The sequence below is a fragment of the Loxodonta africana genome, chromosome 11 (assembly GCF_030014295.1).
Source record: "Loxodonta africana isolate mLoxAfr1 chromosome 11, mLoxAfr1.hap2, whole genome shotgun sequence".
Classification (NCBI taxonomy): Eukaryota; Metazoa; Chordata; class Mammalia; order Proboscidea; family Elephantidae; genus Loxodonta; species Loxodonta africana.
In genome coordinates, this window is record NC_087352.1 from 9,210,875 (window position 1) to 9,784,840 (window position 573,966).

The 573,966-nt window shown below is 46.1% G+C and overlaps 20 protein-coding genes and 1 long non-coding RNA gene across 43 annotated transcripts; 8 read left to right on the plus strand and 13 right to left on the minus strand.

The window, feature by feature from the left end:
- Positions 1-10,562: 10,562 nt before the first annotated feature.
- On the minus strand, positions 10,563-12,110 carry LOC100654569 (vomeronasal type-1 receptor 4-like). Its single transcript, XM_003406413.3, has one exon. The coding sequence runs from the start codon at positions 11,496-11,498 to the stop codon at positions 10,563-10,565; it is 936 nt and encodes a 311-aa protein (XP_003406461.1). The 5' UTR covers positions 11,499-12,110.
- A 20,033-nt stretch (positions 12,111-32,143) lies between these two features.
- LOC100673751 (large ribosomal subunit protein uL11-like) lies at positions 32,144-32,925 on the plus strand. The gene is made up of 2 exons (XM_023544165.2): positions 32,144-32,307; positions 32,600-32,925. Exons 1-2 carry the CDS (start codon positions 32,154-32,156, stop codon positions 32,923-32,925), a joined length of 480 nt encoding a protein of 159 aa, XP_023399933.1. The 5' UTR covers positions 32,144-32,153.
- An 11,319-nt stretch (positions 32,926-44,244) lies between these two features.
- On the plus strand, positions 44,245-45,701 carry LOC100654854 (vomeronasal type-1 receptor 4-like). The gene has a single exon (XM_003406414.3). It carries the CDS (start codon positions 44,480-44,482, stop codon positions 45,419-45,421), a length of 942 nt encoding a protein of 313 aa, XP_003406462.1. The 5' UTR covers positions 44,245-44,479; the 3' UTR covers positions 45,422-45,701.
- Positions 45,702-143,679: 97,978 nt separating this feature from the next.
- On the plus strand, positions 143,680-148,186 carry TEX101 (testis expressed 101). The gene is made up of 4 exons (XM_023543103.2): positions 143,680-143,793; positions 145,512-146,034; positions 147,100-147,228; positions 147,393-148,186. Exons 1-4 carry the CDS (start codon positions 143,680-143,682, stop codon positions 147,620-147,622), a joined length of 996 nt encoding a protein of 331 aa, XP_023398871.2. The 3' UTR covers positions 147,623-148,186.
- A 50,756-nt stretch (positions 148,187-198,942) lies between these two features.
- Positions 198,943-206,069, minus strand: LYPD3 (LY6/PLAUR domain containing 3). Its single transcript, XM_064293756.1, has 5 exons — positions 205,526-206,069; positions 204,217-204,348; positions 202,195-202,365; positions 201,722-201,883; positions 198,943-200,338 (listed from the first exon to the last, which is right to left on the minus strand). Exons 1-5 carry the CDS (start codon positions 205,593-205,595, stop codon positions 199,839-199,841), a joined length of 1,035 nt encoding a protein of 344 aa, XP_064149826.1. The 5' UTR covers positions 205,596-206,069; the 3' UTR covers positions 198,943-199,838.
- Positions 206,070-210,998: 4,929 nt separating this feature from the next.
- Positions 210,999-240,245, minus strand: PHLDB3 (pleckstrin homology like domain family B member 3). 4 transcript variants are annotated; one of them, XM_064293750.1, is made up of 16 exons: positions 240,181-240,243; positions 239,219-239,593; positions 237,344-237,526; positions 236,745-236,885; positions 232,860-232,988; positions 232,176-232,337; positions 230,196-230,306; positions 229,955-230,038; positions 229,424-229,537; positions 220,603-220,702; positions 220,363-220,453; positions 220,190-220,277; positions 219,698-219,754; positions 214,140-214,359; positions 213,272-213,357; positions 210,999-211,397 (listed from the first exon to the last, which is right to left on the minus strand). In XM_064293750.1, exons 2-16 carry the CDS (start codon positions 239,450-239,452, stop codon positions 211,263-211,265), a joined length of 1,935 nt encoding a protein of 644 aa, XP_064149820.1. In that variant the 5' UTR covers positions 239,453-239,593; positions 240,181-240,243; the 3' UTR covers positions 210,999-211,262. The 4 variants fall into 4 exon arrangements, with proteins under 4 accessions (XP_064149820.1, XP_064149821.1, XP_064149822.1 ...); XM_064293751.1 differs by lacking the exon at positions 229,424-229,537 and having other exon boundaries at positions 240,181-240,245; XM_064293752.1 differs by lacking the exons at positions 236,745-236,885; positions 237,344-237,526 and having other exon boundaries at positions 240,181-240,242.
- Positions 240,246-241,431: 1,186 nt separating this feature from the next.
- Positions 241,432-260,217, minus strand: ETHE1 (ETHE1 persulfide dioxygenase). Of its 2 annotated transcripts, none has more exons than XM_023543104.2 (7): positions 259,474-259,588; positions 259,153-259,301; positions 246,336-246,420; positions 244,973-245,102; positions 242,852-242,941; positions 241,939-242,055; positions 241,432-241,625 (listed from the first exon to the last, which is right to left on the minus strand). In XM_023543104.2, the coding sequence occupies exons 2-7, from the start codon at positions 259,284-259,286 to the stop codon at positions 241,573-241,575; spliced, it is 609 nt and encodes a 202-aa protein (XP_023398872.1). In that variant the 5' UTR covers positions 259,287-259,301; positions 259,474-259,588; the 3' UTR covers positions 241,432-241,572. The 2 variants fall into 2 exon arrangements, with proteins under 2 accessions (XP_023398872.1, XP_003406922.1); XM_003406874.4 differs by lacking the exon at positions 246,336-246,420 and adding an exon at positions 260,089-260,217 and having other exon boundaries at positions 241,435-241,625; positions 259,474-259,618.
- Positions 260,218-272,618: 12,401 nt separating this feature from the next.
- ZNF575 (zinc finger protein 575) lies at positions 272,619-276,912 on the plus strand. Its single transcript, XM_003406225.4, has 2 exons — positions 272,619-273,573; positions 274,038-276,912. Exons 1-2 carry the CDS (start codon positions 273,492-273,494, stop codon positions 274,694-274,696), a joined length of 741 nt encoding a protein of 246 aa, XP_003406273.1. The 5' UTR covers positions 272,619-273,491; the 3' UTR covers positions 274,697-276,912.
- Positions 276,913-280,618: 3,706 nt separating this feature from the next.
- XRCC1 (X-ray repair cross complementing 1) lies at positions 280,619-322,541 on the minus strand. Of its 3 annotated transcripts, XM_003406226.4 has the most exons (17): positions 322,425-322,541; positions 321,917-322,009; positions 298,746-298,856; positions 292,614-292,772; positions 291,555-291,629; positions 291,348-291,453; positions 290,799-290,908; positions 290,612-290,723; positions 289,880-290,138; positions 289,438-289,554; positions 284,774-284,867; positions 284,536-284,668; positions 283,707-283,761; positions 283,482-283,621; positions 281,460-281,550; positions 280,983-281,058; positions 280,633-280,881 (listed from the first exon to the last, which is right to left on the minus strand). In XM_003406226.4, the coding sequence occupies exons 1-17, from the start codon at positions 322,473-322,475 to the stop codon at positions 280,768-280,770; spliced, it is 1,896 nt and encodes a 631-aa protein (XP_003406274.1). In that variant the 5' UTR covers positions 322,476-322,541; the 3' UTR covers positions 280,633-280,767. The 3 variants fall into 3 exon arrangements, with proteins under 3 accessions (XP_064149824.1, XP_003406274.1, XP_064149825.1); XM_064293754.1 differs by lacking the exons at positions 321,917-322,009; positions 322,425-322,541 and adding an exon at positions 299,936-300,570 and having other exon boundaries at positions 280,619-280,881; XM_064293755.1 differs by lacking the exons at positions 321,917-322,009; positions 322,425-322,541 and adding an exon at positions 321,694-321,806 and having other exon boundaries at positions 280,634-280,881.
- Positions 321,868-329,279, plus strand: PINLYP (phospholipase A2 inhibitor and LY6/PLAUR domain containing). Of its 3 annotated transcripts, none has more exons than XM_010586412.3 (6): positions 321,868-321,970; positions 323,535-323,680; positions 324,778-324,894; positions 326,579-326,731; positions 326,934-327,077; positions 327,278-329,279. In XM_010586412.3, exons 2-6 carry the CDS (start codon positions 323,611-323,613, stop codon positions 327,430-327,432), a joined length of 639 nt encoding a protein of 212 aa, XP_010584714.1. In that variant the 5' UTR covers positions 321,868-321,970; positions 323,535-323,610; the 3' UTR covers positions 327,433-329,279. The 3 variants fall into 3 exon arrangements, with proteins under 3 accessions (XP_010584714.1, XP_064149827.1, XP_023398875.1); XM_064293757.1 differs by lacking the exon at positions 321,868-321,970 and adding an exon at positions 322,630-323,241; XM_023543107.2 differs by lacking the exon at positions 321,868-321,970 and adding an exon at positions 322,630-323,204.
- Positions 329,280-331,289: 2,010 nt separating this feature from the next.
- Positions 331,290-339,883, minus strand: IRGQ (immunity related GTPase Q). Its single transcript, XM_003406418.4, has 3 exons — positions 339,777-339,883; positions 338,928-339,459; positions 331,290-337,437 (listed from the first exon to the last, which is right to left on the minus strand). The coding sequence occupies exons 2-3, from the start codon at positions 339,455-339,457 to the stop codon at positions 336,129-336,131; spliced, it is 1,839 nt and encodes a 612-aa protein (XP_003406466.2). The 5' UTR covers positions 339,458-339,459; positions 339,777-339,883; the 3' UTR covers positions 331,290-336,128.
- Positions 339,884-340,010: 127 nt separating this feature from the next.
- Positions 340,011-347,056, plus strand: ZNF576 (zinc finger protein 576). 6 transcript variants are annotated; one of them, XM_023543109.2, is made up of 3 exons: positions 340,011-340,121; positions 340,949-341,049; positions 342,687-347,056. In XM_023543109.2, the coding sequence occupies exons 2-3, from the start codon at positions 340,965-340,967 to the stop codon at positions 343,112-343,114; spliced, it is 513 nt and encodes a 170-aa protein (XP_023398877.1). In that variant the 5' UTR covers positions 340,011-340,121; positions 340,949-340,964; the 3' UTR covers positions 343,115-347,056. The 6 variants fall into 6 exon arrangements, 5 of the variants coding, with proteins under 5 accessions (XP_023398877.1, XP_010584716.1, XP_010584715.1 ...); XM_010586414.3 differs by lacking the exon at positions 340,011-340,121 and adding an exon at positions 340,587-340,700; XM_010586413.3 differs by lacking the exon at positions 340,011-340,121 and adding an exon at positions 340,634-340,748.
- A 2,301-nt stretch (positions 347,057-349,357) lies between these two features.
- Positions 349,358-360,803, minus strand: ZNF428 (zinc finger protein 428). 2 transcript variants are annotated; one of them, XM_023543111.2, is made up of 3 exons: positions 360,358-360,803; positions 357,338-357,523; positions 349,358-350,025 (listed from the first exon to the last, which is right to left on the minus strand). In XM_023543111.2, exons 2-3 carry the CDS (start codon positions 357,411-357,413, stop codon positions 349,523-349,525), a joined length of 579 nt encoding a protein of 192 aa, XP_023398879.2. In that variant the 5' UTR covers positions 357,414-357,523; positions 360,358-360,803; the 3' UTR covers positions 349,358-349,522. The 2 variants fall into 2 exon arrangements, with proteins under 2 accessions (XP_023398879.2, XP_003406278.2); XM_003406230.4 differs by having other exon boundaries at positions 357,338-357,546.
- SRRM5 (serine/arginine repetitive matrix 5) lies at positions 353,542-356,932 on the plus strand. The gene is made up of 3 exons (XM_064293465.1): positions 353,542-353,931; positions 355,141-356,078; positions 356,929-356,932. Exons 1-3 carry the CDS (start codon positions 353,542-353,544, stop codon positions 356,930-356,932), a joined length of 1,332 nt encoding a protein of 443 aa, XP_064149535.1.
- A 6,650-nt stretch (positions 360,804-367,453) lies between the features above and the next one.
- CADM4 (cell adhesion molecule 4) lies at positions 367,454-384,908 on the minus strand. The gene is made up of 9 exons (XM_064293758.1): positions 384,837-384,908; positions 374,194-374,340; positions 373,091-373,243; positions 372,493-372,627; positions 370,827-370,991; positions 370,647-370,737; positions 369,917-370,089; positions 368,537-368,665; positions 367,454-368,039 (listed from the first exon to the last, which is right to left on the minus strand). The coding sequence occupies exons 1-9, from the start codon at positions 384,898-384,900 to the stop codon at positions 367,930-367,932; spliced, it is 1,167 nt and encodes a 388-aa protein (XP_064149828.1). The 5' UTR covers positions 384,901-384,908; the 3' UTR covers positions 367,454-367,929.
- Positions 384,909-386,530: 1,622 nt separating this feature from the next.
- Positions 386,531-414,557, minus strand: PLAUR (plasminogen activator, urokinase receptor). Of its 4 annotated transcripts, XM_064293760.1 has the most exons (8): positions 414,429-414,557; positions 412,354-412,464; positions 410,416-410,559; positions 408,425-408,526; positions 402,678-402,830; positions 401,310-401,444; positions 399,131-399,277; positions 386,531-398,099 (listed from the first exon to the last, which is right to left on the minus strand). In XM_064293760.1, the coding sequence occupies exons 1-8, from the start codon at positions 414,484-414,486 to the stop codon at positions 397,846-397,848; spliced, it is 1,104 nt and encodes a 367-aa protein (XP_064149830.1). In that variant the 5' UTR covers positions 414,487-414,557; the 3' UTR covers positions 386,531-397,845. The 4 variants fall into 4 exon arrangements, with proteins under 4 accessions (XP_064149830.1, XP_003406281.1, XP_010584718.1 ...); XM_003406233.4 differs by lacking the exon at positions 408,425-408,526; XM_010586416.3 differs by lacking the exons at positions 408,425-408,526; positions 410,416-410,559.
- Positions 414,558-434,428: 19,871 nt separating this feature from the next.
- Positions 434,429-459,530, minus strand: LOC135232773 (uncharacterized). The gene is made up of 3 exons (XR_010323341.1): positions 444,472-459,530; positions 435,800-435,962; positions 434,429-435,623 (listed from the first exon to the last, which is right to left on the minus strand). It is a non-coding gene; the product is annotated as an uncharacterized LOC135232773 (long non-coding RNA).
- Positions 459,531-464,082: 4,552 nt separating this feature from the next.
- IRGC (immunity related GTPase cinema) lies at positions 464,083-466,745 on the plus strand. Its single transcript, XM_003406237.4, has one exon. The coding sequence runs from the start codon at positions 465,354-465,356 to the stop codon at positions 466,743-466,745; it is 1,392 nt and encodes a 463-aa protein (XP_003406285.1). The 5' UTR covers positions 464,083-465,353.
- Positions 466,746-472,326: 5,581 nt separating this feature from the next.
- On the minus strand, positions 472,327-494,363 carry SMG9 (SMG9 nonsense mediated mRNA decay factor). Of its 6 annotated transcripts, none has more exons than XM_064293761.1 (14): positions 494,121-494,363; positions 488,939-489,094; positions 486,577-486,651; positions 486,218-486,485; positions 486,018-486,115; positions 484,476-484,588; positions 481,144-481,255; positions 478,218-478,313; positions 477,740-477,825; positions 476,239-476,345; positions 475,402-475,548; positions 474,557-474,685; positions 474,069-474,213; positions 472,327-472,840 (listed from the first exon to the last, which is right to left on the minus strand). In XM_064293761.1, exons 2-14 carry the CDS (start codon positions 489,086-489,088, stop codon positions 472,762-472,764), a joined length of 1,605 nt encoding a protein of 534 aa, XP_064149831.1. In that variant the 5' UTR covers positions 489,089-489,094; positions 494,121-494,363; the 3' UTR covers positions 472,327-472,761. The 6 variants fall into 6 exon arrangements, with proteins under 6 accessions (XP_064149831.1, XP_064149833.1, XP_064149832.1 ...); XM_064293763.1 differs by having other exon boundaries at positions 475,441-475,548; positions 494,121-494,361; XM_064293762.1 differs by lacking the exon at positions 494,121-494,363 and adding an exon at positions 493,963-494,040.
- Positions 494,364-513,848: 19,485 nt separating this feature from the next.
- Positions 513,849-529,731, minus strand: KCNN4 (potassium calcium-activated channel subfamily N member 4). Its single transcript, XM_064293767.1, has 9 exons — positions 529,573-529,731; positions 526,269-526,364; positions 524,239-524,666; positions 521,819-521,954; positions 519,062-519,172; positions 518,514-518,632; positions 517,896-517,965; positions 515,079-515,246; positions 513,849-514,621 (listed from the first exon to the last, which is right to left on the minus strand). Exons 1-8 carry the CDS (start codon positions 529,729-529,731, stop codon positions 515,082-515,084), a joined length of 1,284 nt encoding a protein of 427 aa, XP_064149837.1. The 3' UTR covers positions 513,849-514,621; positions 515,079-515,081.
- Positions 529,732-545,407: 15,676 nt separating this feature from the next.
- Positions 545,408-551,077, minus strand: LYPD5 (LY6/PLAUR domain containing 5). The gene is made up of 5 exons (XM_064293444.1): positions 550,802-551,077; positions 547,370-547,506; positions 546,490-546,666; positions 546,164-546,310; positions 545,408-545,897 (listed from the first exon to the last, which is right to left on the minus strand). Exons 1-5 carry the CDS (start codon positions 550,873-550,875, stop codon positions 545,644-545,646), a joined length of 789 nt encoding a protein of 262 aa, XP_064149514.1. The 5' UTR covers positions 550,876-551,077; the 3' UTR covers positions 545,408-545,643.
- Positions 551,078-573,966: the final 22,889 nt, after the last annotated feature.

Sequence of the window (573,966 nt, forward strand, 5' to 3'; positions counted from 1 at the left end):
AAATATATAGCTACTCTATGCACAACAGAACGAAACACACTGCTTAGTCCTGCGCCATCTCCACAATCATTGTTCTGCTTGAGCCCGTTGTTGCAGCCACCGTGTCAATCCATCCTCTTGAGGGTCTTCTTTTTCATTGACCCTCTACTTTACCAAGCATGATTTCCTTCTCCAGAGACTGAACTCTCCTGATAACATGTCCCAAATAAGTGAGACAAGTCTTGCCATCCTTGTTTCTTTTGGCAGTCCATGGTATATCCAATATTCTTCGCCAATGCCATAATTCCCAACCCAGACCCAGTGTTCAAAGGTGCCAATTCTTCTTCGGTCTTCCTTATTCATTGTCCAGCTTTCACATTACATATGAGGTGATAAAAAACATCATGGCTTGGCTCAGGCTCCTCTTAGTCCATAAAATGACACCTTTGCTTTTTAAACACTTTGAAGAGGTCTTTTGTAGCAGATTTGCAATGCATCCTTTGATTTCTTGACTGCTGCTTCCATGGTTGTTGAATGTGGATCCAAGTAAAATGAAATCCTTGACAATTTCAGTCTTTTCTCCTTTTATCATGATGTTGTTTATTGGTCCAGTTGTGAGGATTTTTGTTTTCTTTACTTTGAGGTGTAATCCACACTGAAGGCTGTGGTCTTTGATCTTCATCGGTAAGTGCTTCAAGTCCTCTGCACTTTCAGCAAGCAAGGTTGTGTCATCTGCATAATGCAGGTTGTTAATGAGTCTTCCTACAATCCTGATGTCCCATTCTTTATATAGTCCAGCTTCTCAGATTATTTGCTCAGCGTACAGATTACCTAAGTATGTGAAAGAATACAACCTGGCACACACCTTTACTGACTTTGAACCATGCAGTATTCCCTGGTTCTGTTCAAACAACTGCCTCTTGATCTATGTACAGGTTCCTCATGAGTACAAATAAGTGTTCCAGAATTCCCATTCTTCTCAATGTTATCCACAATTTGTTATGGTCCATACAGTAGAATGCCTTTGCACAGTCAATAAAACACAGGTAAACATTTTTCAGGTATCCTCTACTTTCAGCCAGGACCCATCTGACATCAGCAATGATATCCCAGGTTCTACATCCTTTTCTAAATCTGACTTGAATTTCTGGCAGTTCCCTGTCAATGTACTGCTGCAACTGCTTTTGAATGATCTTCAGCAAAATTTTGCTTGTGTATGATATTAATGACTTTGTTCAATTATTTCCACATTCTGTTGGCTCACCTTTCTTTGGAATAGGCATAAATATGATCTCTTCCAGTAGATTGGCCACGTAGCTGTCTTCCAAATTTGTCAGCATAGACGAGCAAGCAGTTCCAGTGCTAAATCCTTTGTTGAAACATCTCATTTGGTATTCCATAATCCCTGGAGCCTTATTTTTCATCAGTGTCATTAGTGCAGCTAGGGCTTCTTCCTTTGGCACCATCAATTCTTGATCATATGCTACATCCTGAAATGATTGAACATTGACCAATCATTTTTGACACAGTGACTCTGTGTATTCCTTCCATCTTCATTTGATTCTTCCTGTGTCATTCAGTATTTTGCCTGTAGAATTCTTCACTATTACAACTTCATTCCTAGGAATATACCCTAGGTAAATAACAGCCATCAAGGAAAAGGTACATGCACACTCATATTCACTGCAGCAGTATTCACAATACCAAAAAGGATGGAAACAATCCAGTTGCCCATAAACAGATACATAGATAAAAAAATTATGTCACATACACATAAGGGAATAATATGCAAAGATAAAGAAAAATGATGAATCCAGTAAACATCTCACAACACTGATGAATCTGGAGAGCATTATACTTAGTGAAATAAGTCAGCCACAAAAGGACAAATATTGTTTGAAACCACTATTGTAAGAACTCAAATTTTCACACAAAGAAAAAATATTATTTGATGACTACAAGGGTGGGGAGGGAGGCAGGAGGAGAAATCACTAACTAGATGGTAGACAAGTGTCTAGTTCGTTGACAGGAAGAACAATACACAATATAAGTTAGGTCAGCACAGGTGGACCAGACCAAAATCACAGAAGTTTCCTAGACACATCCAAATACTTTGAGGGACCAAGTAGCTAGGACTGGGTGCAGGGACCACGGTCTCAGTGAACATCTAGATCAATGGGCATAACATAGTTCATAAACAAAAAGTTCTACATCCCACTTTGGTGAGTAGTGTCTGCAATCTTAAAAGCTTGCCAGTGGCCACCTAAGATAAATCTCTGTTGGTCCTATCCCATCCAGAGCAAAGGAGAATGAAGAAAACCACAGATACAAAGAAAATATCAGTCCAAAGGACTAAAGGTCCACGTGAACCAGAGACTCCACCAGCCTGAGACCAGAAGAACTCAGTGACACCCAGCTACCACCAACGACTGCTCTGACAGGGATCACAACAGACAGTCCCGGACAGAGCAGGAGAAAAATGTACAACAGAATTCAAATACAAGATAAAAAACCAGACTTACTGGTCTAACAGAGACTGAAGGAAACTCTGAGACTATGACCCCCAGACACTGCTAACCCAGAACTGAAACTATTCCAGAAGCCCACTTTTCAAGCAAAAATTAAATAAGCCTAGAAAAATAAAATAACACACATGAGGAACTTGCTTCTTAGTTCCATCAAATACATGAAACCAAATGGGTAACCTCTGTTCAAAAGTAAGATGAGAAGGCAGGAAGGAACAGTAACTGAACAAATGGAGACAGGGAACCCAGGGTGGAAAGGGGGAGCATGCGAATTGCAAGCAATGTCACAAAACAATATGTGTATAAATTTTTGAATAAGAAATTAACTTGAACTATAAATTTTCACTTAAAGCAAAATAAAATTTTTTTAATTGTTTGCTAAAACTCCCTGGTTTAAAAAAAATGTGGTAAATACAGTGGAATACTACTCAGTCATAAATGGAAATGAATTCTTGATGCATGCCATAACATGAATGAACCTTGAAAACATCATGCTGAGCAAAATAAGTAAGTCACCAAAGGACAAACACCGTATGATCTCATTTACATGAAATGAGCAAATATAGAGAAAGCAAAGGTTATTAGTGGTTGCCAGAGGTGGAAGGGAGGGGTAAAGAGGGAGTTTTTGCTTAAGCTGTTATTGAATTCATGTTAATGGTGGTGGAATGATTTGGAAAAGGATAATAAGAACGGTTGCACAACTTGAAGAAGGTAATCGGTGTCACTGAATTGTACAGGTAGAAATCGTTGAGATGGTGCATGTTTTGGCGTGTTTATTTTCACCATAATTTTTTAAAATAACCACAGTTAGAACAAACAAAAAAAAAAGGAAGACCAACTTGGGGATGTGGCCATTTCTTTTATCAGCTCCATCTACTTCCTTCTGTTTCTCTTGCTATGACTATTTCTTAACAGCTACATAACTTTAAAAAAAAAAAAGCCTTTCATTCATTCCTCATCTCCAGCTTTAAAAACTCTCAGGGAATAAATCTGATTAGCCAATTGTAGAACCAATCAGAGCAGGCAGGGGAATGGAGTACTATGATTGGCTTAGCCTGGTTCATGTACTTAATCCTTCTTCCCAGAAGCAGTAGGGAAAGGGGCTTGGCTAGATAAAGCAACAAATGTTTATTATTGAAGGAACCCTTGCGGTGCAGTGGTAGAGCACTCAGCTGCTAACCGAAAGGTGAGTGGTTTGAACCCCCAGCTGCTCTGCCGAAGAAAAATATGGCAGCCTACTTCTGTAAAGATCACAGCCTTAGAAACCTTATGGGAAATTCTATTGTGTCCCACAGAGTCACTACAAATGGGAATGAGCTAGAAGGCAATGGGTAAAGGAGCCTTGATGGTGCAGTGGTTAAGTGTTTGGCTGCTAACCAAAAGGTTGGTTGTTCAAACCCACCAGCTGCTATGCAAAAGAAAGACCTGGCAATCTGCTACTGTAAGTATTATAGCCTAGGAATTGCTAAGGAGAAATTCTACTTTAGGGCTAGTTCTTTAGGGTTACTCTAAGTCAACTAGTTGGTTGCTTTATTACTTGCTAGTGGTTCTATAACAGAAATACCACAAGTGGGTGGTTTTAAAGAACAGAAATTTATTGTCTCAAAGTTCAGGAGGCATGAAGTCCAAATTCAGGGCACCATTTCTAAGGATGTTTCTCTCTCTGTCATCTCTGGGGGAAGATCTCTTTCAGTTTCTGTAGACCCAGCATTCTTTGATTCCTTGGTGATTTCCATGTAGCATGTATCTTCCCCTTCTTTTTGTGCTTGTTTCTCTGTGCCTAATCTGCTCTTTTTATAACTCAAAAGCAAGTAGCTTTAGATACGCTCTACACTAACATGGCTTCTTTAATGTAACAAAGGAAACCCTATTCACAAATGGAATTACATCCACAGATATGTTGTTGTTATGTGCCATTGAGTTGATCCCAACTCAAAGTGACCCTATATGACAGAGTAGAACATACCCATACGGTTTCCAAGGCTGTAATCTTTACAGAAGCAGAGTGCCAAAACTTTCTCCCAAAGAGCAGCTGGTAGGTTTGAACCACCAACCTTCAGGTTAGCAGCTGAGCTCTAAACCACTACACCACCAGGGCGCCTCCTGTGTAAAGATAACAGCCATTGGAAACCCTATGGAGCACACTTCTACTCTGACACACATTGGATCACCATGAGTCAGAGTCGACTCAATGGCAACTGTTTGTCTGTCTGTCTGTCTGTTTTTTTTAAACGAGAAATTCACAAGATGATAGTGAAGAAGAACCTTCTAACATTCTGAGCAATTCTGAAGAGGAAGGAGCTTTCCTAGTACATAGTGAGGGTCTCATCTTTGCAGAAGTTCAAGCAGAGCCTAGAAGTCCCCCCTGGCAAGTCCATTATATAGGAAAATTGGACTGTCAAATAAGAGATTATTTTGAACACCCAGCTTCTGGCTGAGAATCTAGCCTTTGGTGCATATTTACTTCCAACACCACGAAATTAAATGTTTTCTCTCCCTTGGTCTTAGAGGGAAGTTTTCCTTGTGTATTCCCATTCTTGTACTGGGGAGTCCTGCACAGTGGTTGTACCAACATGAATGAACTACACCACAAATTCTGGTGTGCCACCACTGGCAGTTATGACCATGGCTGCTGCTGGGTGTTTTGTTTCTCATAACTTGGGTAAAGTAATGGGTAGTGTGATGGGGTGGCTGTGGGTGGTGATCACGAGGTCTGACGCCTCTCACCTTCTGTTGCTTCTCAACATTGTCATAGTCTTTGAGTCATCTTTGGTGACCTCTTCAGAGCTCCCTGTTAGAGTGAGGAGAATTGGATGGACTGATCAGAAGGTTGAAGGAAGTCATTGATTGCAGAGTGGAGATGGATTAGCTATCTACGCAGAAGGCTGACTCATTAGGGCAGCAACTCTTTTAATAGAATTCAGTTTATTACTGTTTTTGTTGTTAAGAATATACACATCAGTACGTACTCCAATCCAACAATTTCGACATGCACAATTCAGTGACATTGGTTACATTCTTAGAGTTTTACAACCGTTTCCCCTTCCTTTTCTGGGTTGTCCCTTGGTCCTTAAAGTGACCTTACCAGACAGCATCATTTATGTGTCTACCACTCTATATTTTTTTTTTAATTTTCATTTTGGTGAAAATACACAAACCAGAACATACACCCATTCATCAGTTTCTACACATACAGCTTATTGACGTTGGTTACATTCTTCACATTATGTCGCATTGCCATTCTCACTATCTCTACCTATAATGTTTCACCACCATTGACTTAGACACACTACCCCCTAAACCTCTCATCTATGCTTTAGATCTCATATTTCATATAGATAATTGTTTAAAAGAGCACAATGCTCACGGTGAACATTCTTTACTAATTTAACTGAACTGTTGTTTAGTTTCAAGATAACTTTAGAGGATATTTTCAGTTCATGGTTTGAAGATTTGCTCAGAGTGATAGATTCAGGGGTTCCTCCAGTCTTAATAGGTCCAATAAGTCTGGATTCAGTATGAATTTGAAGTTCTGTTTCATACTTCTTCCACTTTTGGTCAAGATTCATCTACTGATTCCTTGATCTAAATGCTCAGTATGGTAGCCTGGCACCATCCAATTCTTCTGGTATCATGACGAAGGATTAGTCTTATCTTTTAAATGTCTTATCTCTATCAATCCAGTGCCTCGCACCAAACCAAAACCAAACCTGTTGCTGTTGAGTAAATTCAGATGCGTGGTAGCCTCCTGTTACAGAGTAGAAATGAGTTCAAAACGGTGTTTTCTTGGCTATAAGCTTTACAGACGCAGGTTGCTGGGCCTTTTGTCCATGGTGCCACTTATACAAGATGCTTAGGAAATGTTTAAGACTCCCTAGTAGCTCAGTGGTTAAGTACTCGGCTGCTTACCAACAGGTCAGCTGTCAAACCCACTGGCCACTCTGAGGGAGAAATATATGGCAGCCTGCTTCCATAAGGATTACAGCTTAGAAAACCCTGTGGGAGAATTCTACTCTGTCCTCTAGGGTAGCTGTGAGTCGGAATCAACTTGATAGCAACAGGTACCAAGCCTCACCCCTACCCAGACTCTGTAAGTACTTCTTATAAAATCTTGTTGCCTTTGGGTGAACATTGATTCTGACCTATCAGCCCGTACTGGCTCCCTGCCCCTGTGGGTTTATAAATTCTGTATAACAGCTCACAAAATCCATGGAGACTGTTACCTAGACTTATGGTAACCCATTTATTATAACTAGAAAGGATATAATCAAATAGAAGCAACAGGCAAGGTCTAGTCAAGCAATATTGGACTTTGACCAGATCAATTAGTATATTTTTGTTGAATGTTATAATGGATAGATTTGGGATTGGATTTATCAACTTATTTTTGTGACCTTCAGGAGTGGTCCTGGCAAGAGGCTTCAATTATCACCAGTGACTTGCCTCTCCATCTCCCATGCAGGGATGTTCTCAGCAATCCCTTTTTTTTTTTCTTTTTCTTTTTCTCTCAGCAATCCTTGAAGCCCCAGAGTTCTCCAACATCCAGAATGACCTAGTAGGTGAGACCTCAGTGAATATGCATGACTGTGGCTTTGATGCATAGTTATGATCCATCAAGCAGTGATACGCATGACTGCATTAGGCCCTACCACTGCTTTCCCGAACCAAAATTATTCTTTGAGGCCACCTTTTAGCTGAATAACAGATTGGCTCGTAGCATAAAGAATATCGCCTGTAGCTAGTTAGCGCCTTTAATAAATCATCTATAGGAGACAGAACCGTCAGAATTTACTCTCAACAAAGATGAGAAGGGAAGGCGGCAGAGAAACTAGAGTACTGGAAACTGAACAAGAAGAATGGAATGAATGAGATTGACCTCACTTTGGTTCCTTACCTACTCTTTGCAATTGGATCAATTTAAGGCAGACTAAAAAAAAAAAAAAAAATTTTTTTTTTTTCTTTTTTAATCAAAGCCAGTTGCCAAAATGTGTATACTCTGTGCCTTGGATGAGACTCCTAACCTCCCTGAAATAAAGTTCTTCACCTTCATAAATGGATGTGTGGGACAAAGAACTTGGTTTGTCCCTGGTTCCTTCCTCTCTCTCTCTCTCTCCCTCCCTCTCTCTTTAAATAATATTTTATTGTGTTTAAAGTGAAAGTTTATGCAGCAAATTCAGTTCCTGTTTAACAGTTTCTATATGAATTATTCTGAGATATTGGTTACATTTTCCACAATTCTTCCTTTCCATTCTGTCCAGATGGACGCCAACACACGGAGTTTCCTGGAATTGAGCTGACGTCATTAAAAATGGAGAACAAAAACCTGGAAGAAGACTTCAACCAGGTGGCGCAAATAAAGATGACTGGAGTTTGGGTGTAATTTGTCCTCTTTCCTGTCCTACCCTACCTGTGGATTATAACTAAACTTGCTTGCTGAAAATGAAAAGGACTTGAAGCACATACTGATGAAGACCAAGGCCTATAGCCTTCAGTATGGATTGCGCCTCAACATAAAGAAAACAAAAATCCTTACACCTGAACCAATAAGCAACATCATTTTAAATGTTTTAAATACAACCAGAATTCATTTTAGGTTGAAAGAAAATTAAAAGGTTAATGTTGTAATATCGACCTTATATTGTCAATGCAGAGGTTAAAAGTATTAAAAACCTTGACACTGTGATCAGTTTTTAAAAGTATGCTGTGATTTCTAGGTTAAATTCTAAGAAAAAAATTAATATTCAACCTCCACATAAAAGGGTACCATGCACAATTATTTAAAAAATAATTAAGATAGAAAAGCAGTGGGTAGAAAAAAGCAGAAGAAAAATAATAATAAAATAGAACAGGTATGATGAAGAGCACAAAATAAGTTGATAAGTCCAATCTAAAATATATCCATTATAACAGTCAACAGAAATATACTAACTGATCCTGTCAATGTCAAATATTGCTTGACTTTAATCAACTGGATATATTTTGCAAGCAATACAATACAGTGAAAACAGAAAGATAAGTGTAGAAAAAATGAAAAATGCATGTTATGTAATCTTAGGGAAGAACACGTTTGGCATTTCTCAAGCTGAAAAAACTGAAAAAAAAGTTCAAGCCTCGAGTTGCAATACTGAAGGATTCTATGGGGAAAACAATAAATGATGCAAGAAGCAACAAAAGGAGATGGAAGGAATACAAAGAGCCATTATACTGAAAAGAATTGGTCGACGTTCAATGATTTCAAGAGGTAGCATACAATCAGGAACCGATGGTACCGAAGGAAGAAGTCCAAACTGCAATGAAGGCATTGGTGAAAAACAAAGCTCCAGGAATTGACCGAATATCAAGTGAGATGTTTCAACAAACAGATGCAGCACTGGAAGTGCCCACTCATCTATGCCAAGGCAGCTACCTGGCCAACCAAATGGAAGAGATTCATATTTATGCCTATTCCCAAGACAGGCGATCCAACCGAATGCAGAAATTATCAAACAATATCATTAATGTCACATGCAAGCAAAATTTTCCTGAAGATTATTCAAAAGTGGTTGCAGCAGTATATTGAAAGGGAACTGTCAGAATTTTGGGCAGGATTCAGAAGAGGATGTGGAACCCGGGATATCGTTGCTGATGTCAGATGGATCCTGGCTGAAAGCAGAGAATACCGGAAGGATGTTTTCCTGTGTTTCATTGACTATGCAAAGGCATTCAACTGTGTGGATCATAACAAATTATGGATAACATTGCAAAGGATGGGAATTCCAGAACACTTAATTGTGCTCATGAGGAAACTTTACATAGACCAAGAGGCAGTTGTTCGGACAGAACAAGGGGATGCTGCATGGTTTAAAGTCAGGAAAGGTATGCATCAGGGTTGTATCCTTTCACCATACTTATTCAATCTGTATGCTGAGGAAATAATCCAAGAAGCTGGACTATATGAAGAAGAAGGGAACATCAGGATTGTAGGAAGACTCATTAACAATCTCCGTTATGCTGATGACACAACCTTGCTTGCTGAAAGTGAAGAGCACTTGAAGCACTTACTGATGAAGATCAAAGACCACAGCCTTCAGTATGAATTATACCTCAAAATAAAGAAAATGAAAATCCTCACAAGTGGACCAGCAAGCAACATCATGATAAATGGAGAAAAGATTGAAGTTGTCAAGGATTTCATTTTACTTGGATCTACAATCAACATTCATGAAATCAGCAGTACAGAAAGCAAAAGACGCATTGCATTGGGTAAATCTGCTGCAAAGGACCTCTTTAATGTGTTGAAAAGCAAAGATGTCACCTTGAAGACTAAGGTACACCTGACCCAAGCCATATTGTTTTCAATGGCATCATATGCATGTGAAAGCTGGACAATGAATAAGGCAGACTGAAGATGAATTGAGGCTTTTGAATTGTGGTGTTGGCAAAGAATGTTGAATATGCCATAGACTGCCAAAAGAATGAACAAATCTGTCTTGGAAGAAGTACAACAAGAATGATGCTTGGAAGCATCTCACACACCCTGGACATACTGTCAGGAGGGATTAGCCCCTGCAGAAGGACATCATGTTTGGTAAAGTAAAGAGTCAGTGAATAAGAGAAAGACCAACGAGATGGATTAACAACAGTGGCTGCAACAACGGGCTCAAGCATAGCAACAACTGTGAGAATGGTGTAGGATTGGGCACTATTTTGCTCTGTTGTATATAGGGTTGCTATAAGTCGGAATTGACTCCACAGCACATAACAGCAATGTAATTTTAACCAATTGATCAGATAGCATGGTGATATAATTGTCAAATAAAATCAACTTTAGGGGTAAAGCAGTTTATTATTGTTATAATTAGTATCATTTTTACATTTCTTGCTGGAAAATTTTCCAATATTATTGCTTGATGAATTAGAAACAATCTGGCCGATACATAGACCTACACACGTACATATATATATACAAATATATACATGCTTTGTGTGTACCACTACTCTGTGGTAATACAATTACTTCATATGTGCTTGAATTCTGTGTGATGAATAAACAACTGAACCTTGTGCTAAAACATGCAGTTAGATATTTCTGGTATAATGAGGGGATTTTGTCTTCCTTATCCACACAAAGCAGACCCTGGAGGCACTGGAGTCACGGCTCAGGACAAGAAAGGGGCTGACAGTTGGGAAACACACAGCAGTTAGTGCACCCATGTTCAACAACCACTGACTGGGACGATTAAAAACTGCTATAAAAATGTTCAAAATGGAAGAGAGGCTATAAAGGCACACAAAGGTGCTCACCAGGACAAGGGTGGTTTGGGTGGCTCTGGTCTCAGGTGAAGATCTGGGGTAGACGGTGTTCCTATGAATGTGTTGGACCCTCTGCTTGTGTCTCTGCAGGATGAAAACCATGGAGCCGCTGAACCAGAGCATGAGTCCCAAACACACAACATCAGGGAAAGTTAACGCGTGCAGTGAGTCTGCAGTCCTGTCATGACGCACAGAAGAACAGTATCCAAAATTTTTTTTGTCTGTGGTAGTTTTGTTGCTCAAATTGCTAGTCACATACATAGGAATAATGATATTTACCAGCATGTGGAGGATCCAACAAAGGATATTGGAGAAGCCAATGTATTTTGGAGATTTCACTTGAAGCTCTGCACACCTGAAATTTCTGGGGTTGATGGTGATGGCCTGGAAGACACTCAAGAGACAGGTGCTGCCAAAGGACACTCCCCTACCCACCATGTGAACATAGAAAACAAGTTTGCATCCAATATCATTGAGGAAATCTTTCCACCCAAAAGCTGCCATGGTCACTGGAATTCCTTTAGAGATAATGACCAAAGAATTGGCTACCATCAGGTGCTTGAGAATCAAGTCTGTGGACCTTGACTTACATGCAGTGAAGTAAAGGAAGATATAATGGTAAAGAAGAAAGAAATTCCCCAGAATACCAACTGTAGTCTGTGATAAGAAGACCATTGCTATTGTGAAATCCCTGGTGGCCATTTCGTCATTTCATGGTGACCGATATTTGTCTTCAGAGCCAGAGTGTCCTGCAGGGGAAGATGAGACATGGACCACATATATCATATCACCTGAAATCCACTATTCTACACATACCATTAATTCCCAAGCCTGCTTCTTCTTCTTGGATAGTAGTGAGGTCTTTGTCAAACTCTAGAATTGAATCCCTTTAAACCTAGCAGGATGGCAAAACTGACCAATCCCCTACAAGGGTTCCATACACCTTATTAGCATTACCCACCCCCACAAGGTTCATGCATCTTATTTTCATTAGAAACAGGCTGTCCAGTCCTCTGGTGGAACACCCACACCTTATTTGCATAGTCACAACCAATCATTGCTGGAGTTACAAGACCATGGCGAAAAAGGTCACACAAAAGTGATTCATCTCACTCCAGCAAGCTAGTTAGCTCCATCCTTCCAATAATCCAGTTCTGTGTTTAATTTTGCCTTGGCACCTTGTCATTTTAGTTTACATTGGTGATATTTTATTTTATAATTTTGGTTGTAACAAATTTCCATTGATGTGCAAAAATTAATTTCGTAGACCAATAGCAATTATGAATAAAGCTTTAAAGATTTTAATGAAATACAGATTCACCAATTGAGGAACTCATCTCCTCATAAACAGGCTGGATTTAATGAATCCAAGATTGCCTCGATATTAGGATGGCAGCAAAATAACACATTTGCTTCTATGCCAACAACAATAACAGCTGCACTTCCGACAGGAATTGGTGAAAATCTCATACTGTGCCCTCAACTATGAGACATGAAACACCAGTAAGTGATAAAATAGTGGAGAGTAGAAACTAAACCATTGCTACTTTCACATCATGTATTTCAATTGAGTACAGAAGTTCAGGAAAAATATTAGCAGTGAGGTGAGATTTGTGAAAGATACTGACCTATAAGACACATGTGGAAAATGAAATCTGCAAGACATGACATCATGTGAATTTTGTAAATTGAAATGGTTGATTTTTTTATTGAAAATATTGGAATACCTTTCAAATAGAGAAAACTACAAGATATATTTGACCTTGGCAGTTGCTGTGTTGAACCCATTTTTATCAAGTTACCTTTTTCCTTAAATGCTGCTTCCCTAACTCCCAGAAGGAAAATTACCACCCCATAATCAACAGACCATAGGTGTTTCCAGGGGAGACACAATTACTGTCTCCATTAATGCATCATACAGCAGAATTAGACAAAACATTTATATTTCAGAAATAACCATCCAGATACACCGTTTCTGCACAAGATTTGATGATTCATGCAGATTCATTCAATTCTGTATTACCAGCACTGAGGTGTTACAGGCACACACCTCTAGTGATCCTGATTATGGTTATGATTCCTGTACAGTAGTAGGCTGAACAGCAGGTTGATTCAGAACTCCAGCCTTTACTTACCTTCAAAATCAGGTTTCATGATCACTAGACTAAACTCCAAAAATCACTATTCTTAACAATGACACTAGGAGACATCAGGGATTGGAGTAGGATCCGTGACCCCATCTCTCTGTTGCCATTCAGATCAAAGTCAGGATTTAGTCCTGCTTCCTCTGTGACACTGGACAAGTTTTGAACACAGAAGATTTCCTTATTCCAATATGATCACTTACCCACACCCTGATATGCCTCTTTCCCTTACAGACTCTGCCTCTCAGGCTGAAATAGAACATACTCACTTGACTCCTTCCTGCTGCCAGGACGGTGGACTCAGTGTGACAGTCATGACATCCAGGGCAAGTGTCTGAGGGAGGCAGCCAGACCCTGAGGTCCTGGTATTTGTTTCTGTGTCCTCTCCTCCCCATAGAATTGAAATTATCATTTCACAGTGCAGTCTTGGGGAGCTGACACCTCTGGAAAATGTTTCCCCAGCTGCTAATTACCAAAACCAATTAAATGTTTCTAACAAGTATCTCCAAAGAGACCAAAGAAGTGTTTGGGAGAGGCTCTTTCTTGTCCGGGATCCTTGAGGCAGACAGGGTCTCTCATACAGGGAGCAGGAAATACTGAAATCTGACACATGGGGGACATGAGTCTGTCTGGATTCTCTGCTCCCCTGAGAAGTTCTCCTACCCCAAATCTTTTCTGATGTTCAGCCCATGAGCTGCACCATCATTTATGTTATGAACAGAAAATGGAATCAGGCAAAATACTTAAGGACTTTTAAAGAGGTACAAGTAAAAAAAAAAAAAAAAAAACATGGTGGCAGTAATTTACATAAGAAATCACTGAACTCACTCACACACATCAATGCCAATGAAAATGGACATTTTCTAAGAAAATATACTTTACCATTATTGACTTCTCCAGAAGTGACAGGATGTCTAAATAGAACAGTAGCCATTGAAAGAGAGTTTGAGTCCCTCAGAAATAATAGCTCCAGGATCAGATGGTTAAACAAGCAGATTCTACAATTGCTTTAACTATCAGGTATAGACTCCTACTATCACAATGGTTAAGCACTCAGCTGCTAATTAAAGGCCAGTGGTTTGAACCCACCCAGCGACTCTGTGGGAGACAGAACTGGTGATCTGATTCCATAACCATTACAGCTAAGAAAACCCTATGTGGCAATTCTACTCTGTCACCTAGGGTCACTGTGAGTTGGAATCGACTCAACAGCACCCAGCAACAGCACATTGGATAATCCAACATTGCTTACTTAATTCAAGAGCATCGAATGGTTACTACAGTCCGCTACAAATATACATATATATACTTTTTTTTGGCTGAATTGCCAATAATGAACACTGGTTTCTATTTTATTTTATTTCATTTTATTGTGGTGAAAATATAGGTAAAACAAAAAGAAAAAATCTTTGATGGTTATGAGGGAGGCGAGGGGTAGGGATGGAAAAACACTTAATAGACAATAGATAAGTGGTAACTTTGGTGAAGGGTAAGACAGTACACAGTACTTGGGAAGCCAGCACAACTTGTACAAGGCAAGATCATGGAAGCTCTATAGACACATCCAAACTCCCTGAGGGACTGAATTGCTGGGCTGAGGGCTGTGGGAACCACGGTCTCTGGGAACATCTAGCTCAATGGTCATAACATAGTTTATAAAGAAAATATTCTACATTCCACTTTGGTGAGTAGCGTCTAGAGTCTTAAAAGCCTGTGAATGGCCATCTAAAATACTCTACTCATCTCACCCCTTCAGGAGCAAGGAAGAATAAAAAAACTAAAGATACAAGGGAAAGATTAGTCCAAAGGACTAATGGACCAAGTCTACTACAGCCCCCCAGACTGAATCCAGTACAACCAGATGGTATCCAGCTACCTCCACTAACTGCTCTGACAAGGATCACAATAGAGGGTCCTAGACAGAGCTGGAGAAATATGTAGAACAAAATTCTAACTCAAAAATAAATACCAGACTTGCTGGCCTCACAGAGACTGGAGAAACCCTGAGAGTATGGCCCCCGGACACGCTTTCAGCTCAGTAATGAAGCCACTCGGGAGGTTCACTCTTCAGCCAAAGATTGGACAAGCCCATAAAACAAAACGAGACTAGAGGGGCACACCAGCCCAGAAATAGGGACTAGGAGGCAGGAGGGAACAGGAAAACTGGTAATAGGGAACCCAAGGTTGAAAAGGGAGAGTGTTGACCTGTTGCAGGGTTGTTAACCAATGTCATAGAACAACGTGTATACTGACTGTTTAATGAGAAACAATTTTGTTCTGTAAACCATCTAAAGTACAATAAAAAAAATTTTTTTAATGAAAATATAGGTAAAAAATCATGTGCCATCTCAACAATTTCCACCTTATAATTCAGTTACATTGGTTACATTCTTTGTGTTGTGCAACCATTCTTGCTGTCCTTTTCCAAATCCTTCCACCTCCATTGTAATGAACTTAGTGCCCCCTAAGCAAAAACTCTGCTTTCCTCCTTCTTCCCACCACTGATAACCACTAACAATCTTTGGTTACTGCATACTAGTTTATTTAATATAAGTGAGCTCATACAGCATTTGTCCTTTGTGACTGCCTTGTTTTGCTCAGCATAATGTTCTCAAGGTTCATCCATGTTGTCACATCCATCAGGACTTCATTTCTCTTTATGGCTGAGTGTTATTCCATTGCGTGTATGGACCACATTTTGCTTAACCATTCATGTATTCAAGGACACAAAGGTTTCTGAAGGCTGGGAAAGGGAACAAAAATGAGATAAACCCAGGGTCCCTCTTGTACCTTCTGGTCTAACCGATATACTACCCATCTTGACCCAGCTTGATCCTCCACTCTTCACCGGGCCTCTCTATTTTCACCTCCACCCCCTCAACCCATCTTAAATATACTTTGGGATAATTAGTTATTCCAGGTATGTCCTTCCACACATAAGCCAAATATCAGCTGTGTCCACCTTCACCTCCTTAGGAACCTCACGTCTGACCCTCATAAAATCCAATGCCTTGGAAGTTTGAAGTTTTCCCAGGAATTTCTTCTCATTTCCAGGCAACCAATGCCCTCATGATATAATTTTACTCAGTTTATACTTCCCTGTAAAGTCTGCCTCTGTCTCATATCAACCCAGTCTAGAACTCAGTCTCCCCTTCATTATCTCCCAAATAATTCAGTTAAAGAAATAAAGAACCTCAGTGAACTATGTGGCCTTTGTTAAAGATAACAGGGGAGAGATGGCAGGACACCCATAGAAAATAATAAGCTCTTAGAGTAATGGTTCTTCTCCCAAAGCCCCTTCTAGGCTGCTCTGCCCATGAGGAATTTCAGCTTGTTCCCCTCACTCCATGCAGGTCATGTCTCACCCCGCTGGTCACTCTCTGCTCTCTCCCAGGTCCCTCTCTGCTCCAACATTTCATATTCTTTCCCATTTTTATACTGATCAGTTTGCTCTCCAAGTTTATACTTCACCTATTCATATAAATCCATCTTGATATGGAGAATGGGTGAGGCTTCTGATCCTTCCCTTTAGCATAATCCAAACAAAGAAGAGAATACTTATGTAATTAGGTATATGTCTATTCCCTCAAAAAGAAAAAAAAAAACCTGTTTCTGTCTAGTTGATTCTGACTCATGGCAACCCCCTGGGTTCAGAGCACAACCATACTCCATAGTTTTCAAGGCTGTGATGTTTCAGAAGTAGATCAGCAGGCATTTCTTCCGAGGTTCCTCTGGGTGAGTTTGAACTGTCAAACTTTCAGTTAGCGGGCTGGCACTTTAATTACTGTGCCACGAAGGCCCCTCTCCTGTAAAGACTACAGGGTAGATGATCCTAAAGGGCAGTTCTATTCCTTCATATAGGAACCTTATGAGTTGGATTCGACTTGTCAGCACGTAACAACAAAACCAATATTTATACACATACACATACATACATAGAAGTGTCTCTTTGTGGTGCAATCTGTTAAGGGCTCAACTACTAGACTAAAGTTTGGTGGTTCAAACCCACTCAGAGGCACCTCAGAAGACAGATCTGTTGATGTGCTCTGAAAGGTCACAGTCTTTAAAACCCTATGGGTTTGGAATCAACTAAATGTCAACTAACATATATATACACATATGTATTCATATACATGTATACACATATACATATATTCATACGGTTTTCACTGGCTAATTTTTCAAAAGTAGGCTACCAGTTCCTTCTTCCTAGTCCATCTTAGTCTGGAAGCTCAGCTGAAACCTGGCCACTATGGGCGACCCTACTGATATTTCAAATACCAGTGGCATAGCTCCCACCATCACAGCAACACATAAGCCACCACAGTACAACAAACTGACAGATGCCTGGGGGGAAGGTCCTCAATGAGATGGATTGACCCAGTGGCTGCAACGATGGGCTTGAACAATTGTGAGGATGGCACAGTTGTTTCCTTCTGTAATACATAGAGTTACTACGAGTTGGAATCAACTCAACTGTCTAATAACAACATACACATCTATATGTATACATATACATACACATACATACACTGTATATACATAAAATATACATATATGCATATATACACATACATATATATAGAAACCCTGGTAGCGTAGCGGTTAAGAGCTATGGCTGCTAGCCAAAAGGTCAGCAGTTCAAATCCACCAAGCGCTACTTGGAAACCGTATGGGGCAGTTTTACTCTGTCCTATGGGGTCGCTGTGAGTTGGAATCAACTCGAAACCAATGGGTTTGGTTGTATCTATATCTATACCTATATCTATATCTATACACACACACATATAGGGGCCTGGTTGCACATTGGTTAAGAGCTCAGCTGCTAATCAAAAGGTTGACATCTGGAATTCACCACCAGCTCCTTGGAAACCCTATGGGGCAGTTCTACCCTGACCTAGTGAGTCACTATGAGTTGGAAATGACTCAATGACAACTAGTTTTTATATATATATATTAAAATATATATGCATAAAATATATTTTAAATATATAATACATATATACACACACACATATACAAACCACTCCAAAGGAAGAAGACGTGGCAGTCTGCTCCCATAAGACTACATCTTTGGAAGCCCTGTGGGGCAATTCTATTCTGTCATATAGGGTCTCTATGAGTCAGAATTAACTCATTTATAGTTGGATGTGCAGCAAGCACAGCCAGGAGCCTAAACACGCCACATCCCCCATGACCTACTGTGCAGGCAGCATAGAGAAGAGATTAAGGGCAGGGGTTCCAGTCCTGATCTCCTGGATTAGAGCTACTCGTTTTACTTCACTCGCTGTGTAACCCTGCACATTTACTTACCCTCTCTGTGCCTCTGTGTCCTCATATATTACGTGATAGTAGTGCTTACTTCCAACTTCGTGGTAAGAAATCACTGGGTTAATAGACTAAAAACCCTTGGAACAGTACTTGACTCACAGTCGCTTTTGTGAGCTGCTATCGAGTGGAACCCCGACTCATGGTGATGCCATACACAACCTCCAGGGAAGGAGTCTGGGAATCTTCGGTCCTAAAAGCTTTCTAGATAAATCTAACCATTAGTAAGTATGGGGGAATGTTCTTTTTGAAACAATCAAACAAAAGCAAAAAATCTGGAAGCACAACAATGATCCAAGAGGCCTTAGAAAGAGCTTTTTAAAACTATATATTTTATTAAATTTTTGGTTGCAATGTTCCTAACCAAACATACACCCATTCACAATTTCTACATGACCAGTTCAATAACACTGGTTGCATACTTCAGATTGTGTCCCTAATCTTACCATCTCCACCCATACTGTTTCATCACCATTAATTGAGGCTCTCTGGCCCCTTAAGTTTCTCATCTGTGCTTTAGATTAGCTCTTTTCAGTTTCAACTCATATAGATATTTCTTTACAAGAGTTCTAGGCTCAGAAAGAGCTTTTTTTAAAAAAAAAATTGTTTTATTGTGTTTTTGGTAAAGATTTACACAGTAGTTTAGGTTCCCATTCAACTATTTCCACACAAATTTTTCAGTGACATTGTTCCATTCTTCACTATGTGTGAACATTCCCAATATTTCTGTCCTGGTTGTTCTGCTGATCAAGGAGCCTTTTTTATTATTATTAATTTTATTGTTGTTGTTGAGAATATGCATCCCCCACCCACTGCCATCGAGTTGATTCTGACTCACAGCAACCCTATAGGACAGAGTAGAACTGACCCATAGAGTTTCCAAGGAGCGCCTGGTAGATTCGAACTATCTACCTTTTGGTTAGCAGCCATAGCACTCAGCCACTACGTCACCAGGGTTTCCGAGAATATACATAGTAAAACATAACCCATTCAACAGTTTCCACAAGTCGGTGCCACTGATTACATCCCTCAAGTTGTGCAACTGTTTTAGTTACCTAGTGCTGCTGCAACAGAAACACCACAAGTGGGTGGCTCTAACAAAAGAAGTTTATTCTCTTACGGTCTAGTAGGCTAGAAGTCCAAGGTCAGGGTGTCAGCTCCAGGGGAAGGCTTTCTCAGTTGGCTCTGGAGTAAGGCCCTTGTCATCAATCTTCCCCTGGACTAGAAGCTTCTCAGCACAAGCACCCCGGTCCACAAGATGCTCTCTGCTCCCAGCGCTGCTTTTTTGGTGGTATGATGTCCTCCCTCTCTCATCACTTTGCTTTCCTTTTTTCTCTTGTAAGATAAAAGGTGGTGCAGGCCACGCCCCAGGGAAACTCCCTTTACATTGGATCACAGATGTGACCTGAGCAAGGGTGCTACCTACCATCCCAATCCTGTTCAAAGTGATCCAATCTTGCCTCATTAACCACAGGCAGAGATTAGGATTAGGATTCACGACATATAGGAAAATTATATCAGTCACAAAACAGAGAACAACTGCACAATACTGGGAATCAAGGCCTAACCAAGTTGCACATATTTGGGGGGGACACAATTCAATCCATGACAGCAACCATGCTCATTCTCCTTTTCTGAGTTGTTCCTCCCCAGTTAACATAAATTCATTGTCCCCTAAGGTTCCTAACAAATCAAGAAAGAGATTTTTAATGAATATTTACAGAGAGAAAAGTACACAAAGTTGTATCTTATGTGTAACTGGAAGATTGGAAATATTAACCCCAAGTGTGGAAAAGAGAGATGAGAACATGGGGAGGGGATAAGGGAAATGATGAGTTGACAGGGGGGCAGAAGGGCAGCCTGGGCAGGAGGAGAGGTTTCCCAGTGCCACTAAGAATGAGAAACCACTCCGGCACCTCCTGCCATGGCTTCATCAGACAAAACAAAACAACCCATCCTTCACAGGTGGAGGCTGCCTTCTTACAACCCCTATCTAACTCCCCTCTTGCCATTTCAAATTTTAATTCCCTCTAATGTATTCAAAATTTGGTCTTCCCAAAATTTTCTTGCCTGTGGCCCGATGTAATTTTTCTCTCTGGCATCTTTTCCCCAGAGAAGAAGCTGATTTTCTGGCCTGCCCCGAGATGGTGGAGTAATTGGTCCTAGTTACACAGGCGATAGGGGAGATGAAAGTGTGGGTGCCATCAGCTTTCAGAGTCTGGCAGAGGGCTCTTAGGGGGTGTTTAATGAGCCCCGGAACGCGTGGCTCAGTTTCTGCCAGGTGAGATGCTAAACTGAAATCAGAAATTTAACTCTGAGCATCTGCAAAGCATGGTTTGTCATCTCCCTGCCTCCAGGGTGGCTGATTCGGCTTCAGTGCTCATTTATAAACAGTTTTACTGCCTGTTTCTGATCATGAAAATACATAATATATATTATATTGTGCAATAAATATGTAATTATATATGTAACATATATAAATTCTATGTAATATATTATTATATATGTATTAGTATGTAATATTGTTACATAAGATATTATAAATAACATTATTATATTATATTGTTATATTATTAATATATTGTATTAAAATATTATATTACATACATTGAATGATGTCTACAATACATTCTGTTTATTAGGATCGTTATATTTTATTTATATATATATACATATATATATAATGTGTATATTATGTGTTATATATTTATATACAATGTATTTTACATTGTGTATTATATATGTAATATAATAATTATATTATATACAATATATGTATATTATATAAAAATGATATTACACAAAATATATTATATAATGTGTTATAACATATAATAATATATGCTGTAATTATGACATATGCAATATATTATTTTATATATTTTATATATACTGGAAACCGTGGCGGCATAGTGGTTAAGTGCTACGGCTGCTGACCGAAGGGCTGGCAGCTCGAATCCACCAGGCGCTCCTTGGAAACTCTGTGGGGCAGTTCTGCTCTGTCCTATAGGGTCACTATGAATTGGAATTGACTCGACAGCACTGGGTTTGGTTTTTTTTTTATATATAACATAGTATTAACATTATATATATTAATTATATTAATAAATTACAACGTAATGTTACTACATATAATTTTACTCTACTATTACATTATTTTTTTTACATTATATTATTAATATATTATATTAAAATATTATATTACACTCATGGGTCACTTAATGTTCACAGCACATTCTGTGAATTAAGATGTTTATGATTTCAGTGTCGTGTGAACAACATATTATATACAGTCATCCCTCCGGTTACGAATGCTCAAGTTATGTAAAAACCGCAGTTACAAACTAACCCCTGTAAAGCCTATTATATTAAAAACATGAGGTACATGCAATTGTTCATAATTAGGAATGCGGGTATGGCAGTGCAAGTCCTTGGTAAACAAGAGACATGAGAACACTTTGTAGTGTGCAGGAAGCTGTTGTGTTCCCTTCCCCCTTTACCTCTGCTACCTCCCATTCTCAGATCAGGATTTCCGAATTTATGGGACCACAGAGACTTTTTGCTGCAACTGAGTGTATATATAAGGAATCCTGCTAGCATAGTGGTTGAGTAGTTGGCTGCTAAATTAAAGATTAGCAGTCTGAACCCACCCAGCAGCTCCACAGAAGACTCCTGGTGATCTGTTACTGTAAAGATTACAGCCTAGGAAGCCCTATGGGGCAGGTCTGCTCTGTCACATGGGGTCACCACGAGTTGGAACTGACTCAACCACAATGGGTTTATATATAATATTATTATATATAACATAATTACATATTATGATAAAATATATACACATATTATTATTATATTATTATAAATAAATGATAAAATTGGAAAACACAGAAAAGGAATAAAGGATATTGGAGCCTATGTAAGTCACCAATAATCCCACTGTGTCGCGATGAACACCTAAAAAAAATAATAAAGTCCCTGGGGAATAATTCACATAAAATACAACTCACCAATTTTAAGTGGACACTATGATGATTTTCTCCCCTTTCTCCCCTCTCCCAGCCCCTCATAACAGCCAGTCTTCTTCTGTCTTTAAGGATTTACCTATTCTAGATATTTCATGTAAGTGGAATCATACAATATTTGTCCTTTTGTATCTGACTGATTTCACTCTGCGTGATGTTTTCAAGGTTCCTCCATGTGGTAGCAGGTATCAGGGCTTCATTTCACTTTAAGGCTGAATAATATTGCATTGTATGGATAGACCACATAGTGTTTATCCATTCGTCTATTGATGGACACTTGGGTTGTTTACACCTTTTAGCGATTGTGTAAAGTTCTGCGATGAACATTGGTGAACAAGTGTCTGTCGGAGTCACTGCTTTTAATGCTTTTGGGTGCATACCTAGGAGAGGATTTGCTGAGTCATATGGTAGTTCTACGGAGCCCTAGTGGCACAGTGGTTAAGCACTTGGCTGTTAACCTAAAGGTTGGTGGTTCAAACCCACACAGCAGCTCCACAAGAGAAAGACCGGATGATCTGCTTCTGTAAATATTACAGCCTATTAAACCCTATGGGGCAGTTCCATCTGCCACTTGGGGTTACTATGAGTTGAAAACCCAACAACCACAACAACATGGTAGTTCTAGATGTCCCTAGGTCATGCAAACCTCTAAGCAGTATGACTAAGCTCACATCTCTCCTGGGTGGAGGATCTCTTGAAGTCTCCTGTCCCCCATGGAACAGACATGAGAACAGCAAGTCAGAAGTTTAAGGGTAAGGGGAATGGACCAGGCTGTTCAATCAGAAAGGTGTGGGCTCAAACCTCAGCCCCTTCACCTTCTGACTCTGTGACCTTGGACAAATTATTTCTTCTAAGTTCAGTTTCCTGTGGAGTAAAATGGCAGATACTACAGTGAAAACTGTGAGAGCCAGGACTCCACAGGACTGCCTTTCTTTTCTGGGTCTCACAATATTTCCATCTTTGTCAGGGTGCAGTCTTAACACTCTTCTATTGCTCTCTATTAGTGGAAAATATTTGAGTTTTCCTCCTCTGACAGGTTCTACCTTGTACAGGTTCTGGCTTTTGCAGATTTTACTGTAAGAGCTAATTGGTTCAGTGGTAGGATTCTTGCCTGCCATTGACTAGCTATATGACATTGTGGGGACCTTACTCTTTCTGAGTCTCAGTTTCCTCATCTATAAAATGCAGTTAATAATGTTCTAAGAAGCCCTGTTGGTGCAATGGTTAAGTGCTCAGCTGGTAAACAAAAGGCCAGTGGTTCAAACACACCCAGCTCCTCCTCTGGAGGAAGACCTGAGGATCTGCTTCCATAACATTACTGCCTAAAAAACCTATGGGGCAGTTCTACTCTGTCACATAGGGCTGGCTATGAGCGGAATCCACTCAAGAACACTCAACAATATACAACAACAGTAATGGTTCCTCTCTCATAGGGTTGTATGGGTTGCTATATGCAAAGGCACTTAGAACAGTATCTGTCATGTAGTAAATGCTATAAAATGCATTGTTCATGTTGTGTTAGTTGCTCTCGAGTCATCCCCCTGATTTGTGGTGACCCTGTGCACAACAAGGTTGGGCCATTGTGACCTATAGGGTTTTCGCTGGCTGATTTTTGGAAGTAGATCGCCAGGCTGCTCTTCCTAATCTGTTTTAGTCTGCAAACTCTGCTGAAACCTGTCTATCAAGAACAGAGAACCAAACCCTGACCAGTCCGGTGCCATCCCCATGATTAGTAGGGGATGGGACCACTCTGATCTGTAGAGATTTTTTTTATTTATTTTCATTTTGTTGTTGAGAATATACACGACAAAAAACTCATTGCTGTTGAGCTGACTCTAACTCGTATTGACCTTGTTGGACAGACTAGAACTGCCCCCATAGGGTTTCCAAGGCTGTAATCTTTACAGGGAAACCCTGGTGGTGTAGTGGTTAAGTGCTACGGCTGCTAACCAAAGGGTCGACAGTTTGAATCTGCCAGGCACTCCTTGGAAATTCTATGGGGCAGTTCTACTCTGTCCTATAGACTCGCTATGAGTTGGAATCAACTCAACGGCACTGGGTTTGGTTTTGTTTTGGTTTGAATCTTTACAGAAGAAGGCTACCATCTCTTTCTCCCAGAGTGGCTGGTGGGTTCAGATTGCCAAACTTTTGGTTAGAAGCTGAATGCTTAATCACTGTAACACAGAGCTCCTCCACAGTTCAACCGTTTCTTCATGTACAATTCAGTGACACTGATTACATTCTTTGAGTAGTGCAGACATTGTCACCCTCCTTCTCTTAGTTGTCTGTCCACCATTAACATAAACTCACTGCCCCCTGTTTCCTATCTAATGTTTTGAGTTCTTTTTGTTAATTTGATTCCATACATGATTAGATCTTAAAAGAGCATAAGGCTCAAGGCAAACGTTACTTAGTAGTTAAACTAAACGATTTGATTTTAAGACTTCAGGAGATATTTTTGGTTTAAGGCTTAAAGCTCGTCTCAGGGCAGTAGTTTCAGGGGCATAGACTTTTTATTGGCTGAATTTTGGTAGTAGATTGCCAGGCCTTTCTTCCTAGTCAGTCTTAGTCTGAAAGCTCTGCAAAAACCTGTTCAGCATCATAGCAACACACAAACCTCCACTGACAGACAGGTGGGGACTACACATGAGTGCACTGGCTGGGCATTGAAAACATGTCTCCTGCATGAATGGATAGAATTCTACCACTGAAACATCACCATCCCCACAGAACACAGTAGGTGCTCAGCATTTATAGAAAGCTATATAGGTGACCCTGAGGAGACCACAGAAAAGGTGGTGCCAATAGCCCTTAACCTGCACCCTTATAGCTCCCTGAGGTATCACCAAGGGACAGATAGTGGCAATGTCTTGGAAGGCTGCACAAGGTTTCAGAGTCTCCCTGGGCTTGTGCCTGAGAAGATCAGACCTCGGTGCTGGGGAAGGCAGGGTAAAAGGGGGTCATCCCATCAGCCTGGTGAGAAGTCTGGGTGTCTAGTTTCTGTATATCAATGACTTGTCTCCCAGCAAAGTAACCTGCAGTCTCGGCACCAGGGAATAAGTGTTCCGTGTACTCCCAATCTGGTCTTCTCATAAGAACATGGAGCCTATCCCTTGGGATCATGACCTGGTGGCCCCTTTGTTCTTTTCTGGCCCTGATCACTCACCTGGTTCCAGGGATTCTAACATCTAAATAGCACTCAAACCTCTTCTTTCATCCCTATTCATGTTGTTCCTGTCCTAATGTAGGCTCCCTGCGTGGTTCCTCTCTGTCCTGTTTCTCTTCCCTTAGCCCTCTAGTTGTTGTGTGAAATGGAGCCGATTCCTTCATAGTGACCCCATGTGACGGAGGAAGACTGCCCGCATAGAATTGTCTATGCTGTAATCTTTTTAGGGGAGCAGATTGGCAGGCCTTTTCTCCTTCAGAGTCACTGGGTGGGTTTGACATGCCAGCTTTTTAGTTGGCAGCCAAGTGCTTAACCATTACAAGGCCAAAGCTCCTAGTTCCTTAGTAACTAATACTAATACATAGTTCTTCTCCCCACACACACTCTGTCTCAATAATTTGGGGCCAATTAACCCTCCAGTGGTAAAGAAGCCCTGGTGGCACAACAGTAAAGCTCCTGTGTAAAAACGGCATGGCAGAGGTGTCTGACCTCCCCTAACTTCACAAGGAGGAAGGAGAATCAAGATCAACAGCCCAAGACTGATTCCTATGAGGCAGAAGTCAGACATACCTCTGTTCACCAGCCCTTTTTATCAGTTCTGACACCAACCATCCCTTCCACGGCCCTCTCTACTTCTCTGCTGAGTTCGATAATTTTTTGCATTGGCCACACATAACTCACAGACAATACTCAGGATTATTGGGTTTATCAGGGAGGTAACAGGTTACAGTTCATGTTCAGGAAATCTCAGCACAGTTTTTCGATCAGGACAGCTTCTTCTCAGCCATGCTTGCAGGCAGGGCTTTCCCTGAACCTTGGCCCCTCTGTGCCTGGCCTCTTCTCTGCTAGTGCAAGTATCACAAAGCTCTTTTAGCTCTGCAGATAAGTGCCCTGAGGCACTCCACTCCTCCAGCAAACCTCAGCCTTATGGTATGCAGCTCTAGTCCATGAGTTGTCAAACCTAGCTCCACCTACTGCTCGGAGGCACCCTACTCCACCAGCACACTTCTTGCCTGAAGGCAATCAGCTTTCTTGCTCAGTAGGCCAGCAAGCCTACCCCGCCATCTCCTGCAAGTCTCCTGGTTCTGCTGCCACCATTTTTCTGCTGCTACCATTTTTCTGCTGCTACTTCTTGCCGTCTCCGTTGTTATAGCTCTCCATCTCTTCTGCGTTACAGCTCCTGCTATCTCTCTTTCTCATCGTCTGCTGCTAACCGAAAGGCCAGCAGTTCGAACTTCTTAGGCCCTCCACAAGAGAAAGATGTGGCAGTCTGTTACGTAAAGGTTACAGAGTAGGAAACCCAATGTGGCAGTTCTACTCTGTCCTACAGTGTCTCTGTGAGTCAGAATTGACTTGATAGCAAAGGGTATAATGTCTCACCCATACCCATACCCTGTAAGTATTTCTTCTAATATCTTGTTGCCTTTGGATAAACTTCAGCAGTTTGGCCTTTCTGTCCTTGCTGCCCCCATCCCTGACACCCTTTCTTGGCAGTAACCTTTACAGAAGCAGACTGACAGGGCTTCCTTCCATGGCGCCACTGTGCGGGTTTGAACCACGAACCGTTAGGTTAGCAGTGGAGCTGAAGCCATTTGTGCTGCTCACTAGAATTCTACTTCCCCACAGTGTAGACAAGCAACACCGACTTTGTTGATGGTAGATCTTAGCAAAAAGATAGTATTATCAAAATAAACTGTTAATCAAAAGAAAAAAAAAAAACAGTTGCCCATTATGCTGAGTCAGTCACAAAGGGACACATATTGTGTGATTCCAATTTTAAGACCTGTCTAGAGTAGGTAACAGGAGAGATACGAAAGTTTATTAGTGGTTATCAGGGCTGAGTGGGAGTAAAGGAAGACAAAATGCTTAGGGGACACTGAGCTTCTGTTAAAGGAGATGGAAAAATTCAGGAACGGTTCATGGCAATGGCTGAACAACATGACGAACATATTTGATGTCCCTGAACTATATGTGAGAAGAAGGTTGAAACGTCCAATGTTTTGCTACCTATATATTTAACACAATACAAAAAAATCTCAAAAAATACAGATACAATCAAAATAATATACAGAATTTTAAAAAACAAAGAGTTCATTAATATTAAAAAAGTAAGAATTGAAAATGATCTATGCAGTTAGATATGAGAATAGATGTTACCCTTGAGAGTAGTTACTGGGATGGGGAACAAGGAGGTAATTTAATGTATCTTTAATATTTTATTAATATATCTTTAATAGTTAATATATATGTTTAAATATTTTAAATACATATTGGGATTTTACTTTAGATTGAGAGAAGGTGAAAAGATTAGCTTTATGATGTTGGTCTTATATTGTTGAGGTAGAAGTTAAAGGTATTAAGTACTCAGCACAGGAGCAGGAACACACAAGGATAACTTCCCTCAAAGACCAAGGGAGAGAAAACATTTAATTTACTTACTATTGGAAGTGAATATGGTCAAAGGCTAGATTCTCAGTGAGACGCTGGTCATCCAAAATAACTGCTGATTTGACTGCCCAGTTTCCCTCTGTAATAGCACTGCCAAGGGGCCATCTAGGTTCTGCTTGAACTTCTCCTAAGACGAGGTGCTCACTACCCACCAGGAATGCTTCTTCCTCCTTAGAATTGGGCAGATCGTTAAAAGGGTCTTCCTTATTATCATCTTCTGCCTTTCTCCTTAAAAAAAAAAAAAAAAAATGCAGTTGCCATGGACTCAACTCTGACTCATGATGGACCCAGTGTGTCTCAAAGTAGAACTGTGCTCCATAGGATTTTCAAGGCTGTTATCTTTATGGAGGAGGAGCACTGGTGGTGCAGTGGTTAAAACACTCAGCTTGGGTTAGCAGTTCAAACACACCAGTTGCTCTGCAGGAGGATGATGTGGCAGTCCTCTTCCAAGAAAATTACAGCCTTGGAATCAACGTGAGGCAGTTCACTGTGTCCCATAGGGTCATTATGAGTTGGCATTGACTTCTTGACGATGGGTTTTTGGGTAATCTTTATGGAAGCAGGTCATCAGGCCTTTCTTCTGCAGTGCTGCTGGGATGGTTTGAACCACCAACTTTTTGATTACTAGTTGAGCGTAAACCATTTGTGCCACCCAGAGCCATTTGCCTTCAACAGGCTCCCTTTATGTAGTCCCCCTTCAGTTCTCTCCATTTCTATGTTGGTTGCCTTTCATCAGGCCTTTCAATAATGACCCTCTGATTCATTGTTAACTCTGTCGTGACCTAGTCTCTTGTCCTCCTACTTCCACAACTACCCAAGCAAGTTCTCAGCATAGTGCTGCTGGGCACAGATGTCCTGAAATGGGGGAGATGCTTCTACCTAACAGAGAGCAATATGCCCACTGTCTATCCGCATCTTAGGCGTGGATGAGGGAACACTATGGTCGCCAGAACCCAAGCCTTCTGATGGTGCACATACTGTGTGTCTGCCCTTTGAATATGTAGGGAAAGACACACTTGGGTTCATAGCACAGCTCAATCAGAACTGAGGAGAAAGGAAAAGGATGGCAACCTTTGATTTTCTTATCATGGATTTTCTCATTTGTTCATTAATTTATGCATGAATTGTTTTTTGTGAGGTCATTCATTTATTTGTTCATTCTTTTCTTTCATCATCAGTTGCGTGGACAACCACTGTTTTCATGGTGTTGTGTGCTGTCAATTGACTCCCACTCATAGTGGCCTCATGAGCTACAGAGTAGAACTGTCACAAAGGATTATCTAGGCAGTAATCTGTACGGAGGTGTCATGATTGCACAGTGGTTAAGCATTCGGCTGCTAACCAAAAGGTTGGCAGTTCAAATCAAACAGCCACTCCTTGGAAACCCTATGGAGCAGTTCTACTCTGTCCTATAAGGTCACTATGACTTGGAATTGACTCGACAGTAATGGGGTTGGGTTTTTTTTTAGCAGTCCATGGTATATCCAACATTCTTTGGCAACACCATAATTCAAAGCCATTGATTCTTCTTCGGTCTTCCTCATTCATTGTCCAGCTTTCGCATACATATGAGGCGATTGAAAATACCACTGCCTGAATCAGCTGCACCTTAGTCCTCAAGGTGACATCTTTGCTTTTTAACACTTTAAAGAGGTCTTTTGCAGCAGATTTACCCAATGCGGTGTGTCTTCTGATTTCTTTTTTTTTTTTTTTTTTTTTATGGTACTCTAGATGAAGGTTTACAGAACAAACTAGCTTCTCATTAAAAAATTAGTACATATTGTTTTGAGACATTGGTTATCAATCCCATATGACATGTCAAAGCTCCCCCTTCTGGACCTTGGGTTCCCTATTATCAGCTTTCCTGTCCCCTCCTGCCTTCTAGTCCTTGCGCCGGGCTGGTGTACCCCTTTAGTCTCATTTTGTTTTATGGGCCTCTCTAATCTTTGGCTGAAGAGTGAACTTCAGGAGCGACTTCATTACTGAGTTAAAAGGGTGTCTGGGGGCCACACTCTTGGGGTTTCTCCAGTCTCTGTCAGGCCAGTGTCTTAGTCATCTAGTGCTGCTATAACAGAAATACTACAAGTGGGTGGTTTTAACATAGAGAAATTTATTTTCTCACAGTCTAGTAGGTTATAAATCCAAATCAGGGCGTCAGCTCCAGGGCAAAGCTTTCTTTCTCTGTCAGCTCTGGAAGAAGGTCCTTGTCCTCAATCTTCTCCTGGTGGAGGAGCTTCTCAGGTGCAGTGACGCTGTGTCCAAATGATGCGCTCCGCTCCCGGTGCTGCTTTCTTGGTGGTATGAAGTCCCTAACTCTCTGCTGCTTGCTTCCCTTTCCTTTTATCTCTTGAGAGATAAAAGGTGGTGCAGGCCACACCCCGGGGAAACCCTCTACTTTGGATCAGGTAGGTGACCTGAGTAAGGGTGGTGTTACAATCCCACCCTAATCCTCTCAGCATAAAATTAGAATCACCGAATGGAGGACAACCACACATGGCCTAACCAAGTTGATACTCACATGGGGACATAATTCAATCCATGACAGCCAGTAAGACTGGTCTTTTTTTGTTAGTTAGAATTTTGTTCTACATTTTTCTCCATCTCTGTCTGGGACCCTCTATTGTGATCCCTGTCAGATCAGTCAGTGGTGATAGCCAGGCACCATCTAGTTGTACTGGACTCAGTCTGGTGAAGGGTGTGGTAGTTGTGGTCCGTTAGTCCCTTGGGTTGTCTAGGATGTAATCTTTATGGGAGCAGATCACCATGTCTTTCTCTCATGGAGCCACTGGGTAGGTTCCAACTGTCAACATTTCAATTAGCAGCCAAGAGCATAATAGTTGTGCCACCAGGATTCCTTTCTAGACTTACACCTGATGGGTTTCCAATGGATTATCACAGGAACTCCTACTGTTACCTAGTTACCCTCCTCTCTCAGCACCCTTGATTCCAAAGCCCAATCTGGTCATTGAGTTGCACACGTCTGTGATATACACACATACACTGTTCTCGTTTTAAAATAGGTCCACCAATTTTTAGATACTCCTCCTTTCAAGAGGTGGAACTTAACTAACTTTTCCTTGAACATGAGCTGGACATAATGAATCATTTCAAAGGAATATAGTACTGTGGAAATGATAGTCAGTGTCAATGAAAGCATTGAAAAATAGTCAACAATTACTTTAAAGCAAAGATGAGAATGTAAAGGGACAGGAAAGCTACACTAATGGAAATGGAAGAACGAGAATGGAAATAATAAGAATGTACACACATTGTGAAGAATCTAAGCAATGTCACTGACCAATTTATGTAGAAACTCAAATGGAAACCCATACTGTTGTGTAACTCTACACTGAAAACAGAATGAAATATTATCTAAAAGAAAAAAGAAGGAAAGAAAGACATTGCAGTTTCACCTTGCTCTCTTGGATCACACCCTGTGGGTGAAGCCAGCAGCAATGTTTTGAGGACACTTAAGCAGCCTTCAGCCTTCCACCAACAGCTTGATGGTCAAGCAAGTGAGCCACCTTGGAAACAAGCCCTCCAGCTCCAGTCTAGCCCTAAGATGACTACAGCCTTAGATGATGTCTTGACTGCAAACTCATGCACAACCCCAAGCCAGAACTACCCAGCTAAGCTGCTCCCAAACTCCTAACCTGCAGAAATTTTGAGACATAATAAATGTTTATTGTTTAAAATCCTATATATTGGGGTAACATGTTTTCATAATTCAATAAATGTTTTCTCTTTTAAGCACCTACATTTTGGGGTAAACCCAGCAACAGATAAGTAATACTCCATCCAAAATCACCTCCCACAACCAGTCTCGCAGCTTCCGTATCAATAAACCAAAAAAACATAAATCCAAACCTGTTGCTGTCGAGTTTATTCTGATTCATAGCCACCCTATAGGACAGAATAGAACTGCCCCATAGGGTTCCCAAGGCTATAATCTTTATGGAAGCTGATTGTCACATCTTCCTCACATGGATCGGTTGGTGGGTTCAAACCTTTGACTTTTCGGTTAGCAACTGAGCACTCCACCACTGTGCCACCAGGGCTTCTTTACTATGTACTTGTTGCTATTATTCTAAGCACCCAGGACACATCAGCAAATCAGAAAGACAAGGCCCCTGTCCTCATGGGGTCTCCATTGTAGTTACCAGTATCAGTTGCACCAGAGTGAATGCCAAGGCCTACACATACCATAAAAAAGTAAGAAACTGCCTCTGCTTTCAGTTTGGAGGAGGCCTACATGCAACTTTCTTTGGTTGTTCAGCATCTGGGTTCATCCAACACTCCTGCCCCCACTATGTCACACAAGTTTGATGCCAATGAGAACAAAGTCATGGACCTGAGGTACATACGTGGGGAGGTTGGTGCCACATCCTCCCTGGCCCCCAAGATTAATCTCCAAAAAAGGTAGTGATAACATAAAAAGATAAAGAATATCACCCATGGGTACTATGCTCCTTTAAAAAAAAACACTTATATGAAACAAAATAGTCAACAGTTACTTTAAAACAAAGATGAGAATGTAAAGGGGAAGGGAAATTAGATTAAGGGAAACAGAACAACCCAGAATGGAAATAATGAGAATGGTCACACATTGTATGAAGAATGTAACCAATGCCACTGAACAACTTATGTAGAAATAGTTGAATGGGAACCCAAACTGCTGTGTAAACCTTCACCAAAATCACAATGAAAAATTATTTTTAAAAAAAGGTACTTATGACATTGCCAAGGCACCCAGTGACTGGAAGGGTCTAAGGGTTATGGTGAAGCTGACCATTCAGAACAAACAGCCCCAGATTGAGATGGTACCTTCTGCCCCTGCCCTGGCCATCAAAACCCTGAAGGAATCACCCAGAGACAGGGGGAAGCTGAAAAATATTAAGCAGAGAAGAAATAGCACTTTTGATGAGATTGTCAATGTTGCCCAATACACGAGCCACCCATATTTAGCCAGAGAACTCTCTGGAACTATTAAAGAGATCCTGAGGATTGCCCACTCTGTGAGTTGAATGTTGATGGCTGCCACCATCATGACATCTTAGATGACATTGACAGTGGTTCAGTGGAATGCCCAGCTAGCTAAGACTAAAAAAAGGAAAATACTTCAATAAAGCATTATTTGGTAACCTAAAAAAAATAAGACAAAGAAACAAATTCAACAAGGCCTGCTTAGCCATTAAGGAGTGTGTAAGGGAATTTTCGGAATCGACTCAATGGCACTGGGAACTGGGAGGGAATTTTAAAACTTGAAGTACCTGAAAAATATGAAGCGGCCCACTTGAGGTTTAAGTGTGACTCCTGTGTGGCTAGTTCCATTTCCACCCCAGCAAACGCAGTTTCCCCACAGGCATAATCATGAAACTAAGAAATGTCTGCAAATGATGATATAACTACACTATAACTCCCTCAAGAAAAGAATGTCTAGTAATGATGACATAACTACCCTGAGACCTGCCCCCCGTCCCATACCCTTATGATTACCACATTGTGACCAATCTAAAAAAGACATATATATCCTTTTATGCCAATCGCCTTATGAGCTTCAGCTACAGGATATCCTGCCTTACGAGTTCCTGCCGCAGGCAATCCCTCCTTAAAACCACCTATTACCAATCTATAACAGGCATACCTCATTTTATTGCACTTTGCTTTATTGCAACCCTGCTTTGAGCGAGTCTATTGGTACAATTTTTCCAACAGCATGTGCTCACTTCATGTCTCTCTTCTCTGTCACATTTTGGTAATTCTCACAATATTTCAAACTTTTTCATTATTATATCTGTTAGGGTGATCTGTGATCAGTCATCTTTGATGTTACTATTGCAACTGTTTTGGGGTGCCACAAATCACGCCCATATAAGACAGTGAACTTAATCAATAAATGTTGTATGAGTTCTGACTGCTCCACAGACCAGCAGTTCCCCATCTCTCTCCCTCTCCTCAGGCCTCCCTATTCCCTGAGACAAGACAATATTGAAATTAGGCCAATGAATGACCCTACAATGGCCTCAAAGTATTCAAGTGAAAGGAAGAGTTGCATGTCTGTCATTTTAAATCAAAAGCTAGAAATGATTAAGCTTGACGAGGAAGCCTTGTTGAAAGCCGAGACAGGGCAAAAGCTGGGCTTCTTGTGCCAAACTGTTAGCCGAGTTGTGAATGCAAAGGAAAAGTTCTTGAAGGAAATTGAACGTGCTACTCCAGTGAACACACGAAAGATAAGAAAGCAAACAGCCTCATTGCCGAAATGGAGAGAGTTTTAGTGTCTGGATAGGAGATCAAACCAGTCACAACATTCCCTTAAGTCAAAGCCTAATTCAGAAAAAGGCCCTAACTCCCTTCAGTTCTAAGAAGGCCAAGAGAGGCAAGGAAGCTGCAAAAGAAAAGTCTGAAGGTAGTAGAGGTTGATGCATGAAGTTTAAAGAAAAATCTGCCTCCATAACCTAAAAGCGCAAGATGAAGCAGCAAGTCCTGATGTGGAGGCTACAGCAAGTTATCCGAGAGACCTTTCTAGGATAACTGGTAAATGTGGCTACACTGAACAGCAGGTTTTCAATGGAGAACAAACAGCCTTGTATTGGAAGAAGATGCCAACAAGGACTTTCATAGCTGGAGCGGAGAAATCAACGCCTGGCTTCAGGGCTTCAAGGGACAGGCTGACTCTCTTGTTAAGGGCTAATGCAACTAGTGTCTTTATTTTGAAGCCAATGCTCGTTTACCGTTATGAAAATCCTAGGGCCATTAAGATTATGCTAAATCTATTCTGCCTGTGCTCTATAAATGGAACAACGAAGCCTGGATGACAGCACGTGTGTCTACAACATGCTTTACTGAATATTTATTTTAAGCCCACTGTTGAGACCTACTACTCAGAAAAAAAAAATTCCTTTCAAAATATTACTGCTCATTGACAATGCACCTGATCACCCAAGAGCTGTGATGAAGATGCACATGGAGATTAATGATGTTTTCATGCCTGCTAACACAACATCCATTCTGTAACCCATACAGCAAGGAGTAATTTCGACTTTCAAGTCTTATTTTTTAAGAAATACATTTCATAGGGCTATAGCTGCCATACATAGTTATTCTTCTGAGGAATCTCAGCAAAGTAAATTGAAAACATTCTGGAAAGGATTCACCATTCTAGATACCACCAAAAACATTTGTAATTCATGGGAGGAGGTCAAAGTATCAACATTAGCAGGAGTTAGGAAGAAGTCGACTCCAACTCCCATGGATAACTTTGAGGACGTCAAGGCTTTAAGTGGAGGAAGTAGCTGCAGATGTGCGGGAAATAGCAAGAGAACTAGAAGTGAAGTGTGAAGATGTGACTGAATTGCTTCAATCTCATGATAAAACTTTAACAGATATGGAGTTGCTTCTAACAGATGAGCAAAGAAAGTGGTTTCTTGAGACGGAATCTACTCCTGGTGAAGATGCTATGAGCATTGTTGAAATGACAACAAGAATTTAGAATATGATACGAACTTAGTTGGTAAAGCAGCTTAAGGATTTGAGAAGCTTGGCTCCAATTTTGAAAGAAGTTCTACTGTGGGTAAAATGCTATCAAACAGTATCAAATGCTACAGAGAAATCTTTCATGAAAGGAAGGCTCAGTTGATACAGCCAAGTTCATTGTTATCTTATTGTAAGAAATTGTGACAACCAACTCAACATTCAGCAACCATCACCCTGATCAGTCAGCAACCATCAATACTGAGTCAGAAACCTCCACCAGCAAAAAGATTACCACTCGCTGAAGGCTCAGATGATGGTTAGAATTTTTACCAATAAAAGATTGCTTAATTAAGCTATGCATTTTTTTCAGACATAATGCTGTTGCACACTTAATAGATTACACTATACCATAAACGTAACTTTTATATGCACTTGGAAACCAAAAAATTCATGTGACTCATTTTATTGTGTAGGGCTGGACCCAAACCTGCCAATTTCTCTGAGGTGATTTTTATGACTGCAATGTCTTTCAACGATCTACATCTACGGAAAGAGATGATGGAAAACCTCAATATTGTTGGGCAAAACTGCTGCAAAAGACCTCTTTAAGCTGTTGGAAAGCAAAGATAGCACCTTGAAGATTAAGGTGTGCCTGGCCCAAGCCATGGTATTTTCAATCGCATCATATGCATCTGAAAGCTGGACAATGAATAAGGAAGGTTGACGAACTGATGCCTTTGACTTGTGGTGTTGGCTAAGAATATTAAATATACCACGAACTGCCAAAAGAATGAACAAACCTGTCTTAGAAGAAGTACAACCAGAATGCTCGTCAGAAGCTAAGATGGCGAGACTGCATCTTACATACTTTGGACATGTTTTTAGGAGGGATCAGTCCCTGGAGAAGGACATCATGCTTGGCAAAGTACAGGGTCGGTGGAAAAGAGGAAGACCCTCAATGATGTGGATTGACACAGTGGCTGCAACAATGACTTCAAGCCTAACAACAATTATAAGGATGGCGTAGGACTGGGCAGAGTTTCATTCTGTTGTACATAGGGTTGCTATGAGTCAGAACCTACTCGGTGGCACCTAACAACAACATGCATATTGTTTTCTTAGACATAACGCTATTGCACACTTAATAGACTACCAAAGCCAAAACCAAACCAGTTGCCATCAAGTTGATTCCAACCCATAGCAACCTTATAGGACAGAGTAGAATTGCCCCATACTTTTTCCAAGAAGAGCCTGGTTGAATTTGAACTGCTGACATTTTGGTTAGCAGCCTTAGCTTTTAACCACTACGCCACCAGGATTTTCTAGCAGACTACAGTATAGTGCAAACATAACTTTCATATGCACTTGGAAACCAAAAAATTCATGTGGCTCACTTTATTGCATAGGTCTAGACCCAAATCTGTTAATTTCTTCAAGCTATGCCTGTAATGTCATTCAATGATCTAAGCCTGTATTTACCAACGAAGTAAAGTCCTTCAATGATCTAAGCTTGTAAATACCAGTGAAATACTGTACTTCATGTCCTTTGTTTCCCCTTATAAAACATCTCTGCTGAGTTGCCATATTGGATTACGGGGTTCCACCACATGGAATTCAGCCTGTTTCAGGCTCTAGCTGTCTCTTTACTTTCATTAAATCTCTCAGTTTTACATTAACCAGAGTACAGATGGTTACTCTAAGACAGGAGTTTCCTTGGCTGCACAAATCATTAGCGCTTGACTACTAACCTAGAGGTAGGCAGAGGTGCCTCGGAAGACATGCCTGACGATCTGCTTCAGAAAAATCAGTCACTGAAAACCCTATAGAGCACAGTTCCGTTCCACCACACATGGGGTCACCATGAGTGGGAATCAAATAGTCAGGAAATAACAACCACAAATGTATTTTGTTTGCATGTGGACAGCATTCTCCCCCCTTTGAGAATATACTATGAAATTACCAAGGGAAGACTGTGCCTGACTCTGTGGGGGTGGCAGAAGAGTGAGTTGCTGACATGCACAGGGCACCCCCACCGTGCTCACTCACAGGTCTTTCCGCAGGGCCATGGCTTCCACCCAGCTCCAGGGCCACAGGCCACACACCCAGGCCTGGACATCAGAGGGCAGAGTGCGCAGGAACTGCTCCAGCACTAGCAGTTCCAGCGTCTGCTCCTTGGTGTGCACATTGGGGCACAGCCAGGAGCATCACAGGGTGGGAGCAGGCTCAGTGCCTCCCTGGGAGCAGGTGTATCGCCCAGAGAGTCCAGGGCCAGGTCTTTCATGGTTGCCAGCTATTTCTGCTTTACTAGCTGGGTCCCAGGACCTGCTGGCTGGATGGGATCTCTTTGGGGGCTGGAGTATTGGCTGGCAAGCCCATGCAACATGTGACTGGGGGAGGTGGGGAGTAGCAGCACCTGTTGGGGGGAAGGACAGCGTTGTCATTCCAGAAACAACCACTGCTGCTAGTTGTGGTATAGACGGGGGTTGGTGGCTAAGGGGACAGAGTCTGGAAAGCCAGGCTAAAAACAGCCTTTGAAAACCCTATGGAGCACAGTTCCACTCTGCCACATATGGGGTCACCATGAGTAGCAGCGTGTAATTTGCTGATGTTATCATTCTCAGATGTTCACTGACAGATGCTCAATGTTATCATTCGCTGATCAAAACACTGATATATAGCAGGCAATGGCAATAATAATGAAAACTAAAAAAAAAATGTGTTATTTGACTTAAGTCAGAACTGACAACAGTCCTTGGAATGGAACCCGTTGTAAGTAGGGAACAACCTGTTGTGCGCGTGTATGTGTATATCCTGTAGAGTTGATTCCAACTCACAGCGACCCTATGGTACAAAGTACAACTGCCCCACAGGGTTTCCAAGGAGTGGCTGGTGGATTCGAACTGCCAACCTTTTGGTTAACAGCCTAGCTCTTAACCACTGCACCATCAGGGCTCATATATATATATATATATATATATATACTACGTGAGTATATATACCGTGTGTGTGTATACATAGTGTGTGTATATATATATAGAGAGAGAGAGTGTGTAAATATGTATGTGTGTGAGTATATATATATACTGAGAAGGCTCACCCACTCTCCAAATCAGGATGGGTTTACATGTGCAGATGAGGCATAAACTTGGAAACCAAATTGATGGAAATGGAAAAGAATGTGAACTATTGGGAGCTGGGAGAGAGGAGACAGTGACCAATGGTGTGGGACACTGCTTGAATGGGGGGAGTAGGGAAATCTGAGAGTTCTCATGGGCAGAGCAGCCCAGAAGCGGCTTTGGGAGAAAAGCCATTATCTAAGAGTTTATTATTTTCTATGGGTGTCCTGCCATCTCTCCCCGTGTCATCTTACAATGTCTTCAACAAAGGCCACGTGGTTTCACTGAGGGTTCTTTATTTCTTAAACTGGATTCTTTGAGACATAATGAAGAACTCATTGAGTTCTGTGATTGAGTTGATATGAGGCAAAGACAGATTTTGCAGGGAAGTCTAAATTGAGTAAAATGGGATCCTGAGTGTGTCCATCCCTGGAAATTAGAAGCAAATCCTGGGAAATCTTCAAACTTCCAGGGCCTTAGAAATTATGACAGTAAGACCTGAGGTTTCTAAGGAGGTGAAGATAGACACAGCTGGTATTTGAGTTCTGCATGGAAAAACATACCTGGAATAACAAGTTACTCCAAAGTATATATAAGATGGGATGAGAGAATGGAGGTGAAAATAGAGAGGCCCAGAGAAGAGTGGAGGATCAGTGCTGGGTCGGGACATGTGGTAGTATCAGACCCGAAGGTGTAGGAAGGGGCGTGGGTTCATCTCCTTTTTGTTTCCTCTCCCAGCCTTAAGAAGCCTTTGTGTCCATTGATACATGAACTGATAAACAAAATTTAGTCCATACACTCAATGGAACACTACTCAACCATAAAGAGCAATGAAGTCCTGATGCATGCCACAATAAGGATGAAGCTTCAAAATATTATGCTGAGTGAAATGAGTCAGCCACAGAGGACATATACTGTATCATGTATCTTATATGAAGTAAGCAAATACCAAGACACTAAAGATTATTAGTGATTACCGGGCACGAAAGCCAGGGGGGAAAGGGAGTTTTTGCTTAGGTGGTGTTAAGGTTATGTTAATGGTGATGGGAATCATTTGGAAAAGCATAGCGAGAATGGTTGCACAACACAAGAATGTAATCAATGTCACTGAATTTTACGAGTAGACTTTGCTGAAATGGCATGTGTTTTGTTATGCATATTTTCACCACAATAAAGTTCAAAAAAAAAAAAGAAAGGAACCAGTGCACATTTCTGGCAATTCACCCAAAAAAGAACGAAAGAAAGAAAAATGTATAGATGAATGTGATAACCATTCCATGCTCTTGAATTAAATAACATTGGAGTACTTGATGTTGTGTTGCTGTTCTTGGGTGCTGTTGAGTAGATTGCAACTCCTAGCAACCTCATTTGACAGAGTAGAACTGCCCTACAGGGTTTTCTTTCCTGTAGTCTTTACGGAAACAGATCGTCAGGTCTTTCTCCCACAGAGCCACTGAGCGGGTTTGAACCGCCAGCCTTTTGGTTAGCAGCCAAGTGCTTAACCATTGTAACTCTAGCAGTCCTTACCTGATAGTTAAAGCAATTGCAGAATTACCTGACCCAGTCCCGGAGCTTTTGTTTGTGAGGGACTCATAAACTCTCTTTCCATGGATATTGTTCTATTTGACCTCTTATTGCTGTTGGAGGAGTCAATAATGGTAAAGCATATTTTCTTACAGAATGTCCATTTTCATTGGCATTGACTTGTGCGAGTGAGTCCAGTGATTTCTCATATAAATTATTTGCATCATGTTTTTCTTTTACTTGTACCTCTTTAAGAATCCTTAGGTATTTTGTCTGACCCCATTTTTCTGTTTATAACTTAAATGATGGTGCAGCTCATGGGCTGAAGATGAGAAAAGATTTGGGGTAGGAGAAATTCTCAGGGGAGCAGAATCCCACATGTCAGACTTCTGCATTTTCTGTCCCCTCTGTGGGAGACCCTGTCTGTCTCTAGGATCCCAGCCAAAAAAGAGACTCTCTCAAACACTCCCATGGTCTCTTTGGAGATACTTAGTAGATACTCGTCATTAGTTTTGGTAATTAGCAACTGGGGAACCATTTTCCAGGGATGTTGTCAGCTCCCCAAGCCTGCGCTGTCAATGCCACTGGAGGTGAAATGGTAATTGCAGTTCTATGGGGAGGAGAGGACACAGAATTAAATACCGGGACCTCAGCATCAGGCTGCCTCCCTTGGACACTTGCCCTAGACATCCTGACCGTCACACTGAGCCCGCTGTCCTGGCAGCAGGAAGGAGTTGGGTGAGTATTATCAGTTTCAGTCTGAGAGGCAGAATCTGTAAGGGAAGGAAGTGTATCAGGTTGTGGATAAGTGATCATACTGGGATAAGGAAATCTTCTGTGTTCAAAACTGGCCCAGTGTCACAAAGGAAGCAAGACTAAGTCCTGACCTTGGTCAGAATGAGAACAGAGAGATGGGACCATGGACCCTGCCCCAGTCTGTGATTGCTCCTAGTGTCGTTTAGTGTCAACCTCAAGAATAGTGATTTTTGGTATTTAATCCTAGTGATCATGAAACCTGATTTTGAAGTTGCTTAAAGGCTGTAGTTCTGAATCAATCTGCCCTGCAGCCTACTGTACAGAAATCATAAGCATTGTCAGGGTTTCCAGAGGTGTGCCTGTAACACCCCCATACTTGAAATACTTAACAGGATGAAATCTGTGTGAATCATAGAATCCTGGGTAGCAATAGTGTATCTGAATAGTTGTTGCTGGAATAGAGATGTTTTCGGTAATTCTGGTGTATGATGCATTAATGGAGACAGAAATTGTCTCTCCTGGAAATACCCATGATCTGTGGTGTCCTTGTGAAGTCACTGGACCAATGCTCTAATTTGATATTTAAACAAAATTTATTGAAGGAATGAACTGAGGGAGAGCATGTGTTCAGTTTGACTGTAAGTGTATATTCTGCCTCAGGCAAAACAAAGAGATACTTAAGCAGCAGAGTGAGTAAAAACAATTTAACATTAAAGGAATAACAGGAAAGGCGGTGAGATTTACAAGGGTGGCAATTAACTGAATTTTCTTTACATTAGTTTCTACTCTAACACAAATCTGTCATACTTCATACAATTTAACTAAGGCAATGTTTCTAAAATGAAAATATAAATAATTTTGACATGAAACTTTAGTTATATATTTGCAGCTGGGTCAACTCAATTGGAATCTTTGGGTATAGAACTGACCTTTAGTTAAACCCATTGCCTTCGAGTTGATTCTGACTCATAGCGACCCTATAGAATGAGTAGAGCTGCTCCACAGTGTTTCCAAGGAGCGACTGGTGGATTCAAACTGCCAACCTTTTGTTTAGCACGCAGACTCTACCACTGTGCCACCAGGGCTCAGGAAAGTATAAATAAACTCTGCTTATTTAGCTGAGAGAAAAGAGATAATACCTAGATGCTTGCTGGGGAACTTCTTAAGATAGTTAACATGTTTACCTACAGGTTCTAATTTATTTTAGCAACTCAGTGAACCTTTTTCTAAGGCCAGTTGTGGGAACTCTCTTAACATAACAAGCACAACTGAGTTTTGTTTTTCCAACAGCAACTTTAACAGAAACCTAATTAAAAAAAAAAAGGGGGGTTTTTTTTCATGGTTATCAGGAGTGTAGAAGTAAAATCCTCAGTTTAGTTTCGGAATGAGGTGCTTGATTTTAGTTCTGAAATCTCCCCAATTAGACCTACTGGCACCTCAAAATTTAGACGTTCCTCACACAGTTGATTGTGGGGAAACAATTTTCCCTCTAGAAGTTAAGAAAGAAACATTTAAGGAAAAGGTAAGTTGATAATAATGGGTTTCACATAGCAGATGCCAAGCTCATACGTGTGTTGTGCTCTTATCTCTGGTTGAAAATTACCCTAATGCTTTCAATCAAAAACTCAACTATTTCAATTTATAAAATGCACAAGATGTCATGTCTTACAGATTTCATTTTCAACATATGTCTTATATGTCAACATCTTTCACAAATCTCACCTCACTGCTAATACTTTATCCTCACTTATGTATTCATTAATTGATGAGTATATGATGTGAAAGTAGCAATGGAATGAAAGTACCCTCCACCATTTAATCACATATTAGTGTTTCATATCCCATAGTTTAGGGTATGATATCAGACTGTTCAATATTCGCTGTGATAAGTGTCACTGTATTTTGCTGCTGGTATAAAAACAAATGTGTCATTTTGTTGCCATCCTAATATGGAGCCAATCTTGGATTCATTTAATCCAACCTATGAGGTAGGTTCATATAGTAATCTACTGCAATCAGTGCAGCTATATTTCATTAAAATCTTTAAAGTTTTATTCATAATTGATATTGGCCTATGGAATAAATTTTTACATGTTAGTGGAAACTTGTTACAACCAACATTATAGAATAAAATGTCACCGACGTAAATTAAAATGACAAAGTATCAACCCAAAACTAAATAAGGAACTGGACTATTGGAAGAACACAGTAAGTAGCTTGGTGTGGTACAATGAATCACTTTTATACGGCTTTTCTGGCCATGGTCTTATAACATCAGAAATGATTGGGTGTGACGATGAAGCTAAAGACCTTGTGGCCCACCAAGGGGATTGGACAGCCTGCTACTAATGCAATTAAGAAGCATGGAACCCTGGTGGAGTGGCTAATGCAAATAAGATGTATGAAATACTTGCAGATGATTGGTCAGTTCTGCCATCCCTCTGGATTTAAAGGGACCCAACTCCAGAGGATGGGGAGGACCTTGCTGGCATTCAAGAAGAAGAAGCAGGAGTCGGGCATGGTTTATGGACCCAGCATTCCTGAACTGAGAACCTTCTAGACCCAGGAGACAGAGAGAGTTGTAACACTGGAGATGGCAAAAAGCAGCAGCAAGCACGGCAGAATCCAGTGGTAGGGAAATGGCAACAGCAGAATCAGGAGACCAAAGCTAGGCGGCTGCTGTGGACTTCCTGGCCCACCACGTAAGGTGGCTACATACAGCATGCTGGCCTATGGAGCAAGAGAGCTGAGCGTCTTCAGACAAGAGGCTTGCTGGCAGAGTGAGATCCCTACAGACACTTACCAGCAGAGCTAAAAGAGGTTTCTAACACTTGCTCAAGCAGGGCAGAAGCCAAGCTGAGGGCTGAGGGCTGAGAGCTGAGGCCAGAGGGGAGCCTGTCCTTAAGGATTTGACAGGAGATCTATAAGGCAGAAAGGAGCTGAGAGAGCTATCCTGCACTGAGGAATGGAGACTTTGCCTACATACTTCCTGATCCTGATCCCAAGTTGTAGCCTGTTACTTTCCTACTAACCCCCATAACTGTGAGTAGGATCTGTGGGTTCTGTGTGGCCATTGCCATGAATTATTGAACCCAACAGAGAAGCAGAGAGTGCTGTGAGAGGGATAGTTGGTGTCCAAATAGGTAACTAGGTTGGAGAGAGAAGGTCTGTCTGACCTATACCTCATAGAAATTGCCTTGGGGTGGTGCTGATGGTGAGTTTCTCCCCTCTTGGAGTTAGAGGAGGTCAGATGCTTTGACTGTCATGCCATTTTTCACAATTAGTTCATACAGCATGGTGATTAATGTGCTGTTTTAGCAACCAGCTTGGCCAGGATCAAGTCTCCAATCTGCCCCTCACCAGCATGTGAATTTAGACAAATCACTTAACCTCTCTGTTCCTAAATTCTCCTTTTCTTTATAATGAAAATAATAGTAGTACCTGCCTCATAGATTGGTGAATAATAAAGAAGTTACCACATGTATGGTCTTCACAGTATACCTTCAAGTGCCCTTTAAAAGTTATACATTCAACACTTGGAAACATCTTAAAGAAAGAAACAGTTTCAGTCAACAGTTCTAAGTGGGAATTAATGGTAGGTGGAGAATAGTGGGTTTCAGTTGACATGATACGTGTGGCGCATGTCTCATCTTCCCATGCATGACTCTCTGGCTCTGAAGACAAACATCAGTCACTGGGAACTGAAAGAATGTCCTCCAGGGATTTGACATTTGGAATGATTTTCTTATTGCAGACTACAGTTGGTGTCTTGGGGAACTTTTCTCTTCTTTTCTGGTATATCTTCCTTTACTTCACTGAATGCAAGTCAAGGTCCACAAACTTGATTGTCCTGCACCTGACTGTAGCCAACTGTATGGTCATTCTGGCTAAAGGAATCCCCCAGACTATGGCAGCCTTGGGGTGGAAAGATTTCCCCAATGATTTTGGATGCAAATTTCTTTTCTATGTTCACAGAGTGGGAAGGGGAGTGTCCATTGGCAGCACCTGCCTCTTGAGTATCTTCCAGGCCATCACCATCAGCCCCAGGAACTCCAGGTGGGGAAAGCTTAAGGTAAAAGCTTCCAAGTACATTGGCTTCTTCCTTTTCCTTTGCTGGATCCTGCACATGCTGGTAAATACCAGTTTTTCTATGTTTCTGACTAGCAACTGGAGCAAAAAGAATGTTACAAACAAAAAAGACTATGGATACTGTTCTTCTGTGCGTCATGGCAAAGCCTCAGACTCGCTGTATGCATTATTGTTAGCATTCCCTGATGTTGTATCTTTGGGACTCATGCTGTGGTTCAGCAGCTCCATAGTTTACATCCTGCAGAGACACAAACAGCGGGTCCAACATATTCATATGAACAGTGTCTCCCCCAGATGCTCCCCTGAGACCAGAGCCACCCAAACCATCCTTGTCCTGGAGAGCACATTTGTATGTTTCTACACCTGCTCTGTCATCTTTCAAGTTTTTGTGTCTGTTATGTATCATCCCAGTCCGTGGCTGATGAACTTGGCTGCACTAACTGCTGGATGTTTCCCAACTGTGAGCCCCTTTGTTCTCATCACTCATGACTCCAGTGTCTCCAGGCTCTGCTTTGCCTGGATAAGGAAGACAATATCCCCTCATCTTATCAGAAACACCTAATTGTATGTTTTTGTGCAAGGTTCGGTTGTTTGTTTATTCATCACACAGAATCCAAGCACATATGAAACAGTCATGTTACAAGAGAGCAGAGGTACACACACACACATATGCACGTATTTGCATATATATAAATGTGTGTATGTGGGTGTGTATACATATTGGCCAGTTTATGTTTCTAATTAATCAAGCAATCACATTGGTAAATTCCCAGTAAGAAATGTAAAAATGATACTAATCATAACAATTATAAACTGGTTGACCCCTAATGTCGATGTTATCTGACATTTAAACCACCATGCTAGCTGATCTTTTTTTTTTTTTTTTGCTAGCTGATCGGTTGGTTAAAATTAAAAAGGATATATTTTTCATTTTTTTACTTAAATCTTTCTGTTTTATGTGTATTGTATTGTTTGAAAAATATATCCAATTTGATATGGTCAAGCAATATTTGACTTCCACAGCATCAATTATATTTGTTGATTGTTAAAATGAGTGTATTTGGGATTGGAATTATCAACTTATTTTTGTGCTCTTCGTGATACCTGCTCTATTTTATTATTTTTTCTATCTTCTGGATTGTTTTTTAAATAATTCTATACCTTGCCCTTTTCTGTGGAGTTTGAATATTAACTTTCTCTTAGATTCTAACCTAGAAAATACAGCATAATCACAGGTTTTTGATACTTTTAACTTCCACCTTGACAATATAAGGAAAATATTATCACCCTAATCTATTCATTTTCTCTCAACCTAAACAAAAAATTCTGGAATGTATTTAAAACTGACCAAATAATCTGAAAAATTACATGAAAAAGAACACAGCATCAGGCCTGGAAGAAGACTCATTAACAACCTGCGTTATGCAGATGACACAACCTAGCTTCTAAAGCAAAGAGGACTTGAAGCACTTACTGGTGAATATCAAAGACTGCAGCCTTTGGTATGAATTACACCTCAACATAAAGAAAACAAAAATCCTCACAACTGGACCAATAAACAACATCATGATAAATGGAGAAAGATTGAAGTTGTCAAGGATTTCATTTTACTTGGATCTGCAATCAATGCTCGAGGAGACAAGAGACAAGAAATCAAATGCTGTACTGCACTGGGCAAATCTGCTGTAAACCACCTCTTTAAAGTGTTGAAAAGCAAAAATGTCACTCTGAGAACTAAAATGCAGATGAGCCAAGCTATGGTATTTCGAATTGCCTGATATGTGTGTGAACACTGGACAATGAATAAGGAAGGTTGAAGAGGAATTAATGCCTTTGAATTACAGTGTTGGTGAAGAATATTGAATAGGCCATGGGCTGACAGAAGAAGGCACAAGTCAGTCTTGGAAGAAGAACAACCTGAATGCACCTTAGAAATGAGGATGGTAAGACTTTGTCTCATGTACTTAGGATATATTATCAGGAAAGACCTAAAAAAAAAAAAAAGACCAGTCCCTGGAAAAGGACATCTTGCTTGGTAAGGTACCCGTAAACCTGTTGACGTCCAGTCGATTCCAACTCATAGTGACCTTGTAGGACAGAGTAGAACTGCCCCCCATAGAGTTTCCAAGGAATGCCTGGTAGATTCAAATTGCCAGCTTTTTGGTTAGCAGCAATAGCACTTAACTACTACTCCATAAGGGTTTCCCTGTAAGGTACTGTGTCAGCAAAAAAAAGAGGGAAATCCTCAATGAAATGGATTGACACAATAACTGCAACAATAGGCTCCGATATAAAAAAGATTGTGAGGATGTCACAGGATCAGGCATTGTTTCATTCTGTTGTGCATACAGTTGCTTGATGTCACCTAAAAACAAGAACATCTTTTTAAAATATTTGAATGTATATTAAATATTAAAGATACATTAATAAAATATTAAAGGTACATTAAATTTGCCACCTTGTACCCCATCCTAGTCACTACTCTCAAGGGTAAGCACTATTCTCATATCCAACAGCACAGATCATTTTCTATTCTTATGTATTTTATATAAATTATACAGTATGAACTCTTTTGTTGTTGTTGTTGTTAAATTGCATTTATTGCTTTGACCTTGTATGTTTTTAGTATTTTTTTCCTTTTTTAATTGTGGTAAATATATGAGTAAGAAAACATCGGCGATTTCAACCATCTTCACATGTACAGTTGAGTGACATTAAATATATTCATCGTGGTGTTCAACCAATACCACGAACCATTCCCAAATTTTTCAATCTCCTTTAACAGAAGCTCAGTGTCCCCCAATTTGTTTTGTCTTCCTTTTCCCCTTCCCCCCCACCACTGCCCTGCATAACCATTAATAAACTTTAGTCTCTATACTCTTACATAGTTCATATAATTTGGATCATACAGTTTGTGTCCTTTTGTGAGTAACTTATTTCACTCAGCATAATGGGCAACTGTTTTTTGTTTTATGATTAATAGTTTATTTTGATAATGGTATATTTTTGCTGAAGATCTACCATTGGCAAATTTTTGCTCCTTGTGTATATTGTGGGGAAGTAGAATTCAAGGGGTTGACAGAAGTGGTTTGAGCTTGACTGCTAACCTAAAAGTTGGTGGTTCAAATCTACCCAGTTGTGCCATGGAAGAAAGGCCTATTGATCTGCTTCCTTAAAGACTACTGCCAAAAAAGTTGCATGGGGTGGGGGTAGCAAGGTGAGGAAGGCCAAATATGTTGAACTTTACTCAAAGGCAACAAAACTGTAGCAGAAGTATTTACAGGGTCTGGGTATGGGTGAGGCACAGTACTCGTTGCCATTGAGTCAATTTTGACTCATAGTGACTCTATAGCACAGAGTACAACTGCCCCATAGGGTTTCTAAGGCTGTAAATCTTTATGGACGATGACTTCCACATCTTTCTTCAACGGAATGGCTGGTGGGCTCAACTGCTGACCTTTTGGTTAGCAACCAAGTGCTTAACCAGTAAGCTACCAATGCTCCTTTGATAAATGATAGGTGACAATAAACTTAAATCACTTGTATTAATCATGGGTTGATGGATAAATAACTAATGCTAATAAAGGGGTTGAGTTCATAATGCTGTTGAGTGTCTGTCTTAGGTTGGGTTCTCTGGAGAAGAAAACCAGTGAAACATATATTTATATATATACATACATACATACACATGCACACGCACACATATAGAGAGAGAGTAGGAGAGGAAGAGAGAGATTTATATCAAAGAAATGGCTCAGGCATTTGCAGGGGCTGGAAAGTCCCAAGTTCACAGGTTAGGTGGGAGGCTTCTCCTGACTCTTGGAGCTGCAGGAACAAGCTAACCTAAGAATGACAGATAAGCCAGCAGGCCTCTGGTTCACAGGCTGTGGAGGTTGACAAATCCCAAGATCAGCAGGTAAGACAGCAGGCCATTGGCTCACACAGTGAGGAGGCTGATGAATCCCAAGAATGTCAGGTAAGCTGCTAGCTCACGTTCCAAGAACCAGAGGAAAGATGAACAAGAGCCAGATACAGGACCAGACCAAGCAAAAACAAGCAAATTTTCCCAGAAAGTCCACATAAATTGGATGCAGCTCTGAACCCCAAGGTAAATCCCTTTCAACTGAATGGCTACTCATGGAGGTAATTACATCATTTTAAGACTTCCAAACTGCATCACACCTGCCAAACCATTGAGAATCATGGACCAGCCAAGTTGACACAGCACAGTCCACTTCTTGTCAATTTGGCAGCTGTACACATTTCTTTAAACCATGCATAATCTCCGAATAGAGACAATTATTATGTCATACTTGTGCCTAACATGAAACAACATGCGTACAACCAAAAATGCACTAGCCCTGTTTACATCTTATATTTTATAAGTGAAGAAAACAAAAATATTTGATGCACACATAAAAGGCAAAAATACTCATAATAATTACAGTCCTGCTTTCTGCAAGTGGTCATGTGGCCATTAGGGGTATTTAAAACTAACTTTTTCCACCACACATGCCGTATACCTTTTGCCCTCAGCATGCATTTCAGCTGGTTGTGGTTCTTTACCTGGTGGGGGACCCAAAACTTCATTCCTAAAGAGTCGCAGCCATTAGTAGTTATGTCAGAATCGAGTTGCTGCAGTTTTCCACTGATTTTAATCACAGGGTATGGTAGTACAAAGAGACACCCTAAAAGATCTCCTGTATTCCAGGCATATTCTTCTTTACCTTCATTATGTAATATCAGTCAGATTTCATCTTGGTAATCAGGATCAATCACACCAACCAATATGGTAACTACCTTCTTTGCTTATTGATCCAGAGGCATAAAGAGCCCAAAGTGGTGGGGTGGAATTTTAGCTTCCAGTTCAATGGAATCAGTGATGTGTCTCCAGGTTGGAGCATTCCTCCCTTTTGAACTAAAACCTCTAGATCTGCACAGCATACAGTCACAGTGACAGGAAGCAAAATCTTATGAGTGGGTCACTAGGGATAATAGTGCACAGTGCCACTCTCATTTCCATCCCTTGATTCCTGGACCCATGAATCCTGGCTGTGGGAGAAACAGCACCATATATTGGACACTGGTTTAGAGCATATAGAGCCTCCTGAAGAACCTGGCCCCAACCCTGCAAATTATTGCCATCTAGTTGGTGCCATAATTGTGTCTTTTGAAGGCCATTCCATTGTTCTATCAAGCCACCTTCTTCAGAATGATGGGGAATATGGCAAGACCAGCGAATTCCATGAGCACGGGCCCACTACCACACTTCGTTTGCTATGAAGTGAGTCCCCTGATCTGAGGCAATTCTGTGTGGGATATCGTGACAGTGGAAAAGGCATTCTGTAAGTCCACAGATGGTAGTTTTGGCAGAAGCATTGTGTCCAAGAAGGAAAATCTGTATCCAGAGTGTCTGTTCCAGTAAGAACAAAATGCTGCCCTTTCAATGATGGGTGTGGTCCAATATAATCAGATTGCTGGCTGATCACTTCAAGAAATGGTGCCATGTCAGGGAATTACAGTTGGTCTCTGCTGCTGGCAGATTGGGCACTCAGCAGTGGCTGTAGCCAAGTCAGCCTTGGTGACTGGAAGTCCATGTTGCTGAGCCCACACATAACCTCCATCTCTGCCACCAAGACCACTTTGTTCATAAGCCTATTGGACAATGACTGGAGTGGTTAGGAAAAAAGGATGGCTGGTTTCCACAGAATGCATCATCCTATTTACTCATCATCCTCTGCTTAGAGAAGCCCTGATGGAACAGGAGAGCAGTGGGATGCAGACCTCAAATTCTTATAAAAAGACCGGACTTAATGGTCTGACTGAGACTAGAAGGACTCTGGAGGTCATGCTCCCCAGGCCTTCTGTTAGCCCAAGACTGGAACTATTGCCAAAGCCAATTCTTCAGACAGGGATTGGACTGGACAATAAGATAGAAAATGATACTGATGAGGAGTGAGCTTCTTGGCTCAAGTAGACACATGAGACAATGTGGGCAACTCCTGTCTGGAGGGAAGATAAGAAGGCAGGGGGGACAAATGATGGCTGAACAGACATGGGAAATACAGAGTGGAGAGGAGTGTGCTGACTCATTAGGGGGAGAACAACTAGGAGTCCACAACTAAGTGTATATAAATTTTTGTATGAGAGACTGACTTGATTTGTAAACTTTCACTTAAAGCACAATAAAAAAAATTTTTTTTTAATCATCCTTTGCTAAAGTCACCCTTTGGTGAGCATTCACGTGAGACAAAAATATCTTCACTTCTTTGGCCCAGTCAGAGAGGTCTATCCACACACTTCTTCCCCATACCTCCTTGTTTCCAATTTTCCTATCTTGCTCCGACTAAGTCCCTGACCATCCAGCCAAACCATTGGCCACAGCCCATGAATCAGTATACAATCGCACATCTGACCTTTTCTCCTTCCAAGTAAAGTGAACAATCAGGTGCACTGCCCAAAGTTCTGCCCACTGGGAGGATTTCCCTTCACCACTGTCCTTCAGGGAGGTCCCAGAAAGGGGCTGTAGTGCTGCCATTCTCCACTTTCAAGTGTTGCCTGAACCATACAGAACCATATGTAAACCAGGCACAAGTTTTCTCTCCCTCAGTCAACTGATTATAAGGAACTCCCCATGAGGGTATTGCTGCAGACTGAGAGACGGAAGGTAATGTAACAGGAGTGGAAACGACGGGCATTTGGACCACTTACTTGTGCCTCCAGGTCCTGCTCAAGTCGGATCTCATATATACTACTTCTATTTAATGATGGCTTGCTGCTGTGCATGTCCAACTTTATGGCTCTGTGGATCAGACAGCACTCATTTCATGATGGGACACTCAGGCCTCATGGTGCCTTGGTGGCTCATGGTTAAGCATTCAGTCTCTACTAAGGCTCAGCAAGAAGCCAAAAGCTGTTTCTTAGAAGGAGAATAGTTATCTGCAAAAGATGGCAGGGCTTTGCTCCAAAATCCTAAGGACCTGCACTGTGATTCACCAATAGGATTCTGTCAAAGGCTCCAAACAGCATCTCTATCTCCCACTGACACTTCGAATACCAATGGATCAGCTGAATAATATTGCTCAAGTGCAGAGCTGCTTGCATAGCAGCCTGAACCTGTAGCAGAACCTTCTCTTGTTCTGGACCCCAATTAAAACTGGCAGCTTTTCGAGTCATTTGGTATATAGGCTGGAGTAGCACACCCAAATGAGGAATATGTTGTCTCCAAAATCTAAAGAGGCCCACTAGGCATTGTGCCTCCTTTTTAGTTGTGGGAGGGGCCACAAGCAATAACTTATCCTTCACTTTAGAAGGAATATCTTAGTATGTCCCACACCACTGAACCTCTAGAAATTTCACTGAGGTGGAAGGAGCCTAAATTTTTGTCAGATTAATTTTCCAACCTCTAGCACTCAAGTGTTTTACCAATAAGTGCAGAGTCATTGACCCTTCTTCCTTACTAGGTCCAGTCAGCATAACCTCATCAATGTAATGGACCAGTGTGACGTCTTATGGAAAGGAAAGATGATGAAGGTCATTTGGGACTAAATTATTACATGGGCTGGAGAATTGATATAGCTCTGAGGTAGGATGATGGAGGTGTATTGCTGGCCTTGCAGCTGAAGGCAAACCGTTTCTGATGGTCCTTCGAAAAAGGTATGGAAAAAAAGGCATTAACCAGATCAATAGCTGGATACCAGGTACCCAGAGATGAATTAATTTGCTCAAGCAGTACAAACACATCCAGAACAGTAGCTGCAACTGTACTCACCACTGGTTACGTTTTTGACAATCCAGTATAATTCTCCAAGATCCGTCTGTTTTTTGCACAGGCCAAGTAGCAAGCTGAATGGGAATGTTGTGGGAACCACCAACCCTTTATACTTCAAGTCCTTTATGGCAGCACTAATCTCTGCAATCCCTCCAGGAATGTGGTATTGCTTTTGGTTTGCTGTTTTCCTGAGTAGGGACAGCTCAAATGGCTTCCACTTGGCTTTTCCTACCACAATAGTCCTCACTTCACTTGTCAGGGATCTAATGTGGAGGTTTTACCAAGTATGCATCCTGGAACTAGGGAAAACACTACAGAATGAGTTTGGGTGCCCATTTGAATCCACTGTGAGCCTAACCTGAGCTAAGACTCCATTAACAACCTGACATCCATATGACCTTACTCTGATTTGTGGTCCACAGTGACATTTCGAGTCTTGAAGAATTAGTGTCAGTTCAAAGACAGCATCCAGTAATCCCCCCAAAGTCTGATTATTTCATTTTCTCCAATGAACAGTCACTCTCGTAAAAGGCCATAGATTTCTTTGGGAAAGTCTGGGACAAAGATTAGCAGTATAAATTTTGGGCAGTCCTTCCTCAAGGGGACCCAGCTTCCCCTTCATTCAAGGGGTAACGGGCCAGTAAACTGGCTCAAGTCTGGGATTTGATTTAGGGGTTGTGGCTCTTCCAGCAATTTGATTTAGATTGCTGTTCACTTGACCTAGAATTATTTTGCTTGCACAGATCAAGTAAGTATTTAGTGTGTTTCTGATCTATTTCACTCCTAGGGACACCATGACAAAGTAGCCAATGCCATAAGTCCATATGAGTCAGAATATTATGATTACTACTTTGACTCCACTGTCCATTAGGGTAACCACACCCACCTTGTCCTTTTCAATTAAGTGCTGCTACTTGGCCCCTACCACCACAGATACAATCAGCCCCAGTGTAGGTAGGTGTCTTAATTCAGTTAGATCATTTCCCACTGTCAAATCTGACTTACATAAAATAGCAATCACAGCTGTTTTCAAGGATGCTGGGACTCCCTTCACAAATTTATTCCTCAGTGTTGTGGTAAAAGGTGTGTACTTTGGGCACTCCATGTGTGGATTTGTGGGTCTAACCTGATAAATACACTCTAACATACTAATTTTAATAAGCTTTTGGATTCCTTCTTCTACGGTATACAAAGACAGGTCTGGCACTTAAACTTGATTTAACATGGGCCACCACATAATCTATGCTTCAGTGACCCAACCAAATAAACTATTAGATATTTTCCTAACCTCTCTATCTGAAGCATTGAATGAAGGATCTGTGCTTAGTGGGTCTTATCAATAAACTCAGACTGTTCCAACTTTATGTTCCCTGTACCAATATCCCACACTCTTATCTGCCCATATGTCCCCATCCCAAGTCTCAGGATGTCAGTTTTTCGCAATCAATGCCCTTGTTTCAGACATCATTCAAGGTTGGGAATTCATCTGGTGTTGTAATTCAGCCACTCTTATGATAAGACTCTGGGTTTGTTTCTTAGAAATATCAGCACTGTTACTACAAAAAAAAAGGCTTTTTTCAAGGTGCAAGTGGAAATTTTTTAATGTTTATGCAGTGCTTGAGCTGTGACTCTGAAGCCCTAAGCTCATCTCTTTCTTTTACCACTTTATCTAGTGAAAGTAGGGCCAACCAACCAATTCCTTTATACTTTCTATTCTGACAAAGTTTTACAAAGGTATCAAACATGATCACCCAGACAGAGCCTTATCTCTCAACAATACCTGGTATTTGTATATTTTGTTTGCCACCTCATGCCATGGATTAGCGGGTCCTCTTTGCTACTGGAAGCAGAGTCATCAACGTCTTTAAGAATAACAAGACTTGAGAACAAATTTGGAAAACTCATCCTTACAATTTTGTTTCTCTAAAGCTATTTCCAGTACCAAATATCTTAGGCTGGGTTCTCTAGAGAAGCAGCACAAGCGGAGAGAGAGAGAGAGAAGATTCATATCTTCTAGATAGAGGCTGCAAAGTCACAAGTCTGTGGGTCAGGCTGGAGGCTTCACCTGACTCACATAGCTGCAGGGGCTGTGAACCCAAAATTGGCATGTCAGACAGCAGATCTCTGGCTCACAGAATGCAGAGGCTGACAAATCCCAAGATCAGCAGATAAGCTGCTAGCTCAAGTTCCAACAACCAGAGGAAAGATGAACAGGAGCCAGAGGCAGGATCCAGAATGAGCAAAACAAGCACACTTTGCCAGAAAGTCCACATATATTGGATGCGGGCCACACCCCCAAGGAAATTCCCTTTCAACTGAATGGCTACTCTTAACAGATCTCATCACAGAGGCAATTATATCATACACAACTGCTGAACTACATCATAACTGCCAAACTATGACAATCATGGCCCATCAAAGTTGACACACAACCTTAATCATCATAGTCTCATTGTGCTTTTCCCTCTAGTTCATGGTGTCTGCTCAGGAGGACAGCTCTGCTATTTCCCCTTCATCTACCAAGCTCAGGAATTCCACACATGAAGAAAACTTAAATGCTAGTATGTACCATTTCATAGTGCTCCGTGTAAATAAAGACAACAGAGTTCAACGTAACCAAAAAAAAAAAAAAATTGATTTCAGGCATTAAAAATATAATCATGTATTAATTCAAAAGAATAACACAATATTTGATTACTCTGTGATTTACTAAACAATTTGCAAATTGGGTAAACGTTCCCTCATGCAAGAGGAGCCCACATGCAGAGAATGGAGGATTCACAGAGACTTAAATAACTTTTACTAACCCTTTTGTTACTAAACTTTTTCTCCTTAAATTTTTTTTTCTTTTTTGATGATATGTGTTTTCAGAATTAGAATGCATGCTTACTAATTGAGTGTAATTACAATTTTTGGTTGGTAATATGGATTTTGAAAAATATGATCTGGTAATACATGCCACCAATGAGACAGTGATACTGTGGGCTATATAAATAATTTGTTGTGGACGCCTTTCCATTAAGTCACGTGGGCAAATTCTGGTTTTCCAAATATGACAGAGTAAAACCAAAACAAACCCATGGGCTCCCTAACTATCAAACAGGAAAGCCGTAATTATATTTACAAGACTTATCTCACAAAAATAAAGGGAAAAAAGGAGAAAGCTTTACAAAACTAATGCGTCCAGGAAGCTTACTGATAGAATGTTCAACTTACACAACAATGAGACTCCAACTCCAGTCTGCTGAGATTCATGCATTTCAAAAGGGACGCACCTTGATGCTCATGCATTAGAAGAATAACTCCTTACCTCTGTGGTTCAGAGGCGTACAAAGTGGCTGCTTTACCACTGACCCAATGGTAATGATGTTATGGGCAACAATCTCCTTCTTCTGCTAAAGAATGAAGTGAGAAAGTCAAGTTACAACCCCCAGAACCACAATCCAGATTTTCTGGTATGTGGTGTTAACAAATCAAAGGGATTGTAGATATGAAAATGGCCTGTGAGTCTTAGGAGAACTCTAAGGTCACCTAACTTCACGGTGGTGGACTTTGGGAGTGGGGGGAGGCACAGCTGTTGGTTCTGGTTATTTTTATCTTCATATGCAGAGGTTTGAGCTCATCATATCCCTCCATTCAAGGCTCATTATCATTATTGGTCTGTACAAAGCACTCTTATTGTTCATTTATTCTTTTATTCCCTTTTATCACCATTTGCCAGCTTCCACTGAGTCAATTCCAACTCATGGTGACCTCATGTGTGTCAGAGTAAAACTGTGCTCCATAGGGTTTTCAGTGGCCTTTCTTCTGAGGTGCCTCTGGGTGGACTCAAACTTCCAACCTTTTTGTTAGCAGCTGAGGGCATTAACCCACCCAGGGACTCCAACCACAGCACATACCAAAGTACCCAGCTGGTGAAGATTTCCATAAATGGTGATGGTGCAAGAGGTGAGTACTGAGTGTTGGTAGCAGCTAGAGTCAATATTATCACAGGGTACTGAGCAGGAACCTGGCTGGGACCAGCCCAGGTGTGTTCAAATCCATGGCCCTTTCAAAATCTCAGTTTCCTTATGTGGAAAATGGAGGTAGAAATACTAAGTCTCTCATTGGATTATTAAAAACCAAAAATTAAATCAGTTGCCATCGAGTCAATTTCAACTTGCAGCAGCCGTATGTGACAGAATAGAACTGTCCCCATAGTTCCCTAATCTTTATGGGAGTGGAAACCCTGGTGCTGTAGTGGTTAAGTGCTACAGCTGCTAACCTAAAGGTCAGCAGTTCAAATCCACCAGGCACTCCTTGGAAACTCTGTGGGGCAGTTCTACTCTGTCCTACAGGGTCGCAATCAGTCCAAATCAACTCAATGGCAATGGGTTAATCTTTATGGGAGGAGATCATCAAGTCTTTCTCCTGCGGAGCTGCTGGCGGGTTTGAACCACAGGTTTTTCAGTTAGGGCCAGGTGCCCTACTGCGTCTTGTGGTGGTGCAACAAGTACTGGCCCCAGTAGAAGGTCTTGCAGCACTCACAGGAGATGTCTGGGTGTTTCCATGTGAGCAGCCAGATCAGTGCTGGGCCCAGGCCACCAGGGTGCGTGTGTGCCTTGGTGGTGCCACAGTTGCTCCTTGCACCTGAAGGCCTGCTGCATTCTGGACACTTGTGGGGCTTCTCAGCCAAGTGGCTCTGCCAATGGTGCAGCAGGTGGTCGGGTTTCACAGCAGTCTTGCCACACACACAGGATGTGGGGCCCCAGGGCTCCAGGAAGCTGGTAGGCCAGGCACCAGTGGAACCACTGGGAAGCAGCTGGGCTCCTGCTTGTTGGTCAGGCAGCATGCAAGTCCCCTGTCTCCAGCACCTTAGACCCAGTGCAGTGTCTCATAGTGGGCAAAACTAGAGTCAGGGAGACAGCACTGGGCAAGTTCAGCTGGGGCAGGGGCAGGGCAGGGATTTTGGCTTGGTCACAGTTAGCAAGAAAGTCCAGATGATGTCAGGGACAGGGCAGGAGCAGGTGGCAATGTTTAAACCCAGCCAGCTGCTGGGGTGGGAAGAGAGTTGGGACGAGAGTTCCATATGGGCACGGGCTGTGGGCTTCCTGTCCATTCCTGTCTCCCCTGTACCTAACCGTGCAAGGCACATAGTAAATGACCAATAGTGGGTGAATGGATGCATGGGTAGATGGATGGATGAGTGCAGTGGAGAAGTGGATAGACATATGAATAGAAGGGCAGAAGGGTAGACTGATGTACAAATGGCAGGTGCATAGGTTGATGGATGGATGCATAGGTGGGTGGTGGGTGGAGGGAGTAAGTAGATAGGTGATCAGATTGGCAGGAGGGTAGAGTAAATGATGAATGGCAGGTGGATGGACAGATGGATAGATAGGTTAGAGGATGGCTGGGTGGGTGAAGGTGGTAAGCGGTAGGAAGATAGATTGATGGATGAATGGCAGGTGGATGGGTGGCTGAGTTGTATGATGTATGACTGAGTGTGTCGGTGTTTGGGTGAGTGTCTGGGTAGAAGGATGGATAGGTGAATGGAATGGGTAAGTCGGTAGATGATTAGGTTTGCAGGAAGGAAGAGTGAGGGATGGATGTGTTGGTGGTATGATAAATGTGCGTGCAGGTGTCTGAGTGGCCATCTGGTAGATGCATGGGTGGGAGAGTAGGTGAGATGAACAGATGAATAGATGGTTTGAGGGTAGAGTGACGGATGGATGGATGGATGGATGGATGGATGGATGGATGGATGGATGGATTCGTGGGTGAGTAGGTGAAGAGAGTAAGTGGGTAGATAAATAGATGATTGGGAAGGTAGAGTGACAGATGAATGGAGGCATGAATGGATGGTTGGATGAGTGGACAGACTGGTGGTATGATGAGTGGGAAGGCACATGTGTTAGTGGGTGTCTGGGTAGACACACTGGTGGGTGGGTAGTGAAATGGACAGATGAATAGATAGGTATAAGTGTAGAGGGATGGATGAATGGAAGGGTGTATGGATTTGAGGGTGGGTTGGTGAATGGGGTAAGTGGGTAGATGATTAGACTAGCAGGAAAGAAAAATGATGGATGAATGGTAGGTGGATGGATGGGTGAGTGGGTGGAGGGTGTAAGAGGGTAGATGATTAGAATAACTGGAAGGTAGAGTGATGGAAGGGCTGCAAGTAGATTGGTGGATAGGCGGGTTGATGTATCTGTTCTAGACACATGGGTGGGTGGGTAGGTGGGATGGACAGATGAATAGATGGGTGGGAGTGATGGAGGAATGGAGTAATGGATAGATGGATGAGTGGGTGCATGATGAATGGTCAGGCTCGTGTCTGAGTGGGTATCTAGGTAGAGAAATGGGTGGGTGGGTAGGTTCTATGGGCAGGTGATTCAGTGGGTGGGAGGGTAGAGTAATGGATGAATTGCAGGAGGATGGATGGACAGATAGCGTGTATGGATGGATGGGTTTCTGATATGATATATGAGTGGGCAGGCAAGTGTCTGAAGGGATATCTGGGTAGACACAGGAGTGGGTGTATAATTGTGATAAACGGATAGATGGTTGAGAGGGTAGAGTGATGGATGAAAGGCAGGTGGATGGATGGATGGATGGAAGGGTGGATTGATGAATGAGTTTGTGGTATGATATATGACTGGACAAGCAGGGGTCTGAGTGGCTATCTGGGTAGTCACATGGGAGCAAGGGATGGTGGAATGAACAGATGAAAAAATAGGTAGGAGGGTAGAATGATGGATGAATGGAGAGATGGATGGATGCATGGAGGGATGAATGGATTAATGGATGGGTGGAAGAACGGATGGGTGGGTGGTTGAGTGGTTGGGTGGAGGGAAGGAGGGATGAAGGCAGGGAGGTAGAAAGGTAGGCAGGGAGGGAGGAAGGGAGGGATGCATGGAATGATGGAGGGAGGAGGAAACGGGAGGAAGGCAGAGAGGGAAGGAGAGATATAGGGAAGGAGGGAGGGAGAGAAGGAGGAAAGGAAGGAAAGAGGTAGGAAGGGATGGAGGGAGGGAGGGATGAGTGGGTGGGTGAGTGGGTGAATAAGTGGTATTATGAGTGGACAGCCACGAGTGTGAGTGGGTGAGTAGGTATGAAGGATAAATGGGTCGGAGGGTAGAGTAATGGATGAATGACAAATGGATGGATGGGTAAATGGGTGAGTGGATGGATGGGTTGGTGGTATAATGCAGGATTGGACAGGCATGTGTCTGAGTGGGTATCTGGATAGACACATGGGTGGGTAGGTAGGAGCAATGGACAGGTGAACCACCAATTTCCTTGCTCCACTGGTTTTCAAACTGTCCCATGGATGTTCATGGAGACAAACAACCTTCGTTTTTACCTGTTTTACATTCAAGAGCTTCTGCTTGTGGTGTAATTTTGAGAAGGACATTCCCACTACAACCAGAATTTGAAGTGCATCCCACCCACCTACACACACACACACACACACACACACACACACACACACACCCTTACTGACACCCAGATCCCAGGCTGCAGGCATCCTGGCCTTCACTTGTATGTCTGAGGTGGGGAATGCTGCAGTGGATAGAAAGATAGCCAGGGTAGAAGTACCACCCCCTTGCCCCTGGTCTTGACTTGCTGTATGACCCCAGGCAAACTGCCTAAAGTCTCTGAGCCTCAGTTTCTGCCCCTGTGACACCTGAGCCTCCAGAAAGCTGAGGGGGCCCTCTGGCTGCCCAAAGATATAAAACAACATCTTTGTTAGGCCTGCAAGAACAGTGTTTTTAAAAATATTTAAAATCAGAAAATTTCACATTTGAAAAATCCACTTCTGTGGTTTTTCTTAAGGAAAAATGGTAGATGTACTGGGCTCACATTCTCCCATGACAATCTCAGCTGGAGAAGAACAGTGGCTGCCTCCTTTGTCCCCTTCTGTTTGCAACCTTACACCCAGCTTCCTCTCCCCAAACTGCCTGTTGCCTGTGGGTACCTCAATTTGAGATCATTGGTCTAAGGCTCCTTCTGCTCTGGCCTAACTTTTTGTTAGATGCCATTGAGTCAATTCCAAGTCATAACTACACGATGTGACAGAGTAGAACTACCCCATAGGATTTTCTAGGTTGTAAACTTTATGGGAGCAAATCACCAGGTATTTCTCCCTTGGAGCTGCTGGGTGAGTTTGAATTACAAACCTTTCAGTTAGCAGCCAAGTGCTTAACAGTTGCACTACGAGGGCTCCTTTCTGGACTAACTCTTGATGAATTTGCATAGGCTCATCACAGGGAACTGTGTTGTTACCTAATCACCCTCTTCTCAGTATCCTTGCTTCCAAACCCCTAAACTAGTCATTCAGATGCATACATCTGTGACGTGTGTATGCACTTCTGTGCTGGTTTTAAAATTGGCCCACTAATTTTTAGATACTCTTCCTTTCAAGAAGTTAAACTTAACTACCCTTCCCTTGAACGTGAGCTGAACATATTAAATCACTTCTAAGGAATAGGGTATTGCAGAAGTGATGGTCAGTGACAATGAAAGACATTGAAAAGCAGTCCACAATTACTTTAAAACAAAGATGAGAATGTAAGGGGTCAGGGAAACAATTAATGGAAACAGAACAACCAGAACAGAAATAATGAGAATGTTCACGCATTGTGAAGAATGTAACCAACGTCACTGAGTAATTTGTGTAGAAATTGTTGGATGGAAACCTAAACTGCTGTGTAAACCTTTCAATAAAATGCAATAAGGTATCATTTAAAGAAAAAAAAGAAAGTTCTCGAATCTTCCTTTCTTGGATCACTTCCTCCAGGTGAAAAAAGTAACCTTGTTGTGAGAACATTCAAGAAGCCTTGAAGCCTCCCATCAACATCTTGATGGTCATGCAAGTGAGCCACCTTGGAAGAAAACCCTCCAGCCCTGTCTAGCCCTAAGATGATTGCAGCCTTGGCTGATATCTTGACTGCAAACTCATGAACAACCCTGAGCCAGAACTACCCAGCTAAGCTGCTCCCAAACTCCTGACCTACAGAAACTGTGAGAGATAATAAACGTTTATTGTTTTAAGAGTCTAAATTCTGTGGTAATGTGTTTTTATAATTCAATAAGTGTCTACCGTTTTAAGCACCTAAATTGTGGGGTAAACCCAGCAATAGAAGACTAATACTCCTTTCATGCTCCCCTCCCCCCAACCAGTCTCACAGACGCTGTATAAATATACAAACAAAAAGAAATCTCTTGCCTTCGAATTGATTCTAACTCATAGTGATCCTATAAGACAGAGTAGAACTGCCTCATGGGGTTTCCAGGCCTTTAATCATTATGGAAGCAGACTACCACATCTTTTTCTTGTAGAGCAATTGGTGTATTCAAACCATCAACATTTTGGTTAGCAGCTGAACATTCAGCCACTATGCCACCAGGGCACCTAAAAAAAAAATCAATAAGCATAATAAAAGTAATGTAAAGAACTGGATAGTGCCCAGCTACCATTACTGAACATTTTGATAAAAGGTTCTGCAGAAGAATTCTGATCAAATGGGGTGAAGGGGAGAAATGCAGAACAGAATATCAAATTCTGATGAAATTCAGACTGTCTGGAGCAAGTGAGGATGGATGAATCCCTAAAACTATTGCACTGAGATAATCTCTAAACTTTAAACCTTAAAGAAAAATCCACTGAATTCTCCTTAAAACTAAACAATACTTTAGCTTAACTAGTAAAGAATGTCTGCCTTGATCATTGTGTTCTTTGAAAGAACTATCTACATGGGATCAAAATGACAACAGCAACTATTTCCTAAGATAGAAAACATAGGCGGTAATGAGTTTATGCTAATGTGGAAAGAACAATTTGGAAAAGGCAGGTGAGAATGGTTGCACAACTCGAAGATTGTAATCCATGTCACTGAATTGTACACGTACAAATTGTTGAATTTTTGTATGTTCTGCTGTGTATATTCTCAACAAAAGATAAATTAAAAATAATTTCATAACTAAACTGTCAATAACATCTTTTGATGTCTTGCTGTGTGCCTGGCATCTAAAAAGCCAGCTCAGCTGCCCCCTCTCCTGCCTGAGAGACTCCACATGGTCTCTCAGCCTTTGGGTTCTACACTGGTTACCAGAATAACTTTTCTGCATCTGAATCACATCTTTCTTTTTTGCTGTTCATTGTCACTGCCATATATATATATATATATATATATATATATATATATATATATATGTTTCAGGGTCATTGACCAGTTGTTATCTCTTCGATTCTGACTCATGGTGACTCCATATGTGCAGAGTACAAATGTTCTGTAGAGTTTTCGAGGCTGTGATCTTTCAGAAGGAAATCACAAGGCCTTTCTTCCAAGGTGCCTCCAGGTGAGTTAGAACCACTGACCTTATTTTGTTAGTAGTCCAGTTCTTATTATGAAAATTATTCAAATTTATGCATCAACCACTAAGGCCAAAAATGAAGAAATTGAAGTTTTTACCAACTGCAGTCTGAAATTGACCAAACATGCAATCAAGATGCATTGATAATTACTGGTGATTGGAATGCAAAAGTTGGAAACAAAGAAGAAGGATCAGTAGTTGGAAAATGTGGCCTTGGTGATAGAAATGCGGCTGGAGATAGCACGATAGACAGAATTTTGCAAGGCCAACAATTTTTCATTGCAAATACCTTTTTTCAACAACATAAACAGTAACTATACACATGGACCTTACCAGATGGAGTACACAGGAATGAAATCAACTATATCTGTGGTAAGGGAGAATGGAGAAGCTCAATATAATCAGTCAGAAAAAAGCCAGGGGCTGACTGCAGAACAGACCATCAATTACTCATATGCAAACTCAAGTTGAGATGAAAAAATTAGAGCAAGTCCACAAGAGCCCAAATATGGCCTGAGTATATCCCACCTGAATTTAGAGACCATCTTAAGAATAAATTTGACCTGTTAAACACTAATGATCAAAGACCAGATGATTTGTGGAATGACATCAAGGATATCACACATGAAGAAAGCAAAAAGTCATTAAAAAGACAGGGAAGAAAGAGAATATCAAAATGGACAACCAAAGAGAGTCTGAAACTTGTTCTTGAACGAAGAGTAACTAAAGTGAACAGAAGAAATGATGAATTTACAAGCTGAACAGAATATTTCAAAGGGCAGCCCCAGAAGACAAAGGGAAGTACTATAATGAAACATGCAAAGACCTGGAATTAGAAAAACAAAAGGGAAGAACACACTTGGGATTTCTCAATCTGAAAGAACTGAAGACAAAATTCAAGCCTCGAGTTGCAACAGTTAAGGATTCTATGGGCAAAATACTGAACAACTCAGGAAACATCCAAAGAAGATGGAAGGAATACACAGAGTCACTGTACCAAAAACAATTGGTTTACGTTCAACCATTTCAGGAGGTAGCATATAATCAAGAACCAATGGTACTGAAGGAAAAAATCCAAGCTACGCTGAAAAAAAAAAAAAAGAAGCTACACTGAAGGCACCGGTGAAAAACAAGGCTCTGGGAATTGAATACCCAAGCCAGGGTGTTTTCATTCACCTCATATGCATGTGAAAGCTAGACAATGAATAGGGAAGACCAGAGAAGAGTTGATGCCTTTCAATTATGGTGTTGGTGAAGAATATTGAATATGCCGTGGACTGCCAGAAGAAGAAACAAATGTCTTGGAAGAAGTACAGCCAGGATGCTCCTTAAAAGCCAAGATGGTGAGACTTCACCTCATGTACTTTGGTCTTGTTATCAGGAGGGATCAGTCCCAGGAGAAGGATATCATGCTTGATAAAGTAGAGGGTCAGTGAGAAAGAGGAAAACTCTCAGTGGAGTGGATTGACACAGTAGCTGCAACAATAAGTTCAAGCATAATGATTTGAGGATGGCTAAATTTTTTTTTTTTTAAAGACCAGGCAGTGTTTCATTCTGTTGTACATAGGGTCCCTATGAGTCAGAGCCAACTCAATGGCATCTAACAACAACAACATCACTGAGGACCCCTGGTTGCTTATTTTTTAAGGGATGGGCTCGTAGCTGAAAGGTTGACTTTTTGAACCCACCAGCCACTCCATGGGAGAGAGATGTGGCATTCAGTTCCTGTAAAGATCTACAGCCTTGGAAATTCTATGGGGCAGTTCTACTCTGCCCTGTAGGGTTGCTATGAGTAGGAATCCACTCAATGCCAATGGGTTTTTGGATTTAGTTATCGTTGATACCACTTTACATATGGAGGAATTTGAGGCCAAAAGAAATTGCATCACTTGCCCATGTTCCCCCACCTCCTAAGTGGTAGATCTGGGGGTGGAGTCCAACTCTGTTGATGTCCAAAACCAATTCTGGGTGGTAGGTGAAGAGAAGAGCACTGAAGATGAGGAGGATCAGGAGCCTAACTCCCCATTCCCTCACCAATGACCTTCCACAAGTCTAGGATCTCAAGGACTGTTTCCCTCTTCCTGGCTGGGTCAGCCATTTGGGAAAAGTTGACTTCTACGGAGGGGCGGGGGGAGCAAAATCAGGTGTCTGTTAAATGATAAAGATAACACACATCATCCGTACAATTTCACACTATTCATCTGAGCAGGACCCCTGTTGGCGCAGTGGTTAAAGGTCAGTGGTTCAAAACCACCAGTGGCTCTTCAGGAGAAAGATGTGGCACTCTGCTTCCATAAAGATTTACAGCCTGGGGTCACTGTGAGTAGGTTTGGTTTTGGATTTGGGGAGGAAGCAGTGGGGGGATCAAGATCAGGTGTCCGTTAAATGGTAATGATAACGCACATCATTCACACTATTCATTTGACTAGGAGCCCTGGTGGCACAAAGGTTAAGTGCTTGGCTGTTGTTATGGTCTGAATTGTGTCCCCCCAAAATATATGTTGTAAATCCTAGCCCCTATACCTGTGGTTATAATCCCATTTGGGGATGGGTTCTCTTTGCTATGTTAATAAGGCAGTATTAGTGTAGGGTGTGACTTGAGTCACTCTCTTTTGAGATATAAAAGATTAAACGAAGAAGCAAGCACAGATGGGGGAAGACAGATGCCACACCACATGAAGATCACCAAGGAGCCAAGGAACAGAAGCTGAAGAGACAAGAATCTTCCCTCAGGCCAACAGAGAGAGAAAGCCTTCCCCTAGAGCCAATGCTCTGATTTTGGACTTTTAGCCTCCTAAACTGTGAGAAAATAAATTCCTGTTCATTAAACCCATTCACTTGTGATATTTCTGTTATAGCAGCACTAGAAAACTAAGACAGGTTTTGAAAGGTTGGCTGTTCGAACCCACCCAGTGGCCCCTTGGGAGAAAGAGCTGGAGATCTGCTCCTGTGAGGTTACAGCCTAGGAAACCTATGGGGCAATTCGACTCTGTCCTATAGGGTAGTCACTATGGGTCGGAATCTACTCAGTGGCACCCAACAACTACATCCATTTGCCTAGATGTCCCTGGGTGGCACAAACAGTTAAGTGCTCAGCTACTAGCTGAAAGGTTGAGTGAGTTCAAACTCACTCGGAGGCTAACAACAAAGTCCATTGACTGGGTGGTGCCAGCAGTTAACACCCTCAGCTGTTAACCAAAATGTTGGAGGTTTGAGCCCACCCAGAGAAGTCTCAAAAGAAAGGCCTGGGAATCTACTTCTGAAAAATCAACCACTGAAAAAAGTAGACGGCGCAGTCCTACTCTGACACACGTGGCGTCTCCATGAGTCAGACTCAACTCAATGGCAATAGGTTTGGTTCTCTGCTATGTGCCAGGTACTACTTCAACTTACCTCCCAACATTTTTATAAGGCAGAGGCCATTATGGTCTCAGTCATGGAATGAATTTTGTCCCCCCAAAATATGTGTATTAATTATTTAATGAGAAACTATATTGCTCTGTAAACCTTCATCTAAATCACAATTAAAAAAAAAAAGTAAGTCGAAGTCTTGCCATCCCTTGTCAGTTTGTCATTTTGAGGTGGTTGTGTGTTGCTGTGATGCTGGACGCTATGCCACCAATATTTCAAATACCAGCAGGGTACCCATGGTGAACACTTTCAGTACACCTTCCAGACTAAGATAGACTAGGAAGAAAGGCCTGGTGATCTATTTCTGAAAATTACCCAATGAAAACTCTATGGATACCAAACAGAAATACACTGAGAGAAATTGTCTGCAGTTTAATGACATATACAGACCTTCCTTCATCAAATCCCACAGTGGAAAGATGTATTTTCTCAGTATTTCTCCAAAGATTTTCTGGGTCACTTGCCGTGTGTTTTCTGTATTGTGTGTGTGAGCGTTGTTCATATTTTTATCTGTGTATGTGAATGAGAAAATCCCAATGAGAAAGTACCCCTCTCTCTTTCTTTAATGTGAGTCAGAAAGGGGAGAGAAAAATTTTAGTGAGATGAACTCTAGTTAATTTTCAAGTCAGAAAAAAATATTGGGATTGTTGGAATATAACTGATCGTTCTTCCATTTTTACATTTAATTTCCTTCCCTCAAATCCCTGGTACTGTAAATCATCAGAACAAGGAAATACATTATCTCTACAATGACTGTACTTTCTACTTACACTAAATAAGAACTAGCTTTGTTCCAGTCACTAAGATCAATAATTAACATGAAATCCACACTGCATGTTCACAGTGCTTTATAAATTATGTTCTATTTTAATTCATACTTTACTTTTTAAATGAGAAAACAGTGGCTTAGAATGATTAATAAAATTCCTGAGGTCACATTAAGCTATAAAGAGGTGATCTTAACACAAAATAAGGGCTTTCTGGCTCCAGAGGGTAGACTCTTGACAACCTGTTCTGTTGCCTTTAATCCAAAATCCTATTCTTATTCCCATATTAAAAATGATCTGACCAAGGCCAGGTTCTAACGACTCAGCACCAATGAGTGGGAGTCAGGGCCAGAGGGTGAATTCAAAGCTGATGATATTAAACACCGCTGGTGCTGCTTCTTGTGTTCTACATAGTAGATTCAAAAGACAACTTAATTTTCCTGAAAGAACACTTTGGTAACTCTGGGCTTCGCTTTGGAATTCATTTCTCTCTTTTGCACCTGACAATGGCTTCTGGATCCTGTAGCAATAATTAAGGATAATAGGTTCTAGGAGACCTCACACCCTCAGCCAGAGTTAATTTTTGTGTCGTGTCCCACAGAACCTTGTAATTCACTAGTATGGGGTCTGGTTAAACTTATTTTATTATGACATCCATGTATACTATGAGTGACATTGAGCTCAAGTACCTATTTTGATCCTCATTTGCAAATCCAGAACAAAACAGATAAATCGTTGCTGTTGTTAGGTGCCATTGAGTCGGTTCCAACTCATAGCAACTCTGTGTACAACAGAATGAAACACTTCCCGGTCCTGCGCCATCCTCACAATCCTTCTTATGCTTGAGCCCATTGTTGCAGCCACTGTGTCAAAACATCTCCTTGAGGGTCTTCCCATTTTTTGCTGACCCTCTACTTTACCAAGCATGGTGTCTTTCTCCAGGGACTGGTCTCTCCTGATAACGTGTCCAAAGTACAGGAGATGAAGTAGTCTTGCCATCCTTGCTTGTAAGGGGCATTCTGGCTGTACTTCTTTCAAAACAGATTTGTTCATTCTTCTGGCAGTCCATGGTATGTTCAATATTCTTCCCCAAAATCATAATTCAAAGGCATCAATTCTTCTTCTGTTTTCCTAATTCATTGTCTAGCTTTCATATGCTTATGAAGTGATTGAAAATACCATGGCTTGGGCCAGGCGCACCTTAGCCCTCAGAGTGATATCTTTGCTTTTCAACACTTTAAAGAGATTTGCCCAATGCAATGTACCCTTTGATTTCTTGAGTGCTGCTTCCATGAGTATAGATTGTGAAGTCTAGTAAAATGAAAATCTCGACAACATTAATCTTTTCTCCGTTTATCATGGTTTTGTTTATTGGTCCAGTTATGAGGATTTTAGTTTTCTTTATGTTGAGGTGTAATCCACACTGAGGGCTGTGGTCTTTGATTTTCATCAGTAAGTACTCCAAGTACTCTTCATTTTTAACAAGCAAGGCTGTGTCATCTGCGTAACGCAGGTTGTTAATGAGTGTTCCTCCAATCCTGATGCCTCGTTCTTCTTCATATAGTCTAGCTTCTTGAATTATTTGCTCAGTATACAGATTGAATGGGTATGGTGAAAGAATACAACCCTGACACACACCTTTCCTGACTTTAAACCACGAATATCCCCTTGTTCTGTTCCAACGACGGCCTGTTGGTCTATATATAGTTTCCTCATGAGCACAATTATATGTTCTGGAATTCCCATTCTTTGCAGTGTTATCCGTAATTTGTTATGACGCACACATAGCTGAATGCCTTTGCATACTCAGTAAAACACAAGTAAACATCTTTCTGGTACTCTCTGCTTTCAGTCAAGATCCATCTGATATCAGCCATGATACCCCTGGTTTCTCATCCTCTTCTGAATCTGGTTTGAATTTCTGGCAGTTTCCTGTCAATGGACTGCTGCAACCACTTTTGAATGATCTTCAGCAAAATTTTACTTGCATGTGATATTAATGATACTATTCGATAATTTCTGAACTTTTTGGATCACTTTTCTTTGGAATGGGCAAATACAGATCTCTTCCACTAGGTTGACCAGGAAGTTCTCTTCCAAATTTCTTGACTTTGACAAGTGGGCGCTTTCAGGGTTGCATCTGTTTGTTGAAACATCTCAATTGGTATTCCATTAATCCTGGAGCCTTGTTTTTCAACATTCCCTTCAGTGTAGCTTAGACTTCTTCCTTCAGTACCATCAGTTCTTGATCATACGCTATCTCCTGAAATGGTTGAGTGTCGACCAATTCTTTTTGGTACAGTGACCCTGTGTATTCCTTCCATCTTATTTTGATGCTTCCTGCATCATTCAATATTTTCTTTGTAGAATCCTTCAATATTGCAGCTCAAGGCTTGGATTTTTTCTTCAGTTCTTTCAGCTTGAGAAATGCTAAGTGTGTTCTTCCCTTTTGGTTTTTTTCAAAATCCAGGTCTTTGCACATGTCATTATAATACTTTACTTTGTCTTCTTGAGCCACCCTTTGAAATCTTCTGTTCAGCCCTTTTACTTCATCATTTCTTCCTTTCGCTTTAGCTACTTTATGCTCAAGAGCAAGTCGCAGAGTTTCTTCTGACATCCATTTTGGTCTTTTCTTTCTTTCCTGTCTTTTTAATGACCTCTTGTTTTGGTCATTAGTGTTAGTCATTAGTGTTCAGTGGGTCAAATCTATTCTTGAGATTGTCTCCATATTCAGGTGGGATATACTCAAGGTCATACATTGGCTCTCTTGGACTTGTTCTAATTTTTTTCAGCTTCAACTTGTACTTGCATGTGAGCAATTGATGGTCTGTTCTGTAGTCAGCCCTTGACCTTGTTCTGACAGATAGATGATATTGAGCTTTTCCATTGTCTCTTTCCACAGGTATAGTCAATTTGATGCTTGTGTATTACATCTGGGGAGGTCCACATGTATAGTTGCATTTTATGTTGTTGAAAAAAAGTATTTGCAACAAAGAAGTCATTGGTCTTGCAAATTCTATCATGCAATCTCCAGCATAGTTTCTATCACCAAGGCCATATTTTCCAACTACAGATCCTTTTTTGTTTCCAACATTCTGATTCCAATCACTAGGAATTATCAATGCATGCCGATTGCTTGTTTCATCAACTTCAGACTGCAGAAGTTGGTAAAAATCTTCATTTTCTTCATCTTTGATCTTAGTGGTTTGTGGGTAAGTTTGAATAATAGTCACAGTAACTGGTCTTCCTTGAAGGTTTGTGGATATTATCCTATCACTGACAGTGTTGTACCTCAGGATAGATCTTGAAATGTTTTTTGATAATGAATGCAACACCATTCCTCTTCAATCTGTCATTCCTAGCCTAGTAGGCCATATGATTGTTTGATTAAAAATGGCCAATACAAGTCTATTTCAGCTCACTAATGCCTAGGATATCAATGTTTATGCTATCCATTTCACTTTTGACAACTCCAATTTACCTACATTCATACTTTATACATTCCACTTGCCTATTATTAATGGATGTTTGCAGATTTTTCTTCTCAGTTTTAGTCACGCCACATCAGGAAATGAAAGTTTCAAAAGATTGACTGCATCTACCTCATTAAGGTCAATTCTACTTTGAGAAGGTAGTTCTTCCCTTCCCCAGTCATATTTTGCATGTTTTCCAACCTAAGGGGCTCATTTTCCAGCACTGTACCAGACGATGTTTCCCTGTTGTTCATAAGGTTCTCACTGGCCAATTTTTTCAGAAGTAGACTGCCAGATCCTCCTTCCTGTCTTAGTCTGGAAGCTCAACTGAAACCTGTCCACCATGGGTGACCCTGCTGGCATTTGAATACCAGTGGCATAGCTTCCAGCACCACAGCAACATACAAGCCACCATAATAAGACAAACTGACAGATGTGTGGGCACTCAAAACCTAGTGAAGAACTAAAGTCATCTGAATATTTGTTGCATCTAGTGATCAGAGTGTTTAATTTTGGTGTAGACTGAGGAGGACTGACAACCACTCAGAAACTGCTGCCCAGGATCTGACTTCTCAGAATCACAAACTAAGATCTGGGGAATTATTGATAATTTGACAGTTGTGACCACTGGAAATCTTTTCTACAATGAATAGAATATCTGAGGACATCTTCTGGTCATCTTGTGTTTCAGGAGGCTACTGATTAAATTTTAAAAAATATTTTTAGTATACAGCCACTTTGATGAATAATGTCATGAGTTGTCAAAAGTTAACAATTGATTATGTTGCAATTGTATTAAATAATGTTAGATAATCAGATTTGAACATTATGTTGGATTTTTCAATTTCATTTTCTTGAGTTAACACATTATTGTTACAGGCAGGACAATCATGAACTCCAACAGTGGCACAGTGCAGTACAGTGAATTACTTAATATGGCTCTTCTAGCCATAGAGTTTGTAACTCCCACCAAAAGACTGAGCGGGGCTGTGCATATGAGGTCTATGGTAAACTAATGAGGGGTTTGGTCAGTTTTGCCATCCCACTAGGCTTAAAGGGAGACACTGAGAAGAAGATAGAGTAGGAGCTGTAACACAGAAGACAGAGAGGGAGAGCTGTAACACTGGAGACAGCAAGAAGCAGCAGCAGAGAAACATCTGCATGGAACCACGAGACTGGCAGGAGATGGCATGATGGGCTTTACAGCCCACTGAGTGAGAAAACTGAGAACCTTAGACCAGGAGGCTTGCTGGCAGAGTAAGATACCACTAGGCACTTGGTTAAGCTAGGTTTGCCATCCATGGAGCTAGAGTTGAGCATCTTTGGGCTGAGGATTACTGGCAGAGTGGGTGCCTCTGGACACTTATACACAGAACTAAAAGAGCTTGTAACACTTGCCCAAGCAGGACAGAGGCCAGGCTGAGTGGTCCAGGGCCAGAGAGAGACCTGCCTGTGAGCACAGCTGAGAAGAGGCCTGTCCTGATTGAAGAACTGTATCTTGAGCTTTCCTGAACCTGAATTGTAACCTGTTACTTCCTTAATAATCCACATTACTGTGAGTATGGTCTGTGAGTTCTGTGTGACCATTGCAACAAATTATCAAATCCAGCAGAGAAGTAGAGATTGCCATGGGAGGGATGGTTGGTGTCAGAATTGGAAAAAAGGGCTCGGGAGAGAAGGTATGTCTGGCCTCTGCCTCATAGGAATCAGCCTTGGGTTATTGATCTTGATTCTCCTTCCCCCTTGTGAAGTTAGAAGAGGTCAGACGCCTCAACAATGCCATTTTTACACACAGTGCATCCTTGTCTCTTCCTCTTTCACTTATTCATTGACTCAGCACATGTTAATTTTGCCCCTTTTATGTGTCAACCATCTCGGGGAACAAGACAGACATGGTTCCTGAGTTCATAGGAATAACATTCTGATAGGGAGTCTGAATACAAAAATAAATACAAGATAGTAATTGTGAAATGTGACACTGTATTGATATGAGGGTTGTGTTCTCCAGGTTGAGCCCCTTGTGTGGAACATAGCAGCGTCTCCTGTAGTGTGGTAGCTGTAGTGTTGGCCCTCATCTAACTTCAGAGAGAATGAGAATCACCTTCAGCCCAAAGCTCATTCCTATGAGGTGGAGGTCAGACATACCTCCACTCTCCAACATTTTTACCAAACCTGACACCAGTCATTCTCCCCACAGCACTCTCTACTTCTCTGTAGGTTTTGATAATTCATTGCGATGGCCACACAGAGCTCACAGAGCATACTCACAATTATATAGCTTTTTAGGGGAGTAACATGGGCTCAGAATTAACTTGGAAGTACCAGGAATAACTCAGGATACAGTTCTTTGATCAGGACAGCTACTTCTCAGCTGCTGCCATCAGGCCCCCACTCAGGCCAGGCCTCTGCCCCTACTTGGGCCTGGTCTTTGCCCCTCCTGGGCTCTGCCCCTCCTGGCCTCTAACCCTCCTGGCCTCTACCCTTGCTCAGGCCTGGGCTCTGTCCCGCTCTGGCAAGTGTCACAGTTCTTTGAACTCTACCAACATGTGTCCGGAGGCACTCCATTCTGCCAACCAGGCCTTCAGCTCTCTCACTTCATGGGTCAGCAAGCCCACTGTAACTGCCTCGCTCTGTGGGGCAGGAAGCCCACCATGCCGTCTCGTACCAGTCTCCTGGTTCTGCTGCCACCACTTAATATTACAACTCTATCTTTCTCCTGTGTCTAGGAAGTTCTAAGCATAGGGATCCCGGGTCCAAAGCATGTGCTCCACTCCAGGGTCTTCTCCTTGATGACAGTAAGATTCCCCACCCCCAGCCTCTGTGGGATGGGTGCTTATATAGGCAAGTGGCTCAATCCTATTGGGCAGATTTTATGCACTTTTGAAGTGTTAGTGAAAAATATTGAATATACCATGGACTGCCAAAAGAACAAACAAATCCGTCTTGGAAAAAGTATAACCAGAATGCTCCTGGATGGCGAGGCTACATCTTATATATTTTGGGCATGTTGTCAAGAAAGATCAGTCCTTGGAGAAGGGCATCATGCTTGGTAAAGTACAGGGTCAGTGAAAGAGAGGAAGACCCTCAATGAGATGGCTTGACACAGTGGCTGCAAAAATGGGCTCAAGCATAACAACAATTGTGGGCATGGCACAGGACTGAGCAGTGTTTCGTTCTGTTGTACATAGGGTCGCTATGAATGGGAACCAACTCTATGGCACCTAGCAACAACAACAATTTGCATCATAACTGACCAATCCCCACTCTGGACTAAACTGGCCAATCCCTTGCAAGCGGCTCCATCTATTTGCATAATAACTGACAATTTCTACTGGCAGGGACTGGCTTCTTCCCTAGGTAAAAGTTACCAAAAAAAAAAAAAAGTTACAAGCTTCTCCAAAAGACTAGGGCTACTGTAACAACTCCTCAGGGTTCAAAGGAAAAATCTCCCAAACTGTTTTCTTTTCCTCTCTTTTTCACAAAATCAAGGCAAAAGGCCACATAAAGGAACTCATTTCACCACATTGCCCTTTCCAGGAGAAGAAAAGGGCTGAGAATACTTTTCTGAGGTTGGATAACTAGGAAGAGTACTGATGTCTGCACCTGTAAGCCCTTCTTTGTATTCCAGGCTACTCTGGCGCCTCTCCATGACTTTTCAGAACCATGCCCTTAGAATCACTGGGGAAGTTGCTCTAAAAACTGTCATTCTTTTCCAGATCTGGGCTGGGACTCTGGCGAATGTCGTTCTCTTCTTCCGTAATGTCTCTCCAATCTTGCTTGGCCACAGACTGAAACCCACACATGTGATTTTCTCCCACATGGCTGTGGCCAGCTCCTTGGTTCTTCTCTCCACTGGGATTCCCCTCATGATGGCAGCTTTTGACCTGAAGAAGCCCCGTCCACTGTTATGTGTAAGCTTGTCTACTATGTCCATCAAATGGCTCTCAGCAACAGTCTGTGCTTCACCTGTGTCCTGAGCACCTATGGGACTATCACTCTCAACCCTGTGAGAGAAGGGTGGAGGACACTCAGAGGAAGATTCCCCAAGCTCATTGGTCTGTCTTGTTGCACCTGCTGGATATTCAGTGCCTTGATGAATATTTACATTCCTGTGAAAATCGCTGGTCCACAGGACACACAAAATGATACACCCAAGGCAGGTGGTTCTGCTTATCCGTATATCCCAGTACAGGCACTGTCATCCTGTGGACAGTCACTGACGCCATGTTCATTGGCCTCATGGTCTGGGCCAGTGGCTCCATGGTGCTTCTCCTGCAGAGGCCCCACCAGAGAGTACAGCATATTCACACCCCCAACAGTTCCCACAAATGTCCCCCTGAGACCAAGGCCACCAACACCATCCTGATGCTGGTGGTCACCTTTGTCAACTTTTATTTGCTGAATTCTATTTTTACTTCTTATATCTTTGCTTTTTTAGACTTTAGTCTATGGTTAATGCTTTCCCACTATTATTACTGCTGATCCTCAGGGACCCTAGAACTTCTGGGTTCTGCTCTTGGACTGGTAAGAATCACTGTTCAGAGGTGGGAATGTAAAATGATGCTGCTGCTGTGGAAAACAGTTTAGTGTTCCTCAAAAAGTTGAACATAGAACTACCGTATGACCCAGCAATAACAATCCTAGGTATATAACTAGAAGTGAAGACAGGTACACAAACAGAAACTTGTACACCAATGTCAATTGCAGCACTTTTCACAATAGCTAAAAGGTGGAAACAACTGAAATGATCATCAATAGATGAATGGATAAGAAAAATGTGGTTCATTCATACAAATGAAGTTCATATAAGGAGATCATACAATATTTGTCCTTTTGTGTCTGGCTTAGTTCACATAGTGTAATGTTTTCAAGGTAGCTATGGATTGAATTCTGCACCCTAAAAATAAGTATCAACTTGGCTAGGCCATGATTCCCAATATTGTGTGATTGCCCACCATTTTGTCATCTAATATGATTTCCTTACGTGTTGTAAATCCTACCCCATGATGTTAATGAGGCAGGATTCGAGGCAGTTATGTTAATGAAAGAGGACTCAATCCACAAGATTATGTTGTGTCTTGAGTCAATCTCTTTTGAGATATGAAAGAGAGAAGTGAGCAGAGAGACATGGGGACCTCATACCACCAAAAAACAAGAGCCAGAAGAATAGCGCATCCTTTGGACCTGGGGTCCCTGCACTGAGAAGCTCCTAGAGGAGGGGAAGATTGATGACAAGGACTTTCCCCCAAAGCCAATGGAGAAAGAAAGTCTTTCCCTGGAGCTAGCATCCTGAATTCGGACTTCTAGCCTCCTAGACTGTGCGAGAATAAAGTTCTCTTGTTAAAGCCATCCACTTGTGGTATTTCTGTTATAGCAGCACTAGACAACTAAGGCAAAGGTTCATCTATGTTGTAGCATGTATCAGAACTTCATTTCTCCTTATGGCTGAATAATATTCCATTATGTGTATATGCCACATTTTGTTTACCCATTCACCTGCTGATGGACGCTTGCATTGTTTCCACATCTTGGCTATTGTGAATAGTGATGCAATAACATTGGTATACAATCGTTTGTTTGAGTCCCTGCTTTCAAGTGTTTTAGATATATACCCAGGAGTGGAATTTCTGAGTCATATGGTAATTCTAAGTTTAACTTTTTGAGAAACGGTCACATTGTTTTCCATAGTCACTGCACCATTTTACATTCCCACAAGAAGAAACAAGGGTTCCAGTGTCTTCACATCCTTGTCAACATTTTTTTTAATAGTAGTCATCCTAATGGGCATGTGTAATCAATTTTTTAAAAAGTTCTTAATGAGAAACCTGACGTTCTCTTTCTCTCATTATGCCTTTGAAACCCACTGTGCATTTTATACCTACACAAACATCTCGATTGAGATAAGCCCCGTTTCAGGTGATCAATCACCCCATGGGCCTTTTGGCTACCATATTGGATACCTTAAGTCTAGACCCTTTCAACACTTCAACTTAAAGCCAAATGATAAATCATGTTCTTCATTCCAATCAACATTTAGAATATTAGAAGATCAGGGCCTTTGTATTTTTGTTTATATTGTATCTTCATTAATTAGTTCAGAGGTGGCACACAGTAAGTAAATGATATCTGTATGCATGTTTCTTAGTCATCTAGTGCTGCTGTTACAGAAATACCACAAGTGGATGGTTTTAACAAACAAATACCACATTCTCTCACACTCTAGTAAGCTAGAAGTCCAAATTCAAGGCATCAGCTCCAAGGGAAAGCTTTCTCTGTCAGCTGTGGAGGAAGGTCCTCGTCATCAATCTTCCCCTGGACTAGGAACTTCTCCCTGAGGGAACCCTGGGTTCAGAGGACATGCTGTACTCCCAGTGCTGCTTTTGTGGTGGTATGAGGTGCCCCCATGTCTCTGCTCACTTCTCTCTTTTATATTTCAAAAGAGATTGGCTCAAGACACAATCCAATCTTGTAGATTGAGTCTTGCCTCATTAACATAACTGTTGCCTATGCCACCTCATTAACATCATAGAGGTAGGATTTACAACACATAGGAAAATCATATCAGATGACAAAATGGTAGACAATCACACAATACTGGGAATCATGGCCTACCCAAATTGATACACATATTTTGGGGGGACACAATTCAATCCATGACTTTGCATATAAATACAAAAGAACCCCAAGGAATGTTGTCATTTAACTCATGGAAACTCCATGTTCATGTACATTCTTCCCAGGACAGTGGCCATGGCTGAACACTTAAAAGAAGCAATTAGATGTTTTAACTGCCTTGGTTATCTTGAAAAACTCACATACCTGAAACGCAGATATGTCTGCTGCCTCCACTGCCTCAAGTCACTGCAGACAGAGTCTTACGGGAAGGATTTGTCATACATTTTCTACCCTGTGGTCTCTCACAAGAATATCAGGTTGACTCCAACTCATGGTGACCTCATATGTTGCAGAGGAGAACTGCTCCACAGGGATTTCAAGGCTGTGATCTTTTGGAAACAGATTGCCAGGCATTTCTTCCAAGGTGCCTCTGAGTGGGTTCAAACTGCGAATCTTTTGTTTAATAGTCAAGCCCTTAACTGTTTGTTCTACTCAGGGAAACCTCAGATTCATATATAATGGTCCTAAAGTGAGGATACAGACCGAACCCACCAGATTCCCCAACCCAAGTTCCTTCTAATGCACCAAGCCCCAGTTTCTCTTCTCTCTGTTTCCTGTGTCTGTTATAATGTGTCATATAACCAGTGACGGCTGCATTTGAATACTATAGATGCATTTTGGTACATATTTCAGTCCTCAATATCAATCGTGAGAAAAATGAATCATTTTATTTTCTAACTGGGTTTACTTTTCAACTCCATGCAAACTTTCATTTGGTTTAATGAAATGTCCCAGAAATTTTTTATCCTTTTTGTTGGTTTTGTTTTTGTTGTTGATTTGTGAGTAGAACTGCTCCATAGCATTTCCTTGGTCATAATCTTTACCGGTGCAGATGATCACTAGGTCTGTTCCCTCCATGCTTCTTCTGGGTGGGTTCCAACTGCCAACCCTTTGGCAATCAGCTAAGTGCAAACCATTTGCACCACCCTGGGACCTTTTTATTCTTTTTTTAATTCCCTTTTTTCATTCCCCACTTTTTAACCCCTGTCTGTTGGTCAGATAGTCCCAGCATCTCCCTCTGAGCCAAGTCATACCACAGCCAAGTGAAGTAATTGGCCTTGGGTCCATACAGAGTGTTCACTTCTGAGGTTCCATCCACATAGACTTGTTAGTACAAGCAGCTCTGTTCCCCGATCCTGATAATTATGGCTATTTGGAGATGTTGGAAATCCACAAACCCATTCCTCCCCTAGCTTCCTTGCCGCTCTGAGCTCTAAAACCAAAAAACCAAGCCTCATGTGTTACATAGTAGACTCACAGCAACCTCATGTGTTACAGAGTAGAACTGCTCCATGAGGTTTTCTTGGCTGTAATCTTTATGGAAGCAGATCACCAGGCCTTTCTTCTGCCTTGCCACAGGGTGGGATTGAACTGCCAACCTTCAGGTTAATGGACAAGCACAAACTGCTAGTGCCACCTGAAGACTGTCTACCCTATGCAAATTCTAGGTCTAGGTTGCTGTCAAGATCCAAAGACATCCCTATTCATACCCACAAGGACCCTTCCTCTATCTTTACTTCACAAAGTATGGACGCAACTGCCAGGCCAACAAGAATAAATGAGGAACTTCTTGCCAACATGACACCATAGACAGAGGCACCACGCCATGCCCCCACAGCAAAGACCCAAAAAACTAAGCAAAACAAAGACAAACATCAGTCCTGGATCCCGAAGGGTCAAATGAAGAGATAAAGAACTCAACCAAGCACCAGATGAAATAAAAAACTGACAGAGAACAGACAGCGAGGAGAGATACATGAGGAGGTCCCTTATCAGCTAAGGCAGCACACATTCTCCACCTTGGACTCTTGTCAGAGATTGACAGACAGGTAGCACAGGAAAGCAGCTTCACAGAGCTCCTAGCAAGAGACAGAGCACCCGGTAACCAGAGATACACTCTTTCCCACCCCCCCATCCTCTCTCACTGCTCTACCTCTGTGCTTCCTGGTTGGCAGCGGTGACTCTGCCAGCTGAGGAGTGCAGAGTCCTTGCCGTTTGGATTAGCCCCACCTACGTCAGAGATTGGGTTTGGGTACATCAGAGATTGGAGGACAGGGAGCAGAGGAAAGCACTTCACGAAGTTCCCAGTAGAAGACAGTACCCAGTAACCAGCTATATATGCTTTAAAAAAAAAACCTAGCTCCTAACTTCTTCCCCCACCCCTGCTCCCAGTTGGCTCCAGTCTCTTGGCCCAGAGGCAACTGCTTCAGTCCCCGGCCACTTGGATTCACCCAACCCACACTGAGTGTGCCATTTGTCTCTTGCTGACATTGCTTTCCTCTGTTTCTTTTGATTTCTTCTGCGCCTCCCACCACCTCCCCCCGCTTTCTCTCAAACACCTGGCTCAATGTGCCGCCTTTGCTTCCTTTTGAAAGGCTATGAAGCAACACTCAGTTGGGGAACCACTCCCCTGGCCCATGACACCACACTGGTGGGATTCCCGAGGCTTTTTTTTTTTTTTGCTTTGTTGTTTTGCTTTCTTCTGTTTTGTTTTGCTTGTTCGTTTGTTTTTGTTTTCTTTTTCTTTTCGTGGCTTGGGAACACCTCTAGCTGGGCTGCACTGCACAGCTTAGGATGCACTCCCCCAAATTGTGCAGCAGCATACGTGGGATCCTGGGGACATTTCTTTTTTCTTTCTTTTTTTTATTTTTCTTTTTTCCTTTCTGTCTTTCTCTGGTTCTCAGTTCTCGTCTCTCTACACTACTTTATTTTCCTGTCTCTTGAATACCTGGCACTGTATAACACCTACATGCCCTCTATCCAGGCTATATTGTGCAGCCTGGGCTTCACTTCCCCAGTTTTTGCAGCCACACCAGTGGGACCCCTGGGGGCTTTTCTTTTCTTCCTTTTTTTTTTTCCAAATTTTTATCTAGTTAGTTTTTTTCTTTTCCACTTTTTTCTTTTTGTTTTTCTCAATTTCTCAGTTTCTCATCTCTCCACTCCAATGGCAAGCTCCCTTAGCACTCTTTTTTTGTTTCTTTGTTTTTGGCTCCTCTTTCTCCTCTTCCCCATATCCACATTAGCTCCACACATCACACCTCCCCCCTCTGCCTCCTGCCTCCCTGCACAGTGCGCTAAACATCACACCCCCAAGCAGCACAGGCATGGCCTACCAGAACCTCCCCAGCACTAATTTCCACACCACCCTGTGGACCCTAGTGTCACAAACAACCCATTGCAGCCCCTCCCCTTCAGCTGGACCTGAATAGAAACAATAAAACAAACACGGCATATTCAATATTCTTCACCAACACCACAATTCAAAGGCATCAACTCTTCTTTGGTCTTCCTTATTCACTGCCCAGCTTTCACATGCATGTGATGTGATTGAAAATACCATGGCTTGGGTCAGCCGTACCTTAAACTTCAGGGTGACATCTTTGCTCTTCAACACTTTGAAGAGGTCCTTTGCAGCAGATTTACCCAATGCAATGTGTCTTTTGATTTCTTGACTGCTGCTTCCATGGCTGTTGACTGTGGATCCAGGTAAAATGAAATCCTTGACAACTTCAATCTTTTCTCCGTTTATCATGATGTTGCTCATTGGTCCAGTTGTGAGGATTTTTGTTTTCTTTATGTTGAGGTGTAATCCATACTGAAGGCTGTGGTCTTTGATCTTCATTAGTAAGTGCTTCAAGTCCTCTTCACTTTCACCAAGCAAGGTTGTGTCATCTGCATAACGCAGGTTGTTAACAAATCTTCCTCCAATCCTGATGCCCCGTTCTTCTTCATATAGCCCAGCTTCTCGTATTATCTGTTCAGCATACAGATTAAATAGGTATGGTGAAAGAATACAATCCTGACGCACACCTTCCTGACTTTAAACCAATCAGTATCCCCTTGTTCTGTCCAAACAACTGCCTCCTGATCCATGTAAAGGTTCCTCATGAGCACAATTAAGTGTTCTGGAATTTCCGTTCTTCGCAATGTTATCCATAGTTTGTCATGATCCACACAGTCGAATGCTTTTGCATAATCAATAAAACATAGGTAAACATCCTTCTGGTATTCTCTGCTTTCAGCCAGGGTCCATCTGACATCAGCAATGATATCCCTGGTTCCACGTCCTCTTCTGAAACCGGCCTGAATTTCTGGCAGTTTCCTGTCGATATACTGCTGCAGCCGTTTTTGAATGATCTTCAGCAAAATTTTGTTTGCATGTGATATTAATAATATTATTCTATAATTTCCACATTCAGTTGGATCACCTTTCTTGGGAATAGGCATAAATATGGATATCATCCAGTCAGTTGGCCAGGAAGCTGTCTTCCATATTTCTAGGCATAGATGAGTGAGCACCTCCATCACTGCATCTGTTTGTTGAAACATCTCAATTGATATTCCATCAATTCCTGGAGCCTTGTTTTTTGCCAATGCCTTCAGAGCAGCTTGGACTTCTTCCTTCAGTACCATCGGTTCCTGATCATATGCCACCTCTTGAAATGGTTGAATATCGACCAACTCTTTTTGGCACAATGACTCTGTGTATTCCTTCCATCTTCTTTTAATGCTTCCTGCGTCATTTAATATTTTCCCCATGGAATCCTTCACTATTGCAACTCGAGGCTTGAATTTTTTCTTCAGTTCTTTCAGCTTGAGAAACGCCGAGCGTGTTCTTCCCTTTAGGTTTTCCATCTCCAGCTCTTTGGACATGTCATTATAATACTTTATTTTGTCTTCTAGAGAGGCCCTTTGAAATCTTCTGTTCAGTTCTTTTACTTCATCAATTCCTCCTTTTGCTTTAGCTGCTCGATGCTCAAGAGCAGGTTTCAGAGTCTCCTCTGACATCCATCTTGGTCTTTTCTTTCTTTCCTGTCTTTTCAGTGACCTCTTGATTTCTTCGTGGATGATGTCCTTGATGTCATTCCACAACTCGCCTGGTCTTCGGTCACTAGTGGTCAATGTGTCAAATCTATTCTAGAGATGGTCTCTAAATTCAGGTGGAATATACTCAAGGTCATATTTTGGCTCTCGTGGTCTTGCTCTGATTTTTTTCTGTTTCAACTTGAACTTGCATATGAGCAATTGATGGTCTGTTCCACCTTCAGCCCCTGGCCTTGTCCTGACTGCTGATTTTGAGCTTTTCCACTGTCTCCTCCCACAGATGTAGTCAGTTTGATTTCTGTGTGTTCCATGTGGTGAGGCCCATGTGTATAGTCACCGTTTATGTTAGTGAAAGAAGGTATTTGCAATGAAGAAGTCGTTGGTCTTGCAAAATTCTATCATTCGATCTCCAGCATTGTTTCTATCCCCAAAGCCATGTTTTACAAATACTGATCCTTCTTCTTTGTTTCCAACTTTTGCATTGCAATTACCAGTAATTATCAATGCATCTTGATTGCATGTTCGATCAATTTCAGACTGCAGCAGCTGATAAAAGTCTTCTATTTCTTCATCTTTGGCCCTAGTGGTGGGTGCGTAAATTTGAATAATAGTCATATTAACTGGTCTTCCTTGTAGGCGTATGGATATTATCCTATCAGTGACAGCTTTGCACTTCAGATCTTGAAACATTCTTTTTGGTGATGAATGCAACACCATTCCTCTTCAAATTGTCATTCCCAGCATAGTAGACTATATGATTGTCCAATTCAAAATGGCCAATACTAGTCCATTTCAGCTCACTAATGCCTAGGATATCAATGTTTATGTGCTCCATTTCATTTTTTATGATTTCCTGTTTTCCTAGATTCATACTTCGTACATTCCAGGTTCTAATTATTAATGGATGTTTGCAGCTGTTTCTTCTCATTTTGAGTCTTTCCACATAAGCAAATGAAGGTCCTAAAAGCTTTACTCCATCCACGTTATTAAGGTTGACTCTACTTTGAGGAGGCAGCTCTTCCCCAGTCATCTTTTGAGTGCCTTCCAACGTGGGCGGGACTCATTTTCCAGCACCATATCAGACAATGTTCCGCTGCTGTTCGTAAGGTTTTCACTGGCTGATGCTTTTCAGAAGTAGACTGCCAAGTCCTTCTTCCTAGTCTGTCTTAGTCTGGAAGCTCAGCTGAAACCTGTCCTCCATGGGTGACCCTGCTGGTATCTGAATACTGGTGGCATAGCTTCCAGCATCGCAGCAACACACAAGCCCCCACAGTACGACAAACTACTGACAGACACGTGGGGGATTCACAACTATAAATCATACGAAAACAGCAATTAGAAATCCAAAAGATAAACAACAAGATTTCAGAAATGGACAGTGTCATAGAAGGGCTGAGGAGCAGGTTTGAAATGATGGAAGTTAGAATAGTAAAATTGGAGACGAACACTTTGATACAACTTTGCTTGAGGAAAAATTAGAAAAAAGAACAAAGAAAATGAGGAAACCCTGAGAATTATGTGGTCAAAAGCAAATATTTACTAGTGACAGGAGTTCCAGAATAGGGGGAGAACAAAAAACACAGACAGGATCAATGAAGAATTGCTGACAGAAAACTTCCCTAATATCTTGACAGATGAAAAACTAACCATCCAAGAAGCTCAACGAACCCAATAGAGAATAAAACCCCATAAGAAAAACACCGAGGCATATCATAATCACACTCAGTAAAACCAAAGACAAAGGAAAAATCCTGAGAGCAGCTTGAGAAAAACAGAAAAGTCACATACAGAGGAGAAACAACAAGACTACACTCTGATTATCTGGCAGAATCCATGCAGGCAAGAAGGCAATGGGATGACATATATAAAACCTTGAAAGAAAAAAATTGCCAACCGAGAATAACATATCCTGCAAAACTCTCATTCAAATATGATGGTGAATTAGGACATTTCCAGATAAACGAAAATTAAGGGAATGTGTAAAAACCAGACCAAATTACAAGAGTTATTAAAGAGAATCCTTCAGCCTGAAAACAAACATCAGACCACAGCCTGAATCTAGGATGCGTGATTATACCAGGCAGATACCAACCTAGAAAATGAACTCTCAAGGACTATCCAAAACCGAACGATTTACAACAGGGAAACAGAGAGGTCAATCTGGAAATAACAGCTTCAGAACAATAAAAGGGGGAATAAACTGTGTAGGTATAGAACTTTCTGATGGAGAGGAAGGCAAGGCAATGCCAAATAATAATAAACTGGGTCAAACCTAGGAAGACAAGGGTAAATTTCAAGGTAACCACAAAGAAAGTTAACGAACCTACTCATCAAATTAAGAAGAAAAACATTAAGTCTCAATAAAAACAAAATCTACAAAAACAAAAGAAATGAAAAAGAAATCCACAAAGAAAAGGAATTCAGCACAGGAGAGTAAGAGGAACAAAGAAAAATGTCAGCACCACAAAAAAAAACACTACAAAATGACAGCAATAAACTCACACATATCGATAATTACACTGAGTGTAAATGGCCTAAATGCACCCATAAAGAGACAGAGAGTGACAGAATGGATTAAAGAAACAGGATCCATCAATATGCTGTCTACAAGAGACACACTTGAGAAACAAAGATGTAAATTTATTAAAAATCAAAAGGTGGAAAAAATATATCAACCGAATAACTACCAAAAAAGAGCAGAAGTAGAATACTAATCTCAGACAAAACAGACCTTAAAACAAAATTCACCATAAAAGACAAAGGGCACTATATAATGACCAAAGGGACAATCCACCATGAAGACTTAACCATAATAAACATCTACACACCCAATGACAGGGCTCCAAAATACATTTTAAAAAAAATCTAACAGCACTGAAAAGAGAAATTGTCAGTTCCACAATAATCGTAGGAGACTTCAACACACCACTCTCTGTAAACGACAGAACATCTAGGAAGAAACTCAACAAAGATACAGAAGAGCTAAACGGCACAATCAGCCAACTTGACCTCACAGACATATGTAGAATATTCCACCCAACAGCTGCAAAGTACACATTCTTTACCAATGTACATGGAACACTCTCCAGAACAGACCACATCTTGGGCCGTAGAGCAACCCTCAAGAAAATCCAAAACACTGAGATAATACAAACTGTCTTCTCTGACCACAATGCCATCAAAGTATAAATTAACAACAGGAAGAGCAAGGAAAAAAAATCAATTAAATGGAAACTGAATAACACCCTGCTTAAAAACCACTGGGTAATAGAATAAATCAGAGATAGAATCAAAAAATTCCTAGATCCAATGAACATGAAAACACATCATACCAAAACCTTTGGAACATAGCAAAGGCAGTACTTAGAGGTCAATTTATAGCAATAGATGCACATATCAAAAAAGAAGAAAGGGACAAAATCAAAACATTAGGTAACAACTTAAACAGAAAGAAAACAGCAAAAGAAGCCCACAGCCACCAGAAGAAAGGAAATGATAAAGATCAGAGCAGAAGTGAATGGAAAAGAGAATAGAAAAACAGTAGAAAGAGTCAACAAAACCAAACGTTTGTATGATAGGATCGACAAAATCAACAAACCACCAGCCAAACTGAAGAAAGAAAAACACAAAAGGACACAAATAACCCAAATAAAAAATGAAATGGGGAACATTACAACAGACCCATCTAAAATAAAAAGGATCATTACAGAGTATTATGAAAAACTATACTCTAACAAATTTGAAAACCTAGAGGAAATGGACAAATTTCTAGAAACACACTACCTACCCAAACTAACACAAAATGATGTTGAAAACCAGAACAGACCCATAACAAGACAGGAGACTGAAAAGGTAACAAAAAAAAAAAACTCCCCCCCCCAAAAAAAAAGTCCTGGCCCAGATGGCTTCACTGGAGAATTATACAAAACATTCAGAATATATTTTAACAAAATAAAACTGGCTTTTCCCACTTAATGTATTATAAGTATTTCCCGTGTTATTAAAAATAATCATAAACATACAAAAAAAATTCAGAGAAGAGCTTTCACCAGTACTACTCAAATTCTTTCAGAACATAGAAAAGGAAGCAATACTGCCAAATTCATTCTATGAAGCCAGCATAACCCTGACACCTTAACCAGGCAAAGACTCCACAAAAAAATAAAATTACAGACCAACATATTTCATGAATATAGATGCAAAAATTCTCAACAAAATTCTAGCAAATAGAATCCGGCATCATATCAAAACAAATAAGACACCACGACCAAGTATGATTCATACCAGGATGCAAGGATGGTTCAACATTAGAATATCAATCAATGTAATCCACCATATAAATAAAAGGAAAGAAAAGAATCACATGATCATCTCAAATGACACAGAAAAGGCATTCCACAAAGTTCAACACCCATACCTGATAAAAACTCTCAATAAAAGAGGTATAGAAGGGAAATTTCTCAACGTAATAAAGGACATCTATGCAAAACCAATGGCCAACATCATTCTTAACAGAGATAGGCTGAAAACATTCCCCTTGAGAACAGGAGCAAGACAAGGATGCCCTTTATCACCACTCCTACTCAACATTGTGCTTGAAGTTTTAGCTAGAGCAACAAGGCAAGAAAAAGAAATAAAGGGCATCCAAACTGGTAAAGAAGAAGTTAAACTGTCCCTATTTGCAGATGATATGATACTATACATAGAAAACCCAAAAGACTCCACGAGAAAACTACTGGAACTAATAGAAAGATTCAGCAGAGTAGCAGGATACAAGATAAATACACAAAAATCATTTGGATTCCTATACACCAGTAAAGAGAATGATGAAAAGGAAATCAGGAAAACAATACGATTTATAACAGCCCCTAAAAAAATAAAATAATTTGGAATAAATCTAACCAGGGATGTAAGGGACCTATACAAAGAAAACTATAAAACGCTACTGCAAGAAACCAAGAGACCTACATAAATGGAAAAACATGCCACACTTATGGATAGGTAAACTCAACATCGTGAAAATGACAATTCTGTCTAAAGTGATTTACAAATACAATGCAATCCGGATCCAAATGCCAACAACATTCTTTAAAGAGATGGGAAAAGCTTATCATTAACTTTGTATGGAAAGGGAAGAAGCCCCGGATAATTAATGCACTATTGAAAGAAGAATAAAGCAGGGGGACTCGCACTACCTGACCTCAGAACCTACTATACAGCTACGGTAGTCAAAACAGTCTGGTACTGGCACAACGACAGATACATTGACTAATGGAACAGAATTGAGAAAAAAAAAAAATTTTTTTTTTTTTTTTTTGGAATTGAGAACCCAGATGTAAATCCATCCACCTATGGCCACCTGATCTTTGACAAGGGCCCAAAGTCCATCAAATGGGGAAAAGACAGTCTTTTTAACAAATAGTGCTGGCAAAACCGGATGTCCATCTACAAAAAAATGAAACAGGACCCACACGTCACTCCATATACAAAAACTAACTGAAAATGGATCAACCAACAACACACGAACTCCAGAAGATAAGCTGGATAACTGAGATCTTCTAAAAAATTAAACACTTACGTTCATCAAAAGACTTCACCAAAAGAGTAAAAAGAGAACCTACAGACTGGGGGAAAAAAAAAATCTGGCTATTACAAATCAGGCAAAGGTCTTATCTCTAAAATCTACAAGAAAATCCAACACCTCTACAACAAAAAGACAAATAATCCAATTAAAAAATGGGCAAAGGAAATAAACGGACACTTCTTTTTTTTTCGCCAAAAGAAGACATTCATAAGGAAATGCTCGCGGTCACTAGCCCTTAGAGAAATGTAAACAAAAACCACAATGAGATACCATCTCACCCAAACATTACTGGCAGGAATCAAAAAAACAGGAATTAACAAATGTTGGAGAGGCTGCAGGGAGATCGGAACTCTTATGCACTGCTGGTGGGAATGCAAAATGACACAACCATTTTGGAAAACCATATAGGGCTTCCTTAGAAAGCTAGAAATAGAAATACCATATGATCCAGAAATCCCACTCCTGGGAATATATCCTAGAGAAATAAGAGTCATCACACGAATAGACATATGCACACCCATGTTCACTGCATCACTGTTCACTAAATAGCAAAAAATTGGAAACAACCTAGATGCCCATCAACAGATAAATGGATAAACAAACTGTGGTACACCCACACAATGGAGTATTATGCAAAGATAAAGAACAATGATGAATGTGTGAAGCATCTCATAACATGGATGAATCTGGAGGACATAATGCTGAGTGAAATAAGTCAACCACAAAAGGGCAAATATTGCATGAGACCATTACTGTAAAAACTTAAGAGAAGTTTTATACAAAAAAGGGCCGATCTTTGATGGTTACGAGGGAGGGGAAGGATGGGAATGGAAAAACACTAAATAACAATAGATAATTGGTAACTTTGGTGAAGGGTAAGACAGTACACAATACTGGGGAAGCCAGCACAACTTGTACAAGGCAAAGTCATGGAAGCTCCATAGGTTCATCCAAACTCCCTGAGGGACCGAACTGCTGGGCTGAGGGCTGTGGGGACATGGTCTCCGGGAACATCTAGCTCAATTGGCATAACATAGTTCGTAAAGAACCTGTTCTGCATTCTACTTTAGTGAGTAGCACCTGGGGTCTTAAGCCTGTGAGTGCCCATCTAGGATACTCCACTGGCCTTACCCCATCAGGAGCAAGGAAGAATGAAGAAAACTAAAGACACAACGGAAAGATTAGCCCAAAGGACTAATGGACCACATCTACCACAGCCTCCACCAGACCAAGCCCAGTAAACTAGATGGTGCCCAGCTACCACCACTGACTGCTCTGACAAGAATCACAGTAGAAGGTCCCTGGACAGAGCTGGAGAAAAATGTAGAACAAAATTCTAACTCAAAAAGAAAGACCAGACTTGCTGGCCTGACAGACTGGAGAAACCCTGAGAGTATGGCCTCTGGATACCGTTTCTACTCAGTAACAAGGTCACTCCTGAAGTTCACCCTTCAGCCAAAGTTTGGACAGCCCCTGTCTTAGTCGTCTAGTGCTGCTATAACAGAAATATCACAAGTGGATGGCTTTAACAAAGAGAAATTTATTTCCTCACAGTAAAGTAGGCTAAAAGTCCAAATTCAGGGCGTCAGTTCCAGAGGAAGGCTTTCTCTCTCTGTCAGCTCTGGAGGAAGGTCCTTGTCATCCATCTTCCCTTAGTTTAGGAGCATTTCAGCACAGGAACATCAGGTCCAAAGGATGTGCTCTGCTCCCAATGCTGCTTTCTTGGTGGTACGAGGTTCCCTACTCTCTGCTTACTTCCCTTTCATCTTTTGAGAGATAAAAGTTGGTGCAGGCCACACCCCAGGGAAACTCCCTTTACATTGGATCAGGGATGTGACCTGGTAAGCGTGTTACAACCCCACCCTAATCCTATTTAACATAAAATTACAATCATATAATGGAGGACAACTACAGGATACTGGGAACCAAGTTAATACACTCATTTTGGGGGGGATATAATTCAATCCATGACAGTCCCGTAAAACAAAATGAGACTAAATTGTGGAGTTTTTCACTAAAGTTGCACTGAACCTGAGCTTATCTAGGTCAACGGTGATCCTGTGGATACTGTAGACAATAAGCATTAAGGTTTTAATGCTGCTTCTCTTTACTTCTGATTTTAAACCCCTCTCTTGTCCCCTAATGCTCCATTCTTACCTTTCCCGTTTCTGGGCTCTTCTATCATTTTCTAGTTGCAGAACAGGTTACTATTAAAGACGATATTTTCTTGTCAATTATTTATACTCGTTTCCTAAGATATGACTTTGGGCTGGGGATAGAGTAAACTCAATTGAAGTTTTTCTGCAGATCTTCTGAGTTTTCTTTGGAATTTCAGAGGTCTAATAACTAAAGGTGGTCCCTGTGTAGTGAAAATGATTTGTGTGCTCAAGTATGAACCTAAAGATTGGCAGTTCGAACCCACCCAATGGTGCTGTGGAAGAAAGACCTGGTGACCTGTTTCCATAAAGATCACATCCAAGAAAACCCTATGGAACTCAGTTCTACTCTATAACACATGGGGTCACCATGAGTCAGAATCGATGCGAAGGCAATGGGTTTGGTTTGTTTTTTGGAAGAACTTAAGCACCTGCAACGAATCAGCAAGACAACATAGATCTAAATGATCATTTCAGGCTCTTCACCAAATTACCACAGAGAAATGCTGAGGAGTCCTGCCATGTGATCTAACTGGCTCAGGGAATGATAAACTTTATCACCCAGGTATCATGACAAGGCTGATAGCAGATGTCTAGCACATGGTAGGTACAAAACATACAGATACCTGTGCTCCACCTGTGTCCTGAACACCTATCAGCTTGCCACTGTTATCCTAATGAGAGAAGGGTGGAGGACACTCAGGGGAAGACCCCCAAGGACATTGGTCCTTCTTGTTGCATCTGCTGAATGTTCAGTGTCTTGACAAATGTCCATATTCTTGTGAAAGTCACTAGTCCGTAGAACATATGCAATAATACTCACACCCAAGGCAAGTGGTTCTGTTCACCCTCCTGTTCCAGTACAGGCGTTGTCATCTTGTGTTCAGTCACTGACACTGTGTTTTTTGGCTTCGTGGTCTGGGCCAGTGGCTCCATGTTGATTCTCCTGCGGAGACACCACCAGACAGTGCGGCATATTCACACACCTAACAGCTCCCACAAATGTCCTGAGACTAGAGCTGCTCACACCATCCTGATGCTGGTGATTGCCTTTGTCAAATTTCTACACATTGAATTCTATTACTGGTTTTTATATGAATCTGTTTCTAGACACTCATCAGTGGTTGATGCATGTCTCTCATATTTTGGCTTCAAGTTTTCCCACTGTTAGCCTCTTACTATCGATCTTCGGGGATCCTAGAGCTCCTAGGTTCTGCTCTTAAATTGTTGAAAATCACTGACTAAAGGTTGTATATGTAGAAGGCAGCTACTAAAATATCCGTAATTATTCCATTCAGGGATTATTTACTGGAGAATCAAATCTTTTTTACCTGACATTCCACAATGACCTTAGGGCAATTTGATACTGGGGCTGCACTGAGGGATCTGACAATCTATTGAGGAGATTATGAGCTTATAAAAAGATCCATTATTGAGGAAACTAGTTTTCTCCTCTACCACTGCCTTGGCTAAAAGGCATCTCCTTTCTTTCAAGTATATTCGAAGCATTTCCAAAAACTTAATCTCAAAGTGGATATGGCTAATGCCTGGCATACATTGGTGCATCATTCAGTTTTGGCCCAGACAAATTTTACTGTAGAGACAATGGAGGCTTTATTTTACAGATGAAAATAAGAAACTTGGAAGATGGAGAATGTTTCTCTATTGTTTGTCATTTTTTCACTCATATTTTTTTTCAAATTGTGAATGTCAAACAGGAAAGTAATAGTGTCCAATGGATTGCTTCCCTCTATAATTTTGCAGATTTTCTTTACATGATTGACAACTTTACATTTTGCCAACTAATCAGTCATATTTTGTTTTCCATCCTGGTACAGGATCCCCACCCAGAAGTATGTTTTGTATTTACTTGTCCTGTTTTCTCATTCTCCTCCAATCTTGTACATTTCTTCCATCGTTTCTTGTCTATCACATTCTCAACATTCTACATTTTATTCAATGAACCTCCACTAGAGTGTCTGATGTTTCCTAATGGCCAGGCTCATTTCACATTTCCGTGGCAGGAAGACCCCAGAAAGGATGCTGTGCTCTTCCCAATTCACCACACCGGAAGTCACACTGTGTTTACCTGTCCCACCACTGATGATGTTACCTTGATGACATCGTCAGGTTGGCTGGTGTCTCCAGGCCTTCTCTACCTAAAAGTTACCATTTCATCTTTCTAAGTTATTGTATTTCATGGGAAGACTTTCTGAGATTATGCCATTGTGTTGTTCCTCATCACATCTCCACTAATCAAACTTAGCTTCTATTGACAACTCCCATATGAGTCAACCAACACTGTGATGGTGGCCTATTGGCAACCCTCAGCTTTTATTATTTGGCATTTACTTTAAGAAAAAGATTTCCCTTCTCCCTTGCTTATTTATTTATTCATTTTTATTCATATCAAAAGGACTCCTGGATTCCTATATTACCCAATAGGCTGCATTCTATTAACAACCATCATTTATTTTATTTCATGCTCATGTCTCAGATTTGGGCAGTGGGAAACCCATAAAGCTCCCATATTTTTACACAAGAAAATTTTCCGGGCTTATCTTGTACCATCCCTAATAGAGCCCTGGTATCAGCCATTTTACCAAAAGGGACTGATTGCTTTCAAGGGAGATGGTAAGTAGAAATCAACATCTGGTATTAGCTGTTTTCATTGCTACCAATATGTCATTTATTCTGGGTCCTCTCAGCACGCAGAGAAAAGACATATATTTTTCTAATCTTTATGAGTTAATAAAATTCTGATTTATGGTCTGAAGGAGAAAATATTTTCTTTCTTTTTTAACATTTTACAATGTATCAACACAAGAGAAATCTCATTAACCAAAATGATACATAATTTATCCCATAGTTCATATAGGTTTCCTATACAAACACATACACACCCAAACACCCATCTATATCTTTCTATACTTATTTGAGTTTATATATTATTAACCATCAGTTATCCACAATGCCTCCAATTCAAAGTCAACCCCTAGAATTCATTCTAGCTTCTCCCTATTCTGTATTTGTAAATAGTGACTTTCTTCCATAGAGGAAAAAGTTAGCAAAGAGGAACTTCCCAGTGGAAAAACCTAACAAACACTACCTCAGTCAGGTGATCAAGGTCAACATCAACAGTATTAGGTCATGTTGATAGTATGTACCCTTGATATGACATGATGAAAATGACACTTTACCACTGTGGTCTTCTACCTGAAAATCCATAATCCCAGTCTACTCATGAGAAAAGCATCAGATAAATCTCATTCAAAGAATATTCTACAAAATATCTGACAGAAAAATTCTGAGGAACAGTCACAGCCAAGAGGAGCCTGAGGAGATATGATGACTAAACGTAATGTGGTGTCTTGGATAGAATCCTGAAACAGAAAATTACATTAGGTGAAAACTAAGGAAACCCGAATAAAGTAAGGACTTTATTTCAAAATAGTGTTGCAATATTGGTTATTAGTTATAACAAAAGTACCATACTAAAGGAGTCCCTGGGTGACACAAAGCGTTAAGCACTCTACAACTAACCAAAAGGTTGGCAGTTAGAATTCACCCAGAGGTGCCTTGGAAGAAAGGCCTAGAGACCTGCTTCACAGTCTTGGAAACTCTATGGAGCACAGTTCTACTCTGACACACGTGGGGTCACCATGAGTCAGAATCAACTCCAGGGCAACTGATTTGGTAACACAACATGTTACTAATAGGAGAAACTAGGTGAGGAGTATGTGGGAACTCCGAACTATCTTCACAATTTTCTGTCTAAAAAATAAATTTATTTTAAAAAATTTTTCGACAATGCATAAGTGAAAAATAGGATCAGCCATCCATTAGAATAATTCATCAAGAATAGGCACTTGGACAATACTGAGACACAGTCAAAGGAAAACATTAATGTTCCTGCTCTTGGGAGCTCATGTTCTGTGTGATCCTCAAATAAGTTGTCCTTTCATCCCTGAATCTACTCTTTTTATTCCCTTCCTTTCCCCTCCGTTCATGAATGGGGATCTCGATGATGGAAATAATTTATCTTGGTCTAAGAATTCTATAGGAAGAAAAAAATCTGTAGGAAGAAAAAATTAAGGTGGGCATTGAGTTCTAGTGGAATTTTGCAAGGACAAGTGTTTTTAATATCTTTCCAGGCGGAGGAACCCTGGTGACATGGTGGTTAAGAGCTTGGCTGCTAACCAAAAGATTGGCAGTTCGAATCCACCAGCCGCTCCTTAGAAGCCCTATGGGGCAGTTCTACTCTTCCTGTACAGTCGCTTTGAGTTGGAATCAACTCAACTGCAAAGGGTATTTTAACATGCATGGAGGTTTCTGAAAACATTTGACTGCATCACTATCACCTGTGAGGTCCCTGGGTGGGCAGTTTGTGACCAGCTACTAATCTAAAGGTTGGCAGTTCGAACCCCCCCAGCAGCACCACGAAAGAAAGGCCAGGTGATCTTCTTCCATAAAGAGTAAAGCCAAGAAAACTCTATGGAGCACAGTTCTACTCTGTAACACGTGGGGCCGCCATGAGTCATACTTGACTTGGCGGCAATGGTTTTGTTTTGTTTCTCCTATAAAAAATTGAACATATTTCTGATACAATATTGTCTTTTTCCATTTTGGCAAATGGGACAACCACCCTTGAGAGCTCAGACTATGTCTTTACAATTGCATTTGAAATGGTAAAAATATCAGACAAAAAATAAAGAGCAAATAACCATTTTTATGAATGAAACACTATTAAATTTAATCATTTTAAATTAACCAGACCTGTTTCATCCTATCTTTGGATTTCTTATGCGTTTTTCTCAAACCTTCCTTTAAAATAATATAACCCTATTTAAAGAGAACTAAAATTAGATCTTTTTGAAATCACACAAAGAAAAAACATAAATTTGTCTCCGTGATAAGTTTTGAGATCCAAAAAATTAAGAGGATTATATTTAAAAATTGAAATTTCAAAATTCAGCTGTAAAAACCTGGGATCTTTAGGATCTTGGAGGAAGGATAAAGAGGGTAAAAAGAAGAAATTCAGAGACAATGCAAAAGAAAGGATTTATTTGGACTGTTAGTAATCTATATCTGAGAACATCAGCTACTTGAGAAGAAAATGGCTCATGATCTACCCTGAACTGTGTCCTGATACTATGGAAAATGCCTAATACAGATGAAGAGATTATTGTTGTTGTTGTTGTTAGGTGCCATCAAGACAGTTCCAACTCATAGTGACCCTGTGTACAACAGAAAGAAACATTGCCTGGTCCTGCACCATCCTCACAACAGTTGTTATGTTTGAGCCCATTTTTGCAGCCACTCTGTCAGTCCATCTCATTGAGGGTCTTTCTCTTTTTTGCTGACCCTCTATTTTACCAAGCAGGATATCCTTCTCCAAAGACTGGTCCCTACCGATAACATATCCAAAGTATGTGAGACAAAGTCTCGCCACCTTCCCTTCTACGGAGCATTCTGGCTGTACTTCCTCCAAGACAGATTTGTTCATTCTTCTGACAGTCCATGGTATAATCAATGTTCTTTGTGAACGTCATAATTCAAATGCATCAGTTCTTCTTTAGACTTCCTTAAGAGATTAATGGCTCATTTTTCATATTTATAAATTATTCATAGTAATTATCAAATATTTTTGGAAACAGAAAAGTAAATAAAGATTACCTAAAGTGTCATCAGCCAGATATCAACACTGATTATATTTGCTTCTGGTATATATAAAATGAGTTTACACCACTTTGTAAAAATGTAAATTCAATCATACTGAATAATTTAAGATTGTAAGCAAAGCTTTAAGTGTAATATATATGTATCTGTATATATATATATATGAGCCCTAGTGGTGCAGTGGTTATGAACTCAGCTGCTAACCAAAAAGTTTAGCAGTTCAAATCCACCAGCCACTCCTTGGAAACTCTATGGGGCAGTTCTACTCCGCCCTGTAGGGTTACTGTAAGTCAGAATCAACTCAACGACAATGGTTTTATAGATGTGTGTGTGTGTGTGTGTGTGTATCAAAGGAACCATTCTACTGAAAACTTATAGAAAATATATAAAATAAGCTTATGAAATTAGTTTGTTAGGTCTAAGCTAATTTAAAATGGTACCGATGTAATCTTTGTTCATATTCAAGAAAAAATATACTCTAGAATTAAAGATTAAAATAGTTTAATATAAACTCTGAACACATCACCAGTAAAAATCTTATACCCTGCCAGAATTAAATCAAACTCTGACAGGGTTAAAGAGGTGTGGAAGGGCTTGAATATGGTGGGAAGAGGGAACCTTCAATTTTGTATTAATTCTCCACAAGAACTGAGCTACTGGTGGAAGCAACCAGAAGCCAGAGGAGGACCTAGAACAGGAAAGGTAAGTCCAATCTTATGCATTTTCCTTCTACTTATCAAATGTCTAGAAATGACAGTTATGACACAGAAGGATAAGAGGAATTTAGCAATTGATTAACTTAATGAGTGTTATCCAAATGTCAGCTTTGAACTTAACACAAAGCACAATACTTGGAACTAATCACACTGGATCTTGCTACTCTAAAATTGGTAGGCAAGGATGGGGGCCAAGATGGCTGACTAGGTAGACGCAACCTTGGATCCCTCTTGCAATAAAGACTCGGAAAAACAAGTGAATTGATCACATACACGACAATCTACAAACCCTGACCAACAAACACAGATTTAAAGAGTTGACCTGAGTGACAGAGACCGAGAACGAACAACTACGGGGAAGCAGCGACTGTTTTCGGAGCCTGGAGCCAGCGTCCCAGTCAGGTAACCTTGGCGCGGGGCTTAGGACTGGGGGCAGGGGAGCTGAACACAACATCCTGTGATGACGCAAACACGGGGCGCAGCCCTACCCCCTTGAACTGAACTCGGGAGGGCGCCCAGCCGGTCCGTGAGGGTGGCGCTGCGACGCGGCTGGTGGGAGGAGAAGTCCCTGGGAGGCAGCGACTGGTTTTGGAGCCGGGAGTGCAGCATCCCAGCCGGGGAACCTTGACGCCGGGCTTTGGACTGGCAGCGGAGGAAATGATCGCGGCTTCTGCAGGCCTGACCCTTGGGGGCAATCTCTACCCAGCCAGCACACACAGGCGACTCGCCCCTCGGGAATCTCAGATAAAACAGTCATCCCAAGCAAGATAAGTAACTTTGTCTATATTCCAGGGTGCTACTCTTTCCTGTTTTTCTGAACAGTACCCTCCCCTTCCCAGGCGGCTTCATTAACATTGGAATTTCCTGAGCCAGAGGGAGAACTGCTCCTCCGTTTTTCTTTTCCCTTTTTTTTTTTTTTTTGTCTTTTCCTAACCCATTCTTCCAGCCTGAGAGAAGCAACCACAAAAAACCCAGAGACCAAAAATCCTTCCCTAATTTGACTAAAAACACAAAACCAGCTCCAGCCAAGCATATGTGATCCACGGTCTCCGGCTTTCATCCCTACAGGGAACAAGGTGACTATTATAATGCATAGGCATTTCTGATAGGGATCTGACTGCATTTTTTTTTTAGCGGATTTACTGGAAAGACAAGTTTCCCGGGTCAGATATCTCCGCGTATTCAGCAGAGCCCTCACTCACCCACAACAGGGAACCGAGGGCTGAAGCTCACCCCAGACCACCTAGCCTCCTGCCTTAGGGGTCTAAAGAGGGTGACACCTACCAATCTGTAGAGGTACTTGCATTGGGGGCCTAAGGTACAGCAGCAGAGCCCACCCACCAACGTGCTTTAGGAATAGAGACACACCTACCTCACTGACACTTGGGGGAAGCCTGTCAGCATCCTGTCCCCCCCCCCGGAGTGTCAACTCCAGCTGCTACTAGCATCTGGTGCACACAACTATCACCGCTACTTCTCAAGGTGGATAGGTGACAGGGTGCATCACACACTTGATGACTCAAAATCAGATTCTACTCAAGAATAGTGAATGCACTCAGGCATATATATCTGGTAACAGCCCAAACCAGCTGGTAATAGGTCGTAAGTAAGTCAAGGGCTAGAACAATCAAGACAGCACAATCTAGTAGCCCATCCACGTATATAAAAGAAAACAAAACAAGATAAGACTCAGTGAGCAAATATGGGATAAATCACTACAATATCTTAGTGATGGCTCGGAGACAGCAGTCAATATCAAACCACATAAAGAAGCAGACCATGACTGCTTCTACAACCCCCCCAAACAAAAGAATCAAAATCTTTCCCAAATGAAGATACTATCCTGGAATTATCAGATACAGAATAGGAAAAACTAATTTACAGAACGCTTCAAGAGATCAGGGATAACCTCAGAAATGAAATAAGGCAATCTGCAGAAAAAGCCAACGAACACACTGATAAAACAGTTGAAGAACTCAAAAAGATTATTCAAGAACATAGTGGAAAAATTAATAAGTTGCAGGAATCCATAGAGAGACAGCATGTAGAAATCCAAAAGATTAACAGTAAAATTACAGAATTAGACAACGCAATAGAAAGTCAGAGGAGCAGACTTGAGCAATTAGAATGCAAAGTGGGAAATCTGGAGGACCAGGGAATTAACACCAACATAGCTGAAAAAAAATCAGATAAAAGAATTTAAAAAAAATGAAGAAACCCTAAGAATCATGTGGGACTCTATCAAGAAGGATAACTTGCGTGTGATTGGAGTCCCAGAACAGGGAGGGAAAACAGAAAACACAGAGAGAATAGTTGAAGATCTGCTGACAGAAAACTTCCCTGACATCATGAAAGACGAAAGGATATCTATCCAAGATGCTCATCGAACCCCATTTAAGATTGATCCAAAAAGAAAAACACCAAGACATATTATCATCAAACTTGCCAAAACCAAAAATAAAGAGAAAATTTTAAAAGCAGCCAGGGAGAAAAGAAAGGTCTCCTTCAAGGGAGAATCAATAAGAATAAGTTCAGACTACTCAGCAGAAACCATGCAGGCAAGAAGGCAATGGGATGACATATACAGAGCACTGAAGGAGAAAAACTGTCAGCCAAGGATCATATATCCAGCAAAACTCTCTCTGAAATATGAAGGCGAAATTAAGATATTTACAGATAAACACAAGCTTAGAGAATTTGCAAAAACCAAACCAAAGCTACAAGAAATACTAAAGGAAATTGTTTGGTCAGAAAACCAATAATATCAGATACCAGCACAACACAAGGTCACAGAACAGAACATCCTGATATCAACTCAAATAAGGAAATCACAAAAACAAATTAAGATTAATTAAAAAAAAAAGATCATAACAGGGAATCATTGAAGACAATATGTAAAAGATCACAATCATCAAAAAGAGGGACTAAATACAGGTGGCATAGAACTGCCATACGGAGAGGGATACAAGGCGATATAGGACAATACAAGTTAGGTTTTTACTTAGAAAAATAGGGGTAAATATTCAGGTAACCACAAAGAGGTATAACAACTCCATAACTCAAAATAAAAACCAAGAAAAAAGTAACGGCTCAGCAAACATAAAGTCAAATACTATGAAAAGGAGGAACACACAATTCACAAAGAAAAACGTCTCAGCACAAAAAAGTAAGTGGAAAAATGAAATTGTCAACAACACACATAAAAAGGCATCAAAATGACAACACTAAACACATAAACTTATCTATAATTACGCTGACTGTAAATGGACTAAGTGTACCAATAAAGAGACAGAGAGTCTCGGACTGGATAAAGAAACACGATCCTTCTACATGCTGCCTACAAGAGACACACCTTAGACTTAGAGACACACCTTAGACTTAGAGACACAAACAAACTAAAACTCAAAGGATGGAAAAAAATATATCAAGCAAACAATAAGCAAAAAAGAGCAGGATTAGCAATATTAATTTCCGACAAAATAGGCTTTAAAGTTAAATCCACCACAAAGGATAAAGAAGGACACTACATAATGATTAAAGGGACAATTGACCACGAAGATATGACCATATTAAATATTTATGCACCCATGACAGGGCTGCAAGATACATAAATCAAATTTTAACAGAACTGAAAAGTGAGATAGACACCTCCACAATTATAGTAGGAGACTTCAACACACCACTTTCGGAGAAGGACAGGACATCCAGTAAGAAGATCAATAGAGACACGGAAGACCTAATCACAACAATCAACCAACTTGACCTCATGGACTTATACAGAATTCTCCACCCAACCGCTGCAAAGTATACTTTTTTTTCTAGCGCACATGGAACATTCTCTAGAATAGACCACATATTAGGTCATAAAACAAACCTTTGGAGAATCCAAAACATCGAAATATTACAAAGCATCTTCTCAAACCACAAGGCCATAAAAGTGGAAATCAATAACAGGAAAATTAGGGAAAAGAAATCAAATACTTGGAAACTGAACAATACCCTCCTCAAAAAAGACTGGGTTACAGAAGACATTAAGGAGGGAATAAGAAAATTCATAGAATGCAACAAGAATGAAAATACTTCCTATCAAAACCTCTGGGACACAGCAAAAGCAGTGCTCAGAGGCCAATTTATATCGATAAATGCACACATACAAAAAGAAGAAAGAGCCAAAAACAGAGAACTGTACCTACAACTTGAACAAATAGAAAGTGAGCAACAAAAGAATCCATCAGGCACCAGAAGAAAACAAATAATGAAAATTAGAGCTGAACTAAATGAATTAGAGAACACAAAAACAATTGAAAGAATTAACAAAGCCAAAAGCTGGTTCTTTGAAAAAATTAACAAAATTGATAAACCATTGGCTAGACTGACTAAAGAAATACAGGAAAGGAAACAAATAACCCGAATAAGAAACGAGATGGGCCACATCACAACAGACCCAACTGAAATTAAAAGAATCATATTAGATTATTACAAAAAATTGTACTCTAACAAATTTGCAAACCTAGAAGAAATGGATGAATTCCTGGAAAAACACTACCTACCTAAACTAACACAATCAGAAGTAGAACAACTAAATAGACCCATAATAAAAAAAGAGATTGAAATGATAATCAAAAAACTCCCAACAAAAAAAAGCCCTGGCCCGGATGGCTTTACTGCAGAGTTCTACCAAACTTTCAGAGAAGAGTTAACACCACTACTACTAAAGGTATTTCAAAGCATAGAAAATGACGGAATACTACCTAACTCATTCTATGAAGCCACCATTTCCCTGATACCAAAACCAGGTAAAGACATCACAAAAAAAGAAAATTACAGACCTATATCCCTCATGAACATAGGTGCAAAAATCCTCAACAAAATTCTAGCCAATAGAATTCAACAACATATCAAAAAAATAATTCACCACGACCAAGTGGGACTTATACCAGGTATGCAAGGCTGGTTTAATATCAGAAAAACCATTAATGTAATCCCCCATATAAATAAAACAAAAGACAAAAATCACATGATCTTATCAATTGATGCAGAAAAGGCATTCGACAAAGTCCAACACCCATTTATGATAAAAACCTCACCAAAATAGGAATTGAAGTAAAATTCCTCAACATAATAAAAGGCATCTATACAAAGCCAACAGCCAACATCACTCTAAATGGAGAGAGCCTGAAAGCATTTCTCTTGAGAACGGGAACCAGACAAGGATGCCCTTTATCACTGCTCTTATTCAACATTGTGCTGGAGGTCCTAGCCAGAGCAATTAGGCTAGACAAAGAAATAAAGGGCATCCAGATTGGCAAGGAGGAAGTAAAATTATCTCTATTTGCAGATGACATGGTCTTATACACAGAAAACCCTAAGGAATCCTCCAGAAAACTACTGAAACTAATAGAAGAGTTTGGCAGAGTCTCAGGTTATAAGATAAACATACAAAAATCACTTGGATTCCTCTACATCAACAAAAAGATCATCGAAGAGGAAATCACCAAATCAATACCATTCACAGTAGCCACCAAGAAGATAAAATACTTAGGAATAAATCTTACCAAAGATGTAAAAGACCTATACAAAGAAAACTACAAAGTACTACTACAAGAAACTAAAAAGGATCTACTCAAGTGGAAAAATATACCTTGCTCATGGATAGGAAGACTTAACATAGTAAAAATGTCTATTCTACCAAAAGCCATCTATACATACAATGCACTTCCGATCCAAATTCCAATGACATTTTTTAATGTGATGGAGAAACAAATCACCAACTTCATATGGAAGAGAAAGAAGCCTCGGATAAGTAAAGCATTACTGAAAAAGAAGAAGAAAGTGGGAGGCCTCACTCTACCTGATTTCAGAACCTATTATACAGTCACAGTAGTCAAAACAGCCTGGTACTGGTACAACAACAGACACATAGACCAATGGAACAGAATTGAGAACCCAGATATAAATCCATCCACATATGAGCAGCTGATATTTGACAAAGGCCCAGTGTCAGTTAATTGGGGAAAAGATAGTCTTTTTTTTTTTTTTTTTTTTTTTTAAATTTTTATTAAGCTTCAAGTGAACATTTACCATTCCAATCAGTCTGTCACATGTAGGTTTACATACATCTTACTCCCTTCTCCCACTTGCTCTCCCCCTATTGAGTCAGCCCTTACAGTCTCTCGTTTCGTGCCAATTTTACCTTCTTCCATCTCTCTCTATCTTCCCATCCCCCCTCCAGTCAAGAGTTGCCAACACACTCTCCCGTGTCCACCTGATTTAATTAGCTCGCTCTTCATCAGTATCTCTCTCCCCCCCACTGACCAGTCCTTTTCATGCCTGATGATTTGTCTTCGGGGTTGGTTCCTGTCCTGTGCCATCAGAAGTTCTGGGGAGCATTGTCTCTGGGATTCCTCTAGTCGCAATCATACCATTAGGTGTGGTCTTTTAATGAGAATTTGGGGTCTGTATCCCATTGGTCTCCTGCTCCCTCAGGAGTTGTCTCTTGTGCTCCCTGACAGGGCAGACATCGATTGTGGCCGGGCACCAACTTGTTCTTCTGGTCTCAGGATATTGTAGGTCTCTGGTTCAAGTGGCCCTTTCTGTCTCTTGGGTTCTTAGTTGTCGTGTGACCTTGGTGTTCTTCCTTTGCCTTTGCTCCCGGTGGGTTGAGACCAATTAATGTATTTTAGATGGCTGCTTGTTGGCATTTAGGACCCCAGGTGCCACAATTCAAAGTGGGATGCAGAGTGTTTTCATAATAGAATTATTTTGCCCATTGATTTAGAAGTCCTCTCAAACCAAGTTCCCCAGACCCCAGCCCCTGCTTCGCTATCCTTTGAAGCTTTCATTTTATCTCGGAAACCTCTTTACTTTTAATCCTGTCCAATTAGGCTGACCTTCCTTGTTTTGAGTGTTGTCTTTCCCTTCACCCAAAGCAGTTCCCATCTACAGATTGATCAATAAAAAGCCCTCTCCCTCCCTCCCTCCCTCCCTCCCCCCTTTGTAACCACAAAAGTATGTGTTCTTTTCCATTTTTTCTATTCCTCAAGATCTTATAATAGTGGTCTTATACAATATTTGTCCTTTTGCAACTGACTCATTTCGCTCAGCATAATGCCTTCCAGATTCCTCCATGTTATGAAATGTTTCAGAGATTCGTCACTGTTCTTTATCGATGCGTAGTATTCCATTGTGTGAATATACCACAATTTATTTACCCATTCGTCCGTTGATGGACATCTTGGTTGCTTCCAGCTTTTTGCTATTGTAAACAGAGCTGCAATAAACATGGGTGTGCATATATCTGTTTGTGTGAAGGGTCTTGTATTTTTAGGGTATATTCCGAGGAGTGGGATTTCTGGTTTGTATGGTAGTTCTATTTCTAACTGTTTAAGATAACGCCAGATGGATTTCCACAGTGGTTGTACCATTTTACAATCCCACCAGCAGTGTATGAGAGTTCCAGTCTCTCCGCAGCCTCTCCAACATTTATTATTTTGTGATTTTTGAATTAATGCCAGTCTAGTTGGTGTCAGATGGAATCTCATCGTAGTTTTAATTTGCATTTCTCTAATGACTAATGATCGAGAGCATTTTCTCATGTATCTGTTGGCTGCCTGAATATCTTCTTTAGTGAAATGTGTGTTCATATCCTTTGCCCACTTCTTGATTGGGTTGTTTGTCTTTTTGTGGTTGAGTTTTGACAGAATCATGTAGATTTTAGAGATCAGGCGCTGGTCTGAGATGTCATAGCTGAATATTCTTTCCCAGTCTGTAGGTGGTCTTTTTACTCTTTTGGTGAAGTCTTTAGATGAGCATAGGTGTTTGATTTTTAGGAGCTCCCAGTTATCGGGTTTCTCTTCATCATTTTTGGTAATGTTTTGTATTCTGTTTATGCCCTGTATTAGGGCTCCTAGGGTAGATCCTATTTTTTCTTCCAAGATTTTTATCGTTTTAGTCTTTATGTTTAGGTCTTTGATCCACTTGGAGTTAGTTTTTGTGCATGGTGTGAGGTATGGGTCCTGTTTCATTCTTTTGCAAATGGATATCCAGGTATGCCAGCACCATTTGTTAAAAAGACTATTATTTCCCCAATTGACTGACACTGGTCCTTTGTCAAATATCAGCTGCTCATACGTGGATGGATTTATATCTGGATTCTCAATTCTGTTCCATTGGTCTATGTGCCTGTTGTTGTACCAGTACCAGGCTGTTTTGACTACTGTAGCTATATAATAGGTTCTGAAATCAGGTAGGGTGAGGCCTCCCACTTTCTTCTTCTTTTTCAGTAATGTTTTGCTTATCCGGGGATTCTTTCCTTTCCATATGAAATTAGTGATTTGTTTCTCTATTCCCTTAAAGTATGACATTGGTATTTGGATTGGAAGTGCGTTGTATGTATAAATGGCTTTTGGTAGAACAGACATTTTTACTATGTTGAGTCTTCCTATCCATGAGCAGGGTATGTTTTTCCATTTAAGCGTGTCCTTTTGAATTTCTTGTAGCAGAGTTTTATAGTTTTCTTTGTATAGGTCTTTTACTTCCTTGGTAAGATTTATTCCTAAGTATTTTATCTTCTTGGGGGCTACTGTGAATGGTATTGATTTGGTTATTTCCTCTTCGGTGTTCTTTTTGTTGATGTAGAGGAATCCAAGTGATTTTTGTATGTTTATTTTATATCCTGAGACTCTTCCAAACTCTTCTATTAGTTTCAGTAGTTTTCTGGAGGATTTCTTAGGGTTTTCCATGTATACGATCATGTCATCTGCAGATAGTGATAGCTTTACTTCCTCCTTACCAATCTGAATACCCTTTATTTCTTTGTCTAGCCTAATTGCCCTGGCTAGGACTTCAAGTACGATGTTGAATAAGAGCGGTGATAAAGGGCATCCTTGTCTGGTTCCCGTTCTCAAGGGAAATGCTTTCAGGTTCTCTCCATTTAGAGTGATATTGGCCGTTGGCTTTGCATATATGCCCTTTATTATGTTGAGGAATTTTCCTTCAATTCCTATTTTGGTGAGAGTTTTTATCATAAATGGGTGTTGGACTTTGTCAAATGCCTTTTCTGCATCAATTGATAAGATCATGTGGTTTTTGTCTTTTGTTTTATTTATGTGATGGATTACATTAATGGTTTTTCTGATATTAAACCAGCCTTGCATACCTGGTATAAATCCCACTTGATCAGGGTGAATTATTTTTTTCATGTGTTGTTGGATTCTATTGGCTAGAATTTTATTAAGGATTTTTGCATCTATGTTCATGAGGGATATAGGTCTAAAATTTTCTTTTTTTGTAATGTCTTTACCTGGTTTTGGTATCAGGGAGATGGTGGCTTCATAGAATGAGTTGGGTAGTATTCCGTCTTTTTCTATACTTTGAAATACCTTCAATAGTAATGGTGTTAAGTCTTCTCTGAAGGTTTGGTAGAACTCTGCAGTGAAGCCATCTGGGCCAGGACTTTTTTTTGTTGGGAGTTTTTTGATTACCATTTCAATCTCTTTTTTTGTAATGGGTCTATTTAGTTGTTCTACTTCTGTATGTGTTAGTTTAGGTAAGTAGTGTTGTTCCAAGAATTTATCCATTTCTTCTAGGTTTTCAAATTTGTTAGAGTACAATTTTATGTAGTAATCTGATATGATTCTTTTGATTTCATTTGGTTCTGTTGTGATGTGGTCCTTCTCGTTTCTTATTCGGGTTATTTGTTTCCTTTCCTGTTTTTCTTTAGTCAGTCTAGCCAATGGTTTATCAATTTTGTTAATTTTTTCAAAGAACCAGCTTTTGGCTTTGTTAATTCTTTCAATTGTTTTTCTGTTCTCTAATTCATTTAGTTCAGCTCTAATTTTTATTATTTGTTTTCTTCGGGTGCCTGATGGATTCTTTTGTTGCTCACTTTCTATTTGCTCAAGTTGTCGGGACAGTTCTCTGATTTTGGCTCTTTCTTCTTTTTGTATGTGTGCATTTATCGATATAAATTGGCCTCTGAGCACTGCTTTTGCTGTGTCCCAGAGGTTTTGATAGGAAGTATTTTCATTCTCGTTGCTTTCTAAGAATTTCCTTATTCCCTCCTTGATGTCTTCTATAACCCAGTCTTTTTTCAGGAGGGTATTGTTCATTTTCCAAGTATTTGATTTCTTTTCCCTAGTTTTTCTGTTATTGATTTCTAGCTTCATTGCCTTGTGGTCTGAGAAGATGCTTTGTAATATTTCGATGTTTTGGATTCTGCAAAGATTTGTTTTATGCCCTAATATGTGGTCTATTCTAGAGAATGTTCCATGTGCGCTAGAAAAAAAAGTATATTTTGCAGCAGTTGGGTGGAGAGTTCTGTATAAGTCAATGAGGTCAAGTTGGTTGATTGTTGTAAGTAGGTCTTCCGTGTCTCTATTGAGCTTCTTACTGGATGTCCTGTCCTTCTCCGAAAGTGGTGTGTTGAAGTCTCCTACTATATATGTGGAGGTGTCTATCTCACTTTTCAATTCTGTTAAAATTTGATTTATGTATCTTGCAGCCCTGTCATTAGGTGCGTAAATATTTAGTATGGTTATGTCTTCCTGATCAATTGTCCCTTTTATCATTATATAGTGTCCTTCTTTATCCTTTGTGGCGGATTTAAGTCTAAAGTCTATTTTGTCAGAAATTAATATTGCTACTCCTCTTCTTTTTTGCTTATTGTTTGCTTGATATACTTTTTTCCATCCTTTGAGTTTTAGTTTGTTTGTGTCTCTAAGTCTAAGGTGTGTCTCTTGTAGGCAGCATATAGATGGATCGTGTTTTTTTATCCAGTCCGTGACTCTCTGTCTCTTTATTGGTGCATTTAGTCCATTTACATTCAGCGTAATTATAGATAAGTAAGTTTTTAGTGCTGTCATTTTGATGCCTTTTTATGTGTGTTGTTGGCCATTTCATTTTTCCACATGCTTTTTTGTGCTGAGACGTTTTTCTTAGTAGCTTGTGAGATCCTCATTTTCATAATGTTTAACTTTGTGTTTATTGAGTCGTTACGTTTTTCTTGGCTTTTTTCTTGAGTTATGGAATTGATATTCCTTTTTGTGGTTACCTTTTTATTTACCCCTATTTTTCTAAGTAAAACCCTAACTTGTATCCTTCTATTTCGCCTTGTATCACTCTCCATCTGGCAGTTCAATGCCTCCTATATTTAGTCCCTCTTTTTGATTATTTTGATCGTTTAGCTATTGATTTCCATGATTTCCTGTTGTATGTATTATTTTGTTTATTTATTTATTTTTTAGAATTAGTCTTAATTTGTTTGTTTTTGTGCTTTCCCTGTTTGAGTTGCGTTGATATCAGGACGTTCTGTTTTGTGTCCTTGTATTGTGCTGGTACCTGATATTATTGGTCATCAGGCCAAACAATCTCCTTTAGCATTTCTTGCAGTCTTGGTTTAGTTTTTGCAAATTCTCTAAACTTGTGTTTATCTGTAAATATCTTAATTTCTCCTTCATATTTCAGAGAGAGTTTTGCTGGATATATGATCCTTGGTTGGCAGTTTTTCTCGTTTAGTGCTCTGTATATGTCGTCCCATTCCCTTCTTGCCTGCATGGTTTCTGCTGAGTAGTCTGAACTTATTCTTATTGATTCTCCCTTGAAGGAAACCTTTCTTTTCTCCCTGGCTGCTTTTAAAATTTTCTGTTTGTCTTTGGTTTTGGCAAGTTTGATGATGATATGTCTTGGTGTTTTTCTTTTTGGATCAATCTTAAATGGGGTTCGATGAGCATCTTGGATAGATATCCTTTCTTCTTTCATGATGTCAGGGAAGTTTTGTGTCAGGAGTTCTTCAACTATTTTCTCTGTGTTTTCTGTCCCCCCTCCCTGTTCTGGGACTCCAATCACTCGCAAGTTATCCTTCTTGATAGAGTCCCACATGATTCTTAGGGTTTCTTCATTTTTTTTAATTCTTTTATCTGATTTTTTTCCAGCTATGTTGGTGTTGTTTCCCTGGTCCTCCAGAAGTCCCAGTCTACATTCTAATTGCTCGAGTCTGCTCCTCTGACTTTCTATTGCGTTGTCAAATTCTGTAATTTTATTGTTAATCTTTTGGATTTCTACATGCTGTCTCTCTATGGATTCTTGCAACTTGTTAATTTTTCCACTATGTTCTTGAATAATCTTTTTGAGTTCTTCAACAGTTTTATCAGTGTGTTCCTTGGCTTTTTCTGCAGTTATCCTAATTTCATTCGTGATATCTTTAAGCATTTTGTAAATTAGTTTTTTATATTCTGTATCTGATAATTCCAGGATTGTATCTTCATTTGGGAAAGATTTTGATTCTTTTGTTTGGGGGGTTGGAGAAGCTGTCATGGTCTGTTTCTTTATGTGGTTTGATATGGACTGCTGTCTCCGAGCCATCACTGGGAAACTAGATTTTCCCAGTAGTCAGCTAAAAAAAAATGCAGTCAGATCCCTATCTGAATTCTCTCTCTGGCTCCGGGTATTCGGATGTTAATGGGGTCGCCTGGGGAGGGTGGGGGAGGGATCTGAGAGCTAGGAGTGTAGCACCACAGAATATAGAGCTGAACACCACGTTCACGCTCCGCCCCCGTTTGCCAAAATCCGGGCTGGACGGGTCCCTGGCTAGGACACTGCTTTCCTTGCTCGAAAACCAGTCCCTTCCTCCTGGGGACTTCCTCCGGTGCGCGGCACCGCTCGTGGGCACTGGGTGGGCGTTTCCCGCACGAACGGGTGGGCCCGCCCCCAGGGTCTATTCAGGCGATTATAATTAGATCCCGCGGTCACGCCCCGCCTGTGCGCGCGCCCAAATCCCAGCGGGATGACTTCCGGGTTGAGACGCTGCTTTCCCTGTTCGGGAACCAGTCACTTCCTCCCCGGGACTTCTCCTTCCGGAGCGCCACACCTCTCGCGCGAACTGGGTTGCGTCACCTGCACGGCCAGGTGGGCCCGCCCCCTGGGTCAATTCAGGGCAATAAAAATGGACTCCGTGCTCACGCCCCGCTCGTGCGCGCGCCCAAGCCCCAGCAGGATGGAACCCCGTCTGGGACGCTAGTTTCTGCGCTTCGGGACCAATCAGTTCCTCCGCACGGCCAGGTGGGCCCGCCCCCTGGGTCAATTCAGGGCAATAAAAATGGACTCCGCGCTCACGGCCCGCTCGTGCGCGCGCCCAAGCCCCAGCAGGGCGGCACTTTGTCTGGGATGCTACTTTCTGCGCTTTGGGACCAATCAGTTCCTCCCGGGGACTTCTCCTTCCAGTGTGCCGCACCTCTCGCGCAAACTGGGAGGGCGTCACTCGCACGACCAGGTGTTCCCGCCCTCTGGGTCAATTCAGGGTAATAAAAATGGACCCCGCGCTCATGCCCCGCCCGCGCGCGCGCGCGCGCGCGTGCCCAGATCGCAGCGGAATGGCTCCCCGTCTGGGATGCTGCTTTCCCTGTTTTGAGACCAGACACCTCCGGGGATTTCTCCCTCTGGTGTGCCGTGCCACACGCGCGGACTGGGTGCGCGTCCTCCCGCACGAACGCGTGGGCCCCGCCCTGGGGTCACTCCAGGGAAACACAGCTGACCCCCCCCCCGCGCGCGCCCCGTCGGCTTCTCGCCTAACTCCCGGCGGACAGCAGGGCACCCCAGCTGGGACGCTGTTCTCCCCCCTCTCAGATCAGTCACTGCCTCCCGGGTGTTTCTCCCTCCGGCTGCGCCCCTACGCCGCCCGCGCCAACCTGCTAGGCTTCCTCCCGGGATGGGTTCGGGGGGGAAGGGGTGGGCCCCCTTTCTGTGCCGTCTGCCCCCCTGGGCTCTGCCCCAGATCGAGCTCCGAAGGTCACCTGCCTGGTGCGCTGGCTCCTAGTTCTGAAAACAGTCGCTGTCTGCCCGTATTTGTTCGTCCTCCGTCTCTAAGTCTGTGCTTGTTGTTCAGAGTTCATAGATTGTTATGTATGTGATCGATTCCCTTGTTTTTCCGAGTCTTTGTTGCAAGAGGGATCCGCGGGAGCGTCCACCTAGTCCGCCATCTTGGCCCCCTCTCCAAAGATAGTCTTTTTAACAAATGGTGCTGGCATAACTGCATATCCATTTGCAAAAAAGTGAAACAGGACCCATACCTCACACCATGCACAAAAACTAACTCCAAGTGGATCAAAGACCTAAACATAAAGACTAAAACGATAAACATCATGGAAGAAAAAATAGGGACAACCTTAGGAGCCCTAATACAAGGCATAAACAGAGTACAAAACATTACCAAAAATGACAAAGAGAAACCAGATAACTGGGAGCTCCTAAAAATCAAACACCTATGCTCATCTAAAGACTTCACCAAAAGAGGAAAAAGACCACATACAGACTGGGAAAGAATTTTCAGCTATGACATCTCCGACCAGCGCCTGATCTCTAAAATCTATATGATTCTGTCAAAATTCAACCACAAAAAGACAAACAACCCAATCAAGAAGTGGGCAAAGGATATGAACACACACTTCACTAAAGAAAATATTCAGGCAGCTAACAGATACATGAGAAAATGCTCTCGATCATTAGCCATTAGAGAAATGCAAATTAAAACTACGATGAGATTTCATCTCACTCCAAGAAGGCTGGCATTAATCCAAAAAACACAAAACAATAAATGTTGGAGAGGCTGCAGAGAGATTGGAACTCTTATACACTGCTGGTGGGAATGTAAAATGGTACAACCACTTTGGAAATCTATCTGGCGTTATCTTAAACGGTTAGAAATAGAACTACCATACAACCCAGAAATCCCACTCCTCAGAATATATCCTAGAGAAATAAGAGCCTTCACACAAACAGATATATGCACACCCATGTTTATTGCAGCTCTGTTTACAATAGCAAAAAGCTGGAAGCAACCAAGGTGTCCACCAACGGATGAATGGGTAAATAAATTGTGGTGTATTCACACAATGGAATACTACGCATTGATAAAGAACAGTGAAGAATCTGTGAAACATTTCATAACATGGAGAAACCTGGAAGGCATTATGCTGAGCAAAATTAGTCAGAGGCGAAATGACAAATATTGTATAAGACCACTATTATAAGATCTTGAGAAATAGTATAAACTGAGAAGAACACACACTTTTGTGGTTACGAGGGGGGAGTGAAGGAGGGTGGGAGAGGGTTATTTACTGATTAGTTGGTAGGTAAGATCTGCTTTAGGTGAAGGGAAGGACAATACTCAATACATGGAAGGTCAGCTCAACTGGACTGGACCAAAAGCAAAGAAGTTTCCGGGATAAACTGAATGTTTCAAAGGTCAGCGGAGCAAGGGCGGGGGTTTGGAGACCATGGTTTAAGGGGACTTCTAAGTCAATTGCAAAATAATTCTATTATGAAAACATTCTGCATCCCACTTTGAAATGTGGGGTCTGGGGTCTTAAATGCTAACAAGCGGCCATCTATGAAGCATCAATTGGTCTCAACCCACCAGGATCAAAGGAGAAAGAAGAACACCAAGTTCACACGATAACTATGAGTCCAAGAGACAGAAAGGACCACATGAACCAGAGACTTACATCATCCTGAGACCAGAAGAACTAGATGGTGCCCGGCCACAACCGATGACTGCCCTGGCAGGGAGCACATCAGAGAACCCCTGAGGGAGCAGTAGATCAGTGGGATGCAGACCCCAAATTCTCATAAAAAGACCATACTTAATGATCTGGCTGAGACTAGAGGAATCCTGGCGGTCATGGTCCCCAAACCTTCTGTTGGCTCAGGACAGGAACCATTCCCAAAGACAACTCATCAGACATGGAAGGGACTGGACAGTAGGTAGGAGAGACATGCTGATGAAGAGTGTGCTATTTGTGTCAGGTGGACACTTGAGACTGTGTTGGCATCTCCTGTCTGGAGGGGGGATGGGAGGATAGAGAGAGTTAGAAGCTGGCAAAATTGTCACGAAAGGAGAGACTGGAAGGGCTGACTCATTAGGGGGAGAGCAAGTGGGAGTACGGAGTAAGGTGTATATAAACTTATATGTGACAGTCTGACTTGATTTGTAAACTTTTACTTGAAGCTCAATAAAAGTTAAAAAAAATTGGTAGGCAGTAAATTTAGTATTCAATTCCAAAGCTACAGAAATGATACGTTTCTTATTTTTGTAGCTCAGATCATAACTTGGGTTACTCTAGGAGATGGGAAAATGACAACACCCTTTAGTCCTTCAGATGTTCCAGATATTTCCATGTAACATGGCCAAGCTGGATCTGCTAGCAGTGCTGCGGGGTCCCCATGAGCATAGCGCTTGCTCCACTCAACTCAAAGCACAACACTGATTTGGGACTTTTGGTTAGAACTTCAAATCTCTGAAAATAAATCCGTGTATCTTTTATATTTGTTCTCTCATTGCCTTATTCTCAGGATGACCACAGTTGGGACACAACAACACAATTAGTTCTGTTAGCATGTCAGAACTAATAGTCATTCAACTCTTGGAACTCACTTATCATGTGCATTTTCCCCCAGAATTGAACATGGCTGAACACTTTGAAGAAGCAAGCAGATGTCCCACGTGCCCAGTCTATACTGAGAAACCCATATACCTGAAATGTAGCTACATCTGCTGCCTCCAGCTTTCACTGCATCAATTCACTGTAGAAGGGGCGCCCTGAGAAGGGCGCATTGTGGTCTTTCTGCCTTGTAGTCTCTTAGACAAACAACATCAGACCCAATTTTCAACTGGGGAAGGTGGTCTTCAAGATCAAGCAACTGGAGCGCCACCTTAGTAATTCTGCAGACTAACCCAAGGGTGCTGAAGTTCAAAAGTAAGGAATCTGTACATTATCCCCTCTCTCCAGTGAGCCCAGGAAAAATCAACTGTGCAATTGGCTCTCCATTAAATACGGGTATGCACTGAATTCTGACACTTAAGCTGGACAATAAGGAAGAACGAAGAAGAGTTGACGCCTTTGAATTGTGATGTTGGAGAAGAACATTGAATATACCATAGACTGCCAAAAAAGCAGACACATCTGTCTTGGAAGAAGTACAACCAGAATGGTCCTTAAAAGCAAGGATGGAGAGACTACGTCTCACATATTTTGAACATGTTATCAGGAGGGATCAGTCCCTGGAGGATACCATGTTTAGTAAAGTAGAGGGTCAGTGAAAAAGAGGAAGACCCTCAAAGATATGGATTGACACAGTGGCTGCAACAAAGGACTCAAGCATAACGACTGTGAGGACGATGCAGGACCACGCACTGTTTCATTCTGTTGTACATAGGTTCACTATGAGTCAGAATCAACTCAACGGCACCTACCAACAACAGTCCTTTGACAGGAAAAATAATGCTTTCTGCAGATTAAAATTTTTTTCCAGAGTGTCCCCCAACAATTAATTTCTAGACAAGATCACACCCCTTTCCTCTCACCATTCCTCTGTTGAATTTGTTGACTTCATTTTCCAACAATATACCCAAATGCCTTAAAATGCTCATTCAGCTAAAATCTATTGCCCTAACTCCCTACAGTTAATCTGTTATGAAAACTCAACTGGACCGTCTCTTAAGTTTGAACCTATTTTTACTGCTTTGGAGCCCTGGTGGCACAGTGGCTAAGAGATCAGCTGTTAACCAAAAGGTCAACAGTTCAAATCCACCAGTGGCTTCTTGGAAACCCTATGGGGCAGTTCTACTCTGTCTTATAAGAGCGCTATGAATCAGAATCAACTTGATGGCAATGAGTTTATGTTTTCATTTTTGTTTGTCTGTTTTTGAATCATTGCTTTGCTTAAAGTCTCATCCCCTTTGTATTATGGAAGATATTCCACCTAGGCCCATATCCTCCTTCTCTCTATGGAAGTCTCTTAGTTTCTAGGAATGGTACCACTGGCTCTGTATTTTCATCTGCAGAGGGATTCTATCTCCTGTCAAGATTCAAATATAATTGTATAATTTGTCTACAAACATGGAAAACAAAAGCCTGAACTTCATAGCCTAGATAACTCTTAGAACTGGGGGGAAGTAGAAAAAATATGGTTCAATGTAACTAAATTATAAGTATCTTTCCTGTTTTTCATTCATATGTGTGGATCAAACATCTGCCTTCAAGGATCTTACACCCTAAAGCCAAGGGTAACTTCAATTAATCACATAATTTAATACAAAAATTAAAATACCCAGTGGAAATAAGAGTCCCATATTGTTACAAAATGTATATAGGGTAATTTGAACTAGTTAGGGAAGCCAAAGAAATTTCCCCCAGAAAAAGTCCTGATTGAGGGAAGACGAGCAGAATTAAAGAAGCTGAAAGTGAATGAAATATTTGTAGTTTGCAGTGAGAGTGACGTGTGAGCTTATATCCTATTTTCTGAGCTATTTCTTTTTCTTTCCACAGTGGACATGACCTTGAATGTGGACACAGCCAATAACCTCCTTATCATTTCTGAGGAGGGTCTGATGTGGACATTTCAAACAGAACCTGACAGAGTGTGCTGAGAGATTCATCTATGCTGTCTTCAGCTGGGTTCTGTAGAAAACTAAAACCAGTGCAGCATACAAATATGTAGAGAGAGAAAGATTTATATCAAGGAAATGACTCACAGAGTTGTAGAGGCTGGAAAGTTCCAAGTTCGTGGGTCAGGCCGGAGGCTTCTCTTGACTCACATACCTGCAGGGGCTGTCGAATCCAAGATCAGAAGGTTAGACAGCAGGCCTCTGGCTCACAGACTGTGGAGTCTGATGAATCCCAAGATCAGCAGGTAAGATGGCAGTTAAGATGCTAGTCAAGTCCCCAGAACCGGAGGTAGGATGAACAAGAGCCAGCTGCAGGATTCAGAGCGAGCAAAATCCTGAAAGCCTTGCCAGAAAGTCCACCTGTATTGGATGCAGGCCACACCCCTTAAGGAAACTCACTTTCAACTCATTGGCTACTCACAGCAGATCCCATCATGGAGGTGATCACATTATATCATATCTCATCCTGGAGGTGATTACATCATTATACGGCTGTCAAACTGCATCGTAACTGCTAAGCCACTGAGAATCATGGTCCAGCCAAGTTGACACACAACCTTAATGAGATCACATATGCCTTGTGTGTTCTAGGCTCTCCCAATTCACCTCTGGCCACCATTACTGGGAGGTGGAAGTGGAAACAAGCAAAGAATTAGATCTAGGTGTTTGCAAAGAATCTATTAGTCAACAAGGAGAGATCCAGATATCTACAGAACTTGGATTCTGGACTATACATTTGAGAAATGGAGACTACTTCTTTGCCAGCATTGTACCTGCCACTGAGCTTTGCATGGACCCCAAATTACACCTAGTGGACATTTTCTGAATATGGACATTGGAAACCTTTCTTTTTTGCAACAATACTGATGGAGCCCATATCTTTATATTCATCAAAATTTCTCCTGTAGAGACAGCACCCATTTTTCACTCCTTCAATTCCAAGTAATGGTGATTGGGGTTCCCTATCTCTCCTGTGACCATTCAGGCACTGCCAGTTCTCCAGTATACCTTGGGAAAGATGAATAAACCTCCAACCACCAAAAATATATATATATACCTTGAAACTTTTCTGCTTAGTACACAAGTTGTACAAAGTTATAGCACAGAAATATGGAACATATTTGAATCTAATCAATCTCAACTAGATTAATTGAAAAAGAAATTGAGTTTTAAATATTAATTACTGTCACTGTCAAATTCTTTGGATCTTATATTTATATTCCTGTTCTTATAAGACTGTCCTAACTCTCAGGTCAATTTCCAAAATTTTTTTTTTCTATAATGTCAATATATTATGGAGGTTGTGAATTAAATAAACATCAGACACTGCACTATAAGAAATACAAACTGGTTTTCCAAGTTGAAAGTAAATGATACCAGACGGAAACTCAAGGACTAAAGTTTATCAGAAATGGTAAATATCTGGATTAATGAAAAACTTGTGTTACTTACTTATTTAAATTACATAGAATTGTGTAATGCAAAAAAGGACAACTCATAGGTTTAAATACATATAAAAGAAATAAGTATAACAAATATGTCAACACGAGGGGTAAATGGACATATATGATTGCAAGGTTTTTGTTTTACAATATTGACCCTTAGTAGACCCTGGTGAAGTGTTAATAAATATCTAAATTTCTAGAACAAACAATAAAAATTACTGAAAATGAGTGGACCTGAAAAATCCAATAATGAATTAAAAAGGAATTCTAAAAACTCTTCTATTTGGCTCCATCTTCCTGTTTATGTAGTTATTGTCACAAATTGTATATGTACTGTGTGTCCATTAACATAAATTTATAATTATTTTTATGTATTTGTCTTTTAAATCATATATAAAAAAGGAGTTACAAACCAAAAATACAATAATATTCATTTTTATATTTACCTATGCAGTTACTCTTATAAGTATTGCCAGTTACCTTTATTTCTTCATATGGCTTTTAGTTACTAGTTTCCTTTCATTTTAGCCTGATGGCCTTTTAGTATTTCTTGTAAGGCAGGTGTCATGGATTGAATTGTGTCCCCCCAAAATATATGTCAGCTTGGTTAGGCCATGATTCACAGTACTGTGTGGTAGTCCTCCATTTTGTGATTGTAATTTTATGTTAAAGAGGATTAGGGTGGGATTATAACACCTTTACTAAGGTCACATCCCTGATCCAATGTAAAGGTGAGTTTCTCTGGACAATCCAGCTTTTATCTCACAAGAGATAAAAGGAAAGGGAAGCAAGCCAAGAGTGGGGACCTCATACCACCAAGAAAGAAGCATCGGGAGCAGAGCATGTCCTTTGGATCCAGGTTTCCCATGCAGAGAAGCTCCTAGTCCAGGGGAGGGTTGATGAGAAGGAACTTCCTCCAGAGCCAACAGAGAGAGAAAGCCTTCGCCTAGAGCTGATGTCCTGGATTTGGACTTCTACCCTATCAGGCTGTGAGAAAATTAATTTCTCTCTGTTAAAGCCATCCACTTGATCTATTTCTGTTACAGCACTAGATGACTAAGACAGCAGGTCTACTAGTGATGATCTCTCTTGGCTTTGGTTTTTCTGGGAATGTCTTAATTTGTCTGTCATTTCTGAAGAGTAGTTTTGCTGAATATAGAATTCTTGGTTGGTGCTTTTTTGTTTTTTTCTTTTAGCATTTAAAGTATGTTATCCCATTGACTTCCGGCCTGTGTGGTTTCTGATGAGAATCAGCTATTAATCTTATCGAAGATCCCATGTACGTGGTGCCTTCAAAATTATCTCTTTGTCTTTGACTTTCAACAGTTTGATTGTAATGTGTCTTGATGTGGAACTTTTCTTTCTTCTATCCGCTCACATCTGCTGTTGAACCCCTCTAGTAAATTTTTCGTTTTAGAAATTGTACTTTTTGGCTCCAAGATTTCTGTTTGTTTCCTTTTAATAATTTCTGTCTCTTTACTGATCTTCTCTATCTGGTGAGACATCATTCTGTTTCTTTTAGTTCTTTGTTAACTATTTCATTTAGCTCTTTGAGCATATTTAAGACTGCTGCTTTAAAGTCATTGTCTAGAAAAACCAAGGTTTGGGCTTCCTCATAGACTGTTCATATTAATTTTTTTTTTCCTGTGATTAAGCCACACTTTCTTTTTCCTTGGAGTGCCTCATAGTTTTTTGTTGTTGTTGAAAACTGGAAATTTTGAATATTATAATGTGGTAACTCAAAATCAAATCCACCCCCCTCCTCAAAATTTTTTCTTGTTGCTTGTTTTGTGTTGTAGTTGTTTTAGTGACTTTTCAAAGACTTTATTCTTTGTCTTGTGTGGCCACTGAAGTTTCTGTTCTGTTAACTTCATGGTCAGCTAATGATTTGACAGAGCTTTCCTTAAATGCTTGCAGCCAAAATAATAAATTCACTACTAGTCCTTGTAGACAGACTCTCTGTTGGAGTACTCCTTCAACACTTAGCCAGGGTATTTATAACTCTTCCTTAGCCTTCACTTCTGCTTGTGTGGAATCTAAAGATCACTCAGGTGAAAGCTTAGGGTCTCCTCAGATCTTTAGGGAGTAAGTGTCCAGCCCTACTAAACTCCCCAGTAACACACAGGAACTTCTCACAGCTCTTCCTTCTCCCTATATCTCCTTATCTATCCACATCTTTCCTAGGCTATTCAGTCTGTCCACTGCTTGCCCTGACTGTTACCACTTGTGCCAAGTGGCTGTGGCTAGTACATTTTCCATTAAAGGCATTCAGCAAACTCTACTCTTGGAGTTGCTGAACCCTGTGAAGATCCAAGAGGGTGAAACAAAAACAAGGCCCAGAGCCAATCCCTGAGGAAGCCACAGACAGGTCAAAACAGACAACCAACATGCTTTGGGGGAAAATCTGTGTTGCTTAATCTAGCACCAGCAAACTACACCAGGTGTGCAGGCTACTGTCTCCATGTCCATTGCCAAACAGTAAGTGCGGGAGATGCAGGCAGGTAAGTTAAAATACTGTAATGCTCTTCCCAAAATTCAGAAGCTTGTTTCTTCATTAATGGTTTTTCGGCTATTAGACTCCAGAGTTACAGAAGAGTTGATTCTGACAGTTTTTGCAAACTTGTTTCTTAATAGAGAGACAGCGGTTTAGTGTTCCCAACTTCACCACTTTTTTGTCAAGTTAAAGTAATTCTGATGTTATCCCTCTGTATTTCCTATATATTGGTTTTCTCTAATCCCTGCCTATATGTTCAGGAGTGCTCCTTCCCAGCGTAAATACTCCAAAAATAAAGTGAGTAAGTCTGGTTGTCCAATAAGAGATACAAGGAAGCAGGGCTGTGTGTGATTGGAAAGAAAATTATAATCTCACTGCAGAGGCACATGGGTATTAGGGATACACAAGAATTCTGAGGCGGGATAGACTGGCTTCATATGATGTATTTTCAAGACTAAAAATCCTGGGGCAATAAGTAGCACGAGTTGTGAATTTTAAAATTGTAGGAGAGAACAGACACCAGATCAACTGCTGATGATGAGTATTTTGAAAACATGGAACAAAAACATGGAACAGGACTGAGTAAAATGTCTCACTGGGAATACAGTAAAGGCATCTTTTGGCCCACCTTCAAGTTTCCATTGACCTTGGTTGCAACTTTGAGTGTGAACTTAGCTTCTTCCACAGGGAACATAGAAAACTTTCTCTGCCAGCTGTTCAGCTGCTCATTAGGATTTTCTCATTAATTGCCAAAAGTTGTCTTTAATCACCAGAAGTGACTGATGCACTCCAAGTTCGTTCCTCATTGGAGATGCCCTATACTCCCTGTGCAGACGTTATCATTTGTCATACATAGGACATGATAATGGTATCCCTGGGGTGGCGGTGAGGACCAAGTACAGGAACACTGTACCTATAACTATGGCTTCAGGTGACTCAGGCTCATCTTAAATGACACTTTCCTGCACAGAGTTCTGGAGCAAAGGCCAGCCAGATGAGTGCTTATTTGTGCCCAATCTCAGGGCAAAAAAACAATAGAAGGAGTCTCCAACAGGAGAGGAACACAGAGCTATGGTTGTGTAGTGACATTGGACAGGACTGGTGATACCCCACCTCATTCTGTGCTGCTAGGCTGGGTGCATAAGGGCAAGTGCTGTGGAAAGTCTCAGGATGGGGCCATAATTACAAAGTTCACTTCATAACCCTGTGCTCCAGAGACCCCAACTCTGAGAGTAAAAGGGGTGGAGTATCCTTGGAATATGTTCCAAGACTTGGAGGTCCAGAGCTACTCAGGTATTCACTAAGGCAGAAAAGAAGACTCTTTTCTCATCATCTCAGAGTTTGGGTGTGAATGTAAGTGAAAAGAATTGATGTAAAGGTTTTGGATTAGTACTTTAAAATTCTGAAACATAAAATAAGACCAATTAACACACACCACACACACATACAAACAGAAATACACAGAGAGAAATAAGCTGCCATATAATAACATATACCTTTTCCCTTTCTCAAATCCCACAGCGATGTTATGCAATCTTCTCAGTATTCCTGCAAAGGTTTTCTGGGTCACTTACTCTATGTTTTCTGGGTTCTGCATGTGACTGTTGCTCATATTTTTATCTCTCTGTGCAAATGGGAAACGGCTCCTCTACCCTTCTTTAACATGAGGCAGGAAGTGAAGGGAGAAAAGAAGTTTTAGTGAGCAAACGCTCGTTAATTTTCAAGTCTGTCAAAGTAGTGCAAATGTTGAAAACTAAGCAACCAGCATGTCGTTTTTATATTGGAAATAGGAATTACAATAATAGTTTTGGGGTAACTCAACATTACATCTTATGTTTCAAAATACAGTAGCAAGTAGCCCTGAGCCTATCTTGAAAAAGCCTTCAAAATTGACAGTTACAGCTACTTCCGGCCGTCATCAGAGGCAAGTTCTGAGAAAAGATTTAGAGACTCTACACTGGAAGCAAAGTCCTACCCCCTTCGCCTGACCCTCGCTGTGTCTCCTTATCCAGGGCCTCACTCCCAGCTTCATAGTCCCATCACCCATGGCACATGATAAGGCCTCAGAGCAGCTCGTTCTCAGTTCTGACTTACCATTTTGCTACAAACCAGCTCTGACCAGTGATAAGACGGGGTAGACACACCTCTGCTTGCACAGCATCCAAATTTATTCCTGCTGTTTTCATAATATTTCTTGTGTCTTCAACAACAGCAGTTATAAAACCCAGAACGTATGAGGAAGCTTGTGGAGCAAAAAGTCCTCAGGCGTTAGAGTTGGAGACACCTGCCTTTATTTTATTTTATTTTATTTTATTTTATTTTATTTTATTTTATTTTATTTTATTTTATTTTATTTATTTATTTATTTTTATTGTGCTTTAGGTAAAAGTTTAAAGCACAAATTAGTTTCTCATTCAAAAATGTATACACACAAATTGTTTTGCGACATTGGTTGCAACCCCCACAATGTATCAGCACTCTCCCCCTTTCCCTTTACACCCCGGCTTCCCTGTGTTCAGTCGTCCAATTTTCCTGTTCCTTCTTGCCTTCTAGTCTTTGCTTTTGGGCAGGTGTTGCCCGTTTGGTCTTTTATACTTCATTCAGCTAAGAAGCACATTCCTCACCTGAGTTATTGTTTGTTTCACATGTCTGTTCTAATCTTTGGCTCAAAGGTGGACTTAGGGAGTGGGTTCAGTTCTGAGTCAGCAGGGTGTCCAGGGGCCATAGTCCACTCTTGCCTTTAAATTTAGTTTTTGTGAAAGTAGAGCTGTGTCATCCGAAGAGTTGTTTGAAAATAGGGCCTCAGGGTTCTTTTTTTCTTTTTCTTTTTTTTGGGGGGGAGGTTTGCTCCTACCTTGTTCAAATACATGGAAAGTGACCAGCCCATCGTGATCCCTCCACACATGGTGGGTGAAGAGAGGTAGGTGAGGAGGTGTCAGGCACTGGAACATGCTTCATGCCACAGCACTCTGAGCACCTTCTGTGGATTAGTTTCTGTGTGAGGCTAGTGGTCATCAGCTGTTTCAGGGCACATGGTCCTTCTGCAATTTTGGCTCATGATTGTGGGTTTTAAGAGTGCCCCGCCATTGAAGTTGATCTCTCTGTGCCCCACAGAATGTACAACCAGCCTGTGTGACCACATCACACACCTTCATAAACCTTCAACCTCACTCTGTTGTGCACGGGGAATGAGAAGGATCTGCACTCAGGTAGGAGTCACTGCAGGTGTAACTTAGGGAGCACTGTGGAGTTGCTGGAGGGTTAGTGTGAGGATTTACTGGACTTGCAATTCAAGTCAAATCTTTTGCTAGTAAACAAAGTTCTGTGTGGTTCCTTGGAGCTAGCACACTGGAGCATGAGGGAATTGTGCAGGTAATCATAACGCAAAGGAGAGAGCAGAATAAGTAAAGCATTTGTATTAGAGGAAACTCTGGTGGCATGGTGCTTAAGTCCCATGGCTGCTAACAAAGAGGTTGGTAGTTCGAATCCACCAGGTGCTCCTTGGGAACTCTATGGGGCAGTTCTACTCTGTTCTATAGGGTCACTATGAGTCGGAGTCGACTCGACAGCAACGGGTTTCGTCTTTTATATAGTGCTAGGAGCCCTGGTGGTGCAGCAGTGAAGAGCTCCACTGTTAACCAAAATGTCAGCAGTTCGAATCCACTAGCCACTCTTTGGAAACCCTGTGGGGCAGTTCTACTCTGTCCTATAGGGTTGCTATGAGTAGGAATCGACTCACCAGTGACAGGGTATATAGTACTGATTTATCAAGGAGCACTGCAGGGAAGGGATTTCTCTGTTGAATTGATCAAGAATGGAGTGGGACATCAAAAGAAGGCTCCAGGGGACTTCACTTCAGAAGAAGAAATACAGTGTACTATGTGGCATGAGGAATACCGTTTTCATAATTTTATTGACTTTGGATATAAAACTGGTAAAATGAAAGTTAGTGAATGTGTGTTTGGGGTCCCAATGACACATGGAGAAATGTCTGGATGCAGGTACAATCCTCAGCTCTAAGCAATGATAACATGGATGTGCCTGCTGCTGTTGTTGGGATGATGGAGCAGCAATAGGGGACGCTCACTGTGAGCCAGGCATGACTATGGGCTGAATATCTATCAGCTGATAAAAGAGATCATTTATTTGCTCTCATCTAGCTCTCAATCCATTAGGAAGAGAGAGGTAAAATGAGTAAGAAACAAAAAAAGAAATAAATTTCATGTTGAGATAAAGCAAGTGAATACGCACTGCCATGGAGTCAACTGCAACTCACAGCGACCCTGTAGAACAGAGTAGAACTGCCCCATAGGGTTTCCAAGGAGCAGTTGGATTCGAACTGCCGACCTTTTGGTTAGCAGCCATAGCTCTTAACCACTGAGTAGGCTATGACAACTGAAGATATTGGAAAGTGTCTATGAGTCTGTGAAATTCAAGTGGAAACAGATTTTGAGAAAGAGCAAGACACGTGAAGGATAAGAGGGGACTTCCAGGTGGAGAGGACGACATGTATTTTTGTAATGAAGCATAATGTGTTTCTTGTTTTTTCAATGGAAACAAACTCAGTGTGGCTGGATCTAGAGAGAAAAGGGAGAGAGGCTTATAGTGAGGTGGGAAATACAATTAAGTCTGACCATGCATTTTATTATATTCCTCACATGTCTTCGGATGGCAAGTAATAAAAACAAAAAAAATTTATAATAACAATAGTTTCTACTAACAGTAAATACGAACTTATTTTGTGCCAGTCATTGGGATCAATAATTAATGTGAAATCCACATTTAATGTTCACTAACATTTTGAAGTGTTCTATTTTAATTCATACTTTTCAAATAAGAAAAGAGTGGCACAAAGTGATTAATAAAATCTTTCAGGTTTCACTAGGCTACTAAGTGGATGACTTTGACTTAAAATAAGAACCCTCTGGGACACGGATCTGTGAATCCAAAGCTGATGGGAAAAAGCTATTTACCCCATGGCTTCCTGTGTATTCCACATAGTAGTTTCATAAAATAGAACCAATTTCCCCAAAGATCAAGGTATTTTGGTCATTCTGAGCTTTGTTTTTGAATTCTGTACCTGACAACAACTTGTGAATCCTATAGCAACAATTAAAAATTGTTTCCCCTGGAAGACTTCACAACTTAAACCAGAGCAAGTCAGTCTTTCTCTGTATCCCACAAAACCTTGTTATTCAAACTTTATTTAAGGCGACTTCTATGTGTGCTATGGGTGACTTTGAGCCCAGTTGCCTAAATGGTTTGTAAAATTCAGAACCAAGCAAAGAATCAAATAAAAAAATAGGCATTCAAACACTAACAAGCAATTAAAACAATCTGACCAGGTACTGGGCCTAATGTTTGGGATGATTAATTCTTGGTGTAGACTGCGGAGAGCTGAAGACCACTTAGAAGATGTCCAGGATCTGGTTCTCAGCATCACACATTAAGATCTGGAGAATTACTGAAAATTAGACCTCTTTAACCACTGGGGATCTTTTCTATACTGAACAGAATATCTGAGGACATTGTAGGTTTATCATATATATTCAGAGGGCTACTGATTTTTTAACAGGTGTGTAGTATTCAGTCACTTTGCACAACAACGTTACAAGTTCTCAAAAGTTGACAACTGATTATGTTGAATTACCTTAAAATTTAGCTCAATAATCTTATAATTTGAACATTACTTTGGATTTTTCTATTTCATTTTCTTAGGTTAATGCATTATCATGACAGGCAGAATGATCATGAATTCTAACAGTGGTAGGGTACATGCTTGTCTTGGATTCTTTCACTTACTCATTCCCTCAGTACTTGTTTATTTAGCACCTATTACGTGTCCATCATATTGGGTAACAAGACAGACATGGTTCCTGAGTTCATGGACCTTACATTCTGGTTGAGAGTCAGAATACAAAAGTAAATTTTTTTAATTGTAAAATGAGAAGTTGATGTTGGGTATATGTTCTCCAAGTGGAGCCTCTCCCGTGGAATATAACAATGTTTCCATTTTCAGGAGAAGAAAAGACCAAGAATCCTTTTCTTAAGTTGGGTAACAAAAAACAACACTGATGCTTTCACTCATATAGTCCCGCTTTTCATGCCAGGACACTCTGGACCCTCTCCATGTATTTTCAGTACAATGCCCTAAGACCCACTGGGGAAGTAGCACTGAAAACAGTCTTTCTTTTCCAGACCGTGGTTGGAACTCTGGCCAATGTCATTCTCTTCTTCCATAATGTCTCTCCAATGTTTCTTGGTCACAGGATGAGGCCCACACACATGATTGTCCCCCACATGGCTGTGACCAACTCCATGATTCTTCTTTCTGCTGGGATTCCCCACATAATGTCAGCTTTTGATATTAGGAACCCCCTGTCCAGTGTTGGGTGTAAATTGTCTATTACATCCAGCGAGTGGCTCACAGCACCATCAAATGCTCCACCTGTGTCCTAAGCATCTTCCATGTTGTCATGCTCATCCCTATGAGAGGGGGATGGATGATACTCAGAGGAAGAGCCACCAAGGTCATTCGTCCATCTTGTTTCACTTGTTGGATGTTCAGTGCCTTGACAAATATCTACATACCTGTGAAAACCACTGGCCCACAGGACATGAATAATAATACTCACACCCAAGGGCAGTGGTTCTGTTCATCCCCAACTTCCAGCACAAGCATTGTCATCTTGTGGTCAGCCACTGATACCATGTTTCTTGGTCTCATGGTCTGGGCCAGTGGCTCCATGTTACTTCTCCTGCAGAGACACCACCAAAGAGTGAAGTATATTCACACCACCAACAGCTGCCACAAGTGCTCCCCAGAGACCACAGCCTCTCACACCATCTTGATGCTGGTGGAGACCTTCGTCAAATTTTACACACTGGATTTTATTTTTACTTTTTATATCACTGCTTTTTTAGACTCTCGTTTATGGTTGATGCATGTCTCTAATATTTTGACTTTAAGTTTTCCCACTGTTTGCCCCTTGCTTCTGATCCTCAGTGATCCTAGAACTCTTAGGTTCTTCTCTTAAGCTGATGAAAATCACAGCTAATTATGTAGAACATAGTTTCTATAATATCCATAATTACAGTATTCACTAATAATTTTCTGACTATCAAATTTTTTTTTGAAATTTCACAATGATCTTCAGAGATCATATTGATATTAACGTTGAATTGGAGGGTCTGTAAAAATGGCATGGCAGAGGCGTCTGACCTCCTCTAAATTCACAATGAGGAAGGAGAATCAAGACCAACAGCCCAAGGCTGATTCTTAGGAGGTGGAGATCAGATGTACCTCATCTCTCCGTCAACTTTGCCAATTTTGACATCAACCGTCCCTCCCACGGCACTCTCTACTTCTCTGCTGAGTTCAATAATTGACTGTAGTAGCCAAACAGAACTCAAAAACAATGCTCACAATTATGAGGTTTATTAGGGAAGTTGTTGTTAGGTGCCCTTGAGTCAGTTCCAATTCATAGCAACTCTATGTACGACAGAACAAAACACTGCCCAGTCCTGCACCATCCTCACAATCAATGCTATATTGAGCCCATTGTTGCAGCCACTATGTCAATCCATCTCATCAAGAGTCTTCCTCTTTTTCTCTGACCTTCTACCTTACTAAGCATGATGTCCTTCTCCAGGGAATGATCCCTCCTGGTAACATGTCCTAAGTATGTAAGAATTCTCACCATCCTCACTTGCAAGGAGCACTCTGGCTGTATTTATTCCAGTACAGATTGTTTGTTCTTCTGAAAGTCCACAGAATATTCAATTCTTCACCAACACCATAATTCAAAGGCATCAATTCTTCTTTGGTTTTCCTTATTCATTGCCCAGCTTTCGCATGCATATGAGGTGATTGAAAATATCATGGCCTTGGGTCAGGCTCACCTTAGTCTTCAAGATGATATCTTTTAAACACTTTAAAGAGGTCTTTTGCAGCAGATTTGCCCGTTGCAAAACATCCCTTGATATCTTGACTGCTGCTTCCATGGGCATAGATTGTGGATCCAAGTAAAAGGAAATCCTTGACAAGTTCATTCTCTTCTCTGTTTATCATGATGTTGCTTATTGGTCCAGCTGTAAGGATTTTCGTTTTCTTTATGTTGAGGTGCAATCCATACTGAAGGCTGTGGTCTTTGATCTACATCAGTAAGAGCTTCAAGTCAGCTTCACTTCCAACAAGTAAGGTTGTGTCATCTGCACATCAAAGGTTGTTAATGAGACTTCCTCCAATCCTGACGCCCTGTTCTTCTTCATATAGTCCAGCTTCTCGGATTAAGTGCTCAGGATACAGACTGAATAAGTATGGTGAAACAATACAACCTTGATGCACACTTCTCCTGATTTTAAACCATGCAGTATACCCTTGTTCTGTTGTAAAAACTGCCTCTTGTTCTATGTACACATTGCACAAGAGCACAATTAAGTGTTTTGGAATTTCCACTCTTCACAATGTTATCCATAATTTGTTATGATCCACAGAGTAGCATGTCTTTGCATAGTCAATAAAACACAGGTAAACATTCTTCTGGTATTCTCTGCTTTCAGCCAAGATCCATCTGATACCAGCAATGATATCCCTCATTCCACTTCGTCTTTTGAATCCGGCCTGAATTTCTGCAGTTCCCTATCTGTGTACTGCTGCAACAGTTTTTGAATAATCTTCAGTAAAACTTTGCTTGGGTGTGATGTTAATGATATTGTTGGATAATTTCTGAATTCTGTTAGATCACCTTTCTTGGCATGGGCACAAATATGGATCTCTTCCAGTCTATTGGCCAGGTAGCTGTCTTCCAAATTTCTTGGAATAGATGAGTGAGCACTTCTAGCGTTGCATCTGTTTGTTTGAAACATCTCAATTAGTATTTCATCAGTTCCTGGAGCCTTGTTTTTCACCATTCTCATCATGCAGCTTGGACTTATTCCTTCAATACCATCGGTCCTTGATCATATGCTACCTCTCGAAATGGTTGAAGATCCTCCAATTCATTTTGATACAGTGACTCTGTGTATTCCTTCCATCTTTTGATGATTCCTGTTTCATTGAATATTTTGCCATAAAATCCTTCAGTATTGCAGCTCAAGGCTTGAATTTTTTGTACAGTTCTTTCTGCTTGAGAAATGCCAAGCATATTCTTCCCTTTTGGTTTTCTAACTCTAAGTCTTTGCACATGTCATTATAATAATTTACTTTGTCTTCTAGACCTGCCTTTTGAAATCTTCTGTTCGGTTCTTCTACTTCATCATTTCTTCCATTCACTTAAGGTACTCTGTCTTCAAGAGCAAGTTTCAGAGTTGCTTCTGATATCATTTTGGTCTTTTCTTTCTTTCCTGTCTTTTTAATAACCTTTTGTTTTCTTCATGTATAATGTCTTTGATGTTATTCCACAATTAGTCTAGTCTTCAGTCATTACCATTCAATGCATCAAGTCTGTTCTTAAGATGGTCTCAAAATTCAGGTGGGATATACTCAAGCTCGTATTTTGGCTCTCGTGGACTTCTAATTTTCTTCAGTTTCAACTTGAACTTGCATATGAGCAATTTATGGTCTGTTCTACAGACAGCCCCTGGTCTTGTTCTGATTGATAATATTGATGTCTCTCTGCACAGATTTGATTCCTGAGTATTCCATCCAGTGAGGTCCATGTATATAGTTGCTCTTTATGTTGTTGATAAAAGGTATTTGGAATGAAAACATTGTTGGTCTTGCAAAATTCTATCGTTCAATCTCCAACATCGTTTCTAACACCAAGGGCATATTTTCCAACTACAAATCCTTCTTTTTGTTTCCAACTTTCTTATTCCAATCACCACTAATTATCCAAGACCAAAAAAAACTAAACCCACTGCTCTCAAGTCGATTCCGACTCATAGCGACCCTATAGGACAGAGTAGAACTACCCCATAGAGTTTCCAAGGAGCACCTGGTGGATTTGAACTGCCCACCTTTTGGTTGGCAGCCGTGGCACTTAACCACTATGCAACCAGGGTTTTCCCACTAATTATCAGTGCACCTTCATTGCTTGTTTGATCAATTTCAGACTGCAGAAGTTGGTAAAATCTTCAATTTCCTCATCTTTGGCATTAGTGTTTGGTGGGTAAATTTGAATAATAGCATCCTTGTTGTTGTTGTTAGGTTCCCTCAAGCCAGTTCCAACTTATAGCTACCCTATACACAACAGAAGGAAACACTCTCTGATCCTGTGCCACCATCACAATCATTGTTATGCTTGAGCCCATTGTTGCAGCCACTGTGTAAATCCATCTCTTTAACGGTCTTCCTTTTTTCACTGACCTTTTACTTTACCAAGCATGATGTCCTTCTCCAGGGACTGATCCCTCCTGATAACATGTCCAAAGTATGTGCCATCCTTCCTTCTAAGGAACATTCTGGTTGTACTTCTTCCGAGACATATTCGTTCATTCTTTTGGCAGTCCATGCTATATTCAATATTCGTCACGAACACTGCAATTCAAAGGCATCAATTCTTCTTCCATCTTCCTTATTCATCATCCAGCTTTTGCATGCATATGAGGTGGCTGAAAATATCATGGCTTGGGTCAGGTGCATCTTAGTCAAGGTGACATCTTTGCTTTTCTACACTTTAAAGAGGTCTTTTGCAGGAGATTTGCCCAATGCAATGCATCTTTTGATTTCTTGACTGCTGCTTCTGTGGATGTTGACTATGGGTCCAAGTAAAATGAAATCCTTGACAACTTCAATCTTTTCTCCATTTATCATGATGTTGCTTATTGGTCCACTTGTGAGGATTTGTGTTTTCTTTATGTTGAGTTGTAATCCATACTGAAGGCTGCGGTCTTTGATCTTCCTCAATAAGTGCTGCAAGTCCTCTTCACTTTCAGCAAGTGATGTGTCATCTGCATAACGTGGGTTGTTAATAAGTCTTCCTCCAATCCTGACGCCCCATTCTTCTTTATATGGCCCAGCTTCTCGGATTATTTGCTCAGTATATGGATTGAATAAGTATGGTAAAAGGATACAACCTTGATGAACACCTTTCCTGACTTTAAACTACGCAGTATGCCCTTGTAGGTATATAGATATTATCCTGTCACTGAGAGCATTGTACTTCAGGATAGATATTGAAATGTTCTTTTTGATGATGAATGCAACGCCACTTCTCTTCAATTTGTCATTCCCAGCATATGATTGTCTGATTCAAAATGGCCAATACCAGTCCATTTCAGCTCACTAATGCCTAGGATATTGATCTTTATGCAGTCCATTTCATTTTTTAGAACTTCCAGTTTTCCTAGAATCGTACTGCATACATTCTATGTTCTAATTATTAATAGATGTTTGCAGCTGTTTCTTCTCATTTTGAGTCATGCCACATCAGCAAATGAAAGCTTGACCCCATCCACATCATTAAGATCGACTCCACTTTGAGGAGCCAGCTCTTCCCTTCCCCAGCCATATTTTGAGTGCCTTCCAATCTGAGCGGCTCTTCTTCTGGCACCATCTCAGGCAGTGTTCCACGGCTATTTATAAGGATTTCACTGCACAACTTTTTTTTTTCAGAAGTAGACCACCAGGTCCTTCTTGCTAGTCTGTCTTAGTCTGGAAGTTCCACTGAAACCTGTCCACCGTGAGTGATCCTGCTGGTATTTGAAATAACCAGTGGCGTGGCTTCCAACATCACAGCAACATGCAAGCCACCACAATACAACAAACTGACAGGTATGTGGGTAGACAAGGGAAGTAACAGGTTACAATTCAGATTCGGGAATGTTCAGGATACAGATCTTCAATCAGTACAGCTGCTTCTCAGCCGTGTCTACAAGCATCCCTCTCTCTGCCCCTTGGCCTCTGCCCTGTTCAGGCAAGTGTTACAAAGCTCTTTTAGCTCTGCTGATAAGTGCCCAAAGGCACCCCGCTCCACCAGTAAGCCTCAGCTTGATGGCACTCTGCTCTAGCTACATGGGTCAGGCAAACCTAGCTCCACCATGTGCCAGGAGGCAACTTACTCTGCTAGCAAACCTCCTGCCCAAAGGCACTCAGCTTTCTTGCTCCATGGGCTCCTGGCCCACCACACCATCTCCTGCTGAACTCCTTCCTCTGCTGCTGCCATTTCTCTGCCACCACTCTTTGCTGTCTTCAGTGTTACAGATCTCTCTCTCGGTCTCCTGGTTCCAGGAGCTTCTCAGCACAGGAATCCCAGGTCCAAAGGACGTGCTCCACTCCTGGCTCTTCTTCCTTGGTGGTGGTGATATTCTCTCCTCTCACCTCAGGCATGGGTCATTTTAAGCCTAGCAGGGTGGCATAACTGACTGATCCCTCCATTAGGGTTCTGTACACCTTATTTGCATAGTCCCACTCAATTATTGTATGTGAATCACAAAGACTATGGCTAGAAGGGCCATATTAAGCAATTCATTGCACCACAGGTTCTGATAGTCTATTAATGATATCATGAGGTAAAAAAAAAAAAAAATCCATAATACTGTTGAGAAAAATAGTTTCTCCTTCTGCCACTGTCTAAAATAAATCTCCTTTCTTTCAAAAGTATTTGATGAGTTTCCACAAACATTATCTCAATGTGAATATGGCTAATTCTTGCCATACATTTGTGCATGATTCAATTTTGACCTGGACAAGTTTTACTTAAAAGTTGGCGTAGATTTTATTTCTCAGATGAAAATAAGAAACCTGGAAGATGTAGAATGTGTTTTTCTACAGTATTATATGACTTTATATTACTCATAATTTTTTCCAGGATACTGGTGTGTCCCTTGTAGGGTTCTGTAGAGAACCAAAACCAGTGAAGCATATATGTACATACACCAGAAACCATGCAGCCAAGAGGGCAATGGGATGACTTCCATAAAGCATTGAAGGAAAAAAAAATGCAAGCCAAGAATCATATACGCAGCAAAACTGTCTTTTAAATATGAAGGCAAAATTAGGACATTTCCAGATAAACAGAGTTTAGGGAATTCATAAAACCAAACCAAAACAACAAGAAATACTGAACTGAGTTCTCTGGTTAGAAAATCAATAATATCAGCTATCAACCCAAGACTAGAACACAGGACAGAGAAACCAGATGTCAACCCAGATAAGGAAATCACAAAAAATAAATCAAGATTAAAAAAAAATGCTCAAACAGGGAAACAGCAATGTCATGTAAAAGAAGACAACATTAAAACAATAAAGACGGACTAAGAAATGTAGTCATAGATCTTTCATATGGAGAAGAAGACAAAGTGATATAAAGAAATCAAATTTAGGTTTAAACTTAGAAAAATAGGGACAAATATTAAGGTAACCACGAAGTAGGCTAAGAATCCTACTCATCAAAATAAAATACAAGAAAAAAACACTCAGCAGAAACAAAATCAAAAACAACGAATATGAGGGAAAGACAATATATAAAGATAAACTACTCAGCATGAAAAACTAAGTGCGAAAAAGAAACTGTCAACAACACACAAAGAAAACATCAAAATAACAGCACTGAACTCATACCTATCCATGATTACACTGAAGGTAAATGAACTAAATGCACCAATAAAGAGACAGAATGGATTAAAAAAAAAAAAAATGATCCATCTATATGCTGCCTACAAGAGACACACCTTAGAGACACAAACTAAAACTCAAAGGATGAAAAAAATATATATCAAGTAAACAACAATCAAAAAAGAGCAGGAGTGGCAATATTAATTTCTGACAAAATAGACTTTAAAATTAAATCCACCACAAAGGATAAGGAAGGACACTATATAATGATTAAAGGGACAATATACCAGGAGGATATAACCATATTAAATATTTATGCACCTAATGACAGGGCTGCAAGATACACAAAACAAACTCTAACAGCATTGAAAAGAGAAATAGACACCTCCACAATTATAATAGGAGACTTCAACACACCACTTTCGGTGAAGGACAGAACATCCAGAAAGAAGCTCAACAAAGACACTGAAGCTCTAAATGCCACAATCAACCAACTTGACCTCATAGACATATACAGAACACTCCACACAACGGCAGCCAAGTATACTTTCTTTTCTAGCGCACATGGAACGTTCTCTACAATAGACCACATATTAGCAGCCTTAGCAGAATCCAAAACAATGAAATATTACAAAGCATCTTCTCTGACCATAAGGCCCTAAAAGTAGAAATCAATAACAGAAAAAGAAGGGAAAAGAAATCAAACACTTGGAAACTGAACAATACCCTGCTCAAAAAAGACTGGATTATAGAAGACATTAAGGATGGAATAAAGAAATTCACAGAATCCAATGAGAATGAAAACACTTTCCATCAGAACCTTTGGTACACAGCAAAAGCAGTGCTCAGAGGTCAATTTATATCAATAAATGCACACATCCAAAAAGAAGAAAGGGCCAAAATCAAAGAATTATCCCTACCTCTTGAACAAAGAGAGCAACAAAAGAAATCATCAGGGACCAGAAGAAAGTAAATGATAAAACATAGAGCAGAATTAAATGAAATAGAAAAACAATTGAAAGAGTTAACAAGACCAAAACCTGGTTCTTTGAAAAAATTAACAAAATTGATAAACCATTGGCTGAACTGACAAAAGAAAAACAGGAGAGGAAGCAAATAACCAAAATAAGAAATGATATGGGCAATATTACAGCAGACCCAACTGAAATTAAAAGAATCATATCAGATTACTATGAAAAACTGTACTCTAACAAATTTGAAAACCTAGAAGAAATGGACGAATTTCTACAAACACACTACCTACATAAACTAACACAAACAGAGGTAGAACAACTAAATAAACCCATAACAAATGAAGAGATTAAAAAGGTAATTTAAAAACTTCCAAAAAACAAAGCCCTGGCCTGGATGGCTTCACTGCAGAGTTCTACCAAACTTTCAGAGAAGAGTTAACACCACTCTACTAAAGGTATTTCAGAGCATAGAAAAGGACAGAATACTCCCAAACTCATCCTATGAAGCCAGCATATCCCTGATACCAAAACCAGGTAAAGACATCACAAAAAAAGAAAATTATACATCTATATCCCCCATGAACTTTGATGCAAAAACCCTCAACAAAATTCTAGCCAATAGAGTTCAACAACATATCAAAAAAAGAATTCACTATGGCCAAGTGGGATTCATACCAGGTATGCATTAGAAAAACAATAAATGTAATCCATCATATAAATAAAACAGATGACAAGAACCACATGATTTTATCAATTGATGCAGAAAAGGCATTTGACAAAGTTCAACACCCATTCTTGATGAAAACTCTCAGCAAAATAGGAATAGAAGGAAATTCCTCAACATGTAAAGGGCATTTATAGAAAGCCAATAGCCAAATCATCCTAAATGGAGAGAGCCTGAACGCATTCCCCTTGAAATTGGAAACCAGACAAGGATGCCCTTTATCACCACTCTTATTCAACATTGTGCTGGAGGTCCTAGCCAGAGCAATTAGGCTAGATAAAGAAATAAAGGGCATCCAGATTGGCAAGGAAGAAGTAAAAGTATCTCTATTTGCAGATGACATGATCTTATACACGGAAAACCCTAAGGAATCTTCAAAAATACTACTGAAACTAATAGAAGAGTTCAGCAAAGTATCAGGACACAAGATAAACATACAAAAATCAGTTGGATTCCTCTACACCAACAAAAAGAACATCAAAGAGGAAATAACCAAATCAATATTATTTACGATAGCCCCCAAGAGGATAAAATACTTAGGAAGAAATCTTACCAGAGATGTAAAAGACCTATACAAAGAAAGCTACAAGACGCTACTGCAAGAAACCAAAAGAGACCTACATAAGTGGAAAAATGTACCTTGCTCATGGATAGGAAGACTTAACATTGTAAAAATGTCTATTCTACCAAAAGCCATCTATAGATACAATGCAATTCCAATCCAAATTCCAAGGACATTTTTTAATGAAATGGAGAAACAAATCACCAACTTCATATGGGAGGGAAAGAGGCCCCAAATAAATAAAGCATTACTGAAAAAGAAGAACAAAGTGGGAGGCCTCACTCTACCTAATTTTAGAACCTATTATACTGCCACAGCAATCAAAACAGCCTGGTACGGGTACAACAACAGACACATAGACCAATGAAACAGAACTGAGAATCCAGACATAACTCCAACCACATGTGAGCAGGTGATATTTGACAAAGGCCCAAAGTCAGTTAAATGAGAAAAAGACATTCTCTTTAACAAATGGTACTGGCATAACTGGATATCCACCTACAAAAAATGAAACAGATGCATTCCTCACTCCATGCACAAAAACAAACTCAAAATGGGTCAAAGACCTAAATATAAAATCTAAAATGATAAAGATCATGGAATAAAAAATAGGGACAACGTTAGGAGCCCTAACACATGGCATAAACAGTATACAAAACATTACTAATAATGCACAAACATCAGAGGAGAAACTAGATAGCTGGGAGCTCCTAAAAATCAAACACCTATGCTCATCCAAAGACTTCATCAAAGGAGTAAAAAGATTCCCTACAGACAGGGAAAAAGTTTTTAGCTATGACATTTCCCATCAGTGTCTGATGTCTAAAATCTACATGATACTGCAAAAACTCAACTACAAAAAGACAAATAACCCAATTAAAAAAATGGGCAAAGGATATGAACAGGCACTTCACTAAAGAAGACGTTCAGGTAGCTAACAAATATATGAGGAAATGCTCACGATCATTAGCCATTAGAGAAATGCAAATCAAAACTACTTAATGAGATTCCATCTCACTCCAACAAGGCTGGCATTAATCCAAAAAACAAAAAATAATAAATGTTGGAGAGGTTGTGGAGACACTGGAAGATTTATACCCTGCTGGTGGGAATGTAAAACGGTACAACCATTTTGGAAATCTATTTGGCACTTCCTTGAAAAGCTAGAAATAGAACTACCATACAATCCAGCAACCCCAATCCTTGGAATATATCCTAGAGAAATAAGAGCACACCCATGTTCATTGCAGCACTGTTTACAATAGCAAAAAGATGCAAGCAATCAAGGTGCCTATCAATGAATGAATGGATAAATCAATTATGGTATATTCACACAATGGGATACTACACATCCATAAAGAACAATGATAAATCCGTGAAACATCTCATAACATGGAGGAATCTGGAAGGCATTATGCTGAGTGAAATTAGTCTGTTGCAAAAGGACAAATATTGTATGAGACCACTATTATAAAAACTCAAGAAATAGTTTAAACAGAGAAGAAAATATTCTTTGATGGTTATGAGAGTGGGGAGGGAGGAAGGGAGAGTGGTATTCACTAATTAGATAGTAGATAAGAACTATTTTAGGTGAAGGGAAAGACAACACACAATACAGGAGAGGTCAGCACAACTGGACTAAAGCAAAAGCAAAGAAGTTTCCTGAATAAACCAAATGCTTCGAAGGCTAGCATAGCAGGGGCAAGGTTTTGGGGACCATGCTTTCAGGGGACATCTAGGTCAATCGGCATAATAAAATCTGTTAAGAAAAAATTCTATACCCCACTTTGGAGAGTGGCGTCTGGGGTCTTAAAAGATAGCAAGTGGCCATCTAAGATGCATCAATTGGTCTCAACCCACCTGGATCAAAGGAGAATGCAGAACACCAAAGACACAAGGTAATTATGAGCCCAAGAGACAAAAAGTCCACACAAATCAGAGACTACATCAGCCTGAGACCAGAAGAACTAGATGGTACCCGGCTACAACTGATGATTGCCCTGACAAGGAACACAAGAGAGAACCCCTGATGGAGCAGGAGAGCAGTGGGATGCAGACCTCAAATTCTCATAAAAAGAACAGACTTAATGGTCTGACTGAGACTAGAGTGACCCCAGAGGTCGTGGTCCCCAGACCTTCTGTTAGCCTAAGACAGGAACCATTCCCAAAGCCAACTCTTCAGACAGGGATTGGACTGGACTATGGGGTAGAAAATGACACTGGTGAAGAGTGAGCTTCTTGGATCAAGTAGACACATGAGACTATGTGGGCAGCTCCTGTCTGGAGAGGAGATCAGAGGGTAGAGGGAGTTAGGAGCTGGCCAAATGGACATGAAAATAGAGAGTGGAGGGAAGGAGTGTGCTGTCTCATTAGAGGGAGAGCAACTAGGGGCATATAGCAAGGTGTATGTAAATTTTTGTATGAGAGACTGACTTGATTTGTAGACTTTCACTTAAAGCACAGTAAAAAATTTTTTAAAAAAGGGAGAATGTTGACACGCCATGGGGTTGTTAACCAATGTCATAAAACAATAGGTGTACTAACTATTTAATGAGAAGCTAGTTTGTTCTGTAAACCTTCATCTGAAGTACAATAAAAAATAAATTAAAAAAAAAAAAAGATACAGCCTTCAGTATGGATTACACCTCAAGATAAAGAAAACAAAAATTCTCACAACTGGACCAATAAGCAATATCATGATAAATGGATAAGATATTGAAGTTGTCAAGGATTTCCTTTTACTTGGATCCACAATCAACACCCATGGAAGCAGTGGTCAAGAAATCAAACACAGTATTGCACTGGGCGAATCTGCAGCAAAAGACCTCTTTAAAGTGTTAAAAAGAAAAGATGTCATTGCGCTTGAACAAACCATAGTATTTTCAATCAGCTCATATGCATGTGAAAGCTGGACAACGAATAAGGAAGACTGAAGAAGTGATGCTTTTGAATTATAGAGTTAGCAAAGAATCTTGAGCATACCATGGACTGCCAGAAGAACGAACAAATCAATCTTGGAGGAAGGACAGAGTGCTCCTTAAAAGTGAGAATGGCGAGTCTTTGACTCATGTACTTTGGGCATGTTATCAGGAGGGCCCAGTCCCTGGAGAAGGATACCATGCTCAGTAAAATGAGGGTCAGCAAAAGAGAGGAAGACCCTCAATGAAATGGATTGACACTGTGGCTGCAAGGATGGACTCAAGCATAACAACAATTGTGAGGCTGGGGCAGGACCAGGCAATGTCGCGTTCTCTTGTACACGGGGTTGCTGTGCATTGGAACAAACTCAACAGCACCTAACAACATCATGTGTTGTGTGTAGGTGTTTGTGTGTATTGTGTGCACTGTGTATGTGTACAGACAGTCCCCATCTTACAATGTGTTCAACTTATGATGAACGACATCTACGACCATCTTTTTTTTACAACTTATCATTAGTAATATGTACTACATACAGTGTTGCAGTGTGTAATTTGCTGATGTTATCATTCTCAGGTGTTCACTCGCAGATGTTCAGTGTTATGACTTACCGTTCAGAACACTGATGTATAGTAGACTATGAAAACTAAAAAAAAAAAAGAAGAAGATATGCTTGACTTAGGTCAAAAACTACTTAGAATAGAGTCATTGAAACCAAACCCCATAGTAAGTTGGGGACTGCCTGTACTTGTATAAGCACAAATGATTTCTTCTGGATTCCACAAGCCATTGGTAGCTTTGATTGCATCTTGAAAAGGGAATTCCTACAAGGTAAGAGGGCAACTTTTCACTGCCTATATTTTTGTACTTAATGAATAAAAAACCCTTCTTACTGGAGTATAACATATGTCTAGAAAAGGCCACATATTCTAAGTGTACAGTTGGATGAATTTTCACAAATTGAATACATCTATGAAACCAGCACCCAGATTCACACTGGGAGCATGACCTGCACCCACCCCAAGTCTCCCATGTGCTCACTCTATTCACTCTGTCCCCAACGGGAAGATTGACAACGACACAGATTGGTTTTGCCTGTTTTCATATAAATGGAATCGTGCTCCATGTGTGTCTGGTTCCTTTTACTCAACATTATGTCTGTGGGATTTATCCACATTGCTGCATGTGATTGTAGTTTATTCATTCTCGTTGCTGTGTGGTTTTCTGCAGTGTGGATATAAGATCATTTATCTATTCTACTGTTGATAGACATTGGGGTGTTTCCAATTTGGGGCAATTACAAACAGCGTTGCTGGGAACATTCTGGTACTGGTCCTTTGGTGGCTGTGTGTTTGCAGTTGTGTTGGTTCTACAGTCAGGGGTGGAAGTGTGGGGTCATAGCGTATGCACAGGTTCAGCTTTCTTCTGGAAGCTCTAGGGGAGAATCTGTTTATTGCCTTTTCCAGCTTCTAGAGGCTGCCTGCATTCCTTGGCTTCTGGCTTCACCACTTCGACTTCTACTTCCATCGCCACATCTTCCCTGACTCGGGCTTTCCTGCTTCCTTCTTATAAGGACCCTTATGATCACATTAAGCCCACCCAGACAATCCGGGATAATCGCTCCATCTCAAAATCCTTAAGTTTATCATGCCTGTACAGTTCCTTTCTCCCTCTAAGGTAATATAGTCACAGGTTCGAGGGTTCGGACATGGACATCTTTGGGGGACCATTATTTGGCCCACCACATTGAAGCACACAGCTTTGGTACCTGCAGAAAGACTTATGAAACCCTCTGGGCCAAGGGCCTGGACCAGCATTGGCTGTGGTGGGTGTGAGTGGGCTGTCAGGGTCTGGACATGAACACAGAAGCCAGAACTGGAACTTGCACCTCCAGCTCAGCCAGGCTTCCTGCACCCATTCGGCCTCTGAGGAAATGGAATGGCAGGTCTTCACCTATTGGTTACCAAGATTTCCTCTCTGAATATTAATTCATATAATAATGACCTTGAGCTCTTATTCTGCTCCAGATGAAGTTCTAAGAGCTTCATGAAGATGAATTAATTCAACGCTAACAACAACAACCTTACAAGCTATGTACTATTATTATCTCTACTGTACAGGTGAGGAAACTGAGGCACAGAGAGGTTAAGGAACTTTCCCACAGGTAGGAAGTGGCGGTGCTGGGAATGGAGCCTTTGCCCTTAAGAGCTACACTGTTCTGAAGTGAGACCGGCATCGTTACACACCTTCCCACCCCAGGCCCAGGCTGTCTGTTTTCCAAGCACATGACCCTTGTCCACTGACATTTTTTTTAATTATTATTTTATTGTGGTAGAATATATACCCGTTGCCATCAAGTCAATTCCAACTCACAGGGACCCTATAGGACAGAGTAGAACTGCCCCATAGGGTTTCCAAAGGGGGGCTGGTGGATTCAAACTGACGACCTTTCAGTTAACAGCCATAGCTTGCTGTGAGTCTTAACCACTCCCCACCAGGGCTCAAAAATATGTATAGGTAGTCCAAAACATATGCCATTTCAGTCAGTTTTTACATATACAATTTAGTGACATTAATTACTTTCACCACGTTATGCAACCATCACCACCACCCCTTTCCCAAAACGGCAATGCCATATGTGGCTTTTTTTTCCCCCAGAGAACTGGGTCCAGTAAACCTGAGGCGGGGTAAAGAGCCACCTTGTGGCCATAGAGGGAATCTGAGCTCCTGGACACAATTCTCTCTGGCATGTGCTCTCCATCCGGCCAGTCCTGCATTCTGGTATTCCTTGTAGCTTGAAAGTACTGACATACGAGTCGTTTATTCTATTCTTTTTATTTAAATTTTTTATTTAACTTTTTATTGCAGTATAACTTACAGCAGAAAACTGAAGAGTACCATTTATTGAAATTCTATATATGTGTACATCCATGTAACCACCTAGATCAAGATATAGAACATCCCATCATTCCAGAAGGTTTCCTTGTGCCTTCTGCCAGTCAGTATCACTCTGGAGGCAATCGCTTTCTGATTTTCATCACCACAGGTTAGATTTGCTGGCTCTTGATATTTACACAAAAGGAATCATACAATTTGTACTCTTTTATGTCTGGCTTCTTTCACTCAACATTGTTATGAGATTCAACCATGTTGCCACATGTAGCAGTATTGTTATCTTTTAATTGCTGTGCAACATTCCATTTTATGAATATACCATCATCTATTTACCCAAGTCTACTTACCCAGTTTGTCGGGCTGTGGTGGCTTGCATCTTGCTATGATGCTGGAAGCTATGCCACCAATACTTCCAATACCAGCAAGATTTCCCACAGTGGATAGGTTTCAGGGGAGCATCCAGGTTAATACAGACTAGGAAGAAAGGACTGGTGATCTACTTCTGAAAATTAGTCAATGAAAACCTAATGGATCACAGCAGAGCACTGTTTAACTCATTTGCTATGGACACATCTTTAGGAGGGATTAACTGATAGAGAAGGACATCACGTTTGGCGAAGCAGAGGACCAGAGAGGGTGAGAGAGACCCTCAGTGAGACAGATTGGCACAATAGCTATAACAATGGACTTGAACATGCCAGCAATTATAAGGATAATCAGTCCATCAACATCATATCGGTGTGGGGTGGATCCAAAACCTAATCACTTCTGAGTTATATAAAGAGTAGTATAGACACAAAGACATGCAAGCACAAACAGGGAAAGACAGAGGCCATGTAAGGATCATCTGTAAGCCAAGGAGCAAAGGAATACCCTACTGAAAAGGAAGGAGTCGACATGGCTGAGACCCTGATTGAGAATTCTAGCCTCCAGAACTGTGAGAAAATTAATTTCTATTCTTTAAAGCCACCTATTTGTGGTATTAATGTTATAGCAGAAATAGGTAACCTACACACCCCCTCAATCTTCAATCTTAACTCCCTCCCGGCAACCATCAACTCAACCTCCACTGGAAGCAAAAGCTGCCTCGGAAATGAAGTCAAGGCAGAAGACATGATCAAATGGCACTCAGAAACTCCTGGAGTGCTATTTAGCCCTCAGTGCTTCATCTGCTATGCAAACTTCTCTAGCAGGCCGAGAGCCAATTTAAGATGACCTTCTCCAGCAGATGCCAGAAGCCAGCTGTGGGGCCTGGACATAAAGGGGGAGGGCAAGAGCTAATCAGAGAGATGGGGAAAGACAAGGAACCAGAGACAAGAGACTGGGGCCTCAAAGCAGCTCCCAGCCGACCTCTCTGCCCTCCAATTCCATCCAACCCATTAGTCCTGCATTGGCAATTATGGTTGAGAACCAGGACAGTCACATGATGTTACAGTAGATACACACAGATTGAGGGAGGTGAGTGCTGGAGGCCTGAGTCCTGAAAAGAAGGAAAAGTGGCTCTGAGTCCTGGGTCCTAAAGGACAAAGGGTCCTGGGAGCCAGGCCATAAGTTCCCGAAGGATGAAGGGACCGGAGGCCAGACATCAGGGACTAGTATTTGAGGCGAATTTCCCATCTTTTCTCTAACTTTACTCCTGGGGGTGGGATCAAAGTCACATTGTGGTTGTTAGGTTCCATCGCGCTGGTTCTGACTCATAGCAACAGAATGAAACACTGCCCAGTCCTGTGCCATTCTCACAATCGTTGCTGCATTTGAGCCTGTTGTTGCAGCCACTGTGTCAATCCATCTCATGGAGGGTCTTCCTCTTTTTTGCCAATCTCTAATCAAAATCATAGTCGACTTTAAATACCACCTGCCCCATTAGTCTGCTCCTTGTTAAATGGCACCCATCAAGACAGTCCCTCTAATTATTCTGAGAACTGCCAAAGCTTCTGGAATCTTGCCAGCCATACTCACTACACTGTCACTACCATCATAATAGAGAGACCGCCTTATTTCAGATTTTTCGATTTTTAGAAATATTGTTTCAGGCCTTTAAAAGGACGTAATATTCTTCCAAAAGTAATCTACCTAAGTTGCTATCTCTTAGTATTTATATTAATTGTCCCTGGTTTTTCAGTCATTTGAAAGTTTATAATACAGTTTTACATTAAGTTAAGAGCTTTTACCTTCACCATTCTCATTGTGACTTTTTCTCTATTAAAAATAAATATTTAACTATTGAACAGAACACTAAAATGATATAGATGACTATATTGTAAGATGTTGTTGTTAGCCACCACCGAGTCGGGCCCCAATTCATGGCAACTTCGTGTGTTAAAGAGCAGAACTGCTCCACAGGGTTTTCTTGGCTGTAAACTTCGTGGAGGCAGTTCACCAGGCCTTTCTTCCATGGAGCTCCTGGGTGGGGTTTGAACTGCCAACCTTTCAGTTATCAGCTGATGACAAACCTCTTGTGCCACCCAGGCTCCTATTATAGGGTACTTATTGTCAAATTGTACCCTGTAAAGCCAGTTTATCGTGTCGCTATGAGTCAGAATCGACTCAAAGGCAACAGGTTTGGGTTTTTTCTTTGTTTGTTTAAAGCCAGTTTAGGCTATCTTAGGTAATCTAAAATGTATTAAATTATGTAGCATTCATTTTTAGTTATTTGAAAACTTTGCTTCTGTTAGAACTGTCAAATGAAAAGAATAACAATAAAACATTCATACTGTTACTTCTTAAAAAAATAATAAAAATGGTCTTTTGTTGCTTAACTCACAGAAAGAATACCAACTCTGAAAGTACGTCTGAAGTTTGCCTGCACTTGAATTTTTAACCATGAACGACAAATCTGAAGAACATGCCTTGTCTATGGTGCTGACACAGACAACCTGTTTGGATGTAATGGCAGCCTGTATTACTGCTCATAAGTACATTCAGGGGTGCTGGAAGTGAGCTAAAGTGGACGTTTATGTATTCAGCCTTCCAGGAGACCATGGAGGAGGCTGGAGCGATGACAAGAGCAGAGCATGAGGCCTGGGGTGAGGCAGGGGCCACTGCAAGTGAACAGTAAAGCGGCCACGTTGGCTCCCAATAGCTGGAGCTACTGGGTGGGTGCTGGGTCAGGTGCCAGGCTGGGAACACAAGAGACCATTTGGGTGGAAATATAAGTTTAATGGGTGAGCGCCAGAGGTTTGACCTCCTAATGTAGCTGGAGAAGCGGAAACCCGCATAGTCCAAAGAGAGAAAAAGGTGACGTGAAATCATTTGGGGAGCGCTGTCTGCTCTGCATTGCATGCCTGGGGCTGCAAAGAGAAGCGCCCTCACCTGCCAGCTGCCCCGTCACTGCCATTTTCCATTCTGCGCATGCGCGCCTTCCGAGGTTGCTAGGAGCAGACTTCCCCGGGCCATTGGGGGTCTGGCATTCCAGGCTCATCCAATGAGCTCATTCGGTGTCTTCACATTGACCAATGGGGCTTCGAGGGACCTGTCAGGACAAGTCCGGCTCCGCCCCCCCCCCGCCCGTGCCTCAGCAAGACTTTAAGAGACAGCGGATTACGCCAGAGGGCGCTCCAGGCTTCACCGTCAGCGCCCTAAGATCTTCTAGTCAGTTCGTCCTGAAGGCGGGGGATTTTGGTCTCTTAAAGAGAAAGAGCCCCTGGGGACACAACTCGGACTCCTGGGCCTGAGGGAGGAGGGGCCTGGGGCCCAGGACTCCTAGGTCTGAGGGAGTAACGGGCTGGGGCCTGGACTCTGAGGTCTGAGGGAAGAGGCGGCTGGCGGCCAGGACTCCTGAATCTGAGGGAGGAGGGGGCTGGGACCTGGACTCCGAGGTCTGAGGGAGGAGGGGGCTGGGAGTTAGGACTCCGGGCCTGAGGGAAGAGGGGTCTGGGGGCCCAGAATCATGCGTCTTTTGGGAAAATCCCTGGATCCCTAGGTAGGACGGGCCTGGGGTCTCAGAACGCTGGGTTCTGATGGAGGTGGGAAATGTGGCCTGAGATATCAAGGTCTTGAGGGAGAATAGGTTTGAACCTGGACTCCTGAGTCAGGGACCTTGGACCCGGTCTTCTGGAACGTGAGGTTGTAGGGTAGTGGGTTGCCGAACTCCTGGCTCCTAATGGAATAGGTGGCTGGGTGCCCAAACTCCTGAATCTTAGAATTACAATATGGAAACTAAAACCAAAAAAAAAAAAAAAAAACCCATTGCCATCGAGTCGATCCCGACTCATAGCGACCCCACAGGACAGAGTAGAACTGCCCCGTACAGTTTCCAAAGAGTGGCTGGTGGATAAGAACTGCCAACCTTTTGGCTAGCTGCCAGACTCTTAACCACTGTGCCATCAGGGCTCTATATGGAAACTGAGATACAGTAAACTTGCTAATTCACTTGAAGTCACAAGCTAGTTAGGAATAGACTGACCTGAGAGATCATAGTCATACAGTAAAACCAAAACCAAACCAGTTGCCGTTGAATTGACTCCGACTCTTGGCGCTTCCATGTATGTCAGAGTAGAACTGCGCTCCTTAAGGTTTTCAGTGGCTGATTTTTTGGAAATAGATCACCAGGCCTTTCTTCCAAAGTGCCTCTGAGTGGACTCAACCACCAACCTTTTGGTTAGCAGCCGAGCAGTTTAGCCATTTCTACCCAGGGACTTCAAACACAATGAACTCTACCCTAGAGTCAGTACTTGCCAGAGCATAGATTTAATATCATTCTGTCTGGTTTAAAAGTTTCCTCTTCTCCATCAAATCACAGATGCTAATCAGCTTCTCCCACCCTCTCTGAAGGAAGCATGGGAACCTGTCATATCCACGGTTTACTGTTCCTCTTTCTCCTAGGAGCCGCATCCCTGACCTGTATGTATGGGAAAAGTGAGAGGAAAGCAACTGGGTCACAGAGGGGGGTTGTGGTGAAAAGCAGGGGGTAACGAGCGCTCAGGGGCAATCTCTAAGTTGTGTGCTCCCTTATCCACCCCCCCCCCCGCCAATTTCAAGGTGAATAGTCACTAATAGCGATGACACATCAGCAAAAACAGCTTTCCCTTTCTTGTCCGTCTCCCTCAGTCAGGTGCCTTTCATATCGTGGCACCTTGAAATGTCATTCCACATCTCATCTGGTGCCCCCTTGGACTTGTGCCCGGAGACAAATGCCTTCCCCCACCACCCTGCTACGCCTCTGTGTCTACCATGCTTGAGGAAGGACGTTGTACCTGGTTAAGAGAAACTGCTCAGTAGTTCCCCCGTTCAAGTGGCACCCAGGGCATATGCCATACCTGCCATACCTTAGATACGCCTCTGGTAGAAAAGGAGTACTCTGGCCCCACAGAGAAGGGCAAGTGCTTATCTTTATCTTGTTTTCTCCCCAGTGACCCAAAATGTGTCTTGTTATAAAGGCATATACATGGGTATAGAAGCAGATCCACTCCGTGCATTTAACTGGACCGCAGGGAAAGTTGAGACTTGTGACAATGGGAGATTTTGCCAGGAAACCATTCTTATGATTGCAGCAGGTGAAGTGAGAATGGAGTGGTTGAGTTGGGTGGGAGGAAGGGTGATTATGTCCATGTCAAAGGTTTTTCCTCTTTCACCAGCCCAAACGTTAAACCCACCATCCACTTTCCCTCCCTCCTGTCTCCTAGCAGGGGCTGAGTATGCCATTCTGGCTACTAAGGGCTGCATCCCGGCAGAGGTACCAGAGACGACTCTTATCCAACACGCTCCAGCCCCTGGCTTGGTGGCATTCTCCTTTAGTAACTACTGTGATGAGCCCCTTTGCAACAACAAAGACAGCATGTCTTCAATTTGGACGCCAGAAGACAGCCCAGGTACACTGGAAGGAGGGAGATGGATTTTAAGAGAAACTCCAGAAAAAACTGAAGAGATCATGTATCTTCCTTCTTTGTGTTCTTTCTTGGCTTAGGCCCAAGTGAGCCATACACAAAAGGATCTCACACTCCAGTTGCTTGTCTTTCTTTTTCTGAATTTTCATCTAGACAGTTGGGGTCTAAACACTGCACAGAGCAGAAGAACGTCAGGAACAGCTAGGGTATAGACTGGATTTTGTATTTTGTAGGCAAGAAGATGCCAGTGTAGGTTTCTGAGCAGGAGGTTAAAGGTCAATTTAACAATTACTGGTTCCCCATTACTACGTAACACCAGCCGAACTTTCCAGTTTGGCCTCAAGGCTTGTAGTAATCTGTCCCCTACCTAGCTTTTCAGCTTCATTTCCCTTGCTTCCTGCTCTTCTCTCTCATTGTTCTGTTCTAGATGGGGCTGGTATTCAAAATACTTAACAATGGAGATGGTACTGGCCAATCAGAATGGATGCTGGCCATAAAATCCAGTTCAGCCATACCTGCACCTGCCAACTAAATATCAACCCCACAACTTCTCATCATTCCCCAAATCCACCAAGCTTGTTCCCACCTCCAGGCCTTTGCCCTTGTTGTTTCCTTTGCCTCCCCACCCCTCACCACATTTTCACATAGTTAACCCCTACTCTTCTTCCTTCTCAAGTATCAACTCTGTTGAAAATACTTACCAAATTCATTTAGGTACAGTTAGTTACTTCTCCATTCCTCTACTGTTGTACTTCCAACACAGTACCTACTGAATCGTATTGTAATCATTTACATGTCTTTCTACTTCTACACAGGCATCCTAGATGGCAGGAAGTGTGTCTTTTCATCTCTGTATCTTCTCACCTAAGCACAAAATTTGGATGGCATTCTTAAAATAAGAAAATCAGTTGGAAAAGGGTGGAGAAGTTGCAGTAATGGGCCTTGATTAGAGTAGTGTGAGCAGGAAAGGCTTGGGGAAGAGAAGGCAGCGAGGAGAGACATCCTAAGAGACAGGACATGCCCTTGACTGTCTCTGTTTTTCCCCTCCAGCTTCCGGTGTGTCAACAAGCCTTTACTGCCCAACCTGTGTGGCTTTGGGAACCTGTTTCAGTGCCCCTTCTCTTCCGTGTCCCAACAGTACAACTCAATGCTATCAAGGGAAACTTCAGCTCACTGGAGGTAAGTGAGCACCTGATAGTTTCAGAGGCTAGAAAACCAGACATCTGACTGGGTTCCGGGAGGCTCCGTTACTCAGGGTTCCAGAGAGAAGGAAGGACTATATTCCTCTCTGATTTCCTGAAACATCTCTCTGTCTCCCCCGCATCCCCTTTCTTGTTTCATAGGAGGCATCAACACAGTTGTGGAGGTCAAAGGCTGTACAGCCATAACTGGTTGCAGGCTGATGTCTGGGTTCTTTACTGTTGGAGTCATGGAGGTGAAAGAAGTGTGTCCACACCAGTCTCTCGCTCAACCCCGAAAGGTTGAAAATGGGGCCACCAGGCTTCCTTTTCCAGTTTGGGGGTTAGAGCTACTGCTGCTCTTTCTGCTGCAACCACTTGCCCACTGTTCCTGAGAGGATGCTCTGGTCCTGCATCTCAGGGCACCCCTTTTGACTGGAAGTCTTCTGAGTTGAAAAGCGGGCAGAGATTTGAAGGCAAACAGAGAGAGATCCCGTGAATGTATTTGACATTTCTAATAAAATTTCTGCTGTGATTTGTGTACGCAGTATCAGTGGGATCCCCAAGACTAGAAGGAGAAGTTTAGTGCTGAGAGGGTATTTAAAATTCGTTTTCTCCAGTCCACACGTTTTTCAGAAAGAGAAACTGAGCTTTGGAACTTTGGTGAGTTTCTCACATTTCCATGGCCCTGGGCAGAGCCAAGACCAGAACTTAAATATTTTGGCCTAAAGTCTGGTTTTCCTTTCACTTTAATATGCTTACTTCTCTTGCTGGCTGGGCAAAGACTAGTGTTAGCCTCCTCCAGAACACTCCTGGCCCAATCTTAAGGCTGAAGTCAGTTCTTTGGGGCCTCTAATATTTCCCTAGAAGGATGGCAGAGTGAGAAAAGTCAGACTCCAAGTTCTCTGATTATAATGGGCCCCATCTCCTGTGCCCACTATACATCATTTCCTTCCTTTCTCTGCTATGTAAATGACTTAAGACCTTTTCAGTAGGCAGAGGGACTTGGGAGGGAGACAGGGCTCAGTAGGGTATGGTGAAAGGGGACCTGAAACTATTGAGGGGAAGATTTTTGTGGGGGGAAATTCTCATGCTTATTTATTTATTTGGAGCCCTGATGGCACAGTGGTTAAGAGCTAGGCTGCTAACCAAAAGGTTGGCAGTTCAAATCCACCAGCTTCTCCTTCGAAACCCTATGGGGCAGTTCTACTCTGTCATATAGGGCCGCTATGAGTTGGAATCGACGGCAACAGGTTTGAGTTTATTTATTTACTTACTCATTTACTTATCACACAAGAATGCATAAAATCTGTCTTGTTGTAAGATAGAAGGTATATACAGCAAAGTAAAAGTGGGGCAAAAGAGGAGATAAAGTTAAAAAAAATTTTTAAGCAGCTTAATTAATGCTTAATACAGTAACCTACACAAGGTGGGAGGGGGGACTTAATGCAAACTATTGTCCCCCTCTCACAAAGGACTAGGGGAATTTGGCCATAGTCTGACTTGAAAACCCTATAGAGCACAGCCCTACTGGGCACACATGAGGTCACTATGAGTCAGAATCAACTCAATACTAGCTTTTTGTTTTTATTCAGTTTCTACTGAGCTCTTTCTAGAAACTTACCTGGCTCCATCCAACTCTGTGACAGTGCTCCACTCCAGCTAATTCCTTATCTTTGTCCTTAGACCTCCCATTGTGTCGATTTGCTGAATCTCCCTAAAGAGGGAAAGAAATCACAAAGAAAATTAAATTTTCGTTTAATAGTTTTGGAAATAGCAAGAACTTAGAGCCATGGCTGTAAAATACTTTTTGAGGTTAAAAAAATAATAAAATGAGATGTTTGTCATAGGACACTGGCTTTCTAATGACACTGAAGACAGTTGCTAGAGAGATTCTCCTAGTGAATGGAAGAAGCACATAATTTTCAAAATACTGGTCTATGACTTGTTATTTTTTAAATTATATCCATCATTTGGAAACCCTGGTGGCATAGTGGTTAAGTGCTACAGCAGCTAACCAAAAGATCAGTGGTTCGAATGCACCAGGCATTCCTTGGAAACTCTATGGGGCAGTTCAGTTCTAGTCTGTCCTGTAGGGCCACTATGAGTCAGAATCAACTTGACAGCAGTGGGTTTGGTTTTTTGGTTTTATCCATCCTATGTCAAAGAACTTTATGAAACACATAGGAATTTCTCAGGCCACAAACTCAAGTGTGCAATCAAAATGCCTCCTTTTCATAATAATTTTGTTTGTAATAATCTCCCATCCTACCTATTGGTACTCAGAAACTTAACCAGTTTGAATTAACCTAGTCCTGTCAGGGGTTTTCCTAGTCATGTCAGGTTTAAGATCAGTCAGTTCAGGACTTTCCCCTTCCACTCTCCTCATCCAGGCCTTTTGCTATCGTACTGGTAGGAAGGGGGTGACTGTCTAGTTTTTGTCTTCCATGATGCTCTCTGCTCCTGATGTCCAAGCTCTGTCCTTAGTGCCCAGCTTCCATTCCTGCTGGCATCCAGTGGGAAACCTCCAACCCTGTCTGGGCAAGGAGGGGCATCCACACAGACCCTCTTAGCTCTACCATCCCTTTTAGCCTCTTCCAAGTGCTCTTGAGTCCCCTTCAGATGCTTCAGGAATTTTAGCTGTCTAGGCATCCATGGGTGGTGCAAACGGTTTGCACTTGTCTACTAACCTAAAGGTTGGTGGTTCAAACCCACCCAGTGGCACCACAGAAGAAAGGCCTGGTGATCTGCTTCCATAAAGATTACAGCCAGAAAACTCTATGGAGCACAGTCCTACTCTGTAACACATGGAGTCACCATGAGTCCGAACTGACTCTACAGAAACAGGTTTAGGTTTGGACTTTTCCTTTTAGGCATCTGTACAGCTGATGAAGCTCCCCCAAGCTCTGGAGGAAAGGTAACTTAACAAGGACTTGCTTCCTTCCAGGTATTATGTAAGAGGTGAGGCTCTGACCCTGGAATTTATCATCACGCTTTCCCCAGAGTTAACCCTGCCCAGAGACACAGACCACTACCACACATTCTTCTCGACTGTGTTTATTACAATTACCCCATAAGCCCATTCTTAGACTGAAACTCAAAAGTTCCAAGTCTTTCAAATCAAAAGTTGGTCGTTTAGAACTATTATCTCAATTTACATGGCCTGCTTTGAAACTCAGAGGCTAAACATGAACAGGTTTCTGGCTCTTTGCGTTTCTCTGGTACTCCTGAATGGGGGAGAGGGGAAAAGGGAAGTAGTATAAGGACCTGTGGAACAACAGTGAAAGCAAGATATAAGCCTGCCACACATTCCTTCCTCCGTCTGGATTTAGCCTGTGTCCTCACTCATGATATTCATTGCTACCTCACAGTCTCTGTTCACTTTTCCCCCTTTCTGAAATTCCACCTCTCCTTCTTACCTACCCAGCCATGAGGACTCCCACTAGACATCTCACTACCAACTCCAGAAGACCTTTCCCAGCTTCTTTAGCCCGCACTAATCAGCCTCAGCATAGGCCCAGCAGATCTGCCTGCTTAAATTCACTAGTTTAGGTTTCCCACACAACAGTATCGTAACAGCACAAAGCATCAGCAAAGTAACAGAACCTCAGAGACAGGCCTTGTTTCCTACAGCTTTGCAACTTAACAGCACTCATAAGGTGTAACCAGCCACCAGATATTATGGGTCCTCCAGAACTGCTTATTGAAGTGAACCAAACTTCCACTACATACACGCACACACACACACACACACACACCTGCAACAACTGAAGTGGATCACCACCAACAGCTGCCAATTGTTATATCTTAACCTTGATGCTAATGCAGAGGAAATGGCAGCAGATCCTAGAGGGTAGAGAAGAATAAAGGCAGATGTTTATATATATATATACACACACATACACATAGTATTATATTTATAATTATTATATTTATATAATTTCACTGGTTTTGCTTCTCTAGATAACCCAGCCAAAGACACTACCTAAACTAACACAAAGTGAGATAGAAAATCTGAACAGACCCATAACAAAATAAGAAATTGAAGAGGCAGTTAAAAAATAAAAACTCTCCCTCCCCTCGCCCAAAAACAGCCCTGGCCAGGACAGCTTTACTGCAGAAGTCTACCAAACACTCAGAAAAGATCTCATACCAGTACTACTGAAACTATTTCAGAGCATAAAAAAGGAAGAAGGGCTCCCTAATTCATTCTATGAAGCTGGCATAACCCTGATACCAAAGCCAGGCAAAGACACCACAAAAAATCAAAATTGGAGACCAATATCTTTCATGAATCCAGATGCAAAAATTCTAGCCAATAGAATTCAACATCATGTCAAAAAAATAATCCACCACGACCAGGTGGGATTCATACCAGGTATGCAAGGATGGTTCAACATTAGAAATTCGATCAACGTAATCCACCACATAAATAAAACAAAAGAATCACATGATCATCTCAAGCAACAGAGAAAAGGCATTTGATAAAGTTCAACACCCATTCCTGATAAAAACTCTAAATAAAATAGGGATAAAAGGGAAATTCTACAGATATAATGCAATCCCAATCCAAATACCAACAGCATTCTTTAATGAGATGGAAAAACTAATCACCAACTTTATATGAAAAGGAAAGAGGCCCTGGATAAGCAAAGCATTATTAAAAGAAAAAGAACAAGGTAGGAGACCTTTTACTACCTGATCTCAGAACCTACTATGCAGCCATGTTAGTCAAAACAGCCCAGCACTGGTACAATGACAAACAACACATAGACCAATGGAACAGAATCAGGAACCCAGATGTAAATCCAATCACCTATGGTCAGCTGGACCCCTGGTGGCACAGTTGTTAAGAGATCAGGCTACTCACAACTGGACTAAACCAAAAGCAAAGAAGTTTTGTGAATACAACCAAACACTTCAAAGGCCAAAGTAGCAGTGATGGGGGTCTGGGGACCATGGTTTCAGGGGACATCTAGGTCAATTGGCCTAACAAAATGTATTAAGAAAACCTTCCACATCCCACTTTGGTGAGTGGCATCTGGAGTCTTAAACTCTAGCAAGCGACCATCTAAGATGCATCAATTGGTCTCAACCTGCCTGGAGCAAAGGAAAATGAAGAACTGCAAAGACACAAGGTAAATATGAGCCCAAGACACAGAAAGGGCCACATAAACCAGAGACTACATCAGCCTGAGACCAGAAGAACTAAATGGTGCCTGACTACCACCAATGACTGCCCTAACAGGGAACACAACAGAAAATCCCTGATGGGGCAGAAGAACGGTGGGATGCAGACCTCAAATTCTCATAAAAAGACCACACTTAATGGTCTGACTGAGACTAGAAGGACCCTGGAGGTCATGGTCTCCGGATCCTCTGCTAGCCCAAGACTGGAACCATTCCCAAAGCCAACTCTTCAGACAGGATTGGACAGGACTGTAAGACAGAAAATGATAGTGGTGAGGAATAAGCTTCTTGGCTCAAGTAGACACATGAGACTATGTGGGCAGCTCCTGTTTGGAATTGAAATGAGAAGGCAGGGGGACAGGAGCTGGCTGAATGAACACAGGGAATACAGGGTGGAAAGGAGGAGTGTGCTGTCTTATTAGGGCGAGAGCAGCTAGGAGTACATAGCAAGGTGTGTATAAGTTTTTGTATGAGAGACTGACTTGATTTGTAAACTTTCACTTAAAGCACAATAAATGAATAAGTAAGATCAAGCTACTAACCAAAAAGTCGGCAGTTCAAATCCACCAGCTGCCCTTTGGAAGCCCAATAAGGCAGTTCTACTATGTCCTTTAAGTTTGCTATGAGTCAGAATCAACTCAACTGGATAGTAACAGGTTTGAATTTGATTTTTTTATGGTCAGCTGATCTTTGACAGAAAACCAAAGTCCATTAATTAGGAAAAGACAGTCCTTTTAACAAATAGTGCTAGCAAAACTGGATGTCCACCCGTAAATAATATAACAGGACCCGTACCTCACACCATACACAAAAACTAACTCAAAATGGATCAAAGACCTAAATATAAAACCTAAAATATGATCATGGAAGAAAAAACAGGGACAACACGAAAACCCAGTGCCGTCAAGTCGAACATGGCATAAATAAAATACAAACCGTAACAAAGCACAAATACCAGAAAATAAACTAGATAACTAGAAGCTCCTAAAAAAAAAAAAATATGCTCATCAGAAGAGCTCACCAAAGAGTAAAAAGAGAGCCTACAGACTGGGAAAAAAAAATTTGGCTGTGACATATCCCAAAAGGGTCTAATCTCTAAAATCTATAGAACACTTCAAAACCTCAATAGCAAAAAGACAAATAATTCAATTTTAAAAAATGGGCAAAGGATATGAACAAACACTTCACCAAAGAAGACATTCAGGCAGCTACAGACAAATGAGGAAATGCTCGTGATCATGGGTCATTAGAGAAATGCAAAACAAAACTACAATGAGATACCATCTCACTTTGACATTACTGGCACTACAAAAAAACAGAAAACAACAAATGGTGGAGAGGTTGTGGGGAAATTGGAACTCTTATGCACTGCTGGTGGGAACTTAAAATGGTACAACCACTATGAAAAATAATGTGGCGCCTCCTTAAAAAACTAGTAATAGAAATACCATATGATCCAGCAATCCCACGCCTAGGAATATATCCTAGAGAAATAAAAGCTGTCACACAAATAGACATATGCACACCCATGTTCACTGCAGCATTGTTCACAATAGCAAAAAGATGGAAAAAACCTAAGTGCCCATCAACAGACAAATGAATAAACAAATTATGATACATATATACAATGGAATACCATTCAACAATAAAAAACAGTAATTAATCTGTGAAACATTTCACAACATGGATGAATCTAGAGGACATTATGCTGCGTGAAATAAGTCAGTCCCAAAAGGACAAATACTGTACGAGACCCCTATTATAAAAACTCAAGAAAAGGTTTACACACAGAAAAAAAAAATCTTTGATGGTTACAAGGGAAGGGAAGGGGAAGGGGATATCGCTAAATAGATAGTAGATAACTGTTAACTTTGGTGAAGGGAAAGACAACACACAATATAGGGGAAGTCAGCACTGCTTGACCAAGGCAAAGTCATGGAAGCTTCCTAGACACATCCAAAAACCTTGAGGGACAAGCTATTGGGGGATGAGGGCAGGGGACCATGGTCTCGGGGGACATCTAGCCGCCATAACATAGTTCATAAAGAAAACGTTCTGCATCCTACTTTGGTGAGCAGCTTCTGGGGTCTTAATAGCTTGTGAGTGGCCATCTAAGATACATCTATTGGTCCCATCACGTTCGGAACAAAGGAGAATGAAGAAAACCAAAGACACAAGGAAAATATCAGTCCAAAGGATATTTTGGACTACATAAACTACAGCCTCCACCAGCCTGAGCCTAGAAAACCTAAATGGTACCTGGCTACAACTACCAACCACTCTGACAGGAATCATCATAGAGAGTCCTGGACAGAGGGTGAGAAAAATGTAGAACAAAATTCAAATTCATAAAAATAGGCCAGACTTACTGGTCTGACAGAGACTGGAGGAACCCCTGAGACTATGGGCTCCAGACACCCTGCTAACTCAGAACTGAAGCCACTCTCAAAATCCACCTTTCAGCCAAAGATTAGACAAGCCTATAAAACAATAACACGTGAGGAACATGCTTCTTAGTTCATCAACCACACGAGACCAAATGAGCAACACCTGCCCGAAAGCAAAGATGAGAAGGCAGGAAGGGACAGGAAAACTGAATGAATGGACACAGAGAATCCGGGGTGTAATGTAAAGGGAAAGGGGGAAAGGGGTGACACATTGTTGGGATTGCAACCAATGTCACAAAACAATTGGTGTGTAAATTTTTGAATAAGAAACTAATTTATGCTATAAACTTTCACCTAAAACGCAATAAAATTTTAGAAAAGACAGCCTGGTATAAGCTCAATGATAATCACATAGACCAATGGAATAAAATTTAAAACCGAGAAATAAATTCATCTATTTATGGACAACTGATTTTCGATAAGGGGTCAAAATCCATTCAATGGGGAAGAATCAGCCTCTTTAAGAAACGGTGCTGGCAAAACCAGATATCCACTTGCAGAAAAATGAAACAGGATCCATACCTCACACCATACCAAAACAACTAACTCAAAATGAATCACAGACAAGAATAAATATATATGCAGACACCAGTGTTCATTGGTGGTTACCAGGGATGAGTGGGGGAGGGGGGGATCACTTTTTAGGTCGTGTTAGTTGTTGTTGTTAGGTGTCGTGGAGTCAGTGCCTACTCATAGCGACCCTATGTACAACAGAACAAAACACTGCATGGTCCTACACCATCCTCACAATCATGGTTATGCTTGAGCCCATTGTTGCAGGCAGTATGTCAATCCATCTCGTTGTGGGTCTTCCCCTTCTTTTTACCAAGCATAATGTCCTTCTCAAAGGACTGGTCCCTCTTGATAACATATCCAAAGTAGGTGAAGTGAAGTCTCGCCATCCTCTTCTCTAATGAGCATTCCGGCTGTACTTTTTCCAAGACAGACTTGTTTGTTCTTCTTGCAGTCCAAGGTATATTCAGCCTTCTTCACCAACACCACAATTCAAAGGTATCAGTTCGTCTTTGATCTTCCTTATTCATTGTCCAGCTTTCACATGCATACGAGGTGATTGAAAACATCATGGCTTAGTCCTTAAAGTGACATCTTTGCTTTTCAACACTTTAAAGAGGTCTTTTGCAGCACTTATGCCCAATGCAATGAGTCTTTTGATTTCCTGACTACTGCTTCCATGGGCATTGATTGTGGGTCCAAGTAAAATGATATCCTTTACAACCTCAATCTTTTCTCCATTTATCATGATGTTACTTATTGGTCCAGTTGCGAGGATTTTTGTTTTCTTTATGCTGAGGTGTAATCCAGCCCTGGTGGCACAATGGTTAAAGCAATTGACTGCTAACTGAACTTTCAGCGGTTTGAAATCACCAATAGCTCCATGGGAGAAAGATGTGGCAGTCTGCTTCTATAGAGATTTACAGCCTTGGAAATCCTATGGGGTCGCTATGAGTTACAATCGACTCAATGGCAGTGGGTTTTTTAATCCATGCTGAAGGCTGTGGTCTTTGATCCTCATCAGTAAATACTTCAGGGCCTCTTCACTTTCAGCAATCATGGTTGTGTCACCTGCATATCACAGACTGTTAACGAGTCTTCCTCCAATCCTGACACCTTCCTGTAATTCATACAGTCCAGCTTCTTGGATTATTTGCTCAGCATACAGATTGAATAAATATGGTGAAAGGATACAACCCTGATGCACACCTTTCTTGACTTTAAACTACACAGTATTGCCTTGTTCTGTTCGAATGACTGCCTCTTGGTCTAACAACAACAATAATATGGGATCAAATTGACAACAGCAACTCAAAAGATTAGACTGGAAATTTAGGGGTCAGTGAGTTTATGTTATTGGAGGTGGAACAGCTTGGAAAAGGAGGGTGAAAATGGTTGCACAACTCGAAGAATGTAATCAATATCACTGAATTGTACATGCAGAAACTGTTGAATTGGTGTATGTATGCTATGTATATTATCAACAACATCAACAAAAATAGAATAAATTGTATATTAAAAAAGACGTTCACTTCCAATCTAGTGGATGGGGACAGAAAAGGTTGGAAGATCATGCAGAACATTTTGGGATTGCGATGAAATGGATTCCTTTATGTGGCTTTTTACCTTGGTTCTTTGGAAAAACAGCTTGTGAGATTTTTCCCCTAAAGCCTGAGGAATTGTTACCTTTGCCCTAGTTTTCTAGCCCGGCGGGTTCTTATATTTTCTGGGTAAGCTGTGAACAACTTGGTTTGATACTTTTTGTGTGGCCCTGGGCTGCCGCTTCCTTTGTGATTGCTATGCACCTTACAGGGATTGGTAAATAGACTATGCAAATGAAGTGACTGTGGAGTATGCAAATGAGGCAACTATAGCCTACTATGCAAATAGAATGTCTGTGGCCTATGGAGAAGAGATTGGCCAGTTTATGGCCTTAAAATTAACAAGGAGTTGTGTATATATATGCAGCCAGCCCCACAGAAGATTTTCGGACAGAAAGAAGCAGGAAGAGAAGCAGAAGGAAGAAACAAGAGAGAAGAAGCAGAGAGAGGAGGAGACAAGGAACATCTTAAAAGAGCTGTAACACGGTTCAAGGGCTGTAACACTGAAGACAGCAACCGGCACCCTGAATTGGGACTTTCAGCCTCCTAAACTGTGAGAGCATAAATTCTGTTTGTTAAAGCCATCCACTTGTGGTATTTCTGTTACAGCAGCACTAGATGACTCAGACAGTTTTTACTGAACCTAGAAGAAAAGTAGAGAGTGCCAAAGGAGGAACGGCAGGTGTCTGAATTGGTAAAAAAGGTTGGAGAGTGGAGGTATGTCTGACCTCCACCTCATAGGGATCAGCCTTGGGCTGATCTTGATTCACATTATCCCCCTAAAGTTAGACAGGTGCTGACGATATTGTCACTGCCATTTCACAGGGACCGTGCCTGGAAATCATATATATTATCACTTCTGTCTACATACCAATTGGACAAAACCCAGTTACATCAGCTCAACCTAATAGAAGGATTGGGAAATACATTCTTTCAGTGACTGCCAGAGCACAAAATGGATTTGGTGAGCAATGAGTCAGTGTCTGCCAGAGATGCATACCATCAGGATTTGGGGAAATGATGTGGGGTGTGTGTGGGAATTTCACTTCTCACTTCATATATGCATGCACATATATGTGTGTGTGAATTTTTTTCCATGAATATATATGGTAGCACAAATGGTTGAGCACTTGGCTGCCAACCTAAAGATTGCAGTTCTAACCCACCCAGTGGCTCCATAAAGTTTACAGCCAAGAAAACCCTATGGAGCAGTTCTTTTCTGTCACACATGGGGTTTCTACGAGTCAGAATTGTCTCAACAGCATCTAGCAACAATAACAATATTAAAAAAAAAAAAAAAACACTGCTGTCAAGTCGATTCTGACCAAGAGCGAACCTATAGGACAGAGAACTGCCCCATAGGGTTCCCAAGGAGCAGCTGGTGGATTCAAACTGCCCACCTTTTGGTTAGCAGCCTGAGCTCTTAGCCACTGTAGCACCAGTGTTCCAACAGCAACAACTATATGTATGTTTTAAATCTTATTGTGTAAGGTATATATGACATGAAACTAGTCATTGTAACCATTTTTAAATGTCTAATTCAGTGACATTAATTACATTCACTATGTTGTACAGTCATCACCACTATCTATTCCCAGAAATTTTTTCATCACCCCAAACGGAAACTTAGCACCAAATCCTAAATCTATACTATGCTACCTTTCAGGGCAGATTTAAGACATGGAGATGCCACACACTGAAGAGACAAAATGGCAGAAAGGAAAGGGGGATAATAGTACAGGATTAGCTTTGTTCCAAACTTAATCCTGTCAGTAAAATTATCCTTTATGACTCTCAGTGGTCTCTTCTGTAAAATGGTGATGGTCAACTTCTCTTGAAAGATTTTGGTGGGCATTCAATAAGCTGATGAAGGTAGCGTATAGTAGATGCTCAATAAATAAATCTCTTCTTCTCCAGTGGTATCTATTTGGGTATATCCAAGGAAAGACCAATCTCTGATTGGTAAAGTGGAGGGTCGGGAAAGGCAAGGGAAACCCTCAATGAGATGGATTGACACAGTGGCCAGAACAATGGACTCAAACATAGCAATGATCATGAAGATGGTGCAGGACCCAGCGATGTTTCGTTCTGTTATACGTAAGCTCACTATGAGTCTGAGCTGACTGAACAGCAACTAGGAACAACACCTCAGAGGTCAAGCTTGCTTGGCGGGATCAGGGAGAGAGAGGTGCAGATCTTCAAGTAAAAGGACTGCAATCCTAAGTAAGGAAAAGAGGTATTTCAAAGACTGTTTCTTCTGGTTCGGAGGATTCTCCCAGATAAAAGACGTGCTCTTGAAAGCATAAGAAATATCAGCTAATAAAAGAAGAAAGAGGCACACAAGAGAATTTCCAGGGAAGGAAGCAATACGCCTTTCATGATATCTAATTCTGTTGCATTGGTGGGAAGCCTTTGATGTAGAGAAAGACAAGTAACCAAAAAACAAAATGCAGAGAACTACCAGGATTCAGATACCAGAGCTGGACAGAGAACCCTTCCTGTGTTTCCAGAATAGGAAAAAAGCCATCTTCACAAGTTCTTTCATTCTACCTTCCTTTTTTTTTAAACAACAGTCTATTGGGTTTCTCCATAGACAATGATACCATCAGGAAAAAGAGAATGTCACAATATGTTAAAAGATTAATATACCACATCCAAATGTGATTTTTCTAGGGAAAGGAGTGCCGGCTCAGAATTAGAACATCTAAAGTGCTATTGATAGGTTAAGTACAAATATCACACCTAATCATCTCCATGGTTGCTAAAATATATATGACAAATTTTAAATATTTCCCCCACTATTAATAAGGACCCAAATAGAAACAAATTATATTTCTTTAACTTGCTAAGGAGCATCTTTTCCAAATCAACAAACAGCATCATAATTAACCATGAAACATGAGAAATATTATTAAAACAAAAATCAAAAAAGTTAAGCTCATAAAACGAGGGTGCCACCTTTAGGGAACTTGGGATAACTCACTAAGACAGGACGTTGTCAGCTGACGACTTTCTATACACGATCATCGGTGTGTTTGAGCATATCGTGCTGGCTATCGTGTCAATCCATCTCATTGAGGGTTTCCCTCATTTTCACTGACCTTTTACTTTATAAACATTTGACAGGAAGACAAAGTACTAAGGATACTTCTTATTAGTTGAGTTTTTAACGTTTAGATAACTGACATAATGTTCTGTTCACAGGGGAGTGATTTCGTCACCACCTGTATCTTTTTGTCCCTCTATCTTCCACCACCTGTCACTTTGTGCACTGTGGTGGCGTGCGTGTTGCTAAGACAATGAAAGCTATGCCACCAGTATTTCAAATACCAACAGGGTCATCCATGATGCACAGATTTCAGTAAAGCTTCTAGACTAAGATGGACTAGGCAGAAAGGCCTAGTGATCTACTTCCAAAAATTAGCCAATGAAAGCCTTATGGATCACAACAGAACATCGTCTGACTCACTTGCTTTGTGTATGTCACCAGGAGGGATCATTCGCTAGAAGAGGGCATCATGTTTGGTAAAGGAGAGGGCCAGTCAGGGTGCTGGAGACACTTGGTAGGATGGATTGGCACAATAGCCGCAATGCTGGGCTTGGATATGCTGGTGATTGTGAAAATGACGGGAAACGTTTTGGTCTGTTGTAAATGAGGTTGCCGTGAGTGGAGCTGACTTGATGGCAACTAACAACAACAAAAATTTCTATCTTTAATCTATCTTAAGTATAGCTTGAATATACTTTGCTCGGTATGTTTTTGGTTTTTTTTTTGTTTTGTTTTGTTTTTTTTTGTCTGTCTCTTTGTTTTGTAGTTGACTATGAGCTCCTAGAGAGCAAGCCAAACCAAACTCATTGCTACTGAGTCAATTACAACTCATGGCGACCCTATAGGACAGAGCAGAACTGCCCCATAGAGTTTCCAAGGAGAGCCTGGTGGATTCGAACTGCCGACCTGTTGCTTAGCAGCCATAGCTCTTCACCACTACACCACCAGGGTTTCCAGGCTGCTGGATGCCCATTTGGGTATTCAGAGCTCAGCAAGGAAATTTACATCTAATAAACATTCATAGAACAAGTGGATGAGTGCTGTGATTTAAGGCGCCAAGGAGACAATAGACACCTCTGTTCTCATGGGTATGAGATTTTGACAAGTCCTAAAAGCACAAACTTTTAGATCTTTAGGGTATGTTCACCAAAAGACATACATAAATGCTCCTAGCAGTTTTACTTATAATAGCCAATGCTAAGAAAGAACCCATATATTGTCAAGTTGGCTCTGACCCACGGCACACCATATACAATAGAACAAAACACTGCTTGGCCCCGTGCCATCTTGTGATTGCTGGCATGCTTGAGTCCATTGTTGCCTTTCAACCTAGGAAGCTCATCTTTCACCACTGTATGGGACAATAGCCATAATCCATTGGGTTTCCCTTGGCTAAGTTTTCAGAAGTAGATTTCCAGGCCTTTCTTCTAGGCTATCTTAGTCTGGAAGTGTAAAATTGGCATGGGGACAGTGTCTAACCTCCTCTCACTTCACAAGGGGGAAAGAGAATCAAGATCAACAGGCCAAGGCTGATTCCTATGAGGTGGAGGTCAGACATGCCTTCTCTCTTAGCCATCTTTGCCAATTCTGACACCAACCATCCCGCCCACAGCACTCTCCACTTTTCTGCTGGTTTAGATAATTCATTCAAATGGCCACACAGAACTCACAGACAATACTCATGACTATGGGGTTTATTAGGGAGGTAACAGGTTACACTTCAGGCTCAGAAACACTCAAGGATACAGTTCCTCCATCAGGACAGCCTCTTCCCAGCCCTGCTCAGAGGCATGCCTCTCCTTGGCCCTCAGCCTCTGCCCAGAGGCACTCAGCTTTCTCTCCCCATGGGCCGGAAAGTCCACCACACCATCTCCTGCTGCCACATCTCTGCTGCTGGGTCTCTGCTGCCAGGTCTTTGCCACTGCTTCTTGCTGTCTTCAGGGTTACAGCTCACTCTCTGTCTCCTGGGTCCAGGAACACCTCAGCTCAGGGATCCCGAGTCCAAGGGTAATCCATCCCACTACAGGAAGCTCTGCTGAAACCTGTCCACCATGGTTTACCGTGCTGGTATTTGAAAGACTGGCGGCATAGCATCATAGCAACATGCAAGGCACCACAGTACGACAAACTGAGACAAGTGGTGGCCACCAACAACAGGCTTGGGTAAGTGAATGGAGGTATTTTCATAAAATGGAATGCTACACGCAATGTAGAAAATAACAATACTGCTATATGCAGCAACATGGTTGAATCTCATGACTCAGTGTTGAGTGAAAGAAACCAGACACAAAAAGGTATATAATTGTATGATTCCTTTTGTTTAAATACCAGAAACGGGCAAATCTAATCTGTGGTGATGAAAATTAGAAAGTGGTTACCTCTAGGGTGGTATCGACGAGAAAAGGGCACAAAAGAACCTTCTGGAATGATTGGAATGTTCTATATCTTGATCTAGGTGGTGACATGGATATATATATATATACATACATTCATCACTTCAGTTTTGTGCTGGATGTTACACAGCGATTTTAAAAAGTTAAATTAAAAAAATTTAATAAAAATAAGAGAATAAGCAACTAGTGCATCAGTACTTTCAAGATACATGGAATATCAGAAGGCAGGACTGGCCTGATGAAGTGCACACTCCAGGGAGAGCTGTGCCCAGGTGCTCAGATTCCCCCTCTCGCCACAAGGTGGCGTTCTCCCCCAAGTCAGATTTCCTGGGGCCAGACTCTGGGAAAACCAGCCTCTGGTGACTTCGTCCTCTGGAAAAGCACAGGTGGTTGCACATGGTGAACATAATTAATGGCACTGAATTGCACACATAAAATGATTGAAATGGCAGATGTTTTGTTATAAATATTTTACCACAATAATTTTTTTTTTTTTAAATATCACAAGAGAAGTGTTGTGTGCTTGGAAAATGGAGAACATGGGCCTGGGACGGGAATGCTGTGTAACAATGCTGGTCTCAGTTCAGAACAGGGTAGCCCTTTAAGGTCAAGGGCACCATTCCCAGCACTGACACTTCCTACCTGTGTGACCTCTGGAAAGTTCCTTAACCTCTCTGTGCCTCCGTTTCCTCATCTGTACAGTGGAGATAATAATAGAACATATCTTGTAAGGTTGCTGTTACTGTTAAGTTAATTTATCCTCACAAAGCTCTTAGAACCTCACCTGGCACAGAATAAGAGCTCAAAGTCTTTATTATCTGAATTAATATTCAGAGAGGAAATCACAGTAACTAATAGGGGAAGACCTACCATCCCACTTCCTCAGGGACCAAATGGGTACAAGGAGCCCAGCTGAGCTGGAGGTGCAAGTTTCTGTCCTGCCTCCTGTGTTCGTGTCCAGACCCTGACAGCCCACTCACACCCACCACAGCCAGTGCTGGTCCAGGTCTGTAGCCCAGAGGGTTTCACAAGTCTTTCTGCAGGCACCAAAGCTGTGTGCTTCAATGTAGTGGGTCAAATAATGGCCCCCCCAAATACATCCACAGAGCCCTGGTGGCACAGTGGTTAAGAGCTATGGCTGCAAACCAAAAAAGCTGGCAATTGGAACCCACCAGCCGCTCCTTGGAAACATTATGGGGCAGTTTCACTCTATCCTATAGGTTTGCTATGAGCTGGAATCAACTCGACGGCAATGGGTTTGGTTTTTTGGGAAGACGGCCGTGTCCTAACCCTCAAACCCATGACTGTGTTATCTTACATGGCAAAAGGAACTTTGCAGATATAAATAAATTAAGAATCTTGAGACCCACTCCCCAACCTGGATCATCCAAGTGGGCCCGATATAATCACAACAGTCCTTATAAGAGGGAAGCGGGAGGATAAGAGGCAGGGAGACAGATGTGACAATGGAAGCAGAGGTCAGAGTGATGCGGCCGGGATCCAAGGAATGCAGGCAGCCTCTAGAAGCTGGAAAAGGCAATAAACAGATTCTCCCCTAGAGCTTCCAGAAGAAAGCTGAACCTGTGCATACGTTATGACCCCACACTTCCACCCCTGACTGTAGAACCAACACAACTGCAAACACACGGCCACTAAAGGACCAGTACCAGAATGTTCCCAGCAACGCTGTTTGTAATTGCCCCAAATTGGAAACACCCCAATGTCTATCAACAGTAGAATAGATAAATGATCTTATATCCACACTGCAGAAAACCACACAGCAACGAGAATGAATACAATCACACGCAGCAACAGGGATAAGTCTTACAGACATAATGTTGAGTAAAAGGAGCCAGACACACATGGAGCACGATTCCATTTATATGAAAACAGGTAAAACCAATCTGTGTTGTTGTCAATCTCCCCGTTGGGGACAGAGTGAATGGAGTGAGCACATGGGAGACTTGGGGTGGGTGCAGGTCATGCTCCCAGTGTGAATCTGGGTGCTGGTTTCATAGGTGTATTCAGTTTGTGAAAACTCATCCCACTGTACACTTAGGATATGAGTCCTTTTCTAGATATGTGTTATACTTCAGTAAGAAGGGTTTTTTATTCATTAAGTACAAAAACACAGGCAGTGAAAAGTTGTCCTCTTACCTTGTAGGAATTCCCTTTCCGAGAGGCAATCAAAGCTACCAATGGCTTATGGAATCCATAGAAATAATTTGTGCCTATACAAGTACGCTTATACACAGCACGCACATTTACACACTGTGGGCACACATATACACACACATACACATAGAAAACATACACGTGCACACAAATACACATATATATGCAAGTATGCAGGCTACACACATATACAAATGTATACCTGCCAATATACACACACATATATGCACACATACATACCACACACATACACGTGCATACACACACACTCAACTCATATACACATATGCACACATACACACCCGTGCACACACACACACACAAACACACATTCTTTCATTCCCTTTTTTATTTACACTCATGGTTCGTACCTTGCTTTAACCATTTAACACTGTATCTTGGAGATCATTTACGCCAGTCATAAAGAGCCTTTTCATCCTTTTTATAGCTGCATAGTATTCCCTTGTATCAATGGTCCCCGTCACTGTTGGGCAGTTACAGCAAAGTTGGTAAGAGCATGAGCTGTGTGGACAGACTGCCTGGGTGTGTTGTCTTGACCAGCTGTATGATCAAGAGCCTAGCTACTTAAGCTTTCTGTGCCCCAGTATCCTTATCTGTAAATGGGCCTAATTATAGTGCCTACCTCATAGAGTCATCGCGAGGACTAAATGAACTATTATTTGTAAGCACTGAGAATAGCTCCTGGCACCTGTAAGTAACATATGACTGGGATACAACCAGCAAAATCCAGGATGTTGGAAACGCTACAGATCAAAGGCCTCTCTTTCTTCACCAAATGTTTTTCAAAGGGGGACAGGAGGAGGATTGAAAGAGAGACACATCAATAAAATGCAATGTGTCCACCTTGTTTTTTATAATGATTTGAATAAACAAGCTGCGCAAAAAAAAATTTATAAGCCTACTGACCAAACTTAGAACACTAACTGGATAGTTCATTGTTTTAACAAATCATTATTAATACTTTAGGCCTGATAATGATATTATGTTTTTGTCATTGTTGGGTGCCGTTGAGTCAGTTCCGACTCATTGTGACAACAGAAAGAAACACTGCCGGGTCCCTCGCCATCTTCACAACTGTTATGTTTGAGCCCATTGTTGCAGCCACTGTGTCAATTCACCTCGTTGAGGGTCTATTATGGTTAAGTTCTTTTTAAGGGTGGACTCCTTACTGAATCCATACTGACATATTTGCTAATGAAATAGTATGTCTGGAACCAATATCAAATTAATTGGAGAGACAGATAAAATGAGAATGGATGGGTAATGAGTACAGGGTTTTTGTACTCTCCTCTCTACATTTTTTTTTTCTCTACACCTATAAAGTTTGAAATTTCCCATTAAGAAAAGAGAGATTGCTTACATAAAAAGGCAAGAAAAGACAAATGTATAAACAACAAAGTTTATTAGAGTTTAACAGGGGCAGGAGGGAGGGGGACAGGGAAGGTTAACAGTGATGAAAATATCGCATTGATGAAGGGTAGGGTTGCATAGCTGATTATTGTAATCGCTGACAATAAATCGTACACCTGTAAAGAGCTGAATTGTCAAAAGCTGTGTTATAAGTATATTTACAACAACAACAAAAAAGAGTAGCTCCGGAGGCTGCTTATATGCAACCCAAAAACCTCATGGGATTTGGTTCCTTGGTTTGGAGGTTTAGGGAGGGTCATGAGACATCCCAGTTAATTGATCTAATAACATGTTTAGTGTTTCTGTTCTACCTCCTAATTCACTGCATGGTCCCTGGGGTCTTAAAAGCTTGCAAGCGGCCATCCAAAGCACAACAGTTGATCTCTGTTCACGTAGCGCAACGGTGGAAGGAGAGTCAGGAATGGGAGGAGGAAATGGCATGTGTGGCTAATTGCCTCCATGAACAACTGCCTCCTCTGAGACCAGAAGAACTGAATGGTGCCTGGCTACCATTACTGAACATTTTGATCAAAGATTCTATAGAAGAATCCTGATTAACGGGGAAAAATGCAGAACAGAGTTTCAAATTCTCATGGACTCCGGACTTCCTGGAGCCATTAAGGTTGGATGAATCCCTGAAGCTATTGCCCTGAGATAAACTTTAAACTTTAAACTGAAAATATCCCATGAAGTCCTCTTAAAACCAAACAACAGCTCAGCTTAACTACTAAAAAAAGGTCAGGCTTGAGCATTATGCTCTTTTAAGAACTATCTATATGGGATCATGCTTGGTAAAGTAGAAGAAGGCCCTCAACAAGATGGGTTGACACAGTGGCTGCAACAATGGATTCAAGCATAACAACAATTGTGAGGATGGCACAGGACCGGGTAGTGTTTCCTTCTGTGGTACATAGAGTTGCTTTGAGTTGGAACTGAAACAGTGGCACCTAAAAACAACAATATATGAGATCAAAGTGACAATAGCAACTTGAAAGGCTAGATAGAAACCTTAGGGGCTGTCAATTTATGCTCATGGGGGAGGAACAACTCAGAAAATAAGGGTGAGAATGGTTGCACAGATCAAATGCAATCAATGTCACTAAATGGTACGTGTAGGAACTGTTGAACTGATGTGTGTTTTGCTGTGTATATTCTCAACAACAACAAAATAATAAAAATGTTTAAAAAGAAAGTAAGAGGAAAAAAAGAAACACTGGATCACCCCTCCAGCCCAACTCCCTACACACACTTTGGGACTGGTGAAGTTCTCTATAGCCTTCTTCCTTTGGGAGGTGCTAGTCGGGGAGTGTGAGAACAGAGATGACTCATGCTGCTCCTGCAGACCGTGTTTCATTACCAAGAAGGGCGTTGGTCTGAAAATAAAGAAAGCATGGCACAGGGCAGAGATTCAGCCGGGCCGGGACATAACTCCCTGAGGCTTTGCCAGCTCTAGTGAGCACACTGTTTCCCTCCTTCGGAGAGCCCTGGGAACACACTCTAGAATTCCAGAACTTTCTTTAAATTCTCTGGAAAGTTCCTAGGAAGTGGGGGAACGTTTGTCACCACTGAGGCCATTATTTCTGTTGTCGTCTGCCATTTTGGTGCATTTGTAGTGAGTCAAGTGAACTGAACTGGAACTGCTTTTCCCAGAATCCCTTGCCCTGCATCAAAAAAACAAACCAACCCCCATTGCCTTTTAGTTGATTCCTACTCATAGCAACCCTATAAGACAGAGTAAAACTGCCCCATAGGGTTTCCAAGGAGCGGCTGGTGGTTTCGAACTGCCAACATTTTGGTTAGCAGCCGATCTCTTAAACACTGTGCCACCAGGGTATAAAAAAAAAAATCTGTCAGTCATTTTGGTGTTATACTGTAGCAACCAAGCTTCTGTTGGATCTTCTATTTCAGTTTTTCCACCTCCTGTGCCGTGTGCATGTATAACTCTGTGACTAACGGTAGCTTCTTTAAGACACCCCCACCTTTGAAGTTGGAGAATAAAGATGGTGAAAGATCATGCAAATTCCAGCCCATCCTCTTGAGTTCCACTCATCCTCACAGGTTCCAGTTTACCCTTGTTTCTCCCACTCCACCTCCATCTTTCCTTCCTGAATGCCTGCTCTTCTGACTTCGATTTCCAGCACCAAACACACAAACAACAGCCTTGCGTAGACTGTGTAACCAGTGCTCAAAAAGAATAGGGTCAAATTCCTTATTCCATATTTTGTGGTGGCTTTTTTTTTTTTTTTTTTTAGCCTCCCAAACGGCCCCAAAGATCCTCACTTTGGGTTTTTACATCCTTATGGATTTCTTTCTAGGGTTCCTGAGTGGTGCAGATGGTTTGGGCTTGACTACTAACTCAAAGGTTGGTGGTTTGAACCCCCCAGTGGCACTGCAGAAGGAAAGGCCTGGCAATCTGCTCCCTAAAGATTGTCGTTGTTAGGTGCCATTGAGCCGGTCCCGACTCATAGCAACCCCATGAACAACAGAAGGATGCCCGGTCCTGTGCCATCCTCACAATCATTGTTCTGCTTGAGCCCATTGTTGCAGCCACTGTGCCAGTCCATCTCTTGAGGATCTTCTTCTTTTTCGCCGACTCTCTACTTTACCAAGCATGATGTTCTTCTCCAGGGACTGATCCCCTCAATAACATGTCCAAAGTATGTGACACATAGTCTCACCATCCTTGCTTCTAAGGAGCATTCTGGTTGTACTTCTTCCAAGACAGATTTGTTCATGGTCTTGGCAGTCCATGGTACATTCAATATTCTTCACCAACCACATGGTTTTTAAAGTCAGGAAAAGTGTGCATCAGGGTTGTATCCTTTCACCACACCTGTTCAGTCTGTATGCTGAGCAGGTAATCTGAGAGGCTGGACTGTATGAAGAGGAGTGGGGCATCAGGAACGAGGACGAGTCATTAACTGTAAAGATTACAGCCAAGAAAATCCTATGGAGCAGTTCTACTCTGTAACACATGGGGTCGCCGTGAGTCGGAATCAACTCGATGGTAATGAGTTTGGTTTTTTTGGTAGTTGTGATGGTTAAGGTTGTATGTCAACTTTGCTGGCCATGATTCCCAGTGGTTTGGCAGTTATGCAATGATGTAGTTTGGCAGTTATGTAATGATGTAGTCTCTTTGCTTTCAGCGAGCAAGCTTATGTCATCTGCATGTTGCAGGTTGTTAATGAGTCTTCCTCCAATCTTGATGCCCCATTCTTCTTCATGTAGTCCAGCTTCTCAGATTATTTGCTCAGAATACAGTTGGAAAAAGTATGGTGAAAGGATGCAATCCTGACACACACCTTTCCTGGTTTTAAACTATACACTATCCCCTTGTTCTGTTTAAAAGATTGCCTATTGGTCTATGTACAGATTCCACATGACCACAATTAAGTGTTCTGGAATTCCTATTCTTTGCAATGTTATCCATAATTTGTTATGATCCACACGGCCAAATGCCTTTGTGTAGTCAATAAAACACAGGTAAACATCCTTCTGGTATTCTCTGCTTTCAGCCAAGACCCATCTGACATCAGCAGTGATATCCTTAGTTTCACATCCTCTCCTGAATCTGGCTGAAATGTCTGGCAGCTCCCCGTCAAAGTACGGCTACAACCCTTTTTTAAATTATCTTCAACAAAACTTTACTTGCATGTGATATTGATATTGTTCTATAAGTTGCACGTTCGGTTGGATCACCTTTTTTGGAATGGGCACAAATATGGATCTCTTCCAGTCAGTTGGTCAGACAGCTGCCTTCCAAATTTCTTGGCATAGAGAAGTGAGCACCCTCAGTGCCACATCCGTTTGTTGAAACATCTCACTTGGTATTCCATCAATTCCTAGAGCCTTGTTTTTGCCAGTGCCTTCCGTGCAGCTTGGACTTCTTCCTTCAAACTGACAGACTCGTGATGGCCTAAGACAGTAGTTCTCACCTATACTGAATCAGGGCTGACCTATGCAACCAATTGAATAAGGCAGAAGTGACTGTGTGTGACTTCTCAGGCTAGGTCATAAAAGATATCACCAAGTCCACGCTGGACTCATGCATTATTTGCTCTGGGAGAAGCCAGCTGCTGTGTCAGGAAGACACTCGAGCATCCTGTGGAGAGGCCCACACAGCCAGGAACTGAGGCCTCCTGTCAAGCCAGCATCAACTTGCCAGCCATGTGAGTGAGCAACCCCGTCAAGCCTTCAGATTCTCCAGCCCAGTCAAGCCTTCACATAGCCATAGCCCCAAGCCAACATCCTGACTGCAACCTCATGAGGGACCCAGAGCCAGAAACACCAAGCAAAATTGCTCCCAAATTCCTAATCCGCAGAAATTGTGAAAGATAACAAATGACTATTGTTTGAAGCCACTATGTTTTGGGGCGATCTGTTCTGCAGTGTTAGATAACTAATACATACTTACATTCCATGTTGGTCCTGCTTCTCTGATCGAACTCGGACTGAGACACTCATAACTTCACACACATACACACTTCGGGCCCTGTATCTTCCCTCTCTCAGGGCTCACCATGAGGAGAAGTCATCACCAATGCACCTGGGAGAGTCTGGTCCTTCGCAAATAACTATAATATTAATTGCTGCTGTTAGTTGCCGTCGCATTGGCCCCTGACTCACGGTGACTCCATGCACAACTAGATTGGAACCTTGTGATCCTTTAGGTTTTCATTAGCCAATTTTTGGAAGTAGGTCACCAGGCATTTCTTCCTAGTTGGTCCTAGTCTGGAACTTCAGCTGAAATCTGTTCAGCATCATTGCAACATACAAGCCCCACTGACAGACAGGTGGTGGCTGCGCTCGAGGCACATTGGCCAGGAATCGAATCCTGATCTCCCACACGGAAGGCGAGAATTCTCCACTGAATCACCACTGCCCTCTGTGATACTAGTAAACCCAAAACCCGTTGCCATTGAGTCGATTCTGACCCATAGCGACCCTATAGGAAAGAGTAGAACTGCCTCATAGGGCTTCCAAGGAGCAGCTGGTGGATTCAAACTGCTGACCTTTTGGTTAGCAACCTGAGCTCTTAACCACTTTGCCACCAGGGCCCCATAATGCTAATAGCCAGTAATTATTGAGTGTTTCCCTGCACAGCAGAGTTAGAAGCACTGCACGTGTCAACTCATCTCATCCTCACAACACTATGAAGTCAGTGCTTTTATTACCCCCATTGTATAGAAGGGAAACTGAGGCACAGAAAGTCTAACTAATAAGTCTAACCAAGACATGCTTACCAGCGAGGAGCTAGAATCTGAACCTGAGCAGGCTCCACCATGAGAGTAGAATACAAAAAATAAAAAAGGAACCAGTTGCCATCAAGTCAGTTCTGACTCACGGCAACCCTACACGTGCAGAGTAGAACTGCTCCACAGGATTTTCAAGGCGGTGACCTTTCAGGTGCAGATCACCAGACCTTTCCTCTGAGGTGCCTCTGGGTGGGTTTGAATCACCAACCTTTCATTTAGTAGGTGAGCCCTTAATCATTTGTACCACCCAGGGTCTCCAAGCACCACAAAAGCCAGGAATAGGATGCAACCTGTGAATGGCAAGATTGCGCACCTCATGGCTGGGAAAAATGGAACCCTCAGGACCCAAGATGGTGAAGCTGCAGAGGCCAGCTGCCTCAGTGCCCCATCTAGAATCACTTTCTAACCCTTGGGACTGTCTCTACATACAGAAGGTTGATGGGTAGAAGTTCTCAGCCCCATGCCAGGCTGCGGGCTCAGATCTGGTGGCATCGTTTCTAATTCCAAGGTGCCTGTTAGGACGTTTGTTCCTCTTCTCACAGTCAGCGTTGGGGAAGCTCTTAGGGAATAATGACGGGTGTCAGGGGAGGAGTGAGTAACCATCAATATTGCAAAAGCCCAATATTTGATCCAGGTTCTTTGCTCCGGGCCAGAATAAGGTCTGAGTGATCAGGACGTTCAGGTTATCTCTCACTGTTCAGACCCTGAGAATCAGAAAAATTTGAGCTCCAACTGATAAAGCACAGGGAGATTAATTAACACTCTTCCACAACCATACAGTCTGCTTGACCACACCACAATTGTAAGACGATACTTCAAATCTGCCTGATGCTCACGGGTAGTACCCGATTTCCAGAGAGCCAGGAGGCCCTTAGAAAAAGGGTACCAATAACTAACATGGGCTGCTCCACAAATATCACTTCCTTCTGATCAGAGCCTGAATGTACTTTGGCACATGGAAAGTAGCTTTTATTACTTACAAGAATCAGACAGCATACGACAGGAAAAGTTCCATCATGAGCAGATCATCCTCAAAAGCTGTCTGGGCAGAGATGATGACTCTTCCTTGTACACCCCACTTTGTGCCATGGCGGAGGGGCTTAAATGTGACCCTACCTACTGCCAGCCTCCCCCTGGCCAGGTAGATTCACTTAGGTGGTCTGTAAGCTTATTCTACGTGTGCCCCACTTGCACCATAGCTGAGAAGACAAAGAAAACTTCCTCTCCCAGCTTTTTCATACCCCCAGTCTTACTGGCTAATTGTATCTTTTTAACCCTACTAACAAACATCCTACTGCATCATGCTCCCCTCACTTCCTGAGGAGGGGAGATGGTTCGCCCAGAATTGTATCTGTGGTGAGGCAAATTACATAATACAGTCCCTCTAGCCATAGTCTTTGTGACTCCCACACAATGATTGAGTGGGACTATCCAAATAAGGTGTATGGAACCCTACAGAGGTGTGGTAGTAGGTGTTGTGTGTCTGTTTGTCTAGCCCATAATTCCCAGTATTGTGTGGCTGTCTTCCATTTAGTGATCTGATGTAACTTATCCTAGTTATCCTCCATTTTATGTGTTGTAAATCCTAACCTCTACATGTGAATGAGACAGGATTATTATGGAGTGTATCTTGAGTTACAGCTTTGCAGGAGGGTGTGACTCAAGTGCCACCCATACTCAAGTTATGCCCTTCCCTGGGGTGTGGACTGCATCCAAGGTGTATATATGGGTGCTTTAGCAGGGCTCCTTCTCTCTGCCTCTGGAGCCTGCAACCAGTTCATCATTTCCTGACCTCCAGTTTTTGGAACTTAAGCCAGTGGCTGACTGTCTGACCTGCTGATTCTGGGATAAGCCAGCTTCCGCAGCCTTGTGAGCCAGCAGCATGTTGTCTGGTCTGCTGGTTTGGGTTTGTCGGTCCCGGTGGCCACGTGAGTCAGGAGAAGCCTATGCCTGACCCACGAATTTGGAACTTGCCAGCCTCCGCAACCATGTGATCCATTTCCTTGATAAGGTTTGTCAGTTCTGTGAGACTTTGCAGTGAATTACCAAACCCAAAGACTAGAGGGAAAGTCCTGAGGGGAAGACGAGTAGTTGATGTTAGAGATGATGGAGTGGTTCAGCAATCTGGAAACGTTGGACATTTGGGACATCTTTAACCTCCACGTAATAGGAACCTCCACCTAATAGGAACCAGTTTTGTGCTGATCTTATCAAAGAAATTATTCAGTTTGTATTTTTTTAATCTTGCTAACAAATATCAGGCCTCAGTGGGGGTGGTAGTTTTTTCTGAGGCCTTTTTTTTAAAGATGCCAGCAGGGAGAGGAATGGAGAAAACCATGGCTGCTTGTTTTGTTCAAAGGATTTGTTCCTCACAACTCTAAATGCACCTTGTGGGCCCATAAATCTTCCATACGTGGCCTCCGTAGACAAGAAATCCAAAAGTCCTCAGTGGTGACTCAGAGGGAGGGTGGAAAGGTTCGTGTGCTGATAGTTTGTTTAGCCAAAGTAGCTGTAAAACCTTCAGTGTTACCAATAGCCAAAAGATGGAAACAACCTAAGTGTTCATCAACAGGTGAATGGATAAACAAAATGTGGTAGATCCATACAGTGGAATATTACTCACTCATAAAGAGAAATGAAGTTCTGATACATGCTACAACATAGACGAACCTTGAAAATATTATGCTGAGTGAAATAAGTCAGACACACACACACACACACAAAAACAAACATTGTATGATCCCACTTACATAAAATATCTGGAATAGGCAAATGCATAGAGACAAAAAGTTGATTAATGGTTACCAGGTGCAATGCAATGAATTACTTAATATGGTCCTTCTAGCCATGGTCTTTTTGACTCACACCAATGACTGAGTGGGACTAAGCAAATAACGGTCACTGTGAGTTGGAATCGACTCCACTGTAATGGGCTTATGCAAATAAGGTGCATGGATAGTTGGTGTCTTAGGCTAGATTCTCTAGAGAAGCAAAACCAGTAAAGTGTATAAATAGGGAGATATTTATATTAAGGAAAGACTAACATAGTTGTAGAGGCTGGAATGTGAGTCAGGGTGGAGGCTTCTCCTGATTCACGTAGCTGCCAGGGGCTGGCGAACCCAAGATCAGCAAGTCAGACAGTGAGGCTTTGGCTCACAGACTTCAAAGACCAACGAACCCAAGGATCGGCAGGCAAGACAGCAAGTAAGCTGCTAGCTCAAGTCCCAAGAACTGGAGGTCAGAGAAACAGGAGCCAGCTGCAGGATCCAATGTGAGCAAAAGGCCACGAGCCTTGCAAGAACGTCCGCTTATATTGGATACAGGTCACAACGCCAAGGAAATTCCCTTTCAACTGATTGGCTGCTCACAGCAGATCCCATCATGGAGGTGATCACATTATATCAAATCTCATCATGGAGGTGATCACATCGTTACATGACAGCCAAACTATGTTGTAACTGCCAAACCTCTGAGAATCATGGCCCAGCCATGTTGACACACAACCTTAATCATCACAGCTGGGGTTACGTGTCAACTTGGCTAGGCCATGATTTCCGGTACTGTATGGTTGTCCTCCATTTTATGTGTTATAAATCCTAACCTCTACGTATTAATGAGGAAGGATTGGTCTGGGGTGTATCTTGAGTCACAGCCTTGCAGGAGGGCGTGACTCAAGTCCCAGCCTTACTCGAGTTATGTCCTCCCCCGGGGAGTGGCCTGCGTCTAAGGTATATATGCAGAAGCCCTGGCGGGGGTCTCTCTCTGCATCTGGATCTCGCATCCGGTTTGTGATTGCCTCATAGGAACCAGCTTTGTGCTGATCCTTGTACAGGAAATTATTCATTTACCAGAGGTTGGAAGGAAGGGGGAATGGGGAGTTATTGCTTAACGAGCGCACAGCTTCTGTTGGGGTAATGTAAAAGCTTTGGAAACAGATCATGGTAATGGTTACACAAAATTGTGAATGTAATTAATGCCACTGAATTTTGCACTTAAAAATGGCTAAAATGGTTAATTTTTTGTTAGATATATTTTACCACAATAATACCAAAAAAACCAAACCCAGTGCCATTGAGTCAATTCCGACTCATAGCGGCCACAATAATAGAAAAGAAAAATCAACATTATTACAGAGACGTGAGGGTTACCCTCTGCAACCTCCCAGCCTCTCCAATCCTGTAAGCCCTGAGCCCTGAGGACAGGGAGGTCACTCCTGGAGAGGAGGAACCCAGAAAAATCCACACCCAAAGTTACTGTAAGAATGACAGCTGCAGACTAAACCAGATCCTTCAGTTCAACATCCTGTGGTGCTGGAGGGATGGGATTGTGCCTAGCCCCCACCTCAGGCCCCTGTACCAGGGTGGCTTTCCCTAATCTGCTAACGACAGCCCTGGCCAGCCTGCTCTCCCCAGGGAAGTTCTGGAATCATCCAGTTCCGATTATTTTTACAAGCAGCAGAAGTCCTGGGAAATCAATTTGTGCAAACCATGAAAGTTTCCTCACTCGTAAAATGGAGATAATGATAGTTCTGGCTTCATAGAGCTGTCGTGGAGGTTAATCGGTTTCTGAACGTTAGTTTCATGGAACCAGGATGGAATCCATGTTCGTAAGGCCTGAAGCTTACACAAGATCTGTGAAAAAAGCTTCTGAAACAAGCTCAAAAGATCTTGGGATTCGTGAAACCCCTACACACACCTTTATTTACAAACCAATGCTTAATTGACCTAAAGGCAAAAAATAAGAAAAAAAAATATCAATAATAGATAGACAAATTCAAAACCAGTTGCCATCAAGTCAACTCCAGCTCATTGCAACCCCATGTGTGTCAGAGTAGAACTGTGCACCATAGGATTTTTAATTGCTAGTTTTTTGGAAGTAGATCACCAGGGCTTTCTTCTGAGGTACGTCTGGGTAGACCCAAACCTCCAACCTTTCAGTTAGCAGCCAAGTGCATTAACCCTTTGCATCACCCAGGTACTCTAGATAGTCCCAAAACAGGTAATGCAATGACTAAGATCAAATAACATCAAAGCATTCATACTTCATCAACCAGCAAACATAGATGCCTTCAAAGCTTCCTACCAGCTTCCCCTAAACAGCCACACCCGGGCACAGAAATGCAGATACAACTGTTTCTTTGCTCAGCCACCCTCTCCTACTTCCTCCCTTTTACCCACACCAACCCAGTTCATTCTTAGCCTGAAAATTTCCTTCAAAAAGCCCCACACAAGAGCTCCCTAGTGTCTTCTCTCAATGACTTCTGACCTCCCCTGCCTGGGAGCAGAGCTCAAGAAATTTGAATTGATGGGAATGGCCAGATTCTTTGCCCCTCCTGTATCCATGCCTTTCGCCATAACACTTCACAGTTATATGACCCTGGACTTGACCATGTGACTTGCTTTCTCTAACAAAATGAGGTGGAAGTGACAGTACGCCAATTTCGAGCCTAAACCTCAACTGAGAGACCTTGCACGATTCCACTTGTACTTTTGAACCTCCTTGAGAATGAACCCAGGCTAACGTATCAGGAGATGATAGACACATGGAGCAGAACCAAGGTATCCCAGTCTTCCCAGCCAAGACCAGCCTAGATCAGCTAACATCTGACCCTCAGACATGTGACTAAGCAAAACTGAGTGCAGAAGAACCACCCAGCTAAGCCCAACCTAAATTTTCCACTGCCAAACTTGTGAGCTACCTGAATGCTACTGAGTGTTGAGGTGGCTTGTTACACAGCATTATTGTAACAAAAGCTAACAGATACAGGCAACCTGTAGATGCCCAGTCAAATCCAGACTTTTTGGGTTTGAATCTTACCTCCACCATTTGTCAGCTGAGTGACTTAACCTCCCTTTGCCTCAGATTCCTCATCTGTAAAATGTTATAATAACAGTTATAACCCAACAGGCTTGTTCCATCATTCATGAGCTTAATATTTACTGAGCTCCTAATGCTGTATATGAGGAAGAAAAACAACAGCAAACAAAACAAAGTTCCTCCCCTCAATGACCTGACATTTCAGATGGCCAATAGGTAATAAACAAATCCATGATATAATGTCAGGTAGAGATAAATACTATGAAGAAGAGTAAAGCAGGGTGTACCAGTCAGGGTTCTCCAGAGAAACAGAGCCAATAGGATATATATTTTAAGTAATCGGCTCACACAGCAGTGGGGATGGGCAAACCTGACATCTGTACGGTAGACCAGCAGTCTGGAAACTCTGGCAAGATGTCTGATTTATAGCATTAAGGTAGAACTTCTTCTTCCTTGGGAAATCTCAGTTTTTGTACTTCAGGCTTCTACTGATTGGATGAGACCATGAGGCCCATCCATATTATCAAGGATAATCTCCTTTCCTTAAAGTCACCTGATTATAAATCAATAAAATACTTTACAGCAACAAGTAGACTAGTGTTTGACCAAACAACTGGGCACCATAACCTATCCAGTATAAAATTAGCCATCACATAGAGTAAAGGGATGTAGAATTGGGGATACGAGAGGAGGTGCTGCTTTTTATAAGGTAGCCAGGGAAGCCCACTAGAAGGAGGTGACATTCCAGCAGACACATCAATAGAGAGAGAGAGAAAATGATGGAAAGATCTACAGGGAGGGCTTTCCTGGTAAGGGGAATGGCCAATGCAAAGGCCTAGAGATTGGCATGAGGTTGGTGTGAATGAGGAATAGGAAGAAAGCTGGAATGAAGTAGGCAAGCAGGAGGATGCCAGGAGGTGATGTCTGAGAGGTGAGCAGTGATTGGATCATGAGAAGTAAGGAGTCCAGAGTTTATTATTGTGACCATTAAATTAGTTAACTGTGGAAAGAGCTCCAGACAGTGCTCAATAAGTGTCAGCTTTCATCTCACTGTTAGCATTTTTACCCGATGAATGCAGTGTCTCCTTGTTCCAGAATCCATAGAGAAAAAACCCTGTAGAATGATGTTGTAGACTAAACTGTGTCCCCAAAAAAGACACGTTAAAGTCCAGTTCCTGTGAAAGTGACCTTGTTTGGAAATGGGTCTTTGAAGATGTTATTAGTTAACATGAGGCCATACTGGATGGTTGTTGTTATTAGGTACCATTGAGTCAACTCATAGCAACCCCATGAGACAGAGTAGAACTGCCCCATAGGGTTTTCTAGGCTGTAATCTTTACGGGAGCAGCTCTCCAGGTCTTTCTCCCATGGAGCAGCTGGGTGGGTTCAAACCACCAACCTTCCTGATTGTGGCCAAGCACTTACCTTTGTGCCAGCAGGACTCCTACTACTGCAGTGGAATGAGTCCTGATTCAGTATGCATGGTGCCCTCATAAAAGGAGAGAAGAGACACACAGAGAGAAGACGGCCAAGTGAAGACTGAGGCAGAGAGGGAGTTACATTGCAGCTACAAGCCAAGGAATGTCTGGGCTACCAGAAGCTGAAAGAGACAAGAAAGGATAGAGCCTTCAACATGGCCCTGCTGACACCTTGAATTAGGACTCAGCCTCCAGACCTGTAAGAGAATAAATTTCTGTTCTTATAAGCCACTCACTTTTCTTATGGCAGCCCTAGGACACGAATACAAGTGGTTGCCCCTTCCTGGGATTAAGGATAGAAGAGGAGACACCGGGGGACCCTGACAAGGAAAACTTTCACGTTTGACTCTGTCTGAGTTGGCATCATTTGAATTTCTACAAGGTTGAGTCCTGGAAATGAATAAAGTTGATGGTTGCACAACATGTTGTTGCCATTGTTAGGTGCCGTCAAGTCTGTTCCGACTCATAGTGACCCCCTGTACAACAGAATGAAACACTGCCCAGTCCTGCGCCATCCTCACAATCGTTGCTATGTTTGAGCCCATTGTTGTAGCCACTGTGTCAATCCATCTCAGTGAGAATCTTCCTCTTTTTCCCCGGCCCTCTAACTTGCCAAGCATGATGTCCTTCTCCGGGGACTGGTCCTTCCTGATAACATGACCGAAGTATGTAAGGCGAAGTCTCAATATTGCTTCCAAGTAGCACTCTGGCTGTACTTCTTCTAAGACAGACTTGTCCATTCTTCTGGCACTCCATGGTATATTCAACATTCTTTGCCAACACCATAATTTAAAGGCATCAATTCTTCAGTCTTCCTTATTCGTTGTCCAGCTTTCACGTGCATATGAGGTGATTGAAAATATTGTGTCTTGGGACAAGTGTACCTTAATCCTCAAAGTGACATCTTTGATTTTCAACATTTTAAAGAGGTCTTTTGCAGCAGATTTGCCCACTGCAATATATCCTTGACTGCTGCTTCCATGGGTGTTGATAGAGGATTCAAGTAAAATGAAATCCTTGACAACTTCAGTCTTTTCTCCATTTATCATAATGTTGCTTAGTGGTCCAGTTGTGAGGATTTTTGTTTTACGTTGAGGTATAATCCATACCTCATGGTGAATGTAATGTCACCGAATTATACATATAAAGATGGCTAAAATGGCAAATGCTTTGTTATATATATTTTACTGCAATAAAAATTTTCAAATAAATAGAGTAGCAGTGTCAAATGAGTGTGTTGTGCCGGTGAGATGGATACTTACACAGGAAGGCCTCGCAGAGAAGGTACCTTGGGCCAATGATTTGAAGGAAGTGAAGAAGTGATTAATTGAGATAATAAATTGCTTAGACCTGTTCTTGGCACGTGGAGTCCCCAGGTGGCACAACCAGTTAATTGCTCGGCTACTAACTGAAAGGTTGGTGGTTTGAACTCACCCAGAGGTGCCTGAAAAGGAAGTTCTGGCTATCTACTTCCCAATAATCAGCCATCAAAAACCCTAAGGAGCACAGTTCTACTCTGACACACATGAAGCTGCCTTGAGTCAGAATCAAGTTGATGGCAACTGATTTTGTTTTGGTTTTCTGATCCTTGACACTACATTAAAAAAAAAATTGCCATAGAGTCAATCCCAACTCATCGGGACCCTACAGGACAGAGTAAAACTGCCCTATAGGGTTTCCAAGGAGCAGCTGGTAAATTTGAGCTGCCGACCTTTTGGTCAGCAGCCTAGCTCTTAACCACTGTACCACCAGGGCTCCAAAAACAACAATAGCAACAACAACTATATATATGTTTTAAATTTTAATAGCAAATAAAATTGACATTCCAGGAAAAAATACATATATGGTTTTATAAACTATCAATATAACACAGGAAAATAAATCCCAAAAGAAAAAAACTCAAAAAACACAGATGGTGACTTACTAAACTAATTTCTTGGCCTACAATCTTTGTCCAGCCCTTTCACAAGGACATTATAATAGTAAGAGCAAGCACATAGATAGGCTGTATCTGGCCCCAGGCATTATTCTAAGTACTTTGCAGATACAACTTCATCCTCAGAACAATCTTATGAGGCAGGTAATATTAATTCCCATCTTAAAGTTGAGGCAATTGAAGCCTAGGCAGGTTAAGCAACTTGTCTGAGGTCACACGGCTCAGAAAAGGTGGAGCCAGCTTGGAAATAATTTCCTGACCTCACGACATCCGGCAAAAGGATGTCTCAAACTATATTAATAGAAACAGAAAAACCAGAACAGAAATCCTGAGAAAGTTCACTCATTTTGATGATAATAAAAAATGTCACTGAACAGCCTGTGTAGACAGTGTTGAATGGGAACCTAAACTTCTATGTAAACCTTCACTGAATACACAATAAAATATTATTTTTAAAAATCTTCCTTAAAACATATTCATGTGAAAGCTGGACAGTGAATAGGGAAGAACAAAGAAGAATTGATGCCTTTGAATTACGGTGTTGGAGAAGAATGTTGAATACACCATGTTCTGTCAGAAGAACAAACAAACCTGTCTTGGAAGAGCACAGCCAGAATGCTTCTTGGAAGCAAGAATGGCGACACTTTATCTCACATATTTTGGACATGTTTTTATCAGGAGGGACCAGTCCCTGGAGAAGGACATCATGCTTGGTAAAGTGGACGGTCAGGGAAAAAGAGGAAGACCCTCAACGAGAAGGATTGACACAGTGGCTGCAACAATAAGCTCAAGCATAGCAATGTTTGTGAGGATGGCGCAGGACCAGCAGTGTTTCGTTCTGTTGTACGTAGGGTCACTATAAGTCACAACCAACTTGATGGCACCTAACAACGACCTTAAAAAAAAGGCATATTACTATTTTCATTTAGACATATTGGGAAACAAAGACTCAGAGAAATTAATGACCCAGTCTGTGGTCATGCTAATATTGAAAAAGCATAGACAAGTCCCTAAGAACAGTCCCTCATAGTCATGAAAAAATTAGGTCAACCCTGAGACCTCAAAACAGGAACAACTGTTTGTTCCAAAACCAAACTAAACCCGTTGCCATCGAGTCGACTCTGACTCGTAGCTCCCGTATAGGACAGAGTAGAACTGCTCCACAGGAGTTCCAAGGAGAGGCTAGTGGTTCAAACTCCTGACCATTTGGTTAGCAGCCATAGCTTGCCTTAGCTCTTAACCACTGAGCCACCAGGGATCCACTGTTTATTCATCAGTCATGAGAGGGCAGCGCTCCTGTACTGCCAACACTCAAGCTGTCAATCTGTCCAATATGGTAGCCACGTGTGGAGCCCTGGTGGTGCAGTGGTTAAGCATTTGGCTGCTAACCAAAAGGTTGGCAGTTCGAATCCACCAGCCACTCCTTGGAAACCCTATAGGGCAATTCTACTCTGTCCTACCAGGTGGCTATGAATCAGAATTGACTCGAAGGCAATGAGCTTGGTTTGGTTTAGCTACATGTGGCTATTTAAATTAAAGTTAATTAAAATTAAATAAAATGACCAATTTGCTCAAAGATTCTATAGGAGAGCTCTGACCAAAAAAGGAAAAATGTAGAATAAAATTTCTATATTCTCCAGTCTTTCTGGAGTCATAGAGGCTGCACGAACCCTAGAAACTATTGCGCCAAGATAGTCTTTAAACCTTAAACCAAAAACATCCCCTGAAGACTTCCTAAAGCCAAAATATAGTTTAGCTTAACTAGTAATGAGTATCTGCTTTAAGCATTATGCTGTTTTAAGAACTACCTATATGGGATCAAATTGACAACAGCAACTCAAAAGATTAGACAGGAACCTTAGAGGGCAGTGGTTTTATGTTAATGGAGGTGGAACAACCCAGAGGAGGAGGATGAGAATGGTTGCACTACTCAAAGAATGTAATCAATGTCATGAATTGTACAGGTAGAAACTTGAATTGGTGTATTTTTTTCCATGTATATTCTCAACAACAGCAAAAATAATTTTTAAATTTTTGGGAAAAGAAAAATAAATAAAATGAAAACTCCACTGTCTCACTCACATTTGCCACTTTTTAACTGCTCAACAGCCCTTGTGTTTTGTGGCTACCACATTGACAGCACAGATTATAGAACACTTCCATTATCACAAAACCATATCCGTGGGTGGTTGTCTTAGTCATTTAGTGCTGCTATAACCCTGGTGGCGTAGTGGTTAAGTGTTACTGCTGCTAACCAAAGGGTTGGCAGTTCAAATCCACCAGGCGCTCCTTGGAAACTCCATGGGGGCAGTTCTACTCTGTCCTATAGGGTAGCTATGAGTTGGAATTGACTCGACAGCACTGGGTTTTTTGTTTGTTTGTTTTTGTTTGTTTGTTTGTTTGTTTATAACAGAAATACCACAAGTGGATTGATTTAACAAAGACAAATTTATTTTCTCACAGTCTAGCAGGCTAGAAGCCAAATTCAGAGCATCAGCTCCAGGGGAAGGCTTTCTCTGTCAGCTCCGGAGGAAGGTCCTTCTCACCAATCTTCCGCTGGACTAGGAGCTTCTCGGCACAGGAGTCCTGGGTCCAAAGGATGAGCTCTGCTCCCTGTACTTCTTTCTTGGTGTTATGAGGTCTCCCCTCCCCCCCACCACCTCAGCTCCAGCTTTCCTTTCCTTTTTATCTCTTGAGAGATAAAAGGTGGTGCAGGCCACACCCCAGGGAAACTCCCTTTACATTGGGTCAGGGATGTGACCTGGGGAAGGGTGGTGTTAAAATCCCCCCCTAATCCTCTTTAACATAAAATTATAATCACAAATGGAGGACAACCACACAATACTGGGAATCCTGGCCCAACCAAGCAGACACATATTTTGGGGGGACACAATTCTTTCCATGAAAGTGGTGTAAATCGTTTTGCACCCAACTACAAACCTAAAGGTAAGCGGTTCAAATCCACCCCAGTGGCACCACAAAAGAAAGGCTTGTCAATCTGCTTCTGTAAAGATTACAACCAAGAAAACCCTATGGAGCAATTCTACTCTGTAACACATGGGGTCACCATGAGTCAGAACCGACTCGGCCAGTAACAGGTTTGGTCTGGTTTTTTGGACCATAACAAAAGTTCTATTGGACAGTGCCCAATCTAGACATTGCTTTGCAAGGACCTCACAATTATTCTCTTAGAAGTGGGGGGAGGGGAAGGGGTTGTTGGGATTTTCTGGATAGTCTTTTAATTAAATGGCAAAAGTAAGAACACCATCTGATTTGTCGTTAGCCACCACATTTAATTGTGTTTTCATTGGAGTGACCTTGTCAGATTTTTCATACATGCTCACCAGTCGGAAAGAAATAAGAAAAATTAGCCTAAAAACCCAAACTTGGATTTTCAATCCACGGCTGTTGTCTTAGGCTGGGTTCTGTAGAGAAGCAAAACCAGAAAAGCATATATTATATATAGAGAGAGATTTATATCAAGGAAATGGCTCATGTGGCTGTAGAGGCTGGAACATCCCAAGTCCATGGGTCAGGATAGAAGCTTCTCCTGATTCAGGCAGCCACAGGGGCTGGCAAACCCAAGATTGGCAGGTCAGAGAGCAGGGCTCTTGCTCCAGGCTGCAAAGACAGACGAGTCCCAAGATAGGTAGGCAAGGCCGCAGGTAAGCTGCTAGCTGAAGTCCCAAGAACCGGACTTCAGGTTAACAAGAGCCAGCTGCAGGATCCAGAGTGAGCAAAAGCCCCCAAGCCTTGCCAGAATGTCTACTTATATTCAATGCACGCCACACACCGAAGGAAACTCCCTTTCAACTGATTGTCTACTCACAAGAGATCCCATCTCGGACATGATCACATTATATCAAATCTTATCATGGAAGTGATCACAACATCAAACAATTGCCAGACTACATCATAACTGCCAAACCACTGAGAACCATGGTCCAGTCAAGTTGACACACGAACTTAACTATCACAGTTGTGATACCTGACAACCCCAAAACCACTGCCACTGAGTCGATTCTGACCATAGTGACCCTATAGGACACAGAAGAACCGCCCCCTTAGGGTTTCCAAGGAACAGCTGGTGGATTGGAACTGCCGACCTTTCGGTTAGCTGCCGAGCTCTTAACCACTTCGCCACCAGGGCTCCAAACACTACATAAGTGCTCGTTACATAGGCGTGGATAAACGGGAAACAGGCATTTCAGGCAGAGGGACCAGCAAGTGCAGATGTTCCAAGGAAAAGATGTGGCTTTTGTCGCTGAAGATCACCCAGGCTGCCACACAATGGCTGGAGTGGAATGGCAGTATGCGAGAAGGTTAGGTCAGAAAGAAAGCAGGGGCCAGACCCTGTAGGGCCTTGTGGGCCACAGTGAGGGCCTGGGCTTTACCCTACATGAAAAGGAAGGAAGTGTTTCAAATGTCAGCCGTTATTAATAACGGTCTTGCTTCCCTCTTTCCACAGGGTCCCATTCAAATGCTCCCTCTTTGTGAAAAGATGTATTCCTCTTCGGTGCTAAGGCTTGAGTCCTCCTGCCCTCTGGGCCCTGTCTTGTCCATCTCAACTTCCACCCCCCACATCATGGGATATTTCTTAGAGAAGCTTTAATCAGATTTTTTAGTACTGGGAAATGGTAGTTTTAGGTATGGTGGATTGAGTTACCCAGTGTTCACTTTGTACTGAATTTTGCTAATCATTTAATTAAAGAAAATGAGATTTTGATGTAAATATTCTATCAAGTAATCCCAGTGCAAAAGAATTCCCGAATGGTTGATGATGAGTCCACTGGAGAAAAAAAAAAAAAAGGAAGAGAGAGAGAGAAATCATTGGCTTAGAAGGAACATGAAACTTTAGAAAAAGTTAATTTAAACAATACAGGAAAATGGCTCACAAGCTCAAAACTGGGTTATAGGACAAAGTAAGTCCCGATACCGAAGTTCATTACCAGAGAGCTGAAACTATTTCCCCAGTCTCATCTCTCTTCTCCCTCCCACACAAAACTGAACCCCATTTCCTGAACAGGGAGTGTTCTCTCAGACCTCTCAGGCCTTGCTCCTACACCACCTCCTCCAAGGAAATGTCCTGGAAACTGAGTCAGAGTCCATTTATCAGCGTCTCTGTTGCAGGATTTAGTAGTATATTTTCTTTGGCCAAGTAGTAGTAGTACTTCCCCAGAATCTGAATACAGCCAGATGCTCTTACCCAACAGCGTTCCTCCCAGCCGCCGGAGGGCACTTTTGAAACCCCAACCTAACATCTTGGCTGAAAACCAACACAGTGGCTTCCAGTTGCTCTTATTATCAACAGTTAGGAAGATACCTGGATTCAAATGCTGAGTTGGCCAATCATTCATTCTGAAACCCTGAGTGAATGACATAACCTCTCCAGGTCTCCGTTTCCGCATAGGGCCGTCAGGTGGATTAAATACATTATGACCTATAGAGTGCTTGGTGCAGTGTCGAACACGCAGAAGTTCTCAATGTATGTTAAGAGACTACGTCACCCGGGGTCTCAGCAGACAGCAAACTCACATTGAGTAATTTGGGGAGATTTTAAAAAAAACTATTTACAAAGGTGGAGGCAGTAGGTAAGGAAACTACCCCAGTGCTAGAAAGACGAGGAGTTTTACCACCCTCAGGCCTGAAGGGAGGAGGAGAGGTAACCATTACCCAGATCCAGAAAGAGTTGTGTGAGAAGGCCTTGTGACAGAAGCTGTAGTCTTGGGTGGAAAGGTACAAACAGTTCAAAACAGCCCCGCCCCAGGGAGGGAGCTGGGGACATAAATAACCCTCCCTCCGTCTCTTGCTAGTGTTTCCCATTGGCCAAACCCAACAGGAAACTAGAGGTCACCAGTCTTTTGCAGTTCAGCCTTCCAAGACACAAAGCATGGTTATTACCTGTACTCTGAGAAAGGGGTGGGGACGGTACAAAAGAAATACCCAGTTCAAACAAACAATATGCAGCACAGTGTTATTATTATTATTATCACCATCAATATTATTATTATTATCATTAAGTTCCTCATTGTGTCTATGAGATCCAACAAGGTCAAGTCCCAACCTCTGCCCCCTCTTCTCATCCCATCCCTCTTACCTCCCATACCTGTCTCTGAAACCCAGGGATTAACTGGGAAGGAGCATGTCTTAGTCATCTAGCGCTGCTATAACAGAAGTACCACAAGTGGATGGCTTTAACAAAGAGAAATTTATTCTCTCACAGTCTAGTTGGCTAGAAGCCCAAATTCAGGGTGTCACCTCCAGGGGAAGGCTTTCTCTCTCCATCAATTCCAGTCGAGGAGCTTCTCTGCACAGGAACCTTGGGTCGAAAGGACACGCTCTGCTCCCAGTGCTGCTTTCTTGATGGCATGAGGCCCCCTACTCTCTGTTCGCTTCCTTTTCCTTTTATCTCTTGTAAGATGAAAGGTGATGCAGGCCACACCCTAGAGAAACTCCCTTTACATTGGATCCGGGATGTGACCTGAGTAAGGGTGTTACATCCCACCCTAATCTTCTTTAACATAATCTACTCTTGCCTCATTAACACAGGCAGAGGTTAGGATTTACAGCACACAGGAAAATTATATCAATCACAAAATGGAGGACAACCACAAAATACCGGCAATCATGGCCTAACTAAACTGAAACATGTTTTTGGAGAACACAATTCAATCCATGACAGAGGGTGAGGAAGCCTTCTGGAGGGGATGATAAATAGGAATGTAGGCAGCACACTTCTAGGCATTTGTCAGTATGTCTCTAAATGTACAGCTAAGATTTGTGCATTTTATTGTATATAAATCTTACCTTGAAAGTGAACAAATAGATAAACAAGAAAAAGCAAACTATAAACAAATAATGGACTCCTATTCATTTTATGCATGCCTCAGTGTTTAGGAGAAAGTGTGCTGATGACTGCAACTGACTTTTAAGTGCAATAAAAAGGAAATAAGGGGACATGATGGATAGATACAGGTTGAGTAGGTGGATAGTATATACATGACATAAAGCAAGTCTAGTGAAATATTCACTGTGGAATTTAGGTGATGGGTACACCAGTGTTCACTGTAAAATCATTTCAGCTTTTCTGTACGTTTGAAACTTTCCATCATAGAATGTTTGGGGAAATGGAAAAAGAAAAATAAAAGTCAGTGATGGTGTTGAGTCAGCAAAGAAAGTTTGGATTGGATTGACAGGAAGAGCCAAGAGAAAAGTCTCTCTGGGACTTTCCATAGAAACCACAGCCACTTCCTACAGTGCAGGGATGACAGCAGGATTGAATGATGCCAGCTGTCAAGTCTGGGCTCTGCAGGGAGCCCATTGGAAGAAAAATGCAGAGAAGGGAGAAGAAGAGATAACACTCCCACTTCTCAGAATCCTGTAATGAATGTTGTTGTTGTTATTGTTAGGTGCTATCAAGCCCGTCCCGACTCATAGAGACCCTACGTACAACAGAACAAAACACCACCTGGTACTGCACCATCCTCATAATCATTGTTATGCTTGAACCCATTGTTGCAGTCACTGTGTCAGTCCATCTCATTGAGGGTCTTCCTCTTTTCACTGACCCTCTACTTTACCAAGTAAGATGTCCTTCTCCAGGGACTGGTGCCTCCTGATAACATGTCCAAAGTATGCGAGACGTAATGTCACCACCCTTGCTTCTAAGGAGCATCCAGGTTGTACTTCCTCCAAGGCAGATTTGTTCATTCTTTTGACAGTCCGTGGTATAGTCAATATTCTTCGCCAACACCATAATTCAAAGACGTCAATTCTTCTTCGGTCTTCCTTCCTGTGATGAGTAACTCTGTTTATATTTGAACTCATTTATTATTTATTAAACAAACATTTACTGAAATGCTCCTCTGTACCCTGCCCTGAGTTGGACAGTTGAAACATAGCCTCAGTCCTGCCCTCACAGAAGTCGAAGTCCCGTGGAGGACACAGACTTGTTCCCCAGAGAGTGATGATACAGGTGACCAGTATAATTATGAGGGAAGCTCAGGGGCCGTGGGCCCCCAAAAGGATGCACCTGACCCACACTGGTTGTCAGGGAAGTCTTCCTGATGGAAGGAGTAGGTGTCAGCCAGGTAGGGTGGGGGTGGGGGGGAAGAAGGGAAAAGGATTCCAGGTAGAAGGAACAGCACATGCTAACGTCTGGAAGTGAGCAGAAGAGTTCAATGCTTACAGTAGACTGAAAGGTCAGCATACCTGGAACAGGAATATAAATAAATGGTTACAGAAAAGAAAAAGAAAAGCATGGAGGAGTCAGCAGGGTGAGGAAAGGGCAGACCATGCTTGGCCTCGTAAGCCATGGGAAGACATTTAAACTTTATACTGAGAGTGCTAGAGAAGCATCAAAGGGCTAGAGGCAGTGGGAGGATTTGGCCAGATTTGCAAATGATTCCAGTTCCAGACCAAGAGAAGGGAGCTGGGGAACCTATAGGCTGGGTTATGCTTTGAGAACAAACAGCTCCAAAATTCAGAGGCTTAAAACAACAAAGGTTAATTCCTTGCCATGAGACATCGGTCACAGGTCTATAACGGCTTTTGTTCCACGTCGTCCTCATTCTAGGACCCTGTGGTTCGCCATTTGGAAGGCTGATGATCATGTCAGCAGAGGCGAAGAACACGAAGAATCAGGTACGTGAGCTCTTCAGTCTTCCACCTGGAAGCAACACTAGTCACTTCTGATCTTATTTCATTGGTCAGAGTAAGTCACATGACCATGCATTTCTTTTAGGCTGGGAAAAGGTGATCCTCTTGTATGCTCAGAAGTAGAGGACAACTGGTTATTGATGAGCAGGAACAATGACCACCACAGAACATGAGTGTGGAAGCAGCAAGAACAGGGGGGTAGCCTATGACAGTCACCCGGGCAAGAGATGAGGTAGCTTGGACTCAAATTAGTAGAAATGGAAGAAGTGAACAGATTAGAGAAACATTCAGGAATCACACACAGAATTCTGTGTCTGCAGGCAACTTGTCCTAAGTTATTATTCTAAAAAATAACCAAAAAAATGCTTCCATTATATAAAATCCATTGCCAACAAGACAATTGCAACTCATAGCGACCCTATAGGACAGAGTAGAACTGCTGCATAAGGTTCCCAAGGCTGTGATCTTTATGGAAGCAGACCGCCACATCTTTCTCCCAATGAGTGGTTAGTGAGCTTGAACCACGAACCTTTCGGTAAGCAGTGTAGTTCTTAACCACTGCACAAACAAGGCTCTTTTCTTTCATGTATCAGTGTCAAAATAACCATCAGGAGGCTTTGGGGAAAAAATAGGCTTTAAGGCTGCTTATTCTTGTTGTTGACTACCCTTGAGTTGGCCCCCAACTCACAGCAACCCAATGCACAATGGGAAAAGACAGTTGTGATCCATAGGGTTTTTATTGGCTGATTTTCAAAAGTAGATCAGTAGTAGCAGCTGAAATTCATGAGCCCAGCACTTTTCTAAACACTTTGAACACTGTCTAGTAGAAAGATAATGCAAGCCACACATGTAATTTTACATTTTCTAGTAACCACGTTTAAAAATAAGAAGCCAATGAAATTAATTTAATAATATTTAACCCAGTATATCCACAACATTATCATTTCAGCATTGCTATCAATATCGAAATTATTAATGAGGTATTTGACATTCCTTTTTCTATACTAAGTCTTCAAAATGGAGTGTGTGTTTCACATCCACAGCACATCTCAATTTGGACCAGTTTCATTTCAAGTAGTCAAAAGCCACACGTGGCTAGTGCCTACTGTATTGAACAGCACAGCTTTAGACATATTAACTAATCCCTTCTTCACAACAACTCTACGAAGTAAGTGCTAGTGTTGTTTCTATTTTATAGATGAGGAAACTGAGGCACAGGAAGATGAAGGGACTGCCCCAAAGTCACAAACTAGGAGGTGGAGGAGGCTGGATTTGAACCCAGGCAATTGGGCTCCTTGAATGTAGAATTGAGCTGGAGTCCTGCACTAGCCAAGAGTTAGGCTGGATGAGCAAGAGTCCACAGGGGCCCACCTCCACCCCTGCCAGAGGTCTGTGTAGAGAGAATGATGGTGAATCTTGAGAATACTCAAGGAGAACTCAGTGAGTCCCAAGCAAGAGGGTGTAGGTGGGAAGGAAGAGGTGTCAGAAAAGATTGAGTTATCTTCTCTCTTATTTGCCAAAGATTGCCAAGGAGTCAGGAAAATCCCTTTGGAAAGCTGGGTGCGGACTGGTGTCTGTCCAAGTTACCGTCTCTTCATCATGGAATGAAGCAGAAAGTTGGAGTGAGTTCCCTGTGAAGTCCTAGAATAAGAGAGGTGGGAGGAGGACATCCTGTCTTTAGTGGCCATCTCTGGTGTGCCAGGCTCTGGAAGGAGCACTCTAGTCTCTCATTTAATTGCTTTCCTTTCCAACTGGAAGTCCCAGGGTGGTGCAAACGGTTAACGCACTTGGCTGCTAACGAAAAGGTTGGCGGTTCGAGTCCACCCAGAGGTCCCTTGGAAGAAAGCCCAGGAGATCTACTTCAGAAAAATCAGCCATTGAAAACCGTATGGAGTACAGTTCTAATCTGACACACACGGAGTGACCGTGAGTAGAGCCGACCCTACAGCAACTGGTTCCTTTCCAAATGAAGACACTGAGGCTCAGAGAAGACACACGACTTGTCCAAGATCACACACAGGGAAAGGAATGAAAGTCTTCTCTCACCCCCAACTTGTGTCCATCCAGTTTCCTTCTCAAAGGTCTTGTGGGTATTTGATTTGATTTGTTTGGCTTGATTTGATTTATTGACCTGTGGGTATTTCCTGAGATATTCTAGCCATATACAAGCATTTACACATACACCACTTTTTACACAGTGGCACGTTGTTCTGCAGCTTACTGTTCCTTTCACTTAACAGTATTTTCTTTAAGATCTTTCCAGATTAACACACACAGATGTGCTTCATTTTTTTTTTTTTTAATGCCTGTAAAACGTAAAACTCTCCAAATGTACCATCATTAACTTAACCAATCCCCTCCTGATGGACATTTGTGTTGTTTCTAGTTTTTTGCCCTTACAGGCATTACTGCATGAGTCCATGTCTGGAAGATAAATTCCTAGGAGAGCAACTGTCAAATCAAAGGTGATGTGCATTTGTCGTTTGGGAAAGCTGTTTCCAAATTGCCCTCCAAATTCCCTCCTCGGCAATGGCTGCCTGTCCATCTCTCAAAAGGGTTTTTTGCTCTGTCTGCATTGTGTGAAGGCTTTGCAGAGAGAAGGTATTACTTACGTAATTAAAATTAAATAAACCCTTCCTTGAAAACACAAACTTGAGAAGAAGAGAAACCAGTAAAGCCAGTTTAGGAGGAGTCTACTACCCTGTCCCTTGTCACACCTGCCCTGTCCCCAACAGGCCCTGCCTGACGCTGAAATCTATTTCTCAAGCACAGACATGGACCTCAAAGACCAACCCTTGGGAAAAAAAACAGGAAAGAGATTTTATAATTTGTACTACTCTCTGTGGCTTTTTATATGACTAGATTCTCCTGCTCTTCAGTTTCTTCCCCTTTCTCCTCATCCTCCTTTTTCTTCCACCTCTAACTTCTGTTTTGGTGAGCACGTACTGAAAATATCTTAAAGCTAGGGCCGTGAAACTATTCTGTGTGATACTGCAACGGTGGACACATGCATGACCTTTTGTGTTTGTCAAAATTCACAAGACTGTACAACACAAAGAAAACCCAGTGCCGTCGAGTCGATTGCAACTCATAGCGACCCTATAGGAAGGAGTAGAGCTGCCCCAGAGTGAACCTAAATGTACATGGACTTTAGTTAATAATAATGTAACCTACCAAAGAGGTTAGACTGAATCTAACCATGAGAAAATATCAGACACGAACTAGATGTTGCCTAGCTACCACCAACAACCACTCTGACAAAGATCACAACAAAGCGTCCCAGACAGAGCAGGAGAAAAATGTAGAACAGAATTCAAATTCACAAAAAAAGACCAGAATTGGAGCAAAGGAGAATGAAGAACACCAAAGACACAAGGTAATTATGAGCTCAAGAGACAGAAAGGGCCTCATAAACCAGAAACAACATCAGCCCAAGACCAGAAGAACTAGATGGTACCCAGCTATAACCAATGACTGCCCTAACAGGGAACACAGCAGAGAATCCCTGATGGAGCAGGAGAACAATGGGATGCAGACCTCAAATTCTTGGAAAAAGACCAGACTTAATGGTCTGACTGAGACTAGAAGGACCCCAGATGTCATAGTCCCCTGACCTTCTGTTAGCCCAAGGCTGGAACCATTCCCAAAGATAACACTTCAGACAGGGATTGGACTGGACTATAAGACAGAAAATGATACTCGTGAGAAGTGAGTTTCTTGGCTCAAGTAGACACATGAGACTATGTGGGCTGCTCCTGTCTGGAGCCGAGATGAGAAGGCAAAGGGTGACAGAAGCTGGCTGAATGGACATGGGTAATGCAGGGTGGGGAGGAGGAATATGCTGTCTCATTAGAGGAAGAGCAACTAGGAGTACATAAGCTTTTGTATGAAAGACTGGCTTGATTTGTAAACTTTCACTTAACGCACAATAAAAAAAAGAAAAAGACCAGACTTACTGGTCTGACAGAGACTGGAGGAAACCCCAAAACTATGGTCTGGGACAGTCTGCTAACTCAAAACTGGAACCATTCCAGAAGCCCACTTTCCAGACAAAGATCAGACAGGCCTATAAAACAAAACATAACACATGTGAGAAATGTGCTTCTTGGTTCTATTAAACATACAAGATCAAATGGGCAACACCTGCCCAAAAGCAAGACGAGAAGGCAGCATGGGACAGGAACTGGATGAATGGTCACAGGGAACCCAGGGTAGAAAGGGGGAGTGTGCTGTCACATTGTGGGGATTGCAACCAATGTCACAAAACAATATGTGTATAAATTTTTGAATGAGAAATTAACTTGAGCTGTAAACTTTGACCTAAAAAAAATTTTTTTAATATATATATATATATATTGTTCATCAAACCCAATTATGAGAGGGCAGTGCTCCTGTACTGCCAACACTCTAGCTATCAATCTGTCCAACATGGTGGCCACTAACCACGTGTTAGAGTTGACTCAATGGTAACTGATTTGATTTTTTCTTTTTTTAATACGCTGTTTCATCTCCAACTTGCACCCATTGGTTTTAGCTTCTATTAATCAATTCTTGCCTGAATCGGTTATTATGATGATGAGTGCCAAATGGTGATTTTCTAATTCTAGCACACCTTCTACATTCATCGGTTGACTTTTGACAATAATGAAGGGTTTTCCCTTCTCCCCTTTTTAAAAATTATTTATTTATATCAGTATGGACCCACAGATCCTCTTTTATCCAATGGGCTATGGGAGAAAGACCTGGCAATCTGCATCCATAAAGATTACAGCCAAGAGAACCCTTTGGGGCAGCTCTACTCTGTCACACAACCCTGCTGAAAAGTCTTACTTTAAATTCAGGATTTACAACCTCCAAAAATGAAAACAGTTGCCATGGAGTCAATTCCAAATCCTGGCAACCCCACATGCATCAGAGTAGAACTGTGCTCCACAGGGTTTTCAGTGACTGATTTTTCAAAGTAAATCACCATGCTTTTCTTCTGAGGCACCTCTGGGTAGACTCAAACCCCTAGCCTTTTGGTTAGCAGCCATTTTCACCACCCAAGGACTCTAAACAAAAACCCAATTTTGTTGCCATCGAGTTGATTCTGACTCATAGCGACCCTGTACGACAGAGTGGAACAGCCCCATGGGGTTTTCAGTGCTGTAGGTCTGTTGGCACAGACTGCCATATCTTTCTGCTGCAGATTGTCCGGTGAGTTTGAACTGCTGACCTGCCAAGCACTTAATCACTGTGCACCAGGACTCCTTCCAGGGACTCTAAACCCATTGCCATCAAGTTCCTTGACCACTACGCCGCCAGGGTTTCCCCCAGGTACTCTAGTGGGCTCTTAATTCTGCCCAAAAATCAGCCTAGAATTGTGTAGCCATTCACTCTTGCACTCTCCTAGCTGATTATTTCTTAACTTCTCAGTTCTCCACAAAGCTCCTCCCGTTATCCTGTGAAAAAGAATTGCGGGTGGAGGAGCGGGCAAGGAGCTCTCTGGATACCGAGCATGCGCAGAGCACTTCTACCCCCATTATAGCGCTCCCAGCATAAGAGCCACCTTCCCAATAAAGAAACACAGTCTATATTATTGTCGTTGTTAGGTGCCATTGAGCCCGTTCCCACTCATAATGACGCCATGTACAACAGAAGGAAACACTGTCCAGTCCTGCACCATCCTCCCAACCGTTGTCATGCTTGAGCCCGTTGTTGCAGCCACTGTGTCAATCCATCTCATTGAGCGCCTTCTTCTTTTTCACTGACCCTCTACCTTACCATGCATGATGTCCTTCTCCAGGGACTGGTCCCCTCCTGATAACGTGTCAAAAGTGTGGGAAACAAAGTCTCGCCATCCTCGCTTCTAAGGAGCATTCTGGCTGTACTTCTTTCAACACAGATTTGTTCATTCTTTCAGCAGTCCATGGTATATTCAATAATTCTTCACCAACATCATAATTGAAAGATATCCATTCTTCTTCGGTCTTTTTCATTCACTGTCCACAGTCTATGTGGCCACCATGAAATCCGGATTTGGTGCCAGATGTTCATAAGAGTTGTCTGTTGAGCTTAAGTCTCAACATGGAATGTTCTAGCTACTCTGTGGTTCATAGGATGTTGATGTCTGCAACTCACTTTGAAATGCATCAGAAAACAAGATGAATAGAGTGGTGGGTAGATTGATGGACAGATACGTAATAAAACAAGTAGAGCAAAACATGAATTGAAGAATCTCAGTGTAGGTGCACAACTTTTCTGTATCTTTGAAATTTTTCATAAAGAAGAAAAAAATTAAGGCAATGTGATGGGGGATGGGGCCATAAACAGGAAAGACCTCTCTGAAGAGATGACATTGAGACTGAGACCAAAAGGACAAGGAACTGCCAGCCCTACAGAGATCTAGAAGAAAGATATTCCAGAAATAAGGGAGAGTAAGTGCAAAGGCCCTGAGATGGAAATGAATATGTCAGGTTCAAGAAACGGAAAAAAATCTACATGGCTGTAAACTAGTAACCAAGGAGGAAAGTAGTAGGAAATAACAGACACAGACCAGATCATAAAGGGCTTCATAGACCATGATGAAGAATTTGGATTTTATTCTGAGCCATTGGGTGGGTTGTTTTGTTTTGTTTTAATTGTACTTTAGGTGAAGATTTACAGAGCAAATTAGTTTCTTATTGAACAATTAATACACATATTGTTTTGTGACATTGGTTGCCAAATCCACGACATGTCAACACTCTCCCCTCCTCCACCTTGGGTTCCCATTACCAGCTTTCCTGTCCCCTCCTGCCTTCTCGTCCTTGCCCCTGAGCTGCTGTGCCCATTTAGTCTCATTTTGTCTTATGAGCCTGTCTAATCTTTGGCTGAAGGGTGAACTTCAGGTGCGACTTCAGTACTGAGTTAAAAGGGTGTCCATGAGCAGTAGTCTCAGGGCTTCTCTAGCCAATGGGTAGTTTTAAGCAGGGGAGTCACATTATTTGAGGCTTTGGTGGTTCAATGATAGAATTCTCACTTTCGATGCAGGAGACCTGGGTTCAATTCCTGGCCACTGCATCTCATGCACAGCCGCCACCTGTCTGTCAGTGGAGGCTTGCCTGTTGTATGATGCTTTAACAGGTTTCGGCAGAGCCTCCAGGCTAGGATGGACTAGGAAGAAAAGCCTGGTGATCTACTTCCGAAAAGCAGTCAGTGAAAACCCTATAGGTCACAATGATTCAATCCACAACCCATCATGGGGATGGCGCAAGAACAGGCAGCATTTCGTTCCATTGTGAATGGGGTCAGCATGAGTCAGAGCAGGACCTGAAAAGCAGTGAACAACAAGGACCAGGGGTGGCAGCATGAAGAGGAGTGAGGACCCTACTGCACACATCCAGGCATGCGGTGATGGCGACAGCAATGAAGACACAGAGAAGTGCCCAGACATGGATGTGTTTCATGGATAGAACCAACAGAACTGAGAGATTTGATGTGGTAAAGAAGTGAAAAGGAAGAGGTGTGGATGACTTCTTTGGCCTGAGCAAGTGAGGTGCTGGTTACTGAGGTTGGTAAGACTGCAGGAAAAACAGGTTTGGTAAGAGCTGTGTAATCAACAATTCTCCCCTGTTGCTTTTCAGATGCCTTTAAACCATGTAAGTGGGGAAGTCAGACAGCCAATAGAATATACCAGTCAGCTCAGGGGAGAGTTTCAGAGAGAGACTATGGATATAAATGGAGCCCTGATAGTGTAGTGGTTAATAGCTATGGCTGCTAACCCAAAGCTTGTCAGTTCGAATCTACCAGCCACTCCTTGGAAATCTGTGAGTCAGAATCTGACCCTGAAGCTTTGTAACACCATGGTTAGCAGCTTGCACTCTATCAAGCTGATCTGCCTGGGTTTGAATCCAAGTCCCACTGTTTATTAGCTGGGTGACCTGGGGTAAGTTTCTCAACCTCTCTTGGTTTAGTTTCTTCATCTTGTAAAATTCAGATGATTAGTATTCACTTTGTAGGGTTGTCGTGTAGATTAAATATTTTAATACAAGTAAAGCACTTGAAACAATACCCGGCACAAAATAAATGTATTACTAACTGCAGATTAATTACTTCACCATTCTGAACCTCAGTTTCCCCAGTCATCCCATCAGAGAATTTATGTGGAAAATTAGATGAGATGATATATGCAAACATCCTTTACACAGGCCTGATCCCTGGTAAGATTTTCTTAATCACTAACATTCCTGTACCTGCACAATGAATAAGAAAGACTGAAGAAGAATTGACACCTTTGAATTGTGGTATTGGAGAAGAATACTGACTATACCACGGACTGCCAGAAGAATGAACAAATCTGCCTTGGAAGAAGTACAGCCAGAATGCTCCTTAGAAGCAAGGATGGCAAGATTTCACCTCACTTATTTTGGACATGCTATCAGAAGGGACCAGTCCCTGGAGAAAGACATCATGCTTGGTAAAATAGAGGGTCAGTGAAAAAGAGGAAGACCCTCAATGAGATGGACTGACACAGTAGCTGTAATGATGGGCTCAAGCATAATGATTGTGAGAATGGCACAGGACGGGGCAGTGTTTCGTTCTGTTGTACACAGGTTCGCTATGAGCTGGAACCAACTCGGCGGCACCTAACAAAACCAGCAACATTCTTGTAACTATAGTTACTATTACTGATGCTACCATTTATGTTGTTGCTCCTGCTCTTATTAATTCTCTCTGTTGTTACCATAATTATTATTTACTATTGTTTTGTTACTATTATTTCATATTACTGCCCATTATTAATAGTAATGTTGGCAATATTACTATTTTCATCTCACTATTCCCCACATCAGGAAACCCTGGTGGCATAGTGGTTAAGTGCTGTTTTGTTACTATTATTTCATATTACCCATTATTAATAGTAATGTTGGCAATATTACTATTTTCATCTCACTATTCCCCACATCAGGAAACCCTGGTGGCATAGTGGTTAAGTGCTATGGCTGCTAACCAAAGGGTCGGCAGTTTGAATTCGCCAGGCACTCCTTGGGAATTCTATGGGGCAGTTCTACTCTGTCCTATAGGGTCGCTCGCTATGAGTTGGAATCGACTCAATGGCAACGGGTTTGGTTTTTTGTTTGTTTGTTTTGGTTTTATTCCCCACATCTAACCCTCCTCCCATCAAGCAGTCCCAAAGCCTACCAGGACCCCTCAACTCCAAGCCAGGATTTTCTTCCCTGGGGCCTCTAAGGCCAGGCCTTCAGCTTATTGAAAGGCAATGAAGGTGGGATTCAGGCCCTAGGTCCCCAACATGCAGCAAGATGGACAACAGCACCCTAGACCCCTTTGGGCAAGCAGGGTACCCAAATAAACCCACCGAATGATAAGGTGGATAGGGCTCAGGGAGGGAGCACATGAGACAAAACTTCTTCTGCTTCCTTCCAGTCATTACCAGTTGTCATCAAGATGGTTCTGACTCATGGCAACCCCATGTGTGTCAGAGCAGAACTGTGCTCCACGGGGTTTTTAATGGGTGATTTTTCAGTAGATGGCCAGGCCTTTCTTCTGAGGCACCTCTGGGTGGACTCAAACCTCCAACCTTCGGTTAGCACCCCAGAGCTTTAACCATTCGCACCACCCAGGGGATTTCCTCTGCTTCCTAGCATTACTTAAAAAAAAAAAAAAAAAATTCACCCTTCAATAATGCTTGATGGTTTCGCCCAGTCTCCCCCTCACCAGTGGCATCATGCACATGCCACTTGTTGTGTGCCGGAAGTCAATTTCTCCAACTCACGGTGACCCTTAAGATAGAGTAGAATTGCCCCATAGGGCTTCCTAGGCTGTAATCTTTACAGGAACAGATGGCTGGGTCTTTTCTCCAGCAGAGTGGCTGGTGGGTTCAAACTGACGACCTTTTGGTTAGCAGCCACCAGGGCTTTTGCTTAGCCACTGCGCCACCAGGGCTCCACAAGCTAGCTAGTTCCCGGGAAATGGAAAGGAATTCAAACTCCAACTTTTCCCCGGGACTGTGGCTCTAGATTCAGCTTCTCTATCTAGTAAAGGCTCTGGTGTTCCTGTTCCAGCTCAGCTTTAAGATATTGTAATGAGAAATGAGGTGAAAATGGCTCGTTTAAAGCAGTATACAAAGTAATGTAACTTTTATTGAGTCCCTTAAGTGCCAGGAGCTGGCCACACAGAGCCACAAGGCATAATCCCTGCCCTTGAGGAGCTCACAGTCTAGTAAGGGAGAGAGACTCAGAAGTGATTCCCGCAAAGATGGAGGGGCAGGGGGCAGCAGTGACCAGAGGAAGGTACCATTATTCTTTCTCTCCGACCCCCCACCCCCCAGATTCCAACTTGGCTATGTGAAAGCAAATAGGAAGCTTATCATTGTCTCCCTCTCCTTCCCTGTGACAGCTCTGACTTCTCTCTGTCCTGAGCACCACGAGGGGATGAAAGAGACAAGGATGATAGGGATACAGTTGAAATCCCCTCAAAAATCTAGAAGACCCTGGCAGGTTATATACAACAGTAACTTTATTTCCCCAAGCTGCAAACCAGCACAGCAGAAGCTGAGGGTACTAGGGAGATTGGAAGAATGGGAGCTGGGCCAGCCCAGTCCACTGAGGGGAAAGGGAAGTATAAACGGGAGAGGGGTGCCCAGGGCCAGGGAAGTAGGACAAGGGGAAGGTCCCCAGATGGAGAAGCTCATAAAAGGGCGCCAGCAACTACAACCAACAGAAGAGTCGCCAATCCGACCATGGGAACTGCAGAGCCCTTGGAGGAGTCCTGGACCCCACCTTTTGAGGGGTACTGCCCCACATTACTGCGTTCCTGGTGGCCAGCAGCACCTCCAGCCAAGCGGGGCCCCTTTTCCTGGGAGGCCTCAGGTTCTGCCTTCTTCTCCTGCGGAGGAGTGTGGCTGGTTGGCGCTGGGCTGGGTTTGGTAGTAGAGGAAGTGGTGGTTGGGGCTGGGGTGGTCGTGGTGACAGAAGTGGTCTCGGCCGCAGTGGTGTGCTGGGAAGGGGGAATGCGGACAAGCGGAGGGATTCGAGGCGCAAAGTAGGTCTTGTTGCGGAGGTCAGAGTTACAGCGGGACCCCTGGCAGCAGGAACCGCTGAGTACGAACCCTGGACCTGTCGCCGCATCGCGGGTGCATAAGTCGTCCTTGACGCAGCCCTTGATGGGCAAGGATACAGTCACGCTGGCTGCAAGAGGGTGACAAAAGTTGGTCAGTGGTTGGAGGGAAGAGGAGGCATAGCCAGAATGAAATTTGGGGAGTAAGACCGGAGCAGAAAACCCCCAAAACAGGGGACAGGTCCTACATTCCTTAAACTACTAAGTCTCGACTGAGGCCCCACTTTGTGAAACACTGTTGCACTGTTTTTGCAACTGGTGATCCATATTTCCCATAGTACATTGAGAGAAAAGCTTGAAAGCCGAACTACAAGTTCCACAATGCCTTGGAACAAAGGTTTGGGCTGGGATAGAGCATCTCTCACACAACCAAAGAGCGGAACAAACATGCCCCACGTTCCTCCCCACTATTTCCCCGTCTCCTTTCCTTTTCGTTGCCCTCTCCCTCACCGCCAAAATTTAGCCTGGGTCAGAACTACACCTCCCATAGTGCACCTGGCAGAGGATGAAGCTTGGAGAACTTCATCTCCCATGGTTCCCTGAGGCAGAGGCCAGGAAGCTGAACAACAGTTCTCCTAAAACTCCGGTAGGAACCCTGGTGGCGCAGTGGTTCAGCGCTCAGGCTGCTAACCAAAATGTTGACAGTTAGAATCCACCAGCCGTTCCTTGGAAACTCTATGGGGCAGTTCTACTCTGTCCTATAAGGTCGCTATGAGTCGGAATCGACTGGATGCCAAGGGGCTTGGTTTAATACTCTGGAATAGGAGGAAGCCCTAACCCCTTGAGTTTAAGGGGTGGGAACTCTGTTACCCGCAGCCCCTAGGCAGGAGCTTAGAGACTTAAATACACTCCCAATAACACACTGGGAACCCTGGTGGAGTAGTGGTTAAGAGCTACAGCTGCTAACCAAAAGGTCGGCAGTTTGAATCCACCAACTGCTCATTGGAAACCGTGTGGGGCAGTTCTACCTTGTCCTTTAGGATCGCTGTAAGTCAGAATCAGCTCGAAGGCAAAGGGTTTGGTTTTTTTATTTTATAGCATGTTATCACATTCTGCACCTTTCTGCCCTCTAAAACCCGCTGCCATCAAGTCGATTCAAACTCACAGCGACACTATAGGACAGAGTAGAACTGCCCCATACGGTTTCCAAGCGCTTGGGAGATTCGAACCGCCGACCTTTTGGTTAGCAGCGGTAGCACGTAACCACTACGCCACGAGGGTTTCCGTCAGCCCTCTATGGAAGCGTATTTCCTCAAATAACTCTAGGACAAAAACATCTCCATCACCACCATGCACTGGGCACATGACGCTCTAGACAAGAATGTAGGACTACAGTTCCCAGAATGTGTTAGAGGTGGAGGAACTCTTTAGATAAAGGGCTACCTACATTGCCCAGGATTCCTCAGAAAGGTTACCATAACTGCTATGGACCCCGTGCTTCAGAGCTCACTCACCTGCCGTCAAGGTGACTTTGCCATCGAAACAGCCCTTGTAGAAATGGTCGCTGGCATTGTAGCAGTTTACGACGGGTGACGCCGTACCCTGGCACGCCTCGCTGCTCAGCCCCACGCAGCTGTAGCACTCGATGCCATTAGGCTTGTAAGCACTCTCATTGCCTGCAAGGGGGTGGGAAGGAAGGAAAGGAATGGGAAGGAAGGAAAGATGAAGAGAGGGCTGATCACTCCAGCCCACGTCTCCGACCTTCAACAGATGCACAGCTCAACTCTCTGGCCTAGCACAGACCCATAGCCCCGCCCCTAGCGTCCAACCGCACCTTACCTACAGCAGCGAAGTCTTAGCCGGAGGACCCCAGTCCACGTTGAGTACTCCCGCCAGCTATCACAGCTCCGCCTCTAGTCTACAATCAGCCGGGCCTGTAAGCCTCGCTGTAGCTATGCCCCTGGGCCTATGGCCCAGTCCCACTCACCTGCGGGATTGAGCGCTCGCGAGGTAAGGTTGAGCTTGGTGTTGCAGAGGTCCTGGGAGCATTGCTGCAGCTGGATGAAGGCCAGAAGCCCGTGAAGGTCCAGTCCGCGGTCATTCTTCCCAGGGAGTCCCGAGCCACATCCACGCACTGCCACCGAAAGTTGCCCGTGGACTGCGGATAGAGGGGCGGGGGTCAGAGGGGCGGGCTTCAAAGGGGCGGGGCCTCGGATAAAACGGTACCCAGATGGCGCAAATGGTTTTAGCGCTGGACTGACTACCAGCGAAAGGTTGGTAGTTCAAGCCCCATCAAGAGCCGCCTCAGAAGATCTGCTTCTGAAAGGCCGCAGGCTTGAAAACCCCATGGAGAAGTTTTATTCTGCGCATATGGCGTCTCCGTTAGTGGAATCAGTTCGGCGACAACTAACAGACACTAGACAAACCAAGATGGGAAGACTGGGGTCTCAGAGCAGATCGGGTGGGAAAGAACTAGAGACCGAAGAATGGCAGAAGAGGCGAGGACAAGGAGGGGCGGAACCTCAAAGAGCTAGGTCCAAGGGATCGGACAGACAGGCTGACAGACACCAGACAAAGGGAGGGGGGAAGGCCACGAGAGGAGCTAGGACCGGGTATTGGCCAAAGGGGGTGAAGCAGCAGAAAGCCTCATCATAAGGAACTGAAAGGCTAACAAAAAGGGGGGAAAAAAGCACAGGGTCAGAGAGAGGTAGGCCTTCTAAGGAAGTGCCCTTGGAAAGGGAGGTTTCATTAGCCGACTCTAAAGGGGTGGGGTCTTTGGTCTTCATTAGTAAGTGCTTCGATGAAGATCAAAGACCACAGTCTTCTCTATGGATTGCACCTTAACATAAAGAAAACAAAAATCCTCACAACTGGACCAATGAGCAACATCATGATAAAACAGAGAAAAGATTGAGGTTGTCAAGGATTTCTTTTCACTTGGATCCACAGTCAACAGCCATGGAAGCAGCAGTCAAGAAATCAAAAGACGCATTGCATTGGGTAAATCTGCTGCAAAGGACCTCTTCAAAGTGCTGAAAAGCAGGGATGTCACCTGGAAGACTAAGGTGTGCCTGACCCAAGCCATGGTATTTTCAATCGCATCATACCCATGTGAAAGCTGGACAATGAATAAGGAAGACCGAAGAAGAGTTGACACCTTTGAATTGTGGTGTTGGCGAAGAATATTGAATATACCGTGGACTGCCAAAAGAACGAACAAATCTGTCTTGGAAGAAGTACAGCCAGAATGCTCCTTAGAGGCAAGGATGGCGAGACTGTGTCTTACATACTTTGGACATGTTGTCAGGAGGGATCAGTCCCTGCAGAAGGACATCATGCTTGGCAGAGCACAGGGTCAGCGGAAAAGAGGAAGACCCTCAACGAGGTGGATTGACACAGTGGCTGCAACAATGGGCTCAAGCATAGCAACGATTGTAAGGATGGCTCAGGACCCGGGAGTGTTTATTTCTGTTGTGCATAGGGTTACTATGAGTCCGAACCGACTTGATGGCACCTAACAACAATAACAACAACAAAGGGGTGGGGCTTCCACCGAGAGCTCAACCTGCGAAGGGCGGGGCTCAGGCTGTGGGAACCTAGGAGAAGACCTCTGAAAGGGGCACTGCATCACCTGCGGGCCCATCGGATATGGGAAGCTGGGTTGAGGAGGAAAGAATTCCGGCAGGGACAGAAGGGGGCAGGGGAGTGTCCGTGGTGGCGCGGAAACGCATGGGTTGTGCACGCAAAGAGGGGGAGGTCCCAAAAGGGTGCACGCAGCCGCAGACCTGGTTTCTCCCAGTCCGTCCCACCTAGTTCGCAACGCTCAGCCTCCCACCACCCTAAGCTGGGATGGCGAAGGTCAGGCCGGGAGTGAAGCGAGCAGCTGTGTTGAGGAGCCCAGGTCGCGCTGAAAGATGATCCGGACTGCGCTGGAAAGGCGTGGCCAGACGCAGAGGGGGCGGGCTGGAGGAGCCTGAACCTTGCGCAAGGACCCCAAGTTCCCACTCACTTGTCTCCACCGCTCCCACCGCTTCTGTGCAGACGTCCGCGTCCGGCGCGCACTTCACGGTCTTCATTTTCTGCGGAGAGCAACCGTCATCTGCTTTCTGCACGCAGCTGTAGCACTCCAGGGCCTGCGCTCCTGGGGGTGTGGGCCGATTAGAACTGAGCCATCTACTCCGGAAATGGTGCTTCCCACGCCCTCTGTCCCCAAGATGAGACAGTCCATCACTGCGCAACCTTCCCCGGGGCAAGACGAGGGACCAAACTAAAACCAAACCCATTCCCGTCGAGTCGATTCTAAAAATATGGGAGCGCAGGATACATTGGGTCTCCTTCCTTTAAGCCCCCTATGCCTAGAGTGGAGTCCTGGTGGCGCAGTGGTTAAGAGCTACGGTGAGCTAAGGCTGCTCACCAAAGATCGGCAGTTCGAACCCACCAGCCGCTCCTTGGAAGCGTTACGGGGCAGTTCTACTCTGCCCTACAGGGTGGCTATGAGTCGGGTTGACTAGACGGCAACGGGTTTTCTGGCATGTCTAGAGTGGGAGCAGTCTTTCCACAGCCCCTTATGCTGTGGGGCATCCCTGCCACCGAGTCTCCTCATCCAAGAATGGGGGATCCCTTCCCATAGCTCTCTGCTGATGATGATAGAACTTTTCCCATTCTGCTCAGAATGAAGGATCCCTGCCTACAATCCTCTCTGCTTATGATTGGGGACCCTTTCCATAGCCTCTTCTGCTCAAGATGGCAGAATTTTTCCCACAGCCCTCTCTGCCGGTAGTGGGGGGTCCTTCCTAGAGTCCTCTCTGCCCATGGTGGGGGCCCTTTCCACAGTCCCCTCTGACCAGGGTAGGGGATCCTTCTCACAGCCCCCTCTGCTCAGGGTGGGAGAACTTTTCCCACAGTCCATTCTGCCCGTGGTGGGAGACTTCCCAACAGCCCCCTCCACCCAGGACAGGGAATACTTCTCACAGCCTCCTCTGCTCAGGTTGGGAGGATTTTCCCCTACAGTCCTTTCAGACCATGGAGGGAGGTGGGGATTTTAATCACAGTCCCTTCTGCCCAGGGCAGGGAACTCTGCAGAGTGGGAGAACTTTTTCCACAGTCCTTCTTCCCAGGGTTTCCTATAGCGTCCTATAGGGTCGCTATGAGTCGGAATCGACTCGGGGGCACTGGGTTTCACCCCAGGGTGAGTGTCTCTTTCATAGCCTCCTCTGCTCAGGATGGAAAAACGTCTCCCACAGCCATCTCTGTGGGGGCTGAGGGGGAAGCTCCTCCTTAGATCTACCTCCCCCACAGGCTCCCGGCAGCAGACCCACCTTCCTGAAGCAGCAATGGCAGCAGCAGCAGCCAACCTGCCCTCCAGATCACTGATCTTGCGGGGTCCATGGCTCGGTCCTGCTCCCTCGGCGTCCCCCGAGTGTGTGGCCTCACAACCCGGGCCCTCTTACCTGAGCCCAGGATGAGTAACCTCCCCCAGGCAACTTTGGCCTTACCCAACGAGACCAAGTCAGCGTCCGCTGTGGGGCGGGGCCCTCACCTGTAGATGCGTCACCCACAGGGAGAGCAGCCCTTGCCCTAAGCAGTTGCCAAGGAGGGGTTGAGTGTTAGTCAAGTTTCCCCGACAGTTCCCGGGAGAAAGTCTGCATGGGAGAGGGAGACTGAGACTCAGAGAAGAAGTGTCTGAGTCCTCAACGTTCAACCTTTGGTGAATACTTAGTGAACATCTACAGGGCGTGCAGGGCTTCGGCTGGGTGATACTGGACGCCAGAACAGAAGCAGTCCTTGCTCCCACGGAGCTCAGAGTCTAATGGGGGAGACAGATATTAATCAAACAATCACACAAATTGTTATTTACAACTGAGAGTAGGACAATGAAGGAAGAAGTGTAGGTAGCTACAAGGAGGCTCAGAGTCTAGAGGAGGGGGTTGGTCAGTGAAGGCTTCCCTGTGCCTGTTAACTTCAGTCATGACCTCAAAGACAGGGGGAATTTAGCCACACCAAGCAGGTAGGGGGAGGGGTGACAAAGAGCGATACCAGGCGGAGGAGGAAGCACTTAGTATTCAAATACAAAAGGGAGACCAGCATGCCTGGAGCTCAGAGGGCAAAGGAGAGAAGAATGGAAACTGAGGCAGAAGAGGCAGGAAGCAGCCAGATCATTCAGGGCCTTAGAGGCCCTGAGAAGAAATTAAGATTTATTCTGAAAGAAGTGGAGAACCTTTGAGAGGGCCTACCTCAGCTGGGGGACGGGGGGGTGGGGCATGACAAGACTTGCTTTTCAACATAATCACTCTGAGAAATAATGCAAATATCCATCAGGCGGTGAATGAAAAAGTAGAGGCTGGTTCATTCGTCTGATGGGATACTACACAGCACTGGAAAAGATCGAACTACTCAAATACGCAACAACACAGATGAATCTCAAAAGCTTTATGCTGAGCTAAAGAAGTATTTCACAAAACATGCTGCGTCATGCCATTTACATGAAGTTCTAGAACCGTCAAAACAAACCTGAAAACTTGATTAGTGTAATTGGTGTCACTGAACTATACACGTAAAAAATGTTGAATTGACAAGTGTTGTGTTATATATATACATTTTTTTACATTAAAAAAAAAAACTAATCTGATAGAAATCAGAACAGTGGTTATCTCTGAAAAGTCGTTGTCCCAGAAGGAGCAACAATGAGGAACCCATTCTGTCTTCATCTGGGCAATAGTTACATGTGTGTACAACTATGTAGCAGAGTTCCCTGGTGATGCAAACAGTTAAGTGCCCACTACTTGCAGAAAGGTTGGTAGTTGGAACCCCCTAGACATGCCTCAGAAGACAGACCTGATGATCTGCTTCCGAAAGTTCACAGCCTTGAAAACCCTGTGGAGCAGTTCTACTCCACACACATGGAATCGTCGTGAGTCGGAATCGAGTTGACAGCAGCCAACACCAACAACTATGCAAAGAATCACTGAGCTGTATACTTATGTAGTTACCGAATGTATGTTATTCTTCAATAAAAATAAGAAAAAGGACTGCAGGAGAGTTGAATGAGAGAGCTGACAGTCTTCCAAATAGGAAAGAAAACCAGCCTCTGACAGTCAAGAGCTGGCCTGGCACTCACAGGGAGGCCCTAGGGTTTTCCTGTTGAGCCTAAACAATCTCGCAGCACACCAACGTTAGACAAGGCCGCACTGTCACCGTGATGACTCAAAACAAAATCAAGACCACGCCATGATCATGTCTGAACACAGAAACAAACAACAGCAAACTACAAAAATGACTAAGCATCCTCATATCCTGGCTAATATGTGACTGCTACTATATTACATTGCTTTACATTATATTAATGTAATTGACAGCTTTTGCCTTGCTTCGTTACTCCTGCCTCATAGATAAGATTTATTACAATACCAATCATAGAATTCCCTGTACTTCCTGACAGTATCCAATCCAGAGCAAAGCCCTGCTTCCTCGAACCTTCCCCCAAATCACCATACACAAACCAAATCACCATACACAACCCAAATCCTATAAGTCCTTTCTGACATCCTCTTAATGAGATGCCCCACGGTTCCCCCGTGGTATGTGTTCTCCCTTCTGGTAATGAACATTAAACCCAACCTGTTCAACACCAGGTGTGTTCCAAGTGGTCTTTGGCTGGAGGGCATTGCCACAGGCAAGAGGTGATGGTGGCTTGTCCTCGGGTGGTAGCAGCGGAAACGGTGAAAAGTGGAAAGATCCAAAACGTATTAGGAGGAAGACTTAGCAAGAATTCCCATGGACCAAACGTAAGGGAAGAGGCAGTGGGAGGTTTCCAAGACGACTTCCAGATAGTTCAGCATAGTAATAACAGTGATAACAAAAGTCATAATAACAGTAACCAAGTCTTGGTGTTTACTATTGCCAGAAACTGTTGTGAGCATTGGACTTGCATTAGCTCTTTTAATCCTCATCACAACCCTTTAAGGTAAATACAGTATGACTGTTATCATTTATTTAGGAGCCCTGGTGGCAACCCTGGTGGCAACTCTGGTAGTATAGTGGTTAAGAGCTATAGCTGCTAATCCAAAGGTCAGCAGTTCAAATCCACCAGGCACTCCTGGGAAATCCTACGGGCAGTTCTACTCTGTCCTATACAGTCGCTATGAGTCAGAATTGACTTGACGGCAATGGGTTTGGTTTTTTTGGGTTTTGGCGGTGCAACGGTTAAGCACTTGGTTGCTAACTGAAAGGTCGGCAGTTGGAACCCACCGGCTGCTCCTTGGAAGAAAAGGCCTGGTGATCTGTTCCTGTAAAGATTACAGCGCAGGAAACCCTATGGGGCAGTTTTACTGTGTCTTATAGGGTCACAATGAGTCAGAATCAACTTGACAGCACAAATTTACAATCCCTGGCAGGGGCGAATGACCCAGTAATCAAGGTAAGCACAGGCTTACTTGGGCTTACTTATTAATCTGTAGTGCACAGTTTCACATGGGTTTCACTAATAGCTGCCACTTCTTTAGCTCCCACTCTGTACCAGGCTCTGTGTTCCGCCCTTTTACAAGCAACCTCTCCTTGAATTCCTGAGGGGGTAGAAAGGTGCATCCATTTGACACTGGAACCTAAAGAAAGATGTTGCAGTTCACACAGCAAGGAAGCTGTAGAGTCAGGAGTCAAACCCAGCTTCTTCTGGGTAGCTCCCTATCTGATGGCAGGAAACATAGCGGCTGTATTTCTAAAGATATGATCTGTTCCCCAGACTCCGTGAACACCCCAATTTCCAACAATGACGAGCACCTCAGTCACATAGGTGGGGTCACTTGGCATCACACTGAGGCACAAGGAGTGAAAGTGGCTTCTTGTGAAGTCATTCAGCACTGGCCTTGCCTCCCTGTCTCCAAATCCCAGCCCCACCTCTGGTGTGCTGTGTCACCTCGATTAAGTGTCTTCACCTCTCTGAGCCTTCGAGGCCTCCTTTTTATAATAAAGGGAAGGGTGTCTTTTGTGAATGAGTGGAGAAAGTATCAAGTCTGGAATCAGACAGACTAAAATTTTAAGCCTGCTTCTGCCATTTCCTTGCTGTGTGGCTATAAGTAACTCAGTCTCCCTCTCTGAACTTCAGCTGTGTCCTTTGTCAAGTAAGTCTGCAAACCTTTGCCTCCTGAGGGTTGGAGCAAGGACTCAGTGAGTGGCAGGCAGGGCGATTCAACTATGCTTATTGTGGGCTGAGGAGCAGGAGGCCCTGCAGGCCCCAACCACGTGGGAGAGTTTCAGGGAGGAACCCCCCAACCAGCCCAACCAACTGGCCCAACCAGAAGAACTAGTGTCTTGGGAGGGAGTGGGACCCAGGGTGGGGAGTCTCCTCTTGCTCAGGCCTGCCCAGATCCTGGGAGCTGACCCCCACCTGGCTAAGGACCAGTGAGCAGAGGGAGGTTTAAATGCACCTCTTTCAGTTAACGCCTGTTCTGTGGCTCTTACCAGCCCCCTGTCCGCAGAGGTCACTGCACAGGAATGTAGACTCCGGTTCTTAGATGAGGTGAAAAAACAGGTGAGGTTGCGCAGTACGGATTAGTAAGTAAACCCGTGCCTACCTTTCTTATTGGGCAACCGGTTCCTGGGAGCACCACATCTGAACCCTCAAGGGAGTCAGTAATCCAGGACAGGACATCTGGAGCCCAAGGAGATGGGATCCAGAGGGGCTTGAGAAGGGAACGACCTGTCTCCAGATTATGACAGCCTAGAGTGGTCAAGGCTGTGGTGTGGGAGCCAGGAGGACTATGGAAGCCCAGAATAGGCACCTGACCCAGCCTAGGAATCAGAGAGAACTTCCTAGAGGAGTGGGCATCTAAGATGCGGCCTAAAGGATGAATAGAAGTCAGTCAAAAGTTTTGTCTGACTTGTTCACGGCTGTCCCCAATCCTTAGCATCTCTGTCTCATCAACTTATTCAGCCATCAAATACTCACTCAGCATCTAGTTTGTACTAGGCTCAGTGGTGGCCAAGACAGGACCAGTCCATGCCTCCTGGAACAACCACTCCAGCAAGGGAGGCACTTTCATCAGCAGTTGATGACTCGGGGTAGTCAGGGCCAGGATGGGGGAGGCACAGATAGAGGAGTCTGGGTTGGGATGCAGGAACCACAGGCAGAGGGGTCCAGGAGGAAGCCCGGGGGCTGCAGGAGTCCAAAGGAAGCATCTGACTCAGCCAGGAGAATCACGGAGGGCCTCTTGGAGAAGGAAACATCTGAGTTATGACCTAACTGCTGAGTAGGAGTTGGCAGAGTGAGGAAAAGTACCTAAGCAAGGGAACAGTACATAGGAAGACCCCATTTTTTATTCACTTCCATAGAATGAAATGTGCCCTATCTATGGTGCTGGGGACAGTGGTGATCAAGACAATCCAGTTCTCTCTGATGGAGCGCTCAGTCCCATAAGGAACCGGTGATGACCCAGGATGTTCAGGGGTGGGATCAAAAGGTGAGTGTGTGTGTTTGTCAGAAAGGGCTTCCGCAAAGAGGGGACATCTAAACTAAGATCTAGACAGAGAGAGCAACATATGCCAAGGCCTCGAGTGAGGGGGTCTTGTAGTTCCTACAATTTACAAATAACCCAGTCAGGGTAAAATCCCCAAAGACAAAGGAATGGGTCACTGCCCCACTCCCACCTGCCATGACCTTAGGGTTGAAGGTCTCCATTCCTAGAGTGGGGAACCAGCTACAAGACGCTTGGTTCTCAGTGGCACCCATAACTTGCATGTCCTGCCTAGAGGCCAAGAGGCCTCTGACGCCTGGACTGGAAACCACAGCAGCAAACATTGTTTTTCCTCCATGTTTAATTCCGTATCACAGGAGCATCAATAAATAGTTCCTTTCCACCCCTGCAATCTTCATTATGCCTGGGGCAGGGCCCTAGAGGCTGGGATCCTGCCCCAGGAGGCCCCTACCCCTGAGAAACGCCACAGTTCAGACCAGCCGAAATGCAGCCAGGCAGGATTCCCTAAGAGTTTCAAAGGGGCGGGCCCAGGCTTTCCAGCAGTGGGCGGGGCCTGGGCAGGACGCCCTCCCCAGGGCGGGGCCGCTCAGGGGGCGTGGTTCTCATCTGCTGCGGTCACAATGACGTCCATCCAAATGCGCATGGCCTCTGCGCTCGGGGCCACCATGTAGAAAAGGCGCTCGTAGGTTTTGACGCAGAACGTCAGGCGGGGGCTGGGGCTCTGGAATGAGCAGCAGAGTGGGGTGGTTAAGAGAACAGACACCAATAAAAACCCAGTGCCATCGATTCCGACTCATAGTGACCCTATAGGACAGAGTACAACTGCCCCATAGAGTTTCCAAGGAGCGCCTCAGGCACCAATAGCACCATGGATTTGAATCTCGGGGCTGCTAATTACACACCCTGTGGCATTGGGCAAGTTACTTAGTCTTAATCTTCTGTCTTCCTAAATGGTGCTACCTACCTCATTGGGATGTTGTTGAGGATTAGATGAATTAACCAGAATTAACTTACGAAAAGCACTGTTATTAAACTGGGAGCAAGATAAACTAAAAAAGAGGATTTACGTCCTTTCACCCAGCCTACCGTCTACCATATTAGGACTATAGGTGTTCAAATCCCCCCTCCCCAAAACCTAGGATCCCCCCCTGGTTTGTAATTGGGTTAAGCCACCTAGCGCCTAGAACTCCTTTACTGAGTATCTACTTAAAACATTCACCAGCCATCTGTCTGTCATACTGTGGTGAGTCATGTGTTTCCATCTACTTCTGAAAATTAGCCAGTGAAAATCCTATGGATCACAACAGACTATTGTCCAATATAGTGCTGGGAGATGAGCCCCCTAGGTTGGAAGGCACTCAAAATACACAGTGGCCTCAACAATGGACTCAAACACACCAATAATCATGAAGGAAGATGGTGCAGGACCAGGCAATGTTTTGTTCTGTTGTGCTTGTGGTTGCCGTAAGTTGGAATCAACTCAGTGACAACTAACAACCACTTACTATATACCAACCTCCCAGGCCCCCAAAAAAACCAAACCCATCATGTCAATTCCAACTCCTAGCGACCCTGTGGGACAGGGTAGAACTGCCCCATAGGGTTCCCAAGGCTGAACATCTTTACAGAAGCAGGTTGCCACATCTTTCTCCCACAGAGCCACTGGTGGGTTCAAACTGCTGACTTTTTGGTTAGCAGCCAAGCATTGAACCACTGTGCCAGCACCCCGGGGTTGAGTAAATGTCTTACATCCATTACCTGTTTTAATCTTATAACCCTGAGGAGTGGGCTGGACTGCGCCTGTCTTGCAGATGAGAAAACTAAGGCTCAGTGAAGAGAAGCCACTTTCCTGAGGTCACACAGTTGAAATTCCAATCTAAGTTTTAAAAAGCCACAGTTGTTTGCTCTCCTTAACCAAACCTGGTGCTGTCGAGTCAATTCCGATTCATAGTGACCCTATAGGACACAAGCAGAACTGCCTCACAGGGTTTCCAAGGAGTGCCTGCCTAGCGGATTCGAACTGTTGACCTTTTGGATAGCAGCCATAGCTCTTAGCCACTGCACCATCAGGGTTTCCTTGCTCTCCACAGAGCTTCCTTAAAATGGAATTATTTGCCAACAAGTAATTTCTGGCACTGCACTTTTATGAAAGTGCTGAGTCCTGAGTTCTCTGGGGAAAAATAAATATGATATGACACCATGGGGCTCACTCCCACCTCGCAACTACAGGCAGGAGCTGAGTAATAAACGTCTCCTTTACTTGCTCCCCAGGCTGCCTCCACTCCGTCCTTACCCTGCCCTCATTTATTCTCAGCCTGGCATCAGAGTGTGCCAAATTTTTGCTCTAAAAGTTTTGCTCGAAGAAAAGTAACAGTGGCTGAGCCAGAGACCTAGCTCTTCATTTTTTGGCCCCTGGAGCGAAATGGCCTGCTGGTCTCCGTGCTGGATGGCAAGTACTCTGACAGTAGGGGCCACGGCTGGCTTTTCCTGGGCTGGGATGGGATGGGATGGGATGGATGAGTCAGGGATGAGCTAAGGCCTGACTGCAGGGACTTTGACCAGGAGGGCAGGGCCGCACTGAGGGGAGGGCTTCACCTTGAAGGCACAGCGTAAATGGTCATAATAGACTTCCTCGATGGCCTGGAAGTAGATGACGCCTTTCAGCTTGGTCTCTTCCTTGTCTGGTGAGGAAGGTGAGGGAGAAACAGAGTCAGTGAGGGTTTGTGTATTGGGACGGGATAACTGGGCCCAAGTCGAGGCTGGGGGTGAGGTAAGGTACATGGCGAGAGTCTGAAGGTCCCTGAAGTACCATGGTAGGGAGATACTCTGAATGTTGAAGATGCTACATGGGAGATTGGGTGTGGAGGCTGGACAAGATCAGGGCCCAGACTGCTGGGTGTCTTGGGGAGTGGGGTCTGGAGAACTGGAACCCTGGGTTTCTGAATATCATAGTCCCTGAGAAGGGGAGGAACTCAGGGAGAGGATCAGAATCTTTGATTCCTCTAGAGACAAAAGACTAGGAGTCTGATTCCTGGGTGTCTTGAAAGGGGAGGAGAGGATCCAGATTCACACTCCCGGATATTGTAGGAAAATGGTGTCTAGGAGCCAAAGCTGTATAAAATTGAAACCTGGGTTGCCTAGGAGGGCTGGGGGTTTGGATTCTGGGTCGCTTAAAGAAGAAGGAGCTGGGGAGTCCTGGAAGATGAGGGGCCTGACATCTGCCTCCTGGGTTATGGGGAAGAAAAAGCTAGGAGCCCATTTCCTGGATCTTGGGGGAAGCAGGAGGTGGGTACCTGGACTCCTGAATCCTAAGGGAAGAAGGGGCCAGGGACCCAGACTCAGCAGCCTAAGACAGTGGGGGTCTGAGGGCCAACACTCCTGGGTATCTGAGGGGAAAGGCCTCTAGACTGGACTCCTCCAGGCTCTAAGGGCACAAGACTCAAGGCGGCCCAGCTGGACTTACCTGCATAGTAGGCCAGGCGACGGGCCTGGCGGTCAAAGCAGAACCATCGCTTCCTCCAGGTCTTGATACGGCCTCCCATCTTGACCAGGGGTCCGCGGCAGCAGCCCCCTAACACCCGTACCTGCGGGCAGTTTTCCGGGTTGTGGCCCAATCGTTCCAGGTGCTGCCGGAGGTCCAAGACACGGGGTCCTGGAGGGTGGATTGGGGGTGTGGGTGGGGGCTGGGAAGGGAAGAGAGGGGATAGCTGAGCATCCTGCAGCCTGGAGCCCCACAAGGGAAGCCCAATCACAGCAGTTCACACATAGGTATATTTACCTACCCAAGTCTTTAGACAGTAATATTAACAACGGTGAGGATAATGAGGATTCCAACAGCTACATTTATTGACCGTGACACTCACTCTGCCCAGGGCTTTATGAGCATCAGCTCCTTGAGCCCTCACAGCCACCCTTGGGACAGTGTTATCATCAGCCCCATTTTACAGATGAGCAAACTGAGGTATAGAGAGCTGTAATAATCCACCCTAGGTCCCACAAAGCTTCTAGGTGGCAGAGTTGGGACTCAAACCCAGATCCTCCTGAGCCTAGAACTCACTATGAAATGCCAAAGGCATGTCAGAAATGTGAGGGGCCCCTGGCTCAAGGTCCTCAAAGTGGAACACTCATATGCTGATTCTGTAAAACAGGGACCCAATAGTAAGTGATCAGTAAATGAGAACATTGTTTTCATTGTCACTATTATTGTTGTCATTATTCTTCTTGTGATTATTATCCTATGGGAGGCACTTTATGGTCCCCGGGTGGCACAAATGGTTAAGCGCAGGACTGCTAACCAAAAGGTTGGTGGTTCAAACCCACCCAGAGGCACCTCAGAAGACAGGCCTGGCGATCTGCTTCCAGAAGTTCGCAGCCTTGAAAACCCTATGGAGCAGTTCTACCCTGCACACATGGGGTCACACTATGAGTAGGAATCGACTCAACAGCAACTAACAACGAACACTTTGTATATACATACTCTCTCTGTCCTCTCAAGCTCCCCGGGGGATAAGTACATGTATTCCTACTTTATAGATGCGGAAACCAAGACTCAGGGGGGTTAAGTCACCAGATCCAAGTCACACAGCCAAAGCTGACCGAGCCAGGCCTCACCAGGCAGAGAGGTCATCCTTAGGTGGCCATGAAGGTCCGGGGAGAAGAATGAAAGCAGTTAAGTGTCTACTGCTTACATGCAGATGAGCGAGAAGGAGGGGTCAATGACTCCCAACAATGGTGGTGCCACCATCCATACGGACGCCACACCTGGAAGTGCCATCCTTCCTGTCTGGGTGAGGTGCCCCTCATCAGTGCTTGCAAAGTGCCTTACCCCAGCCCTCATCACAACACATCAGGACAGGCTGTGTCTCTTCATACCAATTTTTCCCAAATAATCCCCGCAAAGAATGGTGTGAGCCCCATGGTCAAAATGAGGTGGAAACCCACTGCCATCAAGTGGGTTGAATTTGGACTCACAAAGACCCTATAGGACACAGAAGAACTAACCCACAGGGTTTCCAACACTGTAATCAGAAACGAGCCCTGGTGGTACAATGGTTAAGGACTTGGCTGCTAACTGAAAGGTCAGTGGTTCAAGCCCGCCAGCCGCTCCGTGAGAGAAAGATGCTGCAGTCTGTCTCCCTAAAGGTTACAGACTTAGAAATGCAATGGGGCAGTTCTATTCTGTCCTTTAGGGTCACTATCAGTCAAAATTCGACTTGATGGCAATGGGTTTGATTTGGTTTTGAATCTTTACAGGAACAGATTGTTACAACTTTCTCTCACAGAGTGGTTCGTGGGTTTGAACCACCAATCTTCCGGTTAGCAGCCAAGCATTTAACCACTATGCCACCAAGGCTCCTTACCCGTAAATCGGGGTAACAGTACCTATTTTAAAGGAGTCCCACTGGCGCAGTAATTAAAGAGTTCGGCTGCTACCCGAAAGGTCGGTGGCCACTCCACAGGAGAAGTATGTGGCAGTCTCCTTCCGTAAAGATGACAGCCTTCAAAACCCTATGGGGCAGTACTACTCTGTCCTACAGGGTCACTGTGAGTTGGAATTGACTCATCGACAATGGGTTTGGTTTTTTAGTTTACTATGTGTCAGGCACGGTGCCAAGGCCATTACAGTGATCCCCTTGTTTCTTCTCCAAATGACCCGCTGCTGCTGTTGTTAGCTGCTTTCAAGTCAAACTCAACTCATGGTGACCCCATGTGTGCACAACTACTCCATAGGGTTTTCAAGGCTGTGACTTTTCAGAAGCAGATCGTCAGAGCTGTCTTCTGAGGCACTTCTGGGTGGCTTCAAACCGCCAACATTTCAGCTAGTAGTCAAGCACTTAACTGTGTGTACCATCAGGGACTTGGCAACAACCTGTTACTGTCCCCACGTGACAGATGAGGAAACTGAGGCTTCTAGAGAAGAAGCGACTTACCAAGGTCAGTTAGGATGTGGCAATGCCAGGGCCCAATCCAGGAGGAGAGCAGAGATGAGCTCAGGGCTCTCAACTTCACCATGCCCCGACCTTGTCACTTCAATGGAACCCCTGGCTCTCTTGGAGCCTCAATCCCTGCTCTGAAAATTGGAGGTTACCACAGCATCCCATGCACAGGGCTATTTTAAGGATGAGCTAGCCACTGCCAAGTTTTTCAACCCACCAATTCCACTTCATAATAAACAGAGAAAAGATTGAAGTTGCCAAGGATTTCATTTTACTTGGATCCACAATCAAGACCCATGGAAGCAGCAGTCAAGAAATCAGACAATACACTGCATTGGGCAGATCTGCTGCAAAGGACCTCTTTAAAGTGTTAAAAGGCAAAGATGTCACCTTGAAGACTAAGGTGAGTCTGATCCAAGCCATGGAGTTTTCAACTGCCTCATATGCACGTGAAACCTGGACGACGAATAAGGAAGGCCTAAGAAGAATTGATGCCTTTCAATTACGGTGTCGGTGAAGGATATTGAATATACCATGGACTGCCAGAAGAATGAACAAAATGTCTTGGAACAAGTACAGCCAGAATGCTCCTTAGAACTGACTCAACGGCACCCAATAACAACAATTCTACTTCTAGTTACAAATTCCAGAAACACACTGCACACAACCAACAACCAAAAAACCAAACCCAGTGCCATCGAGTCAATTCCGACTCATAGCAACCCTACAGGACAGAGTAGAACTGCCCCATAGAGTTTCCAAGGAGCGCCTGGCGGATTCAAACTGCCGACCCTTCGGTTAGCAGCCGTAGCACTTAACCACTATGCCACCAGGGTTTCCAACTGCATACAACAGGTCCTGTTTAATAAATGATGGGGCACCCATTTCATTTTTAATGAGGTAGGGCGTATACCTAACAAACAGGAAAGCTCCACTGCCTTCCTGCTCTATTTTTCTCTCTGGCTCTTATCAGCATCTGACATGCTGTTTATTTTACTTATTGATGTTGTTTTTGTTCATCTGCCCCACTAAACAGCTTCCCGAGAGCACGGATTTTAATTTTGGTCTCTGTTGTTAATCGAAAACCTAACACACTGTACCAAAACACCCAAACCCGTTGCTGTCAGGTTGATTCTGACTCACGGTGACCCCATGGGTTACAGAGTAGAATTGAGCTCCATAGGGTTTTCTTGGCTATAATATTTACAAAAGCACATCACCAGGCCTTTCTTCCGTGGAGCCATGGGTGGGTTCAAAACTGCCAACCTTTCAGTTACCAGCCGAGTGCAAACCATTTGCTCCACCTGGTTTCTAGCGCACATAAAACCAAAACGAAATCCGTTGCCGTCTAGTTGATTCCAACTCACAGCAACCCTACGGGACAGAGTAAAACTGTTCCATAGGGTTTCCAAGAAGCAGCTGAGGGACTCAAATTGCTGAACTTTCGGTTAGTGACCGAGCTCTTAACCACTGCACCACCAGGACTCCAAGTACACAGTAGGCAGTCGAAAAATATTTGTTGGGAAAGGACAAAATGCTGAGATAACAAAGAGCACGTTGCAAATAATATGCCATGGATGGAAAAATTAAACTCACAAGATGTGATTCGATAAGTATGGGTGGGACGGTATAAAAAAGATTTGAAAGCTTCCTGACAATCAGAAAACACCTGTGCAGAGGCAAGACTGCAGAGGACAGTCAAGGGTAACCTTCACTTTCTCAATATTGTCTCGTCCCTTATGGTACAAATGTACTTGTGGTATCAGAGTAGGGAAAAATAAAGATTTTAATCGGGAAGCCGTCAGCTAAACAAACCAAGGGTGCAAGAAAATCTACTGGATAAATGACATTTAAAATAAATAAATAAAGGTGGGGAGGGAGGGAGGGAGGGCGCTGACAGACTGCCAGGGGTTTAGGAGACATTTGAACCAAATACATTGTGTGTATTTTGTTTGGACCCAGAATCAAATAACCCAACTCTAAGGACACATTTAGAAGCCAAATGGGAAAACATGAATATGAACTGTGGCGAAATGTAAATATGGACTGGGTATTATGATGTTGGAGCCCTGGTGGCACAGGGGTTAAGAGCTCTGCTGCTAACCCAAGGTTGGCAATTTGAATCTACCAGCCACTCCTTGGAAACTCTATGGGGCAGTTCTACTCTGTCCTGTAGGGTCACTAGGGTTAGGAATCAACCCCACGGCAATGGGTTTGGTTTTTCTGGTTTACCCACGCATCACTACATATTTCCAATAGATGAGTTCTTTTTTTTTTTAGCCTAACAAACATCCCATTATTATACAAGACTACTAATAATCCCATAACTTTATAATACAGAAACCTGCTGCCATCAAGTCATTTCCGACTCATAGTGACCCTACAGGACAGAGTAGAACTGCCCCATAGGGTTTCCAAGGCTGTAAATCTTTAGGGAAGCAGACTGCCGTATCTTTCTCCCACAGAGAGGCTGGTGGATTCGAACTGCCGACTTTTTAGTTAGCAACCATGTGCTTAACCACTGCGCCACCAGGGCTCATCTGATGCATGGGTGACATGATACAATATCTGGAATTTGCCTTAAAATATTCCAGCGCAGAGAAGAAACTACGTAGAGAATTAGTAAAACCAAGTTGACAGGCAAAAGAAGATCAGATATTGATAATTTTCTATATTATGGGGTGGGTATGTGTGGGTTTATTATAAAAAAAAAACTATTGTACTTTTTTTGCGTTATGTTTGAAAAATTCTATAATAAAAAGTTTAAGTAAATAAAATTTTTAGTTATTTTTAAAAGCTCCAGCATATAGTCGTCCCTGTTCTGGAGTAACTGCTGACATTGTCACCAACTTACAGAAGAGGAAACTGAGGCACGGAAGTGGATCAAGTTACCCAAGGACACAGATGGACAGAGATGACCATAATGGGAACAGAAGCTGAGTTTTTACTTCCCCTTCCCTTGCCAAGCTCAGCACGCTTTTCTGTCCCACCGGGGGAGAGGTGGGTGAGCTATAAGAAAGGGCATAGGGCAGGGGGAGAAAGAGAGCAAGGGAGAGACGGGGTGAGGGCAGAGGGTAGGACTGACCATGATGGCAGGCACAGTGGGACCTGAGGAACCTTCTGTGCTCCTTCTCGTCCCTTCCTGTGGATACAGCATGAAGCAGTCAATGAGGATGCTAACCAGAAAAATGCATTGGGGTTGCTGGGTCTTGAGAAAGGAGGGACTGGGGGTTTAGGCTCCTACGTCCTGAGGGAGGCACGGACTGGGGGCCTGGGGCTGGGGGCCTGGACTCCTGGGTCTGAGGGAGGAGGGGGCTGGGGGCCTGGACTCCTGGGTCTGAGGGAGGAGGGGGCTGGGGGCCTGGACTCCTGGGTCTCAGGGAGGAGGGGGCTTGAAGCCTGGAGTCCTGAGTCTAAGGGAGAAGCCTGGAGGCCTGGACTCCTGGGTCTCAGGGAGGAGTGGGCTGGGAGCCTGCACTCCTGGGTCTGAGGAAGAGGGGGTTGGTGGCCCAGACTCCTGGGTCTGAGGAGGAGGGGGCTGGGGTGGGGTTCCCTGTCCTCAAGTCTGAGGTCTCACCCTGGCCTTGAGCAGCCGCTCCCTCTCTGCTACAGCCTGCTGCAGGAGTCGCTCCATGTGAGCGATGTCTGGATGGAGGGCCCCACGGCTAGGAGGGGAGAACAGAGACCAGGGCAGGGTAGAGCGGCTTGACCTTCTCCTTCCGTCTTCCCACCTTCTCCCTGATGTCTCACCTATTCCCAGGGCCACAGTTCAGCAGCTGATAGAGGGGGTGTCTCCCAGAATCCCCTGCTGCTGGCAAAACAGCTGAGGCCTCCAGAGGTCCTGGGAGAGAGGGGGCCGGGTCAGGGGGCTGGATACTCCCTAGCCCGAGTGCCATCACTTCTTCCCCAGCAGGCATCCTTGCCAGCTCCTTGTTTCAGGTAAGGTGGTGACGGGGAACTGGGGCAGGTGGGGAAGGGGAGGGTCCTCACCAGTACAATGGAGGGACAGAGGTCGGGGGGATCCTCTCTGGCTTGCCCTTTCTCCCCTCCTCCGGGGCAGGCTTCCGTTCCTCTGGAGGCCAATGGAGCCCTGGAAACACACAAGGCCCAATCATAGAGGAAGAGACACTCAACTTCAACTCTTAAGTCAGAATGGCCAAGTGAAATCACCTGTTCCGTTATAAAAAAAAAAAAAAAAAAACCCATTGTTGTCGAGTCCATTTTGACTCCTAGAAACCCTATAGGACAGGATAGAATTGCCCCACAGGGTTTTCAAGGAGCAGCTGGTGGATTCAAATCGCTGACCTCTTGGTTAGCAGCCGAGCTCTTAACCGCTGAGCCACCAGGGCTCCCCCATCACAGATCAAAAAGCCCACTGTAAACTGATGAACCTTGCAAACATGATGCTGAGTGAAAGACGCCAGTCACAAAGGACCACATGCTGTATGAGTCCACTGACATGAACTATCTAGAATGGGCAAAGCCATAGAGACAGGAAGTAGATTAGTGGTGGTCAGGGGCTGGAAGGGAGGGAGGAATTAGAGGATGATGTCTGTGGGATGTGAGATTTCTTTTCGGGGTACTGAAAATGTTCTAGAATTGATTGTAGCGATGGCGCACAACATTATGAGTGTACTAAAAACCACTGGATTGTACACTTCAAATGGGTGGATTGTATTGTACGTGAATTATGTCTCCGAGTTGCTGTTAGCTGCCCTCGAGTTGCCCCCAATCCATGGTGACCCCATGCACAACATAACCAAACACTGCCTGGTCCTGCGCCATCCCCATGATCAGCTGTAGATCATACATTGTGATTCACAGGGTTTTCACTGGCTGATTTTTTAAAGTAGGTAGCCAGGCCTTTCTTCCTACTCTATGTCAGGCTGGAAACTCCACTGAAACCTATTGAGTATCATAGCAACACGCAAACTTCCACTGACAGATGGGTGGTGGCTCCACATAAGGTGCACTGGCCGGGAGTCAAACCCAGGTCTCCTGTGTAGATGGTGAGGGCTCTACCATTGAACAACCATTGCCCCCTTATGTCTCAATAAAGCTATTAAAAAAAAAAAAAAAAAGCTCACTGTGAGTCCCTGAGTAGTGCAAACAGTTAACACTCTCGGCTGCTAACTGAAAGGTGGGCGATTTGAGTCCACCCAGGGGCACCTTGGAAGAAAAACCTGGAGATCTACTTCCAAAAAATCAGTCGCTGAAAACCTTAGGGAGCACAATTCTACACTTACACACATGTGGGCCACCATAAGTTGGAGTTGACTAGACAGCAACTGGTTTTTTCTCAATAAAGTGGGGGCGGGGAGGGACCAGCCCACTGAGCATTGGAGAGGATGTGTGAAGCCCGGGCCCTTTCACACCGTGACAGAACACCCTCTGTGGAGGCCAGTGTGGCCACTTACGCCTCCACAAGCTCCAGAAGTGAGGACACATTAGCTCCACTTCACAAAGAAAAAATTGAGTCCCGAGTCCCTGTGGTTCCCTATATCCTTCCTTCCTTGAAACAATCTTCCCAATTCTTCCTAGCTGGGGAACTTTACCTGTTGCTGTCAAGTCGATCTCGACTCGATGGCAACCACGTGAGTTACAGGGTAGAGTTGCTTCATAGGGTTTTCTCGACTATAATCTTTATGGAAGCAGATCACCAGGCCTTTCTTCCACAGTGCCACAGGGTGGGTTGGAACCATCCACCCTTTGGCTAGTAGGTGAGCACAAACCATTTGTACCAATCAGGGGCCTTTGCTGGGGATCTTATACACTTGGTATTGAGGAGACAGAGGTGGGTAAGACAGACCCCGGCATTGGTGGCTCAGTGGTAGAATTCTTACCTCCTGTGCAGGAGACCCAGGTTCAATCCCCAGCCAATGCACCTCAAGCACAGCCACCACCTGTCTGTCAGTGGAGGCTTGTGTGTTGCTAGGATGCTGAATGGGTTTCAGCAGAGCTTCTACACTAAAGTGGATTAGGAAGAAAGGCCTGGCCATCTACTTCTGAAAATCAGCCAATGAAAACCCTATAATCACAGTCAGGACACAGAACAGTTCCGTCACCCTATAAAACACCCTTGTGCTGCCCTGGTAGTCTAACCCTCCTCTCACCCCAGCCCTGACAGCCACTGATGGGTCTGTTCTCTGTCCTTACAGTTTTGCCTTTTCCAGAGTGTCACATAAGTGGAATCGTGCAGAGTATAACCTTTGAGACTGGCTTCTTTCACTTGGTGTCATGCCTATGAGATTCATCCATACTGCATCTATCAAGAGTTTATCCATTTTTTGGATAGCTAGATTCAACATTGTGAAAATGACAATTCTACTCAAAGCAATTTACAAATACAATGCAATCTTGATCCAAATACCAACAACATTCTTCAAAAAGATGGAAAAACAGATCATTAACTTTATATGGAAAGGGAAGAAGCCCCGGATAATTAAAGCACTACTGAAGAAGAATAAAGGAGAAAGACTCGCACTACCTTACCTCAAAACCTACTATACAGCTACAGTAGTCAAAACAGCCTGGTACTGCTACAACGACAGATAAACATTGACCAATGGAACAGAATTCAGAACCCAGATGTAAATCTATCCCCCTACGGTCACCTGATCTTCAACTAGGGTCCAAAGTCCATCCAATGGGGAAAAGACACTCTTTTCAACAAATGGTGCAGGCAAAACTGGATGTCCATCTGCAAAAAAATGAAACAGGACCCATACCTCACACCATACACAAAAACTAACTCAAAATGGATCAAAGACCTAAATAGAAAGCCAAAAACTATAAAGATCATAGAAAAAAAATAGGATCAACACTAGAGGCCCTAATACATGGCATTAACAGGATACAAACCATAGTAACACACAAACTCCAGAAGATAAGCTAGATAACTAGAATCTTCTAAAAATTAAACACTTCTGCGCATCCAAAGACTTCACAAAAAAGAGCAAAAACAGAACGTACAGACTGGAAAAAAATTTTTGGCTATTACAAATCAGACAAAGGTCTAATCTCTAAAATCTACAGGAAAATCCAACACCTCTACAACAAAAAGACAAAAAATCCAATTAAAAAACAGGCAAAGGAAATGAACAGACACTTCACCAAAGACATTCAAGCAGCTAACAGGCACCTGAGGAAATGCTCACGATCACCAGCCCAGCCGTCAGAGAAATGCAAATTGAAACCACAATGAGATACCATCTCACCCCCGGCATTACTGGAACAAACCAAAAAAATAGAAAATAACAAATGTTGGAGAGGCTGCGGGGAGACTGGAACTCTTATGCACTGCTGATGGGAATGCAAAATGATACATCCCTTTTGGAAAACAATATGGCACTTCTTTAGAAAGCTAGAAATAGAAATACCATATCAGCCAGCAATCCCACTCCTAGGAACATATCCTAGAGAAATAAGAGTTGTCACACGAATAGACATATGCACACCCATGTTCACTGTAGCATTGTTCACAATAGCAAAAAGACATAAGCAACCTAGATGCCCATCAACACATGAGTGGATAAATAAACTGTGGTGCACACGCACAATGGAGTATTACGCAATGATAAAGAACAGCAATGAATCTGTGAAGCATCTCTAACATGGATGAATCTCGAGGGCATTATGCTGGGTAAAATAAGTCAATCACAAAAGGACAAATATTGTATGAGACCACTACTATAAAAATTCATCAAAAGGTTTACTCACAAAAAGAAACAATCTTTGATGGCTCCGAGGGAGGGGAGGGGTGAGGATGGAAAAGCACTAAATAGACAATAGATGAGCAGTAACTTTGGTAAAGGGTAAGAGTACACAATACTGGGAAAGCCAGAACAATTTGTACAAGGCAAGGTTACAGTAGCTCCACAGACACATCCAAACTCCCTGAGGGACCGAATTGCTGGGCTGAGGGCTGTGGGCACCCTGGTCTCGGGGAACATCTAGCTCAAGTGGCATAACATAGTTTATAAAGAAAATGTTCTACATTCTACTTTGGTGGGTAGCGCCTGGGGTCTTAAAAGCCTGTGAGTGGCCATCTACGATACTCCACTGGTCTTGCCTCTCCAGGAGCAAGGAAGAATGAAGAAAACTAAAGATACAAGAGAAAGATTAGTCCAAAGGACTAAAAGACTACAACAACTACGGCCTCCACCAGACTGAGTCCAGTACAACTAGATGGTGCCTGGCTACCACCACTGACTGCTCTGACAGGGATCACAATAGAGGGTCCCGGACACAGCTATAGAAAAATGTAGAACAAAATTCTAACTCACAGAAGATGACCAGACTTACTGGCCTGACAGAAACTGCAGAAACCCCGAGAGTATGGCCCCTGGACATCCTTTTAGCTCAGAAATGAAGTCACTCACGAGGTTTACGCTTCATCCAAAGGTAAGACGAGCCCATAAAACAAAACGAGACTAAAGGGGCACGCCAGCCCAGGGGCAAGGACTAGAAGGCAGGAGAGGGCAGGAAAACTGGTAATACGAAACCCAAGGTCTAGAAGAAAGAGTGTAGACATGTCCTGGGGTTGTTAACCAATGTCATAAAACAATATGTGTACTAACTGTTTAATGACAAACTAGTCTATTCTGTCAACCTTCATCTAAGGTACAATAAAAATAAGCAAACAGAAGCAATTTAAAAAAAAGTTTGTCTGATTTTGTTGTTGAGTGGCATTCCATTGTACAAATGTAGCACGGTTTGCCAATTCACCCATTGAGGGGTATTTACATTATTTGTATATTTTAGCAAATAAAGCTGCTACAAGCATTTGTGTACAGGTTAAAAAAGAAAATCGTATGGAGTACAAGAGTCTGAACCCATTGTACATAGGGTCACCATGAATGAGTGGCTGACTCAATGGTAGCTAACAAAAAGATAGACCCAATCTTTGTCTGCATGGTGCTCATGTTGCAGGAACTGAATAAGCCATTGTACACATAAACATATAATCAGAAATTGCTGTGAGGGAAGAGAATACCGTGTTATAAAAGAAGATGACTTTCCAACTAGAAGATGAGGGATAGACTTCTAGTCGCTGATGCTAAGACTCAAAGGCTAAGACTTGGCCAGGGAAGACTGAGGGGAGTGCGTTCCAGGTAGAAGAGCAGCAAGTGCAAAGGCCCTGAGGCAGGGACAGGTGTGGCTGAGCTGAGTGAATATAGGAGAAATGATGAGATGTGGGCAGGGGCAAGATCATGAGCTACTTGTAGGCCGTGGTGAGGAAGCCTGGGCGGGGAGGGGGTGCGAGTGAGGCATTTGTTGGGGGGAACCAAAGCAGAAAGGGTAAAAAACACTCTGGCTGTTGTGTGAAGAGTAATTATTAGGAAACAGAAATTAAGATGGGGACATCAGTGAGGAGGCTGGTGCAGGGTCATGCGAGCCAGAGATGAGGGTGGGTGGGGGTAGAACAAGGATGATAATAATTGTAATAATACTAAAAATTGTAATTATCACCATAGTAACACCAGTTGACATTTACTGAGCCCCCACTATATGCCAGGCACTGTGCTGAGCTCTTTAACACATTCACCAGTGGTGCTATTATTATCCCCATTTCGAAGCTAAGGAAACCAAGGCACAGAGGAGTTAAGTGTCTAAGATCGCAGGGCTGGGAAGTGCCAGAACAGGTATTTGAACCCAAGCAGTCAGTACTCTTAGGTGTCATATCAAAAGGCACCACTGCAAAGAAGCAGTAGAGTTTGAGAGGGATTTAACTCAACCTGGAGGGACACAGTGGAATAACTTGCTAATTCATGCATTTATTTATTCACTTACTTACTGTTTATCTAGCTGAGTAAATAAACACACCCTGGGCTCTTTATGTGCCCTGGGGTTCCCAGCCACCCCCTCTGAACTTGTGTTAGCTGCGGCATTCACTTGGATTCTGAAGGATTCCTGGGAAAGCTTTGTCTCCCGAAAGGCACAGGACATGGAGACAGGCAGACCTGGGCTCTGGGTTCAAATTCTAGCTCTGCTACTTCCTAAGTGGGTGGGTGACTGTGGCAAGTCATTTCTCCTCTCTGAGGCTAGGTCTGCCCTCTGTAAGGGGGTAACATGCCCCTACCCTTCCTTGGGTTGTTGCAAGGATTAAATGAGTGACCTCGTGCAAAGCATAAAGAAGAGTGCCTGCCACAGTGACAAGCTTCCAGGGACAGGTGTCTGGGCCCAGGTGACAGCTCAGTGCAAGAAGATGAGGTCCACAATGGTGGGAATGGGGTCCACCTGGGCGCAGAAGCCCCGCACTCCACAGGGAACCAGTAACTCAGGTGACGACTCCACAGGAGTGGACCCAGCTCCCCACCAGGCATTTGCAGATATGCCATTTACTAAGACGCATCATTTTACCCTAAACCATGCTCCTGGCAACAGAGCTGACACTCCACCTTTAACTGGTTTCCAGAGGAACAAGCTAGAAAGTTAACCCAAGGTTCATTTCTCATACAGAAGAAAGGGTTCTGTTAACCCTTTACCCAAACGAGGATAATAATAGGACCTATTTTTGGGAGTTTGGGTTTTCTGAGCAAAAAAGGAGAGTATACGTATTAGGTTGAATCACGTCAAATTGCCAGTAGCAGACCATCTCACCACTAAATGATAGCAATTCCATATGGCTCAGACTGACAGAAAGGCTTAGAAAAGACCCTGGCCTAAGAGTCTTAGTACTAAGCACTAAAAACTTCATTATTAGTGCTACTAATTAATTAACGACAAATGATATGTTATATAATATACACCATATAGTGATAAACGTATTAACAGTATTCTAACATGAAAACATCATTAATAATGCCTAAGAAATAGCAATATTATTCTGTGTATTACAATCAATTAAAAAAAAAATTTTTTTTTTTTTTTTTTTAGCTACTGATTATTAATAATGATATAGCAATGATTGTGAGGATGGCGCAGGACCAGGCGGTGTTTTGTTCTGTTGTACACAGGGTCACTATGAGTCAGAACCAACTTGACAGCACCTAACGACAACAAATGATATTCTCATATTAGAATACTGTTAATATGCTTATCGTTATATACAAAACCCATTGACATCAAGTCAATTTCGACTCATAGCAACCCTACAGGACAGAGTAGAACTGCCCCCATACAGGTTCCAAGGAGCACCTGGTGGATTTGAACTGCCAACCTTGTGGTTAGCAGCCATAGCTTTTAACCACTAGGCCACCAGGGTTTCCTATCATTCATATGGTATATATCATATGAAAATGTTTTATATGATATATAATATCATTTGTCATTAATTAACTACTAATTAATATTAAGGAGTCCCTGGGTGGTGCAAATGGTTAACGTGCTCAGCTGCAAAATCACATGTTGGAGGTTTGAGTCCACCAAGAGGCACCTCAGAAGAAAGGCCGGGTGATCTACTTCTAAAAAAATCAGCCATTGAAAACCCTGGAGCACATGGAGCACTGTTCCATTCTGACACACATAGGGTTTCTCCATGAAACAGAATCAATTTAAAAGCACTTGGTTTAACTGGTTGGTGCAAAGACACACTCACACAAGGGTATCCCTGACAGTGTTGCTTAAGCTTCAAAAACCTCAAACCACCATCTGCAAAGGGCTGGCTCAACGATAACACAGTAGAATAGTGTACCAACCAGAAGCCCAGTGGGGTTAAGAGCATAGGCTCTGAGAACAGAGTGCCTGGGTTCAAATTCCAGCTCTGCCACATACTAGCAATTTAACCTCTGCCTCAGGTTCTTTGCCTATAAAATGGAGATATGGAGCCTACCTCATGGAGTTCTTGCAAAGACTAAATGAGTGAATTCACGTTCAGCATTTCTATCAGTGCCTGGCAAACTATACGCCATTGCCCTGGAGTCGATTGTAACTCCTTGCAACCATACAGGACAGAGGAGAACCGCCCTATATGGTCTCCAAGAAGCAGCTGGAGGATTCAAACTGCTGACCTTTTGATTAGCAGCCATAGGTCTTAACCGCTGTGCCACCAGGGCTCCTGGCATACTATAAGGTCTCAATAAATATGAGCTGTTATTATTACTATGGTTATTGTTAATATTGCTATCATTAAAGTCATTAAAAATGATGAACAAGTCTAAATATATCAATAGAAAACAATCTCCATGATACAATATGAAGTTAAAAAAGGTGCAATTACTAGCAGCGAATACATACATTTTTGAAAAAACAAAATTTGCATGCCTTAAGAGCTACCAACTTCTAAGCGTTCACTGAGTTTCCGCACAAGTGAAACAAAACCTCTCATCTAACGTTCACCCTGACTTCACCCACGATGTTCTCATATTTCCTATTCTGGTTCATTAAAAAAAAAAAGCAACCAGAAAAATCAAAGTTTTGACTCATTCCTAAGTTGGAGACCCCAGTTTTAAGAAGATCTAGAAGGATACTCAGGACACCAGTAGCTATACTGTCCTGGGGACGGGGAGGGTGTGGGGTATGGCGGAGGCTGTGGACCAGGGCAGGGGAGACCTTCTTAGCAATATACCCTGTCTGAGTGCTTTCTAAATGTATGCCTGGGTGCACACGTTCTCATTTTGCCATTTTGTTGTGGGGCGGCGGGGACGGGGGGGTGGTAAGCAGAAGAGACAAAATAATGATAAAGCTGGAGCCTGATAAAGACACTACTGATTGACTTGCCCCATCACTACCCCCACAGCCCACCCAGGGCAGAGGAAGCCACAGTGGAAGCTGTGGGACCATCTCTGCCCCCCCACAATAGGTATGTCTAGTGTCAACCCCTCCCAACTGACACTGAAAACTCAGGGAAAACAAGGCAGTGGGGAGCCACCTGCAGGGAACTGTGAACAGAGAAGAGGCAGGACGAGGTAGTGGCAGCGGCGGTGTGGGCGGTGGGGTCCTGGAGCACCAGCAACTGGCGGTCTGTCTTCTGGGTGAAGAGGAGCTGCAGCAGATGGCGTGAAGGTTAATGAGAGCTGGAAGGGTAACAGAGGAACCGCCAGGCCCCAGATGCTCTGGCCCATTTGCTCCAATCCCTAGATGCTCCAGTGCCAGCCCATTTCTCAGAGGGAAACACAAAAGTTTAAAGTCCCAAGGGAAGCTGGAATGCAGTGCTTAGTGTCCAGCCTCAACTGTGAGTAGAGACTGTTGGTTCCCTGAGAAGAAGGTCCTGGGAGCCTGGACTCCTAGGTCTGAGGGAGGAGAGGACTGGGGGCCTGGACTCCTGGGTCTGAGGGAGGAAAGGGCTGGGGGTCTGGATTCCTGGGTCTGAGGGAGGAGGGGGCCGGGGGTCTGGACTCCTGGGTCTGGGGGAGGAGTGCCTGGGAGAGGATGGGCTGACAGGTACGTGAAACCCCCATACCTTAGTAAGGGCCTGGTTAGACTCAGAGAAGTCCCTGCCAGGCGTTCTCTCAAGGTGATTAAGCTTCAGCAGTCGGCTCCGCTCCTAGGGGAAGGCAAGACAGCAGGGGTACCCACCTCTCAAAGTCAGAATAGGTCATCCCAGCAGCTTCCCCTGATGCCAGGAGATGTAGGATGCAGGGAAGCGGTGACATGCCAGGGAGGAAGTGAGGATATAGGACCAGGTCTCTGGGGAGACTCACCTGCGTCAGGGCCTGAAGGGCCTCCTCCTTCTTCCGGCTCAGCCCCCGGCTCTCAGCCACCATCTGCTCCCCCAGCGACTTGAGCTGCTCCTCCAAAACCTGGATCCGGCGCTGCAAGGTATCCCCACAACCAGGTCACTCAGATCCCCCAGAACCGGGTCCTCCTTGAGAGCCTGGGGTTTGTACCACCCACTCACAGAGCCCCTGGGACTTGGCTGCCCAGGGTAAGGGACTCCAGGTAGAGCTCCTTTATGCCCTCTTCCCTTCAGGGGTCCAAAAGAGATCTGGGGTGGGGTGGAGGGGTACAAGATTTGATATACACACAGAGGCTGAAGGAGTCAGGCAGAGAATGAGACCTAGACAGCGTCACTGAGAAAAGAGATAGTGAGATAGGGACAGAGAGACGAACCAGATACACACACAGAGAAGAGGGACCAAGAAGGACCAAAAAGACTGAGGTGCTGAGAAAGGAGACAAGATGACAAAGAGAACAGAGACAGAGAGAACTATCTGCGACAGAAGAAGGGAAACCACAGCTTAACAGGGAAAGGTCCAGAAACAAGTGGGGAAAGGAGACCCACCTCAGAGCTTTCTAATCCAGTAACTCTTGGAAACTTTGTTTTAAATACAGTCAAACAAGTTGCTTCCCCCCACCACCACCCCCTCACCAGGACTTGGCCAACCTTTGAATATGAAGCTCCCAGAAGGGATTGGTGGGAGCATCTTCTAGGACTAGAGGTTGAGAGGCACAGAGTGTTGTGGTAAAGACTAAGCAGGTCAAACTGCCAGTTCTACCCCCTACAAACGAAGTGGCCTTGGAAAGGATGACTTGAGCACCTGAAGCTTCAGTGTCTCCATTTATAAAATGAAAAAAAAAAAAAGGACCCAGGCTGTGCAGTGAATTGCTTCTATAAGGCCCTTCGAGCCATGGTCTTGTAATGCCCATATGATTGGATGGGACTATGCAAATAAGGTACGGTGAGTCCTAATGAGGAGACTAGCCACTAGGCTTAAAAGACTCAATCCCACACAGGTTGGAGGGGACCTCACTACCATCAAGAATAACAGCCGGGAGCAGAGCATGTCCTTTGGACCCAAGGTCCCTGCGCTGAGAACTGGCTAGACCCAGAAGACAGAGAGACACCTGTAACCCTGAAGACGGCATGACATGGCAAGAAGCGGTGGCAAGCACCGCAGAGTCCAGCAGCAGAGAAACAGCAGCAAAACGAGGAGACTGGTGCGAGATGGCGTGGTGGGCTTCCCAGCCCATGAGAGAAGGTGGCTTTGATGGGCTTGCCAACCCACAGAGTGAGAGAGCTGGGCGCCTTCAGCAGGAGACTTGCTGGCACAGTTGGGTGCCTCCGGACACTTACTGGCAGAGTAAACAGTTGTAACACTTGCCAGAGCATGGCCTGGTGGCAAAGGACCGCCCACAGGCACAGCCAAAGAAGCTGTCCTGATCGAAGACCTGTTGATCCTGATGCTGAATTGTAACAAGGTACTTCCCTAATAAACCCCACGCTTGTGAGTGTGGTTCCAAGTTCTGTGTGGCCATTGCAATGAATTATCGAACTCAGTAGAGAAGTAGAAAGTACCGTGGGAGGGATGGCTGGTGTCAGAATTGGTAGAAAGGTTGGCGAGAGGTGGAATGTCTGACCTCCGCCTCGTAGGCATCAGCTTTGGGCTGATGGTGATTCTCGTTATCCCCCCTGAAGTTAGACAGGTTCTGACGCTACTCCTTCCACCATTTTACAACTCGCCTCAATGGGCTGCTATAAGCGTTCAATAAGTTAATGCTCTTGATATGCTTAGAACAGTACCCGGCACATAGGAAATGGTCAGCAAATGTCAGCTATCCTTGCTACTATTCTGAGAAACATGGCACAGTCAGGAAACCAAGACAGAGAAAGGCCTGGACAAAGAGTGGGGGGCACAGAGATGGCTGGTGAGGGAGGCAGGCCCATCCACACCCTCACGCACCCTGTGTTGTGCCACACTGGTCTGAAGCTCCTGGACCTTGGGGTTCAGCGCCCGGGCCCCAAGGCTGTCCCGATCCTCCTCCTCCCGCCAGCTCTCCCGCTCCAGTTGCTGGAACTCCAGGTCCTCGTAGGCACGCTGGGCCACTTCCAGCTGCTCCCTGATCTGTAGGCAAGGGCAGAAAAGAGCTGGACATCTAGACCCCAGGGCCTGGGGACCAGGACTCCTCGTCAATAAGGAAGGTGGGGGGGGGCCTGGAGTCATCTGAGAGAGGAGGGGGCTGGGGGCTGGACTCTTGGGTCTGAGGGAGGAGGGGGCTGAGGGTCTAGACTCCTGGGCCTGAGGGAAGAGGGGGCTGGGTGCCTGGACTCCTGGGTCTGAGGGAGGAGGGGGCTGGGGACCTGGGTTCCTGAGTCTGAAGGAGGAGGGGTCTGGGGGTCTGGACTCCTGGGTCTGAGGGAGGAAAGGGCTGGGGACCCGGGTTCCTGGGCCTGAGGGAGGAGGGGGCTGGGGACCCAGGTTCCTGAGTCTGAGGGAAGAGGGGGCTGGGGGCCTGGGCTCCTGGGTTCCTGGATCTGAAGGAGGAAGGGGCTGGGGGACTGGACTCCTGGGTCTGAGGAAGGAGAGGCAGGGGCCTGGGCTCTGGGTGCTGGACACCAGGTCTCTGAGAGGTTAGGAGGCCCTTACCTCCTGAACGTCCTGCAGAAGCCTCTCCCGCTGGTCCTCTGGCTGTGAGTCGAGCTGTCCCTGGGCCTCCCGGAGTCTCTGGCGAAGACCCTCCACACGGTCCCGCTCCTCCCTAAGCCGTCTCTGTTCCTGAAAGACACAACAGGGTCTCAGCCTCAGCCCAAGCACAGCCGGGGAAACAGAGGCCAGCAAGGGCCAGGCCAGCCAGATCTCAAACCCCTGCCTGAGATTCGGCTCCACGAGGACAAGGCCTTGTCTGTCTATTTCACTCCTGTACACACCCGCCCTGGAGGAGGTGCAAAGTAAACAGTTGCTGAAGAAATGCAAAAACACCTCCATGCGGGGTGACACTAGGGACACAGAGGTGTCAGCCCCAGCCCAAGGAGCACAGCTGGACAGTCAGGGCAATGAGACACTAAAAAAAAAAAAAAAAAAACCATTGTTGTTGAGTCAATTCCTGGCGACGCCATGTGTGTCAGAGTAGAACTGTGCTCCGTAGTGTTTTTAATGGCTTATTTTTTGGAAGTAGATCACCAAGCCTTTCTTCCGAGGTACGTCTGGGTGGATGTGAACCTTCAAACTTTCGGTTAGCAGCTGAGTTCATTAACCATTTGCCCTGCCCAGGGACTCCAGTGAGACACTAGGGCTGTGGAAACTCAAAGGAGGAAGCAATTTCCCTTGTGGTGATCCAAGGCTTCCCAGATGTGGGGGTTTGGAGACAAAAAAATCAGGGAGCACAGAAATTAACTCAAAATGGACTAACGACCTAGATATAAGAGCTAGCACCATAAAACGCTTAGAAGGAAATATAGGGGTAAATCTTCAGGATTTTGCATTTGGTGATGGCTTCTTAGACAGGACACTAAAAGCACAAGCAACCAAAGAAAAGAAAAGAAAGTGAGAAGACATCCTGCAGAATGGGAGAAAATATTTGGAATTTCGATAGGGCTTTAACATTCAGAATATATAAAGAACTCCTATAACTCAACAGCAAAAAGACAAACAGCCCTAGCAAAAAATGAGCAAAGGATCCTAACTGACATTTCTCCAAAGAAGATATGCAAATGGCTAACAGGCACATTGAAAGATGCAACCATCATTAGTCATTAGAGACATAAAATGAAAATCACAATGAGATTGTACTTCACCCCCACTAGGATGGCTACGGAGCCCTGGAGGCAAGCAGTTAAGAGCTCAGCTGCTAACTAAAAGGTCGGCAGTTCAAATCCACCAGGCACTCCTTGGAAACCCTATGGGGTAGTTCTACTCTGTCCTACACAGTCGCTATCAGTCGGAATTGACTCAACAGCAATGGGTTTGGTTTGCTTTGCTTTGGTTTAGGATGGCTATTATTAATACAAACCAGAAAATAACAAGTGTTGGTGAGAATGTGGAGAAACTGGGGATGTAAAGGGATGGAGCCACTGTGGAAAACAGTTTGGCGGGTCCTAAAAACCTTAAACATAGAATTGCCATATGATCCAGCAATTCTACTCCTAGGTAATGACTGAAAGCAGGGGCTCAGACACTTGTACACCAATGTTCATTGCAGCATTATTCACAATAGCCAAAAGGTAGAAACAACGCAAGTGTCCATCAACAGATGAATGGATAAACAAGATGTGGTATATACACACAATGGAATATTACTCAACCATAAAGAGAAATGAAGTTCTGGTACATGCTACGACATGGATGAACCTTGAAAACACTGCGGTAAAATAAGTCAGTCACAAAAAGGACAATTATTGTTTATTGTATGATCCCACTTGCATGAAATATCTAGAATAGGCAAGAGACAGAAAGTAGATTGGTGGTTACCAGGGGCAGGAGGGAGAAGGGAATGGGGAGTTATTGTTTAATGGGTACAAGTTTCTATTTGGGGTGATGAAAACATTCTGGAAATAAATAGTGATGGTTGCAAAAAAAAAAAAAAAAATCAGAGCACATTTAGACCTGGTGCCATTGAGGAGGCTGGAAGGGCATTTTGGGCAGAAGGAACAGCATGGTGCAAATGCATGGAGGTTGAAAAGCACAGGAAGTTTGGGGGCAAACTCTAGTCAGGGTAGAAGAGGATGTGTGGTGGGAAGAGATTGGGAGCACAAGTGGGGGAGACAGTAGAAAGGTAGACAGGGCACAGCTCACATCGGGTTTAGTAAACCAGGCTGAGGAACCTTTCTCCTGGGAGCAACAGGGAGCCATGGAAGGATTATGAGCAAGGAAAGGATGGAGTAGGATACAGGTCTGGAATCTTCCCTCTGGGGAATGGATTAGAGAGGCTGAGATCAGGGAGAAAGCTCATCATGAGTCCTCCAAGCAGTGAGGAGGGGACCTAAACCGAGGCCTGGGCTGTGGGATGAAGAAGAGATGAACTAGAGAGATAAGTTCAGGGAGTTGGAAGGAGAGGACATGGTTAGTGATGGGCCTGGGGGTGACAGCAGGCATGCAGGGGAAGGTCCAGGAGTCCAGCCTGTGACAAACGGGTCAAAGAGCAGAAGGAGTTGCTGAGGTCAGCTTTAGATACAGCAAATAGGAAGGGGTCAAACTCCTGGGTCTGAGGAACGTGAAGGCTGTGGACCTGGACTCCTGGGTCTGAGGGAGGAGAGGGCTATGGACCTGGACTCCTGGGTCTGAGGGAGGAGGGGGCTGTGGACCCGGACTCCTGGGTCTGAGGGAGGAGGGGAGTTGAGGACCTGGGCTCCTGGGTCTGAGGGAGGAAGGGCTGGGGGCTGGACTCCAGGGTCCTAGAGGAGGAAAAAGTATCTAGTAGACAGGATACACTGATCTAGACTTCAGAAGGGAAACCAAGACTGGGAAGAACAGGGTCTCCTTGAGGATAAATGAGGGCCCAGGAGCCAGCACCAGGAAATCTCAAAACAAAAGATATGGCCAAAGAAAAGACTGGTAGAATTGGAAAGTTACCATTTCCCAATCTATATTGAAATAACCGGTCCAAGAAATGACCGCCAAAGATGCATGTTAAAACCTTTCAGAAAAAGATTATAAAGGAGAGATCAGTGTGACCTGAGTTCTGGACAACCAGATACAATGTCCCCCTGATGCCACACACTGGAAGCCCTAAGGCGAATCTGAATCTGATCAAGCCTGTACATCTAACCACCTCCTTCCAGGAAACACAGGGGACAGGGGAACACGATAAATGACACCACCAGCACGCAATCGGCGAAACCCCAGCTGTGGGACAGAGACTTTATATCACCCACAAATAAACAGTATGGGAAAAAAAATCAGAAGGAACCATCAGAGACGAAAAAATACTCATGAGATACAGCAACCATCTACAATATACCAGCCTTTTGGGGACCTAATCGCAACTAATCAACTGGTAAGAGGCATTTTTGAGACAAACTGAATGTCAGACACTATTGAGAATTTATTAGTTCTTTAGGAGTGAGAATAATATGGTGATTATATTTTAAAAAAAGCGTTCTTATTCGTAAGTGATATGTGCTAAAATATTTAAGGCAATTTGATATCTGGGATCAGCTTTTAAGACTCAGGACAGGAAATCCAACTGGGGGGGCATGAAACAGGGATGGAAGAAGGATGATCACTGTTAAAGCCAGTGAGCACACATGGCCCCCTGCCCAATTATTCTGTTTTTGTGGGTTTGACATCTTCCATGATACGACATTTAAAGAGCAAGAGAGAGAGGCAAAGGAAGAGGCCCCAATGAGTCAGACCCAAAAACACCAGCAGGGAAAGAGGAAGAAACAGGAGCAATATGTCCGTCCTCTCTGGAGCCCAAGTGTCCCCATTTGGGGAATGGGGGTAATGATGGAACCGGGGTAACCAGGAGCACTGCCAGGAAGATCCAACAAGGGAGAGAACAGGTGATAAAGAGCCAGCAGGCCAAACACACACCCGTTCCCGCTGCTGCTCGCGGCAGCCCTGTTCTGCAGCCGCCTGCTGCCCCAGAAGCTCTCGCAGCTGCTCCTCCTCCCGCCGGGCTGCCACACGCTCCCCGGCCAGCTCACCCCGCAGCAAGGCCACCTCTACCTCCATCTGCAGAAAGAACACAAGGGCCAGGGCCCAGATGCCTGAGTCTGAGGGAGGAGGGGGCTGGGGGCCTGGAGTCCTGGGTCTGAGGGAAGAAGGAGCTGGGGGCCTGGACTCCTGGGTCTGAGAGAAGGAGCTGGGGGCCTGGACTCCTGCATCTGAGAGAGAAGGGGTCCAGGGCCCAGACACCTGGATCTGAGGAAGAACGGGCTGGGGGTCTGGACTTCTGGACCTCAGACAGAAGAGGGCTGGGTCCTGAACTCCTGGATCTGAGGGAGGAGGAAGCTGGGGGTCTGGACTCCTGAGTCTGAGGGAGGAAGGGGCTGAGGGCCTGACACCTAGTTCGAGGGAGGAAGAGTGCTGGAGATCTAGAATCCGATACCCAGGGACTAAGGGACTGGGGCCTGGCATTACCGATTCTCATGCCTTGGGACCAGACCTCCAAAACGGGTCCACAATCTCACCTCGATCCTCAGCTCCTTCCTCTGGCGCTGTAGCTCCTTCACCCGCTGCTCCATCAGGGCTACCCGAGTCAGTGCCTCCAGTTGCTGCCCTTGAAGCCGCTGACCTGCCCCTCTGACCCCTTCTCTAGCTGAGGTGGGCGTGGGGGGCGTGGCGGGGGTCCCCACAGGAGGCGGGGCCTCCAGCTGAGGTTGGAGAGGGTGTGGTCAAGTGCAAGCGGTGAGGCTCTTCCCCTCTTTAAATAGGCCCAGCCCTCCACCCTCCGCCCCCCCACCCCCCCACCTCCCAGGAAGTCTGTGATCTAGCAAACTCATTATCTGCCTCAAGCTCTTATTCTCAAAGTAGGGTGAAGGTCTGAAGACTGAAGACCATGTGACCCAGGTATCCAGAGCCTCGAAGTCCAGGGAGGGTGCGGCAGACTCCTGGGAGAAGTTTCTCTCAGTCCAGGTCCCATTCTCTAGGCGTCACTTTCTCTTTGTCCCAGGGTCTGTCTCTCTTTCTCTGGTTTCTATGTGTCTCTACCCGTTTCTCTGCGTCTTTATCTCCGACTTAGTATTTGTGCCTGAGTCTCTCTGGCTCTGTGTCTTGGTCTCTTCTCTCTCAGGCTCTCTCTCAAGGTTTCTTTGTCCCTGTTCCTGTTTCTCTCAGTGTCTCTGCACTTCGTTTCTGGGTTTCCGTCTGTGTGTCTCCACCTTCAACTCTCTAAGTCTCTGGGTCTCCCTTTTGGGTCTTCGTCTCTCAGTCTTCATGTTTCTGGGCCTGTATCTTCTTTTTGGGTCTCTAAATCATTTTGGAAACCCTGGTGGCATTGTGCTTAAGAGCTACAGCTGCTAACCAAAGGGTCGGCAGTTCAAATCCACCAGGCCCTCCTTGGAAACTCTATGGGGCACTTCTACTCTGCCCTACAGGGTTGCCATGAGCTGGAATCGACTGGACAGCAACGGGTTTGGTTTTTTGTTTTTTGGTTTTACATCATCTTACTTGGATCCACAACCAACACCCATGCAAGCAGCAGTCAAGAAATCAAACAACGCGTTGCACTGGACATATCTGCTGCAAAATGCCTCTTTAAAGAGTTAAAAAGCAAAGGTGTCACTTTAAGGACTAAGGTGCTGCGGCTGACCCAAGCCATGGTGTTTTCAATCCCTTCATATGCATGTGAAAACTGGACAATGAATAAGGAAGATGGAAGAATTGATGACTTTGAATTATAGCGTTAGTGAAAAATACTGAATATACCATCGACTGCCAGAAGAACAAACAAATCTGTCTTAGGAGACGTACAGCCAGAGTGCTCCTTGAAAGCAAGGAGAGACTTCTTACATACTTTGGACATGTTATCGGGAGGAACCAGTCCTTGGACAAGTACCTCATGCTCGGTCAGGTAGGGGAGACCCTCAACAAGATTGGATTGACACAGGGGCTGCAACAATGGGCTCAAACACAGCAATGATTGTGAGGATGGTGCAGGACCAGGCAGCGTTTTGTTCTGTTGTACATAGGGTCACTATGAGTTGGAACCTACTCAAAGGCGCACCTAACAACAACAAACGTCTCTCTTTGAGTTTCTCTGGCTCAGCATGTGGGTCTCCATCTCTCAGTAGTCTCCGTATCTCTGGAGCTCACACTCTCTGTCTCGTTTTGGTTCTATCTAGTTTCTAGTTACCTCTCTGGGTCTCTGTCTCTCACTCTATCTCTGAGTCTCTCTGGCTCTGACTCTTGGTCTCTGTCTCTCAGTAGTCTCCATACCTCTGGAGCTGTCTCTGGGTCTCTGTTGATCTGCTTTGTCTGTATCCGTCTGTCTCCCGTTTGGGTCTGTCTTTGTGAGTCTCTGTCTCTCTGGGTCGCCCCATGACTCTCCCCCCCGGGCCCCTCACCGTGTCGCGGCTGCTCTCGGTGCTGCTGCCTTCTCCTCCGTCTTCCTCTTCCTCAGCTTGCTGCTCTGCTCCTCCGACGCTTGGAAGCTCCGCAGCGGCCTTGGTCACCTCTGGCTCCCGAGGCTCCTCGGGAGATTCCTGAGGCGGGGTGGCCCCTTGGAGCCGGGCCTCCGCCTCGCACTCTGGGACCGGCGGCGGCGGGGTCCCCGCCTCGGGGCGGCTCGGCGTCCCCATGGCTGCTGCGTACCTCTCCGGGTGGGCGGGACCGGCAGTCCTGGGGGCGGGGCCTCGCTTCGCCGGGGGCGGGGTCTAGGCGTGCTGAGCGCCGCGCCCGACGACTCACGAGCGTGGACAAAGAGCTTCAGGAGGCGGGGCCTAAGGGCTCAAAGGACCGGAACTGAGGGATCCGGGGGCGTGTCCTGAGCGTCCCAGGGGCTGAGCTTCGAGTTGGGGCGGGGCTTGATGCTCCTGGGCGCCACGCCCCCGGAGACAGGGCCAGCATTTGAGTCCCGGGTCCTAGAACGCCCCCAGGGACCTCTCCTATCCCTTCTCCCTCTCCTACCTAGGTGTCAGTCCTTGTACCCTGCCAGCCTCCCCCTTCCCCTTGTATCTTCCCAGTTGCTCCCCTCAATCCCTTGGAGCACCTTAAAGCGACCCCATCTCCTCCCGCGGGGACTCAGGAGTCCAGGCTCCTGTCCCCTTCTCGCTTATACCCCAAACCCTCCTCCCGGAGCCCGGGAGTCTTGGCCCCAGAACCCCTGTGCAGACAGCAGCGCTCACGCCACCTCACCTAGGACCCCAGGAGTCGGGCTCCCAGTCTCCTCCTCTCTGGACTAGCCTGGAGTCTGAGTCCTCTGCTCCTCCCGGGCGCGAGGTTCCCCAACTCCAGCTCCCTCCTCCCCCGCGGCCCCAGGAGGCCGAGCCCCCAACCCCCTCCTCCTCCGTGGCCCCGGCCCCCTCACCAGCTCCGGTTTCGGCGCGCTCCCCTCAGCGCTCTGGGCGCTGCCGCTTCTGCCCAAGAGACAGGTGGCTGGGGAAGAGGGAGGGAGGGAGGGAGGAAAGAGAGGGCGCCTCATCCCCCTCCCCAGCAGCCCGGAAGTGGAGGGGGGGACAACAGGTCCGACAGCTCCCGAGGGAGGAGGGAGCCACCAGCTTGCCCCGCCCGCAGCCGGCATCCGGCTATCCCGGCCCCGCCGGCCCCACCCTCGGAGAACCCAGCACCCCGATCCCACTCTACCTCCAGCGCCCCCATTCCTGCCCCCTGAAGGCCCAGGCGCCTCGGCCGACTCTGCATAAGCCCTGTCTTAATGCCCAGACCCTGGGAGTCCTCAAAGTTAAAGGGGAATGGAGATGGCGGCCTCTCTCCTCTAATGAGCACTTTAGAAGGGCCCCGACCGGTTTGGGGAGCTGGGCAAAGAGAAGGGGGTGCCTGAGCTGAGTCAGAGACCCACCCAGAGACAGAGGGAAGTGTACCCCCGCTCCAGTTTGCTAAGGGGTGGAGAGCAGGGGTTAAAGATCTCGACCAGGCCCTTTCCCCTCTGGGCAAAAACAGGAAAATAGCTCGTGTGTGAAAAGGGACGATTAGATTCCAGAGCTGTGCTAAACACTTTATACATACTAATTTCATCTTCATAGCAGCCCAGTGAGAAGGGGATTGCTCTCCCATTTAACAGTTGGGGGAACTGAAGCTGAGGGACGACAAAAGTGCCCAAGATCTACATATGCTGTAAACATTAACACCAAATTTATCCTCTTGAAAGACCATGTTATACGACTGTCACTCCAGGCCAGGAAGTGCCTGATAGTTCCAAATAATAACGATAATGGATGAGACTGATAAGGAGCCATCCACACAGGCACTGTGCCAAGCACCTCATATGTATGGACTCATTGGGTAGTCACAACAACCCTCTTATTAATATTATTATGTCCATTTTACAGATGAGGAAACTGAGGCCAGGAGAGGTGAAGTACCTTATCCTGGATCTCACAGGGAAAAGGAGCTCAAACTCAAGTTGATGTTCTAAGCCAAGGAAATAAGAAGACCTGCCCCAGGTTTCTGCATTTGCTTCTGATCTTGTGAGTTAGGAAATCTCCTCCTTACAGACCCCTGGGACCTTCACCCAGTCTGGCTGCTCTGTCCTTGCCCAGGAGACCAGAACTAACTCCAGCCTCAGCCCAGAAACCCAAATGGATCCACCCTGACAAACAGGCAGTAGTCAGATTCACAGCAAAAAAAAAAAAGTTTATTTAAGAAGCTCGAAGGGGTGGTGAAGGGTAGAGAGGAGGGGGGGAAGTGACACCCCTCCCCTCACCCCACCATAACGGATATGAGCACCTGACAGAAAGGAGCGTCAGGAGGGGGGAGTCTGGACCCCACAGCGCATATTGGCTGGAACAGCAAAGTCTGAAAGGAAGAGACCAAGGGGAAAACTAAGGGGCCCAGGCAGACCCCATACCCCGCTGGGGACCCAGAAATTCTAGAACCCCTTTTTAGAAGGATCTAGAATTCTAGCCTTCAGTCCTCTCCTTCCTCAGTCTTAAATGTCCATGTCTGCCAAACTCTCCTCCCTCAGACCCAGAGGCCCAGACCCCCAGTCCCCTCCTCCCTCAGGCCCAGGAATCCAGACCCCCAACCTCCTTCTCTCTCAGAGCCAGGAGTCCAGGTTCCCAGGTCCCTTCTTCCTCAAACCGAGGAGTCCCAGCCCCCAGCTGCTCACCTATCTGCTGAGGCTTGGGCAAGTTCAGGTTGTCCATGACCTTAATAAACTCCTCACAACTGAGTGTAAGCCGGGGGTTCAGAGTCCGCTCCTCCTCCACAGTGGACACTGTGAGCCCTAATGGCCAACAGATGGGGGAGAAAAGTCAACTGGTCCAGCGCCTTGGGCCTCCCAGGACTACATTTCCCAGGAGGCCTCGGGGTGCCTCTCTGGCCCCAGACTAACAGGCTTTTCCCAGAAATGTTCCTGAGATTGCATTCCCTCCTAAATGGGCACCAACCCCATGCCCTCCGGAATTCTAGGAGTCATAGTTTCTATACCCACACCAGTACACCTAAGCACTTGCTGTTTTTGGCCAGTGGAACTTCTGGAATTGTCTCCACATGCCATGAATGTTACGGCAGTCTGGTAAACCAAACCAAACCCACGGCGGGTGAGTTGATATCAACTCATGGCAACTCCACGTGTTACAGAGTAGAACTGCTCCACAGGGCTTTCTTAGCTGAAATCTTTAGGGAAGCGGATTGCCAGACCTTTCTTCCATGGTGCCACTGGGTGGGCTCAAGTCACTAACCTTTGGGTTAGTAGTCGAGCGCAAACTCTTTGTGCCACCTAGGGTCCTGGCAATCCAATAAACAACAACAACAAAAGTTGCCATGTCGATTCTGACGCGTGGTGACCCCATGTGTTTCAGAATAGAATTGCGCTCCATAGGGTTTTCAAGGCTGTGACCTTTTGGAAACAGATCGCCAAGCCTTTCTTCCGAGGTCCTCTGCATGTGTTTGAACCGCCAACCTTTGCAGTTAGTAGTTGAGTACTTAACCGTTTGTGCCACCTAGGGATTCGGCAGCGTGGCACCCCCTTTCAAAGAGTAAGTTATATAAGCCCCACACCTCCTCCGAGAAGCCCTCACCATGGTAATCATGAGCAGGGTAGATCAGACAGTCTCCTGGAAGTGTGAAGATCTTTTCGTGGACTGAGTGGTACAAAGTCTTAGCACAGCCTGGGGAGGGAAAGCTCAGAGGTCAGTGGATCAATAGGACAGGAGAAGCTCCCTAACCCCTTTCTTCAGGAAAAGTGTGGAAAGAGAAAATCACTGTAGCTAAACCCATTGCTCACCTCCTGCCAGTACCCTTTTTGTCAAGGTAGAGAAGGACAGGGAAGGGCATTCTGGGCAGGTGGAACAGCATAGACAAAGAACTGAGGAATGGTGAGAAATTCAGCATGGTTGTAAATGATCTGGGGGACCTGGACACACTAAGAAGTTGTGACCTCACCCTGGGGATACCAAGAAAAGGTTCCAGGCAAGGAAGATGAACAGGAAGATAAGAAGCTGGAGTCATGTGGCCAAGGAGGAGACTGGTGTCATGGTTCTAAGAAGCAGCCCTGAGTCCTAAGTTGGGGCAGAGGCAAACCTTTCTGGAATGTTCTTCTGCCTTTCATTTCAGCCTAAATTCCTTTAACTTCATTTCATGCCTGTGTGGGGAGTGGATGAATAGGAGATTGGGAGCCTCAGAGAGAGAGAGAGAAAAAAAAAAACAGAACAAGATGGAGAGATAAGGACAAAGGGAAGAAGAAGCACGAGGAAGCCTAGGGGCCTGGCTGCCCCGCACACAGCTTGGGGTGGCTTCTGTCTTTTCTCTCTTATCCAGCCTTGCCCTCCTCCCCACAAGGCCGCTAAAGCCTCCAAATCTAATGCCAAAACCCACATTCACACACATCCTCAAGGGACAGCTAAACCCTGAGATTCTGGACCCAAACTCCCTTCCCACAGCTAAACCCCTGAATCTAACGTCCCCTGCAGCTGATCGCCAATGTAACACTACCCCCTAGCAATTAAACCACTGAAGCCAACAACCTCCTAACAGCTAAATCCCAGAATCTAACTGCCCGCTAACAGCTAAGCTCCGGCACCTAACTGCCCCTTGTATACCCCCAGCAGCTAAACCCCTGCTGGTAGTTTTAAAATATGTCCACACATTCTCTGATACTCCTCTCTTCAAAATGGGACGCTTAATTCCCCTCACCTTGACTTAGTGGTCTGGACTAAGCAACTTGCTTTTAATAAGTAGGATATTGAAGAAATGATGGAGTGTCATTTCTAAGGCTAGGTCATAGAAAAAAGAATCATGGCTCTGCCTGTCTCTCTGACCATTCCCTCTGGGAGAACCCAGCTGCTATGTCATGAGAAGTCTCAAGCAGTCCTAGGGAGAGGTCCACATGGCAAGGAACTGAGGCCTCCTGCCAACAACCAGCACTAACTTGTCAGCCATGTGAATAAGCCACCTTCTAAAGGGATCCTCCAGCCCCAGTCAAGCCTTCTAATGACGACAGCCCTGGCTAACGGCTTGACTGCAACCTCTGGAGGAACTCCTGAAGATTTCTGACGAAGCTGTTCCCCTCCTGATTAAAGGGACTGGCATTTCCCCCTTTTCCACTTCCTCTGACTGTGAACATAAGGTGTGATGGCTGATGCTGCAGCAGCCACCTTGCAACCAGGAAGGAAAGGCCAAGAGAATCCCACAAATGACAGTGCTACTGAATCAAAGGCAACGACTACTTTCTTACAGATTTCCTGTTATGGGAGAAAATTAAACTCCCAATTCTTTAAGCCACTGAAGTGGGTTTTTCACTGACTTGCAGCCAAATTATCTTCTAAACTCATGAGCAAAAACCACCCAGCAAAGCCACTCTCAGGTTCCCTACTCTCAGAAACGGTGCAAGATAAAAAAATATTAATCATTGTTTTAAGTCACTAAGTTTTGGGGCAATTTGTCAGACAGCAATAGCTAACTAGTATATCCCTGAATCTAACTGTCCCCTAACAGCTAAACCCTTGAATCTAACTGTCCCTCATCAGCTAACCCTCTAAATCTAACTCTAGCCTCCTCCAAAAGCTAATGGCCTTGAATCTAATCCTTACCCCCTATAAGTCTAACATTCATTCATTCATCCATTCTTGCAAGTGATACTTAAAACCCTGGGACAGAGATAACTGAATTAAGATCTCGGGCTGGGCAGAGGGGTCTGTGACCTTGCTGGAAGTCGGTCCGCCCACACCCTCGGATGAGCAGGGCATCTCCAGTGAAGGCCATGCTGTGGTCATTCAGGACGAACGTGACACACCCTGGAGTGTGGCCAGGACTGGCCCGGGTCTCCAAGGCCTGGTAGGGAGGAGGGGCACAGAGACAGTTACCAACAAGCCAATGGCTCCACCTTCATGGTGAAACTGGCCCCAGAAACCCCCACCCAGCCCAGGTCATAACTAGATAACCTTTTTGGGAAAATATTAAGTAGATTCCCAAGCTCCAAACTTACACCAAGGTAAACTCCAAATGGATTAAAGACTTAAATGCAAGAAATAAAACCACAAAATTGTGACAACAAAAAAATACAAATGAATATATAATCTCCGGTTAGGGAAGAATGATCAGATCTGATCCTTAAGGTCATAAATCATTAAGGAAAAGACCGACAGTTTAATCTTAAATAAACTTAAAGCTTTTTAATGACAACAGCACTGTAAACAAAATTTACAGCGAACTAACAAACTGGGAAAATATATTTATAACATATATAACACACAGCAGTTAATGCTTCATATGCAAACAGTTCTTGCAAATCAGTAAGATGAAGACACTAAAATAAATGGAATATTAAACAGTCATGAAGAATAGTGTTGTTAAAATAAAATTCAGTGAGGCTTTGCACAAGTATTTAATGACATGAAAGATGTTTAATACCCATTAAGTCCAAAAAGCAGGTTACAAAGCAACTTAACAGTGTGATCCTTTTCATTAGCTCTAAATATATATTTTGCTTTTTATGCTTTTCCTATACCATCCATCTGTTTTGTTTTAGTTTGTTTTTTACATCAACATGTTGTTTTGCAATTGAAAAAGAAAACATAAAATTCAGGATAAATTGAAGATCCAAACATAAAAAAATTAAAATCCTAGAAGAAAATATAGGATGATACATATGTATAGATGATATGTGTGTGTGTGTGTGTGTGTGTATCTTGAGGTAGGAAAGGTTTTTCTAAGCATGATAGGAAATGCAGAGGCTATAGATAAAAAGTGACAGATGTGACCACATACAAAATTTTAACTTCATTACAGCAAAAACAAATTCACAAAGTTAGACAAACTCAAGACAATATTGACAGCACATATAGTGAAGCATTACAAAGTATAACCATCATATATAAACAGCTCTGAAGTATCAATAAGATCAGAACTCCCAAAAGAAAAATGGGCAAAATAAAAGAACGGGCAATTCATGGAAGAAAAAACAGAAACAGCGAAAAAGCATCTGAAAAAATGTTCAGTCTCCCTGAAAAGGAAAGAAGGGAGGGAGGGGGAGATTTAATTTCAAAGCCCTTATTTTTCACTTACCAGATTGGCAACTGTCAGAATGCTTGTGGTGTTTGAGGTAAGCCCTTTCATTTCCTGGATGTCGGTACAACTCAGCATAGGCATTCTGTAGGGCAACTTAGCAGTATTTATCAACATCTCCTTGAAAACCCTATGAGGCAGTTCTACTCTGTGCTTTAGGGTCACTATGAGTCAGAGTTGACTCAACGGCAACAGGTTTTTTTTTTTTTTATCAGCATCTCAAATGTGCACACTTTATGACCCTCAAAGCTACTCCTAAGACCCTGCCATTAAGCACCCCTGAAAAAATGCACAAAAATACCAATGGAGGGAGTCCTCCCATCTAATTCCCACATGCAACTCAGGGAAACAAGAGTTATCAGGAAAAAATATTACCCTAATGATCTAACAACCACTTATATTCCTCCTCTCCTTTTATCTGAGAATCTAGCCCCTCACGTTAATCAGTATCCTTGTCCAGGTCAGTTGCTTCCTGATTATTGAAGGGCACCATATGCAGGCACTGTTGCCTGCCTCGCAGTATCTGTTCTGCCCTTCTTCCCCACTTACAGATTCCCAATTTGGTTCTGGGCATACTGTGCAACCAAACATACACTTTCCGAGCCCCCCTGGCTGGACTAGGGTGGCCCCTGATACAGTTGTCTGGCCAATGAGATCTCACTGAAAGTCTCCTGAGGATTTCTAGGAAAGCTTTCCCCTTCCTGATAAAAAGAGACTGACATCTCTCCTATCCAATTCCTCTGACTGTGAACATAAGGTGTGATGGCTGCTGCTACAGCAGCCACCTTGCAACCATGAAGGAAAGGCCAAGAGAATCCCACAAACAATAGTGCTGTTGAATCAAAGGCAGCCACTGTCTTCTTCCAGATTTCCTGTTAAAATAAACTCTTAAGCCACTGCAGCGGGTTTTCAGTTACTTGTAGCCAAATATCTTCTTAACTCATATACAGAAGGATATATGTGCAATGCAAAACAAGTGCATAGCAAAATTATAAATTCTGCACAATCTTGTCACATTCTTTGAATTTTTTTAAACAAAAGCATGGGTGTGTTTTGTACTAAACGTGTGGATGGACATTCTGGAGTGATGTTCAAAATATTTAACTACTGTTACAGCACAGGTATTTCTTTATAGCATAGAGGTAGGGTGGTTTGGTGGTAGAACTCTTGCCTTCCATGTGGGAGACCCAGGTTAAGTTCCCAGCCAATACACCTCATGAACAGCCACCACTCATCTGTCAGTGGAAGCTTGTGTGTGGCTATGATGTTCAACAGGTTTCAGCAGAGCTCCAGGCTAAGACAGGCTAGGAAGAAAGGCCCGGTAACCTACTTCCCAAAATCAGCCAATGAAAACCCTATGGATCACGAAGGTCCAATCCACAACCAATCATGGGGATGGCGCAGACCAGGCAGCATTTCCTTTCATTGTGCGTGGGATCACCATGAGTCAGGGGCCAACTCCACAGCGACGAACAACAGCAACATAACATGGGCCTTGGCCAATCGAAGGACATCATTTGTAAACAACCAGTATAGTTAAAGTATAAACCAAAAAAACCAAACCTGCTGCCATTGAGTCGATTCCAACTCATAGCAACCCTATAGGACAGAGCAGAACTGCCCCACAGAACTTCCAAGGAGCGCCTTGTGGATTCAAACTGCCTACCTTTTGGTCAGCAGCTATAGCTCTTAACCACTATGCCACAGGGTTTCCTATAAGGTATATATATATGGAATATATGTATATACGTGTTTGAACAAAATTTTAACATCAGTTAAAATCTTGCTTGCTACATGGATCAAGATTCCCTAGGCCTTCAGTGACTGGGTCTGTATTGCATGTGGATTTGCTGACAATCACCCTGCTTATATGACCTTTCCCTTCTCTGGACTTCTAGAATCCATCCCTTCTATCTGTTCCCACAACTCTGCCCAGCTCAAGCCTCACCTGCTCCTGCCTGGACTATTACATCAGCCTGCTACCTGGCTTCTTGGCCTCCAATCCATTTCCCACATGGCCCTGAGGGGGTTTCCTAGGCCCAGATCCAACCTTGCCCCTCCCTGCTCCTTTGTTCCTAGTGCTCCCACGGCAGTGTTCTGGCTCCTCAGCACACCTTTCCAGCCCAATGTTCTACAACATCCTCCTTTCTTCAACACACCTAGCTACACTGAACACCTAAGTGGTTTCCTGAAAGCACCAGGCTTTTCTACACATCTTTGCCCATGCAATCCTCTCTGTCAGATACGCCCTTCCCTCTTCCATCAGTCAGGTCTACCCATTCTTCAAGAAGCCCGTCTCCTGTGCCAGGCTGTATTCTAAGCATTTGACGTCCCTAAACTCATTCAATCCACACACATCTTTATGAGGCGGAAACCATTTCCTATTCCCGTTCTACATGTGGAAATTGAGGCACAAAGAAGTTAACTCACTGACTCAAGGTCACGCAGCTGGTAAATGGTGCTGGATTTGAACCCAGGCAGTTGGGCTCTGTGCCCTCAGTCACTCCATTCTACCACCTGTCTGCAGAGTGCCCTCCGACTGCTCCACCTTCAGGGACCTTACTTGGTTCTTTTAGGGTTTCTTATTTATCTAATAAATACTTACTGACCTCCAACTATACACCAGGCATTAGAGGAGGGAATATGACAAAACAGACAGAGGCCCTGCTCTCAGGAACTAGCAAACGGAGACAGACAATAAATTTATTGATATGTCAGGTGGTAAGATGTCTGTCAGGCAAAGAGATGCAGTCCGGCGGTGAGATGTCAGGCAGGCAGTGAGATGCCAGTCAGGCAGTGAGATGCCAGTCAGGTGGTGAGATGTCAGTCAGATGGTGAGATGTCAGCCAGATGGTGAGATGTCAGCCAGATGGTGAGATGCCCATCAGGTAGTAAGATGTCAGTCGGGTGGTGAGATGTCAGTCAGATGGTGAGATGTGTGTCAGGGGGTAAGATGTCTGTCAGGGGGTAAGATGTCAGTCAGGTGGTGAGAGGCCAGTCAGGCAGTGAGATGCCAGTCAGGTGGTGAGATGTCAGTCAGGCAGTGAGATGCCAGTCAGGTGGTGAGATGTCAGTCAGATGGTGAAATATCTGTCAGACGGTGAGACATCAGTCAGATAGAGAGATTTCTGTCAGATGGTGAGACGTCTGTCAAGCAGAGAAATGTCAGTCAGGCAGTGAGATGTCAGGTGGTAAGATGCGCTAGAAAAAAGAATAAAGCAAGGCATAGGGAACAGAAGGGATGCAATTTAAAATAATAAGAATAAGAAAGGCCTCACCAATAGAGTTACATTTGACAATGTGGAGGGAGCAGCTGCAACCCTTACACACCGTGGTAGGAGTATAAATAGAAAACTATTGGACAGTTTCTACTAAAGCTAAACCTACACATACCTGTGACTCACTCCTTGGTATAAACTCAACAGAAATGTGTATGTATGTTCACCAAGTTCTATACTAGAATGTTCCTAGTGGTGCTATTTGTAGTAGCCCCAAACGGGGAACAAGCTGCATGCCTGTCAACAGTAGAATGTATAAGTAGATTGGGGTATATTTACATAACAGAATACTATACAGAATGAGAATGAACAAGTTATAACTACATATGACATCATGGATGAAGCCCACAGACAAAATGATGAACAAAAGAAGCCAGACACAAAAGAATGGAATGGAGGGAGGGAGTGGCATGAAGTAGGGTGGAGTGGAAAAAAAAGAGTGTAGTGGGGTATAGTATTATTAAACACCATAAAAAATATCTAACATCTGCCTCCAGTTATAGGAGAGAGAGGTGTTAGAAAAACAGGTTAAACAACACCATGAGGAAACAATTAGAAACACCTAGAACGTGAGACATTCTACAAGACGACAGGCCTGGAAGCTTCAAAAGTCAACATCATGGGGGAAAAGTGTGTGAAACTTCTGGATGAAAAGAAACTAAATAGACATAACAAGCACACACCCCGCCATTTACCTAGATTGGGTTCTGGTTCCCAGAAACAGCTGTGAAAAAGATTCCTGGGGCAATTGGAGAAATTTGAGCAGGGGTTAGATACTTAACGTTATTATAGAATCATTATGAATTTTGTTAGGCGTGACAAAGGTATTGTGGTTTTGTAAGAGAGTGGTTTTCAAAGTGGAGTTCAGGGACCCATGGGGTCTGCAAGGTCAAAATTATTTTCATAATAATATTAAGACATCTTTTATCCTTCTTCACTCTCATTCTCCCACAAGCAGTCGGCAGAATTTTCCAGAGACTGTGTGAAGTATGATGACATCATAGCTCTGACGGCTGCTGAAATGTGTGTGTTGTGTGTGTATTCTTGTCTTTGAAATTTTTAATACTTTTGCAGTTTTAATTTCTAATACAGTAAATATTGACAGATGGAACCCATGCAAACAACAGCTTTTTAGGGTCTTTGATCATTTTTAAGAGCGTTAAGGGGTCCAAAGTACCAAAAAGCTTGAGAGTTTGAGAGTCGCTGACATAGAACACCTTTATTCCTACAAGAAGTCTGTAGGAGTGAAATGTCTACAACTTAAACTTTTTTTTTTTTTTTATTGTAGCAAAGATGTATGTAACAAAACATTTGCCCTTTCAACATTCTTCACACGTATAGTTCAGTGATATTAATTTATGTTCATCATGTTCAACCATCACCCTTATCTGGTCCCAAATTTTTCCATCTGCAACTAACTCTTTAATGTTGGGGGGAGGGGGAGGGGGGAGGAAAGGATATATGGAGAGAGAAAAATAAAGCAAAGTGGCAAACTGTCAGCCATTGGTGAATCCAGGTGGAAGCTGTGAGGTGTTAATTGTACTACTGTTTCAAGTTAGTGTAGACTTGAGAATATTCACAATAAAACGCTCAAGGTGTCGGGGGGGCACCTAACATCCTGACCTAATGCAGCCTCAAAAAAACAAAACAAAACAAACCAATTGCTCTGGAGTCAATTCTGATTCATGGAGACCCCATGTGTTTCAGAAGCAAACCAATCACCAGGCCTTTTTTCCAAGGTGACTCTCAGGGGATTTGAACCGGCAACCTTTCAGTAAATAGCTAAACTCCACTGTTCCTGAAACTTATCGCGTGACCTCTCCAAAAAAAGCTGCTGAATATTCTAACCGGGCCCTTCCCTGCACTATAAACTAAAATAGCAGCTCACCCGCCTAACTTTGCATTCTTTCCACAAATTCCTTCTTTCCTTCACAGGATACATCAAACACGTGACACATCCCCTGCTGCTCTTTGGCTCGTTTCTCTTTGCAGCTAAAACTTCTGAAACTAACCCCCCAGCAGCTAAACACAAAACTGATCATTACAGCTTTCGACACTCGCCTTGCAGTTCCCACGGCCTCTACTGCCCCCTTGTGGCAATCAAGCCCTTGGCGCCTTTTATTTGGCCTACAAATTCATCAGCCGCCTTCTTTGCTTTTGTGGAAGAAAAATAAATTAAAATTATTTGTTCTGTTTGAGGGAAAGTGTACCGATATCTGAAACTTACTTTGAGATTCATCAAAAAATAAGGTGGAGTGATGGATGAATGGATGTGTGCACTGTAAAATTTTTTTCAGCTTTTCCGTATGTTTAAACGTTTTCATAATAAAATGTTGGGGAGAGGGAGACTTGTCCCACAATTCAAACATTTAATTTCAAATATGAGGAAGCACTAAAACCCAAACATGGGCTGCATGAATATCACCTGTGGAGTTTTTAAAACATAGGGATTCTGTGGAGAATCTGGAACCCTCATCCATTGCTCGTGGGAAGGTAAATGGAGCAACCACTGCGGAAAAGAGTTTGGAGGTTCCTCAAAAAGTTGAACATAGAATATCCTATGACCCAGCAATCCCAATCCTGGGTATATACCCAAAAGGTTTGAAAAAAGGAATGCAAACAGAAACCTGTACACCAAAGTTCATTGCAGCACAATTCACAATAGCCAAAAGGTGGAAACAACCTACAACAGATGAATGGATAAGCAAAATGTGGTCCATACATACAACGGAATATTACTGAGCCGTAAAGATAAATGAAGTCCTGAAAGATGCCACAACATGGATGAGCCCTGAAAATATGATGCTGATTGAAATAACTCAGGCACAAAAGGGCAAATACCATTAAACCCGTTGCCATCAAGTCAAATCCAACACATAGAAACCCTATAGGACAGAAAAGAACTGCCCTTTAGGGTTTCCAAGGAGCGCCTGGTGGATTCGAACTGCCAACCTTCTGGTTAGCAGCCGTAGCTCTTAACCACTCTGCCACCAGGGCAAGTACTGTATGATCTCATTTATATGACATAGGCAAATAGAAACAAAAGCTTATTAGCAGTGGTGGGAGAGAAGTTATTGCTTAGGGAGCACTGAGTTTATGTTTACGGTGGTGGAGTAAGTCAGAAAAGGATAGTGACAATGCTATGCAACATAAAGATTATAATCAACTTCACTGAAAAATGCATGCGGAATTGTTCAACTGGCAAATGTTATGTATATTTTTACCTAAATTAAAAAAAATTTTTATTGATTCCCTGTGTCCACCCTGACTAATTAAATCAGAATCTCTAGGGGACCTGGAGAGTCAGTATTTTGATCAAACCCAAAACCAAACTTGTTGCCATCGAGTTGATTCCAACTCATAGCAACCCTATAGGATACAGTAGAACTGCCCCATAGGGTTTCCAAGGCTGTAATCTTTTTTTTTAATTGTACCTTAAATGAAAGTTTACAGAGCAAACTAGTTTCTCATTAAACAGTTAGTACATATATTGTTTTATGACATTGGTTAACAACCTCATGACATGTCAACACTCTCCCTTCTCAATCTTGGGTTCCCTATTACCAGCTTTCCTGTCCACCTCCTGCCTTCTATTCCTTGGCCCCAGGCTGGTGTACCCCTTCAGTCTCATTTTGTTTTATGGGCCTGTTCAATCTTTGGCTGAAGGGTGAACCTCAGGAGTGGCCTCATTACTGAGGTGAAAGGTGTCCGGAGGCCATATTCTCAGGGTTTCTCCAGTCTCTCTGTCAGGCCAGCAAGTCTGGTCTTTCTGAGTTAGAATTTTGTTCTATATTTTTCTCCAGCTCTCTCGGGGACCCTCTATTGTGATCCCTGTCAGAGGAGTCAGTGGTGGTAGCCGGGCACCATCTTTTTGTACTGGACTCAGTCTGGTGGAGGCCATGGTAGACGTGGTCCATTAGTCCTTTGGAGTAATCTTTCCCTTGTATCGTTAGTTTTCGTCATTCTTCCTTGCTCCCAAAGGGGTAAGACCAGAGGAGTGTGCCAGATGGCTGCTCACAGTCTTTTAAGACCCCAGACACTACTCACCAAAGTAGAATGTAGAACATTTTCTTTACAAACTATGTTATTCAAGGCTATAATCTTTACAGAAGCAGACTTCCACATCTTTCTCCCATAAAGCAGCTGGTGGGTTCAGGTTCGAACCACCGACCTTTCGGTTAGCAGCTGAGCACTTAACCACTGCACCACCAGGGCTCCTTATATTTTGATCAGCAATTCTCTAAATCAACATACAGGGAGTCCCCAGGTTATGAACAGGATCAGTTCCTAAGTCTGTCTTTAAGGAGAATCTGTAGGTAAGTTGGAACAGGTATACAGGGTTCTTATTCAGCATCAGTTAGTCAGATGTTTGTCTTAGTGTATGTTATATACCTTACCTTTCTACATAAAGCAGCCCTGATGATGCAGTGGTTAAGAGTTCAGCTGCTAACCAAAAGGTCAGCAGTTGGAATCCACCAGCTGCTCCTTGAAAAACCTATGGGGCAGTTCTACTCCGTCCTATAAATCTCTATGAGTCGGAATCAACTCTACAGCAATAGGTCTGATTTTTTGGTTTTATGCATACAAAACACTTACACACTTTCAAACGGTGCTATGTTTTCATGAGTGTCAGAAAGTAGTCTGAGCATTCATTATTATGAATCATTGTATGTATTTAACTTAAAATGTTAATATAATAGGCTTTAAGGCAGTCCCCATTCTTAAGTACGCAGTATTAATAACTCAGGGACTGCCAGTACTTAACAGATAAACATCGCTTTCGGAAATTGCCACACCCCATGGGAGCGAAACTATTCACTTCTTAGTCATATTCAAAAAGGAAAATGTATTCTGCAACAAAACCAATTTAATTTGGGCGGCCTTGAGTGTAAGATGTACAACCAGTTCAGAAAACTGTTTGGCAGCTTCTATTAAAGTTAATTTAAACATACGTCCAGTCTACGGCCCAGCGAGTCCGCTCCTTGGTACTGAGTGCTTAACTTCACCAAGAGATCTGGACAAGAACCTTCACGGCAGCCTGATTCATAAGAGCCAGAAACTGGAAACAACCCAATGTCTAGGAGAGAAGAAGGGATAAACTGAGGTGTACTCACACAGTGAGCAAATAGTCGGCAAACTATGGCCCGTGGGCCGGATCTGGTCTGCCACCTGTTTTTGTACAGCCTGTGAGCTAAGAGTGGTTTTGACATTTAAATGGCTGAAAAATAAAAGACTATTTCATGACACATGTAAGCTATATGAAATTCAAATCTCAGTGTCTATATTAAAACACCCTTGTTGTTGTTTCTGACTCATGGTGACCCCATATGTGCAGAGTAGAACCATACTCCATAGAGTTTTCCGGGCTGTGACTTTTCAGAAGCAGATCGCAAGGCCTGTCTTCCGAGGCACCTCTAGGAGGGTTTGAACTGCCAAAACCTTTTGGCTACTGGTCAAGTGGTTGACTGTTCGAACTCAAACCCAAACCCATTGCCACCCGGTCAATCGCAATTCATAGTGACCCTGTAGAACTGCCCCATAGAGTTTCCAAGGAGTGCCTGGTAGATTCGAACTCCCAACCTTTTTGGTTAGCAGCTGTAGTACTTAGCCACTATGCCACCAGTGTTTCCGTTGACTGTTTGCACCACCCAAAACAAAAACCAAACCTGTTGCTGTTGAGTCAATTCTGACTCATAGCAACCCTATAGGACAGAGTAGAACTGCCCTATAGGGTTTCCAAGGAGCAGCTGGTGAATTTGAACTGCCAATCTTTTGATTAGCTGCTGTAGCTCTTAACCACTGCACCACCAGGGCTCCTGCACCACCCAGGGACTCCCAAATTTCAGTGTCCATAAATAAAGTTTTATTGGAAAACAGCCATGCTCACTTGTTCACAAACTGTCTATGGCTGCTTTCTTTCACACTACAGCAAGAGTTGTGAGAGACCGTCTGGCCACAAAACCCAAAATATTTCCTATCTGGCCCCTTACAGAAAAACGTTGCCAACACTTGCTATACAGCAATGAAATGAGAAATGAATTACAATTACATACAACGTTATGTTGAAGGAAGCCAGACACTAAAGAGAACAGATGTTATGATTCCTGTTTATATAGTCTTGTTTATAAGGTCCGGGATAGGCAAAACCAGTCTGCAGTGAGGTAAGTCAGAAGAGTGGTTCCTTGGTAGGAGGTGTCATTGGCCAGGAAGGGCTATAAGGAAGGCTTTGGGGGTGATTGGCATATTCTGGGTCTGGATCTGGGTGGTAGATACCAACCAAAAAACCAAACACATCGGCGTCAAGTTGATACCAACTCATACCGACCTTATAGGACACAGTAGAACTGCCCCATAGGCTTCCAAGGAATGGCTGGTAGATTCGAACTGCTGACCTTTTGGTTAGCAGCTGAGCTCTTAACCACCGCGCCACCAGGTCTCCGGGTGGTAGATACTCATACGTAAACAAATTCATCGAGATGTACGCGTATCGTGTGTGCACTTTATGCACTTTGCTATACGTACGTTATAACTCGATTTTTTTTAAAGTAAACCAAAAAAAAAAAAAAAAAAACCCTTCTCATTGAGTTGATTCTGACTCATATTAACCCTCCAGGACAGAGTAGAACTGCCCCATAGGGTTTCCGAAGTGCGCCACCAGGGCTACGTTTTTTTAAAGTAGGGGGAGAAGTATAAGGAAAAGCAAAAACTGGCCCATCTCCAAATGTTTCTAAATAACTTAGACAAAGGACAAAAACAAAACAAAACAGTGAGTATCATAAAGACAAATAACAACAAGTACTGGCGAAAATGTGGAGAAATGGAAACCTTCATACACTGCTGGTGAGAATGTAAAATGGTGCAGCTATATTTGGGTAACAATCTGGCAGTTCCTCGAACAGTTAAACATAGAATTACCATATGATCCAGCGATCCTCCTACGTCTATACCCAAGAGAAATGAAAACATATGTCCACACAAACTCTTGTAACATGCATTTTCATAGCACAAAAACTTATACACAAACGTTCAGAGCAGCATTATTCATAATGGCCCAAAACTGGAAACAACCCAAATGTCTATCAAGTCATGAATGGGTAAACCAAAATGTGGTATACGCATACAATGGAATACTATTCAGCCATGAACAGAAATAAAGTTCTGGTAACATGCTGCAACACAGATGAAGTTTGAAAACATCAGGCTAAGTGAAAGAAGCCCGTCGCAAAGGGCCACGTATTGTATGATTCTAGGTATATGAAATGTCCAGAATAGGCAAATCAAAAAAAAAAACCATTGCCGTTGGGTCGATTGCAATTTAGAGTGACCCCAGAGGACAGAGTAGAACCACCCCAATACAGTTTCCAAGGAGCTCCTGGTGGACCTGAACCTGAACTGCTGATCTTTTGGTTAGCAGCCACGGCACTTAACCACTATGCCACCAGGGTTTCCAGCAAATCTATAGAGACCAAAAAAAAAAAAAGAGCCCTGGTGGTGCAGTGCTTAAGCATCGTGCCGCTAGCCACCAGCCACTCTGTGGGAGAAAATCATGGCAATCTGCTTCTGCAGATTGCAGCCTTGGAAACCCTGTGTGGCAGCTCTACTCTATCCTATAGGATTGCTATGAGTCAGAATTGACTCAATGGTAATAGAGACAGAAAGTAGATTAGTGGTTGCCTAGGGCTGGAGAGGATGGGTGCAATTAGGAGGTAAAAGTTAAGGGCTGCAGGGTTTCCTTTTGAGGGAATGAAAATATCCTGAAATTGATTGTGGTGACAGATGTACAACTCTGCGAATATACTAAGAGCCACTGAATCGTGCACTTTAAATGGGTGCACTGTATATGTGATTTTACATTGCCTAGACGGGGAAACCCTGGTGGCTAGTGGTTAAGAGCTACAGCTGCTAACCAAATGGTTGGCAGTTCAAATCTACCAGGCGCTCCCTGGAAACTCTATGGGGCAGTTCTACTCTGTCCTATAGGGTCACTGTAAGTCGGAATCTATAGCAACGGGTCTGGTTTGTTTGTTTGTTTGTTTTTTGGTTTATATATGACGGAAACCCTGGTGGTGTAGTGGTTAAGAGCTATGTCTGCTAACAAAACATCGGCAGTTCAAATCCACCAGGTGCTCCTTGGGAACCCTATGGGGCAGTTCTACTCTATCCTTTAGGGTCGCTATGAGTCGGAATCGACTCAACGGCAGTGGGTTTGGTTTTGGTTTTTTATATATGACCAGGAAACCTTGGTGGCAGAGTGGTTAGAAGCTGCATGTGCTAACCAAAAGGTCGGCAGTTTGAATCCACCAGGCACTCCTTGGAAACCCTATGGGGCAATTCTACTCAGGCCTATAGGGTCACTATGAGTTGGAATCGACTCAGTGGCAATGCGTTTGTTTTTATATATATATATCTTGATAAAGCTGTTTTAAAAAAAAAAAACAAACTAAACCTAAATCTACCACAGCTAAACCCTTCAAGTCATTCTCTGAGAGTATCATTCAACCCTTTGTAACCCTAAGCTTTCTCAGTCCAAGAAACCTTTGTTTTCTCCTCTCAATTGTTAGCACCAAATACTTACTCATGTACAATGTGTTCTTTTTCACCAGTTTCCTGAAAAGGGCTTGAAGTAAACAGTGTGTCATCCCTGTAGCTAAACCCTCTGATCCCACACACAGCCTTCATTTCCACTAACAGCTGACTCAGATAAACTGTCCTCATTTAGCAAAACCCTCTAACCTGGAGGTCCAGTCCTCATCCTGTCACCTGACATTCCGCCCCCATCGTCTACCTCTTTAGCAACTCTGATCAGAAAATGGCCTTGCCGGCTATTTCTCCTGCCCTCTAAGGGCAACCCTCACTCCACCCTACTCTCCCACCCCACCCCTTATCGTCCTGGGTTGAAATTCTAACCGGAAACCGCTGATGACGCCTGTGGCAAGGAAGGGGAAGGAGGCAGGGACCTTCAGACTACTCCTGTGTGAGGCAACAGCGGGGCTGGGAGGAGGGTGGGACAAGCAAGGCATCTAGGGCACAAAATTTAAGGGAATGCTCACTCTCAGGAGCCCACCCAGCACTTACACCACCGTTTTGAAATTTGGGGCCACAGGTGCCTCCGTTTACCTCACTCTAATCCTAGCCTGAGCAACAGACTGCTCCTTGCTCACACGGTGGCTCTCCTTCAGCCTTGACTTTGGAATTGCAGCCTCCAGTCAACTTTTATGGAGATGCCAGCCCAAAGGCACTGGCACAAAGCCTTAGGAGACTCCATAAATGCTGTTGACTTAAGGGGCTTGGCCACAGACACACCTGACTGGGGCCTCTTGCCCCAGGGCCCCAACTGGGTTTATGGTGCCTTCCTCCCAAGGGCAGGAATCTCTTAAACATCAGGAACCCAGACCCTTGGGTGGCTCAACCAGGACTCAGGAGCCTAGGCTCAGTCCCCTTCTCCCTCAGAGGGAGGAGTCCCAGGGCCCAGCCCCCTCCTCCCAACAGACCAAGAAGTCCAAGCCACCACCCTCCCAGGGTCCCAGCATCCAACTCACAAAGCGCCCGAATCGGATGAAGTCTCCATCCTCAATGTGCAGATCGGCCTGGGCCCCACTAAGGCGCGAGATGACAGACTGGCAGCCCGGGAGTAGGGACTTGAGCAGCCCCGAACCCGTAATGTGGTCCGCATGGCAGTGGGTATTCACTGCGAGAGACAGGCGGGCCACGTCCAGTAGGGCATAAAGAGGACCCGGGATTCCCAGGCCCCCTCCTCCATCAGACCCAGGAGTGGGGGGTGGGGGACGGGCCACTTTCTCACTCCACTTAGTCTGTGGCCCCGTCCCCCTCAGGCCCGGGAGTGTGATCCCCAGACTGACCAGCATAGAGCAGCCGCAGCCTCAGCTCCTTGACCAGCTGCGCATCCCGATTCGCTGTCTCCAGAACCGGGTCGATCAGAATGGCCTCTCGGGATTCCCTGTCACCCAGCAGGTATGTGTAGGTGCAGCTCTTGGGCTCAAACATCTGGGAAGGGGTGGAGGACAGGTGAGAGCACAGAACCAGGCTCCCATCCACTGAGTCCAGGAGTCCAGGCTTCGATTAAGATTCAAAAACAGAAACCCCAGCCCCTTACTCCCCCTGGAGTCAGGAGCTGGGCCCCCTGCCCTTCATCCCTCACATGCGAGGAGTCTGAATTTCCTAATACCCGGGAATCTGAGTCTCCTTTTTGTTTTTTTAGCATCCTCTTCTGTAAAGGACCCTGGAGTCTGGCCTCAAGCTTCCCTCTTCCGCAAAGATCCAGGCATCGGGACCCCGAAATCTCTTCCCTTTAAAGAACCCAGGAGTCCGGCCCCAAGCCTCCCCTTCTGCAAAAATCCAGGCATAGCGACCCCCCGGGTCTCTCCCCTTTAAAGGACCCGGAGTCGCGGCCCCAAGCCCCCACTTCCACCGCCTCAGGCCCAGTAACCCCACTACCCTGTCCAGCCACCTCGCACCTGCCGCAGGAGGATGGGGGCGCCAGACCCCGCTCGCTGGCTGAGCTGCCGGCCCGCGACCCGCAGAGCCAACCCCGCCATCGCACCCACTGCCGGGTCCAGACTGAGCGAAGGCCGCCCCCAGCCGGAGCCGGGTGCACCCAGGCTGACCCGGGAGGGCGGGGAGGGGCGGGGAGGGGCGGGAAGGGGCGGGGAGGGGCGGGGAGGGGCGGGGCCCTCTTAAAGGGGCCGCGGTGCGCGGCGCGGCGAGCAGGACGCCGGCATCCAGGTCCGGGGACGCTGGAGGGACTTCAGAGTTGGAGACAGCGAGCGACAGAGACCTCTGAGATCCCGGGAAACAGGGAAGAGGGAGACCCCCAGAGAGCGAGGGGGAGACGCTCAGAGACACACACATCCTCGTGGAGAGAGAGAGGCAGGGAGAGAAGTGGCAACAGATCAGGAGGTCAAAATACACTGGCAGCCACAGGGCCATTGGATAGGAAAAGTGGATGGCTGGATAGTCACTGTTACCAAGAAAAAGATGTTTTGATTCATGATAACTAGTGTCTTGAGGGACTGTTGGATGGGAACCTGATTCCCAGAACAAAACTTGATCTCATTAAAAAAAAATTTTTTTTTTTTTAAAGTTCACCCAAAAATTGCTTAAGCATTTTGTCGGGAATGTTTATTTCTTCCCAGGAAGAATATATGTATATGTGTATACATATATGTTTTTTATTTCATATATATATATATATATATATATAATGTATTGTTTAAATATACCACGGACTGCCAGAAAAACGAACAACTCTGTCTCGGAAGACGTACTGCCGGAAGGCTCCTTGAAAGCAAGGATGGCCAGACTTCATCTCAGGTACTTTGGATATGTTATCAGGAGGGACCAGTCCCTGGAGAAAAACCTCATGCTTGGTAAAGTAGACAGTTAGCAAAAAAAAAAAAAGGGAGACCTTCAACTGCATAGTGACTGCAACAATGGGCTCAAAAACAGCAGCGATTGTGAGGATGGTGCAGGACCCAGCAGTGTTTCATTCTGTTGTACATAGGGTCGCTATGAGTCACAACCAACTGGACAGGACCTAACAGCAACAACACATTTATAAGGAAGTGGTTAGGCACTGGGCTGCTAATTGAAAGGTTGGCGGCTCCAACTCACCAGCTGCTCTGTGGAAGAGAGATGTGGTGATCTGCTTCGGTGAAGATTTACAGCCTTGGAAACCCTATGGGGCAGTTCTACTCCATCCTATAGAGTTGGTATGAGTCAGAATCAACTCGATGGCAATGGGTTTCTTTTGTTTTTTTTTTTTTGGTTATATATATATCAGAATCTACTGAACAGGAACCAACAACATTATAGCTTGCAAAATCTGGTTTGGGATAATATGTCTCCTGCTGAGGTGTGAACCCGTAAAAATTGTTGTCAATCTACACCAAGGACCTAGAGCTGAGAAACTGTCCTCTAGAGTGACAGACTGTCAGAAAGTTGCTCTTTGAGATTCTATCCCACTCTTGGCTGGAGGATCTAAGTCACTGCCACAAGAAGCACCCTAGGTGTAGAGCTTCAGAGGAGGGGTTTCCAGCAACAACATTCCACATTTCTCTTAACTCTGTGGTTTCCAAGGTAATAGACCCTGAGTCCGATTCTCAGACCAGCTGGTCACCGTTGAGTTGATTCTGACTCCTAGTGACTCTCTAGGACCGGGTAGAATTGCCCATAGGGTTCCTAAGGCTGTAGATCTTTATGAAAGCAGACTGCCACGTCTTTCTCCCACAAAGCAGCTGGTGGGTTGGAGCCACTAGGTGCCAAGTGCTTAACCACTGTGCCACCAGGGCTCCTCATTCTCAGACCAGGCCCTACATTACTCTTTGTCTTGAGCCTATCAAACTGCCTCATTTAAATTTGATATAAACTTCTGCCTTTCCTGAAAATCCTAAACAACTCTCTCTCTCCCTGTGTTTGGGGAGACAACCAGTGTTCCCTCTGTGGTCCCCTCTCCTTAGTTACAGCAAGTCAATAAACCCAACTTTGTTGAACTCCAGGTGTGTTCCTTTATGAAATGGGCCCTGTCAGGGAAGAGACTCCAAAAGGCATTCAGAGACAGTGGAGCGACTCAGAGACTTGAGGGAGATCCTCAGAGATACCAAAGAGAGAGACTTGGAGAGATGTTCAGAGATACAAGGAAAGTCACTCAGATATGGGGTTGAAATGGGATGACCTTTAAAGAAATGTGATCACACAGATACACTTGGACAACAGCAAAAACAAGCAAAAAATGTATGTGCAGATATATATTTATGTATGTAGGCACATATGTGTATAGGTATGTACATGTATATGTAGGTATATGCATATGTGTATATACGTGTATGTGACTAAATGCACATATATTCATATATATAATAAAGCACAAGAGAAACACAGTTACAGATACTTCTTAGACATAACCTTTCAGGATTTATTTCCTGGGTCTGAAGGATTAGGATCATAGTCTTGTGAAACAGGTCAGTCAGTTGGCATAATACAGTTCATAAAGTTTATGTTTACATCCTAGTTTGGTGAGTAGTATGTGAGGTCTTAAAAGCATGTGAGTGGCCATCTAAGATACAACTATTGGTCTCTACTCATCTGCAGCAAAAGAGAAAGAAGGAAACCAAACACTCAAAGAAGAAACTAGACTACAGGACAAATAGTCTACACGAACCACAGCCTCATCTGCCCTGAGACCAGAAGAACTAGATGGTGCCCAGCTACCACTATCAACCTTTCTGATCAGGGCCACAATAGATGGATACCTGATGGAATGGGAGAAAAATGTGGAACAGAACTTCAAATTCTTAAAAAGAGAAAGAAAAAAAAGACTTAACGGGCTGGTTGAGACTGGAGGACCCCTGAGACTATTGCCCTGAGATACTATTTAAACCTTGAATCAAAAATAATCCCTAAGGTCACCTTCTAGGTAAATAACAGATTGGCTTAGAAAATAAAGAATATCATGTTCGAGTACTCTACTCCTTTGAAAATTCATCTATATGAGACCAAATGATCAACAGGTACTTTAAAATACAAATGAGAATGGAAGGGGCAGGGAAATTACATTAATGGAAATGGAACAACCCAAGTATAAATAAGAAGAATGTTCACACATTGTGAAGAATGTAACCAATTACACTGAACAATTTGCTTAGAAATTGTTGAACTTAAACTGCTGTGTGAACCTTCACTGAAAACACAATAAAATATTATTTAAAAAAAATAAAAATAAAATTACATGTGGAGATTCCAAAAGATCATGCGAGATGGGGAGAGGTGTGGAGAGAGAGAGGGAGAGAATCTCCTTAGACCAAAGATTCACCCAGATAGGAGAGAAACAGGCAGAGAGAAATGCTCAGTGTCAAAGAGAACTTTGTTTTTTTATTTCTCACATATGCCATCTCCCAGATGCCTGACTCAAGCTAGGTGATCCTGGGGACCCAGAGATGATCCCCACTGTCAAATGAAATAAAAATGGAGCCACCCGGTTGATAAAATCCAGTCAAGGGGACAATGCCCCAACACTTGTCTTTACCAAAATTTAACTCTAGCTTTCCTGTAAATCAGGCTACCCTGGTTGAGCAATGAGTTTCTGACATCATTTCAACAGTAAATGGTATAGGCCAATCAGAAATAAGCTCCTTTTGTTTCCCGATTTGTAAATATAAACTAATCACTGCTGATACTTGCGGGGGAGTACCTTTCCACATGTGGTTTGGTGCTATCCCATCTTCTGCTCAAATAAACCTCATCTAATAATTTTATTATTGACTCAGTTGATTTTGGCACCAGGCTGGTGAGGGAGAGAGGCGAAGGCATCAGGGCTGAGGCTGGGGGAGGTCCAGGGGCTGGCGAAGCTCAGGGGAGGGATTTGTTGTTGTTAGGTGCCCTCGAGTCAGTTCCAACTCATAGCAACCCTATGCACAACACAAGAAAACGCTGCCCGGTCCTGCACCATCCTTAAAATCGTTGTTATGCTTGAGCTCATTGTTGCAGCCGCTGTGTCAATCCACCTCGTTGAGGGTCTTCCCCTTTTCCACTGACCCTATACTCTGCCAAGCATGATGTCCTTCTCCAGGGACTGATCCCTCCTGACAACATGTCCAAAGTATGTAAGATGCAGTCTCGCCATCCTTGCTTCTAAGGAGCATTCTGGTTGTACTTCTTCCAAGGCAGATTTGTTGATTCTTTTGGCAGTCCATGGTATATTCAATATTCTTCGCCAACACCACAATTCAAAGGCGTCAGCTCTTCTTCGGTCTTCCTTATTCATTGTCCAGCTTTCAAACACATATGATGCAATTGAAAATACCACGGCTTGGGTCAGGCGCACCTTAGTCTTCAGGGTGACATCTTTGCTCTTCAACTCTTTGAAGAGGTCCTTTGCAGCAGATTTACCCAATGCAATGCATCTTTGAATTCTTGACTGCTGCTTCCATGGCTGTTGATTGTGGATCCAAGTAAAATGAAATCCTTGACAACTTCAATCTTTTCTCTGTTTATCATGATGTTGCTCATTGGTCCAGTTGTGAGGATTTTAGTTTTCTTTATGTTGAGGTGTAAACCATACTGAAGGCTGTGGTCCTTGATCTTCATTAGTAAGTGCTTCGAATCCTCTTCACTTTCAGCAAGCAAGGTTGTGTCATCTGCATAACGCAGGTTGTTAATGAGTCTTCCTCCAATCTTGATGCCCCGTTCTTCTTCATATAGTCCAGCTTCTCGGATTATTTGTTCAGCACATGGATTAAATAGGCATGGTGAAAGAATACAACCCTGGTGCACACCTTTCCTGGCTTTAAACCAATCAGCATCCCCTTGTTGTGTCCAAACAACTGCCTCTTGATCTATGTAAAGGTTCCTCATGAGCACAATTAAGTGTTCTGGAATTCCCATTCTTCGCAGTGTTATCCATAGTTTGTCATGATCCACACAGTCAAATGCCTTTGCATAGTCAATAAAACACAGGTAAACATCCTTCTGGTATTCTGTGCTTTCAGCCAGGATCCATCTGACATCAGCAATGATATCCCTGGTTCCATGTCCTCTTCTGAAACCAGCCTGAATTTCTGGCAGTTCCCTGTCGATTTACTGCTGCAGCAGTTTTTGAAAGATCTTCTGCAGAATTTTGCTTGTGTGTGATATTAATGATATTGTTCTATAATTTCCACATTCGGTTGGATCACCTTTCTTGGGAATAGGCATAAATATGGATCTCTTCCAATCAGTTGGCCAGGAAGCTGTCTTCTTGGCATAGATGAGTGAGCACCTCCAGCGCTGAGGCAGGAGCCAGGAAAATGGCCCTTTTCAGTGTGTACCAAAACCAAAACAAGTTGCTGTCCAGTTGATTCCTATTCCTACTCAGGGTGACCCCATGTGTTTTCAGAGTAGAACTGCAGCTCCATAGTGTTTTCAAGGCTGTGACTTTTCAGAAACAGGTGCCAGGCCTTTCTTCCAAGGCACCTCCAAGCCCAAGGCAAGCCCACTGCTGTCGAGTCGATTCTGACTCATAGCGGCCCCATAGGAAAGAGTAGAACTAGCTGACCTCTTAGCAGCCCTAGCTCTTAACTACTTCACCACCAGGGTTCCAAGGCGCCTCCAGATGGGTTCAAACTGCCAACCTTTCAGTTAGTAGCTGAGTGTGTTAAGTGTTTGCACCACTGTCATAGTCATCTAGTGCTGTTATAACAGAAAAACCACAGGTGGATGGCCTTAACCAAGAGAAATTTATTTCTTCACAGTCTAGTAGGCTAGAAGTCCAAATTCAGGGCACTCACTCCAGGGGAAGGCTTTCTCTGTTGGCTCTGGAGGAAGGTCCTTCTCACCAGCCTTCCCCTGGACTAGGAGCTTCTCCGCACAGGAACCCCAGTTCCAAAGAACGCACTCTGCTCCCAGCACTGCTTTCTTGGTGATATGAGGTCCCCAGCTCTCTGCTTCCCTTTCCTTTTGTATCTTGTAAGATAAAAGGTGGTGAAGGCCACACCCCAGGGAAACTCCCTTTACATTGGATCAGGGTTGTGACCACAATAAGGGTGTTACAATCTCACCCTAATCCTCTTTAACATAAAATTACAATCACAAAATGGAGGACAACCAGACAATACTGGGAATCACAGTCCAGCCAAATTGATACACACATTTTTGGGGGAACATAATTTAATCCACGACAATCCCAAGGGATTCCTTTCACTATGAAGCATCCCCCTCCTCCCCAGTAAGCCCCCTAAGCCCAGGGTCCTTTCCTATTGTTTTTTCAGGGTTTCTAGAAGTTTCCCTTTCCCTTGAAGGCATGCCCTCTGGAGTTTTTGTAGGGACAGCTGTGAAATGTCCTACGAGTTAGAAACCTTGTCATCACCTTCCCAGCTTTGTGGCCTCAAGCTCAAGACTTAATCTTCATGGGCTTCAGTTTTCTCACCTATAAAATGAGATTGAAGATAGTGCCTCCCATATTTGCAAGGATCCAATGAGTGAAGAGTTTTTGAGAGCACCTGGTGTAGAATAAGCTCCCAGTGGGATTTGGCTATCATTTTTTTCATTATTCTGACTCTTTCCTCCCCTTGCTACTTCTACCCAAATCATCACCAAACCATGTTGATTAACTTCACCTTCAAACCCTCTGCCCCAGTCAAGGAGCAGCAAAACATACATGCAAACTGCATCAGAGGACTAGTGAGGGGGAATTCAAACCAAAAACCAAACCCGTTGCCATGGAGTTGATTCCAACTTATAGCGACCTTATAGGAGAAAGTATAACTGCCCCAAGGAGCAACTGGTGGATTTGTGGCCAGAATCAAATAAGGTTCTTGCCTCTCACTGGTCAAGAATGAGCAGGTAAGGCACAAAGAGTTTTCCACATGAGCAAAACTTTATTGAATAAGCTTGCAAATGGAAACGAGGAGAGCCTAAGCAATGCATACCCCCATCTCACAGAACAAAGAACTTGCCTATGTTTTTAAAAGTTCTCTGGTGGGAAAAGATTCATGTTTATTCATAGGCATAGGCGGGAATATGTTAACTACGGGAAGCTCCCAGTAGCTTTCTAAGATGGCTCCTGTCCAGGAGGCCTCTGGGATTCATAGCAGAGCTTATTATGGGGTGTTGTGCCTGCGCAGTCTCTCTCTCCCCGAGTTCGATTGCCCAACTGCTGCTGCAGCCCCTCACTGCCCCTGGAGGAAGGTCACACAGCAGTCACAGGTGGATGTTCTGCGCTTGTCCTGGGGGCTGGTTTTATCCAGCTGCTTCTGAAAGACAACTTTAAAGAAGTTTGTGGGTTGTTTTCAGATACCTTACCCCATTGTTCTGGGGGATGGCTTTGTTTCTGCACCCTGGCCCAGTTCCTGTTGCTTTGTTTGCAGATTTGGGGGGACTTCTGTTCTCTGTCTTAGATTCGAACTGCCGACCTTTTGGTTAGCAGTCAAGCTCTTAACCACTGTGCCACCAGGGCTCCAAGGGGGGACTAGAGGGGAGCATTTGCCCCCAGGAATAAGTCCAAGGGGGAGCCAGAGGAGGCCAGCAAATCACTCACCGCCATCAACTGGGGAGGGAGGGAGAGTTGCATATTTAGAGATTGCCCTGGGTGCTCATTACTCTCTCTACGCCTCTGGATTACATGGACTTTGAAACCAGGCTGCAGGGGTTCAAATCCTGACCCTGGCTATTTCCTGGCTGTGTGACCTTGGGCAAGTAAGTGAACTTCCCTCTCTGTACCTTGTTTTCTTCCTCTGTAAAACAAGGTTAATAGTAGCACCTCCCTCTTAAAAAGCTGCATACAAAGCATTTTCAACCATTTGTGGTATATAAAGGAAACCCTGGTGGCATAGTGGTTAAGTGCTACGGCTGTTAACCAAAAGGTTGGCAGTTCGAATCCAACGGGCACTCCTTGGAAACTCTATGGGGCAATTCTACTCTGTCCTATAGGGTCGCTATGAGTCAGAATCGACTAGATGGCAGTGGGTTTGGTTTTGATTTGTGGTATATAACTGCCTAATAAATGTCACTCTGCCTCCTACAATCCATTTTCCACATAGCAATCAGAGTGAAGTGTCAATAAAAAAGGATCATGGGAAGTCTCATTAAACAAATCCAATGTGCTGATTTGTTTGGATCCTGATTCAAACAAACCAATTGAAAATATATATTATATATATATACAATGGGCCATAATGTCTAGCACTTAGGTTCAAAATTGTCTGGGAGAAGTGGGTGGGGATACATGAGACATGAGAGGGTACTTCTTGAAGCTGGTTGATGAGTGACATGTGGACTCATTCTATTATTCTCTCTACTCTTCTGTACGCCTGAAATATAATAAAAACATTCTTCTTGGAAAAAGAAAAACAAATTGGGGGATCACTGGGGAAATCTGAACACCGATGGGATATGTGGTAACTTGAAGAAATGACTGCAAGATTTTAAAGGCTTGATAATGGCATTGTGGTTACGTAATGTTTAAAAAAGAGAGAGAGAGTGGAATTCTTATCTTTTGGAGACACTGGACTAAAGTGTTTCCGGATGAAATATCTGGGATTGTTTCAAAATAATCTGAGGGGTTCAAGGAGGAGTGTTGGGGTGCAGTGCAATGAATCGATTTTGTGTGGCCTTTCTTGCCATGGTCTTGTAACTCCCACCCAAGTGATTGGGTGGGACTGTGCAAATAAGGCAATTGTGGCCCACCAAACGGGTTGGCCAGTTTTGCCATCCTTCTGGGCTTCAAGTGAGCCTTCCCAGGGGCAGGAAAGAGAAGATCCCACCACCACCAAGGAAGGGGAGCCAGAGAAGCAGTGGCAGAGAAATAGTGTCAGGAGAGACTGGCAGGAAACAGCACAGTAAGCTTCCCTGCCCACAGAGGGATAAAGCTGAGTGCCTTTGGGTCAAGGCTTACTGGCGGAGTGGGGTGTCTCTGGGTACTTAACCCACAGAGCTAAAAGAGCTTTGTAACACTTGCACAAGCAGGGCGGAGGCCAGAGACCAGAGAGAGGCATGCCTGTGGCACAGACTGGAAAGAGGCTATCCTGATGGAAGAACTGTATCCTGAGTGTTCCTGAGCCTGAACTGTAACCTGTTCCTTCCTTAATAAACCTCATAATCATGAGTATGGCCTGTGAGTTCTGCGTGGCCATTGCAATGAATTATTGAACCCAGCAGAGAAGTAGAGAGTGCCATGGGAGAGACGGTTGGCATCAGAATTGGTAAAGATGGTGCAGAGAGGAGGCATGTCCAACCTCCACCTCACAGGAATCAGCCTTGAGTTGTTGATCTTGATTCTCCTTCCGCCTTGTGAAGAGAGAGGAAGTCAGACGCCGCTCCCATGCCATTTTTTTTACATGGTATGATGGTGAAATAAGATTGGCTTTTCTGAACTTGGGTGATGGGAATATGAGGGTTAGTTATACTCTTCCATCCCCCCTATTTTGTTTATGTTTGAAATTTTCATAACTAAAAAAAAATAATAAAAAAACAAAAACTATTGTGTATGAAAACCTAAACCAGTTAGTGGTCATTTCCTGTATGTCACTTCCTGTGTTTAAAACCCTCTCTTGGTTTCCCACTCAACCTCACCAACTCCCTGCCCTCAAGGTATACATACATACTCTCCCATCATTCTTGGTCTTTCTATTACCGAGGGCTTCTGGCTGTTAATTCTTTGAAGCATTCATTTGACACAGATTCATTGAAACCTACTCTTCTATGCCTGGCCCTGAATATTGGGGACAGGGAGATGAACAGTCATCTCCCCAAGAGAACATACATTCCTGGGCGAAACAGGTATAAACTGTTACTAAATACAAGGGGAGCAAGACAACAGAGTGATGGAAGGAAGGGGGTCTGTTACCTGATTGGGGTCTGTGCCCTGGAGCAGTTGAGCCAATAAAACGTACTCCAAGTCAGAAAGCGAAAGTTTATTAGGTGACACCAACAGAAAGTCCGGCAACAACACGGGCTGTCTTTATGGAGTCCCGAAGAACAATTTCTACATCAGAGCTAATATATCATTTTTGCAAGGATTACATAATGTCATCAAGCACTTAGCCTACAGATGGTTGGTTGAGTATACATCACAAAATAACTATAAGAAACTCTTTATTAAACTAAAGATATGCATGCCGGAAATCTGGACTCTAATCTTTATGTTTGCAACAGGCAAAACATAAAACAAAAAAACATAAAGGACACTGAAAGTGAGAGTGTACAAAATGTCAAGCAAAAAAAGACTTACAGGTTACTTAGAATATCATTATGGCATTACTTATGTCCGCCTCTCTATTGCCCATTTTGAAAAGGAGAAAACATGCTGTGAGGTATTAGGGTCACAGGTCCCTCCGTGAGATAGAGGGGGCAGGTCAGGCCTTCTGTGGTGATAACATTTAGCTGACTGAGGGGAAGTCAGGTAGGCAAAGAGATGGAAGAAAGGTCGTGGGGACACGGAACAGTTAGTGTAAAGGCCCTGGGGTAGGACTGAGCATGGCATATACAAGAACTAGAAGGAAGGCCAATGAGTCTAGAGCATGGTGTGACCTTGCAGGACAGCTAAGGGCACGCCCACCTGTAGGTCGGTGCAATCCTATTCCTGGAATACCATTGGGAGCTCAGGCTGCTGACCAAAAGGTTGGCAGTTCAAATCCACCAGCTGCTTCTTGTAAGTGATTCTACTCCATCCTATAGTGTCACTATAAGGTCGTTATGAGTCAGAATCGACTGAACAGACAGGTTTGGGGATTTTTTTTGTTTGTTTAGTTTAATGCACAGTAAAAACAAAAAGGTAATATTAGTAACATTTATTGAGCACTCTCTGTATGTTAGGCACTGTTTTAAATACTTTTCATTGGTTATGGTATTTAATCCTAACAATCCTCCATTTTATAAATAAGAAAAGTGAGGCCCAGAAAGATGAAATGACTTGTCCAAGGTCACACAGCTACAAAGAGGCAGAGCCAGGGTCTCAATCCAGTTACTCAGGCAATCTGACTCCAGGCTCAAATACCCCGCTAGATAACTCCCACTCACAGCTCCTGGGACTCGCCAGATACTGTGCGATATCAAGCTGGAGACCCATGGTCATTACTCATGGAAACCTCATTGTCACTCCTGTGCCAGGGCGGGAAAATGCATTGTAACTCCCCGGTGGACGGGGCTAAATCGCGTCCCGCTCGGGACTTGGGACTAGTTTCTCCAGCCTTCTACAGAACGCCTGCCGGGGCACCTTTGTACTGGTCAGAGTTCCCGGAAAAGGCGGAACGTTGAGGGGGCTGAGAACCTAGGATCACTCAATGGCCACGGGCCGGTGCAGCATGCAAATAAAGCCCCTTTGATTGGGTGCCAGTCTGCTCTGAGCCCGGAGACACCCCTCCCCCGTCCACTCTGGAAGAATCTACCAGACTATTGCAAACCCCTTGAGAGGCGGAATGGACAGCGGGCTCCGGAAACGGCCTCCGGAGATGGAACTCAGGCTCCAGCGGAATTCACGGAGAGACCAAAGACCTTGCAGTCCGTCCAGTCGATACCACCTCATAGCGACCCTATAGGACAGAGTGGCAGTTCTCTCCATGCATAGGGTTTCCAAGGAGCAGCTGGTGGATTTGAACTGCTGACCTTTTGGTTAGCAGCCCAGCTCTTAACCACTGCGCCACCGGGGCTCCTCACGAAAAGACGGGGGACTTAATTAAGCGGGAGGGGGAGGGTTGGGTGGGAAATACTGGGAGCCGTCTCAGCGATCTCTAAGCGCAGTTTCTCCACGTTAGGTCCTGCACGTGCATGACTCCAGTCAGCCACCGTAGTCCCGCCGCCTGCAGTACACACTTTGCTACTGTTCCTCGGCGGGTAGCTTTGCGCTTGCTCTACTCGCTCACGAACTTGCCTGCCTCCAACATCCACCCGTTCCTTCCCTTTCGTCCGCCTGGGCCGCAGCGTGTGCTGCGCATGCGTGCCGACGCCCCCGCCAGCTCGGCTTGGGTGAACGGAATGAAAATGAGGCTGGGCCGAGCTGGTCGCGCGCGCTCCCGCCCCTCTCCCCCGTCGCCGTGCGCGCGCCAGGCGGTGCAGCTCCACGGGATCCGAGGGCAGCGCAGCAACGGCGGCCGCTGCGGGAGGGGCCCGAAGCCCCGCCCCTGGGGAGGGGCCGTCCCGCAGGTGAGGGGGGCATGGGTCCCGGCCCGGACGCCTGGGTCCTCGGGAAACGAATAGGGGCTGAACGCCACAATATCCCAGAGGGGGATCGATGGGGTCCGGATGCTTAGGCTCTGGAGGGATTGTGCATTGGTGCCTGAGCCTTGGGAGGGTGCACTGGGGCCCGAATGCCAGGATTCCGTGGGGTGCATTGAGGCCCGGACTCTAGGGACCCCGAGGGAGAAATTCACTAGGGGTCTTCTGGATCTTCCCTCCAGGTTTCCCCCCTGTCCTCCACGACCCCACATCCGCGCCGGGGATGAAATTTAGCAGCAAAAAGGAAGCGGTTGACGGGTTGTCAGTGGACTGAGAGCCGGGTAAAGCAATCTCTTCGACGTGACACCCCGCCCACTGCGCTCATAGGCCCCTCCCCTGGGACAGCGCCTAGCCCCGCCTACTCCGGTTATATGCCCGCCCCCGGTCGGAATTGCAGAAACCCCGACTTTGGGGCATATTTACATAATACCACCCATTCCCGATTTCAGTAACGCCTCCAGCCCCGCCCATTCCGGGTGTAGGCCCCGCCCACTACACGCTCAGGACGTCTGCTAAATATGCCCAGCAGTTTCTTCTAGTGGTTCAAAAGCGCCAACCCTGGGTCCAAACTGCCAAGAGCCTGCAGCTGGTCAGATTTGCGTAGCCCCGCCCATTGTGCTGTTAGATTCCGCTTTCCCGCTAAGCCGGCCCTCTCCTTAAACCTTCCCCCACCGAAAAAAAAAAAAAAAAACCCATTGCCTTGGAGTCAACTCCGACTCTTAGTGACCCTATAGGACAGAGTAGAACTGTCTCATAGGGTTTCCAAGGCTGTAATCTTTAAAAAAGCGGAAAGCCACATCTTTGTCCCACTGTTCTCCCACCAAGCCGTGGTGGATTCAAACTAATGAGCTTTCAGTTAGCAGCTGAGCACTTAACCACTGCACCACCAGAGCCCCTTAAACCCAAAAACCCAGTGCCGTCGAGTCGATTCCGACTCATAGCGACCCTACAGGACAGAGTAGAACGGCCCCATAGTTTCCAAGGAGCGCCTGGCGGATTTGAACTGCCGACCCTTTGGTTAGCAGCCGTAGCCTTAGGGTCCTCTGTTTTCTTAGATGCCTCCTAAACAGACTAACCTCTGTTTTCAGGGCCTCCAACTCTATTGTCATCTGCCTAGTAATCACTGGCGTCGTCCCCTGGCCCCCAGGCCCTGTTCCTAGGTCCCTGGGCCAACAAGATGCTGGAGCGAGGTGCAGAGCCCGAGGCCGGGGACACCGATGCTAGTCCCACTGACAAGGAACCAGTCACCAAAGGAGGAGGTGAGAGCATCGCTGCCTGTGGGTGGAGGCATCCTCCAGGAAGAGAATCCTCTGGGGGCCTAAGAAAATCACATTTGGGGGGACTCTCAGAATGAGAACGAGAGTTGAGAAGCCAGGGTAATGACCATTCGGGATTCCCAAAATGTTACGTTGGCTCTGGGGACTCTTAGTGACCATTTGCCTCAGCCCAGGAAATTGCAGGAGAGACAGGATACAATGCGGAATTCCAGGGTGATCACTTGGGAGGATACTAGAAACTGACACTTTGGGAGAACCCTTAGTAGTTTGGGGGATCCAGGCAGGTAACTCTTTGGAGACCCTGAGGATGATGCATGCCATTCGGGGAATCTCAGTGTGACGCTTGAGCTGCCCAGACACACTTTGTGGGACCCCTCAAAGATCAAGGTGGTGGGGAACCTGGCCTAGGCTGCTTCCTGGAGCCCATCAGCACTCCTGTCCCCCAGCTCCTCACCAGGGCCCGCCGTCAAAGCCCAGCCAGTCGGCTCCAGGGCCCGCTGCGTCTGCGGGGATGTCTTCCCGACCCCGCCGGCGGCCCCCGCCCCAGCGCCCGCACCGCTGCCCCGACTGTGACAAGACCTTCTCATACCCATCCAAGCTGGCCACGCACAGGCTCGCCCACGGCGGCGCCCGGCCCCACCCGTGCCCTGACTGTCCGAAGGCCTTCTCCTACCCCTCCAAGCTGGCGGCCCACCGCCTCACGCACAGCGGCGCGCGCCCGCACCCGTGCCCACACTGTCCGAAGGCCTTCGGCCACCGCTCCAAGCTGGCGGCCCACCTCTGGACGCACGCGCCAGCCCGCCCCTACCCGTGCCCAGACTGCCCTAAGTCCTTCTGCTACCCCTCCAAGCTGGCGGCCCACCGCCACACGCACCACGCCACCGACGCCCGCCCCTATCCTTGCCCACACTGCCCCAAGGCTTTTTCCTTCCCCTCCAAGCTGGCCGCCCACCGCCTGTGTCACGACCCCCCCACCGCGCCGGCCAATCAAGCCTCTGCTCCGCACCGCTGCTCCAGCTGCGGCCAGGCTTTCGGACAGAGACGCCTCCTGCTCCTTCACCAACGCAGCCACCACCAGGCCGAGGGCCAGGGAGAGCGGGAGTGAATCCTCGTTTGGCTCACGGCCTCCCTCTGCCGCCAGCCCGCGTCAGTGAAGAGGTAGGATTTCCAAGCCCTGCTAAGTGGACTTGCGTTTCCATATAGCCAGCTGGCAGAGAGGGAGACTGGCTGAACTCTAACTTGGAAGGCTGGGAAACTCTTTGCTTACCTGCTTTGGGGAGGGAGAGATGTCAGCCACATGGAGCGAGTGCTGGGCCCAAAACCATAGACCTGGAGCTGTGGTTTGACAGCGCTGGCTTTGGTTTTTCCCCCACTCATTTACATGCAAAGGTAAAAAAGTCCGCTAGCATTGTGGGGAAACAGGCTTTCTCCTTATTGCTCTAAGTTTAAACCGGTGCCTCCAATATGGCCATTTGACTGTATCTGTAAAAGGTGAGGCATTCATTGCCGGTTCAGTGGTAGAATTCTCACCCTATATGTGGGAGACCTGGGTACAATTCCCAGCCAATGTCTCTTATGTGCAGTGGTGGCTTGCATGTTGCTATGATGCTGAACAGATTTCAGTGGAGCTTCCAGACTAAGAGAGTCTAGGAAGAAAGGCCTGGAGATCTTCCAAAAATCAGCCAATAAAAACCTGATGGATCACAACTGTCTGACCTGCAACCAGTCTTGGGGATGGGGCAGGGCTAGGCAGTGTTTCCTTCTGTAGTGCACGGGGTCGCCATGAGTTGGGGGCTGACTCCATGGCCGCAATCAACAAGAAAAAGTTTAAAATGCATGTGCCAAGTATTCTGCTTCTAGGAATTTGGCCAACAGATAAACTCAAGAATGTGAGAAAAGGCATGCAGGTAAGGAACCTCACTGCGACGTGATGGTTTCGGTCAAAGACTGCCAACAATCCAAGTGCCCATCAGTAGGGGACCAGCTAATGTTACAATACAGCGACTTAATAGAAGAAAAAAAAAGACCTCTCCGTATGTCTCTATAAGGAGGCTTGGTGGCTCAGTGTTTAAGGGCTTGGCTACTAACCAAAAGGTCAGCAGTTTGAACCTACCAGCAGTTCTGTGGGAGAAAGACGTGGCTGTATGCTTCCACATAGCCTTGGAAACCCTGTGGGGCAGTTCTACTCTGTCCTACAGGGTCTCTGAGTCGGAATCGACTCGACGGCAACGGATTTGGTCTGGATATGTCTCTATATGTACTGATGTGAAAAGACCTCCAAGATACACTAAGTGACAAAAAGAAGAACAAAAGATATACTACTAATACCAAAAAAAAAAAAAAAAAACCCAGTGCCGTCGAGTCGATTCCAACTCATAGCGACCCTATAGGACAGAGTAGAACTGCCCCACAGAGTTTCCAAGGAGCGCCTGGCAGATTCGAACTGCTGACCCTTTGGTTAGCAGCCATAGCACTTAACCACTAAGCCACCAGGGTTTCCCATACTACTAATAGTATACAAAAATTAAAAAGCCCAGGCTTTGGAGCCAGGCAGACCTGGCTTTGAGCCCTGACCCACTATTTATGAGCCACAGGACCTCGGACAAGCTCTGTCACTTCTCTGGACTCAAGATGATTAATCCGTAAAATGGAAGTGTTTGTAAGTCATTTGTCCTGGGAAAAATCAGTTCCCCTCTTGGAGCCTGTTTCTCCTACTACAAAATAAGAACGGTCGAGCCAACATTCTTTCCACAGATATGTCCTGAGTACCTACTGTGTGCCAGGCACTGCACAGGGCATCAGGGACCTGGCAGTGAACGAGAAAGACCTGGTCTAGTGGAAAGTGCACACTAATCAGGTGGTGGCAAATATAAATGAAAAGTAACCAAGACCATTTTGAAGAACAAGTAGGGAAGCCTTGCCTTCCAAGATACCAAGAATTATTACAAAGCTACAGTAATGGAGCCTGTAGTGTTGGCCTAAGAACAGACTGGCAGACCAGTGGAAGAGAACTGAGAGCTCAGAAAGAGACCTGTGCTTCCAGGAGGCCTTGACATATGACAACCCCAATCTGTAGCTCAGGGGTCAGCACACTTTTTCTGTAAAGGGCCAGGTAGTACATACTTTTTAGGTTTTGCAGGTCCTGTGGTCACTGCCAAAGAGCCCCGGTCGCGCAGTGGCTAAGCACTCACTTACTGGCTGGAAGGTTAGTCTTTCTAACCCACCAGCCTTTGCACAGAAGAAAGATGTGGTGGTCTGCTTCAGTAAAGATTTACAGCCTTGGAAACCCTATGGATCAGTTCTACACTACACACATGGGGTCACCGTGAGTCAGAATCGACTCGACAGCAACAAACAATGGTCTCTGTCACAACTACTCTGATTCTGCTGTCATAGTGCAAAAGCAGCTACAGGCATTACGATACGTAAATGAATGAGCATGGCTATGTTCCAACAAAACTTTATTTATGAAAACAGGAGGTGGGCTGGACTTGGCCAATGAGATGTAGTTTGCTGATCCCTGCTATAGATGAGTGCGAAAAGAACAGACTAATCTGTGAGTTAAGGCTGAGCGACAAGGGAAAAAAATGAAATGAGATCCAGTGGTAGGCAGAATAATGCCCCCCACCCCAGTGTCCACATCCTAGTCCTCAGAACCTGAATGTTACCTTACACATGGCAAAAGGGATTCTGCAGATATGATTAAGTTAAGGATCTTGAGATGGGGAGATTATCCTGATTTCCAAGTAGATCCAATGTAATTACAAAGTTCCTTAATTGAAAAGAGGAAGGCAGAAGAGTCAGAGAAGACGACGTGATGACAGAAGCAGAGGTTGGAATGATGCAGGGCCACGAGCCAAGGTACATGGGCAACCTCTAGAAGCTGGAAAAGGCAAGGACACAGATTCTTCCCTCAAGCCTCCAAAAGGAACTCAGCCCTACTGACACCTTCACTTGAGCCCACTGAGACTGATTTTGGACTTCTGACCTCCAGAACTCTAATAAATTTGTGTTGTGTTAAGTACGCCACTTAGTTTGTGGTAATTTGTTACAGCAGCAACAGGAAACTAATACAGATCCCTACCTCACACTGTACACAAAAGCAGTTTTCTGGTGATTCAAGATCTAAATTTGAAAAGCAAAACTCTAAAATATTTAGATGGAAATAAGGGAAAATACCATAGTGGCCTCAGAGTAGAGAAAGTGTTAAGACACAAAAAGTTTAAATCAGAGTGAAAAAGACTGGTAAATTTGAGCAGAAACAAATGTAAATTTACAACTCTGATAGAAGAGAGAGGTACAGTATTATAAGAACATATACTTGGCATATAGGGTTTTTTAAAAGAGGTTACGGAGGGTCTTCTTGAGGAGGTAGTGTTTGAGCTGAGATCTGAAAGCTGTGGAGAATGGAATGAGAGATGGTTTGTGGAAAGTACCCAGCAAGAGGGGTAGGACAAGCGGGTCAGTGGGAACTGGCACACGGCTGGATTGCTGTCTACTCAAGGAGGCCTTGGGGGTGAGGTGGGGCAAGGATTCCACACCCTCCTCCAAACTTGGCAATGCTGCTTTCATCCATTTTTACAGATATGAGTGCCCTGGAGGATTTCCTGCAAAGCAATCTACTACTACCAGTGTTTTAAAGGCATAAATTTATTTGAGAGGTGTTGATCTGGTCCAGCTTTACCTTGTGCAAATGGGGAAACCAAGCCCAAGAGAGATGGCATTTACCCACAACCAAACAACGGGGCAGCGGCTGAGCCAGGGTAAATCCTAATGCCCTGCTGTTCTTTGAACATGCCAGGCACCCTCCTTGCCTGAGGGCCTTTGCACTTCCTTTTCCTCTGCCCGTGAGGGTTCCCCCAGATACTCCCTTACTTCTCCCAAGTCCCTGCAGAAAGGACATCCTCTGAGAGGCCTTCCCCAATCACCATATCTAAGCTATGCCACCATTCCACATCATTCCACCACATGGCCCTGCTTGATCTGTCCTCACAGCACGTATTACTGCCTGATACCAACACACACTCGCCTTCTCTCTCCCCTGGCATGAGAGCAAGGACTTGTGTCTGCTTTTACACACTGCATTCCAGCGTCTCACACATGGTGGGTGTGGTAAGCAGAATAAAGCTCTCCCCCTTCTCCCCAAAGATGTGCACGGCCTAATCCCCAGAACCTATGTTTGGTATGTGGCTAAAGGGAATTAAGGTAGATGGAATTAAGGTTGCTAATCAGCTGACCTTAAAATCAGGGCCTTGGACTGGTTTGCTCCAGCTCAAACTCATGCTGAGAATTTCCATTTCCACCCCAGATACACTGAGCCAGAATCTACATTTTAACAGGATCCCCAGGTGATTCTTCTGTGTAATACATCTTGAGAACTACTGCTCTACTAGTGCTTCTCAGAATTGGCCCCTCACCAGCAGCATTAGCATCGCCTGGCAGCTTGTTAGAAATGCAAGTTCTCAGCAGGGGTTTGAACCTGAATGAACTCATTCAAAGCCCTGCTTAAAATAGGGAGATAATCCTGAATTATTGGGGTGAACCCAGTGTAATCACAAAGGATCCTTAAGTATGGAAGGAGGAGGCAGAAAAATCAGTGTCAGGCTGATGTGATGTGAGAAAGACAACCGGCCATCGCTGGTTTTAGGGACAGAAGGGAAATGGAATGTGGGCAACCTCTAGAAGCTGGAAGAGGCAAGGAAACGGATTCTCCCCTACAGTCTACAGAAGGAACACAGCCCTGCCCACCTTTGGATTTTTAGCCCAGTGATACCCACGTCAGACTTCTGACCTCCAGATCCGTGAGATAATAAATCCATGTTGTTTTAAGCCACTAAGTTTGGGGTAATTTGTTACAGCAATATCAAACTAATACAGTCGGTGACCAGTCCACGTGTGGATGAATGAACGAGGGAATGCAGACTCTAATATCATCTCCACCTTCCAGATGAAAAAGCAAAGGCTGAGAAAGAAAGGATCAAGATTGGTGGCCCTTGGTTGGGTGGTGAGGCAAAAGTTGGAAAAGGGCTTGGAATGGCCAAGAAAAGGTTACCCAGAGGTCAGACATAAAACCCAGCTCTAACCCTACCCTTTGGCCTGCTCAAAACCCTTCCTGACCCCTGTCCCTGCCACCCCCAGGATGAAGTCCAAGGAGCTTGGCCTGGCATTCATAGACATTCAGGACAGCGCTGCCCAAAGGCACTTTCTGCAATGATGGTAGTGTTCTCTATCTGCGTTTTCTGGTATGGCAGCCAGTAGCCATGTGGCTACAGAGCACTTAAAACGTGACTAGTGTGACTGAGGAAGTGAATTTTTAATTTCAGTTCATTTAAATTTAAATAGCCATGCTTGTCTAGTGACTACCACGTTGGACAACACCGCTGCAAGGACTATGCCCAGCTTTCCAGCTAAACCTGCCCCCAAAGCCTCTTCAGCAAAGGTAGCAAGGCTTTACCACCTGTCCCCGGCACCAGGCTGCTTCCTACTTCCTGGCCTTTGTCCATGCCATGCCCCTGCCTAGAACACCATCCCTTCCCCTGCCCCAATTCTCTCAGACCCAGCTCAGTTTCCACCTTCCGTGTGCAGAGCCTTGAAGGGGGTCATGGATTTGGGTGGACTGATTAAAATGCCCCTTCCCCATTCTACTTCATTTATGTAATGTAAAGCCATGCTGGTGACAGTTGTACTGCCGCTTCTGAGAGCCCCGGAGAGAGGGACATAGCTCTGGCCCAGGAACCTAAGGCTTCAAGAGAAGGACCCTCCAGCCCAGGGTCCACAGAGGGAAACTGAGATACAGGATGGGCTCAGAGGGTCAGAAAAGTCAAGTGCAGTGCTGAGTATCAGATTCCCAATTCCCTGCCTCTTGTCCCCACAAGGAGAGAGGGGAGGGCAGGAGCTAGTCTCTGTCCTTCCCCACCAGACCCCTGATGGAGGAGCCCTCATTCTTCCTGGGACCCCAGGCCAGGAGTCTTAAGGCAGGCAGCCCAGCATCCTACCCTTCCACTGAAGGGGAACAAAAATCAAACAGGAGACCAAAAGCTGGGAGCTTCTTGGAGCTCCTTAGTGAGAGGAGGCAGCAGCTCCAAACCAAGTCACCTTTATTAAACTCATCCAATGTGTGTGCACGTGTTTGTGTGCGCCTGCGCGCGCGCGCACGTACTGATGTAAGCACATACTTCAGGCCTGGGGCACCACCCCATACAGCTGGTGGGGAAGTAGCTTCTGTTTCTCGTTGCAACTGTAGATCCATCGGGGGCGGACAAAGGCCAGGGAGGGGTTGTCCATCAGGGCCTGCAAGGCGGGGTGAGGGTGCAAATATGACTGTGAGAGTGAGAAGGGGACAGTGGGGATGTGGCTCAGGCTCTCCCCATCCCTGCCCCTCAGGGACTCACCTCCTCAAAGCTGGGGTCCCACTCCTGTGCGGTGATCACAAACTGGACCCGGTTGCTCATATAGTCCTCAAGCTCCCTGGTGGGAGAGAAGAGGCAGAGGGGGCATCAGGGAATTGGTGTGCCCTCTGTCAACACTCCCTGCTATTCCCCCCTCTTGGATGCCAATAGATCCCCCATTCCCTCATATACCCATCTTGCCATTGCCACAGTAACAATGGTTTCCCCTATCACTAATCCTCATCTCGGCCCTTTCAGATGGGGGCAGTGATCTTCACTTTAAAGCAGAGGAATCCAAGAGGGGAGGCAGGGTGTCCAGGGCTGCCCAGCACAGAGGGCAGGGCTGGTATCCAAGCCCCATGGCCTGTGCCCATGCTGCCAGGCATGCCCCTCCCTGACCTCCAGATCATCTTCCTTCCCACAGCCTCCCACTCCTCCCACCATATCCCCGAGCCCACCCCGACCCCTGGTGACTCTGACCCGTTGAAGGCTGTGACGTATCGAATGAGCTTCCGTCGCTCATCCCCAGGGAACTCCCCATACAGGAAGAAGTGTTTGCCCTGGAAGAAGTCTGCAGGAGAGAGGTGGGAGGGGACAGGTGAGGCCACCAGGGTTCCCAGGCCCCAGCAGGGGTGACAGAACACTTGGGGCCAAGATAGGGAGGCTGATGCTGAGGAGAGGTGTGTTCACGCCCGGGTGGAGAATCATTGACAAGACCAGCCCAGAGACCCATCAAAGCCTTCCAGGGAGACTTAGTTTTGTTTTAACGGTAAAATGCACAACTACTGTTATTGCAACTTGCATGGTCCATGACGGAACCTCAGACAGGCTGCTGATGGTTGAGAACTTAATAGCCAGCCACTTCTTCCCCTTGGCTTTCTCAGTTCCTCTCAACCAGTGCTTTCTCTCGCTCTGACCTTTGGCATGGCTCTTTCTTCTTCCCATTTTAATGGTTTTTCAGGCCATCGATTTGCTCGTTATGGGTTGAATTGTGTCCCCCCAAAATAAGTACTGAAATCCTGGCCACTATACCTATACATAGAGCCCTGGTGGCGCAGTGGTTAAGTACTACAGCAAACTACAGCTGCTAACCAAAAGGTCAGCAGTTCGAATCCACCAGCTGCTGCTTGGAAACCCTTTGGGGCAGTTCTACTCTCTCCTATAGGGTCGCTATGAGTCAAAATCGACTTGACAGCAATGGGTTTGTGTTTTTTTTTTTTTTTTTTGGTTGGTTATACCTATACAGGTTATCAGGAGGGATCATTCCCTGGAGAAGGACATTAAGCTTGGTAAAGTAGAGGGTCAGCGAAAAAGAGAAAGACCCTCAACCAGATGGATGGAAAGTGGCTGTAACAATGGGCTCAAGCATAACAACTGAGGATGGCGCAGAACTGGGCAGTGTTTCATTCTATTGTCACTGAGTCGAAACCGACCTGACGGCACCTAACAACAATACACCTATACGACCCTGTTCAGAAATAGGATTCTCTATGGTATGTTAATAAGGTCATACCGTAGCAGGGTGGGTTCTAAATCTAATCACTTCTTAGTTATAAAAAGTGCAGAAGGGATACAGGGACACACAGAGAGAAGACAGAGACAGATACATCCACAAGGACTGCCGGCAGCTACTAGAAGCTAAAACTGACATGCAAGGACTTTCCCCTAGAGCCATGCCCAGAATTTGGACTTCTAGCCTCCTGAACCATGAGAAAATAAATTTGCTCTTTCAAGCCACCCACTTGTGGTGTTTGTGTTACGGCAGCACTAGGAAACTAAGACACCCCTTTTGGGGCTTTGGAGGTTCACGGTACTTCCTGCCCATCACGCATCAGGAGCTAGGTGGAAATGGCTCTTCCAGGGGCCACTGACTGCTGAGTCTGCTGAGACCCGACTTCCTTTCTTCTTCTCCCTCCATCTCAACTGCAGAGGCTCTTACTCCCCACATCCCACACCCTCCTGCAGAGTTTTCCTGTTTGCTTTGGTTCTTATTCTTTTACGTCAGAAAAGCAAACACACACACACACAACCTGCGCACACAGCATCCACTCCAGGTGACGAATACTGATGAAACGAATATTCTTGTGACCACCACCTAGGTCCTGACAGACATCAGTGCTCGGGCCCCCCACAGACCAAAAGAACTGAATCTAGACGTCTGTAGTTTTTAAAAGTGCCCCCCCTCCCCCACCCAGGTGACTCTGAAGACTGTGGGAGGGGCCATTCACACTTGGAATGGGCTGGGCTGCAATGGGGTGATAGGCAGGAAGTCGGGAAGCAGGACAGAGAGGACATCACAGAAAGGATGCTAAAGGAAGGGGAAGGAGCCTGGGAGAAGGAGGTGGCAAAGGCAGGGAGTAGGTGGGTGAAGGAGAAGGGACACTAGTCCTAGGGACAGGTGTGATCCCAGGGGGACAGCAGTGATCCCAGGGCTGGTGGGGAGAGCACGTCACAGCTGAGAGGGACAAATCCCACTTTAGGAGGGAGGGAAGGAGTTCCAACCTGGAAGCTCGGGAACTGGCAAGGTAGGAGACTCTGGGTGCTCCTCGTTGTCTGTGTTCTCATCTGTGGAGCCTGCGTATGGGTCCTCGCCATTTTCCTCCTGGCCTGCGGGCTGCCTCTGCTGCCTCTGCTTGGCCACCCTGGGAAGCCGAGAGGGGTGGGAGATCAGCATGCAGACCCTACACCCAAGGCCGGAGCCACTCTAACCCCCAACCCCAACCCTACCTTCTCAGCTCGTCCTCGGTGTCCCCAGCATCTTCTGCCCCATTGTCCTGACCTTCTGCAAGTGGATGCTTAGTCACACAAGGTACCTATCTTGTCTTTGGGGAAACTGGCAATCCTCCCTCTTAGTATCACATTTGAGCACAGACCCAGGCACCCCAACCCCTAATCTCAAGTGTCCTCCAGATCTACTTGTTCAGACCCTGAGTGCCTCCTCCCCCAGACCCAGGAGTCCCGGCCCCCAGTTCCCCCATCCCTCAGACCCAGGAGTCCAGGCCCCCAGTCCCCCCATCCCTCAGACCCAGGAGTCCAGGCCCCAGCCCTTTCCTCCCTCAAACCCAGGAGTCCAGGCCCCCAGGCCCCTCCTCCCTCAGACCCAGGAGTTCAGGCCCCCAGGCCCCTCTTCCCTCAGACCCAGGAGTCTAGGCCCCAGCCCTTTCCTCCCTCAGACCCAGGAGTTCAGGCCCCCAGGCCCCTCTTCCCTCAGACCCAGGAGTCCCGGCCCCCAGTCCCCCCATCCCTCAGACCCAGGAGTCCAGGCCCCAGCCCTTTCTTCCCTCAGACCCAGGAGTCCCGGCCCCAGCCCTTTCTTCCCTCAGACCTAGGAGTCCAGGCCCCAGCCCTTTCCTCCCTCAGACCCAGGAGTTCAGGCCCCCAGTCCCCCCATTCCTCAGACCCAGGAGTCCAGGACCCAGCCCCCTCCTCCCTCAGATGCAGGAGTTCAGGCCCCCAGTCCCCTCCTCCCTCAGATGCAGGAGTTCAGGCCCCCAGTTCCCCCATCCCTCAGACCCAGGAGTCCTGGTCCCCAGTCCCTTCCCGCTCAGTGTCTGACCTGACCGTTCCCCCTCAGTGTCAGAATTCTCCTGGGCCCCTGGTGTGGCTGGTTTGGCCTCTTCAGGGGCTGGGGACCTCTGGGGTGAGCTGGGTCCTGCTGCCTGAGGGGGCTTGGTTTTGGTCTGGGGGCGCTAAGGAGGGAAAGTGGGACAGATGAGTGGGCACGGTCACCAGGGGCAGGGGCAGGGGCAGCAGGGGTGTGAGTGTTGGGGGTATGTATGCCAGAGGCATCAGACCTTGTGAGAAAGCCTAGGGGCTTCATCCCCACTGGTGGCACTGTGAGAGTCCCCCTCATCCTCGCTGCTTGAGCCTGGCCCCGCCATGAGGTACCTGGGGAGAAATGAGGCCTCAGACAAACAGGACATCGAGCCGCCTGGGGAGGTGGATAGGGGCCTCAGGGAGCAGCAACCACTAGCATTTACTAAATTCTCACTCAGGGCCTGATCACGGTCTTTCTCCCACTCTGACCCTCCCCCAGCTCAGGAAGGGCCCCACCGACCCCTAAGCACCCCAGCCACCCATGCCAGAGACCTGAGCGCACCCTGGGCTTCCCTTTCCTCTTGGGGAAGAAATGCTCCTTTTCAGAAAGGAGAAAAAAAATCAGAAATAATTTTCCCCTTTGAGAATCAGATTCTCATTAGGGATGTCTGCCAGTGAAGATAAAAGTCCCCAAGCAAGAACATTTTCAAAGACCTTGACACCACATTCATGGTTCCTTAAGCCACTAGCCCTCCAGGAGATAACCCTCCTAGTTCTAATGACAACAGCTAGCACTGATTTGGGACTTCTAGGGGCGCAAGCGGTTAACATGCTCAGCTGCTAAACAAAAGGTCAGAGGTGTGAGTGTACCCAGAGGCAACTCAGAAGAAAGGCCTGGTGATCTGCTTCTGAAAATTCAGCCACTGATACACATGGGAACGTCATGAGTCAGAACCAACACTGTGGCATTTGTTTTTTGTGCCAGGCACTGTTCTAAACACTTGATAAACCCTGACTCATTGAATCCTGACATAGGTGCTGTTTTTAGCACCATTTTACAAGTGAGGAACCTAAGGCACAGAGATATTGATCAATTTGCCTAAAATCACAATGCACAATAAGTGCCAGAGGCAAACACGTTGGCTTTTCTTTCCTGGTACACACAGTAGAATGGTTTTTCAAATGAACTGGTAGTTTCAAAGCTGGTGAAACACTGTTCTGATAAGTCACATTCATTGTAAAATGGTGGCTCATGGGAAATTCAGGGGATTTAAAGTTAAAGCCCTCCGCCCATCTGTGGCAGTCGTTGAAACAGAACAAGGGCATGCTGCATGGTTTAAAGTCAGGAAAGGTGTGCGTCAGGGTTGCATTCCCTCACCATACATATTCAATCTGTATGCTGAGCAAATAATCTGAGAAGCTAGACTATATGAAGAAAAATGGGGCATCAGGCTTGGAGGAAGACTCATCAACAACCTGCGTTATGCAGATGGCACAACCTTGACTGCTGAAAGTGAAGAGGACTTGAAGCACTTACCGATGAAGATCAAAGACCACAGCCTTCAGTATGAGTTACTCCTCAACATGAAGAAAACAAAAATCCTCACAACTGGACCAATAAGTAACATGATAAATGGAGAAAAGATTGAAGTCATCAAGGATTTCATTTTACTTGAATCCACAATCAACTCCCATGAAAGCAGCAGTCAAGAAATCAAAGGATGTGAAAGGGCCACATAAACCAGAGACTACATCAGCCTGAGACTAGAAGAACTAGATGGTGGCCAGCTACAACCAATGACAGCCCTGACAGGGAATACAACAGAAAACCCCTGAGGCAGCAGGAAAGCAGTGGGATGGAGACCCCAAATTCTCGTAAAAAGACCAGACTTAATGGTCTGACTGAGACTAGAAGGACCTCGGTGGTCATGGCCCCCAGACCTTCTGTTGGCCCAGGACAAGAACCATTCCCAAAGCCAACTCTTCCGAGAGGGACTGGACTGGACAATGGGATGTGGAGAGGGATGCTGGTGAGGAGTGAGCTTCTTGGATCAGGTGGACATTTGAGACTATGTTGGCATCTCCTGTCTGGAGGTGAGATGAGAGGGTAGAGTGGGTTAGAAGTTGGCGGAATGGACACGAAAAGAGAGAGTGGAGGGAGGGAGTGGGCTGTTTCATTAGGGGGAGAGCAATTGGGAGTATGTAGCAAGGTGTATGTAAGTTTTTGTGTGAGAGACTGACTTGATTTGTAAACTTTCACTTAAAGCACAATAAAAATTAAAAAAAAAAAAAAGGATGTATTGCATTGGGCAAATGTGCTACAAAAGACCTCTTGAAAGTGTTAAAAAGCAAAGATGTCACCTTGAAGACTAAGGTGGCCCAGACCCAAGCCATGGTGTTTTCAATTGCCTCATATGCCTGTGGAAGCTAGACAATGAATGAGGATGACTGAAGAAGAATTCATACCTTTGAATTATGGTGTTGTCGAAGAATACTGAATATACCATGAACTGCCAAAATAACAAAGAAATCTGTCTTGGAAGAAATACAGCCAGAATGCTTCTTAGAAGCAAGGATGGCGAGACCACATCTCACATACTTTGGACATGTTATGGGGAGGGACCAGTCCCTGGAGAAGGACATCATGCTTGGTAAAGTAGAGGGTCAGCGAAAAAGAGGAAGACTCTCAACAAGATGGACTAACACAGCTGCTGCAACAATGGGCTCAAGCATAACAATTACTGTGAGGGTGGCGCAGGACCGGGCAGTGTTTTGTTCTGTTGTACACAGGGTCGCTATGAGTTGGAACTGACAGCATCTAACAACACCACCACCCCATCTGTCAGTTTGTTGTACTGTGGTGGCTTTCATGTTGCTGTGATGCTGGAAGCTATGCCACTGGTATTTCAAATATCAGCAGGGTCACCCTGGTGGACATGTTTCAGTGAAGCTTCCAGACTAAGACGGACTGGGAAGAAGCACCTGGTGATCAGCTTCTGGAAAAACTGGCCCCTGAAAACGTTATGGATCACAACAGACTACTGTCTGACTGGCTTGCTTTGGATATGTCACCATGAGGGACCAACTGCTAGAGCGTGACATCACGTTTGGTGAAGTAGAGGGATAATAAGGGTGAAAAGACCCTTGGTGACATGGACGGGCATAAGTGCCACAACAATGGGACTTGAACATGCTGGCGATTCTGAAGATGACTCAGGACCAGGCAATGTTTCATTCTGTTGTACATAAGGTCGCCATGAGTCCAGTCGACTTGACCGTAGCTATCTATCTACTCAAAGTTGAAGCAGTTGACTGAAGAATCAGCAGTAGGTTTACTAAGCTTTTTCTTCAAGGTGCTTTGTATTTGAAAACTAAAAACATCTCAATTTGTGATTATGGTGGCGAGAGCTACTCCCTTCGAGTATCCCTACTATAGTCAAATTTCTTAAATATAAGGTGTTTTCTAAATTTTTTCTGCCAAATCCAAAGGTGTTTATCTTTTTCTTTCATGTCCTCCTTCACCCAGACAGAGAATGATCCAAATTCAGCCCCTTCTGCCCATGAAATATCCCCCATCTACCCTTTCTTTCCAGCTCTGCAGCCCCAGCCTATTCCGGGGTCTCCCCTCAGTTTCCTCACCACTCTGTCCCTCTCAACAGCCCCAGGGGATCTTTCTAAGTATGCTGCCCTGCTCTGCTCAAGCCTTCCCTCGCTCCCTATCACCCAGAGAGGAGGCCCTTGGACCCAAGTGGCCTTCAGAATTTTGAATTTGTCAGATTTTAGAGAGGCAAAGTAGCAGGTACTCCGAGCATTACAGGACACCCCGCGGGCGTCTGGGACACAGCCCCATCGTCAGGCCAGTTGATAGTTCCGTACTAAGTAGCATGACATGCTTGATGGGATGCACAAAGCCCATAAATAGCCCCCCTTCAGTTCAGGATGACAGTGTAGCCAAGTGAGCTTGCACCAAACCCAGGAAAGCACTCTCAGCTTCCGGAGCCGTCTGGGTTCCTGACCTACAGATAAGGGGCTGTGGACCTGGATGGAGCCAGCTCCTTTCTGAGCCAATCACCTCCCTCTAGTCTCTCTTCCCCCACACAGATCACCTCTCAGGTACACCAGGCACAGCCCACTTCCGAACAAGCCAAGGCCTTGTCCTCTCTCCCTAGGACTAGGACTCAAGTGTGCCCTCCCGTCCACAGATCTGGTCCTGCCCTTGCCCAGCTCAAAAGCTTCCCATGGCTCCCACTGCCTCAGCTTCATCTCCTTCCACGTCCTGCCTCCCACTGCAAGCTCAGTGCCACCTGCTCCCTGTCACAGCAGACCCCAGGCTGACCCCAACCTCATCTCCTTGGCCCAGCATGCCCCCTGCCTCTGTTCGGCCTGGAAAACCTCTTCTCGTCCTTTAAGACCCCCGACTCAGACCGGCTGTGCTGCCCCCATGCTCCTCTAAGCTGCTTTATAACAAGTCTGACCCCCTCATCAAGGTGAGATCCCTTTGAGGGCAGGGCTCAGGTCTGTCCCTATCTGGGTCCCCAGCAGGATCCAGCCAACCTGGCACCAAGCAGAAGCCCAGGTACTTGCTCTGAATGAGGGTAAATGGGCTTAACATTCCGCACTCCCACCACCCCTGGGCCTTTGCACATGCTGTTCCTCCAGCCTGAAATGCCCTTTTCCTTCTCCACTAAACGTACTGCACAGAGCCTTCTGTGACCCTTCCAGGCAAGCCCGCCCTCCCTCTTCTGGGGTCCTCCAGCCCTTGCCCCCTCCTCTCAGAAGCCACAAACTCTGGGCTGGGACTGCCCATGTTCTCCACCGGCAGGCCTCAGTCTGGTTTCTCTCTGGATCCCTGGCATTGCCCAATCAGGGATGAGGGCCAGAGGTGGTGTGTGCGTGCCATGTGTGAGCAGTGAAGCCTCACCTCCGGGAGGGCAGCCGCCGACGCATGCGGTGACAGTCCAGCACCCACTCCTTACGCACAATCCGGCCGCCAAGGCCTAGGACCTGGCTGTACTTGGGGGTGTTGGCAAAGGCACAGCTGGTGGGAGGCAGAATGGAGGGAGGTCAGTCAGGTATGATCTGAGGGGTGAAAAAGAAAGAGAGAGACAGGGAGACAGAGAAGATGGAGAGATGCGGAAGAGAAACACATAAGATGCAAGATATAGACAGATATAGGAAAGGCAGGAAATGAGATAGGGAAACTGAGGGAGAGATGTAGGAAATAGAAAAAGAGAAAGAGGCAGGAGATACAGACAGCCGAGGAGACAGAGACACAGAAAGACATGCAAACAGACAGGACAGCAAGATGGTGGAGACAGGGCAACAGGGGACAACCTGGCAGGGAGCATGGGGAGACGGCTTACATGAGGTGGGTGCTGTCTGGAGTCCAGTCTGGCCGATACTTGGCCCCTAGCTCTAGAGCCTTGTCCCGGAGCTCTGAGCGGAAGGGGTTCTGGAAGCCACTCAGCACCACCACCGCACCATGAAGGATCTTGCCCAGCTCCTGGGGGCCAGATTGGGGTCCCTTGAGCTCGGTGCCTTCTCTTGGGGACTTCTCTGGCTCTGCCCTCTGTCCTGGGGCAGGGACTGGAGCCGTGGCTGGGGTGCGGGCGGGAGTTGGCACTGGGGAAAGCAAGGAATAGAGGTTCTGTTAGTACCAGCCATCCTGGGATGAAGTCTCAGCCCCTTCCTCCCTCAGACCCAGGAGTCCAGGCCCCAGCCCCCTCCTCCCTCAGACCCAGGAATCCAGGTCCCCAGCCCCGTCTCCCTTAGACCCAGGAGTCCAGGCCCCCAGTGCCCTCCTCCCTCAGACCCTGGGGTCCAGGCAACCAGCTGTCTTCTCCCTCAGACCCAGGAGTCTAGGCCCCCAGCCCTTTCCTCCCTCAGACCTACAAGTATGGGCCCCCAGACCCTCCTCCCTCAAACCCAGGAATCCAGGCCCTCAGCCCCCACTCCTCAGACCCATGGATCCATGCCCCCAGCCCCCTCCTCCCTCAGACCCAGGAGTCTAGACCCCCGGCTCCTTCCTCCTCCAGGATACAGCTCCAGTCCCCAGCCCCTTTTTCCCATGGGAACAAGGCATCTGTTTTGCTCACGTTTGGGTCTCTTGAGCACGGGTGGTGAGGGCTGGGCTGATGGTTTGCTAGGGTTCTTCTGTTCTTCTTGGTTCAAATCCAACTTCCTCTTCCCCTTGGGAGACTCCTGAGGCTGAGGGGACAGGGATGGGTGAGTTCTTCAGCTTCTCTCCTCTTTTTCCACCCAACCAGAGTTTGATGGTCTCACCTTGGTAGTACTACCTACACCCCTGGAAGCCAGGGGGGCTGAGGCAGCAGGGCTAGAGGCCTGAAGTGTAACAGCTGCGTAGCTGGGTCCTGCCTGGTCACTGGCTGTGGCTAGAGGGAAAACAATGAGGCAGCTGGGCCCTGAGACCTTATAACTCCTATCCACTGGACATGGAGTATAATCCCCCAAACCCACCAGTGTTCCAGTTCCCTCCTCCCTCAGGCCCAGGAGTCTGGGCCCCCAGCCCCCTCTTCCCTCAGACAAGAGTCCAAGGCCTAGCCCCCTCGTCCCTTAGACCCAGGAGTCTACGCCCCAGCTCCCTCCTCCCTCAGACCCAGGAATCCACGTCCCTATCTCCTCTTCCCTCGGACCCAGGAGTCCAGGTCCCCAGCCCCCTTCTCCCTCAGACCCAGGAGTCTAGACCCTCAGCCCCCTTCTCCCTCAGACCCAGAAGTCCAGACCCCGAGCCCCCTCCTCCCTCAGACCCAGGAGTCCATGCCTCCAGCCCCATCCTCCCTCAGACCCAGGCTACTGGTCTTCCCCATTTACCTGGGGATGTCTTGTTGACCCGGCTGAAGAAAAGAGCCCCTGGTCTCAAGGAGTTGCCACCCTCGTCCTCCTCCTTCACTCGGAACTGGCCGAGCTTGGTTACCTTCTAAGGTCCCGCAAGGTCAGTGCAGCAGGTGGGCTGTCAGTAGACGGGGGTGAAGGGGTGGGGAGAAGGAAAGGCTCTAGGGGGTGGTAGGTAGAACTTACCTGGGATGAAGCCTCTGCCTCATCTTTGTCTGGGGGGCTGTGAAACCGAACAAAACTCAGGCCGTACGGGGAGTCCTGGGAAAGGAGGCGTGGGCGTCAGGAGCCTCTAGCCATGGCCTTTCTGAGACCCTAGAGGCCTAGCCCCAAGCTCCTTTAACAAAGGGAAAACGCTTTTCTGGCTCTTTCCTTCTCCTGGACACACATGTCTAGGGAGGTGCCTCAGTGACAATGACAATGGTAATAATATCAAGCTGTTACTGGTACTAACTCTGGCTGAGGTGAGACTCCCAAGTTATACACATCAGCTCATTCACCCCTCACAACAATGGGCCAAGATGTCTGGGTGTCTACGGGAGGCTACTCCCACAGGCTGGACTCTTGCCTACGGAGTGAGAGAGTGGGGCCACTTCTGGCCTGGCCCATAGAGTGTCCCACGAGCTCCAGGCTCTTTCTCCTCTGCTGGCTGGATGCAGAGCCAAAGAGGGAAGGAGGCTGGGCCCCTGGATGACCTCATGGAGCTGGATCACTGACACCCAGCTAGGACAGTTACATACACAGCAAGTACCACGCCTTTCTCAGGCGCCACTTCTATCATGTAGTATATTACATAAGTGGGTCTCATTGTTACGGCAGCTGAGCATCCTGTAACCTTCAGCAACCCTATAATGATCAGGAAACTGAGGCCGAGGGAGGTTAAGTTACTTGCCTAAGGTCACACAGCTAAGAACTGGTGTCACCAAGATTTGAACCCAGAGGCCTGACCTCAGAACCCAAAATGTTAACTACTACTAGACCCACCTCTCTAACAGGTCAGCTTCCCCCACCCCCACATTTCTCACCCCTCTAGTTCTCCCCTCCTAGACTCCCTCCAGGAAACTATTGCACCTCACAGGATCCCAAACTCATCTCAGAAACCATGGGGTTGGCTTCCCCATAATCCCATGGGGAAACCAGCTGTCCCATCCTCCCTGCCCCATGGGACTCAGACATGGGCCCCTCCTTAGCTTCCTCCTCCACTAGAACCAAGGAATGTGCACCCCCAGCCCCTGCCCAAGGTACCTTGCTGTAGGGCTGGCTGCAAACAATTTTGACACGGTCCCAGCGCTTCTCGGCTGTTGCCCGGACCAACTTGTCAGGCCCGAAAATTCGAACGCGGTTGGGGTTTGAGCCACTGCGGCTCTCAGAAGGGGACATGAAAGACGAGGTCACCAGAAGGACCTGGTAAGAAAAGACAGGGCACAGTGGATGAGAACCAGGGCTGGCTGGTTTAATCAAGACCTGCTGGGGCTGGGGAGGGAAAGGGAGCCCGAGTACTCTCCAGCCAACAGGGAGTCACTGGAATCCTGCTTGAGCCTGTCTCCTGCCTGGTTTCTGGGCCTCCAGGCCTTCCCTGACACAGGCCCAGCGGGATCTTTCTAACCTCCAGATCTGAACAGTCCTTCTCTACACTTTTCCATAGTCTTCCATTTCTGGCAACATGACCGGCTAGATGTCCTAAAGAACCTCCCAGTAGAGAATGTCCACAATGATCGGCAAAACAGTAAAGCACCTTTTGAAAATGCATGGCTGAGTGGCAGGAACCCAGGGGAATTATCAGAGCACAGAAATGAGAGAGCAGAATCCAGAGAGGTACGGAAGCTGCACTAGCTATTAAGATATGTCTCTCAGCTCCAAACCCACTCTTCTGCACCTGCTCTGCGATGCGAGCCGACTCTGTAAACCACATTTCTGCTTCTGTAGTGGTTAAAGCACTCAGCTGCTAACTGAAAGGTCCGCAGTTTGAACTCACCAGCCACTCCGTGGGAGGAAGTAGTGGCAGTCTGCTTCGGTAAAGATTTACAGCCTTGGAAACACTATGGACAGTTCTGCTCTGTCCTACAGGGTCACTATGAGTTGGAATTGACTGGAACGCAGTGGGGCTTTTTTTTTAGCTGCTCCCCCAAAATAGGGGCTCTACCACTAGAGGGAGCCAGAGGGAGGCTGTAGGCTTGAGGGGAGAAGGGATTTGCGTACGTTCAAATTATCACAGACAATATAAAATAAGTGTGTTTAATAGTTTAAAGAGATAAATGGAGATATTGACAGTATGATGAAGGAACAAGTAACAATCAAAACTGAGCAGGCAGTTCTGAAAAAGAGTGGAATAGCTGTGTGCCCAACGCCAGGGGCTGAACCATGACAGGTCCACGCAATCCCATCCCCTCTACCAGCGCTGTCTAAGGGTGGTCATGTGACCCAGGTCCGGTCAATGCGATGTAAGAGGGGTGCTCCTAGGGCTTCTGGGAAAGACTTTCCTTCTTTACCGAGGAGAAACAGAGGAAGAAAGGGAGCCACTGAATTTGTGTCACTCCATCTCCTCCCCCACTTCCTACTTTGGATGCTACTAGGTAATGGATGGAGCAGCAACAATCATCTTGTGACCATGAGGGCAAATCTAAGCGAACAGACAAGTGCTTACGCAGCAGCCTGACTCTGTTAAACTGCAGATCGACTCTGGCTCTGCCTAATGCTAGACTTCCCTACCAAGGAAACAATCAAGGTCGTTACGCAGTAAGCTCCTTCTAGTTGGGTATATTCTGCTACTTGGTTAGTCTTCTCTTGTCTAATTGATGTGCTATTAAATTAGAAAATACAATCTTTTGCTGAGAAAAGTGAAGACGATAATTGTATGCCTTTTTGTGCCCAGCCCTGACTGTGAAAAGGAAACAACAAAGACAAAATTCTATAGAGGGGAAGTCATCTCCCTGGCCTGAACTATGTTGTTGTTAGGTGCCATCTGAGTAGTTTTTGACTCACAGCAACCCCATCTGACAGAGCAGAACTGCCCTATATGGTTTCCCAGGCTGTAATCTTTATGGGAGGAGAGCGCCAGGTCTTTCTCCCAGAGCCGCTGGGTGGGTTCAAACTGCCAACCTCTCGGTTACCAGCTAAGTCCTTAACCATTGTGCCACCAGGGCTCCTTTAGTCTGGACTAGACTCGTTTATAAAAGATCTGACTTTGACCTGACCAGGGAGCTGAATTTATCATCTAGTGACTAACATGAAGAGGCTTGATTAGCTCACCATCAACGCAACGCAAACTGGGGTCAGCAGCTGTTATCCACACACGAAGAGACAGATTTCCCCTGAATGCACTCTCCTTCCATCCGTTACGAAGAGACAACAAGGCTGGTTGTCAGTCTGTTTATCTAACGTTGTCTTTAAGCCTCCGGATTAAATCTTTAATCTCAAGGCCGTGTTAACCTCAAAGGCTTATGAGTCTCCTTTGAGACTCTGGAGGGGAAAAAACAATGTATTGTTTTGCAGAAAATGGTATTCGTTATTAAACTATGTGCCTAAAACCTAATTCGTAGGGGACATCAACAATGTCCACCCTTGCCCCATCCCTCTTCCTTTTTTTGTTGGTTCTTCCAGCCAAGTCTAGTCTCTAGGTAGAGACTGAACATTGTTAAGTCTCTGGGTCTTTAATTCAGTCTCGGCTAGAAGTTCTAACAGAAACTCGAGACTCCATCAGAAGTTTCATTTAAAAACCCTGAAAGAATAGGAGACTGAGGCACAGGTTGTTTTGAGGCTTTGCGAAGATAAAGGCCTGAGGAAGCCATTGCATCTTGCTAGACAGAGAAGCAAAGGCTAATAAACATTAAGAATCCCTGGGTGGTAGAAACAGTTAACACACTCGGCTGCTAAATGAGAGGTTGCGGGTTCAAGTTCACCCAGAGTTGCCTCAGAAAAAAAGGTCTGCAATCTACGTCCAAAAAATCAGCTACTGAAAACCCTGTGGAGCTTAGTCCTACTCTGGCACATGTGAGGAGTCCCCGTGAGTGAGAATTGACTCAATGGCAACTGGTTAATAAACATTAATATACCAGCTGTGATAAAAAGTTTAGCTAAAACTGCATTTATCCCATTTTTGTCATTATAAAGTACAATTTTGATCTAAATCTATTTGCCAAGAACAGAGAACTTTTTTTTAATAGTTCCAAAGACTGCTGACTTATTATAACCTTGAGGAAAAAAATGTTTGTTATAGGAAACCTCATTTGTTAAAATGTACTTTGTTGAGCAGAAAGAGCACTTGATAAAATTCAACACACATTCATGAAAAAAGCTCTCAACAAACTAGGAAGAGAAAAGACCACCCTCAACCTGACCAAGGACATCTACAAAAAAACCTACAGCGAACGTCATACTCAATGGTGGCAGACTCAACACTTCCCCCTGAGATCAGGCACCAAGTAAGGATGTCCACTCTCTCACCAGTGCTACCTAACACTGGACTAGAGGTGCCGGTTAGTGCAATAAGGTTAGAAAATGGGGAAAAATAACCCATCAAAATTGGAAAGAAAGGAAAGAGTCTTCATTTACAGATAACATGACTGTCTACATAGAAAATCTCACGGAATCTGCACAAAACTACTAGAACCGATATGTAACTTCAGCAAAATCACAGGATGTTAAGTCAATATACAAAAATCAATTGTATTTCTATCATGCCATCAACAAACAACTAGAAAATGAAATTTTAAAATAAGTCATTAAAATAGCATCAACAACTTAGGCAAAAATCAATAATTGATGCAAAAACCAGTGGATGCAAATTTGAGAAGTAACAAGATACATAAAACCAAAAACCTGCTGCCGTCGAGTCAATTCATAGTCTCAAAAGTATTTTCCCACATGACATTTATTAATTACAAGGAGTAAAAGAGTAATTTTACAGTAGAGAAGCCTGGCCGACACCACCTTAACCGAATGGTCCCAGTGAGCCTCGTCAGTAAGGAAGTCAGTCAATAGTCTGTGCCTTGTGATACGACGCACTGAGAAGAACACAACATTCCTTCGGTGGCATTCTGGCTAAAGGTGTAGGACCTAAATTTAATCACGAGGCAACATCAGACATTTTATACAGTAAGTGACGTTTCACAAAGTCCCTGACCTCTACTCTTCAAAAGGGAGTCTCTCAGTGGTGCAAATGGTTAAAGTGTTCGGCTGCCAACCAAAAGGTTGGAGGTTCAAGTCCACCCAGAGGCACTTCAAAAGAAAGACCTAGTGATCTACTTCTGAAAAATCAGCCATTGAAAACCTTATGGAACAACTCGACCAAAGTCTAAATTTTGAGAGCCATTAAAACAAAGTTCAATGAAAAAAAAAAGAAAACCCTATGAAGCACAGTTCTACTCTGATACACATGGGGTCGCTATGAGTCGGAATCCATTTGACGGCAACTGGACTCTCTGAGAGCCCAAAGCTAAAACCATTCTCGAAGCCAACTCTTCAGACTTGACTGTAACAAATAAAATGATACTGGTGACAGCACAACTGGACTAAACCAAAGGCAAAGTAGTTTCCTGAATAAACTGAACACTTCGAAGGCCAGCGTAGCAGGGGCAGGAGTTTGGGGACCATGGTTTCAGGGAACATCTATGTCAATTGGCATAATAAAATCTATCAAGAAAACACTCTGCATCCCACTTTGGAGAGTGGTGTCTGGGGTCTTAAACACTAGCAAGTGGCCACCTAAGATGCATCAATTGGTCTCAACCTACCTGGACCAAAGGAGAATGAAGAACATCAAAGACACAAGGTAATTATGAGCCCAAGAGACAGAAAGGGCCACATAAACCAGAGACTACATCAGCCTGAGACCAGAAAAACTAGATGGTGCCCAGCTACAACCGATGACTGCCCTGACAGGGAACACAAAGAAGAATCCCTGAAGGAGCAGGAGAACAGTGGGATGCAGACCTCAAATTCTCATAAAAAAGACCAGACTTTATGGTCTGACTGAGACTAGAAAGACCCCAGAGGTCACAGTCCCCAGACCTTCTGTTAGCCCAAGATAGGAACCATTCCCAAAGCCAACTCTTCAGACAGGGATTGGACTGGACTTTAAGATAGAAAATGATACTGGTGAGGAGTGAGCCTCTTGGATCAAGTAGACACATGAGACTGTGTGTGTGTAGCTCCTGTCCGGAGGTGAGATGAGAAGGCAGAGGGGGACAGAAGCTGGCTGAATGGACATAGAAATACAGGGTGGAGAGAAGGAATGTGCTGTCTCATTAAGGGGAGAGAAACTAGGAGTACATAGCAAGGTGTACATAAATTTTGTATGAGAGATTGACTTGATTTGTAAACTTTCACTGAAAGCACATTAAAAATTTTAAAAAGAAAATAGAAGAAACACAATAAAAATGTTCACTTTAAAAGTGATTAAGATCATAAATTTTATAATATGTATGTTTTACCACAATAAAAAAAATCTTCAAGAAAAAGTCCTAATTACTAAGTATGAAACGGTCATTTGAAGAATAAAAATTATTTAAAAAACCAAAAAAAAAAAAAAAAAAAGATACTGGTGAGGAGCGTGCTTAGCTCAAGCAGACACGTGAGACTATGTGGGCAGTTCCCATCTGGAGGCGAGATGAGAAGGTAGAGGGGGACAAGAGCTGGTTGAATGACACAGGAAACAGTGAGTGGAGAGAAGGAGTGTGCTGTCACATTGTAGGGAGAGCAACTAGGGTCACATAACAATGTGTGTGTAAGTTTTTGTATGAGAAACTGACTTGAATTGTAAACTTTCACTTAAAGCACGATAAAATTTTTAAAAATCTATACATCTTATTATATGTCAAATACACCTCAATTAAAAGCAGTTTTTCACTACAAGGAAAAAAATGTATCATGTAGAAAACTGGGCTGCTTGTTCTCGTAAACTGGGATGATCACTGGGCTTATTTTTACCTGCCAACATTTTACCGAATAACCAGCTGGCTAACTATGACCTCACAAAGCCAGCTCCAATTCACTCCACCAGTAAGAAGAGGACTGTGCTGAGTCCTTTCGTGTCCAGGGTGCAGCTAAAGGCACTCCTTCTTGAAAAGATTTGTTGCAAATAAAGTGACTTACCGAGGCATCCGCAATCAATGCAGAGTCTCACTTTGCCGTGGCATTTGTGGAGAACCTCTGAGACCCGAGCAAAGCAGGTTTTCTCTCAAGCAGTGACTGGACCGTGGAACAAACAAGGGCCTCTGGTTGTTTCTGTAACCTCTATGCAAACTTGGTTTCTTCCCTTACATGTGCTGTTGCCCTGTGTCTGTTCTTTGTCTCTTTTCACTTGGATGCTCAAGAGGGCACCGAGCAGGTGTGACTCACCCTGAAGCCTAAAGGAAAACACCCGGGCCATCTACTTACCTCGTAGTCTTGCTCTCCACCCCCTCCGGCCGAGCTTCCCACTAGCACCTCCACGAAGGCGGAGCCATCATTCCCGATGTCCACGCTGTGTATCTGCTCCTCCTTCTCCAGCTGCAGGGAAGAGGATAGCCTGCTGTCAATGCCTGCTCTGTCCTTGGGACCTCTGGATAGTGATGATCCCCTTCTGGACCCCATGTCCCCTTGGAATGTCAACTCTGTGAGAGTGGGGGGCCAGGGCTGAGTAGTGCCACTGTGTCCCTGGCACCCAGCACAGGGCTTGGCTGGGAGTTGGAGCTCATGAAAAATGCTGAATGAATGCATAAAACTCCACTCACCACCCTCTTTCACCAACCCCTCCAGATTCTACCAGAACCCCTTACAACGTGCCACCAAGCTCTCCTTGGTAGTGCTCACCAGAGGTATATGTTTGTGCAAATAATCATGCAGACAAATGTCACACCTGCTGCCCTGTCCCCAACCACAGAGGACTCAGTGGGAGCCCCTTGAGGGCAGGGGCCTCGTCTAGGTTTGCTCACCACTGAATCCTGGGTTTGAATTCCAGCCCAGCCACACACTAGTCATATGGCCTTGTCAATTAACCTCTCGGAGCATCAGTTTTCCTCATCTGTAAACTGGGGGTGATCACCAAAGCTACTCTACAGGGCTGTTGTGAGACATACATAACATCATGCATATGAGCGCTGTGGCCACAGGAGGGCGGCATGTAGTAGGCACTCGAACCGCCGTCATTCGGGAGGCATCATCAGTCGATGCTTGATAATTATTTGTTGAGGGGAGGAAAGGCCTACCTCTAGAAGGGCTTCCCCAAAGGATCTGTCATGAAGACATGGAAGGCAGTGCTGGGGTGCGGGCACTTAGGACGGGCGGAGGCAAGTCTCCTGCCCTCCAGCATGGGGCTCTTTTATCACGATTCTAAACACTGAGTTATCAGGGCCCTCAAAGGTCCCTAGCCCACCGCCCCACACGCTCACCTCTCACCGCCTGACCCTCCCACATACTCCACAGCCTCCCAGGCAGGAGGTTCCCCAGACATCGCCTGCACACGGCTACAATCCGGAAGATCCCTACTTGGGAGGCAGGGGCCTGCACTTGGGGGTGAAGCAAGCCTGCTTTCAAATGCAGCATCCCCGCCATGTCTGAGCTGTGCAACCCTGGGTGACATAACCAACCTTGCTGATAGTCAGTTTCCTCACACATGAAAGGGGAGGGTCATCATAATCCTTGTGAAGGGAGCTGAGATGACACAGAATAACAACCACCACCATCACTGCAGCTGACATCTGATTTAGGAGATAATATTGGAGCCATTACTCCCTGTCCTTGAGCATAAAGAATGTGACCCAGCTGGAGCTGAACTCACAAGGACACATCAGCTGGGCCCTGAAGTACATAGACAACACCTAGGACAATCTTGGAAAACATCTTTTATGGAACCTTTCACACAAACAAATCATAAAACTCAGCACAAAAGACCCACACACTTTCCACTCTTAATCTTTTTTTTATGAGTATTTGGTGTGTCTTGGAAGAAGTACACAACCAGAATGCTCCTTAGAAGCAAGGATGGTGAGACTACATCTCACAATCTTTGGACACGTTGTCAGGAGGAGCCAGTCCCTGGAGAAGGACATCATGCTTGGCAGAGGGTCAGCGAAAAAGAAGACCCTCGATGAGACGGATTGACACAGTCACTGAAACGATGGGCTTAAGCATTAAGGATGATTGCGAGGATGGTGCAGGACCAGGCAGGGCTCCATTCCGTCGTACACAGGGCCGCCGTGAGTCAGGACCGACTCGATGGTACCTAACAACAGTGAGCAGTAAGGTTTGTTGGGCCGATGAAGACCTCCTGACTGTCCTTACTGAATTAAACCTGTACCAAAGACTGTTAAGAAAGACAATTCAAAATGTAGAATCACCATGATTTGGCAGTTTTTAGCCAGTCTGTGAAAAGGCGAAGCTTTGAATGGTTTTGCTTATTTGTAATGTTAACATATACTGATGATTCTAAAACGTTCCTTGGACTAGGGCAGACATGGCCCTGGCAGCATGGTCGTCCGTTTTCAAAAACAAAAAACCCAGGGCCGTCGAGTCGATTCCGACCCACAGCGACCCTATAGGACAGGGTGGAACTGCCCGATAGTTTCCAAGGAGCGCCTGGCGGATTCGAACTGCCGACATTTTGGTTAGCAGCCGTAGCACTTAACCACTATGCCACCAGGGTTTCCATCTGTTTTCCCAGTTTTGTTTATTCTGTAATGTATCCTTGGACTCGGGCAGACATGGCTCTGGCAGCAGGCTTGTCTATTTTCCCAGTTTTGCTTATTCTGTAATATTTCCTTGGACTGGGGCAGACATGGCTCTGGCAGCATGCTTGTCCATTTCCTACTTTTGCCTATTTGCACATATGCTGAATAAAACCTTGCTTTTTGCTTTATTGAACTTTGTGATGTTTTTACCCCAGAATACATCTGAGCGCCCCAGATGCATCTACTCTCCTCCACAACCACTCTGCTGGGCAGAAGCTATTATTATCCACATTTTACATACGAGCAGCTGACATACGAGGCAGGAAACGGTTAGGTAACTTCCCCAAGGTCACACCGCTGGTGAAGCGGCACAGCTGGGACCCAACCCCAGGCAGACTAGCTGCAGCATTCACACATGCTCCTCCACCGACCACTGGACGTGCTTGGACTGCTGGAGGCAGTGTTCAGGGAAAGGCCTTCCCAAAGGCTGAGGCCAGTCGGCATGCTGGTGACTCCCCCTCTGTCATGGATTGAATTGTATCCCCCCAAAAATATGTGTATTAACTTGGTTAGGCCACGGTTCCCAGTATTTATTTTGTGGTTGTCCTCCATTTTGTGATTGTGATTTTATGTGGAGAGGATTAGGTGGGATTGTAACACCACCCTTACTTAGATCCAAAGTAAAGGGAGTTTCCCTGGGGTGTGGTTTGCATCACCTTTTATCTCTCAGGACATAAAAGGAAAGGGAAGCAAGCAGAGAGTAGGGGACCTCACACCACCAAGAAAGCAGCACCAAGAGCACAGTGCATCCTTTGGACTGGGCGGGGTGGGCGTGGGAGAGTCCCTCCACCTGAGAAGCTCCTGGACCAGGGGAAGATTGAGGACAAGGACCTTCCTCCAGAGCCAACAGGGAAAGATAACCCTCCCTTGGAACCAACACCCTGAATTTGGACTTGTAGCCTACTAGACTGTGAGAAAATAAATTTCTCTTTGTTAAAGCCATCCACTTGTGGCATTTCTGTTATGGCAGCACTAGATGGCTAAGAAACCCTTCCTTCAGTCCAAGAACAAGCCAGCTCCTCCCACCTCAGGACCTTTGCACTTGCCACTCTTCCTGCCTGGAACACTTTACCCCATACTTCCCAAGGCTGGCTCCTTCCATTGTGGGTCTCTGCTCGTAGTCACCTCTTCCCTGACCAACCAAAGTAGCCTCCCTCACCTCCTACAGAGTGCTACTCCTTATCTCCTAACCCTGCTTTATTTTCCATTATCATTACTTGATATTATAGACTTGTAATACAGTGACATTTTAGTGTCTGGCTCGTCTCCTCACTTTGCTTTTCCTGACCTTTTAATTTCATTTCTTAAATAATATTTTATTGTGTTTCCGGTGAAGGTTTACACAGCAGTTTAGGTTCCATTCAACAATTCCTACACAAGTTGTTAGTGACATCGGTTACACTCTTCACAATGCGTGAACATTCTCATTATTTCTGTTCTGGTTGTTCCATTTTCCATTTTAGTTTCCCTGTCCCCCTACACTCTCATCTTTGTTTTAAAGTAATTGTTGGCTGTCTGGTCTCATGCAGGTGATTTTTTAAAGGAACACAATACTCATGGGTAGTATTCATGATTTTGTGAGCCAATTTGTTATTTAGCTACCAGGTGACCACAGGGGTTAGTTTTGGTTCAAGGTTTAAAGAGTATCTCAGGGCAATAGAATCCGGGAGTCTCCAGTATCAACCCGTCAAGTAGGTCTGGATTTTTTTTTTTTTTAAGGAATTTGAAGTTCTGTTCTATATTTTTCTCCCATTCTATCAGGGTCCATCTATTGTGACACTGATTAGAATGGTCAGTAGTGGTAGCCAGGCACCACCTAGTTCTTCTGGTCTCAGGGTAGGAAGGCCACGGTTCATGTAGACTATTTGTCCTATAGATTAGTTTTTTCTTTGAGTTTGATTTTCTTTTCTCTTTTCCTCTGGGTGAGTAGAGACCAATAGGTGCATCTTAGATGAACACATGCAAGTTCCTAAGACCCCAGACACTACTCACCAAGCTAGTTTATGTAGAACATAAACTTTATGAACTATATTATGCCAACTGACCAAGATGTCCCATGAGATTATGGTCCTAATCCTTAAACCCAGAAATCCAATTCTATGTGGTGTTTGGTTACATCTAAGAAGTATCCATAACTGTGTCCCCTAAGTGCTTTATTATTTTTATATATATTTATGTGCATAGTCACATAGGTGCATATACGTATACATACACCTAGATATACATATCAGTACACATCCATGTTTACATACATACCCACACATATACTTCTTGGTGGTTTTTGCTGAGGTTTCAATGCCATAGCAGTTACCACCAGGTCCTTTTTTCTTGTGTACTTTTTAGTAACATCATTTACCTTCGTCAAGCCATGTACACTCCACTCTCATTTGGTGTTACTTTTTCCATCACCAAAAATAACAAGTGTCTACTAACTGGTAACCACCAATGAGCATTGTTGTTGTTGTTAGGTGCAGTCGAGTCAGTTTAGACTCACAGCCACCCTATGTACAACAGAATGAAACATTGCCTTGTCCTTCGTCATCCTCCCAATCGTTTTTATGCTTGAGCCCACTGTTGCAGCCACTGTGTCAATCCATCTCGTTGAGGGTCTTCCTCTTTTTCGCTGACCCGCTACTTGACCAAGCATGATGTCCTTCTCCAGTGTTCTCTAATGAACACTAGTTTCTGTATTTATTTGTTCGTGTCATTTCATAGAAACGAGAACACACGGTATTTGTTTTTTTTTGTGACAGACTTATTTCGCTCAACGTAAGGTCCTTCAGGTTCATCCATGTTCCAAGATGTTTTGTGAACTTACTTTTTGCCCCCACATTTTTAAGCTCCATGGGAGCAGGGACAATATCTGAGCTGTTCCCTGCTGTGTCCTCAGTGTAAGAATAGCGGCTAGTCCTCCCCAGCTTGGCTTACTTCCTTACTGATCGTGGAGCCAATGGCTTCATTTCACCCCTTGTGCTTCAGCTTCCTAACTTGTACAATGGGGACAGTAACAACTTCTATCTAATAAAGTTGCTATGAAGATTAAATGAGAAAAGCATAAAGTCTCTAGAACAGTGCCTGGCACACAGCAATCCATAAATGTCAGCTAATAATATAGTAGACCCCCACGTGTCTGTCACTTTGTCGTACTGTGGGGGCTTGTGTGTTGCTGTGGTGCTGGAAGCTATGCCACCGGTATTCAGATACCAGGAGGGTCACCCATGGGGGACAGGTTTCAGCTGAGCTTCCAGACTAAGACAGACTAGGAAGAAGGACCTGGCAATCTACTTCTGAATAGCATTAGCCAGTGAAAACATTATGAATAGCAGCAGAACATTGTCTGATATAGTGCTGGAAGATGAGCCCCCCAGGTTGGAAGCCACTCAAAAGATGACTAGGGAAGAGCTGCTTCCTCAAAGTAGAGTCGACCTTAATGACGTGGATAGAGTAAAGCATTCAGGACCTTCATTTGCTGATGTGGCACGACTCAAAATGAGAAGAAACAGCTGCAAACATCCATTAATAATTAGAACCTGGAATGTACGAAGTATGAATCTAGGAAAATTGGAAATCGTCAAAAATGAAATGGAACGCATTAACATCGATATCCTAGGCATTAGTGAGCTGAAATGGACTGGTATTGGCCATTCTGAATCGGACAATCATATAGTCTACTATGCTGGGAATGACAATTCGAAGAGGAATGGTGTTGCATTCATCGTCAAAAAGAACGTTTCAAGATCTATCCTGAAGTACAGTGCTGTCAGTGATAGGATAATATCCATACGCCTACAAGGAAGACCAGTTAATATGACTATTATTCAAATTCACGCACCAACCACTAGGGCCAAAGATGAAGAAATAGATTTTTATCAGCTGCTGCAGTCTGAAATTAATCAAACATGCAATCAAGATGCATTGATAATTACTTGCTATTGGAATGCAAAAGTTGGAAACAAAGAAGAAGGATCAGTAGCTGGAAAATATGCCCTTGGTGACAGAAGCAATGATAGAATTTTGCAAGACCAACGACTTCTGCATTGCAAATACCTTCTTTCACCAACATAAATGGTGACTATACACACGGACCTCACCAGATGGAACACACAGAAATCAAACTGACTACATCTGTGGAAAGAGATGATGGAAAAACTCAATATCATCAGTCAGAACAAGGCCAGGGGCCGACTGTGGAACAGACCATCAATTGCTCATATGCAAGTTCAAGCTGAAACTGAAGAAAATCAGAGAAAGTCCACGAGAGCCAAAATATGACCTTGAGTATATCCCACCTGAATTTAGAGACCATCTCAAGAATACATTTGACGCACTGAACACCAGTGAACGAAGACAAGACGAGTTGTGAAATGACATCAAGGACATCAACCATGAAGAAAGCAAAAGGTCACTGAAAACAAAGAAAAGACCAAGGTGGAAGTCAGAGGAGACTCTGAAACTTGCTCTTGAGCGTCGAGCAGCTAAAGCAAAAGGAAGATTTCATGAAGTAAAAGTGAACAGAAGATTTCAAAGGGCGTCTTGAGATGACAAAACAAAGTATTATAACGATGTGCAAAGAGCTGGAGATGGAAAACCAAAAGGGAAGAACATGCTCGGCGTTTCTCAAGCTGAAAGAACTGAAGAAAAAATTCAAGCCTCGAGTTGCAACAGTGAAAGATTCCATGGGGAAAATATTAAATGATGCAGGAAGCAACAAAAGAAGATGGAAGGAATACACAGAGTCATTATACCAAAAAGAATTTGCCGATATTCAACCATTTTAAGGGGTGGCATATGATCAGGAACCAATGGTAATGAAGGAAGAAGTCCAAGCTGCTCTGAAGGCATTGGCGAAAAACAAGACTCCAGGAATTGATGGAATATCAATTGAGATGTTTCAACAAACAGATGCAGCGCTGGAGGTGCTCACTCATCTATGACAAGAAACATGGAAGACAGCTTCCTGGCCAACTGATTGGAAAAGATCCATATTTATGCCTATTCCCAAAAAAGGTGATCCAATCGAATGTGGAAATTATAGAACAATATCATTAATATCACACGCCAGCAAAATTCTGCTGAAGATCATTCAAAAACAGCTGCAGCAGTATATCAACAGGGGACTGCCAGAAATTCAGGCTGGTTTCAGAAGAGGACGTGGAACCAGGGATATCACTGCTGATATCAGATGGATCCTGGCTGAAAGCACAGAATACCAGAAGGATGTTTACCTGTGTTTTATTGATTATGCAAAGGCATTTGACTGTGTGGATCATAACAAACTATGGATAACACTGTGAAGAATGGGAATTCCAGAACACTTAATTGTGCTCATGAGGAACCTTTACATAGATCAAGAGCCAGTTGTTCGGACAGAATAAGGGGATACTGATTGGTTTAAGTCAGGAAAGGTGTGCACCAGGGTTGTACTCTTTCACCATACCCATTTAATCTGTATACTGAACAAATAATCCGAGAAGCTGGACTATATGAAGAAGGACGGGGCATCAGGATTGGAGGAAGACTCATTAACAACCTGCGTTATGCAGATGACACAACCTTGCTTGCTGAAAGTGAAGAGGACTTGAAGCGCTTACTAATGAAGATCAAAGACCACAAGCCTTCAGTATGGATTACCCCTCAACACAAAGAAAATAAAAATCCTCACAACTGCCCCAATGAGCAACATCATGATAAATGAAGAAAAGAGTGAAGTCGTCAAGGATTTCATTTTACTTGAATCCACAATCAACAGCCATGGAAGCAGCAGTCAAGAAATCCAAAGACGCATTGCATTGAGCAAATCTGCTGCAAAGGACCTCTTCAAAGTGTTGAAGAGCAAGGATATCACCCTGAAGACTAAGGTGCGCCTGACCCAAGCCATGGTATTTTCAATCACATCATATGCATGTGAAAGCTGGACAATGAATAAGGAAGACCAAAGAAGAGTTGACACCTTTGAATTGCGGTGTTGGCAAAGAATATTGAATTTACCATGGACTGCCAAAAGAATGAACAAATCTGTCTTAGAAGTACAACCAGAATGCTCCTCAGAAGCAAGGATGGCGGGACTGCGTCTTACATACTTTGGACATGTTGTCGGAGGGATGAGTCCCTGGAAAAGGACATCATGCTTGGTAGAGTACAGGGCCAGCGGAAAAGAGGAAGACCCTCCACGAGGTGGACTGACACAGTGGCTGCAACAATGAGCTCAAGCATAACAACGATTGTAAAGATGGCACAGGACCGGGCAGTGTTTCCTTCTGTTGTGCATAGGGTTGCTATGAGTCGGAACCAACTCAAGAGCACCTAACAACAACAACAATATAGTAGAGAGGCAATGAGTACCCAGGTGGTGCAAACGTTTAATGCACTGGGCTGCTAACCGAAACGTTGGTGGTTCCATTCCCCCAGAGGTGCCTCAGAAGAAAGGTCTGGAAATCTAGTTCCCCCCAAAAATCAGCCACTGAAAACCCCATGGAGCACAGTGTTACTCTGATATACATGGGGGTCACCATGAGTTGAAGTCAACTCAAGGGCAAAAGGTTACTGGTTAGGCCAGCAAGACACTCCTGATGAGTGAACAGACGGATGGATGGGAAAACCCCTAATGGCCATTTGCTGAAGGGACAAATGTCCCCTGAGTTGTAACTCTGGCTCTGCCTTCCCTTACCCAAGTGGCTTTGGTGAGTCACTTCCCTGCTCCTTGCCTCAGTGTCCGCATCTGTCACCAGGGCATCATCATGGCTAAGGCTTTCAGATTGCTCACCGTGTGCCAAGTGCTTGGTGGGGTAGTCTCCTGTTGCTGCAGTAACAAATTACTACAAACTCGGTGGCTTAATAAAACAATAAAGATTTATTATCTCACAGTTCTGGGGGCCAGAAATGTATGGGGCTAAAATCAAGGTGTGGCAGGGCTGTGTTCCTTCTAGAGGCTCTGGGGAAGAATCTATTTCCTTGCCTGTTCCAGCTTCTAGAAGCTGCCTGCATTCCTTGGCTCATGGCCTCGTTCCAGCAAAGGCATCAATTCAACCTCTGCTTCCATCATATGTCTTTCTCTCTCTGCCTTCCCGTCTGTTATGAGGACCCTTGTGATCACTCTGCGCCCTCCCCATCTCAAGATCCTTAACTTAATCACACCCACCAAGTCCTTTCTGCCATGTAAGGTAGCGTATTCACAGGTTCTGGGGATTAGGACCTGGGCGCCTTTGGGGGCCATTATTCTGTCTGCAACAGTTAGCCAAGCTCTAGTCCTGGGCCAGGCATCACTGAACCCTTAGGAGGAGAGGTCTGTTACCACCCTAGTTTTACAGATGGGGAAAGCGAGGCTCATCTAGTTTAAATAAATAACTCACGTGTCACACATAGCCAATAACGAGCGGAGCAATTCAGACCCAACTGCCAATACTGTTTGGTACCAACACTGCTTGTCAACTCCCCACCTCAATTCTTGAGGTAAAAACTCAACATCTTTATTATTCTCACAGTACAGCACACAGGGCCTACATCTGGTAGGATGTACATGTTTCTGTTTCAGATGAATGGCTGGTATTGCATACTTCTAATTTAAACAAACATACACACTCACTTGTATTTCTTCTTCTTCGTAAGTAAAACCAATTCTGACACAAACATTTATACATGAAAACAACCCAAATGTCCATCAACTGATAAACGGATAAACCAACATGGTGTATCCATACAACGGAATGTTATTCAGTCATAGACAGGAATGAAGTACTGATACATGCTACAACATAGACGAATGTCAAAAAGATGCTAAGTGAAAGAAGCCAGACACAAAAGGTCGCATGTTCCATGATTCCATTTATATGAAATGGACAGAATGAGACAAAGTAGATTAGTGGTTGCCAAGGGTGGGGCGGGAGCCCTGGTGGCACAGTGGTTAAAGTGCCAAGTTGCTAACCAAAAGGTCAGCAGGTCAAATCTACCTGACACTCCTTGGAAACCCTATGAGGCAGTTCTACTCTGTCCTATAGGGTCATTATGAGTTGAAATTGGCTTGATAGCAACAGGTTTGTTTGTTTGTTTAGGGATGGTGAGAGGGTTGCAATGGGAAGTGACTGCTTAATAAGTACAGGGTTTCTTTTTGGGATGATGAAAATGTTCTCAATTAGATAGTGGTGGTGGTTGTACAACACTGTAAACATACTAAAAGCCACTGAATTAGACACTCTGAAATGGTTAAAATGGTGAATTTTATGTTACACGAATTTTATCGCAATAAAAAAACGTTGGGAGTCCACTGAATCACAGCTACGAAAAATGTGTTCTGCAGACAAGTGGCTTCAGCATCATCAGGAACTTGTTACTAATGTAGAACCTCACAGCCCACCCCAGACCTAATGAATTAGAAATAAATATTAGACTGACAGCTGACTTCTCAGCAGCAAAACAAAAGTAAAAAAAGACAGTGGAAGGATAAACTCAATTTCCTAATAGCCAGTAACTGTCAGCTTAAAATTGTATACCCAGGAAAACTATCCTTTCAAGAGATTAGTCCAAAGGATAATGGACCACAACTACCACAGCCTCCACCACATGGAGTCCAGCACAACTAGATGATCCGCGGCTACCACCACCAACTGCTCTGACAGGGATCACAACAGATGGTCCCGGACAGAGCTGAAGAAAAATGTGGAACAAAATTCTAACTCACAAAAAAAAAGACCAGACTTACTGGTCTGATAGAACTGGAGAAAGCCAAAGAGTATGGCCCCTGGACACCCTTTTAATTCAGTACTGAAGTCACTCCTGGGGCTCACCCTTCAGCCAAAGATTAGACAGGCCCATAAAACAAAAACGAGACTAAATGGGCTCACCAGTCTAGGAGCAAGGACGGGAAGGCAGGAGGGGACAGGAAAGCGGTTAACAGGAACCCAAAGTCAGGAACGGGAGAATGTTGACACATCGTGGGGTTGTCAACCAATATCACAAAACAATATGTGTATTAACTGTTTAATGAGAAACTAATTTGCTCTGTAAACCTCCACCTAAAGCACAAAAAAAAAAGAGAGAAAAAAACTGTCTTTCAAGAATGAGGGCCAAATAGAGATATTTGCTAAGGAAAAAAAATTTACACAGTTTACTATCTGACAATTTACTTAAAATAGGTGTGTATGTGAGGACAGTTATTAGCAATAAATAACAAAAGCTGCAAGCAAAAGGTCTACTTTCGAGGTGGGGCCAAGATGGCGGACTAGGCGGACGTTACCGCGGATCCCTCTTGCAACAAAGACTCGGAAAAACAAGTGAATCGATCACATACATAACAATCTACGAACTCTGAACAACAAACACAGATTTAGAGACGGAGAACGAACAAATACGGGAAGACAGCAATTGTTTTCAGAGCCAGGAGCCAGCGTACCAGTCAGGTGACCTTCGGAGCCCGATTTGGGGCAGAGCCCAGGGGGGCAGACGGCACAGACAAGGGGCCCAGCCCTAGCCCCTGAACTCATCCCGGGAGGGAGCCCAGCGGACTGGCGTGGGCGGCGTGGTGGCGCAGCTGGTGGTAGAAGTCCCCGGGAGGCAGTGACCGGTCTTGGAGCGGGGAGAGCAGCGTCCCAGCCGGGGAGCCGTCCTGCCGGGATTTTGGCGGGCGCGGGCGGGGCGTGAGCACGGGGTGCAGCTCCATCTCCCTGAATTGACCGCAGGGCGGTCCCAACCGGTTCGCGCAGGCCCAGCCGGTTCGCGCAGGTGGTGTGGCGGTGCAGCCAGTGGAAGAAGTCCCCGGGAGGCAGTGGCTGGTCTTGGAGCGGGGAGAGCGGCGTCCCAGGTGGGACGCGCAGTTGCGGCTCAGGCGCGGGGAGCTGCTCCGCTCTCCTGAGCTGACCCCGGGGCGGGGGGGGGGCCCACCCGGTTCACAGGAGCGGCGCGCGACATGGCTGATGGGACGGGGAGTCCCCGGGAGGCAGCAACTGCTTTTGGAGTCGGGAGTGCACCGTCCCAGTAGGGGAGCCTTAACCTTGGGGATGGGGCTGACAGCGGAGGATCTGACCGTGACGCCAGTGGGCCAGACCCCCCAGGGGGCAATCTCCACACACCCAGTACATATAGGCGACGCGCCCCACGGAAATCTCAGATATAAGAGTCATTCCAAGTAAGACAAGCAACTCTGGCTATATTCTGAGGTGCTACGCTCCTAGCTCTCTGATCCCTCCCCCACCCTCCCCAGGCGGCTCCATTAACATCCGAATAGCCTGAGCCAGAGGGAGAACTCTGATAGGGATCTGACTGCATTTTTTTTTTAGCGGATTTTCTGGAAAAACTAGTTTCCCAGTGATGGCTCGGAGACAGCAGTCCATATCAAACCACATAAAGAAGCAGACCATGACAGCTTCTCCAACCCCCCAAACAAAAGAATCAAAATCTTTCCCAAATGAAGATACAATCCTGGAATTATCAGATACAGAATATAAAAAACTAATTTACACAATGCTTCAAGACATCACAAATGAAATTAGGCTAACTGCAGAAAAAGCCAAGGAACACACTGATAAAACTGTTGAAGAACTCAAAAAGATTATTCAAGAACATAGTGGAAAAATTAATAAGTTGCAAGAATCCACAGAGAGACAGCATGTAGAAATCCAAAAGATTAACAATCAAATTACAGAATTAGACAACGCAATAGGAAGTCAGAGGAGCAGACTCGAGCACTTAGAATGCAGACTGGGACATCTGGAGGACCAGGGAATCAACACCAACGTAGCTGAAAAAAAATCAGATAAAAGAATTAAAAAAAATGAAGAAACCCTAAGAATCATGTGGGACTCTATCAAGAAGGATAACCTGCGGGTGATTGGAGCTCCAGAACAGGGAGAGGGGACAGAAAACACAGAGAAAATAGTTGAAGAACTCCTGACAGAAAACTTCCCTGACCTCATGAAAGACGAAAGGATATCTATCCAAGATGCTCATCGAACCCCATTTAAGATTGATCCAAAAAGAAAAACACCAAGACATATTATCATCAAACTTGCCAAAACCAAAGACAAACAGAAAATTTTAAAAGCAACCAGGGAGAAAAGAAAGGTTTCCTTCAAGGGAGAATCAATAAGAATAAGTTCAGACTACTCAGCAGAAACCATGCAGGCAAGAAGGGAATGGGACGACGTATACAGAGCACTGAAGGAGAAAAACTGCCAACCAAGGATCACATATCCAGCAAAACTCTCTCTGAAATATGAAGGAGAAATTAAGATATTTACAGATAAACACAGGTTTAGAGAATTTGCAAAAACCAAACCAAGGCTACAAGAAATGCTAAAGAAGATTGTTTGGTCAGATGACCAATAATATCAGGTACCAGCACAATACAAGGTCACAAAACAGAACGTCCTGATATCAACTCAAACAGGGAAAGCACAAAAACAAACAAATTAAGATTAATTCTAATAAATAAATAAATAAATAAAATAATACACATAACAGGGAATCATGGAAGTCAATAGGTAAAAGATCACAATAATCAAAAAGAGGGACTAAATACAGGAGGCATTGAACTGCCAGATGGAGAGTGATACAAGGCGATATAGAACGATACAAGTTAGGTTTTTACTTAGAAAAATAGGGGTAAATAATAAGGTAACCACAAAAAGGAATATCAACTCCATAACTCAAGAAAAAAGCCAAGAAAAACATTTGACTCAACTAACATAAAGTTAAACATTATGAACATGAGGATCTCACAATCTACTAAGAAAAACGTCTCAGCACAAAAAAGCATGTGGAAAAATGAAATGGCCAACAACACACATGAAAAGGCATCGAAATGACAGCACTAAAAACTTATTTATCTATAATTATGCTGAATGTAAATGGACTAAATGCACCAATAAAGAGACAGAGAGTCACGGACTGGATAAAGAAACACGATCCATCTATATGTTGCCTACAAGAGACACACCTTAGACTTAGAGACACAAACAAACTAAAACTCAAAGGATGGAAAAAAATATATCAAGCAAATAATAAGCAAAAAAGAAGAGGAGTAGCAATATTAATTTCTGACAAAATAGACTTTAGACTTAAATCCTCCACAAAGGATAAAGAAGGACACTATATAATGATAAAAGGGACAATTGATCAGGAAGACATAACCATATTAAATATTTATGCACCCAATGACAGGGCTGCAAGATACATAAATCAAATTTTAACAGAATTGAAAAGTGAGATAGACACCTCCACAATTATAGTAGGAGACTTCAACACACCACTTTCGGAGAAGGACAGGACATCCAGTAAGAAGCTCAACAGAGACATGGAAGACCTAATTACAACAATCAACCAACTTGACCTCATTGACTTATACAGAACTCTCCACCCAACTGCTGCAAAGTATACTTTTTTTTTCTAGCGCACATGGAACATTCTCTAGAATAGACCACATATTAGGTCATAAAACAAACCTTAGCAGAGTCCAAAACATCAAAATATTACAAAGCATCTTCTCAGACCACAAGGCAATAAAACTAGAAATCAGTAACAGAAAAACTAGGGAAAAGAAATCAAATACTTGGAAAATGAACAATACCCTCCTGAAAAAAGACTGGGTTATAGAAGACATCAAGGAGGGAATAAGGAAATTCTTAGAAAGCAACAAGAATGAAAATACTTCCTATCAAAACCTCTGGGACACAGCAAAAGCAGTGCTCAGAGGCCAATTTATATCGATAAATGCGCACATACAAAAAGAAGAAAGAGCCAAAAGCAGAGAACTGTCCCTACAACTTGAACAAATAGAAAGTGAGCAACAAAAGAACCCATCAGGCACCAGAAGAAAACAAATAATAAAAATTAGAGCTGAACTAAATGAATTAGAGAACAGAAAAACAATTCAAAGAATTAACAAAGCCAAAAGCTGGTTCTTTGAAAAAATTAACAAAATTGATAAACCATTGGCTAGACTGACTAAAGAAATACAGGAAAGGAAACAAATAACCCGAATAAGAAACGAGAAGGACCACATCACAACAGAACCAAATGAAATTAAAAGAATCATTTCAGATTACTGTGAAAAATTGTACTCTAACAAATTTGAAAACCTAGAAGAAATGGATGAATTCCTGGAAAAACACTACCTACCTAAACTAACACATTCAGAAGTAGAACAACTAAATAGACCCATAACAAAAAAAGAGATTGAAACGGTAATCAAAAAACTTCCAACAAAAAAAAGTCCTGGCCCGGATGGCTTCACTGCAGAGTTCTACCAAACCTTCAGAGAAGACTTAACACCACTACTACTGAAGGTATTTCAAAGCATAGAAAAAGACGAAATACTACCCAACTCGTTCTATGAAGCTACCATCTCCCTGATACCAAAACCAGGTAAAGACACTACAAAAAAAGAAAATTATAGACCTATATACCTCATGAACATTGATGCAAAAATCCTCAACAAAATTCTAGCCAATAGAATCCAACAACACATCAAAAAAATAATTCACCCTGATCAAGTGGGATTTATACCAGGTATGCAAAACTGGTTTAATATCAGAAAAACCATTAATGTAATCCATCACATAAATAAAACAAAAGACAAAAACCACATGATCTTATCAATTGATGCAGAAAAGGCATTTGACAAAGTCCAACACCCATTTATGATAAAAACTCTTACCAAAATAGGAATTGAAGGAAAATTCCTCAACATAATAAAGGGCACCTATGCAAAGCCAACAGCCAATATCACTCTAAATGGAAAGAACCTGAAAGCATTTCCCTTGAGAACAGGAACCAGACAAGGATGCCCTCTATCACCACTCTTATTCAACATCTTACTTGAAGTCCTAGCCAGGGCAATTAGGCTAGACAAAGAAATAAAGCCTATCCGGATTGGCAAGGAGGAAGTAAAGCTATCAGTATTTGCAGATGACATGATCGTATACATGGAAAACCCTAAGGAATCCTCCAGAAAACTACTGAAACTAATAGAAGAGTTTGGCAGAGTCTCAGGTTATAAAATAAACATACAAAAATCACTTGGATTCCTCTACATCAACAAAAAGAACATCGAAGAGGAAATAACCAAATCAATACCATTCACAGTAGCCCCCAAAAAGATAAAATACTTCAGAATAAATCTTACCAAGGATGTAAAAGACCTATACAAAGAAAACTACAAAGCTCTACTACAAGAAATTCAAAAGGACATACTTAAGTGGAAAAACATACCCTGCTCATGGATAGGAAGACTTAACATAGTAAAAATGTCTATTCTACCAAAAGCCATCTATACATATAACGCACTTCCGATCCAAATTCCAATGTCATATTTTAAGGGGATAGAGAAACAAATCACCAATTTCATATGGAAGGGAAAGAACCCCCAGATAAGCAAAGCATTACTGAAAAAGAAGAAGAAAGTGGGAGGCCTCACTCTACCTGATTTCAGAACCTATTATACAGCCACAGTAGTCAAAACAGCCTGGTACTGGTACAACAACAGACACATAGACCAATGGAACAGAATTGAGAACCCAGATATAAATCCATCCATGTATGAGCAGCTGATATTTGACAAAGGACCAGTGTCCGTTAATTGGGGAAAACATAGTCTTTTTAACAAATGGTGCTGGCATAACTGGATATCCATTTGCAAAAAAATGAAACAGGACCCATACCTCACACCATGCACAAAAACTAACTCCAAGTGGATCAAAGACCTAAACATAAAGACTAAAACGATAAAGATCGTGGAAGAAAAAATAGGGACAACCCTAGGAGCCCTAATACAGGGCATAAACAGAATACAAAACATCACCAAAAATGATGAAGAGAAACCAGATAACTGGGAGCTCCTAAAAATCAAACACCTATGCTCATCTAAAGACTTCACCAAAAGAGTAAAAAGACCACCTACAGACTGGGAAAGAATTTTCAGCTATGACATCTCCGACCAGCGCCTGATCTCTAAAATCTACATGATTCTGTCAAAACTCAACCACAAAAAGACAAACAACCCAATCAAGAAGTGGGCAAAGGATATGAACACACATTTCACTAAAGAAGATATTCAGGCAGCCAACAGATACATGAGAAAATGCTCTCGATCATTAGCTATTAGAGAAATGCAAATTAAAACTACGATGAGATTCCATCTCACACCAACTAGAATGGCATTAATCCAAAAAACACAAAATAATAAATGTTGGAGAGGCTGTGGAGAGATTGGAACTCTCATACACTGCTGGTGGGAATGTAAAATGGTACAACCACTTTGGAAATCCATCTGGCGTTATCTTAAACAGTTAGAAATAGAACTACCATACAACCCAGAAATCCCACTCCTCGGAATATATCCTAGAGATACAAGAGCCTTCACACAAACAGATATATGCACACCCATGTTTATTGCAGCTCTGTTTACAATAGCAAAAAGCTGGAAGCAACCAAGGTGTCCGTCAACGGATGAATGGGTAAATAAATTGTGGTATATTCACACAATGGAATACTACGCATCGATAAAGAACAGTGACAAATCTCTGAAACATTTCATAACATGGAGGAATCTGGAAGGCGTTATGCTGAGCGAAATGAGTCAGAGGCAAGACAAATATTGTATAAGACCACTATTATAAGATCTTGAGAAATAGAAAAAACGGAGAAGAACACATACTTTTGTGGTTACAAAGGGGGGAGGGAGGGAGGGAGGGAGAGGGTTTTTTACTGATTAATTAGTAGATAAGAACTGCTTTGGGTGAAGGGAAAGACAACACTCAATACAAGGAAGGTCAGCCCAATTGGACTGGACTAAAAGCAAAGAGGTTTCTGGGATAAAATGAAAGCTTCAAAGGTCAGCGGAGCAAGGGCGGGGGTCTGGGGAACATGGTTTGAGGGGACTTCTAAGTCAATTGGCAAAATAATTCTATTATGAAAACATTCTGCATCCCACTTTGAAATGTGGTGTCTGGGGTCCTAAATGCTAACAAGCGGCCATCTAAGATGCATCAATTGGTCTCAACCCACCTGGAGCAAAGGAAAATGAAGAACACCAAAGTCACACGACAACTAAGAACCCAAGAGACAGAAAGGGTCACATGAACCAGAGACCTACATCATCCTGAGACCAGAAGAACTAGTTGGTGCCCGGCCACAATCGATGACTGCCCTGTCAGGGAGCACAACAGAGAACCCCTGAGGGAGCAGGAGATCAGTGGGATGCAGACCCCAAATTCTCATAAAAAGACCATACTTAATGGTCTGACTGAGACTAGAGAAATCCCGGCGGCAATGCTCCCCAGACCTTCTGTTGGCACAGGACAGGAACCATCCCCGAAGACAACTCATCAGACATGAAAGGGACTGGTCAGCGGGGGGGAGAGAGATGCCGATGAAGAGTGAGCTAATTAAATCAGGTGGACACTGGAGAGTGTGTTGGCAACTCTTGACTGGAGGGGGGATGGGAAGATAGAGAGAGAGGGAAGATGGCAAAATTGGCACGAAATGAGAGACTGAAAGGGCTGACTCAATAGGGGGAGAGCAAGTGGGAGAAGGGAGTAAGATGTATGTAAACTTACACGTGACAGAGTGATTGGATTTGTAAATGTTCACTTGAAGCTTAATAAAAGTTAATTTAAAAAAAAAAAAGTTCTACTTTCAAACCTTCAACAGGAGCGAAGCCAGCAGCCCGGGATGCAGAGTTCCTTGCCCAGCCACATCCACAGGATGGCTATTCCATGGCAGAATGGGGTGAGCAGCAGGAAAATGCCTGGGACACTTGGGGCTAATATGCAGATGTCATCAGGCCTTTTTGTTGGGTCCAGCTTCCCCATGCACCCACACCCCAGACTGTTCCTCTCCCTCGCTACACACCCTTATGCAACTTCTTCAACTTAATGGAACAAGGGTTCAAAACTCATCCCTTCCCAGTCACGTGAAACAATCTCCAAACTACACATATTCCAGGCATCTAATCAGATGGCCACGCCTCAGCCTTGGCTCAGTCCCCCCGAGCAACATCTGACTGGGATCTTTTTTTTTTTTTTTAATTGAGGTAAACCACGCATCATATACAAAAATGTACTCATCTTAAAGTGTACAGTTTGATTTTTTTCATTCATTTATTCAACAAAGATGTCCATAACACGCATTGCATTGCTCTAAGCATTGTGAAGAATATAAAAAGGTGTTTGCACAACTTGAACTCACCCCCAGTGAGGTGCACGTATTACACCTGGACCACCTCCTAACTATCCCTTCCAGCCCAGGAGTGGTTAGAGAAGAGGTTAGAACTTCTCTCCTCCTGGGAGCAGGTGAACAGGTTGATGGCAGAACCTCCTGGCCAAAAAAAGGTGTGTGTGGGGATATGACAAGCAGAGGGCTGAACCCCATGGGTAATTTCCGGATGTTACATAATACTGTTGGCAGGAGCAAATACAGGGCAGGAGAGAAACCCAGATTAGCCTTCGTGTCTTGTGTCCAAATATTTCTGCCTTATCACACACTTCAAAAGAACCAAAACTGGCATTCAGCAGGGAGTCGCCCCTAATGTTGGCAGCCACCACCTGCAATCAGATTTTCCAAAGAGAGAAGGTGACGACCGTGGCAATGCTGGTCTCCCTGCTTCTGCCCTTGCCTGCTGCGGCCTACTTTCAACCCAGAAAACAGGGAGCCCATGAACACCGAAATCACATCCCGTCCCCCCTCTGCTCAGAGCCCTCTGATGGCTCCTTCTCAGAGTCAAAGCCAAGGTCCTTCAATGGTGCTCCAGGCCAAACGTGTTCGGCAGCTCCACTCCTACCACATTAGCTCATCTCCCACCAATCTCCCCCAGGCTAACTCCATTCCAGCCACATTGGCCTCCTTGCTGTTCCTGCAATGCGCCAGGCACAAGCCCCCACAGTCTGTTTCTGCTACTCCCTCCACCTGGAATCCACCATCTGTCAGTCTGTCATACTGTGGTGGCTTCTGTGTTATGACACTGGAAGCTATACCACCGGTATTTCAAACAGCAGCAGGGTCACCCATGGTGGACCTGTTTCAATGGAGCTTCCAGACTAAGACAGACTAGGAAGAAAGGCCTGGCGATCGACTTCTGAAAAACAACCAATGAAAACTCTATGGATCACAACTGAATACTGTCCGATATTGTGCTGGATTGGAAGGCACTCAAAATGTACAGCAGCCTCAACAACGGACTCGACCATATCAATGATCGTGAAGATGGTGCACGACCGGGCAGCATTTCATTCTGTCATACATGAGGTCGCCATGACTTGGGAATCGACTCGACAGCAACTAACAATTACCTGGAATGTTCTTAGGCAGATATCTGCGTAGTTCACTCTGCTCAAATGTCACCTTCTCAGGGAGGCCTTCACAATCCCACCATTTGAATAAAAACCATCAACCACCACCCTCCTCTCCTGAGCACTATTGCCTTCAACCTTAATTTTCCCCCACAGCACTCATCACCTGACATATATTTTACTTATCGACTTGTTTGTCTGTCTTTCCCTGCCAATATGAAAGCCCCACAAGGCCTGAGATACCTTTCGGCTTGTGCTGTCCGCTGTTCTAAAGCCCAACACCCAAAACAGTGCGTGGTCTATGGTGTCAGTACCAGCTGCCACTGAGTTGATTCCAACTGATGGTCAGAGTGGAACTGTGCTTCATAGGGTTTTCAATGGCTGATTTTTTGGAAGAAGATTGCCAGGCTTTTCTTTTGAGGCACCTCTGGGTAGACTCAAACCTCCAACCTTTTGGTTACCAGCCGAGCACATAAACCTCTTGCACCACCCAGGGTCTCCATGTGGCCTATGACCACTTGCCGTCAAGTTGATTCTGACTCTACAGAAGGTGTTTAATAAACACCTATTGAATGAATGCATGAACATATGAATGAACGAATCCATCTACTCCCAGGCCTTCTGGTCCTGTCCCTGTGCTGACAAGTCCCACACCTCTGGCTCTGGCTCCATATCCAATCCCTAACTGTCTCTTGGATGCTGCCCCATGAATGCCCCAAAGTCATATCAAACCTGGATGTCCCAACAAACACATCACCTTCCCAAGCTGCTCTCTCTCTGGGTAACCCATTTCAGCTGCACTCTTGCCCTCAGTCTCCCAGCCAAAGAACCTGGTACCTCATCTGGCTCCTCCTGCTTCCTCACCCTCTACGTCCAGTCTTTTCTGCCTCCAGTCTCCGTGTTTCCACTGCAACATGCAAACTCAAACATGATTTCTCTTGGGGTCACCTGATCATAAGGAAGCCCAGGAGAATCATCACCCAGTAATAATAACATAAATGCCACCCCTTACACAAACACCTGCATGTTGACAGATCACTCTTGCAGACATTATGTCACTGAATTTTCACAACAACCCTGGGCTTAGATCTTATTATTCCTAATGGACAGATAAGAAAACAGGTTCAGAGAAACGAAACATTTGCCTGAGGTCGGAGAGTGAGTAAGAGGGAGAGCATGAATTCGGGTCCCGATAATAAATCCTGAGCAGGCTGTACCTCCCTCAATTTAAAACACTGACTCTTGAGCCAGCTGCATAACTTCTCTGGGCCTTAGTTTCCTCATCTGCAAAATGGAGATAATAATAGACCCTAGGTCACGGGGCTTTTTATAAGAACTGAACAAGTCAATCCATATGAGGTGTTTAGAACGGTGACTGGCAGGTTGTAACATAAATAAATGTTAGTGCTCATTATTATTATGTTAGGGTTTCAGGAAATTTTGTGGGTCTGTGTATTTTTCCTGGGAAGAGAATTCTCAGCTTCTATCGAATTCTCAAAAGGCTCTATGATCCCAAAGTTTTTTTTAGAATCCCTGGTCAATACAGAGACCAAGATTGTTCAGTGTCAAATACAATCATGCAAGCCTTCCCAACATTCCTTCCCAAACACCCCCACATTCAGAACTAAGGAATGTGGCCAAAATCAAGAAAGTGTCTAAACAGAAAGCAGTAAGTACAATCTCAGCCTCAGAAAACCAAGATCATGCAGGTGAAACAGTCGATCCTTAATACACATTTGGCATTCTTCTCCCATCGTTTTCGTATTCCTGACAAGAACATCCTGTGTGGAATTCTGTAACTATCTCAGGTCAAGCTGCTCTCTCCTACTTGCCTCCCTCCAACCTCACAGGAAGTTTTAGTTGTACAAATGGTTAAGTGCCCAACTACTAATTAAAAGGTTGGCAGTTCGAATCTACCCAGAGTTGCCTCAGGAGACAGGCTTGGCCATCTGCTTCTGAAATGTCACAGCCTTGAAAACCCTATGAAGCAATTATACTTTGCACACATGCGGTGGCCGTGAGACAGAATCAATGTGATAGCAAAACATTAACAACTTTAATAACCTCACAGGACTGTGGAGTGAATTCAGTGAGAACATGTACAAAAAGTACTCAGAAAAAAGCCAGCCAGCACTCCAGAAATGGTAGCTGAGACTGGCCACTTCACTTCCCCTTCCTACACCTCAGTTTCCTCATTGTTAAAAACGGACTTGACTGGCATAAATGATCTTCCTGGACACCTTCCTGCCCTGAGTCCACTGACCTTAGGAGTCAGGATACATGGCAATAATTCACTCTGTTCCCATTGAGGAAAATAAGGCCCGGAATGTGGAAGCAACCTACCAGGGCCACATCCTGATGCCATGGTCATCTCTGGCCTAGTTCTTGGGTCTCTTTTCTTCTATGCTGTGGGGCACAGGGATCACACAACCCATTTTCGGGGTAAGGAAGCTGAGGCCCAGAAGGGAAAGTGACTCAGTGCACTGCCAGCTGACTCAAGAGCTGAGCCTGGACCCTGGGTCTCCAGACTTCTGGTGAGACGAAGGTGGGGAGAGGGCAGGGTCACCTGGAGGACCACAGAGATGGTCTTCTCGCCTGCCTTGGCTGCCCGCCATTTCCGGTAAGTGTCCGCCTTGAGAAGGTTTTCTGCACAGTGGGTCTAGGGACAAGAATGGGAGAGGGTTATGGCACTGAGATGAGAGCTAAGCCCAGCTCTCAGATTATTTCTCCGAATCCTTCCAAGCTCTCTGCGATCCCCCAGATGTAAGTTCCTCTGTTAATCCCCCCACACCCTGCCTTGAGTTTCCTCTACAACCTTCTCCTCTAGAAGTTCACCTCCAGGCTCTCCCGAGAAAGTTCCCCTATTGCTCCTTTTCTCTCCGGAAACTCCACAGACGCCCGGAAGTTCCTCTATCCCACATCTCTCCCAGAGTTCACTTAGACCCTCCTGGGAATTTACCCTTGGCTCTGCTTAGACCTTCCTGAAGTTCCTTGTTACACCCCCAAAGGTTCTTGTAGAGCACCCCTCATTAATCCCCTTACGTCTTCCAACCTCCCCCACGCCGGCCCCTCACCGAGTCCTGGCTGCTGCAGGACACGACATGACGGAGGCGGATCTCCGGCATGTCAAAGTCGTGGCCTTCGCCTGGCCCGAAGGAGGCAAGTGGGCCTGGGTTTGGGGGCGGGGAGGGTGGGGGCGCTCCTCTGCACGGGCTTCAGTACGCAAGCGCGCAAGGCTCGGGCCTTTCAAACTGCGGCGCGCCGGCGCCCGCGTCGACATTGCGCATGCTCAGTTGCGCCTTTAAGGCGCGGAGTGGCGAGGACCCAGCAACAAGCTTTTCTCTAGCCCCGCCTCTCTCTGACCCCACTGCTCTAACCTCTCCTCCCGGTGACGTTTACATCCTGCTTCCTGGGCGCCTAGCAACTGGAGCGGCCTCCGGGATTGGTCCCCAGGAGAAATTCGCCATTCTCATTGGACAATGCGATCACCGCCCAAACTGAAGCCTAAACACAAGACAGCCAACCTGAGTTGGATTTTCGCGGGGAGCCTAATCGGCTCCCTTGGCTACACGCACACACACACGCACACACAGCTTAGAGTACTCCCACCCACGCCTCAGTTCCCCAATGTGACCTGTGAGCATCTGTCTCCTGCCACGCCCACGCTAGCCGCGGACAGGCACCCCTCTGCTCGGTCCGCAACAGACCCAGGCGTGCAGCCCTGGGCGGGGTCGGCGCCAGAGAAAGCCCGGACATAAAGAAGGGAGCATGAGCCAAGTGCTAGAAGGAAAAGGGAAGGAGGACAAGTCGCCTGGGTCCTGCAGAACAAGCATGGACATGCTGGGCACTCCCAGGTGGGGCCCCACCCATGCTAGGTGCCTCCTTGGGAAGGTGAGAGGGGATCCCAGTCCTTGTAGCTGCTCCGCACCCACAGGGAATACAGTGACCCCACTCAGACCTTGGGCTTTGAGTAAAGAAGATGTGGGTGTGAAAAATGGGAAAGTGATCTCTTGGGTCCTGATGGAAGAGGGTGCTGGAACCCCACACTCCCGGGATTCCAGTGGAGGAGGGGGCTGGGCACCAGATGCCTGGATACCTTTTGGATGCTAGTTGCACCTCCCCTACCCGGGGGCTGCAGAGACCTGCCCTGGGCTCAATCTGACCTCAGCTCCTTCTCACCGCAGGTGAAGGTGGGTCTGGACCCGCCCCTCCTCAGCTTCCTATAAGGGCTGGGGACACGGGACTACAGGTTCACACACCATGAGGACCTCTGCTGGACCCAGGGCCTTCCTGCTGACCTTCACGCTGCTCTGCACCCTTCTGGGTCTCGGTGAGTGACTGGGGCCCTGGACTCCTGGGACCCTCAGGAAAGCAGGGACTATAAAAGAACATTCAGCAAATGTCCTCAGGGGGTAAAGTGGGGTACCCAGGAATACAGACTCATGGAGGAGGCAGACACTAACAGAGAGTCTGGGGCCCCAAGGGAAGAAATGCTCATATGACTGGACCCCTGAGAGAGAAGGGGGCTTGATGGGCTCTGAATCCTCTTTCCCTTAGGTAGGGTCCCAAAGCAACACATCCAAATTCTAGAAAATCAGATGAGAGCATGACTAGAAAGGGTTTTTTTGTTTTGTTTTTGTTTTTTTAATTAAGAGAGAGAATATGAATGAGAGAGAGCTCCTTTTTCCCTGGACTCTTAATAACTTCAGGCCCCCTTTTCCCTCAGACCCAAGGGTCCAGCCCCCCAGCCCTCTTCTCCCTCAGACCCAACATTCCAGGCCCCTCCTTCCTCAGACTCAGGAGTCTGGACACCAGCCCCACTTTCTCCATGACCCAGGTGTCTGGGCCCCCAGCCCCTCCTCTGTCAACACTAAGGGGTCCATGCCCCCTGCCCTCCTGGTCCTCACTCTCCCTCCTTGGACTGGAGGCAAACTCCAGCTTCAGGTACCGCTGCCCGAGCTCCTACTGTTTGCAAGACCTAAGTTGTATCTGCAAGTGGGAGGGCTCCAAACCCTTGAACCAGCTGAACCTGAAACTTCATGAAAGCCTTCAGTACGAACCCTCCCAGCTCTGAGCTTTCTCTGCGGATCCTGTCGTCCAAAGCCCCCAGCCTTGTAATTAGGTAACAGGCTTCACGGTGGAGTCGCTTCCTGCCCTGGGAGCAGCTTTGCTGACATCATCACCGCGTCCCTGTCAGAGTTCTGGACAGGTCCCCGGACACGCAGCAATGTCCCACCCATGAAAAACCAGAGAGACACCAGCCTCTCTCAAGACCCATCAGTCTGGGCCTTGGACCTTCCTCAGGACCAGAAATCCAGTCCCTTCCTCCCTCAAACCCTGCCCCCATCTCCCTCGGGACTCCGAAGTGGGAGTCGTGGCCCACTAATCGCACCGCCCATGACTACAGCCCCGATCTCTACCCTATAGGATGCCCACTAAGCTGTGAGGTGTGCAAGGGCCCTGGGCCCACGTGCAACGGAAAAATGAAGACATGCGAGGATGGCAAGGACGCGTGCGTAGTCGTCGTGGGGGAGTCGAGCACAAGTACGAACGCAGGGCTTTTGCAGGGCTTCTGACCATAGCTAGGGGGCTGGGGGAGAACCTTCAGGGTGGGAAGAAGATACCACCAGGCGGAAGCGGGGCGTGGGGGGGGGTGCGGGAGGGGTCATCCCAGTTCGCAAGCAGGGTGAGGCGTGAGAAGAAATTTGGATGGGGTAGGCAAGAGGAAACAACAATCACAAGGTGGAGGGAGGACAACTGAATGGAGACACAAGCCATTTTTAGATTTTTAAAAAACGAGCAACTCCAAAAGAAGATGGCTATGGGGGAGGGCTTAAAGAGACTTTCTTAGGCGGGAGGGGGTGAGGAAAGGACAAGGAGGAACAGAGAAATACAGTGGAAGAATCTAATAGGCAAGGAGAACGGGAGGGTGATAGAGAAGAAGGAAGAGACTGGGAGAAGGTCCGAGGAACGTGATCAGGGAAGAGACCATTTTGGACAAGAGGGAGGAATCAACCAAAAGATGTCTTGAAGAGACCACCCCAGGGATGTCGGGGAGACCATTTCTGACAGGAGGAGGAGAGATGATGTTGGGGTAGAGGGAGAGAGGGAGAGACCATTCCAGACGGGGGGGGGGACGATAACTACGAATTATGGAGAAGATCATCCTAAGGGGGGGGACTGGGAACGAAGAATGAAATGGAAGGAAGAGGGGGAGCATGACTTAAATGGAAGAGACCATTCCAGACCTGAGAAAGGCTGAAAGAACACCAATGGAATAGACCACTGGGGGGGGGGATTTTCTTTCAAAGCTGAAAGAGACCATTCCTCACAGGAGGAGAGATGGGGCAAGATGCAGGAGGAGAGGCTGTGACAGGAGATGAGGGGTAACCCCGCGTGTAGGAAGAAACCACCCTGACAGGAAGAGTTGTATAAGAAAGTTGGGCTAGAAGATTGCATGCAGTCCCACCCACGCAGCAAACGTTGGCTGGTGGCAGAAAGGACTTGAAAGGCTTGAGGAGAGCAACCACAGCAGATAGGGGAAGATATAGACCCTGAAGGGGTGTTGAAGGGAGCTGGAGAAAAGTCACCCTTGGGAGTGAGAGAAAGAAGGGAAACCACTGGATTGAGCTGGAAGGAGGGCAGCAAGAGACCATCAAAGGGAGGCCTGGGGATGGACCATGGGGGAGTGTGGAAGAGACCGCCCTAGACAGAGTAGGGGCACAGGTGTTGGGGCGGGAGTGTGCAGTATCCCAGGGTTTGTTGGAAGTGACCCCCCCAGGCGCAGAGGGCGAAAGTTCTGAGGCTGGAAGAGACCACCTCAAGAAGACATGGGGGGTAACCATTAAAGGGCCTGAAAAAGCCCACTACAGGCTGGACAGGAGAGAAGGATGGCAGTGGAGTGGTTTGAAAGAGACCATGTCAAGCAGGCACCTGGGGAGTTGGCAATGGAGAGCTGCAGTAGACCCCCAAAGACCTAATGCGGCCTAGGCAATGAGTAGGGAGGGCTTCCTAACATGCCACTCCAAAGTATACCCAGGCGGACCAGGCATATGGCTTTAGGGGGCTGCAAGAGACCACCCCAGGCAGATAAGGGGGTATAGATTTGGGGCTGGAAGAGATTGTCCCAGGCAGTTGCTGGTGGGGGCGCGTAGGGTTAGAAGAGCCCTCGAGGCTGGGTGTGGCCAAATGCCTTGCCCAGCCCCTTATTCCATCCTCCACCCCACAGAGGGACGTCAGTCGGTGAACACCTACAAGGCCTGCATGAAGTTCAAAGACTGCTACTCCGGCTTCGTGTCCACCACCGTGGGCCCCAAGGACTACATGGTTTCCAATGCATACTGCTGCCAGAGCGATGGCTGCAACCAAGGCTCCATACCCTGTAAGCATCTACCCTGGCCCGCGCAGGGAGCCCCTTCTAGCCCTGTTCCAAGAGCTGTGTGGTGACATCTGGCAAGCACCTTACTTGCACAGAGCCTCAGACTCCCCACATGTAAAATACGTGGTGGCTCTGTATCCCCCAGAGTGGTTGTGTGGTTGGGGGATGGGCTTTAATGTCCTTGTTCACCTTGCACTCCCCCCAGCTCCCCAAAACAATCGAACCGAGAATGGCCTCCAGTGCCCAGCCTGCATTGCGCCCTTCCAGGAGACTTGTCCTGGGACCCAGGCAGCCCGCTGTGTTGGCCAGGAGACCCACTGCATCTACTTTGCTGGCAATGTGCAGGCTGGTGAGGAGCACCTGGGTCACTGGAGGAGGAGGGGGCCTCGGAATTGGAGGCCCAGACTTCTGGGCTCCAGGGAATAAGGGGGCTCCAGAGAACTAGGAGAGGAGGTTGCTGGGATCCAGGACTCCTAGGTTGTGAAGAAGATAGTGGGCTGGGGTGTAAGGGTTGGGGGCCCTGTCTCTAGTCTGAAATCTCTTCCCCAGGAATCATCAACACCAAATTTGCTACTCGGGGCTGTGCTACAGAGAGTGCGTGCTACACCAAGGCTGAGTCTGAGGTGCCCTCAGCCTCCTATCTCTACTTCCTCCACCGAGCAGACTGCCTTCCAGCACCCCAGCCTCCTGGCAGGGCTGAGTGAAGAACTGAGGAATAGGTGGCTTGAGGCCGCCATTTGTTCCCAGCCTGCAGTTCCCCCATGTGCCTGTAAATTAAAATGTTAGCAGAGCAAGGCTCGATTCTTTGTGATGTGACCAAGAATAGAAAAATAGGCCTCTCAGCCCTTGGGTACTCTCCCTTTGTGAGGAAGAGAGAGAAGGCTGTGCCTTTTATTAACCAGTTATTCCCTGCCGGGCCCCTCTGCTGAGCTTTCATTCTCACAATAACTGTATGAAGTTGACATTAACCCCATTTGACAGATTAACAAACTGTGGTACAGACTGTGGAAGTCACTTGCCCTGGGTCAAACAGCTAGGGAGAGTCAGAGGCCTAATCTGCACCCAACTCTGTCAGACTCCAGAGTCCATAGTCACCTCTGCTGATTAACTTCTCCCTCTTTTTGCCTCAGGTTTCATGTCTGCAAAATGTGGATATTTAATAGTGACAACCTCACAGGATGGTTGTAAGAGTCAAATGAAAGAAAACTTAAAAAGCACTTAGTGCAGTGCCTAGCACCTTTAAAACAATGTAGGCTTTAGAGATGGTATGTCTGAGTAAATAATAATCATCCTAAAAGCTGCCACTTACCAAGTGGCAATTAGTTGTCAGGTGGTAAACATTGGCACCATTCAGGACAGACTAGATTATACAATGGCAACAAATAAGCCCCTAATCTCCATGGTTTAAGATAACATGTATTAGGGAACTAATGCTGCAATAATGCTGTGTAACAAACCATTCCAAAACAGAGACATATAACAAGCCTTTTTCTTTGTATGGGTTTGTGGGTGTAAAAATGGTGACGTGGGGACAGTGTCAGGCCTCCTTGTCTAACTTCACAGGGGGTAAGGAGAATCAAGATCAACAGCCCAAGGCTGATTCCTATGAGGCGTAGGTCAGAAAAACCTCCTCTCTCCAAGCTTTTTACCAATTCTGACACCAGCTGTCCCTCCTACAATGCTCTCTACTTCTGCTGGGTTTGATAATTCATAGCAATGGTCACATAGAACTCACAGACCGTATTCAGTTATGGGGCTTATTAGGGAAGTAACAGGTTACATACAATTCAGGGTCAGAAACAACTCAGGATACAGTTCTTTGGTCAAGACAGCCTCTCGGCAGGTCTCTCCTGGCCTTTGGCTTCTCCATCCTCTTGGGCTGACCCAGCCTTGGCCCTCTGCCCTGCACAGGCAAGCGTTGCAAAGCTCTTTAGCTCTAGGGATAAGCACCAAGAGGCATCCCACTCCACCAGCAAGCCTCCTGCCAGAAGGTGCCCAACTCTTTTGCTCCATGGGTTGGCCAGCCTAGCTCCACCAAGTGCTTGGAGGCACACCACTCTGCCAGTAAGCCTCCTGCCTGAAGGTACTCAGCTTTCTCGCTCCTGGGTCAGTAGGCACACCTTTGTAGCCACCTCACTCCGAGAGCAGGAAAGCCCACTGCATTGTCTCATGCTGGTCTCCTGGTCCTGCTGCCATAGTTTCTCTGCGGCCACTTCTCACCATCTCGTGTTACAGCTCTCTGTCTTCTGGGTCTAGGAGGTTCTCAGGGCAGGGTCCCCAGGTCCAAAGGATGTGTTCCACTCTTGGCTCTTTCTTGGTGGCAGTGAGATCCCCCTCTGCTCTGGGATTGGCTCTTTTTTAAGCCTAGTGGGATGGCAAAACTGACCAGTCCCCTCATTAAGGTTTCATGCATCTTATTTGCATGGTCCCACTCCCACAGGGGTTCCATGCACCCTATTTGCATTATTATAGAGTAAGGAAAAGGCAATCTTTCATGAATGGGCACGTGTTTAAAAAAATCCATTCCTCTTCCCTCACCACCCCTGCGCCCCCTCCCCCCCGCCCACTGAACGTCCCATACTTGCTTCCCTGACCCATTGGTGTTGGGTTTGGCCATATGATTTACTTTTGGTGGGCCACAGACACCTTATTTGCATAGTCCCACCCAGTCATTCGGTGGGAGTTACAAACAAGATCATGGCTAGAAAAGCCATATAAAAGTGAGACCGTCACACAAGAGTAGGAGGCTGGGGTGTCTCTGCTTTCAGCTGTGAATTGGCTGGCTTGCTCCAGTTCTGGGATAGGGTTCAGATCTCCTCCACGGGTTTCCACAATCTCCTGAGGAATGTCCTTCTCATGGCAAATCACAGGAGCACAGACGCCAAGAGCATTTAAGGCCCCTGCTCAGGTCATGTCTGCTAACATTCCATTGGCTAAAGTAAATAATATGGCCAAACCCAACATCAATGGGACAAGGAAGTAAGTATGAGACCTCCAGTGTGGGGGGCGGGGAGGGAAGAGGAGTAGATATTTTTTAAACATGTGCCATTCACAAAAGGTTGGTTTTTCCTTACTCTGTATGTCCAGCACTGTCCTTAGGGGGTTCTGCTCATCCTAGTCACAGGCAGAGTAGTCACCAACTCGTCATTGCTGGTATCTGTGCCACAGGAAAGAGCTCAGGATGTCTCGTGGGTGACTAAAGGCTGCGACACAGAAGTGACTTAACACAGTTCACTGGGTGGAGCTAATCACTTGGCCCCACTCAATCACAGAGGGGCAGGAGGATGGGGTGTGTGGGGAGTGGAGCAGGAAGTATAATCCTGCTCCCTGCCCACAAGGCAGAGAGCTGGGCTTGTTTGGTAAACAGCACGAATGACCACCACAGCCTCTTAGAGGCTGCTTCTAATTTTACAACAACAGTGACAGGCACCATTACTCTCATCGTTGTGTTCTGAAGAATCCGAGGCTCAGAGACGGATGCCACATCACAGGCCACACAGCTAAAAAGTGGCAGAACTTAACATTTTAATCATTAGATCATAAGCTTGTATCAGTTATCTTTTGCAACGTAATAAACCGTTCCAAAACTTAGTGGCCTAAAACCACCACCTTACGTAGCTCACGATTCTGTGAGTCAACAGTTTGATCTGGGAGCAGCTGGACTCCCTCATACGTCCGTAGCCAGCTGCCAGACAGCTAGGCAGCACTGCTTCTGGGGGTTAGCTGGCTGTAGGCTGGGTGTCAAGGCTGACTGGGCCATGTGTCCTTTATCATCCAGCAGGCTAGCTTGGGCTTCTTAACATGGCAGTGGTGGCAGGAGTCCCAAGAGCAACAAGAGAGGAAGCTCTGATGCACGAGTGCTTTGCTTCTATCATGTTTGCTATTGTCCCATTTGACACAGCAAACTACATGGCCAAGGCCAGAGTCAGGATTATTATCCAAGGGAAGCTGAACAAAATGGGACGTTAATGCCAACGATCTACCACAGTGCTTGAATCCCAAGTTCTTCTAGATTTCAGCTTCCGCTGCAACTATGTGGTAGCGTTCATCCCTGCAGTTCCTTCATTCATTCATCCAACACTTATCCATTAAGGGCTTTCTATATTTGGAACCCTGGGCTGGGTGCACGACCGAGAAATTTACAGTCTGCCTTCACGAAGCTTCCTTTCTAAAGCGGGAGAGAAACCCATTCAAACAAGTAAACACATGAATAAATAATTCTGGATGGGGAAAAATGGTATAAAGAAAATAAAACCAAAGATGTGATGATAAATTAACAGTGTGATAATTTTAGAGAAATGGTGAGGAAGGGGGCTACATAAGAAGTGGAATTTGATATAAAAAACTTGTATTTATTGAGAGTTTACAATTAGTCTGGATCTTACTAAGTCTTTCCAGGCCACAACAGCCTTGGGAAGCAGATTCTCTTACCAATGCCCTATTTCAGACGAGGGGACTGAGGCACAGAGAAATGAAATACTTGCCAGGGTCATGCAGCTATGAGGTGACCTCTCTGATGCGGCTCCTCCAGGACAAACCAACAAGAAACAGACACAAACAACAGGATTTCTACTCGTTTTTATTCATTCCTCCAAAAAGCACCACATACCAACTGCACCCCTGATTTGCCCTTCTTGGTTCCCTACCCCATGATGATCCATCGTGATTCAGAAGTATATGTAAGTCAGCTGAGGTGATAGGTTGTCTCTTCCACTCACCAGTTTCGTGGTGCCTGTGCCAATTCAGGGGGTGCCAATGCCAAGATTCATCCTGTGTTTCCTGGCATTCCTGCTTTGGAGGGTCTTCCAGTCTGGAGGTGCCACACAGACACTATGGATCCTCCCAAAGGCAATCTTAGTCTTTTCTCCTGGTAAGCTCATTAGCAACCTAATGCCTCCAGAGAGCCTAAAATGCAATCCCATCAAAAGTTATGGTTTAAAAGGCAACTACCACAAACAGTAGCCAAAACACCCAAGAATGCCAATATACAGATGCGTAAACACAACCACCCTTCCCCAACACACAGACACACTCAATCGGGCCTTACTTTCTCAGATGTGACCTCTGGCACGATTCCCTCTGGCATGAGGGCAGAGGGAATTTACAGCAGGGAAACAGAGCCAGGGATGCCACGGCCAGGAGGCAGTCTCAAAGAAGCAGAAATACGGGAGGACCCTCTGTGAGCAAAGGCATGGTGGTGAGACAGGAAGTGCCCAGACTAGAGTTGTCTTGGTGCTGCCCAGGGTAAGGGTGTGTGGGCAGGGGCAATGGGACTAACATTTGAGTTCCCAGGGTGTGTCAGGTTTCTCAGGAGGTGCTGCAGTACATCAATGTGTGGGTGTGTGTATCACTGAATTCTCACAATAGCCCTATGAGGTAGATGGGATTTGACCAAGGTCACCCCCAGAGTCAGTAGAAAGACTGACTCTAGAGCTGCACTACCTAGAATCTTCTGTGATAATGGACATGCTCTATATTTGTGCTGTCCAATATGGTAGCCACTGACCACATGTAGCTACTGAGCACTTGAAGTGGAGCTAATGAGGCTGAGACTGGATTTTATTTACTCTTAATTAAAGAAGTCCCTGGGTGGTGTAAACAATTAAGCACTCAGCTACAAGTGAAAAGGCTGGTGGTTTGAATCCACCCAGAGGTGCCTTGGAAGAAAGGTCTGCAGATCTACTTCTGAAAGGTCAGCCACTGAAAACCCTGTGGGCTCAGTTCTATTCCGAACACGAGGTGTTGCCATGAGTCAGAATCGACTTGACAGCAACTGGTTGGTTAATTGAAAAGCCGATACTCATTTCAGTTATAGGAAAACTATTAAACATAACTGGGGCAACTTGGGTATGGGAATCTACTCCAACTAGGAATTTTATGAAACCTAAATACAGATTACTCATTTTCCAGTGAAAATGTACCATCTGAATTGAGATGTGCTGTAAGCGTAAAACACACACCAGATTTCAAAGACTTAGCATGAAAAAAATGTAAAAAACCTGTTTATACATTTTTAATATGGCGATTGGAAACTTTTAAATGGCAAAGGAGGCTCGCATTCTACTTCCATTGGACAGCACCACTCTGTGGCTCTCGTGCTCTTTCATGTGGCTGACAAGCTGGATTGAGGGGCTTGAAGGGCAGACTGAGGGGACTATTAGATAAAGTAGTACTGGATATTACAGGGAGAGATGAACAGCATTTCCTCAGGGCTGACAGAGCTTGGAGGACAATGCCTGGAGCCATTCAAAGTAGAGCTAAATGTCTCTTCCAAGCCTCATTGTTTTTGGTCTTTCCAGTTTATTCTGACTCAAGGCGACCCCCTGTGTGCGGAATACAACTGCCCTATAGAGTTTTCTTGGCTGCAGTCTTTATGGAAATAGATTGCCAAGCCTTTCTCCTGTGGGAACTGCTGGGTGATTTTGAACCGCCAACCTCTTGGTTAACAGCTGAGCAGCTGAGTGCTTACCCACTGTGCCAACAGGGCCCCTTTCCCACCTCATTAAAACCAAACAAACCTGTTGCCATCAAGTCGATTCCGATTCATAGCGACCCTATAGGACTGAGTAGAACTGCTCCAAAGGGTTCCCAAGGAGTGGCTGGTGGATTCGAACTGCTGATCTTTTGGTTAGCAGCCAAGCTCTAAGCCGCTGTGCCACCAGGGCTCCTTCCCACATCATGAGCTTCTAAGAAAAAGGCCTCTAGGTGGGGTAAATGGTTTTCATTTGATGCCAACCGGTGGCTAACCTAAAGGGTCGCCATGAGTCAGAGTTGACTGGACAGCAGCTAACAACAGCTCCTAAGAGCATTACTAGACCAGCAAATCAATTCTACGTGAGAGACCACCTCTTGGTCATCTCAACCGGATGGGACAGATTGTGCCAGCGGTGGGAGTTCAAGCTGGAGATGGGAGGTACCATCGCTTAAGTCTTCTTGTCATCAGTTACCCTTGTCTTCAGCTGTCCAGGGAAACAAGATCTCGTGCTCTTGTCCGGCCCTGTCGTTTTACAGATGGGAAAATAAGGCCCTGGTCCAAATCGCACAGAGCAACAGTGGCAAAGCTGTGCTTGCTTCCCAGGTGCCCTGACCTCCAGACTTCCTTTCCCATTAAATGCTTGTTTCTCTCCATCTTGCTCCTTTTCCCTGTCTTACAGGAACAGGCCGACAATCTGAATTCTAGCCCTAGTTCTGCCGCTGACTAATGAATTAAAATAATAAATGTTTACCAAGCACCCACAGTGTGCCAGGCACTGGTCTAGGTGCTGGGGATACAGTAGAGAACAAGACAGGCAAGGGGACAATAGCCGATAAATTGGTAAATAAATAAATAAGATCATTTCTGATAGCAGTAATTGCTACAAGGAAAATCAACCAGATGAGATGAATAATGGGGGTACCTCAGGAGTCCCTGGGTGGTACAGTTAACACACTCAGCTGCTTACTGAAAGGCTGGACGTCCAAGTCCACACAGAGGCACCTTGGAAGAAAAGCCTAGTGATCTACTTCTAAAGAATGAGTCACTGAAAACCCTATGGAGCACAGTTCTATTTGGACACATATGGGGTTCCCATGAGTTGGAGCTGACTTGACGGCAATTGGGTGGGTGAGATACTTCAGTCAGGGTAGTCAGGAAAGGCCGCTCTCAGGGGAAATTTGAGCAGAAATATGACTGACAAGGAGTCAGTCACAGGAAGATCTAAGGTCAGGGCATTACAAGCAGAGAGGACAGCAAGTGCAAAGGTCCTGAGGCATGGCCCAAGGTGGCCCACTCAACCATCAGAAGGAAGACCTATCATGCTGGTTGGGGATGGGGTAGTCAAGGAATGAGGACAGACAGGGGCCAGACCTCAAAGGGCCTTGTTGTGTGATGTTGGGCCTAGAGCCTCCCCTCTTTGGGCTCTGCTCTCCCCATCTATCACAAAAGAGATGGTCTCTCCAATACTACCTTCCTGTTTTTGATATATAAAAATTCTGTGACTTGCACCTTCTCCTGTACACATAGCTAGCAGCCTGAAACATTCTAGGCACTGTGGTTTCTCCCTTTGCCTCACTCATGGCACATTCTCACAGTCTGGGATGACTACCCAGTCGTTCAATGGGCCCTTGTTCACTGTAGCTCTCTGTGTGTACACACGTGAGGTAGCCACAGAGAAACATTTGGACTAGTGCAGCAGTGTAGCTGCTTTTCCAAAAAGGCAGGTGTACAAAACACCAAGGCCAGAAAGGGCTGGGGTTTAATGACAGAAGAAATCAAGATCCAAAAGAGACAGGAACCCCCAAAAAAGAGAGAGAGAGGAACAGACTCCCCAGAGATCCCCCGAATCACCCAGGGTCAGCACCTGTAAAATGGAGGCACTCGAATCCTCTCCCAGTCAAACTCACAGAAAGAGGGGCAGCCACCAAGATCCAAATCCATGAGAGATTTTTGGGATAGCTCTGAGGTCATGCGTTTCTGTCATTCCACACCCAGGCCTCATTCCTGGTCCCTGGCTATCCCAGGGTCCACCATGCTCAGACTTCTTGCCCCCTCCCTCCATTTTTGTGAACTCATCCTCCCGCTAAAAGCTGGGAAAGGCATAGACCCGTGAAGGAGGAAATATTATACATCCCTCTATTCCCCAAGTGGGACTGAGGGGTTTCCAGCTCTCTCTCATGGGTCTCTTTTTCCCTCCCTCCAGACCTAGACCTCCCACCACCCAAGAATTAGGAACCAAGGTCCACAGTCTTCTTGGGAGCCAGGAATCTGAGGCCTGTGTGTCCCCCTCCCCACTGCCAGTGAAGACTGAAAGCCCACTGACCCCTTGAGAACCTGGGAGGCTGTATGCAGGCCTTTTCTCCCCAGGAAACCCAGACCCTGTATTCCTCTGGGGGTTCCAAGGGTTTTAGCTCCCTGGGGTACCCGGGTCCCCTCCCCCCACACTGGAGTCCAGGTCTTGTCATGGACCATCCCCTCCCAATCAGCGCCTTCACTCCCTTTCCCCCTTGAGGACTAGCTCTCCAATAGCTCCACTTTCTCCTCCTTTGGAGACCAAGACCTACCCCCTTCTAGGGGTCGGGCCCCCAGCTCCCTTCAGGACACAGGAGTCTGGGTGTTATGCTCCATCATCCCCAGGGAATTCAGGAGTCCTGTCCCCCAGACTCTACTTCCCTGTCAGGATCCAGAAACTTGATAACTTTAAATACCACATCCCAATCAAGTCTGAATAACATCCTCTCCAAGCACCCAGGGTTCTGGGTGGCTATCACTGCTCTGGTATCTCGGAGATCCAGACACCCTATCCCGGAGTTTGGACCTCCAAGTGCCCTCTTCTCTAACCAGGACTCAGGATCCTCAATCTCCGCGGAGCCAGCAGCCTGGATGCTGGGCATCCCAGGATCCCAGGTCCCTATCCGATACTCCTTACTGGGTGGGCGCAGGGAGTGCCAGCACCGCCTGCGCGTCAGCCTGCATCTCATCAAGTGCCTGCAGTAGAACGCCATGAGCCGCGCGGTAGCCTAGGCCGCCAGTTGCCGCTGCGCCGCCCGCGGGCCACAGGAAGGAAAGCGCGCCCAGAGCCGCGCCCCCGGCTGTGCCCTCGCCCGCCCATGCGCCCAGCCTCGCCTCCACCTCGGCGCGAGTCACTGGGCCAGGGAAGTGAGCACGCGCTCCCAGCTCCCCTGGAGCCAGGCCCAGCGCGCGCTCACGTCGCGCCAATGCCGCCGGTTCGAGCCCCAGTGCTCGCCGCCACTCCGACAGCTGGCCCCGCAGAAGTGCCACGTCGCACGCCCAGCCTAGCCCTGGTATGGGTGCCGCCGCCGCCGCCAGGCTAGCCAGCAGAGCCGGCCGCCATGCCCCAGCTCGCAGTGCCGCAGCCTTGGTTATGGCCGCACTGGGAGACATGGGTGGTAGTGCCAGCAGCAGCGCCCCGGCCTGGCCTGGGGGTAGCGCGCGCCGCAGCCACTCGCAGAGCCCGGGGAGTCCGCCTGGGCGCAGCGGGAACACGGGCGGCGGCGGTTCCTCCAGCACCTCCCACGTCTCGTCCTCTGGGCTCAACGCGACCACACGTTCCGAATCCCCGCTCCCCGACTTCTTCGCGCCGGCCACCTGCTGAAAACCGTTGTTGCCTGCTTTCTCTGATCCTTCCCCACTGCCTGCTTTCTGCGACCCAGTGCCACATTTCTCTCTTCCCTCACTGTCTGCGTTCTCTAAACTCTCGCCGCTGGGCTTTTCCACCATTTCCTCTTCTTCCAGAGACTTTGGTTCCTCACCCTCGCCGTCTGTTCGCACGCAGACCACGGGCGCATCTGGAGGCACCAAGGCCCGGACCTGGGCCCAGTCTTTCTCAGTGGGAGCCCCAGACGTGACGAGGATGACCGCATCGTAGTGGGTTGGATGGGGGGCGGCGGCAGTGCCTGCGTGGCCCAGAGGCACGGTCCAGAAAACGACATTAGGACGCTCAGGTGCCGGGTAGGGCGTGGGCTCCGCGGGTGCTGAAGCAGGGGCGGCACCAGAGTCGCCAGGATCCAACCCGAGCAGCGAGTCCAGCACAAGGCCCACATCGGCTGTACCCGCCACGGCCAGGTCCAGACGCGCGCTGCCCAGGCGCTCCAGGCCGGCGCGCACCCAGGACAGCGCCGCCTCCAGGCCACCTGTTTCGAAAGCTTCACGCACAGCCTCCAGCTCAGCTGCGCCCAGCACCTCGAAGCCATCCTGGGCTGGTGGCAGGAGCCTGCGGAGGCAGAGAAGGATGGAGTCAGGGGTATAAGAAAATGCAGATGCCTGAGTGCAGGGCCAGGCGGACAAAGACCGAGCTACGAGGATGAGGGCGGGACTTTCAAGAATCCAGCAGCGAGATGGGATCAGAGAAGAGAAGGGCTAGACTGATAGCAAAGGAAATAGAAACCAGTAGGGCGGGGCTATAGAGATAAGGGAGGGGCTACGAGCAGGGGCTGGTACCTGGATGTAGTCCTTGGAGAGGGGCTTTTCTGACTTAAGAAAAGGCTAGGAGTCATTCTGGGCGAAGCAAAGCTCACAGAGGGTAAAGCTTGGGACAAAGAATCAGGGCTGTGTTGTTGCCTAAATGAAAGTCAGCGCTATTTGATACGGTTAAGGTTCCCAAGGAAGCCCCCGTAGCATAGTGGTTAAGTGCTATGGCTGCTAACCAAAAGGTCGGCAGTTTGAATCCGCCAAGCAATTCCTGGAAACTCTATGGGGCAGTTCTACTCTGTCCTATAGTCACTATGAGTCAGAATCAACTCGATGGCAGTGGGTTTGGTTTTTTGGGTTAAGGTTCCCAAGGGCGCTCTTTCTTGAGGAGGATAAAGTGGAGGAGGGCAAGGAGGACCAGTGAAAGGAGAGGCTTCATCTACTAATTCCTACGAAGGGGATGTGGCTAAGACAAGAGGAGGTGAGTGAGGCTGGGGTAGAAAATGAGCAGTAGACCTGCTCGAGAGGCTGCTCCCTCTGAGCCTCATTCTAACGTTATAAAATGAGGTGGCTCGGTCTTGGGGGAGAAAGCTGAAGAGGTAGCTGGCAAGTAGACCGGCAGCAATGGACTCAAATATATCAAAGATCATGAGGATGGCACAGGACAAAGCAACAGTTCCTTCTGTTATATATACCTAAGATCGCCCTGAGGTGGGGCGACTGGACAGCAAGTAACAACAGCCCATGAGTGTGCACAGAAGCTAGAGGAGATTGGAGACAGGAAGTGAAGGGCACTCAGGAATAAAGCTCATTAAAGGCGGGCTTTATGGTAACTGGGGTCCCTTGAGGACTAAGCTGATGCGGGGGGACTCGCAGGTAAGTCTTTAGGTAAAATCTTCACTGGGATCACAAACTTGTGTGGCAAGAGTGAGCCTTCCTTCAAAATTTTTGTTGGAGGCAATACTTGGGCGAATTCCCTAAGAATTCTCGCTAGGGAGTGGGTCCTCGTGATCTCAGAGTTCTCGCAGGAGGCGGGACCTGGATGATAGGTCCAGAACTGCAGGGAACCCTTGGCTGGGGCGGGGCCAAAATGACAGAAAAGGGAAAAACACAGCACTCGCTTGGGCTGGAGCGTGGATGAAAGAACCCGGCCTTCGGCAGGCAGGCATCTGCTTAAAGCTTGCCCAAAACACGCTAGGGGCGGGGCCTCGAGAACATCAAAGAACACCTTAGACGCGGAGTCTGGACTAAGGACGCGGTCCTCCCCACTCCGCCCTCAGACCCCGTGTTCACCTCTGCAGCGCCTCTGCCTGGCTCTGCAGGGCTGCCCGCAGGCGCTCTAGCTCCTCGTGGCCTTCGCTGCCGCTGCAGTCCGCCGGGAGCACAAAGAGAGCCACGGCTCGTAACCCGGCGCTGTCCAGCAGGGTCGCTGTCTGATCCCGGGCTTGGGCTTCATTCTGTGAATCCCTGGGGCCGAGGGTTCGCACCGCCAGCAGCGGGGTCCCTCGGGCCAGGGCGGCCCGTGCTGCCTCCCCCAGCGCTGGGGCCAAGCTCTCCCCGTTACCCTCGGGTCCCGGCAGCACCAGTACCAGCACGTTGGCCTCCGCCGCCCAGGGCCCCGGCGCTGCGGGTGGGCAGCTCAGCTCGCCCAGAAAGAGGCCTGGACCCGCAGCCCGCAGGCTGGGGACCCCTGAGTCCGGCCGTTCCTCAAGGGGCTCCAACGTCTCCACATCCTTGTCGCACAGCGCTGCGACTAACGCGGACTTTCCCGAGCCCGGAGGCCCCAGGAACAAGGCAGTCACGTCACCACGCGGTAGAGGCATACCTGCAAAGGATGGGGGAGACCCGGGTCAGGGAACCCCAATCTTTTTCTTTCCTAGCCACTCACAGTGAACCCAGAATTCAGTCCTCCACCCCATCCCTTCTTCAGTCTCGGGCGTCACTCCCCAGGACCTAGAAATCCGACGCCCAGGCCCTATTCCCCCAGGGACCCAGGCATCCTATGCGCCTTCTTTCTAAACGGAAGCGTTTCCCTTTCTGATTAAAAACTCAGAAATCCAGACCTCCAGCCCCTCCTTCCTCGGAAACAAAGGTGTTTTATTCTCCCCGCCCCCATATCCTGGATAATTCCAAATCACCAACCGAGCAAACAGCCGACACCAAAGGCGAGCGCAGTCCGAGGCGGAGGTATCAGCTGCTGAGAAGCCTCGAACCTGGGGTCCGGCGGACAGAGGCCGAAGAGGTCGGAGAGCCTGGGTTTGGAAATGTCTGGATCCGTTCTGGGAGCTCTACACTGACGTCACTCCCTCTAGATGGGGGTGTGTCTTGAAAGCGTGACCTCCGAGACAGAGTCCCTCGCAGCACCTGCGCAGAAGAGCAGAAGTGTGCCCGCTTCCCAGCTCCGATTGCTTCGGCGCCTGGAACAATGAGAGCGTGAAGACGCCTGCGCGCCTATCCAAACTTGCGCAATAAGCCTACGTTTGTACGGTACGGTGGCTTGCAACGTCATCATAACAGACCCCAATGCAGAGAAGGACCCCTCCCGTTATTTTCAGGACCGGGTTGGTGCGACTGCACCACTGCCAGATGGCAATCCGCAATTTTGGCTTCCAGAGGCTCACCAGGAGGAAGGGTGCGAAACCACGGGGATCAGGAAACTCGGTGGGCCCTACCCTGCTTCCCTCCGGGTGGCGGCGGTGTGGCGAGCAACTAACAGGCGCAGCGAAAGGCAGCCCTCTGCTGTACGGAGAAAAGCAGAAGCCTGGGCTACCGGACTTGGGAGGAGGGAACCGAGGCAGTGCTTGGGGCACCCGGACACAGAGCGAGGAAAAGCGCGCGTGGGAGGCGGAGGCGGGGGGCACTGGGAGGAAGGAGGGTCACAGGATGCCAGAGGGATGTCTGCCGAGAACCGGCGGGCTGAAAGGTGGGACCAAAGTTCAGGTAACAGTACCAGCCCCAAGACGCACGGGAGAGACGCGGGTGAAGGAGACCTGTTGGTGTCAAAAATCAAGAGTCCCACGCTGAGTTCAAGGAGTTAGTTTGATGCAGAAGGCCCTAAGCACACCGGTGAGAAGTCTCTAGAGGAATCACAAACTCGGGGTGTCGAATCTTTTGGTAGGTTTGAAGCTTCTCTAGTGAGAGCTCTATCACGTTAAGAGCTCAAGAAAATTGCCTCTCCCGAGAGTCAAAGGTTGGCAAGGAGAGCCACTGTCAAAAGTCAAAGATCATAGTACTAGCCGGCCCTCTGCGGCTGGTGACAGATGAGCAGCCTCAGTTGATTTCCTATTCATCATGCATCTTCCTCTCTTGACTAGAAGGGTCCCAGTCACTATGGGGGACCCGCACCCCAAAGAGGCCATGGAGCAGCAGAACTCACCCAAGGAGAGGAGTCCGCGCAGCCCCGGAGGCGACATCTGTGAGTACTGATGGCCAGAGGGTGGGATGTAGGAGCTGATGCTCAAAGGATCTCTACAGCATTTCATTGTCCAAGGCTTGACCATTGCTAAGGGGCTGTAATGGCCCCGAGCTATCCTACTGGGAACCACCTCTCCTCAGGTGCACCCATCCTGCTCTGACCAGACAGGCAAGAATGGGATGCAGTTCAGAGGGACAGGATGGCATCCAGGAGAGGCTTGGGGTGGGAGATGTGACCAGGAAAAGGGCAGAGACTGAGAGGAGTCCTGAGGTTCCAGTTCCAGCTCTGCTCAGGACTTGCTGTGTGGCTTGGGCCTCAGTTTCCCTGTCTGTCAAAAGGGACTGCCACCACCCACCTCACAGGGCTGTTGTAGAGATTAGCTGCAAAAACGGAAAGCTCAATGTAAAAGAGGGTAGCCAGTTTGCCATATAATAATATCAACAGCTACCAGATATTCACTACATACCATTCCAGAGTTTAACATTTTCATTCAGTTCTCCTGACAGACCTTATGAAATTGGTATTATCTCTTTAAGATGAGGGAACTGAGGCAGAGAGAGAAGTACTAGTAGCAAGAGTAGTAGCATCAGTGCCCTCCAGCCAGAGACCACCAAGAACACATTTGAACAAGTTAGGTTTAATGCTCATTGCAACCTGGGAAAACGCACACCTTGGGGAACCGTGGAGCTTCTCAGTAAGGGTGTCAGAAAAGACATACAGGATTTGGCCTTGTCTTAAGTCATTTTGGGTAGGTTCAAGGAAGCTGGGCTTTGCTCTAGATTGGCGGCTGCCAGGAAGCAGGGGCGATTCTGTGATTGGGTACCTTAATAAATTCTACCTAGGAGGAGAACAAAGCGAGGTTCAAGCTGTGAACGGTAAAGCAGCAGCCAGCAACGATCCCTCGTATTAGCCAGGTTAGGGGGGGTGTTTGGTCATTTTTGTGGTTTGGACAACATTCACGTTTTGTCTGTATTCAGGCATGATTATGGCGTGGTCTTGTTGTCTTGATTCATCCCAGTCACAACATGGCCTCATCATGAGGTTGATGTTCTGTGAGTTTGTGTTCAACAGGAGAACACCAAGACTTTGCTGAGTGCCAGGCTCCCAGATGTTGAGCTGCTTTTCTTTCTCAGTAGTTATAATTGCAAAGCACTGTAGAGCACTTAGTGTGTGTACTTCTCAGACACTGTTCTAAGCCCTTTATATAAATTAACTCATTTATTCCTTCTGACACCCTCTGAGGTAGATACTGTTTACACCTCATTTTCCAGATGGGGAATCTCTTGTACTTGCCTATGAAGTGGGGGAGCCGGGATTCAATCCAGTCTGACTCCAGAGGCTGTGCTGTAATCACCACGCTGCTCCGTCAGACCAGCACACTCTGGGTTCCAATCCTGGCTCCACCATTTCATTCACTAGACTCATGACTGTGGCCATGATTCCTAACCTCTTTGAGTCTCAGTCTGGACATCCATAAAATAGGTCCAGTAACAGTTCACCTGTACCCCTGCCCAGCACTGGCATAGAGTTTGGCACATAGTGAGCAAACAATGTTAATTGTTGGCATGATTCTGAGGCTCGAGAGAGGTCCTGGAGATTCCTGCTGGCCTCCCCCGACCTCTCCCCACATCCCTCAGGCCACCTGGGGGCCCCACAGTGCACCCGCTGCCTCATCACCTTCGCTGATTCCAAGTTCCAGGAGCGTCATATGAAGCGGGAGCACCCAGCGGACTTCGTGGCCCAGAAGTTACGGGGGGCCCTCTTCATCTGCTTCACCTGTGCTCGCTCCTTCCCCTCCTCCAAGGCCCTCATTACCCACCAGCGCAGCCACGGCCCAGCCACCAGGCCCTCCCCGCCGGCTGCACCCACCACTGCCCAGCCCACCTTCCCCTGTCCTGACTGTGGCAAAACGTTTGGGCAGGCTGCTTCTCTGAGGCGGCACCGCCAGGCACACAAGGCCCGCGCGGCTCCTGGCCCCTTCGCCTGCACTGAGTGTGGTCAGGACTTTGCCCAGGAAGCTGGGCTGCATCAGCACTATATCCGCCATGCCCGTGGGGAGCTCTGAGCCCGGCTTAACCTTGTGCAGGGCGACAGGAGCTCTGTGGCTGCAAGGACCCACCCATGACGTGGGGTGCAGGTCCTCTGGGGGTCTTGGAGGGATTTGCTTCCCTGCCCAGGAAAGCAAAGGGCTCCTGATAAACAGACCCCAGAAGATCATCATTTGAGGCTTCAGGCTTTGGAAGACATGAAAACCTTTAGAGAACCAGTGAAATCAGACAACGGAGAGATCTTTTGTTTAAAAAAATTGAGCAAGATGAGAGTGAGAGGAAAGATGTTATTTTATCGCCCTTGTTTACAATTAAACCGTCTGAAATCCCAACGAGCTGCTGATTGTGTAATCACTGTTAATTCCTCCCAGATGGACACCGTGGGCTGTAGGAGCAAACTGCCTGGGTGTGTGCCTAAGTGGGGGGCAGGGAAGATAAGGGGTTGCAGGCCTGTATGCCACCGGGTTCAAGACGAAGAGCAACTTGGATCCTTGGAAATGGGATGGCAAAGATGGGAGCCGGGCCCTGCATCACATGGAGGTCGCAGTCCAGGTCCCTGTCTCTTCCCCCTCCCTGCCAGTCTTCCTCACTCAAGGTGGCCCTTCTGAGAATTTATGCCCCATATAAATAACTTTATGTACCATTCCAGTGATGGGGTATCTTTCAGACGTGTAGGGAAGATGGCATGAATAAACTAACAAATTACATCAAAAAGCAGAGAGGATCTATATTAAAACATTTACACAGGGAGCTCTGACTTTTGGGCAGAAATTCCAGAGACCATGAGAAGGGGAGGAGGAGAGCCTCAGGGCAGAGCTGGCCTAGCCCTGTGGGGAAACTGGTTTGGAATCCAACAGAGATACCGTCTGTTTCCTGTTTTATTTGGCAACATTGGAAACACTGTTAAGATTCTATTTTCAAATCCCTTCAAAGGCCCATCCCTGGGTTGACAAGTGCCAGCAGGGGCACTGCAGGTACAAGAGGCTAGGGCTGGACAGTGGGTGTCACCCTGAGCCTGGAGATGAGCCGCACCCCACCAATTTACCCCTCACATTACCTGTCCTACCCCTGGAGACAATGGTGGATGCCCTCAATGTCTATTTGAGTTGAGGGATGTTTTGAAAGCCCATAGGAGAGATGGATGTGGCAGAGAACTACTATCTCTTCCCATTTTTACCTAGGCACTTTTGACTAAAAAGACCACATTTCCCAGATCCCCTTTAAGCTAGATGTGGCGGTACTGAGTTCTGGCTAATAGGATATAGAGTATGGTTATGTATAATTTCTGGGGAGTGTCCTTAAGCTTCAGGAAGAGACATGCCCTTCCTCCACCTTCCTGCCTGGAATATGGACAGAGAAGGAGCCATTTTGGACCATCAGGATGACAACAGCACGCATTAAGAGCAAAGCAACAAGACAGCAGAAATCTGGGTCGCTGGTTGACTTTGTGGCTCCAAGCCACCATACTAACCCTACAATATCCACTTCCAAGTTGTTATGTAAGAGAGAAATAAACCCCTATCTTGTTTTTAAAAAAAAAAAAAAAAACTGCTGTCGAATCAATTCCAACTCATAGCAACACTGTAGGATAGAGCAGAACTGCCCCAAAGGGTTTCCAAGGCTGTAAATCTTTACAGAAGCAGACTGCAGACTTTCTCCCTCGGAGCAACTGGTGGGTTCGAAATGACAACCTTTTGGTTAGCAGCTGAGCACTTAACCGCTGCACCACCATGGCTCTTTTCTATCTTGTTTAAGCCACCATTATTTTGGGTCTCTGTCACATGCACCAGAATATACAGCCTAAGGCAGGGGTCTGTAAACTGCCAAATCCAGCCAGGTGCCTGGTTTTGTAAATAAAGTTTTATTGGAACACATCATATTCATTTATGTATTACCTATGGGTGCTTTCACACACAACAGCAGAGTTGAGTAGCTGGCAGATGATATGGCCCACAAAACAGCCTAAAATAGACCATCAGACCTTTTACAGAAAGTTTGTGGACCTCTTGCCTACCTGACAGACATAACCTACCTGAGTCTAGAATCCCTGTCCTGGAAAATATTAGCTAGCAGCCTGTGTGTATGCGTGTGTGTTTTGTTGTTACTGCTGTAGCATTTGGGGCAGAGCTAGTGTGAGCCTCGTTGCTGGAGTGACTTAGAAAAAAATTGGCTTGGACTCAGTTGGTCATTACTTTTTTCCCAAGACACCAACTTCAGCAAAGCCAAGTATTTCCTCTGGAACCTGGTGGAAGCTCAGAAGATTCCAGCCCAGATGCCTTCACACCACCCCCCGAGAGACTTCCCCAGGGACAAGCCTAAGGATCTAGTCCAGCATGCTGTCCTGAGATAGTATATCCTGGGCTTCCTGTTCTCTCTCTACATTCCCAAGATATCACAGATTCCCAAAACTTTAAAAAGCATCACTGGGGACTTCAAAATCTTTATCTCAGTCCAAACACTAGACTTCTGCCCAGAGCTACAGTCGCCTGGATGATGAATGGGAACTTCAAACTTAAAATGGGTAAATGCGCCTCTAGTAGAGACCTGCCCTCACCACTACTTCCATCCCCCAGTCACCTAACTGCTCCTGCCCCAGGGCCTTTGCACTTGCTCTTGTTCCATCCACCGAGAGTGTTCTTACCCCAGAATGCTGCCTCATTTATTGGCTAAAGTCGTACCCCTCTCACCCTGGTTTATTTTCTTCCTAGCACTCTTCAGCACCTGGAATTATCACACTTTTATTATATTTGGCCTTACACTGGAATCCAAGCTCCTCGGGGCAAGGAAGGGTTGTGCTTCCCTCACTGCTTCATGCCCAGCACCTACCAGGGAGGCTCGAAAAGTGCCCATTGTTTACCTACTGTCTCTCAGCCTCATGGACACCCTTCTACACTGCTCTATGATGCTGAGAGCTCTCTGCAAATTGTTTCCCAGACGCCCTTGAAAGCCAGCTTCCTTAAGTCCTGCCCATGAGAGGCATGGACAGAATGGAAGGCAGAAACAGGAGAAATCCAGTGCTTCCAGGATGAGAAGTGTGGGTTTTGAAAGATGCTTTAGTCTAAGATCCTGTAACAGGGGTCGAAAATGCCATTGTTTCTTCTGGACCCAGCAGGTACCATAAATTAGTGAAGCAGGCAGGATCTAGGTGGTCTAGGTGTGAGACGGTAGGAAATGAGCACTGTGGCAAAGAGGAGTGAATGCCCCATTTAAGCCGGAGGTGACCCCTACTCAGCTCTGCAAACTACTGCCCCACGAGATTGTGGGTTCAGCAATCCAGATCTTACAATTTTTCAAGAGAAGCCAGAAACTGGCATTTTTATGTGACAGCTGCCCATTCTTAAATGCTGGTAACCATCGCAATTTAAAAAAACCTCAGTAACTCCGTGGAGACCAAAATACACCCCCTCTTCAAGTCAGATGGTGACCGTGGGCAACTACACTGCCATTTCCAGTCTGTGGCTTAGTGGCTAAGAATGTACACCTTGAATCCAGTTGTCTGGGTTCAAACCTGGGCTCAGCTTTTTACTAGCTGTGTGGCCTCTGGCAAGTAACTCAACCTCTCTGTGCCTTACTCAAAGCAGTTGTAAAATGAGCATAATATCCCCTACATCTCAAAGACAGAACCCTGGTAGCATAGGGGTTAAGAGCTATGGCTGGTAACCAAAAGGTTAGCTGTTCAAATCCACCAACCGCTCCTTGGAAACCCTATGGGGCAGTTCTACTCTGTCCTATAGGGTCACTATGAATTGGAATCGGTTCAACAGCAATGGGTTTAAATTTATGTCCATATTACACTTAGCACAGGGCTTGCACACTAAAAGCCCTCAGTAAATGGGTTCCAATTTCACAGGGGCCAAGCTTCTTTGAGTTACTCCTTTCTATCTCAGTCAGTATAATGGCCTTCCTCTGGCCACTCTCTAACCTCATCTCCCATCACCCTTCCTCCTGCCTCCCTCAGGTCCAGCCTCGTGGGCCTGTGTACTCTTCTGTAAATATTCCAAGGAGGCCTCGACCTCAGGGCCTTTGCACTTGCTGTTCCCTCAGACAGCCACAGCGCTCACTCCTTCTCCTTCCCCAGCTGTCTGCTCTGATGTCCCCTTCTCAGTGGCATCTTCCCTGACACCCTGTTTAAAGTTGCAAACTTCATACACAATCCTCCCCATCCCCCTTCCCTGCTTTTTCTCCATAGCACTTACTACCTTCTAACATTCTATGCATTTATTTTTTTATATAATTATATTGATTACTTTGTCTCCCCATTATAATAAAACCCCAAAGGCAGGGGTTTTGTTCACTGCTGTATCCCCAGCTCCTATAATGGTGCCTACCATCTAGTAGATGCTCAGTAAAATGTTGAATGAATGAATAAATAAGTCCCTACCTTATAATGGAGCTCTGGTGGTGTAGTGGTTAAGAGCTACGACTGCTAACCAAAAGGTCGGCAGTTCAAATCCACCAGCTGCTCCTCGGAAACCCTATGGGACAGTTCTACCCTGTCCTATAGGGTCACTATGAGTCAGAATCGACTCAAAGCAATGAGTTTGGTTTTTACCTCAGAACGATCCAATGTGATTGTTCATATGAAGTGCTTAGCCAAGGGTCTGGTCTGCTGTGAGGTGGTGACTTAATGACGGACATTATGATAATTTGGGTTCTGTTCTTGAAGATTCTTAGTTGCCAAGCTTCTGTGAGTTAACACACATAAAGTGCCTTAGAACAGGGCCTGGCACACGGAGAATGCTCAGTAGATGGTAGTAACCATTACAGTTCAGCTTCTATTTTCAAACGAGTTTCAGTGCCAAGCTTCTGTGAATTAGTACTTCCCACGCAGAACAGAAGCCAAAGTTTTGACTAGGCTGTAAGGAACCGCCCCTCTGCCACTCTCTGACCTCCTCTCTCCAGCTCGCCCCCTCCAGCTCCCCTGGCCTCCTTGGCACACTGGGCAGCCTCTTGCCTCCTCCTGCCTGGACTGTTCTTCCCACAGACCTGCGCGGCTCCCTCTCTCACCTCCTTTAGGTCTCTGCTCAAATGTCACCTTCTCAGGGCGAACTAGAACCATGGCAATCCCCTGTGCTTCAGAGTAAAACCATGCTTCCAAGGGCTTTCAGAGACTTTTATCCTACAGAAGTAGATCACCAGACCTTTCTTCTGTGGTACCAATAGGTGGATTCAGACCACCAACTTTCCAGTTTGTAGCCACAAGCAAACCATGTGCGCCACCCAGGGACCTCAGGGAGGACTACGCTATTTAAATTTGCAGCGCCTTCCAGCACTCCGTTCTCCCTTCTCTGCTTTACTTTTCGTCCCAGCTGTAGTCACCATCCAGCATATGTTACAGCTTGTTTGTTTACGGTCTGTCTCCACCAGTGCCCCCTCCGCCTCCCATGGAAGCTCCTTTGGGAGAAGAATTTTCTTTTATTCACTGGTATCTGCTCAGTGCCTAGCACAGAGCAGGCACTCATAAAACTGTCTGTCAAATGAATCAACAAATCACAGTCTCCACTTTATGAAGTTATTCTAAGGACTCGATGATCTCACAGAAGTAAAGCGTGCTGGAAAAGCGGCAGCTATAATTATAATTAAGGTTCTATTTTTGTGAGTTCCTAGATGCACAACTTTATATATATACATATAAAGCACTTGGCCCAGCACTTGGCACCCAGGAAGTACTTGGTAAACGTGGCTGTAATTATAATCAAAGTCCTCTTTGTGAAGATTCTTAGGCGACATGGCGGAGAGCCCTAGCTGTCATCCAAAAACTGTTGTCTGCTTCTGGGCACTTGGCTAGACTGCCTTGCCCAGGCTCCCTTGCACCCTTGCAGTTAGCTGTGGCCATGTGACTAACTGCTCAGCTAAAGGAATGGAAATGGAAGCAACACGCACCGCTTCCGAGCTGGGGCTTGTTGGAGACCTTGTGTCCCTCTCCACGCTCCTTTTCGGGCAGCACGCCCCTGATGGTGGCCACCCAGCCCGGACTGCATGGGTGACTGCGCAGCCTGAAACACCCACCCTGGACTATTGTGTGTGTGAAGACAAACTTCTGTCGTGTTTGAGCATTTAGATTTTAGGGTCTACTTGTTCCTGCCATTGGTACAGGTGCCAAGCTTCTATGAGTAAAGACACAGAAATCACAATGAACGTAAGCATTCAGTAAACGTTCACCACCTTGGCAAGGGGGATCTTAAGGTTCCCCAAGGCAGGAGCTCAGGGGACACGCCTGTGCACACATGCACATACACCAAACACACGCTGGACGGACACACACACAGAATTTGGCTTTTATTCTTGCCTTCACACATCTACTGCTAAGACAACACAGATCGGCGGTACCCCATCCCCCATGACCAGTGTGGCCACCCCCGTTTCCTTAGCCCCCTCCTCCCATCCCACCCCTTCTGCCAAGCGCCCTGGGTGGGGGGCTCTGCCTACACCTCACCCCGGGCATGCAGCATGAAGTGGCCGTGAAGCTCCCCGAGGTTGTCGAAGGAATCCTCGCACTCTGTACACTGGTAGGAGCCCTCCTCCTCCTCCTCGTCTTCCTCCTCCTCCCTCCCAGCTACTCGGCCCTCCCCAGCCCGAGGTGGCTCTTCCTCTTCCTCCCCAAGGGCCCTGCCTTCAGGGGCTGGCGCTTCCTGGGGGGCTGCAGCAGGGCTGCAGAGCCGGCAAGGTGGGGTGCCTGGTGGGGCCTCCCCAAGGGGTGGGCGGCCACAGAGCTGGCAGGGCTGGGCTGGGGGGCCCGGGGGCTGGGCTGCACGGGGGGCCCGGCGGGATGGGCCACCCCGGCCCCCCCCTAGGCGCTGCTTCACCTTGTACCCAGGGTCATATTCAGGATCGTCAGTGGTCTCCTCTTCCTCCTCCTCTTCGTCATCTTCCTCCTCAGAGTCTGGCTCTGAGAGAGTATACTCGGAGTCAGAGGAATGCTCAGGACCTGTAGAGCAGACAGATGGGGAAAGACAATGATGTCAGAAGACAGAAGGCTATGCCTAGCTGTCCCCTCCCTGAGCCCCACTCAGACTCACCACAGTACGGAGAGGCCTGGCGACCACCCTTCCCTTCCCCACGAAATGCCCAGCGTATACAACAGGGCCCAGGACACAGCAGGTGCTCAGCATCTGTGACAAACCAATGACTGTCTTCCAAGAACTCCATCTCCACGATTTAATAACAACAAAGAAATAGTAGTAGGAGTAGTAAAAACAAAGACAACAACAATAATAATAATACAGTGAAACCCGTGAGAGCTGGAACTCGATTCCCTTGTTTTTCCAGGTCTCACATGTTTTCTGCCTTTGAAAGGGTGCTGTCTTACCACTTTTCTATTGCTCTGTATTAATGGAAAATAAAATTTTGAGTTTTCTTTCTGACAGGTTTCCACCTTACACAGGTTCTGTCTTTCACAGGTTTTTCTGCATAAGAGCCCTTTCCTCAGCCCTGTACATAGGTCAGAGCCGAGCCCTGGTGACACAGTGGTTAAAGTGCTCGGCTGCAAACGAAAAGGTCTGTGGTTCGAACCGCTCTGCAGGAGAAAGATGTGGCAGTCTGCTTCCACAAAGCTCACAATTCTACTCTGTCCTATAGGGCAACTATGAGTCGGAATTGACTCAACAGAGTGAGGTTACATATGTTAACTCAGTCCTCCCAACAAGCCTTTGACGGGGGTCCTATCATTATACCCAACTGACAAATGGGGAAACTGAGGCACAAAGGGGTTAGGTTGCTCACAGTCACACAGTTCTACCAGGGAAAGCTACATATGGGCGAGGGCCTACACTGGACCGGTTTAGGGAGCTGAACACTTGACCATCTGAACAGGTATTTTAGCAATCTGAAACACATGTACATATACAGGCAAGCCACATTATTCGTGGATTTCGTATCTGCAAATTTGCCTACTCACTAAAATTTATTTATAACCCCAAAGTTAATACTCACGGTGCTTTAGCAGTCATTTGCAGACATGCACAGAACAGCAAAAAATCTGAGATACCCGACCCACACAATCCCAGCTAAGGTCAAACAAGGTACTGCTCTGCCTTTTTGTTTCCGCTCTCATCCTATAAACAAACATCCTTTCTGCAGTCTATTTAGTCCATTTTTTTTTTTTTTTGGTGGTGATTTCACTGTTTAAGATGACCTCCAAACACAGTGCTGAAGTGCCGTCTGGGTTTCCTAAGTCTAAGAAGGCTGTGATGTGTCTTCTGGAGAAAATACGTGTGTTAGATAAGCTTCAGTCAGGCAGGCAGGAGTATAGGACTACTGGATGTGAGTTCAACGTTAACTTAAATAAATTCAAAAAAATAAAACAAGTGCATGTACTGATCAGTTGATGGAAATGTGACCGGAGGCTCACAAGAACCTAACCTATCTCCCCTAGAAGCAATAGTTCAGTATTTGCTAATTCAATGTCTGCAACAACTTTATAAAACATAAAACCAGCTGGCATAGAGTCAACTCTGATTCATGGAGACCTCATGTGTGTCAGAGTAGACTGTGCTCTGTAGGGTTTTTAGTGGCTAATTTTTTTGGAAGGAGATCACCAGGCCTTTTTCCCAAGGCCCCTCTGGGTGAACTCGAACCTCTAATCTTTTGGTTAGTAGCCGAGCACATTAACTGTCTGCACCACCCAGGGATTCCTTATAGAACAACTACCATAAACAATGAGGACTGACTATATATATATTTTGATATATGTGGTTTTATACGTATATATAAATGTCTAGTTAAGTGAATCAAAATATTTATCAGGTCTCTGGGTGGCAAAAATGGTTTGCACTGGACTAACCTCAGGTTGGTGATCTAAACCCACCCAGCAGTACCGTGGAAGAAAGGCCTGGCGATTGCTCCTGTCAAGGTTACAGGCAAGGAAACACTATGAAGCAGTTCTACTCTGTAATACATGGGGTCACCATAAGTCAGAATCAATTCAACGACATCACGTTTTATAGATACCTATTCTTGTTATCTGCCATTAAATTGGCCCCAGCTCATGGTGACCCCATGCACACTGGAATGAAATGCTGCCTGGTCCTAAACTATCCCCATGATTGGTCCTGATCAGACTGTTGTGATCCATAGGGTTTTCACTAGCTGATTTGTGGAAGCAGGTCGCCAGGCCTTTCTTCCTAGTCCACCTTAGTCTGGAAGCTCCGCTGAAACTTGTTTGGCATCATAGCAACGAAGCAGAAGCAGGCAGTCACAAAAGGGTTATTAAGAGTTACTAATCATCCCATAATAGTTGTTTTTCAGCAAAGTCTACTCTTGCTACATATTTGTTACAATTTTTACAGCACTTCACCCTGATAGAGTTGAATCCCCAGGTTTCTTGTCCTATCCTGGCAGGAGGCCAAGGCACAGGCACACTGACTCCGAATCTGCCCACTATATGACCTTCCTGGGGTGGCAGTGGCAAGCCATTTTTTCAGGGATCTGCACAGTATTTTTAGAGCCATGAGCAAGAACCCATTCACTAAAATCATGTGGACTACACACACATCACAAGACTGAAGATCCTCCTCTCACTGTTCATGCACACGTATGTCACTCCCTATAGAAGGAGCAAATCTGCCCTGGTTCAGGGAGCTGGCAGCTTTAGGTCATGAGACCCTGCCTGTCTCCCAGTTTGCAAACTGTAAATAAACCTTTCTGTTCTCCCAACCCTGTCTGCTTGACAAGAACCTATTAGTTGACGGCTTCAGCAACACACATGCCTCCACTGACAGACAGATGGTGGCCACGCATAAGGTGCACTGGCCAGAAATGGAACCTGGGTCTCTCGCATGGAAGGCAAAAATTCTACCACTAAACCATCCACTCCCCTCACTAGATATTCCTATACCCATTGCCATCGAGTAGATGCTGACTCACAGCAACCCTACAGGACAGAGTAGAACTGCCCCATACGGTTTCGAAGGCTGTAAACCTTTATGCGAGCAGACTGCCACATCTTACTCCCATGGAGTGGCTGGTGGGTTCGAACCACTGACCTTTCAGACAGCAGCTGAGGACTTAACTACTGCACCACCAGGGCCCCTTTGGGATACCGTTACATTTACGTGAAGGAGCCCTGGTGATGCAGTGGTTAAAAGCTCGTCTGCTAACCAAAAGGTCAGCAGTTCGAATCCACCAGCCGTTCCTTGGAAACCCTATAAAGCAGTTCTACTCTGTCCTATAGGGTGGCTATAGGACAAGTCTAGGTTAAAAAAAAAACTGGGAAAAATTTAAAATTGATTTACGGGAAACAAGGGCATCAAGCAGTCACTATGAGGAGTGCGCACAGAGAGCTATGATGGGGGTCCCACAGCTAGTGTGGAAAATACTGGTGTCTTTAGCCATGGTGACGGGAAACTACCCAAAGCATCTCTTAGGATGGCAACAGCCTTTTCCTGTGTCCATGCTGGCCCCCTCCCATCTCTTTCCTCCAGCAGCTCAGAGGGATCTGCTTAAAATGCAGCCAGCCAGGGGCACCTGCTGCTCCACCCTCACTTACATCATCACAGGGGCCACAGGCTGCAGGCGCCGCCTCTCTGACCTCACCTCAGCCACTGGGGACTCCCCACTGTTCAACACCCCGGCGATGCACCTCCACCTCAGAGCCTGTGCCTCCCTCTCCGCAGATGGACCAAAACTCCCTCCCTCCCACCTTCTCAGAGACACCCTGGCCAGCCTGTCTAACCAGCAACCCCTCCCCAGCCCTCCCTCCACACCGGACTCTGCTTTATTTTCTCTCCGTCTCTGGTTCACTGTCTACGATATTTACTTGTGTGTTTGTTCGCTGCCTGTCCCTGAGGGCAGCGACTTCCTCCGCTTCACTGCTGTATCCCCGGCATCTAGAGCAGTGCGTATTACAAACACAGTGCTGAATACACATCTGTGGAATGGACGGCTCTGCATGCAGCTCAACAAGCCTTCTCTGAGGCCTTCACATGCTTGTTCCCTCTGCTGAGAATGTCCTCCCCTAGTTTCTCCGTCATCCTCTAGGACCCAGTGTGAGGCCTCCCTGCTCATTCTAGGCAATTAGGCGCTTTTTCTACTAGCTTCCCACTGTCCCAGGCCTGAGCTCCCAGGGCTGTGGCCGCCTGTGTCCAGGTCCTTCCCCCGGCAGACCAGGAGGGCAGGCCTGCTCTGACTCATCACCGAGCCCAGAATCGGTGATAAATGGCTGAACGTCCCTCCCTGCAGCTCTCTCTCTTACTTGCTCCTGCCTCTGTCCGCCTGTCTCCCTGCAATTTAACAAACACTTTCTGAGGCCCCGGCATAGGCTGGCCCCTCTGCCTAGAATGTTGTTCCCTGTTCTGTCTGCCTGGCAACCTCCTACTCATCCTTCAGGACCCAGCACAGGCTCCGTCCTCTATGAAGCCACCACCCCTGATGCCCGCACCACTCCCCAGGCTCCCAGGCAGAGATGTCTCCCCCACAACCTCCCCCATCACTGCCCTGATCACCTTGGAGGCTGGAGCCATTTGGGCCTCAGTAGGTCTCCCCCACCCATCACACTGGGACCCCTCAAGGGCAGGTCTGACTCATCTCAGGGGCCCCCACCCTGCCCAGCACAGGATGTGAGGGTCAGATGGACAAAGGTGGCCCCAAGGCCCTGCTCTCCCTCCTCCAGGCATTCAATTCACCTCTGCTGTTCTCTGCCTGGAGTGACGCTCTCCTCCTCTCTGGGCAAACTTCTGCTCCTGCCTCTGCATGACCCTCTATCATACCCTGACCACCCTAGGCAGTGACTGTCTGAGTCTGTCTTCCCCAGCAGTCTCAGGACTCCTTGAAGACAGGAACTAGGTCTGACCCAGCTCCGTGTCCCCAGCAAGGCTGAGCAGGAGTCAGCCTCAGGAGACATTTGTTGAATGCCTGCAAAACCCAGAGCAAACAGCCCCAGTCCTGGGCCAAGCCCCTCCCTGCTCTCTCCTCCCCGCTCTGACTTCACACCACCTGCCCTGCAGGGTCTTCAATGCCCACTATGACGTCACCCAGTTGGCCTGTAAAAGGCAATTAGGTCATCGTCCACAGCTACCAGGTCCTTCACGTCCACTGTGACTCCCAGGACCACAGCCCTTTTGTGCCTACCATGCCTTCTCCACCTGTGAGCTCCTCAAAGCCCAGCATGTCTCCAGCATCCACTGGACCTTCCAGGCCCACCACGTCTCCCAGGCCTCCTGACTCCTTGAAGACCACCTTAACAGCAATGCCCAACACCTCCTCAGTGCCTACCAAGCCATCGACAGCCCCCAACTCGGTCACGAGCCCAAGCAGTTCCAAGTCCACCAGATCAACAAGTACAAGGACGCCTTCTAACCAGCCCAGCAGTAGGTCCCGGGTCCGGAGCAAGGCCAGAACAGCCAGCAGGGCCAGCACTGAGACCAAGGCCAGCAAGGCCAGTGAGGCAAGACGCCACCGCCAGAAGGGCACACGCAGCCGGGGCAGAACGCCTGGTAGAAGGGGAAGCCGCAACCCCAACAGATCACCCAGCAGGGCCAGCACTCCCAGCAGGATGAGAACTCACGGGGCCAGACCAGGTATGCCCAGCAGAGTGAGAACTCCTACTTCCCAGCATAAACACCATGGGGGGAGGAGTCACAGCCGGCCTGGGACCACCAACCAGGAGAGGAATGACAGTCAGCCTATAACTTTGATCAGGGAGAAGAGTTACAGCCCACCAGGGGCCTCAGGTGTGGGAAGCAATTCCAGAGTGGCTGCCATCCCCAGCAGGGCAAAGAGTTACAGCCCGACTAGAACTGCCATCAAGGAGAAGAATTACAGCCATTCTCCATCATCACCAAGGAGAGTGAAGAGTTACAATCAGATGATCACGTCCAGTACAGAAAGGAGTCACAGCCCGCCTAAGCTGTCTGGCACTGTTATGAGTTACCATCAGCCTAGTGCATGCAGCAGGACCAGAAGTCACAGCCAGTCTAGGACCCCCAGCAGAGCCAGAAGTCACAGTCGGTCTAGGACCCCCAGCAGAACCAGAAGTCACAGCCGGTCTAGGACCCCCAGCAGAACCAGAAGTCACAGCCGGTCTAGGGCCCCCAGCAGAACCAGAAGTCACAGCCGGTCTAGGACCCCCAGCAGAACCAGAAGTCACAGCCGGTCTAGGACCCCCAGCAGAACCAGAAGTCACAGCCGGTCTAGGACCCCTAGCAGAACCAGAAGTCACAGTCGGAGTAGAAACCCCAGAAGGGCAAGAAGTCACAGTCGGAGGAGGACCCCCAGCCAGACAAGAAGACATAGCCAGTCTAGAATCCACAGCAAGAGGAAAAGTCATAACCAATCTAGAAGCCCCAGAAGGGAAAGAAGTCATAGTCAGTCTAGAACCCTCAGTGAGGACAGAAGCCGTAGCTGGTCTAGAAGCCCCAGCAGGGAGAGATATGGCACCCAATCCAGAACATCCAGCAAAGACAGAGATAGCAGTCGATCTAGAACTTCAGGTAAGGAGAGAGAGCACAGCCGATCTAGAAGATCCAGCAAGGAGAGAGGTCCTGGCCAATCTGGAACCTCCATCAAGAAGATATATCGCAGTCGAACTAGAATCTCCAACAGGGAGAGAGATCATAGCCGATCTGGAACCCCCAGCAAGGAGAGATATTGTACCCGATCTAGAACCTCTAGCAAAAAGAGGGATCACAGTCTATCCAGAACCTCCAGCAAGGAAAGAGGTCGCAGCCGCTCCAGAACTCTCAGCAGAGAGAGAGGCCATAGCCACTCTAGAATTTGTAGCAGGGAGAGAGGCCACGATCACTCTAGAACTCTCAGCAAGGAGAGAGGCCGCAGTCACTCTAGAACCCCCAGCAAAGAGAGAGGCCACAGCCATTCTAGAACCCCCGACAAACAGATAGACTGCAGCCGCTCTAGAACACCCACCACGGAGAGAGGCCGCAGCCGCTCTAGAACACCCAGCATGGAGAGAGGCCACAACCGCTCTAGAACCCCCAACAAAGAGAGAGGTCACAATGGATCCAGAACTTCCAGCAAAGAGAGAGGTTGCAACCAATCCAGAACTTCTAGCAAGGAGAGAGATCACAGCCAATCTAGAATCCCCAGCAAGGACAGAGATCATAGCCAATCCAGAAACCCCAGAAGTTCCAGCTGGAAGAGCTCCTCTAGCAGGGCAGGGAGTCCCAGTCAGAACAGAACCCTCAGCAAGACAAGGAGTCCCTCCCCATCAAGAATTCTTGGAGGAGTCCGATCCCCAAGACAGGATGATATTCACACCAACACCACCACGTCTAAGACCACCTTACCCGGGGAGAGGTCTTCATCATCTTCTTCTAAGCTGGCGTAGCCCCCGGTCTCAGCTGGCTCACGGGTCTCTGTCATGGCCAGGGGAGGGGACAGGAGACAGGAGCAGACCAGCAGCTGGGCAGTGTCCCTCCTGGGCCAACTCTCCACAGCCACACCTCTGGCCACAAGTGCTTCTCCAGTGCAAACTGTGGGCAGGTTGAGAGGGATACTGGGTAGAGGAAAGGAAAGGCCCGTGATGGCTCAATAAATTTTTACATAACACTCCCCCTCCCAGCCAGCTGTGTGGTCAGCACTGGAGGTGAGACAAAGATGGTTGTAGTTCTGTCCCCAGCTGCCTATAAGGCCTTGGCCGAGCTTACCTGAACCTGATTCTCTGTAGGCCTTAATTTCCTCATCTGGGCAACAGGACTGTCTGTGGTTCTTATTCACATTCCAAATAGTTAGCCACAGGTATTGGCAGAGGCTCCAATCAGAACCAAGAATGGAGCAGGGCCCTGTGCCAGCCATTAACCCTTAAGTTGCCGAACAGTGGAGCAGTTTAGGGGTGGGAGAGAGCCCATAGTGGCAGCTGAGGTAGGAATTGGTTTAATGGTGATATACCAGTCAGTCAGGAAGTATTTCAGTATTTAAACAAAGGATACACTGCACCGGTCTGTGAATTGTCAGCCCTAGTTCTATATCAGTTTAAACCTTGGCACGGTGGTGTCTAGGTTTGCATCCTAAATCTGCCACTCTCTAGCTGTGTGGTTTCAAGCAGAGGACTTAACTCCTCTAACCTGTTTCTTTCTCTATAGGAAAGAGGCTGCCAGGGCTCAATTCATGTTTTCCCTACAACCATGTTAAGAAAGATTATTACCCCCTTGGACAGGAATGAACACTGAGGCACAGAAAAAATAAACAACTGGCCCAAGTCACACCATCTGGTAGCTACTGAACTACAATTTGAAACCATGTCATCCTACCTTTCATAAAATGATCTCTCCCTTGAAAAGATTTTTTGAAGATTCAGTAAGTTCATAAATACAAATTGCCAGTATGTGGTAGGTACTCCACGAACAGTAGCTGTTGCTATTCCCACCCCTACCCTCTATAAACTCCAGCCACTCCAGACTTCTCACCTCTCCGTGCACACGCCAAGCCCTTCCACATCTGTTGTTGTCTTGAATGTCCTCCTTTCCCCTTGTCTGCCTGAAGAACTCCCACTTGCCCTTCAAAGCCCGCCTCAAACATAGACAACCTCTGTATTTCTTCCCAACCCAAATACTGCCTCTTTCAAGAAGCCTTCCCTGACTCCTTTCCTTTCTCTCCCTCCTCACCAATACTCCCCACACACACTCACACTTTTGTTTCCCACTATACTCCCTGAAAGGAGCCCTGGTGGTGCAGTGGCTAAGTGCTTGGCTGCTAACCAGAAGGTCGGTGGTTTGAACCCACCAGTCACTCCGCAGGAGAAAGATGTGGCACTCTGTTTCCGTAAAGATTACAGCCTTGGAAACCCTACAGGGCAGCTCTACTCTGTCCTATAGGGTGGCTATGAGTCAGAATTCACTTGATGGCAAAGGGTTTGGTTTGGTTTTGGGTACTCCCTGAAGTGGAGAGCCATGTGGAGCCAGTCAGCAAAAGGGCAGGCAGTCTCAGCTGCCCTCCTTATATGCCAGGGCCTGTGCTGGGTGGTAGGGATACGATGATGAAAAATTCATGGTCCCCTCAAGCCTGGAGGTCAAGTTTAATACTGAGGACTAATGAGAGAAAAATCCAGACTGAAGTCTGGAGCTGAGGCTGGCATCACTGGCAGGGAAGCTTCCTAAAGAAGACACCTGGATCTGGGATTTTAAGGACAGAAGAGTTCTCATGATACTCTACTGCCTGGAAGGCCTCATCTAACCTGGGAATTCTACTTTACTTCATGATAGGGTTGCCAGATTTAGCAAATAAAAACAGAGGGAACCCATTTACGTATGAATTTCAAATGAACAACAAACGATTAAGATAACTATGTCACGTACAATACGTGGGGCATAATTTTCAAAGACATTATTTGTTGTTCATCTGAATTTCAAATTGAACTGACCTATATTTCATCAGGCCACTGTACACAGGCGACAATCAGGACTTCCCATGAGGCTGCCAGGGGGTAATGCCCATCAGTTTGGCCTACCCTTCTTTAAGCCCACATCATACAAGGTCCCTCCTGGAAAATGCCACAACTCTGGGGGAGGCATCTCTTGGTGCCTGAGGCCTCTCCTACAATACCTATGGCGGACAGACTGGCTCTCGCGATCTTAAAAAAAAAAAAACCAAATCCAGTGCCCTCGAGTCGATTCCAACTCATAGCGACCCTATAGGACAGAGTAGAACTGCCCCATAGGGTTTCCAAGGAGCGCCTGGCGGATTTGAACTGCCGACCCTTTGGTTAGCAGCCGTAGCACTTTAACCACTACTCCACCAGGGTTCTTGGGCCCAAATCAATCTATTTTAATACCATAAGCCAAACTGCCCGAGACCCCCAATAACCCGAGTCTACAGCAAACAACTCGCAAGATCCCCCACGTGAACATGAACACAACAGACACTCATCCCCACAAAACTAAGGCAAGGAGGCCAGAGCAAAATCTTATATACAAGACAATAAGGACCAGTTCCCAAAATGCCCTTAAGCAATTCTTCCCAAGATGCCTCAGGCCTATAATGACCACCTTCCAAGATGCTGGGGGGGATGGTGTATTAAAAAAATTCCCCACAAGGAACTAGGATAATCCTTCCCAGAAGGCACCAGGCCAATAACGACTAGCAGACCACAATGCTATACAGGCTTGGGAGCCCTGTTTTCCCAGGATGCCCCAGGGCGGCACCGAGCCACTGAGGGAGAGAAAAAGGAACCTGGGTCTCTCTCTCTAGCCATCACAGCCCAAGACCACTGACGGCTGCTCAGTGACTGGAGCTGTCATTCCCATCATGCAAAGGGGCCATAGCGCCCGCTTCCCGGCATGCCCCGCGCACCCCTGCCCCGGACACTCACCGGCGCTGGTGGCCCCCGCTCGGGCTCGGCGGCGGCGGCGGCTGCACGCCCAGGCTCTGCGCCTGCGCTGCAAATGGGGTAGGAGGGAGCGCAAGGGGCGTGAAGGGCCTAGGGCGCTTGCGCTACGAAATGGACCATTCCTGTCGCACTGTGAGAAGAGGGTCTATCCGGATCTGGCTGTTGGAGAGGCCTGCTCAGGGGGTACCGGGCTTCGCCCTCACTGGCCAGGTTCTCTTGGTATAGTCTGCGGGTAGAGCTAGAAGCGGCAGGAGCGTGTGTGAGGAGCAGGAAGGAGCTTTATAAAAATGTAATGGGGGGGTCGTCAGTTCGATCTGGATCCTGGACCTGAGGCATTCTTATTTGCATAATCCTAGTGCGGGACAATGGAAGGGCTGGAAGGAGTGATTTGCATATTCCCGGGAGAAAGCGTACTCTGGAGCGCAGTGATTAGCATAACGGGGGTGGGGGAATGCTGAGCAATGACGCATGCGCACAGGGACTGCAGACTAGCGCGGAGGTTGTCCTTGTCTTAGTTGAGGCTCAGTTTGCATCTGGAGAGGGGTCACAAAGGCCAAGTGCCTTACCAGCCCCGCCCCCCGCCCGCAACTAGGATAAATACTAATTTTTTAGGTGTCAGGCCCTGTACCATGGTTTTCTGCTGTGAACAGGACATGCTTGGCCCCTACCCTCTTGGCGCCCCAGGCAAAGGAAGATCAGAGAATGATCAGACCTGGGATGGGTGAAGTATAGGAGGCCTTGAGAGCTCTGAGGAAATGCCTGTCCCAATCTGGAGTTCAGGAAAAAGGTTAAAGACGGCAGTGATCTTTAAGCCAAGAATAGCATGCAGCTAGAATGGGAATCTTTCTGGCAGAAGGAAGAGCCAGAGGCAAAAAGTGCATGGTTTGAGGAAGTGAAAGTTTAGTATGCCTGGAACACAGAGTGGGAGAGGGGAAGGGCTCCTACTGGTAAAATTGGTTGCTGTCATCAGTCACGACTCAAAGTGACCCCATGTGTGTCAAAATAGAACTCAGCTCCGTAGGGTTTTCATGGCTATGACCTTTGGAAATAGATTGCCAGGCCTTTCTTTTGAGGCACATTAATATTTGCACCACCCCGAGACTAAGGCTTTTACAGTCAGACTGTATTCTGAGAGTGTAGGAAGTTCTTGCAGCATTCCAGACTTACAGGAAAAAGTGACTCTGTCACATCCCAGCTTAAAACTCTCCAGTGGCATTTCGTTGCACTTCGGAAAAAATCTAGACTCCTTATCATGGCAGTCCATGGGTTACAGATGAGATCCGTTCCTAAGCCTATCTTCTTTAAGTCGGATTTGTACATAAGTCGGAACGGGAACATACGGTTCTTACTTAGTGTCCTGGCGGCACAGTGGTTAAGCGTTCAGCTACCGAAAGGTCAGCAGTTCGAATCCACCAGCCACTCCTTGGAAGCCCTATGGGGCAGTTCTACTCTGTCCTATAAGGTCGCTATGAGTTGAAATCAACTCAACGGCACTGGGTTTAGTGTTTTGGTTTTTTTTAGTCAAATGTTTGTCTTAGTATTGATTTAGAAAATAATATTGGAATCACCATTCCCTGAGCATAGAGAATGTGACCCAGCTGGAGCTGGGTTCACAAGGACTCACAAGGACACATCAAATGGGCCAGGAGGTATAAAGACAATAGCTAGGATAATCTTGGAAAATATCTTTAGAGAACCTTTTACATATGCCAAAAAACAGAACACAAGAGTTTCCATTCTTATCCTTTTCTATTAGCATTTAGTGAATAGAAAATTTGTTGGACCAATAGAAACCCTGGTGGCTTCGAGGTTAAAAGCTACAGCCCCTAACCAAAACGTCAGCAGTTCAAATCCACCAGCCACTCCTTGGAAACCCTACGGGGCAGTTCTATTCTGTCCTGTAGGGCCTCCATGTGTCAGAATCAACTCGATGGCAATGAGTTTGGGGGTTTTTTCCCCCCGGTTTTGACCGTTGTTAATGAAATCTGTAGCGATGATTATTAAGAAAGATGCTCCAAACATGAGATCACAGTTTCTAGCCTATCTGCGAAAAGGTGAAGCTTTCAGTGGTTTTGCCTCTTTGTGATGTTAATATATACTGATGACTCTGTACTCTTCCGCGGCTCTAGCAGCATGCTTGTCCGGTTTCCCACTTTTGCTTATTCTGTAATATTCCTCAGACTCAGGCAGACATGAGTCTAGCAGCATGCTTGTCTGTTTTCCCCACTCTTGCTTATTTGGTAATACTCTTTGGACTCGGGCAGACGTGGTTCTGGCAGCATTCTTGTCCGTTTTTCCACTTTTGCCTTTTTGAATATATGCCAACTAAAACTTTTTTTGCTTTACTAAACTTTGTGATTTTTTTTTTGCCCTACAACAGTATATAGCATATGTTTTACCTTTCTATGCATATAAAACACTCAAGAAACACTCTCAAATACACTAAAACATCTTAATAACACAGCACATAATAATGCAGTAATAATAAAAGTAACTACATACGGTACTGGACTGAAGAGAGATCTGTGTGTATGTGTGTAGGTATAAAGTTAAAAAAAAAAAACCTGAAAAACAGTATACAGTACTGTAAAAAAAAATGTAAAGAAACAGGTCTTAAAACAGTTTAGATAGAAAAAAGGTCATGATTAAAGGTTAACACACTTACTCTCATTCCATTGATATCTTGGATGATGGAGGAAAAGATGATGGAGAGGTGGCTACTATTGAGATGAAGGGCCTGGTGCTGGAGAGTCAGGGTTTGATTGTGCTGCTGGAGCTGAGCGGTTTACTACTGGAGTCAATTTCTTGAAGTAGGCATCAAGACAGGTTTGTATAGAGTGTTTCTTTTTCTTGTCATAAATGGCCTTGTAGCAGCTAAGGCCCTCATTAACTGTACGGTAAACTTTGGTGAACCTTTCTGTATTAGGGTCTTGCTCCTCTAACTTTGCCATCCCTGCTTCAATGAGACGAAAGGCTTCAGCTAACTCTTCCGTCAAAAATTTTTTCATTTCTGAAGTTTTTAGGTCCTGGTCTTCTTTAAATGCTATCATCTTGTTTACATTAAATATTTGGTCTGGCAAATAACCTTCATCCTCAATAATGTTTTCCATCTTTTCAGGAAGGTCACTCGCAGCACTTATATCTGCACTCGCTGCTTCACCTTGCACTTTGATATTATGTAAATTTGCCCTCCCTTTGAAACGATTGAACCAACCCCTGCTTGCAACAAATTCTTCTTCACAATCGCCTTCACTTGCTGCACGTGTAGCTTTTAAATCACTGAAAAGACTACGAGCCTTTTCTTGCACTAAAGTAAGGCTAATAGGCATATTACGTTGATTTTGATCCTCTAACCAAATTATCAATAGCCTTTCCATTTCAATAATTAAACCGCTGTGTTGCTTAGTGATAATTGTTGCTTTCATCGGGGCACAGCCTTTCACGTATTCCATTATTCTCACTGTATTCTTCCAACTGTTGACCGACGGTAGCCTAACGCTTTTCCAATGACCGATGGCATTTCTCCCCTTTCTGATTGCTTTATTATTTCCATTTTATTTTCAATCGTGATCGTTCTCCTTTTCCTTGAATCACCAGTACTAGCATTGGATTTACGCTTTGGAGGCATGGTTACAAGGGTAAATGAGGGGAAAATGTAAGCCAAAATTACACACTCGACACAGTGTTAACAGCAACGTGGTCCAACGTAAAATGGCAGACGGGTTCTTCTTCCTCAAGTTGACAAACGGCTGACGCTGCAAAACGTTTTCCCGAACACCACAAAGTAGTGCGTGTGTTGCTTGTTATGAACCATTGTACAGGCAGTCCCCGGGTTACAAACAAGATCCGTTCCTAAGTGAGTCTTTAAGAATTTGTAGGTAAATCAGAACAGGTGCACACAGTTCTTATTTAGCCTTACTTGAATGCAAGAAAAGGCTCAAAACCTTTTCAATGATTTAAAAGCTGCACCTGCAGCAAGTGAAGGTGATTGTGATGAAGAATTTGTTGGGAGTAGGGCTTGGTTCAATGATTTCAAAGTGAGGGCAAATTTACATAACATTAAAGAGCAAAAAAAAAAAAAAATTAACCCGGGGGAGTGCCTGTATTTAACTTAAATTTTAATACTTTATGTTGGAAACCCTGGTGGCGTAGTGGCTTAGAGCTACGGCTGCTCAGCAGTTCAAATCCACCAGGCGCTTCTTGGAAACCCTCTGGGGCAGTTCTACTCTGTTCTATAGGGTCACTATGAGTCGGAATCGACTTAATGGCAACGGGTAGGCTTATATGGTAGGTAGTTCTGAAGTACGAGTCGTCCAAGTCAGACGTTCTTAACCCGGGGCCTTGGCCTGGCCAAGCTTATCTTTCTATCCTCATCCACTTCTCTCCTATTTATCCATTCCACTCCTGTCTAGCTCCACTTCACCTCAAACACAATCTCTTTACCATCTCAGGCCTTTGCTCTTGCTGTTCCCTCTACCAGAAAGTGCTTTTCCTTCTGATTTTCCAACAGTTGCCCTTGTGCTCACCATTTGTATCTTGGCACAGATGCCAATCTGAGAGACTTTCCCTGATCTTTATAAAACAGCACCTCCAGATTTGCTTTAGGATAACACTGAAGTGGGTGGCATTGTGGATAAAGCAGGACTGGCCACGAGTCAATGAATTGTTGAAGCTGGGGTGATGGGTACATGGAATTTAATTGTCTTGTCTATTATTTATGTATGTTTGAAGTTCTCCATAATAACAAGTTAAAATAGCCCCCCACAACCCCATACTCTGCATTTTATCTTAATACTACTTATTGCAATCGGAAATTAAGTTTTTCTGCTTCCTTAGCTAAAGCTTCAAGAGGGTAAGAATGGGATCACCGTGTTTCACTTTGGGTCCTCCAAGTCTAGAAGATCAAGTTTCAGATTTGTGCTAAACTGTCTCTAACCCCAGTTTGGGACAAAGAATTTGACTTGGCCTTTTGTCTTTGGTTTCTGAAAATAGCCCTAACAATTAAGGTGTTTTTTGTCGTTTTTAAAACGGCTGGGCAACACTTAAAAACTTTAAACATGTGTAAATAAGTACACAGGTACCACCCTGGCTACAAGCCTCTGGAAGGCAGGAGCTTGATGCAGTAAGTAATGCGTATTTACTGCTTGGACCAATCATAACTATGCATTAAGACCCCAGTCATGCATATACTTTGGGGTCCCGATGACTTATAAGGAACACTAAGCCTTGGAACTCTCTTTTTTGGGTGGCTTCCTGGATTTGGTGACAACATCTATATGCTGGAGAGGGTGGTTTGTCCCAGGGGACAATGGAGGCCCTATGCCAGGAGCTCTCCCAGATACGCCTGATGAGTCTTTTCCTTGTATCCTTTCTGGTTATAATAAATGGGTAACTGCAAGTATAGTTAATATTTTCCGTGAATTTTATGAGCCATTATTGAGAATTAACGAACCCACAGGGACAATGAAATTCTGATTTAGCTCAGGGTGGCTAATTCAGAAGAGGGCTGTGCAGAGAGTTGTAAGGACAGAGACCTAACTCCTGAGGAACCAGCTTTGGGTGGCCGATGGACGGGGAAAGGCGGGACAGTCAGTTAATGAAAGGGACCAAGACCTAGCTTGTGACCTAGTCTCAGGGGGCTAGGGGCAGAGAGAGGGGCTGGCTGGTCTGAAGTGCAGGGAGTTGCGCAGATTCCTGAGACTATGGCTGGTACCTGATGACCTGGTTCCAGGTGGCCAGGGATGTTTTGACCTAACTTTGGGTGGTCAGGATGAAGAGGAAGTGCCACAGAAATGGCTAGTGACGAGGAGTAGAGATAAAGGAAGGTGAAGCCTGGGTCTTCTTCCAACTGGTAATTGGATTTATGCTGACCCTTGCCAGGCAGGGGGGGTTTGTCACTAACAAATAGTGCAGTTAATGACAGCAGAGCGCAACACCTAACGTTTGGCAGTTGAATTCACCGGGGATCTCCAGACCTCTGAGCAGCACCTGGCACACAATAAGAGTTCAATATTTTTAGATTCTAAAATTAGAATCATTCATCTAAAATTTAGACGAATGAATGATTGAGGGGCCTGGAATGCCAGGCTAAGGAGCTTTGACTTGATCTAGAGGTGATGGAAGCCAGGGAAGAGTTTTGAACAGGGTAGGGACCGGGTGAGATGTAAATGAAAGCCCCCTTAGAGACTGATGAGAAGGGTGAGAGAAGCCAATATAAGGGTCTAGGCCACCGGGATGGGGAGAGGGTAGCTCAGGCCAAAGAGAAAAGACTAACCAAACCCGTTGCCATCAAGTCAATTCCGACTCATGGCAACCCTATAGGGCAGAGTAGAACTGCCCCATAGGATTTCCAAAGAGTGGTTAGTGGATTTGACCTTTTGGTTAGCAGCTGTAGCTCTTAACCACTGCACCACCAGGGTTCTGAGAAGACTAGGGCACCATTTAGCTAAAAGAGTGGCCAAGAAAAAAAAAAACAGGTTTCTCGGGAGGGTGGAGATGCCCTCGGTGAGGTCAGGACCCTCTCCTGTCCCATAGGACCCACCAACAGCTGTTAGACTCCCCTTCCCCCACCCATTTCTACCAAAGTGATACAGCCCTGGCCAGAGGGGCAGACACACAGCCACTCCAAACACTTGTTCTCTCCTCAGTTTAATGGTGGTTAGTGGAATTGCCAAACCCCTCCCCGTCCCATATAAAACATGTTTTTTTTGTTTTTAACAAGAAAAAGGGGGCAAAAGCCAGGAATGGGGGGGGTTCAATCTGATATTTTCATACAGATTTTTGATTTTTTTAATATATTATATATAAAACCATATAGATCAATGTGCCCCCCCCAACTGCTTTCCCCCTCCCAGGGGGGCCTGGAGGAGAGATGGGGAAGGCCCCCCAAAGAGTGGGTAGACAGAGAGACAAATATGGGTGGGACAGATGTGGGTGGAGGAGGTGGAAGGCAGGGGAGCCCCGGGACCTGGGGAAGAGGAATTTAGAGAAAAGGGTTGGGCCTGTCTCCCTCACCGCCCCCCATCAAAGTTATGACACAAAGACACGGAATCCCTGTTTCCACACCCTCCCCCCGCCCCTCCCCCCACCGTGCAAACATGGCTTTGCAAAGAGGTGCCCAGAGCTCTGTGGAACTCTTACAATGGCTGGCATGGGGTCTGAGACCCCCAAAGAAATCTGTGTTCCCCTTCCCTGCCCACCCCCCCTTCCCAGAATCTGTTCCCCTCCCCACAAGACCTGGTTCTGCAGCCTAGGGGCCCTGGCCTTCCCCTAGTTATCTTCCCCCAACCCAATTCCTACTGCCCTCCCTGCACTTGGGGGGTTTGGACCTTTGGCCCCTGCCCCCAGGGGACCCAGATCTCTGGGACCTCAGTTCTGGCTGGCCCTGGCAGAGACCCAGTCATCCGACAGCCCCATCCCTGCCCAAGCGTCTGAGGTGTTAGTGGTGGGGGGAGAAGCCCACCATCCCAGACTCTGGCAAATGTCTTTGCTGGTTCCTTGCAACTGGCAGTGCGGGCGACCGAGCCCAGGCCCAGGCCTGGGGTGGAGGTGGGGTCAGATGAAGAATTCTTCTTTCCGCTTGTGTCCATCGCTGCCATTGAGGAAGGCTTCTCTTGCTTCTCCCTGTTCATCCAAGCCACTGGCTTCGTGGGTCAGATAGGAGCCTGAGAGGCGACGCAGTCCCATGCAGAAGGAACATATATGCAGACCCAGACGTTGGACAGAAATATACGAGACAGACACCGCATGAAGGAAGAGGGGGAACAGAACCCACAGGGAGTCAAGTTCAGGGAATAGCAAAACAATGGCAGAGAAAGAAGTAAAAGCAGAATTAGGAAGGTTCCAAAAGTTCAGGAACCCTCATCCCTTGCTCTGCTCCCAATAAACCCAGCAAAAGATAAATTGTTTTCTTCAAGCTTGTGCCCTTAATTCAGATTCTTAAATTTCTTCCCTTTTAGAGTCCTCGGCCGGCCGAAAGCCTAGCCCTTTTCAGGATCTGGGCTTCAAGTCCCCACTAGGTTTCCAATCTTGGATCCAGGCCCTGCCCCCTCATTATCCTGGTTTTAACGCCCTCTTCCGAGTCCGGACTTTAGGCCCCGCCCCTTCCCGAATCCCACAGCCAACCACACCCCTCGCTGAGCCCAGGCCCCGCCCCACTCACCCTTCTGTCGTACCGAGCACCAGACCATGCCCACCAGTACACAAATGATGAGAAAGACCAGTAGCGCCAGGATGCCGCCCACAATGGCGTAGGGCACCGATGTCTGAGCCTCTACCACAGCACCGGGGTCTGCCAGAGGGACAGGGCGCAGTACCAGGTCACCAGAGGATGGTCGTAGCGCTGCCAAACTCTTAACCCATTCTGCACACCACACCTAGCCGTGCCCCTTTATGTGCCACCCCCTTCAAAAATTACTGCCATCTTGTGGCCCCATCTCATGACTCCACTCTTCCAGATGCCTTGTTTCCTCAAGGAATGAATGTTCATTGGTTTGCACACTGCTTGTCTCCACTCCTCTATCCCCTTAGTTAATATACGCCCTGCTTTTTCCCTCCTCCCACACAGAAACCGCATACTCCTTTTCTTTTTACTGTTTCTTCCCCCACAGAACCTCAGGTCCCATTTCCTTCCCACCTTATCTACAACGCTCCAGTTAGTTAAAATGCTGGGCTAGGAGCCAACCACTTCCAAAATTCCTGCCTCTCCATGTTGTCGTTATTGCTAGGTGCCAGAGAGTCGGTTCCGACTCATAGCAACCTTGTGTACAACAGAACGAAACACTGCCCCGTCCTGTGCCATCCTCACAATCATTGCTCTGTTTGAACCCATTGTTGCAGCCACTGTGTCAAGCCATCTCATTGAGGGTCTTCCTCTTTTTCACTGACCCTTTACCAAAAATGATGTCCTTCTCCAGGGATTGGTCCCTCCTGGCCCCACTATAATAAGAGCTAAACACATACCACTTATTATGAGCTAGGGACCATTCCAACCACTTTACACATTTAGTGCATATGACCCTCACAACTCTATGAGGTAGGTGCTATTGTTTATTTCCACTTTACTGATGTGGAAACTTAAGGCAAAAATAAACCCCCCCAAAACAAGCCCGTTGCTATCGAGTCGATTCCGACTGGTAGCAACCCTCTAGGACAGAGTAGAACAGCCCCATAGGGTTTCCAGGCTGGATATCTCTACAGAAGCCGACTGCCACATCTTTCTCTGGCGGAGCGGCTGGTGGGCTCAAACCGCTGACTTTTGGTTAGCAGCCAAGCGCTTAACCACCACACTGCAATAAGGCACAGCAAAGCTGAATTTGAACCCAGACCGTCGGTCTGGCCCCGGAACTATTGAACCGTGTTAGCTGTTGACGCCCTGAATATTAGCTTTGCACAAACCCCGCCCCTCAAACGCAACTGTGGACCTTCTGCCCTGGACCTTTGAGCCCATTCCCAAAGCCCCATCCCACCCAGGGCACGGTGGTTTGCGCGAGAGCTTTAGGGACCGAGCCCCGCCCCCAGGCCTGCCGCAGTCTTCCCTCACCGTAGACTACAAGCACATAGAGCGCCCTCGCGTGGCCATGCTTGTTCGATGCCTCGCAAGTGTAGGTGCCGTTATCCGCTGACACTAGCCCTGGAAGCGTGAGCGTTTCCCCCAGAGCCTCGGCCCGCTCTGGCAGAGACTCATTTCCGCGGTTCCAGCGGATCTGGTTTGGCCTGGGGTAAGGGGGAAGGTGAGCAAAGGATAGTGAGAATTAAGGACTCGGGTACCAGCTCCCAATTCATGTTTCGCAGGAATCTGGACAGGCAATTCCCACCCTGCCCTTAGCCCGTAGCCCACTGTCTGGAATCAATTCCTGGAGACCCCATGTGTTACAGAATAAAACTGCTCCATAGGGTTTTCTTGGCTATAATCTTTATGGAAGCAGACTGCCAGGCCTTTCTGTGGCACTACCAGATGACTTCAAACTATGAATCTTTAGGTTAGTAGCTGAGCACAAACGTTCTGCATCATCCCACAGGGACCCCAAAATAATAGGGCTCCTCTAGTCCTTTCCTTCTCAGCAAACCAACAGTTCCAGGCTCAGTTCCCAGCCATCACCAGGATCTCAGGAATCCTAGGCCACAGTCCATTTCCCCTTCAGAATCCAAGAGTCGAAGACCCCACAGATTCCTTCCTCAGGACCCAGGAGTCTGAGCCTCCAAACCCCTCCTTGCTGAGGACCCAGGAGTCTAGGCCCCAGCCCTCTTCTCCTCGGGGCCCCAGAGCTCACCTGGGGTTCCCTGTTACAGCACAGGTCAGCACCAGTGTGTCTCCCTCCCTCACCACAGCCTGGGAGGCATGGATCCGGGCAGTAGGGGAGTCTGTGGGAAAGAAGTGAAAAGGCAGAGTGGATGTCTGGGTCATTATACCGGACAAGGGACCACCCTGGGATGACATTGGGGGCACTTACACTGTACATCCAGCTCATACTGTGTCTGCTTGCTGTGTCCAGCGGGCAGCGCCTGGTTCTGTGCCTCACAGGTGATAATACCGCCGTCGTCCTTGCGGTCCACCCGAAACCGCACTGTGCTTATCACTCTCCAGACCTTGCCATTTTCCTGTTGGCTGCTCACTCCTGCCAGGTGCCGCCCAAATACAGTCAGACAAGGATTCTGGACCCACCCACCCAGGACTGTCCCCTCCTCAGCAAATCCCACAGCAACCTACAGTCATGTCCTGATTAACATCCATGATATAGTCTGCAAAATTGGACATTATGTGATTTGGACGTTGTGTGAACATTATATTATATACAGGTACTCTGTAGTTACGAACCAACCCCCATAAAGCTTATTATATTAAAACCTTATGGGAGCCCACAGAACAAAGCTCCAGAGCTGTATCTACTGGATACAGGAGGCTGGCCTTGCCAGGTGTGCCGCTACTAGCCGGGCAGGGGCTGCACTGGCAGCCAGATCAGGACTTTTCACATACCTGGGTGCAGGGTGAGGGGCACATGGGGACCAGGCTGGGTGCGGGTGTGTGGGTGTCCAGAGTGCTGCTGGCAGTGGTGGCCCTGACTGCCACCGGTCCTGTTGGGACTGCTCCCTGGTCATGTGTGGCCACCACCGCCCCAAGCCCGTGAGCATAACCAGGCCCAGCTGGTGCCCCCACCGGGGCCAAGGCAGGAGCAAAAGAACCATGGCAGGCGCTGCCCTGCACAGGGAGTGAACCGCTGCAAGGCGCTGGGACGGGTGAATGAAGCCAGGAGGAGGGGAAGAAGGAGGAGGAGGTGGTAGTGGCGGTGGAGGAGGAGGCACTGTGGGGGCTGGGATACACCCTAGAACCTCATTCACTCCAGGGGTTTGAGGTCTTTAAAACCATGATGAGGAAATAATAAAAGGAGAGCTGCTTTCCCTTTTTTAAAAAAAGAAAAACCTTATGGGCCCATAGACATACATGGTGGGACCTTGCCCCAACAGACATTATGAGGGGATGACTGTATTTACCAAGCTTTTGTCCCTTACCTACATGCCTCTCCTCTAGTCTTCCAAGCCCTTCCCAAACCAAGCCTATCCCAAATTTCCTCCCGCATTCACTCAAACCCCTTCCGAATGTTCGATTCGTTCAACAGCTGCATACAGAGTGGTAAGTAGCTGTCAGGACTGGTACGCTCTCTCCTCCAATCTCTGTTCACACAGAACTCACCATTTTCCCAATAACCTCCAAGCCCCATCCAAGATAAAAAAAAAAAAAAAATTGCCTCTTTAAAAAAATTCTGGTCTTTCTTCAAACACTACTCCTAAGGGACCTGCCTCTTCCCCAAGCTCATCTTCTTTGAATCCCGATTTATTTCCAATCTCCATCCTCTTAGAATTGGTACTATTTTCTGAGCTCCGCACCCATGGAATCCCTCTCTTTTCTGAGCTCCGCACCCATGGAATCCCTCTCTTTTCTGAGCCCTCTGAGAATCCTGACTTTTTTCCAAGCTCACGCCCATAGAACAGGCCTCTTTTCCAGGCTCCCCATCGGAGAAACCCCGCCCAAGCCCCGCCCGCAGACCGCCTCTTTTCTAAGCCCTAACCCAGCAGCCCTGCCTCATGTCCCGCCCTCGCCGGCATCCCACCCCCAGGTACCTTTCAACTCCTTGCGGTCACGGTACCAGCGCAGGATGGCAGCCGGGCGGGACCGTGGAACGAGGCAACTGACCTCCACCTCGCCGCCCTCCACTGCCTGCTCCCGGACCTCCACCACGGGATTCTCGGGGGCCACTGCCGCAGGGAGAGGGGAGTAAGGGGAGCAGTCAAGGGAGACACAGACGTGGGCCCAAAGTGACCAGCCCCCAGGATTAAGGGGAACCAGGGTCCAGGTAGCACGGATTAAACACAGAGGCCACAGGTCAGGAAGACCATATTTACTGGGGCCAAGATGTCCCAAACCAAAAGCCAAATCGCTGCCATCCAGTCAATTCCAACTCACAGCGACCCTACAGGACAGGGGAGAACTGCCCGCACAGGGTTTCCAAGGCCTTAATCTTTCTGGGAGCAGACTGCCACATCTTTCTCCCATGGAGCAGCTGGTGGGTTAGAACTGCTGACCTTTCCGTTAGGAGCTGAGTGCTTAACCACTGTGCGACCAGGGCTCCTCCAAGATGTCCAGGAAGTTAAAAATAGGCAGGTCAGTCCATCTCAGGATAAAAGGAAAGCAGAGGAAAAAGGAGGGGGAGGCCGTTACCCAGTACGGTGAGCGTGGCGATCTGGTGGTGGGTATCCTCCGTGTAGAGCTGGCAGAAGTAGCCCCCCTCGTCCTCCAGGCGGGCATCGGAGAGTCGGATCCGCACCCTGCGTGGGGAGAACTCCTCAAGCTGGAAACGCTCATCCTTCAGGGCTAGAGGGGGTGAAGGGGAAGGGATGAACTTGGGAAGTCCTGGCCTCCAGAATCCCACCCCTTCTCCAGCCCTCTTTTCTCCAGCCATACTTGAGTCTGAGGTGCCCACACCGTTTACTCCCAGGATGATCCAGACCCTCCTGACTACAGACCCAGGAGTCCAAACCCCCAGCCCCTTCATCCCTCAGACCCAGGAGTACAGCCCCCAGCCCCCTCTTCCCCAGACCCAGGAGTCAGCCCCCAGCCCCCTCCTCCCTCAGACCCAGGAGTCCAGGCCCCCAACCCCCTCCTTCCTCAGACCCAGGAGTCCAGCCCCCAGCCCATCATCCCTCAGGCTGAGGAGTACAGACCCCAACCCCTTCCTCCCTCAGACCCAGGAGTCCAGGCCCCCAGCCCCCTCCTCCCTCAGACCCAGGAGTCCAGGCCCACAGCCCCCTCCTCCCTCAGACTCAGGAGTCCAGGCCCCAGCCCCCTCCTCCCTTAGGCTCAGGAGTCCAGACCCCCAGCCTCCTCCTCCCTCAGGCCAGGGAATTCAGGCCCCAGCCCCTTCCTCCCTCAGACCCAGAAGTCCAGGTCCCCAGGCCCCTCCTCCCTCAGACCCAGGAATTCAGGCCCCCAGCTTCCTCCTCCCTCAAACCCAGACCCCTCCTCCCTCAGATCCAGAAGTCCAGGCCCCCAACTCCTTCTTCCCTCAGACCCAAGAGTTCAGGTGTCCAGCCCCCTCCTCCCTCAGACTCAGGAGTCCAGACCCTCAACCCCCTCCTCCCTCTGACCCAGGAATTCAGGCCCCCAGCCTCCTCCTCCCTCAGACACAGGAATTCAGGCCCCAGCCCCTTCCTCCCTCAGACCCAGGAGTCCAGGTCCCCAGCCCCTTCCTCCCTCAGACCCAGAAATCCAAGCCCCAGCCCTTCCCTCCTTCAAGACTCAAGATTCTGGTTCCCAGCACTCACCCCGGGTGCCATTGAAGAAGAGGGTCTGCCGGGCTGGGTTCTGAATGACAACTATGGACCCATCATACTGGTGCAGACGGCAGGTGATCTCAGCCACCCCGCCTTCAGCCACTGTCACATTCTCAGTCTGTACTTCCTGTCCTGTCCCTGTAGAGAAAGAGACAGAATAGGAGACGGCTTGAGAGCTACAAATCAACCTTTCCTTTCTCCTTCTGCTCCTCGCCCACCCAAACCTCCAAGCCTTCTCCTTCAGTTCCTTACACCCACTTCCTGGGGGCTGGAGTCCAGGAGATGGATAAAACCTGCTCCATGCTCTGGAGGAGTTGCAGTCAGAATCCAGTGTTACGCACTCTAACTGGGCTGCACAGGGCGTGCTAGGAGCCCAGAGGAAAGGAAGACTAGGATTGCCTGGGGAGCCCAGTGGTCAGAGAAGGCTGCTGGGAAGAAACTATGTTGAATCTGGGTCTTAAAGAGTGAGCAAGTTAGGGGACACTGAGCTTCTGCTAAGGGTGATGGAAAAACGTGGAACCGAATTAGGTTGAACAATATGATAAACGTTAACAAATGTCGCTGGATTGTACACGTGAAGAATGTTGAAAAGACAAATGATCTGTTACATACACATTTAGCACAATTTTTAAAAAGAAATCATCATAAAATAAAAACAGTGAGCAAAAGTTTACCAGGTGTGAGACTGCTGTGTGTACACCAAACCCCATCTTTCACACCTGGGCACATGTGGCTTGTCTACAAAGAGGGTTGCAATACTCACAATATTTTTTGCATCCCTGCACCTGCCCCTTGCAAGCTGACTTTCGCATTCCTCCCATGAAGGAGGAGGTACTCCACACCCTGGAATCTGGGTAGGTCTTGTGACTTGCTCTGACCGATAGAATTTTCTGGAAGTGATGTTGTACTCTGGGTGGTGCAAATAGTTTGTGCTTGACTACTAACCTAAAGATTGGCAGTTTGAACCCATCCACTGGTGCTGTGGAAGAAAGGCCTGGCAATCTGCTGCCATAAAGATTACAAGCAAGAAAACCCTATGGGGCAGTTCTACTCTGTAACAGATGGGGTCACCATGAGTCGGAATCAGCTCGACAGCAATGGGGTGTTTTTTTTTTTTTTTTTTAATGTACGAGTTCTGGAGTTTAGGCCTCAAGAAGCCTTGCAGCTTCTGCTCTTGCCTTCTTGCTGCCCCTAAGATTGTTTCGTGAAGATGCCTGGATGAGCCTCTTTGAAGATGAGAGACCACACAGAGCGGGAAGCCCAGCCAACAGTCAGCACCAACTGCCAGACTTGTGAGTGTGGCCGTCCTGGATCAGTTGCACCACCAGATGACTGTAGCCGCAGGAGTGACCCCAGTTAAGATCGAGAGAAGAACTGCCCAGCTGGATCCAGCCCAAATTGCTGACCGCCTGGGTGGTGAGCGAATAAAGTGGTGGTTGTTTTAAGCCATTAAATTTTGGGAAGTGTGTTAAGTGATACAACACACAATTAAGCTACATTTTCCAGCATCCTTTGTAGTTAATCCAGCCCATGTAACCTGTTATGAGTTCCTGGGTGGTGGAAACGGTTAAGAGCTAGATTAGGAGCCAAAATGTTGGCAGTTCAAACCCACCCAGAGGCACCTCAGAAGGCCTGGCGATCTGCTTTGAAAGCCCTATGGAGTACAGTTCTACTCTGCACACATGGGGGTCACCATGAGTTGGAGCTGAGTCCATGGCAACTCCACGTCACACAGCAATGTGGGACTTATTGCTGGACAGCGGGATAGAGATGAAAGAGATAAACGCCTTTTCCAGGCCTGGCCCATCTCCCACACAATCCTTCATGCAAGCTGAGTGGAGAGGACTCCAAGGACTCCAGAAGAGGTCAGGGTGACAAGATGGAGGAGCCTGGGTTCCTGACTGACTGTCCCCCATGACCTACACAGGACTGTGACACGCATGAGCGAGAAATACAGTTTTTTGTAAAGTCGTTGAAATGTCAGTGCTGCTTCTTACCAAAGTCAACCTATCCTGATCAGAGGAACCAGGTGGGGGATTAGAAAGGGGGTGCTTCCAGCAAAGGAAACAGCATATAGAAAAGCTCAAAGTTGAGACTCATCATCACCACCACCATCCCCACCATTGTTGTTGTCACCTTCAAAATAGCAATAACCACAACTGTTGTTATTGTTAGCTGCCGTTGAGTTGGTCCCCGACTCAGGGCAACGCATGCAGTTCGGACAAAATGCTGCCTGCTCCACATGGATTGGTTGCGGATTGAATGGTTGTGATCCACAGGGTTTTCACTGGCTGATTTTCAGAAGTACATTGCCAGGCCTTTCTTCCTAGTCTGTCTTAGTCTGGAAGTTCTGCTGAAATCTGTTCATCATCATAGCAGTACACAAGCCTCCACTGACAGGTGGTGTCTATACATGAGGTGCATTGGTTGGGAATCAAACCCAGGTCTCCTGCAAGGAAGGCAAGAATTCTACCACTGAAACACCACAGCCCCCCTCGATAACCACAACAGTTATCATTGATTAGGCACTTGCTGTGCCAGGCCCTGGGCTAAAGGATATTACCTATACAATTCCATTTAATCATCACAATACCTGTATAAGTTAGGTGCTATCATCAATCCTCTTTTTTTTTCCCATCTCCATCTTATAGGTGAGAACATCAGCCCAGGGAGATGAAATGACTTGCCCAAGATCACAGCATCCAGACCTCTCTGATCCCATCTCCTGCATCCATATCCGCTCCCCCGTGTCTGGGTGGAGTGTGCGGCATTGGTGAGGGGTGGTGGAGGGAGGCTGATCATATTAAGTGGGATGAGGTTTTGAAGGACATAGAATGCCAAGCTCAGAGATTAGCTTTTATCCTGAAGACCAGAGGAGGTTTTGAAGCAGGGCAGTGTCATGATCAGATCTGGTTATTAATCTTTAAATGTTGGATAGCTAGCTCTTCATGTCTCCTTCATTCTGTCTCAGGGTCTCATTCATTCATTCATTTGAGTGTTTCCTGAGCAGCTGATAGGTTTTCAGGGGCTGGGTGTCCAGAGATGAGACACATGAGGTCCCTGCCTTTGAGATTTATGGGGGAGTAGGCACAAATCACAGTATTACCCCATCAAAGATGTTACATTCCCTGTAAGCAGGACAGTTAACCTGATTTGGGGACAGAGGGCTGGGAAAGATTAATTCTGGTGGGTGGAGGCAGAAACAGCAGGCTGCCTTCCCTTACATCCCTCCTTCCTCTTCTCTTCAGCAAAAAAAGCCCTGATCACATTTTATGGTTGTCCTATGTTCTGCTGAAAGAGATATTTCCCAGCGTCCCTTATGGGTAGGTGAGGCCAGGTAACAAAGTTTTGTCCAATTGGATGTAAGCAAAAGCAACACATGGTAATTTGGGGAGGGCTTCTTAAACAAAAAGGACAAGTTATTTTTCCACCAGGTCACTTTTGTGCTGACTGAAGCTAGGATGTGATGGCTGGAGTTCTGGCAGCCATATTGGACCACAAAGACAAGAGCATTAGGAATGGTGGAACAAAGTGCTGGAAAGTGCCTGTGTTTCTGGTGATGATGTGGGGCTGCCATAACAGCCCTGGACTCCTACTTCTGGACTTTTTTTCATGTTTGAGTATAAACTTTGGGTATTTAAGCCACTATTTGAGGTGTACCCAGTGCTTCCTGGAATATCAAACTTAACACGTCCAACCCTTGCCCTAAACTTCTTCATCTCGAGTTTTTGTAATCTCAGTAAATGTCAGAATCATCCACCCAGTTGCTCTGGTCAAAACTTAGGAATTATCCAAGCTCTTGCTCTTTCACACACGCAAACATCCACTCATTCTATCAGCAAGATCTGTCCATTCTAGCTCTAAAACACCTCCCGAATCTATTCACCTTCGTCTACATCCCCTACCCTCACCCTAGACCAAAATATCACCTCTCACCTGGACACTTCAAAAGCGTACTCAAGGGTCTCCCTGCTTCTATGCCTGTCTCTCCCCAAGCCATTCTCCACACAGCAGCCAGATGGATTTTTCAAAAAGCTAAATCAGATTAAGTCACCTCTCTGCTTAAACCTTCCCGAGGGCTGCCCGTTACACTTAGAATAAAATCTAGATTCCTTCCCCAGCTCTTCAAGATGCTGTGTGGCCTGACCATGGTTATGACCACTCAGTTCACTCCAGCCTCACTGACCTTGATGTCCCTCAAACACACTGAGCTTGTTCCCACCTCAGGGCCTTTGCACTTGCTCTTCTCTCTGCCTGGAATGTTCTTCCCCCGATTATCCCAGGGCTGCCTTCTGTTCTCATTTGGGTCTCTGCTTGCATTGACACCTCCTCAGAGAGGCCTTCCCTCACTGCCCATCCTTTCGCCTCCGGAACACTTTATATTTCATTATTACTGTTTTATTTCCTCTATGGAAATTTCTGGAAACTTCACTGAGACTATCTGATTAATTTGTTTACTTGTTTATTGTCTGTCCTTCATGACTAGAAAATACACACCATGAAGGCAACGATGTAATCTGTTGGATTTACCCCTAGTGCCTAGAAGTGTGCCTGGCACTCAGTACATGTCTGGGGAGCTTGCTGAATAAATGACACTTCTCAGGCAGTATATGGTTTCAGCCTCACAAGGAGCTCATGACATCATTATTCTCATCGTACACCAGGACCACTTGCCATCTGTGTGACCTTGGGCTTAACTTTTTGGAGCCTCAATGACCCCATCTGTAAAATGGGGATGATGCCAGCGCCTGCCCCATATGGATGGGCCCAATGCCTGAAGCTCAGGGAGTTCTCTCTGCAAGGCTGTTGTGATTATAACCTCTGGAAATATGCCCATGCACATGAAGACTGGTCGGCACATTTGGGCACTTAAAAAAAACATCTTGAAGCCTATCCATGGATTTTGGAACCCAGGGCTAGTCTAATGCCAGCTAATCCCCCCCACCCCCATTTTACAGATGCGGAGAATGAGGCTAAGGGGTCCCAGGGCAAGTCAGTGGCAGAAATAACCATCTCCTGGGAGCCATCAGGATCTCTGGATCTGCCCCCCAAAACTTATCCTCTGCTCTCTGCTTGAGGGTGTACATGGGGTGAAGGTGGGGGGGCTTTTGTCCTACTCCCTCCCCCTCCTGAGGACTCAGTAACCAACAGTGACTGTGCCTGGAATATTAATGTCCTGGCAGCTTTTGTTTCAGGGTTGGGGGTGGTGGGGGCGGGACTTTTGGTCAGAGAGGGGTTGAGCTTTTGGGACTGGGGCACTGGCCCTTTAAACCGTGTTGACAGCCTGGAGTCGTCATGGGGATGGTGTCTGGAAAAAGGGACAAGGGAGGGTTTGGGAAAGAGAGAGGCTGAGCAGGTGATATTTAGAGACCCAGGAATCCAGCCTCCGCCCCCTCCTCCCTCAGGACCCAGGATTCTGACCCTTGACTTTCTCCTCCCTCTGACTGAGGAATCCAGGCTCCAACCTCCTCCTCTCCCAGAACCCAGAAGTCTGGCCCCCAGCTCCCTCCTCCATCAGGACCTAGGAGACTGGGTTCCTAGCATCCTTCTCCCTTAAAGCCCAGGAGTCCAAGCCCCCAGACTTCTCCCCCACTTCAGACACAGGAGTCTGGGCCTCCAGCCCCCTCCTCCTTCAACAGCCAGGAGCCAGGGGGTCTGGAGTACACAGCTGGTGGATGTTTCCACGGAGACTAAGCAGGGTGGGGGGAGCACTTCCTGGGTCCTGAGTCAGCAAATACCCAAGGGAGTCTCAAGGTCACAGTTCTGGGAAGGTCACAGCCACCCACTCCTTATCCACTCCCCAGTGGGCTCATGGCATCATGCCTCTTTCCCTCCTTGCTCCCCCAGGGAGGTGGTATATCCCTTCGTCCTGACCGAACCCCCCATCAGCCCCCCATCAATGGCGGAGTCCGAACATCCTTGCACAAAGCATCAATTCTTCCCTAGCTCAGCCTTGTGAAGGCGCGCCTGTATTCGCAGGACCTAGGCGTCAGGGTCCCAGCCCCTCCTCCCTCGGAAACCTGAAGTGGGACCCCCAGCCCCTTCCTGTCTCAGAACCTAGCAGTATGTACCCCAAGCTCCCCCGCCTCCCTTAGGGCCAAGGAGTTTAAGAGCCAGCCCTCTCGACCCTCAGTCCCTCAGACCAAGAAGCCCAAGACCCCATACCTCTTCTCCTTCAGACCCAGGAATCTGGGGCCCCTAGACCTTCCTCCATCAGACCCAGGTATCCAGGCCCCCAGCCCAGGAGTCCAGGTCCTAGCTCCCTCCTCCCTCAGATTCAGAAGCCCAGGTCCCCAGACCCACCTCCCTCAGACCCAGGAGTCCAGGTCCCCAGACTCTCCTCCCTCAGACCCAGGAGTCCAGGTCCCCAGGCCCTCCTCCCTCAGAGCCAGGAGTCCAGGTCCCCAGACCCTCCTTCCTCAGACTCAGGAGTCCAGGTCCCCAGACCCTCCTCCCTCAGACCCAGGAATCCAGGTCCCCAGACCCTCCTCCCTCAGACTCAGGAGTCCAGGTCCCCAGCCCCTCCTCCCTCAGGCCCAGGAGTCCAGGTCCCCAGACCCTCCTCCCTCAGAGCCAGGAGTCCAGGTCCCCAGACCCTCCTCCCTCAGGCCCACGAGTCCAGGTCCCCAGACCCTCCTCCCTCAGAGCCAGGAGTCCAGGTCCCCAGACCCTCCTCCCTCAGACTCAGGAGTCCAGGTCCCCAGACCCTCCTCCCTCAGGCCCAGGAGTCCAGGTCCCCAGACCCTCCTCCCTCAGGCCCACGAGTCCAGGTCCCCAGACCCTCCTCCCTCAGAGCCAGGAGTCCAGGTCCCCAGACCCTCCTCCCTCAGACTCAGGAGTCCAGGTCCCCAGCCCCTCCTCCCTCAGGCCCAGGAGTCCAGGTCCCCAGACCCTCCTCCCTCAGACTCAGGAGTCCAGGTCCCCAGACCCTCCTCCCTCAGGCCCAGGAGTCCAGGTCCCCAGACCCTCCTCCCTCAGACTCAGGAGTCCAGGTCCCCAGCCCCTCCTCCCTCAGGCCCAGGAGTCCAGGTCCCCAGCCCCCTCCTCTCCCGGAAACTTTTGACCCCAGATCCACAGTCCTCAACCCTCAGAATTACAGTCCCGTCTTCCCCCAGCCCTTTGGCCCCCTCCTATCTGGGGACCCAGGCCATCAGATGGGGGCGTGGGGGTGAGTCAGCAGTCTCACACACAAAGCCCCCCCTGTGGTCCCCACATTCCCAGGATATTTGGAACTCCCTGGATTCTGGCCTCAGGCCCAGCCAGGGGGTGGGGGAGTCCTCCAGAGGTTCCCCCTGAGTGGGGGTCGGCACAAGAATTACTGCTCCAGAAAAGATGCAAGTGACACTGAGTTATCGCTGTCCAGTCCTCCACCCCCGGTGCCCTCTATTCACCCCCCTCCCCAGAACAGCCCAGGCTCTGCCGTGTGTGGGGGGCCTGGGGGCCTGGATCCTTGAAGGCCAATGGGCCTGGGGTCTGCACAGGCGGGAACCTGTGGGTGCTTGGGTCCTGATGCCACAGGACATTGGGCACTGGCGGGTCTGTCTGTCTCCAGGCACCCCCCCAACACCCCACCCAGAGAGAGAAAGCTGCCTTTGTGCTTCCTAAGACGGGGACAGGCCAGGCTCGCACGACATTAACCCACCCCAGGCCCCAGGCCTGCTGCGCCTGAGGTCTTAAAGTCTATTGCAGAACCTGACCCCCACCCCCAGGCTCCGGAGGCTCAGGCGTCTGGCTCATGGGTGGGTGGGGGTCAGCGATGGAAGCCTCCAAAGACCTGTTCCCTGGGGTGATTCAGAGTCGGGGTAGAGTTCCCCTGTTGTCAGTGACAGGTCAGAACTTCAGCAGGGAAAAGTGAGTCACGCTGAGGGGGAAACATTATTCTGGATCGACAAGCTCTCCTGCACAAGGCCCCCAACTCTTGAAGCCTCTCTGTTCTTTCTTTGTATCTGCGTATCTGTTTCCTCTGCTCCTTTCTGTTCCACCCAGTTTCTGGCCTGTGTGCATCTCCGGGCAGTCAATCAATCTCTCTTTTTCTCTCCCTCACCCTCTTCCTGCCCTCCCCGATCCTGACTCTTCTTTCTTTTGGCATTAGGTCTCATTATCCCCTTCTGCTTTTGTCTCGGCACATGAGTGAACCAGGAAAGAGAATAATTTTTTGAAAGGGCACAAATGGGCCCCACTTCTCATCCCCACTTCTGCTGGCTGGGCAAGGTGAGAGAGGAAGGGCACTATAGGGACAACCCACTACCATCTGGTGGCCAAGGCCATTCAGAAATATCTAACGAGAAGGAAAGCAGGCAGAACCCTCTGAGACCATGAACTCTAGCCCCGACACCATGCTTTACAGAAGTGGAAAGAGAGGCTCAGAGAGGGGCAGGGACTGGCATAAAATCATACCAGAGAGGCCTGGGCAAGTCTGGGACCCCGGTTTCTTAGCTTCTTATGACACCTAGCTCTTTGCCAACCTATCAAGCCCCACGTCATGTAATATGAGAAAGTTTACAGAGCAGATTAAGGTACTAGGAAGCAGCGACTTTAAAATCAGACAAAGGACAAGGCTGTAGAGTTATTCTCCAAAAGTGCTGAAGAATGGATTCTTGAACTGAGTAGGTGGTCATCTCAGGCCGTATTCTGATTCTGAGAATCCAAAGCCCCATGATTCTAAGCTTCCAAGATTTCAGATGCCAGAGATGTCAAGAGCCAAGAACTCAAGGGGTCAAGATTTCAGAATTCTAAAGATGCCGAAATGCTAGAATGCTAACAACCATCGAGGTTTGAGAATTTTAAAGTTGTAGGGATTCTATGATCCTGAAAGATGTCAAGGGTTCTAAAAAACCCTCAGGTTCTTTGTTTACTGGATTCATCTGTTCCAGGATTCTATGAGCCTGATTTTCAAGGGCTAAAAAAAAACTAAATAAAGAAACAGAAAATTCAGTGGAAACGTAGCTAAGGTACCAAAGCTCTTATCTGGGAAATTGTGGTGCATCTGTCGCAAAGAAAGGAGGCAATGATAAAAGTTCTGAAGTGATCGCAGAAGACTAGAGGAGAAAGAAAGGTGGAGGGTGACAGGTCAGCTTTGCCCTTCGCCTTGTCCTGAGGAGAGGGAGACTCTGCCCTTCACCCTCAAACCCTGGAGTCCGGAAGGTGTTAACTGCACCCAAATTGCCAGAAACACACACAAGGGTCCAAGCTGGAACTGGTCATTGAGTTCAACATCCTCATTTTACAGAAAAGGAAACTGAGGTCCAATGAGAGCCAAATACTTTCGTCCTTGGCTGCTGTGGCAAATGGCAAGAGCCAGGATTCAAATCCAGGCGCCCAGCCCTGTGCCAGCTGGCCACACTCCTCTCCCAAATCTCTACAGAACATCCATCTCTCTCTGTTTTGGCCAAGTACCTCCCAGCCATCCATTCCTCCCAAGAGCAGCTTTAAACTGCCAATGAGGGGGTGACCTGTGTAGGTTCAAGGCACACACAGTGTCAGGGTGTGAGTGTGCAGGTAACATCTCCTGACCTTGCCCCCAGCCTCAGGGACACCCCATCTCAGGGGTCTCCAGCTTTTCACAGTGTGGGATAAGGAGCTGTGGATGGCTCCCTTGATATCCAGCTCTGGAGGGGGGATCTCTGTAAGTCATGCCCTGGGTGTACGAATGGGTGGGGGGGGGGACAGGGTTTGGGAGGCAACTGCTGAATCCACACGTGTACCCACATGCCAGTGTTCCCCATTCTCACGTCCCCACACACATACACATGGCATTCTCCCCAGGGCTCTTTCAGATGCCCTGCCTGACTCAATTCCTCTCCAGAGGCACTGAGGGAGAGAGATGGAGGGAATGAAGGAAGGGGACGAGGGTCCTGGGATGGAGGTTATAAGGGTAGAGAGAGAGGCAGAGAGACGGAGGACAGGGAGAGTGGGACAGAGAGGGGATACAGAGGGAGGTGGGTAACAGAGGAGGCTAAAGAAGCAGGGGTGACACAAAGATAGGGGACAGAGACAGGGGGATGGGGTAGAAGGGGGGACAGAGAGAAAGGAACAGAGAAACAAGGATGATAGCAAGACGGGGCAGAGAGGGGAAATGGGGGCAGAGAGGGAAGGCAGAAATACAGGGGGACAGACTACAGAGGAAACAGGGTGATGGGGGACACAATGACCCAGTCAAAGGGCACAGAGGTGGGGGACAAAGGGTAGAGATGGGGCTACAGGGAGGCAGGGAGAAAGGGGGGTAGAGAGAGGGAGGGACAGGACTTTGAGGCTGGGGGACAGAGGACAAGGGTAGGGGGACAAGGAAAGAGACAGAAGGACCCAGAGATGAGCGGGCAAAGGGACGCAGAGACCGGACGAAAGGGCAGCTGGACCAGCCTCGGGAAGGCGGGCTTGGTGGTGGTGGGGGTCTCGGGCCCTTTGTCCCCTCCGGGATCGGGGCCTGTGCGGGGTGGGAGGGCTGCGGCACGGCGGCCGGGGCCCGCGCCCCCTCCCCCGCCCGCGGCTCCCGGCTCCCGGCCCGCGCTGCGCTTTGTCCCGGGGAGGGGGCCCGGCCCGGCTCCGCGCGCATTGTTCGGCCTCTGCAGCCCCGCGGCGGCCGGGCTGTCACCGCGGCGCGTCCCCGCCCCGGCCCGGCCGGCCCCCGACCCTACCTGGCCCCGCCGCGGCCGCCCACAGCAGCAGCAGCGGCCACTGGAAGCGCCGGGCCCGGCCCATGGTGCCGCCGCCGCCGCCGCCGCTCGCTCCCGGCCCGGCACCTGCACCGCCCGCGCCGCCCGCCCCGCCCCTCGCGCCCCTCGCGCCCCGCCCCCTGCCCGCCTGGGGGCGGGGCGCCGAGGCCGGGGCGGGGCCATCGGGCCGGGGGGAGCAGGAGAGGAGGGGCGGGGGTACCCGAGGCGGCAAGGGCGGGGGGAGGATGCGGGCACCGAGATGTGGGGAGATAAGGGGGGCGAGGGCTGGAAGGCGTCGCGTGTGAGCGTGAAGGTGCTGCGAGGGTGCCGGGCGAGGGCGCTGTGCGAAAGGGGGAGACCGCGAGGTTGGGGGTGTGCAGACGTGAGAGTGTGTGAGGGTGAGAACACTGTCATGTGCTATGTGTGAGGGTGAGAACATCGTGTGGAAGTGTTAGTGTGTGAAGGTGAGTGTGTTGTTGGAGAGAAGTGTTGCCAGAGTGTGTGAAGGTGCAGGTGGGTGTGAGCCGTGCGGGCGGTGGGTAAGATGGGGAAGGGAAGGTAACTGTGAAGGTTTGGCTCTTGTGTGCGGGGGTGCGCGAGAGGGGAGAATGTTCTGTGAGGAGAGAGGGTGAGTGTGTTATGGGAGAGGTGAGTGTGAGAGGGTGTTCTGTGGACAGGTGAGTGTGAAGGCGAAGGTGTCTGGTGAGAGGCTGTGAGCTGAGCCACCTCGTGAGGGAGGGAAGGGTGCAGCGGGGTGTCTGGGCAGGTCCAGGATCTCCCAGTGTAGGGTGGGGCTGAGGCTCAGGCTTGGGGTGGGTCAAGCCCCTCCCTTCCTCCATTCTGTCCTGGCCAGAAAACCCGTTTTTCTGCATGGGTCCCTGGGAGGGGCCCCCAAAAGTGACCCAACTGGAGGGAAGCCTGAGTCCTGGGCCCCAGGGAGGGAGTGATTGCCTGTAGAGGCCTCATAGGCCCTAGCGTCCCAGGTTCTCCACCCTGCTCCTCCTCTGTGTCCCTGTTTATCTGTGTGTCCTTGTTTCTCTGCCCTTGCTGCTGCTTCTCTCTCCATTGTTGGTGCTGACTCAGCCTTCCAGACTTTGGTCTCTTCTCCCTCCTGGGGAGGTATTCTTCCTGAGTTCACTTTTGGGGGACCCTGTAGACCTAGTGCAGGATCCTCATCCATAGGATCCAAGAAGAGTGAGAAAGCATGGAAGATCAGAGGCCTCAAACTCTCTCATGCCTGCTTGACAATCAGGTACACTGAGGCCCAGAGATGCCAATTATGAAAATCTTTACTCTTTATCCATCACTAGTGAATTCTATATCCAGGTCTACAAAGGGACTTGAGCTCCCAGCATCCTCTCTGTCCTCAGGACCAAAGCCTCCATCAGCCCAGTGTCCCAAGGCCTACTATTGTTACTGTTGTTCCTTGCTGTTGAGCCGATTGCGACTCATGGTGACCTGTGTGCAGAGTAGAACTGTTCCATAGGGTTTTCAAGGCCATGACCTTTCAGGAGCAGATCACCAGGCTCCACTGGGTGGGTTCAAACTGCCAACCTTAAGTGCTAGCCGAGCACTTAAACTGTTTGAGCCACCCAGGGACTCCCCAGGACCATGGCTCCTAGCAACTTCTTTTCACTTCTCTGTTTACCCTTCCATAAAAGTCCCTACCCAGAAACCCATTGCCGTTGAGTTGATTCTCACTCTTAGCGACCCTATAGGACAGAGTATAACTGCCCCATAGGATTTTTTTTTTTTTTAATCTTTATGGGAGCAGACTGCCACATCTTTCTGACTGCTAACCTAAAGGTTGGTGGTTCATACCCATCCAGTGGTACCATGGAAATAAAGGCCTGGTGATACGCTTCTGTAAAAACTGTTGTTGTTGTTAGGTGCCATCGAGTCTGTTCCGACTCATACTGACCCTATGCACAACAGAACGAAACACTGCCTGGTCCTGAGCCATCCTTACAATCGTTGTTACGCTTGAGCTCGTTGTCGCAGCCACTGTGTCAGTCCACCTCGTTGAGGGTCTTCCTCTTTTCCACTGACCCTGTACTTTGCCAAGCATGATGTCCTTCTCCAGGGACTGATCCCTTCTGACAACATGTCCAAAGTATGTAAGATACAGTCTCGCCATCCTTGCTTCTAAGGAGCATTCTGGTTGTACTTCTTCTACAACAGATTTGTTCATTCTTTTGGCAGTCCATGGTATGTATATTCAATATTCTTCGCCAACACCACAATTCAAAGGCGTCAATTCTTCTGTCCTCCTTCTAAAAATTACAACCAAGAAAACCCTATGGAGCAGTTTTACTCTGTAACACATGGGGTTGCCATGAGTCAGAATCCACTACTTAACAACTAACAGCAACAGCAAGCTGTAGGAGGAGGTGGTCAGGCTGGATAATATCTACTCCTCCTTCCAGGGCTCACCTTGTATGAGTTAGGATAAGAGGCAGAGATGTGTTTGACCTGGATTCAGGATACCCGTTCAGGGGGTAGCTGATAGTTTTTTTTTTCCCCAAGAACCTATACGCCCCCTTGCTCAGGGTTCTAACTAGTGTCTCTTGGCCCAGCCGCAGGGCACCCTGGGAGATGTTGGTTTGGTTCATATGTGACATTTGGGTCCCACCATTTCTCCACCTGAGGGCACCATAAGAGTGGTGGTCCAATTTCCATCCTACTCCAGGTTACTATATCCATTAGGATTTTCGTGCAAATGACAGCAAATCCAACCCAAACTGGCTTAAGATAATGGGAATTAGATCACATAACAGAGTTACATACGGATGGCTGGCTTTGGCATAGAAACCCTGGTGGTGTAGTGGTTAGGTGCTACAGCTGCTAATGAAAAGTTCGGCAGTTCAAATCCACCATGCACTCCTTGGAAACTCTTTGGGGCAGTTCTACTCTGACCTCTAGGGTCACTATGAGTCGGAATCCAGTCGATGGCAAGGGGTTTTTTTGTGTGTGTGTGTGTTTTTTTTTGGCTTTGGCATGGCCTGTCCATCACTCTGTCCTGAGGTTGTATGGCTCCTCCTTGTGTTGCAAGATGGCTGGCAAAAGTTCTGGGGTCACATTTCTTCACATTTGGGGAGTAGGGAGAGAAAAGGTTCCTAGGTAGTGCAATTAGTTTGCGCTCGACTGCTAAATTAAAGGAACCCACCCTTGAAAAATAGGCTTGGTGACCTGCTTCTGTAAAGATTACAGCCAAGAAAACCCTATGGAGCAGTTCTATTCTGTAACACATGGGGTCGCTGTGAGCCAGAATCCACTAACAATCATAACCAAAACCAAACCAAACCCACTGCGGGTGACCCTGTAGGACAGAGGAGACCTGCCCCATAGGGTTTCCAAGGCTGTGAAGCTGACTTGCCACGTCTTTCTCCCACGGAATGGCTGGTGGGTTCCAACCACCGACACTTTGGTGAGCAGCTGAATGCTTTAACCACTGTGCTGCCAGGGCTCCTAACAATAACAAGAGGGACAGAAACAGACAGACTGAGAGAGCTGACTAAGGAAGCCTGAGAGGGGAAGAGAAGGGAGAGAAAAAACAGACTTTAATTCCGTGAGCAGGGTGGGAAACCTTTTCTTCCCCCCAGAACCAGTTGGCATTAACTTGATTCTGACTCATGGCAACCCCATGTGTATCAGAGCAGACCTGTTCTGCACAGGGTTTTCAGTGACTGATTTTCCGGAAGTAGATCCCCAGGCCTTTTTTCTGAGGCACCTCTGGGTGGACTTGAACCAGTGCAATAATAAATAATCTTTTGCACGACTCAGAGACTTTTCCCCCCCAGAAAAAAAAAAAATTTTTTTTTCCCGAAACCTCTGACAAACCTTTCATTGTGCCTTAGTGGCCCAAATGGTGCTATGCACCTATCCCTGAACGAATAAATATGGCCAGGGGGTGGGATTATGCTGATTAAATTAGACAAGAACCTGAGGCTCCAGCCTGGGGTCAGAGGTGAAATCAGCTTTCTTGAGCAGAAATGGATACTGGGGAGATAGCTATTATGCCTACCATTTAGGGGGCAAAGAATAGGTTCCTAAAAGCTATGTGGGCTGCAGGCCATGAGTTAATCATTCTTGAGGCCTTGAAATCTTGGGATGGTGCAGACTTTGTTTTCTGTCCCTGGTGATGTCTGGTACCTAGCTCTTGTTTGGACTCTTCCAATGAAGTTGTCATTTTTGCTTAAGTCAGCTGAAATAGATTTTGTTTCTTGAGACTGAAAATCCGTGGACAAAAACTTGAAAGCTATAAAAGATGAGATCCTGATCCAGTATCATTCCCTCCCCCTTTGCTTCTTCCTGAAAAGAGCCCTGGTGACACGGTGGCTAAGCGCTCGGCTGCTAGCTAAAAGGTTGGCAGTTTGAACCCGCGAGCCACTCCGTGGGAGAAAGATGTGGCAGTCAGCTTCCATAAAGATGACAGCCTTGGAAACCCTGTGAGGCAGTTTTGTCTGTCCTACAGGGTCACTATGAGTTGGCATCGACTTGACAGCAATGGGGTTTGGTTTTGGTTTTTTTGTTTCTTCCTAAGAGAATTCTGATTTGGTTCATTCACCTTTCTCTAATAGTCAGGCGACTTGGGGGGAAGCCCAGGAGTATACTTTGCCAAAGATTGTGGTCTCAGGCTCTCCTCTAGTGATTGCTTTAGGCATGGAAATATGAAACAAGTCAGGCCAACAGGAGGGCAAGTCTAAAAGGATGTTTGGGGGTAAGCTTTCCTTGTTTTTTAAAAAAAGACCCAAGAAAAAATGGCCTCTTTGTTATTGGCTCTGGATGTGGTTGTGATGTCTGGAACTGCAGCAGTCACCTTGAGGCCATGAGATAGACCAGCCTGAATGGGTCCCTTAGGAACTGGTGGAATCCTTGAACTGCCATAATTTGCCGTCTCTTGTTATTCCAGATCATTTATTTCATCTTTGTTTTAGCCATTTTGAGTTGAATGTTCTGTTATGTGCAGCCTTGGCCACCATATTGCCCATGATTCACATAGAATGGAGAGAGCCTTTCTCGCAGATTAAAACATTCTAGCGGTGCCACGGAAGAAAGGCCTGGTGATCTGCTTCCGTAAGATTACAAAAAAAAAAAAACAAAACCTGTTGCCATCGAGTCCATTCTGACTCATGGTGACCCATGTGTTCCAGAGTAGATCTGAGCTCCATAGCTCCATCACGTAATCTTTATGGAAGCAGGTCACCAGGCCTTTGTTCTGTGACACCACTGGGTGGGTTCGAACCACCAAACTTTTGGTTAATAGATGAGCACAAACTGCTTGCACTACCCAGGGACCTTTCCGTAAGATTACAGACATTGAAAACCCCACAGGGTGCAGTTCTACCCTGGATCACATGGGGTCGCCATGAGTCAGAATCCACTTGATGGCAGCGGGTTTTGTTTTTGTTTTTGGTAAGCGATACTGTTTGCTCCTTCAGCTTCTCTCTCACCCCTGTAGCAGGATCTCTCTCACAGAGTCTTTTCCCAGCCCTGGCTGAGTGAGCTACATACCACGAGAACCTCAGGAGCAGTGGATGGCTGTGTATGACCCCAACATCCATCTATGGTGGCTTTAATGTGAACTTCCCTGACTGTAGCGGGAGGCGGCCACAGGCAGCCCCTGACCCAAATTGCACTCTATCAGAGTCTCTTGGCTAAAATTTTAGAACTGGGACTCAAGTGATTCTTAGTACTTGGCATCTCAGTGGGCATATGTGGCTACTCTGTGTGAAGCAGAGGAAGGTAGTCTGTGGAGAGACAGAAAAATAAAGTGTAAGCCCAGAAGTAAAAAGACAAGTTAACAGTGAGAGACAGAGACCCAGAGAGGCAGGGAGATTCTGCAAGAAGGGGAGATGACCTTGATTTCACATAGTTTTTCAACTCTGTTTTCTGTCTCTGTAAGATTGTCCCTTCCAATAATTTGTCATATTTTGCTTAAGTCAGCTCAAACAGATTTTATTTCTTGCAGCTGAAGATCCCTGAACAAAAACTTGGGAGCTGTGAAGGATGAGGTTGTGATCACAAGCCTTGCTGTAAAGCATCGTGGGAAATGTATTCCTAGCCTCCACATCTGCTGTAGGGCATCATGGGACATGTATTTCTATCCTGTAGGGCATCATGGGACATGTAACATTGTTGCTTTTAATTGCCATTTACTTGATTCTGACTTATGGTGACCCCATGTGTTTAGTGTAGAATTGCTCTTTCGGGTTTTCAAGGTTGTGAGCTTCGAAAGCAGATCGCCAAGCTTGTCTTCCGAGGAGCCTCTGGGTGGGTTCAAACTGCCAACCTTTTGCACGCCGAACCATTTGAGCCACCTTGGGACTCTAGGAAATGTAATACTAGCCTCCAATCTCTGCTATAGGGTCTCATGGGAGATACAGTCCTAGCCTTAATCCCGGCTGTAAAGCACCATGGGAAATACTCCTAGCCTCCAATCTATGCTGTAGGGCATTGTGGGACGTGTATCCCTAGCCTCAATATTGGCTCTAGGGACTCATGGGAGATACATTTCTGGCTGCATTCTTGGTGGAGGGCATCATGGTAGTTGTACTTCTAGCCTCCAATCTCTGTTGTAGAAGATCATGGAAAATGTGAAACTATCTTCAATTTTCACTATGCAGCATCTCACAAAATGTCACTTTAGCCTCACCTCTGCTGTATAGGGCATCATGAGCCATGTCATCCAGGCCCCATTTTTGTTGTAAGTCACTATAGAAGATGTAGTTTTTCCTTCCTTCCTTTCTTCCTTCCCTCTTTTCTTCTTCATCACCTGCCATGTTTCAGGCACTGTTCTAGGCACTGGGAATACAGGAGTGAGCAAGTAAAAGGCCTTGCCCTCCATGGAGATTATGGCGGGAAGAGGTAAATAAAAACAAACAAACAAAAAAGGAGTGTTCTAATTAGCCATCGTTTGCATAAGAAAATACCCTAAAACTTAGTGGCATAAGACCGCAACCATATTATGCTTATGATTCTGTGGGTCAGGAATCTGAGCAAGGTACAGTGGGATTGGCGTGTATGTGGTCCACAATGTACTGGGGTCCAAAATGGGCTGGTTCGAACAACTGGAAATGGATGGGATGGTTCATCTGGTGCCATGTATCTGGAGCCCTTGTTTCTGGCTGTGGGCTGGTATCTTAGTCATCTAGTGCTCCTATAATAGGAATACCACAAGTGGATGGCTTTAACAAACAGAAATTTATTCTCTTGAGGTCTAGTAGGCTACAAGTCCAAATTCAGGGCGTCAGCTCCCACGGTAAGCTTTCTCTCTCTGTTGGTTCTGGAAGAAGGTCCTTGTCTTCAATCTTCCCCTAGTCAAGGAGCTTCTAAGGCGCAGGGACCCTGGGTCCAAAGGACGTGCTCTGCTCCCGGCACTGCTTTCTTGGTGGTATGAGGTCCCCATGTCTCTCTGCTCTTCTCTTCTTTTCCTTTTTTTTTAATTTTACTTTAGATAAAGGTTTACAGAACAAACTAGTTTCTCATCAAACAGTTAGTACACACATTGTTCTATGACATTGGTTAACAACACCAAAAGGTGTCACCACTCTCCCTTCTCAACCCTGGGTTCCCTATTACCAGCTTTCCTGTTCCCTCCTACATTTCATTCCCTGCCCCAGGGCTGGTGCGCTCCCTTAGTCTTGTTTCGTTCCGTGGGCCTGTTCAATCTTTGGCTGAAGGGTGAGCCTCAGGAGTGACCCCATTACTGAGCTGAAAGGGTGTCTGGGGTCCATACTCTCAGGGTTTCTCCAGTCTCTGTCAGGCCAGCAAGTCTGGTTTTTCTTTTGGAGTTAGAATTTTATTCTACATTTTTCTCCAGCTCTGCCTGGGACCCTCTATTGTGATCTCTGTCAGAGCAGTCAGTGGTGGTAGCAGGTCACCATCTCATTGTTCTGGTCTCAGTCTGGTGGAGGCTGTGGTAGATGTGGTCCATTAGTCCTTGGACTAATCTTTCCCTTGTATCTTTAGTTTTTTTAATTCTTCCTTGCTCTGGAAGGGGTGAGACCAGTGGAGTATCCTAGATGGCCTCTCACAGGCTTTTAAGATCCCAGACGCTACTCACCAATGTAGAATGTAGGACATTTTCTTTATAAACTATGTCATGCCAGTTGAGCTAGATGTTCCCCGAGACCATGGTCCCCACGGCCCTCAGCCCAGCATTTTGGTCCCTCAGGGAGTTTGGATGTGTCTATGGAGCTACCATGACCTTGCATTGTACAGGTTGTGCCGACTTCCCCAGTATTGTGTACTGTCTTACCCTTCACCAAAATTTCCACTAATCTATTGTCTGTTAAGTGTTTTCCCATCCCACCCCTCCCCTCCCTCGTAACCATCAAAGATCACTTCTCTCTTTTATATCTCAGAAGAGATTGGCTTAAGACACTATCTAATCTTGTAGATCTCATCAATATAACTGCCACTAATCCATTTCATTACATCATAGTGGTAGGATTTACAACACATGAAGAAATCACATCAGATGACAAAAGGGTAGACAATCATACAATACTGGGAATCATGACCTAGTCAAGTTGACAGATATTTCTGGGGGACACAATTCAATTCACGACAGCTGAGTTCCCCAGTTCTTCCACACATCACACCTGCTGGGGCCGTAATGTTCAAGGTAGCTCTTCCACTCAGTTGTCTGGTGGCTGGGATGAGATGCTGGAACAGCCGAGGCTCTCTCTTCATAAGGTATCTATGCATGACTAGCTTGGGCTTCCTCACAGCATGGCAGTTTAAGGGTAGTAGGACTTTTACATGGCAGCTGGCTTCTCCAAAGTGAGCATTCCAAGATTCAAAAAGTGGAAGATTACAGTTTCCTGAAGTTTCTGGGTGTCACAAACAGCTACACACTCAGCTACTAACCAGAAGGTTGGCCATTTGAACCCCTCAGTGGCACCTCGGAAGAAAGGCCTGGAGATCTGCTTCTAAAAAGTCACAGCCATGAAAACTCTATGGAGTGCAATTCTGCCTTGAAAAACCTGGGGCCGCCAATGACAACTGGTTTTTGGTTTCAAGCCTGGACCCAAAATGGCCAACAAGCACATGAAAAGATGTTCAACATCATTAAACGTTGTTGTTGTTGTTAGTGCTGTCGAGTCGGTTCCGACTCATAGTGACCCCATGCACAACAGAACGAAACACTGCCCGGTCCTGCACCATCCTTATAATCGTTGTTATGCTTGAGTCCATTGTTGCAGCCACTGTGTCAATCCACCTCATTGAGGGTCTTCCTCTTTTCTGCTGACCCTGTGCTCTGCCAAGCATGATGTCCTTTTCCAGGGACTGATCCCTCCTGACAACATGTCCAAAGTATGTAAGACGCAGTCTCGCCATCCTTGCTTCTAAGGAGCATTCTGGTTATACTTCTTCCAAGACAGATTTATTCATTCTTCTGGCAGTCCATGGTATATTCAATATTCTTTGCCAACACCACAATTCAAAGGTGTCAGCTCTTCTTCGGTCTTCCTTATTCATTGTCCAGGTTTCACATGCATAGGATGCGATTGAAAATACCATGGCTTGGGTCAGGCGCACCTTAGTCTTCAGGGTGACATCTTTGCTCTTCAACACTTTAAAGAGGTCCTTTGCAGCAGATTTACCCAATGCAATGCGTCTTTTGATTTCTTGACTGCTGCTTCCACGGCTGTTGATTGTGGATTCAAGTAAAATGAAATCCTTGACAACTTCAATCTTTTCTCCATTTATCATGATGTTGCTCATTGGTCCATTTGTGAGGATTTTTGTTTTCTTTATGTTGAGGTGTATCCGTACTGAAAGCTGTGGTCTTTGATCTTCATTAGTAAGTGCTTCAAGTCCTCTTCACTTTCAGCAAGCAAGGTTGTGTCATCTGCATAACGCAGGTTGTTAATGAGTCTTCCTCCAATCCTGGTGCCCCATTCTTCTTCAGCTTCTCGGATTATTTGCTCAGCACACAGATTGAATAGGTATGGTGAAAGAATACAACCCTGGTGCACACCTTTCCTGACTTTAAACCAATCAGTATCCGCTTGTTCTGTCCGAACAACTCCCTCTTGATCTATGTAAAGGTTCCTCATGAGCACAATTAAGTGTTCTGGAATTCCCATTCTTGGCAATGTTATCCATAATTTGTTATGATCCACACAGTCGAATGCCTTTGCATAGTCAATAAAACTACATCTGTGGAAAGAGACGATGGAAAAGCTCAATATCATCAGTCAGAACAAGGCCGGGACCGACTGTGGAATGGACCATCAATTGCTCATATGCAAGCTCAAGCTGAAACTGAAGAAAATCAGAGCAAGTCCACAAGAGCCAAAATATGACCTTGAGTATAGCCCACCTGAATTTAGAGACCATCTCAAGAATAGGTTTGATGCACTGATCACTGGTGACCAAAGACCAGATGAATTGTGGGATGACATCAAGGACATCTTACATGAAGAAAGCAGGAGGTCATTGAAAAGACAGGAAAGAAAGAAAAGACCAAGATGAATGTCAGAGGAGACTCTGAAACTTGCTCTCGAACGTCGAACAGCTAAAGCAAAAGGAAGAATTCATGAAGTAAAAGAACTGAACAGAAGATTTCAAAGGGCGGCTCGAGAAGACAAAGTAAAGTATTATAATGACATGTACAAAGAGCTGGAGATGGAAAACCAAAAGGGAAGAATACGCTTGGTGTTTCTCAAGCTGAAAGAACTGAAGAAAAAATTCAAGCCTCGAGTTGCAATAATAGAGGATTCTATGGGGAAAATATTAAATGAAGCAGGAAGCTTCAAAAGAAGATGGAAGGAATACACCATTAGACATTAGGGAGACACAAATCAAAACCACAATGTAAAATGGTGCAGCTGCTGTGAAAAAGTTTGGTGGTTCCTTAAAAAGTTGAACATAGAACTACTGTATCTTAGGCATATGCCCAGAAGAAGTGAAGGCAGGAAAGCAAACAGAAATCTGTACACAATGTTCATTGCAGCCCTTTTCACGATAGCCCAAAGGTGTAAACAACCAAAATGTCCCCTCCAAAGAAGAATGGATAAACAAAATGTGGTATATACTGTACTTACAATGGAGTATCATGCAGCCATAGAGAGAAATGAAGTCATGCATGCCACTCCATGGATGAACCTTGAAAACATCATGCTGAGTGAGACAAGTCAGTCACAGAAGGGCAAATACTACATGAGCTCAGTTACGTGAAATAAGAAAATACAGAGAAACCAAAGATTATGGATTGTTACGGGGTGGAGGAGGGAGACGGGGGGAAGAGGGAGTTTTCTTGAGAGACACTGAGTTTATGTTGATTGTGGTGGAATATTTTGGTGGCACAACAAGAAAAGTGTAATCAATGTCATTGAGTTGTAAACGTCAAAGTTATTGTGTTCGCCAATGTTTCGGTGCTTATATTTTCACCATTAAAAAAAAAAAAAAGCCTGGGCCCAGCAACTGACACAGCAAGCTTCCAGCACATTCCACTGATGAAGGCCATCACCATCACCAAAACCAAATCAGTTGCCATTGAGTCAACTTGGACTCATGGAAAGTCCATGTGTGTCAGAGTAGAGCTGCGCTCCCTAGGGCTTTCTTTCAATGGTGATTTTTGGGAAGTAAATTGTCAGGCCTTTCTTCAAGATGCCTCTGGTTGGACTCAAACCACCAACCTTTTGATTAGTAGCCAAGTGTGTTAACTGCTGCACCACCTGGACTCAAAGCAGTCACAGGGTCGCAGTAATCAAAAGGCGGAGACACAGACCCCATCTCTTTATGCCACCAGAATGACAGGTAGTGATATGTGATTTGAGGAAGCCCTAAAAAGAAGTCCTGTCCCTCATCTGTCCCCAAATACCATGGAAGATATCCTATCTTTTTCTTCATTAGTCACAGGGCCCCACGAGGTATGTAATTTTGTCTCTATGGGTTACCTCAAGGGACCATGGGCAACATGAATTCTATCAATATTGTACTCCGAGACTGCCACTGAAATTATAGTTCTGTCTTTTTCTCTATCAGTCCTGGGGCTTTCTGGGAAATATAGTCCAGCCTTTATCCCCCTGCCCCCAGGACACCGGGGGACACGTAGTCCTTATTCCCCACGGGAATGCATCAAGAGTTTTGGCCATCAGTTCATCTTCTGTAGTTCTTTTCCCACCTTCTGTCCCAGAACCCCATGGGAAATGCAGATATGCCTCCCTAGAACAACAAAGCAGTCCTGACCTTTGGGGGTTGGGAGAAGAGACCAGAAGGTTAGTGCTTGGGTGGGTGAGTTGGAGGGTTGCATTTGGGGCCCAGAAATAGATGTGGAGGTATCTTAGGGTGGAAACCCTGATGGAACTGTTTCTAGGGGCCTCAAATGCCTGGGTCCTGGAAAAAAAAAAAAAAACTCAAAAAACTTGTGGCTGTTGAGTTGAATCTGACTCACAGCGATTCCATGTGTGTCAGTACTCCACAGGATTTTCAATGGCTGATTTTTTGGACGTAGATCGCCAGGCCTTTCTTGCAAGGTGGCTCTGGGTGGACTCGAACCACCAACCTTTTGATTAGTACACAAGCACTTAACTGTTTGCACCACCTAGGGACTCCCGGGTTCTACAACATGACCTCTATTGCCATGAGTCTGTGGAAAGGTGCCCCCCTCCCGCCATTTATCCTCCCAAAGAGAGACACAATGGAGAACAGCAGACCTGGCCTTGTTCATTGGTACAAAAATCTTTATTTATGAAGTATAAAATATTAAATAATAAAAATATTAATTCATAATAACAATAGCGGTAACAATATGAATAATAACGAGTTCTCCCACTGGCCCGCAGCCTTTCTCCAGCTTTCCTCCTCTGGTTTTCATGACAACTCTGTGAGGTAGGCATTTTGATGGCTGGGAAAACTGAGGCCCAGAAAGGACAGAACACTGGCCTGAGGTCACACAGCAAGTCTGCAAGGCTAGGAGCTGAGGAAAGGGCAAAGGGGTCCACTGGATCCAGCCAGGGTAGGGGTGCTTCTGGGTTCAGGTCCAGAGGAGAGTGCCTCCCCATAGTCTTGCTGTCATAAGCAGGGTGATGGTGAGACTGAGGTGGGTGGTGCCAGGTCGGGGGGCACCCCCTATGCGGGGTTGGGTGTCCCGGGCTGGGTGGTTACAGCCATTTCCAGAACAGCACGAGACATTGACATGGGTCAGGCTGAAGGTTTCGGCCATGTGGAGGTCTTGGCACCATGAGGGGGCAGCACAGCCTCTCACTGTGTAGCTTGGGGCCCCCAGCCCTGAGGAAAGAGAAGACTGTGTGAGAGACTCAGCCTTTCCCTGCCTCTCAGGGAGTCTCCTGAATCTCTCAGAGACTCCCAGTTCTAGTGCCTAGGCTGGAACTCTCACTGGGTGACATACCACCTTGTGATGGGAGACTTCTCCACTGCCCCTGGAGAAAGCAGTGGTTCTCTAAGTGTGGTCCAAAACAATGCTAAGACATTATGTACCTTTTTCACTCTCATCCTCTCACAAGTGGAGTTTTCCAGAAACTACAGGACATGTGATATTGCCAAGACATAAATGCAGAAACACATAGGAGGATCCAGCTGCCTTCTATTAAAGCCAGACGTTAAAGAAATTTGCAAAACAGTAAAATAATGCCTCTCTCCTCATTAAATTTTTTAGTTTCATAAAACATAGTCATATAAAAAAATATGTTGTTTATGTTAACAGGTAATGGACTTGTTATTCTGAAATGAATTAATAAATAAATCATTCAATATTTTCTCAGCTTTAATTTCGAATAGTTAGATAGATATAACCCACATAAACAATGGTTTTTAAGAGTGTAAAGGAGTTTTGAGACCACTGGAGTAGGAAAGAAAACTTTCCCAGGACCTCACAGGATGAAAGCCCATGACATCCACAGGAAGTCCCACCCACCTACAGGAAATCCCACTCCACAAGAATGGCAGAATGTCCATTTCCTAATGGATAATTCCTAATTCCTTACAACAATTTCCACCCTCCTGAGGGAAGTCCCACCTTTTCTACAGGAAAAAAAAAAAAAAAACCCATTGCTATGAAGTCAATTCCAACTCATAGCTACCCTATAGGACAGGGTAGAACTGCCCCACAGAGTTTCCAAGGAGCGCCCGGTGGATTCAAACTGCCAGCCTTTTGGTTAGCACTTAACCATTACACCACCAGCATTTCCTTCCACTGGAAGATCCACCTCAATTAAGCCCAGTTGAACTGGAAGTCAATCTCTTGCAGCATACCACCCCCCTTCCAATAAGTATTCCCAGGGGCCTCCAAATGGTATTACCATTAGAACCCGTGGCTTCCAGGCATTGAGTCATGGGGCCTCGGCAGGAGATGAGGGAAATCTTGTCTGAGGAACATTCTTCGGTGCTGCTCCCCTCGCAGCTATAACACTGGAAGTCATTCAGTGGCAGGTTTTCAAGCTCCAGGACTTAGGAGAAGGCAAGAGACACAGAGACAAGGAATGAGCATGGCGGGCCCCCTCCTTCCTGTCACTGCTTTTAGGTAATGCAAGTACTCCTCAGGACTTCCAATTCTGAGCCTGAGATGTCACGGAGCCACCTTGTGGTCAGGCATTGGAATGGCAATTTCTTTTGGGGAGTTCTCTAGGACTTGTGAGAGAAATCCCAGCATCTCTCAACTCCCCACGATCCCACTATCAGGCCAGAGAAAATGCCAGCACTGGGTGTACAACCGTGTAGAATGAAACAGTCCCTGCCTTCACAGAGCTTACAGTTTGGAGCTGCTTTGTCAAACACGGTAGCCACTAGCCACAAAGTCACATGTGATGGTTTAAATTTAAACTTTTTCCTGTTGTTAGTCATCGTCATTGAGTCGGCTATGACTCCTGGTGACCCCATGTACAACAGAACAAAAGGCTGCCTGGTCCTGTGTCATCTTAACAGTTGTTGGCACGTCTGAGTCCATTGTTTTGGACAACCTAGGGGGCTCATCTTCCAGAACTATATAGGACAATGTTCTGTTGTGGTCCATAGAGTTTTCATTGGCTAATTTTTGTAACTAGATAGCCAGGCCTTTCTTCCTAGTCTTAGTCTGAAAGCTCCACTGGAACCTGTCCATCATGGGTGACCTCGCTGTTATTTGAGATGCCAGTGGCATAGCTTCTGGAATCACAGCAACACAAAAGCCACCACAGTATGACAAACTGAGAAATGGGTGGTAGAAATGTAAACTAATGAACATTAAATAAAATTTAAAATTCAGTTCACATTTCAGGTACCGAATAGCTACTTGTGACTAATAGCTTTCATATTGGACAGTGCAAATTTAGAACACTTGCACCACTGCACAAAGTTCTGTTGGACAGTGCTGGTTTAGTGAGATAGAATAACATGAAAACTCTAGATTATGTTGGAGGGGAGGGACAGGGAAGGTTTCCCTGACGATGATACATTAAAGCTGAGACCTAACAGATGAGAAGTAGCCAGCCAGGCAAACTCTTGGGGGAGAGGTATTCCAGGTGGAGGATATTGCGTGTGCAAAGGCCATGAGGTAGGATGAAGTCCGACAGTTGTTGAAACTAAACGAAGATCACGAGGCAGACAGGTACCATTACAAAGTCCATAGGAAGGCTTTTGCGTTTTATTCTAAGAGCAAGGGGGAAGTCATTGAGGTGCTTAAGGCAGGCGAGTGACATGCTCTGATTTATCTATTTTTTAAAAAAATCACTCTTGCTGCTCGGTTGAGCATCAGCCCTAGAATGGCAGGAGTGGAAGCAGAGAAGCCAGCAAAGAGAGCACTGCAACAGTCTAGGGAGAGGTGATGGTGGCTTGGACCAGGGTGGTGGCAGTGGACGTAGGGAGCAGGGGAAGAATTCGAGAGAGATGGAGCAGGCAGAAAGCAGAGAAGTGTTGATAAACCAAAAAAACCAGTTGCCATTGAGTCGATTCCTACTGATGGTGACCCCATGTGTGTCAGAGCAGAAATGTGCTCCACAGGGTTTTCAATGGCCGATTTTTTAGAAGTAGATGACCAGGCCTTTCTTCCAGGGTGCCTCTGGGTAGACTTGAACCACCAACCTTTTGGTTAGCAGCTCAGTGCTTAACCTTTTGTGCCACCCTGGGACTCCAAAGGATCGATAACCAGTTAACTTGTTGCCGTCAAGTCGATTCCAACTCATAATGACCTTATAAGACAGAGTATGAGGAAACACTGCCTCACAGGGCTTCCAAGGGAGCGGCTGGTGGATTCGAACTGCCGACCTTTTGGTTAGCAGCTGTAGCTCTTAAGCACTGCGCCACTAGGGCTCCAAAGGATTGATAGTCTCATTGAATTCCTTAAAGTCTCTCTTTGAGGAAGGACTCAATGTGCCCATTTTTCAGAGGAGGAAACAGAGACCCAGAGAGGAGAAGTTCTTTGCCTGAGAGTGATTGTGCTGAGGTCTGCCTGAGTGCACCTCCTTGCTGCCATCCCAGGCCTCACGTTGGGTCCCTGTTCCTTACCTGGGCCCCCATTGCAATTGGTGGTGTTGCAGCACCGCAGGAAGTGGAAGGTGTGGTTGTTGTGGAAGCCAGTGGGGCCTGGGCAGCCAGGGAGGTAGCCACAGCCGCGTGAGTGGCGCTCATCCTCTGGACTTGCTGTAGGGGGCAGAGGAGAGAGGTCACGTCATCTGTGAGGAACTAAGACTGGATTTATCCACCGCGGTATTTTTTTTAGTAGTCATTATTCATCTATTCTCTGCTTAGGGAAGCCATACATCTAGCCGAAAGACTATATTTTCCAGCTTCCATTGCGCTGGATAGGTCTTATAACTAAGTTCTACCCAATAGGATGTAAGCAGGAGTGCTTTAAGGAGACCCCTTACTACAAAGCTGTGCCCCTTTTGCCCTGTCTTTTCCCTTCCTTCTTCCTGGAACTTGGACATGAGGTCTGGGGCTCAAGCAGCCATACTGGACCATGATCTGTTCCTGTTGAGTCAATTCTGATTCACAGAGACAGTACAGGGCAGAGTAGAAATGCCTGTCGTGGATTGAATTGTGTCGCCCCAAAATATGTGTCAGCTTGTGTAGGCCATGATTCCTAGTATTGTGTGATTGTCCACCATTCTTTCATCTGATGTGATTTTCCTGTGTGTTGTAAATCCTACCTCTATGATGTTAATGAGGCAGGTTTAGAGACAGTTATGTTAATGAGACAGGACTCAATCTACAGAATTAGGTTGTGTCTTAAGCCAGTCTCTTAGGAGATATAAAAGAGAGAAGCAAGCAGAAACACAGGGGGATCTCATGCCACCAAGAAAGAAGAACTGAGACCATAGCACATCCTTTGGCCCTTAGGTCCCTGAACTGAGAAGCTCCTTGACCGGGGGAAGACTGATGACAAGGATTTCCCCCAGAGCCCACAGAGAGAGAAAGCCTTCCCTTGGAGCTGGCACCCTGAGTTCAGACTTCTAGCCTCTTTGACTGTGAGAGAATAAATTTCTTTGTTCAAGCCATCCACTTGTGGTATTTCTGTTATAGCAGCACTAGATGACTAAGACACTGCCCTGTAGGGTTTCCAAGGAGGGGTTGGTGGATTCAAACTGCTGACCTTTTGGTCAGCAGCCAAACACTTAACCACTGCGCCACCAGGGCCCCATATTGGATCATAAGGCGATCCTAAGAATGGAAGACATTTGGGTTCCTGGTGACTGTGGAGCTATCCTAGCAGTCCTGGGCTTTTTACCTCTGGATTTTTTGTGTATGAAAGAACTTTCTACCTTGTTTCAATCACTTAAACCTTGTTTAAATCAGCTATTTTGGGGGTTGTTAAATGTAGCCTTGGGAAGGAGCAAAGCAGGCGAGAGGAGTTGCTGGTGGATTGGAGCTCACATTCCAGGCCCCGGTGGGTCACCACCTCCAGGCACTGTTCTCCAGGGTTACGGCATTGCAGGCTCTGGTGCCGGCCCCTCTCACAGCTCCTGTCTGACGAGGCACAGGAAGCACATTCGAGATACCGGCTTCGGGGGAAGATGGGAGTCCGCCCTGGTTGGAGAGAAGCAGGAGGGTGAGGCTCCATGTGGAGAGTCCTGGAGATCTGGCTCCCTCAAGGACTTATCTCAGCATCAATTCTTCCTTATCTCAGCCTCCAGGAATCAGCAAGCCCTGCCCAGTCTGCCTCCCAAATTTTTCTGGAATCTATCCCCTCCTTTCCAGCCCCCCTGGCCACTTCTAGCTCAGAACTTCTCTCTGTTTCCAGTTTTCCCCCTGCCCTCCAATGCAGCCCCACATGGCCCTAGGATATTTCTTTTTTTGTAAATTTTTTTTTTACTGAACTTTGGGTGAAAGTTTACAACTCAAGTTAATCTCTCATACAAAATTTTATACACATATTGTCATGTGACACTAGCTGCAATCCCTACAATGTGACAGCACACTCCCCCTTTCCACCCTAGGTTTCCAGTGTCCCTCCAACCAGCTCCTGTCCTTTCCTGCCTTCTCATCCTGCCTCTGGACAGGGGCTGCCCATTTGGTCTTGTGTATCTACTTGAACTAAGAAGCACACTTTTCATGAGTATTATTTTATGTTTTATAGTCCAATCTAATCTTTGCCTGAAGAGTGTTCTTTGGGAATGGTTTTAGTTCTGGGTTATCAGAGCGTCTGGGGGCCATGGCTTCAGGGGTCCCTCTAGTCTCAGTCAGACCATTAAGTCTGGTCTTTTTACATGAATTTGAGTTTGTTCCACACTTTTCTGCTCTGTCAGGGACTCTCTGTTGTGTTCCCTGTCAGGGCGGTCATTGGTGGTAGCCCTAAAAGGATATTTCTAACACCCAGATCTGACCCTGTCTTTGCTCTGCTCATGGCTCCCTATTGCCTTCAGAAGACAATCCAAGCATTCAAGGTCTATCAAAGACTGGGTCCTGGCCACCTGTCCTCATCTCTTACCACTATCCCTTTAGACTCTTTTTTCCACACTGACTCCCTACCAAAAAACCAAACTCATGGCTGTTGAGTTGATTCTGACTTATGGCGACCCCATATGTTACAGAGTAGAACTTCTCCACAGGGTTTTCTTGGCTGTAATCTTTACGGGTTGTCAGGACTTTCTTTCACGGCACCATTGGGTAGGTTCAAACCACCAACCTTTAGGTGAGTAGTCGAGCACCAACTTTGCACCATTCAGGGATCCTTGACTTCCCACAGTCCCTGAATATACACGCTGACTTGTATCCAGACCTTTGCATTTATTGTTACCTTTGCTTAGAACACCTTTCTCTTGCTTTCTCTAATTTCTACTAATTCTTCAGGCATCATTTTTAATTTTACCTCCTCCATGAAGCCCTCCCTGACCTCCTGGCCTGGATCAGGCATCTCCTTTGGGCTCCCACAGCCCCTTGGACTCCCCCATCCCAGCTCTGCCCACTCTGGGTCTTCACTGTCTGCTGACAGATCTCTTTTCTCCCACTGGACTGTGAGCCCTGTGAGGGTACAACTAGGGCTGTCTCAGTTACCACTGTGTCCCAGCACCACACAGCACAGAGAAGATATGCACCACACAGCACCAGAGAAGATACGCAATAGATGCTTGTTGAATGAATGTTCAAAATGTTCAAAACCCTTCTATTGCCCCTGTGGTAGCCAGCCTCCAAGATGGCCTGCAATAATCCCTGCCTTCTGGTATCCATGCCCTTGCGTAGCCTCTTCCCATAAAGGATAGGGCTGACCTGTGTAACCCATAGGATACTGCAGAAATGACGGTATGACTGCTCTGGCCAGATCATAAAAAACATTGCAACTTCTGCCCGGCTTGCTTGTGGATCACTTACTCTGGGGGAAGCCAGTCGCCATGTTGTAAAGACACTCAAACAGCCCAATGGTGAGGTCTACATGGTGAGGAACTGATGCCTTCGCCCACCCATGGGAGCGAAGCGACTTTGGGAGCCTTCAGGTAAGTGAAGCTTTGGCTGACATTTTGGCTGCAACCTTACGAAAGATCCTGAGCCAAAACCACCTAGCTACGCCACTCACAGATTCCTGACCTTTAGAAACGGTGTGAAATAATAATTGTTTATTTTTTTGTTTTAAGTTTTAGGGCAGTCTCTAACACAGCAATAGATAACTAACACACTACTTAGTTGCCTCGGGGATCAAACCCTCACTTTGTTGATCTTTGATAACTTTGTCTCTCAGTGGATCAGTTACTTTTCCCTGTAAACACTCTTCCTCTGCTCATGCCTTTGCTCACACTATTTTCCATGCCTGGCTTGCCCTCCCCTTCCTGACTCCAGATACACAAGTTGAGTTTGAGCCAAGTCTTATACAAGTGAGAGGGCTGCCTCAGCCAAGGTTCTCAACTGGTAAGCCAGGAGCCATAATTAGGTGAATCATTTCCATCCAAAGCTTAATTCTCCCTTCGAAGAAAACTACAAGGCCAATACCCATGTCTTCTCACGTGAGCTTCCTTGAAAACGAAAACATGAACTGCGAACACTGCCAAAGCAGCAAACTCACATGACTTATGGGTCTCCTTTGTGAACTCTTCTTCTTACATCACTCTTCTAAATGCAAGTGATCCTTAGGGTTCTGCCTTAGCCCCTTAGCCCCTTTTTATTTCTCATGATATACACTTTCTCCCTTAAGGATGTTATCCTTTGACATGGCTTCATTTCCGCCAGTATGCTGGTCACTCGCAAATCTCGCTTCAGTCCAGATTCCCTCTGAACTTCAGACCTGTACATCTAACTGCCTCCTGGATGCTCCCTGGCTATCTCTCAAACACCTGAACATCTACATGCCCCAAACTACAATCTCCATCTTCTCCTCAGACCTGCTCCTTCTCCTGAATCCCACATCTCTCAGGTGGCCCCATTTAGTCCCCCAGGGTAGAAACTTGGCAATCCCCCTTTGATCCTCCACATCTATGCAACAAGCTGGCTACTTCTACTGACCTGTCTCTTGTTCTTTAATCCTTTTCTTCTGCTGCTTATAATCTGCTATTAAGCTTGTCTATTGAGTTCTTAATTTCAACCACTGTTTTATGTTTTCTGTTTGACTCTTTTAAAAAACAGATTCCAGATCTGTGGTATAATTTATCCTTTCCTCTATATTCTTGAACATATTGATCATAGCCATTTTAAAGTTCTGTTTGATTACTCCAATATCTGAATCACTACAGGTCTCTTTCTGTTATTTGGCTTTTCTCTTGGTTTCCAGTCAACTGGTTCTTTATATTTTCTTCAGCATACCTTGTAAATTTTGGTTAGATGCCAAACACTATAGGTTAAAACTTTTAAAAGGCTCTAAATGATGTTATCTTCTCTATAGTGGGTTAAGTGTTCTTCTTATCAAGGGTTGGCTATAGGCTTTTTTAAGTAGCCCTGGTGGTGCAATGGTTAAGCACTTGGCTGCTAACTGAAAGGTTGGTGGTTCGAACCCACTCAATGGCTTTGTGGGAGAAAAACCTAGAATATTACAACCTAGAAAATCCTATAGGGCAGTTCTACTCCATCACACGGGGCTGTTATGAGTCAAAATTGACTTGATGGGGCACAACAGCATAGGCTTTTTTAGGATTGATCTGTTCAATTTCACACTTAATCCTAGGATGTGCTCTCAGAGGAAAGCCTGAGGCGGTTACCGAGGCCTCTCCAAGTTGGCAACCTATCTTCCTAGCATCACGAATCTGCTGAAATCCTCACTCAGTTCTGTAGCTCTCTAGCTACTGTTTTCTGCTGGGTTTCTTGGAGTCTCATTCTACGCACGTACAACTTGCCAATCACTTGAGGGAAATTCGTAGGAAGGTTTGGGGGTTTCCATCCATTTGTGGGTCCCATCCATTCTAGAATTTTACCTTTCTATTTCCAGATACTCTGGCAGCCCCAAACTCCAGTTTCTATCTAGTCCAGTGTCTGTCTTTCTGTTTGGGCTCTATTTCCCTCCCACTGCACTGGATTGGAACATGCACTTGGAGGGGAAAGCCATGTTGACTTTGGAACTCAATTTCTGTGCTCCCATAATTTAAAAGATTGTGATGCCTCATGTTCCTGCCTGCATCCGCTGCTCTCCAGTAACTTCAAATGGTTGTTTATAATTTGTACATTTATAATTACAGTTTTAATAGTTGTCACTGGCAGGAGGGTTAGTCTGATACAAGTGACTCCATCACGACTATAACTAGACGTCAACCCACATACCTAATCCATCACTAAGGCTTGCTCATCTATCTGCTAAGCAGCTCTTAAATCTATCCACCCCTTTTCCATCTGCATGGCTGACACTCTAGTCCAGCCACCTTCTACTTTATCTGGACAACTGCACCCACCTGCAAACTGGTCTCCCCTCACCCACTCTTGCTTGCCTCTAATCCATCTTTTACCCTGAGGTCAGAATTTTTTTTTTTTAAATACAGATCTGATTGTGATACTCCGCTGCTCAAAACCTTTCCATGATCACCTTCCCATTGTCCCCAAGAGGATGTCTGTATTCCTCACCACAGCCTAGAAGGCCCTGTGTGATATGACTCAGTTTCACCAGCTTGTCTGTCTCCGTTTTTTCCTTCCTCCAGCCAGACTACTTTCACTCACCCCTGGGCCTTTGTATCTCTTGCTCCTCTGTCTATAAAACCTCTTTCCATTGTCTTTTTGACAGTCTGACTCCTACTCATCCCTCAAAATCTGTCTTCTCTGGGGTCCCACAGTCTCTACATCATACCAGCCTTAACAATTCTGGCCCGTGCTGCCCTATCTCAGCTCTGACTCGTCTGGTGTCTGCTTCCCCCATCATGGTCCTAACCACTTTGGACTATGCTTTTGCCATCTCAGTCCTGACCCCTTTGCCTGCACCTCCCCATCCCCTTGGCCCCTCTGCCTGTGCTTCTGCTCCCATTTTGGCCCAGACCGATCTGGGCAGTCACTGTCTGGTGATGGGTCTATTGCCTCCCCATACACACTGGACTATGAGCCCCAAGAAGGCAGGGTCTGAGGCTGTCTTGGTCACTGCTGTGTTCCTGGTGTCACGTAAGTTACAGGGTAGAGTGAAACCATCTGTTCAAGTAGCCAGAATCAGGGTAAGATGATAGTAGAAATGGGGCAGCTTAGCTTAACTAGTAAAGATTGTCTGCCTTAAGTCTTGTGCTCTTTTAAGATCTGTCTACATGTGATCAAAGTGACAACAGCAACTCCAGCGAGTTTGTGTTAATGGGGGAAGAACAACTTAGAGAAGGAGGGTGAGAATGGCTGCCCAACTCGGATAATGTAATCACTGTCACTGAATAGTGCCTGTAGAAACTTGAATTGGTGTATGTTTTTGCTGTGTATATTCTCGACAACAACAACAAAAAAGAACATAAATTTTTAAAATAAATAATAAGAGATGGGGCTTTTTCATCAGTTGTTAAATTGCTGAATTGATGGCCGCTGCCCTAAGCTCCCTGGTGGACCCTGACCATTTGCAACTCTTCCTGGAGATCCCTCATGTCTCCATGTTCTGTTAGCTAAAGGGTTAACACCAGGCCCAGCAGGGGGCCTCCAGGAGTCCTTCCTGATTGGCCAGTGCCTGATTGGTCAGGAGGCATTGACCAATGCTGTTAAATATTTTGAATATCATCTTTGATTAGAAGCATTACTTAGAAAAAAATTACTTCTTTCTTTCAGCACTTTTAGCAGAGAGGAAGCTGGCATCCTCTGTCTTGTACTTCTGTGAAAATAAACATCTGATCCAATCTCCATCAGCAGATTAAACTCTGAGGTCAGGATGGATGAAATCAGGCAGAATTAGCACGAATTAAAAGCAGGAAAACATCAGTTCAAACGCTGGTCTGGCTCACTGACATCACCGTGGCCAGATCGGCCTCAACTGAGTTCCTTCCTCGCCAGAGCCAGAAGGAGAAATCTCTGCTTGGCCATTCAACACGGGTCCATTCTTGGCCCACGCTTCCTCTTGGGTGGGAATGTGACCCTCTCGAAGTCTTTCCTAGAGTCCCTGGGTGACGCAAATAGTTAAGCACTCGACTACGAGCCAAATGGTTGGAAGATGGGCCTGGTGATCTGCTTCCAAAAGGTCACAGCCTTGAAAACCCTACGGAGCAGCTCTACTCTGCACACATGAAGTCTCCATGAGTTGGAATCAGCTAGATGGCAACTAACAACAACTATCAACAACTAACACAACAACAGAAGTCTTTTCTTAAATCGACTGCAGCCTAAACCCATGAAACTCTACAAAACGGTTTATGGAAGTTTTTTCACATCTTTTTTTAAATTGTGGTAAAACTATACATAAAACATTTGACGAGTCAACCATTTTTACATGTGTAATTCAGTAACGTTGATTACAATCTTCATGTTGTACAACATTGTCACTACCCTTTTCTGACTTACTCCACCACCATAAACATAAACTCCGTGCTCCCTAAGCAATAACTGCCCCTTCCCCCCTCGCCCCGATAACCAATCATAAGCTTTGCATTTTATATATCTGCCTTTTTAATATAAGCGAGGTCATATGGTATTTGTCCTTTTGTCTTTACATCTATTTTCACTGCTCAAGCCACGGACCATCTATTTATCCCAGCAGCTTTCCCAGTTCACCTCAGCCCACCTGATGCTCTCCTCTTCTGACTGCCATTAAGAACTGTGAGTCTCAGCTTTGGTCTTGGCCACTCAGCATCTATTGCCTGGGCCATCTCCTGTCCCCATGGAAAAGTTAGATGGCAAAACATCAGTGAGACACCTCCTCTACCTCGTGAGCGGGTATGTGTGTGTCAGTGTTGAATGGCAGCTGTTGCATCTTAAATATAAATCCCAAAACCAAACCCATTGCCACTGAGTTGAATCTGACTTATAATGACCCTGTAGGACAGAGTAGAACTGCCCTACAGGGTTTCCAAGGCTGTAAATTTTTACGGAAGCAGACTACTACATCTTTCTCTCTCACAGTGGCTGGTGGGTTCGAACCACCCTTTTGGTTAGCAGCCAAGCACTTTAACCACTGTGCCATCAGGGCTCCTTCATCTTATAGATAACAACCAAAAATATAAACATGTGCAGGACGGGGATAGGGTTGGGAACGGGATTGAGGTTGGGGAAGAGTACATAGCTGGGGGTGGGAGTGGGGCCGTTTGAGATGAGGATGGGTTGAATTGTGGATGGGGTTAGGGATGTCTTTGGAAAAGGATGGGTTTCAGCCAGAGTCAGTGTTGGGGTAAAATGAAGCTGGGGATGGGTTTGGAGATGAGATTGGGTTGGGGATAGGGTGGAGAATGAGTTAGAGATGAGATTGGGTTGGGGATAGGGTGGAGAATGAGTTGGAGATGAGATTGGGTTGTAGTTGGGGAGGAGGATAGAGTTGGAGGCAAGATTGGGTTAGGCACAGGAACAGAGTTGGGGATAGGTTTGAGAACAAGTTAGAAATGAGATTGGGTTGGGGTTGGGGATGGGGATAGAGGTGGGAATGAGTTGGGGATAGGCCTGAGCTAGAGATGGGTTTGGGCATGTGTCTGAGATAAGAATAGGTTTGAGTTGGGGTAAGGCAGAGAGTGGGGTAGAACTGGAATAGAATTGGGATGACAAAGCGGTTGAGTTAGGGTTGGGATGGTTTGGGGTTGCGGATGGTGACGGTTTCCTTACTCACCAGGCTTGGGCTGGTTGCACAGATCTGATTCACACACAGCCTCTGTAAGGGTGATGATCTGTGAACCTGTTCGGTAGCTCATGGTTCTGTTGGTCTTATTTGGGTGGGCACATCCTCTCTCCACCTTCTCCAGCTCTTCACCTTCTGTGAGGAATATGTCTTTGTCACCTCAAAGCCTCTCCTGGGTCCAATCAGCTTCTGACACTTCCAGGGCTAATTCCTGTCAGGCCTCTCTTGTTTGGGTACAACTCTGTCTTTTCCAGAGTTATCCACCACCCCAACCTCAACACACGGGAAGCCTATACCCTCTCAGTGACAACAGTGTCACTGGGACCTTCTGGATCCATCTACGCTCCTAGCTTAGTGATCTCAGCAGGGAGATGCCTCTAATAGGAATTTTTAAAGAGAAATACATCAAACTAACCAAAAAGTATAAGAGAATGATATAATAAATACGTATTTATCTCCTAATTTTGTAATATATTAGCATTTTGCTATGTTTCTTTCAGATAATTTTTTAAAAGAAGTAAAATATTACAGATACAGTTAAAGCCCCCTGTACATCCCTCCTTTCATGCCCTGTTCAAAGGCAACCACTGGTGAAATTTTTATTCTATGTATCCATAACAATATAAGCTATGGTTTTACATGTTTTCAACTTTATGTGAAAAGGTATCATATTTTGTAACACATTTTTCTTTCTCTCAACCATATTCTTGAAATGTATTCATGCTGATATATACAGAACTCTCCCTCCTTCACTTAAATTACCACATAAACAAAAAACCAAACCCGTTGCTGTATGAATCAATTCCAACTCATGACAACCCCAAATGTTACAGAGTAGAATTGCTCCAAAGGGTTTTCTTGGCTGTAATCTTATGGAAGCAGATTGCCAGGCCTTTCTTCCATATATGCCGCTGGGTGGGTTTGAACCACCAACCTCTGGTTAGTAGTTGTCATGGATTGAATTATGTCCCCCCCAAAATGTGTGTATCAGTGGGACTGGGCATGATTCTCGGTGTTGTGTGATTTTCCCATATGTTGTAAATCCTGCCTCGATGATGTTAATGAGGAAGGATGGGCGGCAGCTGCATTAGTGAGGCAGGACCCAACCTACAGAATCGGATGGTGTCTTGAGGCAATCTCCTGAGATATTAAAGGTAGAACCAAGCAGAGAGACAGGGGGACCTCATACCAACATGAAAGCAGCACCAGAAGCAGAGCGCGTCCTTTGGACCCGGGGCCCCTGCACCAGGGGAAGATTGAAGACAAGGAAGGACCTTCCTCCAGAGCCAACAGAGAGAGAAAGCCCACCCCTGGAGATGACGCCCTGAATTTGGACTTTTAACCTACTTTACTGTGAGGAAATACATTTCTGTTTGTTAAAGCCAACCACTTCCGGTGTTTCTGTTATGGCAGCACTAGATGACTAAGACATTAGTCAAGCACAAACATTTTGTGCCACCCAGGAACCTTCGACCACTGCATAGCATTCTACTATGTGATTATACTACTCTATTCGTCTTTTATTGTGGGTGAGTCAACTTACGTTGTTTTCAAGTTTCCCAACATTCCCAAGCATCTTGCTAAGAACATCCCTATACACGTGTCCCTGAGCACATGTGGCCAAGGTTCTTTGGAGTTTCTGTATTCCTAGAAGTTGAGCTGCTAGCTGAAGGGTGTGCTTATTTTCATCTGTACTGGCTACTGTCAAATTGCTTTGTGCGGTGGATGCACTAATTTACCCCCCTACCAGTGGGGTTGGTGCTAGGCATTCTCACCAGCCCAGGTGTTGTCAGATGGTTAAATGCTTGCCAATCTGGTGGGTGTTAAATGGGGTGCTTTTGTGGGCTTCGTTTGGATTTCCCTGGTTACTGGTGAATGAGGTTTCATGGTCACTCGCGTCCCCGCTCGCGCTGGAGTGAGGGTGCTCACCTTCCCATATGCGCAGGACCGTGGTCCTGCAGAGGTCCAGGCCAAGGGGGCACTCGCCCACTTGGCAACGCCCGCTTGTCTCACACAGCATGCACCGAAGGCCCCAGGAGACTGCAGGTGAGGAAGAAGGAGGCGAGGCTGTTACATGCTCCGCGCCGGGATCCCCCTCTCGCCCCCAATACCAGTACCCAGTCTCCCAGCCTAGCCCATTCAGTTAGCTTCGTGCTTCGCGCTTCGGGTTCTGTCCTCCCCTCGATTCCAGCGCTGGGTTCCAGCCGCCCTTCTGTCTCTATCTAGCCCGATGTTCTGTGTCCGCCCACAAGCCCTCCCCTAAAATCATGCCCTCTCCCATTTTCCCTTTAATTTTGTCCTAGCCGAGTCTTGCTGAATCCTATCCCCGCCCTTTCTGATGGTCTGGACCTTATAGCTCTGGTCCCATTTTGGTCCTTTCTCCCACCCGGCCAGCTCTCCTTGGGAACATTCTATGTTCACCCCACCCCATCTTTCAGTTCTACCCTGGACTCCTCCTGCCCTAATGTAACTATCCCCACCCACTAGAGCCCCAGGCTCTGTTGGCGGTGTTGGGCACCCTCTAGTCGATTTGGGCTCATAACGACAGCATATGACAGAGTTTTCTAGGCTGTAATCTCTGCGAGCAGATAGCCAGGTCTCTCTCCCACAGAGCCGCTGGGTGGATTAGCAGACAAGCGCTTAGGTACCCAAGTTCTAGCCCCACTCAACAGCCCCTCCCCAACTTTCTCTCCCCACCCACCAGTCCTTCCCGAAGTTCTAGGTCCGCCCTCCAGCTCCTCCCCGAGGTTCTAACCCCACCCATGGTCCTCCTCCAACGTTCTCTCCCCGCCCACCAAACCCGTAGCCACGTAGTGGATTCCGACTCAGCGACCCTATAGGACTAAGTAGAATTGCCCCATAGGGTTTCCAAGGAGCGACTGGTGGGTGTGAGCTGCCCGTCTTTTGTTAGCAGCTCAGCTCTTAACCACTGTGCCACCAGGGCTCCTCAACGTTCTCTTCCTGACCACACACACAAAAAAAAAACCCTTTGCCCTCAAGTCAATTCCGGCTCTTAGCTACCCTATAGGACAGAGTGGAGCTGCCTCATAGGGTTTCCGAGGAGGGGCTGGTGTATTTGAACTGCCGTCCTTTTGGTTAGCAGTCCTAGCTCCTAACAATCGCGCCACCAGGGCCCCCCCTCCACCACACCAGATTGTCCCAAAGTTCTAGCTCCGCCCCAGCTCCTCCCCGAGGTTCTAACCCCACCCACTACCTTCCACCAACTTCTAGTTTCGCCCTCAGCCCCGCCCCAACTCTAGCCCCGCCCACAAGCCTCCCGCACCCGAGCTGTCACCGGTTACTCATTTTCTGCCCCCCGCGGTCCCGAGAGCTTCCTGGGTTATTCATCTCCTACAGCCCCTCCCTCCTGCGCCCGCCTGCCCCACCTTGGCTCAGTGCCTTCTCAATTTCCTTCAGTTTCTCAACCCGTTCCTCCACATTTGCCGGGGGAAGCGGGTGAAAGGGTTACGTCGTTGAGCGGGTAGTGAAAGGGAAGGGTCCTCGAGGGACAAGGCCTGGGTCCCTACCCCCTGGTTCTGCTACGATCTGCCTGCCTCCCTCTAGACCGTCTGTAAAACGAGGTGCGGTCCTCTGTCTCTCCAGGGAGGGGATCCGACCGAGTGGAGAGCGCTGGGGGCTCCACTAAGTGGTCAGAGTCCCACTTATTCAAGGACTGGCTGTGTGACCTCGGACCAGTTACGTAACCTCTCTCTGTCTGTTTCCTCCTCTGTCAAACCGAGTTTGAAACTGCAAGGAGCCTGGCATAAAGACAGCGCTCGCTAAACAGTGGCTGTTGTTAAACGCCTTCGTTCAACGCTTTCCTGGGCACCTACTGTGTGCCAGGCACTATGTCGTGTGAGGCCGTATTATCATCTGGATGGGGAGCTGGGGACTGAGTTCCCCTCCCCAATCCGTCAGACCCAGAGCTCTCCCCGCCCTCCCCGCCCGCCGCCCAGTATCAGACCCGGCTCCCTAGCGCGGACGTCTTGGGCTCCCAGCCCTACCTGGGATGCAGGTGGGAGCCAGCAGCAGCAGCAGCGGCAGCAGCAGCGGACGACTCATGTCTGGCAGGCGGCTCCTGTAGACTGCCGCCCAGCGCCGCTTCTCTGTCTGGCTCCCGGGAGGTGAGAGTTTTGTGGCCCCGAGGGCTCCTCCCAAAGGTTTTGCGAAAGAGCGAGTCAGCCCCAGATGCGTGGGCGCCTCCTCCTCCATCCCTACATCCCCGCCCCCAGCACCGTGAAAACTTCTATTCCCGGGGTGCGGCCAGCCAGGGGCGGAGGGGACGGAATGGGGGGCTGGCTGTGCCCAGACTTGTGTGGCGGTGGTCACAGTCTAGCCCCGAGTGCCTGTACATGAATCCCAGTTCTGCCACTTCCTGAAGTAGGACCTCGGGCAGGAGACTTCACCCCTCACTTTCCTCAGCTATAAAACCAGGATAGAGCTTCCAGGTGGAAATTTGAATGCGGATTATTAGATAATACTAGGATTTTTGTTAGTTTTGTTAGGCGGGATAATGGTATTGTGGGAAACTGTCCTTATCGTTTAGAGGTCACCCGGAAATGCTGGGAAACAACATAATGTCTATGATTTATCTTAAAATACTAAAGCCAAAAAAAGAAAAAAAAATAGATATTGCTGTTGGGAAAACGGTTTTGTGGCTATGTGGGAAGATGTTCTTATTTTTAATAATGCCAGCTGAAGTATTTAGGGGCAAATGCCATTGATGTTTGTATTTACTTTAAAATACTGGGGGGAGGGGGGAATAAAGGCAAATGGTAAAGTATTAATATCAATTATATCAAGGTACCAGGCATATGGAGACTCCTCATGCTATTCTCTCTCTTCTCTGTTTTTGAAAGTGTTCATAATTAGTGAGAAAAAAGAAAGCAAAATAAAAATATAGTCTCAGTGTCTTAAGATGCTTCTGAAAACCAGATCAATTTAGTGTCGGTGAAATGCTGGAGCAATTGCCAGCCCACACAGAGGGCTCAATAGATTTCTTCAACAATTATTTACTGAGGACCTACTATGTCCTGGGAGCGCTGGTGGCACAGCGGTTAAGAGCTCCGCTGCTAACCGAAAGGAAACCCTATGGGGCAGTTCTGCTCTGTCCTATAGGGTCGCTATGAGTCAGAATTGACAGCAATGAGTTTACTGTATTCCAGGCACTGGTCCAGGAGCTGGGGACACAGGGAACAAAGCAAAGTCCCTGCCTTTGTGGCACTGACAGCAGGGTGGGGAGCAGATACGTGTCACCTAACTTATCAATATCAGGCAGCAATACATAAAATGGAGAAAAACAAAGAGAGCTGAGGGTGTGAGTGAGGCATGTACTATTTTGGGCTGGGTGATGGGGTGGGCTTTTCCGAGTAGGTGGCATTTAAGCAGAGACTGAATACAGCCATGAAGAAGGAAGAAGTTGGGCAGATTTGTACAGGAAGAAGTCCTGGGGGAGGGAGCAGCCAGTGCAAAGGCCCTGAGGTGGGAACACACCTGATGATGTCTGGGAACAGCAGAGAGGCCAGGGTGGCCAGAACAGAGTAGAGGAGGGAAGGAGTAGTAGGCCATGAATAAGTAATAACTACCACTCCTGATACAGAGCTCTGGTGGAGCAGTGGTTAAGCGCCCACCTGCTAACTGTAAGGTTTTCGAATTCACCAGTGGCTCCTCAGGAGAAAGACATGGCAGTCTGCTTCCCTAATGATTACCCTTGGAAACCCTGTGGGGCAATTCTATTCTGTCATATAGGGTCACCACGAGTCAGAATCACCTCTGTGGCAATGGGTTTGGTTTGGTTTATTGGACCACTCCCAACACTACAGTAAAATGATTATACTATTGTTATTCTTATGAATTCTTTGAAGCCTTAAGCTAGCATATCTAAGATAAATCTCAAAGAAATTCTCTCTTCTAAGAGGCAGTATAGCCTAGGGGTTAAGAGTGTGGGAGCTGGCATCAGACTTCATAGGTTTAAATGCCAGCCACTCACTAGCAACGGGGCCTCAGACAGGTGACTTAACCAGCCTGGGCCTCAAGTTCCTTATCTGGGAAATAGAGATAGCAAGTCAGTGGAGATGAAAAGAAGGTACCGAAGCTTTTGCCACAGTGCCTGGCATAGTGTACGTAAGTGCTCAGTAAAAGCGGTTAGTGTGGTTGTTTTACTCTGGACTCTGGTCCTGCATTTTCTTGCAACAGGAAGAGGGGTGGAAATGTGTCATTGAATCTGAGGTCAGCAGCTGTCATGCCGGTGACGCTAGAGTGGACTCCTCCCTGGTTGGGTCACTCTGCACCAACAGATGTCCTCTTAGGCTCAGTTACTCATCTGGAAAATGGGGCATCTCTGGCTTGACTTGAAGACCAAATGAGGTATTAATGTGTATGCAAAGGGGAAATAGAAAGTTGGAGATTTGGTCCAGGACAGCTTGAGACCCAGCTCAGCCACTTGCTCCTCTCGGGCCCTGGGCAGGTGGCTTCACTCCACTGATCCTTGGTTTTCCCACCTGTAAAATGGTTCTGGCGTGGGTGGGAGGCGTCTCTCAGTGAAAGGAAAGCTCAGATTTGGGGGTCACACAGAGCTGCGGGGTCTGGTGCTACCGCTTCCGGGGGGCGGGTGACCTCACCGCTCTGGGCCACAATTTCCTCTTTTGTTTAAAGAATAAGGAAGGCATCTCGAAGCCCACGCATCCCCACCCCCACCCCAGACTACTCTGGTCTCCTGAATTTCTGTCTCCTGCTGTGTCTCTGCCCCCTCTGTGTCCCTCTGTCTTTCTTTTTCTGTCTCTCTGTTTCTTTTTTTCCTTTGTCTCTGTCTCTTTAGCTCTCTATCCTCCTCTCTCTGACTCTGTCTCTCACTGTGTCTTTATATGTTTTTATGTTTCTTTGTCTTTCTGTGTCATTGTCTCTGCTTCTCTCTGTTCCTTTTTTCTTTTGTCTCTGTCCATGTCCACCCATCTGTTTCTGTCTTTGCCTGTCTCTTTCTGTACCTGACCCTCTCTGACTCTTTCCCTCTGTCATTCCCCTCAAGTGATACCTGCCAGTGAGGTCCTGTGACGACGTGTTAAGGGAGCTGGCAGGCAGGAGTCAGAGCCATCTGCAGTCCCAAGAAGAGCTGCAGGAGTGGCCTCTCCTTCCTACCGGTGACTCACCTGGGTGTCACCCAGCTCCTGCCTGCTTGATGGGCCTTGGGCAGGGCCCACAGGTTTCAGGGACTTCCCGGCTGCGAAGGAGAGGAGAATTCCGTGCAAAGACAGAGAGACTAAGAGACAGCAAGAAAGACAGGGAAACCAACAGACAGAGGGAGAGAGACAACAAGCCAAAGGCACAGAGAGGGGGAGGACAGAGAGAAAAGGAGGGAGTGAGACCAACAGATACACCGACTCGGGGTAATCAGAGAAGGAGAGACAGAGACTAAGAGAGCAGAAACTGAGAGACAAGAACAGAAACACTGAGAAATCACAAAAAACAAAAATGCCAAACCCATTGCTGTTGAGTCAATTCCAGCCCATGGCGACCCCATGTGTTACAGGGTAGAACTGAACTTCATAAGGTTTTCTTGGCTGTAATCTTTATAGAACAGATTACCAGATCTTTCTTCCACCATGCTGCAAAAGTTGGAATCCACTCTGTGGCAACTGGTGACTTTTAATCCTTGGAATTTGTGAATGTTACTTTATATGAAAAAAAAAAGATTTTTTACAAATATGATTAAGTTAAGGATCTTGAAATGGGTTCAAACTGCCAATCTTTAGGTTAGTAGCTGAGTGCAAATTGTTTACACTGCTCAGTGAGAAACACCCAACCTCCCCCCCGCCACACACACACAAAAAACCATTACCGTTGAGTCAGTTCCAACTCATACCAACACTATAGGACAGAGTAGAACTGCCCCGTAGGGCTTCTAAGGCTGTAATCTTTACAGAAGCAGACGGCCACATCTTTTTCCCACAGAGCAGCTGGTGGGTTCGAACTGCTGACCTTTTGGTTAGCAGCCGAGTGCTTTAACCACTGTGCCACCAGGGTCACTATCAGTGAGAAATAGAGGGACAGAAAATACGAGAGAGAGGCTGAGATGATGAGGGAGCTAAAGAGAACAATGCCCAGTTGCCTTCAGAGACAAACACAGAGACACTGTGTCATGGATTGAATTGTATCCCCCCCAAAATATGTGTCAATTTGGCTAGGATCCTTCATTTTGTGATCTGACGTAATTATCCTATTATTCTCCATTTTGTGTGTTATAAATCCTGACCTCTATGTGTTAATGAGGCAGGATTAAGGTGGGATGTATCCTGAGTTGCCACCCTTTACCATCCTTACTCAAGCCACGCCTTTGCTTGAGCCACATCTTTTATTTTACAAGAGATAAAAGGAGAGAAAAGAGAGCAGAGAGAGGGACCTGAGTACCACCAAGAAGAAGAGACAGGAGTGAGGCGCGTCCTTTGGACCCGGGGTCCCTGCACTGAGAACCTCCTAGAACTAGGAGACACATAGAGAGAGCTGTAACAGCCAGGACCACGCAAGATGGGGAGAAGCTGAGGCAGAGAAACAGAGGCAGCAGTGCAGTTGGCTTCCTGGCCCACGGAGTGAGGCAGCTACCGTGAGTATACCGACCCCTGAAGCAGCGAGAGAGTTGAGTGCCTTCAGGCAGGTGGCTCACTGGTGGAGTGGGGTGCCTCTGGGCTCTTGGCAGAGCTAAAGAGCTTTCTAACACTTGCCCGAACAGAGCAGAGGCTGGGTCCAGGGGCCAAAGGCCAGAGAGAGGCCTGCCTGCAGGCAAGGCTGAGAAGGGGCTGTTCTGATGGACTGGGAGCTTCCTCCGGAGCCAACAGAGAGAGAAAGCCTTTCCTAAACTGTGAGAAAATAAATTTCTGTTTGCTAAAGCCACCCACTTGTGGTACTTCTGTCATAGCAGCACTAGATGACTAAGACACACTGTTAGTGTGCATTCGTGAGTGTGTGTGAGCAAGTGTGTCTTTCTGGGACCGTCTCAGCCTCTTGCCACCTGCCCTGCAGAAGTGACTTCCCTCTGGATGCAAGGAGGGCCCTTCCCTGCAAGGCAATTTCCTCCCCTTGTCCAGAAAACCTGACACAAACTGCTGACGTGGCTTTTCAGTCCTGGTCTGGCCGCTTGCTGGATGCGGTGATGTCTCCTCTCCGTCTCAGCTTTCCCTCTGAGAACATGGGAACAGAAGGGGAACCACCTTAGGAATGAAAGAGCTGGGAAATCCTTCAAGTCCAGCACCCCTCTGCCCTCATTTTACAGACAGAGAAACTGGGGTCCAAGGGAGAAAGTTTAAATGAGGATTTGCCCCTCTCAATCTTACTGAGTGCTTGTGCTGTTCCAAGCACTGTGCTGAGTGCTTTTTCTATATTAATTTTTTATCCACATAGCATCCTATTTTACAGATGAGGAAACTGAGCCTTGGAGACGTGTGGTAGACTGAGTAATGGCCCACCTCACAGATATCCATCTGGGTGCTAAGTCTGGCGATCTATTCTGAAAAAAACAGCCACTGGAATACCCTATGGAGCACAGTTCTACTCTGACACTCACGGGGTGGCTGTGAGTTGGAATCGACTCGGTGGCAACTGGTGGTTTTTAATCCCTGGTATTTGTGAATGTCACTTTATACAAAAAAAAAAAAAAACATTTTTACAGGTGTGATTAAATTAAGGATCCTGAGATGGTAAGGGTAACCTGGATTATTCAGGGGCCCTAAATGTAATCACAATTGTCCTTATAAGAAGGAGGCAGAAGGAGATTTGATGACAGACAGAAGAGAAGAAGGCCATGTGACGAATGAAAGCAGAGGGAAGCAGAGTCAGAGAGAGAAGATGCTACCAGGCTGGTTTTGAAGATGGAGGAGGGAGGTCATGAGCCAAAGAGTGCAGCTGTAAACCAAAAAAACCAAACCCGTTGCTGATGAGTTGATTCTGTCTCAAACTGCCGACATTTGGCTTAGCAGCCGAGCTGCTTAGCTGCTGTGCCACAAGGGCGTCCTAAGGCAGCTCTCCAAGTCTGTCGAGTCCATTGCCATCAAGTCGATTCTGACTCAGCGCCAACCCTGTTGGGCAGAGTGAAACTGCCCCACAGAGTTTTCAAGGAGCAGCTGATGGAATCGAACAGCTGACTTTTAGGTTAGCAGCCAAACTGTGAACCACTGGGGCCTAAGGCAGCTCTAGATGCTGAAAATGACAAGGAAGTCAGATTCTCCCCTGGAGCTTCCAGAAGGAGCCAGCCCTTTCTGACACCTTGATTTTAGCCCAGCAAAACAGACTTTAGACCTCTGGCCTCCAGAACTGTAAGAGAACAAATCTGTGTTGTTTTAAGCCACTAAATTTGTGGTAATTTGTTCCAGCAGCCACAGGAATCTAACATGAGAGTGTAAGACACTTGCCTAACATGACTTGTAAGTATGGAGTCAGGATTCCAACTCAGGCAGTCTGTCCCTACTGTCCACACTTACAACCACCATGTTGAGGGTTGTTGCCCTGGGGAACCTGGGTAGGGAAGGGGGCAAGGGTCTGGGAGTATCTTAGTTATTTTGTGCTGTTATAACAGGAATACCACAAGTGGATGGTTTTAACAAAGACAAATTTATTCCCTCACAGCTTAGGAGGATAGAAGTTCAAATTCGGGGTGCCAGCTCCAGGGGAAGGCTTTCTCTCTCTGTTGGCTCTGAAGGAAGGTCCTTATCGTGGATCTTCACCTGGTCTAGGACCTCATACCACCAAGAATGAAGAACCAGGAGGGGAGCGCATCCAGTCCAAAGGATGCGCTCCCCTCCTGGTTCTTCATTCTGGGTGGTATGAGGTCCTTTCCTTTCTGCTGGATCCTCTCTTTTGTATCTCAAAAGAGAGTGGCTCAACAAACAACCTAATCCTGTAGATTGAGTCCTGCTTCATTAACATAACTGCCTCTAATCCCTGCCTCATTAACATCATTGAGGTAGGATTTACAACACACAGAAAAATCTCATCTGATGACAAAATGGTGGACAACCACACAATACTGGGAATCATGGCCTAGCCACATGGACACACATTTTAGGAGGACACAGTTCAATCCAACACAGGGAGCTAATAGTTTCTTCCTGAACTTTCCCAATCCCAACATCTTTCCGTCTCTCTCTGGCTATATGAGATTGGAGGTGATCTGGAGAGAAGACAGACCCAGAGAAAAGAAAAATTTGCTGAGTTTGCGCAAAGAGGAAAACTTTCCTTGCCTCTAGCACTTTGCAGCTCCTTAGTTCTACCGCCTAGTTGCAATAGCAAAGCTAATCATTGGCATTCAAGGGCTAATGTTCCTCATATATAAAGAGCTCCTAGCAGCTACTAACTGAAAGGTTGGATGTTCAAATCCACCAGAGATGCCTCAGAAGAAAGGCCTGGCAATCTACCTCTGAAAGATCACAGCCATTGAAAACTCTACGGAGCATAGTTCTATTCTGAAACACATGGAGTTGCCATGAGTCGGAACTGACTCAACAGCAATTGGCTTTGTTTGGTATGAATCAGTACCACCACCCATCTGTCATTTTCTGGTACCTTAGTGGCTTGCATGTGGCTGTGATGCTGGAAGCTATGTCACTGGTATTTCAGATACTAGTAGGGTCACCCACGATGGACAAGTTTCAGCAGAGCTTCCAGACTAAGAGTAGGAAGAAAGGCCTGGTAATCTAGTTCCAGAAATTAGTCAATGAAAACTCTATGGATCAGAACAGATTATTGTCCAGCTGAACTTAAATGTACCAACAATCATGAAGATGGCTCAGGACTGGGCAACGTTTTGTTCTTTTATACATGGGGTCGTTGTGAGTCAGAGCCGACCAGATGGCAGTTAACAACAACAACAATGAATGAATCAATAGAAAAATCAGCAAAGGACCGAAAAGAAAGCACAAATGGCTCTTAAAAGATGCTCAACCTCATTAATACAAACGACACTAAAATACCATCTGTATCAATTAGTTTTTGCTGTGTGCCACCACCCCAAAGAACGCTTAAAACAACAAACATTTATTATGTCTCAAGATGCTGAAGTTGGCTGGGCCCTTCTTCTGGCCTAGGCTGGCTCGGCTGAGCGTGAGTGATCTAGAACGGCCTCACTGTGTGTCTAGGGCCTCAGCTGGGATGGTTGCCCACCCTGCAGTAGGCTAACCTGGACTCGTTCAGCCTGTGGCCATAAGGTTGCCAGGAGTAAGGAAGCAAGAGCGGAAGCTGCAGGTTCTCTTGAGGTCTAAGTTCAGAACTCATAAAGCATCACTTCTACCGTATTCTATTGGTCAAAGCAAGTTACAAGGTCAGTTCAGATTCCAGGGAAGGGAAAGAGACTCCATTTCTCTCCGTTTTTTTTTTTTTGTTGTTGTTGTTGTTTTGTTTTCAGTTTTTTAAATTGTTATAGAAGTATGTATAAGAAAATATTAGCCAGTTCAACATTTTTCAGGTGTGTAATTAATTTAATGATAGCTATTCCATTAATCATGCTGTGCAACCATCACTCTAGACTCTATCTCTTCTTTAAAAAATTTATTTATTGTGCTTTAAGTGAAAGTTTACAAATCAAGTCAGTCTTTCATACAAAAAGTTCTACACACCTTGCTGTGTACTCCTAGCTGCTCTCCTCTTAAAAAGACAGCACACTTCTCCTCTCCACCCTGTATTCTCCGTGTCCGTTCAGCCAGCTCCTGTCCCCCTCTGCCCTCTGATCTCCCCTCCAGACAGGAGCTGCCCACATACTCTCAAGTGTTTACTTGAGCCAAGAAGCTCACTCCTCACCAGTATCATTGTCTACCTTATAGTCCAGGCCAATCCCTGTCTGCAGAGTTGGCTTTGGGAATGTTTCCAGTCTTGGGCTGACAAAAGGTCTGGGGATCATGACCATCAGGGTCCCTCCAGTCTCAGTCAGGCCATTAGGCCGGGTGTTTTTACTAGAACCTGAGATCTGCACCCCACTGTTCTCCTGCTCCATCAGGGATTCTCTGTTGTGTACCCTGTCAGGGCAGTCATCGGTGGTAGATGGGCCCCATCTAGTTCTTCCAGTCTCAGCCTGATGGAGTCTCTGGCTTGTGTGGCCTTTTCTGTCTCTTGGGCTCATCTTTACCATATGTTTTTGGTGTTCTTCATTCTCCTTCGCTCCAGGTAGGCTGAGACCGTAGATGGCCGCTTGCCTAGACTCCATCTCTTGATGGAAGGAGCTACATTGCATTTGCGGCCCTTTGCATTCTACGACACCTTTTTTTAACCTAACAATTGTTTAAAAAAAGAAAAATCTGTTGCTGTTGAGTTGATTCTGAGTCATAGTGACCTTTAGGACAGAGTAGAACTGCCCCATAGGGTTTCCAGGGAGCAGCTGGTGGATTTGAACTGCTAACCTTTTGGTTAGCAGCCAAACACTTAACGGCATTGGCATAAATAAAAGCTTAATAGTATGCTGAGTTGATTTTACGCGTCAACTTGGCTAGGGTATGTTGTTGTTAGTTGCCGTCCAGTCAATTCTGTCTCATGGTGACCCCATGTGTGCAGAGTAGTACTGCTCTGCGTAGGGTTTTCAAGGCTGTGACCTTTTAAGGTGCCTCTGGGTGGGTTTGAACTGCCAACCTTTCGGCTAGTAGTTGAGCGCTTGACGATTGTACCACCCAGGGACTCTAATACACTGAGTTGGTGAGGCTGTGGGGAAACAAACACTCTCCTACGTTGCTGTTGTGAGTATGTATTGCCCTGTGGATGGCCATTTTGCAATTGCTCTCAGAAGCACGTAGGTACAAAACTGTTTTGACACAGCAAAACCACTTACCACTTTTGGGAACTTGGCGCACGTATGGAATGATATGGGAACAAAGTTTTTTGTTGCAGCAGAGTTTGTCATACTAAATTGGAAAGATACCTAACTGTACGAGAGATGAAAGAAAGAGGAAACCCTTTATGCAATTCAGGTTAAATTATTGTCAAATGGAAAAATCTACAGGAAGAGCAGTATGTAGGTACACCGACGTTTGTGCAAAAAAGGGGGTGCATCTGTCCATATTTGCTTGCATGCTGTAAAAATGGCATTTGGAGAGAGTCTGACATCCTCTAACTTCACAAAGAGGGAGGAGAACCAAGATCAACAGCCCAAGGCCGATTCCTGTGAGGCAGAGGTCAGACATGCCTCCACTCTCCAAACTTTTTACTTTTCCTGTGAGGCAGAGGTCAGACATGCCTCCACTCTCCAAACTTTTTACTAATTCTACACCAGCCGTCCTTCCCACAGCACTCTCTACTTCTCTGCTGAGTTTGATAATTCGTTGCAATGGCCACACAGAACTTATGGACCATACTCACAGTTGTGGGGTTTATTAAGGAAGCAACAGGTCAGTTACCACTTAGGATACAGTTCTTTGATCAGGACAACCTCTTCTCAGCCATGCCCACAGGCAGGCCTCTCTCTGGCCCTCAGCCTCATGGCCTCTGGGCCCCTCCGCCTGGCCTCTGTTCTGCTTCGGCAAGTCTTTCAGAGGCAGCCCACTCCACCAGTAAGCCTCTGCCGAAGACACTCAGCTCTCTCGCTTCATGGGTAGGCACACCTACTCTACCCACCTTGCTTTGTAGGCTGGGAAACCCACTGTGCCATCTCATTCCAGTCTCCTAGCTCTGCTGCCACTTCTTGCTATCTCGTGTTACAGCTCTCTGTCTCATGGGTCTAAGAGATTCTCAGCACAGGGACCCTTGGTCCAAAGGATGCACTCCACTCCTGGCTCTTCTTTCTTGATGGTAATGAGGTCCCATCTCTGCTCTGGGATTGGTTGTCTTTTTAAGCCTAGCAGGATGGCAAAACTGACCAATCCCCTTGTTAGGGCTCCACACACATTATTTGCATTATTAGCAGACTATGGGCCACAAGCAACTTACTTTCATAGTCTCACCCTGTCATTACAAAACCATGCATGGCTAAAAAGGCCATATTAAGTAATTCACTGCACTGCATGTATGTATTAAATGACTCCTCTAATGGCCCCTCAGAGGTCTCTGGGTGGCAGAAGTGGTTTGTGCTAGACAACTAATCTAAAAGTTGGTGGTTTGAATGTATCCAGTGGCACTGCAGAAGACAGCCCTGGCAATTTGGTGCCATAAAGGTTGTTGTTGTTGTTGTATGCCGTGGAGTGGATTCTGACTCATAGCCACCCGATATGACTGAGTTACCACCAAGAAAACGCTATTGAGCGGTTCTTCTCTGAAACACATGAGGTCACCATGAGTTGGAATCAACTCGACAGCAACAGGTTTGGTTTTGGTATTGGTAATAGCCCCTCGCCTCCAGGTTTCAAATTAAGGGCAGAGAAGGGTTTCCTCCCTGCCTGTCTGCCCTGTGCACTTCTCTTTGCCCCACAAGCCCGTGTTTGTGCCACTCCTGGCCTGTTTACCCAGACCAAGCTATCAGCCCGAGACTAACCTTTGAGGAGACTGGTTTCTAGTCACGGAGGACCAGTAGCCACTCGCTTCTCCCAGACCCCGGGATCTCCCAGGGGCCCACTCTCTCTTCTTCTCAATTCTCCTGAGAGGGGCCCTGGGCCCACCCGGGAAAGGGATGGGCTTTGTCTCCCAAATTTTCCCCACCACTGCACCCCCGGGCTCCTATCTCCCCACCCACCAGGTTTGGCACCTTCCAAAGCAAACTCCCTGATTGTACACAGTGGTTGAGGGCCCTGCGGGGGGAGTCTGGGAAGGCCAATAGGCCCATGGTGACCTTGGCTGGTCCCTTCTGTTCCTGGGGATTTCTACTCTGAGCTGAGGGGAGAGGCCAACCCCAGCCTTGCCAGGCGCGTTGCTAAATAAAATAATAATCATAATAGCAGCTAACGCCTATGTAGCACCTTCTGCATGGCAAGGAGTCCCTGGGTGGTGCAAACAGTGAAGCGCTCACTACTAGCCAGCTGTGCTCCTGAGAGGTCACAGCCTTGACAGCCCTCTGGAGCAGTTCTAGTCTGCACACACGATGTGGCCATGAGTCAGAGTCGACTTGAGGGCAATTAACCACACCACACCATTCTTAGTGCTTTACACATAGCGACTCATTTAATCCTCACAGCTGCCCTTGGAGGTAGGTCTTCTTAGTTGTCCTATTTTATAAATGAGGAAAGTGAGGCTCGTGTGAGTGAAATGTCTTTCCTAAGACCACAGAGTTTGGAGGTGTCAAATATGAACCCAGGCTATCTGGCTCCAAAGTGTTTTTTCTCTCCCCTAGGTGTGTGTGTGTAGTTTCCTTAATGCTTAGATACCACCACTGCAAATCTCTCCCAAACTAATGTAACCACCGTCTATTGAGCACTTATTTTAACCCAAGGCCTGGCTTGCACCCACTCAGCAGATGAGAACACTGAGGCCCAAATAGGGGGCGGGACTTCCCCAGAGCTACACTCCAAAGAAGAGACAGAGTAGGGGTCAAAACCACTGAAAGGGTGACTCTGACAGAGATGTGCCAAGTACCCAGCCTGGGAGGCCCCTCTTGGAATGGTTGAAATTGACCTTATTCCCATTGAACAGACATGAAAATCGAAAATCAAGGCCCAGTCACAGATGGGGCAGGAGGCAGTGCAGGCCTCATCCAGCTAGGGCAGGCCAATTTCCAGGGAAGGCATGGAGCAGGCAGCTGTGCCCCCTTTCCTCTTTTGGCAACGCCCAGGTGTCAAATCAGAGAAGTCTGGTTCAAATCCTGATTGTGCTGACTTCCCTACTTTGTAGCCTGACCAAGGGACTTGACTGCTCTGAGGCTTAGTTTCCTTCCTGCAACATTTGGAAACTTAGGGCTGATTTCAGATGCTTTTGGGCGCCGTGAGTCAGTTCCAACTCAGAGTGACCTCATGCAACAGAGTAGAACTGACCCATAGGGTTTTGTAGGTTGGTTAAGAGCTCAGCTGCTAACCAAAAGATTGGCAGCTTGAATTCACCACCCACTCCTTGGAAACCCTATGGGGCAGTTCTGTTCTGTTGTATAGGGTCTCTATGAGTTGGAATTGACTTGACAGCATGGCTTTTTTTTTTTTTTTTTTTTTTGAATCCCTACTGAAACAGATTGCCAGGTCTTTCTCCTGCAGGGTGCCTGGTGAGTTCAAACCACCAGCCTTTTGGTTAGCAGACGAGTGCTTAACCGTTTGCACTTCCAGGGCTCCTTGATTTCAACCATACCAGTTGTTAAAGGAGTGAGATGCTTTTAGATTTGGTTGATAAAAACCCACCTTTCTGAGAACCTGAATGGCCCCTATGGTATCTCTGGACCCTCCTGACACCCCCGCTCCCCATGTTCCTGCAACTCAAGAGGAAACGCTAGGTCAGTGGAGGCCACTAGGCCCTGCTCCAGCAGTTGAGTTGTGTTGTTACTGCTGCATAACCTGGCCTACACTGACTGATGGTCAAATACCTTGAATATTTTTCCTGGGGCTAATAATAATTGTTTGAAGGACTGTTGTAAGGACTCAGCGAGTTAAGATCTGAATGCAATGACCAGGCAACTTATTAATAATAAGTAAAAAAAAAAAAAAAAAAAGAACTTTTTCCCATCGAGTCAAATATGACTCATGGCAACCCAACATGTTAACAGAACTGCGCCATAGACTTTTTTCGGCTGTAATCTTTCTGGAGTGGAGTCCCTGAGTGGCGAAATTGGTTAAGTGTTTGACAATTAGCCAAAAAGCCAGGGGTTCGAACCCACCCAGAGGCAGCTCAAAGGAAGGCTTGGCAATCTGCTTCCAAAAGGTTACAGCCTTGAAAAACCCTATGGAATGCAATTCTACTCTGAAACACATGGGGTCGCCATGAGTTGGCATTGACTCAGTGTCAACGGGTTTGGGGTTTTTTTGGTAATCTTTACGGAAGCAGATCACCAGGGCTTTGTTTTTCGTGGTGCCTCTGGGTGAGTTCAAACTGCTAACCTCTAGGTTGGTGGAAAAAAGTCAAGCGCAAACGGTTTGCACCACCCAGGGACCTTATTAATAGTAATAATAGTAATAATACCAGCAACATGCCGTTCTATCTCTCTTTGGCCTCCTTGGGCAGACCCTGGCTTCTCTCACACCCCTCTCAAAACTCAGTTTCCCCATCTCAGTGCTGTCCAAGCCCTCTCACCTGCCAGGGCACCAGTGGCCAGGATGGCAGGTGGGGCTGCTATCTCCCCATTTCTTTGCTTTCCCTCTCCCAGGGCTGCCACTGTAGCCAAGGCCCTTGAATAAAAAGGCCAGGGCACCCTCGGCCTGCTTCCTCCTCTCCAGCCTGGATCATGCTTCATCTCTTCCCCACCCTGGTGCTCCTGGGAGCACTAGCTGCCCCTGCAGGTGAGCAGAGCTGTGGCCCCTCAGCAAAGGAGAGGGTCAGCCCAAGGTCACATGGGTGGTAGGAGTCCAACTTCAGAGTCTGAGCCCTCGCTCCTTCCACCTGAGCTTGTCTGGCAAGAAGCAGCTCAACAGAGTGGTAGAGAGCATAGGTCTGGAGCCAGGCTGCCCAGGTTCAAATCTTGCCTCTGGCACTTCTTAGCTGCGTAACTTTGGGCAAGCCACTTAACCTTTCTGTGCCTCAGTTTCCTCACCAATAACAGGAAGTCCTGAGACTAGGTCAGCAGTTTTCAGGCTGTGTTCCCTAGAGCCTTGAGGTTTCTTGGAAGAACCTCAGGGCCCTCTCTGGAGGCCCAGGGGAAGGATGGCTACAGAGACAGAATTTCTCTCAGCACAGCTGACCAACAGGAATCCCACTTTTGCTGCTCAGCTCTGGGCTTATGAGGGAGAGGTCATTTGGACAAAGAGTTCCATGGTGAGAACTGGTGGATTAGATGGAGCCAGCAGCTCCAGAGCCCCTGGTAGTGCAAACAGTTAACGCTTCCAGCTGCTAACTGAAAGGTTGGAGGTTCGAGTCCACCCGCAGGTACCTCGAAAGAAAGCCCTGATGATCTACTTCCAAAAAATCAGCCATTGAAAACCCCATGGAGCACAGTTCTACTCTGACATGCATGGGGTCCCCGTGAGTCAAAACTGACTCCATGGCAGCTGGCCTATTAGTTTCCACGGCTGCTGTGGGGCAGTCGTGGTTCAGTGGTAGAATTCTCACCTTCTACAGGTAAGACCCTGGTTTGATTCTGGACCAGTGCACCTCATGTGCAGCCACCACCCTTCTGTCCCTTCTGTCCCTGGGGCTCGTGTGTGGCTGTAATGCTGAGCAGGTTTTGGCAGAGCTTCTAGACTAAGACAGACTAGGGAGAAAAGCCTGGTATCTACTTCTGAAAAAATCAGCCTTTGAAAACCCTGTGGCACACAGTTCTACTCGGACACACATGGGTTCACCATGAGTCAGTCGACGTGACAGCAACTGGTTGGTTGCCATCAGCTTCGGCTGGAAAATTCTGTGCTTTCTACCTTCAAGCCTTTGCCTGTGCTAGCCCACCTGCCCAGAACACCATTCCACACCTCCAGGGAAATATTCCTTGACCTTCTCCCAACAACCCCCGTGCCCCAGCTTCAGTTCTTGAATCAAGTGTGTGTGTGTGTGTGTGTGTTCTTTCTCCTTTTCAAATCGCAGGGTCTGACCACTCTTCTCTGCCCACAGGAACCTCCAAGGCATGTCCAGTCTGCTCTTTGCTGGAAAACTGCAGCACAATAACTTGTCCTTCCAGCCAGGATTCCTGTTTGTTCAGCCAGATGTATATGGGTGGGGGACCGGATGGGAGCTGGGCAGAGAAGATGGATGAAGGGGGTGGCAGGGGTTGGAGGGAGACGCAAGGACGAGCTACCCAGTGGGGCTGGAGTTTGCAAACCTCATAGCTCAGCTTGGTGCTCTGGGGTGGGAGTGGCGGTGGACTCAATGCTAGCTGAGGTTCTAGGTTTATCTCTGGGGATTGCTGCAGAGGGGACAAGGGTTTGGTAGGGCTCAGTGGAGGGGGAGGGGCTCTAATCTCCCACCACAACCTCTAACCCCAGAAAATGGGACTCTCATCGAGAACAGGTCATGTGTGGCCCTCGGGGAATGCCAAGAAGGTGTCTACGCCCTGACCTATGGCCCCAGCTCAAGTCTCTGGATCAGCACAGACTGTTGTGAAAACCACCACAGCAGGATTCTCCGACGAGGTGTGTTGGCTGGGGCCTGGGGCCACATACTCAGGAAGGGTGCTGTGGGGACTTGGACTTGATTTCTGGTTATGCAGCTTCCTGTCTGGTTGATTGGGACAACACAGAACCTCAGTTTTCACGTCTGTAAAATGGGCGCTAAATAAGTTCTGCTGGGGATGCGCCCAGCTGGCACACGGCAGGCACACTCCATACATTGTAGCTGTGTTTATTGAGTTTTGGAGGGTCTGGAGAGAAGCCCAGGACTCTCATTTCTTCTCAGGAGAGGGACTCCTCTGAAAGCTAATCAGGCAGAACAAGAAATGCTATGGTGGCAACAGGACCAGGTCTAGGGTGAGGCAAGTGAGGCATCCAGAGCATAAAATTTAAGGAGGCGCTCACTCTCAGCAGCTCGTCATGCACCGGGACCACCATGAGAGAGAGCATCTCTGTAAACTTTGCACCCTAGGTGCCAAGTGCTTGCCTTACCCTAGTCTTCTCCCTGGGTGGTGATAAAGTTCACTTTTTGTTTCTTGGCTATTTCTCCAAAGTAGAACTTTTAAAAAATTTTTATTGTACTTTAGATGAAGGTTTACAGAGCAAACAAGTTTCTCGTTAAACAAATAATACACAAGCTGTTTTGTGGCATTGGTTGCAAACCCCATGACATAACATTTTCCCCTTCTCAACCTTGGCTTTCCTGTCCCCTCCTGCCTCCTCAGCCTTGTCCTTGAGCTGGTGTACCCATTTAGTCTTGTTTTGTTTTATGGGACTGTCTAATCTTTGGCTGAAGGGTGAACCTCAGGAGTGGCTTCAGTACTGAGCTATAAGGATGCCTGGGGGCCATACTCTCGGGGTTTCTCCAGTCCCTCTGAGACCAGTAAGTCTGGTCTTTTTTTGTGAGTTAGAATGTTGTTCTGCATTTATCTCTAGCTCTGTCTGGGACCTTCTATTTTGATCCCTGTCAGGGCAGTCGGTGGGGGTAGCCAGGCACCATCCACTTGTGCTGGACTCAGTCTGGTGAAGGCTGTGGTAGTTGTGATCCATAGTCCTTTGGACTAATCATTCCCTTGTGTCTTGGTCTTCTTCTCCAAAGAAGAAGTTTGTATTTAGCAGAGGGAGTGATGGGGGGACCTCAGGCTGTTCCACACTTGGGGTTACTAGCAATTTTTTCAAATAACTGTGTTTTCCCTCGTCCTTAATTGCGCAACTCAACAAAAGCAAGCAGCTATGTCCAAGCTGAGGGCTAGGCAGGCTATTTAGTCTACAGAATGTCCATTGTGATTATAACTACATTTGAAAAAAAAAAAACTCTTTTGTGTACAGAAAGATCTGGAAGGGACTGTGCTGAAATACTCACGGTAATTGTCTTTTGGTAGAGGGTCTAGACCAGCGCCGTCTAACAGACATATAGTGTGAACTACATAGATAATTTAAAATTCCTAGTAGCCACACTCAAAAGTAAAAAGAACACGTGGAGATTGTAGAAATGGCAAATGTTTTGTAAGGTTCGTTAAACCCATTACCATCAAGTGGATTCCAACTCATAGCGACCCTATAACACAGAGTAGAACTGCTCCAAGGGGGTTTCAAGGAGCGGCTGGTGGATTTGAACTGCCGACCTTTTGGTTAGCAACCAAGCTCTTAACCGCTATGCCATCAGGGCTCCACCTATATATTACCACAATAAAAAAAAAAAGTAAAAAGAAACAGGTGAAATTAATTTTAATGATATATTTTACTTAAGCTAATGTATCTATAATATTATCGTCTCAACATACCTACTAGCAATATAAGGAGTTCTGGTGATGTAGTGGTTAATAGCTCGGCTGCTAACCGAAAGGTTGGCAGTTCGAATCCACCGAGTGAGAAAGACTGGTGATCTGATCTGTTAAGATGACAGCCTAGGAAACCCTACGGGGTACTTCTACTCTGTTACATGGGCTCACTATGAGTTGGAATCAACTTGATGGCACACAACAAAAAACACTATCAATATACAATTATTAATGAGATGCAGTCTTTTTTTTCATACTAAGCTTTTGAAGTTCGCTGTGTATTTTACACTCAAAGCAGATTGCACACATTTCAACCGCTTAACGGCCACATGTGGCCAGTGGCCACTGTATTAGACAGCACAGCTCTCTAGTAATGTTTTCTTTGGTCTCCTTTTCTATACCTGCCAATGTTTCAATATGAGCCCATATTACTTTTTAAAACTATTCCTGGCTTCATTTTGGCTTAGAAAAAATATGCTGAAGCAGCTTCCTCTTAAATGTTTCAGATCTCTAAGAAAGCTCTCAAAATTAGTTGGATCGTGGAGAAGCCATAGTTCTGTGCTTGGCAGAACACCACCACGCCTGAAACCTAAAATAACAAGACCACGTTCTGGTCGCTTTTGGTACTCTGGGTCTTTGAGGGCAGAGGTAGTATCTGTTGTGGTGACTACTGTGTTCCCAGTGCCTGGAACAGAGCCTGGCACATAGTAGGTGCTCAAGAAATGCTTGTGGGATGAATAAAAGAGCCCTCAGGATCCAGCCTGAAGATTTGTTGAGGACAAATGAATAGTGTGAGACCAGCTCCACCATCTATTCTGTTTGCTGCTGGGACCAAGTCCCCAGGGTCTAGAAGGAGGCAGCTAGGAACAGACTGCTCCCACTTTGGAAGAAAATGATCTGGACTGTGGGGGATGGAGGCGTCCAGAGATGGTGGGTGGGCAGAACAGAGGGCTGGTGGGAGAAGGAGGGCTGAGATGGGATATGCCTCAGCACCCACCAACCTGACCGTCTTAGTTATTTAGTGCTGCTATAACAGAAATACCACAAGTGGGGGGCTTTAACAAACAAACTTATTTTCTGACAGTTTAGGAGGCTAGAAGACCAAATTCAGGGCACTGGCTCTAGGCGAAGGCTTTCTATGTCCGCTCTGGGGGAAGGTCTTTTGTCTCTTCAGCTTGTTTCCTGGTTCCTTGGAGATCTCTGTGTCACATGGCTTGGTATCTATCCCCGCCCCGCACCCCCCCCCCCCACTTGCTTGTTCAATCTCTTTTCGATGGCAGTGGGTGGGTTTATGTCTCAAAAGAAATGGACTCAAGATACACCCTACACTAATCCTGTCTCATTAACATAACAAGGACAACCCATCCCCAAATGGGATTGTAACCACAGGCGTAGAGGTTAGGATTTACAAAACATGTTTTTTGGGGACGCAATTCAAACCGTAGCACTGAGTATGCCCACTCTCACCAGAGGTGGAGTCCGAGGCCCAGCCCAATGAAGTGCAGTGTCATTACTGTTCTGGGGAAAAGCCAGCCCCACATGACACCCTTTCTGTCATGAACTGAGCTGGGAACCAGACTGTGTGTGTCACCATCAACGGGACATGGAGTGGAGGAGGTAAGGCATCCCTCAGAAGGTCATTTGCATGGTAGATCTCCCTCCCACCTGCAGAAGTAAGTGTTGAGGTTCATTTGCATGAGTGTTCTGGTTATTTATTGCTATGTAATAAATCATTGCTGTGTAACAATGCCTTAAAGCAATGACAATCGTTTTATTACCTCTTACAGTTTCTGTGGGTCAGGAATTCAGGAAGTGCTCAGCTGGACAGTTCTGGGCCTCTCATGGTTGTGGTCAGAGGCTAGCTGGAGCTGAAATTATGGGAGCCCACGGCAAATAGGGGATTGCTAAACCCCTCTGTCTATACGTGTAGACTCAGCGTCTCCACGCGGTTTCACCACACTGGTTAGATTGGGCTTCTTCACAACAGTGGCTCTGCTTGGGAGAAAGATATGGCAGACTGCTTCTGTAGTAATTAAAAAAAAAAAAATTTTTTTTTTTTTTTAGCCTAGGAAACTCTATATGGGGCAGTTCTACTCTGTCCTATAGGGTCACTATGAGTCCGAACTGACTCAGTGGCAGTGGGTTTGGTTTTGGGTTTCTTTATATATAATATATATATATATGTGATATATTTGAAGGAATAAAGTTATAATCACAAAAACGAGCTGCCACTGAGTTATGTGTCAGAGTAGAACTGTGCTTCATAGGACTTTCAAAGGCTGTGATCTTTCAGAAGCAGATTGCAAGGCCATTCTGCTGAGGTACCTCTGGGTGGATTCAAGCCACCAACCTTTTGATTAGTAGCTGAGCACTTAAACATTTGTGCCACCCAGGGGCTTCTGAGCAGGCAATAAGAGGTTGCCAAAACTAATCAGGAAGATTTGAAAACGAATCATGTAGAACTACCAAGAGAGGCTGCTAAGAGAGACAGAACTTTAAGAAATACCCACATCAAGTTGGGAGACCAGGCTCTGACCAGGAGGGAGTCTGATCTGTTTCTGCAGGGGGTCCTCAAATCCTGAAGGTCTGTGCTACGTCAGAGGTCTGCCAGCTGCCAGCAAATACCACCCTGGGCCCAGAGCAGTATGGATTTCATCTCACTGCCATTCCTGAATGCAAGTTCCAGGCTCTTCCCACACAGCCAGGTGCTCTGAACCCTGTCTTCCTGAAACCCTACCCTCTGTCCAATCCCTGGATCCCACATGCTCTTCCCAATCCTATGTGTTCCCAGCACACCCCCACCCCACAGTGCTCCCAGGAAGTGCAATCATTCATGTGCACACACACACAGCACCTAGGACGTGCTGAGAGTCAGACAATCCCACTGGCACACATCCACACAACCACCAATGTCCACTTGTATATCCCAGTACCCAAAACCCACTCACAGAGGTGCACACATTTCCAAACCCAAGCATCCTGTTATGTAAGTGAGATCAGCGCTCTGAACTCTGTTTAAATAAGGAATCCGACAGACTGTGTGTGTGTGTTTTCTTTTCTTTTCTTCACTTCCTTGTTTGTGAAAGAAGAGAGATTTGCCAATCGGCTTCTTTGGGCTTACCAAAGAGCATTCACAATCATTTTCGCCCTCCAGAAAAGAGATGTTAATTGAAATAGTATTTTCCAAGGCAACAGGTTATTAAGTGAGGCAACTGAAGGGAATGACAAGCAGTTTTAGAGGTGAGAGGTGGTCATCCCTGGATGGAGCAGCATTCTCTGAGTTCCAGAAGGTTCCTTTGTTAGAAGCCACATCAGCAAGGACCATTCTGTGAGGCAGAAGAGGATCCGTTTGCTGTATCTGCAGCAAAACAGGAGCTATCTCACCTTGGCTGTCTCAGATTACCAGGTGTTCAGAATTTTACTTTTCAAAACTAAGCTGTAGAAGAAATTTATTATCAACAATGAAGAAGAAAAGGCAGACCTGGCGAGCTCAAAATTTATGATATAGAGAGGAAAAGGGGAAAATAGGATTACCACCAGCTGGAATATGACATCACGTTGGGTGAAGCGGAGAGCCAGCAAGGGCGGGGGAGACCCGTGGTGAGATGAATGGGCGTAACAGCTGCAGCCATGGACTTGAACATGCCTGAGATCATGAGGATGATGCAGGGCTGGGCAACGCTTCCTTCTGTTGTACCTGAGATTGCCAAGAGTCAGCGTCAGCTTGACAGCAGCTGTATCTATCTGTTTATCATCCATCCATCCATCCACCTGTCCGTCCATCTACCTGTCTACCAACCTACTTACCTACCTACCTTTCTATTTATCTAACTATCTGTCTGTCTATCTCTCTACCTATTGGAAGCCCTGGCGGCGTAGTGGTGAAGTGCTACAGCTGCTAACCGAAAGGTCAGCAGTTCAGACCCACCAGGCCCTCCTTGGAAACTCTATGGGGCAGTTCTACTCTGTCTTATAGGGTTGCTATAAGTCGGAAACTGACTCGATGGCAATGGGTTTGGTTTTTTGATATCTATCTATCATCTACCTAATTTTTGCATATGCAGTCACTATAGACACATAACATATTCATGTATGGATGCATTAGTTATTAGATCAATATGGGCTGCAAAAGCAACAGGTACAAACAGACTCAAATATACAAAAGCACCCAACACACACTCACAGACACCCTGAAACACATTACCAACATGCATGAATATTCACATCTGTATGCCAACATATATTTACAAGCACCCCCAAACCTTGCTGGAAACACAGACACACCCAGACACAGAAGTACACACTGACTCACAAAACCACCCTTGTGCATAAACACATAAACACAGACATCCGTTCCCATGGATGTACACACAAACACCTCTTCATACCGAGACTCACAGACCCACACACACAAACAGCCCCACCAGTCCACAGACAGGTATTTCCGGAACGCCCAGGGAGTCATCCACAAGCACACACAGCTACATGTGTGCACAGAGAAACAGGCCTGGATGCTCGCACACACAAACTGCATCCATGCAGAAGTGCACACCCACAGGCACACACTGATGTGCCCAGAAACTCACACACACACACACACACACACACACAGGTTGTCCTCCAGCCAGCCCCTCTTCCTCTCTCCCCAGGTCCCTAAGCAAACACAACCCACAAGGCCAAGGTCACCATCTGCTTCACCTGCTCAGACCTGGATCACTGTGACCCTCTCCCCTGCCTGGAGGATAGGAACTCCTGCCTTCAGAGGACAGTCATCAGAGGTGAAAGCTCAAGGGACAGGATGGGGGTAGGGGAGGCAGAAGTAGGGTCTGGGGCACAGCAAGACCTCTCCTGGCCCCCCGACATGGGATGTTTCCTGCCACTGCATGTCTGTGTGTGTACATATTGTCAAATCCAGCCATGGTAGCCTTTTCCTGGCCCTGGAGGACAGGGGTTGGGGTGCTGATGGGGGTGTAAGCTTAAAACCTAATACCATATTTGTTTCAGTGATATATTGCTGTAAAACAAACCTCCCCAAAACTTAATGGCTTACAACACCAAACCAAAAACCCCTTGCTGCCGAGTCAATTCTGACTCACAGCGACGCTATAAGACAGAGCAGAACTGCTCCATAGGGTTTCCAAGGTTGCAATGTTTATGGAAGCCGACTGTCACATTTTTCAGTGACTGGAGTGGCTGGTGGTTTCCAACTACTGACCTATCAGTTAGCAGCTGAACGCTTAACCACTGCACCCCAGGGTGTATTATTTCTCACTATTCTGTGGGTTGACTGGGCTCAGCTGGCCAGTTCTTCTGCTTTAAGTGGTAAAGCCGAGGTCATTTATGTGGCTGCATTCAGCTGGGAGCTTGACTGGGGCTGGAACATTCAAGACAGCCTCTCATTTTCCAGGACCTCTCTCTACGTGGTCTCTCATCATTCATTAGCCTAGCTTGAGCTTCCTTACAGCATGGTGGCTGTCTTCCAAGAGGGAAGAAGTAGAAACCACCAGGCCTTTTAAAGCGTAGGCCCAGAAGTGGCACTGTATCCATTCTGCCACATTCTGTTGGCCAAAGCAAGTCATCAGGCCAGCTCAGAATTAAAGGGTGAGAAAATAGACCCCACCTCTTGATGGGGGAGTGGCAAAGTCCTGTAGCAAAAGAGCACGTGGGATGGGAGATATAGTTGTGGCCATCTTGGTATCTACTACAACATTCTGGGCAGGGATCCTCCTTAAAGCCCCTGTCAATCTGTCCCCATAAAGGCAAAAATTGGTCACTTCTGTAAACAGGAAGAGGAGTTGAACTTGAAACCAGCTCTTTGCTGTCTTTGAGTAGCATAAATAGGTAGAGTAACAATAGTATACCAGGTCTGGTGCTGGATATTTCTGGGATCCCAGAGAAATATCTGACCAAGCACATGAGGTGCTCATAGGGGGGACATCACAGGTCCAGAGCCACCCTGTTGATTGGAACCCTAAGGGGAAAAGGCAGGGTGTTGAGGAAAGGTTCCTGAACTATGTGTCCTGATGAACAATGGCAGGCTTTACATGTATTATGGGGGCGGGTGGGGGGGCGGGAATCTTGCGCAGAGTGAATGTCAACAGTGTGAAACTCAGGGGGCACTTTGGGGGTTCAGATGAGTGGTGGCTGATGGTTGCCTTTTCTCACTCACCTCCTCTCCGTATCTCTCCAGCCTTGGGGAATGGCAACTCTGCCACCTGGAGAAATGGTTCCTGTGTGGCCTCAAACAACTGCAAATTCAACAACTCCGTCTCCGCCCTGACCTACAATGCTAACTTTGGCTTCTAGGTCAACGTCACTTGTTGCCAAGGCAACTGCCAGGAGCCCACTCCTTTCAGTACGCTGCCACCAGAAAGTAGTCAGATGGGTGGCCAAGGAAGTGGTGGGAGGCTTCAGAGGAGAGCTTGTCCTGGGTTGAGGAAGGCAGGCAGGCAGGAGCTTCGCTCAACTCTCCTTTCCCAATCAGACTTCCCTAAAGCATCCTGACCCCAGCTCAGTGGGAAAGTCCATTAAAGTCATTCCCCTGTGATAGAGCCTATGAGAGCACTGAGGGCCCTGAAAGGTCTTGAAAGTCTTCCCGGCTGACTGTCATTCTCCTTTATACAGCAGTTCTGCCGGCCTTACGCACCTCAAGCCAGTTCCTGTGTCCTACATGTTCTGGGGGCCCCCAGGGGCCCTGCAATGCTTCCTTCTACATGCAGTGTCCCAGTGGGAAGACTGAGTGTGTCCAGTTGGACCTGATGCCTGAAGCAGATAATGGGGGCAGCGTGTGTGTGTGTGTGTGTGTACATGTGTGGGCACTTTAGCTTGAGCACACTGGTTTTGGAGACAGGAATGCCTGAGTATGGAGTCTTGCCTCTACCATTTACTCTCTGTATGGCCTAAGGCAATCAACGTCATTTCTTTGAGCCTGAGTTTTCTCCTCTGGTAAATGGAGATGGTGGGTACACTTTGCAGGATTTTGTGAGGATGAAGTGGGTATGTGAAGTGAGAGGTGATTGAGTATAGGGGATAGGAGGAGGACTCAGGCCAGGCTATCTGGGTTCAAATTTTGGATCCACTGCTTTCAGCTGGGTGACCTCAGGCAGATGACTTTCCCTTTCTGTGGCACAGTGGTTAAGAGCCTGGCTGCTAATCAGAAGGTCAGCAGTTTGAATCCACCAGCTGCTCTGTGGAAACCCTGTGAGGAAGTTCTCTGGAAACCCTGGAGGCACAGTGGTTAACAGCTACATCTGGTAACCAAAAAGTTGGCAGTTTGAATCTACCAGGTGCTCCTGGGAAACTCTATGGGGCAGTTCTACTCTGTCCTATGGTGTCGCTATGAGTTAGAATGGACTTGATGGCACCGGCTTGTTTTTTTTTTTTTACAGGAACTCACAAGATTGTTTTGAGTATTATATAAGGTAACCCACTAAACTTCTAGATCAGCGCTGTCCAATAGAAATATAATGGGAATCACATATATAATTTAAAAATTTCTAGTAGCCACATTAAAAAAGTAAAAAGAGGAAGTGCACACCGGTTCGGGGCGAAACGACACTATTAAAATATGAACCAGACTTTGAGGCTACTTTTTTTTTTTAATGGAGGCGTTCAAAGGTGATGAGAATTGAGAACAGTATAAGAAACCCTCATGTGCTCATCTTTCAGTTCTGGTGATTGATGATCTACTCCTGGCTAGTCTTGGTTAGCTCTGCCACCTCATGTTATTACGTTGGAGCAAACTCAAGTATCATAGCACTTCATCCTAAGCATTTTCATATATATATAGAGAGAGGGAGACTTTAAAATAACCTACAATTGTTGTGAGGTGCTTTTAACTGAAAAAATAAGATCATTTCATTTTCATATCACCCATCAAGCCCTCAACAAAGTAGTTACATTTGTATATTTATATCTATATATAAATACATCACCTCATATCACATTAAATTATATCGTATTGTATATGACTGAAGAAGCATAGGAAACAAGTGTAGAAAGCTATGCACCAAACTGGTTGTGGGAATTTGTGAAACAGAGTGGCTGCCGAGTGCCATTAAGATACCAAAAACCAAACCAGTAGCCGTGGAGCTGACTCTGACAGGTGTGTCAGAGTAGAACTGCGCTCCATAAGGTTTTCAATGGCTGATTTTTCAGAAGTAGATCGCCAGACCTTTCTTCCAGGTGCCTCAGGGTGTAACCTTTGCAGTCCAGCGCATTAACCTTTACGCTGTCCTTAAGATAGCTTTTATTAATATTGAAGACAAGTAAAAGAATATCTATCTGTCATATGCGTGTAAGATATAAAGTATAACAATGAAAGAGACAGAGTGACCAATCCCCAGCTCAAAAAACAGAACATTTCCGGTCAGTTTCACAGAAAAGATGTGCATTCACGCGCCTGCCATTCACTCCGAGGCTGGCCCCGCCCCATTTTTCCTTTTTTGCTGTGACTGTCTTTTTTATCACAAAACTTCAGCGAAGCTGGGAGGCCCTGGCCTCTGACCGTGTGAAGTATAAACGAGGAGACCCTGCGGCGCAGGCGGGAGTTTTAGGGAAATTTGCTTGGCCAGAGCAACTCTGAAGTCGGAACCGGAGCGCCAGGCTGGTGGGTGCAGTGTGAGTCAGGGGGCGCGCGCTGGAGCGGGTGTGTAGACGCGGACGTGTGTCTGCGCGCGTGTCCTCACGCCCTCTCCTCTCACCCTGTCTCTGCAGGCGGCCGGAACGTGAGCGTGCGCGGCTGCGGCTCCCGCCACCGGTGCGATGCCCTGCCCGGGTCCGAGGGGCTGCTGGCGCTCGCGGGCTACCGGCTGGCCGCCGGGCCCGACTGCAGCTCCAGCCAGCGCGCCATCCTGGACTCCAAGTGCCTCTCGGGCGTGGCGCCCGGCCTTCGCCCAGCCCTGTCTGTGCTGGTGGTGGCCCTGCGGACTGCAACACTCTCCTGACGGACCCCGCTTCAACCCCTTACCCCCCAGCACCCAGCTCCCCTGCGTGTTCAGCATGTCGCTAGATGGCGCCCTGGCTCCCCGCTGCTAAGGCATTTCTAGGGCCTAGAAGCTCCTGGTGAGGAAGTCTGGAACCAGGCGCGAGCCTTCTCCCTCAGACTAGGTCTTCCCAAGGCCCGGCCTCCTCCATCGGACTGTGGGTGTATTGTCTCCCCTCAGACTGAAGTCACCGACCCCCAGCTGAGGCCAGGCCTCTTTGCTCAACTAGGGCTGTATTTCCTCCCTCAGATTAGAGACTTCCCCAAGGCCAGGCCTCCTCCCTCAGACAAGGGTTGTAAGTCCTCAAAGATGCCTCCATGGCTACACATTCCTTTAGACTGAATCCAAACCCGTAATGGTCAAGTCAATTCTGACTCATAGCCACCTCACAGGATAGAGTAGAACTGCCCCGTAGGGTTTCCAAGGAGCGGCTGGTGGATTTGAGCTGCCAACCGTTTGGTTAACAGCCAGGTTCTTAACCACTGCACCACCAGGGCTCCAGGGGCCCCCAAAGACTAAGCCTCCTTCCTCAAATTAGGTGGTCCCCAACACCAGGCCGCTCCCTCAGAGTAGGTCTGTGTCTCTTCTTGCAAACACTGGAAGCCACTCTCTCTTCTGTCTCTTTCTTTAGGGTCTAACAAAGTCTGAGCAGCCAAGGTGGGGCTTGTGGACTAAATACAACCCTTCTCAGGCTTTTAAGGTGGCCCATTCCACTCTTACCATGGGCCAGAATGGGCAGGGGGCTTGGGTGGGGTGAGAAATCACTCTTCTTTCTGGACTCAATCCCCCCCAGCTGTAACCAAAGCTGGATGAATCACATGCCACAATGCCAAGTGGTTTGGGTTTCCCTTTTTTTTAAAGTTACAGCCCCAAACAGGGCCCTAATGTGGTCTACTCTCTCCTCTGGGGCTAGGGGAGCCCAGGTCTCTTATGGGCTGGGGATTCCGGCATCTGGGTGGGGTGCTGCCTCTGGCAATGTCTGGGAGCCAGGGTGCACATAGAATCAAATGCTCGGTCTGTAGGTAGTGTCCTTTTGGAGCAAGCATTGAGCCAAAAGGACTGTGCAGAAAGGTGAACGGGAAACTCACAGAGGGCAGAATGCCAGGCACCACTTGCTTTCAGCTGAAAGTAACAGAAAACTAAACTAAAGAACTGGAGCTAAAACAATTCATCCGTCATTCATTAAGTCAGTATTTATTGAGCACATGCTATGGACCAAACACCACTGTAGACACTGGGGATACAGAGTAAACAAAAGTCCCTGCCCTCACGGAGCTCAGTGTTTTGGTGGATGTCTTAGTTATCTATTTGTTGCCGAGGAGCTGATTGCAACCCACAGCGACCCTATAGGACACAGTAGAACTGCCCGTAGGGTTTCCAAGGCTGTAATCGTTACAGAAGCAGACAGCCACACCTTTCTCCTGGGGAGCAGCTGGTGCATTAGAATTGCTGACCTGGTGGTGCAGTGGTTAAGCACTTGGCTGCTAACCAAAAGGTCAGCGGTTTGAACCCACCAGCTACTCTCCAGGAGAAAGATGTGGTGTAAAGATTACAGCCTACAAAACCCTGCGGGGCAGTTCTACTCAGTAGTCTATTGCTGCTGTGACAGAAATACCACAAGTGTACGGCTCTAACAAACAGAAATTTATTTTCTCACAGTTAAGGAGGCTAGAAGTCTGAATTCAGGTCACCAGCTTTAGGGGAAGGCTTTCCCTCTGTCCACTCTGGGGGAAGGTCCTGGTCTCTTTTCAGCTTCTGTTCCTAGGTTCCTTACAGATCTCATGTGGTGTGGAGTTGATCTTCCCCTATCTCTGCTTGCTTACTTCCTTGCTTAATCTGCTTTTCTATCTCAAAAAAGATTGATTTAAGATACACCCTGCACTAATACTGCCTCACTGACGTAACAAAGAAAACCAATTCCCAAATAGGAGTATAACCACTATACCAAAACCAAACCGAACCCACTGCCATCGAATCAATTCCAACTCATAGCGACCCTACAGGACAGAGTAGAACTACCCCATAGTTTCCTAGGAGCGCCTGGTGGATTCGAACTGCTGAGCGGTTGGTTAGCAGCCGTAGGACTTAACCACTAGGCCACAAAGGTTTATTTCCAACACACATTTTTGAAGAACACACTTCAATCCATAACAATGGGGGAGACAGGTAATAAATACATATCACAAAGTAACAGGTAGTGATAAATAGCATGAAAAAAACAGCACAGCAAAGAAAAATGGGTAGTGCTGCGGAAGGGGTGCAATTTTATTCATGGTGAGATGAGGCCTCAGTAAGGTGACATTTGCGTAAAGAACTGAAGAGAGTGAGGGAGTGTGCCAGGCAGATGTCTGGTGTGGGAGTGGGTGCGGAGGGCCTTCCAGGCATCTGAACTACAAATGCAAAGGCCCTAAGGCTGGAGCAATAAGGAAAAGTTATTACGTTATGTAACAAAAAGAATGGAAGTAGGGGGTATTCAGGGTTCATTGGTTCAGCAGTTCAAAGAGTCATCAAAGCCCGACCTTTCTGCTCTGCCATCCTCTGCACGTTGGTATTTGGTCAGTGATGGCAATGGCTCCAGCATCATGTCCTTGTACAATCATATCCAAAGCTGGAAGAGATGGCCTCTCATCCCTGTCTTCCCAGAAATCCCAATCCCTATCAGGCTTCCTGTTATTCCTCAATGACCAAAATTGAGTCAGCTATCACTGGCAAGGTGGTGGACTTACCTTGACTGGCTTTGCCTAATCAAGATTCTGTCTCTGTGCTGAGGAAAGTTCCAGCCTTTCCTAAGGTACATACCAGGTGCCCTCTAGTTGACTCCGACTCATGATGACCCCATGTGTTTCACACTACTGTGCTCCATAGAATTTCAATGGCTATAATCTTTTGGAAGCAGATGGCCAGGTCCTTCTTCTTAGACACCTCTGGGTGAATTCGAACTGCCAACCTTCTGGTTAGTAGCCGAGCACTTAGCCAGATGTACCACCCAGGCTGAGGTACATGGCTGCCCCAAATTCTGGACACAATGGGGTTCTACAGGCAAGTAAGAATGGGGGTGGATCAGTAGGGACTGATCAGGAAAAGAAAAACCACTCTAGGTGTTTCAACCAAAACCAAACCCACTGTCGTAGAGTTGATTTCAACTCATAGCACCCTACTGGGCAGAGTAGAACTGCCCCATAGGGTTTCCAAGGGAGCGACTGGTGGATTTGAACTACCGACCTTTTTGTTAGCAGCTGTAGCTCTTGACCACTGCGCCACCAGGGCTCCAGGTGTTTCAATAGAGGGCATTTAATTCAGGGAATTACCGACACTGTGTTGGAAGGGCTGGGAAAGCAAAAGAAGGAAACCAAAACTTAGTGTCTTAAAGCAATCACTTATTAATTCAGGGGCATGAATCAGGAATTCACACAGAGCACAGTGGAGATGGCTTGTGTCTGACCCAGTATGTCCGGATCATCAGCTGGAAGGCTAGACGGTCACAGGTGGACTCATGTGAAGGTTTACTCACTTGGCAGTTGGTTTGGACCATAGCTGTGGCACCCACATGTGGCCTCTCCACATGGCCTGAGTTTCCTCACAGTGTGACCTCTGGGTTTATGGTAGACGTAATTCAAAAATAACCCCACAAGACAGGAAAGCTGGTAACAGGAACCCAAGGTTGAGATGCGGAGAGTGTTGACATGTCATGGGGTTGGCAACTAATGTCACAAAACAATATGTGTATTCATTGTTTAATGAGAAACTAATTTGCTCTGTAAAACTCCATCTAAAGCACAATAAGAAAAAAAATGAACCCCCAAGATTTCTCATCCTAATTCTTGGGACTGTGACTATGATGAAATATCAAACTAATGATTATGTTATGTTACGTGGCAAAAGGCCTTTTGCAGATATAATTAAAACCCTAAGTGACTAATCGGTTGTCTTTAATCAAAAGGGAACTTAGCCAGTGGGTTTAATCTAATCACATAAGCCCTTTAAAAACATAGTTTTCTCTGGCTGGTAGCAGAAGAGAAGTCAGAGATACTTAAAGCATGAAAGGGATTCGGTGTATCATTGCTGACTTGAAAGTGGAGCGGGTCATGTGGAAAGGACCCAAGGGTGGCTTCTAGGGGCTGAGGATGGCCCCTGGCCAACAGCCAATGGGGACTTCAGTCCTACAACCACAAAGAATTGAATTTTTCTAAAAACCTGAATGAGCTTGGAAGAGGACCCAGAGCCCTAGATAAGAGCCCAGCCCAGCCACCACCTTGATTTCAGCCCCCTGAGACCCTGAGCAGAGACCTCCAGTTGAGGCCATCCAGATTTTGACCTACAGAATTGTGAGATAATAAATGAGTGCTCTCATAAGCTGTGGACTTTGCAGTAATTTGTCACTCAGCGACAGATGCTCTTGGGCAAGCATCCTGAGAGAAGTCGCAGCACCTTTTATGACCTAGTCTCAGAAGACAGGCAGTATTGCGCCTGCCACATTCTATCCATCAAGGCAGTCACAAAAGTCTGCCCAGGTTCAAGGGTGGGGGGAACAGGTTCTACTCTTGGTGGGGAATGACAGGTTCTAAAAGAGCATAGATAGATGGATGGATGGATGGACTGATGGATGGACAGATGGACAGACAGATTAGACAGATAGGTAGATGGTTGCCATTTAGTGAACTCCAACTCACGGCGACCTGTGTACAACAGAATGAAACGTTGCCAATAGTAGTTTAATAGTAGAATGTCACTTAAAGAAAACAGGGAAGAAGATAATATTTCTAGCTAGCACTGGGTGGGTGTTTCACATAATTTATCTTGTTGATTCAAACAATGCCTCATCTAATGAGGCGTATAATTCCTACGAGGGCATTTTGCAGATGAGGGGTAGGAACCTCTGAGTCCACAGCAAGTAGCTAGACTCGTCTATTGATTCATGGTCCACGTGGATTTGAAGGTCACCATGCCCAGTGTTAAAAGGATGGAACAGCTTTGCAGGGACTCTGAAATGTGGGCAGAAGCAACATGAATCGATTCTGGGTAGAAGCTTTAAGAGCTGGCAAGTAGTTTGCTGTGACTCTTCTCTCTCTTCCATGATGACCAGAAGGTTCCAGAGAGGGTTCCTTTGCAGAAGTCAGGTGGCAAAGGAGCCTGGAAAATGTAGCTTTCAGCCCCAGCATTACCAAGCAGAGAAAGATGAAGATGGGGCTGAAAGGCCACTGGTCTCTCATAATGATGACATTGAGTAGGTCCCTTCCTTTCTCTCAGCCCCAGTTTCCTCATCTGGAGCGAAGGCAATGTGGAGCAGGGCCACGGCAAACACCCAGTGGACATGTAATTTGAATGAGAAATAAACTTTGATGCATTGTAAGCCACCAAGATGTTGGGGCTGTGTGTTACTTCAGCATTACCTGGCCTATCCTGACAAGGTCACAAAGGAAATTGACGGCAGAGTTGGGGGTAGAATCAAATAGCTCAAATTGCTGCCCTAGATAGGTTGGTGGTTAAGGTCTTTGGACTTAAACAGACCTGGATTTATAGTGTGGAGTCACAATTTATCTGCTGTGTGGCCTTGGACAAGTCTCATAACCTATCTGAGCCTTGTGATCTCATTTGTAAAGGGAAATAATAATGGTTCAACTTCACATTATGGCAAGGTATTATTGTAAGGTACTGTTGTGAAATGAATTCCTTTATGTGGCTTTTTGCCTTTGTGCTTTGGAAAAACATTTCGAGAGATTTTTCTCCTAAGCCCTGAGCAGTTACCTTTGCCCTAGTTTTCTACTGCAGAGGGTTTATAACTTTTGTCCAGGGTGATTGACATTTCCTGGGTAAGCTGGGTTTGATACTTTTGTCTGGTCCTGGGTTGCAACCTGCCCTGTGATTGGTATGCACCTTGCAAGGACTGGTCAATAGGCTGTGCAAATCAGGTGACTATAGCCTACTATGCAAATGAAGAGTCTGTGGCCTTCCAAGAGGGGGTTGGCCAGTTTGTGCTCCCCCTCACTGGGAGGGACTGTGCCTTGAAACTGACAAAGAGTTGTGTATATAATCAGCCAAACTCACAGAGGTTTTTCAGACAGAAGGAAGCAGGAAGAGAAGCAGCAGGAAGAAGCAGAAAGAAGAGAGAAGAAGCAGAGAGAGAGAAGGCAAGGAACCTCCTAAAAGAGCTGTAACATGGTCAAGAGCTGTAACACTGAAGACAGTGAGCGGCCCAGGAGAGGCCCAGCAGCAGAACCGGTGGCAACAGATGGCAGGGCCAAAAGGAGCCTGTGGAGAGAGAGAGAGAGAGGGAGGGAGGGAGGGAGAGAGACCTGCATGGCCCAGAGGAGCTGACAGATCAGTTCTGCACTGAAAAAGGAGGGATGTTCTCTTCACTTTAGGAGAGTCTTCCAGACTTTGCCTACGTGCTTCCCGATTCTGACCCTGAGTTGTACCCTGTTGATCCTGATCCCGAATTGTACCCTGTTACTTACTTAATAAACCACTTAACTGTATGTATGGTCTATGAGTTCTATGTGGCCATTGCAACGGATGATTGAACCCAGAAGAGAAGCAGAGAGTACTGTGAGAGGGACGGCTGGCGTCAGAATTGATAGAAAAGATTGCCGAATGGAGGTACGTCTGACCTCCACCTCATGGGAATCAGCTTTGTGCTGATGGTGGTTCTCATTGTCTCCCACAAAGTTAGACAGGTTCAGACACTACTACTACTCCTAAATCAAAAAAAAAAAAAAACACCCATTGCCATCAAGTCGACTCCGACTCATAGCGACCCTGTAGGACAGACTAGGACTGCCCCATGGGGTTTCCAAGGAGTGGCTGGTGGATTTGAACTGCCGACCTTTTGATTAGCAGCCGTAGCTCTTAACCACTGTGCCACCAGGGCTCTGTACTACTTCTCCTACTAGTCCCGTTTTACAGGTTCGTACTTGAGGGCACTGGGTTCTTTTGTAAAATGAAGGCTCAGCACATCCTAAGCTTTCAACAGATGGAAGTAGCTACCTCCCAGGGTTGTTAATAATCATGATAACTGTAGTGTTACCATCTGCACCGTATAGAGGAGGAGACTGAAGATCAGGCAAGATAAAGGATTGCCAGTAAGTGGCAGCATTCTGTCTGACCCTAGAGCATGCTATTTTTTCCTTTTAAATATTAAGGAAACATCCAAATGTACACAAAGGTAGAGAGAATAGTAAAATGAACTCCTGGCTGTCAGTCCTCCAGCGTCAACAATTATCCACATTTTGCCAGTGATCTCGTTCTTTCCTTCCCCCCTCCTCCTTTCCACCCTCTCTCCTTCTCTTCCTCTCCTTCTTCTTCCCTTCCTCCCTTCTTCTCCTCCCTTTCTCTCTCCTTCCCCCCTTCCTATTTTCTGCTTTCCTCTCTCCCTTGTTATTGTGCTGAGATGTTTTAACGCAAACCCCAGACATCACATTTCACCCATAAACAGTTCAGCGTGCATCACAGCCTACACCTGTAACATCTGTGATACGCGTGCTCTCTGGGAGCGATGATGAAAGAAAATAAAGCATGATGACAGCTTAACATGGCTGCCCCAGCTAAAAACCCCAAAACCAAGCCCATTGCCATCAAGTCAATTCCAGAGTAGAAATGCCCCATAGAGTTTCCAAGGGGCAATTGGTGGATTCAAACGGCTGACCTTTTGGTTAGCAAACATAACTCTTAACCACTATGCCACCAGGGTTTCCACCCAAGCTAAAGGGCCCTAGAATGTCCTTGTCCTTCAGCGGAGAGCTCTCCTCACCCATGGGACTGTGGCATTCCTCTAAACCTCCACAGAAAAATCATATCAAAAGTGAAACCAGTTAACCAGTTGCTGTCAAGTCTATTCCGACTCGTGGAGACCCCATGTGTGCAGAAGAGAACTGCACTCCATAGGGTTTTCAATGGCTGTAATCTTTTGGAAGCAGATTGCCAGGCCTTTCATCTGAGGCACCTCCGGATGGATTTGAACCACCGACCTTTTGATTAGTAGCCTAGTGCTTAACCATTTGTACCACCCAAGGATCCCATCGAAAGTGAAGAGTTCATTTAAGAGGCACAGGGTTTCCGTTTGGGGTGATGAGAATGTTCTGGAAGTAGACAGTGGTGATGTTTGCACAACACTGTGAATGTACTAAATATCACTAATGGTAAATTTTATGTGTATTTTACCACACATGCACTGTTTATAGATTGAATCGTGTCCCCCAAAAATGTATGTCAACTTGGCTAGGCCATGATTCCCAGTATTGTGTGGTTGTCCACCTTTTTGTGATCTGATGTGATTATCCCATGTGTTGTAAATTCTAACCTCTATGATGTTAATGAGGCAGGATTAGAGGCAGTTATGTTAATGAGGGAGGACTCAATCTACAGGATTAGGTTGTATCCTGAGTCAATCTCTTTTGAGATATAAGAGAAGCAAGCAATGAGGACAGGAATCTCTTGCCACCAAGAAAGAAATACCGGGAGCAAAGTGTGTCCTTTGGATCTGGGGTCCCTGCACTGAGAAGCTCCTAGACCAGGGAAGATTGATGACAAGGACCTTCCCCCAGAACCAACAGAGAGGGACAGCTTTCCCCTGGAGCTGGCACCCTGAATTTGGACTTCTGTGGGAGAATAAATTTGTTTGTTAAAGCTATTCACTTGTGGTATTTCTGTTATAGCAGCACTAGATAACTAAGACAAACACATACACACACACAAAGTGAATAGTTCAATATGCAGACAGGAGACACATCCAAAGACAGAGACCAATACAGTGGTCAAGAGTATGGGCTCTTGCACGAGTCTGTCTGAAGTTTAAAGCCTGTCTGCCAGTTATAAGTTCTATGACCTTGGGCAAATACCTTGACCTCTGCTTTCCTATTTGTGAAATGGGGCAATAATGATTCCTATTCACGGAGACGGGGTGAGAGTTGAAACAATCGATATGTGTACAACACTCAGAACAGTGCATGGCATGTGGTTACCAGTTACCGAGGAGTCGATTCCGACTCATGGCAACCCCACTTGTGCAGAGAACTGTGTGTCAGTGCAGAACTGCATTCCATAGGGTTTTCCAGCTGTGACCTTTCAGAAGCAGATCGCCAAGCCCTTTCTTCCGAGAGGACGGTGGGTGGATTCAAACCACCAACCTTTTGGTTATTAGTCAGTTGCATAGCTGTTTGCACTACCCAGAGACTCGATGGAATACTGTAAAAGCTCAATACACCCGGCTACAACCGATGACTGCCCTGACAGGGAACACAACAGAGAACCCCTGAGGAAGCAGTAGAGCAGTGGGATTCAGACCCCAAATTCTCGTAAAAAGACCAGACTTAATGGTCAGACTGGGACTAGAAGGACCCCAGAGGCCATGGTAACTAGACCTTCTGTTAGCCCAAGATAGGAACCATTCCCAAAGCCAACTCTTCAGACAGGGATTGGACTGGAACATGGGATAGAAAATGTTACTGGTGAAGAACGAACTTCTTGGATCAAGTAGACACATGAGACTGTGTTGGCATCTCCTGTCTGGAGGGGAGATGAGAGGGCAAAGGGGGCCAGAAGCTGCCCGAATGGACACGAAAATAAAGAGTGGAGGGAAGGAGTGTGCTATCTCATTAAAAGAAAAAAAACTTCTCATTAGGGGGAGAGCAATTAGGAGTGTATAGCAAGATGTATATAAATTTTTGTAAGAGAGACTGACCTGATTTGTAAACTTTCACTTAAAGCACAATAAAAATTAATTAATTAATTAAATTTTAAAAAGCCCAATACAAATCAGTGAATGCCATTACTATTATAAACGGGGAGGGCAAGGACCTCCAAAAGCCCCATTCTTTCTGCTCCCCGACATGCCCTCCCTCATGGAGGATGTCAGCCCTATAAAGTGTTGGTGTGGAGGATCCCAGGGACCGCTGTGGAGGAAATGAGGAAGGAAGGAGAAATCGCTGCCAGACTGGAGGCTCAGGGGATGGAGCCAGGATCTGATGTATCTTGGCTGAGCCCCAAACCCACAGGCAGGTGCTCAGGAAATGTTTGCCGGCGGAAGTCAGTTAACGATGAAGACCCTGGAGTCTGCAGGTGGACTTTCAGGGCGGAAAGAAGAGTGATGATGGTAACTTGGGCAGAGAGTTTAATTTTATTGTATCTTTCTAAATTTTTCATAAGGCCATAAATGGGAGCACACTACGCAAATTTTTAAAAATTTATTACAAATTACTTAAAATGTATAAAAACAAAGAATAAGCCAGCCTTTCACCAATCAGAGCCCTGGTGGCACAGTGGTTAAGAGCTACAGAGACAAACCAAAAGGTCGGCAGTTCAAATCCACCAGCCGCTCCCTGGCAACCCTATAGGGCAGTTCGACTCAACAGCAACGGTTTTTTTTCACCAATCAGGTTCCTGAGTGCTGCAAACAGTTTGACCTCAGCTGTTAACCAAAAGGTTGGAGGTTTGAACCCACCCGGCAGCTCTGCAGGAGAAAGGCCTGGTGATCGGCTTTCAAAAAATCCAAAACCAAAACACTTCCTGCTGTCAAGTCAATTGTGACTCACAGCGATCCTATAGGACAGTGTAGAACTCCCCCATAGAGTTTCCAAGGAGCACCTGGGGGATTCGAACTGCCGACCTTTTGGTTGGCAGCAATAGCACTTAACTTCTATGCCACCAGGGTTTCCTTTTAAAAAATCAGCCATTGAAAACCCCATGGAGTGCAGTTCTACACTGAGACACGTGGGGTCGCCATGAGTTGGAATTGACTCAATGACAGTGGGTTTAGTTTTGTTTTTAACCATTTAACTAAAAACAGAAAACATCAAAGCCCCCTTCCCTGGTCACCTCCCCTTCCCTTCCTCCTTTCCTGAGAGAATCTTCATCCTGAACAGGGTATTTATGATTTTGCTGCATACCCACATGCTTTTTGTTTTTTAAGTGAAGTTTTTTTCCCCTTTTCCTTTTCTGCATGGGTATCTCCTTTCTATCTTGTCTCCATAGCCCCCCACCTTAAGGGACTTCCTTCTGGAAATTTTATATTAGCAACCTAATACAACTCCTTCCATTATTTTCCAAGCTCAAATAATCCCATATATACCTATCTACAGTCAACAGACATGTACAGGGTTTTCATTTTTGTCTTCCAATAACAGGATATTAGCCACAGCTCTCTGCATCTCACTCAACAGTCCCTCGTGGACATCCTCCAAGTCATTTGATTCATCCTTTTTAACAGCTGCATTAGTAATTTTGGTGTGATTTTGCCAAAATTTATTCAGTCATTACCCAACTGAGGGGAATTCACGCTGTTTCCTTTTTTCCCCTCTCCCACTCTGAGAGACTTGGCCGTTAACACCCTGATGAGAGGAGTGTTTATTATCTGTTATGTTTTTTCATGCATTAAATAATTTAGAGTAAATTTTAAAAGCTTGGATGATCTGCCCCTTTAATGCATTTAAATAAAATGTATAATGGAATGAAATGGAAAGCTCCAGTTAAAAATTAAAAGTATGAAATCCTGAAGGTAGGGGTCAAGGGGTAGGTGGGGCTGGAATGTTCTAAATGGTTTCAGGCTCATCTCCATGTGGCCTCTGCTCTATAACAGATTTGTGGAAGGATATGTCAGGTGTCGTGAGAGGAAAAAGAGCGAAGGAAGCCATGAAAAGTAACTTGTTGTTACCAAAGACTCAAAGAAGAAACTAGTCTATGGGACAATAGTCTATATGAACCATGGCCTCATCTACCTTGAGACCAGAAGAACTAGATGGTGCCTGGCTACCACTAACTACGGTTCTGACCAGGGCCACAAGAGATGGATTCGGATAGAATGGGAGAAAAATGTGGAACAGAACCTCAAATTCTTAAAAAACCCAGGTTACTTGACTGTTCGAGACTGGAGGACTCTCTGAGACTATTGCCCTGAGATGCTCTTTAAACTTTGAAGTTAAATAAGCCCCTGAGGTCACCTGTTAGCTAAAAAACAGACTGGCTCACAAAATAAAGACTATCACCCATGAGTACTGTGCTTCTTTTGAAAATCATCTATATAAAAGTAACTTGTTGTTGTTAGTTCCCGTTAAGTCGATTTTAAGTCATGGCAACCCCATGTGGTGTTCTTGGCTGTAATTTTAACAGAAGCAGATCGCCAGGCCTATCTTCCACAGTACCACTCAGTGCGCTCATTCTGCCAACCTTTACGTTCACAGTTAAGAGCAAACCACTTGTGCCACCTGGGGACCTAGGTTTATCAGACTCACAGTTTCCAGAGACTGGGAGTCACAGCATTCCACAATGCAGGGCCACACAGGGGCTGCACTCAGGACAAGGTAACAATAAGTTGGAGTTGTACAAGAGGCTTATGTGTGCCAAGCAGAATGGGGTTAGCTAGGTTGCACAGCTCTCCTGGGGATTGGGGATTGAATAATTCTGCACGCTCAGGGGGCATAGGGACTGTCCCTAATTGTTGGGTACCTGGCTCTGGGTAACTAGGAGGGGTGTATCGTGACCCAGAAGTGTGAGAATCTGGTAAGAGGGGTAGTTGGAGAATGGACTTAATCAGCTGTTCAAGAAGGGAAACAGACTGGCGTCCAGCCAGGGCCTCGAAGCTGTGTCAAGACAGCATTTAAAGAAAGTGGTATTGCAGCCCCTCTCTTTCTACAGGGGTCCAGCGGGGAGCAGGGCAGTGGGACCTCTCTATGTGGTAGATAAGGGCTTCAAGAAGGAGAAAGCAGAAGCTGCCACCTCTCAAAGCCTGAGCTCAGAAGCCTCAGGACGTCACCTCTCCACATTCTATTAATCAAAGCCAGTCACGAGGCAGGCCAGCGCGGATTCAAAGAAGGGAAAGAGGCTCTACTTCTTGATGGACAGAGCAGGGTGTGCGTACAGGGATGGGAGGAGATGTGGGCGGCCATATTTTTGGTAATCCCCAAGGTCCCTGAGTAGTGCAAATGGTTTGTGCTTTACTACCTAAAGGTTGGTGATTCCAACACACCTAGCAAAACCCACTGCCATTGAGTCGATTCTGACTCATAGCGACCGTATAGAGCAGAGTAGAGCTGCCCCAAAGAGTTTCCAAGGAGCACCTGGAGGATTCGAACTGCGGAACTCTTGATTAGCAGCCATAGCACTTAACCACTACGCCACCAGGGTTTCCACACACCTAGCAGCAGTGTGAAAAAAGCCCTGGCCATCTGCTTCCGTAAATATTACAGCCAAGAAAACCCCATGGAGCACAGTTCTACTCTGCAACAGAGGGCATCGCCATGAGTCAGAAGTGACTCCAAGGCAATGCGTTTGGGCTTTTTTTGTTTTTTACCAACTCCACCAAGTCCCTTTACCCTTACTTCCTTTTTCTTCTTTTTTTCTTACTTCCGTTTATTATCTGAATCTCTGCAAAGAATATAAGCCCCGGAGTTGCTCCACACCATCCTCCAGCAGCGCGTAGTGAGAAACCATTTTAATTCTCCTGGAATCCAGATTTCTGGGGTTCATGGAGTTGAGGCAACCCCCACCCAGACCATTTGCCCTTAGGTGTCCTTTTGAACTGTTAGCCTGGAAGAAACTGGGTTCCTAAAAGTCACCTTTAAGTCAAATAATAGCCTAGTATACAGCTTAGTGGAGACTGTTTTGCCTTAGGCATTGGGCACTTTTAGAAAATTATGTGTAGGAGGGTTCCAGAAACAGGAACTCCAGGGCCTGACTGGAAGCTGTGTTTTAGGGTAAACTGTTATTATGTAAACACTGTTCTGCTTCCCTCACCATTTCCATGGCAATGCCGATAAAATTTGGTAAAAGAATTCTGGAAGTTCTTCTAGTGGATTGACCTGCGTCCCCCCAAAATGCGTGTCAACTTGGCTAGGCCGTGATTCCCAGTGTTGTGTGATTTTCCATCATTTTGTCACCTGATGTGATTTTCCCAAGTGTTGTAAATCCTACCTTATGATGTTAATGAGGCAAGGTTACAGGCAGTTACATTAACAAGGCAGAAGTCAGTCTATAAGATTAGGTTTTGTCTTAAGTCAATCTCTCTTGAGATATAAAAGAGAGAAGCAAGCAGGGAGACAGGGGGACCTCATTTCACCAAGAAACAAGAGCCAGGAGAATAGTGCATCTTTGGTCCCTGGGTCCCTGCACGGAGAAGCTCCTCAACCAGGGGAAGATTGATGAGAAAAACCTTCTCCCAGAGCCGACAGAGAGAGAAAGCCTTCTCCTGGAGCTGGCACCCTAAATTTGGACTTCTAGCCTACTAGACTGTGAAAGAATAAATTTCTCTTTGTTAAAGCCATCCACTTGTATTTCTGTTATAGCAGCACTAGATAGCTAAGACGCTGCTCATCTTTAGAACATTTTTGACTCTCTAGTCAAAATGTTACCCCGGTTTGCAAATCGTATATCAAATAAACTTCAATTTCTATTATTGGCTTAATATGATTTTTATTTTAACAATGAGTTTTCCTCCTGGGCTGGCCAGTCAACGTGGAGTCTGGGTCAGCGAGTTGTTAAAACAGACCCACTGGGCATCTTGCAGCCTGTGGGCAACGTCTAGGACTTTTCTGCACAAGCTGTTCAGTTTCCTCTACTCTAAGACCGACTCCTACCACCTGCTGTGCCACCTGTCTAACTGTACCGGGGTATAGCTCAGGCTTTGGTGTTGCAGGTATTCAAAACCTTTTGACCACGTGTCCTGTCAGGATAATGAGAAGAGGAGAAAGGAACTTGAAAAGAAAATCAGGAGAAAGAAGAAGAGGCAAAAGCTATAGCAGCTGCCACAGCTGAGAAGAAACCTATCTCAGTCCCAGTTCAGGAAACAGAGGTGGACTCCACTGCAGAACTGGATGGGCCTCAGGAAAAGGAGAAAGCACAACCTCCAGGTACACAGGGCGCAGCGCGAGAGGAAGCCCACAGCTCGGAGGATTGCATACCCTCCAGGAGCAGTTGCTGGTGTGGCTGAAGTCCAGAGGGAACCATCAGCTCTTCCCAAGTGTGCAACTTATTGACAGCAACTGCGCCGATCAGCTGCGCAACCCTACCCTCAGTCAACGCGATCTTCCCATCACCGTGGACTGCAGCTCAGTACTCCACAGGCAACGGCCCCCTTTCCCCCTCCCTCCTACTCCTTGGTCTCTCTAAAATATATATATATAAGCCCCATGAGGACAACAACTATGTCTTATTCACCACAGTATCAGTGCCTAGAACTGTGCCTAGCACAGAGAAGGCATACAATAAATATTTAAATGAATGAATGAATGAATTCTTGGGGACTAAGTTTAGGTTTAAGGAGCCCTGGTGGTTCAGTGGTTAAGTGCTCGGCTATCAACCTGAAGGTTAGCAGTTACAACCCACCAGCCACTCTCCAGGAGAAAGATGAGGCAGTCTGCTTCTGTAAAGAGTACAGCCTTGGAAACCCTATGGAGCAGTTCTACTCTGTCCTATAGGGTCGCTATGAGTTGGAATTGACTCAATGGCAATGAGTTTTTAAGTTTAGGTTTACCTAGAGTTATGGAGAATGGTGAGAGGATGAAGGCCATGATGTGTTGAAAAAATAATTTCTTTTTAGAAGGATCAGCCCAAAGCTGGTTCCTATGACGTGAAGATTAAAGATGTCCCGAATGTCCAGCTTTTCCAAACTGTTGTACCACTCCATCATACCTAACATCAACTACTCCTCCTCCCCTCAGTACTCTCCCTCCCATCTTTGGGTTTCATAATTTACTGCAAAATCTCACAGAACTCACAAACCATCAAGGAATGGCTCTCACAGTTGTGGAGGCTGGCAAGTCCCAAATCTGTGGGTCAGGCATCAGGGTGGAGTCTTCTCCTGACTCATGTGGTTGCAGGGGCTGATGAACTCAAACTGGCAGGTCAGATGACAGGCTACTGGCTCACAAGGCTGCAAAGGTGGCGAATTAAGTCAGGTGATAGGCTGCTGGCTCAAGTTCCAAGAACAAGAGGTCAGATGGTGACGAGCCGGATGCAAGATCTAGACCAAGAGAAAGAGAGCTTCTCCCGCACATTCATATATATATTGGATGTAGATCATACCCTCAAGGAAATTTCTCTTACTTGAACAAGTCAGTGCAAGAATGTGACTTGAATAAAGATGGTGACTGGGGAAGGGTTGTGACTTGAGTCACACCCTCTATTATGGTGGTGACTCAAGATACATCCCACTCTAATCCTGCCTCATTAACATAATGGACAGCTGACTTCTAAATGGGACCATAACCACAGGAATTGAGGCTAGAATTTATAATACATCACAAAATGGAGGATAATTACACAGATGGCAAAATGGGGGACAATTACATCAGACCACAAAATGGAGGATGACTACATCATTACATAACTGCCAAATTACATTATTATATGACTGCCAAACCACCAAAATCATGGCCCAGCCAAGTTGATACATAACCTTAACCATCAGAGATTCCATACACCTTATTTGCATTAGCAGCAAGCTGCCCAATCCCTGTAGTGGACCACAAGCACCTTATTTGCATAGTCCCACCCAATCATTGTGTGGGAGTCACAAAGACAATGGCTATCAGGCCCATATTAAGTAATTCACTGCACTGCAAGTATAGATATTCCTGGGTAAGTGCTTTATGATTTCAAGAGACACAGAGAGAAAGGACAAGGAGGAAGGAGGAGGAAGGGAGAAAGATTAGGATTGGGCAGGAGAAATAGTAGGAAGAAGAGGAAGCAAAGGACTGGAAGGAAGGTGAGTGGAAAAGTATCAAATCCCCACTTCTCTCATTTCTTTTTGTTTTGTTTTTAAATTAACATTATTGTGTTTAAGGTGAAAGTTTACACAGCAGTTTAGGTTCCCATTAACTGATTCTACACGAATTATTCAGTGATATTGGTTACACTTTTCACAATGTATCGTTATTCACATTCATTCCCTTCTGGTTGTTAGCATTTCCAGCACTCCACCTTCCCTGTCCCCTTACCTTCTCATCTTCAATTTAGAGTAATTGTTGACCATTAGATGATTTAAAAAAAAAAAAAAAAAGGAGCTCATTATTCATGGGTGATGTTCTTTATTTTATGAGCCAATCCGTTATTTAGCTAAAAGGTGGCCTTAAGGGATAATTTTGGTTCAAGGTTTAAAGAGTATCTCAAGGCGATAGTATCAAGGAGTGGTCTAGTCTCAACTGGTGCTGCAATTCTGGACTTCTTAAGAATGTGAATTGTTTCACATTTCTCTTGTGTCCTGTAAGGTCTCTGTCACTTCTGTTCTGACACCAGCTTCACAAGCAGGTCTTCTTGCTCTGACACTAACCACCCAGAGCTAGGTCACATCTCACAAGTTAAAGGACACAATCCTTCAGACTGCCAAGTCTGCCCAAGACCTTAGATGCCAGCCAAAAGCTTGGAGGTCTGCGTGACAATCCCACTTCTGACCTGCTGGCTACAAATTCGGGAGTTCCATCCATCCCCTCAGGTTACGAGTCCTGAGATCTGAGGTCCCCACGCCTCCTCACTTCTGATCTGCCGGCTCAGGCTACTCCCTTGGGTTCAATAATGTGCTAGAATTCACAGTACTTGCATAAAACGTTAGACTTACAATTAGAGTTTTACTACAGCAAAAAGAATACAAATAAGAGACTCACAGAGCAAGGTCTGGGAGCGTTCTCAACATGAAGGATCGCTATAAGTCAGTATCCAAGCGACGGCAATGGCCAATGGCGTACTAACCTAAAGGTTGTCGGTTTGAACCTACCCAACAGCGCTACAGAAGAAAGGTCCAGCGATTTTCTTCTGCGAAGATTACAGTCAAGAAAACCCTACGGAGTAGTTCCACTGTGCAACACATGGGGTCGTCAGGAGTCGGAACTGACTCCATGGCCGTGGCTTTGTTTGTTCAGTCGTTTCGGTTTTAATTCGATCCGTAACACGGGGCCAGGCTGTCTCTGCTGCCGCTCTGCTCCCCCTCTGGCCATGCGGTGTGGTCGCTCAGGAAGCGCATATTTTTCATTGCTTGTGAGGTGAACTTTTTTCTTTCACATTTTAACATCTCTGAAATCAGGAAGCGTTCGAGCTGATAGTTGACACCTTATGATGGTCGCCAACCCGGCAGTCATTGTGACGTAGCTGTCACTGCCTGGGTGTTCAATAGCATCATCACCCCTCCCGACTGGTGCGGAGGACGACACCGTTGTGTTAAAGCCGGAACGTTAGCACCTCGGAGGCAAAAAGTGGCTCCAAAGAGTCAGACTCTGAGTTGCCTTAGGAAAAGCTTAACCAAATACAGGTCGTCCCCGACTTATGACGTATTCAAGCTACGAGGAACTGCACTACTACCGTTTGTGGTTTTTTTTTTTTTTTTGGTACATATTATTGTTAGTAATATGTACTACATACAATGTTAAAATATATCTGTAAATTTATAGGTAATATTTCTAACCCCCCAAAGACAAAGATTGGATTTATAAAGATGCTGATAATTAAAGGCAGTAAGAATGAAAACTAAAAAAAAAACAAAAAAAAACGAGGTATTCAACTTTCGTCAGAACCAATTTACGACGGAGTTGTCAGAGTGGAACCCCCATCCTAAGTTGGGGACCACCTGCATTTCCCTTGTGTTTTCCTATTTATGTGCACACAAATGGTATAGAATAAAAAAAACCTGTGTTCTCTAAGGAAGCCCACCAAGAACTCTTTGAGGAAGCATAAAATAGCAATTTTCAGTGATAAGGAAATATTGCCATAGTTTCGTTGGCACCATTTTTTCCTTTGTTAGTGGCACATAAAGTAACGCATTTTACAACCAACGGCCTCTTAGATTTGATGATATTTGGAACCTGAAAGGAATGGATGAATGCGTGTGCTCATCTCATTTGTCCCTGTCTTTCTATCCCAGTCTCAGCACTTGGGTCTTAGGTCTGACTTGGGCTGACAGGTTGGGAGAACAGAATTCTGGTCCCAGTTAAATGAGTTACTCTGTCTCATGTGCTTAAAACAGTGGTTGGCCTTCATTGGATGTTTGCGTGCAGGTGCCCTGAGGTTCTGTCTTGGCTCACAGTCACCCCACTCTTTCCTCAGCCTGGGACCCCTAGGGCAGTAGCTGGGCTGCCACAACTCTGCAGCTTTGGCTCTGGGCTGGGCTTATAGGGCTATCTGGGCTGGGGCAGAGTGAATGAAGGTCATAAACTGATATACAGGTTTCAGGGATACAGTCTGTACATGTTGTCTGTGTGGAGCTCTGTCTCTGTAGTCGGTCTGTCTGTGTGTCTGTGAGGTTTTGGTACCTCTATGTTTGTTTGCATCTTGCTTTCCTTTAATTACTCTGCATTCGAGGGTCTACGTTTTTTGTTCAGAGCCTTTGGGTGGTACAAATGGTTAAAGTGCTCGGCTGCTAACCGGAAGGCTGGAGGTTCAAGTACACCCAGAGGTGTCTCAGAAGAAACACCTAGTGATCTACTTCTGGAAAACGAGCCGTGAAAACCCTCTGAAGCACAGTTCTTCTCCGACATACACGGGCTCGCCATACGTCGGTGTCAACTCCATGGCAACTGGTTGGTTTTATTCCCTTTCTGGGCCTCCAGCTCCAACTCAGTTGTTTTTGGAGGCTCCTTTTCAGAACTGCGGATGTCAGGAAAATCCTTTGAGTAGCAGGGTCTGTGGGCACACTGCGGGAAAGGAGGCCCCATGGAGCCTGGCCGGTGTAGAAAAGAAGCCAGGAGGGGAGAGGGGCAGGGGTGGTTATAATAGTACTAGAGGATTTGGGAGGAATGCTTAGAAGTTGCAGAGAGGGAGGATGGGGCCAAGGGGTGCTGCTGGAGCCTGGGGTGCCCCCAGCTTGGCTGGGTGTCCAGAGTCTTGGCCTCTCTAGACCTTTGGCTCCTTCTCTGCCTGTGTCTCAGTCTCCATGTTTTGCTTCCCATTTTTCTAGCTCTATGTGTTCTTTAGACTCTCTGCAGAGCCTGTCTGTCTCGAGTCTGTCTTTCTGTGACTCTCTCTGACTTGGTCTCTCTTTCACTCAGTCTTCCTGCCTGACTCTCTGTTTTTCTTTTGGGGAGTTTCTTCCTCCACCCTAACTCCCCATCTCTTGAGGGCCTTTGCTAATCTCTCTTTCCTCATTCATGTCTCTCTCTGCTTGCATCTTCCTCTTTATCACACCAATACAATTTTTTTAGGACTTCTTTTTTTTTTTCTCTTTGTGGTAAACATATAGGTAACAAAACATTTGCCGTTTCTACAATCTTCACATGTCCAGCTGATGACACAATTTTAGAGGGTCATGAGGAAACAGAGGAGGGAGAGACAGGATCGAGCAAAGCATCATAGAAGAGTTTTGACACCTGAGTTGGGTTTCGAAAGATGGGCTGGGGGTGGGTAATAAGGAAGTTAAAATCCCAGGGAAGAAGGAAGGCCGGAGCTCAGCAATCTGTGTAACAGATTCAGAATTGGGGTGTGGGTGCGGCCCCTTTGCCACCATGGGCTGTGAGTGCCGAGCAGGGCCAGGTGGGCAGGTACCATGTTGGCAGTTCAGATCTCTCCCCTCCCCCATGTCACCATCTTCCTCTTGTCCTGGCCAGTGCTGGCCAAGCTAAATCACTACCCTCAGAGCATGTACAACTCCTCGTGAAATGAGTAGATAAGTAGATAGTACTGAGAAGGGGAAGTGAATGACTTGTCTGAGGAACTGAGAGTCCCCTGGGTAGGGAGAAAAAGGGTGGGGTGGGGAGCAGGGCTAGGCCATGGGACGACAGGTGAGGAGCTGGTGTCCAGGCATGGACCAGTAATATGAAATTTACCTCCAAAAATGGAGGGTGCCAAGAGACAGAAGAAAAAAGGTGGGCAACTTCGGGGCGGTGGCAAAGAAATTTATTAGCGAGACCTGCAAAGGAGGCCAAATCCTGGGTGGCTGCGAGAACAAAGCAGATATCCACACTCCGTAGTGGGAGGGCAGAGGTTTTATAGTGGTGGTGGACAATAGAGGCTACAAGCCAGGGGCTTACATAAGAATGACTCAGCAAACAGTAGTGAACTAGCAGACCTCGTGAGGGCACTCATGTTCAGCCTCAAAAAGCCTATTTTCCCGCAATCCAACCCTCCAGACCAACCAAAAAAAAAACCAAACCCAGTGCCGTCGAGTCAATTCCGACTCATAGCGACCCTGTAGGACAGAGTAGAACTGCCCCACAGAGTTTCCAAGGAGCGCCTGGTGGATTCAAACTGCTGACCCTTTGGTTAGCAGCCATAGCACTTAACCACTACGCCAGCAGGGTTTCCCCCTCCAGACCAGCTCTTACAATCTGGCACTTCCCCCCTCTTATGCATGAGGGACCCCATTCTGTCCCCACTGGGAACAGATATAACTGCCCAGAACGGGAGGAAGACTCCTCCGATAAGGAGAAGGAACTGGGAGAGAGAAGGTGACCCAATTCCCAGCCTCCTTATCAAAGAATGCTTTGGGCCTTTACTTAGGAAGCCTGGATGGGAGGCGTAGAGGCCGATCATTCCCCTTTCAGAGCTGGAAATTTGTTCAGAGCATGATGAAGACCATGGAAGGGCTTTTTCTGTGTGTGTGTGTGTGTGGTGAAAATATACATGAAGAAAACACACCCTCTCAACAATTTCTACATGTACAATCTGTGATATTGATTACATTCTTCAAGTTGTGCAGTCATTCTCGAGATCCTTTTCAAAATCATTCCATCATTAACATAACCTCAATGCACCCTAAGCAAAAACTCCCCCTTTCTCCTGCATTCCGACCTCTGGTAACCACTAACAATCTGTGGTTTCTATGTATTTGCTTGTCTGGTATAAGTGAGATCATAGAGTGTTTGTCCTTTTTCGTCTGACTTGTTTTGCTCAGCGTGATGGAGGTTCATCCATGTTGTGGCGTGCATCAGAGTTCATTTCTCTTTATGGCTGCGTAGCATTCCATTGTGTGTTTGTACCACGTTTTGTTTCTCCATTTGTCTGTGGATGGCCGTTTAGGTTGTTTCCACCTTTTGAATATTGTGAAAAGTGCTGCAGTGAACATGGGTGTACAAATTTGATTCCTGCTTTCCAATCTTTTGGGTTTATATCCAGGATTGGGATTGCTGGGTCATATGGTAGATCTACGTTCAACCATGGAAAGATTTTGAACAACTGTGGGTGTTAGAAAGAAAAAGATCTCTCTGACCCATGTGAAGGAGCTCTGGTGGAACAGTGTTAAGTGTTTGGCTGCTAACCAAAAGATTATAGCGGTTTGAACCCACCAGCTGCTCTGTGTGAAAAAGATGTGGCAGTCTGCTTCTGTAAAAATTTACAGCCTTGGGAACCCTATATTGTAGTTTACTCTGTCCTACAGGGTTGCTACGAGTTGGAATAGACCCTACAGCAATGAGTTTTTGGTTTGGGGACCACTTGGGGGACTGAGACCCCACGGTGACCCAGTCATGGCCCCATGAGTAGCTGTGGGTGGGGTCCCTGCCCCACCTTGGGCCCCACCCCCTGACATCACTGTCACATTATTGCATGAGGGCAGACTGGCCAATAAGCTGTTGCTTCCTACTATAATGGGTCCCAGCAACAGGGCCTGACCTTGGCTAATGGGAGGAGACCCCACCAGTGGGGAGAGTGTGAGGGGAGAGGGAGAGCCTGCAGGGCAGGTGAGTCCCTGAGGGCAGGTGAGTCCTGAGGGCAGGTGAGTCCCTGAGGGCAAGGCTGTCGGGCTGGGCCCACAGGGTGGGCTAGGGCAGGGGTTTCCTGTCCCAACTCCAACTCCTTCAACCCCATTTCCACCCCAGGGCCACTGAATCATCTGCTCCTTGGTGCTGTGACCTGTCCCAGGACCCCACTCTCCCTGACCCAGGTCACACCCTGAGATGGATTAGGGATAGAGGGCGCAGGAGGGGGAGGTGGAAGGAAGGTAAAAGAGGTGGGGAAATCCCCTCACCTCATAGGAGGGTCCCATCTGGTGGGAGCAGTGTGGTAAGGACAATTCTGTAGGGTGGGGTAGGGCGGGGCGGGGGGAGACAAAGGGGACAAGAGGGGAGGCAAAGACAGGCGGCTAAAGGGATGGCAGCTCTTCAGTGGGGCAGAAGGAGCCCAGGGACCTGGGTTTGATCAGCGCTGTGGTTAAGCGCTTGGCTGCTAATCAAAAGATTGGCAATTTGAACCCACCAAGCTGCTCCAAGGGAGAAAGCTGTATCAGTCTGCTTCCATAAAGATTACAGCCTTGGAAACTCTATGGGGTAGTTCTACTCTGTAACACATGGGGTCACCATGAGTCAGAATCAACTTGGCAATGGGTTTAGTTTTTTTTTTTTTTTTGGTATCCCCATTTTACAGATGAGAAAAGTGAGGTAGAGAGTTGTTAAGTAACTTACCCCAAGTCACTCAGTGAGTATGTGGTAAAGTCAGGATTTGAGCCCAGGCAGCCTGGATCCAGGGTCTGGGCAGTCATCATCATCCTTACCTTACACTGCCTCCCAATAACGGTGGCAGCAGCAGCAAACGTCACAAATGCTCTCTTTTTTTGGGGGGGGGGGGCCTTCTGCTACAGTTTGTGGGGCCCCTTGCTCAAAAATGAGAACTTTAGTCAGTGACAGCACCGGTCCCTGGGTGACTCACCGTTTACCCCAGAGACTCCTGACAGGGCCTCTGGAGGCAGGCCTATCATTATTCCTGTTACCCAGAGAAGCAGCTAGGCTCAGAGAGGGGCCTCTTTTTGCTCCAGGTCACACAGTGAGTTAGTGGCAGAGATGGGATGTAAACTCTACTAGTGACCAGTTGTTGAGTCAACTCTGACTCAAGGTGACCCCATGTGTGTCAGAGTAGAACTGTGCTCTACAGGGTTTTCAATGGCTGGTTTTTTGGAAGTAGGTCACCAGGCGCCTCCAGGTGGACTCGAACCACCAACCTTTTGATTAGCCCCTAAGTGCCTTAACCGTTTGCACCATCTGGGGACTTCTAAAGTCCCCTAACTCCTGCCAAAAATGTACCCAGGGTTCTTGAGGTGGAGAGGGCTGTGGGATCCCAAGCAGACTTCCTTCATACACCCTATGTCTCTCTTTCTCCCTGCCAAGGCCCAGAAGGTGTGACCGGATTCCTTCTCCCCTACAGACACCTAGGATCACGCATCCTGTGACTCTCCCCCATACCCTGTCGCCCTCTGAACGGTGGCCACCATGGCTACTTCGAAGTCACAGGTGGTGCCCGGGGAGGAGACTACCATCCTCATGGCCAAGGAAGAGCTGGAGGCCCTGCGCACTGCCTTCGAGTCGGGCGACCTCCCCCAGGCCGCATCGCGCCTCCGCGAGCTGCTGGCCTCCTCCGAGTGCACCCGCCTGGAGGTGGGTGTCACAGGCGAGTCAGGAGCTGGCAAGTCGTCCCTCATCAATGCCCTACGGGGCCTGGGGGCCGAGGACCCCGGCGCGGCGCTCACGGGCGTCGTGGAGACCACCATGCAGCCGTCGCCCTACCCGCACCCACAGTTTCCAGACGTGACGCTGTGGGACCTTCCGGGCGCCGGCTCTCCGGGCTGCTCCGCTGACAAGTACCTGAAGCAGGTGGACTTTGGCCGTTATGACTTCTTCCTGCTGGTGTCCCCCCGCCGTTGCGGGGCTGTAGAGAGCCGCCTGGCCTCTGAGATCCTGCGCCAGGGCAAGAAGTTCTACTTTGTGCGCACCAAGGTGGACGAGGATCTGGCGGCCACGCGCACCCAGCGGCCCTCGGGCTACAGCGAGGCGGCTGTCCTGCAGGAGATCCGTGACCACTGCGTGGAGCGGCTGCGGGCAGCCGGCATGTCCGACCCCCGCATCTTCCTGGTGTCCAACCTCTCGCCAGCCCGCTATGACTTCCCGCTGCTCATGTCCACCTGGGAGCACGACCTGCCCGCCCACCGGCGCCACGCCGGCCTGCTGTCGCTGCCCGACATCTCGCTGGAAGCCCTGCAGAAGAAGAAGGACATGCTCCAGGAGCAGGTGCTGAAGACCGCCCTGGTGTCCGGAGTCATCCAGGCCCTGCCGGTGCCGGGGCTGGCGGCCGCCTACGACGACGCTCTGCTGGTGCGCTCGCTGCGTGGCTACCACCGCAGCTTCGGCCTGGACGACGACTCGCTGGCCAAGCTGGCCGAGCAGGTGGGCAAGCAGGCGGGCGACCTGCGCTCGGTCATCCGCTCGCCGCTGGCCAACGAGGTGTCGCCTGAGACAGTGCTGCGGCTCTACTCGCAGTCGTCGGACGGCGCCATGCGGGTGGCGCGGGCCTTCGAGAAGGGCATCCCGGTGTTTGGCACGCTGGTGGCTGGCGGCATCAGCTTCGGCACCGTGTACACCATGCTGCAGGGCTGCCTCAACGAGATGGCCGAGGACGCCCAGAGGGTCCGCATCAAGGCCCTGGAGGAGGACGAGCCGCAGCCCCAGCTCAGCCTGGAGGCCGCCGGTGACAGCGGTGTGGAAAAGCGGGGTTCCGGGGAGGGCGGCAGTGAGGAAGCCCCCCTCTCGGCCCGCCGGAAGCTTGGCCTCCTTCTCAAGTACATTCTCGACAGCTGGAAGAAGCGCGATTTGTCAGAGGAGAAATGAAAGTGCAACCCCTGCCCCCGCCCCCACCCCTCACCCACAAACCGAGCCTTAACAAAACCAACCAAAAAAGGCCAATATGGTGAAAACGAGGGCTCTTCTCTGTGGCTGACGGGAGGGTGTGGGGTGCTGAGGTGATCTGGAGGGGGTGACAAGAGCTTGTCATGGGCGGGACAGTGGAGGGAGGGTATGAGAGAGGCAGGTGGGCCCCAGTCCAAGAGGGACATACGGAACTGGGATTGGAGGTGGCCTAGGGAGGGAGGATCGAGGTCTAGACGGTGGACCGAGGGCTCCTTGATCATGTCTCCCTCCCCGGTCCCCAAGTGGTCAGGGGAGTTTGTGTGGTGATGGGACAGCCTGACTGGGTTCCAAGATGGGCATCAACCACCAACCAACGTGGGTGGCTCAGTGGGCCTAGTGGTCTGCCGAGGCTCTATTTTAGTTTCTATTTCATGTCATTTTCTAAGAACCGCTCCTCCCCTGCCATGTCCCAAAGGCCCCCAATTTGTGCTCAGGATTGGCACAATGGTGCCTAGCAACTGGGGTGAAAGAGGTGGGGGAGGGTGGGCCACCCTGGGCCAGCCCTGCTGCTTATGAGTGATGGAGGTGGGGGTTGGCAGGAGAAGGGAGGTCAGATGACCACTGGGCCCACCTCCATGGGAGCTTGGGGGAAAGCAGAATGAGAGTGGAGGTGGTGAGGGGTGAGCAGGCAGTCTCCGTGTGCACCAAAGGACAGGGGAGAAGAGGATGGAACTGGGTGACCTGGAAGGATTGTTTCAGAATGATGATGCGTGTGTCTGAGCATGAAAGTGCATGGGGCTAAGATTTCAGGTGTGTCTGTGATGGACTCCCTGGGTGATGCAAATGGCTAGCTGCTCAGCTACTGACCAAAAGATTGGTGGCTTGACTCCACCCAGAAGCATGCTGGAGAAAGGCCTGGCAGTCTGCTTCTGAAAAATCTATCAATTACGCTATGGAGCCCAGTTCTGCTCTGACACACATGGGATTGCCATGAGTCAGAATGGGCTCGATGCCAACTTGTGTGTGTGTGAGATGGGGAGGAATCTTGGTTGCGTCTCCATGAGTTCGATGCTGGGGGTGGAGTTCTAAAATAGCCACCCACTGAGACCAGACTCACCTGTTTCAACGAGGTGATGGATGTATACATGTGCGGATATCCGGGTTGCAATGAAAGGCTGTCGGGCTGTGAGGGCTACTGTGCGTAGGGATTTCTGAAAGCTGCAGGCGTCTTTGAGTGACAGAGGGTAGGTGCCTGCATCACAATGGGGGAAGGTCTCTGTGTGGCCCAAGTGTCTTGTGAGGACAAGCTCTGAAGCGCTTACTAGGTGTCTTGTTCTGTGCTGGACTCAGCCTGATCCTCCAGGCCCTTCCGTGGGGATGCAAAAATGAATCTGATGTCCTCAGACCTGCCCCAGCCTGAACTCACCTGCTGAGTCAAGATTCACCCATTCAAAAAATGAAAGAACTACCAGATCAGGGGGTTAGAACAGGACTGGGGCGGGGGGTGGTGCCCCAAGAGCTTCTGTGGGTGTGGAAAAGGGTCAGAGAAAGGCTTTCTGGGGAGGCAGCATTTAAGTGGGCCTTGAAGGGTCAGATGTAGGTACATAGAAGGGTGAATTCCCAGGTTGGAGCTTAGTACAGGCAAAGGGATGGAGTCTACAATGTGGTAGGGTGTGTGGTGGGAGCCAGTAGGACAGCTTGGTGGGGCATACCTCGAGGCAAAGGGGCTGGGAGGGCAGGGGTGTCAAGGCTTAGTAGGGACACAAAGAGGGAAGCTGATTCACCACCCAGCATGATGGTTAGACCAAGCACCCATAAGCAGGAGTGGAGAAGAACGCTTCCTTCCGAGCTGATTCTGGGGCAGGATGACCTTGGCAATGAGGCAGCGGTGGTTCAGTGGTAGAATTCTTGCCTTCCATGCGGGAGACCTGGGTTTGATTCCTGGCCAATGCACTTCAAGCGAAGCCACCACCCGGCTGTCAGCAGAGGCTTCCATCTTGCTAAGATGCTGAACAAGTGGAGCTTCTAGACTGACTGGGAAGAAGGACCTGGTGACCTACTTCTGAAAACCAGCCAGGGAAAACCCTATGGTTTATAATGGTCGGATTATTCAACACTGATCATGGGGATGGTGCGGGACTGGACACCTTTTGCCCTGTTGTGCATGGGGTCACCGTGAGTCAGGGGCCGACTAGGTGGCAGCTAACAACGGCAATAACCTTGGCAGCTCAGGATGAGAGCTCAGCTCCGTGGCTTGAGGAACCCGAAGGGGCAGGGGAAGATGGCGGAACCACTGGCCAGTGATCGGGCAGGGGCGTTCAGCATCTGAGTGGGTGGAGGAGGCACATCTTTCAGCTAAAGCAGCCTGACCGTGACACGACACGACACAGGCCTCCCTCTAGAGAGTTCCTGGATGCCTGGCATTGAGGGGGAGAGGCAGTCCCGGCCATCTTAGGGGGTAACAGAATAACTGGGGAGCCGAGTCAGCTCCCAGGTTTTGCTGCCTCTTTTTTCATCATGGGGGCCTGGATGGTTTAACAGGTTGACTGTCACTGAGGAAAAACGTTGGGGTCCACGGTCCCACCTGGGTTGTTAAATTTTGGGGGAACCGTTCAAGGTTTGTGACGATCACGAGGCGGCTCTGGAGGGTGTGTACAGGGCTAGAGATGGCAGGGGACCTGGGTGTGGGCCTCAACCCTAGTACCTGCGTCTCCTCCCTGCGGATGGCTTCCTGGAGCTGGTGACAGCTCTAGCCTCATTTTGGGGCCTCAGGTTACCTCTGACCCTAGGAAACCCTAAGATATTGATAACTGCCATCATGTGAACTCCAACTCCTGGTGGCCTTATGTACAACAGAATGAAATGTTGCCTGGCCCTGCATCATCCTCACAGATGCTGGCACGTTCAAGTCCATTGCTGTGGCTGCTGTGCCAGTCCATCTCACCGAGGGTCTCCCTCACCCTTGCTGGATCTTTGCTTCACCAAACATGATGTCCTCTTCCAGCAACTGATCCCTCCATATGATGTGTCCAAAGCAGTGTTGTTATGACCCATGAGGTCTTCACTGGCTACTTTTAAGAACATTGCCAGGCCTTTCTTCCTAGTCATAGTCTGAAAGCTCTGCTAAAACCTGTTCACCATTGGCAACCCTGCTGGTTTTTGAAATACTAGTGGCATAGCTTCCAGCATCATAACATGCAAGCCACCACTGTGCAGCAAACTGACAGGCAGTGGCCAGCCTAAGAGGGCCTATTTTTCCTAGTGGATTAAAGGGGTGTCAGTTCCCTTTCCTGAAGAGCTCTGTGCTCTGTGAAAAGGGCTCCTCTCTTCCTGGAAGGCTACCCTATGGGCTCTGTCAGGACCACCTGGGGTTCACATGGGCCTTTCTGCACTAAAGGGAGTACACGAGATTATGGGAGGGAAATCCCAGGCTTCCAGATGCACAAGACGGATGGTCCCCTCCCAACCTACGCTCAGAAATACTAGTGGCATGGCTTCCAGCATCATAGCAACAGGCAAGCCACCACAGTACTGGGGCTGCAGTGGTCTGTGCCATCAACCTGAGCCCTGTGCTGGACATATAGGGTGTGTCATGCGACCTGGACACACTCGTGCGCTATCTGGGAGACTACCACCACAGCTTCAGCCCAGACAGCAATGCCCTCGGCAAGGTGGGGGAGCAGACAGGCCAGCCCCTGCCTTAAATCCCTGCAGCAGTACAGGGCCCATGGACCAAGGTTACTGAGGCGCTGGTGGTGGAAGTGCTGGGCCAGGCCTCTGGAGGGGCCTCTGCCTTTACCCAGGATCTGCTATGCCTACCTCGGGCACCTGGGCCACTTGCAGCATCTCCTTTGTCACCACCTACCAGATGCTCCACATGTCCTTGGATGTGGCAGTCAAGGACACCTAGAGTGTACAATCAAGGCCTTCCTCACCAACTCTGACCACAGGCTCCCAGATGAATCTGAAGAATTATGAGCCTAGGTCAGCCAGAGGTGGTAGGAAAGAGGTTGGAGGACAAAGACTCTGTCCCCGGGCTGGCTAGGGCTGGGGGATAGGAAAGAAGAAACTCAAGCTCCAACTCTACTGGGCTTTGCAGTGTCTTGTGTCTTTATGCCCTTGGTCTTACGCCCTCTCTGGGCACTGCTCCCACTTTCCCCCCTCTGGTGAACCACCAAGTCAACCAGAGTCCCCCTAGTAAGGAGGAAGAGCGGACGGGACACGGGGCATAGGAAGAGTACGTAAGTACCTAGAAAGGACAGGAGCTTCAGTGCAGGTTGGGGCAGTGGGGCAAAGGATTGAGAAGCATTTCCGTAAAGGGGAGTGAATGTCACAGCTTTCGGGGCCTTGAGGATTACCTTAATGTCAGGATAAGGGAGGGCCAGAGAGAGGAGGGTGCCCCCTAAGGCTTACAGTCAGGGAAGCAGTGGCAGTGCAGAGGCTGCTCCAGCTCTACCTGTACCCCACAGCCCCTCTGCAGAGATGTGCACGGATCACCACGTCTGGCCCGACCTTCTCAGGCCTGCTGACTGCTCTTCACTGCCCCCCACTTCCTTCTGCTGTTTTTCTCAAAAGGTCCATGGATTTCCACGCACAGCAGAGCTGTACAGGTATGCCAAGGGCGAAGGGAAGCCAAAGAAGTGGCAATGGGGGTAGTGGGTGGACGAGGCACTCAGCTGGTTGGAGAACTGATGGACAGCATGGAGTGGCATGATTTGAAGGTCAGGGCTACCTTGGGGTGGGTGGGGTGAACACGTCAATTTGGAGAGACACTTGAGGAAACACTGAACTAAGATGATGTACTATACCAAAGGTAGAAGAGTATTTACCTGAGGGTAGTTTCTGGATTTAAAGGTGCTGTTAGGTGCTGTTGAGTCAATTTTCAACTCATAGTGACCCCATGTGACACAGCAGAAGAGCCCCCATAGGGTTTTCTTGGCTATAATCTTTACGGGAGCAGATTGCCAGGTCTGCGGAGTGGCTGGGTGGGTTTGAACCACCAACCTTTCAGTTAGCAGCTGAGCTTAACCACTGCACCATCAGGGTAGGGACTGTTTTTCACCAAGAGTAAACAAGGAATATAAGGGAAGGAAGGCACCATTATTTAGCCAACCATACGCACTATTAGGGCAACTATGGTATTTGAACAAGAATAAGAACTTTATCAACTAAGGGTAAGTATCTGTCTAACTGAGGACATGTTCTATTCTGTAGCCACAAGGAGACACTGTATTTAAGGGCACTTAACAGGCACAGTCTTAGAGTGAGAACAAACGAGGGTGGTACTGTATTTAACTGAGGGTGTGTGCTGTGTTCTCCCATCTGTATCACACCAAGATGGGAGGCTTGATGGCACCCTGGGAAACAGAACACCCCTTTCTAGGGAGTTCCAGTATCCACCTGCTCCACACAACCCTATGACCTACAGTGGACGTGTCTCTGCAGGAAGTTCAGGCTCCAGCTGGCGGCGAGGGCAACCTGACCACAAAAGCCGGGTGCCAAATGTGCCCTGCTTCCCAAGACGGCATGCTGGGTGGAGAGGAATACGAGTAGGAGACCAAGCTCGCATGACAGTATTTATGTGAACCACCAGATGTGTCCCAAGAAAGAGCCCTCCAGACCCCGCCTCACCCTGTATTCCTTGGAGTCAGGGAAAAGGGAGCTGTAGCTGCTGCCCCTGCTGAGAGAGGTCAAGGTGGAGCTTGGGCTTCCTGCTATGACCGTTCAGGCTCCTCCCACTGCCTGTCCCTGTGCGGGGGACTCAGGAGGTGCTGCCCCATTGCAGGCTGGGGTGCGATCTCTAAGTCGCCACCTGAACAATCCTCCACTGAGGTGGGCCTGGCCCTGGACACCTCACGTCTCAGGCTGAGGAAGCCGTGGCCTTCGTTCCTCAGACCTGCTGCCACTCTCCACGTGCTGAAGGGAGGACACGTGTGCTCCCTTGCTGTCCCCTGGAGACCCAGAAGGGAGTTCCCTGCATGACATTCCTCCTTCAGCCTCAGGCCAGCAGGCGGCTGTACTCTGCCAGGGCAGAGGACTTCCTCACCCCGTCCCAGATCCGGGCAGCATAATGGAACCTGTGAGAAGAGGTCAGTAGTCAGGACTGCCCTGGTCGGGTCCCACCCCAACTGACACCTGCCCTGGACAGGTAAGGAAACTGAGGCCCAGCGTCTGACCTGAGGTGTGGGTCTGAGCCTCTCAGAGCCCAGTCCCCACAACTGGGACTTAAGATGCTGGCAGTGAAGGGAGGTAATTCTGCTTTTCTTACTTCATCCAGGATAAGCAAAGCTGAAGGTGCTGGGCTTGGACTAAGACCTCAGGTTCCCACCCCCAAGTTCAAAACCCCTCCCACTCTACCCTGTGTGGGTGGGGCTCTTATCTCCAGCTTCCTCCACAGTCCTGTGATGATGAGAAACAGTGAACAGCTGCTGTACAACCTTCCACTCCCAAATTCTCCTCCTCCCCACTGGGCCCTGGATAGGTCAATGGGAGGAGCAGAACTGGGACTGAAAGCCTGCTCCGCCCATTCCTGCCCTGCGCTCACCAGAGTGGCTTCCTGCTGTCATTTGCATCCTTGCCCCTTCTGGCCAAAGCTGACCTCAAAGAGACCCAGGGGAGCCAGGCCAGAGGCCGATCTATTTCTCTTTTGTAGGAGTTTGGAAATAAGATGAGATGTCCCTGGATCCGTCTGCTGTGGGTTCTGGACATAGGCAGTCACATAGAGTAGGGGATGGGGAAGTGGTGTAGGGTTGTGCGAAAGCCAGGTGGAGAATGCCAGCAGGCAGAGAGGGAGGAAAGAGGAGAGGAAGACGAGGTCACGCAAGCTGGGGAGAGCTGGAAGGTGCAGCTTCTGGGGCTCCGCCAGCTTGCTGGCTCCTGTCTCCTGTGAGGCTATGCTTTCTGCCCCCGGAACGTATCCCTATAAGCTTCTTATAAGGAAGTTTCTTAAGCTACAGACGTTCTTTCTATAAGCTTCCCTGCGCTGACTGGTCCTACTTCTAATGATCAAACCACACCTGACCACAGGTACTTCCTCCCTTTGTGACCCTGGACAAGTCACTTCCTCTCTGAGCCTAAACTTCCCCACAAATCACTCATTAATCATGAGGAGAAATTCAAGACTGGAGGTTGCCAGAATGGAAGAATTATTCACAAGATGGCAGCAGTTGCCAATGTTCCAGAAAAGGAAACTCGGTCTAGAGAGGGGCAGGGCCTTACTGGCGTCACACAGATCTCTGGGAGACCCCTCCTCTGTCTGCACCTGGGTGGGACACCTGAACTGACTCCTCTATCAAGAACTCTTACCAGTTCTTCTCGGTGAGGATCGTGTGCGACAGCTGTGGCCGGGCCATGGACATCACCTGGCTCCGGAGCTTGCTCACCAAGGACTGGAAACTGGGGTGGCCACGGTACCCAGGCAGCAGGGAGAAGAGCGGGCTGGAGCCAGGTCCTGGAAAGTTTCAGGGAGAGTAAGGAGACAGGCTACTAGAGAGGGCCTTCCTCCAGTCAACCAGTATTCTGGAGTTCAGGGAGTACTCGGAGGTAAGGCCTGGCCCAGCTCCCCCTGTATTTGTGTGACTCCGAAATAGGCTCCTAGGAAAGGGTTTAAGTGTCTTGGGGACACTCTCTTAGACCAGGGTGACCCATGTCACTCCTAGGTCAGGGCAGGTCCACGTCACCCCCAGACAAAGACCGCCCCAGTCTCCTCTCAGACCAGAGTGGGTCCATGTCACCCCAGACCAGGGAAGGATCTGCCTCTCTATGGATCAGATACCCCTGAGAAGTGACTGCACCTGCTCTTGGTGGGTTTTCACTCTCTGCTTCACTGTCCATGAAAGGCACAAGGAACAGGTTGACCTCAGAGTCCAGGAAGTCAGGTGGCAACCCCGGGAAGACGTTGCACTGTAACATGGATAGAGTACCTACCGGAGAAACCGTGTCAGCCTGCACGTACTGTGTTGTGGGGAGGGGGCACGGTTGAGCTGGGGTCAGGAGGCTACCCTGAGGTCTGTGCACAGGCTGGGTCAGGAGCTAGGAGGCTGCTGGGTGGTGTCGGGCGGAGGGGGTTTCGGCACCCTCACCCCTGTAACGTGGCATCTGGGAGGGTTTGGGCACCCTCACCCCTGTGACGTGGCATCTGGAGGGGGTTGGGCACCCTCACCCCTGTAACGTGGCGTCTGGGGGGGCTTTGGGCACCCTCACCCCTGTAACACGGCATCTGGGGGAGTTTGGGCACCCTCACTCTTGTAACGCGGCATCTGGGGGGGTCTGGGCACCCTCACCCCTGTAACGCAGCATCTGGGGGGTGCTTGGGCACCCTTACCCCTATAACGTAGCATCTGGGGGGCTGGGCACCCTCACCCCTGTAACGCAGTGTCTGGGGGGTGCTTGGGCACGCTCACCCCTGTAACGCAGTGTCTGGGGGGTGCTTGGGCACCCTCACCCCTGTAATGCGGCGTCGGGGGTGGTTGGGCCTCACCTTTGTAACGCAGTGTCTGGGGGGGTTGGGCACCCTCACTCCTATAACGTGGCATCTGGGGGGGTTGGGCACCCTCACCCCTGTAACGTGGCGCCTGGGGGGGTTGGGCACCCTCACCCCTGTAACGCGGTGTCTGGGGGGGGGGTTGGGCACCCTCACCCCTGTAACGCGGCGTCTGGGGGGACTGGACACCCTCACCCTTGTAACGCAGGTGGGAGTGGGCCATGAGCTGGTCAATCATCAGGTGCATCTGCCGCAGCTTTCGGGGACAGAAGTCCTCTCGGCGAGCTTTGTTCTGCAGGAAGACTGAGGGTGGGAGGGGGAAAGGGGCCCCGGTCAGGTCAAGGCCCCAAGGACCCCCCATCTCACCCCAAGGATTTGCCCTTACCCCTCACTGGGTAAACATGGACCTAATTTCACTTAGCACCAGGCAGATCTGTTTCTGCCCTCAAGGAGCCCCCAGTCTGATGGAAGAGAGGTAAGGCACATGGCCCCCATGATCAGGTGTATGACAGGAGGAAGCACAAGGGGCTTAGTGAGGCCAGAGCCTGCAGTGGGATCATAAGTGAACTAGAACTTTGCAAAAGACAAGTGTAATAGCACAGCCGAGAAAGGACATGGCAGGCAGAGGAACCAAACGTAGAGGAGGGAGAACAGGGTGGACGGGGGCCACTCATATTAAACACTCGTTCCCTGAACCCGGGCTGGGAGATGCCAGTGACCCTGAAAGACGTGTAGTCTAATCACGGAGCCAGACCCAAACTCGGGTGGCCAGACCTTGAGGGGCCAGGGCTGGGCTGAGGGAATGGGAGCCTGAGAGGAAGTGGCACCTAATCCTTTTTGACTTCCCTCCTCACAACTCTCAGAAGAGAACTCCTCCCAGCTTCCCACCCTCCCTTTCCTCCCCATCTCCCCAGAGTGTTCCTGGCTTCTCACCCTCTTCCCTTCCCCTTCTTCCTCCTGCCCGCCCAGCCAGCCCCCCAGAAAGCCTCTCACCCAGGTGGGGGTAGTACTCGGTGCCTTCATCAGAGCCTGATGAACTGCTGGACTCGTGGCTGGGGGATGGGGTGGAGGGCTTCACCATCTCTGCTGTCTGGAGGAACCTTGGGATTTGGGGTGAGACCTTGTCACACCTGCACTAGCACCCCAGAGATCCCACTATCTGGCAACCCTATAGATGGTCCAAATGTCTGTTGAATGAATAAATCCCAATGGACAACGGTGGTGGGAGGGGTGTTTCAGAATTAAGTCACTCAGATCTGGCCGCAACAGCTGGCTGCCCCAGCAAGTCTTTACCAATGCCCGTCAGACCCACAGCTCACCCCACCCCCAGGGTTACTAACATAAACCAGTGAGATTCCATCTATCAAGTACTTCTTATGTGCCAGATACTATACTGAATGTTTTAAAGTCTTTAACTCACTTAACCTGCCCAAAATAGTTTTGCTGTTGAGGAAATGAGAAGAAGGAAGACACACGCCTGATAAGGGCTGGGATTCAGACCCAGGGCTGCCTGACTTTGGAGCCAACTGCTTCCTCGATTCCGGCTCTTCCCTCCCTGTGAGCTCCTGTTCTTTCCCTCTGCCTGGGCCCTGTGCCCAAAGCTGCTGGCTTCCTCCATCGGTCTACCGGGGCCCGAGGCCAAGGGGAACCACTGTGGCCCCAGGTTCTGAGTCAGCCTGGTAGAGGGGCACTTGCGGAGCCTCTGGCTGCCTCAGGCAGAATCTCTGCCAAGCCCTGACTCCCTCTCCTTGCCCGCCTGCCAGGGGACCAAGGCGGCGACACACACGCCTGGAGGAGATGGCCAAGGCTTTGAGGACCACAACAGCCAGCTCCTCTTACTGTTCATCCAACAAGTTTGTATTAACTAGCTACCCTGTCCCAGGCACTGTGTGAGGCGCTGGGAACCCTGCCGTCCTGAGGCTTACATTCTAGTGGGGGAGACAGGTCATGAACAGATCCTATTACACAAACTTTAGAGGCTGATAATGGCAGTGAAGGAAAATGCAGCAGAGTTGTGGGGGAGTAATGGGATATGGAAGATGGCCGGGGAAGGTCTGAGGGCGGCTTGAAGGACACGAGGGCAGGGAAGCGTGGGAAGTGTTTCCAGCTGAGCAGTGAGGAGAGCAGAGGCTCTGGGCAGGGTGAGGAGCAGCCAGGAGGCCAGTGTGGCTGCAAGAAGGAAGTGAGGGAGGAGTTGGGAGACAATGTCAGAGATGACAAGGAACTGATCACCAGGATCATGTAAGCCAAGTACGGAAGGACTTTAGGTTGTGTCCTAAGCAATGTGCAAAGTCAGTGGAGGGTTGTAAGCCTTTGTGTTTGGGGGGGGGGGGGGGGGCGGGGGCGGAAAGGGTATGCGGAGCTGCTCTGGCTTACATTTTAAAAGGGTCCCTCTGGCTGCTGTACAGGACTTGTGAGACCTCAGGCCAATGGCTCCAAGACCCTCGGGCACTGTCTCCTGTCTCACCCCCTCCTGCCTCCAGCAGCTCCTCACCTGTACAGACTGAGGTCGGTGAACCAGTCCTGGACGACAATCACCACGTGGCACACAGTGAAGAGGAAGGCGGCAATCTGCAGTGACTGAGTGTGGACAGGAAGTGACAACAGAGTTGGGGGCCCCCTCTGCAGAATTCTAGGACTCAGCTGAGGGGGCAGCAGAGCACAGGCCACAGAGCCTTTGCGCATCCACTGTGCGCCTGGCACTGTGCTAAGCACTTTCCATATGGGCCGTCCTGAAATCCTGCAAGGTAGGAATCACCACTCCATTCTACACGGGTGGTACAGAGGCTTGAAGAGAGTGTGGTAGGAGTGACTCTCCTGAGGGGCCGAGCCAGGGGCGGAACCAGGTGACTCTCCATGCCTCCTCACCCTACAGCCCTTGGGGCATCCAGGCTTTTATGAAGCAGAAACCAGGTCAACCCTATCTATCTCACCATCACAGATCTCCTGGGGCAGGGAGGGGGGGATCTCACCTGCATCTCAACATAGGTGTGGGGAAGGTTGTACTCTGGAGGCAGTTTGCGGTCATTGTTGATGAGATGGTCCAAGATGGAGGGGCTCAGGATGGGCTATGCAAGCAAGAGGAGAGGGTGTCAGGGAAGCTGGGGGGACGGGATCCTAGGGGTCTTGATTACCCAAGTTCCACGTGTTGAAGGGAAGTACACTGCCACTCCTCCGGACAAAAAAAGGCCAGAAACACAAGCGGGCAGCTTCTCATTAGTACAGTGCTAGCCAGCAAGACTCTGTGAGGCTCAAGAAAAAAGTTTCAAAGCAGACACTTTCCCCAACTCTTTCAAACAGTCAGCGCTGCTCTCGAGTGCTTCATGGCCAAAGAGGAAAAATCACTTCATGCCAATAAATTTAATAACATTTATGTGAATGAGTCATGCACTTAGAAACCCTTTGTGTTGTTAGTTGTTTGAAATACTTTCAAAACTTTGTTAAGATAATTACTTGGGTCAAAAAACAATGGTGTGAAAATTGGGGAGGTTTTAAAAATCACATCAGTGGATGGAAAAGACTCAGTGGTGAGCTCACCAAACTTCTCTTAAAGGAGCCCTGAATTTAAAGACTGAAAAAACCAAAACTATTGCCGTTGAGTTGATTCTGACTTATAGCGACCCTATATGACAGAGTAGAGCTGCCCCACAGAGCTTCCAAGGAGGAGCTGGTGAATTCCAACTGCTGACCTTTTGGTTAACAGCCAAACTCTTAAACACTGTACCACCAGGGCTCAGAATTTAGACTACAAGAGCTAAATTAGCTTGATAGTCTGTTGAGTTCTTATTGCACGAGGCTTCTTTTAGAAGAGGCTTCTTTTAGACCGCTCACTTTCTAAAACACCAAACGTAGTCAGTGTTCTGTTCTACTCTGGTTTGCTAACTTCTGTTCTGCTCCACAGGCCCATGACCCAGCTCGCAGTGTGTTCAATCTGGCTTGAGGTCCTGGTGGCCCCTGCACACGGCCTGGCACCATATTTGTAGAATGTTTTTCACTCTTGTGTCATCAATGCCCAGTGACCAGAATCCCTCTGTTCTACCAACATTGGCTGAGCACTGACTATGGGCCAGGCCTGTACCCCAGTCCAAACAACAGAGCCAGGGCTCCTCACCTAAAGCACTCTAGGCAGGTGGAGAGGGAGCCGTGCACAGCACTAAGACACAGGAACAGTGGACGCTCAGAGGAGGGGAAGGCTGCCAGGAGTAGGTGACATCCCAGCTGCATGTTTGGGGAGGAGCAGCATTAAACCTGTTTCTGTCAAGTTAATTCTGACTCCTAGCGACCCTACAGGACAGAGTAAAACTGCCCCATAGTGTTTCCAAGGCTGTAATCTTTACAGAAACAGATCACCAGGTCTTTCTCTCGTGGAGCGGATGATGGGTTCAAACTACCCTTTCAGTTAGCAACTGAGTGCTTAACCACTGCACCACCAGGGCTCCTTAAAACCCGTTGCTCTCAAGTTGATTCTGACTCACAGCAACCCTGCAGGACGGAGTAGAACTGCTGTTTAGCATTTCCAAGGCTGTAATTTTTATGGGAGCAGATCACTGGGTCTTTTCTCCCACTGGTGGGTTTGAACTGCCAACCTTTCAGTTAGCAGCTCAGTGCTTAACCACTGCACCACCAGGGCTCCTTGGAGAAAGCATTAAATAGGCAAAAAAGCAAGGAGAAAAAGTGTGTTCTAATAATAATGGTACTAACAGCTAAGAGTATTAGCCCTGGTGGCGCAGTAGTTAAGAGCTATAGCTGCTAACCAAAAGGTCAGCAGTTCAAATCCATCAGCCACTCCTTGGAAACTCTATGGGGCAGTTCTACTCTGCCCTGTAGGGTCGCTATGAGTTGGAATCCACTTGATGGTAACAAGTTTGGAGCTCTGGTGGCATAGTGGTTAAGAGCTCGGCGGCTAACCAAAAGGTTGGCAGTTCGAATTCACCAGCTGCTCCTTAAGAAATACAACAGGGCAGTTCTACTCTGCCCTATAGGGTCGCTATGAGTCAGAACTGACTTGATGGCAGTGGGTTTGGTTTTTTTTTTTTTTTTTTTGATGTGTTGGGTGCTGTCAAAAAGCCTTTCCTTGTATTAACTGATTGAAACTCACAAAAACCCTAGGAAGTGGGCAATACTGCTTCCCCCATTTTACAGAAAAGAAAATTGAGGAGTGGAAATGTTAAGTAACTTGGTCAAGGTCAGACGGCTCGTAGGTAGTGCCAGGTAGAGGGAAGGGGACGTGGAAAGCCCAGAGGGGAGAGACTATGCGAGGCCTTTGGTGCATGTGTGGTGGTGGGGCTGGTGAGCACACTGCAGAGGGGGAGGCTAGAAGAGTCTGAAGGCGTCAAGCCCTCACAGGCTCTGAATGCCAGCATGAGAAACACAGACTTTGCCTGAGAGCAAAGAAGGTGAGGAAAGCTGCCAGTCAACGAACGCATGGTAGCTCAGGTGGAACAGTAGTGACGAGCCTGGGGGCTAAGCACATGTCTGGTCCTGTGGCAAGACTGCCTGGATTGTTTCGCTGATTCCTTACAACTACCCTATGAAATTGAGTACAGTTATCATTCCCATTTAGAATTGAAGAAACTGAGATCTACAGGGATTAAAGCTTATACAAAGCCACCCAGATAGTAAGATCTAAGGGCAGGATCTGAATACAGACAGCTTAGCTCCAGGGCCCATACTTTTAACCACTGTGCCAGAAAGTTCTTTAGGCTACTAGGTAGAAGCTGGTTGGGAGGGACACAAAACTTGACAAGAGGAGACTCAGGGCAACTTGCCCAAAGGCACCCGGCATGCCTGTGGCTTGGCTGAAACGACATGGAACCCAGGCAGGGTTCTGGTTTGAAAGCATTCAGGGATGGGGGTAGATGAGCCATGCAGCAGGATGGGGCAGGTGAGGGCTGGCACCTGTGTGTCCAGGAAAACGATCCGTTCTTGTGTAATGAAGAAGTCGATGCCACTGGTTTGGTTGCCCCCTCGTTCCTTCATTTCAGCGCTCTGGGCCCGGAAAACATACGCCCTGAGGAGAGGAGGGAGTCGGGGTACATGAGAGGTACCTCTGATGTCTCCAGAACGTGACCTTGTGAAGTGATTATGTGAGGCCAGGTTCCCTGCCTGCCCACAAAGCCTTCCATCCGATGCCCCTGCTGTCTGGGGAGGCCATGTTTTGTACCATATGACTTCACTCCTACTTATTAGCAGATTTGTTAGTTCATTTAACAAAGTCAGTAGACGGAGGCGTTTAAGAGCAAGGACTCCCAGACTGCTGAGGTTCAAATCCCAGCCCTGCCTCTTCCGGGTTGCATAGTATTTGGCAAGGTCCTTAACCTCTTTCTCCTCGGTTTCCTCACTTGTAAAATGAGGGTAACAACAGTACCAAGCCTCTAGGGTTACTGTGAGGTTAATACATGTAAAAACCTTAGAAAAGTGCCTGACAGATAGTGGTATATTACTGTTAGCTATTAATTACCAAGTGTACCTGCTCTATGCCAGGCACTGGGGATACAGCACTGAATACCCCCACGGTTAGAGGTAGTCTGGTGTCTTGGTTCCCAACTCCTCCCCATCAGGAAGTCTCCCTCATTTCTACCTGTGCTGGGTGCTGTGGACATGAGGGCAAAGCAGGTAGGGCTGGGCCTTGCTCTAAATCACTTAGCTCAGCTTGGTCACCCCATGAATGGGATAAGTGGATTTTTACCTAACAATCTGGACAAATTCGATTTTACTTCTTTCAATCTGTAAAATCAGGACAAAAGTCTCTACCTCTCAAAGGGAAATTCCTACCTCTCTGAGATGCTTTGTGTTGTCTGACAAAGAGCAGGCAGACTCCCACTTAAACACAGAGGTACTGAAGACCTCCTGTGTGCCAGATACCAAGGAATACAGCAGGGAACTAGACAAAGTCTCTGCTCCCACGAAGCTTCTGGTCTAGCTTATGAATAAACGTAAATCAGTAACTGTGGGTACTAGAAGGAGCGGTAAGTAGTGCATTGAGTGGGGATGACTTAGTGTGTGGGGCTGGGGAGGGCTGCCCCGAAGAGAGGAATAACAATGCTGAGGGCGAAAGAGAAAAACAGAGTTAATTATGCAAGGGCAAGTGTGTGTGAGGACAGAAGCAGAGGAAGAATACTTCAGGAAGAGGGGAAGTGGCAAGAAGAGGCCACGCAGGCCCTTGTGGGGCACAGTAAGGAGGAGAGCTTTGGCCTATGAGCCTGGAGAAGCCACTGAAGAGATTTACACAGATGAGTGATCAGATCAGATTTTGGTTTTAAAAAGTTTCCTCTTGCTACAATGTGGCAAGGACTGCAGGCTGGAAAGAGTGGACAATGGCCTACGAGTACTACTGGGCCTCTCTCTGCCTCTCTGACCTCATCTCCTGTGATTCCCCTTGCTCATGCTGCTCCAGCTACTCAGCTTCTGAGCTATTCTGCACACATGCCAGGCGAGTTCCTGACTCAGAGGTGCTGAGCCTGCCAATCCCTCGGACTGGAATGCTTACTTCCTTCAAGTCTGCTTTTTCTCAAATGTCCCCCTTAGCAAGGCTTTTCCTGACCACCCTTCTTAAAACTGTACCCCGGTCCCACAACTGCCTCCCTATAACCTCCTCCCTTGTGTTAACCCTTTTTTAACATACCAAATACATTTATTTTGCTTACTCTGTCTTTTTTAATGAAATCTCCATGAGGACAAAGATTTTTGTCAGCTTTATTTACTGCTGTATCCCCAACACCTAGAACAGTGCATGGCATACAGTAGGCACTCAATAAGTACTTGCCGAATTGAACTAAACACAGGGAGACCAGTTAGGGGCTTTTAGCGTCCTCTAGGGAGATGCAAGTGGCTTGGACCAGGGAAGCGGGAGTAGAGGGGGTGAGAAGCAGACAAATTATAAATTAGGAGGTAAAACCGATAGGACTTGATGACAAGTGTTAGCACCAAAGGCCACCATACCAGAGGCTGAGATGGCTCAAAAAGACAAGCTGGCCAATAGGATGCTATCTCAGGAATCTGAACCCAGAGTCAGAGGTAAATTTTGCTAGTTGTGGGTAGAAGGTGAAATGAATATTATTGCCAAGTGGAGCCAAGTTGAGCTAAAGCCATTAGTGAGCAGAGAGGAGAACCGACCTAAGAAGGAAGCAGGTAGTCCACCAAAGGTGGAAAAACCTCGGAACCCAGTTCCAGTGGATGTACTTGCTCTCAACAGTGGTTCTCAACCTTTTCTAGGTCTCCATCAGCCCCCTCAGAGATCTGGTGAAAACTACTGAAGAACAGCCTGACCGCAGATGTGGGCAAAATTCTGCACATACTGTTAAGGGGTTCATGGTCCCCAGGGCCCATCCGTGGAATCTGGAGTAATATCTCCTACTTTATAAAAGAAAGAAACCCCTATTTTTTGGAGATAACATAAATGAATCTCTGTTCTTACAACCCCAAGTCACTACTGCCCCTTCTCATCCCCCACTTTGATTCTCCCTTAGATTGCTTATCTACCCCACTCCCTAATCCCTGCCTTTTTCCTTCTTTGTCCCTAGCTTTGGGTCATCTGTTTGAAGCTCTACTTTCCTCAAAACCCTTTATTTACAGTAGCCTCCACCCTTTATCTTCATGGTCACGCCACGTCTTCACTTGAGAATGTTGTTCAGGCCAGGAAATCTTCCTGAACAATCCTCCGTGGCCCAGAGAGGTAAAGCCATTCTCCTAAAGTGACACATCAGGGGCTGGCTAGAACCCAGCTCCCTGCATCTAGCTCTCCTTCCCCACTCTATCTCCCAGGCCATGTCATCCACCATCCTTCGAGCCTGTGCTGTGTGCCAGGTGCTTGTTAACTTTTTGCCTACCCGATCTTATTTCATCCTCCCAAAACCCACTTTTAGGTGAGGAAGTGGGATATTGGAAGGTGAAGTGATCTGCACAAGGTCAACCAGCTGGTGAGCAGCAGGGCCAGACTGAGGTGGGCTTCAACCCAAAGCCTTAATGACTGCATCATCCCACTTCCTAGCTGTGCTCTGTGTCATTTCCTGGGTAAGGGAGGAAGGAAGGAACAAAATGGGAGCTACACAGATTTGGTCCAGTCCATAATCATCGTCATCTGATAAAGGCATTGAGGCCCAGGGAGAGGAAGCAACTTCCCAACGTCCCTAAGTAAAACCATTACAATCCCCAGGCCTACCCCTCCCCTACCCAGGTGGCGGTGACGGCCTCCATCTTGGCCTTCCACAAACATCTGATGTGCCCCTCACCTCTGGTCCTCCTCTGGCGTGTTGGCTGACAACAATGACATGACCATGGACTTGCCCGTCCCCTGGAGGCCCAGGACACCAACCACCAACACATCCGTCTGATCCAACAGGTACTGTGGGAAGATGTGGGGATGTATCTTTGTCAAACATGTCAGCTGCTGGGGGTGGAGGGATCTTTGTGGCTCGCCCACCTCAAGAAAAACTTCTAAAGCCCTAGTACCCTCAACTGGGCAAAGACCCTGTGTGTTTACATGGTGGTGATAGCAGTGTGTAGAATGTTCCTGGCACAGAGAACTGCAGCTGTGAGGATTCTGAAGTAGGAAAGAGCCTGGTGTGGTCAAGAAGTTGAAAGGACTTCAGTATGGTTGTAACACAGAGGGAAAAAAAAGCCTGGCCTTTTTTTCTTTTGGGAAGAAACGGTGAGTGGAAGGGTGTCAGAGAAGAAAGGACCCAGTGACTGAACGCTGGGAGGCTTTTTGGCTTTAGGCAGGTTGGGAAAACATGGGAAGCATGAGAAAGGGAGTGGAGTATTGGAAGGGGAGATCAGTCTGTCCTGGCTCTCGTCTGTGGGATTTGGAGCCCTTCTGGAAATTCCTGACCTTCACCTCTGGGCCACCACCTCTGCTAACTTTTCACCACCAGAGGGCAAACAACACTCTCCTCCAGAAAGACACATCTATGTCTTCAACTGTGGCTGCCCCCCTTAGAATCACATGGAGACTTAAAAAAAAAAGAAAGAAAAAAAGCAACTCTTGAGTACAACCCTAAAAAAAAAAAAAACCCTAGACACGTTAAATTAGAATATCTAGGGCTATACTGTTCAATATGGTCGCCATATTGGATAGCCCAAATATAGAACATTTTCATCATTGCAGAGTTCTACAGGACAATGCCGACGGGTACGGCCTAAGTATCGGCCTTTTTTTTTTTTTAAAGCTTCCTAGGTGACATCCATGTGAAAGTGGAGGTAGAGATAAGATGGGGCCAGGTAACAGCGGGTCTGCAGGTGGTCCTGAGTCCAGGCTATTGGGCAGGGTGTTGAGTTGAGCAGGGGTGACAGCAGAGGTGGGAAAATGAAGACTGGGAGACTGGAGGCAGGTACGAAGGTCCAGGAGAGTGAAGTCTGAACTAGAGTGAGGGCCACTGGGAGGGAAGTGGAGGAACCTCTGGGGAGTAACATTCAAAATCGTTAACACTGGTATAGTTCTGAACACTCAGAAAGGGTAGGAGTACTGGAGCTGAGTGCAGCAGGCCCCCTGCGTGGGACGGTGCAGGAGATCCCAGGACACATGGGGTGGCAGTGGGAGCACCTCTTTGACAGCCAGCATCAAAGTATTCCAGTATTTTAACAACCAGCACGGCTAAGCTGGCATAAGCCACTGAAATTCAGCCCTCGCTAGGTGAGAACTTTCTGATTCTACCCCCTCTCACTGCTGCAATTCCCTGAAAGCTGTCCAGGCTGGTGTTGCCTACCAAGCGGCTGGAGGTAGGGGCTGAGGATATGAGACCTGGGGAAGCTCAGCAGGGAGGCACCCCCGGTACCTCAATGGCACTGTCGCACCAGTTCATCTGGTCATCCACCAACTTGATGCTGTGCTTCATGCGCTCTGGGGGCAATAGTTTGGCCTGGCCCACGACAGCTGGAGATGGGAGAAAGCAGGAGAGAGAGGACACGGTAAGGGTAAGGGTTTATGCGTGAGGGAGTGCCAGCTCCCACCCATTTGTGCCTAGCCCCAACTCACGGTCCATGGCCGCTGGCGCGGCAGTGCCCATGCCCCGGTTCTGGATCTGGTACACAGGCTGTGTGGGTCTCTGCCCTTCCTTCTCTCCCTTGGGTGGTGCAGGGGCTGCAGGGGGTGGTGGGGCAGTGCCCTCGGGGGTAGAGGCGCCTGTACTGGCCGTAGGCCCCTTCCCCTCCTCCCGTGGCTTCATGAGGACAATGGGCTTCTCCAGAGGGGCCGGGGCAGGCGGGGCAGCAGGGGCTGGGGTTGGCGGTGGTGGCTGCTTTGACTATGGAGGCAAGTAGGTTCCAGTCAGTGGGAAAGGTCCCTGCCCTAATCCCTCCCTGCCTCCCTCCTTCTGAAGGGTCTTCCCTGCTCACCCGCTCTGCTGGAGGTTTTGAGAGGATGATGGGGGTTTTCTGCATGACCGAAGCTCCTGTCTCTTCGCTGCCATCCTGTGGTGAGGGAGGGTAGTTACTCAAGAATGACTCCCCGGACTCTCCTGGACATTTGCATGTGCCAGCACTATTCTGAACACCTTCATGTATTAACCCCCTCAACCCTACCAACAACCCTATGAGGTAGGTACTATTATTCCCATCTTCCAAATGAGGAAATTGAGGAACAGAGAGGTTAAGTGGCTTCTCCAAAATCACACAGCCAATAAGTATGGAGCCTGAATTTGAACCCAGGCAATCTGGCTCTGGAACCATGCTCTCAACCACTCCATCGAGCTGCCTCTGCTAGACAGCAAGCCCAGGTGGAAGCAGTTAGAGCTCTCAAGCTAGACAGGTCTGGGTTTAAACCTTGCTCAGCCTCTTGTTGGCTGCATGAACTTGGATAAGAAACCACCCTCACTTAAGCCTCAGTTTCCTCATCAAAATGGGAATAGGAATTTCTTCACAGGACTATTTTCAGGATGAAAGGGACACACAGAGCAGGCACTCACTAACTAAGAGCTGCTGGTAGCATGTGCTATCCTCGTCACCTCTCCTCTCCTCTCAGCCCCTCTATCACTCTAGCCAAGCTGACAGACTTATTCCCAAATCTTGTCTCTTCACGCCTCCTCTGACTCATCCCTAATCTGCTTGACAGGGGAGAGACCCGAGTTTGAGTCCTGGGCCTTCTTCTATTCCTTCAGTAACCCTGGGGGAGTCTTTATTCCTCACTGGGCCTCAGCTTCTTCACCTATATATTGGGGTTACCTACTGAAACCCTGCTTACTTCACTGGCTTCTAATGAAGAACAAACCAAAGGATGATGTGAAAATGCTTTGGAAAGAAGACAAGTTGGGGCTGGGGGAAGACCTGGAGGAGAAGAGGCTGTGCGCTTCCAGGCCGCCAGGGACAGAGACAGGTGCGAAGGTCCAGCATGGATTGGATGATACCTAGGACCGAGGCTGTGAGATCAGAGATACACTCAGGAGGTAGAATTGCAGCCATTTGGTGCCTGCCTAGGGGTGGGTGAGAGGGGCGCAGGGGAAAGAGGCATCCGGGATGATGTAGCTGTCATTGGTATAGGAAGGAAGAGGAGAAATGGTGGGAAGATGCTGAGGTCAGCAGGCCAGGGAACATGGAGGATGTGAGAAACCTATGGCCAAGTGAGGAGGCTGCCAGAGCTCAGAGGCAAAGTCAGAGACAAAGACAGGGATTTGGGAGTTGCTTGTACAGGGACTGGAGATGTAGAAAAATGATAACATTTCCCCACAAGGATGTGTGTGGAAAGAGAGGCTGCATTCTCACTTACGCTGTGACCCAAGAGAAGAAACAAGCAAGAGTCTAGCTCACTGTGCTAGGTAAATCGTTCTTCGTGTTGCATAGTTTTAGGGCCCAGAAACTGGTCGCAACTGTAATGTTCTTCCACCCTTGAAACAGTTCTCAGAGGCAGGCAAACTCCAGCAGTGGGTCACCTAAGCACATGAGCAGAGCAAAGCAAGGCCTAGACCCAAACCATGGCCCCCGATTCCAAGACCAGGACACCCTCTCTACAGCAAGCAGAATGGTGCTGTTCCTGAGATTCAGCCGGGCCTGGGTTCTAGCCTATGGACTCTGTGACTCTGGGCAAGTCCCTTCACCTCTGAGGCTGAAATCAGATCTATCACAGGTTCAACATCATGAAGTAGCTGCTGTGAGGGTTCAAGAATTTCCAAAAGATGTACTACACTTAGCACAGTGCAAGCATGCAGTATGCGCAATCAATACAAACAGTTGCTGTTATTACACAACTCTTTAAAACATGAGCTATGGCACCTCTCTGCTCACTCTCCAATGTCAAGCTCACTCAGAGTGCAACCCAAAGTTTTTTCCAAAGCCTACAAGGCCCTGCATCAGTGATCTGGTCCCAGTTACACCTTGGACCTCATCTCCTATCCCTTTCCCTCCTTCTTCATCCATAGCAGCCACAACCGCCTCCTGGCTACTTCTAGAACACACTAGAAACATGCCACCTGCACTTGTTCTTTCTGTCTAGAATGCTTTTCACTCAGATTTTGGCACAGCTTATTCTCCCCCACTCCTTCAGGTCTCTGCTCAAAAGTCACCTATTCAGGGAGGCCTTCCCCATCCATTTCATCTAAAACAGCCCCTTTACCACTCTCTGTCCTCTTACTCCATGAGGGCAGTTGGTTTTGTTCACAGATCTATTCCCAGCATCCAGATTAGTGCCTGGCACCTGACAGGTACACAATGAGTATCTGTGGAATGAATGGATGAATGGACACTGCCACTGGACCCAGACACTCACCCGTCTCTCCCTCTCCCACGGTGCAATGTAGTCCCTCTCCCGACCACCAGGCCCAGATAGATTCTGGGGGCCGCCAGGGCCAGGCTCCTTCCATCGTCGCCGCCGCTCTATCCCGTAAAGCCCAGGCTGACTGTGCCCAGACTCTGACATGGTCACCTATAGAGAGAATGAGGGGATTCCAGGATGAAGAGACATCTCTCCTGCTTTCCTTGGCTTACGGTGGGCTACATGAGACACTTCCTTTCAGAAGAGAGCCCTGTGGATGTGGTTCCCCATATCCATTCTTCACTTCCAGAGAAACAGAACCCTCAGTCCCTAGCTGGGTACGTGGCTATGCAGAACTCATTTCCCAGCCGTGCTTACAGTTAGGCATAGCTCCTTGACTAGGTTCTTTCTGGCCGATGGTATGAAACCAGAAGTGTGGTTTGGCAGCTCTTAGAAACCTTCCTTTCCAGGGAGCCTTTGCCCCTTCTTCCTCCTGGCTGCCTAGAATGTGGGTGTAGAGGCTAGAATGCACGTAGCCCTTTTGGACTGTGAAGCAATTTAATAGAAGACAGATACAGTAGAAAGATATACGGTTTGGGGGGTCCCATATGAACTCTGAATTGCTTACCTCTGGGGGCAGTGAAAACCAAATACATTTCTTTTACTTGCAGGCCAAACTATTCCTAACTATTAATCACTTTGCCCCAACATAGATATAATTCATATGGGCAAGTTCACATAAAAATGGGACATTCTCTTTCCCAAAATACAGTAAGGCATTTCCTTACAAATCAGTAACATGACATTTGCTTATCCATTATTCACGTATGTGGGGATGGGGGAGTGAGGTTCCAGCATTCAAGGATCTACTTTTAGCTTGTCACTACACAAACGTTTGTCTACATTTCAGCGTGTTTACTTTCTATTCCTGACGGTCTGCTAACCCTCACTCTGAATTTCACTTTATTTCAAGGTCCACCAGTGCTTAAATTATCCTATTTAAGATGTCATAAAATGTATATCTACCTATACAACCCATTCCCCACCCTTTAAGTATCTGTTTACAGATCCCCAGGAAGAGTTCCCCCAGCTGTTTACACATGATTGTAGGGGAGTCTCTGAGTAATAACTATCTCTTTGCAGTACTCTGTGGGGCCATCCGAAGAGCCCTGGTGGCATAGTTGTTAAGCACTTGGCTGCTAACTGAAAGGTCGGCAGTTCGAACCCATGGGAGAAAGATGTAGCAGTCTGCTTCTGTAAAGATTACAGCCTGGGGAACCCTATGGGACAGTTCTACTTTGTCCTACAGGGTCGTGCTATGGATTAAATTGTATCCCCCCAAAACGCATGTCAACGTGGCTACGCCATGATTTCCAGTATTGTGTGGTTGTCCACCATTTTGTCATCTGATGTGATTTTCCTATGTGTTGTAGATCCTACCTCTACGATGTTAATGAGGCAGGATCAGACACAGTTATGTTAATAAGGTAGGACTCAATCTACAAGACTGGGTTGTATCTTGAATCAATGCCTTCTTTTTGAGATATAAAAGACAAGTGAGCAGATAGACATGGGGATCTACTACCACAAAAAAAGCAGAGCCAAGAACAGAGTGCGTCCTTTGGACCTAGGGTCCCTGTGCTGCGAAGCTCCTAGACCAGGGGAAGACTGATGACAAGAACCTTCCCCCAGAGCAGACAGAGAGAGAAAGCCTTCCTTTGGAGCTGGCGCCTTGAATTCAGATGTCTAGCCTCCTAAACTGTGACAGAATAAATTTCTCTTTGTTAAAGCCATCCACTTGTGGTATTTCTGTTATAGAAGCACCAGATAACCAAGACAGTTTGCTATGAGTCAATTCTGACAATGGGTTTATGGGGCCACCTGTTCATGCCCAGGGGTCAGAGTTGGCAAACTACCAGCCTATGGGACAAATCTTGCCTGGCCCATTATTGTAAGTAAAGTTTTACTGGAACATAGCCACACCCATCAATTTACAAACTGTCTATGGCTGCCTTCTTGATACAATGGCAGAGTTGTGACAAGAGACAGTATAGCCTGCACAGCCTAAAGCAGTTACTCTCTGGCCTTTTACAGAAAAAATTTGCTGAGCCCTGCTTAGTTCTTAAAACTAAATCAAACCCACTGCCATCTAGTCAGTTTCTACTCATAGCAACCTATAGGACAAGTGTATAACTGCCCCATAAGGTTTCCAAGGAGTGGCTTGTGGATTTGAACTGCCCACCTTTTCGTTAGCTGCCAAACTCTTAACCGCTGCGTCACCAGACCAAACCCATTGCTGTTGAGTCGATTTTGACTCACAAACACAACAACAACCGACTCACAGCTCCTGTTAAATCACTCTATGAATCTCCTACCCTCACCTTAGTACATTAACAAGTCCCTGTGAGAAATACTTTCTCTAACACTTAAGTGTCTGTTTACAGGATGCAGGGGTAATCTCGATACCCAGGAAGGGACTTGTCTAGCTCCTTTCTCACTGGTGTGACCTCTTGCCCAGCCACAAACTGGGTTCAAGACTTTGTCTTCCTAGAGAGAGGAGGACAAAGGCCTGTTTACAAATACTTATGAAAAGTGATTCAGTCATCACCTAAATGACTGTTTACAGTCCCTGAGACTGAACCCCCCACCAACTATGGAACACTTCCTCCCTTGCAATTAAGTGTCTGTTTACACATTATTCTGGAGATCTCCCTAGTGTTTAAGTGTCTGTTTTCATGCCTCAGTGGGGATTCTGTCCCAGCACTTAAGTGTCTGTTTACATAGCTGTGAGGATCCTTGTCCCTTGCAAATAAGTATCCAAAAACCAAAAAATCAAACCCATTGCCATAAAGTAGATTTTGACTCACAGCAACCCTATAGGGTGGAGTATAACTGCCCCACAGAGATACTTCCATAGTATCTGGCTTTATCTATACCCCTATGGGCTACATACACATAATTTGGGAACCCCCTAATGCTATTTATAGGCTTTTGGGGATTCCCCCAAAACTCACAAAGCCAGTCTACTTCACTGTCTGTTTAGAGGACTCCTATGGTGACCCCGTCAGAAATTACAAGCCTAGTTACACATTCTTTGGGGGACGTCCTCAGTTCTTAAACATCTCTTCACACATGCCCTATGGGGATCTCCCAGAATCTAAGTGCCTATTTGTAAATTATTTGGGAAGACTTCCCCAATTTCTAACTCTATATTTATGCCCAACCCAAGGAGGAACTCCTCCACCCAAAAAAAAAAAAAAAACTTAAGAGTCTACACTTTTTTCTACAGCCCCTTATGTACTTAAGCATATATTTAAAGGCCCTGGAGCCCTGGTGGCACAATGGTCAAAATGCTCCGCTGCTAACTGAAAGGTTGGCGGTTCGAACCCATCAATGGCTACCTGGGACAAAGATGTGGTAGTCTGCTTTCATAAAGATTAAACAAACAAACAAAAAAATCATTGCCGTCGAGTCGAATCCCACTCATAGCGACCCTACAGGACAGAGCAGAGCTGCCCCATTGGGTTTCCAAAGAGCACCTGGTGGATTCAAACTGTGGACCTTCTGGTTAGCAGCCACAGCACTTAACCACTATGCCATCAGGGTTTCCACTCAAAGGACAGTCGACCTTAACGATGTAGATGGGGCCAAGCTTTTAAGACCTTCATTTGCTCTTGTGGCACAACTCAAAATGACAATAACACCTGCAAACCCCCATTAATAATCACAACATGGAATGTATTGGGTATGAATTGGGACTGGGCAGAAATGAAAAGGAACACATAAAGATGGATAACCTATGCATCACTGAGCTCCAATGGACCAGTATTGGCCATTTTGAGTCAGACAATCATGTGTTCTACTCTGCCAGGAATGACAACGTGAAGAGGAATGGCGTTGCATTCATTGCCAAGAAGGGCATTTCAAGATCTATCCTGAAGTGCACCGCTGTTGGTGAGAGGAAGATATCCGCACACCTACAAGGAAGACGAGTTAAAAGGACTGTGATTCCAATTTACGCACCAAGCACCAATGCCAAAGCTGAAGAAAAATGAAGATTTTTACCACCTTGTGCTGTCTCAAATTGATCAACATGCAATTAAGATGCATCGATAATGACTGGTAACTGGGATGCAAAACTGGAAACAAAGAAGAACACTTAGTTGGAAAATACACCCTTAGGATAGAAAGGACTCCAGAGATCTCATGACAGAATTTTACAAGGCCAACAACTTCCTCATTGCAAAAACCTTTTTTCAAGGACATAAGTGCCGACTGTGCATGCGGACCTCACCACATGGAAAACACAGGAATCAAATCCACTCTTTCTGTGGAAATAGACTGTAGAAAAGCTCAATACTATCAGTCAAAACAAGGCCAGAGGCCAACTACAGATCAGACCATCAATTGCTCATGCGCAAGCTGAAGAAGATTAAAACAAGTCTAGGAGAACCAAAATAGGACCTTGAGTACATGTCACCTGAATTTCAAGACCATCTCAAGAACAGATTCGATGCACTGAACACTAATAGCAGAAGACCAGACAAGTAGGGGTTAGTGGATTCGAACTGCCGATCTTTTGGTCAGCAGCCAAACGCTTAACCACTGCACCACCAAGGCCCCTCCATAAAGATTACAACTTTGGAAACCGTATGGGGCAATTCTGCCATGTCCTGTAGGATCAACTCGATGACAGTGGTTTTTTTTTTTTTTTTTTTTTTAATAGGGCTTTTCCTATTATTATTATTATTCAGGGTCTTCGCCAGTAGTTAGTCAATTGCTTACAGGCATCTGTGGGAAACCCCTCAAGTTTCTATTTACACACCAGTTGGAGGACCTCCCAATATTTAAGGGTCTGGCTACAAGACGCATTATCAGGGTACCGCCAGAACTTAACATTCTCTTTGCACATTATAGGAGGGCTCTCCCCAGTACATTTCGGCCAGTTTACAGGCCTCTCAAGGGTACTCTCAGAACTGAGGTTTTTATTTACACATTGTTTATTTGCCTCCCGCCCCGCCCCTCCGCCATGTCGGTACCGGACAGTGTGACCCCTGCTCCCTTCTCAATTCCTCACACCCGCTGGGGCGTCCGAGCGACGATTTAACGGTCGAGGGAGGGAGCGGGGGCGGGGCCTCGATGACGTGCCCCGCCCCCGACGGTGCGCGCGCCTCCTGAGGGCTCGCGGTCTCCTTACCTAGGGCGGCAGTTGAATGGTTGCTGGGGCGCGTTGTAGAAGGTGGTAAAGGGGACGAGGAGGTGCGGCCGGTATACGGCGTTGGGGGGCCGGAAGCGTGGGAGAGAGAAGGAGCAAGCTAGCAGCCGGCGCTCCAGAACCGGCCTCCCGGAAGTGGCACCCACGGAAGGCCGGCCCGAAAGAGGGAGAGGAACAGATGGTATCGCGGGGCCAAACTGAGGTCTGGTCCCGCGGACGGACGGCCGTGCGCATGCGCTGCGGGCTGGGCGCGAGAGAACGAGCGTGAGCGTCAAGCGGAGCATGCGTGGATGAGGCGGCCTCAGTGCGCATGCACTTCGCTGGGCGGGGGTTGGTGGTGGACGGGTCACGGAGAAGAGAGAGGAGACTTCGAAGATTTCGGGTTCGAGTCCCGCCCTGTCAGCGATGTTGGCGAGATGCAGTGGGGTGGGGCAGCAGGGAAGATTTCAGGGTCCTGTGCGGCTGTGTACTGAGAACACAGGAATGAATCAGACCTGACGTGTGCCCTGGAAAAGATCCCGCTTGTTCTGTGGAGGGAGGCAGCCAGGGGATCAAATTACATATGAAAGAGTGCAGGTCTGGCTGGACCCTAAAGGACGAACAGGTGTACTCCAGGCGGGGGGAATAGCTAAGAAGAGGTTACTGCATAGGGTTTACAAGGAGCGGCTGGTGGATTCGAACTGCGGGCCTTTTGGTTAGCAGCCCAACAGCTTAACCACTGATGGCGCGGCGGGGGGAGGGCAAAACCGCCTATTAACTCCTTCACTAAACCAAACCAAACTCACTGCCATGGAGTCGATTCCGACTCACAGCGACCCTATAGGATAGAGTAGAACTGCCCCATAGAGTTTCTAAGGAGCGCCTGGCAGATTTGAACTGCCGACCTCTTGGTTAGCAGCCCTAGCACTTAACCATTATGCCACCAGGGTCTCCACTCTTTCACTTAAAAAAAAAAAAAAACCGGTCAAAAATTGAAACGCCTGCAGGCGGAGCCCTGTTCGCGCCAAAGAGGAAAATGGGCGGGGATTGCAGCCCACGGAGAGCGCATGCGCAATGTAAAGCTAGTGGTGGTGGTGTCCGATGGGAAATTAAAGATTTTTTAAGATGAGAGGGAACTAAACACACACGTGCTCATAGATATATAGGTAAATGGGAAATTTACCACTTTTCATTTGAAATCTCATTAAACAAAATTCTCTAAAAATTATTTTTGAGCGGGTAGTACATGAAGGATCCCTGGTCCTCAGTGGTTAGCTCTCGGCTGCTAACTGAACGGTGGGTGGTTCCAATCCACCAGCGCTGGGCGGGAGAAGTAGGTGACAGCCTGTTTCAGTAAAGACTACCGCCTTAGAAACCCTATGGGGCAGTTCTCCTCTGTCCTGTAAGGTTGCTGTGCGTCAGGATTGACTCAGTGGCAATGGAATTTAATCCATGTAGAGGAGGCAGTGGTGGTTCAGTGGTAGAACGCTCACCTTCCGTGTGGAAGAGCCGGATTCGATTCTCAGGCAGCGCACCTCATGCTCCGCGGCTGCAACCACCTCTCCGTCCGTGGAGGTTTAGGTGTTGTCATGATGCTGAACAGGTTTCCGGAGAGCTTCCAGACTGAGACGGACTGAGAAGAAAAGCCTGGCCATCTACTCCTGAAAATCAGCCAGTGAAAACACTATGGATCCCAATGGTCTGATCCCATTGTGCGTGGGGTCACCACGAGTCCGGGCCAACTCAGTGGGAGCTAACAACAGCAGTACATGTAGCTACCGACGAAATTTAAGCAGCCGAAGTAATGCACAGTATACCCTACTCCGGCCCCCATCTTCCATCCTAAAGGTCACTATTGTTTCCAGTTTATTGTGTTTCCTTCCAGAGCTGCTGTTGTAGCAAAGCACTGGAGTTAGGAGCATGTAACTGGGCTGACGTAAATATCAGCACGACCTTAGCCAGTTGCCTTAACCCTCTTTGCCTCTACAGCCCCATCTGTAAAATGGTTATCCTGTTGTTGCTAGGTGCTGTGTGACTCCGTAACCATGTGTACAACAGAACAAAACACTGCCCAGTCCTGCACCATCCTCACAGTCATTATGCTTGAGCCCATTGTTGGAGCCGCTGTGTAAATCCTTCTCATTGGCGGTCTTTCTCTTTTTTGATGACCCTCTATTAAGCATGATGTCCTTCTCCAGGGGCTGGTCCCTCCTAATAACATGTCCGAAGTATGTGAGAGGTAGTCTCGCCATCCTCGCTTCTAAAGACCATTCTGGCTATACTTCTTCCAAGTCAGATTTGTTCGTTCTTCTGGCCGTCTGTGGCATATTCAATACTCTTCGTCACCCCCATAATTCAAAGGTACCTTATAATGTTGCCAGCGGGGTTAAGAGTATGAAAGTGCCTAGAACAGTTCCTGGTGCATAATAAGCATTACGTGTTGTCATTATTTTGAGATCTGTGATGATGATGATGGTGGGTGATTCTGAGCTGCCCGATTACGTCCAGGCCTCGTCCCTACTGCCATCGTCCCCTCAACTAGTGCATGGCAAAAGCATTTGTCCAGGCTGCCACCAAAAAAGACAACAAACCTGGTGCCATCTAGTCAATTCCAATTCATGGTGGCCCCATGTGTTACAGACTAGAACTGCTCCACAGGGTTTTCTTGGCTAATCTTTACAGAAGCAGATGGACAGGCTTTTCTTCCATGGTGCCACTGGGTAGATTTAACCACCAATCTTTTAGGTTAGAAGTTGAGCACACCCCATTTGCACCACCCAGGGACCTTCCAGGCTGCCACAGACTGGATGAAAGCGCCAGTCACACCGAGTTCTCCTGTTTACAAATTCTCCAGAAGATTTTGAGTATTTACTAGGAAATACATGTGATAGGCCATCTGTGTATTGTCTGTTAGTGTCCGTTTTTAGCACCTCCCTCTCAGGCCAGGTCTGTTTTCCTTTTCTGAATTTCTCAACTCCAGACCATTCTCCATGCCAGTTTCATATCTGGGCAGCCACCCCTCAGAGGTGGAAATGACTTCAGAAAGGGAAAAGAAGGGGCCCGGCATTGACCATGGGCTCACTGTGTACCCTGGTTTATGTACCTCACCACAAAACTTCCCCTTTCCTCATTTAACAGATGCAGAAAATGAGCCCGAAAGAGAAGGGCCTTACCCAAGGCCCCGCAGCCAGGAAGCCGCAGGGCCTGGATTCAAACCCAAGCCTGTGTTACTCCAGGGCAAACTCACATTTTTTCCCTGGCACCGGGCAGCCTGCCTGGTGGTGAGTCAGTGGTGTGGTCAGACACTCAGAGAGCCGCCTATTCTCTTTTATTAGCTGCATGGTATGCCGATGTGTGAATGTACCACACTTCATTTAAGTGGACGTACCATACTTTATTTAACCATTCCCCAAGTGACGGGCAGTTAGGCTGTCCCTGAACTTTTGCTTTTACAAACATTTGCTGCAATTACTACGCGTGTACATCTGATTACACGTATATGGTAGTTTGACCTGTAGAATACCTTGTTTAAGTGGAATTGGTGGATCAAAGTGTCTGTGCTTTGGGAATTCTGAGGACCATTGTCAAATGATCTATTTTCATCTATTCATTCACTGCTCTGTTCATTTCCTTCATTCAGATATTGAGCTCTAGTTGTCTGCCAAGCACCACTGTAGGAGCAGAAGATACCATAGAGAACGGGGCAGAACACGTGCCCTCTGAGAGTGGACATTCTAGTGGGTAAGACAGGCAAAAAAAATAAATGACTAGATATTAAAAAAGGCATTGGTGATTTATCCGTAGAATTCTCATCTTCGATGCAGAAAACCTAGATTTGATTCCTGGCCGATGAACCTCACGTACAGCTATCACACATCTGTCAGTAGAGGCTTGCTTATTGCTATGATGCTGAACAGGTTTCAGTGGAGCTTCCAGAATAAGACTAGGAAGAAAGGCCTGACAATCTACTTCCAAAAATAAGCCTATGAAAACCCTGTGGGTCACAACAGACCTACCTGCAACTGATCCTGGGGATGGCACAGGACTGAGCAGAGTTTCATTCCATTGTGCATGGGGTCACCATGAGTTGGAGGTCAACTAAATGGCAGCTAACAACAACAACAGATAAAATATGACATCAGGTAAAAGACGCTGGGAAGAAAAAGTCAGGGTAAGGGAATTGAGAGTGACAGAGGTGCTATTTTACATCAGGTGGTCAGGGAAGGCTGCTCTGAGGTGAAGTTTGAGGAGAGGCCTAAAAGAAGGGAGGAAATAATCCATGTAAAGTTGCTGAGGAACAGTAAGTGGAAAGACCCTGAGGTGGGAGCGGTCCTGGCTGTTCAAGGATCATCAAGGTAGCCAGAGTGGCTGGAGCAGAGCAAGGGAGGGGAAGACAGGTAAGAGTATTAGGGATAGAGGTGTAGACAGTGGCCAGATTTGTAGAGTGTGTGTGTGTGTGTGTGTGTGTGTGTTATGGATTCCATTATGTTCCCCCAAAACGTGTGCTATAAATCCTAACCTCTAAGCTGATTAGGTGATGGGTTGTCTTTGTTACTGTAATGAGGCAGGTTTAGTGTAGGGCGTATCTTGAGTCAATCTCTTTTGAGATATGAAAGAGATTAAACAAGACAGCAGAGTAGAGATGTGGAAGGGAGATACCAAGCAACATGAAGATCGGCCAGGGCCAGGAGTAGAATCTCAAAGAGACAAGGACCTTCCCCCAGCGCAGGCAGAGAAAGCCTTCCCTTAGAGCCAGCGCCTTGAATTTGAACTTCTAGCTTCCTAAACTGTGAGAAAATTAATTTCTGTTTATTAAAACCACCCGCTTGTGGTATTTCTGTTATAGCAACACTAGATAACTAAGACAATTTGGTACCGGAAGAGTGGGGTGCCACTCTAACAAATAACTACAATGTGGAAGTGGTTTGGAATTGGGTGGAGGCTGGAAGAGTTTTAAGGTGCTTAATAGTAAAAGCTTAGATTGCCTCGAAGAGACTGTTGGTAGAATTACAGACACCAAAGGCAATTCTGGTGAGGGCTCAGAAGGAAGTGAGGAGAGCTATAGAGAAAATCCCTATCATCTCAGAGAACACCTATGGCGCCAGCTGCAGAATGTTGCTAGAAATGTGGACATTAAACGTGTTTCTGGTGAGGCTTTAAAAGAAAATGATGAACATGATTGGACAATGGAGAAAGGGCGATGCTTTTCATGCAGTGGAAAAGAACTTGTCTGATTTGTATTCAAATGTTTGGCGGAAGGGAGAAATTGTAATGAACTTGGGTATCTGGCTGATGAAATTTCTAAGCAAGATCTTAAAGGGGCTGTATGGTTTCTCCTTGCTGGTTGTAATAAAATGCAAGAGGAAAGAGATGGACTTAAGAATGAACTGTGCAAAATGAAAACAGAACTTAAAGACTTGGAAAATTCTGTTGTACAGACTAAGGACATGTGACCTAGGATGTTGACCAAGGAGGTGGCTACACAATCTTTTGATAAAGAGATTAAGCCTGTGACTGATGGATCTCACCAACTACCACAGCAGAAAACCCATCAGCTTAGACCGAAGGGGACAGAAAAAGAACTACTGGAAAGCATGCTGTCTGCCTCTTAGAATTCAGCAGGCAAGAAACAGGCCAAATGAGCGTCATCTGTTGTCCTCTAGGGAAAGAAAAGAACCATCCCTGGAGCAGCTCAGAGATCAACAGAACTGTTGGAGCACTTGAAGCAGAAATGCCTCAGTCTCAAAGGGTGGGGCCAAGGCCTCTGGGTTATCCAAGGGTAAAGCCACTGCCTCCTTGATTTCAATGAGTCAGATCTTTACCAACTCAGAGTGTGGGGCTGCCTTTCAGCTTGGCCAAGAGGATAGGGCCACCACCGAAAGCTGAGGGGGTGGGGCTGCCATACCCAGGGGGCAGAAGAACAGGGACTACAGGGAGGAGAAGGGGAAGATGGGGTGGCCACTCAGATGGACTAGGAGAATGGGACCACCCTAAGCCAAGGAAGTAGAATTGTCATTCCAGTGGCCTGGAAGGCAGAGCTGAAGCCCAGAGCTTAGGGGACTCCACCCAGAATCCAAAGAGTGTGGCCAACACCCAGAATCTGGAGGGTGGGGCCGTTGCCCAAAAGATCTCAGAAGACAGAATTATTTTCAAGCCTTGAGAGCTAATGTAAATTGTTCTGCTAGGTTTTGGACTTACTTGGTGCCTGTTAGCCCTTCTTTCCCTCCAATTTTTCCCATTTGTAATGGAAATGTCTACCTTGTGCCAGTTCCATAATTGTACTTTGGAAATAGATAACTTGTATTCTAGATTTTATGGGTTCACAGATGAAGAGGAATTTTGGCTCCAGATGGAATATGCCTAAAGTCTCACCCATATTCGCTTTAGATGAGTCCAAAGATAAGATTTTAGATTTGGAGTTGATTTAAGACTTGGGATGACGTGATGCAGTGAATGTGTTTTGCATGTGGCAAGGACATGAATGGGGAGGGGGTAAAGGGTGGAATGTATGGACTGAATTATGTCCCCCCAAAATATGTGTTGTAAATCCTAACCTCTATGCCCGTGAGTATAATCCCATTTGGGAATGGGTTTTTCTTTGTTATGTTAATGAGGCAGGATTAGTGTAGGGTATATTTTGAGTCAATCTCTTTTGAGATATAAAAGAGATTAAACAAGAGAGCAGAGATGGGGGAAGAGAGATGCTCAGCCACATGGGGCTCACCCAAGAGCAGACGCTCAAAGAGACAAGGACCTTTCCCCAGAGCCGACAGAGAAAGCCTTCCCCTAGAGCTGGCACCTTAAATCAGGACTTCTTGCCTCCTAAACTGTGAGAAAATAAATTTCTGTTTGTTAAAGCTACCCGCTTGTGGTATTTCTGTTATAGCAGCACAAGATAACTAAGACATTGTGTTTTTCGTGAAAGCTTACACAGGAAATTAGGTTCCCATTTAACAGTTTCTATACAAAAAAAAAAAAAAAATACATACCATTTTTATACATACCATTAAAGAGCACCCATGGTACAATAGTTAAAAAGCTCAATTGCTAACTAAAAGGTCAGAGGTTCGAACCCACCAGCTGTTCCATGGGAGAAAGATGTGGTAGTCTCTTTCTGTAAAGATTTACAGTCTTGGAAACCCTATGGGGCAGTTCTACTCTGTCATATAGGGTCACTATGAGTTGGAATCAATGTGACAGCAGTGGGTTATACATATCATTCAGTGACTTTGGTTACATTTTTCATAATGTGTCAACAGTCTCATTATTTTCGTTCTGGTTGTTCTGTTTCCATTAATCTAGCTTCCCTGCCTCCCGCCCTTACCTTCTCATTTTTGCTTTAGAATAACTGTTGATCATTTGGTCTCATATAGATGATTTTTTTTAAAGAGCACAGTACTCATGGGTGATATTGTTTATGAGCCAGTCTGTTACTGAGCTAAAACATGATGTCTGGGTGTGGGTATCTCAGGCCAATAGTCCTGGGGGTTTCTTGCCATTTTTAAGAATTTGTGTTTTATTCTACATTTTTCTCCCATTCTATCTGGGACCACCTATTTTGTCCCTCATCAGAATGATGGTTCATAGGGTCTTGCAAGCTATGATAAAGGCTTTGGAATGTACTTCAAGTGTAGCAAGCCATTGACCAGTGTAATGGTTAAGGTTGTGTTTCAACTTGACTGCACCATGATTCTCACTGTTTTGGCAGTTGTATGATGTTGTGATTACTTTCATGATGAAATTTGATATAATGTGATCACCTCCATGATGGAATCTGCTGTGAGTAGCCAATCATTTGAAAGGAAGTTTCTTTGAGCCTGTGGAATATAAGTGAACATTCTGGCAAGGCTTGTGGGCTTTTGCTCTCTCTCTGGATCTTGCTGCTGGCTCCTGCTCATCTGACCTCCAGTTCCTGGGACATGAGCTAGCTGCTTACTTGCTGTCTTGCCTGCTGATCTTGAGATTCATCAATCTTCCAAGCCCGTGAGCAACACCCCTGCTCTCTGACCTGCCGATCTTGGGCTTGCCAGCCTCTGTGGCTACATTAATCAGGAGAAGCTTCCAGCCTGACCCATGGACTTGGGACATTCCAGTCTCTACAGCTGCATGAGCCATTCCCTTGATATAAATCTCTCTGTATATATATTTACATGCTTTACTGGTTTTGCTTCTCTAGAGAACCCAGCCTAAAACACTTCTTTTTCATGAGAGTAAAAGGTAGCACCACTCTTTAACATCAGAAGGAAATTAAACATTTGTCAAGCTAACACAATGTGCCAAGCATTGAGCTGGGCAGGTTACATGTCTCATTCTGTTATCATAACTTTCCTTTAACAGATGTGGGAAAAGAGGTTCAAAGAGATTAAATGAATTGCCTAAGGCTGCACAGCAAGTGGAGGAGTTACATAATGCTGCTGTTTAAAAAATAGCACAAGTGGCTGACTTTTAAAAACAGATTTATTTTCTCATAGTTCAGGGTGCTGGAGGTCTGAAATCAGGGACTGGCTCTAGGGGAAGGTCCTTCTTTGTCTATTTCAGCTTCTAGTAGTTGCGACAATCCTTTTCATTCCTGGGCATGTAGATACATCTGCCGTGTATGTCTGTCTTCACACGACATCTTCCATCTGTGTATGTCTCTATGTCTACATCTTCCGTCTGTGTATGTCTCTATGTCTATTCAGTTTTTTTTTTTTTTTAATAACTCAGAAGTGATTAGGTTTAGGACCCATCCTACTCTGGTATGGCCTCATCAACATAGTAAAGGAAAAATGCTATTTCCAAATAGGATCCCATCCATAGGTACAGAGACAGGGACTTCAATACATACTTTTGAGGGGCACAATTCAGTTGACAACAGTACCAATCTCTGGTTCAAGAGCAAGCACAAAGATCTTCTTGAGGCTTTCATTCTTATACCATCATAGGATATACTGCTGCTGTCCCAGTAATAAAAATGCAAAGTTCTGTCAAGTGATTATCTTTATTGTACTAAAATAAAAACCCAGTACGTACACAAAATAATGCTAGGCTTATTGACTTTGTTTTTGTATGTTTGTTGGCTCTAACAACTAATAGTAAGCAACACCAAAAAACCAGACCCACTGCCATCGAGTCAATTCTGACTCATAACGACCCTATAGGACAGAGTAGAACTGCCCCATGGAGTTTCCAAGGAGCACCTGGTGGATTTGAACTGCCAGCCTCTTGGTTAGCAGCTGTAGCACTTAACCACTACGCCACCAGGGTTTCCAAAGTAAGCAGAGATAGGAAAAAATATGAAATCAATATGTGGTAAAAGCTCTGGTTTAAAGAAAAAAATTCACCATCTACGTTGGTCCTACCTCTATTTATGTGTCAACTCTTCCCATTTCAGCCATTCCCATCAACTAATAGTTATATCCCAAAAGTCTGAGAAAGCAAATAAATCTAACCACGGACAATAAATACAGAGAATCCCCACACATCCAAGGGGAAGAGGAAGGAGAGGCCTAACACGGTTATCTCCTGTAGGTTTTATGCACTGATGCTTATGAGACTCCACTGTGCTGCCTCCTTCACTCTGCCCATCCCGGCCTCTGACTCAGCAGTTTAGATCAAGAGGATTTAGGATCTCTGTGGCTCCTTGTTACGGATTGAATTGTGTTCCCCAAAAATGTGTGTCAACTTGGCTGGGCCATGATTCCCAGTATTGTGTAACTAACTGTCCACCATTCTGTCTTCCGATGTGATTTTCCTATGTGTCGTAAATCCTACCTTTATGATGTTAATCAGGTGGCATTAGCAGCTGTTATATTAATGAAGCAGGACTGAATCTACAAGATTAGGTTGTGTCTTAAGTTTGTCTCTTGAGATATAAAAGAGAGAAGCGAGTAGAGAGACAGGGGGACTTCCTACCACCAAGAAAGCAGCACTTGGAGCAGAGCGTGTCCTTTGGACCCAGGGTTCCTGCACAGAGAAGTTCCTAGACCAGGAGAAGATTGATGACAGGGACCTTCCACCAGTGCCAACGGAGAGAGGGCCTTCCCCTGGAGCTGACGCCCTGGGTTTGGACTTCTAGCCTACTGAACTGTGAGAGAATGGACTCCTGTTTGTTAAAGCCATCCGCTTGTGGTATTTCTGTTATAGCAGCACTAGGTAACCAAGACGACCAGCATGTTCCAATGTATATCTTATAAAGATTCCTCTAGTGTATACAAAAAGTAACAGATGGTTATGGGAGCGTGTGAATCAGGACTGTAAGGAAGAATTTTCAATACATACTTTTAGAAATGGTTTACCTTTTTTGAACCATATGACTATTATCTCTGCACAAAAAAGTTAAATAGGAACAATGCTGATTGCTGTGAGGAGAATGGCCTGCAGCTGAGAGATGAGGAAGTTGATATCCCACCAAGTGTGAAGCAATAGTGGCTCTGGCCAGGAGGGTGGTACTGGTACAGAAGGTGAGAAGGATCGAGAACTGGTATCTGCTTTCAAGGCAGGGCCAAGATATTAAATGTGGGGTGTGAGAGGAAGCATGAGTCAGGGATGACTTAATAGTCCTAAAGGTTCGGGGCCTGACCAACAGGATGAAGAGTAGTGCTTTTTATGGAGTAGTCTTGGGAATTGACAAACTTTGAACTCTTTGCTGTTGTTTGTTGTTAATATGTTAATGTACACAGCAAAATATACACCAGTTCAACAGTTTCTACTTGTACAGTTCAGTGACATTGATTACATTCTTCGAGTTGTGCAACCATTCTCACCCTCCTTTTCTGAGTTGTTCCTCCCCCGTTAACATAAATTCACTACCTCCTAAGTTTCCTATGTAATCTTCCAAGTTGCTGTTGTAATTTGATCCATTGTAGATAGATCTTAAAAGAGCATGATGCTCGAGGCAGACATTTTTTACTAATTAAGGCTCTGAACTTCTTAACTTTGAGCACACTGAGCATGGAGTAAGCGTTTGGAATTAGGGAGAGAAGCCGGGGTTTGGGGATATAGACCTTTTTTCCCTGACTTTTCATTGTGGAATTTTAAAAACAACACAAAGGTAGAATGGCACAAAGAACTCCCACCTACCCATCACCCACCTTTGACAGGCATGGACATTTACTGCTTCCTTCCGTTTTCTCCTCCCACACTGTAAAAATGGCATGGGGATGGTGCCTGACCTCCTCTAACTTCACCAGGGGGAAGGAGAATCAAGATCAACAGCCCAAGGGTGATTCTGATGAGGCAGAGGTCAGGCACACGCCTCCTTTGTCTGCCATCCTTACCAATTCTGACACCAACCGTTCCTCCCAAGGCACTCTCTACTTCTCTACTGGGTTTGATAATTCAATGCAATGGTGTCAACTAGACAGCTACAGGTTTTTTGTCTTGACCCCATGCTAAGAGTCAAAAATTAACTCCACGGCACCCGACAACAACAAACATTCTACAGCCCTGTGATTTACTGAGCTCACCCAGTCCCAAGGGTTGGAGAGAGCAGAGACAAGGCCTTGGGGACGCCCACATGTACGGATCTCTGGGAAAGGAGCAGCACCCTAAAGAGTGGCTGAGAGGGGGCAGCCAGTGAGGATGCAGGGGCATCAGGAGACTGGTGACCTGGAAGCTGAAGGAACAAAGAGTTCCAAAGAGCAGGCAATTGACCGTGTTAGATGCTCAAAAGATGTCAAGAGTCAAAAGAACTGAGACAATAGACCGTTGGATTTGGCAAAGTGGAGGTCATTGGTGACCTTGACAACTGGACTTAGCGGATCGATGGTGGGGTTGGAGTGGGCTTGATGTGTCTAGACAACTTGTTTGAGAAATTTTACTATAAAGGGGAGTGAAGATACATACAAGAAGCCAAAGTGGACATGGGGTCAAGACAAAAAACCTGTTGGTGTCTAGTCAATTCCGATTCATAGCGACCCCATGGGCTGGAGTGGAACTGCCCCATAGGGTTTCCCTGGCTGTAATCCTTATGGAAGCAGACCACCACACCTTTCTCCCAAGGAGCGGCTGGTGGGATCAAACGGCTAACCTTTTGGCTGGCAGCCAAGCGCTTAACCACCATGCCACCAGTGTTGCTTACGAGGTCAAGGGAAGCCTGTTTTTCCCTCCAGTCTGAATATGTTATGGAAACTTCTCAATATCATAATACAGGTTCCGTAGGACAAGTTTATAAGTACTTTTTTTTTCTGTAACTTTTTTTGTTGAGGTATAAACTTAAATGCTGTAGATGCATAAAGGGCATGGCTGTTAAGCATACAGGTCAATGAAGTTTTACAAATGTAAATACTCGTATAGCCACCACCCAGCACAAGATAGAGAACATTCCCAACAGCCCAGAAATTCCTTCGTGCCCTTTCCCTATCAATTCCTCCACTCCAGAAGCAACTACTAATCTGATTTCTGTCACTATAAATTAGCAGTGCCTCTTCGTGAACTTTATATAAATGAAATCTTTGAGCACGTCTTCTTGCGTGTCTGGCTTTAATTTAGCTCTTTATGTCTGTGAGAGTGTTCACATTGTTACATATAGTAAGAGCTTGTTCTGTAAGAGCTTACCTTTAAAGGATTTCTACATACTGGGTATTTTATAGCTTCTAAAATAAAGATGTAGGGGAGCAAAGGAGAATGAAGAACAATAAACATACAAGGAAAATATTAGCCCAGAAGACAAAAAGGTCCACATAAACCAGAGACTCCATCACACTGAGACCAGAAGAACTAGATGGTGCCCAGCTACCACCAATGACCACCCTGACAGGGAACACAACAGAGAGTCCCTGATGGAGCAAGAGAAAAGTGGGGTGCAGAGCTCAAATTCATATAAAAAGACCAGACTTAATGGTCTGACTGAGACTAGAGGAACCCCAGAAGACATGGCCCCCAGACTGTCTGCTAACCTAGAGCCAGAACTGTTAGATACACAAGACTAAACGGGCAGCTCCTGTCCAGAGGTGAGATGAGAAGGCAGAAAGGGATAGGAGCTGGTTGAATGGACATGGGAAATCCAGGGTGGAAAGGGAAGGTGTGCTGTCACATTTATAGGGATAGCAACTTAGGTCACATAACAATGTGTGCATAAATTTTTGTGTGAGCTGTAAGCTTTCACCTAAAGCACAATTTTAAAAAATAAATAAATAAAATAAAGATGCTGGATTTTAATTCCAGGATGTTGGTGCATAGTAGTGAACTTTAAGGATAATGGAGAACCCAAAATATTTCATCAAGTTCTAGGGAGATTGTTTTTAAACAGAGACAAATTATAGCATGTTTGTATGCTGATGAAATCATACAGGGAAAAAGGATGATAGACTTAAGTGCCCTGTTCTTGGGTAGGTGAAACGGGGTATGAGCAGGACACAGGTAGAAAGAAGGGTTGGACGTGAACTGAACTAGGGTCAGATCACCCCCAGTAAAAGAAAGGAAATTTTTACCACTGTACACTCCCCCTTCCAAATGGTAAAAACCACTCTCCTGGTTTTTATAGGTTGGGAGCTATTCCATACAACATCAAAGCTCAAAGTGAGTCTTTGGACTGCCAGTCTGGTTTTGATGTAGATGATATTGCTTCCTTTAATTTATGGGTCATAAAAAAGAATTGGGTAAATAGAGGTGATGTTTGTTCCAAGTGGATGGAGCAAGAGGGAGGGGAGAGCAGTGGGCAGGTCTCACAAAGAATGTCTGGGAAAGAAGAGGAACCCAGTGTGGCTAGAGCAGCCAGTACCGGGAGAGGCCAGATCTGGAGAGCCCCCAAGGTGAGGCCTGTGGGTATATATCAACACCGTGAAACACTACTGTGAAGTGGAAAAGAATGAGAGGCCAAGATGGACCTCACGGCCATTATAAGGAGCTCAAAGGCAGGTACATTCCTTTCACCTGAAGTTCAAAGACAGGCAGAATGAATAGTGGTGATAGAGGTTGGGTTGGCGGTGACCTGGGGCAGAGGAGGGTGTTGACTGGAAAAGGAACAAAAGCCTTCGGGGGCTGGAAACTTCATAGCTTGATCTGGGTGGTGATTACCCAGGTGAATGCACTGTAGAAGTTAATTGAGACTATACTTAAAATCAAAAAGTGCATTTCAAGATCTGTCCTGAAGCACAGTGCTGTCAGTGATAGGATAATATCCATACGCCTACAAGGAAGACCAGCTAATATAACTATTCGAATTTACACATCAACCACTAAGGCCAAATATGTAGAAACTGAAGATTTTTATCAACTTCTGCAGTCTGAAATTGCAGGAACATGCAATCAAGATGCATTGATAATTATTGGTGATTGGAATGCAAAAGTTGGAAACACAGAAGGATCAGTAGTTGGAAAATATGGCCTTGGTGATAGAAACAATGCTGGAGATCAAGTGACAGAATTTTGCAAGATCAACTTCTTCATTGCAAAAACCTTTTTTAATCTATATAAATGGCCACTATACACGTGAACCTCGATAGATGGCATACATAGGAATCAAATTGACTACATCTGTGGAAAGAGATGATGGAGAAGCTCAATATCAGTCAGAACAAGGCCAGGGGCCAACTGTGGAAGAGAACATTGTTGCTCATATGCAAATTCAAGTTGAAGAAAATTAGTACAAGTCCACAAGAGCCAAATTATGACCTCAAGTATATCCTACCTGAGTTTACAGACCATCTCAAGAATAGATTTGAAGAGTAATGACCAAAGAGCAGGCAAATTGTGGAATGACATCAAGGACACCATACACAAAGAAAGCAAGAGGTCATTAAAAAGACAGGACAGAAAGAAAAGACCAAAATGGATGTCAGAAGAGATTCTGAATGTTGTTCTTGAACACAGAGTAGTAAAGAGAAAGGAAGAAATGATGAAGTAAAGGAGTTGAACAGAAGATTTCAAAGGGCAGCTCGAGATGACAAAGTCAAGTATTATAATGAAATGTGCAAAGACCTGGAGTTAGTAAGCTGAAAGGAAAGAACACGCTCAGCATTTCTCAAGCCGAAAGAACTGAAGAAAAAATTCAAGCCTTGAGTGGCAATAGTGAATGATTCTATGGGGAAAATACTAAACGATGCAGGATGCAACAAAAGAAGATGAAAGGAATATACACAGTCACTATACCAAAAAGAATTGGTCAACATTAACCACTTCATAAGGTAGCATATGATCAACAACCGATGGTAATGAAGGAAGAAGTCCAAGCTGCACTGAAGGGATTGATGGAATACCAATTGAGATGTTTCAACAAACAGATGCAGCGCTGGAAGTGCTCACTTGTCTATGCCAAGAAATTTGGAAAACAGCTATCTGGCCAACCAACTGGAGGAGATCCATATTTGTACCTATTCCAAAGAACAGTGGTCCAACAGAATGTGAAAATTACTGAACAACCTTATTAATATCACATACAAGTAAAATTTTGCAGAAGATCATTCAAAAGCGGTCACAGCAGTACATTGACAGGAAACTGCCAGAAATTCAAGCTGGATTCAGAAGAGGTCGTGGAACCAGGGATATCATTGCTGATGTCAGATGGATCTTGGCTGAAGGCAGAACATACCAGAAAGACATTTACCTGTGTTTTATTGGCTATGCAAAGGCATTCAACTGTGGATCATAACAAATTATGGACAACATTGTAAAGGATGGGAATTCTGGAACACTAATTGTGTTCATGAAGAACCTGTACTTACTTAGACCAAGAGGCGGTCATTCAGACAGAACAAGGGGAGACTGCACGGTTTAAAGTCAGAAAAGTTGTGCATCAAGTTTGCATCCTTTCACCATACTTATTCAGTCTGTATGCTGAGCAAATAATCTGAGAAACTGGATTATATGAAGAAGATTGACGCATCAGGATTGGAGGAAGGCTCATTAACAACCTGCTATATGCAGCTGACACAACCTTGCTTGCTGAAAGTGAAGAAGACTTGAAGCACTTACTGATGAAGATCAAAGACCACAGCCTTCAGTACAGATTACACCTCAAAATGAAGAAAACAAAAATCCTGATAAGTGGACCAGTAAGCAACATCATGATAAACAGAGAAAAGACTGAAGTTGTCAAGGATTTCATTTTACTTGGACCCACAATCAACACCCGTGGAAGCAGCAGTCAAAAAATCAAAGGACACATTGCATTGGGCAAATCTGCTGCAAAAAACCTCTTTAAAGTGTTAAAAAGCAGAGATGTCACTGTAAGGACAAAAGTGTGCCTGACCCAAGTCATGGTGTTTTCAATTACTTTATATGCATGTGAAAGCTGGACGATGAATAAGGAAGACAGAAGAATTGACGCCTTTGAATTATGGCATTTGGCGAAGAATACTGGATATACCATGGACTGCCAGAAGAATGAACAAGTTTGTCTTGGGATAAGTACAGCAAAAATGCTCCTTAAAAGCGAGAATGGAGAGACTTGTCTCATATATTTTGGACATGTTATCAGGAGGGACCAATTCCTGGAGAAGGACATTCATGTTTGTAAAGTGGAGGGTTGGCTAAAAAGAGGAAGACCCTCAAAGGGGTGGAATGACTGAGTGGCTGCAACAACAGGGCCAGACAGCAACGATTTTGAGAATGGCACAGGGCCGGGCAGTGTTTTGTTCTGTTGTACCGATCTGGTGGCACCTAACAACATCCTTGGAAACTCTATGGGGCAGTTCTACTCTGTCCTATAGGGTCGCTATGAGTCGAAATCGACTCGACGGCGCCGGGTTTTTAACAACAACAATACTTAAAATGTGCGTACTTTATTGCATGTAAATTAGATTTCAAAGGAAAAAAGAGCTTGGCTTAGGAGGTAGGCCTTGACAGGAGGGCTGGTGGGAGCCATGGAAGAATATAGAGTGAGGAAGAAGCCCCATTATGTCTGAGTGTTAAAAAGGTCCTCAGGGGGGCCATGTGGGGATGCATGGAAAGGGAGAGTCTGGAGCCTGGCCCCAGCCTTAGCCCATAACTGACTGTTTAGCCCCGGGCACGCCCCATCCCACTTTTTCCCTGCCAGCCCTCCCACGGGTGTGGGGAAGAGAAAAAGTAGGAGAGGGAAGTAGCCCAAGTCAGTGAAAAATGAGCCCCTCTAGGACAGAGGCCCCTTATTCAGGTCTGCAGCTGCGTCACCGGGCACAGCACCTGCAGGAAGCGTTGATTCAGTGAGAAAGGGAGTGTTAAAAGTGCCAAGAGAGGGCGCTGGGATCAGAGTGCCCCAGAGGAGAATGGGGGCAGGTAGGTGGGGGCAGGTAGGTGGCGGCAGACCTGAGAAAATTCAAAGCTAGGGACCTCCTGGGTTTTCACAGTTTCTTAATAAAAAGTCCCTTCTGACCTTGTCTGGAAGTCCCTGGGTGGTACAAATCATTAACGCCCTTGGCTACTAACTGAAACGTTGGAGATTCAAGTGTACCCAGCACCTCAGAAGAAAGGCCTGGTGATCTTCTGAAAAATCAACCATTGAAAACAACCCTGTGGAACCCAGTTTTACTCTGACACACATGGTGTTGCTATGAGTCGGAATCTACTCGATGGCAACAGTTTTAACTTGTCTCAGGTGAAACCAACACAACGAGCAGTAGAAGGCGAGGTGCTTCGCTTCCTGCCGAGTATTCAGTGTGTACACTCAGTGCTATTCACTGAAGCCCTGCACATACAACGCCCTTGGCGTGGAAGTTACAACAGTAAACAAAAAGTACTGTGTGAAGGTGCCTGAGTGCCTGCATGGGCCAGGGCCTGAGGGCAAGGGATCTGGAGCCAGGCTGAAAAAAAGATAAACCTGTTGCCATCGAGTCAATTCTGATTTATGGTGATCGTATCTTTTTTTATGTGTTACAGAGTAGAACTGAGCCCCATAGAGTTTTCTCGGCTGTAACTCGGAAACCCTGGTGGCGTAGCGGTTAAGAGCTACGGTTGCACACCAAAAAGTCAGCAGTTCAAATTCACCAGGCACTCCTTGGAAACCCTATGGGGCAGTTCTGCTTTGTCCTATAGGGTCGCTATGAGTCGGAATCGACTCAACGGCAATAGGTTTTTAATCTTTACAGAAGCAGATCACCAGGCCTTTCTTCCGTGGGTTTTACTGCTAACCTTTCGGTTAGTAGACGAGCACAAACCATTTGTGCCACCCAGGGTCTACCCAGGTCAAATCTCAGCTCCTCTGCCTCTTTTGCTGTGGCTTTGGACAGGCTTCTTAATTGCTCTGTGCCTGAGTTTCCTCATCTGTAAAATGAGATGAACAATACCCACTTTGGCTCCTTTTGTAGGGATTTTGTTTATGCCAAAGGTTTAGCATGGTGCTTGGCTCGATATTATTATTGTGATAGGGACAGGTTCATGGGGCTGGGAGAGCCCAGGGGAGGTACCTGGCCCATCTAGGGGCTTCATAAAGGGCTTCCTGGAGGAGGTGACAGCTTAAAGGAGGAGAAGGAAGGAGTGTGCCAACTGAAGAGGGGGAGAAGGTCAGAGCGGTCCCTGAGGAATGAGAAATGGTGGGAAATTTTGGCAACACAAGTAGAAGGACTTCCTTCAGAAGGTGTTCGAGATGTTTTCAGGGGTCTTGTTCCTGTCTCAGGCCCCCACATTTTACTCCCAGCTGGGCTGGCACCTAGAGGAGGGCAGGAGCAAGCTTCCTGTGGCAGTGGGTGGTGAGGGCCGCGCTTTAGTTTCCAGGACTGAGGGGCGAGGCTGACTGTGGACTTTTAGGGAAATCCAAAGATAGCTCAGCAGAGGATGACACACAAACTGGGCTCCCCACCCCCCACCTGCCTGGAGGATGAATCAGCCCCTCATACTGCAAGAAAGCCACTGTGTGAAGTCAGACCTGGGTTTGAGGCTCAAGGCCACCTTGCCCCTGACTCACCTCAGGTGGGACAGGGAGGGAGGGCTGGGTGTGAATCCGGAGCCTGCAGCTTCCTGGACCCCGCTCCTCATGGAATCTCAGTTTCTATATCTGCACAATGGGGATGGAGTGGGGTGGAGTGGGGTGGGGGAAGCATGTTGGGGTGATTTATTGAAAGCAGGGATAGAATTGCTGGGCGCACACAGGGCTTCTGTAAGCGTCAACCCCCTACCCTTTTCCTTTCAGAATCTAGCAGGCTCCCCTGGTGCAGATGTGAAACAGGTGTGTGGGATGGTTTGGGTCTCCTGTGAGTCTCTTGATGGTGAGTTGCCATCTAGGTTCTGGTGGAGGTGGGAGTAGAGGAAAAAAAAAAAACCTCAAAACCAAATCCATTGCCATAGAGTGGATTCCGACTCACAGCGACCCTATAGGACAGAGCAGAACTGCCCCCTAGGGTTTCCAAGGCTGTAATCTTTACGGAAGCAGACTGCCACATCTTTCTCCCAAGGAGTGACTCACGGGTTCAAACCACAACCTTTCGGTTAGCAGCCAAGCGTTTAACCACCACCAGGGCTCCTTAGAGGGGAAAAAGGCAGCAGAAAAAAGAAAAAGGGCAGGCAGGCATGCATTGTGTGTGAAAACCGGTGACAATAATAAAATGATAAAGTATCTCACATGTACCCAACCCTCTGCGCCGCTCCTTGTTTTAATCTTCACAATAGTTCCGTGGGTCAAAACTCAAACCTGTTGCTGCCAAGTTCATTCTGACTCACAGTGACCCTATAGGACAGAGTAGAACTGCCCTACAGGGTTTCCAAGGAACGGCTGGTGGATTCGAGCTGCCGGCCTTTTGGTTCGTAGCCTAGCTTTAACCACTGCATCACCAGGGCCAGGAGGCCCCATTTTACAGGTGAGGTAGAATGTACAGAAAAGTGAAGCCACTTGTCCCAGGTTACACAGCCAGGATTTGGACCCTGACTGGTCTGAATCTGAAGCCCTTGTTCTTAGCCTTGGAGCTGGCCTGCATGGGGAGGGTGTTAAGGACTCCCCAGCCTGCAGAGCTGGGAGGACACTTGGAGGGGAAATGGAGGTTGAGTCAGGGCAAGGTTTTTCCACTGGATGACCTGTCTGTTTGGAGTCTGCACGTGTTTAGAAGAAACAGCAACCACTTCTGACTTGGTCGTATATTTATTACAAAGTACAAGAACAGAGATTGGACTGGCAGGCTGGCGCCCCATTCCCTGCCAGATAATCTCTGCAGCTCTGGAAAAATGGTGTCTTCCTTGCTCTTCCACTAGGGGGCACCACCTCCTGCCTCCTCAAACCAGCCCAGACCTTGTTCCTTGAGCTATGCCATCCAGTGGTAACTGAGGCTCCCCAGGATTCAGGACTCCAGGGACCCAACCAGCTCCTACCCCAGGACCCAGGAGTCCCAACCCCCAGACACTTCCGCTTCTAACTTTGCCTATAGCAGCATAATGAGAAAGTCTTTGATGAGTGTGTAGGGGGAGGGCGACCATTTTCCCACTTGGGGCTGCAGGGTTGGGCCAAGGCTTCCCTCCTCCAGCCAGTGTCCCCTCCAGCAGCCACCAGAGACTCAACCCACCCCCAGGTGGGCCCCTTCAGTCCTCGCACTTGAGGTAGGAGGGGCTGGATCAGGAGTGGCAAGGCGGATGTCCTTCACCTCATCACCCGGGCAAGTAGTCTGATTCCTCCTCCATCAGTCCTGGGGAGACAGAAAAACACAGAGATAGGTGGACAGGCAGGGCAGAAACCAGGGAGAGCGACAGTGGGGGCACATCAAGGGGGAGGCAGACAAAGACCAGGGGGCAGAGATGGACGGAGGAGAGGGTCCATGTCCCCGGACACCAAGAGACCAGGGTGCAGGTGGCATTTTGACAAAGGCATAGGATGGACAGAGCCCAGGGACAGGCAGAGAGAGACAGAAGCCAAGCAAAGAAAATGAGAGAGGGGCAATGAGGGTCAGTGCAGGCAGAATGACCGTCTCCTCCCTTTCCTGCCAGTCCAGCTCCAAACTCAGATGCCTTTCCTCCAGACAGTTGGAGCGGAAGACCAAGGGTGACCTTGTCTCCGGGCCACGCCCCACCCCCTTAGCCACACAGGGTGCTGGTCACCGGCATTCCCTCCAGAACACCTTCCTGCCTGAATCCCAGCCCCCTCACCAGCTATGTGGCCTCCTGGCTGGATTCTGGAAGCTGTCGTGGCCCCAGGGCAGTGCTGAGCAGCTCAGTCAGGGCGTCCAGCTTTCCTGCCAGGGTGTCCATGCGCTTCTCCAGGGCCTGGTGGGAGCTGCTCAGCCCCAACTGCAAGTCACACAGGATCATGTGCATCTGGGCAGGCAGAGAGGGTCGAGGGTCAGCAGGCCGGGTGGGCAATGGAGCCAGCATCTATTTAGTAGTCCCTGGGTGGCGCAAAAGGTCAAGCGTTCGACTACTTGTTGAAAGATTGGTGGTTCGAACCCACCCAGAGGTGTCTTAGAATACAAGGGCGTGGCGATCTGCCTCGGAAAGATCACAGCCTTGAAAACCTGCCGGAGGAGCTCTACTCTGCGCACCTGGGGTCCTCATGAGTTGGAATCAACTCAACAGCAGATAACAACACAGGCTTTTGAGAATTATTCTAATGATAACAGTTACCACTGACCTCCTACTACATCCCAGCTACTTTGCCAGGTGCTTTTTCATGCATGGTTTATAAATCAAAAACAAACAAAAGCCTGTTGCTGTCAAGTCAATAGGGACCCTACAGGATAGAGTAGAACTGCCCGATAGAGTTTCCAAGGCTGCAACGTTCATGGAAGCAGACTGCCACATCTTCCTCCCATGGACCCGCTGGTGGGTTTGAACCGCCAACCTTTAGGTTAGCAGCCAAGTGCTTAACCACCACAGCACCAGGACTACTTGCATGGTTTATAATCCTCCCAAAAGCCATGGGGAGTAGGAATTCTGTTCCCATTGTACAGGGCAGGAAACTGAGGCCCAGAACAATTAAATGACATGCCCGAGGCAGCACCTAGAACTGAGCCTAGAGCATGATTGTTAGCCGCAGTCGAATCAGCCTTCGGCTCATGGCAACCCCCCACACAATGGAACAAAACACTGCCTAGTCCCGCACGCACCATCCCCAGGATCGGTTGCAGATTGGACCCTTGTGCTTCATAGTGTTGTCACTGGCTGATTTTCAGAAGTAGATCAGTAGGCCTTTATTCCTGTCTGGAAACTTCGTTCGAACCTGTTCAGCATCATAGCAACACTCAAGCCTCCAGCAGCAGATGAGGGGTGGCTGCACATGAGGTGCGTTGGCTGGGAATGGAATCCAGGCCTCCTATGTAGTTGTTTTTAGGTGCTGTCAAGTCGATTCTGACCCATAGCGACCCTATGCACAACAGAACGAAACACTGCCCCGTCCTCCACTATCCTCACAATCGTTAGCTTGAGCCCGTTGTTGTGGCCACCATATCAATCCATCTCGTTGAGGGTCTTCCTGTTTTTCTCTGGCTCTCTACTCAACCAAGCATGACGTCCTTCTCCAGGGACTGATCCTTCCTGATAGCACGTCCAAAGTGAGATCCTTGCTTCTAAAGGAACATTCTGGCTGTACTTCTTCCAAGGCAGACACAGTACGTATTCATTAAATATTTCTGGAATTGATGAATAATTGATTTTAAAGTTCACATAGCCCTTTCACTACAGTCAGAGCTTTACCCTCAGCAGTTTGTGAACTATCTACGGAAATTCTTTTTTTTTTTCCTTGGTGGAAATTTTTCAATTCTGCATTTTTGGCTTGATAATCTTCAGAAATTACAACTTGCCATTTCGGGCAGATCTGGGCCACCACCTTCTCACCAAACCTGTCCTGCCGTTTTGGGTTCTGCCTCTGTGACCGTGTTTACCACTGTTTGAATTGTTGCAGACTACTGAGAAAAACCAAAGGCCACCAGATAAGCCAAAGGTGCCGTGAGCCAAGCCAAAGGGGTGTGACATCCCCGTCCCCGAGTGCTTGCAGAATCAAGTGGTCACAGAAGAAGAAAGAGGTGGCAGAGCCAAGTTCTCCCAGGCCAGCTTGCCCTGCATAGAAGCACCTGTGGCAGCACCTGTGGCCTTGGGCACACCCTCCAAGATAACAGCAGAGATTGGGCTTTACTAAAACAATGTCAGCAGTGTTTCTATCGAGGTTGTTATAAAATTTGAATTTTCCTGGTTTTGCCGTTTATGTTTGAACTTGGTTTGTAAATTTGCTTTGGGTTTTATTGTTATATGAGTCTAGCTGGAAGGAGTTTTATAGCTGTCCACATGTAAGTAACTTAAGGAGGTGGTGCAGTGGTTAAGCACTCAGCTGTTAACCGAAAGGTCGGCGGTTTGAACCCACCAGCTGCTCTGCGGGAGAAAGACGTGGCAGTCTGCTTCCATAAAGGTTACGGCCTTGGAAACTCTGCAGGGCACTTCTAGTCTGTCCTACAGGGTCGCTATGAGTTGAAATCCACTCTTTGGCAATGGGCTTGGTTTTGTTTTAGTAAATAACTTGACAATGAAAACAGACACTGGGATTTTTTGTGCAATTTCTTTTCTTCTTTTTTTTTTTCTTCGTTTAAAAGGACCTTAAATGGTCCCTGGATGGTGCGAACGGCTGCTAACCAAACGGTCCATCCAAAATACCTTGGGAGAAAGGCCTGGTGACCTACTTCTGAAAAATCAGCCATTGAAAACCCTGTGGAGCACAGTGTTACTCTGACACACACGGGTCACCATGAGTCAGAGGTGACTCGGTGGCAACTGGTTTGGCTTTTGGCTTTTTGTGCCTTAAATGAGTTTAAGAAACTGTATTGCATCATTCGTTCAATCATTTATTCAACCATAAATGTTTGTTGAGTTCCCGTGTGTGCCAGGCCCTTGCCCATTCTCCCCAGTCTAGGCTAGATTTCCCTGCAGCCACCCCAGCCCACCCTTCTTCCAGACCCCCTCCCACAGGACTCCCGGTACCTTGGAGATATCCACCATGGAGTTCACTTGTTCCCGGAGCTTCCGGTGTTTCAGCCGCACCTGGCGGAACCTGTGGGAAGAGTAAGTAGGGGGTCAGTTCTCCTAAAAGCCTGGTCCACAGATGTGGCCTGAACTCGTGGGCGGGATAAGGGGAGAAGAGACCCACACAGGTACAGTACAAAGGAAACATCGCCAGAGAGCCAAGGGGTGGGAGGCCATGGTTGCATCCCTGGGCCCGTCCCTGGTAGAGACCCAGGTAACCAGGCACCCAGAGAGAGGGCACAGACCCACAGATACTGAGACACACACAGATACACCATGCAGATCTAGCCTGCAACCTCATGCAAGGAGCTAAGCAAGAACCTCCCAGTTAAACTGCTGCTAGATTCATGACCCTCAGAAACCTTAGGAGATAATAAACGTGTGTTGATCTGAACTGTGAAATTTGGAGGTAATTTGTTACATAACGATAGATCTAATACAATCTAAAAAAAAAAGTCACGGTCAGATCCGAGCAGATGTGTGTTCTGCCCCACTGTGGGTGTCCCGACATAGGCGCACGCCCACACCATGCAGAGAGAAGGAGCTATGGACTTGCGCACACAGAGAAGCCCTCACGTGCTGATGGCAGTCAGCAGCCTGCGCTGATGCCTACGGGCAGCTCCAGAGTCCTTCCTGTGTGTATATCTGTAGAACATCCAGGCCTCTTGCAGCACTCGGGCAGCGGACTCTTTCATCTGGGGGCAGGTGGCACAGCTTCAGTGAAGATAGGGCTAGAGAGGAGGGGGCTGGGTCCTGGACTCCTGGGTGTGAGGGAGGAGGGGGCTGGGACCTGGTCTCCTGGGCCTAGGGAGGAGAGGGCAGGGACCTGGACTCCTGGATGTGAGGGAGGAGAGGGCTGGGATCTGGACTCCTGGGTCTGGGGGGGGCCTGGGACCTGGTCTCCTGGGCCTGAGGGAGGAGAGGGCAGGGACCTGGACTCCTGGGTGTGAGGGAGGAGGGGGCTGGGACCTGGACTCCTGGGTGTGAGGGAGGAGGGGGCTGGGGGCTGTACTCCTGGGTCTGAGAGAGGAGGGGCTGGGGGCCTGGACTCCTGGGTCTAAGGGAGGAAGGGCTAGGGCCTTGGTGGAGGAGGTGTTCTCCAGGCGCTGCCGGCCCACTCTCACCTCTTTGGTATACTGGATGTCCATCATGAAGTTGTGCACGTGCTTCTCCGCTTTGTTAAACTCCAGCTTCCGGGCCACCACGGCCACCAGCAGGGCTGTGCAGCAGACCCCCTGTGGGCACAGCAGGCACCGTGGGGCCTGTGGGCCAGCCCTGTACACTATCTCTCCTTGAACCCTTCTACTAGGTATGACCATTCCCAACTGGTGGACAAGCAGACTGAGGAGAGAGGGGACCAAGGTACCGCAGTTTGGAAGTGAGGGGGCTAGGATCGGAAACCACATATGTCCCAAGCCAAATCCGGTGCCTTGTGTTCACACCATCAGAATTCCACTTTTGTTAGGGGTGTGAGGGGAGGAGGGGTGGTCCTGCGTGGGGGCGGACCTCAGGTCCCTCAATACCCCTTCCTCTCACATCCAGTTGGTCATCAGGTCCTGCCACTTTGATCACCAAGGTGCCCTCACCTTCCTCCCACCCTTACTGGCCTCTCCCCCAGGTCTGGCCCTGTCCTCTCCCTCCTGGACCATCTCTGGCCTCCCACTGCACCCACCCCGACCCCAGAGGGACCTAACACCCAGTTATGACCCTGCCGCCACACTCTAATCTCCTTCTAGGCTCTCACTGCCCCGAACTTCTCAGCCCAGCATTCAAGGCCTTCTACTCCCTGCTGCCTCCTCACCCCACCTACCTCCCAGACAACTCACAGCCCTGGCCATATTCTGCCTCATTTGCCCAAGCACCTTGGTCCGAGCACCCTCCCTCCTCCCAAGGCCTTGAAGCCTTCAAAAAAAAAAAAAAAAAAAATCAAAACACACAACCAAACTAGTTGCCGCCAAGTCAATTCCAACTCATTCCATTTGTTACAGACTAGAGCTTAGCGCCATAGGGCTTGCTTGTCTGTAATCTTTATGGAAGCAGATCGCCAGGCCTTTCTTCCACTTAGTGGACTCGAACTGTTAACCTTTTAGTTAGTAGCTGATGGCAAACTGTTTGCACCATCTAAGGACTTCTTCCATCTTTCAGGGCCCCATCAAATTCCAATGGCCCTGTGACCCTTGCTCACTTCTCCTTGGGGTGGAATGACTCTTCCTCTGAAGCATCTCCCCCCACCACGTGTTCGGCTCTTGACCACTCAGAGCTTGGATGTTTAGAAACATTGGCTCTGGGGACTGCCTGACTTCCGGTCCCAGCTCTGAACAACTGAGGCTCAGTGCCTCAGTTTCTTGTCTGTAAAATGGGCATTCCCTCACACTGTTACTCTGTGGATTCCATGAGTTAGCCCCTGGAAAGTGGTTAGAACAGAGCCTGGCTGAGAGTATGTGCTCAGTAAAAGGTAGCTATTATATTCCATTGAGCCATGGAAGTTCTTGGCCTGAAGCTGGCTATGAACTCTAGTGCAAACCGTTCTCTCTCTAGGTCTCAAGTTTTTTTTGTTAAACAAAGGTCACTGACCCTTTCTTTGGGAGTGTCTCCCAGGCTGGGTCTCTGCCCCACTTCCCTAGTCCCTGAGACTCACCATTGTGGGGTACACATTTCAACATGTCATTCTTTGGTTATCCTGGGACAACATCAGCGCTGAGGGCTGGGGGCTGGTGGCTTGGGTCCCTGAGGGTAAAGGGGATGATCTCTCACGGGGAAGTGAAGGCCAAGGCATTGGGTGCTGGGTCCGAGAGGGGGATAGGGGCTGGGTGGGGGAAGCTGGATGCCTGGGTCTACAGGAAAAAGGGGACGGACAGCTGGAATCAGGAGGAGGCAGAATCTGGGGAAAAGGCTAGAGTCTGGGGTTGGAGAGCCTCTGCCTTAGTCCTTGAGGGCACAAGAGTTGGAGTTGGGGCTGCTGGGTGCCTGGGACCAACACTATCACAACTGTCCCCCGTCTCCATTAACTGGGCACTTCCTGTGTGCCAGGGACTGTTTGAAGTCCTTTACCTGGTTTAACTCATTTGATTTCAGCAACCTCATGAGGAATACACTGGCACTGTCATCCTCATTTTACAGATGAGGAAACTGAGGCACAGAGAGGTTATGTGGCTTGCTTAAGGTCCTCCAGCTAGGCAGTGGCAGAAGCAAGATTTGAACCCAGGTAGCCTGGGACCTCAGGCATGTTCTTGATGACTAAATTCTATGGTCTCACAATGGCTGGGGGTTGAGAGGCAGGATTCCTAGGTCCTGAAGAAGCCTAGAAGTCACCGGGTGGTGCAAACAGTTAATGTGCTCAGCTGCTAAAGGAAAGATTGGTGGTTTGAGTCCGTCCAGAGGTGCCTTGGATGAAAGGCCTGGTGATCTACTTTAGAAAAGCAGCCGTTGAAAATCTTATGGAGTACAGTTCTACTCTGACACACATAGGATCCCCATGAGTTGGAATTGACTCAACAGCAGCTGGCTTATTGTTGGCTGGAGGAGCCTAGGACTGAGAAACCAGGGTGCCTGAGCCTTGATGAGGCTGGGGACTGAAATCCTGAATTCTGGAAGGAAATGGGGCTGGGAAGTCAGTGACCTGGGTCCCTCAGGAGGATGAGGGCTGGGGTCCTAGGTTCTGGAGAAAGCAAGGATGTGAGGGCTGGATTTGTGAATATGAAAAGGAAATGGGGCTGCATGTCTCGGTCCTGGTAAGGAAGTGGGCTATGGAGGTGAAGGGTCTGGACATTTGAGTTTCTCGGGGGTATCCCTGAAAGCCTGTACTGGCTCCATCGTCCCCTTGGGCCTAGGGGATGAGTAGTTTGAGATAGGCTTAGGGTCCCTGAGGGGGCTGTACTCACCATGACCCCGGTGCAGAGGCAGACGATCTTCCCCCACATGGTGCCCGGCACCACGTCCCCATAGCCAATGGTCAGAAATGTGATGGGGATCAGCCACAGCGTGTCCGAAAGGTGACCAGTGGCATTAACAGCCTGTCTATGGGGAAAGGTGGGTTAGTTCTGAAACCCTGCCCCAGGGGTTTTTATATGCTTACTACCCTTCCCCTCAGTATGCTCCCACAGCCCCAAGAAGCACCTAGACCTCCCTTCCCCCCCCCAAAAAAAACAATAAGTTCTGAGCTTTGGGCATCCTCCCTTTGCTGTTCAACCTGGGCAAGATGCTCAACCTCTCTGGGCTGTGGGGTTTGAACCTTGGTCTGGCCAGTTCCAAAGCCTGTCTATGGCTGCCAAATTCAAAGTGCGTGGTTGAGGGGGCAAGCGGGACAAAAACCCAGCCCGACGTCCACTTGTCAGACCCTGGCAGAGGCTGCATCCACCCAGAGGAAGGGGTGCATTTTTCTAACTTTCACAAAGCTGCTGTGTGACCTAAAGGTGGCCCTATAGTAAAGAAAAAGTTGGAACCAAAAAGGTTTGTTGAAACTCTGCCCTTCTTTCCCCTCACTTTATAGAAGCTAAAAACCAAACCAAACCCATTGCTGTTGAGTCGATTCCGACTCGTGGCGACCCCATGTGCTACAGAGAAGAACAGCTCCACGGGGTTTTCTTGACTGTACTCTCTATGGGTGCAGATTGACAGGTCTTTCTTCCGAGGCGCCTCTGGGTGGATTTGAACTGCCAACCTTTCTGCTATGCACTTTGTGCCACCCAGAGCCTCAGGGGCCCCACCTCAGATCCACTGAATTAGAATCCTTGGGGGTGGGCCCTGAATTTGCACTGTTAACAGGCCCTTCTACTCATCCCCCCCCATCCCAAGTGCATTCAAGTTTTAGGACTTCTGCCTTAGGATGAGAGCCCTAGTGGCACAGTGGTTAAGAGCTACGGCTGCTGAAAGGTCGGCAGTTTGAATCCACCAGCTGCTCCTTGGAAACCCTATGGGGCAGCTCTACTGTGTTCTATAGGGTCGCTGAGTCGGAATCCACTTGACCACAACAGGTTTGGTTTGGTTTTGGCCTTAGGATTGTGGACTTTGACTCCTTTCCTGTTCTTCCATTTTTCAAGAGGGAAACTGATCCTGAGCAATTTCCAAATTGGGGAAACTGAGATCCTGGGAGGTGAAAGAGTTGAAAAACCACCAAAGATTAAAATTGCCAGGGAGACTTTAAACCTGATGGGATTTGACACCCATTTTGCAGAAGAGGAACCTGAGGCGCAGAGAGGGTGAGCAGTCACACAGACAACCGGAGGCAAGGCCTGAAGCCAGCTGTTCTTGCTCTTGGCCAGATACACTAAACCAGAGCTTCTCAAACATGAACAGACAACAGAATCACCTGGAGGGCTTGTTAAAACAGATTGTTGGGCTCCACCCCTCAGAGTTTCTGATTCAGTAGGTCTGGGTGGGGCCTGGGAATGTGCATTTGCAGCAAGTTCCCAGGTGAGGGTGCTAGCCCCAGAATCACACTTGGAGAACCACTGGCTAACACTCTCCACGATTTCTTTCTCTGGGAGAGAGAAATTGAAGCCCTGAAAGGGCACAGATCCAGCCAGTATCAGGATCTACCAGGCAGCCTAGAATTGGATCCCAATCCCTACAGGGAATTCTTTAACCCCCAAAACCAAAAACCAAACCCACTGCTGTGGAGTCAATTTTGACTCATGGCGAACCCATGTATTACAGAGTGGAACTGCTCTATAGGGTTTTCTTCCAAGCAGTCCCTAATTACTCCCATTCCAGGGTCACTTCTAGCACCTACAGTGTCATTTTACCAAATTTTTTTTTAGCAAGGGTAACAAGCGCCCAAGGGCAATCTCAAATTTGCACCCTCTCCCCGCTGGCCTCTTCGACCCGGGTTGGGGTGGGGGGAGTGATTCGCCGGCAGGCCTTATCCGGTGCCTGCTAGGACTTGCCCCCGAGGACGAATGCCCCTCTCTAACAGCCCCTCCCTACGCCTCTGCTCTGTGCTAATTCTGAAAAGGCTCCGTTTCCTCTTAGACGGATGCAATCCCTGCCAGGTGCCAGCGGCTGGGTTTGGAGCCTGAACAGATGTCTGGAGACCTGAGGCAGGGGAGGCCCGGGAGCCGGAAGGGAAGGGCTTCCTAAGGTCTGTGTATGCGGCCAAGAGACGGGAGCCCGCAGGTGGAGGAAGGGCTGGGGCTGGCCGATTGGTTCCTCAGCCCAGTGGATGAGGGTGTGGACAGACCTCAGCCAGGAGGATGAGAATGGAAAATGTGAGCTTTCTCCACTGCTTGGCTCCCAACCTGTGCCACCGTACAGGGCGGCAGTGGGTGGCTGGCTGCAGCTCCAGGGCCTCTAGCAGTCTCACCTCTCTGCCACCGACAGCACCCAGGCGGTGGTGAGCCAGAGGCCAAGCGTGAGGCCGAGCAGCAGGCGGCCGGGGTGCGTGTTCATGTACAGCTTGGCCACGAACCAGTGGCGGAAGCGGACTTGGTTGAGGGCGCCGATGCTGCGGTAAGAAGCGTTGAGCAGGACGCCGCTGCGCAGAAGCACAGCGCGGGGCACCAGGTAGAGGCGCAGCAGCATGGCCAGCGACAGCAGCGCCTCCTCCTGGCTCAGGAAGCCGGGCCAGCTCTGCGCCGCCCCCCGCGGCGAGCCCGCGCCTTGCGTGCAAGGCGGTCCCCGCAAGGGCGCCGGGTGCAGCCCGCACACCGCCAGCTCCAGCACGATCTGCACCGCCTGCCGCCCGGTCAGCGCCACGCGCCAGTCCCGGAGCCCGTTGTCGGTCATGAACAGCTGCGGGGAGGGGTCGGACAGGGAGCTGGCATCAGGCCACAGCCGGCCCACCTGCACCGCCAGATAAGGGGGGCACTCTGGCCCCGGAGGCGGGTGGGGAGGAGACAGTGCAGAGATGGGGGCTGGGGAGGTTTGGGGGGGAAAAAGGAGCAGAGTCTCAGGAAGACATCTCTCCGTACTCCATGCCCCCCAAGTTTCAGTCCACTTGCAGAATTTCCAGGCCATGAACACTTATTGAGCAACTACGGTGTGGCTGGCATTGTTTCGTGTGCTGAGGATGCAGCGTGAACAACATAGGCAGAACCCGGGTGCCTCGGTGGAGCCCAAATTCCGCATCCCTGGAGCCCCCTCCTACCCCTGTCTTTTGGGGCACGGGCAGTAATTGTGATACTAATAATACTAGCAGTACCAATAGCTAACACTTAGCAGGCACGTTAGACGTGCTGGGCTAACATGTCTCCATCCTTTATGTGGAGTAACTCAGTGAATGTCACAACACTATGAGATTTGACGATCCTTACCCCCATTTTACAGAGAAGGAAACCAAGGCCTAGAGAGGATTTGCTCCCGGCCCCTCAGTTGGGCAGTGGCACAGCTGGGCTACAAACCCAGGTTACTTAACCGCTGGAATGATTGTTATTAATGATAATGTGTACTTTTTACTGAGCACCTCTTGTATGTTAGACGCTGAGGTGGACTTTACCATCAACCAAGACTCGTTCCGGTCGAGTAGATTCCGATTCGTAGGGACTCTATAGGACAGAGTAGAACTGCAGCACAGGGTTTCCAAGGAGTGCCTGGGGGATTCGAACTGCCGACCTTTTGGTTAGCAGCCGTAGCACTTAACCACTATGCCACCAGGGTTTCTGGCTTTACCACGCCTGGCCAATAATCCTCATTTTATATGGGAAGGCATTGGGAGGGTAGGGGAAAGAGGGAAAGGGGTGCAGGGCAACAGAATCTGGAGAGATGGGGGATGGGATTTGGGGGATGAGGCTGGAGGGGGAAAGTGGGGAGTCGAATGTCTGGGGAGATGGGGGGCTATGGATGAGAAGGCTTCTTGGGTCTGGGGGAGATTGGCTGGGCAGGGGGGAGAGTCAGGAGTAGCGAGGGTCCTGTGAACACAGCGCTGGGATTTTAGGCTGCTTGGGTCTGGGACTGATGGTGAACGAGGGATGGAGCTATAAGTCGGAATCAGTTCGACGGCACTGGGTTTGATTTCGGTTTTTTTAAGGGATGGAGGACAGGGATCTGGGAGGTGAGGCCCAAAGTGAGGCTGCTAGGGACCTGTGGAGAGATCCCTGGGTATGAATCAGAGGAAATGGGGGAGCTGGAAGGGCTGGGCAGTGTGCAAGGGGAGGCTGGGGGCTGCAGGTGCAGGAAGGCTGGGGCTGCCTCAGGTGGCTTTGTCTGTCTGTCTGTCTGTCTGGTTCATCCCATCCTGATGGGGGAGGGTGTGGACACATCTCAAGGTGGAGGAACCTCATTACTCCGCCCAGGAGGAGGAGGAGGATGAAAGGAGGATGGAAAGTGTAAGCTGACAGGGCATGGTGGGGGCTAGGGGGGAGCGAGGAAGGGGCTTAGAGGCAGGGTTTGTCCTACCTGGATCTCTTTGGCGTGAAAGGCCACGATAAAGCAAAGGAGCAAGAAGGTGGAAATGCTGATCATGCATTTAACCAGGAACAGGTAGAGTGCCCACTGTTGGGGAGGGATAGAAAAAGGGGGTGAGATTCCAGGTCTCCACCTGGCCTTTTCCCTGTCTTTTCCTTCAAAACTTCCATCCCTTCTCAATCCCCAATTTCCTAGCCTCTTTCTCCATGTAAAACGGCTCCTCCTGATGTCTCAAAACCATCATCTGGTCCCCAGGGAGAGTGACCTCTTCCTTCCTAAGTAGACAACCCTGTCCCAGATGCCAGTGTCCACCCTCCTCTGCAGCTCTATTCCTAAGACCTACACCTCTGAAGGGAAGCCTTGAAACTCCCATTTTCTTCTTAATTCCCCAGCCCCCTTCCCACCAAAAATAGTTCCTCAGCCCTGATGAGGTGGGGAGAGGGTATCTAGAAACAGACATCTGGCCTCTAGAGAATGCCCCCTCCCCTTCCTTTCTTGCCCAGCTAGTCCTGCCTTGACAACCAGCTTTAACACCCCTATACCCAATTCCAGAGGAGCCTAGAAACTACCACTCAGTCTCCAAGGAATGAATGACACTCTGCCCTGATCTCATCCAGGGGGCTGAGTCCCTGAGACCCCAGCCCCAGCTCAGAGTGGCCCCCCCAGTCCTTCCCCCTGTGTCTCTTCCCCTCCCTCCTGCCCTTCCTCCTGGCGCTAAGCCCAGGGCAGATCTGGCCGGAAGCACAGGGCCTCCAGAAACCACGGAGAAGTAATTTTTTTTCCTCTCTTTGTGTGGCAATACCTTGGAAGAATCTAGAATTCTGGAGGGTAGGATTTAGAGTGATTCAAATCCACCAGCGAACCCTATGGGGGCAGTTCTACTCTGTCCTATAGGATGGCTATGAGCTGAAATCCATTTGATGGCAGTGGGTTTTTTTTTTTTTTTTCTTTTTTGGTGGGGGGACCCCTAGATTCTCTAGGGAGAAGTGGGTGGGTTCCTGTCTGGGGGGTGTTGTCAAGGGGAGGGGGTCACCTGAGTTCCCATGCTGAGCCCAACACCTGTTTCTTCTAAGACGGATGTTAGCTCCCCTGGCCTGGCCAGGGCCCAGCCTCTGAGCAGGGGAAAAGGGCCAGTTTCCTGCTGCAGGGGGCCTACCCGCTCCCTGCCCCCCACTCTGAACAATGGGACTGTTGTCCCCAGCCCTCTCCCACACCCTTCATCCTTCTCTGGCTCCCAGTTTCCCTGTCTCTTTCTTTAGTGTTTCTCAACCTCCACTCCACTAGACACACCCACACTCCCCCCTCCTCCCCCATGCAGTTCACCTCCCTGTGGCTGTCTCTACTTTTCCAGTTCCTCTGCCCCCCAAATCCTGGACCTGTCTGCATTTTTGGCCCATACTCCTGGCTCTGAATTTCCGCATCTCTGGGGATGTTTCTGCTTCTGTCTGTATTTGGGTTTTGAGGTGTTTCTCCCTGGTGGGTTTCTTGGTCTTTCCACCATCTCCTTCTCTCTCTTCTCCATTTGGCTTTTTCTCCATCTGACTCTCTATCTCTTTCTATCTCTGTCTCTTTCAGTCTCTGCCTCTCTGTACCTCCCTTCATCCCTCGCCCTCTGCCCCACCGGTGCCAGTACCTCTGTGTGCCCCCAGGGTTTGGCAACTGCCTCCCCTCAGCCCCTCCCCTTGGAGAGCAGGTGTCTGGGTCCCAGTAAAATGAGCCCATTAGGTTGAGATGGAGGTGGGGAGGGGACATGGATGTTACCAAGGCATCCCTAGAGAGGGGGCTGAGGAGGACCCTTAGAGTCATGTATTTTGACCCTTGCACCCAGTTTACAGGTGAGGAAACTGAGGCAGCAGCATCCTCAAAGTCCCAAAGCTGGAGGCAGTGGCCTGGCAGGTAATGGAGGGAAGGAAGAAACAAGAGGAGAGAAGGCGGAGGGTGGGGATGGGGCAGGAAGGACTTTTGTGCCCCCTCCCATCTGCCAGGGCACCATGCCCCCACCTCCTCTGCTGGGTGGGTAGTGAGCGTGGGAGAGGCCGGCAGGCCCTGGCCATGCTTCCTGTTGGCATGGACTTCAGCGGCCCCACCCCCACCCCCCCAGTGCCCGCTGCCCTTGCCTTGGACAGTCTGGCCAGAGGAAGCCAGCCTGCCCTGACATCCGTGTGGCACTTCAGAGCTGCCCGCCTCTCCCACCCCTAAACCCAGCCTGAGCCTCAGTCCTCCTGGGGCCCTTCCAGCTAATCTTCAAACTGGGTGCAGCTCCAGCCCAGTTCCCAACTCTCACCCCAGACAAGTCTCCAACCCCTTCTCTCCTGTCGAGCAATTCTGCTCTCCCCATAAGCCCCTGATTCTGATCTCTGTCCTCAAGACCTTTGCCCCCATTGCTGTCCTGACCAGAGCTGAAATGTGCTAGAATCTGCTGAGACCTGTCCTGTCTCCACTTGCCCTTTTCCTCCCCACTCACCAGCATCCTCAGACTCTGTTCCCTCATCCTCAAAGAGTCTCTGAGGCCCCTCCTTCCTCAGACCCAGGAGTCCAGGCCACCAGCCTCCTCTTCCCTTAGACCCAGGAGTCCAGGCTTCTATAAACCTACCTCTCCATTATTTCCCAGACTAAGTAGCACATAGATTCTACAGGAAATTGAGCCCCTTAATGTTGGAAATGGGGGGAGGTGAACTTATTTTCTACTTCCCACCTCCACCCAGAGCCAGTTTCTTCTGGGCTCTGCCCTTGGCCGCTGAGGCAATGGGTAAACGTTAGAGGTTAGATAAGGACCGAGGAACCTCCCCCTACTGGAAGAAGTAGTTTTTCTTCCCACCCTCCTTTCACCAAGCTTGGGCTACTTCTCCCCTAATCTGCCCTTGGGAGACTCAAGACTCCAGCGGTCCTGGACCTTCAGTCATCTAGACACCTTCAAAGACTGAGACACTGTGATGCCGTTCCCTTTTTCTTACAGAGTGGGTCCCCAGCATCTAATTCTCTCAGGACACAAGAGTCCATTTCCTAGCTCCTTCCTCCTTCAGGCCCAAGAGTTCCAGTCTCTAGCCCCCTCCTCCCTCGGACCCATGAGCCCCCAGCCTGTCCCCTCCTCCCTCAGACCCAGGAGTCTAGCCCCCAGCCCCCTCCCAGGCCCAGGAATCCGGGTCCCCTAGCCCCTCCTCCCTCAGACCCAGGAGTCCAGACCCCCAGCCCCTCCTCCCTCACACTCAGGAGCCCAGACCCCTAGCCCCTCCTCCTTCACACCGAGGAGGCCTGGCTCCTGCCTCCAATGCCCCAGCTTCAGGGCTCCACTCACCGGGCAGCCCCCGAACCACAGCATCTCCGCGTGCAGCACCATGAGTACGATGCCAATTCCCGCCAGCGTCAGCGCCCAACCCGCCAGCCACTTCTCCTGCTCCAGCAGGCGCTTTCGGCGCCACAGGGCCCCCAGGCTCGGCACCAGCTCCCCGCCCATGGCCCCCCGGGTCTTGGGGCTCAGCCAGCTTCCCGCCCAGGGCCCCCCACCTCGCAGCAGGCAAAGGGCAGCCACTGTGGCTTGCAGGTCGTCAGCCTGCTGCTTTCCTTCTGGGGCTCTGGCTCTGAGGCACCGTGGAACACTGTGCCCTCTGGGGGGTGGTGACTGCTGGGCAGGGAGGGGAGGGGCCAGGGACGCCCCTGGGCAAGGGGAGGCTCCCCAACCCCCCTTCCCAGACCAAGGAGAGACCAGGGTGTGTCTTGGGGCACAGCAAGGAAGAGGCGTCTATCCACGTGGAGAGAGACACACAATGATACACAGTGGGCTTCATCACACACAAGGGTCTGTCTATACTGTGTGTGATACACACCTACCCTCGGCCACACCCAGACACTACACAACACAGTGCCGGGTGATAAATGCTCACATGGCAGGAGACAGAACCGAACACATGTAGCCACACAACACAACGTCCACAGGGTGACTCACAACTCCCGACAAGCTCTGAAACCCACAGCCACACCCAGACACCACACACATGGTGTGACACACACCAACACTCAGCAAGGCAGGCAGTGTACGGTTGGCCCATATAAAAAAAAAAAATTTAGCCACCCAAATGTTGTCTATGCACAGACACAAACATGGCACTCAACATTGGCACAGCATATTCTCCGACACCAACGGCCACACCCAAATATATCCATGGCTACACAAACACAACATACCCCAAGTGATACACAAATACACAATATGCATTGGCACAGAGCTATCCAAATGTCATGCACAACACACCTACGTACACAATGTACTCATGGTGTCCCAAACATTATACAACCATGGAATGACCTCGACATGGGCAGACACACAACATTGAGAGACACACCCATGGCAGCCCCCATGCACCCAGCACATGGCACACGGCGACTCAGGCAGATATGTACACAGGATGATTCATGACACACACTTTTTCACCCAGACACACACTACATCCTGGTGCAGAATGAGATTATAGTCATAGAACAACATGAATGGACACACTTAGAGACCTACAGTGGACAGTGACACACAGAAAAGCAAGCAGCGCTTGCCCAAGGTGAGACATTCCAATATATTTTGGCTCACCACATGAGACACATTCTAGAATGATGCCCCTGGCCACAGGTGACACAGACACCAACACCCAAATGTCGCACACAGAGTAAAACATGCCCGGCAGCCTCTTGCCCACAAGCCACACCCGAACACCACATACAACACCCACTCACAGCTCAGCACATGCTCTATTCCAACACACGTGGCTACACAGACGCAACATATGCAGAGTAATACACAAACAGGCAGTGACACAAAACTCCACAAATACTTGGTGACACAAAACTCCACAAACATGGTGACATAAATTACACAAACAGGTGGTAACACAAAACTACATAAACACATGGTGACACAAAACTACACAAACACACGGTGACACAAAATTACACAAACAGGTGGTAACAAGACTACATAAACATACAGTGAGAGAAAACTAAACAAACACAAGATGACAGAAAACTGTGTAAATACACGGTGACATGTAACTACATAAACACATGGTGACACAAAACACACTGACACAACGTTGCCCAACACAACTCTCCACAAGCACCTCATTTCACAAAGACAGCAGATGTGACCCACTGGCCCAGCTGAAACCTAGTGTTGCAACACCACCATATACAACACAGAGAGACACACTCCAGCACAATGTAACACACAGCCCAACAAACACACACTACACATATTGAGTGGAGGAAAGGAAGAAACCCCAATATACCTCAAGGTTCAGAGTGACCTGCACAGCACCCCACACTGCTCTGTGACATGGGGTGGGGGGTCTTGGGGTTACCAGGCTCGGAGGAACAGACACAAACCCCTGCACCCCCAGTGCTCCATGTCATACAGGGACGCGGACCCGCCAGCCACAGAGCAATGAGACACTCACGCACAGACGTGCCTGGCAACACACCAACACAACCCACACAGACACACCCAGAGACACCAAACCATACACACAGACATGCCCAGTGACAAAAACACAACCCGTGCGGGTGCCCCGCCCCAAGTCACACACATGATTCCTACTCGGGGCCAGATGCGGCAACAGGAGACTGTTGGAGACACACCCGGGCGGGTGCTCCCAGAAACCACACACATGTCCACTGAGAAGGTGCTGCCGACAGACACCCCTGAGGCTGCAGCCTGGGCACCCTGTCTGTCTGTGCCTAACTCCTCCCTCTCTGGGTTTCTGGGCCTCCCTGGACTTGGACTTTTTTCTCAGGCTTTCTTGCTCTGAAGCCCTCTGGGTTTGTCTTTATCTCTTGTCTTTGCTTTTCTCTCCTTGCTGGAGCCCTGGTGGAATAGTGGTTAAGATCTCAGCTGCTAGCCCAAAGGTCCTCAGTTCAAATCCACCAGCTGCTCCTTGGAAACCCCATGGAGCAGTTCTACTCTGTCCTATGGGGTCACTATGAGTTGGAAATTGACCCCAATGGCAATGGGTTTGGTTTTTGGTTTTGTGCCTTTGTCTCTCTATATCTCTGTCTCTCTAAGTATCTCTGTGCCTCTCTGTCCTTTTGTCTCTGTTTCTGCCTCTCTTGGCCTCTTGGCGTGTCTATGTCTCTCTTCCTTCTCTCTGTCTCCATCTCTGCCTGTGGTTCTCATTCTTTCTCTGTGTCACTGTCTCTCTGCCTCCACACCTCTCTTGGTGCTCATCCTTGCCTGTGTCTCTGTTTTTCTGTCTCTCTGTCACCATCCCTGTCTGTGCTCTCTGTTTCTGTCTCTCTCTGACTTTATCTCTCTCTCTGTGTCTGTGTTTCTCTGACCTTTGGGTCTCTCTCTCTCTCGGCCTCTCCGTGCTTGTCTCTGCCTCGGTTTCTCCTCCCATTCGCCAGCACAGCTGGGACACCCTTGCACTTCCAGTTGCATCCCCCGCTCCCAGCCGCACTTAGAGGCCAAGGGCCAGTCAGCTACCAAGAGCTGAGACACAGAGACCGCGGCAGCCTGAGAGAGTCGGAGGTCATGAGACAGAGACCTCCTGCTTCAGCCCCTGCACAGCTTTTGTACCCAGTGTAGGCACTTGTGAAGAACAGACACAGGACTGACAGATTTTTGTTTGTTTGTTTAAGTTGTATAATTCATTTTATTTTGTTGTTGTTGAGCATATGGAAATCCTGGTGGCTTAGTGGTTAAGTGCTACGGCTGCTAACCAAAAGGTTAGCAGTTCAAACCCACCAGGCGCTCCTTGGAAACTCTATGGGGCAGTTCTACCCTGTCCCATAGGGTCGCTATGAGTCGGAATCGACTGGATGGCAATGGGATTGGGTATTTTTTGGTTTGTTGAGCATTTTTTTTTTTTTTTTTTTAGCATATACACAGCAGAATGTATACCAATTCAACAGTTTCTACGTGTAAAGTTTAGTGGCATTGATTACCTTCTTGGAGTTGAATGATCTCAGAGAGATCTTTACTGACACAGAGAGAGACAAAAAGACAGAGAGAGGAAAAGGGAGAAGAAAGAGGGAAGGAGAGAGAGAGATGGAGAGAAAGGAGAGAGAAAAGAGAGAGAGGAGAGAAAGAGAGGGAGACAGAGTTAAGAATCAGAGATGAGAGAGAAACCCAGAGGTGAAGAGGAAGCAGAAGTTAGATCAAGATGTTGAAGTTAGAGCAGGGAGAGATTTTGTCTCTAAACAGACCACAACTAAAAGAGAAAAACCAGTGAAGGCTGGGCATGGGCCATGCCAGGGTGGGCAGCAATGGGGTCACAGTGGGAAGGGCACCTGCCTCCACATGGAAACTCTGGGCTGTGGGGTTCAGTTGGTAGGACACACAGCCCCAGAGCCAGCTCCCTTCACCCCAGGGAGGAGCTGGGAGTGGGGGGCTGGGGTGACTCAGGGCCTGAGCTTCCTGTGACTCAGTCTTGGTCTCAACCCTAAAGGGGGTGTAGGGGGAGAGGGGTCTCTGCAGAAGGGAGGGAGGGGAAATACCAGAGGACCTCAAAGTGGAGATCTGCCCAGACAGGAAGGGGCCAGGGGCCACTTCTTAGGGCTTTGAGGGGAGGAAGGGCTAGAGGTATGGACTGTGGAGCTTGGACTCCTGGGTCTGAGGGAGGAGGGGGCAGGGACCTGGGCTCCTGGGTCTGATGGGGGAGGGTGCTGGGACCTGGGCTCCTGAGCCTGAGGGAGGAAGGGCTAGGGGTCTGGGTTCCTGGGTCTGAGGGAGGAGGGGTGGGGGCCTGGACTGCTAGGGGGTCTGGGGACCTAGAATCCTGGGTCCTGAGAGAGGAGGGCATTGAGTCCCAGACTCCTCTGTCCCAGAAGCCTGGAATAACTGATTTCAAAGTCTCTGGGACTTTTCTTTGGCCTTGTCCCAGCTGCCACACCTCCATCCCAGCCCTATCTCCGGGTCTGGAAAGGACCCAGGTGCCTCAGGGCCCAGCCGGAAGGCGTCAAGGACAAAGTGTTGTTTAAAGAGGCAGGGTGGTGGAGGGGAGTGAAGAAGAGGATGTCTCAGGCGGAAAGGTCACTCACCGCCTGAGGCTTGTGCGGGGTGGGGAGGCGAGGCTGAGCCCTGAGAAAGATATCCTGAAAGTCAGATGCCTGTGGCAGCAAGTCCTCTACCACTCTGTCCTGGACTTTTGGAGGCTTCAGGGCTTTGGGATACTGCTCCCTCATGGTAGCTTTGGGAACTGCAGCACTCTGCTTGCTTAGCCTGGTTTCCTGTCAAATTGAGCAACACTGCTCTAGGTGCTGGGGATATAGTAATGAAGTAAACAGGCACAATCCCTTCCCTCGTGGAGCGTCCGTGTTAAAGGAGGGACACCTTGTAGTTCTGTCAGTCTCAGTCTCTGTCTCGCTCTTGCTCTGTCTCTCTGAGTCTGTGCTTCTCTTTCTATCTCACTGGCCTTGCTTCTCTGTCTGTTCCTGTCAACTGATCTCTCTCTCTCTGCATTTATTTTCCTTTCCTCTGTTTCTGTTTATTTTCTCCTGTGTATCTCTGTGTTCCTCACCAATTAAAAATGTATATATTATTGTATTAAATTATATATGATAGATATGGAGGGAGGGAGATAGATGATAGACGGATGGGTGGATGGGTGGATGGGTGGATGGATGGATAGATAGCTGTTATCAAGTTAACTCCAACTCATAGTGACTTTATATACATCAGAACAAAACACTGCCATATCCTGCTTCATCCTCACAATCACCAGCATATTTAAGTCCATTGTTGCGGCTACTGTGCCAACCCACATCAGTGAGGGTCTCCCTTGCCCTTTTAGGCTCTCTGCTTTACCAAACATGATGTTTTCCTCCAGCAATTGATCATTACTGACAATGTATCCAAAGCAAGCGAGTCAGACAATATCCTGTTGTGACCCATAATGCTTTCACTGGCTAATTTTCAGAAGTTCACCACTGGTCAGCTTGTCATACTGTGTTGGCTTACGTGTTGCTGTGATGCTGGATGCTATGCCACTGGCATTTCAAATACCAACAGGGTCCCCCATGGTGGACAGGTTTACAGCAGAGCTCCCAGGCTAAGACAAACTAGGAAGAAGGACCTGGCAGTCTACTTGTAAAAAAATTGGCCGAAGAAAATCTTATGAATAGCAGCAGAATATTGTCTGATATAGTGCTGGAAGATGAGCCCCTTAGGGTAGAAGGCACTCAAAAGACGACAGGGGAAGAGTTGCCTCCTCAAAGTAGAGTCAACCTTAATGAAATGGATGGAGTAAAGCTTTCAGTACCTTTATTTCCTGATGGTGCACGACTCAAAATGAGAAGAAACAGCTGCAAACATCCATTGATAATTAGAACCTGGAATGTACAAAGTATGAATCCAGGAAAATTAGAAATCATCAAAAATGAAATGGAATGCATAAACATCAATATCCTAGGCATTAGTGAGCTGAAATGGACTGGTATTGGCCACTTGAATCGGTCAGTCATATGGTCTTCTATGCCCGGAATGACAACTTGAAGAGGAATGGTGTTGCATTCATTGTCAAAAAGAACATTTCAAGATCTATCCTGAAGTACAATGCTGTCAGTGACAGAATAATAACCACACACCTAAAAGGAAGACCAGTTAAAAAGACTATTATTCAAATTTATGCACCAACCACTAAGGGCAAAGATGAAGATTTCTACCAACTTCTGCAGTCTGAAATTTATCAAACATGTAATGAAGATGGGAATGAAAAAGTTGGAAACGAAGAAAGATCAGGAGTTGGAAATTATGGCTTTTGTCATAGAAATGACACCAGAGATTGCATGATAGAATTTTGCAAGACCAAGGACTTACTCATTGCAAATACTTTTTTTCAATAACATAAATTGGTGACTATACATGTGGACCTCACCAGATGGAATACACAGGCATCAAATCAACTACAGCTGTGGAAAGAGATAATGGAAAGACTCGATATCATCCGTCAAAATGAGGCCAGCAGCTGACTGCATAATGGACCACCAATTGCTCATATGCAAATTCAAGCTGAAGCTGAAAAAAATTAAAACAAGTCCATGAGAGCCAAAGTATGACCTTGAGTATATCCTACCTGAATATAGAGACCATCTCAAGAATAGATTTGACACATTGAACATTAATGACGGAATACCAGAGAAGTTGTGGGATGACATCAAGGACATCATACATGAAGAAAGCAAAAGGTCATTAAAAAGACAGGAAAGAAAGAAAAGACCAAAGTGGATGTCAGAAGAGACTCTGAAACTTGCTCCTGAATGTCGAATAGCTAAAGCAAAAGGAAGAAATGATGAAGTAAAAGAGCTGAACAAAAGATTTCAAAGGCTGGCTTGAGAAGACAAAGTAAAGCATTATAATGAAATGTGCAAAGACCTGGAGTTAGAAAACCAAAATGGAAGAACACATTCAGCATTTCTCAAGCTGAAAAAACTGAAGAAAAAATTCAAACCTCTAGTTGCGGTATTGAAGGATTCTAGGGGCAAAATACTGAACGACACTGGAAGCATAAAAAGAAGATGGAAAGAACACACAGAGTCACTGTACCAAAAAGAATTGGTTGATGTTCAACCATTTCAGGAGGTAGCATATGATCAAGAACTGATAGTACTGAAGGAGAAAGTCCAAGCTGCACTGAAGCCATTAGCAAAAAACAAGGCTCCAGGAATCGATGGAATACCAATTGAGATGTTTCAACAAATGGATGTAATGCTGAAAGCACTCACTCGTCTATAACTGGAAATTTGGAAGAGAGTTGCCTGGCCAAATGACTGGAAGAGATCCATATTGTGCCCATTCTAAAGAAAGGTGATACAATAGAATATGGAAACTATCAAACAATATCATTAATATCACATAGTAGTAAAATTTTGGTGCAGATAACTAAAAAATGGTTGCAGCAGTACTTCGACAGGGAACTGCCAGAAATTCAAGCTGGATTCAGAAGAGGACGTGAAAGGAGGGATATCATTGCTGATGTTGGATGGATCTTGCCTGAAAGCAGAGAATACCACGAAGATGTTTACTTGTGTTTTATTGAATATGCCTTCTAGCCTACTAGGCTGCAAGAAAACACATTTCTCTTTGCTAAAGCCATCCACTTGTATTTCTGTTATGGCAGCACTGGAAGACTAAGACAGATGGCATTTCGCCGTTTCCTTGACATTTGCACCCCCTACTGGCACAGTGGTTGAGTAGTCAGCCGCTAACCAAAAGGTCAGGGATTTGAACCCACTAGTTCTGGGAGCCACTCCATGGGAGAAAGATTTGGCAGTCTGTGTCTGTAAAGATCACAGCCTTGGAAACCCTATGGGGCAGTTCTACTTTGCTATAGGGTTGCTATAGGGTTGACTCAGAATCGACTTCTATGGCAATTTTTTTTTTCCCCCAGACTAGGTGAGTTGTCTGGCTCTGAGACCTAATGTGAGGGACCTGTCCTTGGTGCTGACCTGGGCTCCCACTTTCGTTAATCTGGGAAGAGCTGAGGAAGTGGCATTTTGAGAAGGGCTTTTAGGAAACTCTGGTGGTGTAGTGGTTAAGTGCTATGGCTGCTAACCAAAGGGTGTGCAGTTCAAACCTGCCAGGCGCTCCTTGGAAACTCTATGGGGCAGTTCTACTCTGTCCCATAGGGTCACTATGAGTTGGAATCGACTCTACGGCACTGGGTTTGGTTTTTTTAGTTTGGTTTACTTTCATTTAGCTGGCAAGAGCAGAGGATGAGGCATCTTGAGAAGGGTGTGTGATATCATGTGTCAGATGCAGGTACTGGATCATTTGGATTACAGTGAGATTGCAGACATTTGAGTTCCCAAGGGAGGGGGTGCCTGGGTCACTGTAAGGTCAATGAGTATTTATTCTATCTATCTATCTAAAATTATTATGGAAAGCTTCACACAGAGAAGTGAACAGAAGAGTATAATAAACCTCCATGCACCCATCACTTAGATTTAACAAGTACCGACTTATGGTCAGTCGTGTATCATCTATGCCTCCAGCCACCTCCTTGCTTACTGTATTATTTTATGCAAACCCAAGACATTGTTTCATTTAATTATATGTTGTATTTTTAAATTATATGTTGTAATTTCCTTTTTCTGAAAGTGTGGCTTACATAATGGACTTGCTATCTTCCTGCAATTTAATAAATGTTTCCTAGGACCTTGGCGTGGGTTGGTCCCTCTGCTGGGACCCACTCATCCTTTAGGACCTAGCACAAACTCTATCCTCTATGAAGTCACCTCTAATGCCACAACCCCGAATCAGAGGTCTATGATTGGGCCAGTTTCTACAGCCCCATTATCTCCTTCTGTTATTACCCTAATCATCCAGGAGGCTGTGGCTACCTGGGCTCCAGTCTGTGCCCCCCATCAGACGTGGAACTCTTCAAGAGTGGGCATCTCCAGGATAACCCAGCACAGAAGAACAAATTGTAAATACCTGTCGAATCTCTCTGGCGATTACTTCTGCCTCTGTATCTCTGCCTTTGCATAGGCTGGCCCCTCTGCCTGGAATGCTGTTCCCTTTTCTGTCTGTCTGGAAGCTCTAAGACCTTCCACCAAGCTCTCTTCCCTATGGAACCAGCCCTAATGTATCCCTCCCCCAACTCTGGCTCCTTTTGCCCCTGCATGTCTCTCCCTGACCTGTGGTTGTCTGAGGGTGGATATGCCTCTCCCATTAGATTGGAGACTCCTTCGGGTCTGGGACTCACCTCCATGGTCTCAGTATCCAGTACATGGCCAGGCATTTCCAAGACCCATGCTTGAAGTGGTTCTCTGTGTGTAAATGGAAACTTGTGTGTGTTGGGGGGGGGAGGATTGAGTGCTCTGCTTATTCCTCCTGCCACACATTAAAGTCCCTCCTTAGGATTACAAAATGCCTCCTTCCCTGCCATGCCTTCCACACAGTGTTGCTTCTGACCAGGGAACTCATTAAACAGTGAATCAAGTGTGGTAATGAGCTCATGCCCATGGATTTCATGGTCTGACCTCACATCTCATCACCTAGAAATAGGTCACTTATTAAAACAATGGAATGACTCAGTTATTGAGCCAGTTGGGAGTCTACACCATGAAAGGATGAGGTTCTGTCTTACAGTATGCTTTAAGTCAATGGCCAGTTCACACTGATGTCTTCCCCATAGTTTGAATTCATGGGTCTGAATTCAAGGGGTGGGAGGGCTCTTCTCACCATTATATGTAATACTCACAGAATGTTTGCTTCCCATCCCCACCACTTTGAACTCTGCTGGCTTGGAAGTCTTCATTCCTGTCTTAGGCTGGGTCTCCAGAGAAGCAAAACCAGTAAAGTGTCTACATAAAGCATATCTTGTGTTATTGTGCTTTGCAGATATTGCATTTTTTTTTTACAAATCGAGGGTTGCAGCAACCCTGTGACAAGCAAGTCTACTGGTGCCATTTTTCCAACAGCGTGTGCTCACTTTGTGTCTCTGTGTCATATGTAGGTAATTCTCACAATATTTTGAACTTTTTCATTATTAATATATGTGTTATGGTGATCTGCGATCAGTGACCTTTGATGTTACTATTGTAATTGTTTTGAGGCCCCACAAATCGCACCTGTATAAGATAGCAAACTTAATCGATAAATGTGTCTTCTGACTGCCCCACGGACCAGCTGTTCCCCCGTCTCTCTCCCGCTCCTCCTTGGGCCTCCCTATTCTCTGAGACACAACAATATTGAAATTAGGCCAATGAATAACTCTACAATGGCCTCTAAGTGTTCAAGGGAAAGGAAGAGTTGCAAGTGTCTGAATTTAAATCAAAAGCTAGAAATGATTAAGCTTAGCGAGGAAGGCATGTCAAAAGCAGAGAAAGGCTGAAAGCTAGGCTTCCTGCACCAGTTAACCAAGCTGCGAATGCAAAGGAAGAGTTCTTGAAGGAAATTAGAAGTGCTACTCCAGTGAACACAAGAATAATAAGAAAGTGAAACAGCCTTGTTGCTGATATGGAGAAAGTTTTAGTGGTCTGGATAGAAGACCAAACCAGCCACAACTTCCCTTAAGCCAAAGCCTAATCCAGAACAAGGCCCTAACCTGTAGATTCTGACTCATAGTGACACTATAGGACAGAATAGAACTGTCCCATAGGGTTTCCATGGAGCAGCTGGTGGATTCAAAATGCAAACCTTTTGGTTAGCAGCCATAGCTCTTAATCACTGTGCCACCAGGGCTCCAGAGCAAGGCCCTAACTCTCTTCAATTCTATGAAGGCTGAGACAGGTGAGGAAGAAGCAGAAGAAAAGTCTGAAGCCAACAGAGGTTGATTTATGAGGTTTCAGGAAAGAAGCCATCTCCATAACATAAAAGTGCAAGTTGAAGGAGCAAGTGCGGATGTAGAAGCTGCAGCAAGCTGTGCAGAAGATGAGGTGGCTACACTGAACAACAGAATTTCAGTGTAGACCAAACAGCCCTACACCGGAAGAAGACACCACCTAGGACATTCACAGCCAGAGAGGAGAAGTCAAGGCTTGGCTCCAAATCTTCAAAGGACAGGCTGGCTGTCTTGTTAGGGGCTTATGCAGCTGATGACTTTGTGTTGAACCTAACGCTCATTTGCCATTCTGAAAACCCTAGGGCCCTTAAGAATTGTGCTAAATCTACTCTGCCTGTGCTCTATAGGAGCCCTCGTGGCGTAGTGGTTAAGCATTGAGGTGCTCATCAAAAGGTCAGCAGTTTGAATTTACCAGCCACTCCCGGGAAACCCTACGGGACAGTTCTCCTGTCTTAAGGGTCACTGAGTTGGAAAGATTCGAAGGCAACGTGTTTGGGTTTTTTTGTGTGTGTGTGTGCTGTATAAATGAAACAACAAAGCCTGGGTGATAGCGCATCTATTTACGACATAGTTTACTGACTATTTTAAGCCCACCGTTGAGACTTACTGCTCAGAAAAAAAGATTCCTTTGAAAATATTACTGCTCATTGACAGTGCACCTGGTCACTCAAGAGCTCTGATGGAGATGTACGAGGAGATTAATGTTGTTTTCATGCCTGCTAGCACAACATCCATTCTGTAGCCCATGGATCAAGGAGTAATTTCAACTTTCAAATATTATTATTTAAAAAATACCTTTTGTGATACTGGCGAGGAGTGAGCTTCTTGGCTCAAGCAGACACATGAGGCTATGTGAGCAGCTCCTGTCTGAAGGGCAGATGAGAAGGCAGAGGGGGACATAGGCTGGCTGAATGGACACAAAGAATACAGGGTGGAGAGAAGGAGTGTGCTATTTTATTAGGGGGAGAGCAACTAGGAGTACATAGAAAGGTGTATATAAATTTTTGTATGAGAGATTGGCTTGATTTGTAAACTTTCACTTAAAGCACAATTAAAAAAAAACATTTTGTAAGGCCATAGCTGCCATAGATAGTGATTCCCCTGATAGACCCACTGCAGTTGAGTGAATTCTGACTCATAGTGACCCTGTAGGACAGAGTAGAGCTGCCACATAGAGTTTCCAAGGACCAGCTGGTAGATCTGACCTGCCAACCTTTTGTTTAGCAGCCGAGTTCTTAACCCCTGCACCATCAGGGCTCCAATTCCTCTGATGGATCTGGGCAAAGTAAATTGGAAACCTTCTGGAAAAGATTCACCATTCTAGATGCCATTAAGAACACTTGTGATTCGTGGGAGAAGGTCAAAATATCAACATTAACAGGAATTTGGAAGAAGTTGATTCCAACCCTCATGGATGACGTTGAGGGGTTCAAGGCTTCAGTGGAGGAAGTAACTGCAGATGTGGCGAAAACAGCAAGTAGAATTAGAAGCGGAGCCTGGAGATGTGACTGAATTGCTGCAATCTCATGATAAAACTTTAATGGATGAGGAGCTACTTCTTATGGATGAGTAAAGAAAGTGGTTTCTTGAGATGGAATCTACTTCTGGTGAAGATGCTGTGAACATCGTTGAAATGACAACAAAGGATTTAGGCTATTACATAAACTTAGTTGATAAAGCAGCGGCAGAGTCTGAGAGGATTGACTCCAATTTTGAAAGAAGCTCTACTGTAAGTAAAATGCTATCAAACAGCATTGCATGCTACAGAGAAATCTTTTGTGAACAGAAGAGTCAATCGATGTGACAAACTTCATTGTTGTATTATTTTAAGAAATTGTCACAGCCACCCCAGCCTTCAGCAACCACCACCCTGATCAGTCAGCAGCCTTCAACATAGAGGTGACACCCTTCACCAGCAAAAAGATTACGAGTGGCTCAAGGCTCAGATGATGGTTAGCATTTGTTAGCAATAAAATATATTTTAACTATTTAGTGTGCAATAGCATTATGTCTAAAAAAATAATGTACAAAAAAATTTTTTTTAGTACATTATTTTTTTTAGACATAATGCTATTGCACACTTAGTAGTCTACAGTACAGTGCAAACACAACTTTTATAGGCACTGGGAAACAAAAAAATTCGTGTGACTCATTTTATTGTGATATTTGCTTTGTTGCGGCAGTTTGGAACTGAACCCCAATATCTCTGAGGTATGCCTGTATATATACAAAGAGAGATTTATCTCAAGGAAATGGCTCACTCTGTTGTAGAGGCTGGCAAGTCTCAAAGTCCATGGATAAGGCGTCATGGGGCGGCTTCTCCTGACTCATGTGACTGCAGGGGCTGACAAACCCAGAGCAGGCAGATCAGACAACAAGCTGCTGGCTCACAGGGCTGCACAGCTGGTGAATCCCAAAGTTGGTGGGTCAGGTGACAGACCACTGGCTCAAGTTCCAAAAACTGCAGGTCAGATGATGATGACCAAAAACAGGATCCAGAGCAAGCAAGTGAGCTTTGTCAGACGTCCATATATATATTGGGCTACAACCCCAGGGAAACTCCCTTTACAACTGATTGGCCGATCACATCATGGAGATGATTACATCACAAAATGGAGGATAATCACATCAGATCACAAATGGAGGATAATTACAATAATACTGAGAATCATGACCTAGCCAAACTGAGACGTAACATTCACCATCACAGTTCCCAAGAAAAGAATGCTTCCACCAGGGGACATAGTAGTGTTCCACTGAATTGAAAGATGAGACTGCCACCTGGTCGTTTTGGGATCCTCTGAGGCCAAGGGGCAAAGAAGAGGATTATTCTATTTGCTGGGGTTATTGATCTCAATTTTTAAGGGGAAATTGGATTACTGTTACAAAGTGGGGTCAAGGAAGACCATGTCTGGAACCCAAGGCATTCTCTGGGTTCCTCACAGAATTTTCATGTCCGTATCAAAAGCATCCAAAAAAAAAAAAAAAAAAAAAAGACAGGACTACTGAGGATTCAGATCCTTCAGGAATGCAGGTTTGGCTTACTGCACTAGGTAAAGGAATGCCAGCCAGCCAAAAGAAACTTGGCGTGAGTAACGGAAGTAGAAATTTCTACACATCGACCATGGCCTTGTGATCAACTATAGAAATATGGCCTATTTTCCCAAACTAAACTCACTGCCGTTGAGTCGATTCCAACTCAGTGAACCCATAGGGTTTCCAAGGCTGTAAATCTCTATAGAAGCAGACTGCTCCATCTTTCTCCCACAGATTCTCTGGTGGTTTCTAACTGCCAACCTTTCAGTTAGCAGTCAGTCGCTTTAAACACTGCGCCACCAGGGCTCTTTACAGACTATTTACAGCTATGCATATTTTCTTCTTTGCTATTTCTTTCTTCTTTCTCTCCTTCCTCCTTCCCTTCATTCCTTCCTTCCTCCCTTTCTCTCTATCCATCTACTAATTTCTCTTTCACCTCTTCTTTCCCCTTATTTTTTTACGTAGGAATTATTGTTAATGGTGGTTGTTCTTGGTGTTTGGAAATCAAAATTTTGTCAATAGAATCCATCCTGCTTCTCCACTGCCCCCCCCCCATCAAAACCACACATTTCTTGTGCATTGCAACTAGAAGACCAAATAAGTTGTTGAATAAGTAATGAGAAATGGTTAAATATTCAAACAGATGAACACAGACCAAGCTTACAAAAAGATGTCTGTGAAAGGGTAGGCAAAATGAAATGAGGGGAAATTTAAGTTCATTCAGTCAGAACATAGATAATAAAAATCTGTACATCATTTGGATAATTTAGGACCAATCAACAGAATAGAGGTCATATAAATGTCCTGCACGCACTGTGTTTCTTCTCACCTTTGTCCAGGCTACCTCCTCCACTTAGAATGCCCTTCCTCCTGCTTCTCTCTGACAATGCGTATTTCCCCTTTAGGATTTTTCTCAGGGGTTACTTCTTCCAGGAAGTCTTCCCTGATCTCCACAGGCTGGAAGGTTCTGCCTGGCTCAGCTCTACCTGGAGTGTTTTTCTGTCAAATTAATCACCACCCACATGACTGGAGGTGGCATGTTTGGGTGGCGGGGTGGCAGAGATTCAGAACACAGGGCTGGGATTCACTAAGATACATGAGCTCAAGTGAGTGCCTTTGCCTTCCTAAGTCTCAGTTTGCTCATCTGTTACTTGGAGATTATGACCACAGCCCCCTCACTCTGAGTGACTGCTATGCCCCAGACGCTGCACGTTCACCTCCTCAGATCCTCACCACAACCCCTGGGAAGTAGCTCTTGTTATATTACAGGCGAAATGATCATCTCCACCCTAACCAGTTGCCGCTGAGTCGATTCTGACTCATGGTGACCCCACGCGTGTCAGAGTAGAGCTTCACTTCATAGCCTTTTCAATGGCTGTGACCTTTTGGAAGCAGATCACCAGGTCTTTCTTCTGAGGGACGTCTGAATAGATTCAAACCACCAACCTTTCAGTTAGTAGCTGAGTGCTTAACAGTTTGTGCCACCCAGGGACTCCTCATCTCCACCCTCAGGTAAGGAAACTGAGGCACAGAGAGGTTGAGTAACTTGTCCAAGGTCACTCACAGGCTAAGCGGTAGAACTGGGATTCGAACCCCAGCAGTCTGGTTCCAGAGTCTGGACTCCTAACTGAGAGGATATATTTATTGCCTGTCATGAGAGTAAAGGCATCACCATAGCTCCCTTCTAGGGCTGTTGCTAGGCTCGGAAGGAAAAGCACAGGAAATAATGTGTGTGTGTGGGGCGGGGGGGTGCTTGGTGCTCAGTAAGGAACAAGCATCATCATGATGGTTCTTCATGTGGGGCAGGACATGGATGTTTCTCCCCAACCTAGGCCACTGGTGACCTTGCCCACTTTCTCCCAGGCCTGCTGACCAGGTAGAGGCAGGGCTGGGCTAGGGAAGTAGGAGGGACAGAGAGAGTTGGAGGGTCAACGCCAGAGAGACAGGAGCACAACTCTTGACATCATTTTCAAATGAGCTGTTCCAGGGCCAGAGCAATGAGGAGAGAGGGACCTGTACCCCCATTCCCAGCCTCCTGCTGAGGAAGCTACTGGAGGGGCTGTCTATGAGGAGAGCCCAAGGGGTCCTCCCAGAGCGCCCACCAGGAGGGGAAGCGTGAGGAGCAGGACCACAGAGTGAGATGCCTGAGGAGGGGCGGCCGCAGCAGTGAAGAGCTCAAACACCGAGTCCCGGTTACAGAGGTTGCCCTGGCAGCAGGAGCCGTGGAGGTCGATGTCCGACCAGGGGCTGGTGGTGCCCACGATGGTGCAGGAGGGCCGGTGGCAGGTTCTGATGTATACAGGGACTGAGAAATTGCCTGGCGGAGGGGTTAAGGGGTCAGAGCTTAGGAAGCCCAGGACCATGCCTTGGTCCTCAGACTTCCTTCATGTCCCCCACGGCAGACCAGGAGCTTGCCTCCTCGTTCAGACTAGGCTTTGCCTCCTCCCTCAGACCAGACCCATGCCAACCACCCTCTCAGATAAGGGCCGTGTCTCCCTGCCAGACCTGTCTCATGCCTCACCCCTCAGACCTGCCCTGCCTCCACATCCTAGCCCAGGCCCTCCCACCTGCCCAACCCCTCACCAATGGTCATTCGGCCATTGCCCTGGAAGCAGACGCTCTCCTTCTGGTGACATTGGACCCGCCGGGACTTGTTGGGAGCGCAGTCCTCCGGTAAGATCCCCACGCAGGCGTAACACTCGGTGCCGCTGAGCAACGGCGGGTCGGGCGCTGGCAAAAGCGTAAACGCACACTTTGGTGGTGGTTCCAGTTCGGATGTGCGGGTTGCGCACTGCAGCAGGGCGCCGGCCTAGCTGGTTGTGGGGGCTCGGAGGCCACGCCCCGCCCTGGACAGGCCCCTCCCGGCCCCTCATCGCCCAGCCCAAGCCCGGCCCCGCCCTCCGGTGTACCTGGGCTCAGGTTGGGGATGCTGTCGTGGTTCATGATGTCGACGTTGCACCGGTCGGTGGTGCAGCCGCGCACCAGCGAGAAGTCAGGTGGCAGCGAGTCTTGGTTCGCTTCCATCTGGCCGCCAGGCGAGCCCGTCCAGCAGCCCTTCTTTACCAGCGTCACAGAGGCGCGATACCCTGAAGGCAGGCGGGGATGGGGCTATGGCTGCTGCCTTCTCCGCAGCCCGCTTCCTCGTCCCCTTCCTTCTGCCTCTCCCTCTTTACCTCTCCTCCTCAACCTTCCGGTCTCAATTCTCTCCCCCTTACTTCTTCCTCTCTCCCCTGCCGCTCCCTTTCCTCCTTCTCTACCTTTTCTAACTCCACCCTTCCTCCCACTGTCCTCTCCCTATTCTCCTCTCCCTCCCCCTTCCTCCTCTCTGCTCCTCTCTCACTCCTCTTCCTCGGTTCTCCTTTGTCTTCTCCCTCCCCTATCTCTTGTCCCTCATTCCCTCTTTTCCTCCCTTTGTTGTTGTTGTTAGCTGCCATCTAGTGTTGGTGGGGGACCCACACATGGCGATTCAATGTGTTACAGAGTAGAACTGCTCCATAGGGTTTCCTTGGCTGTAATCTTGACGGAAGCAGACGGCCAGGCCTTTCTTCTGCAGAGTCCACTGGGTGGGTTCGGACCGTCAACCTTTGGGTTAGCAGCCGAGTGCAAACCACTTGTTTTCCTCTCTTCTTTCCTCCACCTTCCTGTTGCTCTGTCCTTATCCCCCTCTTCATCTTCAGCCACATTCTTCGCTAATCCCTTCTCTCCTCCACTCCTTTCTCCCTGTCTTATGCATCATCCCTCTCCCCACCCCTTCCTCTCCCACACAACCTTTCCTGCTCGCTCACCCACCCGTGCTGAGGGAACTGACAGCCTCAAAGCATCGGCCGGAACAGGAGACTGTGGGGAGCTGCTTGCCACTGAGGTCAAAGGGGCCTGAGTAGATGTGTTCAAAGCTGTAGCATTGCAACGCTTGGGACTCTGAGGAGAGGAGCATGATGGGTTAGCAGGGGGTTGGGGGGTGGACAGCCAGTCCCAGGAACTCAGGGCTCCACCCTAAGAATGCGGGTAACTCAGCCCTTCTGTGCTGAATGGAGTCCGGCCTGGTTGCCTTGGGAGGACCAGGGTCAGCTGCGTCAGCTGGTCAGGGTTGATTCTGACCTCACCACGGGGCAAGGTGCTCTCTGCACTTGACAGTCCAGTTTCTTCTCTCCAGGCTGTTCCAGATCTCTGCCCTCTTCCTGGCAGCCCTCCAAGATTTAGATAAGGGAGAAGCCAGCCCACTCCTGCTCTGTCCACCCCTCCCTGGCTAAACTCATAACGGACACAGCCTGGGAAAAGCCCAAGTGGACATGTTGATGACAGAACTAAAAGACCAATTATGGGAAACAAACACAATGATTTGCAATCCTATACCTACAGATACACATGTACAACCAGACCCAGAGATACTGCACAAAGCACGTCAACAACATAAACACAAAACAACAAAATGGATGCAGATTCATGCAAATTCATCAGATGTATACAGAACGGTTGGAATGCCTGCATGCAGAGGTCTGCATTCACACAGGAAACAAGTACACACCCAGATCCTCCAATACAAACCCTGCAAATGAAAGCACAGTATCTCACACATGCAAAATCACGCACACACACACACAAATGTGTGTATATGGAAACAATAACCACACAGACAGACCCAGGAAACCCATGAAATCACACCCAGAGAGAGACAACACAGACCCAAGAATCACAGACACACAAATAGAAGGAGAGACACAAAATTATGTAAAATTAGAGATACACAAAAATGAGAACCACAAAAACGAGACCCACAAAAACATATGGTTTACACAATAGATGAACCCTGATAGAATGGGAGAAAAATGTGAAACAGAACCTCAAATTCTGAAAACAAACAAGCAAACCAGATTTACTGGACTGGTTGAGACTGGAGGACTCCCTGAGACTACAGACCTGAGCTACTCTTCAAATCTTGAACTGAAACTAGCCCCTGAGGTCACCTTGCAGCTGAAAAAGCAAATTGGCTCACAAAATAATGAATATCACCTTTGAGTACTGTGTGCCTTTAAATAATCACTTCTGTGAGACCAAATGGTCATCAGTTGGAGCCCTGGTGGCACAGTGGTTAAGAGCTATGGCTGCTGACCAAAAGATCAGCAGTTCAAATCCACCAGCCACTCCTTGGAAACCCTATGGAGCAGCCCTACTCTGTCCTGTAGGGTGGCTATGAGTCAGAGTCGATTCAATGGCAACAGGCTTGGGTTTGGTCAACAATTAATTTAAAGCAAAGATGAGAATGTAAGGGGGAAGGGAAACTAGATTAATGAATGGAATTAGAACAATCAGAACAGGAATAATGAGAATATTCGTGCATTGTGAAGAATGTAACCGATATCACTGAATGATTTGTACAGAAATTGTTGAATCTAAGCTGCTGGGTAAACCTTCACCAAAAACACAATAAAATATTATTTAAAAAACCTGAGACATACCATTTAAAATTCCATACAGATTTAAGACACAGAGATGTGCAACACAGATACAGAGAGACACACATTGAAGTATTTATTTCTGAAAACAGACACAGAAATAAACACACACTCATAAGTCACAGAGGCACACAAACACAAAGTGACTCAGATATGCACAATTATACACGTTCCTTTCACAAACACAGCGAAGCAGGGATGACCAGACCCACAATAGCATTTGTTGGAACCTGGTGCAGAGAAAAGCACACAAGCACAGACATCCCCAAAGACACACTGACACATGGACTCACACAGAAGTCAAGGGCCCTTCTATGGACTGGCAGTCACACACTGTTATGGATTGAATTGTGTTCCCCCAAAATATGTGTTGTAAGTCCCAACCTCTTTGCCTGTGGTTATAATCCCACTTGGGAATGGGTTGTCTCTGTTATGTTAATGAGGCAGGATTAGTGTAAGGTGTATCTTGAGTCAATCTCTTTTGAAATATACAAGAGATTAAATGAAAGCTAGAAGCAGAGATGGGGTAAAAGAGATGAAAAGACACATGGAGATTTTGTAGAAACCAGGGAGCTGAAGGTGAAGAGACAAGGATCTTCCTCCAGAGCTGACAGAGAGAGAAAGCCTTCCCCTTGAGCTGGTGCTCTGAATTTGGACTTCCAGCTTCCTAAACCATGAGAAAATAAATTTCTGTTTGTTAAAGCCACTCATGTGTGGTAGTTCTGTTCTAGCAGCACCAGATAACTAAAACAAAACAAAACAAAACAAAACAAAAAAAACCAAACACGTTGCTGTCAAGTTGATTCTGACTCATAGTGACCCTATAGGACACAGTAGAATTGTCCCATAGGGTTTCCAAGGAATGCCTGGTGGATTCAAACTGCCAACCTTTTGGTTAGCAGCCAGGCTCTTAATCACTATGCCACCTGGACTTACCCCAGATAACTAAAACACAAGCCAATTAGGTTCAGTACAGGCCTGGCCTCCTCCTCACCTCTCTCCTTCCCTGACTCTGTAGCCACTTCAATTCTGACCTGAATGTGTTCCTGGCCTAGCTCAAAGGCAGGGTGTGAGGTGTTTGCCTGTGGATGCGGCCAAGGTTCCTGCCAAAACAAAACAAAAAAAGCCAAACCTGTTGCCATCGAGTTGATTCGGACTCATAGTGACCCTATAGGACAAAGTAGAACTGCCCCATAGAGTTTCCAAGGAATGGCTGGTGCATACGAACTGCCGACCTTTTGGTTGGCAGGAGTAGCACTTAACAACCAGGCCACCAAGGCTCCTGCCAGTTCTGGAAAAAGACCCCATGGCTCACCAGAAGCCCACTGAATGGGACGAGGAGGAAGGAGGATGAGGAAGGCTGAATGGCAGAGAGGCACAGGAGAGGAAGACTGATGGGGAAAGAGCAGAGGAGGGGAAAAGAAATGATGAGGACACAGTCTCCAGCCCGCTCCTCCCTCAGACCCAGGAGGCCAGGCCCCCAGCCCCCTCCCCCCTCAGACTCAGAAGTCTAGCCCCCAGCCCCTTCCTCCCTCAGACCCAGGAAGCCAGGCCCCCAGGCCCCTCCTCCTTTAGACCCAGGAGTCTAAGCCATCAGCTCCTTCTTCCCTCAGACCCAGGAATCCAGGTTCCCAGCCCCCACCTCCCTCAGACCCATGAGCCCAGGCCCCCAACCCCCTCCCCCCTCAGACCCAGGAGCCCAGGCCCCCAACCCCCTCCCCCCTCAGACCCAGAAGCCCAGGACCCCAGGTCCCTCCTTCCTGTGGGTGTAGAGGTCTGGGCACCTGTCAGACAGAGCACAGCCCCAAAGAGGCAGAGCAGGATGGTTCTGGGGCTTCCCATCTTCCGAGCGAGGAGCTGAGCTGAGACACCTGGGACAGCTCCTTCTGCTCTGACTTGCTGCCAGTCTGGTTACTCCCTGCCAGGTCCCTGGCATCTGGGCTACCCAGCCCTGCCAGGATTCCTCCACCTCCGCCCTTGCTTGGCCAAATCTCCTCCCAGACAATCATGCTGGGGCTGGGATGAGACCTGGGTGCTGAAGGGGTTAATGGCATGGATTCCTGTGGCTTCAGGGAGGTGGGGATGTATGCCCTGGGTTCTTTGATTTTAGGGAATTTGTGTGTTTTTGAATCCTTTCCCAGGTCAGGAGTAGACACCCATAACTCCTTGATTTCTCTCTTTACCCTGCATTCCCAACACACACACACCCAATACTTCTGTGGGTCCAGTGCACCAGTTCTTCCCCCTGCCCAGCATGGGAGTAGATACCCCCAGGCTCACAGCCATACAGAGGAACACAAGATAGGATCCCAAGATAGAAGGGGCTGGGGGCCTGGACCTCTGGGTCTAATGGGGCTAGGGCCAGGACTCCTGGGTCTGAGCAGGAGGGGGCTGGAGGCTGGGACACCTGATTCTGAGGGAAAAGGAAGCTGGGGGTCTGTACTCCTGTGTCTGAGGGAGGAGGGGGCTGGGGTCAGGACTGCTGGGTCTGAGGGAGGTAGGGGCTGGGAGCCTGGAGTCCTGAGTCTGAGGGAGGAGGGGCTGGAGGCCTGGAGTCCTGGGTCTGAGGGAGGAACGGGCTGGGTCCTGGACTCCTGGCTCTGAGGGAGGAGGGGTCTAGGTACCTGGGACCTTTCATTTTGGGGGGATTTGTGTTTTACAGGCTTTCTTCACACCCCTCTCTCCATGCTCTATTCTAGCCTGAGGTTGGCACATGTGTCCGTTTGATTTCTCTTTTCTTCTCCCATCCCAACACACACTATCCAGACACTCAGACACACACAGCCTACAATTCTGGAGCCATGAGTCTAGATCCAAAGACACAAACATCTCCTTCGCCATGAAGCCTTCTCTGACGCCCATCTCCCTCACTCACCCACTCACCTTCAGCCTAAAGAACCATCTTGTCTCTCAGCCCTGATCAATCTGAGGTGGTCTAGTGTCTGTCTCCCCCATTAGGGGAGTTGTGAGTTGCTCAGGGACCTCAAGGGATGTTTGCAATATTGTATGAATGAATGAATAAACAAAAGAGCTGACATAGAGGCATAGAGAGATTGAGACAAAGAGAAGAATAGAGAAAAAACAAAGACAGGGAGACCAAGATCCCCAGAGATGCAGTAAGACGGGCGCAACTTGATGCGGGCAGATGTAAAAGTAGACAGAGGCCGATGTAGAGGTGAAGATGGACACTCTAAAGGATAGGACATGCCCACAGAAGGCGCTTGAAACTTATTGAATGAATGAATTAAAAAACAACAGGGTGATAGAGATACAGGCAGGCAAGCTGAGGGAGACATACTGTCCCTGGGGACAGAGGCAGACCTACAGAGACCCTCAGACACCAGGCAGATGAGGACATTCAGGCAGATGCTCCAGCAGGTGGCTTGAGTTGGGCCAGTGACCCAGGACAGCACCTCCTGACCAACCTCTCTTTTCTCTGCTTGGAGGTATCACCTGATGCGTTCAGACCCACCCTTGAACTCAACCACAAGGGGTAGGCTGAGGCATATGCCGATGACCAAAACCAGTTGCTGAAAAGTCAACTCTGTCTCATTGGCGACCCCATGTGTGTCAGAGTAGAACTGTGCTCCTTAGGGTTTTCACTTGGTGATTGGAAATAGATGGCCAGGCCTTTCTTCTGAGACACCTCTGGGTGGACTCAAACTTCCAGACTTTTGGCTAGCCGCTGAGCGCATCAACAATTTGCACCACCCAGGGACTCCATGCAGACAGCAGAAACCTAGAATCACGGATGCATGGATGGATGTGATGGTGTCCACACATAATGGAGGACACCAGGCCCTGTATACACAGCCCACAGCCCTGGACTCTCTCTGGCTTAGCTGCATTCCCCCAAAACCAAAACCCACTGCCATCAAGTTAATTCCAACTCATAGCGACCCTATAGGACAGAGTAGAACTGCCCCATAGAGGTTCCAAGGAGGGCCTGGCAGATTCGAACTGCTGACCTCTTGGTTAGCAGCCATAGCACTTAACCACTACACCACCAGGGTTTCCACTCCCTCACATCTTGCCAAATCCCTGCCCCTCCCACCAGGCCTCACTTCCTAGAACCTGTTTTGTATCCAAATTACTCCTCCTGCTTCTGCTTGGCCCCAGTCCTGGAGGGACTGCCCAAGGGTCAAGGTGGAGCTAAAAATTCCATTCCTGGAGAGTCAATTCTGACTCATAGCAACCCTATAGGACAGAGTATAACTGGCCCATAGGGTTTCCAAGGCTGTAATCTTTAGGGAAGAAAACTGCCACATCTTTCTCCTGTGGAGCGGCTGGTGGGTTCAAATTGCTGATCTTTTGGTTAGCAGCCGAACACTTAAACACTGCGCCGCCAGGGCCCCCCAGGGCCCCCCAGTGACCACATATTAGGGATTTTGTCAGGAGCTCCTGCATTCAGAGAGCTACAGGATGCAAACTCTTGAGCTTCCTATGAACCCAGAATTTTTTTTTTATCATCATCTTTTAGTAATTAAACTTTAGTAACTAAGTAATTGGAGTTCCTAGGTGGTGCAAAGGGTAAACGCACTTGGTTGCTAATGAAAGGTTGGTGGTGGTGACCACCCAGAAGCACCTTGAAAGAAAGCAGCTCTTCCAGGACATCCCACCGGACCATTGCCGTTCTAACCTCTGCTGAGAATTTGCATTTCCACCCCTAGATCTACTGAATCAGAATCTACAGTTTAACAAGATCCCCAGGTGATTCTTATGTATAATAAATTTTGAGAACCACTGCTCTGCTAGTCTGGGAACTTGTTAGAAATGCAAATTATCAGCAGGGGTTAGAACAGCAATGGTCCGGTGGGATGCCCTGGAAGAAAGGCTTGGAAATCTACTTTCGGAAAACCAGCCACTGAAACTCTCTGGAGAGGGACAGAGTAGCTGGGGCTGGGGCTTGGGGACCATAGTTTCGGGGGACATCTAGGTCAATTGGCATAACAAAACTTATTAAGAAAATGTTCTGCATTCCACTTTGGTGAGTGGTGTCTGGGGTCTTTAAAGCTTGTGAGCGGCCACCTAAGATACATCAATTCGTCCCAGCCCACTTGGAGCAAAGAAGAATGAAGAACACCAATATTAAAAAAAAAAAATTAGCCCAAGAAAAAAAGGGCCACATAAACCAAAGACTCCATCAGCCTGAGACCAGAAGAACTAGATGGTGCCCGGCTATCACCAATGACCACCCTGACAGGACAACAGAGAGTCCCTGATGGAGCAGGAGAAAAGTGTGGAGCAGAACTCAAATTCATGTAAAAAGACCAGAGTTAATGGTCTGAGACTGGAGGGACCTGAAACTATGGCTTCTGGACACTCTGTGAACCCAGAACTAAAACCATTCCCAAAACCCCTCCTCAGACAAAGATTAGACTGGCCTATAAACATAAAATAATATTCATGAAGAGCGTGCTTCTTAGTTCAATCAGATACACAAGACCAAATGGGCAGCTCGGGTCCGGAGGCAGGATAGAAGGCAGGAAGGGACAGAGGGTGGTTGAATGGACACAAGAAACCCGGGGTGGAAAGGTGCAGTGTGCTGCCACATGTGGGGATTGCAACTAATGTCACATAACAATATGTGTATAAATTTTTGTATGAGAAATTAAGTTGAGCTGTAAACTTTCACCTAAAGCACACACAAAAAAATATACATATATTTGTTGAAGAAACAGAAAGAAAGAAAACTCTGGATCACAGTTCTACTCTGACACACATGGGTCAAATTGACTCCACGGCAACTTTTTTTTTTTAAATAAGCAATTAAGAGATTGGGGGAAGCTGAGAATCTTTTGCGGTAGCCATTAAGTTTTTTAACTTTTTTTTTTTAATTGTACTTTAGATGAAAGTTTATGAAGCAAACTAGTTTCTCATTAAACAGTTAGTACACATACTGTTTCATGACACTAGTTAACAACACCGTGACATGTCAACACTGTCCCTTCTCAACCTTGGGTTCCCTATTACCAGCTTTCCTGTCCCCTCCTGCCTTCTCGTCCTTGACCCTGGGCGGGTGCGCCCCTTTAGTCTCGTTTTGTTTTATGGGCTTGTCCAATCTTTGGCTGAAGGTGAACCTCAGGAGCGACTTCAGTACTGAGCTGAAAGGGTGTCCAGGGGCTATACTCTCAGGGTTTCTCCAGCCTCTGTCAGGCCAGCAAGTCCAATCTTTCTTTCTGAGTTAGAATTTTCTTCTACATTTTTCTCTAGCTTTGTCCGGGGCCCTAAGTTTTTAAACTTATTATTATAGACAATCTCAAACACACGCAGAAGTAGAGAGAACTGTGTGCCCACCACCCAGCCTCAATAATCTAACTGCATATCTCTCATCTTGTTTTATTCTTTTTCCCTTTGGTGCTTTTTAGAGCATTGGACATACTGAATTTGGTTCCTGCCTCATTTTGCTGAAGATATTAATTTCACTTGAAGCACCATTTAATAGTTGGTTATTTTAAAAGTGTTGACGTTGGCCCTGTTGACACCTTGATTTCAGACTTCTAGCCTCCAGAACTGTGAGAGAATACATTTCTGTTGTTTTAAAACCACCTGGCTTGTGGTACTTTGTTATGGCAGCCTTAGGGACTAAGACACCTGCTCCTCAATTTTTTTTTCATTCAATTTTTTCTTTATTGTGCCTTAGGTGAATTTTACAGCGCAAATTAGTTTCTCATTCAAAAAGGTATGCATAAATTGTTTCGTGACATTGGTTGCAATCCCCACAATGTGTCAACTCTCTCCCCCTTTCCACTCCAGGTTCCGTGTCCATTCGTCTAGTCTTCCTGTCTCCTCTTGCCTTCTCGTCTTGGCTTTTGGGCAGGTGTTGCCCATTTAATCTGGTATACTTGATTGTGCTAAGAAGCACATTCCTCACATGTGTTATTGTTTGTTTTATAGACCTGTTTAAACTTTGGCTTAAAGTGATTGAAAGCTAACCAAAAGGTCTGCAGTTCGAAACCACCAGCGGCTCTGCGAGAGAAAGATGTGGCAGTCTGCTTCTGTTAAGATTTACAGTTTTGGAAACCCTATGGGGTTGCTATGAGTTGGAAGCAACTTGAGGGCAGTGGGTTTGGTTTGATTTGGGATCTTTAGCTAAAAGGTGAACAGATTTGGTTTTTGTGTGCAGTTTACTAAATGTGTGTACAATCTGTCTCTGGCTATGCCATCTGCTGGACAAAATCCCCAAAAGTGTTTGCACGTAAAAATAGGTTTAATCTGGAAATCGGCCCGTCTATCAACAATTGTTCACCTTATGTCAGGCTTCGTAGCCAAAATGCTTCTTACCTTATTCCAATGATTCCATTAATCGAAATGCTATAATTGGAATGATTTTTTTTATGTCATCCCCTAAATAATGTGTAACATCACTAGCTGTCACTTTTTATGTCCTGAATAAATGTTCTTCCATACTTTATCAGAATTGTGAAGTTTTCTTGTGAACTCTATAGTTATAGCCTTGCCAAAAACTGAATTATGTATATTGTTTGCCAATCTTTTCTTTTTTTCACATAGACTTGGCCTGTGGCATCGATATTTCTTTTTTGAATCAGGTTTCAATTTTGAGTACCCCATGCTATTGAGTATGTCCAATGTTACCGGGAGGGATCAGTCCCTGGAGAAGGACATCAGGCTTGCTAAAGTAGAGAGTCAGCGAAAAAGAGGAAGACCCTCAACAAGATGGATTGACACAGTGGCTGCAACAATGGGCTCAAACATAACAACGATTGTGAGGATGGTGCAGGACGCGGCAGTGTTTCGTTTTGTTGTACATAGGGTTGCTATGAGTCGGAATCCACTTGACGGCACCTAACAACAACACACAATGGAGTATGTACTCCTCACTTCCTCCTTGTTTTCAAATGATATGTGCTCAATGCTGCTAACTGTACTGGTGCAGGCTGGGCTCTCCCGGGAGGCAGACTCTTAGGTGGAGATTAGCTTGGAGGACTTTGATAAAGGACCAACAACTGTGGAAGGGAAGTGAAGGAAGTAGAACTGGGCAGAGAGAGGAGCTGGGCTGTGATTCAGGCCCAGCAAAGGACTCAGGAGACCCCATGGGAAGTCCTGGCATGGAGATCACCCACTAGAGTTGCCCTGAGTTGGGGGAGGGGACATGACCTTGAGTGTGTATGGGGGGCTGTCTTTAGTTGAGGCGATCCCCAAGGGGTCTGGTAGCTGGGCCTTCCAGCAGCTGGGGGAATCAAGCCATTCCCAGAGGACTGGGTAGCTCATCAGAACATCTACTACACTTTACCCATCCTCTTCCTTTAGAGTATTTTTTCCAGCCCCAAAAGTTTGAGGGGCCATTGGTTGTTCAGCGGTAGAACTCTTGCCTTCCCTGCAGAAGACTCCAGTTAGATTCCCAGCCAGTATACCTCAGGGACAACCATCACCCATCTGTCAGTGGAGGCTTGCGTTGCTACGATGCTGAACAGGTTTCAGCGGAGCATCCAGACTAAGATGAACTAGGAAGAAAGGCCTGGTAATCGACTTCCGAAAATCAGTCAGTGAAAATCCTATGGATCACAACAGTCTGGTCCGAAACTCATCATGGTGTTTCTTTTCATTATGTATGGGGTAGCCAAGAATTGGGGGGCAACTGGATGGCAGCTAACAACGAAGAGTTTGAAATAAAGACTAATACAGGATCCTTTAGTGGGCCCTGGTGGTGCAGTAGTTAAAGCACTCGGCTGCCAACCAAAAGGCCAGCGGTTGGAGCCCACCAGCTGCTCAGTGGGAGAAGGATGTAGCAGTCTGCTTCCATAAAGACTTACAGCCTTAGAAATCCTCTGAGGCAGTTCTACTCTGACCGATAGGGTCCCTGAGTTGGAATCGACCCTCTTGACAGGAGTGGATTTGGTTTTTCTGGTTGACAGGATCCTTTGAGGTGAAATACAGTAATTAGGATCTGATTGTTTATTCCCCAGTTGGGAGGATTTGCGTGAAACAACGTTCCTACCTACTTTTAACTGTCTTTTGGAAGGTAAACGTTATTCAGTATTTGAGGTGAATAATTTTCAAGATTGCCAACTGTTGAATATTCATATTATGTGTCTAGGTTGGGTTGGCAGAACACATATTCAATTAAAAGATTCTTCTTTCTCCCTACCCCACCTTCTTGAAATTCTTCCTTCATGGTTTACATAGACGTGTAAGGTAGGTTCGAATCCTCCTCAATCAGTACTGGATCTGTGGTGCATTCTGCTAAAAAAGCAGCTGTGGAACTCTTCCTCCCCCCCACCCCCCGGAGACCAGCCGCTTTATTTTTCTCAGAAGTTTATTCAATGATCCAATTGATCTTTTTAAAGTTTTATTGTGGTAAATTACATACCACATATAATTTGCCATTTTAACCACTTTGAAATCTACCATTGAGTGGCATTCATTACATTCACAATGCTTTGTAACTGTCATGGATTGAACTATGTACCCCCAAAAATGTGTGTATCAATTTGGCTGAGCCATGATTCCCAGTATTCTGTGGTTGCCCTTCATTTTGTGATTGTCATTTTATGTTAAAGAAGATTAGGGTGGGATTGTAACCCCCTTACTAAGGTCATATCCCTGATCCAATGTAAAGGGAGTTTCCCTGGGGTGTGGAATGCATTACCTTTCATCTTACAAGAGATAAAAAGGAAAGAGAAGCAAGCAGAGAGAAAACCCCCCAAAAAACCCAAACCCGTTGCTGTGGAGTCATTCTGACTCATAGCGACCCTATAGGACAGAGTAGAACTGCCCCATAGAGTTTCCAAGGAGCGCCTGGTGGATTCGAACTGCCAGTCTTTTGGTTAGCAGCCGTAACACTTAACCACTACACCACCAGGGTTTCCAAGCAGAGAGGGGGGACTTCAAAGCATCAAGAAAGCAGTGCCGGGAACACAGCACATCCTTTAGACCCGAGGTCCCTGCGCAGAGAAGCTCCTAGTACAGGGGAAGATTGATGAGACGGCCGGCCGACAGGAAGAGAAAGGCTTCCCCTGGAGCTGACATCCTGAATTTGGACTTTTAGCCAACTTTACTATGAAGAAATAAATTTCTCTTTGTTAAAGCCATCCACTTGTGGGATTTCTGTTATAGCAGCACCAGATGACTAAGACAGTAACCATCATCACTATTTCCAAACGTTTTTCATCATCCCAAACAGAAACTCTGTACCCATTAAACAACAGCTCCCTATTCTCCCCTCCCCTCAGCCTCTGATAACCTCTAATCTACTTGCTGTCTCTATGCATTTGCCCATTCTAGATACTTCAGAGAAGTGCAATCGTACAATATTTGTCCTTTTGTGTCTGGCTTATGTCACTTAGCGTAATGTTTTCATGGTTCATTCACATTGTAGAACGTATTATAACTTCATTCCTTTTTTATGGCTGAATACTACTCCATTGTATGGCTATACCACATTTTGTTTATCCATAATTTATTGGTGGACACTTGGGCTGTTTGCAACTCTTGGCTAGTGTGAATAATGCCACAAGAAACATTGGTGAACAAGCACTTGAGTCTCCGCTTTCAATTCTTTGGGATATATATCTAGGACTGGAATTGCTGGGTCACACGGTAATTCTATGTTTGACTTTTTGAGGAGCCACCAAAGTGTTTTCACAGGAGCTGTACCATTTTACCTTCCCACTGGAATACACAAGGGTTCCAACTGAGCCAATTGTTTTTATAATAGCTTCCCATTTTCTGTTTTCTGATCCTGATGATGTTTTCCTTCTTGATATCTAGGGACAAATAATATAGTTGGCTTTATTATTTTACCTTAGAATTTGTAAAGTTTTAAAACAATATGTAATTTTTTTAACAAGGCATTAAATTTTAATTATAGTAAATTTTTATATATATGAAATTTCTGAAGTAATAATAAACAATTGCTATAATAATACTATAATTAACAGATCATTATATAGTACTCTTAAATTTCTACCCACATAATACTTTGCAGATTACTAACAGCAATTGCATATTAGTTATTATATAGTGACTCATGCCAAATGAAAGGACCTGTGGATTTAAAATTGGAACTCAACAATTCCATTCTGGTTCCATTCTCAGTAAACAATTAGCAGGAAATATGAACTGCAATAGGAAACATCAGATGCGGCCAGTGCACAAACACCAACAGGACGCTCCGCATATCCAGTGGAAAAGCAGCTCCATTTTTTAGCAGCATGGTTATTTCAGATGATAGTAGAACAAGGTCTTTCTGTGTTCTAACTGATTTCTCTTGGAGTGTTGCTGTGATGTTGAACAGATTTCAGTGATGCTTCCAGACGAAGGTGGGCTAGGAAGAAAGGCCTGGCAGTCTACTTCCCAAAATCAGCCAGGGAAAATCCTATGGCTCACAATGGGCAGTGTTTTGTTCCATTGTGCACGGGGTCACCCTGAGTCCACAGCACCCTAGGGCAGCTAACTAGAAGCGGAGTCGTAGCTACCCAACCTATTAGAAGGTACTTTACTGCCATCTGCTGGAAAATGGTTAAAAGACGTTATAAACCAATTATTTTGCAGTCAGCAAACGTATAATGCAATACACAAAAATGCCCAAAATAGTTTTGTTTTAAAAATACTTAGGACGTCTGTGATGTGACTGGCATGTTAGATGTGATTCTCTTATTCAGTGTCTGACACGAACAACTGTGTACGGTGACAGTGGAAGGCCCACATAGATAGGCAGGTCTTGGGGGAGGATTGACTGGCTGATGGCAAAGGGGAAAACAGGTTTCTGAGAGCCAAAAGTAGCAGGTCTTGGGAATCATGTAGGAGTGGATTTTAGGATCGTCAAAAGGGGTAGTTAGAGTCGGAATACTCTGTTTCCTCTATATTCCAAACTTCGCTGCCTTTTCCAAGGATTTTCATGGCCTGTCCCTTCTCTCTCCTTCCACCTCTCTCCTGCTTGTATCCTAGACCTCCCTCACTTCTGCTTTCTCCTCTCCTCCAGGCACATCCTCTTCCCCCTACTTTTCCTCCACTTCTAGGAGCATTTCCCCCAGCCTCTCTTCCACTCTCACCCCTCTTTCTTCCACCTCCTTCTCTTTGGTTTTCCCCAACTCTCCTTCCCAGCTGCTCCTTCAGTTTCCCCAGCCTCTCTTCCCCTTCCCTCTCACTTCCTATCCCTTCTTTCTTGAGTCCACCACATCTCTCTTTTGTTTCAGTCTGCCAGATTAAATACAGGATGTCATGGATTGAGTTACATCCCCCCAAAAACGTGTGTATGTTTGGCTGGGCTATGATTCCCAGTATTGTGTGGTGGTCCTCCATTTCGTGATTGTCATTTTAGGTTGAGAGGATTAAGGTGGGATGGTAACAGCACCCTTACTCAGGTCACCTCCCTGATCCAGTGTAAAGGGAGTTTCCCTGGGGTGGGGCCTGCACTACCTTTTCTTTCTCAAGAGATGAAAGGGGAGCAAACAGAGTTGGGGACCTCATACCACCAAGAAAGCAGCACCAGGAGCAGAGTGTGTCCTTTAGACCTGGGGTCCCTGTGCAGAGAAGCTCCTAGTCTGGGGGAAGATTGATGAGAAGGTCAACAGAGACAGAAAGCCTTCCCCTGGAGCTGGTGCTCTAAATTTGGACTTTTAGCCTACTTTACTGTGAAGAAATAAACTTTTCTTGGTTAAAGCCATCTACTTGTGTTATTTCCATTATAGCAGCACTAGATAACTAAGACTCAGGATGTTAAGTTAAATTTGAATTTCAGGTAAACAGTGCATATATTTTTTGGTGTTATAGGTATGTCCCACATATTTCATGGTACATACTTATACTAAAAAGTTATTGTTTATCTGAAATTCAAATTTTCTTAGGCATCCGTATTTTATTTGCCAAATCTAGCCACTCTACTTCTGCCTCTCCCACACCTCCCTGGCCATGCTGATTCCACCCAGGCTGGTCTACTTGGAGACCCTTCCGCTGTCACACAGACCATCCAGTGCCTGCCCACTCATCCAACTTACCAGCTACCCTGAGCCTCCTCACAACTCAGTAACTAAAGGGATATCACCAGCTCTATCCACCTCTATAGCCAGTATGATTCTGCTTGGTTGGTGCCTGAGCATATTTATCACTACGTGGTTCTTGATGGTACACTTTGAATCATTAATAACATTTGGTATTGGGTAAAACTGTTTATGACATTTCTCTGGTTGTACTAACACACTGGGCAACAACAGAGAAGAAGCCAATTTGTTGAGTCAACACATGGATGTGAGAAATGGTGGGACATCCACGTGGAGAATCTGAATCTCACTAAGTTTAAGCAGTCTCTAGATAGCTGGTGAACCCTGGTGGCACAGTCGTTAAGTGCTCGGCTGCTAACCTAGAGGTCGGCGGTTCAAACTCACCAGCCGCTCCGCAGGAGAAAGATGTGGCAGTCTGCTTCTGTAAAGACTTATAGTCTTGGAAATTCTACAGGGCAGTTCTATGGTACCTTGTCCTACAGGGTCACTATGAGTCGGAATTGACTTGACAGCAACGGGTTTGGTTTGGTTCTTTTTAGAGACTAGACGGCAGAAAAGACCTGGTGATTTGTTCCCATAAAGATCACAACCCAGGAAACCCGATGGTGCAGCTCCATTCTGTCCCATAGGGCTGCCATGAGTTGGAATCAACTTGGTGGCACACAACAACCACCTTCCCATGTACATTGATGTCTATCACCAATGAGGAAGCTCATGGAGCTTCCATGTTCAGAGCCTTTATTGGGGCCTCATTAAGTAGCCATGATTGATTGAATCATATCCTCCCAAGCCCCAGGTCTGCTAATATCAGGAGATGGTCTTCCTGGCCAGCCCCCACCTAAGTTACGTCATCAGCATAAACCCTCAGGTGTGGTCGGGAGGCCCCATCAAAGATCCTATAATCACACTGAGGACGTTCCAAAGTTTTCAAGGTTATGTTTTAGGAACCCAGGACAAAGACCAAATTCTTTGGGTAAAGTTAAATTCTTCAGCTTTAACCCCACAGATTGATTACGAATTTACCAACCTGTATTTCTCAGATAGTCAGTATAATAATCCTTGGCTAATTCCCAAATGCCCATTCTACACAATTCCAATATTCAGTGTTGAATGTATTTTATGGTCACATCTGCAATCACCTTCATGCTCTGCATATTAACATTTCTAACAATAAAATATTGGCTGTATTTACCACTATTACTATTGTTGTTGTTAGGTGCCATCGAGTCAGTTCCAACTCATAATGACCCTATGTACAGCAGAACGAAACACTGCCTGGTTCTGCACCATCCTCACAATCATTGTTATGCTTAAGCCCACTGTTGCAGCCACTGTGTTAATCCATCTCATTGAAAGTCTTCCTCTTTTTCACTGACCCTTTACTTTACCAAACATGATGTCCTTCTCCAGGGACTGGTCCCTCCTGATAACATGTCCAAAGTACATGAGACGAAGTCTTGCCATCCTTGCTTCTAAGGAGCATTCTGGCTGTGCTTCTTCCAAGACAGATTTGTTCGTTCTTCCGGCAGTCCGTGGTATAGTCAATATTCTTCGTGAACACCATAATTCAAAGGCATCAATTCTTCTTCAATCTTCCTTACTCTCTGTCCAGCTTTTGCACGCATATGAGGTTACTGAAAATCCTATGGCTTGGGTCAGGCACACCGTAGTCCTCAGAGTGACATTACTGCTTTGTATCAGTTATTATTTATAAAAACAATAATTAGCAGTTGCTATTTGTTGAATGCCTGAAAATGATCAGGCCCTGGGTGCTTTTCACATACTATCTAATTTAGTCCTTGTACTAACCCTGTCTTGGTTATCTAGTGCTGCTGTAACAGAAATACCACAAATGGATGGCTTTAACGAAGAGAAATTTATTCTTTCACAGTTTAGTAGGCTAGACGTCCAAATTCAGGGTGTCAGCTTCAGGGGAAGGCTTTCTCTCTCTGTCAGATCTGGAGGAAGGTCCTTGTCATCAGTCTTCCCCTGGTCTAGGGACTTCTCAGCACAGGAACTTTGGGTTCAAAGGATACACTCTGCTCCCAGCATTACTTTTTTGGTGGTATGAGATCCCCCACTCTCTGCTCACTTCTCTTTTATTGCTGGTAAGATAAAAGGTGATGCAGGCCACACCCCAAGGAAACTCCCTTTATATTGGATCAGGGATGTGACCTGAGTAAGAGCGTTACATCCCACCCTAGTCCTCTTTAACATAACCAGTCCTACCTCATTAACCAAAGGCAGAGATTAGGGTTTACAACACATAGGAAAATCACATCAGATGACAAAATGGTGGATAATCATACAATACTGGGAATTATGGCCAAGCCAAGTCGACAAATAATTTTTGGGGAGCACAATTTAATCCATGACACCCTGTGAGCAGTCATTATCATTCCCTCTACATATGAAACAGCTTTGGTAAAGTGAAAAGAGCTCCGGACTAAGAGTAGAAAGTTTTAACAACTGAAACCTTGGATGATTCATTTGTTTTGAGCCACAGTGTCCCCAATTTAAAAATAGGAATTATAATTATTAACTTCCTGGATTGTATGAGATAACGATATCAATTAGTTTTGCTGTGTAATACGTCATCCCAAAAGCAAGAATCTTAAGACAACGAACAGTATTTCTCACAATCCTGGAGACTGAGAATTTCTTTTGATCTGGGCTTGTTTGGCTGCAGCTGAATGATGTAATATGGCCTCACTCAAATGTCTGATGGTTGGCTAGATATTAGTGGGGAGCATGGGGATGACTCTGTCATGTATTTTTCTTCATTTCTCAGTCTAATTCAGGCTTGTTCACATGGAGCTGGATTCCAAAAGCAACAAGAAAGAAATTTCCAATGAGTAAGCACTTTTAAAACCTCTATTTGTGTCACAATTCCTCATGTCCCAAAGCAGATCAAAAGTGCACGTCCAGATTCAGGGAGTGGAGAAATAAACCACCTTTGGTGGAAGGAGCAAAGGTGACACGCACGGGAATGGGAAGGATTTGTGGGTATTTTTTACTCGACTACATCCACTAGCTTCAGTCATGCAGGTTTTTGTAGGGGTCAGAGAGGTGGAACAAATGGGGCTGTGATGGTGACAGGAGCCCTGGTGGTGCAGTCATTAAGTGCTCAACAGCTAACTGAAAGGTTGGTGGTTCAAACCCACCAGTTGCTCTGCAGGAGAAAAATGGGGTAAAGTGCTTCTGTAAGGATTACAGTCTTGGAAGCCTTCTGGGGCAGTTTTACTTTGTCCTGTAGGGTTGCTATGAGTCAAACTTGGCAATGGGTTTGGTTTTTGGTTTTGGTATGATGGTGACAAATAGCTCTGCATCGTCTAAGTTTTTGATGGTGGTGTTATTCTCTGCAATTCCTCCCAAATACACGGCTGCTCCAGATTTACTATTAAAGCCAGGTTGGACAGTTCAGGGACTTTCACTTGGCTCCTTGTTCCTCACCCCACAGGGTAGGAAGACACTGATGAGTTCTACCAGGTGCTAAGCATATCTATCCCAAATATGGATTAAAGGGCAGAGGAAAAATAACCACAGAGTGAGTCCAAGGACTCGTTGAGCTCACTGTGAGAGACCTGGGCCAAATCTGGGTAAGTAATGCAGTTTGAAAATCCTCTTCAAGGATTTGCTCTTGAGGGCCGTTCCTGGGAACAACCTCTTAGCCTGGGTAGCCCACAAGGAGGATCCAGAGAAGTTCCTATGCCAGTAGTTTATTCTCCTCTCCAGCTGCAGTCAAGTTGATTCCAACCCATGGTGACCCCAACCCATGGTGACTCCACGTGTGTTAGCACAGAGCTGTGATCCATAGGATTTTCAATGGCTGACTTTTCGGAACTAGACCACCAGGCCTTTCTTCTGAAGTGCTTCTGGGTGGACTCGAAACTCCAACCTCTCAATTAGCATTTTAGGAAGCGCAAGTCCAGGGAAGCAGGAATAAGGAAAAAGCATAGTGTGGCAGGAAAAGAGGGAGGAGGGAGAGCTTCTAAGAAGTTACTTAACTGGCCACTGCTTGCTATCAAGTGTGACTAACTGCTTCATTTTGCATTTCAGAACCATCTAACCGGGGGGAAAAAAGGAAAATGGAATTATCCACCGGCTCCTATCACCTACTCAGGAAAACGTGATTGTCCCAGCGAGTATCAAAGCGCGGATCAACTCTGCACTTCCAGGTTGCATGAATGGGTTTTGTAAAGTCTCATGCATCAACATGAACAGGGAAGCCCTAGGCCTTAAGGCAAGGGGGGCTCATTGCATGCATGAGGCCAGGTACTGTTGTTGCTTGTGCCCACGCAGATTTGGTCAGGGTTCACGCAGAGCTGTTTGCTGCAGCAGTGAATCAAGAGAAACAAGTTTCTAGAGGCCCCAGGCACAGGTGAGGCTGAGAGGATCTTAAGTGCCATGTAAGATGTGTTTGAAGGCTTCCCTAATTAAACTCTTCCACACAACGACCCAAGTCAGGTGATGATTACAGTGTAGATTCTAAACTACTAATACTGTATCTTTAATAGTTTACTGTCTATTAAAAGTTTCTTTCTTCTTGCCAATTCTTTAAGTTATATCTTTCTAGGTAATGGACGATTTCATCAGTTTTCAAATTTATTCTACTTTTAAAAATATTTTCTATTTCCCTTTTCCTTTCTTAATATTATTTATTTGTGCCTTTTCTCTTTTTTGAGGTCCCTGGGTGCTGCAAATGGTTTGCGTTCAAATGCTAACCTAAAGGTTGGCAGTTTGAACCCACCCAGCAGTGCCATGGACAAAAGGCCTGGTGATCTGCTTCCATAAGGATTGTTGTTGTTGTTAGATGATGGCGAGTCAGCTCCGACTCACAGTGATCCTGTGTACAACAGAATGAAACACTACCTGGTCTTGTGCCATCCTCATATATCATTATATTTGAGTCCATTGTTGCAGCCACCGTGTCAATCTATCCCATCAAGGGTCTTCCTCTTTTTTACGGACCCTCTACCTTACCAAGCATGGTGTCCTTTTCCAGGGATTGGTCCCTCCTGATAATATGTCCAAAGTATGTGAGACGGCTACTTGCTTCCAAAGAGCACTCTGGCTGTACTCTTTCCAAGACAGATTTGTTCATTCTTCTAGCAGTCCACGGTACATTCAATATTCTTTGTCAACGCCGTAATTCAAAGGCATCAATTCTTCTTTGGTTTTCCTTATTCATTGTCCAAACCTCACACGCATATGAGGTGACTGAAATACCATGGCTTGTGTCAGGCACACCTTAGTCCTTAAAGTGACATCTTTCTGTAAAGTCTATAGCCAAGAAAACCCTAGGGAGTAGCTCTACTCTGTAACACATGGGGTCGCCGTGAGTCGGAATCTACTCAATGGCAGCAGGTTTGATCTTTTTTCTATTAATTAATCTTTTCACAAGAAGGTCACTCCCAAATACTCAATTCAAATAAGCAGTTATTGGTGTACAGCATCGATGCTTTCTATTTCATTCATTTCTGCTTATTTACTTCAACCCATTCCTTTGTATTTACTGTTATTCTTTGTTTTCTAATTTACTAAGTTGGACACGACCTATAATTTTCACCCCTTTTACTTTTCTTTTAAACTTATGTTACATTCTATGCCCAATAAATTTAATACCTATATTTCCTGGTGTTCTAATTCTGCTGTTTGCTGTTTCTGCTATTGTAATTTGTGGCAGCTTATTTTCTTAAGTGTGGAGTTACGTGTAAAAATCCTTTAAGGCCTGGATGGTACATCCTCCTAGAATTTTTTGATGATGTCTCCAAGCATACTGGCACTTCAAGCCCAGGATCCATTTTATACTAATTTCTCAGCTTGAGTTTCCTAGACCATGGTGGCAGTGTAAATCAAGCCATTAACAAAATATAGAGCAATATATAAAAAGGATCTTGCATCATGACCTAATTTGTTTATTTCAATACTGCAAAGTTGGTTTAACATACGAAAATCAACTTATTCGAAGCGTCCACCCAAGGTAAAACAATTGGTCTCTATTTGCCTGGAGCAACAGAGGAAGAAGGAGAGTAAAGAATAGGAAAAATAAATGGAATATATGGCTAACTGCCTCCATGAACAACCGCCTCCTTTGCCATGAGACCAACACTGAATGGTGCGTGGCTACCACTACTGAATGTTTTGATCAAAAATTCTACAGAAGAATCCTGACCAAAAGCAAGAAAAAAACAGAACACAATTTCAAATTCTCATGGAATCCAGATTTTCTGGAGCCATGGAGGCTGGATGAACCCTGAAACTATTGCCCTGAGATAATCTTTAGACATTAAACCTTAAACCAAAAATATCCCCTAAAGTCTTCTTAAAACCAAATAGTAGATTAATTAGTAAAGAATGTCTGCCTTGAGCATTGTGCTTTTTAAAGAACTATCTATACGGGATCAGACTGACAACAGCAATTCCAAAGATTAGATAGGAAACTTAGGGGGCAGTGAGTTTACGTTAATGCGGGAGGGTCAATTCAGGAAAGGAGAGTGAGAATAGTTGTGCAACTTGAAGAATGTAATCAATGTCACTGAATTGTACATTTAGAAATTGCTGAATTGGTGTATGTTTTTGTGTATGTTCTCAACAACAAAAAATAAAAGAACAAAAAAATCAACATATTCCACCACATTAACAAAATAAAGCAGAAAAATTTTATGGACATATTAGTAGATACAAAAAGACATTTGTTAAAGTAAGCACCCATTAATAATAATAATAAACTCTTAGCAAACTAATGCTTGAAAGGGACTTAAGAGTGAGTGTGTTCCTGGATCAAAGAAGAATGAAGAACACCAAGGACACAAGGTGATTACAAGCCCAAGAGACAGAAAAGGCCACATGAACCAGTGACTACATCATCCTGAGACCAGAAGAACTAGATGGTGCCCGGCTACAACCAATGACTGCCCTGACAGAGAACACAACAGAGAACCCCTGAGGGAGCAGAAGAGCAGTGGGATGCAGACCCCAAATTCTCATAAGACCAGGCTTAATGGTCTGACTGAGACTGGAAGGACCCCAGCGGGCATGGCCCCCAGACCTTCTGTTGGCCCAGGACAGGAACCATTCCCGAAGCCAACTCTTCAGACATGGATTGGACTGGGCAATGGGTTGGAGAGGGATGCTGGTGAGGAGTGAACTTCTTGGATCAGGAGGACATTTGAGACTATGTTGGCATCTCATGCCTGGAGGGGAGATGAGAGGGTGGAGGGGGTTAGGTGAAAAGGACATGAAAAGAGAGAGTGAAGGGAGAGAGCAGGCTGTCTCATTAGGGCGAGAGGAATTGGGAGTGTGTAGCAAGGTGTATATGGATTTTTGTGTGCGAGACTGACTTGATTTGTAACTTTCACTTAAAGCACAATAAAAATTATTAAAAAAAAGAGTGGGTGTGTTTTAAAAAAAAACCTTAGAGTGACAGTCCACTGGTCTCGCCCCTTCGGAAACAAGGCGGAATGAAGAAAATGAAAGATACAAGGGAAAGATTAGCCCAAAGGACTAACGGACCACACCTACCTCGGCCTCCACCAGACTGAGTCCAGTACAACTAGATGGTGCCTGGCTACCACCACTGACTGCTCTGACAGTGATCACAATAGAGAGTCCCGGGCAGAGATGGAGAAAAATGTAGAACAAAATTCTAACTCACTCTGGCCTGACAGAGACTGGAAAAACCCTGAGAATGTGGCCCCCAAACACTCTTTTAGCTCAGTAATGAAGTCACTCCTGAGGTTTACCCTTCAGCCAAAGATTAGACAGGTCCATAAAACAAAACAAGACTAAAGGGGCATAACAACCCAGAGGCAAGGACTAGAAGGCAGGAGTGGACAGGAAAGGGAGCCCAAGGCTGAGAAAGGAGTGTGTTGACATGTCCTGGGGTTGTTAACCCATGTAAAAAATGTAAAAAATAAGATGAAGTACAATTAAAAAAAGAAAAAGGTAAACATCATACTAAATGGTGAAATGTTGAATTTTTGAGATTGGAAACAAGGCTGGAATTCTCACAATAACTGATTCTATTCAACACCATACTATATGTTCTAGCAGATGCAATAAGGCAGAAAAGGGAATGAATGATTAAAGACTGGAAAGAGGAAAATAACTAATTTTTCAGATTTTTGTGATTGCATTCACAGAAATTTCAAAAGGATTGATAAGCAAATTACTAGAATTAATAAGTGCATTTAGGAAGGTGACTGAAAACAAAAAAACATATACACAAAAATTGTAATTCTAGGTACTAGCAAGAATATTTAGAAAGCAAAAATTTAATATACTACAATAGCATAAAAAATATAAAATACCTAGAAATAAATCTGCTGAAAGATATGTAGACTTATACGCAAAGATTTAAAACTTATTAGGACAGAGTAAAGAAAATATAAACAAATGAAGGGATGTACTATATTCATGGACTCGAAGATTCAATATTTTAAAGCTGTCAATGTTCCCTTTAGATTTAGGATTAAATATAATTAAAAAATTATCACCTCACCCCACTCCCCCAAAAAAGAGTGGAAACGAGATGTCAGCAGCAGCAGCGGAGCTTGAATCACCCTACATTTGCTTTTATAAACAGATGAACAAATAGAATGAAAAGAAAAAGACTCTCGATGAGACTTCTGCTTCACTTTGGGATCTGTTGTGTTCTATCGAGTACACTGCAACTCATAGCAGCCATATATATATGACAGAGTAGAACAGCCCCATAAGGTTTCCTAAGCTGTAACCTTTAAAAGAGCAGATTGCTTGGCCTTTTTCCCACAGAGCCACTGGTGAGGTCCAACTGCTTCCTGACCTTTTGGTTAGCAGCCAAGTGCTTAACCATTGTGCAACTAGGGTTCCTTAGTTTAGGATACAGAATGACATAACGGACTTTCTCTCCTATGGTAAAGGTATGAAAAATCTGGACAAAATAAATCACACTTTTCTATGAACTAGTTAGGCGTGGCAGGTACAAATTAGCCTTGCTGAACTAAAGTCCAAGAGAAATGAATCTTTCCTAGGTGAGTAGCTTCCGTATCTGAGGGAGGCACCTGATCTGGGCATGGACAGGCTTACCACAGAGAGACTTTGCATGTTGTTGTTAGGTGCCGTTGAGTCAATTCTGACTCATAGCAACCCTATAAACAAAAGAATGAAACACTGCCCAGTCCCATGCCACCCCCAAAACTGCTGTTATGCTTGAGCCTATTGTTGCAGCCACTGTGTCAATCCATCTTCTTGAGGGTCTTCCTCAGTTTCGCTGACCCTCTACCAAGCATGATGTCTTTCTCCAGGGACTCAACCGTCCTGATAACATGTCCAAATTATGTGAGTCATAGTCTCGCCATCCTTGCTTCTAAGGAGCATTCTGGTTGTACTTCTTCCAAGACAGATTTGTTCCTTCTTTTGGCAGTCCATGGTATGTTCAATATTGTTCTCCAATACCACAATTCAAAGACATCAATTCCTCTTAGGTCTTCCTCATCCATCGTCCAGCTTTTACACGCACATGAGGTGATTGAAAACACCATGGCTTGGGTCAGATGCACCTTAGTCTTCAAGGTGACATCTTTGCTTTTCAACACTTTAAAGAGATGTCCAGCAGATTTTCCCAATGCAATGCATCTTTTGATTTCTTGACTGCTGCTTCCGTGGGCACTGAAGTAGATCCAAGTAAAATGAAATCCTTGATAACTTCAATCTTTTCTCCATTTATCATGATGATGTTTATTGGTCCTGTTGTGAGGATTTTTGTTTCCTTTATGTTGAGGTGTAATCCATATTGAAGGCTGTGGTCTTTGATCTTCATCAATAAGTGCTTCAAGTTCTCTTCACTTTCAGCCAGGAAAGTTGTGTGATCTGCATATAGCAGATTGTTAATGAGTCTTCCTCCAATCCTGGTGTCCCATTCTTCTTCATACAGTCCAGCTTCTCAGATTATTTGCTCAGCATACAGATTGAAAAGTATGCTGGAATGATACAACCCTGATGCGCACCTTTCCTGACTTTAAGCCATGCAGTACACCCTTGTTCTGTTTGAACAACTGCCTCTTGATTTATGTACAGGTTCCTCATGAGCACAATTAAGTGTTCTGGAATTCCCTTTCTTCGCAATGTTATCCATAATTTGTTATGATCCACACAGTCAAATGTCTTTGCATGGTCAATAAAACACAGGTAAACATCTTTCCGTATACTCTGCTTTCAGCCAGGATCCATCTGACATCAGCAATGATATCCCTGGTTCCATGTCCTCATTTGAACTCAGCTTGAACCTCTGGCAGTTCCCCGTTGATATACTGCTGCAGCTGCCCTTAAATAATCTTCAGCAAAATTCTACTTGGGTGTGATATTAATTATATTGTTTGACAATTTCCACATTTGGTTGGATCACTTTTGTTGGGAACAGGCATAAATATGAATCTCTTCCAGTCAGTTGGCCAGGTAGCTGTCTTCCAAATTTCTTGGCATAAACAAGTAAGCACTTCCAGCGCTGCGTCTGTTTGCTGAAACATCTCAATTGGTATTCCATCAACTCCTGGAGCCTTGTTCTTCACCAACGCCTTCATTGCAGCTTGGACGTCTTCCTTCACTGCCATCAGTTCCTGTTCATATGCTACCTCCCGAAATGGTTGAACACCAACCAATTCTTTTTGTTATAGTGACTCTGTGTATTCATTCCATCTTCTTTTGATGTTTCCCGCGTTGCTTAATATTTTCCCCATAGAATCCTTCAACATTGCAATTTGAGGCTTGAATTTTATTTCAGCTATTTCAGCTTGAGAAATGCCAGGTGTGTTCTTCCCTTTTGGTTTTGCATGCGTAAAGGGAAATAATATTTGGATAACAGTGTAGGCTGATGAGATAGATCAGAGTCTGGGAGAACACCAAACTTAAAAACATACCACTCAGCCCAACATTCTCCCTTTGTCCAGCCCACCAGAGTTTTTCTTACCAACAGCAATCAAAAACCAAACCAAACCCAAGGCAGTCGAATCGATTCCAACTCATAGCGACCCTATAGGACAGAGTAGAACTGCCCCATAGAGCTTCCAAGGAGCACCTGGAGGATTCAAACTGCTGATCTTTTGGGTAGCAGCCGTAGCACTTAACAACTACGCCACCAGGGTTTCCACCAACAGCAATAAAAAAAAAGGTTTAATCTCTCTGGTAAGCAGAGAGAATGTAACATACAGACATACTTTCTCATCAGGGTTTAATTGTCAAAATGATTACGACTACCCTTAAATGGTACAGCAAAAATATTGTGTGGTTTGTGTGTGTATGTGAGAAAGAGTAATTTTTTGGAGGGTATATGAGCATTCATTGCACTAATCTTTCAATTTTTCTGTATGGTTAAAATTTTTCATAACAAAAAGTAGACAGTTTTATTTTTGCCATCTTTTTATTAATTTCTATTATGTCTTGAATTGTGGACAGAGTATGTGAATAACAGAAATTCCTATTATGGAAAAATTGCTTCCCGTCTCTCCGTGATTCTTCAACAACCATAATCTGCCGTCTTTACACTCAATGAATTCACTTTCTTTCCAGCACAAATTTTTTTTTAATGCAGCTTAAGGGATGAGTGACACATCAAGATTTTCTAATTTTCTTTATATTCTACTAGATTATATCTAGAATTAAACTATCTGAGGTTCATTAAGAGATGAGTGATCAAACAACCCATTTGGGCATATCAAAACAAAACAAATCAAGAAGCTAGGATACAGTAAGCAAACAAAATAAACTAATACAATAACTTACAGATGGCTCAGAGACAACAGTCAATATCAAAGAGATGAGTGATAATGAGAGGCTTTTCTAAATTCATTAAATCCATCAGGTTTTCCTTGTAATAATTCATTAATAGCAACACTAATGATAACAACAGTACTATTTATTGATCACGTGCCATATGGCAGGTATTTCCCCCAAGTACTTAATACGTATTAACTCATTTAATTCTCCCAAAATA

Coding starts and splice junctions, on each gene's coding strand:
- PLAUR (XM_064293760.1), bottom strand. CDS start 414,486: ATGAGTCGTCCGCTGCTGCTGCCGCTGCTGCTGCTGCTGGCTCCCACC. Junction 408,527..410,415: donor GTGCAACCAGCCCAAGCCTG/GTGAGTAAGGAA, acceptor TCCTGACCTCAG/AGTTTAATCTGCTGATGGAG. Junction 398,100..399,130: donor GGAAGCCACGGGTTCTAATG/GTAATACCATTT, acceptor CTCTTTCCTCAG/GGCTGGGGGCCCCAAGCTAC.
- LYPD5 (XM_064293444.1), bottom strand. CDS start 550,875: ATGGGAAGCCCCAGAACCATCCTGCTCTGCCTCTTTGGGGCTGTGCTC. Junction 546,311..546,489: donor CATCCCCAACCTGAGCCCAG/GTACACCGGAGG, acceptor CGCTTTTGCCAG/CGCCCGACCCGCCGTTGCTC. Junction 545,898..546,163: donor CAATGGCCGAATGACCATTG/GTGAGGGGTTGG, acceptor CCCCTCCGCCAG/GCAATTTCTCAGTCCCTGTA.
- ZNF575 (XM_003406225.4), top strand. CDS start 273,492: ATGCTGGAGCGAGGTGCAGAGCCCGAGGCCGGGGACACCGATGCTAGT. Junction 273,574..274,037: donor ACCAGTCACCAAAGGAGGAG/GTGAGAGCATCG, acceptor CCTGTCCCCCAG/CTCCTCACCAGGGCCCGCCG.
- PINLYP (XM_010586412.3), top strand. CDS start 323,611: ATGAGGACCTCTGCTGGACCCAGGGCCTTCCTGCTGACCTTCACGCTG. Junction 323,681..324,777: donor CTGCACCCTTCTGGGTCTCG/GTGAGTGACTGG, acceptor TCTACCCTATAG/GATGCCCACTAAGCTGTGAG. Junction 324,895..326,578: donor CGTGGGGGAGTCGAGCACAA/GTACGAACGCAG, acceptor TCCACCCCACAG/AGGGACGTCAGTCGGTGAAC.
- LYPD3 (XM_064293756.1), bottom strand. CDS start 205,595: ATGGACCCCGCAAGATCAGTGATCTGGAGGGCAGGTTGGCTGCTGCTG. Junction 201,884..202,194: donor GCGAGCGCTCAATCCCGCAG/GTGAGTGGGACT, acceptor ACCCCCTTGCAG/GCAATGAGAGTGCTTACAAG. Junction 200,339..201,721: donor CAAAGTCACCTTGACGGCAG/GTGAGTGAGCTC, acceptor ACCCTCTTGCAG/CCAGCGTGACTGTATCCTTG.
- ETHE1 (XM_003406874.4), bottom strand. CDS start 260,169: ATGGCGGGGTTGGCTCTGCGGGTCGCGGGCCGGCAGCTCAGCCAGCGA. Junction 259,619..260,088: donor CCCCCATCCTCCTGCGGCAG/GTGCGAGGTGGC, acceptor ACCCCTTCCCAG/ATGTTTGAGCCCAAGAGCTG. Junction 245,103..259,152: donor TCATCCGATTCGGGCGCTTT/GTGAGTTGGATG, acceptor CCTCCCTACCAG/GCCTTGGAGACCCGGGCCAG.
- SMG9 (XM_064293761.1), bottom strand. CDS start 489,088: ATGTCAGAGTCTGGGCACAGTCAGCCTGGGCTTTACGGGATAGAGCGG. Junction 477,826..478,217: donor ACACCTATGTTGAGATGCAG/GTGAGATCCCCC, acceptor GTCCACACTCAG/TCACTGCAGATTGCCGCCTT. Junction 476,346..477,739: donor ACCGACCTCAGTCTGTACAG/GTGAGGAGCTGC, acceptor CCAAATCCCAAG/GTTCCTCCAGACAGCAGAGA.
- LOC100654854 (XM_003406414.3), top strand. CDS start 44,480: ATGTCCTCCAGGGATTTGACATTTGGAATGATTTTCTTATTGCAGACT.
- ZNF576 (XM_023543108.2), top strand. CDS start 340,926: ATGCATCTTCCTCTCTTGACTAGAAGGGTCCCAGTCACTATGGGGGAC. Junction 341,050..342,686: donor CAGCCCCGGAGGCGACATCT/GTGAGTACTGAT, acceptor CACATCCCTCAG/GCCACCTGGGGGCCCCACAG.
- XRCC1 (XM_003406226.4), bottom strand. CDS start 322,475: ATGCCGGAGATCCGCCTCCGTCATGTCGTGTCCTGCAGCAGCCAGGAC. Junction 284,868..289,437: donor CGGCGGCTGCCCTCCCGGAG/GTGAGGCTTCAC, acceptor ATTTCTCCCCAG/GTACCTCATGGCGGGGCCAG. Junction 281,059..281,459: donor TACGTCACAGCCTTCAACGG/GTCAGAGTCACC, acceptor CTCTCCCACCAG/GGAGCTTGAGGACTATATGA.
- PHLDB3 (XM_064293750.1), bottom strand. CDS start 239,452: ATGGGGACGCCGAGCCGCCCCGAGGCGGGGACCCCGCCGCCGCCGGTC. Junction 230,307..232,175: donor CCAGTGTGGCACAACACAGG/GTGCGTGAGGGT, acceptor GATACCTTGCAG/CGCCGGATCCAGGTTTTGGA. Junction 220,703..229,423: donor CTGTTCACAGTTCCCTGCAG/GTGGCTCCCCAC, acceptor GTGTGTTTCCAG/GGCTCCATTGGCCTCCAGAG.
- LOC100673751 (XM_023544165.2), top strand. CDS start 32,154: ATGCAACTTTCTTTGGTTGTTCAGCATCTGGGTTCATCCAACACTCCT. Junction 32,308..32,599: donor CTCCCTGGCCCCCAAGATTA/ATCTCCAAAAAA, acceptor TTCACCAAAATC/ACAATGAAAAATTATTTTTA.
- IRGC (XM_003406237.4), top strand. CDS start 465,354: ATGGCTACTTCGAAGTCACAGGTGGTGCCCGGGGAGGAGACTACCATC.
- KCNN4 (XM_064293767.1), bottom strand. CDS start 529,731: ATGGGCGGGGAGCTGGTGCCGAGCCTGGGGGCCCTGTGGCGCCGAAAG. Junction 519,173..521,818: donor GCCTCTGCACCGGGGTCATG/GTGAGTACAGCC, acceptor CTGTGCCCACAG/GGGGTCTGCTGCACAGCCCT. Junction 515,247..517,895: donor CCATGGTGGATATCTCCAAG/GTACCGGGAGTC, acceptor CTGCCTGCCCAG/ATGCACATGATCCTGTGTGA.
- IRGQ (XM_003406418.4), bottom strand. CDS start 339,457: ATGCCTCTACCGCGTGGTGACGTGACTGCCTTGTTCCTGGGGCCTCCG. Junction 337,438..338,927: donor CAGGCAGAGGCGCTGCAGAG/GTGAACACGGGG, acceptor CTGCCTCCGCAG/GCTCCTGCCACCAGCCCAGG.
- ZNF428 (XM_023543111.2), bottom strand. CDS start 357,413: ATGACAGAGACCCGTGAGCCAGCTGAGACCGGGGGCTACGCCAGCTTA. Junction 350,026..357,337: donor TGATGAAGACCTCTCCCCGG/GTAAGGTGGTCT, acceptor TCTGCTCTACAG/GTCCTGAGCATTCCTCTGAC.
- SRRM5 (XM_064293465.1), top strand. CDS start 353,542: ATGCAGCCAGCCAGGGGCACCTGCTGCTCCACCCTCACTTACATCATC. Junction 353,932..355,140: donor TATCCCCGGCATCTAGAGCA/GTGCGTATTACA, acceptor TGTGACTCCCAG/GACCACAGCCCTTTTGTGCC.
- LOC100654569 (XM_003406413.3), bottom strand. CDS start 11,498: ATGGCCACCAGGGATTTCACAATAGCAATGGTCTTCTTATCACAGACT.
- TEX101 (XM_023543103.2), top strand. CDS start 143,680: ATGGGGCTTCGAGGGACCTGTCAGGACAAGTCCGGCTCCGCCCCCCCC. Junction 143,794..145,511: donor AGGGCGCTCCAGGCTTCACC/GTCAGCGCCCTA, acceptor CGCCTCTGGTAG/AAAAGGAGTACTCTGGCCCC. Junction 147,229..147,392: donor GAAACTTCAGCTCACTGGAG/GTAAGTGAGCAC, acceptor CTTGTTTCATAG/GAGGCATCAACACAGTTGTG.
- CADM4 (XM_064293758.1), bottom strand. CDS start 384,900: ATGGGCCGGGCCCGGCGCTTCCAGTGGCCGCTGCTGCTGCTGTGGGCG. Junction 374,341..384,836: donor GGCGGCCGCGGCGGGGCCAG/GTAGGGTCGGGG, acceptor CTTTCTCTACAG/GGACAGGACAGGAAGTACAG. Junction 368,040..368,536: donor GTGCTCGGTACGACAGAAGG/GTGAGTGGGGCG, acceptor GTCGCCTCTCAG/GCTCCTATCTGACCCACGAA.